The 455,532-nt window shown below is 38.4% G+C and overlaps 15 protein-coding genes and 2 long non-coding RNA genes across 37 annotated transcripts; 11 read left to right on the top strand and 6 right to left on the bottom strand.

The window, feature by feature from the left end:
- The first annotated feature begins 7,230 nt into the window (after positions 1–7,230).
- On the top strand, positions 7,231–12,890 carry LOC129430615 (uncharacterized). Its single transcript, XM_055187983.2, has 4 exons — positions 7,231–7,686; positions 11,636–11,763; positions 11,859–11,973; positions 12,063–12,890. The coding sequence occupies exons 1-4, from the start codon at positions 7,425–7,427 to the stop codon at positions 12,560–12,562; spliced, it is 1,005 nt and encodes a 334-aa protein (XP_055043958.2). The 5' UTR covers positions 7,231–7,424; the 3' UTR covers positions 12,563–12,890.
- A 2,209-nt stretch (positions 12,891–15,099) lies between these two features.
- LOC129430597 (uncharacterized) lies at positions 15,100–17,418 on the top strand. The gene is made up of 3 exons (XM_055187959.2): positions 15,100–15,552; positions 16,119–16,289; positions 16,398–17,418. The coding sequence occupies exons 1-3, from the start codon at positions 15,282–15,284 to the stop codon at positions 16,991–16,993; spliced, it is 1,038 nt and encodes a 345-aa protein (XP_055043934.2). The 5' UTR covers positions 15,100–15,281; the 3' UTR covers positions 16,994–17,418.
- Positions 17,419–19,511: 2,093 nt separating this feature from the next.
- On the top strand, positions 19,512–51,244 carry LOC129424521 (uncharacterized). Its single transcript, XM_073856631.1, has 12 exons — positions 19,512–19,981; positions 20,679–20,809; positions 23,333–23,447; positions 23,542–24,123; positions 27,245–27,511; positions 31,867–31,997; positions 32,090–32,204; positions 32,291–32,877; positions 47,461–47,722; positions 49,986–50,110; positions 50,183–50,294; positions 50,380–51,244. The coding sequence occupies exons 1-12, from the start codon at positions 19,714–19,716 to the stop codon at positions 50,949–50,951; spliced, it is 3,267 nt and encodes a 1,088-aa protein (XP_073712732.1). The 5' UTR covers positions 19,512–19,713; the 3' UTR covers positions 50,952–51,244.
- Positions 33,621–45,224, top strand: LOC129430581 (uncharacterized). The gene is made up of 9 exons (XM_055187921.2): positions 33,621–34,092; positions 34,187–34,317; positions 34,402–34,510; positions 35,976–36,170; positions 37,497–38,530; positions 41,260–41,329; positions 41,400–41,574; positions 44,709–44,871; positions 45,001–45,224. Exons 1-8 carry the CDS (start codon positions 33,834–33,836, stop codon positions 44,869–44,871), a joined length of 2,136 nt encoding a protein of 711 aa, XP_055043896.1. The 5' UTR covers positions 33,621–33,833; the 3' UTR covers positions 45,001–45,224.
- Positions 51,245–53,584: 2,340 nt separating the features above from the next.
- On the bottom strand, positions 53,585–55,509 carry LOC129430573 (uncharacterized). Of its 2 annotated transcripts, none has more exons than XM_073856956.1 (4): positions 55,065–55,509; positions 54,841–54,971; positions 54,564–54,645; positions 53,585–54,455 (listed from the first exon to the last, which is right to left on the bottom strand). In XM_073856956.1, the coding sequence occupies exons 1-4, from the start codon at positions 55,294–55,296 to the stop codon at positions 53,668–53,670; spliced, it is 1,233 nt and encodes a 410-aa protein (XP_073713057.1). In that variant the 5' UTR covers positions 55,297–55,509; the 3' UTR covers positions 53,585–53,667. The 2 variants fall into 2 exon arrangements, with proteins under 2 accessions (XP_073713057.1, XP_073713058.1); XM_073856957.1 differs by having other exon boundaries at positions 53,586–54,455; positions 54,841–54,968; positions 55,065–55,508.
- Positions 55,510–58,526: 3,017 nt separating this feature from the next.
- LOC129430556 (uncharacterized) lies at positions 58,527–60,656 on the bottom strand. 3 transcript variants are annotated; one of them, XM_055187887.2, is made up of 5 exons: positions 60,518–60,656; positions 60,004–60,229; positions 59,783–59,913; positions 59,503–59,584; positions 58,527–59,393 (listed from the first exon to the last, which is right to left on the bottom strand). In XM_055187887.2, the coding sequence occupies exons 1-5, from the start codon at positions 60,536–60,538 to the stop codon at positions 58,540–58,542; spliced, it is 1,314 nt and encodes a 437-aa protein (XP_055043862.2). In that variant the 5' UTR covers positions 60,539–60,656; the 3' UTR covers positions 58,527–58,539. The 3 variants fall into 3 exon arrangements, with proteins under 3 accessions (XP_055043862.2, XP_055043843.2, XP_055043851.2); XM_055187868.2 differs by lacking the exon at positions 60,518–60,656 and having other exon boundaries at positions 60,004–60,496; XM_055187876.2 differs by lacking the exon at positions 60,518–60,656 and having other exon boundaries at positions 59,783–59,910; positions 60,004–60,496.
- Positions 60,657–60,678: 22 nt separating this feature from the next.
- LOC129430544 (kynurenine--oxoglutarate transaminase 3) lies at positions 60,679–66,246 on the top strand. 2 transcript variants are annotated; one of them, XM_055187858.2, is made up of 14 exons: positions 60,679–60,832; positions 61,315–61,397; positions 61,511–61,575; positions 61,654–61,798; positions 61,892–62,041; positions 62,143–62,229; positions 62,305–62,430; positions 62,505–62,625; positions 62,710–62,786; positions 64,768–64,857; positions 64,948–65,134; positions 65,263–65,336; positions 65,420–65,506; positions 65,725–66,246. In XM_055187858.2, exons 1-14 carry the CDS (start codon positions 60,679–60,681, stop codon positions 65,779–65,781), a joined length of 1,503 nt encoding a protein of 500 aa, XP_055043833.2. In that variant the 3' UTR covers positions 65,782–66,246. The 2 variants fall into 2 exon arrangements, with proteins under 2 accessions (XP_055043833.2, XP_055043839.2); XM_055187864.2 differs by lacking the exon at positions 60,679–60,832 and adding an exon at positions 60,933–61,005.
- Positions 66,247–69,267: 3,021 nt separating this feature from the next.
- Positions 69,268–82,799, top strand: samd9l (sterile alpha motif domain containing 9 like). 5 transcript variants are annotated; one of them, XM_073856952.1, is made up of 4 exons: positions 69,268–69,545; positions 75,719–75,809; positions 77,444–77,490; positions 77,584–82,798. In XM_073856952.1, the coding sequence occupies exons 3-4, from the start codon at positions 77,487–77,489 to the stop codon at positions 82,152–82,154; spliced, it is 4,575 nt and encodes a 1,524-aa protein (XP_073713053.1). In that variant the 5' UTR covers positions 69,268–69,545; positions 75,719–75,809; positions 77,444–77,486; the 3' UTR covers positions 82,155–82,798. The 5 variants fall into 5 exon arrangements, with proteins under 5 accessions (XP_073713053.1, XP_073713051.1, XP_073713052.1 ...); XM_073856950.1 differs by lacking the exon at positions 77,444–77,490 and having other exon boundaries at positions 69,368–69,420; positions 69,482–69,545; positions 77,584–82,799; XM_073856951.1 differs by lacking the exon at positions 77,444–77,490 and having other exon boundaries at positions 69,369–69,420; positions 69,501–69,545; positions 77,584–82,799.
- A 2,087-nt stretch (positions 82,800–84,886) lies between these two features.
- Positions 84,887–88,683, top strand: LOC129430527 (uncharacterized). 3 transcript variants are annotated; one of them, XM_073856949.1, is made up of 9 exons: positions 84,887–85,203; positions 85,801–86,124; positions 86,228–86,281; positions 86,366–86,437; positions 86,566–86,619; positions 86,708–86,932; positions 87,007–87,460; positions 87,596–87,755; positions 87,841–88,683. In XM_073856949.1, the coding sequence occupies exons 2-7, from the start codon at positions 85,896–85,898 to the stop codon at positions 87,126–87,128; spliced, it is 756 nt and encodes a 251-aa protein (XP_073713050.1). In that variant the 5' UTR covers positions 84,887–85,203; positions 85,801–85,895; the 3' UTR covers positions 87,129–87,460; positions 87,596–87,755; positions 87,841–88,683. The 3 variants fall into 3 exon arrangements, with proteins under 3 accessions (XP_073713050.1, XP_073713048.1, XP_073713049.1); XM_073856947.1 differs by having other exon boundaries at positions 86,539–86,619; XM_073856948.1 differs by having other exon boundaries at positions 84,895–85,203; positions 86,542–86,619; positions 87,841–88,681.
- A 2,547-nt stretch (positions 88,684–91,230) lies between these two features.
- On the top strand, positions 91,231–93,055 carry LOC129423698 (uncharacterized). Its single transcript, XR_012358961.1, has 2 exons — positions 91,231–91,605; positions 92,298–93,055. It is a non-coding gene; the product is annotated as an uncharacterized lncRNA (long non-coding RNA).
- Positions 93,056–96,817: 3,762 nt separating this feature from the next.
- On the top strand, positions 96,818–103,021 carry trim35-13 (tripartite motif containing 35-13). Its single transcript, XM_055187803.2, has 6 exons — positions 96,818–97,210; positions 99,016–99,111; positions 99,206–99,436; positions 101,537–101,559; positions 101,652–101,770; positions 102,281–103,021. The coding sequence occupies exons 1-6, from the start codon at positions 96,818–96,820 to the stop codon at positions 102,814–102,816; spliced, it is 1,398 nt and encodes a 465-aa protein (XP_055043778.1). The 3' UTR covers positions 102,817–103,021.
- Positions 103,022–105,775: 2,754 nt separating this feature from the next.
- Positions 105,776–135,607, bottom strand: slc27a1a (solute carrier family 27 member 1a). Its single transcript, XM_055187790.2, has 13 exons — positions 135,065–135,607; positions 134,655–134,822; positions 131,932–132,326; positions 129,346–129,510; positions 124,100–124,169; positions 123,898–123,989; positions 123,709–123,818; positions 119,480–119,689; positions 119,269–119,395; positions 115,936–116,073; positions 115,429–115,593; positions 115,133–115,279; positions 105,776–106,566 (listed from the first exon to the last, which is right to left on the bottom strand). The coding sequence occupies exons 2-13, from the start codon at positions 134,819–134,821 to the stop codon at positions 106,409–106,411; spliced, it is 1,944 nt and encodes a 647-aa protein (XP_055043765.1). The 5' UTR covers position 134,822; positions 135,065–135,607; the 3' UTR covers positions 105,776–106,408.
- Positions 135,608–136,609: 1,002 nt separating this feature from the next.
- Positions 136,610–147,566, bottom strand: ptger1c (prostaglandin E receptor 1c (subtype EP1)). Of its 2 annotated transcripts, XM_055187650.2 has the most exons (3): positions 146,663–147,566; positions 137,245–138,166; positions 136,610–137,156 (listed from the first exon to the last, which is right to left on the bottom strand). In XM_055187650.2, the coding sequence occupies exons 2-3, from the start codon at positions 138,121–138,123 to the stop codon at positions 136,908–136,910; spliced, it is 1,128 nt and encodes a 375-aa protein (XP_055043625.2). In that variant the 5' UTR covers positions 138,124–138,166; positions 146,663–147,566; the 3' UTR covers positions 136,610–136,907. The 2 variants fall into 2 exon arrangements, with proteins under 2 accessions (XP_055043625.2, XP_055043616.2); XM_055187641.2 differs by lacking the exon at positions 146,663–147,566 and having other exon boundaries at positions 137,245–138,614.
- A 13,820-nt stretch (positions 147,567–161,386) lies between these two features.
- On the bottom strand, positions 161,387–363,105 carry adgre5a (adhesion G protein-coupled receptor E5a). 6 transcript variants are annotated; one of them, XM_073856942.1, is made up of 20 exons: positions 362,957–363,105; positions 362,707–362,859; positions 362,443–362,568; positions 327,826–327,975; positions 327,561–327,686; positions 311,265–311,414; positions 184,550–184,675; positions 183,281–183,318; positions 183,070–183,174; positions 182,772–182,922; positions 182,273–182,389; positions 181,726–181,913; positions 177,913–178,077; positions 172,111–172,305; positions 171,786–172,003; positions 171,640–171,706; positions 168,529–168,620; positions 167,283–167,451; positions 165,165–165,260; positions 161,387–164,770 (listed from the first exon to the last, which is right to left on the bottom strand). In XM_073856942.1, exons 1-20 carry the CDS (start codon positions 363,054–363,056, stop codon positions 164,729–164,731), a joined length of 2,574 nt encoding a protein of 857 aa, XP_073713043.1. In that variant the 5' UTR covers positions 363,057–363,105; the 3' UTR covers positions 161,387–164,728. The 6 variants fall into 6 exon arrangements, with proteins under 6 accessions (XP_073713043.1, XP_073713042.1, XP_073713044.1 ...); XM_073856941.1 differs by lacking the exon at positions 184,550–184,675 and adding an exon at positions 184,249–184,374; XM_073856943.1 differs by lacking the exons at positions 184,550–184,675; positions 327,561–327,686; positions 327,826–327,975; ... (1 more) ...; positions 362,707–362,859; positions 362,957–363,105 and adding exons at positions 184,249–184,374; positions 311,518–311,670; positions 311,757–311,906; positions 312,057–312,140; positions 313,126–313,550.
- On the bottom strand, positions 204,127–206,007 carry LOC129430475 (4-galactosyl-N-acetylglucosaminide 3-alpha-L-fucosyltransferase 9-like). Its single transcript, XM_055187706.2, has one exon. It carries the CDS (start codon positions 205,802–205,804, stop codon positions 205,112–205,114), a length of 693 nt encoding a protein of 230 aa, XP_055043681.2. The 5' UTR covers positions 205,805–206,007; the 3' UTR covers positions 204,127–205,111.
- On the top strand, positions 281,976–283,309 carry LOC141351002 (uncharacterized). The gene is made up of 3 exons (XR_012359149.1): positions 281,976–282,276; positions 282,672–282,715; positions 283,137–283,309. It is a non-coding gene; the product is annotated as an uncharacterized lncRNA (long non-coding RNA).
- A 28,270-nt stretch (positions 363,106–391,375) lies between the features above and the next one.
- aatka (apoptosis-associated tyrosine kinase a) lies at positions 391,376–454,517 on the top strand. 5 transcript variants are annotated; one of them, XM_073856940.1, is made up of 14 exons: positions 391,376–391,651; positions 422,142–422,275; positions 431,120–431,261; positions 439,739–439,818; positions 441,149–441,267; positions 441,839–441,926; positions 443,617–443,750; positions 444,072–444,156; positions 444,246–444,367; positions 444,449–444,598; positions 445,335–448,569; positions 448,676–448,820; positions 449,373–449,573; positions 449,697–454,517. In XM_073856940.1, exons 2-14 carry the CDS (start codon positions 422,231–422,233, stop codon positions 449,723–449,725), a joined length of 4,575 nt encoding a protein of 1,524 aa, XP_073713041.1. In that variant the 5' UTR covers positions 391,376–391,651; positions 422,142–422,230; the 3' UTR covers positions 449,726–454,517. The 5 variants fall into 5 exon arrangements, with proteins under 5 accessions (XP_073713041.1, XP_055043556.2, XP_055043572.2 ...); XM_055187581.2 differs by having other exon boundaries at positions 391,376–391,798; XM_055187597.2 differs by lacking the exon at positions 391,376–391,651 and adding an exon at positions 407,543–407,687.
- Positions 454,518–455,532: the final 1,015 nt, after the last annotated feature.

Here is a 455,532-nt window from a genome sequence, read left to right as displayed (position 1 = left end):
CTGTTGCTTGAACTGGCCACTCTGTCAGCCAATGTTGGTGTAAGATTAAAAATATAGGAATTTATTACTTTGTCACAACTTGTCACAACCCCCTTTTCCATCCTGTACCATCTGCATTCCTGTGCTGATAGTGATCAAAGACTCTTGTCACAGCCAGAGTCGTATAAAGAGAGAGTAACGACACGCTTTGATCTTGCCGCTGCGCGGTCACGTGATTCATGTAATGTTTTACAGTTCCAAACCAAGCCGGGCTGTCAATCTGTTTGACGTATAACTGTTTGACGTATAATGTTTTAATTGTCAATATTAACTGTTTATCTTTATTAACTGATTTACTGTATTATAGTGACCCAAAGATAACTGTGGTTATCTATAGCCACTACAGCAACACAGTTTATCTTTTATTTTTGTAGCAAAAACAAAATAATAGAAATATTTAAAAAAATGTGTGTAAAAATATAAATAATTCCTACACTTTTACTATATTAAGGCCTAGTCCACACGGACACGGATATATTTATAACCGTAGTTTTCCCTAAAAAAAATCCCGTCCACACATGTTCGGTTTAAATTAAATATCCATCCACACACGATAAAGCAAAAGCACGCTATCAAGCACTGTCGAGAGCATGCCACACCATATAACATATAAACATACAAATATATCAAATAAATGAACAGACCCTCTGCTTACAAACAAAACTGGAAAAACAATTTCATTCAGTTGGTTCTCTTTTTATAACCTCTTAAATATGTTTTTTTTTCAAAAATACCAAATTTTGAGCAAAAAGCTAAAATAATTGACTTTTTGTAAAGGAAATTTAATAAAAATCAGATTCAGTATGAAGATCAAAACATACACGGAGAAGAAGAACTGTTGTTGAATTGTTTTTGCTTCAGTTTTTTTATAAATTGGGTAATTTAGTGATAATAGCAAAATTACAGATTACCGTCGGCATGAAAATGTTATCTCTTAGTCGGGGTACGCCCATGGTCTTATGGGGCCCTAGGCAAGACCATGAAAATGGGCCCCACTTGTGTAAAAATTTAAATTAAAACACACAAAAATGACAATTTTAAAAAGTGTAAAAGTTTTTATTAAGTGCGACATATTAAGCAATGTTGTTATAGTGCAACAACTATAGTGCAACAGAACTACAGTACTATATGTATCAATACAAATATCATGGATATTGAATAATTATTTTACCACAGTTTACTATAGAAAATTATATAGTATAATAGCAGTGGTGTAGCAAGTCAGTCGCGAGCCCATATACAAAAAAATGTACGGGCCCCCTTAAGCCAAAGCCCCCCCAACCTTGCCCGTTGGCACTGTTAACTGTGGCGCGCAGGTCTGTTAACAATATATACTTTTAATAAGGTAGTCAAACATTTTTACTTTACTTTTTTACTTTAAAGGGTAGATTTAAATAAAGAAAAACGAAATGATTTGGGTAGTTTTTGACTCGTGACTAACTTCTCCGCCTTCTCTTTTCTCTTTGAGGCCCCACTTTTATGTTTATATTTGTCCATCCTTAATGTTCATGTAGATAGCCGCTAAAGTTACCTCTCACACTGCACTGTTAAACCTTGCTGTAGATTTCTGGGTAAATAACTGTAAAATTGGCAGTATTTAGCTTTAACATCGGTGAAAGGTATTTTACTGTGATATGAGGTGCAGTTATGCTGCACTACTAATAAACTACAGTAAATTACTCTTTGCACCAATTAAGGAAAATAACTGTAATATTATCTGGTAAATTACTGGCACACACACACACACACACACATATCCACAGGTGCAGGTGTCACCAATTTGCCTTGATAAACTTGTTTGTTTACTCGTGCTGTGTTGAACAGTATAATAGTGGATTTGTATGTTTAAAAGCTGAAAATGAGTAAGTAAACTGTTAAAATATTTGTGAGTGTCTTTAAAACACATAGGGGCGGTTTCCCGGACAGGGATTAGACTAGTCCTAGACTTAAACACTTTTAAGAGCTCTCCAAACTGAAAACAACTTGCACTAAGATATCTTAAAATACATCAGCGCCCTTTGTTTTACCTCAAAATCCACACAGGTAATGTTTTTAGTAAGGCATTTTTGATAAAACTAGTTATATTTTCTAATTAAACTAAGTCCTAGTCCTGGATTAAGCTAATCCTGGTCTGGGAAACCGCCCCATAAAGTTAAGGTTCCAAATAGCTTCCTGATTAGCAAGTTTTTAGCATCTCCTATCAACCTTAACCCTTGTGCATTGTTCAAATTCACTGCCCTTTCGTGTTGTTCGTGGCCAAAAAATGCCACTAAATGAAACTGTTGTAAAAATGTATCAGATTAATATAAAAAAATATTAATCTGTTAATCAACCTCAATGCTGATCAAAATATACCATAAATATTTACAAAAATTCCATGATTGTAACTCTTTAATTGCCAAGTTTATGGGTGAACTTCCCAAATAAGTATTTGGGAAAAAACACAAAATGACTTATTTTCAATATAAAAAGTGATTTTGGACTGGATTTTTTAAAAACCCTGCAGTCTTGGGCATTTTAACGATTAGAAAAAAACATTGGCTTTGATGAATTTTTAGTTTTTGTGCAGCATCAGATGTTACTGTTGATCACCATGTGGCACCATTAACCCTTTAGTAGGCCTGTGCAAAAAACAGAGTTTAATTTCTGGTTTCTACATCGTGTAATATTCTTGAATTGTAAGAATATAAGAAGGTCATTTAAATTATGTGGAATAACTGCAGGTTTGGAATAACCTGAGGGTCAACTGTGACAACGGAGATCTTTTTTATTTTGAAGGTGGGATTTGACATGATTTTGTTAAGTGTCTTAAAAGAATGTGTCTATTACACTGAAAGTAAACCACACAATTTGCCAGATGTGGTGCAATTGGATTTTTTTTTGCTATGTGTCGCACTACCAATAAATAACCTGATTGTTATTTGATTGCATTGTTTTGGAGTATGATTTTGTTAGTTTTGGTTTAACTGTGATGCAGTGGCAGTGTTCTTTGTTTATATTATTGCTTTTTGTTATCTTATTTTGCCAATTCTACAGAAAATTTGTTCTGTTTAGTTTAATTTTGTGATTCCTTGTGTTATGTATTTATCTATTGTCAGGATCCTGCCAAAGAGTCTTGTTTTTGTATTTATATCCAGTTATGATGGCAGAGTTCTGGCAGTCCCATGCTCTATGTGGAGGTTCATGGCCTTGTTTATTGGGTCATGTGCCTTCGGTGTCTTGTCTCTTGTCCCTGCCCCCTCGTTCTCCTGCTTATTAGTAATCATTGGTTTTCTCCCATCACCTGTTTCCCCTCATTATCTTGTTTGTTTTTTTCTATATAATGTCATTGTGTCCTTAGTTCTGTGCAGGTTTGTTTTGTTTTGTTTTGTTCTCGTGTTCATGTGGTTATCTAGCTGAGTTATCTTGTCAAGTTTAGTATTATCTATCTACTTACGGTGTTTCATGTCCTGTACACCCTCGTGGGTTTTGTTATATGTTAGTAAATAAAGTGTTTTCTGTTTTCCCGGACTTCGTCTGCGATTGGGTTCATCCGTCCTCTGATCCTGACATCTATTGCCACAGTTATAAAGTGTATTTGTCTAAATATTTTGGGGTTCTCTCCCTTTTTAATAAAGTAACATAAAAAAAGAATCTTTCAAAAGTTTTAGAGTACCACAATGAGTACGGCATTTTATATACTATACAGTATTATACCTGAAGCATGTGTGGTACTGTACAGTAATTAACTGAAATCACTGCTGCCAGTTATTAACTGTAATTCCTAACCTACAGTATAAAACTGGCAACACAGTTGCCAGTAAGACACCGTAATGGTACAGAGACAGTAAATTACTGGCAACACTGTTGCCAGTTTTTCACTGTATTGTCATAGACACAGTACTATACTGGCAACACTGTTGCCAGTAAGTCACCATTATAGATGCTGTACAGTAACTAGCTGGCAACAGTGTTGCCAGTAATTTACTCCTAAAAAGCCTGGTAAGGTTTAACAGTGTGTGTTTTCTTTTTTTTTGACGTGGCAATGCGTCATGTAAAAAAATAAAAATAAATGCAAAGAAATGACGGAGAAATTAGACATGGAGAAATAAGAAATCACTACACATGATATGCATACAAACAGGGGCGCCGTTAGGGGGGGTTCAGAGTATGCCAGGCATATGGGCCCATAAGTCCGCTAGGGGGCCCCACCGTCACCACTTTTCCGTTTTTTTTATTGTACACGTTTAATTATTACCACTGTAGTAAAATGTAAAGTAAATTAATATAAAACTACTGTAAATGACTTGAATTGAGACACTTTTAAAAAAACAGCGTGCAATCATGACCTAGATGCAATTACATATTTGGCGGTTCTGGTGGTTTTTAATTTGATTGTGCGGGTATGGATTTGGGTGAGTAGACAACATCTTTGCATAGCAAACCCACCAAACTGATCCCAAACAAAGTTACCACAAATAGTCGACAGCCCTAAAGTTTGGCATTTCAAGGTAAGATCTCACCTGCCACTAAAAGCGTTCATGCTGATCCGTAAACTGTATGTTTCATGAAAAATGAAAAATATTTGTGTTAATACAAAAGGACAGCAAGAGCTTTATTTAAGGAAATATTAGCATGGCGACTGCTGACAACTATTGCATTTCTAAGACGGACAATAACTTAATAGGCGGAGTTAAACATATTATTTTCTAAATATACATGAAATAGGAGAATTGTCTAAGCCATAATTGAGTTAAATTTTAAATCACTAAGAGCTGGTTTTAATGTGACAGCTCATCATTTTCAAAGTGAAAGTGATTCATTTTTATTCAGGTTTGCAACGGAGGTTTTGCCCAAAATAGTAAACTTAGTGCAGCTATTAAACGCTATGTCAGATTGTTTTTAACATGCATCCTAATTGAGAATGTCTGTTTTATATTTATGTTTGAGTATTGTTGTGTTTAAATATTGTTGTATTGCTGTTAATGTTTTGTTTTAATTTAATTCGATTATTAAGACTCTAATTTTAAACGCCATATATTGGGCGTTGTAATGGATTGAAGGCTAATATGACGTTACAAATGGAGGCGGTCATTAGACATAATTTTCGACTTTAAATTAAGTTTTGTTTGCTTCAAATGTTTGCTTCAAATGAATTTCGTTTAATATAGTTTGTTTCTTAATTTTAATCAATGTTTTGTTGATAAGTGTTGTGAATATTAAAGAAAAAGAACATTAAAAAGAACACCGTGCATTTCATTACATAACAAATATTAACTACTGCAATATAGCCTACTACCAAATGCCAAAACATGCAGTATTATCTTTGTAATGATAGTTGTTGGATGTGCAAAATCATATTATGGAGTATATCACTTTAATCGCTTTTCAAAAAAAAGCCTTCAGTGCACAGAAATAAATTTGCATGCTCATCAGCAGCACATTTGATTGCGGCATGTTTTTGACTTTAAAAATCAACGTCATATTTAAAACTTTAGCTGATTGTGCTTTTTGCAATTTCTGTGTCACTGGCGAAGGGCGTGCGCGGGCGAAGCGCACACTCTTAAAGATCAACGTAATATTAATTTTAATTTTGCCGGCCACGCTTTTTGTCATGAGCGGAGGACGGAACACATACCACACGCACAGAGAACAGCGACATAAAGAGAATATAAGTTATTTGGTGTTTTTCTGACGAATACAGTCAGTTCGTAAGAACATTTTTAAATGAACTATAAGATCATCAATATGAACTCTGAACAATGAACTATAGGCTAAACATAATTGTACACATTTCGCTTCTAAAACCGCACAGAAAACTCAACTGCCGCGACTTTCAAAGAACCTTTCATAGATTTCCATAGTTCAGAAATGCATCTCCATGCATTATTGTTCTTTTAGTGATCTATTTAAAATCATGTGAATGTTTTCTGCCTTACCAGATTAAAATGGTAGGCTATTCGTTTTTCGAATAAATCTTTTTGTTTTACTTCATGCATTTATTTTTAGTGCAAATGCGACCTGTAAAATTAAATAAATGCACTCAACTGAGTAATTTTATATAGCTAGACATTATGGTATGAAAATCAAACAATCCTCTAAAGAAAGGGGCCCAAAATTCTGTCTTGCATACCCCCCTTGAAACTGTTCATTGCGCCCCTGCATACAAAAATATATTTATTGCGGCCACAAATAAAAATTAAATTGAAAAAAAAATGTTTAATTAAAAGCTGGGGCGACTGACTATAGGGGGCCCCCTATTGGCCCGGGCCCGCATGCCCAGACGCTATGCCACTGTATAATAGTCTTTTTTTCATGTGTGTTAATTTATGAGGGTGATAGACATTTTTCTTATATTTGTAAATTAGTATACGCATTAAACAATGTAAAGCAGAACATATCTTTACTTTAAGATTGTATCATAAGACCCTTACGAAAATTAAGCATGTTTTTGTGGTAAAAGTGTAGTAACCGTGTGTGTGTGTGTGTGTGTGTGTGTGTGTGTGTGTGTGTGTGTGTGTGTGTGTGTGTGTGTGTACCTGGTAATTATCACGTTGTGGGGACCAATTGTCCCCACAAAAATAGGAATACCAGTGTTTTTGTCACCTTGTGGGGACATTTTGATGTCCCCATGAGGAAACAAGCTTATAAATCAAACAAAATGAAGTTTCTTGAAAATGTGAAGTAGTAGAAGGGTTTCTGTGATGGTTGGGGTTAGGGAATGGGGTAGGTTAGGGGAATAGAATATACAGTTTGTACGGTATAAAATGCATTACGTCTATGGAATGTCCCCACAAAACATGGAAACCAGAATGTGTGTGTGTGTGTGTGTGTGTGTGTGTGTGTGTGTGTGTGTGTGTGTGTGTGTGTGTACCATATCAAACTAAATTGTTTAAGCTTTATGATAAACATCCTTGCTACATAGTAAACTTTAAGGGGTGGTTTCCCGGACAGGGATTAGCTTAATTAGGCCTTAGTTTAATTAGGAAATATAACTAGTTTTAACAAACATGCATCACTAAAAACATTACCTGTGTGCATTTTGAGGCAAAACAAAGAACACTGCTTTATTTTAAGATATGTCAGTGCAAGTTCTTTTCAGTTTCGACAGCTCTTAATTTTTTTTTGTCTAGGACTAGTCTAATCCCAGTCCGGGAAACCGCGCCTAAAAGTTAGAAAATCGCGTGCGAGTTGCAGTGTTTATGTCCGGTCTGTCTATACGGTGCTTTACGGTAATTCACTACACGCTTCTTTTCTGTCCTCGAACCGTAGGTCGCTGTTTATGGTTTGCATTGGTGGTCTGTCTCTCGTAAAGGTTTTCTCTTTTTGTCGATTACAGGCAAAGCATCTTTATTAAAAGATTACGACTGCAAAACGAATCTGACCATTTCTAAGAGCTCCGGTAAATGATGGACATCATGAACACTGTTGGTTTTCACACACAGTTAACATCCATAATGGAAGTGTTGGCGAATGCAGCTGTTGTTGAAATAGGCAAACTTTTCGAAGATCATTACGCTCTGTTGGGATTAGAGATAAAGCGATGTACAAACGAAAACGACTCTCTAAGAAAGAAATGTTTGTTTCTGGAGACTGAACTTCAGGCTGCCCGAAGAAACACCAGCAGGATGAACGAGACGGAAGCTCCGTTCAGCGACCGACCGACAGGTTATTTAATTTATATAACTTTACATTGTTCTGTTTTATATTGCCACTGTGTGTATTAAAGGCACGTGGCTTGTTGAGAACGAAGACATTTTGTCAAATTTTACTTAATGTTTGTTAGATGGGCTGTGGTTTATTTGATCTAACCCCCACAAAGACTGAGCTCGTGTAACCTCAGTTTGTGTACTAGGATTTTTCTTTGGGTTATTAAAAAGGTGTTATTTTTGTGGCCATTACTTAGTTATAATGCACAGGATATTGAAACTAGTCACATTAGTTAATAGATGTGTTATAATGTGCTTTCTGTCAAAATATGATTGAAATGACTGTAAAGGATTTTTTGTGATAATTCTACTGCAAGATTATTGTTTTGCATTTTGTCTATTATTAATTTCTTAACTGACTTTTTCTCCTTTTCTCAATCATAGGCTTTGCCACGTCAGAGTAGTTAATAGTGACTTCCTGTCAAAATATGATTTATGGCCCCCTGTCAATGGGCCCCACACCTATCAATCAAAAATTGCATGCTGGACAGTTTTGAGTGACGTTTTAAGGGTTTTAGCCGGCTGTGTCAATCATAGTGTGGCATTCTTTTTTGTGTCTGTTAGTTGTCATGCAGTTGTTTGTCATTTTTATAACGTGTCAATCAAAAAGTTTGGTCTTTGGAGGTTAGTGTGAGTTTAAAGTTGTACAGAGATTTTTTTGGCCTGTCATTTTTATGGCCGTGTGTGTGTGTGTGTGTGTGTGTGTGTGTGTGTGTGTGTGTGTGTGTGTGTGTGTGTGTGTGTGTGTGTGTGTGTGTGTGTGTCCTTTCTCCCCCACAGCCCCCATTCCTTCCAGATCAGCATGGGGCCCGGAGTGGCTGTGATTTACGGTCTTATGACCTGTCCTGACATATTTCCTTGAGGTTGTTTACACGTTGTTTATACGTACGGCATTGGTTTCACAATAATTGGGTGGCAAGCACACGTCTGCGTCGTTGGATATTACCGTAAAAGATTGACCAGCTCACGCTGATAGCTCTCTTTGTCCTTAAAAAGGTCAGTACCATACACATACCCCATCTTGCCATTGCAAAGACGTTTCAATGACCTTTGTGCCATCTTTTTCGAGAATCCTCAGGGTCGTAGCCAACTTCGCACATTGTTTATCAACAAGATTGTTTGTGAGTTCGGTCAGTTTCGCACAAAAAAAAAGAAAATAATCATTCCTTAATTTGTGCAAAATATCGTCCACAGTTCCTCAAATCCTTAAACCCCTCTGGGGTATGTGAATCCCACAACAATTGATGAAAACTTGTGCTATGTCGTATTAAAACCATTGCATGAAACAATTTTTGGTAAAGTTCCTTTAAAATTGTTGAAAGACTGAAGTTGTTCAAACAAGCAAGAGCCGGTTTACAAACCCTTTTGGTCTTTACAACGTGATAATTACCAAACCACACACACACACACACACACACACACACACAAACACACACACTTTTTAAAGAAAGTTTTGATGTTACAACTGTACAACTTTTAACTCACACTAACCTCCAAAAATACCACAGTTTTTGATTGACACATTATAAAAATGACAAACAATTGCATGAAAACTAACAATAAAAAGGAATGCAAGGCTTATATAATATGACGGCCATCTGGACGGCTGGCTAAAAAACCCACAAAACATCACTCAAAACTGTCCAGCGCGTACAATTCCCCGTTGATGGGGGTTGGGGCTATAAATCATGATTGACAGGTGCCACAAATCATATTTCGAAGTCACTACTATTAACTACTATGACGTGGCCAAGTCCAGGACCGAGAAAAGGAGAAAAAGTCAGTCCAGAAATCAACAATGGACAAAATGCAAAATAACAATTCCTGCAGTAGAATTAACACAGAAAGATCATTTTCAGTCATTAGATCCCCTGATCAATTTGGCTGGCAATTTGTCTGTAGAAAAAACATGAATATGATCAATCAAAGTTAAATGACAGCTCATATGTAACCTGAGAACAGACACACCATGCAAAAAAGGCTAAATTAATGTAGCCAGAACATGCTAGAAAATTAGAGTAAAGGCAATAAAACATGGCCTTTAAACTTTGAACAAAGCTAATTGTGTAGTAGAACAAAAGCTAGAAATGTTAAACTGCATGTCTAAATTCATAGATGGACCTAAAAATTGATCTGTATATGTCTGTGCATGTCAGTATATCAGCTAGGGCTGTCACAATGATTAAATAATCGTCTCATTGTGATTGTTTGACCTCATCACAATGATTTCAGATCACCGCAATGATTGCATTTCTCTCTAAAAACACAAGGGGGAGCTGCAGCACCTGTATAAACGAGACAGTATCTAATGGCGCTCCTTGACTGAAAGTGTAATGTGATACATTGCAAAGCCATTTAATACAATAGAAAACAGCATTTAAAGAAATGCTGCAAAACTTAAAAAGGAATATGAATTGTCAATGTCAAGTAAAACATAAATTTCCAAAACAGCAATTTCAAATTAAATAATTACTTTTAAATATGTGTTATGTGTATAAAGGCAGCGTGTTTGAAATATAAACAGAGAGCGCCTTTGTGATAACTAATTACATATTTGAAAACTACAATACTAATTTCTCACTAGAAATGCAATTAAAATGCTTAAAAGGTGACAATAAACGTTTATTTTCAGTAAATTTGTGCTCCAGCCGCTTCCTTGGCCGCCATTTTATTTTTTCGAGCTCGACCACTGTTGTCATGTGGTTTACGTCAGTAAAGGCGGTGACAAAGGGTCACATGGATATTAACGTCATTGACAGGAGACTGCACTGCCCCGTGTCAATGTTTTGAATGGAAATTTTCTCACCATTTAGAAGCAGTTGAAAACATTACAAATATTGATAGTAATCAGCTGGACAAAATATATAACACTGGCCTAGTGGTTTTTGGAGATTTTACTGCAAATATCTTACAAATTGCACCTTTAATTTAAATAATCACAACAATGTCTGAAAATTATTTCATAAAAAAACAAAAAATCTATGAGAATTAAATGTCAGTGCCCTTTGTTTTGACTCATGTAACCATATTTTTGCCAGTGTAATGATATAATCCACATTTGGCCAAAATTGAGTTTAAATGGACATACGTGCATATTTTACAGTAATGGTGGTCGATACGCCTTCTTCTGATCATTAATTAGAATGGCCAAGTCGCGTTTTATATTGACAGATGAATACGCTCAGTTATTAAATAGCCTACGTCTTAGTTCATTAAATACATTTAGTTTATTTAATATTAATTATAAATGTATTAAATATCTCTTGCAAACTATGAAGGGACAATGAATCAATACACTGACATGCTAGACAGATACTTTGTTTGCACAGTCCTACCGTAATTTTGTCATTCCTAGACGTACGTCTGGCATCCAGTGCTGAGCTTCGATGAAACTTCACAAGACCGGCGAGATGCTTCCACAGGGCAGGAGATACGCGGCGTGATTGACATCTTTGACACCAAATGGATATACGTGAAAATCAGATGTCATGATTTCACAACTTTTCATTGGCCATTTAGATAAGTGAAGCATACTGTATACGGAAATGAACCTGGACATTCAATCCGTCGAAAAATCTCAAAATCTGCAAAATGGACATACGTGGTTTTCATCGGACAGCGACGATATGTTGGTGTATCGATGAGCTATAAAGTAGTTTGATTAAGAAAGAAATCGAACGAGTATGATTCACTAAATAAAATTGACGATATTCAAGTTTCGGAATAAGTTCTTCACATGTTTATTCGATCCAATTTGATAGAAGGCGTTGTCTCGAAAAACAAGGGGTCTGAGAATGCGGGACTCTGGGTGCGGGACAGTAGCTGCAAGCTCAGAGTTTGTGTCTGTGAGCATTGCGAGAGGTACAAATGTGGAAATGTTCCACAATTAATGCTTGTATTTTTAACAGACACAGGACATCCTGCAATTGACAATGTGTTTGGTAAGGACTGGTCCATGGACTTGTGGAGAGGCGAGGAGTCAAACATTGGTCAAAATGAGGAGACAAGTCTGAGCTCTTCAGCTAACACAGTAGAGGTTTGTCTTACATACAGTACCACTGTTGATGCTCTCTTAAAAAAGTACCTCTTAAGGTCCCTTATTTTTTATCTCTTTCATCTTTTGTTTCTTAGACAGTTAATTTGTTGAATGAAGAAACAGACGGGATTCTGATTAAGGTTGAGACGTTTGAGGATTGCCCAAGTCAAAATAAAACTGAAGATAAAAGCAACAGTTTAAGTAGTACAGGTATGAAAAGTTGTATTCTCAATTTTATTAATTATTTTTACATAATGTTCATATTTTTCTGATCTGTGTGTGTTTTTATGTCATTACAGGACCTGCAGTGGGCAGCAATGAGAGAAATGATGCTGAGAGTTCAGCAGATTTTATCACATACACAATACCTACATATGACCAAGTGAAATCAAACCCACCGCAGAGACAAACCGATAAACAAACAAGACTTTCTACACATGGAAACAGTCCAACACAGCCACATTTGATGACTGATGAGGTTGTTTCAACCTTTACCAGTAGCGCTAAATTCAGCAGTACACAAAACCAGACAAGCGCTTCAGAAATTAAAAAGATTGAATGTATACTCTGTGGAGAAACCTTTAACCTTCGAAGATGTCTGAACTTACACATGAAGACACACACTGGAGAAAAACGTTTTGGCTGTACAATTTGTGGCAAACGATTTGCTAAAAAAAGATACCTGCCAATACACCACCGGGTCCATACGGGTGAGAGGCCGTACACGTGCATGGACTGTGGGAAGAGTTTTGTCCAAAAGTCTTATCTTACTAAGCATCTCCAAACCCATACCAGCTAAAGAATCTCCAAAGCCATATCAGAGGAAAGCCTTATAGTTGTGTCAAATGGTAAAAGTTACACAAACAAATGGGCTTTTGATATACACCAGTGCTAAAAAATATAAAAATAAACATGTGATCATACATAATATGCATCTTGATATATGCTGTGACACATTCAGATGACTCACTATGGGGCTTTTTATAGGCCTACCTGAATAAGAAACACTTTGTTTTGTTTCTTAAATATAAGTTTACACTGTTGTTATTTTCCACCTAAGTTTTTATTTGAAGAAAATGTTACAGTTGTAGACTGTATATCACAATTCAATAAAAATGTTTTTAGAATTATTGTTATGACATATTTCTAAGTGTTATTATTATAATATCTGTGATCCGATCACTAAGTAAAAAGTATGTATACATCATAGTATTTTTTATTTCGCTCATGTTTACTTATTATATTCACCTCTAATTTAAATATCACCCGATACATGTCACAAAAACATGCAATAGCATAACATTGTCAATGCACATTATTAATGGGATGGGCCACAAGCTGTACATTCTGCAGGGTTCATGTGTTCTTTCATAACATTATAAAGCAAAAAAAGTGTTGTGCCATTAAAAATATTTTCATTGCACATATCTAAAAACTGAAGAACTTTCTCCAACCCAACTTTGACCACCCTGGCTGTGTGCTTGCGCAAAACTTTGGTTCACATACAGAATGTAGATGCAAAGAACATCTGAATCAATCTGCAATTAAAGTCAGTCAGATTGACAAAAAAATGGGTGCATGTAAATATAGCAATTGAGTGAAGGGTCGACAGGTTGTAAGTCTGAAGATATTTGTACCTAAACATCCCAGCTAACACATGATGAACCAGTTACACAAGTTATTTGTCATTTTTGGTCCCAGGCATGTAATTTCATTAACATTAAAGTAAAGTACTAATTCACAACATCACCTTTACTATCTCCTAACATTGCAAGACATCCAAGGATGGTCTAGTAGTTATGTAATATTTACGTACTATTCTCATCATGAATGTTACTGGTATGAGTGATGAGTCCTCGCAAACATTAGTAAAAATTTTTTTTTACAAATATTTCCCTGTCACTAAATAAATGTACTTTTGTTTTTCTTCTCTTAAAATAAATATTTGTATATTTTGTGATTGAATCATGATGTGGGCTTATTTGAAACACATGTGGGCTCAAATGGTGCCAAAGTACCAATTAAGCCCATGACAAACGTTTAAATTCATTCATAAAATATCTTAATTTACTATCTTATTTACTATATATATATATATATATATATATAAATTCTCATTAAGTATCAACAGCTATAGCTTAACATCATGACTCTAGCAATAAATAGTCTGCCGGTTTAACCCTAATAAGTCCCTTGGGGTCAATCTTACCCCCAAGCCACTTTTATTTAGTTAAAAAATCTGGTTCCCTTCATCTCAGAGGAATAAAATTTTGTGACTTTTCCAGATTGTCTGTAAATACATATAAAAAACTGGGCTTGATTCTGTCATTCTAAAGAGGTGTAAAAAAATTCACCAAAAGAGGCCCTTTGGGGGTAAAAATGACCCCAATTGAAATGAATGGGAAATGCAAACACGCACACATACACACACACACACACACACAAACAGACACAGACACACACAAAAAGACAGAGTCACAAACACGCACGCCACACACACACACACACACACACACACACACACACACACACACACACACACACACACACACACACACACACACACACACACACACACACACACACACACACACACACACACACACACACACACACACACACACAAACAAACACCCTTACATTTAGTCAAATTTCTGTGGCATTTTGTAAAAACAGACATTTCAAAATGCATCAAAAACTACAAAAATGATACTATTTGAAATAATTTTAATGACGCTTCTAATGTTTATATAAACATAAATTCACAAAATGTTTCACTAAAGTACTGATGTTGAGCAGTTGGCCGCATCCAGTAAAATGAATGGGTCTCTATGGGCATCTGCTGGTCAAAATGATTTATTTCCTAAACTGTAACCATAAAACTGTTTTTTTTTTTCTAAACACCAAATGGTCGAATTTAACACATAACATCTAGATCAATATCTAAAAACAATTTAAATCAAATTTAAATAATAATTAATGTGAATTTTTCATACAAAAATTATATTTTACAGGCTGGTGTAGTTGAGGAATTGAGTGGTAAATAGGTACAAAAGTACTTCATATCTTCCAAAACACAACATTATTGTATAGATGGATAAGTAAACAAAAAAAGATATATTATTTGTATCATTAAAAATTTATATATTTTTTGAATCACCCTTTTAATTTCTGGGGTCATTTTTACCCCCAGGAACTCTAACGTATACAGGAAAATAGGGGCTTATGAGGGTTAAAGTTAAACATCTTTGTATTGTTAAGTGCATAATAAACGTTAAAAGTTATCAAATTATGAAAAACTACCTTGTGTGCTTTTGTTTTATGTCGGTCATTCTATACGGCGCTTTACGGTAATTCCTCCCATGATGCTTTTCGGTCGGATGCTGTTTATGGTTTGCATTGGTGGTCTGTCTTTTAATATCGTAATGATTTGAACAGAGCAAAACATATTTGTTAAAGATTACAACTGCGAAACTCGAGTATTTCTAACGTTATTAAGAGCTCCAAGTAATGAGTAAATGATGGACATCATCATGAACACTGTTGATTTTCAGACACAGTTAACATCCATAATGGAAGTGTTGGCCAAAACAGCTGTTGTTGAAATAGGCAAACTTTTCGAGGAGACTTATACTTTGTTGGGATTAGAGATAAAGCGATGTACAAACGAAAACGACTCTCTGAGAAAGAAATGTCTGTTTCTGGAGACTGAACTTCAGGCTGCCCGGGGAAACACCAGCAGGATGAACGAGACTGAAACTTCATTAAGCGTCAGCGAAGAACCGACAGGTGAATTAATTTATATAACTTACATTGTTCTGTATTATAATGCAAGTGTGTGTGTATTAAATAATGCACGTGGCTTGTTGACATGTTTTTTCACAAATTGGTCGTAAGCGATGTTTTAGGTCCAACCCCCACAAAGGTTGAGCTCGTACCCTTGGCCGTTTTTCAATTCGAAGGCTGCAGCCTCCGGAGGTCGCATTTGCATGCTATATACGTCTTATTTCAGAATATGAACAATCATAAAGTTGACTATTATTCTTAGTTAATCGTAAATTGTTGTAACGTGCGTATAACTTGCGTGTGTAATGCTCGGTTAAATGAAATAAACCAGACTTGATGACGTATGCAGCCTGCATATGCGACCTCCGGAGGCTGCAGCCTTCGGATTAATAAACGGCGCTTGAAGAGTAGGGGAGGCTGCAGATAAAAACGCAATAGTTACCTTCACACAAGTGCAGCTGCACAAATCCTATTGTACAAATCACAGATTAAGAAACTCGTACGCTCACGTTTAAGTGTTCAGTGACATTCTCTATCTAAGGTAAATCTTTATCTCTTTTCTGGTGCAGGAATTTCCTCAATTCAGAGAGGTCGCGAATTTCCAACCCTCGAAAAATGCACATCCTGCTGTTCCCTGTACCATTGTCCATTCTGTTCTACTGTTTTTTACAAACCCTCGAAAAAAAGTAAATTGCTGTCTCATCTTCAGCTTCACTTCTCAAGGGCGGTCATTCATGACGGTAATGTAATTTGTGAATTTTGTGTAACTTTGTTGTGCTGTGTATTATCTTTCTGATCACATGAAGTAGAAATGTAAGTAACAAAGTAATTGTCTGTTGTTTTTTCAGATTATACTATACACCGGTGTGGTCTAAGTTGTAGGACAAAATTACACTACCATTGTGTGTATTGTTCTTCCATTGTATTCCGACGTGACAACTTTGAAGCCCACCTCAAAGGATGTAAGATCCGCAATGCTTCCTTTACCACCACCACATCAACCATCATTCCTGATGTGCCACCCTTGACTGCCACTACATCGACCGCCAATACATCAACCACCGTTTTTGATGTGCCACCCTTGACTGCCACTACATCGACCGCCAATACATCAACCACCGTTCTTGATGTGCCACCCTTGACTGCCACTACTTCGACCGCTACTACATCGACCGCCAATACATCAAGCAACATTTTTGATATGCCACCCTTAAGTCCCAGTATGTCCTGTGTGCGAACGCAGTTACGGAAAAAAGCTGTTGTCAAGACAAAATGCCCTTATTGCCACATTACCATTCTCAGAAAAAATTTAAGAAAACATCTGGAGAGGAAACACACCAAATGTAGGGAAGACATTACAGCAAGTCATCACCTTTATTCTGAATGCATAGACCAATCTGATGGTGGCATGAGTCCATCAATAAACGACTCAATGAACGACTGAATTAATAAATAATATTTTGATCACAAAAAAGTTGTCTTTTTCTTAGATAGCTGAATAACAGTATCTAAATTCTGTATGACAACTACTGATCTATATAAATGACTGGATCGCGCATTGAAATGCTTAACATAATAGCAAGAAGTGAAGTCACTGCAGAGTTCGAGCGGCCATTTTGGTATTCCCAACCGGCATAGGGGGTATTTAATTTACATTCAAAATCTTGATCTAAATTCACTCGGTTTACAGCGTATCAGTCACACAAGATCATTTTTTAGGGTATGTGTACGTAAATTAATTGTTACTTCTAATGTTATTTGCGATGTTTATGTTTTGATCGGGCAGAATAAGAGATTTATAGAAAACGTTTGGGTGAGTGTCTGCTGCATTCTGTTGTAATGACACGTGTAAATAAAGTTTTATGAGCATACACTGTCAGTGTTATTTATCTGAATAAGTTATAAAGTAAAGAAGACTTATATTCTATGGATCTTTATAAGCATAGCAACAATCAAAATTGTATGTGTTTTTATATTGCTGAATCAAATGTTAGTTTAACAACCGTTTAAAACGTTATTCTTAACTGTTTCAAAATCCATGCTATCGTTAACACATTTTACTGTACGAGCAAAAACAATATTGTATAACAGGAGTCTTCAACTACTCTTCTTTGAGGACCAGATTTTAAAATTGTAAATATGGTGCTGGCCAAACTTTTTCCACTATTTTTACCTTTTATATATTTTTTACCTATATACAGGGTTCCCACGGGTCCTTGAAATTTGTGAATCTGGGGGTGGAAAATTCAAGGCCCTGGTAAGTTTTTGAAAATATACATACATAGATACAGGTCATTAAAAGTGCTTGAATCTATTTTATAAAGTTTTCTGAAAAAAATCCATATTATTCCCTGTGTTGTGTAGGATAATATTATAAAAATTTCTAGCCTTTTAAGCACACGTGCTAAACTGTTTGCTTTAAATGCTTATATCTTCTGTATGCGAATGTTGATTCATACCAAAATGCTTTTTTGCATAGTTGTGTTTGACACATGAAATGTCTTGGGTTACGTATGTAACTGTTGTTCCCTGACGAGGGAACGAGACGCTGTGTCTCCCATACCATACTTCCTGCATAACTGTAGCTCCGTCTTTGGCAATATTTTAGATAGCGATATACTTTCTGGCTCCTGCGTCACCCTGTCTCTGTCGTTAAGCCTCACCATTGATTGAATTTGAATTTGATATACACATTCTGACCCCTGGAGGCGTGCCCAAAGTGTCACCGCAGTGAGGCAGCGCGAGTTCCCGAAAGGGAACTGTAACAATGTATCTTAAAAGGTAAGACAATGTAAACTTGCTTTCACTTGAAATGTGTTCCCACATTTAGTCCTTGAATTTGAGGGTATGTGATCTGGAAAGTCCTTGAAAGGTCCTTGAATTTAAAGTTAATAAGGTGTGGGAACCCATATATTATTATTATATATGTTATCTTATTTTGTTTTTGTTACTTTTTGTTATAGGTCATGTATAAAAAACATGCATATTTTTAAAACATGCAGACTTCTTGTATCCAGTATTTTGCCTTTTAATTTCGACATGCTTATGCATTACGTAAGGCCTCTAGCGCGTCACACGACTGGTGCGAGACGAAAAGTTGTGGTTTTAAAGTGCATAGTTTTTTATTTTTCTTGCCGAAAATGACAATCGTTTTGCTAGATAAGACCCTTGTGCCACGGTCGAGATTGTTTAGAGCCCTTTGAAGCTCTGTTAAAAATGCTATTTTAAACTGCATTTAAACTGTAAACAGGTGAAGTCCAATAAAGTCTAAAAAATGATTTTTTTTTACTTACTTTCTTCTTGACAAAGAAAGACAAACATTTTGGATGACATAGAGGTGAGTAAATTATCGGGATTTTTTTTAAAGAAAGTGGAGTATTCCTTATTGTCAATAGTATTGAATTGTGAAGTTACACCTTAAACAGTTTTTCCTCAGTTCTGTGTTCAGTGTTATTTGTGCGGGGTTAAAGGGTGGCTCATCATCGCCCTACTAAAAAATCCAGCTAAGACCAGCATAAGCTGGTGAGCTGGTTTTAGCTGGTATTGCTGGTGTAGCAAGCAAGTCTAGCTGTGTTTGTCACTTTTTAAGCTGGTCGAGCTGGATGTAGCTGGTCAGACTGGAAGACCAGCTGACCCACCAGCTTGACCAGCTTTAGCAGGCTGGGAGGACCAGCCTAGACCAGCTACTGCCACCTTAAACCAGTTAAAACCAGTTACCAGCTTATGCTGGTCTTTGCTGGAATTTTCAGTAGGGTAGGGGAGTTAGTTTTAATGATTTGTTTGCCCTAAATAAAACTAAAAACACATAATACACTTTTAATTATATATTAATTAAGTTAAATATTTTTAAAAATATATATTTTAATAAAAATCTTGCTATTATTTTGTAAAATTTTCGAAGCAATTGGTTCAATTGATTGGTTCATGGACTTTGGTTGTGGTAGTGGAACAATGTGTTTTATGTCGGTGTTTCTATACGGTGCTTTACGGTAATTCCTCCCATGATGCTTTTCTGTTGGTCGCTGTTTATGCTTTGCATTGGTGGTCTGTCTCTCGTAATGTCTTGAAGGTTTTCTTGTTGTCGAGTAGCCATACAGGCAAAGCATCTTTATTAAAAGATCACGACTGCAAAACGAATCTGACCATTTCTAAGAGCTCCGGTAAATGATGGACATCATGAACACTGTTGATTTTCGCACACAGTTAACATCCATAATGGAAGTGTTGGCGAAAGCAGCTGTTGTTGAAATTAGCAAACTTTTCGAGGATAACTATTCTTATTTGGGATTAGAGATATCGCGATGTACAAACGAAAACGACTCATTGAGAAAGAAATGTTTGTTTCTGGAGACTGAACTTCAGGCTGCCCGGAGAAACACCAGCAGGATGAACGAGACTGAAGCTCCATTCAGCGTCAGCGAAGGATTGACAGGTTATCTGTATCATAATGCACAGTGTGTGTTTTAGCCATTTATGGTTTGTTAAGAATGAAGTTTTGTCCAATTTAGATGCACAAATTGGTTGTTAGGGTCATTTGAGCTAAACTGTTTTTAGGTTCAACCCCACAAGGCTGCGCCATGACTTATTACTGTTTAAAAATTAAAGCTTTACGTTTTGTAAAATGGGTTAAGGCTAATTAATGCATTCTGACTTATTAACACAGCTTAAGAGTAACCCTTATGCTAAACAAATGCAACGTTTTAAAAAAGCAGTTGAGCTTGTGACCGAGTATTTCTGGGCCAAACTCACACCTCCTCTTTCGTACAAGTTTCGGAAAGTTTTTATCGATCATGGGTACCCGTTATGTATCAGTGACCCCCATATTCCTTTTATGAGCACTTCCCCCGGAAAAGCACGGCCACACGTCAATCAGAATGACGAATTGTTCCTTTGAGAGGAAGTCACAGACATCATTGCATGTGATAGCTTTGTTTTATATCAAGACTTAACAATGGCATAAAAAAAGAAGTGTGTTTTTGGAAGTAAGGAGAACAAAGCTTTTCAAGTCAATGCGTTATGGAAACAATAGATATAATTTGTTTATCCGTGGTATCAGCAGAGTTTTGCGTGTGTGTTTGTGTTATGTACATGTGGTAATGTTACTCAATAAATGCTTGCATTTTTAACAGACACTGGACATCGTCCTGCAATCGACAATGTGTTTGGTAAGGACTGGTGCATGGACTTGTGGAGACACGAGGAGTCATACATTGGTCAAAATGTGGACACAGATCTGAGCTCTTCGATTAACACAGTAGAGGTTGGTCTTACATAGATGTTTCAGCAGTAAGGGGGTATGCACACCAAACACGACTGAAAATGCCCGGCGGACGGCCTCTGCTAGCTTTTTTCTGCCGACTGCCAGCTTTCTTCAGCTGAGCGCTTTGATACTTCTGCTTTGTTTATCAGTCGTTGTACGATGCGCCGGTTGGTTGTTGTGATATTTGTCACGCCCCTCCTCGACTGTGATTGGATGGCCTTGTGAGAACTGACATTGATGAGCTGAGCCTTTTACCCAAAGTTGAATATTTTTCAACTCCTGGCGCTCAGTCGAGAGCCGGCTTTAAGGGGTTGTGCACACCAAAACTTTTAAACGTGTCTCCAAATGCCAGATGTGTCAGGTTTCTTCAGCTGAGCACTTTGGTAGCTGTGAGCCAGCTATGAGGTCACAGAGGTCCGGACCTCTGTAATTTTTTCATATATAAAAATAAAATTTGAAGTTCTCTGAATGACTAATTCGTTTTTCAAAACGAATACGCATATATAATTAAGTTTGGACAGTTTACTGTATAGTTTAGTGTAAAATGTATAGTTTAGTGTAAAATGACGAAGATTGACGACAGCACGGGTACAGAATTTGCAGTGTTGCCAGATCCCATTGTTAAAAATCCTCTTTAGACGTAGTGTTTTAGCAATTAATGTGACACTTTGACATTATCTATAAAGTGATTGTTAGGTGTAGGTTATTATTAGCGATTTATCTGATTTATTTCTGAAATACAAGGTTTGGACGAACTTTGTTTTTTAAGGCCAATTATTTTTGCTTGTTTTTCATACTAATATCTGGCAACATGGAAACTGAAAGTTATCAAATAAGACGCATCATTCAGTGCGAACAGGTTATTGCTGACAGGATAAAGCAGTAAGATAAGAGCAGTAATCATCATAATTGTGTCTGTAAGAGTATCAACAACACTATAACAGAAAATAACTCTGGTACAAAGATGTAGAAGAATTGGGTTTAAATAAAATATGCCAAATATGTTAAAACACGTAGATTAAAACGGTAAAGCTAATCTCAACAAAACATAAGCATTAAGAATTCTGTTGTTATTTCAATAATGCTTATTAAAATGATTACAAAAATAAACATTGTTGCGTGAAAAAGTAATAAATAATCCAGCAGTCCCAGTCCATCCCCCAAAACAGAGTGTACCCAAAGTGTAAAAAGGTTAAGACAGAATATTTTAGATCCCAGGAAAAAAAAGTATGCTTCAATGTACATAAACCACTTAAATACTAGCAAGTACATTTCTAAGTTATGTAAAGTTATGCTACAAATATACTTATTAAAAGTAAAGTTCTACTTGAGCAGTACTTCAGTTTACCTGAAAAAGTAAGAATACCAGTACCAACTAGATTTTTATTGAAATAAATGATTAATTTTAAGAAATACCAAAAACAAATGTGATATAAGCCACACAATGAGTGCACGAAAATAGTACATTTACTAAGTGTACTTAAAAAGTGTGTTTTATTTAAGTGCACTTTTTTCACCTGGGATAGCATTTGTTAACTCTTAACACCCCACCCTGGACCTCGGTAATTTTTAAACCCTGGCTACGGCCATGTCTGTGATACTTCAGCTGTGAGCCAGTTGGTTGATTGCTAAACTTTTAAACATAGCTGAAAACGCCTGGAGAACGCCGAATGCCAGCTGTTTCTCAGCTTAGTGCCAGCTTTCTTTAGCTGAGCGCTTTGGTAGCTCTGATACTTCAGCTGTGAGCCGGTTGGTTGCTGTGGTAATGTCCCGTCCCTCCTCCACTGTGATTGGACGGCCGTGTAAGAACTGACATTGTCGAGCGGAGCTTTTCACCCAAAGTTGAATATTTTTCAACTCTCGGCGCTCAGCTCATAGTGCAGAAAAACCGCAGAGCGCCAATTTTCACCGCGGAAGAAAACAGCTAGCTTTTTTTGAAAAACTGCAAGCTTCCATTGGAAACAATTGAAAACATGCGCCGGCCGCGGGCGTAAAGGCTTTGGTGTGCATGCCCCCTTAGGGAGAACTAACATTGACGAGCGGAGCTTTCCACTCAAAATTGAATATTTTTCAACTCTCGGCGCTCCCATCTGAGCGCGGAAAAAACACAGAGCGCCGGTTTTCAGCGCGGAAGAAAACCGCTAGCTGCTGGCTTTTTTTGAAAACCGCAGAGCTTCCACTGGAAACGATTGAAAACATGCGCCGGTCGCGGGCGTAAAAGCTTTTTTTGCACGCCCCCTTAGTGTGGGAAAAAATACCAGCTGCTGGCCTTTTTAAAAAAACGCAGCCCTTTCAATGGAAACAATTGAAAACATCCGCCGACGTAAAAGCACGCCCCCTGACAACATAAACAAACAGCATTCATGGTCCATACTTACATTCTGCTAAACGTCCGCAAAGATTCAATAACAACAGATCCCAGAATGTGTGTGTGTCCGATGAAGCCGTCTACTGCTGTTGATATTCCTCAAGTTCTCTTAAAAACTTTTTTGGTTTTTACCCCTTACATCTTTTGTTTCTTAGACAGTTAATTTATTGAATGAAGAAGCAGACGGGATCCTGATTAAAGTTGAGACGTTTGAGGATTGCCCAAGTAAAAATATAACTGAAGATAAAAACAACATTTTGAAAAATACAGGTATGAGAAATTGTATTCTCAGTTGTATTATTTTCATTGTTGTACATTTATTTTCATGTTTTTCTGACCTGTGTGTGTTTTCATATCATTACAGGACCTGCAGTGGGCAGCAATGAGAGATGTGATGCTGAGAGTTCGGCAGATTTTATCACATACACACTACCTACATGTGACCAAGTAAAATCAAACGTACAACGGAGACGAGCTAAAAAGAAAAAAACTTCTAAAGCAAGACTTACTACACATGGAAACAGTCCAACACAGCCAGATTTGAAAACTGATAAGCTTGTTTCAACTCTTACCAGTAGCGTTAAATTCAGCAGTACACAAAACCAGACAAGCGCTTCAGAAGATAAGACTGATTGTGAACTCTGTGGGAGAACTTTCTACAAACAATCCTACATGAAACTACACATGCGAATACACACTGGAGAAAAACCTTTTGTCTGCATGGTTTGTGGCAAAACGTTTGCTCATAAAACATACCTGACAGTACACCAGCGAACTCATTCTGGCGAGAGGCCGTACAAGTGCATGGACTGTGGGAAGAGATTTTCCCAAAAGTGTTCCCTTAATGCACATCTCCGATGGCATACTGGAGAAAAGCCTTATAGTTGTGTCAAATGTGGTAAAAGCTACACAGACAAACGTAGTTTTAAGAAACACCGGTGCATTCGTTAAACTAGAATATAAGAAAGTCCATTTTTAGCTTTATAGTCTGAAAACTTTCAAGTCAAAATGTTTCTGACACAACCGCAGTGTTGAGTTATTCTGATGGTTATTCTGCTCCATAACTTTTTAAAAAGAGAAACTTTTTTAGAAAAGTTAATAACAGACGAAGTGATCATACAGTGTACATTATATGCATCTTCGGCTGGTTGTTGACCAAAGCGTCTATTGGGATAGAGAAAGAATTGTGTTTTCACGGTTTCCACCGTTCGTGAACCCCATTTACTTCCATAGTATTCTTTTTTCCTACTATGGAAGTCAATGGGGTCCTCAAATATTTAATTACTCCATTACATTACAGTCAATTAATATTCATTGATATCAAGCAATATTTTACTACAGTGTAATAACAATAACACAGTAGTTTTGCGAGGTTACCCATGGGGCATTTTTACCTGGATATGTAACACTTATATTTTTATTGTCACCTATTGTCTTCCTAAAACTTTGTTTCTTAAATAAATGTTTACAGTGTTGGTATTTTTCACTTAAGTGTTTATTTAAATAAATTTGAAATGGATGTAGTCTGAAACGGATTAGGAAAAAAAATGGATTTCATGTGTTTTTTGGTCGTTCACACATTCTCAATGTGATTGGATTCCAATCAGATATGCACCAAAATTGGATTTGGACTGACAGTGTGAAAAGGTCATACTGTCTCGATTGTGTTTGCAAATTGTTGTTAAGCCTTTAAAGAATTTACTATTGAATATTCAAACCATGATTTAAGCGCGAGCAGTGTAGAGTAGCGCTTGTTGTTTGTCATTTCTACGATCACAAATCTGTTACGTTCTTTTCAAGCTGTGCTGGCAAAGTTGATCGATCAGTTTGGTCATTTGCATTTTTTGGATCAGATTCGGGCTCGAATAGATAAGGTAGTAACAACAATATTATCACCTGTCAGTGTTGCTTTGGGAGCTGATATTCCAAATATGATAAGAAGCGTAACATTTGATTGAGTTATTCGGCCAATCACAATGCACTGGATAGCTGGCCAATCAGAGCACACCACACTTTTCAGAACGATGAGCTTTGTTCACTCTAAAAAATAATTCAGGGGATCTGTTGCCTCTATTTTATTGAATGCATTGGTGCAAGTTAAAAATTCTAAATAATTGATTTATTGAAAGATTTAAAGTTGCAAACGTTTTTTATTGAGTTGTCCAGACATGATAATGTTGATAGTTACATCAAGTTAATATTGTGTGTAACTTCAAATTAATTATCTGTGTTAGTTTGTTTAAAACATTATTTAAGTTGTAGTAACTCAATGCATTTAGCTTGATAACTTCAGGTTCCCAGCATGCTTTTCATGGGACTTGATAGTGAGAGTAAATGTAGAAATATGGTGTTATTTTATGCATTTCTAATCAAGATGAAAACATGAGAAGACTTTTAATGATTATTGTTCTGTACTTTTGGTATTTAAAAGATTTTCTGTTATGTTGTTGATTTTTAAGAGGTTACCATTGTGCTGAATAGAGCATTTGCTCAAGTTGAGAACAGACTCATCGAGCATTATCTTGCTGTTTTAATCAGATGGCATTTTGATAAAAATGCTAAAACTGGTTGTCTTCTGCAACCTGACAAGTGTTGTTAAATAAAAAAGTTCGAGTCATTTTAGTAGTTTTGTGTAAATCAGAGTCCACGATTAAATCAAATTTAAAATGCAAAAAAAAAAACAAGTTAAAACAACTTAATTTTTATAGTATAGTATATAGTATTAGTATTCAACGCAATATTTTTAAGTACATCCAACTTATTATAGTTTGTTGGCCGGAATTAATTTCAGAAGTAGAAGTTCTTAACTCAAAATAATTGATGCAAACTGTTGTTTTTTAGAGTGTACAAAGCGACGCGTTTCAGAGAGGCAGGGCATAGAGAAACAACAATACTGTATGTGAAAAAATGTTTTTTTGAACCATAAACCCCGTAAACAAATTGCACCAAATACACAAAATAACACTCCCTTATAAGAACATAGGGGTTCTTTAAGATATTTCAGGGCAAGCTGATTTTAGTCAGGACAACTTAAACAAGCTTTAGATTTAGATGTTTTAACATCCTTTGTTTTCAACAATGTTTTTTTTAATAAACACTGTTAATGTGTTTATTAAAAACACATTAACAGTTTGTGAGCAAAAAACACATTAACTGTTGCTCACAAAAACTATTTGTGAGCAAATAGTCAAACCGCTCAACTAAAGAAAACACTGATCATCACACATTAAACATTGCTTTGAGTTGAAAGTTCCTAAGTGAAATCATCCTGAGTGAATTGTTTGATTGATTCATTTCAATTTAATTATTTGTTCTATCTTTTGGTTGTTTCTTTTCAAATTAACATATAATTTTTTTATTTAAATAGAAAATGCATGCTGCACAGTTGCACATTAACAGTCGCTTCCATTCGCTATTTTGAATGGAAGTCAATGGAAGGTCTGGTTTGTTTTCCCCAAAAAGGGGCGGTGACGAAATGTACAGTCAAGTTCCCGGATGTGCCGGTAGTCTGTATTAAAGTATCTTTTATATAAAATGTCCATAAGTTTCAAGCATTATTTTTTAACATCGTGAACAGAAAATAACTCACATAATGAAACGTATAATTGTATTACACAAGATCAATACTTTAAAACGCTTATTGTATTGTACCTTAATGTAATGTATCATTATAGCACAAGTATGACATATATTATGTGTAATAAAAGCTAATTACACTCTTAAACCATAGGTGGCGCTACTCTGTTAAGAATGTAAGCTCCGCCCCTCCGTTCAGTTGCTTGCATTTCTGATTCTAAAGCTGCGGTGGCTGCGTTTTTGCAGCTGGACACTCTTGATATGTGCGGGAGTATGTCGGTCTTTCTATACGGTGCTTTACGGTAATTCCTCCCATGATGCTTTTCTCTCGGACCCTGCTTATATTTTTCATTGGTGGTCTGTCTCTCAATATCGTAATGGTTTGTGCATAAAGGTTTTCTTATTGTCGAGTCCGGGCAAAACATCTTTATTAAGATTACGACTGTGAAACGAATTTGAGTATTTCCAACGTTATTAAGAACTCCCGTAAATGATGGACATCATGAACACTGTTGATTTTCATACACAGTTGACATCCATAATGGAAGTGTTGGCGAAAGCAGCTGTTGTTGAAATAGGCAAACTTTTCGAGGATAATTACGCTTGGTTGGGATTAGAGATATCGCGATGTACAAACGAAAACGACTCTCTGAGAAAGAAATGTTTGTTTCTGGAGACTGAACTTCAGGCTGCCCGGAGAAACACCAGCAGGATGAACGAGACTGAAGCTTCCTTCAGCGTCAGCGACGGACTGACAGGTTATTTATGTCCCACACACTTTAAAATGAAGATGATTTGGCTGTTTCAACTCCACCAGCATTACCGCATGCTACTTAGATTTAAGTTAACTAACATTAAGTCAATCACTGGTGAACGTTAATGCGAATCATCTTTTCTGCACGCGCGTCTGTGTTTATTACAGAAGCTCACGCAGCTGCAGCAGAAATCAGAGCTCATGGCACTGTTAATAACACTATACATACATCAGGATATGTGTTAGAAACAAGATGGTATAGTGTCGATAATCTGGTATACTTTAATTTAATTATGGTGAATTATTTTGGCATCTTCTGGCTAGAAATGTGTGTGCAAAGACTATAGACATTGTGTTAGAGATAGTAATGAAAAATATAAGCTATTTTTTCTTTTATTTTCATTTTGACAAATGTCTAAAAATGTTCATACCCTTTATATTCAGTACTGTGCAAAAGTCTTAGGCCACCATGTCACAATTAGATTAGTTGTTTTTGCAATGTTAAAGGTGACAGAGAATGAAAAACATTTTTTTCCTTGTCTTTGTTGAATAATGGTAGTCTACCCACATTCACAAACATACAAAAAGTGCCAAACATGCTAAACATCTCAGTCTCATAGAAATTCCTCTTTTAGAAATGTCAGCCCAATCTGAAAAACTGATGCTTATGACATCACAGGCATCTAACTGCCCTTCCACTTTAAAATAATTGGCTACATTTTTTGAGTGGCAGCAAAGTCAGCTAATCAGAAATGAGATTGCAAGTTAAGCCAGTAGGGGGAGCCAAATAGGTGCAAAACCACTTGTTTAAAATCCCCCACCCTAATAGAGGTTTTTGAGAGAGGTTTTTAGGAAGCTTCTAAGGCATTACAGACCCAAACAAGAGGTCACACTAAACACTGAAGATGCCTAAAGAAAACATTTAGTCCTGAAAATAATTTTTTATACATATTTCCTGTATTTTCTGTTTGTATCTTAATAAAATAAATTGAAAAATAAACATGGATGGATGGACATTAAAACTTCTAAAACAACAATATTTAGATTTTGATATATTTTATATTATATATCGATTAAAAAATATATACATACAGTGCACAGCATAAATGAGTACACACTCTTTGAAAATTAAGATTTTTCTCCATTTGTTAGTAAATATGAGACCGATTTGCTTTCTTTTTTACAAAACAGTTTTATTAAACATTTATTTTTATTAACAAAACAGTGAAAGTCACTTACCACCTTTAGGATACAAAACCCCCCACATTTAAATCAAATGAGGTGATGCAAAAATGAGTAAACCCTACGAAAAAAACCAATCTAATATTTTGTATGGCCTCCATTCTTTTTTAAAGAAACAGCACTCATTTTTCTAGAAATTGAATTTATGCTATGCACTGTATATAAAATTTTTCGTAAATGTACAAAATAATTACACACAGTGCACACACACATATATTATGCAAAAACAAACTTTTCTTTTGCGTGGATCTGTAGGTCCTTGATGTAGGAAGGCTTCCTTGACATCCTTTTGGTCTTCAGTTATCTCCAAATATTATTTATTGAATTCAGGTCTGGACTGGACTCAAAACATGGATTTTGTTTTCTGCCAACCATTTCTTGAGCACTTTTGCTGTGTGCTTTGGATTGTCATTTTGTTGCATGCCCAGGGTCAAGTTTATCTGCATACTGTCTGACGTTTACTGAATCGATGACAGAAATGCTTATTTCTTGTCTAGACAAGCTTTTCTGTGCCTGTCTTGAAGAAGTGGAGTCATCCTTGGTCGCCTCCATGGTCTTGTGCAGTGTCCTCTGGAGTGTCTGCATTGAAATGTTGTTACCAGCATTACTTAAATTATTCAGGATGGCTTTGATTGCGATCCTTGGATTCTTCTTAGCCTCCCATACTATCCGTCTTACCAGTGCAGGGGTCACTTTGTCCTTTTAGATTTTCTACAGTGTGAAACTCTTTGAACTTTTTAATAACGCTTTGCATATTGGCCACTGGTACTTTTTGGAAAACATTTGGAAATACCCTTTCCCTTTCTTGTGAGCATCCATGCGCAACCAAAGGTTCTCACTTAAGCCCCTTGGTTTTAGCCATTACTTGCAATTGACTAGAAACTGACTAGCAAACAGGTGTATCAGTTGTTCTGAATTTATAGTTGATTGGAATGCTTTACTAAAGGTAACAGGGGCTGTAAATTGCCGTTCCTGAGAATAAGATAAGATTTGAGGTATGGATAATTTTAGATATGGGATATTTTGTCAAAAGAAACAAAAAATAGCTAATATTTTTCATGAAAATCTCTGAACACAATGTTTTACAGTCTTTGTCCACTTTTTGTGTCATTTCCAGTCAGATGCTGGAACTCAAGCTTTGGCTTTCAAATACTTTTCTAAATTGAAATGAGAATAAAACTGAAGTAATTTTATTTGGGCCTATGGAAAATTGTATAGTTGATGTTGACTGTGTTGTTGACACTTGCTTTATACGAAACTCTCTCTCTCTTTGATAACAACTTGATGAACAGATCAGCACTGTTGTAAAATCATGTTTTTTCATCTTTGGCAGCTCTCTAAAGTTAAACCTTTTGTCTCAGAGTAATTTCCAAACCTTGATCCATGCATTCGTAACATTTCGCTTGTATTGCAATTCATTTTATTACGGTGTCTCTTAGTAATCCCTCTTTCAAAACTTAGCCGCTAGACTTCCTACTAGGACGCACAAGCATGAGCTGATAACTCCCATTTTATCAGCACTAAGCTGGCTTCCTATTAAATTTGGAATTGATTTTAAAATTTTACTTTGTTTATAACACTCTCAATAACCTGGCCCCCAAGTATTTCACCAGTTTTATGCTGCGTTTACACCAACTAGACGCGCGAATGAGGCAGAATCGCGTCTGCTGTGCCAAATGCCTCATCCGCGCCATGAGACCTCCAGACATGCGTCAACGCATCTTCACATTGACTTTACATTGAAATCACTCACGCTGCACGCCTCTTCCACGGCTGGTGTAATGCTGTGTTTACACCAACCGCGTTTCAGGCGTCAAAATCGCGTAAACCGCACCTAGTTTGCCGCTTAAACAGTTTGAATGCATTCGCGTCTAGAGTTAAGTAGACGCGCGGAAAAAGCAAGCATTTGACGCGCGTCAGAGGCAAAATCTGCTTCTAGTGGGAGGGGCAAGTGCTATTTGGTTCTCTGTTTGCAAGATGACTGATGTTGATTGTGCATTTATCGAGAGAGTAACCGGTTTGTATTTGGTAACCGTACTATAGGAGGAAAATAAACGGCGTTGTTCGATAAACGTCATGTGACACAAAAGTGAAGTGTGTATTACAACTTACCAGGTTGCCCAATGTCCCCACTGACACTCTTCCTTTTTATTCCTGTCTCTATAGAAATAAGAACTTGTGTCGTATAGCTCCGGGTGACTGCTTACGGACAATATCAAGTGTTTCTTCAGGTTAAATGAGTGACTCCGGGCGGGGCTGCCGCTACAGCAGCAAGCAGGTTCCTGATTGGTTAATGGAGCGCGAAAATCCGCCAAAGTTCAAATTTTTAAACTCAGGCGTCAGCCTCAAATTTGTGTCAAACGCAAAATGCACAAAAAGCACCATTCGCATGCACCTTGCCGGGCGCTCAATTCGCTTGAATTAGACACGCGAATGAGGCGGAAACGCGTCTTCCACGCTGTACCAAACGCCTCATTCGCGACACAACACCTCCAGACGCGCGTCAACGTGTCTTCACATTGACTTAACATTGAAATCACGTGCGCTTCACGCCTTTACCGCCGCTGGTGTAAACGCAGCATAAGATTCTGTAGTGCTTACTTGTTGTGCCTTGATCTAGACTAAAAAAATCTGACTTTTGCGGTCATAGGACCAAAACTCTGAACAGCTTAACTCTTTATATTAGATCAGCTCCCTCTATCTCCATCTTCAAAGTCTGCTCATAAAACATATTTTTTCTCTTTGGCTTTTAATACTTAAATACTGACGTACTACTGCTTGCTGTATGGTTTATTGATAGGCAATATTCAGTCTTTATAGTTTTTATATATTTTTTTGTGTACAGCACTTTGGTCAGCCTCAGTTGTTTTTAAATGTGCTTTAGAAATAAAGATTAATTGATTGATTGATTGATTGAGAAGTTTTCCATTTACCAAATAAAAAAATCACAATAAATACACTTTAGGATTAGGAATTAGGATTAGCCCATTAAAAACCCAGTTCTGATGACTTATTTAAGTTTAGCTTTTTGAAATTGATAATAATCCAAATCATTTCCAGTTGTTTTAGATAAAAATGGCTGTTTGTTACATAACAAACTGCTTGTATTTTTAACAGACACTGGACATCGTCCTGCAATTGACAATGTGTTTGGTAAGGACTGGTGCATGGACTTGTGGAGACACGAGGAGTCAAACATTGGTCAAAATGAGGAGACAAATACGAGCTCTTCAGTTAACACAGTAGAGGTTGGTCTTACAAAGATACAGTATTGCTGTTGATGTTCCTCAAGTTCTCTTGAAGTACCTTATTTTTGTCCCTTTCATCTTTTGTTTCTTAGACAGTAGATTTTTTGGATAATAAACCAGACCAAAACCTGATTAAGGATGAGACGTTTAAGGATTGCCCAAGTAAAAATAAATCTGAAGATAAAAGCAACCGTTTAAGAAATACAGGTATGAGAAATTGTATTCTCAGTTGTATTCTTTTTACATTATTTTCATGTTTTTCTGATCTGTGTGTGTTTGTGATGTCATTACAGGACCTGCAGTGGGCAGCAATGAGAGATGTGATGCTGAGACTTCAGCAGATTTTATCACATACACAATACCTACATGTGACCAAGTGCAATCAAACGTACAGCGGAGACGAGCTAAAAAGAAAAAAACTCCAAAAGCAAGACTTACTACTCATGGAAACAGTCCAACACAACCAGATTTGAAAACTGATGAGCTTGTTTCAACTTTTACCAGTAGTGTTAAATTCAGCAGTACACAAAACCAGAAAATTGCTTCAGGAGATAAAAAGATTAAATGTCTACTTTGTGGAAAAACCTTCAACCATTTAAGCTATCTAAAGGTACACATGCGGACACACAGTGGAGAAAAACCTTTTGCCTGTACAATTTGTGGCAAACGATTTGCTAAAAAAACATACCTAGGAGTACACCACCGGATACATTCTGGTGAGAGGCCGTACACGTGCATGGACTGTGGGAAGAGTTTTTCCCAAAATTGTTCTCTTACTGTGCATCTCCGAAGCCATACCGGAGAAAAGCCTTATAGTTGTGTCGAATGTGGTCAAAGCTTTGTGTACAAACGTGGTTTTAATACACACCAGTGCAATAGTTAAACTAGAATATATAAAAGTATATTATTTAATATTGAACGTCAATTTTTTTCCAAGTCGAAACGGTTCTGTTACAACAGCAGTTTTGGGTTATTATGATGGCCATTGTGGTGGTTATTCTGTCCCATAAAGGGAAACCTTTTAAAAAAGTCACTGACCAACCTAAATAAGTGATTATACAGTGTACATTATATGCATCTTAGGCTGGTTGTTGACCAAAGCATCTGTCCAGCTAGTTTTTGCATTGTTTTAGCACTTTTTTCAGATGATTAACCATGTAAATAGGTGGCCGAGTTAGTGAAAGTGATCGTTTTAATTAGAAAAAGAACAGAAATGACAAGCAAATTATGAGATTAAGAGGACACACACAAAACACAAAAATACTTCATTATTTATTAGTCAATAAATAGTCATTAATAACAAGCAATACATATACTAAAAATTACACTTTTTTTAGAGGGGGGTATAGGTATAGTTTTACTTGGATAAATAACCTTTTATATATTTGTCCAATTTTGTCTTTTGTTTTATTTCTTAAAGAAATGTTTACACTGTTGGTATTTCTAACTTAAGTGTTGTAACTTATACTTCGTTTTGCATTTTTAGTTCTACACACGTACACATACATAAAATAATAATAAAAAAATGAATAAAAAAGTCATTTTCATTATTGTTATAACATATTTATAAGTGTTTCGTGCATGAAGTATTTTTGGGGTCCTCGGGCTGCTAAGGGTTTAGGTAGTGCAGTCTCTTGCCTGCCGAAAATGTTTTTTTTTTAGACGCTCATGTATACAGCGGTTTACGGTAGTTCACCCCATGATCCTTTTTGTCAAACGCTATGCTTTGTTTCTACTAAAATACAATTAGTTACATTGATGGTTCTGAACAAAATAAGAAGATCTTGGAGTTTGGTGACGAATATTTACTATCTGTAACATCATCGAAGGCTCAATATGGAGATCACGAAGGCTGTTGATTTGCGGGAACAGTTAACATCCATCATGGAAACCCTGGCGAAAACCGCTGTAGTTGAAATAGGCAAACTTTTCGAAGAAAATTCCTCTTTCCTTAAATTGGAGATAACGCGATGTACCCGTGAAAATGAATCTCTGCAACAGAAATGTCGTTTTTTGGAGAGTGAACTTCTAGCCGCCCGGAAAACCGCTGGAAAGATGAACCGAACAGAAGCTTCATTGAGCCACGGGTCGACAGGTTGTATATGTGTAGATATCTGTACCTACACGAGGTTAGGGACTGGTCACTGAAGGCTTTAGATAACTAACACATTGCATGTATGCTTTTTCAGACACTGCACATCGTCCTGCAATTGACAATGTGTTTGGTAAGGACTGGTGCTTGAACTTGTGGAGACACGAGGAGTCAAATGCTGCTCCAAATGAGGACACCAATCTGAGCTCTTCAGGTGTTACAGTAGAGGTTGGTCTCACAGCTGCTGATGTACGTGAAGCAATATTTGTTTACTTATATTTGTATTTATCTGTTCTGGTTTGCTATTTTTAGCCTGTAAATTTGCTGGAAGAAGAACCAGACATGATCATGATCAAGGAGGAGGCGTTTGAGAAGTGCTCTTCAGATAAAACAGAGGAAGACCAAAATAAGAGATTGAGAGGTATGTGAACCCCACAATATTATTATTCTTATTAACAGTTTTTATTAAAAAAAAGTTTGAATAGTGCAGGTACAGACAGAAGCTAATTTTTAGGAAGATTTTGGGTGTTGAGTGCCACTTTTAAAGATGCTGTGTCTTTTTTACCAGACATTAAAGGGCACCTATGGTCCAATTCACGATTTTACATTTCCTTTAGTGTGTATTACATGGTAATGATATGCAAAAGCTACAAACGTTGATGTGAGTTATCGTCTCCAACGTAAATCTCTTTTCTTGGACTACCATAAATGGGGGATTGTTGAGTGGACAAGACCGATATTATCATAACTCCTCCCACTTCAGACTCACAGCCTGTAAGTTAACTCCTGTTAGCATTGCATTGTGAGCGATTCTTTCAAACATGGTAAGGAGCGTCACATTTCCTGTTGACGTCAGAGGTATTCGGGCCAATCACAATGTACAGATTGGCTGGCAAAATCTGGAGCTACAAAAATGTACAGTATGTGGAAAATGTGTTTTTTGAACCCTAAACCATGCGAACACATTGTATTATACCAAATACACAACAAAACACCTGTTCAAATTTATATGTATTTATATAGCAGATCCAACAATAAACATAGTACCGTACACAAAGTCAGTATAAATATTAGAAGTAAACAGTTAAAAAATATTTAAAGGTACCAAAGAATGCATTGAAATAATATGTTATAATATAAAAAACAGAATTTGAGAAATAATCAATTGTTTGAAGATTGTTAATCGACGTTTTTGAGTTGTAAGTTTGTGTTTTTTTCATTATGGACCCTGTAACGTCAATAGTAGAACTTCAGCCTAAAGGCTAGCACATAGCATTAACTAGCATATAGCGCTAACTCAGCAGTCACAACTTGGTTTTTAGCATTGTAACTACATTGTACTTAATGTAATGTGTAATTTAATGTTGGGGCGTACATCTCGACTGTAATGTCACAGTTGGTGTTATGGTGAGATTGGCTTGTTTTCCAAGAGGATTTTGCATGTACAAGGTTTACATTAGAAGGAGGAAACAATCGTGTTTAAGGCTCTCGATATGTCATTATCATGTATAGAACTCTTATTATTCATCTATGCCAAGGTAAATACAGTTTTACATTCTACTGCACCTTTAAAACAGAATAAATCGTTAGCAATGAGAAAGTTAAAAAGTGGAAAGTTAAGAATTAGTCAAGTTTAGTGTAGTCAAGTCACATCACATCTTGGTCTTGGTCAATGGTGCTACCTGTTAGAAGATCATTAACAGCTCTGGCTGTATATTTGCGAAGGGAACACAGATTTTTTGCTCATGTGCTTTTATTCACTTTTGTCTATAATTGGAGTATGATGTTAAAGCAGACATCTCTTCGGTTATTGTCCTTCCAGTATTTAAGATGGCAAACCTCTCTGTTTCGTGATAACACAAACAACACTTTTTCATCCAATACAGGTGCGATCCAAAAGCAAGTAAAAGAAATTCTCCCAGAATTGGATTTGAAGAAACTTCAAAATGTGGTCAATCATCTTGTTTATGTGGTGGGTGTGGAGAAGATAGAGGACCTTACCTTTGTGGAGGTGACAGATCTTAAGGACTTCCTGGAACCAATACAATGTCGAAAACTAGTCAAAACATTAAAACAAAAAGGTAAGAGACAATAATGACACCTGAAAGTGAACGTCCTAGAAACAACAAATATTTGTGCCCCCTTGTAGCCAACTTTTAAGTTTGCGTGTTGGACCATTCTGATCGGTTTCACCCTAAAAAATTCTTAGTAGTTTTTATCTTTTTTTTACGTCAATGGTTTTGATGGAAAGCTTTGTCACCAGAAGTGACCAGAACCACTTTTATAAAGCGCGTTGATCCCAGAAAATATCAATAAAATTGTCAGAGTGGACACTTAATTGATCCCAGGACAGATTTCGGGATTAGGACCTTGTAGCATTGGCGGGCTCAGTCCTGGATTGCGTCTTGTGTGAACAAAAGGCAGGAACAATGCCATAAAAGGGGTGTGTCATAGTTAGGATATGTGCATTGTCGCAACAACATAGTTATTGTTCAGGTCTTTGATCGGCGGTTTTAAAGACAAAAAATGTCTGCAAACTGGAATGAAGCGGAGATCAGGGTGCTCCTCACTATCCGCGCTGAAGCTGAGATCATTCGACAGATTAATAGTACAGTACATGATGTGCCAGTTTATGATCAGAAAAGAAAATGCCCAAATGTGATTTCTCAAGAGAAAGATCACATATACTAACTTAAGACAAATGTGAAAAGTGCATGATTACAATAAAATAACACGTGATGTCTTGTGTCAAAATCACTGGCAGTGTGAATGAACCAGGACACATTATCCTTGTATTTTCCAAAATCTCTGCATGAAAGGGTTTAGAAGTCTTAAAATATTTACCAGTGGTACATATAATGGTGCATTCACAAGGGGCGTAAGTGTTAACGCTTTCCATTCACTTTTAAGGGGTGACGTCATGCGTGCCCGAACTGAATTGTGTATCCGTGGGCGCCACGTCAGTGCCGTTGCTCGCGGCAGAAGTTGAACATTTCTCAACAACTTTTCAAGCGGCAACACGTGCGTCAGCCAATCAGATCGCCTTATGCAAATAACCTAGGCAGAGCCAGCCAATTACGTTTATGGAAGACCGGAGCATGTGTTGCGGCCACTTTGATTGGCTGTTGGCCACGCCTCAGACAAGCCTTCCGTTAAGCGTTAAACTTGTAATTTCAATACATGGACTTGTCTCTAGTAATACTGTAAAGGTGCAATTCATTTAAATACAATAAAAAAGATAGTAGTACATAGTAGTTTTTTCTTAATATTTTGAGTAATATAATATTTCTAAATGAATTATAACAAAGATTTATTGATACTGTAATGAATGGGAGAGTGGTGTCTGAAAAATGTATATTATTACTGTTTTTAATATATTACTCTATCTCCATTCCACTTTTTTCAAGATTTTTTCCAAGAATCCAATGAACAAGATGAAACTCCTAATGAGATTACGCTCACTTCATTATCGTCCAACGAATCCATTCCTGAACAGCCCTTCTTCCCTTATTGTCCTGCAAATTCTGAATGGCTCCAAAGATTTCAGATCCCGTGGGACCGCATGCCTCCGGCTCTCACTCAGGCGACGGCCACTGGGCAAAGGGCTCGACCTGGAGCAAGACGGGAGTTTGTTAGAATCGTTGTGGCAGCCATGCAAGCAATTTGCCCAAACCCAAACCTAGCTGCATGCAGGGAAGTGGCACGCTGGATCGTGTCTACCTATCCCCTGACATTTGGAGACATTACTGAGGAAGGGGAACAGCTAGGAAACGGCTACAGTTGCTTACAAAGACAACTGAAGACTAGGGTTGAACATGTGAACAGAGACATTATGGAACACCGGATTCGTCGACCCAGAAAAGGACTGGCGACAAAGAGAGGCGGGGATCAGGAAAGTTATGTGGGGAAAAAATTCAGAAACTGTAAAGCGGACAGTTACGGTTGCGTTAACTGGCAACCTTCCTCCATCCCAGAGGGAGAGACTCCAAACTCGCTCGAAATGAAGAGAAAGGTTGCGGTCGAGATCTTTCAGTCGGCGGGCCCGAGGGCTGTCGAGCTGACCAACGTAGACGACTTGATGCAGCAGACGTACGTGTACCAACGACACATGATCAACTCGTGCCCCCCTCCGTCCATTAGCGAAATCGAGCTTAGCTGGCCGTTCCTGTTCACAGAAAGAGGACTCTGCAGGCACTTTAAAACCCTGACTGGGATTGACATCAAAAGTCGCTTCGGCGAAACCCTTAATGCGAAAGCCAAGAGAATTTTGAACTACTTCAATAGTCAGAGGCTGAGGTGGAACGAAGAGATCCAGAGTCTCCTGAGTGAAATCGATAGCGAAAGCGATGGGACAGATAATAACAAAACTGCCATATCTGCCATTCTGTTAATGATGAAGTACTTTAAGGAAAAGGAAACATCTATTTTCATCGCAGCAGATGTAAGTATGATGTGCTATTAAAGTGGGGTGCTATTTATGGGATGGTTTTCAAGGCTAAATATCGCATATCCGAATACATAAGGATTGTTTCAACAGATTTGTTGAAAATGACACAATGTAAATTTGGCCACAAATAGGATCATTTGTGACTTATCGATCAGGGGTATGTTTCCTGTACAGTGATGTAACGCTCTGCTTAACTGTTATAGTACGAAGCATCGTTGGAAAACTAACTAGCCAGTCACGACTGTTTCCTAAAAAAATCAAAGTCAATCGGTTTCCATTCAAGTCCGTGTGTGTATTTCCACTGACTGCGTTCCGAATCCGTCACAGCTCCGGCCATTCGCAGCCCTCCGAAACAAATATGCAGAGCTTCTTTTTTTTGCCGGATGCTGGACAGCTCCGCAGGGTGGACCCATGACTATATCGCGTGATCATACATGAATTCTCGTGCTCTGATCTGGGCTGGTCCAGCAAAACATCATAATTTGACGTCATAATGGCCGGAGACAGAACTAGATATCGCGTGATCATCACGTGAATTTGCGAGACCTCATGGGTCCTCGTAACTTCAACACGCAGCCGCTCTGCAACAAATATGGAACTGGTGGGTATTGGCGGAGTGCGGAGCCGTAACGCAGCGGAGCCGATCTGCAGCCGCTCCGCAGTTGGTGGAAATCCAGGGTTCGTTTTATAAAAGTTTAAAGTCCCAGCAGAACACTGTGGGTTCGCGTCATAAAAACGTTGTGCACCACATTAAACATAAGCCTACATCAGTATGTTGTCAGTAAAGCATTGTCGTCTTAACGCTAAATTGCTTATGAATTTGTTAAGTAGATAATTTACTATAAAGTTAATAAACAATGACTTTATAAGTTTCCATTTTCAAAATAAGCCCAATATAACGTTATTCTCGTCAAAACTGACAATGATTCAAAATTATATGTATTTTGTTCTGTTTTAAAGTTATTTATAATAAGTCAAGTTTACTGTTTTGTGCACTTATATCAGAATCATTTTGAATAATAAAGTTTATTGTTAACTTGTTAAACACACCTGCCTATATGACATATCTTTGTCACGTCATTTTAAGTGTTTGAGCACCACATTTGTGAGTGATCATTGCAAAAACAGTATTTCTGTTAATGTATATAGTGTATTATATGTACAGTAACCTACTGTAGTATATGTGTACTGTACTATAATATACACATAAAGAATATCGTTATTGGCCTTTTTTTACCCCCTAATATCTGTATCGGCATCGGCCCCAAAAAATGCTTATCGGTCGGGCTCTAGTATGTAGAGTGAAAGGTACCGGGGTATACTTGACTTTACATGTACGTCTCGCGGGCGCACGCGTCTGCACAACTTGCGCGCCGCATACTCTCTCCCTTTCTCTCTCTTGTATTTAAAATCAATGGGTCTCATTCACTAAGCATGCATACGCACAAAGTTGTTCGTAAAATGTGCGTACAGACGTTTTAACTTACAAATCATGATTCAAAAAAATGTTCCTACTAAAATTTTTTCTAAATGTTTGCAAAAACGTAAAAACCACTTAGACCGCACATGCGCCAATAATCATGAGCAAGGAAAAAGAACCCTATAATATAAATCCGTGTTATATATTTTTAAAATATTTTTTCCTTGTTTGATTCCTATGATTTTTGCGTATGTGTGGTCTAAGTTGTTCTTACATTTTTGCATACATCCAAAATAAATTTTAGCATGAAAATTTTTGTTGAATCATGATTTGTAAGTTAAAATGTCCATACGTTTAGTGAATGACACCCATTGAGTTCAGTATGAAAGCGCAGCATAAACTACTGCAAAGGGCTTTATTAGCCACTCTCTTATAAAACAGCACTAACGCATTTGAGAAGAAACACGCAACTTTTGGTATTTGGTATAAATAAACTTGTGTGCAGTCACATTTTTCATATACTAAATTTGGAACAAAAAAAGTAATTCAAAATAGTTTTGTATCGTGACCCACATAATATCGTGACCTTGTATCGGGATAAGTATCGTATCGGGAAATTGTTGGTGATACACAACCCTAGTTCGAACCACATCAGCCATGTTTTCATCACCATGATTTTATGCGCAATTTGAATTATTGAGTAATGGAAATGCAAAATTTTTAATAATAATCCCTTAATTCGCAAAAAAAGTTTTTATGCTCGCTTGAGGTGGTTTTTGACTTAGCGAAAAAGATAAAATGCAAATAATGGGAGATGAAAACGCATTTGCTTAATAAATTCTGATGGGAACATTAAACCCACATGACTGAATATCTAGTTGTTTTCGCTAAAGTTGTCTTTCCCATATGTGCGGCTCGACTTCGACTTAATACCTTTCTGCTACTGCCTGCATCAAAAATGCTGCATTCTTTCTTTGCACAGCATTCAGTTTGGCAATTACAAAAGCTGCACTGCTGGTTAATTTATAACTTGCCAAATCGCAACTATGCATTCCTGTCTCCATTTTATAAGTATGCCTTGTTTTATTTACTTTATTTGGCTACTAGGCTACCAATACCACCATCATTACCTCAAACAACTTGATGGAAACGCACCTAATTAGCATTTGGGTTTTTTCTTTTTTTGGCGAATTTTGAAAAGATTCACTTCACGTTTGTTGTAGAAACAGTAGCTTTTCATCACATACATGTTGGAGTATTAACGTCTTGTTATTGTTATTACATGATATTGTTTGTTTTTAAGGCAACTTCCACCAAGATGTCCATTGAAAAAGAAATGACCTTACCAGCAACACCAAGGCTCATCATGCTTGGTGAGAGATTGTTAAAGTGTAATTGACTCTTTGCTTGGTTATATATTTACAGTGACTCTTTATATTTTAGGTAATTCCCTACTGACTTCATCCAAGTGGTTCATCAGCATTGAGGGCAGAGTTTCACATTCAATAGACAGCCAGCTTGACTTCGGGGCAGCATTGGCTGTGTTCTTCGGGTGCTTCTATGTTTTCAATATAGAGTACGAAGAGTCGGCCATCGCCACCCTTGAGCTCATTCAGAGGTGACTGATTATTTTCATGTACAAGCATAGGTTTTTTAATGTTATTTCCTTATTGCCTTACAGAGTACTGTTAGGGCATTTGGGCATTGTCTGTAGTTCATTACTGCAGTAGGAAATAGAAAGTCATTAAAGACCCTCCTCAGATCTCTCTCCTACATTTACATGCATAATGCATTTTAAGATGTTAAGCAGTTCAGTACAATCTTGTTGTGCTTTTTACTTGGGTTTCTTTTGGCTTTTACTTTATATTCTATACATTTTTACTTCTTTTTAATAAGTTATACATCACTCTAGACACTTTGCTTTTTTCCCCACTAGTCCAGATAAAAATAGCACAATTTTGACATTTTTCTCTTTAAATATATACAGAAGTTAAAATGGTTAGAAATACTAATAATTATGCTAATGTTATTATTAATAACCATTCTCCAGATTTTTTGGGGTTGTGCATTTACATAGTTAATGAATAATCATACATCTAATGAATCTCAAAGGGAAACTCCACTTTTGAAAATATGCAAATTTTCCAGCTCCCCTAGAGTTAAACATTTGAGGCTTAATATTACGCAGCACCTGAAAATAGTCCCCTGCTGTTGAACGTAATCAAGGGGACTATTTTCAGGCAGTGCGTAATATCATTGTGCCTGCTGCAGTCATGTTACAGCAGCAAAGTCCTTGATTATTACACCAGAATGAGAGTATAGTTCCTAGCCATTTCTGCTTAGAAAATCACACATTTTCGTCTGTCTTAGTACACGATGTAACTACATAAGAGTTAAGTTTTAATTAAAAAAAATATTGAAACTCTTTGGTTATTTTTTAGCGTGATGCTAATGGTCTAATCAGATTCAATGGATTATGCTAAGCTATGCTAAAAGTGCTAGCGCCAGACCCGTAGATCGGCTTAATGGTTTTCAAAACTGTAAAAATCAAATGTTAAACTCTAGAGGAGCTGGAAAATGAGCCTATTTAAAAAAGTGTTCCTTTAAGCCCTGTTCAGACTGCCAGTGACTTTGTTGCTGTGTGTTAGAGATGGGCATGATTACTACTCGAATGTGACATTGACGATCAATCGCAAAAACGATGATCGTTTGGGTTCATTTTAGGGATGCACTGATATGAAAATTTTGTCCGATACCGATAACTCTTTATATTTGGGGGCCAATAACCGATATATATATATATGTCACAGAAAGCACTAATCAAAACTTCACATGGCCAGCAATGAGCAAGTGAAGTGGTTCAACAAACCAAAATAATCCATCATTTATCGGCTTTCATTTATCGGTCTAATTTTGCTATTTATATTAAAAATAAACAGTTATCGGCCGATAACGATATGTCGGCCGATATATCGTGCATCCCTAGTTAATTTATAAATTTTTATGGTGGCATTTGGAGGTCTGACTGGTTAGCATGTTTGACTTTGTGTTGCGTTACCCAGACCAATCTGCGCATGACATCAGTACAATTAAAAAAAAAGCGCTCTCCCAAAACACTTATGCCTGCACCCCAACCAGTCCACACAACAATTCATTGTGACGCCGAACACACCCCAAATCATATATATATATATACCATGACACACACACCCTGCCACAGATTAATTGAGTTTTTCCAGACCTATGGATAACTCTAAGGGACAGAGTTTATCCTAGTCCCAGACTAAAATGCATGTTTAAGTTGCTTTAATTTTAAAACACCTTGTCCTGACTAAATGTAATATATATTAGTGATATATAAATAAGGCCTTGTCCTGGATTAACCTAAACCCTGTCTCAGAAACCGCCCCGATATGAAAAAATGAAAAAATATACATCCCCGTTTTTTTAATAAGGGCATAATTTTGGCTATCCTAGAAATGGTTATAAACAAACATATAATCGTCCACAGCAGTAACGGATTCACTTTCATTGGTAGTCGCTCCCAAAAGTCGTTCATCATTTGCATAAACTTTGTCACATCGCTGGCAGTGATGGCCGGCGCACAATGTGAAGCTTGTCACAACATGTGTTTACCCCGTCATGTGTGTGGTTAGTCATTTAAAAAAAAAATTGAAGCGTCATGTGAACCTATGTGCATCATGCATCTTGTCAAAAGTGCCTACTGCAGATGCGTCTCAAGGGTTTATGATAAAAGAGGACGAAAGGGATGCCAGTATGGCGTTTAATCAGACCCAAAAGTTGCGCGCACAAAAACCAAGCGCGAACAAGAGATACAAGCGTATAGCGTTCTGCGCGCGAATAGTGTTCTGCGCGCTTGTATCTCTCGCTCGCGCGTGGTTTTTGTGCGCACGACTTTTGGGTCTGATTAAACGCAATATGCCAAATACTTGCTTAATCTCATGTGCAAGTAGAGTTTACTGTTAAGTGAGTGTCTTGCGAGTATTTTGTAAACGTTAGCGTCTGTATTTTGGCATAACGCATGATGCACATGGTTCACATGTCACACCGAACACATATTTTGAATTCGCGTCTCCAGGAAGAGAAATCACCAGCCGCCACTGATCGCTGGACATTCTTACTTCCTGTCGGCAGCAGTTACTAGGCCTGTCACGATAGCTAGTTTTCGTAAGCCGGATAAACATTCCAGAAAAAATGGTGATAATTGATATTACTGTCTTTATTATTATAAAAAATTATGTCACTGATTATATAATGACAATGAAGAAGCATAATACGCAAGTAAACCTTTTCTAGCACAACTTTTAACTTCTATTTGTTTATAACATTCCTTTTTATGTAAACAAACACACATGTAAACACAATTGCAATATATCTACTCTCTGAAAATCACAGAGGTCATGTTGGTATGTCGTGTGATAAGTCGATAAAGTAATTTTCGTGACAAGCCTAGCAGTCACTGGCTGCACCCTTGCGGTCTTAAAAGTGCAGACTCGTATAAATACTGTAAGTGTTTGGGATGCCATTTGGGACAGGTGCTTTGAAGTCTCCAAAGCCTCCACTGAAATGAATAAAATCATGTCGCTCTGCCTTTGCTAGACACTTGCATTCTGAACGGGGCTTTAAGGTTTCTTGCAACCTAAGTAAGATAGTATAACAAGCCACCGTGTAAGCAGTAGTAGGCTTTGTACAATGAATGTTTTGTCTAAAAACGAAAATGCTGTTCTTTAGGTTCTTTGTACGGATTAATACAGAGGGGACTAAGTGTACATCAAAGTCAGGCACAAGTCGAAAAACCGGGTCACCTGTCCAGAGAAAATCCCAAAACTTTCATCCTCGTGTGGCTACATTTATGCAGAGGCTTTCCGAATTTGAGTGGAAGACGTCGAATTAAGTACGTAAAACATTTGTATGGAAAACCAAGACAGACTTTGTTCCATGTTATTGTATGTAATTAAAGATGGACTAGAAATGAGGGAGGCGTGTTACACAATTAATAATCAATATTCTGTTCTCTTTTCAGTGTTCTCTTCGTCCTAGCCATGCACTGACTACTGCTACTACCACAGTGAACTATTACTTCTGTGATTTATTTTACTTTGGTAACTTGACTTTTACTTTGTTTTCCTTGTTCTGCTCTACTGGAATGTTGCTGGAATGTTTGTATTACTCTTTTACTATGACTTCTTATAATATGTTCATACAAGTCATCCACGCAGCAATAAAGAAAGTATATCAACTGTTAAATATAGTGTTTTTAGTATTGGTTTCTACAGTGCTGATGAAGGGTCGGGCCATTTATTCATTTAGCACATGCTTTTATCCAAAGTAAATGAAAGATCATTTAACATTTTGTCCTTGGAGCCAACAGTAAGCATAGTCTACAAGGCTATGTATACAAGTCCACACCACAACCGGGCTGATATGCAAACATTTACAATATTACTTTCCTTGTTGCATGAAATAATTACAGGTGGTTTGTTTATTACAATCATGAACTTTTGATGATCGAATTAGGAGGAAGGAGCAATTTAGGGACAACTTGGTTTCAACAAACTCTCTAAACCCTACTTTTTTAAAGTAAACAATAAAAACCCAAAATAAAAAATGTTAAAAAGTATAAGGGTATTATAATCAAGAATCGGGTTGTAACAGCTTAGAACACCTAACAACCACCCAGAAATACACCTGCAAACAGGATTCCCACGGGTCCTTGAAATCCTTGAAAGTTTGTGAATCTGAGGGAAAAAATTCAAGGCCCTGGGAAGTTTCTGAAAATTTACATGCATAGATACAGGTCATTGAAAGTGCTCGAATCTATTATATGCAAGAAGTTTTCTTGGGGAAAAAAAATCCATATTATTCCCTGTGCAGTGTAGGATAATATCATAAAAATTCTAGACTTTAAGCACACGTGCTAAACTGTTCGCTTTAAATGCTTATATCTTCTGTATGCGAATGTTGATTCATACCAAACATTTTTGCATAGTTGTGTTTGACACATAAAAACATCTCGGGTTACTGTTCCTTGAGAAGGGAACGAGACTCTGCGTCTCCCTTGCCATACTTCCTGCGTCCCTGTAATGTTGTCTTTGGCAATATTTCAGATAGCGATATACTTCCTGGCTCCCGCGTCACCCTGTCTTTGTGGTTAAACCTCACCATTGGTTGAATTTGATATACCCATTCAGAGGCACTTACCCCTGGAGGCGTCCCCAAGGTGTCATTGCAGTGATGCAGCGCGAGTTCCCTTGAAAGGGAACTGTAACAATGTATCTTAAAAGGTAACATGATGTAACCTTGCTCTCACTTGAAATGTGTTCCCACATTTAGTCCTTGAATTTGAGGGTACTGGACCTGGAAAGTGCTTGAAAGGTCCTTGAATTTGAAGTTAACTATGGTGTGGGAACCCTGTGCAAATTCAGAACACCCTAGCAAGCACCCAGAAATGCCCCTGCAAATTAAGAACACCCTAGCAACCACTTAACAACGACCCAAATATATCCATGCAACTTCAGAACACCATAGCAACCAAAGTACAACCACCCAGAAATACCCTGCAAACTCAGAACACCCTAGCAACCACATAACAACGACCCAAATATATCCATGCAAATTCAGAACACCATAGCAACCACCCAGGATTACCCCTGCAAATTCAGAACACCATAGCCACCAAAGTACAACCACCCAGAAGTACCCTGCAAATTCAGAACACCATAGCAACCACCCAGAAATACCCCTACAAATTCAGAACACCCTAGCAACCACATAACAACGACCCAAATATATCCATGCAAATTCAAAACACCATAGCGACCACCCAGGATTACCCCTGCAAATTCAGAACACCATAGCCACCAAAGTACAACCACCCAGAAGTACCCTGCAAATTCAGAACACCATAGCAACCACCCAGAAATACCCCTACAAATTCAGAACACCATAGCAACCAAAGTACAACCAACCCAGAAATACCTTGCAAATTCAGAACACCATAGCAACCACCCAGAAATACCCTTACAAATTCAGAACACCATAGCAACCACATAACAACCACCCAGAAATACCCTGCAAATTCAGAACACCATAGAAATCACCAAACACATTAAAAGCTATTATAACACCATAGCAACTATAGAAACCATATAGGCACTGTGGCAGTACATTACATGAGCTACGTGTTTTTGGGATGCATTCTAAAATGTTTTCCGATAATATTTTGAGTAATTTATGTGAAATGACGTTTTAAACCTGTTCGCTTTGATGGGAATTTAGTTAAAGGGTCACCGCATGCTTTTCTATTCGGTGCTTTACGGTAATTTTTTATCACATGATCCTCTTGTGCAAAATGCTAGTAAATAATGCTCTGATTCAGTCCTTATAAATAAACTGTACACAGTGGGACACTAAAATACCTACAATAGAGATTAAATTGAGGGCACGCGCGTTTAATACACAGTATTGTTAAAAGCTCCCGTGAATGGACGTTATGAACACTGTTGATTTTCAGACACAGTTAACATCCATAATGGAAACGTTGACGAAATCCGCTGTAGTTGAAATAGGGAAGCTTGTCGAGGAAAATAGTTTGTTTCTGCGATTAGAAATAACGCGATGTACCCGTGAAAATGAATCGCTGCTGCAGAAATGTCGTTTTTTGGAGAGCGAACTTCAATCCGCCCGGAAAACCGCTGGAAAGATGAACCGGACAGAAGCTTCATTCAGCCATTCAGCAGTGACCGGTGATTTAATAAACTTTATATTTCACTTTATTGATCTAATGCAGGATGGGTGCAAGCATGTGTCTTATTGAACGTTTAATGCTCATACAGTACGGTTATAATTCGTATGTTTTGTGTAGCCAGGGTTCTTTTCAGGAAGGAGTGTTGTTCGTTCCGATATCTCTATAGGCGATCAGTCTCTGGCCGTTTCTCAATCCGAAGGCTGCAGGCTCCGGAGGTCGCATGTACAGGCTGCATACGTCATCACGCCTGGTTTATTTCAGTTAACTGAGCGTTATATTCGCAAGTAATAAGCATATAATAACAATTTACGACTAAATAAGAATAATAGTCAACTTTATTAGCTATAAGTCTTGATAACGTATGCAGCTAGAAATGCGACCTCCTAGGGCTGCATCCTTCGGATTGAGAAACGGCCAAAATAATACCCTTGAGCAGAACATCAACACTTATTAGTGTAGTGTAGTGCACTATAAAACAGTTAATAGTGTATATTGATGAAAGCAGTAAGTGTTAGCTAAATAAATAAACATAATACAACATAATCACGGGGGTCTTTACTGGCTTGATTAAAGGGAAATTAAAGGAAATTAATTTTAATAGGCTTAAGTGTGATACCATGTTAAACAGTACCATACTTGAAATAGTTTACACTGTATATATAATAGTCATATTTATTTCTATTAACTTTTTCTGTGCATATAATGATAATTATTATAAAGATATCATTTCTTTATCTATAATATATATAATAAAATGGGATAAGTTTACTAAGTGATATGAAATAAATCAAATGTACAAGAAAAAAGATGGCTAGACAAATTTTAAATCTAGATTATTAGATCAAGTTGTGTACACAGGATGTCGACTACTGGACCATACAAAATTAACACATGAAAGACTTCTTTTTTTTAAATTGTCAAAACATGTTTATTATTATGTTATCATGTTATTATTTTGTTTTATGATTCTACTTAGCTGCAGTTGAATTGATATTAATTGGAATGCCAAACAAAAAACAAGATTTCTGAAAAAAAAACTGAGTTATCTCGTTTGGCAACTAAACTCTTCATATATTGATGGGTGAAGAACCACCTCCATAGCATAACTCCTATGACAGTGTACATATTTTATTTTATTTTACTGGACTGTTTGTTTACAAACATTGCCCAAAATATCTTCCTTTATGTTTAGCAGAACAAAGACATTTACACAGCTTTATAACAATATGAGGATGAGTAAATAACATAGCTTCTTTATGTGTTTCGAAAGAAAAATAAAAAATATCCACTTTTAAACCACAACTTCTGGTATAGATCCGGTTGTGATGCGCCAGCGTGACCCCACGCAATACGTCATGACGTAAAGAGTCACAGAGGACGAACGCGAAACTCCGCCCCAGTGTTTACAAATGTGTTGAAAGAGGACCGTTCCTACGTTGTTGTATGTCAACTGATACTAATTAATGTCTTTGTGTCAGTTTATTGTTTACAATGGTCCGCAAATTTGCGTTTTATATATATAACACGTGACCTCCCTACGTCACTACGCATTTACTTTAGGTCGCGCTGGACTGGACCTAGATGAAAAGTTGTGGTTTAAAAGAGCATATTTTTTATTTTTCTTGTCAAAAATGACAATCGTTTAGCTAGATAAGACCCTTATGCCTCGTTTGGGATTGTTTATAGTCCTTTGAAACTCCGTTGAAAAAAGCTGTTGGGTGTTGAGTTGAGTATTAAATGTTGGGCTCTATTAAAGTCCATTAAAATGAGAAAAATCCTGCAATGTTTTCCTCAAAAAACATAATTTCTTCTCGACTGAACAAAGAAAGACATCAACATTTTGGTGGACATGGTGGTGAGTAAATTGTCTGGATTTTTCTTTTGAGAAAATGGAATATTCCTTTAAGTGTGTTGTTAAATTTGAACATTACAGGAGGGTTAGGCAATTTTAACTTGTTTCTGTAAGTTATAGGAACTCATCACTAGTCAGTACTTAAAACTTTATGTTGAAATGACTTGCACAGCCAATAAGATTAAAATCAATTTCTGATTTTTCGGTCTACTATGTTTTTGGTCATAAAAACAGCTTTGTTGCTAATCTGGCTTTAAAACATTTTTAATTTAAATCTATAATAGTAATGTGGAAAAGAATAAAGGAGAAAAGATAAGAAAAGTTTGCCCGGCTTTAATATATGTATAATTTTGTAAATGATGACAGAATTTGTGATTCTACTAATATCTAATGCATACATGTTTTACAGACACTGGACATCATCCAGTAGACAGTGTCTTTGGTAAGGAATGGTCTATGAATACATGGAGACAGGAATCACACATCAGTCAACATGACAATGCACATCTAGGCTCCTTAGTCAACACAGAAGAGGTTAGTTTTAACAGTTTGCAGATTTCAAGTCACTCATTAAAGAATAAAGCTAAACTTTAATGTTTTTAAAAGTCAGCAAATCTGCTGGATGAAGCACCAGACATGATCCTGATCAAGGAGGAAACATTTGAAGATTGCTCAGGGAAAAGTAAATCCGAAGACGACAGAGGAAACACTTCAAGAGGTATGATAGAGTTTGAGAACAGCTGCTATTAAAGATTTGATTATATTCTGATTCACGCATGTTATTTATGTCATTACACTTACAGGACCTGCAGCGGACAGCAATGAGAGATGTGAGCCTCAGAGTTCTGCAGATTTCTTCACATACACAATACCTACAGATGACCAAGTGAAATCAAACATACCGCAGAGACAACCCGATAAACAAACTCCTAATGCAAGACTAGTCACTACACATGGAGACTGTACAACACAGCCACCTTTCGACACCACCCCAAACCAAACAAGTATTACAGAAGAGAAAAGGTTTGATTGTGTATTCTGCGGAAGAACCTTCAACAAACTAACCTACCTAAAAGCACACATGCGGACACACTCCGGAGAAAAGCCTTTCGTTTGTACGGTTTGTGGCAAACGGTTTGCCCAAAAAACATACCTGAGAATACACCAGCGGACTCATTCTGGTGAGAGGCCGTACACGTGCATGGACTGCGGGAAAGGTTTTGCTCAAAAGAGTTCGCTTAACGTGCATCTCCGAAGCCACACCGGAGAAAAGCCTTATAGTTGTGTCGAATGTGGTAAAAGCTACACGTACAAACAGGGTTTTAATACACACCAGTGTGCTAGACTAGTACATACTGATGTGACCGATTACTGAATTCAAGTTTATTTTTAATACCCAAGTTATACAACAAAATGTGTATTATGCTGCCCCTTGAAACTATGTGGGCTCACAGGAATCTGTGTCTTTAGGAAATGTTTTATACAGAAGCATCTGGTATTAACTATATATTTAAATGTTTTTATTAATTTAAACATACATCTTAAGATGTTTTTAAATAAAACTTTACTGAACATAAAATAAGCTAAATATAACCTAGCAGACAGCAAGTGTTGTACAAACTGGAGTAGAAACTACAGCCAAAATTAAATGTTTTTTCACTTTCTGTATTGTTGTGTTTTTTTATTGTGTTACTGGATGTTTTATGTAAGGAATAATTGACGGCGGGCTGTTGAATTATTTGAAAATAATGCACACCCAAGGTGGTGATGCGGGTTACAACACGGATGTGCATTATTTTCAAATAATTTAAAGGAACACGCCCACATTTTGGAAATTTTGCTTATTCTCCGTACCCCCAAGAGTTATATAAGTCCATACATGCCTTTTTCATCCCTGTGCATGCTGTAGCTCTGTCTGATGCACGTCACGCACCCGCCGCTAGCTTAGCTTAGCACAAAGACTGGAAGTAAATGGCTCCAGCTGACATACTGCTCCCTATAAGTGACAAAATAATGCCCAAATGTTCCTATTAATATGTTTTGATTTGTATAGTCACATCGTGTACAAATAACAAGGTCATATGAGACACAGCAATCTTTTACCCGTATACTGGGAACTATATTCCCAGAAGGCGAAGCACTGCTATGGGCGGAGTAACTCAGTATTGGGTTTCTCGGGTGCTGCGAGCAAATCACTCCGCCCAAGTATGCTTCGTCTTCTGAGAATATAGTTCCCAGTATGTATACAGATAAAAGATGGCTGTCTCTTATGACCTTGTTATTTGTACACGGTGTGACTACTAGACAGTATGCTAACTGGAGCCATTTACTTCCAGTCTTTGTGCTAAGCTAAGCTAGCGGGGAGTGCGTCAGACAGATTTACGGCACCAGCGGGGATGAAAAAGGTATGTATGGACTTATCTAATTCCCAAAATGTGGGCTTGTTCCTTTAAAATGACAGGACTCAATTATTTCGCTTACGCCACGGTTACACAAACATTGCTCTGATGGTTATTTTGAGACATTTGACAGGTCAGGTATGTGTTTATCGGAAAGTAATGCATATTTTAGTTGTAATAGACATAAAAGACAGGATATGCCTTAGTTTTTTTATTTACACATCAACATTGGAGTTGTATATTACACAGATTCATAAAAGCGCTGTATTATGCGTGCCAGGCCAGTAGGTGGCAATGTGACCTTGTAAAGAAACGCTGCATGCCTGTGCACATTATGTATTCTTATGCAGAGTGAAAAAAGGCCTAATTAATGTAACTGACATATAAAACAGCCCCTTGTCAATGTTTAAATCCTTTTCGAGCAACAAGAATGGCTTATATTTCCAAAAACCTGCAGCAATCAGACAAGCAAAATATGTATGTTAAAGGTACATTCACGTTATAAGCGACTTTGTCGCGGTGTCTCGCTCATCTCTTTCAAAAGAGGCGTTTCTAAATCTGGTTGTCATAAACAAATTAGTAACGTCCACTCCAGTAACTAACAAGAGACTGATGACGTGAACTCCACTGCTTTGTTCTCATTGGTAGTTGCTCTCGAAAGTCGCTTATAATTTGCATAAAACTGCATTCAGATTAGCAGTGGCAGAGCGACGCGATCTCATTGATTTCAATTGAAGCTTGCTGACTTTCGGCAACACGAGCGACAGTGACCATTGGAAACTGGATGGGCGTGTCCAGTCACGCGACAAAGTTGAGAAATTACTTTATGCAAATTATTAGTGACTTTCGGGAGTGACTACCAATGAGAACGAAGCAGTGGAGTTTACGTCATCCGTCTCTCGTCAATTACTGGAGTGGACGTTACTCATTTGTTTATGACAACCAGATTTAGAAAAATCTCTTTTGAAAGATACAAGCGAATGTACATTGAAGTTAAACATTTCTCACGCCCCATCCAGTCGCCAATGGTCACTGTTGCTTTTGTCGCCAAGCTTCCATTGAAATCAATGAGATCGCATTGCCTTGCTACTGCTAGTCGCTGTTAGTCTGAATGCAGCTTTATAGACTGATGCTGCCTATTGAAGCTGAAGTATCAGTGTGGCCGCCATCTTGGATGGGTGCGCCCCCTGCTTTTATTTCTATTGAGGAAGGTGTATCCCCAACTACAATAATCACAACTCCTCTATTTTTTTACTGGATTTTCACATCTAAGTAACATTGGTGGCAATGACATAATTTTCTAAATGGTGAAATAACAAAGAATATTGACTCTGGTGCTAGCTTAGAGTGAGGAGACCCATCCTATATGGCGGCGGCGCTGGAGCACGTCATGAGGCGTCTACGCATTTAATGTCTATGCTTGTGCATGCCTGTAGACTGAACATGAGCGCATGAGGTAAGCATTTCCACAAATTTGCTTTTTTGAAAATTACATGGAAACAATAATGCTGTTGTTTCCTAAAACGTGCACGGTGAAACCCATTTCTATAAGTCTGCATTTTCAGGACCATAAGACAGTCAAAATGCTTTAAAAATGCACACAGAGACTTTTGTTACTGTTAATCTAAAATTTTATTTCATACAGCTACTGGTGAATTTTGAATTGTGTAAATAAAGGGTGTTGCTATAAAGTTACTTATATTTCTTTGATTTCCTTTGTTTCTTTTTTGTTAGTTTGTTATGGACAATTAAATGTTTATCCATGGTGACTTTCTGGGCGAAGGTCATTCCACAGGTGTCACAAATAAAAGGTCTTTCTCCGCTATGGATGCGTTCATGATTCTGTAGGCAGATCTTCTGGGTAAAACATCTTCCGCAGGTGTCACACTTAAAAGGTCTTTCTCCTGTGTGAGTGCGTTCATGAATGTGTAAAGCTCCTATCTGTGTGAATCCTTTTCCACAAAAACTGCATTTATGGGGCCTTTCCCCGGTGTGTACAAAAAAGTGAATTTTTAAGTTAGTTTTGAAAGCGAATCCTCTCCCACAAATCTCACAATTATACCTTCTATTTGGTTTCGACTTTGAAAGCTTAACTGGAGGCTGCTGCTTGTGTTTTGTAACTTTGCGTTTAGTGGCATTTGGCCGAAGACACATCTTTCCTTCATAGCAACTTAATTTAGGCTTCACAGTCTCTTTTTTCTGTAATGGTTCTTTTTGGGTCTCAGATGGAGGTGGGACATTTTGCTCCACTGAAAATGTGTCGAGTAAACCGTGATCATCAAATATCAAAGGGTCTTCGATGGGTGCCATTAACTGTTCGACAGCGTTATCAATAACTGTGTTTTTTATGATGTGTCCATCTGAAGAATCAAAAGCTGTTCTCTGGATTTCATCAGATTCAAAGGGCTGGTTATATTTTTTGGGGTCTGCCGAAGGTTCACACACAGAAGAGTTTAATAAAAGTCCTTCTGATACATTGCCTGTTAAAGTATTGAAAAGAAAAAAAATTATTAATACCAAAAACCTACATAATTACATTACATTACACCCCGTAACTACTTGCAGATCTATGCAAAATAACATCTTACCTTCATAGTTTGGATATGTGTCCTCTTCAGATCTGTTCTCCTCTTTGATCAGGGGTTGGATGGAGCCGTTTGGTTCAATATGCTGTAATATTTAGGCAAATTTACATAAAAAGCTACTTACGTTAGTTACATTTCAATTAACTGAAATTTTCAGATATACATTTTAACATAAAAAGGTTACAATACACAGCTTTGTTCCTCACAGTTATGATGGTTTTTGTGTTTCACTGGGAAAAACATTTTAAAGAACTATTCATTGAAGAAAATTAATGGGAACCTTATATTGTGATTCAGGATACATGTCAACAGCATCAGGCAGCTCATCTTCTGTTGACTGGATCTTCTGATCCCACAAACTGGTGCACCATTCCTTCCCAAATATCCCATTGACGGAGGGCTGCACTCCTACTAGAAGCATTCATATACAGTACGTTACATTTACAGTACTGCACATGTAAAACATTTTCCGACCAGGTTATTATTATTAGAGTTAATATTCACCTTCTGTTTGAACACAAGTAGACTGATATGTTTTGGAAGCCGTTTCTCCTTTATTCTCCACGCAAAGCATTTTATCTTTGAGGACTCTGTTTTCACTCATGACGAATGACAGTTCTTGTCGTAGTAACGTGAGCTCGCTTTCTACAATGTTACATATTTCTTCTATTGCAGTTTTAGTCATTATCTCCATTATGGAGCTCAACTGAAACCGAAACGATAGAGACTTAGACATTTTTAAGTTAGCATGCAACGTAAACGGCTTTAACTAAAATACACGTAGGATACTCATTAAATAAATACTTCATACAGCGAAGCTTACGACTATAATGCAAAAGTACACGGACCCCGTTACTTAAAAAAAATAAAAATAAACACGGACCCCAAACTCGGAGATAACATCTTCTTCTTCTAGTATTATTTAAGGCGGTTGGCAAACTAAACTTAAACGAGGCATTCTGCCACCTACTGGATTGGCGTGTGGTGCGCAATAAGAAAAGGCTCGGCTTTTAGCTTGCTGCAGCAAGGCATTATGACAAAAAAAATGCACGATTTTGTTTCAATCATCTTTTCTTTTTTGGAAACCTTTATATCCGTAAATGTAAAGAAGGAAAACCCCAATTTAAACTTTGAAGTTTGCCTTATACAATTTGAATTTCTGATAATAAGAAAGCTATTAAAACTACTAAAATTTGTGATAACTTTAATATGCTTGTAATCTTATTTAATGCCCACCATCCCTTTTTTGTTCTTTATTGCTTTCTCTCTTAGGATCTGAATGTTTTTCCCTCTGAATTCCAAATGGTTTTTAGCCTATGATGGTTTCTTATATATGATATCTTATATGAATTATTGAACCATACGTTGTTTTGTCATTTGGAATACTGTTATTTTGTTGGCATGGGCCGATTACCGGTTTCAAGGTATACCAAGGTTTTAAAGAGTCAAGGTTTCAAAACCACTAACATTTTCTGTGATACCGTTTCCAAGGTATGAGCTTACACCAAATTAATTTAATCATGTAATTTACATTTAATATATATTACTTTTTTTTAAAGAAAATTATAATTTAAAAGGCTTTATTTTTACCCGGCATACATATTGTATGTTGCTTAAAAATAAAATGTATTTTGTCCAATTAAAAAGTTATGTAGGCATCTAAAAATAACACATTTTAGTGGTGCAATGTCAAAACCGCAATACTGTGAAACCGTGGTATTTTTTGCTTAAGGTTATCATACTGCCAAAATCTCATACCGGCCCATTTTGTATGTGTTAAAGGAACAGTATGTAGGATTGTGGCCAAAACTGGTATTGCAATCACAAAACTTGTGGCTAAAACTGGTACTGCAATCACAAAACCGGTGGCCAATACACAAATGACAACATAAACATCAGTTGAGGGCTGCAAATCCACTTTTTAAATGACAATATCCTGGCCAGACAACTGTTGTCAGTGATATAAGTATTTGAAATGAAAATAATTTCCTAATGTCTAGTTACATATCAGGGCCATTTAATGATTAATTGATATAAATTTCTTACACACTGTTCCTTTAATGTTGCAATAAAATAAATCAATTTTGTGTTTAACTTCCAGTTTGGTTCATTTAAGTGAATTGATTCTTTCGAACAGTTCATTTTAAACGGAGACTCTGTTCCAGCATTGATTAGATGAGTAATTTGTGTCATTACTTCAATGCTGTGTCCCAATTCACCTACTAATATACTGTGCTAATGTAGTATGTACTGTTTTTTGGGTTGGGAAAGTAGATACTTTTGAGTGCACACCAAAAGAGTATGCACAGACATAGGCCTACTAAAGCTGTGTCACATTAGACTTTTCATCCCATTGACTTCCATTCACACGCATGAGAATATATCAGACCAGAAACACAAGCTCGTGCGACGATGGCTGCGTCCGAAAGCTCTAAACTTTCCTTCGGAGGCAGCATTCCAAGGCAGGAAGGCCTCAAGGCACGTCCGAATCCAATGTTTGGTTTACTTTCCGTCTCATGAGGTACCTTCATTACCTTGTCCCACAATTCTGTGCGGGGGGAATGTGATTGGTTGAGCCTGGTCGAGTTTGAAAATATACAATTGCGGCCAAGAAAGCAGCTGGAAAACAAATTTAGTGTAAATAAAGTTATATTTTCACTTTTTACACCTTTTGATTTTATTTCTAGTGAGAAATTAGTATTGTAGTTTTCAAATATGCGATTAGTTATCACAAAGGCACTCTCTGCACTACTGAAAAATCCAGCTAAGACCGGCATAAACTGGTGAGATGGTCTCCCAGCTTGGTTTTAACTGGTTTGCTGGTGCAGCAAGCTGGTCTAGCTGTGTTTTGGTCACTTTTTAAGCTGGTCTAGCTGGACTTAGCTGGTCAGGCTGGAAGACCAGCTGACCCACCAACTTGACCAGCTTTTCCAGGCTGGGAGGACCAGCTTAAATCAGCTACTGCCACCTTAAACCAGCTAAAATCAGGTCGCAGTGTAACAAAGTTCAAGTCTAGTGAACTCTGACCTGCGAATTCGTATCACATAAAGCGTGACCAGTATAAAACCAGTATGTTACTGTGTGACTTTTCTCTCTACTGAAAAGCACAAATGGACAAAACCAAAGATCAAATTGATGAACTGCTCTCCACAGCAATGTCTGACTTATACATACATGCTTTAAGTCTAGTGTGACCGTGACTTTACGCGAAATGGAAGGGATGACTGTTGCCTGGACCACAGATCACAAACTTCAAAATACAACTCACTTATGCATTTAAGAATTTTTGGTTTAATATTTACAGTTTAGTTTAATATACTGATTCAGTGACGCATCATCCGTTTAATTTGTTAATTATGTCCATCATAAACTCTAGAAGTCGGTAATATCACCCATTTGAGTGTGCGTGGATCAACACACCTGGGGACTTTATGGATGCTCTTTGTAACATACTACGAGTTGAGACGTACAAATTTTAGATACAATTTAAGATGGATAATATGCAAAACTGTATGCATGGGAATGGTTCATAAATCTTCAGGTGTCACATGGACTTTTTAAAGTAAAAGTTTAAAAAAAAAAGAATTTGAACATAAACAAGTAGGTTTATTTGTCACACAATGATTTGCCACTAAAGTACTTTTTCCAAGAAGCCTCCATTGTCATGCAAATAACTCCTAAAAAAAAATGTACAATACAAAACTAGGCACACATCAATGTGATGTAGTGTGTGAAATGTTTTCATGTGTCCACAAATAAAGACCTCTAGGTGTCAGTAGTATCTAACAAATTTAGTTTTAGTATAAATAAAACTGCATTCATAAATTTTAACACTTAGACCATGTTTACATATTGTCTCAATGGTCGCTTTCTGTCTTCAGTGTGAATGGATAAGAAACTAAAATACTTGTAATCAAAAACAATATGCAACTGAAATTTTAATCGGAAATAACAAAAAAAGAAAGGTGTTTCTATAAATTTATTTAGATTTCATTTGTTTCATCTTTGTTGCTTTATTATGGACAATTAAATGTTTTTTCAGGGTGGTTTTCTGGGTGAAGGTCATTCCACAGGTGTCACAAGTAAAAGGTCTTTCTCCGCTATGGATGCGTTCATGATTCTGTAGGCAGAACTTCTTGGTGAACGTTTTTCCACAGGTATCACACTTAAAAGGTCTTTCTCCTGTGTGAATGCGTTCATGAATTTGTAAATTTCCTCCCTGTGAGAACCCTTTCCCACAAAAACTGCATTTATAGGGCCTTTCCCCGGTGTGTACCACAGAGTGAGTTTTTAAGATAGTTTTGCTAATGAATCCTCTCCCACAAATCTCACAATGATACCTTTCATTTGGTTTCGACTTTGAAAGCTTAACTGGAGGCTGCTGCTTGTGTTTTGTAACTTTGCGTTTAGTGGCATTTGGCCGAAGACACAGCTTTCCTTCATAGCAACTTAATTTAGCCTTCACAGTCTTTTTTTCCAAGTTGTGTAGTTTAAATCTGCCTTTATCATTTTCTGGAGTGGTTGCTGTATCTGGACATGTAATGTGTTCCTGTAATGTTTCATCCTTTTGGGTCTCAGATGGAGGTGGGACATTTTGCTCCACTGAAAATGTGTCGAGTAAACCGTGATCATCAAATATCAAAGGGTCTTCGATGGGTGCCATTAACTGTTCGACAGGGTTATCAATAACTGTGTTTTTTATGATGTGTCCATCTGAAGAATCAAAAGCTGTTCTCTGGATTTCATCAGATTCAAAGGGCTGGTTATATTTTTTGGGGTCTGACGAAGGTTCACACACAGAAGAGTTTAATAAGAGTCCTTCTGATACATTACCTGTTAAAGTATTGAAAAGAAAATATATATATTTATACCAAAAACCTACATAATTGCATTACATTACACCCCATAACTACTTGCAGATCTATGCAAAATTACATCTTACCTTCATAGTTTGGATATGTGTCCTCTTCAGATCTTTTCTCCTCTTTAATCAGGGGTTGGATGGAGTCATTTGATTCTTTGTGCTGTAATATTTAGGCAAATTTACATAAAAAGCTACTTACGTTAATTACATGTCAATTAACTGAGATTTTAGATCATTTTAACATAAAAAGGTTACGAGGTTAAATACACAGGTTTGTTCCTCACAGTTATGATGGTTTTTGTGTTTCAAGGGGAAAAACATTTTAAAGAACTATTCATTGAAGAAAATTAATGGGAACCTTATATTGTGATTCAGTATACATGTCAACAGCATCAGGCAGCTCATCTTCTGTTGACTGGGTCTTCTGATCCCACAAACTGGTGCACCATTCCTTCCCAAATATCCCATTGACGGAGGGCTTCACTTCTGCTAGAAGCATTCACACACAGTACATTACAATAGTGCACACACAAAAAATTTTCTGAACAAGTTATTATTTTTATTAGAGTTAATATTCACCTTCTGTTTGAACACAAGTAGACTGATATGTTTTGGAAGCTGTTTCTTCTTTTGTGATGCGCGTGCTTTCTCTTTTATTCTCCACGTAAAGCATTTTGTCTTTGAGGACTCTGTTTTCACTCATGACGAATGACAGTTCTTGTCGTAGTAACGTGAAATCGCTTTCTACAATTTTACATATTTCTTCTATTGCAGTTTTAGTCATTATCTCCATTATGGAGCTCAACTGAAACCGAAACGATAGAGATTTAGACATTTTTACGTTAGCATGCAACTTAAACGCCTTCGACTAAAAAATTACTTCATACAGCGCAACTTACGACCATGACGGAAAAGTTTACAGATCCTTACTTTCATAAAAAATAAACACCGGACCCAAAAGTCGGAGATAACTTCTTCATCTATGAATTTAACCAACCGTACAAAGTGCATTTTCCGCCATCTACTGGATTGGAGTGTGAGAAAATAGCTCGGCCAAAGAACGTATATTGACAAGAAGTGAAAAGCAACTTACTCCAGCATTCCCGTAGTGCATAGTTTCCGGTTCTGATTTGTACCATCACACTGATAGTTTTTGCAGTGAATAGGCGAACATTGTGTTCCTTTATTTCACTTTGACTTGTCTTTCGTTGTCATTCTGTGTATCTGGGCTGTCGTCCTAGTTTTCACTCCAACATGGTGACCGCGACACCGAAGCGCCACCTATTGAACGTTTCCAGAAAAGCAGAGTTTTTTTGTTACACGCTCTTTGGTGGAGTGAAACTCGTCACACTCGTCTGGCAAAGCTTTCGTTTTCTTCCGCAAAATACTTGCTGCCAATCTTTTAAACGTAAAGTATCATATTAATATGACTTATACCGGGCCTCGTTCATTTCTATTGTCTACAATCTGCATCTAGAACTCAAAACTTTAAGGACAGTCGTTTTTTTACTGTACCGTTCATTGGTCTGTTCTGGAGGCGCGGGCTGTTTGCGTCAAGTAGAGTCTTCACGGGTCCATCGGGTTCGGGTTAATTTAATTTTCTCGGGTTTGTCTCGGGTCGGGTCTTTCTTTAAAAAAACATATTCAAGTCGGGTTCGTGTATAAAGTGATTCGGGTCATTTCGTGTCGGATACATTTCTTTGTACCCGAGAAGACTGTCAGTACCAAGCAGAATCTGCTACTTCAAAACAGAAAATACATTTACACGAAATACCGCAACCAATGAGCTGCAGCGACTTTGAGACCTGACTTACTACACTGTTTTAAAGTGAGCAATGAACAAGTAATTGTTTTTTGTTAGAAATTTGTATATTATTTTCTTTTTGACAGGCATGAATGCAACGTTTCGTATCTGCAGATCTGCCCCTCGCATATTACAAACCGGTTTATTGAAATCTTTCACCTCCTGTCATGTAAGAACTAGCGTGATGGTCGTGACCTCATGTAGGCTTTACACTAGTTTTGAGTCTTGTATTCGTCTTTTTGTTTTATCAATCCATTATTATGTTGCTGTTTCTCATTTTAGTATAAGATGGCATCCACGAAACACAAGAACACGAAAAGAATAGAAGGTCTGGACAAGAATGTATGGTAAGCTGCAGGCTTTGTACCACTTTTCACGTTTACAGGATTGAAACAATCTTATCATAGTCTCATTGTCTGATTTAGGGTGGCCTTCACATCAGTTGCAGCAGATCCTTCCGTTGTTAATCTTGGTCAGGGTTTTCCAGACATTCCTCCCCCTTCTTATGTGAAAGAGGGTCTCGCTCAGGCTGCAATGGTAGACAGGCTGAACCAGTACACACGTGGCTTTGTATGTCATGTCTTTTCTAACAGTGTGCCTCCATGATCGTTTTAATCATTCTGTATTAGTTGAGAAAGTGCTAACATCTAATATCTGTTTCAGGGCCACCCAACACTGGTTAAAGCTCTGTCAAAAGTATATGGAAAAGTGTATGACCGTCAGCTCGACCCGTTTAAAGAGATACTGGTGACAGTGGGTGGATACGGGTCTTTATTTAGCACTATGCAGGCTCTGGTTGAGGAGGGAGATGAGGTAAAATAATAGAGAATAATTGCATGTAATACCTTAGTTAGTATACTACGCCATTGCTCTACGTCTTAACTTGCATACATTATATCTCTTTTTCCATCCAGGTTATTATTATCGAACCTTTCTTTGATTGCTATGTTCCCATGGTCAAAATGGCAGGGGCCAAACCAGTTTTAATACCTTTGCGATTGGTAGGTATAGGTTTACTTTTGTATGATATGTTCATTAGCAAAGTCATTTCCAGCTCTAAATTGACTCGCTTGTAGAAACCGACAGCAACGTCCAGTATAAGCAGTGGAGACTGGGTTTTGGACCAGGAAGAACTTGCTAGTAAATTTAACTCTAAAACCAAAGCCATCATCATCAACACGCCCAATAACCCGATTGGAAAAGTAAGATCACACTTTATAAATGTAGTTTTTCAATTTCATTTAAACATACTAAAGTAAAATGTTTTAATTCATAGGTATTCAGTAAGAGTGAGTTGCAAGCTATTGCTGACCTATGTATCAAACATGACACCCTGTGCTTCAGTGATGAGGTATATGAATGGCTCATATATAAAGGCCACGAGCATGTTAAGATAGGTACGTGATGTTTCTCCAGCAGTGCATCTTATCTTCAAGTAAAATAATTTAGGTTGATAATTTTGTGGTGTTTTTTCTGAGCAGCAACTCTTCCTGGAATGTGGGACAGAACGATCACTATTGGCAGTGCAGGGAAAACCTTCAGTGTGACTGGATGGAAGGTATTCAACACTATACTTAATCCTCAAAGCTCTTTCTATATATGCAGCATAATATGAAAGTACTTCTTTAATGTCACTATACAATAGTTATTTTTTATTCTTTTGTTTTGAGTAACATCAAATGAGAAAATATGCTTTAGTCCGAATGCAACTGCAGGGGGAATTGTGGCCTAGTGGTTAGAGAGACAGGCTTCGAGTCAGCAGTCCGAGTCTAAGGGGCTGTTTACACTTGGTATTAAGATGTGTTTTCATCGATCGGATCACAAGTGGACGAGAGAGACACATTACGTTCACTTTTGACCGCTTCTGTCCTGAATACTTTGAGGGGTCTGTCGAGACGGTGGGCGAGTCTCTCTGCTGTCATTTAAGTTATGATGAGTTTATATGGACGCAAACTAATATTATGTCGGAGTCAACTGGTTGTCTTGTAAGTAAACATGCTGCACAGTGTTTTGTATATGTTAGAGCTTTTCATATATTTCAGCGCAATTGATGAAATAGGATCGCGCAACTTTCACACGCTTGCAAAATGAAACTGCGGAGACCAGCCGCTTTAGTTTTATCAATGAAAGGCTAAAAATAGCGCTGTACAACGTGTGTTAGCGCCAAAAGTTTGAAAATACGTAAAACTTTGTTTTCAGTATCTCAGATCTGTTTGAACACATTCAACCACATGTGCGTTTACACTACAAAAGCAATCCGATCGAAAGGGGTTTCGACTACCTCTGAATGTGGTTGAAAGGGGTCGAAAGTGTACAAGCTCAAAACGTTTTGAACACCGTTTACACCTGGCATTAACATCGTGCCAAGTGTAAACAGCCTCTTACGGCCGGCAAGTTTTGATTGAGATGCTGTTGAACAAGGCACCTTATTCCCGATTGATAGTTTTCATAGAGATTACAGGTTTAAAGGGACACTCCACTTTTTTTCGAAATATGCTAATTTTCCAGCTCCTCTAGAGTTAAACATTTGATTTCTACAGTTTTTGAATCCATCCAGCCGATCCCCAGGTCTGGCGCTAGCACTTTTAGCATAGCTTAGCATAATCCATTGAATCTGATTAGACCATTAGCATCGCGCTAAAAAAATAACCAAATCGTTCAATATTTTTACTATTTAAAACTTGACTCTTCTGTAGTTACATTGTGTACTAAGACTGACGGAAAATGAAAAGTTGCAGCAGGCGCAATGATATTACACTAACCAAGGGGACTATTTTCGGGACTATTTAAAATGGCCATATCGGCCTAGAAAATCACAACTTTTAATTTTCCGTCGGTCTTAGTACACTATGTAACTACAGAAGAGTCAAGTTTCAAGCGCGATGCTAATGGTCTAATCAGGTTCAATGGATTATGCTAAGCTATGCTAAAAGTGCTAGTGCCAGACCCGGAGATCAGCTGAATGGATTCCAAAACAGTAAAAATCAAATGTTTAACTCTAGGGGAGCTGGAAAATGAGCATATTTTCAAAAAAAGTTGAGTGTCCCTTTAAAGGTTAACCTCGATAAAAATGTCCAATTGTTATTATTACCACATAATTCGTTAATTACCATTTAGCCGTGCCAGTGTCCCGGCTTGAAAACCCTGTCCAGCATCAACCAATTTAAGCAACAATGTTAGACACACATTCATTCACGTCTGCTTCCATGTGATGAAACGTCTGTAATCTTAAGTGCCCAATACTTGTAGTTTTTGTTCATATCTTAATTTATTCATTTAATTTAAATATCGTGGCTATGGACAGCCCACTGCCGCTTGATTAACCGACAAAATGGTCTAGTTTTTTTTTTGTTCTTTCTGTTCTTGTATAGAAAAAGCTATGGAAAAATCTTTTGTGTTCAATGGAAAAAACAAAATCATGATCAATTTTTTAATTTTAGGTGAAGTGTTCCTTTAAAAAATATCTGCAAGTCCATAATACTCAAGTAAAATATAAAGCAGATTCCTTTGATTAATTGAGATACATTGTTTTTTTTCAGCTGGGTTGGTCAATCGGACCTGAACACTTGATCAAACACCTGCAGACAGTTATGCAAAACACGTTGTATACGTGTCCAACCCCGTTACAGGCAAGTTTTGTCTGTGCCACTGCATGGTTGTATTCTATATTCCTCGTCTTCTGTCACGCTTATGATATAAATGGGTATATCGCCCAACAGGAGGCGGTTGGTCAGGGTCTTCTTCGGGATTGTGAGCTGATGGGTAAACCAGACTGCTACTTTTCCTCTCTAGCATCAGAGTTGGAAGAGAAAAGAGATCGCATGGCATCTATGTTAAGACAGGCAGGCATGACTCCAGTGGTTCCTGAAGGAGGATACTTCATGGTTGTGGATGTCACAGCACTCAGTAAGTCGCTTCTGTGAAGTAGTGCATGTTAATACAATGATTTACAGAACCCTTCACAGATGAGATCACTCAGTATTAAAGACAACCTGACACAAGATAATTCCCATGCTAAAATGTGTTGAATACAGATCAGGACCTGTCACATATAGGAGATGATGAAGCATATGACTACAAGTTTGTCAAATGGATGATCAAAGAGAAGGTACTGTAAAAACATACTTTTTTTATATGGAAATCATGGTTAAAGGGTTTTAAAGATTTTACCTTAAAATGATATTTTTGTAGAAACTGGCTGCGATTCCTGTGACAGCCTTTGTGGGGGAAGAGTCAATAAAGCAGTTTGAGAAGTACATTCGTTTGTGCTTTATCAAGGTAAGGAATGAGTTGACTATAGGTTTTTACAGGAAATATAATGAAGGTGATTTAACTAATTAATTTTTTTAGCTGGGAACTCAGTGAATGAAACACTTGCCCCACAACAATAAGGTTGCTCTTCCAAATTTAGGCTCAGCCAGACTTTTTGTGCAAGTGTGAATGTGTCTTTGAGAGTGCCTTGCAATGACAAATGTGTCTTTTTTTAATCATTACAGCAAGAGAGCACATTGGATGCAGCAGAAGCCATTTTAAAGAACTGGAACAAGGGTTGACTTCTGAATGCCTGATCGTGCAGTGATGTAGTATTTTAAGCTTACCAAGTTAGAAGTATGCACAATTACATACAGTGCAGATTCACCCTGCCTTAATACTGTAAGCAACATGTATGTTCAGATTTACAATTGTATTATTTAAATTTGGTGTTCATACATCCTCTTACAATGACCAATACTGTGGGTGTCTTGAATTTTGGGCTTGTAATTGAGGTATAACTTTAACGGTCTTTAGGTTCTTTGTGCATTTTGACATTAGTATTTTGTCACTAATTTTCTTACATTTATTTATGGATGTTGCTTGTATAAATAAAATCCTTTCAGAAGTAAATCAGCAGATGACTGCGTGCCGGATCCGCACTGGAGCAGCCGATTTTGGCGCAGATCCGGCCCAGAGTCGTGTGCTGTCTGGGTTGAAAGTGAGGGGAAAATTACATTATGAAATAAATTATTTTCTCTAATACACACTGAACACAATTATTGGCACCCTTTCAATCCTCTTTGCTACCTAAATTTTCATGTATTCTTGTATATTATGCATGATGAGGTTGAAAAATTCATGGCAAGTGATCTTAGAATACTCCTCCATCTAAAAATTTCTTCAGACCCTTTTAATGTTGCTATTCTCTACAGTTCCTTCTAGTCATTTTCTATATGGTTCAGGATGGTAGAGCTGTGCGATATATCGGATGGCACATGCGATTATGAATGCGATATTGCCTTGATTGGCGGTGAACTGTGGCTCTGTGTAGTAAATGCTGCTTCATCTGAAAGTAGGTGATGGCAATTTACTACTAATTACAGAACCGGCTTTACTGATGAGACACGCATGACAATCCTATCTGGTATATCTCCCAGCCCTAGGTTCAGGTCAGAGAACTTTGAGCTGCCTTTTCTGAAAGGATAATCGTATATATTCATACAACCATTATTTTACATATAGTAGATCTAAATGGCTAATATTGTAAAACGGTTATAAAACTACTTACTTACTTTTTTCTGTTGATTGAAATTAATTTCAGTTAAATAACTTTCTCTCATTTGCCTTGAAGGTATAGCGGAAGATTTTCCCGAATTTTTGAAAAGAACCGCCCCTCCACTTTAAAAAAAAATGCTCTACCTGCTCCAGAGAGGATACACCTATTAAGAGTGTGCACAAGAAAGCATGCACGAGCCTTTTCTCCTTGCTCTGTTTACAAGTTGCTGCCGGCATGGCTCATACATTGGGATTTTTAATGTGTCTGCGCGGTTTGTGAATTGTGCCAGGGCTAGCATCGCTAATCATAGCTTACATCAACTTTTACTAGCAGTGATATTAAATGGATTTTTCCAAATTGCATGCCAAACTTTATCTGTCGAGTAGAAACTTCGCGACTGAGGCATCAGTGGGAAGCCCAACTTGTGTGAAATATTCTCTCAAAAACACTCTGGTCTTGTTTCTTCCTTCAGAGGCCTTTCTCTTGTCATACAATTCGTAAACACTTTTTCTCTTGCGACCCTCAGACATTTTGAAAAAATACAGTGAGAACGCGAGCTTTAATGAATGGCTGAAACCGTAGCCCACCACACATATACACCTGAAAGTGCGCATGCGTAGTAAGCGAACCTAGGGACGAGCACGTACGATGGCCTTAACGTAAACATATCATCTGAATGATTGACAACTGAGATGACCAATAGTCTTGATGATCCACCCGTAAAAAGAAAATCTTCCGCTATACCTTTAAGTTCAAGTTTGTCTGTGCTCTGGGATGATGTCTTTTTTATTCCAATAAAAATCATAAAAGGCCATTTGACAGGACGCTTTTGGCACTATAGTTCTCAATGTTTAGCGAGGGGGTCCATGAAATAATTTGTTGTAAATTATATAATTTTGTTGTATTATTCAGGGAATAATTACAGCAAAGAACCATGTCAGTAGTAAATATAGGCCACCCTCTATCAAAATAATTAATGATGACCTTTGACCTGTGGGGGAGGGGCCTTCGGTGTAATTGGTGTTCACGCCCCCTTAAAGGCTCAGCCTTGCACATTAGCTGAGTGAAATCTGCTGTTTGCACAAAAGGTGCTGTAATAATTCACTGAAGGCAAATAAACTCTGCAAAGAATCAATAACAATAAAGTCGTTTTGAAGTAGTTTATTTCTGATAACAAGCAAAATAAACAAAAAGCAGATAACATTAGTTTAAATCCTAGCTAAAGCGTATAAAAAAACTACACTTAGCTAACGTTAATGTGTATAATGTGTACTATGATGTATACAATGTTAACTACAAACTGGCTGCCAAACCTCCCTTCACATAGTGGTGGTGATCCATCGCCATCTCCCCTTGTCTTTAACATACTGTTCCTTTATTCACCTGCTTATGAATTTATCAAGTTTTTATTTTATTTTGCAACAGCTGGGAGTGAGGGAAAATAAGAAATTTCAGAAAGTACATCAGCTTGTTGTGTTAATCAAGTAAATGTTTTAAACATTCTGGAATCAGCCTGATGAGTATTTCATTTAAGGAGACCTCATTATGACCTACTCACAACTACACATTACGCTTGACTATGCTTGAGTAGTCCTTTTTTAAATGTTTCTTAATCACGAATTTCTTCAAATAATATAATATCATATTTCATAATTCATATTTTATATATAATCTTTACTGAAAATAGGCAGACTTTTAAAATTATAACTATAAAGATTATACACAGGAGGTGCAAGTTCACGTACAGCTCAGCCATGTATCAAAGCAAACGTGCAAGGACATATAATGAGTTTGGCTGTGGGTGCTTTGGCAGTTCTTCATAAAAGTGTTGAGCAAAGATTAAATGATGATCAGAATTAAGACCATCTGCAGAACAGTGAGCAATGTTTGTGTTGTTTTTGTGTTATTTTTTGAGTCCCAAGTATTTTAAGAGTTTAAAATGTTGATTATTTTAGTGTTCAAAGTGTACAGGTTGACAATAAAATAGTTTGATATACTGAACCTGCAGTTTTTTTTATTTAATTCAAATTGCACCTCTTTCATGTTTTGTAATGTTATAGATGAATGAACTGTTGAATAGTCATGATGAAAACGGATATTTACCAAAGTGAAATTATGTTGCTTTAATCAGTTACAATTTTTTATCAGATATATTATTTAAATAAATATATAAGGTAAATTACTAATAATAATTATAAATTAATAAATTGCAAAGTTTAGAACAAACAACAAGAAAGCAAAGAACAGGAATCAAACACAGTGTGCTCCTTAGCTTTCTTTTAATGGATACATAAAGAAGAAGAAAAACGATGTTGTTCAGTAGAGTGTTCTCGTCTCAACATTTCCTCGCGCATGCGCTGTTGGCTTGTTCTGGCTAGAGGGAATACATCTACGGCCAAATCTCGCGAGATGTTTTTGGTTTAGGCTTAGGTCCATAGGTCTCTGGGTAGGATTAGGTCATCTGGCGAGATTTCAATATCTGTATCCCTTCTAGCCACAATCGTTTACTTTGGGCTTTTGAAGAGGGCCTAGAACCGCCCCAGGCGTCACGCCCTGAAGAAACTTTATCTTCGTGAAAACGAAAGTTAAGTCTTCATTCAGAAGAATGCGTAGCAGCACAATAGCGCGTGACTAAAATATCTTCATTTATTTTGTAATTGGGGTGTTAGTAAATCTAATATGTGACTAGCTCTGATGTGTGTTTACTTTCCCCCTTTTTTCAGAACATGTTTTGTCTTTTAGCATGGCGGTGATTGAAAACAAATCAGAAGAGGAGACAGTCAAATAGTGAGTATTTTTATTTCGAAATAAAATGGGGAATGTGGTATGAATTTGGTGTTAAAAAATATGTCACTGCAGAATAGGAGGATATTTCATCTAAAAGCATCTTATTGCTTTTAGACCGATCACGCCCATTCTAAAGAGATCCTGCATGCAAAGTAGTTTTTGGTAACTTTTTCCACAGCTGACAATTGTCGCAGCAGGTCGAAATAAGCATCCTATATTTTATGTCTTATTTGTTTGAAAATTGTTTATTGAAGATAAACTTTATCCTGTATGTTTACATTAACTTCAGATCAGTAAATGATTTGTGTTCGATATAAAATTGGTAAGTTCTTGGACATTGTTTTCCTTCAAGATATTACCATGCTAGTAATTTAAAATATTCAAATGCCTAACTAGCATGTAGGCGATGACTTGGAGGGAAACTGTGGTTTTATCAGGGGTAACGTTACTTTAAACTAAATTATTGAAGAATTATAAAAAGTAAAAAAATATTATTAAAGATAATATGTCCTTTTCATGGATCTGACAGGGTGGGCAATACTTTAGGGGCTGTCCACACGGAGACGCATATCACTGTATACGTATAAATTTGATATCGTATTGCCGTTTCGTCCACACGGATCCGGCGTTTTCAGAGAGTGAAACTAGAGTTCTCAGGTCAAAAATATAAGCAACTGAGTCGGGTCGGACCTCGGGCTTAATCTTTTACGCCCCCGTGAAAAAAATTATTAATCATCACTTCTGTTCACCGTAAAGAAAGTCTGGTCTGGCTGCTGCAACATGCATCACAGAGAGGGGCGGGGGATAGCAATAAGCTCCGAGGTGGATCAGCAACGGATCCAGACCGGAGCTGCCGGCTTCAGAGCGGATCCGAAACCGCTATTTTTTGAAACCGGGCCCTAAAGTGGATAAATCTGAAATCGACACCCTTGCAGGTTTCGTGTGTACAGCCAATCCGTATATTTTGTGAAGCGAAAACGTCATCACATCACGTGTCGGAAGCGTCACGCGTAACAGCAACAACAATAACAGCGGACTACGTGATTGTGTTCGTACTACAGAAGCTACTAAAGCCTACTAGCTTTATTACCGCAAAATCTATTGCTTCTATGCAATTGTGGTGAGCAACAAGCGATAATGGACAACATCATACGTTGGTTATGCGCATGCTCAAAGTCGTCTTCTTCGTGTATAGTGTATATCTGTGGCAGAATTACAGCGCCACATACTGGTCCGGCATATATACTACACTGCTTTCAGTCGGTTTCAGTGGTTTCGTGTTTACGGATTATTTTTTTAGAACAAGGGAAAAAAATGATCGGATAGGGAATGCACCGGCTTCGTGTGGACAAAGCCTTAGAGACGTATTGCAGCAAAAAACAAGATAAAGTGCAGCATGAAGTCTGCTTCCATGTAGGCTACCTGTATAGACCCTTTGCGTGTTTGCAAACAGAGATGACGTTTTTTGTGGGCGGAGCCCAACTGGTGGCAGAAAGTGACAGATCTGCAATAGCGGTGTGAAGTGTTTTAGCTTTAAACTGTGATTTTTATGGATCCGGACGGTGTTCTGTAGAAGTCTGTTTCCCCTCTTAAGTGTAATGTTTCTTATAACGTTTTCACCAAGTTACGTTTATTTTTTAAATAAATTAAAAGTTTAAACGCACGCATCATCACAACAAAAGTTATGGTTCAGCTCCTTAAAACGAGAGATAACATACATATAAACATTCACCATGAGAAATGTTGCAAACTATATTGACGCAGTTATCAGGAAATGATAAATGAGAAGCATAAACAATGACGCACGTGCCGTGGTGAGGACGCGCGTGTCATGGCAACATGAAGTTGGTTCAACTCTTTAAAATGAGGGATTTACAACATTCATGACGAGAAATGTCAGCAAACTGGACTGACGTAGATATCAGGTAAGTTAGCTCGTCACTTACTGCATTGAAACGGAGATCATTCAACAGCATAAAAGAATATCGCGTCACATGCTCATTTGAGCTATAATAAAAGAAAATACCCGTGCGTCATCCCAACAAGATATGTCGTTCAGCTCCTCAAAATGCAGGTTTTAAATGCATATAAACAATCACGATGAGAAATGTCTGAAAACTGTATTAAAGCAGAGATCAGGGAGCTTGTCAAATATCCACTCTGAAGCTGAGATCATTCACCAGCATTAGAATGGCGCGTCACGCGCTCCTTTATAATCTTATCATAAACAAAAATGCACACGAGTGGTTCTTGGAGAGAGAAATAATATATAATATGCAAACTTCAGACGCTGCGTAGAAGAGAGGGCGGGACTTTCAAAAGGTCACGTGTCTTTCCGGGACCATCAGATGCCGAGTAATCATGGCAGTTGAATGAACAAAAAATCTAAGGATCCCGGAAAAATCCCGGATGCCTCTCCCGTGTATTTTACGTAATGTCTGTGTGAAAAGGGCTTATGTAATGTATATGTATTGTTCTTTATTGGTAAATCAATAATTTTTACAGTATGAATCGCTGAAGTACTTATAAGAGCAACACTATCATGTATTCTGTATAATATAATTTATTAAATATTTCATCATTTCCTGTTTTCAATTTCTACCTTATATTTTTAGCCTATGTGTTTGATCTAAAACTATTATGTTTACATACAAATTAATTTGTATAGGCCTGTTTATTACATCGTGTGTGTGTGTGCTATGTTTATATATTATTAACACTTTACATCGTGTGTGTGTGTGTGTGTGCGTGCGTGCGTGCGTGCGTGCGTGTGCGTGCGTGTGTGTGTGCTATGTTTATATATTTATTAGTAAACATCATAATTTAGAACAAACAGGAAGAAGACATAGGCTAAGATAGAAGGTAAAAAGAAGTAATAGAAAACAAAAAAAATATGAAAACTTTAATAAATGGTAATATTATTGATATTATAAACTCATTCAAGTCTTTAATCTTTCTAGATAAATTATAAATGTAACATGATGAAAACGCTATAAGAGACACACAGAGGGAACAGACTTCGTCAGAACACCGGATATCTTCTCTAATTATTTTCTATTCAAATTATGAAAAGATTTTCAGATGATTTCATCACACCAGTTTGTCCGGTTGAGGGCTTATTGCAACCATAAACAATTACGTTTATCTTCAAATGGTGTCTTGGACGACGGTATACTATAAAAATGAAGGTCATCTATTTTGGCATTCCTATTCTGACACTCAACAGCACAACAAGACATTTTCTAGTGAGTTATATTGTTCGTTTCACTTGTGTCTCATTCATTTCCTGTTCTAGTTTTTCTGCCACCACATTCCGCGTGTGACGTCAACTCGCAAAAGGTCTATAAGCTGGTAGACCTCAGCCTCAGTGCTGGATGTGTGTCTGCAAAATGAGGCAGCTGCCGGAAGTGCCACCACTAGCTGCCACTGCCGCAAATTGAAATTGGCCTTACTGTTTATTTACTTCAATTTCGATGTAAACTTCAATGTTACTCCAATTAATAATTTACATAGAACGGCAAAGACCTTAACATACACCACATAGCAGATGTAAATAAATGTCTCGAGCACAAAGATCGCTATTGTGCTTCAAAACGTAACAGAGCACATTGTCATTTAAATAATTTCAATTATATGACTAAATAATTTATATATAAATATAAATTTATACATATTCTACTTAAAGGGACACTCCATTTTTTTGAAAATAGGCTAATTTTCCAGCTGTCCTACAGTGAAACACTTGATTTGTACCGTTTTGGAATCCATTCAGGCGATCTCAGGTCTGGCAATACCCGCGGGTACCCGCATAAAGTGTCTAAAAACGGGTGAATTGTGACATTCACCCGCGGGGGGATAATTAACTCCGTGCGGGCGGGTAGTAGTGCAAATGAAAATATGTGCAAAATTTGTATGTGCACACCAAACTTTTAAACACGGCTGTTTTTTCAGCCAAGCGCTTTTTAGCTGTGATAGTTAAGCTGTGAGCCGGTTGGTTGTTATGATACTCAAATATCTTTCAACTCTAGACGCTCAGCGCCGAGTGCGGAAAAAATGCTGACCGCCGGCTTATTTAAAAAACGGCCGCGGGAGTAAAAGCTTTGGTGTGCACGCCATAATTACCATTACACGCGCAACATATGACATTTGACCCATCACGTCACCACCACTACAACAGTGTGCGTCCTTTGTTGATTCTTCTCGTAGCCTAGTTGGAGCGAGCGTTGCAGGACTCTGGCATAAAGTTTTGCTGTTGATAGCCGGAAGCTGAACGTCTTCTCTTAGAAAGCTTTTCGAGACGAGACTTAGGAGCACAGCAGGGGTTGTGTTGGTAGGTTGTTCTTTTTCTGTTTTTTTTTATTTATATGTCTATTTGTGTATAGTTATCAGGTTCCATTTGTGCCGATAGGCTACTTAAATGGCACAAAACAGAGCGCACTTTAGCCTGTTTCATTAGCCTATTCATGACGCTGTTGTGATGTTTATAGAAGTACGAGATAAAAAAATAAAGCACTTTAATTGGAATGATTTTAGCGTGTGTGATTTATGCGGGTACGGGTCGGGTAACGGGCCAAATATTAACGGGTCCGGGCGGGTGCGGATTTAATTTTGATATTATCACGGGTGACGGGTCGGATCTGGTGCTGAACTTTGCGGGTACGGTTGGAAACGGGTCTCCAAAAATGGACCCGTGCAGGACTCTGGCTTAGCATAAATCCGCTGTGCCCAAAATGGTCCCCTTGGTATCTTTCAATAGCAGGGGACTATTTTCGGGCACAGCGTAATATCATTGTGCCTGCTGCAACCATGGTACGGCAGCAATATCTTTTGATTATTATGCCGGAATGAGAGTATAGTTTCTAGCCATATCAGCCTAAATTGTGACTTTTAATTTTAAGTCTGTCTTAGTACATAATGTAAATACAGAAGAGTCAAGTTTTAAATAGGAAAAATTGTGAATCTCTTTGGTTATTTTTGAGTGGGATGCTAATGGTCTAATCCAGTGTTTCTCGGCTCCGTTCCTGGAGGCCCACTGCTCTGCACAGTTTGGATGTCTCTCTTATTTGCTGGCCTCAGTTCAGTTCATGGAGATCGCTGCTAATGAGCTCATTATTTTAATTAGGTGTGTTAAATAAGGGAGACATACAAAATCTGCAGAGCAGTGGGCCTCCAGGAATAACGTTGAGAACCACTGGTCTAATCAGATTCAATGGATTATGCTAAGCTATGCTAAAAGTGGTACCGCCAGACCTGGAGATCGGCTGAATGGATTGCAAAACTGTAAACATCAAAACGCTCTTGTGGTACACGGTTCAATCTGCGCAGCGCTGCTTTAAAGGTATAGCGGAAGATTTCCGTTTTCCGGGTGGATCATCAAGACTATTGGTCATCCCAGATGTCAATCATTCTGATTATATGTTGACGTATAACCGTCGTACGTGCTCGCCTCTAGGTTCGCTTGCTGCACATGCGCACTTTCACGTGTATGTGTGTTGTGCTACGGTTTCAACCATTCATTGAAGCTCGCATTCTCGCTGTGTTTTTTTTCAAAATGTCTGAGGGTCGCAAGAGAAAAAGTGTCTACGAATTGTATGACAAGAAGAGAAAGGACTATAAAGAAAGAAACAAGACCAGAGTGTTTATGGGAGACTATTTCACATGCTGGCGTGAGCTAAAAGGACAGGTTGTCATGCTATTTGGAGAATCCATTTAAAATCACTGCTAGTAAAAGTTGATGTAAGCTATGATTAGCGATGCTAGCCCTGGCACAAGTCACGAACCGCACATACACGGTAAACATGCCGACAGCAACTTGTAAACAGAGCGAAGAGAAGCACTGAGCTCCTGCATGCTCTCTCTCTGTCTCGTGCACGCGTTTAACAGGCGTTCCCTCTCGGGAGTGTTGCGTGTGCATTTTTTAAAAAATATCGAGGGGCGGTTCTTTTAAATAATTCTGGAAAATCTTCCGCTATACCTTTAAGTCGAACACAACTATGATAATCTACAGTCAAATGCAAACATGAGGTGGGAGTGCGACAGATGTGGGGATGGGGGGTTGCATGTGCTTACTGCATTTACATTTTCAAAATGTTGTGTAACACTATTTTTTATATATTTATGTTGTGTTGTTAATATGCATACATAATAAAAGTTTTTCTTTTTTTGAACAACAGAGATGGTGTCCGTCTGTGAGTTGGTGCCCTATGCAAAGTGCATACTCTACATATAGGGAACGGCAATACTGCCTGTACACAATACTGGGAGGTTAATTCATGTACATACATAAAGAAGAATTATGTATATATTGTATGTACAGTCTTGTGAACAATGTACACACTCTATACACAACACAAGGTCCTTGTTAGTGTAGTAAACGGCATCTTCACCTAGAACCCAGTCGGGGTGGTTCAGATATTTACTTGTCCTGCTGAAATGACCACTGGCCCCACCAAAAAGCACTCAAATAAAACAGGCCTGATAAGTAAGGGATAATGTTAGGGCTGGGTGATATATATTGAAGGATTCTCATGCGTGTTTCATCAATAAAGCCGGTTCCTTAATTAGAAGTAAATCGCCATCAGCTGCTTTCAGATGGAGCGGCATTTACTACACAGAGCCGTAGTTCACTGACAAGCTGGGCCATATCGCATTAATTATTGCAGGCGATACGTCCTCGATATTTAATGCGAAATTGCACCGAAAACAGAGTTTTAGATCCTCTGATGAGCTTGTTGTCTGTTTTGGAGGTCAAGAGAGGGGAAAGGCTGTCTCCAAACAGAGGTTTGCACATTGGATCATGGATGCCATTTCTTTGGCATAAAGGTCCCAGGAATTGCCCTGTCCTCTGAGGATTCAGGCTTATTCTACCAGGGGCGTTACCTCTTCCTGGGAGCTGGCCAATGGTGCCTCCTTATCAGACATCTGTAGAGCTGCTGGCTGGGCTACACCCAACACATTTGCCAGGTTTTAAAACCTGAAGGTTCATGTAGTTTGCCCAAGGTGGTTTTGGCTCCAGTCACCTAACTCGGTTGACGTCTGCAGGCCTGGACTGTGCTCCTTTTATCTTTCAGGGCACATTTTCCCCTGCTGAGTTCCCACTTTGGCAAAACTTGTTCTTTTTGTACTTTTCTAGGTCCCATCACCTGGCTACCTCGTGTACCCCTCTGGTTTCCTTTTTGCAAACCTTGGGTCTTCCCCTGGGCTGGTTTATATACTCTTGCCCCTGTGTTGGGTTTGGCTCCCTTTGCAGCTTCCTCCTCTTAGGCTTTCTCTCTCTCTGATTGTTCAGATTTTCTACTTTATACCTCCCTTAGAGGTTGTGGTCTCCACATGTCTGTTCTGAGACTTTTCCAGTGCCTGGCTAGCACTTACTATGCCTGGTGTTAGGGCAATCCATCTAGAATTTCTTCAAACCCTTTCTTTCCATGAATTAGAGCGTATTTGACTCGGACAACAATCAGCCTCTTACAGTATCCTTCCTTAAATGTATTTATTATCAAAATTACTGAAAAAAGAACTAATGTTACAGGACATAAAACTGTGATGCTCCCATCTTTCTTTCTCTCAAAACTAGGTCAACTCGACCAATTATCTTAATGGAGCTTCAAAATAAAAGTTTTCCAAAATTGCAAATTACACCTAATATTTTTGCTCATTAAACAGATTTAAACACACTTTACATGAATTAACAATAAACTTTGAATATGGCTCTTACACCTGGGTTAAGGTATGCAAATTTAATTTGCCAATTCTCATTGGCCCTTTTCAGAAAGTAAAAGAGAGATTAGTCTCCCAAGGTCAAACCCCTAGTGTCACGTCATCGACAAGTCTCATCAGGGAACAAAGGTCACAGACGTAAGCAAGACGTTTACTTTAACAATGTAATTTCTGTTTTTCAGGTGGAGAATATTAACATCTATGATTGTTAGAAGCCATTAAAAAATGGGCAAGTATAATGTTTCTTTTAAGTACTTAACAATATTTTACAATAATGATCTAATTGGTAATAAATATTTCTCACCTATTTTCTTGCTTACAGAAAAGCCAGAGGATCCTATAATTGAAACATGGACTGAGTCGATGGTGAGCGATTGGTTAAAGTCAATAGGAATTAAAGAAACATACATTAAAAAACTTTACGATGAGGAAGTGGATGGTCGGATCCTTCTTGAACTTTCAGAAGATTTTCTGAAAAAAGAGACTGGAATGAAATCAGGACCTGCACTGTTGATAATCAAAAAAAGAGACGAGTTAGTTAGTAGATCACAAAAAGCCCAGAACCAACAGGATAACGTAAACAAACAAGTTGCTAAAAGAAATAACAATGGAGCAAGTACAATTGAAAAGGATGATGCAAGAACTGAAGAGATTAAAGAAGATTCTGTACCTGTGGTAAAAACAAAGGGTGACTCCAAACTACGGCCTTTTGGTACAAAAGGTGATGATTTTACATATGTTCAAAACAATGTACTCATCATGCCAGAATCGGGTGTAATTGATCTCATTAGTCCATGTCATGAGTATAAGTCTTTTGCCATTGCTGCAACACTGGACCGCCAAAGACTTCAGGCCAAGTTTGCCAAGGAACTGCTTAAGTTTGCTACAGGGTGTATGAATATGCGTACAAATGGCACGATACATTTTGGTGTCATGGACAGTAAAGAAGACCCTAGTTATGTACATGGTGAAATCATTGGTATTACGGTTAAAGAGAAAGACATGTACTATGATGCATTGGATTACATTGAAAAGAGTTTCTCTAGCTTTGATCATGAACTTGTAAGACTGTGTATTGATGTACCTCAGTTTATTCAAGTAGTTTGTCCAAACAGCAGCAAGGAACACTATGTAGTGGAGGTTGATATTGAGCCCTCACTTAGCAAAGTAAAAAATAAAGTGTTCTCTGTTTCCCTTCCTAATTTTAACGAGAAAGCAAACAAAGTTCACTTGGAAAAGAAAACTGCTTATCGTAGAGTGGGTTCAAAAACCGAACCAGTGGATGAGCTGAATGAGTTCTACCGATTTATCACTTCCAGAGATGCTCAGAGAGAAGAGGCAGAGACAAGGTATAATTTCATAGCACCGGAACTGTGCCAGAACCTAGGGAAAAAGCTCACTATGCTCATGACAGATGGAAAGAAAATAATGGACAAGGACAAATGGTATATTCTTGTTACCAACCAGGTTCAGGCGAAGGATCTACAAAGCATTGATTTTTTTCTCAACATGAACATGTTTTGTGTGTTTGACTTTGATCCAGATTCCAATGTGTCTGGATTATGCCATGAATACAATAAGCACCATGCAGTAAACCGCCATTTCATGCACAACTACAAAATTCCCAGTGGCATGAGCATCAGAGAATTTGAGAGTCACCTTCATTTGTTTGACCAAATCAGCTGGATATTTTGCAATGGTCGAAGTGATTACAAAGGCAACGAGCCTCCCTGTGACGAGAAGACCTGGGTTAAAACAAAAAGGACCCTCTTAAAAGATTGTGTGTCATTGATCTGCAAAGATATCTTGCCCAAAGGAACCTTTAAAGTAATCTTTCTTCTTACTTCTCCTGTTGACACACCTTTCCTAAACACATTCTATGAATTCATTACTGATATGGAGGGACATGAAGACATTATCTGCCTTGCAGAATCAGAAGACAACTTTAAAGAATGGCAGACCTTTGCTTTAGGATCTTGTGAAATGGAAACTGTTAACAAGTCAAGTGTTGTCGGTATGACAGTAAGTCAGGTGAATGCAACCCTCCAGCAGGTTCAACCTACCACAACACGAGCCTCAAAGCGATTGCCAATTTACGTCAGAGGGGAGTGCTTACTTGATACCCGAGAGGAGGAAATGAGGAGTTCTTTGGAGATTCTGAGTTTGAACCACTGTGAAGAAACTAGTTCTGATATCACTGAGTCTGAAAAGACGACAATTGAGCAGCAGTTTTACCAGGGAGGAAAAGTAACTTGGATGAATCTTTGGCTTGCAGAGAAAAAGTTTGTTGGGGAAGTTATTCAAAGAGATGCTTACAGTGAGGTTAACAGTCTTCTTAAAGACTGTCTTTCTTGGAGTTTGGATCGAGCATCTATCAGTTGTATCAACATCTACCATCATCCTGGGAGTGGTGGTAGTACAGTTGCAAGGCAGGTACTGTGGAATAATAGAAGGGCTCTAAGGTGTGCTGTTGTGAAACATTCTTACTCTGCATCTGTTGTTTCGGAAGATGCCGTTTGGCTTCGGGAGTACGAAGAAAAAGATCCCCAAAAATGCCTCCCTGTGCTCCTGCTTTTTGAAGATTGTGAGCAAGAGTATTTAGATGATGTAAAGTATGAATTGGAAGTGGCTGTCAATACTAAGAAGATAGCACGTGGAACTCTATGCTTCATCATGCTAAATTGCAGACGATCCCACAATCCAGAGAAAATGTGTAAGGAATCCCCACAACAGAATGTTTCTGTTACTCATAAACTTTCAGATACAGAAAAAAATCATTTCTCGAAAAAACGACAAAGGCTTGAAGAACAATTCAAGCCAGAATTCATTTTAACATTTGTTCTGATGAGTGAAGAATTTGAGAGCCACAAAATCACTGATTATGTTAAGCAATTTGTCAAGCATTTACTGCAAGGCATTGACCGCACATCTGTTGTTACTAAGCTTGTTCAGTATGTAGCATTGCTCAACACTTACCTGCAGAATTCTTTTCTGTCTCTATCACATTGTGAAGCACTCCTTGCTCTGTCTATCTATGTGGACAGATTTCGACAACATTCATTTGAGACGTCTTTAAGTGAGCAGGCTAAGTTGGTCTTAATACACTTGAGGGATGAAAACACCTACATTACCTCTATCAGAATCATTCACCCACTGGTTGCAAAGGAAATCCTCCACCAACTTTTGGGTGACACACAACAACAAAGTGATCTTGCTTTAGATCTTCTCAACAACAATGTGCTTTTTGAGCACAGGTTTGGTAAAGATCAGTACATGAAGTTCTTGCGAGATTTGTTCATGACACGCCACAAAATTATCAAAGGTGATGAACATGACAGTTTTTTTGCCCCCCTTATTGAGCATGTGAGAGAGAAAGAGTGTCCAGATAAAGCTATTGAGCTTCTCAAGAGCGCATACAAGCGTTTTAATGAAGATGCACTTTTTGCTCAACATTTGGCTCGTCTCAATTACAAACATGACAGATTTGAGGAAGCAGAAAAGTGGGCAGAAACTGCAGTAGCCAAACGACCAAACAATTCCTACATTCTTGATACCAAAGGGCAAGTGTATAGGCAGTGGTTTATAACAAAATTTAAAGCCATTGAACAAATTGAAAAAACACCTGAAAACACAGCAGATGCTGTTGAAACTGCACTTAAAGCAATTGAATGTTTTCAGGCATGTGAGAAGGCAGCAGTTGCAGATAATGAGACCATAAACGAAGCTGGCTTTGTTGGAGTAGTAGAAGTCGGATGCGTGTTGCTGAAGCTAATTTCCTCTCTCCATGTGTTCTCAAAAAAGAACCATTGCCAGTGCATAAGATACCTTCTCACAAATTATATTCCAGTTGAGATAGAAAAGCCATGGGAACGTTTTCATAGTAAGCTGAAAGACCTTCAGAAAATCATGTGGGAGGCATTGGAATGGATTTCTGAAAACTTGAGTTACTTCCAAACCGACGTGAAGAGAGATGAGGAAAAGACTTCTGAGAAGACCATAAAGCATCCCATTCACTGGCTTGTGAATAAGTCATCTGCTTATGGCAAATATCTCAGCGATTTTTCTCTGGCTACAGATCAAAAGTTAACACCTCTCATGAAACGTATGATGATTTTTAAAAATGGTGGGGGAAACATCACAACAATATTTGCTATCCTAACCAACCAGAAAAATGATGACCCTATCGGGGTTCTGGAGCGCATTATTTCATTTTACCCAAGTAATCCCATAAATGCAAAAATGACACAAATGGACCTTGTCAATTACATAGCATCACACTTTGCATTAAGTTCCCTCCCAACTCAGTCTTCTAAGTTGGCTGAATTTCAGGATCTACAAAGGTTAAGTCAACAGTTTCCTCAAGAGAAGCACAGATGTTTCCCAAATGCCCTTTTCTTACTTGTCTTACTTTTCTGGCCAGAAGAACATGACACAGATGAGGAGAAAAAACACAAGTATGAAACTGTTCTCTCTGCTGTTGAAAACCTCCAGAGAAAATATGAACAGAAATTAAAAGACATCCCTCCAAGGAAAAAGAGGATCTACACTCATTTCTTCCTGGGCAATGGGAATGGATTTGAAAAATTCGTCCACAAGAGCAAAGTGGAAAAGATCACAAAAAATTTTTTCTCTGTTTCAGAAAAACGTCAGAAATGGTTCAGCGGAGAAGTGTGGAAAATGGCAGAAATTTCCAAGTTGCTGAAGCGTGTCACAGGGTGGACAGAGGATGAGAAAGTGTTTTTAGAAATTCCCAAAGCAATGACATTTCAGATCCCAGCTCTTAATCCATCCTCAGTGCCCCACAGCAATGAGAACGTCACCTTTTACGTGGGCTTTACTCTAAAAGGACCTGTTGCTTACAACATTACATTGAAAAAATCGAATGTAGTATAGACTGTTATAAGAATGCACAAAGGAATGAAATTATGGTTTTCAGATAACAAATATCTTGTAATGATCATATTGGCCTGATGTCTGTTTTGTGCTTATCCGTTTCTTGCACTGATTTGAAGTGATTTATATATTTTCAAAACTTGCATTTTATTCATTGTACTTGTACTATGCAGTAGATTGGTATTGCTATATTTTTATACATAAGCCATCAGTTTTTCATAGCTAGGAGTAATTTTATCTGTCAGAAGTAGTGAGAAATAGTTACATTGGCAACATGGTATTGCATATTTTAAGTAGCAGTTTACGTTTCAAGATGCATATTTGTTGAGTCTTTATTAGAAAACCTGAATGGGAGAAATATTATGTAAATAAAAAACAAATGTGTATTTTTTTTGCTTTAATATACTATCTTTATTTTAACTTCTGGAATTTAACACTTTATAACATGAACGTTGATGTTTTGTATAAAAATAAAGGCATTTAAAAATGGTGATTTACATTCCTATATACAGTGGTGTGAAAAAGTGTTGTCCCCCTGTGAAGGATGGACGTCCAGAGCGTGCGCTTTAATCTTATTGTCTTGTGAAGCTGGTCATTAAGCCAGAAAATACACCATTTTACAAATTTCCATAGAAATCATTGATTGTTTAAGGGACACTGCACTTTTTTGAAAATATGCTCATTTTCCAGCTCCCCTAGAGTTAAACATTTGATTCTTACCGGAGATTGGCTGAATGGATTCCAAAATGGTAAGAATCAAATGTTTAACTCTAATAAAGCTGGAAAATGAGCTTTTTTTTTTTTAAAAAAGTCCTTTAAAAGTGTCTCTTTAAACTGAGAAGGGACATATGACCTAAATTTGAGATAAAAGCAGCGCAATGGGTACAATGTACAAATTGCTGTAATTATGCAGCTGGTTACCAGTAACTTACTGTAGAAGATAAAGACAAATGATGTTCATTTAACTTTGAATCAACTTTTGCCAGTAAATAACAAATGTAAGCTGTAATGCAAAAATTTAATGCAACCAGCTGCAAGTACTACTGTAATTTCTACAGATTTTTTTACAGTGTAAATAAGTTTTGTTATTAGCCTGTTACATAATCACTAATTTCGAATGTTGTAAGCATGCTTACTTACTTATCTTTATAGGGCCATGGCTCAAGACTTTTTTAAGATGTCAAATAAATCTTTGGTGTCCTCCAGAGCGTGTTAAAATTGCCACTATGTAGGTGTGTGCAAAAATGTGCTGTTTTGGGTGTGTCCTTTAAAATGAGCGGATGGAGTGCAAACAGTGATCACAATGATGGGGGTTTGTTGCAAATGAAACGCAATTGTGCTGTGAATTATTTTCTCTCTTTTTATCTGCACTAAATGGCATTGCTGTGGTTGGATAGTGCCGATTAAGGGGTGGTGTTAGTATAATAAGAACTCCTTATGACATCATAAGTAGAGCCAAATTTCAACTACCTATTTTTTCATGTGCTTGAAGAGAATGGTTTACCAAAACTAAGTTACTGGGTTGATCTTTTTCACATTTTCTAAGTGTATAGAAGCACTGGGGACCCAATTATAGCACTTAAACATGGAAAAAGTCAGATTTTCATGCCATGGCCCCTTTAAAACACTATTAGCCAATAGTCTTATAAGTAAGACTAAGAACATATCTCTCATTTTTACAGATTACAAAAAAACGCAAGGCATTAATCTGTTAAAAACTTTTCTCTGGCAAGTTTTTTTTATCAGATTGACCGGAATCAATAGAAGCAGGATTAATTTCTCTAACTAAATATCCCACTAACAATACTTATACAATACATAACGAACTATGGCGTATTATATAGCTTGTTATCAGGTCAATCACACATTATTAAGTTCATGTCTTGAAAAACAAAACCGAGAAAATACATGGAACATACTTGTTGGGCAGTAACGGATTACATGTAACAGGACTACATAATCAGTATACAAAAACTAGTGACTGTAATCCGTTACAGTTACGTAAAAAACATAGTAATTAGATTACAGATTCTGTAAAAAATTATGGGAATACTTTCAGGATTACAAAGGTTTACACTGATTTTCAAGCACTGCACAGTAATGGGACGTGACCAGATTTTTCAAATAATAAGCAGGGAGATGTCCAAGTTCAATAGCAGATAAAATACAAATACTTGAAAAAATACTTTTAAGAAGAAAGTAAACATCTGCTTGATAGTAACCCTAGCAACTTTTCAACCCACCTGTGGTCTGTGGACGTTGGCATAAACGATCTATTTACTTCTCCTTTCGGTGTTTTTTGGCAGTCTGTAAAACGATAGCTCCGAATTCTTGTTAAGCTGTAGTACAGTCTATCGCACAACAGCTTTTTCCCATTTCGACGCGTTTCCCCTGGTGTTTTTGCAGATTTTACACTGTACACGAATTCTGCCGCTCTGTCTTTTGCCACTCAGTGGGCGTAGCCGCAGGCACTTTCGCCGAATATGACGTCACGTGCATACCCTCTATATGAAGCAGATCTTGGCAGAGACTCGTCACATGTTTTCAGTGTTTGGACTGAGTGGATCGAGGTAACATTACAGATTTCGGACAATAGTCATCCTCTACGATCGTTTTTGTAAGTACATGTTTCGTTTTTGTGTAACGCAATATTATGTTCATTTTTTACATTGATTTAGTTTATCTTTTTAAAATCTTGAGTCATCTTTGTTTTTGCCTAACTAAGTTAGTCAAGCTAAATTGGCGTTGTTTACAAAGTTGCCGCTATTACTATTAATTTTCTGAAACAGTTACTTAGCTTCTTCCAGGAATTGAGTTTTTTTTAGCTTTTGAGCTTTACATCTACAAAGACACAAAAGTAACGACGATGTATATAGGTTGTTTAAATTATTTTGTTTTTCTGAACAAGGATGCTGCTAAACCACTGGCTTAAGTTGTTAACAAACAATGTTGTTTTGTGACTTTCTTGCAAATAACTTGACCAGAGCATAACCGGTTATCTACTTCACCCAAGAGACCTACGGTTGGGACAATCGTTTTGGCTTTAAAGGTAAATGCATTTTTAGTCACAAAGTCTATTTTGCATTTGTTACAGTACACACTGAGGTTAAGCAATGTTAGTAAGACTATGTTTGCTGTATGTTGTTAATCCAGTAGCTAAAGTGGCTAGCAAGTGTTAGCTGTGTACAATATAACTTATGTTGTTAGTGTATGTTTTTATGGTAAGTCATAGTGTAGCAAATAATAAAAGAAACTAGTACTGTTATTGGGGACAAGTCTGTATGATAACTGTGTTGTAGCCTTTTTGATCAGTTCTTTATGGCTAATAATTGTTGTCAATTTTTATCAATTTCTTGCCTATCAAAATAAAGGTTAGCAATTTCTCACCTATCAAAATAAAGGTTAGCAATTTCTCACCTATCAAAATAATGGTTGGCCGTTTCTCACCTATCAAAGTAATGGTTGGCTGTTTCTCACCTATCAAAATAATGGTTGGCCATTTACCAGTTATCAAAATAATGGTTAGCCATTTCTCTGATTAACATTGTGTTTAAGTTGTAAATGACAAGACAACATTTGCTGTATGCTGCTAATCCACTAGCTAAAGTGGCATTAACAACGTTGTTTTGTTCACACTTTCTTGCAGATAACTTGACCAGAGCATAACCGGTTATCTTCACTCAAGAGACCTACTGTTGGGACAATCGTTTTGGCTTTAAATTAAATGCATTTTTAGTCACAATGTCTAGTTACTGGGCCAAAAGGAGAAGAATATTGAAAGGAGTTGAGAGGGACAAACAGGAAATTGCAGCTGCAAACGATGCTCTACTTGCTGTTATTCTCGCCTTTGACCGAGTAAATCCTCCTGTTAATGAGAATCAACATGCAGTGGCTACAACAAGTCACGGACAAACTGTTACCCCTGAAGAAAACCAGGAGAATGTTGAGCCATCTGAGAGTTTCAGAGCTGGTATGTGAAAATGTAATGCTGTGATGCTTCATTTGTGATCCTATCACTAAACTATACCATTTGTTAGATTTAAAATTTTTTGTTTCCACTTTCTCGCAACCAGGTGTCTCCCCAATAATCCAGAGTCCACTTCACAGAGCCAAGAGTTCGAGTACAAGTAAGTGATGGTTTTTCACAGTTCGATTATTGTTTTATTTCTGAATATGCAGTGAAATTAAAGCTGTTATGTTTGCTCCCCCAGCTCGTCAAGTACTAAGCTTTACTCCCCCAGCAGCAAACTTACCCTACCAGTATATGGGTGAAAACGTTGGAGGTATGTAAAACCTTGTGCTAAACTAAGTGTTACACTGAAGTCCAATTCATTTCATGTATGCTATAACTTCAAACATATTTTTACATGTCAATGATTATCAGTAGGAGAAAGTCATCGCTCTGTTATAGGCCCTTGTACTCCCCTGGCATCTCGTGTTCAGCATGAAGTTTTCAGCTTTGAAGGTATGTTCTAGACCTATGTCTTATTGTGCAGTGTTTTAACAGTATTGAAAATGGTGCCTTTAGTTTTTGTTTAAAAAAAATTATGTAGATTTTCAGAGACTCCAGAATGAGAACCAAGCCCTGAGGGGGGATAACCAAGCCCTGAGGGGGGATAACCAAGCCCTGAGGGGGGATAACCAAGCCCTGAGGAAGGAGAACCAAGCCCTGAGGGGGGATAACCAAGCCCTGAGGGGGGATAACCAAGCCCTGAGGAAGGAGAACCAAGCCCTGAGGAAGGAGAACCAAGCCCTGAGGAAACGTAATGCACGAGCAGGTGAGAACAAGCACTTTTTCTTAAATTCGTCTGTGATGTTGGTCCAAAATTACCATATGCCTTTCATTTTGTAGCTTCGGATGACAGCGGCTCACTTCAAGAGCAGGTGAAGCAACTTTGGGCAACTTTGAAGATGTTTGCTTGCACTGGGGAATCAGGTACAACTTGCAAACAACACCTGTGGTTGTTGGTTTAATTCCCATTGGGGCCACCTGTACATGTAGTAGACCTAGATATATATATGTCATAGTTTAGTAGTTGAGGGACCAGGGCTGACTACTTTCTTTTATTCTGGGAACCCCTGTAGGTGCAGATCAAACCCTTATGCTGCAACGTCTTGGAGAGCTTGATGATGTTGTGCGTAGCATGGACAACAAAATGGACACTATGCTACAACATTTCAGTGCCAATGTGTCTGTTGGAGAGCTATCCCTGCCAGGGGATCTGTTACTCCCAATAGACACCCAGGAAGATTTGGCGTTGCTTGACAACACTTTGAGGCAGGATGAAGAGCTCCAGGAACGATTTGTAAGTGTGCTAATTTCACCGTAGGGTAATCTAAAAAGTAAAATTAAGATTGTACCCTGCATATACAGTCTGAATCCAAAGCCTGTCACATTTATGTGTGAGAAATGTAATTTAACACCTTTTCTGAATTTTCAGCTTCGGTTTTTGGCAATCAAATGTGGGAGGGACCTAAAAACAACCGTGTGGCGAATGCTTCAGAGTATCTTCTCCAATCACCTTTCCATTAATACAACCTGGACTGGTGTAGGGAATAAAGCATGTTTTAGAGACCTGTTCCTGAAGACCGTTGTTCAAAGTAAGTTGGATTTTTTTTTATGTTTAAGTAGATGTGTATGGCCTTATGCTATTCAAATGGATCGACAAATCTGTGTTTTCTACAGGAGCCATCCGGAAGAACCCGGCAACCCAGGATGCCACTGATGAGGCTGTCCAGGTTATTGTTATGCGTTACCTGAAAGGAGCATCTGACCGTGAAGGTGGAAAAAGGCGGCGCACAGCTGAGAATCCGACCCCTTAAACCTAGACTGAACTGTTTTTCTGTTGTTAAATACACATCAAGTTTTGATTATCACAGATACAAAACTTCTACAGCGATTACTGGCTATACTAGCCCATATGTGCAACCCCTCCCTCCATCTCCCAGTCTGGATGTGGTGTAACATCATATTTGACCAATGGCTGATACTCTAAAGCTATCCTTGCACTGCAGCTATTATTCTTGTATTACTATGCTTACATTTTTTTCTTATATTGTCCATTACGAAATGACACACCGTGAAACAAGTACCTACTGACTGAGCACCTTACCACTGCATATTGAACCACAGGGTCTGTCACTGCAAGCGCCTTATAAACTACATTCATGTGGATCCTTGTTTTTAATATCTTTAGTGTCTTTTACTGTTCATTTTAGTCATGTGGATTTTTTTTATCTTTATGTTGACGTGATGTGGGATCTTGAATTTCCCCTTGGGGATCAATAAAGTATTCGTTGATTTTTTTTTCATTCACAAGAGACAAATCTCATTGCAGCACAGTGAATATATATTGTGTCCCAGGTTAGCAATGCCATTATAATAGTCTATTCTAATCTCGAGCTTTACTCTAAACTATTACAACTTATCCTATTGTTAGAAATCACTTGTAAATTTGATGTTATACCTCAATTTATTTGGTATGCTGTAAAATATCCTTGTTACTTGATATAATGTTTACGGGTAGCCATTTCTCTTCATCCCAGAGCTGACCTCTTTAAATTATAAAAAATATTGGAAGTGTTCTAATTTGCTTGTAATGTTTTGTTTTAACCAAAATTTATTTGGAAAACTGCATGTTCTTCAGTACTTTTTTCAGTTAACTTATTTATATTTCAGTGCTCTTACACATCTTGTTTCAATGACGGTTACAGTGCTCTGAAATGTGGAGTAAAAACGGCAATTGGGAATTTGTCTAGTTTTATCAATCATTATTCATGATACCGCATGCTCTAAATATAAAATATATACATACATACACACAATAAGCAGCAAATGGATCAAAAAAAAAAAAATTGCCTCCAGCGTGCCGCGGAACAGCCGCATATTAAAGCGGTGCGCCGTCGGATGTGTTTGCGCCCATTGCTATCTGGGAGTAAAATATTAAACAGAAGCAAAATTACTTAAATGTTACAAATCAATGACTTATGAATGATAAAGTGATTTCTAAACTATGCCCTGCTGAAAAAAACAGCATCAAACCAGCATGGGAATTATGCTTGTCTATGCTGGTTTAGCTGGTGGTCACCAGCAAACCAGCACCAAAACACAACATATGCTGGTCTTGCTGGTATGCTGTTTTTTTCAGCAGGGTGAAGAGTTACTCACACATCACATCATGGCATGCTTTCTGACGCAAGCTAATATTACTTGTCAGAGAGGATGAGGATGGAGAGAGATAGTTTGTGCGGTGGTGAGAGGATCTAATAATTTCAACAACCTTCATTTCCCTCGAAGGTGAATCAAATTACCATACACAAATATACTGTGACTTTATTTTTTTGGCAATACGTAGGTGCAGTTGGGGATAGCAAATTGGGGGCCCAAGGCAAAGGTATGGGAACCCATCAGATCTGTAAAAGTTTTTGAAAAGTTTTATACAATTTTTTTTACTCCAAAATAAAGATGGAAAGCAAAGAACACAAACCAATATAGAATAAGTCAATGGGGCGAAAACAGCCACGAACAGTAAATGAGGGAGAAAAAAAATAAATCTGATGCTGCACAAAAACTACCAATGCATCAAAGCCAATGTTGTTACTAACCTTTCACAACGCCAAGTCTGTGATGAAAGGTTTAAAAAATTCCAGTCCACAATCACTTTTTATATTGAAAATAACTAATTGTATGTGTGTTTACCCAAATCAGTTTTGAGTAAGTTTTTGGAAAAAATCATTTGCAATTAAAGAGTAAAAATCCTGGATTTTTTTTATTAAACATTTAGCAGTTTTAATCAGGAATGAGGTTGATTAACAGATTTATGATATATATATATATATATATATATATATATATATATATATATATATATATATATATATATATATATATATATATATGATTTTTACAGCAGTTTAAAGAGTAACTAAACCCTAAACCAACTTTTTTTAGTTAATGATCTGTAAGAATGATGCTTTATTAGAGCTGTTCATTGATTTTAATAAGTTTTTTGACATTTGGATATAAAGTGTTTCAATACTACAATATATGGTGTAAAAACGTCTGAGTGCTGCCCTCTTCAGGTTGAACGGTGGCTACTGCAGTTGAATTTTCCTATTGGATGTTGAGTCCAAAAAATGACTCGTGACGTAAGCAGATTCAAGCTCACCACGCCCTTGTTACGATCTCACCACACACTTGGTACTAGCTTAGTTCGTCCCCTCTATCTCCGGTGGGATCTGCCCACTTTTCTTGCATTTTTCAAATATTGCCAGTGGGCGGAGTCAGGCTCTGACCAGGGGTTTAGTTACGCTGATGGATGTTTTCTTCACAAACATAACGAAAGGGTTGTGAATTTGCCCACAGTGTACTGTTGAGTTTTTGAATTTTTTTTAAAGCATTTCCCCAAAATATGTGTGAAGATAAGATTTGTCACCAAAAATCTTTCCATTTGCTGAAACACAGAGAAAGTTGTTGCCAAATTAAGACTCAACAGCACCCCATAGTGAACCAAAACATCATCAACATAACATAAGGGGTAAATTATTTTTTTCTGCAGTTACGTTATTTACTTCTACACAAAATCATTTTTCTCAGTGTAGGGCTAAGACTAGCAGAACAAGGCGGTTTATATTTGTCTTGTACTTTCCCAGTCCTCCTCACAGACTAGTCCATTTCATTGTGAAAGAAGGGGGTGTATGTGTGACAGATAAACATGAACTGGACATTTTAACTACTACTTATTTAACTAATACGTTTCAACTAATTTCTTAAGAATATTTATACAATTTACAATGCTTTTGAAGTGTTCATGATGATAAGAGTTTTATTTATTTATTTATTTATTTGTTTGGCTGGGGGACGACATGAAAATGACAATTAAAAACTTGTTTAACTTATTTAAAATGCCATATCAAGTTTACATACAACGTTTTCTTTAATTTTAACAAATACTACGTTTTTTTATTCTATTAAAGATCAAATAATTATTTTGTCAACGATGGCGCCCCCTTGTGCATACCCCGATTTTGCGCCCTGGTGTGAAAGGCATTAATCAAACACAAATCAGATCAGAAGGGGAAACATGAAGGGAAATGTATAGGGTGATAAAGTTATTTTTTGGGTGGCATATGCACTCTTTGTTGCTGCTGTGGCTACACTGCCAATAAATAAGTAGGGAAAGATGGGCGCAATAATATGAAAATGTAGCTGAACTGGTCGAACGCCAATATTACGTCTGCAAATGCAAAATACCTCACACACTGGTCACGTTTATGGCTGCGTCACAATACTTACATTAATTCATCGAATGTGCGATGACGTAATCATTAGCCTATACAAACCCGCGCGCAGCAACATATATTTGGAGTTTGCAAATTGAACATTTGTGCATTTAGGTGTAAATTTGATCATTTTGTGTTCACCAGCCACAACAGTTATACTGCCAGCAACGTAAGTACAACACATCGTAAAGCACATCTTAGAACAAAATAAGATAACACAAAATATTTATTTTGGTAAAGCTACAGAAAACAGTTTGAGAGAGCATAACTTTAAAAAGACTTTCTGCTCCTGTAAACAGGAATCTGCATTAGTGACAGTACAGCTTATGATAGTATATGGTGCGCAGAAACTGTTAAATAATCATTTAATTTTTACAACAGTATAAGAGTACAGTCCTGTACATGTATCCAAACCGATCACAATAATGGTGACAGCCACTATATTTATAAAATGCATAATTTTAAAACACGTGTTTCCCCTGCTGTACTGAACTAGATGGTACACTGCAAGAAGTGATTACTCTCAGAATTTTTTCTTGTTTTCAGTACATATATAAAAACAATTCTTAGTAAGTTCTCAATAAGAAAATAAGTCTAGTTTTAAGACAAACAAATATTAGTAAATTTGTGCTTAAAACAAGCAAAAAAAAAAAAAAAAATACATTAAAAAATCTGCAATGGGGTAAGAAAATATTTCTTAAAATTTTGTGTTTAAAAAAAAAGGTTTTTTCTTACCACATTTTTTTTTTTTTTGCTTGATTTAACTCAAATTCACTTAAATTTTATGTTTTTGGTCTTAATACTAGATTTATTTTCTTTCATTCTCTTACAATTCTCTCACAAGTTTTTTGTCTTTTACAGGTGCACCTAAAATGAGACGGACTGAAGATTCTTGTGTTGGCATTGAGAAGAAGATGATCAGGAGTGTCGATAAAGCCGTCCAGCATTCAGTGCAAGCCCTGATGTCCAGCCCTGCTAGCACTCACAGTGAGTTAGAAAAAAGCTATCCACCTTTACCAAACGTGCCAATGCCATCTTATACCAGCAACGGTGATGATGCCGATGAAGAGTCGTTTTCAGAGCCTTTGCCATGGCTGTACGAAACAAGCCCAACAAGCACAGATACCTCCACAACAGACGAGGACCCTGGAGTCACAATAAATCCTCCCAGGGTTACCGTTAAAAACAACACAGAGGGACAACAGAGAGACAGTGAGGATGAATCCCACTCTCCAGGTGTGTTCAACATGAAAATAAGCCAAGAGTTCAAAGATTTCAACATTGACATCTCAGTGAAGATCCAGAGAATAGATGGCAATGGGACTCAGTGTTTGACGTCAAAGCAATGCAGCATCATAAAGGACATTACAGTAGATATTTTGAGACTGGCTACTGAGTCGTCCAGTATTGAGTCCTACACTCATCGAGAGAAAATTGTAAGGCAGGCAAAAGTGGTCAAGGCCTTCTTCAGAAGAATATGGAAAGGCATGAAAGAAATCTTTACCAGCTGCCATTTTCCCAACAAAATATAAAAGTTGGGCTAAAATGAACTACTGTACATTTGCTCTATATGTGCAACAAACATCTTTGCCACATAAATAAATATTATAAAGCATCTAGCTACATCTCTTCATTTATTGGATAAACTGCATGTAAAGCTTTTGTAGAATTACATTACCTTAGCACCAATACAAACAATACAAATATAAACAACCAGATAATTACAATATAAAAATATAATTGAGCTGTCTGAAAGCATATGTTTGCCACAGTATGGTATGTTTTAAATGTTGGTGTGCAGGTCAATTCATAGTATGATATGCATATTAACAATTGTTAAAGAAAAACATTTGTATGCTTAATAAATCAAACAGTTTATTACCTGCTGACCAACAGGAGCTTGTATTTTATACATTGTTGCTATCCAAGCTGAAATAATGCACTGTCGCCCTCTGCTGAATGTGGTCTCAATATAATGTAGATGTGTACAGAGGTTTTTATTAAAGATTCAGTCATCTGAAAGTAGATTATGATCATCTGGGATTGTTAAGGCTAGCATCACTATTACTGTTGGTCATGGTTTAGGACATTTCCAGGATTGTAAAACAACACTGAAGGGTGGGATCACCTAAGTCAGTGGTTCTCAAACTTTTTCCGCCTGTGGCCCCCTTGTGTATGGTGCATTCTTTCGCGGCCCCCCCAAAGAAAATTTATGACAAAAAAAGTTCTAAAACTTCACATTTTAATTAAACAAAACATTGAATTATACAAAGTAGTGCTGCCTTATTTTTTTTAGGTTTCATTTCACAGAATTCACGATAAATTAATGTATTTTATAAAAATGTCATAAAACTCCAGTTTGAGAACCACTGACCTATAGGCACACATGTAAATCTGCATCATTGCACTTGCATTAAAAGCATTAAGGTTCAGGAATCTGCTCCTGGTGGCAATCAGCTGTTCAACTCAGTTTGATTCAGTAAAGTTAAACTGCATTTAGTTAAATAAAAAAAACATTAACAACCCATTAACTGGAACAAATCCCTTTGGGGGGGGGGAACTGTGATGTACACCTTCAAATTTATATTACTCTGGCATTTTTTTGGTCTAGAAGCCTAATCTTGGTGTTGTTTTAAAGAAGACAATGGAAATGGAGACAATAGAGATGAAAAATTACATAAAAAAATGTTATAGCAGTTTAAATGTATTTTAAGAAAACATAATAATTTTATAAATTTTAAAAATGTAAATGTTTCACAGAAGTAATAATGTAAACATGAAGCCACAAGCCTCAAGTAGTTGTGATCCAAATTTCCAGTTAAAATAACAAAAATTAGGTTTATGTCACAGTTTTAGTGGTTTTACCAACAACGGACACTAGGTGTCAACGGTTTGCTGCAGACTCTAAATTACTGTCACTGCATTATTATAAATGCAAAAAGGTTTTAAAATATGCAAAAAAAGTACATTCTTAGAACTTTCCAATGATACATACACTCTAAATACAAACGGTGCTGAATAGCACTAAAAGTCTTGGCTCGTAATCATAGAGGAACCATTTAAGTGCCATGTAGCACAGATGAAGTACATGTGTAGCACCGTTGTACAACCATATTGTGCTATGAAGAACCATATGTGGTGCTAAAGTGGTGCTATATGACCAGGCCCGGCTGCAGAATGAAATGACTGAGGGGGCATGTGAAATTTTCGAGGGGGCTTAACCTTATACCATCAATGATACACTGAGATCTCGCTTTGGAAAGACATACTTTTAAATGCAGCGGTCCATAAAACACTCCATACGCAACTGCACAGCACAGGTAACCAGAAACTCACTGAATACAAAAATGAAACAGAGGTGGCACAAATCAGATCTGAGGGGGCAATGCCCCCTTTTGCCCCCTCGTGGCGCCGGGCCTGTATATGACCCCCGTATGGTTTTTGTATAGGTACTATATGGCACTAAAATGGTTCCTCTATGATTACGAGCCAAGAACCAATTTTAGTGGTATTTAGCACCGTTTGTTTTTAGAGTGTAGTTTGTTAACATTTTTGAAGATTTATAATAGAATATAGTGGTATGAAAAAAATAGGGCTGTCAAAAGATTAATCGCGATTAATCGCATCCAACATAAAAGTTTGTGTTTACATAGCATATGTGTGTGTACTGTGTAAAAATATTATGTATATATAAATACACACACATTCATGTATATATTTAAGAAATATTTGCATTTAAATACTGTATATACATTTCTATAATTTATATAATATATAAATATAAATATTTTATATGTAAATGTAATTTTTTTTCTTAAATATATACATGATTGGGTGTGTTTTTATATATAAATAATAATTATACACAGTACACACACATATGTTATGTAAACACAAACTTTTATTTTGGATGCGATTAATCGCGATTAATCTTTTGACAGCCCTAAAAAAATCATCATTTATATGCATTCCTGGGAGGGGGGGGGGGTTAAATAAATTATTTGTAACATAAAATATGAAATATGAAAACTACATTATGAGAGCTTTGCAGGGATTTATAGATTGTAATGTTTTTTTAGGTGTTTAGTGTTAGAAATATATAAAAACAAACTTAGCCTACCTGTGGGCCCATGACCTTTTAGAAACCGATTCTCACTACGTCATTATTTTCCCAAAATGGTGATGAAATATGAAAACTACACTCTTTGAGCTTTTCAACGATATATAGTTTGTCAAGATTGTTTAGGTTTATATGATAACAAAGTGGGCCCACCTGTGGAATTTTAGGAAATGGCTCTCATTATGTCTCATTATATTTCTTGGTAGGTGTCTTGCAAATAGCTGCTATGCCCTGCATACATATGTGCATAAAGAAAACATTAATTGACGCAGGAAACATCAAGCAAATATTTCAGTCATTTTCATTCGTTAAAAAAATATATATTTTGACTAAAGAGTACTGTGGTGTCTTTACATACAGTCATCTCTTGCATATTTACTGATTTACTATGTAGTGTGTGACATCTACAGTACTGACTATGTAACTTGTTTACGTGCAAAAGTCATGGGTAAAGGTCAGACGTCTGGCTTCTGAAAGCACTGTTTCTTTATTCGGTATATCAATCAGGACAGTTGAAGATACATTAGTTCAGCTCAGAGATAATGGAGGATATTTGGTCTGTCATAGAGGAAGACCCCTGTTGTTCATTCTGTGGTCAAATCTTTAACATTCCTGTCGTCCTCTGCTGTATTTTATGTGAGCGATGCTTCTGTGAAATCTGCTGCCAGCAGTTTTGGGAGATGAACGGTTTTGAATGTCCCTTCTGCAGAGAGGAGATATCCGAATCCGGTCTTGGAAAATGCAAGGAACAAAAGATGAAGGTATTAAATACAGCACAACACAACTCGATGATAAACATAATATATACCCATTGTGTTAAAACCAACAAAGGATTTCTGAATCAGCAAAATAAATTCAGACTTTGAGTCCATTTTTCTTTGTTATATGGATTTTTATATGGATCCTGTTTGGTATGTGTTGGATCTTTGTTTTTCTTGGAAAATAATGACTTTCTTATACCTCTTTCATGATGCTAGTTTATGACTTCTTTCTGAAATCTGTTTTATCTCTATTAAAATGCTTACAAGGTGGTAAAAATGACTAAAAAAGCTCAAATAACTCCCATATTACGACTTTTAAAGTTATATAATGTGATGTTTATGCATGACACTTACAACCAACAGTAGATATCATGTGTCAGTTGATTTGTAACGCTGAGTATATACAGGAGCCAATCAGAAGACAGATCTCCCAACAGTGATCTTGAGTAGGTGGAGTGTACTGTGCACCCCACCGGGCAATGAAGGACTCATAGACAGCAATGGCTACCAAACAATCCCATCTTGAGGAAGACCTCTCCTGCCCCATCTGTGGAAGTATCTTTGAAAAGCCGGTGGTGCTGTTTTGCCGACATCGCTTCTGTAAACGTTGTCTGGAGAGCCTGTGGAATGGAGTGGGATCTTGTGAATGTCCTCTCTGCTGTCAGCCATCATCCATGGGGGAACTCGTAGTCAATGCCACGCTCGAGAAGACCTGCGAGGGTTTTCTGAAGGAGCGAGCAAAAAACGATCCGATGGCATGCAGGGAGCACGGAGAGAGATTGAGCCTGTTTTGTCTTGAGGACCTGGAACCCACTTGTGGCAAGTGCAAGTCACTGGGTAACCACAAGGGTCACAGGTTATATTCTTTAGATGAGGCCTCACAAGACTGTAAGGTAGGTCTACACGCTGTCTGAGAATATCTGGAAGGCCTACATCTATGATGTATAAGCTTTATCCTATGTTGATGTTGCCACCTCTACTTATTTCTTAAGGTATCCAAATTGATATTTATGAATCTTTGGCTGGTTTATTATTAGCTGTGTATTCATGCCGGGTGTGGGTCGCATGGCAAGGCTGAAACCAGACGCCCGCGTGCTTTTTCAGTATCGCCTTCTTGGCTCAAGGCTCAGTTTAGATTTGAGGAAAGGAAACACTGCTATCTAAAATTCTTTACTTTTAAGGTTAAGAAGCAAGGACAGAATAGGGTCCTATAAGACACTTTTTTTACTAGAGATAAAAAGAATAAAACAAAACAGATTTTGGTATTTGTATACTTCTGTTATCTACTGACTTGAGGATAATATACCCCAAAACAAAGAATTATATAGCATGGATCTTCAACAAGGGGTTCAGGGACCCCTAGGGGTCCGTGGTGGTATTACGGGGGTCCTCCAAATATTGTTTGAATGAAAAAATATATATTTTTTCAATTAAATTAGGCATCAAACAAAAAAGCATTTATAGGCTAATAATAATATTATTAATAATAATAAAAACTAGAAGAGCATAATGTTCACACATTAAAATATATTTAGTTAAATTAAAAGTTTATGTAGTACGCCCAAAATGATTATTGTACACTGCAAAAAATTACTTTCTTACTAGACTTGTTTTTAGTACAAATATCTTTCTTGATGAGCAAAATGACCTAAGAAAATAAGTATAGTTTTAGACAAAAACTAATTCAAATTTAAGTGATTTGTGTTTAAAACAACAAAAAAAAGTAAAAATCTGCAAATGTGGTAAGAATTTTTTTCTTGAAATTCTCTTCAAATAAGTATTTAAGAAAAAAAAATCAAGATTTTTTTCTTGCTCCATTGGCAGATTTTTGCTTGTTTTATGCACAAACTCAATTACATTTGAAACACTTGTTTTCAAAGGTTATTTTGCTCATCAAGAAGGTGCATCTTGGTTTGGGATTGTTTAGATATTTGTATTTAAAACAGAACAAAAAACTAAGTAAGAAAGTCATTTTTGCACACTGCAAAAGATTATTTTCAAGAAAATAGATTCTTGGTATTTTTGTCTTGTTTTCGGTAAAGGTATCTAAGAATTCTTGAATTGAGATGCCTTTTCTTGATGAGCAAAACGACCCAAGAAAATAAGTCTAGTTTTTAGACAGAAAAAATGTTAAATTTAAGTGATTTTGTGCATAATAAAACAATCTGCCAATAGGGTAAGCAAAAAATTGTGAACATTTTTCTTAAACACTAAATTCAAGAAACATTCAAGAAAAATTAGCTTACCCCATTGGCAATTTTTTTTGCTTGTTTTATGCACAAAATCACTTAAATTTGATATTTTTGGTCTAAAAACTAGACTTAATCTTAATTTAAGAATTGTTGGTCTTTTTTGCCGAAAACAAGACAAAAAGACTACGAATTTTTTTCTTGAAAATAATATTTTACAGTGTAACATAACCATCACAACAAGGTGTGTTATAAATAATAATATATCAAGTCTTAATTTGATGCATGTAATGGGGGTCCCTGCTTTTCCTCTCTATCCATTAAGGGGGACTTTGGCTCTCTAAAATGCAGTATTAGATTTTCCCAATATTACTATCATTGGTCTGGGCCATATAGTCCAACCAGGGTCAGCACTATAGCAATATTATCTGTAATGCTAGTTTTTCATTGTGGATCCTGGTGTCGTTAAATTAGCTATTCGTTTATTTGTTATTTGTTTTTTTTAACAGGAAGAACTCAAAAATGCCTTAAAACCACTTCGAGAAAAGCTGAAGCTCTACCAGAAAGCTAAACTCACGTGTGAGCAAACAACAGAGCACATTAAGGTATTTTTATTTTGCTTTGTAGATCAGGTGAACAATTATTAGAAGATGATGATTTGTCCACTAAATAAAAACAACCACAACATTGTCATTGTAGAATCAAGCAGATCAAACAGAGAGACAGATACGAGCCGAGTTCGAGACGCTGCACCAGTTTCTGCGGGACGAGGAGGCATCCAGGCTTTCCACCTTAAACCAAGAGAAGATTCAGAAGAGCCAGATCATGAAAGACAAGATTGAAGATCTGGAAAATGACATCACATCTATAACCAACACTATAAGAAGCATTGAACAGGAGATGAGATCTCAGGATGTACCATTCCTCAAGGTGACAGTCACCCTGGATCACAAAACCAGTCATAAGTCGCACGGGTATATTGCAATAACATGTAATCAATAGGGTAATGAGCATAGTTGGTGTGCTGTACAAGGGGAGGGCTCCAAGTTCAGAATATTAGCCTGAACCCAGAGTACTCCCCCTCTTTAACTGGGAACTGGGATAGATGTTTGCGCGGAAAATATCGATAAAGGTGTACATCAGTTTAAACCGATGTCTGCGTCCAAGAAAAATTGAGCCCCTGTACTAATAATCAGTCTGTTTCAAAGCCACTGCATTCAGCAGAGGAGTTATTGAGAGATTAAGGATCGAAATTGAAAAACACAGGAGGGAAGTGGTGCTGGGTCATCTGCGGCAGCAACCTCATAGATTTGGTGATATTAGAACAGGTTGAAGTGAAGAGAGCGGAATATGAGAGATAAATGCAGAATCAGGGCTTGAGTCGCTAACGGAGCCTAGGAAGCACCTGAAGTTAACGGCCAAGGATAGAGAACAGTACAGATATGAGGAAAAAGTTGGCCTAAGTTAATGACGGACTGCGGCAACACTGGTGGATATAAGAGAAATATTTGGTGCAATGGAAGCAGGAGCCGCTGTTATGCGAATGAGGGAACAGATTGAGGCCGGCGCTCAAGGACGTGGCCCAGACCTGCCGAATGCCTGCCACTTGGTGGAGTGGGGTGGAGAAGCTGCAGGGCGCGATTTTGGGCCTGGCAGCCTTGCTTGCTTGAGCGAAGAGAGAGGCGCAATTGAAAAGGTTAGTAGATTGAAAGGAGAGACATTTAAATCATGACCAAGCGTTAAACCTGTGCGAAAGGTAGTTTTAGTTTAATAGTGCTCGCTTTTAACAGTCCTTTTATAATGATTTGGCTTGATGGGCCGGAGTGGAAACCAAGGCGGAAAAAGGCGGAAGTTTTGTAGGTGGGGCGAGAGTAGGATTCGGTGTCCTGGCATGCATGAAGTGGAAAGTGTGGGCCAATGTCCCCAAAAAGAGAACGGTGTCTCAGGTCGAGAGGAATTGCTCAGTGGCGGCTCGTGACTGCTCATCCGAGGGGCGCAAATTCAAAATAAGTGTTCGGAGTGTCATGTGTGTTGCTTGCGTTTTCAAAATATGTGTTTGTTGCGTCATGTGAACCATGTGCATCACATGTTTTGTCAAAATAAGTGCCTACTGCACACGCGTCAAAACCGTTTATGATAAAAGAGACGCTCGCGTTCACAAAATACACGCAAGACACTTCCTTAACGCATAAAAATTATGCGAACAAATGTGAGCGTCTTTTTTATCATAAACCCTTTAAACGAATCTGCAGCAGGCATTTTGACAAGACACGACGTGCAGAACACATATTTTGAAATTATGAACCACAAACATGACAGGCTACATACATGTTGTGACGAACTTCGCATCAAGCGCCCTCAAAAAAAGAAATCACTGGCTCAAGAGGCTAGTCGTCAGACAACGCTCGAAATTGAACGTGAGGACACATGGGCGGGTCCAAATGCTGCAAAAAACTGTCACGGGACAGAGGTGAGGGATGGCCATATATAGAGACCTCTTTAAGCTGATTGGTTGGATTACATGACCATGTTCCTCCCGAACTTAGTTAAATAAACTTCATTTGTATTGTATGGGTCAAATTTTTTTATTTTTTATGGCCAAAATAATTAGGAAATTAAGTAAAGTACCATGTTCCATGAAGATATTTTGGCAATTTTGTAGCGTAAATATGTTAAAAATGTATTTATCATTAGTAATATGTGTTGCCAAGGACTTAATTTGGACAACTTTAAAGGTTATTTTCTCAATATTTTGATTTTTTGCACCCTCGGATTATAGATTTTCAGACTCCAGGCCAAATCTGCACCAAAATCGGCAACTCCAATGCAAAGTTGTCTGCGGACTGTTGCATCTCGCCAAATATTGTCCTATCCTAACAAACTATTCACTAATGCAGTGCTTATTTATCCAACAAAAACATTGACTCTTATGACTGGTTTTCTGGTCCAGGTTACAAATATATCAATTACCTAAAAGATATACAACTCCATGTCATTTTAGTAACCTGTTTTTCTCTTCAATTCTCCTAGAATTACAAAGAAACCATAAAAAGGTACCAACCACCACCATCTTCAGTATCAACTTCACTATCACAAAACCCAAAATAACTCATGCAACTCAATGCAAATGTCGCTGTATTTACAGAACCTGGCGTATTCCCCAGGACCCAGACATGGTAACAGGATCTCTACTTGATGTAGCCAAATACCTGGGGTCACTGAAGTTTAAAGTCTGGGAAAAAATGAAGGATATTATTACATACAGTAAGTATATTCCGTGTTAATATGATTTAAAGGAACAGTTCACCCAAAAATGAAAATTCTGTCATTTATTTTTTCACTCTCATGTTGTTACAAACCTGTATACATTTATTTTCTAATGAGCATGAAGAAAGATATATTGAGGAATGTTTGTAACCAAACCAATTATGAGCCCCATTCACTCCCATAGTAGGATTAAAGAATACTATGGAAGTGAATGGGGCTCATGAACCGTTTGGTTACAAACATTCCTCAAAATATCTTGCCTTGTGTTCATCAAAACAAATAAATTTATACAGGTTTGTAACAACATAAACATAAAAAAAAAATATTTTTGGGTATACTATCCCTTTAAGGATCACATAGACGTATTTATTCACTATTGTATTACTTGACAAATAATTTGAATTACAAAACAATCCAGACATTTTTTCTTTGGACCCACTCCAATGTTGGTTTATAGGATGTTTGTATTTCACCACATTAACCTTTCCAAATATTCCCTCACTGCAGCTCCGGTGATCCTCGACCCAAACACAGCAGCAAACTGCTTCCTCCTGTCAGAGGATCTGACCACAATACAGTGCTGTTCCCAGACCTACGATCTCCCGGACAACCCTGAGCGCTTTGACGTGGGTGCGGAGGTGCTGGCCAGCGAAGGCTTTAGCGTTGGACGGCACAGCTGGGATATTGAAGTGAAAAACAACACCTACTGGGTCATCGGAGTGGCCAGCACGTCCATCAACCGGAAAGGAAAGCACGTGCTGACCCCCGCCGAAGGATTCTGGACCATTCGCCTGCGTAATGGAGAATACAAAGCCTGTACCGCACCGTGGTCTCCGCTCACTATGAACAAGGAGCTGCACGTAGTTAGAGTTGTATTGGACATGGACAGATCCAAATTGGCTTTCTACGACCCACGAGAGAGGACGCCTCTGTTCGCCTTCACAGACATCATCACCCCGAGAGCATTCCCATACTTCTGCAGCGCTTGCAAGGAGCACCCATTAAAAGTTTTGCCAGCGAAGCTTTCGGTTAGCGTGGACTGACAGGCCTGAATGTCACGCTCAGTGCTTCTCGTCCTGAGCTTTGAGTCTTACGTTACACTTGATGCAAAAATAACACTTGATGTTTACTGGTTTTGGATTTTAGAAAACTTGATATGTATATGGTCTCAGATAAAACGGGGCAAGACACAAAGGCATAATTCAACAACAAAAAAAGAAATTAAATATTAAACAAATAATAAGATAACACTTTACAGTAAAGTTATATTTTTAACATTATTAAAGGCGGGGTGCATGATCTCTCAAAGCCAATGTTGACATTTGAAATCACATAAACCAACACGTCCCTACACGCAACCCAGGAAATTATGTCGGTTAGTAGACACACCCCTTGCTGCTGATTGGCTACAAATGTGTTCTGGTATTCGGCCCGACTCCCTTTTCCAAAGTGTTTTTAAAAATCATGCACCCAGCCTTTAAATGCACTTGCTAACATGAACTAGCACAGTAGCTTTTAGCATTTATTAATGCCAATTAAATTGTTTATTGTTTGTTTCTAGATAGTAAACTAATGTTAACAGTTACAACTTTTGATTTTCTTAGATATCTAAGATTAATAAATGCTGTAAAAGTATTGTTCATTGTTAGTTAATGTTATGTAGTTACTGTAACTAATGTTAATAAAAGAAACCGGTAACACTTTACAATAAGGTTTTCTTAGTAAACGTTTGTAAATACATTAAAAATGTTGCGTGAACTAATATTTTTAAGTTGAATGAACTCGTGTTAATTTAGTTATGCATGTTAGTTCATGGTGCATTATCTAATGTTAACAGTTAACTTATGATTTTATAAATGTATCAGTAAATGCCGAAATTAACAAAAACAAAGATTAATGCTGTAGCTATATTTTTTATTGTTAGCTCATTTTAGCTAATGCATCAAGTAAGGAATAATAGGCAACAGGTTGTTATCGCAGAAATAAGTGAATCTTGAACCGTGAGGAAAACCCGAAACGTTTACTTTTAGTTTTAAGATAAGACAGTAGACGTTCAAATGTCACGAACACACTATTTGGTTTAATCATTTGTAAATATAATGTCATATATGTTATTAAAAACATATTTATTTTTGTGTAATATTAAACTGTACCTATCAAACTTTTTGTTATTAGTTTCAGGATCTCAGAATATCATACCTTGGAATGTCATGGCTGGCCAATCAGAATCAAGCATTTTAGAATGTGGTGTAATAACTAATGGTTAAAGGTGCAGTGTGTCATTTTTAGAAGGATGTCTTAAGCAAAATGCAAAATAATACACAACACAATATTATTAGGGGTGTATAAAGACCTTTCATAATGAACCGTTATGTGTTTATTACCTTAGAATGAGACTTTTTATCTACATACACAGAGGGTCCCCTTACATGGAAGTCGCCATTTTGTGCCGTCATGTTTCTACAGAAGCCCTTAATGGACAAACTTTTTTTTACTAAGTTGTATCCAACAATGACATTTTTGTCAGGTGGCAGCTACCGTAGCTTCTCTATGTGTTTCAAAATCTAGAAGTGAGGAGTGGACTGAGCCGTGGGTTGCAATTCGCAACCTCACCACTAGATGTCGCTAAAATTTACACACTGCACCTTTAACAATACAACTTAATGTTACCAAGAATTTCGCAAATAAAAAAATGAAAAGTATTTGGGCACCATTATGTTCTTGACAATACAATAAATGAAAGCTTATCTTATTCTCAGGATTCAATAGTGTTCAAAAGAAAACATGTTTTTATGGTGATTGTAATTACAACAGATATTTTTTTAACCAGTTAACTGCCACTGTCCCGGAACACCCGAGTTTACTTCAATATTTTTAATGTAAATGTTACTCTATCACAACAAACTATATACTGTTAAAAAGGTCTAAGAATGTTGTTTTCATATTTCAAAACATTTTAGCAGTAATGACAATGCAGTGACTATAATTTATTAATTTGTGAAAAGAGTATGCAGCAAACCAACACAAACCTAATTATTTTTGATAATTTTATGTATAAAATAATACTATATTAGATTATTTTTTATTTATTACAATAAATTTAAACTGCTATAACAATTTTTTCATATTTAATATTTTCACCTTTAGACACATAAAAACTAAATTTCTTCTTGAATACTAGAGAAAAGGCCTTTTGCGTTAGTTATAAGAATAGATATACATCATTTTAAATCAAAAGAAATCTTAAAGATTAACTAAACCCTGGCCTAAACCAACTTTTTTTAGTTAATGATCTGTAAGAATGGGGCTTTATTAGTGCTGTTCATTGATTCAAGTAACTTTTTTGACATTTTGGTATATAGTGTTTCAATGCTAATGTATATATGGTGTTAAAACGTCTGAGTGCTGCCCTCTTCAGGTTAAACGATGGTTACTGCAGTTGAATTTTCCAATGGGATGTTGCGGTACCGCGTGATGTAAGCGGTACGACGTAACGCAAGCAAGTTCAAGCTCACCACGCCCTTATTACGATCTCATCACACTCTTGGTACGGGCTCAGTTCGTCCCCTCGGTCTCCATTGGGGTCCAGTGTTGGGGAAAGTTACTTTTAAAGGTAATGGATTACAATATTAAGTTACCCCACAAAAAATTAACTAATTGCGTTACTTAGTTACTTGTCATGGAAAGTAATACTTACGTAACGTTACTTTTAAGTTACTTTACTCGTTACCTCAGAAAAGTAATATTATTATGTAATGTATGTTACTTGTAATGCGTTACCCCAACACTGTTGGGGTCTGCCAACTTTTCTTTCATTTTTCAAATATTCCATTGGTTGAAGTCAGGGTCTGACCAGAGGTTTAGTTACTCTTTAATGGCCATAAATGCGTTTTAATTCTTATGCAAAATATTAATTTCTATTCTTTTGACTTGTGATAAAACCATAACCTGAATATTTCTTTAAACAAAAATACACATTGTCAGAACACTCAACACCAGACGTCTTTAGTAAGAACATTTATTCATTGCATGATTCATTCAGAACTCTTGAGAGGATTAATATGATGAAACAGGCTTACAGTATCTACATCATATCAATCATATAATGGCACTGTACAGATCTCTCCATGTCACACAGGGGGCGGGAAGGTCAAATCTAAGGCACTTTGTTTCTGGCTATTTATAAAGATACTCTGCATCTTTCAGTAGTCTAAAAAATAGTCACTTTAATGATTAAAACATCAGAGCTATGCATATTAACAATGTTTTTAATAGTAATAAAAGTCTCCAAACTGTTACCATTCACACATTGTATTCAGGTCTCAGTCAGCTAGTGGTATAAGTCAAATACAAACCTCATTCTTTAAGTACGTCATGTTCACTTTAGTGTCTTTTGTAAAACTGGTCATACACTACCATCCAATCAGAATAAGGGATTAAAATAAAATTAAAAACAGTTATTGCATATCAGACAATTCAGTTTGTCAAGGCACGGCTTGTGCGTTCTATTCTTTTAAACATTAATGTAAATGGCCTAATACTAACAGGACATCTCTGCGGTTGCTCTTGAATTTCAGTGATATTGTGCATAGGCAGGTCTGGAAGAAGATGAGTTTGGACCACATACTTCATTTCTCAAAGAGATATCCTGCCTTCTTCAAAAGCATTGTACTGATCCTCATTCATGAGCTCGTAACGGCCGGCTCTAGGGTTGAGAAAATAAATCTTGTCAGTTGTGAGCCGCGGGTCGAATCCTTCCCTTTGTAATCTGGTCTTCTGGATTTTAAATGTTCCTGTGGGAAAAAAAGAAAAAACTGTCAAAACAGATGTTATTTATATACATCAAAATGTGCTCCTATCATCTGTTATTAACATCAGTCTTGAGCAATCGATCGTGGACGGCCCAAACAGCAGGCTCTTTACAGATAGAAGCGTTTCAGATGATTGTTAATAGTAGAGATGGGAATTTTTCTTCTTTTTAAGTACTCCATAGATCTAAAAAATGAATACATGTGCCAGGGCTGGACGTGCGCATCATAACCATGATAAATATTTTAAATCAAACAATGTCACAAAGATTAATGCTGATGAAACTATGATAGGAAAATTAACACTGATGGGTTATTAAAGGAGGCCTGTTAGGCCCAAATCAGCCCATATCTCACTCATCCTTAAGCCATCATAGGTGTATACAGTGTTTCCGCTACATAAATTCTGCCAAAAAAAAACATTCCTGCTACGACTGCGGTTGTGGCTAGAAGGGATACAGCAAACAAAATCTCATTGGATGAGCACTGTTTATCCGAATCCTTTACCCAAATCTAACCCTAAACACAACATTTAACGGGATTTAATCTGCAGCTGTATCCCATCTAGCCACCTCCAAATCCAATCCTTGCTATATCCCTTCTAGACAAACCCACCGGTGCAGGACGCAAAATCAGGCTAAAATGTGCGCCCTGCCAGACTGGCTCTCTTAAATGGAGAAATCGATTTTAAGAAGCAATAGGCACGAGCGGACCATTTCGACTCAATTCTGTACACGCTAATAGGCAGCAGGGGCGCTGTGCTTGTGTGTTCACGCTCTTTTCTGAAAGGTTATACATACATTACTTCGCCTAGGAAGTTGTTTTCTTAGAAAATCTGAAAAAAATCAACCCAGTAATTTAGCTTTTTGTAAACCATTCTCTGCGAGCATGTGAAAAAAGGTAATTGAAATTTGGCTCCCCTTGTGATGTCAGAACAGAAGGGGATAAAACCACCCCTTAATCTGCACTATCCAACCAAAGCACTGCCATTTAGTAGAGAGATCAGCTCAGTTGCAACGGCACATTTTTTGATTACACCTACAAACTGTCAATTTTAACATGCTATGAACTTCAAATACGTCCTCTGGAGACACCAAAGATTTATTTTATATTTTAAAAAAGTCTTGTAAAATATAAGGAAAAGGGAATGATAAAATGGGGCACTATCCCATGCCATTATAAAATCTGAAAAGAGCCAGGATATTACTGAATATAATATAGTAAAATGTGGGTTAATTTTCATTTTGGGATGAACTATTCCTTTAAGTCTCAGGTGTGCCCAAAATGTGTGAAGAAATAAATCTCAAAATACCCCATAAATCAATTATTATTTATCTAAAATGCACCTATTTTGGTGGCAGCAAAAACGTTTCATGTGTGTCACTTTAAAGGCGCTATAAGTGACTTATACTGACTGCTAGCTAACTTGTTACCGCAGTCCAAATTGAAAATATTAAAGAGGGTTTTTTTACTAAACCCTCACATTGGTTGTCAAGACACCTACAGGAGTGCATGTGATGATGGGAAGCATTGCGCCTTAATTTATACATTTACAATGCTTTCATTTTGTTTGCAAATTAGAAACAAGCTCATGTGTATTTTTATATCTCAATCTGCATCTCATTTCGGAGGATGCATCATCACAAGGTCGTATTTATGGGCCATTTTGGTCTCATTTAAATGGCAATAATAAAATGGTAAAACGATTTTAGATTAAAAGATGAAAATATTTGAATAAATCGCAAAGATTTATGTTGATAAAACTATGATGGGCAAATCACTGCAAGATTATTAAAGAGGACCTTATAGAGTCTGTTTAAAGTCTGGTTCGTCAAATTAGTATGATCACTACCATACTGTACCCAGGTGCGGTGTGCTTAACCCATCCTGGTAAGTGTGCAGATGTGGTCTTTAATACGGTATGGTTTAAGGGCGGTGGACAATAGTGTGAGTGGTGATCAGTGGGAAGTAAGGGCGAACTCTGGTACAGTAAAGTATGTGAGTCTCAGATTATTCATTACAACATGTCAAAAATATTTTTGTGTGTGTACCTTTAAAGGTGATTTATGTGATATTAACAGCTAGCGGGTGAACTTGATGCCTCACTTTAAAACATTAGAAAGGGTTTTCCCTGCCCCTTCCCCCTGGCACTGTAAAGCATTGAGCCTGATCAAGGTTGTATCCTGATGAGGTTGCATTTATGGGCCCTCGCTGTCTATTTTAATTCTTAGTTTGCAAAGTCATAGTATGAGCACGACAAATGCGACCTCTGGAGGACACATAATCTGAAATGACACTTTATTATTTATTACTTTGAGAGTGTGCAAGGCAAGCAGACTGACGATAGCAGAAGCAGCGGTGCTTACTCGTTTTTGTTATAATTTACATATATAATGTTTGATATAAGCGAGATCATTTTGTTGTTGTGTTTTTCATTAAGAATAATCACAAATTCTTTAATCAAGCAGCGCTTTCAATTGAGAACTGGCAGATTTCCGCCACTGGCTCAAGCACTTAAATAAAACAGCTGTTGCACTCGCATTGCAGATGGATTCATTTAGCAATTTAACACAGTGTACGCAAGCACTTCATTTAAAGGGATAGTTCACCTTAAAATGAAAATTCTGTCATCATTTACTTATCCTCATTTTGTTTTAAACCTGTATAAATGTCTTTTTCTGATGAACTCAAAAGAAGATATTTTGAGAAATTATGGTAAACACACAGCAGATAGTGTATATTGACTTCCATAGTAGGAATAAAAAAATATGATATTTATCAAAATATTTTCTTCATCATTTATGGACGTCCAGAGCGTGTGCTTTAAACCTAATGTTTGTATCAGGATGCTGGTCATTCAGCCATCAAAACACGGAAAATACATAATTTTACTAATTTCCACAAGAACCTCAGAAAACGTGTGGTTGAAACTAGAAGGAACATATGACAGTCTAGACTAACTTTTTGCACTGGTGCACCAAACTTTTTTTCTTAGTTGCAACCTAATTTTTGACGCATCACATTTAAACTTCACCCAAAAATGAAAATTCTGTCATCAAACCTATTATAAATTCCTTTGTTCGGATGAACACAAAGGAAGATATTTCTAGGAACGCTTGTAACCAAACCGCTCATGAGCCCCATTCACTTCCACAGTATTCTTTTTCCTACTATGGAAGTGAATGGGGCCCATGATCAGACCGGTTACAAACATTCCTCAAAAATAGTGTTCATTAGAAAAAAATAATTTATACAGGTTTGTAACAACATGAGGGTGAAAAAATGAACTTTATTTTTCATTTTTGGGTGAACTTTAAATGTGATGCATCAAAAATTTAGGCGAGTAAATGACAGAATTTTCATTTTTGGGTGAACTATTCCTTTCACCCCGCAGTTTTACAAGCGCCCATGGTGGTTAAATGTACAGAATATAAACTAACATGTATTTTATAACTTTCATGCTGTCATTAGGGCTGTCACAATGATTAAATAATCGCCTCATCGCGATTGTTTGACCTCATCGTGATGATTTCAGATCACCGCAATGATTGCACATATCTTTAAAAACACAAGGGGGAGCTGCAGCACCTGTATAAACGAGACAGTATCAGATTAGTTTTAAATGTGTGTTATGTGTATTAATTCTTACTGCCAGGTAAACCTTGCGAAATATATAATTTAAATTATCACAACAATATGTGAAAATTATTTCATAAACAAATTAAATGTCAAAGCAATAAAACAGACAATTAATCGTCATAATCGCCAAAGCCCTAAAACAGGCAATTAATCGTCATAATCATCACAATTTATTAGTCAATTAACCGTCAGCCAGATTTCATAATCGTGACAGCCCTAGCTGTCATCCCATTTTCTTATTTGAGTCATGCACAGTCCTGTTTGATAGACCGCATCCGCAGTGATTAACAGAACACCTGACGTGTTATCCGACATCAGTATCAATTTATTCGATACGCGGCCATTTGAAATAAAGACAGTGACCCGGCCGCACCACAAATCATCGAAGTAGAAACTTTTTACGGTCTTCAAACAGAATGTGAACAGAGATTATCACATGGCCATTAGACAAATATCTTATCATTTAATGTGTCCGCAGATTGACAGCTAAGCGGTCAGCAGTATTTAAGAACTCACAAGCGCTGCGCTTATATTTAAATTTAGAATTACCTGATTACAGTGCAGTGATTTCAAAGGAATGTCAAAAGAACTCAAGTAATATGTTAAATAAAAAGTTTAATGTCTCTTTCTCGCCTCCCTGTGCCCATTTATATGCGCCGGTGACAGCATATGCGTGATGAGCTTGCAACTTTCACCTTAAATTACCTTAAATTATGGTCATACCGAGGGGCAACCTTCCGATCTCTTTAATGAAGCCGATACGAAAGTGACTTTAGCTGCAATTCATCGACTGGCCACTAGAGGCAGGCTCCAAAAGAGAGTCAATTCCCATAGACCCCCTCATGATAAAATGGCCAAAATAATAATTTAAAAGCCTGGAACGAAGTGTTTTTGGTAACTCATCCGTTTATATTATATTAAGCCTTAAAGTTCAGCATAATTAAGGGCGTGGCCACTTGAGTGATGGTTGAGTGACCACTACTGTGACTAGAGTCGAGCTAGGTGGGCGTGGTTTCAGCAACCAGCCACCTCAGCTTCATCCACATCCAACCTCTTTACCCATTTTGAAATATCCACGAGTGATGCGCGGCAACGGCAGAAACCGCCTACTATTGGTTTCAAAAACAATCATCAGAACCCTATGGATGTCGTCACGAACACTACACCCATCTTTTTTTTTACAGTCAAAGGGTCATACAGATAAGTAAAACAACATTCAAAACTCTAAATAGTGTATTGTGACTCACAATAATTTTAAAAAGCATGATATGCTTTGTGCTGGATCGGTTTTGAAGCGTGTAACAAAAAAATAACAAACTATTAGCTAGGCTTCTTTTTAATTTGTTTTGTTAATTTGCTAATTATTTGTAGGCGTTTTAATTTTTTTTCACCAAACAACGATGTAATCATCATGTTCTATTGATTTTTATGCTATTGAAACTAAACCCCTGGGGAAATTTATGATATGGGATTTATTTATAAATGAGTCAACAATGCGATTCGAGGAAGGAATTGATTTCTCTATTTAAGACAGCCAGTCTGGCAGGGCAGTAATAGGGATACAGCAAACGCAGAAAAGTTTAGGATTAGATTTGGAGGTAGGATTAGGATAAAAACAGTGGCCCTGGGCTGGCTAGATGGGAGTTACAGCCTAAATCCCTTAAAATGTCTTTTCTATAAATTGGGCGCATGCGACATCACTGCTGTACGTCGAGTTTACATTCAAGCCATTTTTCTTCATAAGATTTATGCTCTGGCTCAAACTTGATTGTATGTGGCTCATTACCAGGGCTTGACATAACCTGGAAGGTTGATGGCTCCATGTCAGAGCATTGGATATGATTTTCGGACGAATCAGGCCTTATCCTAACATTATTAACGTTGTAAATAGTTCTTTTCATCATCCACTCTGTTTATCTGACAGGTCAAGGCTACTCACCTCTCTGTCTGACTGCACACACACACGCACAGGAAAATCTGAACCACGGCCAATAACAGGGAGGGGTCCGCACTTCACCATCTCTGATTGGTTTAGACCACAACATGGGCCTAATGTGTGTCTGTTGTTGAGACACAGAGAGAATTTCAAAGTCGCAGAGACTGTTGGCTAATCGCCAATTTCTCATTTTTTAAACATGTTTACTTTCTTTAAAACACCATTATAGTGCAACAATACAATATTTTATGACAAAATCCAAGTATAAATCTCCAATTTGTATAGACCCCTTAATCGCCCACGTCACTGTAACGTCACCGCTCTAGCTGGAGGCAAAAAATAAGTAGGAACTCATAGCCCGCGCTAAAAGTTTGAGTTTTTGACTTTAAAATGTCACCTTGTTGTGTTTTTGGCTGCCAGATTAGAAGGAACAGCACTTTTAGTTCAAAAATAAAGTTTTACCGGATCCCGGCAGACATTTCTTCACAGAAATCAAGAAGACAATTGTGGTTGAATGCAATACGGCGTACAGACTAGACGGAGATGATCATAAATAATGCTCGTGTTTGCAGTGCACACTTCATATCAGGTAAAATAATCTATGCATATCAATCAATCAATCAATTTATTTATAAAGCACAATTATACACAACTGCCGTTGACCAATGTGCTGTACAGAACAAAACATAAAACCAATATAGGACGACATAAAAACATAATATCACAGTTAAGAACAGATAAAAACATTTACAAGGAATTGAGGTCATAAAACATACGCAGAAACCACATAAAACATTACTAAGACAATGAGGTCACTAATCATGTAGCGTAGGCCAACTCAAATAAATAGGTTTTTAACTTAGATTTAAAAATAGGAAGTGTGGGGGCAGTTCTGATCACAGTGGGCAGGCCGTTCCAGAGTCTAGGTGCCGCTATAGAGAAGGCACGATCTCCTCTAGTCTTCAGCCTTGACCTAGGAACCACTAAGAGCCTCTCGTTAGCCAATCTGAGGGCTCTCGTTGGTTGATGGACTGTCACCAGCTCAGAGAGATAAGGTGGTGCTATTCCATTTAAAGACTTAAAAACTAGCAGCAATGTTTTAAAATGGATCCTATAGTGCACAGGTAGCCAATGGAGTGACTGAACGACAGGGGTTATATGTTCCCGTTTCCGAACTCCTGTCAGAGCCCTTGCAGCGGCATTCTGAACCGTTTCAAGGCGGTTGATGGAAGACTGACTAATCCCCAAATATAATGAATTACAGTAATCAAGTCTCGTAGTGATAAAGCAATGTATCACTCTTTCAAAATTTGTAAAAGTAAGAAAGGGCTTCATTTTTATCAGGGTTCGCAAATTATAAAAGCTGGACTTAACAACCTGGTTCACCTGTCTGTCCAGTTTTAAAGCACTGTCCAACATCACGCCCAGGTTTTTCACCCTAGGCTTAACATACTGTGCGAGAACATCAAGATTTACATTATTTGCACCATGTACATCAGAAGGGGTAAACACTATGACCTCAGTTTTACTCTCATTCAAACTTAAAAAATTCAGAGACATCCAAGCCTTAACATCTTGAAGGCAGGCGACCACCTGCTGTACTCCGTTCTTGTGTTTGGGGCATTGCCCCCCAGATTTTCCTTCTGCCCCCCCAAAAATGTCCAGCCAATCATAAAAAAACGGAGTCTATTTAAACAAAAAGCGTCTCGTTGGCAAACGCTAGTGTTTACGGCTCCCGCCCACTATTGTCTGATTAACTTATTCACCCTTAAAAGGTCTTTTCAGCAGTATTTAACTCACAGCAAAAGTACTACTGTTCTCTATGACGGTAACTAAAAAAAAAAACGCATCTTTAAAATATATATCAGAAACAATGCAATTTAGTATAACCTAAACGTAATAACACAAGCCATATTAAAATGAAACTTTTTTTTTTAGAGTAAAACATGCCCAAAATAGCCTCTTATCCTTTCTTAGACTCACCTCATTATTTATTCATTCAAATACAACAGCCAATGGCAAGTCTAGGATTGTCAAAATGTCTTCGATACTAAAAATAAAGTACCAGAACCACCATGGAACTGGGTCCACCTGGAACCGATGCGCCGTTTGAGGTTGTCAGTTGGAAACTTTTCATAGACACAACAAGACGATGCGAGTAGCAACAAGCGCTTATGCAGGGTCACTGAACTCCACAAAATTATTTAAAGATGTGCAGATGTTACCCGCTGAGAGATTTAAAATGAGTGAAGTGTCGGGATGAAAGGAGGAAACACATTAAAAGGCGTAATAGTGTTTTATTAGCATGTTTTGTGTTTTGCTTTGGTACAAAAATTGGTACAGAGAACCAAGATTTTTTACTGGTATCAGTACAGACTACTAAAGTTTTGGTACCGTGACAACACTACTTTAGACATTAGACTTACAACATTAGAAATAAATGACTAGCTAACAGACTATTAACAGATTTTATGTACACATTGCGCTGCTCTTATCTCAAAATTAGGTCATATGTCCCTTTTCATTTTAACAATCCAAGATTTCTGAGGTTCTTTGTCCTGTGGAAATTTGTACAATTTTGTAGTTTGATGGCTGAATGACCAGCATCCCAGTAAAAAACAACATGTTTAAAGCGGACGCTCTCGACGTTCATCCCTGACAGACGAGTTTTGGAGTCAACATGGCGGCGGACTGAATAAGGCCTAATAAAGCTGTGCTGGTCGCCAACTGGAAACCAGGCTTTCAAAATACACTACTGGATAAATCCCGCAGTGGGCGGGATCACACGGATCAAAACACAAACCTTGAATTTTTACTCTAAACTACATGCTCTGGCAACACTAACAATCAAACCTAAAAATGGCACCATAACCAATCACAGACAAACACATATTTTTAAACCCATACGATCATTGTTTTCTTTGAGTACCTTGTTAATATAAAGTGTAAACGGATCCTATTAAGATCTTCACTAACCTGTGGTATCCACTTCTGGGGATATACGCAGAAATACTGGCCGTGCGTATGGAGGCAAAGCTTGCTGAACCAACTTCATGAAAGATTCACAGTTAAAGTTTCCTGTTGAATCAGCAATGGCAGCCATTCCAGCCTTCCCCTCCACACCTACACACACACACACACACACACACACACACACACACACACACACACACACACACACACACACACACACACACACACACAAACGTTAAAATAATAATAGATCTAGGTCCCATAAAGCCTCAGAACACATGTTTCTTTAATTTCCTCACCTGGTACGTTTACCCCAAACACTGCCACATCAGTCTGTCCCAAAAGACTGCTCAGCGTTCCCTCCACCTCTGTAGTAGAGACGTTCTCGCCCTTCCAACGGAACGTATCACCACTGCGGTCCCGAAAATACATGTATCCAAACTCATCCATAACCAAAACATCCCCTAAGAGACAACAAATTAACAGAGATTACTGGCTAGTGCAGGAATTAATTGGGTCTCAATACCACAAATTAGTTGCAAATGTGTCCCAAGGGTGATACTACAAGTTCTTAGGCTAATAAACAAACACCCAGACAATTAAAAAAAGGGTTTACGTTGGTTTTATGGTCCTTAGATGTGGCTAGATTCTATCCATTAATGCAAATCAAACTTTTTCATTAAAATGTATAACTTAAGTCGCAAAGTACAAACAAACTAAAATCAATAATTAATCTAAACTATGCACCACTGATTAAATCTCTGAATACAGGCAGTGTTATCCACAACACGGACGCTTCCCGGCACCTGACAGATATGCGGAGTCGTTTTTCTTGAACACATCGTGGGCAATCTTCTTTCTGGTGGCATCTTGACTGGCATAACCGTCGAAGCGTCTCAGAGGATCCTGCTGATTAATTCTGCCCACTAACAGTCCAGGCTCTCCTATAAGAACAATACAAGTCAATACACACAGAAAATAACTGATGATGTGCACAAACAAAAAACTGTGAGAGAAGAAAGACTATTGATTTGTTTGCTACATTATATACAATAGATCTGAACTCCTGTTCGGAGGATGATGTCAAAAACAATATGAAGAAAGTAAATACAGTGGGATCCAAAGCATGAGGCTACAATGAAAATCTGGAATTTGAGTCGTTGACCGATATGGGTTTATAATAGCTAATGCAGATACAGATATTGAGAAAGCAATGTGAGCGATTGGCCGACATAAGGGTGATATAAGACAAATGTTATTACAGTAAATTACAGAGAAAAAGACAATTGGCGAAACTAAATAATGCATACTATTTTTAAATATATTTGTAAATACTTTAAAAATATTTACGAGACACAAAGGGTTTTGCATCTGAGCTCTTCAAGTGTGTCTGAAATATTTTCTTTTAAATTAAATTTTTTTTTTATAATCAGACTCTTAATGAATTCTGCATACAAATCAGCATTTCTGAATGACCTGAGGCCGAAATTAAGCAGATTTGAAGCAAAAGTGTTTTATGAAGGTATAATACATGCCAAAAGCATTCGGTTAATATCATTACCTCATTTTTAACTAGGGCTGGGTATTGTCAAGAGCCTTACGATACAATACGTATCACGATACATGGGGCATGATGCAATGTATTGCAATACGATAAAATACGTTACACGCTGCGATACATTGCAATACTTTTTCTTTTTTTTAAATCTAAAATGTAAAAAAAAGAAAGCAGATTTTTTTCCTTAAAGCCGAAAGTGCTTCCACACGTCAGCTTTGAAAGCTGCAGCCGTTTTTTAATTTTCTGCCATTTTCTCACTCCCGCTAGCTTCTGAAACATTGGCCGAATGGTCATATATGACAGACAAATGGACAGCGACAACTACAGCAGCCGCGGAGGAGGTCATTTGACGCACACAGAGGGATTTGATTTAAAAAAAAAATCAATAGAGATTGAAATATCGATACACTATCCGGGAAAATTGTATCACGATAGTTAGCTGTATTGATATTTTTGCACAGCCCTATTTTTAACGGAGGTGGCGTTTAGCGGCTTTTGCATCTGAGCTCCTAATGTGTACTGCGGATCTGACGCATCACGGTACTGACTTTGCTGCATGCCGGAGTGTTGTTGTGTGTAAAGTAATGTCATTAAAGAGAATAACGATTGGTCGTTTTACTGTCTGTCAGACTTTGGATTTACATCTGACTCTGTCTTTTTATTAGGAACAACAGATTTAAGGAACAGAAAGGTTTATTAGCTGCCGGAAAAAGATTTATCAGCCACTATAATGTATTGGGTTATTACTAGTCCCTATGGAATTAAATTTGATTTTTTTAGGCTTTTAGTGTAAACATGTTTACCTGAAGGATCTCTGTGCTCCAAACACTGACGAAATATTTAGAAGTTATAAGCATTAAAAACGTACAGCCTTTAAATTCCGCCAACGCATCCAACAAAGCCATATTTAAAGACACTTTAGTGCGGAGCGGTGAAGACCTCTACCACACAGCCTGTGCCACTGAAGCCGTTAATTTCCACACGTTTAGTGGTCCAACCAGACACTGGTGGGCAGAGCTAGTGCAAATAGGATTTGCCAACAAGGAACATTATTTGCACTTTTCGATTATGTAACCGCAGAAGAGACAAAGTAAAGCATGCCAAGCAGGGTCGTACCAAGCTGCATCTTACCACACACAGGGTTCCCACACCTTAGTTAACTTCAAATTCAAGGACCTTTCAAGGACTTTCCAGGTCCAAAACTAAATGTGGGGACACATTTCAAGTGAGAGCAAGGTTACATCGTGTTACCTTTTAAGATACATTGTTACAGTTTCCTTTCGAGGGAACTCGCGCTGCGTCACTGCGGTGACACTTTGGGGACACCTCCAGGGGTAAGTGCGTCTGAATGTGTATATCAAATTCAATCAATGGTGAGGCTTAACGACAAAGACAGGGTGACGTGGGAGCCAGGAAGTATATCGCTATCTGAAATATTGTCAAAGACGGCATTACAGGGACACAGGAAGTATGGCAATGGAGACGCAGCGTCTCGTTCCTTTTCAGGGAACAACAGTTACATACGTAACCCGAGAGACGTTTTCATGTGTCAAACACAAATATGCAAAAAGCATTTTAGTATGAATCAACATTCGCATACAGAAGATATAAGCATTTAAAGCGAACAGTTTAGCACGTGTGCATAAAAGGCTAGAAATTTTATGATATTATCCTACACTACACATGGATTTTTTTTCAAATTTTTTTATGCATAAAATGATTCAAGCACTTTCAATGACCTGTATCTATGTACGTATATTTTCAAAAACTTCACAGGGCCTTGAATTATTTCCACCAGATTCACAAACTTTCAATGATTTCAAGGACCCGTGGGAACCCTGCACACAGTGGAAACTATAATTTGAATTTATGTACATTCTTAAAATCAACTTTCCACTCTGCTGTTCTGCTGATAATATAATTGAAAGTAGGAAAAATGGCAAATTAGCAAAGTGTCAATTAATTTAGTGGATCCCACTAAAAGGATTAGGTCCATTTTCTTAAAAAAATAAATCCAGATAATTTATTCACCACCATGTCATCCAAAATGTTGATGTCTTTCTTTGTTCACTGGAGAAGATTTTTCTCATTTTAATGGACCTTAATGGACCCCAACACGTAACACTTTAAAATTGCAGTTTCAAAACGACTCTAAACAATTTCAAACGAGGCACAAGGCTCGTATCCAGCCAAACGACTGTCATTCTTGGCAAGAAAAACAAAAAATACGCAATTTTAAACCACAACTTCTCAACTTCCTCAGGTCCTGTGACGAGCCAGTGCGACCTCACGTAATTGCGCAATGACGTCGAAAGGTCAAATTCGTCGTTTAGAGTCCTTTGAAACTGCTATTTTAAACTGCATTAAAACTGTTACGTGTTGGGGTCCATTAAAATGAGAAAAATCCTGGAATGTTTTCCACAAAAAAACATAACTTCTTCTTGACTGAACAAAGAAAGACATCAACATTTTGGATGACATGGTGGTGAGTCAATTATCTGGATTTTTTTTTTAAAAATTGACTAATCCTTTAATATAATAAATAAATAGAACATGAAATGACTCTTAATTGTGAACGCACCAGGTTGGCAAGGTACACACAGTCCCTGCTTGTCTCGTACCAGTTCCATGGTCTCCTCATTTACTTTCACAAGACGGATGGGGTACACGTATGGCAGAATGCGACTGTTGAACCCACAAGCTCCGACCTGGTGTTTTGAGAAAGGCAGTTTATCTCCGCAAGAAGTACAAAGACATCTATTTTATCACTTTAAAAAACACTGATTTCTGACCTTGCCATCCATATTGGCAATGCTACAGTTACACTCCGTGGCTCCATAGAACTCGCCGATCTGTTTCACTCCAAATCGCTCCACGAATGCCTCCCAGACACTTGGCCGTAACCCGTTCCCCACAGCCAATCGAACCCGGTGCTGTCGCTCTGAGGGCCGCACGGGCTGAGACAACAAGTATCTGCAGATCTCACCTATATACTGAACAACCTAGATGGGGCAGATAAATTACATTTACTGTATGATCAGTTTTTATATGTCTAGATTAGTCAATACAGGTAAGAAGCATAATAAATACAAATCAAGTAAAAAGCTCAGATGGCGCTAACACCACCTCTATAGAAATGAGCTTTCTTTCTTTTATTTTAAATGCCATGCAAGCTTCAAAGGCTATACTTATGGCGAGAATAAAGTCTAATTATATAAAGTAAGACTAGAAAAGATGAAAAATCGAAAATGAGCTTTCTTTCTTTCTTTCTTTCTTTTAAACACCATGCAAGCTACTAAGGTTACATGCATGGCGAGAATAAAGTCTAATTATATTAAGTAAGAATAGAAAAGATTAAAAACTTTTCAAAAGTATCAACAGAAAAAAGTTTTCACAGGGACAGGAGTTGTAATACAATCACATATGTTTAATGGACAATAAATTCTGATAGGGCTGCACGATTACAGGAAAAATGATGATCACGATTGTTTTGCTCAAACTTTTGATCACGATTAAAAATACGATCATTCTTTTATTGAAGAACTTTTATTTTTTTATTTTATTACACTTTACAGCCATGTATAAAATATTATATACATTTTATAGGCCTATATTATAAAATATTTTATTGTTTTGTAATATCCACAGCTCCCATTCTCTTAGATCTTTTTAAAACATTTAAAATAATTCTGCAATATTCCGCATAGATTTTGCAAAAGAAATCCGCATAAATAACTAAAATAACTCCTTACACACACAGATTCCTTACAGCTGTACTACTATTGCAGCAATTAAAGCAGTTCAGTTTTAACTGTCAAAATTATAAAATCTTATATTATATATTATCTTTTATTTATTTTAGAGCCTTTTTTGTTTGTTAAATTAAGGTTTTTGATAATGACCAAGCGGTGTCCGACAGCTAACGTCATGTTGACGTCTTGTTTGATCAAATGGGCCTCTCAAATCAACACTTCACTTGCCTACAATAACATCTATATAAAATATATATTTTCAGCATATAACAATGTTAGTTTAAATGTTTATTATCAACACACTATTTTTAAAAAAGCGGAGTTCTGTTGCTCGCAGGCGCGACAAGCTGCAGAAAAATAATGAATCAAAGCAAAACGAAATAAACAACGAAATTAACATGCAGGTTGCCTTACCTTACACATTCGCTATGCATCAGTCTTTTATATAGATTATGCGCAGTATTTAAGGTTTTAATTCAGTTCTCCATATTCCCCGATGCGCTGAATGTCCTGCTGCTGGCGGAGACGCTAAACACTGTTGCAACAGGTGCATGTTAATGTGCGTAGTGGACTCGTGCAGGTTAAATGTCTTTCTTTTACAATTTATTAATGTCTCAACGTTTCTTTTAATTAATTATATTAAAATATAAAAAGGAGGAAAAGCCTAAAAAAATCAAGAGGCCTGTAATGTTAAAATTGATCCGAAACGCGACCCGAGGGGCGTAAAAAGGCTGAAATGCAGGGCTCTAATATATATTTATATCAAATTAGAATTAAACTGAAATAAAAACAAAACATTTTGGAATAAAAAATGCCTATGATATATATGTGGCAATAATTTTTTTAAACCCCTTGCTGCTCACGGTGCTTATTGGAAACATATCCTTGGCTAACTTACATTATACGCGATCCGTTATTGTTGTTTGTGTCGTGGATGTCGGGGATTTTTTTATTGTTTGCGGCTTGTGTCTTCAGCTATTGAAACTCTTGATATTTCACGTTTGGACGGAACAGGAGCACAGTTTGCACAAGATTCGTAACTTACCTGATCAACGTCACTTTCCTCAAATCCGAAATATCCAAACAATGGAGTAGGCCAATAAGACCCTTTTTGGGCATTAAACATACATATTTCTGCACTTTCTTCTTGTTGCTTTGCCATTATGTTTGTTTAAAAATGACTGTAAATCTTGTGATGCTAACGTATTTCTACCATAACACAGACTGCGCTTGCAAAGAAACACTCCGTTTACTCTGACTCTGCCCATAACAAACACATTGCTTGATTCTAGACCGTCTGCTTTGTGCTTGGTCTTTGCACATTAATCGCGACGATTGTCATTAATTAATCGTGGGGCACGCATATCGTTATCATGATAAACATACGATTAATCGTGCAGCCCTAAATTCTGACAAGATGAACAATTTGGAGGATTTTCTCCTGAGAGTAAAAATTGATGTGTGATTTTTGAATGTCCTATTCTGCATCTTGTATAGATGACTTGATCCCAACGATTCTCAAGACAAAAATTATGTTTTTTTCCACCATCAGGATTTATTTAATGCAATTTAATATTTAGACATTGTTCCCATTCTGCCATTTATTTCTGATGTATTCAATGATCTTTTAAGTCTGTGAAATGTATACTTTACTAAATCTGTGGATAGTGCATTGTCCAAAAATGACAATGGTACAAATTAGGGGTGCACCGAAATTTCGGTCGCCGAAAATTTCGGCCGAAAATGGCATTATCGGTTTCGGGCCGAAATAAAAAATCCAGCCGAAAATGTAAACCGAAAATGAATGTCAACCGCGCCCCTTTCATCTGTGCGCTAGCGCTTGGGTTTCACTCAGCCTCACGGTGATCAGTCGTCTCCCACCCCTCCCCTTCGTGCTCAAGCAGGTTTCACTCAGGGTCCAGCTGTTTGCACGCGTCTGCAAAGATTAAGAATGTCTTGATGTGTAAACTTTAGAGAGAGTCGCGCTATGTGTCTCTTACTGTAATCCATTAACGTACATTTGGCGAATAAAGCAATGAAACACAACGTAACGTTTTTATGTGGAGCGACTGTTGCGCTGTTTGGGATTCACCATCAGTCTCTGTATATGCATGCGTTTAAGTGCCCTTAAAGCCGAAAGTATACTAGGGACGTCCGCGTATGCGCGCCATCATTTTCGTCATCAAATTTGAGACCGCACGGACAGTGCGCGTACAGTCCGCGTACAACATCGCATGCGCGTGAAAATATTTAGACAGGACACTCCACTACAAACAATTATACAAAGGAAATAGACAGCATTTGCACACATACTATCGTTTTTCTTCTTTAATTTTATTTCATCCATAAACAGAAAGCTGTGGAGCATGTTTGTTACCATATTGTTTGATTCCTGTTCTTTGTTGTCTTCTTGTTTGTTCTAAACTGTGTTTGCAATGGTGGATCGGTTTCTTTTCTTCACCTATCCTAATGTTTTAATGTACTGTAAATGTCTCCAAATCAGTGCTGCACTAGAGTAATAATTTGAATAGAGACGCGTTTAAAAAAAACAAGCAAACATAAATTCTCTCTGTTATTGACAGGGCACATATAAACAAAATTCTCTCCACAGTATTCTTTTTCTAATAAAAACATTTGTTTATGTCTGTATAGATTACAGTCAGATTAACCTACTGAAGTCTGTGTCATTAATGTTGATCAAACAACCCATGACAAAGAGACAAATAGCTCTAAAAAATACTCATATATTTAATTTATTGTGTTATGATTAATTTAATTTGATTTCTGTACCTAATGCTAATTTCAGACCTTATTAATGTACAACTTTGTTCTCTTTTATAAATGTTTGCAATTTCTTTATTGTTTATTAGATTTTTCCCACCTGCTTTTTGCTGATCCGAAAAAATAATCTGATCTGTGCCTCAAAAACTGTAATGTGATCCGAACTGTGAGTTTTTTTATCCGTCACACACCCCTAGTAAAATTAGCACACAGTGATAGCCATAAATGCAATTGTACTAATAATTGGCATAATAATTTATTTCGGTGTTTCGGTTTCGGTTTTTCGGCCTTGGTTTCCTTTTTTCGGTTTTCGGTTTCGGCCAAGAATTTTCATTTCGGTGCATCACTAGTACAAATGCTCCCTATACTCATTATACGCTCATCAAATACCTTGTAATGCACCTCAAGTCGCTTTGGATAAAAGCGTCTGTCAAATGCATAAATGTAAACGTTTCTTTTCAATGAAGACCTTAGTAAGAGTTACTTACAGTGCAGTTGTGTTTGATGCAGTCTTCCCAAAAGCGACTTGCCGAAAACTTTTTCTTGACCACCACAGTTGTACCATTAATCAGACACTGGCCCACCCCCATAATATTACCTGTCCAAAACACATACAGCATACGTTTAGCAATCTGTAAAACATGCACAATAAATGCGATATGCGATGAATAAATCACCTGCTGAATGGTAAAGGGGTAAACAGTCGTAGATAACATCGTCTGGCCGCATACGAAAAGAATGGTAGCCAAAAGCAGCAATCCTGTAATACCTAGAAAATCAAATAGCTCATAAAAGCTTGGCTGTATTCGTGTAAATGTATCTTTAAGACCCATGGATTGAAAATAAGTCTGTAAAAAATGAACAATAGCTTTAACTTACCGACTGTGCACCACTATAGCAGCTTTAGGGAGTCCTGTGGTGCCAGATGTGTAGATATAAAACAAACGATCTGTGGGAGAGAAAGGCAAGAACTATTTTATGACTGCTTGAAAAAGGTTTAGTGTAATGCAATTTTTTTACACTACACCATAAAACCCGACAAGAAATTATTTAGAAATTACAATTAATCCAAACTGTATATTTTGTATTTAATTTTATAAGTACACTATACTTAAAGGGGACCTAGAAAATGTGAAAAAGATCAATCCAGTAACTTTTTTGTAAACCATTCTCTGCAAGCATGTGAACAATTAAGTCATTGAAATTTGGCTCCCCCTGTGATGTCAGAAGGGGATGATACCGCCCCTTAATCTGCCCTATCCAACCATGGCACTGCCATTTAATGCAGAGATCAGCTCATTTGCATTTTAAAGGACACACCCAAAAACGGCACATTTGCTCACACCTAAAGTGGCAATTTTAACATGCTATAATAAATTATCTATATGGTACTTTGCGCTAAAATTTCACATGCGTACTCTGGGGGACACCAAAGATTTATTTGACATCTTAAAAAAGTCTTGTGAAATGTCCCCTTTAAAACTACTGTTTTACCAAAAGTAGTGTTTACTATTAATCTTTGGTTCACCAAAACAGACAATGTAATGTAAGTGTAAAAAAACTGAGCTCAGTGCTGGCATTTATTTTGCACAGTAATTATTGATATGATAAAGCAATACATATCAGACCTACAGTCTAAAACCAGGCACTACACATCTGAAAATATCAAACTCCTCTAAATTGCTGTTGAATGTTTAACACTGTTGAGTCTTTACTGAACAACACATAAAATATTACTTAATTATTAAAAAAATAAAAGGTCTCGTAATGCAGGCTCATGAAGAGCATGCTGGGAACTGGAAATTTCTCTTCTTAACAACTCACAAGTGAACAAAAGAGACGCATTTTAAAACACCAAGTGTAAACAGGAATGTGTCTCTCTCTTATAATCCATTCGACCAAAACGCGTCTTAATACCAGGTGTAAAAATGCAGTGAAGGCACAGCTTGACTGCTGCCATCTGAACAAGAGACCCACTGACTGAAGTGAAGGGATTGGCTGGTGTCACTACAGTGAGTGACTTGGGTCACCAGTAGCAAACAATGGAGCTCTCTCTGCTGGACAAACAATAATTTCTGTGTCATATAGACCCTTGAACTGTTCGTACACAATGATGACGTGGCGACGCATGCGCGTGCATCTTTGCAACGGAAGTACGGCAAGAATCAGCAGTGAATTAACATACAAAGTTATTTTGAAAAGTTGACTTTATCAACTTTTCAACACAGTTATCAGATTCGTGTACTATAGTGGAGCGGATAGAAGACGTTAGCAGATGGCCAAAAATAAAGTGGCCAAATACATATATACGTATATTAGTATATTATATTAGTGCAACCAAACAACGAGACATTTTGATGCTGGGAAACCATTTTGATAAACTTTCTGAATTGCTAACACGTTAGAACACCACTTATGTTGCCTAAATGCGCGCGCAGGCTATCTGATCACGTGCGTTGTAAAAGGGTCTATATATCGACTGCATATATGTGGTTTATACGCCGATACAGATATATCTGCCACAGGCTCATATCGGCAAAAAACTAAATTGGTCAGGCTCTAGATTGACTATCATAAAACTCAAAGTCTATTTATGACTCTAGTCTAATGCCATTAAAACTCATTAAAAGTTTGCAATTATTTGCAATGTTTGTTAAAATTGGCTGTGGCATTAAAATTACTCGGTTTAGAAGATATAAATAAAAATTGAGTTAGCTAAATTCTTTGACTCTTTTTATTTGAGTTTTTAAAACTCAAAGCGGTAAAATTGATGAACACACATAACACTTAAGTTTGAGTAAAGTTCACTCAATTTAAATGAGTACATTGTACTGTTCGGGTTAACAGTGCATCGGAAATCGTCAAACTGTTTAAAAACAGCCAATGATCAGGGCAGATTATTAGGGATCGACTGATATGGATTTTTCAGTGCCGATGCCGATTTTTGTTTCATCAGCCTTAGCCGATGACCGATACAGGCTGCCGATTTTCTTGAGCCGATATTTGGAGCCGATACTGGTTTTGCTCACTCAATTTACATCATAAAAATTATGTAAAAAATGGCATGTTGTTTTAAAAAGAGATGTTATTAGTTTTCACAGTTCTTACATTTATTGTAGTCTAGAACTAGCCTAATCCCTGTCCAGGAAACCGCCCCATAGAGATGAAAAAAAACACTTTGTTCAGCTATGATCAGCTGTTAAGCCGATCTTTCAATGTTGTCGTGAAAAGGTTGGTTGTTTTTAGTCACATGACCTGCAATCGCTTGCGGGTTCCAGCACTCTGTCTGTAAATTATGCCGGAAAAATCGGCAAACACGGCAGCCGGCCGATACACATAAAACTCGCAAATATCGGCCCGATATATCGTGCGGCCGATATATGGGTCTATCACTACAGATTATATACTGACAATTTAAAAGAGGAACTCATACTGTGCGATTATTTTTGAATTGGGTGACAATGACAACAGAATTGCAGTTTGTACGTTAGTATTTCGTGACATAGAAATTGTAAACAAAAAGTTAAAAGCAAAACTATCTGTATCGGTGGATGTCATACAAGCAATTAAGAGTCCTTCTGGCAAACTTAGTTGCAATGAGCCGATAGAGTCCGCAAAGTCAGTCAGCATGAGTTAGATCGTTTTTGTGTCTTAAAGGCGGGGTGCATGATCTCTAAACAAAACCATCTAAACAACATGCCCCTACCGCAATAGAATCTGGACCTTCTTTTGATAGACCCGCCCCACATATACGCAACCTAGGCAACAATGTCAGATAGTAGACACGCCCCTTACTGCTGATTGGCTACACGTTAGGCTTGCCGCGATAGTCGGTGAAACGGTGATAACCGGTGCTTCAGCCTCTCACCGGTTATATCACTTGCCCACCGCGACACCGTCTTTCACAGTCGTTTTGATATTTTCGAGTAATTAAATCATTTAGTTTCGTTAGAGAGAGCAAACACTTACAACTGAATGTGTCTGTTGTCTGAATTCAGCGGGGCTGAACGCGCGTCACGTCACAGAGCAGCCGCAGGTGTCAGATTTCATTTATTCCTGTCAGTTTGCGAGGCGAGCTGACTGACCAGATGATGACAGAAGCCGCGTGCTTTGCTCGTTTTTGTTATAATATACATATATGATGTTTAATATAAGCGAGATCGTTTTGTTGTTGTGTTTTTCATCAAGAAAAATATTAAACCCATCATTCAAGCAGCGCTTTTATGGAGAAGTAGCCGGTTGCTCTGCTTGGGACTGGCTGGTTCTTTGAGAATTACCTGCGCACATTGACTCATGCACTTAAGTAAACCAGCTGTTGCACTCACATTGCACGCAAATTCATACGCAATTTAACGCAGCTTACGCAAGCGCTGCATTTAAACAGTTGCGTAATTCAAAAGTGAAAGTAAAATGTGCACGTCTGCATGCGCATTTATAAGCCCCTCCCACTCTTTGTGACGCGCTGATTAACCGGTGGGAAAATTACATCACCGCGGCAACCCTACTACACGTGTGTTTTAGTAGTCGGCTCGACTCCCTTTTCCAAAGCGGTTTTCAAAAATCGTGCACTCCACCTTTAATAACCGTTTTAACGTCAAACCAGTCAAGCACTTTTTTTCTTATTTCTGCATGTTTAAAACCTTTATATTAGGAAATATTTAGGAAGGTACAACTGTCAGAAAACTTATAGAGATCATTTTAAATGTTTAATTGCTATTTGGAACAATGGGATCGCTAGACGGGTGCTTAATATACTTATTTGAAAGAAAACCTCAAATTCAACATTTTTCACTTCTTTTGCAAGAAGCTCAAAATTAGACTGTAGGTATTCTGACTCATTTGGACAGCACGGGTCACATTTCATTAAGTATTTCTTCACGTTCCTGTCTTTCTTTCTCTTTTTCCTCAGATCTCTTTCACGCTCAAATGTATGTCTTCAAACAGATTATCATTATCTTGACAAAAGAGTAAAGGTCCTCCAGACATATACTGTATCAAAGCCTTATGAGAGCTAAAACCAGTCATCTGAGCTAATACTTCCCTTCCGAGATGCAAATTAAAATGACATTATGCATAGAAACCAATTTCGTTGCGAGTCAACTCTGAAGAGCGCTTGTAATAAGTTTGGTAATATGCAATCGACTATATCTGTAATGAAGTGAGTGGTACTGGAATGCATTGTAAGTGGCGGTAGACTTATTTAACATTTTAAAAACGTACAATAAACAGCGCTACCCCTCAAGACAAAGATATGATTCATTTGTGTAATGTTTTCTGTCCTCCTTATGGATTCAAATTAAGTGTCTGGAAATCTCTCAACTGCTTAACTATCTGTAAAAACTTAATGGCCAGTTATATTAAGGTTTGCCACAAAATCATCATAAAAGCAGAAAACATAAAATAAATGTAACACCCCAGTGGCTTGCCTAATGATAAAAACACACACACACATAAAAATGGTAAGAACATCACCTGATTCATGAACTAGTGAATCAGATGGATCAATAAAACAGCAGGTATGCCAACTCGTTTTACGGGTTGGATTAGATTAAATTTGTGACACACCTGATTATACAGTACAGGGTTTCGTGCAGAAAATGTGTTAGTTAAGGTGGTAGGGTTTGCCGCCACCCCAGGGGGGATGTTGCTTCTTTAGCAAAATTCACCTAAAGTTAAGTAGTTCGCAGTAGTTTGCTATCAGTATTTTTTAATATAAGGACGCATTTTCTGTAAAATAGCTTTGAAACAATATGCATTCATGTGTAAAGCACTATACAAACGCTCAAACATAGTAAACATAAACTCCCGCCTTCTTTCATTTAATTGGTTGGAATGCTTCTCAGCTCTGTAATGTGATTGGCTGGAATTTGCGTTTGTCTTAAGAAACACGACTTCTTAAAACTTAAAATTCTTAATTCCATTGGCTGGGAGTCGTTCAGCGGATTTTTTTGTGTTAAGGGGGTAGGGTTCCCCAGCTTAGGTGGGCCGCCCGAACTGCAAAGTGCTGCGGGAAACCCTGCAGTAGGTGGGTGAATTGAGAAAACTTAGTTACTGAATTTTAAGAAGACACATGACAGCCCTGCTCTACCTGTACATGTAAACCTTTGAAATTGTGCGACTCTCACCATTAAAGCCCTTGGACAGGGTGCAGGGTGGTGGCTGTCGAGGAGCAGATGCCAAAATGGAGTCCAGAGACAGAGATTGTAGAGCTGACATCTGGTCTGGTCTTAGATCTCCAGTGCAGAACCGGACCATGTCCTTACTCAAAGAGGAGCTCACTTCAAACACAGCTGCAAACACACAGGGACACATTCAGGTTTGTTCACACTATTAAAATGTCTTATTTTCTCAATAATTAGACTAGATTTGAGCAATAACCATTCACTACAATGCAATTATGTCTGAATCTGACCCTGTCTGTGAAATCCAGTCTCAAAGTCTCAATCTAATTATGGGACCAGGAGCATCACAGTTTGATTTAAATCTTTGACATGACCTTACTCAGTCAACATTGAAGATAAAGGTGCCAAAGAATGCATTGAAATAATATGTAATATGGTTCTCTGATATCCACACTGAAAACATGTGACTTTATTAATTGTAAAAGATCCCGAAATGGTTTTACATGTCCATTTACAAGTCTAGAATTTGCCCTTAGAATAAAATTGACTGTTATTACCTTATTTGGAAGGGTCATGAATAATAATGTTGAGCTCGGCTCTGATTGGCTGTTTCACAGCGAGGCTCAAATTAAGTAAAAAGACCTTATATGTTTGAGCCTGTATCAGACGAAAATACAGATTTTCAGGAATAACCAATTGTTCGAAGATTGTTAATGGACGTTTCTTAGTGGTAAGTTTGTGCTTTTTTAAGTATGGACCTGCAAAACTTAACTGTAAAGTCAACAGTAAAACTTCAGCCTAAAGGTTAGCATATAGCATTAACTAGCATATAGCGCTAACTGAGCAATCAAAACTTTGTTTTTGTAACAACATTTGGAATTAATTTATTGTGTAATTTAATGTTGGGGCGTACATCTCGACTTTAATGTCACAGTTGGTGTCATGTTGAGATTGGCCTGTTTTCCTGCTGTCTTTTTTATGCATGAGGTTTGCATTAGGGATGCACCGATATGGAAATTTTGGCCGATACGATAACTCTTTAAATTTGGGGGCCGATAACCGATATCTATAGGCCGATAAATATTCATATTATTTTCACAATGTAAAACTCGCAGACACAGCAGACATCTCGTCTTTGCGCTAGACTAGCATACTCTTCTTAAGCCCGCAACACGTGTCATCTTCGTGCTATGTCACAGAAAGCACCAATCAAAGCTCAAAATGGCCAGCAATGAGCAAGTGAAGTGGTTCAACAAATCAAAATAATCCATAATTTATCGGCTTTCATTTATCGGCCTAATTTTGCTATCAGACCGATAACCGATAATATTAAAAATAAGCAGTTATCGGCCGATATATCGTGCATCCCTAGTTTGCATTATAATGCTACATTCACACCAGCTGCGGTAGAGGCGTCAAGCGCAAGTGATTTCAATGTTAAGTAAATGTGAAGACACATTGACGCGCTGCTGGAGGTCTGGTGGCATGGATGAGGCATTTAGCGTGCGAATGGCGCAAATTGAGCGTTGCCGCGGGAAAAGCGCGATTTAAAAATTTTTAACTTTGGCGGAAAAACGTGCTGTATTAACCAATTAGGAGCTTGCTCTAGTAGTGACGTGATTACAGAAAGCGAGCGGAGTCGCAGAAGCCTCTCCCATGACGCGAATTTCCGCGTGAATGTCTCGATGATTAGAATTTAACATGCGGCTTCCACGTGTCAATGAAGCGATTAAACTTAAAATGTTTAAGCGGCAAAAGCGAATTTGACGCCTCACACGCGGCTGGTTTGAACCCACGGTAAGGACGAAACAATATTGTTTAAGGCTCACGATATGTCCTTACCATGTACAAAACTCTTATTATTCATCTATACCTAGGTAAATACAGATTTACATTCTACAACACCTTTAAAGGTATATTTTCACAGAATGTTATCCAAAGTGACTTGAAGTGAATTTTAACCCTTTCCCCGCCATTGACGAGATAACTCGTCAATTAAGAGAAAAGCTTCCCTGCCAATGACGAGAATTTCCGGCTTTCCGCAATATCGCTATTTTCCACCATCATGCGCACTGCCACAACTTATACAACCTGGAAGTAATGCCTCACGTGAAAGAGAAAGAACTCCGTGTAAGTTTTGAGGATCGCTCTGAATCTGATCTCTATCAAAAGTCCTTCACAAAAATTGAATTATCTCAGCTTTTGCTCAAAATTTGGGTGTTTTTTTAAGAAACCTACCCATATTTGAGAGGTGATAAAAAGAGAACTCATGAAAAAATGTTTTTTGTTTTGTTTGAAAGTAGAAGGTCTGTTCTTTCATTTGAGTACATATATGTATATATGTTTATATATTTAAAGCAGAACATTTTCTGGAATGCATTAAACTTTTGTGAAAATCATGAAAAATGCTGGAGCTGGCTGACAATTTTTTTTTTTTTAAATTCTGGCAGGAAAAGAGTAAAGATATTTATTTTTTATCAGTACAGGTCTCCCTTGGAATCGAACCCACAATTGCTAATGCAATGCTTTGCAAATTGAGCTACAGGAACAGTCCTACTTGAAAGAAAAAAAAAATCGCTTTCGGCTTACCGTCCGCTAGCTCTGCTCCAAACACCAGCCCTCGAGACGCAGACGCGCCCATACAGTGCAGCAGCGAATCCCGTCTAAGGTTGAAGTTTATTAGTGCAGCCTCCACACCCACTTTGGCCAGACCGAGCCACAGTGCAACTTGAAGCGGCCGGCTCTCCATGAACAATGCCACAACATCACCTGAGGTCCAGCCCTGGCTTAATGCCCAGTGGGCCACAGAATTGGAGATCTGGTCTAACTGGGTGAAAGTCCACGTTTCCCCAGTGGCATCATACACAAGCGCTGGTTTGTCTGGGTGCCTAGCCACAGTCTGAGCGAAGATGGAGGGGATGTTGTTTCCATTACGAATGTGATGCCACAGTGCGAGTTTAACCCTCAAGAGTACATACAAACCGCTGATGGAAAAGAGAGGGAGAAAACACTTGAATTAAAAAAGAATTGTTGCAAATATAAATAAAGGGTTCTCAGAAGCTTTGAAACTAAATGCATAAGGCAATATATTTGGGGTGTGTTTGCCTCACATATCAATCTATTTTAGTAGGGGGTTAGATGATTTCGTAATACTTTTTACTTCCTTACTGTATGTTGCAACCGATTTCAGTACTAAGACCTTGAGAAAGAAACTTGGTAATAGGAGAAATAAAAAAACAATATACAGATAAAATTATCTGAAGACTGTTCATCTGGGGTGCCCTTTCCGAAGTGCCCTTCAAGGGCGGAAAAACTGTTTGGGTTTCAACCAGAGAACGTATTAAAAACAGAGCGTGTGGCTTGTTTTTTTACCCGTGGGATATATTGTAATTGGATATCCAAAAGTAGGTATTTTCTTTCCATTCCTTTTCCCTACTCCAGTGGGTAAGTATCAGTGTTGCCAGATGTATGATAATTTTTATATTTGTACCATAATTTTGATGAATAATGAAAAAATCCCATAATGTACGATCATTTCCAAATTTTATGACACTTCAAATGGTTGTTGCAATTATAGGGCTTCTATACTCATTGATCCGGATGTAGATCCTATGTCTACCATCGTAATTGTGAGGAGAATGCAAATGCGTGTAATGCATGTCTTCTATATCTTTGGTTTTGGCTAGAAGGGATACAGCTACGGCCAAAATCTCGCAAGATGTTGAATTTAGAATTAGGATTGGGGGAAGGATTACGATGAAAACAACGGCCCTGGCTAGATGGAATACCTAAATCCTGTGAAATGTTGGGTTTAGGGTTAGGTTTGAGAATAGGATAAGGATAAAAACTGTGCTCATTCGTCAAGATTTCACATGATTTTGGTGGTTGCCGTTTCCCTTCTATCGAGTTGCTTAGGTTAGCAGTTTGCAGTCAGTTGATTTGACCATCACACTAAGGTACACCTAGTTATTGTGCATGATAATTTTTTCCAAATACCATGATTTTGAACTTCTGGTATGATCCTTGGACGTTTCCAATCTGGCAACACTGATAGTACATTTTCAGATTTGGATAAAAGATTATGAAGACAAAAAATGTGGATTGATTTAAACAGATGATTTGTTAGCAAAAAAACTAGTAATGGGAACTAACAAAGTAAATAGAGTCAATTTGCTATTGTTGGATTTCACATGGACGTTTATTTACTTAATTTCAGCTTGACAGCATCAGTCCACACCCACTTTAACTGCATGGTAAAAAGTGACTATAGTGTATTCTTAAAGGATTAGTCAATTTTCAAAAAAAAAAAAATCCTGATAATTTACTCAACACCATGTCATCCAAAATGTTGATGTCTTTCTTTGTTCGGTTGAGAGGAAATTGTGTTTTTTGAGGAAAACATTCCAGGATATTTTTCATTTTAATGGACTTTAATGGACCCCAATATTTAACAGGTTTAATTCAGTAAAAATTGCAGTTTCAAAAGACTCCAAACTATCTCAAACATGGCATAAGGGTCTTATCTAGCGAAACGATTGTCATTTTTGTCAAGAAAAATAAAAAATATGCACTTTTAAACCACAACTTCTCGTCTTCCTCTGGTAGTGTGATGCGCCAGCGCGACGTCACGTAATACGTCATCACGTCCAAGTGTTTACAAGCGTGGAGAAAGAGGACCGTTCCGACGTTGTGGTATATCGAATGATATTTCGAATGAAAATGAATGTCTTTGTGTCAGTTTGTTGTTTAAAATGGTCCGCAAAAGTGCGTTTCATATATGTAACACGTGACCTTTTGACGTCATTACGCAATTATGTGAGGTCGCGCTGACTCGTCACACAGCCGGAGGAAGAAGAGAAGTTGTGGATTAAAAGTGCATATTTTTTATTTTTATTGCCAAAAATGACAATCGTTTCGCTAGATAAGACCCTTATGCCTCGTTTGGGATAGTTTAGAGTCCTTAGAAACTGCAATTTTAATCTGCATTGAAACTCTTTTAAGTGTTGGGGTCCAATAAAATGAGAAAAATTCTGGAATGTTTTCCTCATACATAATTTCTTCTCGACTGAACACAGAAAAACATCAACATTTTGGATGACATGGTGGTGAGTCAACTATCTGGACTATTAAATGGACTAATCCTTTAAAATTTTGCCCTTTGTTTTTCCACAAAAGAAAGTTAAGGGCTTTAAAACAGTTATGTGTATATAAAATAATTATTTTCTGTTTTGCCTGTTTTATTGCTTTAACACAATGTAATTTTGTAGTAAACAATGAGACAGAAAACACGTTGTAGTTGATAAGTGACTCACTATATGTCCCTTTTTGCAGTCCGAATTGCCACATACAGAAACCTCCAACCTCCAGTTCCTAAATAAACACCCACACCCGCAGCGAGGGTCCAGGGCCACGACGCCCCAAAGAGCCGCAGCAGGCCCAAAGACCCGAGAGACAGGGGGCCACTTGACACATAGTGCATCCTAAAACACACAGACACAGTTTCAAATCTATAAATACTATACACACGCCGTTTCACAAATACTATATACACACACACGCTGTTTCACATCTATAAATACTATACACACGCTGTTTCATATCTATAAATACTATAACTCAAGAGTTAGCACCATATACAGCACTTAACACACATCGGATAAGATTACACGCGACTTGTAAAGTTTAATGCTGCCATAAAGTAATAAAACAGCGATAAACTTACCTATGGTGAGGAGATATATGGTTCAAATAAGCCCGATCTGTCGAGACATGGGACGACCTTGTTGTGTGTAGTTGGAGGTTGACCACAGTTATGTCAAAACTACTGTCTGTCCCACACCAATATAACACGAGTGTGTGGTCGCGCTGAAGGCGGGTAAAAGTTTTGCTTAAAACTAGCCTGCGGTTAAAATATGAACATTTCCCGCTTAATATTACTATGCAAAATATGTGTTTATCAACAGCCACCGGCTGTATGGAGCACCATGAAGCCGGAGTTGGTGAGAAATGCGTTTCAAAATGGCAGAGAGAGGCTGTTTTTCAGAATAAAAGCAGGAAAGTAGAGCGTGTTTTAACATGAATGTAATGCAGGTACAGGTAAGATACCTGATTCATGAGTCACGCACGCGCTGTACGTTTGTGTTACAGTGTATTTGGTAAACAGTCATGCACGTTTTGTTTTGATGAAGTCATATAAATATATAAACAGTATAGACATCATTTGTAATTTTCATGCACAAATTTGTCAGACAGCAAATAAACAGAATTACTGCCGAGTTAAGAAAATTAATTGCACACTTCAAAACACTTACAGTATCAGCCCCACCGTCTCTTTTGCAAAATTGACCATGGTAACGATAGTTTCCCCCAAAATACCATGCTGTTGTTATTATGAGAATGAATGCACAAAATAAATAAAAAATATTATTATTATTATTAGGGCTGTAAAAAAATTAATCGCAATTAATCGCATACAAAATAAAAGTTTGATGGCGAATATATTTGTGTGTGTATTGTGTGTAATTATTATATAAATACACACATACATGTTTATGTACACGTATATATTTTTATTAACATATAATATAACATATATTAAAATCTAAATAAATATTTATATACGTGTAAATGTTTCTAAAATACATATATGCATGTGTGTGTATTTATATATACAAAATAATCACACACAGTGCAAACATATATGATATGCAAAAACGAACTTTTATTTTGTATGCAATTAATCACAATTTTATCCCTTGACAACCCTATTTATAAAATTATTATTATTGTTGTTGTTGTTATTGCTATTTTTGTTGTTATTATGACCCATTACTACTACTACTACTACTAAAACTACTACTAAAATATTGATAAAACACAATAATTATAATTAATAATGAAATTGGAGTAGTTATAAGTATGCAAAGTGATCTAATAATAATAATAATAATAATAATAATAATAATAATAATAATAATAATAATAATAATAATAATAATAATAATAATAATAATAATAATAATACATTATCATCATCATTACCATATTATTATTATTATCACTATCATTATTATGACTACTACTACTACAAAATATCGATAATAACACAATAATAATAATAATAATAATAATAATAATAATAATAATAATAATAATAATAATAATACTTTTTTATTAAAACAATACAATCATCATCACCACCATCATCATATTATTATTATTATTATTATATTTTTTGTTACTTTTTATTTTTATTCTGTTTATGATGATGATGATGATTATTGTTGTTGCTGTTTATGACAGGGATGGCCCAATTTTTTTATTTAGACTTTTATAAAGTTGTACCAATCACTTTAGTAATTATGGTATTTTGGTGGTAACTATGGGTATAGTGTAAATATTTGGAGTCTTGAACTGAACATTGAAACGGAAAGTTCTGTAAACATTTTCATGCAAGAAGCATTTGCGTAACAGTATAGCAACAGATCTCCATTTGGCAACAAACAACAGTTTTGATTTTTAATCTCACGCTTTCTGTCTTCTTCTTCAGAAAGCTTTGTGTGTAATCAGTGTAAACTCATTTGCTTTCTGTTCGAGTCTCTGTAGAAGCTGCTCGCTGTGAAAACGACTCTGTCGGGGTGCAGCAGCTGAAGAATCCTGCGCAAAACTGCGCGCCGCAGGAGGATGTAAACCCACGGATCCAGAATCTGATTCCAGCTCGCCAAACGCAGGGCGAGCAGAAGGAATTTTTCGACCTGATGCTCCGGTCTGGCGATTCCCTCATAATACATGATCACGGATATAAGGATGTAAATCTGCATAATGAATGAAACAGAAGAGGGTTGGCATCAACTTGTCAATCTAGCTAATTATAAGTGCAGTGTTGATTAAATGCTCACTCACAAGAAAGGGACTCCAGCAGACACAGGAGACCACGGTTATCACCGCCAACTGTGTCATCATTTCCACATCCAGGGATTGCAGGGATGAGGAGGAGAAGGATCCTTGTCTCCGAACAGTGCTTGTCCTTACACATTTGTCCTTAAACCTGGCCTGAAGCAACTTCCACCCACTTATTATATTAGAAAGAACCGAGATGAGCAATGCTAAAAGGCCTACAGTGGAAAAAGCTAAAGCCAAGCTTGCATCTGCTGTGGAAAGTGAACCGTACACTGGTAAAAAGCACCAGGTACCCGGGAACTGAGGTTTGTAGTCCCCCACGTTCAGCAGGGGGAGTCCACCTAAACTGAGAGCCGATGAGATGATCAGCAGTATGGTGAGCCGGATGCGTACAATGGTGACCACGGTCGAGTGCAAGAGAGGTTGCGTGATGCCTATGCAACGCTCCACGGCCATCGCGCTTCCCAGCAGCAGAGGGCACAGGCCAAAAAACACCATGCAAGCACCGAACAATTTACAGTAACCCTGTGAAGGCTTAAGGAGCACTGCCGCCCCGTGATGCTTTACTCTTCCTAGATGGAGGTGTAGTGCCAGGGCCCCTGTGATCACATGACCCGCCAGGTCACTCAGAAGCAGTCCCGAAGCCAGCAATAGGAACGGGGCTTTGGCCCGACGCCTGAAACGGGTGTAGGAATGTGCGAGGATCGCCAGTGCCGTGAGGTTTGACAGTGCACCGAGCGTCATGGTGAAGTAGGACATCCCAAAAGCTGGCGGGTTAACCAAAGTCTGGGATGTTGAGTTTAGGGTTTGGTTGTCGTAACAGAGAGCCGTGAGATTATAGTGGCATAAAACAGGTAAGGAAGATGTGAAAAGAACATCCATGATGTTACAGAAGGGCAAGAAATTCTTGCTAGGTGAATGTGATCTGAAAAACATGTCAAGAAGCTGTGATGAAGGGTTCTTTCTCCACTTTGGGACATTGGAGAGTCTCTGGCCTTATATAACTGTGAGAATCTACTATTGCTGAAAAAATAAAATAGCTCAGAGAGAAAAGTTTGAAATGCATTAGGACTGGGTGATACTGTACTTCAAATGTGGTGTGGTGGTGATGATGATGATGGTGGTGAATTGGTTGAGAGCATAAGCCACATTGTCAATTTTGCAGTTATTGTAGTTTGTGTCTTGTGAGTATGAGAATGTTAACACAGAAATGTTTAATAGCTTTAATTCAAACTTAAATATAGCTTAAACAACATGATCTCACGGAAAGTCGTGTTATAGTCACGAAAAATTTGATTCATTTATTTGTGTCCATGGCACGAAATTCAGCTTTTTTGTCTTTTGTGTCACTTCGTGTCACGATTTCTAGAATTTTTTTTGTGTCCGTGGCACGGCTTTCTTTTTTCGTGTCATTTTATGTATTGTTTTCTATTTTTTTCTTCTTTTTTTGTAAATCATTGTCGCTTGGGGTTAGATTTGGGGTTTGGGTTAGGATGTAATTTTATGTATTGGTTTCTACATGTTTTTCTTCTGCTTTTAAAACTATTCTCACCTGAAGTTGGGTTAGAGTTGGGGTTTGGGTTAGGATGTCTAAAAATGTAACAGAAAGTGATTCAAACCCGAACCCCAAGCGAAAATGGTAAAAAACAATGAGAAAACAATACATAAAATGAAACGAAAAAGCCGTGCAACGGACACGAAAACCATTCCTAGAAATAGTGACACGAAAAAGACATTCATGCTCAAGGCACGAAATAAAGCTGAATTTCATGCAACGGACAAAAAAATTTTCATGACTATAACACAACCCTCCATGAGATCAGTCTGAGCAAGAAGCAGACTTGGTAATTTATTTTCCTGTATGTTTCATTAAATTGGCTCAACAATATTTTTTATATATTGACATTTTAGTATAAACAAAAGGAACGTAGTGGTGAGTGGGGCACAAACTAACGCAGGATTAAGGGGTTGTGCACACCAAAACTTTTACGCCCACGGCCGGCGCATGTTTTCAATTGTTTCCAATAGAAACTCAGCGTTTTTCAAATAAGCCTGCAGCTAGCGGTTTTCTTCCGCGCAAAAAAACGGCGCCCGCCGTTTTTTCCGCGCTTAGCGCCGAGAGTTGAAAAATGTTCAACTTTGAATTAAAAGCTCCGCTCGTCAATGTCAGTTCTTACGCGGCCGTCCAATCACAGTGGAGGAGGGGCGGGACAAGTATCACAGAAACCAACACAGCTGATGTATCAGAGCTACCAAAGCGCTTAGCTGATGAAAGCTGGAACTCAGCTTAAAAACAGCTGGCATTCGCCGTTGTTCAGGCGTTTTCAGACGCGTTTAAAAGTTTTGGTGTCCACAACCCCTAATGGTAATACAGCTATTTTACATAGTTACTCAGGGCTAAGCATTTATGCTTTTAGGGGCTGGACACATCAAAACTTTTAAACTGGGCTGAAAACGCCTTGAGGACGCCGAATGCCAGCTGTTTTTCAGCCGAGCGCTTTGGTAGCTCTGATACTTTAGCTGTGTGCCGGTTGGTTGATGTGGTAATGTCCCGCCCCTCCTCCACTGTAATTGGACAGCTGTGTGAGAACTGACATTGACGAGCGGAGCTTTTTACTCAAAGTTGAATATTTTTGAACTCTTGAAAAAAATCCAGAGTGCCGGTTTTCAGCGCGGAAAAAACCCGCTAGCTGCTTGCTTATTTGAAAAACGCAGAGTTTCCATTGGAATAAATTGGAAACATGCGCCGGCCGCGGGCGTAAAAGCTTTGGGGTGCACAACCCCTTAGTCTTTTTCTCTTAGCTTACTGTTGAAAGATAACAACCTGCACATTTTTGCAAAGTTTTGATGTGTTTTCATTAAGACAAAAAAAAGACAAAGAGTTTTCGAGGCATGAAAGTAAATTTCTTTATCATATGTTTTTTTTTTATTTCTGAGTCGGCTGTGTAAGTCACCAAATCCACATTTATATCTTAATCACTGTCTTGTTCCCTAAAACACAGCACTATTTTGAAACTTGTCAGCAACTTCTATTAACTAAAAGTATAGACTGAAAACATAATTGTAAAAATGTGTTGTATTTACATAAATCCAAGTAACAAAAACTAAGCATAAGATTAAGCTTAATCCTGCTGCAGATGCCTCCATTCACCATCTAGTGAATTATAATGTTTTCACAACAAACAATCCATGTAATTTTTTTCATGTACAACATTTTATGCAAATGTGACATTGAAAATATAGTGACAATATGTGAACAATTGTTTAAAAATCTTGGCATTAGGTTCTGGTTATAATTATATTCCTCTGTTTCCCTGGTGCATTTACATACGAAAGCAAACATTTTGGCCCACATGTATGTGTTGAATAAAAACAATAAAAAAGGAATTAATGAATGAGTAAATACATAATGTAGACACAAAGAATCAGGCTAAATGGGGTTAATCACTTGGACGAATAACAAATCAGCAACCATGTTCCAAAAATCAGATATTTTTAAGTTAAATATAGAAAAATGACAAAGCAAACTGATAAAAAAAGGATGAAACAGTGGATGGTATTGAGAAACAAACAGAAAAAAGACCACAAATCTAAAAAACAAAGTTTACCCTATTGCTTGCCCTTCATATGAAGAGTAAATAAACAAACAAGAAAGTTAATCATATATCATCATAAGCAGCTCACTGCAAGACGGGAAGATGTGTTGAATTATGGGCTTTTTGTTTTTGTGCACATTTGCCAGACGGGTGAAATTGAAAACTCAAATGGTTCTCTTCAACATCTCTTGACCACCTATTCATCTCACAACAGACAATTCCAGCAGAATATGTAACCCCTGGCCCTGTGTCCTTTCTTTCTCTTTAAACACCATTGATGCTGTCTTGCCAAATGCTTGATTGATTCATCATCTTCTCTCTCCAGCAGATTCATCCTCTGTTCTCATAATTCACACTGCTGTCTTTTCTTCTCTCCCTACATCTGTTTGCTAACATTACATTTGTTCTCTGCGGATAAAGTTTGCTCTGTTTTATTTCAATTATTGCCAGTTTAGGTCAACATTTTTTTAACCTGGAAAGATTTTAACCTGGATTTCACAGGTCAGATATTGCTACCCAGTCTCCTGAGGATGTCGAGCAATACATACGCCAAATTCCACTTTGGCGTGCATACGCCAGTCCTTCCCATTCACTTAAACGGTGCATCTTTTTTTATAATTTTATTTATTGGTTTCTCAATTTTTTTCTGTTTTTTAAACCATTTTCGCTTGGGTTTAGGGTTAGATTTTAGATTTGCTTAATGAGGTTATTTAATATAAAGGTTTCTCCATGTTTTCGTCCATATTTAAGCCATGGTCACTTGGAGTTGGGGTTTGGGTTAGGATGTCATTTTTATATAACAAAAAGTTGTTCTAACTCTAAACCCAAGCGAAAATGATAAAAAAAATTGCAAAAAAATTGAGAAACCAATAAATAAAGTGGAATTTGGCATATGCATTGCACGACCCCCACACTTCGTGCCACTCATACGCATCCTCAGGAGACTGGGCCGGATATTCGGTCTCAGTTTGAAGCTGTGAGGCTGTTACAGTGATTGATGTTAAAGCTAAAATGTGTGGATAAACAAAATTTTTCAGTCAAACAGATGGTCTAACCATAAAAACATTGACCACAGTTTTCAATGTTTAAACTTCAAGTGTATAAACGTATAAGTTGCAATAACTTATAACTTATTATATAAACTTATAGAGGCGATTTCCTGGACAGGGTTTAGTCCCAAGCTAAAATGCATGTTTGAGCTGCCTTAACCTTCTAATACGTCGTTCGTAAGTTCTTACTTAAACTGGGACATATAGTCCAAACTAGGCTTAGTAACTGCTAGTTAGTTTATAACTAACTTTGTACTTTATTCGGTTGCATCATTTTCTCTGTTCTTAAGGCGGAACGTAGCTAGTAGGTCGTAAGCTCTCACGTAAAGTAATGCATTGTTGCATAGAACGACACCTATTTTTCTTAACACAATCACAAGCCTTCTAATAGGTAAAAAGGAAATAGTCTAAACAGCATGTAATTTCAAACTCATTGTTGACTGGCCTAAACTGAAAGTTAAAAAAGACGTTAAAGGTGCAGTGTGTACATTTTAGCGACATCAAGTGATGAGATTGCAAATTGCAACCAACGGCTCAGCCCACTGCTCACCCCTCCCTTTTGAAACGCATAGAGGAGCTACAGTAGCCTCCACTGGAAAAACATGTCATCCTTGGAGACAAAAATGTTTTTCCGTTAAGGGCTTCTGTAGAAACATATGGTGGCACAAAATGGCGACTTCCACATATATTATATTGCATTTCTGTCAAGAGATCTTTCTAAAAATTACACACGGCACCTTTAAAGCAAATGTTATAGAACTCAAAACATTACACTTTTAAAGGTGCAGTGTGTAAATTTTAGCGGCATCTAGTGGTGATGTTGTGAATTGCAACCAACGGCTCAGTCCACTGCTTACCCCTCGCTTTTGAAACACACGGTAGCCATCGCCAGACAAACATGTCATCGTCGGAGACAACTTAGTAAAAAAATGTTGTCCGTTAAAGGAAACATGGTGGCACAAAATGGCGACTTCCATGTAAGGGGACCCTCGTGTATGTAGATAAAAACGTCTCATTCTAAGGTAATAAACACATAACGGTTCATTATGAAAAGTCTTTATACACCCCTGATAATATAGTTTTGTATATTATTTTGCATTTCTGTCAAGAGATCCTTCTAAAAAATTACACACTGCACCTTTAATTGAAAATATCTTTCTCACACATGGAGGAGAAAATAAACAGTAAGAAACATTTCAGTCATGAAGAAATTCTTATTTTAATTGATGGATACAAAGAAAACAAAACAGTTCTTGAAAACTCGTTGACAAACTTACGGATCTTCATAATCAATTACGAGCTCATCGTAAATTCCGTAAATATTTAGTTACAACTTACTGTTACGTTTAAACTAAGTTTAATGGTGCTATTCTTGTTTTACTCGACTTAAGTGCAGCTTTCGACACAATTTCACATAGTATTCTTTTAAACCGTTTATCTGACATTGGTATCACTGATGTTCCTTATGCCTGGTTTTTATTATACCTTTCTAATCGCACACAGTTCGTACAACTGAAAAAAATTAGTTCCCAACCTTCTCCTGTTAGCTGTGGTGTTCCCCAAGGTTCTGTCCTAAGACCCCTATTGCTCCTAATTTACCTTCTCCCTCTCGGCAAAATCTTTTTAAAATTTGGTATTAAATTTCACTGTTACGCTGACAATACGCAGCTTTATATATCTACTAACCCTGACTCCATTCTTCACCTTCCTTGTCTTACCAACTGCCTTCACGAAATAAATGTCTGGTTTTCTGCTAATTTCCTCAAACTTAATGGCAGTAAGACTGAAGTCCTTCTCATTGGTACTAATTCTACTCTCTCCAAGTCAAGCAGTTTTTCTTTACCTATTGATGGTTCCTCTATTTCTCCTTCCCACCAGACTAGGAACTTGGGGGTTATTTTCGACAGCAACCTTTCGTTTGAAGCTCATATTAATAATATAACCAGGTCTTGTTATTTCCATCTCTCGCCTCCGGCCATTTCTCACTTCACATAGCTCCTCTATTCTTGTTCATTCGCTTGTAACCTCCCGTATTGATTACTGTAATTCTTTATTATTTGGTGTACCACACAAATCTCTTCGTAAACTTCAGCTGATTCAGAAATCCGCAGCTCGTATTATAACCCGGACTTCACCTACTCAACATATCACCCCATCACTTTAACAACTACACTGGCTTCCAATCAAATTCCGAATTGAATTAAAAATTCTCCTTCTCACATACAAATCTCTTCATAGCCTCGCTCCACCTTACCTTTCCGACCTCTTACAGCCCCACACACCCTCTCGAACTCTTTGCTCCTTCTCATTGGGTCTCCTTCATACACCTTCTGCTCACCTAACCACCATGGGCCATAGGGCCTTTAACCGTGTTTCTCCTCGTCTTTGGAATTCTCTCCCAGCTAACATCCGTAATTCAGATTCATTAGATCAATTAAAAGTCAAACTTAAAACTCATTTATTTAGAACCGCTTATCTTTCTTGATTACTCTGTGCACTCAAGTCTAGTAGCTTTTAATTTGTGTTTTTTATTGATACTTTTGTTTATTGTTATTTCTGTTATTATTGTCACTGTTGCTTCTTGTTGTACGGTGACGTTGAGTGGTTTGAAAGGCGCCTTAAATAAAAAAAATGCATTATTATTATATTTTTGGGTTCTTTCTAACCCCAAATAGCTGGAAGAAATCTGAAAAAAAAGACAAACCAAAGCATGGGTCCTGGGAAGTTATTTAAAAATATCTTGTACTGACATATCTTAACGTATATCAGTGCCATTGTTTTGTCTCAAGATGCACAACAGTAATGTTTTTTGTAAGCTTTGTTTGTTAAAACTACTTATAACTAAGACCTTGTCCTGGATTAATCTAAACCAGTGGTCTCCACCACGTTGCCTGCACAGAGTCTGTGAGTTGCCCGCCAAAGCACATTTTTATTAATAGCCTCAATTTTAATATTCATTTATCACAGATTTTTAAATTGCTTGGCTTTTATAGGTTGACATTTTAAACAATGATAAAACAAGTAAAATAAAATAAAACGAAATAACTTTTGAGTAGATAATATAAAAAAGTAGCCCTCCAGATTGTTTTATCCATTGTGGTAGCCCTCGCTCAAAAAGGTTGGAGACCCCCCTATCTAAACCCTGTCCAGGAAACCCCATAGATTTTCCATTAAAAATAACACACATTACTTATGTTATAACTGATCTGACCCATAAAGTTTGCTAATTTGTAAAAAAATGTAATGTAATGTAAAACAATTGTGTACATTAGTAAAATCCAAAAGTAAACAAGTTAGTTTACACTCCTGGGTTATTGTTAAACCCAGCGTTGGGTCAAAAAGTGATGAACTCAACATGTTGGGTTGTAATTTAAATGCATTTTAAAGTTTAAAATCCGGTGTTGTTTTTACCCATTGGTGTGTCAAATATAAAAATTTTCATGGGTTAATTTAACCCGACGGCTAGGTTTGACCTTTATAGTATAATTGTACCAATTACATTTTCCTACACTCTAAAATGCTGGTTTATTTTCAACCCAGTGTTGGGTCAAAAAGGGATGAAGAACATAACCCAACATTTTGGGTTGAAACATCCCAGCTTAGGTTCAATTACAACCCAAGGGTCTGAGCTCGTCCTTTTTTTTAAACAATTTAACAATAATTTATTTAGCAGACATTAAATAACATCAGTTTTACAGTAAAATTAACATTTGTAAACTTCTGCACAGTTACTAACATTTAAGCAGTGACTTCAAAATGTGAAAATGTCTTATAATAGCATTTCCTTTATACTGTAACTGATGAAGCTGCTCCTGTCAATCCTGTCTTATCCATCAGGAGCTCACAATAATGTTTTCTTCTCTGAGCCAGACTAATACGGCAAAAATCCCCATGGAGGTGAATTCAAAGGGTTATTCACACCTGGAAAATGGACTACTGAGACTAGAGAGGGCAGACGCTAGCTTTTTGTCACTTTTTCTTTTTTAACACTAAACAAAATGACATACTTCTCCACAATGCTCCAAAACGAAACTGTAATGGGGTAATGATTGTGCCTGATCCAACTTAGCAGATTGTCATTCTGGTTACTGGACGCTACACTGCACTCTCGGAGCAATCACAAATCTCATTTTTAATCTCGGACAACGTCGAACCGACTGCGGCGGGAGATGATTCTCAACAGAGGTCTGACAAAAAGCAGCAAAATCTTGGTGAGTAAATGCGAGTGCATTACAGAGTTTCTCAGCATGAAGACAGTATGACCATATCAGGTCACAGAGACAGTCTGTGTACAAGCTTCATTTTTTGGAAATGGTTTACTGAATTAGACCTGCTTGCGTGTTTGGTGATGCATTTTAAAATAAAATATTTTGAACCTTGCAAAAACATTTCTGCCATGTTTTGACGTTTGGGATGAAGTTTGTTGCTTTCCCAAATTCAGTCAGAGACTTTAATGGTTGACATTTTAACCTCATTTTGGAAGTATTTTTATTCATGTTTTACAATGCAGGAAAGTCCTTTAATCCAAATCAAATCAGTTTATTATGGATGGTTGCAAAGTCCCCAATTACCACAAAAAAATGAAATGTCGCTGAGACTCATGAAATGAATTTAGAGCTCGTGCTATCAGAGCGCTCCAGGATAGTAATAATAATCAATTATAATGGCAGTTATGGTAAAACACAATTAAATGCACAAACTTCAAAGTTCTGCTTGCTTGCTCATAAATGTTATATAGCATATATACTGTAGAAATAAGAGCTTTGGTTCACTTACCCAGTGTCCAAGAGTCTATTTCATCTGTTTCAGCAGCAATGCACCTCTTCATGGTCTGGGCAGATCTATCCTTATCATTTACAGCCTTTGAGCAAAACAGCTCTCTCTCTCTTGCTCTCTCTCACCCAACCCCTCATCCCTCTTTTTCTGTCTCTCTTTTCTCCATCTTCTATCCATGCAAAGCATCCAATATTGGTAAAATGCACACGTTTATCAATGGCCCGGGGTTGCATCGACTATCCTGCGGCTATCTGTATTAAACAATTATCAAGTTAATGACAAGTATATGCATAACTTGTGGACTTATTGGGTGTGCCAGATTCACTTGCATTATGGTGTACGGGTGAATGATCTCTTGAACATAATTGAAAAAAGACGTAATCACCCCTCTGTCAATCACAGATTGGCAATTCAATTTTGTGCTTGAGGGATTGTGTGGTGTAGAATGCTGAAGGTCTATTCGCCCACGGATCATAGAGCACCTGTGGAATCGAATTAGTACAAACAAAACAGACAGCATAATGACACATAAATGATCTCCCGCTTTCGCTTTTAATTTGTTGTTATTGTGTCTGCATTCCCTTCGGGGATTATGCGATTGTATACATTGGTTTTTTAAAAAGTTTTGTTTTCAACACAGCCTGCAGTCTACAAGTACATCTCGCTCATTAGATTATGCATTACATTTAGTAAAACAGGTTTCCTCATTAAAATGTTCAATGTGGGAAAAGTCTTTTAATCAGCCATTAAACAAAGGGTTGATAAACTGATGGGCTGTGACTCAGAAACAGGCCACAGGTTTATTTAGATAAGGTTGTGGACTGGAGGTATAATGTTATATTCAATTAATTAAATGCAATTGGGCAGGCATGCGCTCCTAAAAAAAGCAACGAAAGGGTTTTGCACCAGTGCCATAGAAAAAACAAATTTAGCTCTGACAGATAAAAAATCTGAGAAACTTTATTAAAAAAAGCTAAATAAATAATCAGCTGTCATTAGCAACCACCTGATCTCACGAATTTCTGTGGTATAGACACAGAACTTTTGCTCATTTTTCCGTGGCATTCTCACGGATATCGCATTTTTCCGTGGCCCTACCACGGACTGGTTCTCATGGATTGGTTACTCAACTGTTTTGTCCTATTTTTTACCATTGTTTAGGGTTAGATTTACATAAAATGAGATCCTTACTCAAACCCAACTCTAATCCCAATGCAAGGCGACAATTGTTTAAAGTTTAGAAAATATAAAATAATAAAAAAGTAAAAATAGTATTATAAAACGGCTCGTTCTGGTTCTTCATTCTGATTGGTTGAAACGCGTTCTAAGCCGCGATAAAATACCCCGGTAAACCCACAGTTCAGACCGCATCACAAGTATCACTGCGCCACTGTTGCTGCGTACTGATTTATGAAAATAAACACCACAGTCTTTAATCATTTTTTTATTTTTCTACCTTTGCACAATTATGGCGATATCCAGATAAATGTCAATAAATATTGTTGAGTCATTTCGTCAATATAGAGAAAACATTCTCTGAGATGTTTTTGTCTTATTGATATTTCCGCTATTATCCACTAGATGGCAATCTTACCCAACTTAAACACTGACGCATTCACTCGACACAACAGCGTTGTGGTGGACTTAGCATGACGTGTAAGTTTTGATCAGGCTCTGAATCTGATCTCTTACAAAAGTTCTTCACAAAAAATGGAATTATCTACGCTTTTAGCTGAAAATGTGAGAGGTTATAACTGATAAGAGAACAAAGAAGGTAGGATGAAACTTTTTTTTTTGTTGTTGTTGGAAAGCGGACGGACTGTTCTTTCATTTGATATTTTATGTTTATTTAAAGAAGATAATTTTTCTGTAAGGCATTAAACTAAAACTGGGTGGCAACTTAAAAAAAAAAACGCTGACGGGGAAAGAGTTAAGAATGCTTCCAAGCATATTTGATCATCACTTCAACAGTTGCACAATATAAATGTTTATGTATATTTTAGATGAATGTTGATATATATAAATAAACACCACAGTCTTTAATCATATTTTCATTGTGTCTTTGCTGCGTCTGTGTTGTTTGTGAACTGTGCTCTGTTGCAGCCACACTTGATTCTGAGGAACTACTTTGTTTGGCGGAAGAGTAATATTTGTACTAATATAATTACAACTTATTTGTGTTTTATTTTGTGAAACCCTGCTATGCATATGATGTAACCGTTTTATAAACGCCATAAACCCCGCAAAGCAGTGGGTTACCAGTGCATTTTATAACAGCTAAGGGGGTTTAGGCACTCCGCTTCACGTCGTGCCTAACAACGCCCCTTAGCTGTTATAAAATGCACTGGTAACCCACTGCTTTGCGGGGTTAATTGCTTTATAAACCAATACTTAAAGTGACATCCTAATGCAAACACCAAATCTAACCCTATACATGCACCTGTTGAATGCTTTATTCTAGTTGAGAAATGTTTCACAGGTATGCATTATTTTTCGATAAACGCACACCTGACCTGTCAAATGTCTTAAAGGGCCCATATTTCATGGCTAAAAAGCATATTACTTTGTGTATTTGGTGTAATACAATGTGTTTGCGTAGTTTTTGGTTCAAAAACGTATTATTTTCCACGTACCGTACATTATTGTAGCACCTCTATGTCCCGCCCGTCTGTAACAGGTCGTTTTGTACAAAGCTCATCGTTTTGAGAAAGCGCGTTGTGAACTGATTCACCAGCTATCCAATGCGTTATGATTGGACGAATACCTCAATTACGTAAACGGCAATGTGATGCTCCTTGCCACGTTTTGAAAGATGAGCTCCCAAAGCAATAGTGAAAGCCAGGAGATACTATCGTATTTACTATCAATACAAACCTGAATCTGACCTAGAAAACACAGATGGCTAAGCTGATCGATCAACTTTACCAGCGCAATGTGAGCAGAACGTAACAGATTGTAAGGATACTAAAACATAAAACCATGTCTGCATTTGTGATCGTAGAAACGACAACAAAGCGCTACTCTACACTACACAAAACTCGCATTTGAACCGTCAGTACACTGAAAAAAATTAATCATTCAATTCACTTTTTTAAGGTAAGTGGTAGCAATCAATTTACTTAAGCTACACTTAAACAAAAAAGATTAGTAAAGTAAAATAAAATAAAAAACTTTTGTTTAAATGTAGCTTAAATAAAATGATTGCAACCACTTACCTTAAAATAATTGAGAAATTGAATGAATAATTTTTTTCAGTGAAATACTTTAACTATGAAAACATCGGCTACTGGATGTCTGTCAGCAAAACCAGAATGTAGTTGCAAAGTTAGAAATGCTTCACTTTTTAGATGAAGCCTTTGTGTACATCCAGCCTCCCTCGTGTTTATAAAGAAGTCCTTTTGTAAAATGTGCAGCACACAATCAAACATTTAGGCTGTTCTGTTCTGAAACAGTGTTGTAAAATGAAAAACCTAACCACTGATTTCTTAATGTTTACTCAATCAGCAGGCCAAACAAAGTAGTTTGCCTTTCGCAGGTGAAAACACAACATCTCCACGACATGGAAGCAGCAACAATACTACAGCATGATTAAAAGTTACCACCTCTTTCTTTGCCAGAAGTGGACACTACTTGAGTATTTAAGTTACATTTTCCAAGCATCTGTGCTTTCTCAGAATGTTTGTCTTGGGAAAAAATTTACTTTACTTTACTAAAAAATGTTCATTACATTCTAAAGCATAAAATCATACTGTGTTCTAATTTTATATTGCATATTAAAATTGATTTAATACCTAATTACATAAAATTGTGTACTTTTACTTTCTTGAGTACTTTTTACTTAAGTAAAAGTAAAAAAAAAAACTAGATGTTAATATACTTAAATATTAAATCTAAACCAAAAACTTGAAATTATGAAATGCATGGAGTAAAAATTATGATAATATGCTTTGGAATGTATGTTTTCCAAAGAAAAACACTGTGGAAAGTAAAAATACTCAAGTAGTGTCAAACTCTGATCTTTGCATATACATTAGGGCGGAATTATGAAATGTTAAAGGGGCCATGGCACAAGACTTTTTTAAGATGTCAAATAAATCTTTGGTTTTCCCGGAGTACATATGTGAATTTTTAGCTCAAAATACCATATAGATAATTTATTATAGCATGTTAAAATTGCTACTTTGTAGGTGTGTGCAAAAATGTGTTGTTTTGGGTGTGTCCTTTACAATGCAAATGAGCTGATGAAATGCAAACACTGATCACAATGATGGTGGTTTGTTGCAATTAAAACTCAATTGTGCTTTTCTCTGCACTAAATGGCAGTGCTGTGGTTGGATAGTGCAGATTAAGTGGTGGTATTATTATAATAAGAGCTCCTTATGACATCACAAGGGGAGCCACATTTCAACGACCTATTTTTTATGCGCTTGTAGAGAATGGTTTACCGAAACTAAGTTACTGGGTTGATCTTTTTCACATTTTCTAGGTTGATAGAAGCACTGGGGACCCAATCATAGCACTTAAACATGGAAAAAGTCAGATTTTCATGCCATGGCCCCTTTACACTAATATGATGTCTAACACATGGGCGTGTTTGAACGAGCCGTTTTAGGTAGGTGTGGATTCACAAATCTCTTTGGATTTGAAACTTTAATTTTTGCAACTTTACAGATCTTTTATGTGCACAGACATCTTAAACACTTTAAAAACAAAGGAACAAATGAAATCGGGTCATATGACTCCTTTAAAATAACTACCTAAGCAAAGTCAGGGCTAACTGTGGTATTCCGCTTGGCCTCGTGCCACATTACCACCTTGGGTGTGCATTATTTTCTAATAATTTAACGGACTGTTGTCAATTTTTCCTTACATATTCTCTCTCTGTAGATATTTCTGGGGGTGTAACTGTAATTTTAGCAGCAGCTGATGAGTGTCTGTCTTTCCCCAGTAACATCTTCATTTCATCTGATTCTGAAGAGCTGTGAAACTCTACTATGAGCTTTGAGATTTTGTCAAAGTGTTTTTCTCTAAGCTCTTACTACAGTGAAGGAGAAAGTGTGTCTCTGTCTCGATCTTGCCACTGTCACAGTGAATACAGATTCGCTCTTCTTTTGGTAGACATATTTGTCGGTCTCTGCATTTCTCTCTATTGCCAGACTGTGAATACTGATTCTGTATTTAATCTCTCCCATTATACGTTCATTAAATATTTTTGCTTCGAATCCACTTAATCCGGAACTCAGGCCTGATTACTGATTACTGATTAAAGGGACACTTCACCCATTTGCATCAAGCTTTGTATAGTTTGAACCCCAGTCATGTTTTTGAATGGTCGTGCATTAGTTGCTCAGTTGCCGCTGAGACAGGAGAAATACAGATTTCAGTGTTGCACTTCCTTCTTTCAATGATGTAAAAATCATAATTTTGCATCATTGAAAGCAGGAAGTCCAATATCTTTGTTGAGGAGGTGAGACTACAAACACTCCTTTTCTCGGTCAAATAGGCACAAAATTCTAAATGTATGTTACATTTCGACTACAAATATGACGCACTTTCAATATAGATTAATGTTTCTACGGGTGAAATGCTCCTTTAATAACCTTTTTATTGCCATTAAAGGCAGGATAGGCAGGAATTATCTAACAAACTTTTTTACAAATTTGTTTAAACTGTCTTTATATACCAATACATAATTAAAATGTAAGTACTCTGAAAAAGAGAGTATAAAACTCGAGTGTCTGTAGAACTTTCACGATTCAGCTAATCATTTCCATTCGGGACGAAACAAATGATTGGCTTGCGCGACTATCACGCAAGCCAACTGGCACCACCCCTGTTGCTACGGGATCTGCCCACACATGCGCACACCCGATTGATTTGAACGTGCACGAGACACTCTAGGAAGAGCGAAAGTATGGCAGAGAAAGAGCATTCAGAACTCACAGTACCTGCATATGCAGTCAGCGAAGGCAAACAAAGGGATAAATGAAGAAATCAAACGAGAGTAAATATCGCGTGGCTTTTCCACGAGTCGACGATGTGGTAGCGGTATTGTAGTCTCCGGTGTGTAGTCCTCATCAGAGTCAACAATGCTTTCATCACGGAAACTCTTACATGCAAAACACCATATATGTTATGAATCTTCCACGAAATTCACCTTCATTACAGTGTAACTGATGGTAATAAAAAAACGTGTATCAATGCAACCTGTTTTTAGCTTTGTCTTATAAATATAACTAGCTTGTTCGTTACCGAATCAAATAAAATATATTTTAAACTTTACCAGTATCGATATGCTAGCTTAATAGTGAGTACTTAAAGCCATCATATTTGTTTTTATTCATAGTGATAAAGTTAATTGTACATGTGATTGTGACATGATGTTACTACATGCACCGCGCTCCTTCCTCTCCGCTCGTCTGAGGTAAATGCTTCTCCCAGCAGAGTCGGTCAACGTTGCGCGTTCATGTGTTTTGGGGGCGTGGCTTTAGAAGAACCCAGAAGGGAGGGGGTGGAGTGAATGGAAATAATTAGCTGTGTTTAAAACAGTCGTGAGAGGTCTACAGACACTCTCTTTTTCAGAGTACTTACATTTTACTTAGGTATTGGTATATAAAGACAGTTTAAAGTCGCCATGAAACGAAAGTATCGATTGCCTTATTTTCCCCGTGGTGACGTATATCCGAGTGAAAGCGGCTTCTGAAAAGAAATAAGGCAGGGTTGGATTTGAATTTGTCCATCGAGATTTGATTATATCATTTGAAGTTGGGTTGTGTTGCTAATTGCTAATCTCAGCGATCTTTTCCCAGGCCCCGCCCACCTGCCATACCATATGACTGGAAGTAAAGAGAGATTGTTTTGAGGAGGAGAGGAGATTTGCGTTTTTGATTAAAGATTATGAGCACACACAATTTTTTTAAAATAATGAAGCTCACAGATAAGTCATTTGTTAATAATACCACAATATTAAAAAAAAAAAAATATATATATATATAGTTTTTCATTTCAATTTCATTGTGACTTTAAACAAAAGTGTTTTAGACTTTTTTAGACTTAAACCTGCCTACTCTGCCTTTAAAGTGAAATAAACACACAAGCCTGATAAAAAAATGCTAATTTACAAGAAAACATGCAATGCAAAATTGCATTTATTTATTTACTGAATGTCCAGCAAATACGTTCCCCTAACGTTAGTTTTTGGTTCCCATAATGTTATTTTCCAAAGTTTGTTTTCGGTTAGCCAGGAGTTTTCTTACAAAATAGAATGTTATTTTTAGGTTAGTTTAACGTTCCCCTAACGTTAGGGTAAGGGTAAACTCACCTAAAAATAACGTTTCTCTAACGTTGTTCTACCGTTATTCTAACTTATTCTAACGTTAGGGAAACGTTACACTAACCTAAAAATAACGTTCTACTTCTGTAAAGAAAACTTTCCTGGCTAACCAAAAACAAACATTAGGGGAAGGTTTGGGGACCAAAAATTGTTAGCTGGGTGACGACTGTGCTGCTTTACACTGACTGTACTTTTAATTCAAGTCACATTTACTCCTGTTTTATTCTTTATAACACATTTTAAACTGTAAAAATCACATTTATTTTCTTTTAATTGTTATTTTAATTCTCATGTATCTTTGTGTTTATTGTGATTTGATTGTGTATCTCTTATTTTTACATATTTTTTGTCTCGTACATGTTGTTTTCTCATTTCTATGTAAAGCACTTTGAATGACCTCTCTGTATAAAATGTACAAATAAACTTGCCTTGCCAAAGTGATGTAGAAATCAATAAAAAAAGCACAATCAGTTGGAAACCAATGTCACCAAAGATGAAATAACTGTGTTTTTAAAGCTATTCTCCACAGAGAGAAGGCATATTGTCCTTAAGGCAATTTTATGTTCATAATGGAAGCGAGAGGGAACATAATTAAGATAAGCCTTCTGTTCATCTCTCTCTCTCTCTCTCTCTCTCTCTCTCTCTCTCTCTCTCTCTCTCTCTCTCTCTCTCTCTCTCTCATGCTTTATTTAATAACAGTACCATTATAGGGCAACAAAGTTCAGTTCACCAAACCTTTGCTTAAACTGAACTGCTCAATGTTTCGGTTCTGTGAATCATCATAATGGCAAGTTTTGCTTCATGAACTTGTACTGGGTGAGGTCTTTAATGTCCACTGACCACTGAAGCAGATCGTAAATTATAATCCATGTCATGTTTCTATCCACTCACAGAGACAGAGAACATTTTCTTCTATTATACCATAATGGCAGTTTAAATTTATGATAAATGACATGGTTCCTCTGAGATACTGGATAGAAAGTCAAAGTGACCTGGACACAGTGAGATTGAAGCCATCAACAGTGTGTTCACTGCCAAACTTAACTTAAATCCTTACTGAATAAATCAGTTACTTACATTCTTTGTAATACAGTAAATTGTAATACTGGTAAAGTTGCAAAAGTATAAAAAATATGCAGTTCAGTTTTAATAATAAGTTGAAAGGTAAATAGATTATTCAAGCCTAAACAGTTCTGTATGCGCTCCACATTTGTTAGTATAAACTAGTTCGCTAATTTCTAGCAGACTGAAATGTTAAAGGAATAGTTTTCAAATGTTTTCCAGACTTTTTTTCTTGACTTGAACACAAAGAGAATCACAGTTATTTCACTGTGAGAAAAAAGGTACAAAGGCTGCCACTAGGACGGTACCCTTTATAAAGATCCTATTATATTTTAACTACACATATGTACCTTTGAAGAGCTATATTAGGTACTTTTTGAAAAAGAACCTCCCCAGTGACAGCTTTCGTACCTTTGTTCTGAGAGTAATTTATATTACTGTAACGATGGATGTTTGTGCTTTTGGGAGCTTCACTGCGTTGAGCCCCATATACGTAACATGAGGGACAATGTGTAGTTTTATAAATATTTATTAGTCAAAATCAATGTCTTTATTTATAAATATGTCCTCAAATGAACTCGGCCAATGATCTGACTTTTCTTTGTAAGCTTAGAATATCTTCTCTTTACTTACATTGAACAGATAAGTCCAAGGAGGCCTCCATGTTGTTTTATTATTGAAAAACTATAATAGCAGAGAGGGACAAAAAGCACTAGCCTACCGCAACACATTTCCACAACGCGTTTTTCGTTCAGAACAAGTAAACCAGCTGAAACGGACACAGAGATCAGTGAGTACATAACGGCTACCGTAGTTGTGACATGCATTTGGAAAAGCGAGGCGCTAGAGAGCACTATTTGTTTGAATGCAAAATACAATTTCCTACTTACTGTCTCTTTAATATAAAATTATTGTGAAGAAATAAAGTCTTAATAAAGCCAATAACAATCTTTCCCTAAACCAAGTCACTTTGTGGCCATTTTGGCAATGACCTTCTGGATGTTACAGTCTCGTCTCTGTTAAAGGTATAGCGGAAGATTTTCTTTTTCCGGGTGGATCACATATATTATTGGTCATCCCAGATGTCAATCATTCTGATGATATGTTGACGTATAACCGTCGTACGTGCTCGTCCCTAGGTTTGCTTTCTGCACATGCGCACTTTCACGTGTAGGCTATATGTGTGTTGTGCTACGGTTTCAACCATTCATTGAAGCTCGCGTTCTCACTGTGTTTTTTTTTCAAAATGTCTGAGGGTCGCAAGAGAAAAGGTGTCTACAAATTGTATGACAAGAAGAGAAAGGACTATGAAGAAAGAAACAAGACAAGAGTGTTTATGGGAGACTATTTCACATGCTGGCGTGAGCTAATAGGACAGGTTGGGCTTCCCACGCGAAGTTTCTACTGGAAAGGTACATTTTGTTATGCTATTTGGAGAAATCCATTTAAAATCACTGCTAGTAAAAGTTGATGTAAGCTATGATTAGCGATGCTAGACCTGGCACAAGTCACGAACCGCACAGACACGGTAAACATGCCGACAGCAACACTAACAGAGCGAAGAGAAGAACCACCTGCAAGCTCTCTCTCTCTATCTCGTGCACGCGTTTAACAGGCGTTCCCTTTTGGGAGGAGGTAGAGTGTTGCACGTGTGCTTTTTTAAAAAAATGTGGAGGGGCGGTTCTTTTAAATAATTCGGGAAAATCTTCCGCTATACCTTTAATTCGTTTTTTCCTCATGTTTCAGTTAGTCTTCATTGCATCTGTTTCTCATTAATCATCATCATCATCATCATTGTCGTGTCCTGTGTATATACCCCTGCCTTATTTTTAGTCTTGGGCTGTGTCTCACTCAGCTCCCTTCTTCAGTAGTCAGGGTACTGATCAGGGAGTCGGCCATTTTAAGTAGTTTTAAATATAAACACAAGTATTTACAGAAATTTTTGCAAAATATCTTTATGGAACAAGATCTTTACATAATATCCTAATAATTATTGGCATAAAAGAAACATCAATAATTTTGACTCATGTAATGTATTGTTGGCTATTAATATAAATATGCCCGTGCAATTTATTACTGGTTTTGAGACTGGGTCACAATTACAATCACCTGCCTATTCAAACAGTTTCCATCATTGCTATTCAGCAGCAGCACTGCCACGGCACTAAATCTACTCCTAAAGAGATGTTTTAGCTTGTGAGCTGGCAGCCTGAAATCAATGTGGTGAGAGAGATACTGTAGACTGACTGAGCGTGTCACAAAATGAATCAGTCAAAAGAAAGATAGTCTCACAAATCAGTCTGGATGAAACGTGATATCTTGCGAATAAGTACTACAACTCACTCAATCTCACGGCAAAAATTGGAGAGTTAAAATTTCTGAGTTGAATTCAACACCTAAAGAGTAAATCTAACATATTTAGAGTAAATTGTTGTTCAGAGTTGGAGTTTTTTGACAGAGTTAATCATGCCAGTGTTAACCCAACTCCTTAAAGGATTAGTCCATTTTCTTAAAAAAATCCAGATTATTTACTCACCACCATGTCATCCAAAATGTTGATGTCTGATGTCAAAATGCAGTTTTGATACACAGTAGGCCTGCAATGTAGATTTTTTTGTAAAGGAGATGTTTTAACCGTAACAAACTATAAACCATTAAATATCTAGAGGGGGCTGAGACAGCTATCATTCAGCCTTTAATGAGCCATTTAACCATCAAAGTGATTACAAAGTTGGTGACAAACATAAAACATCATTAAAAACCCAAGTTTCGTAGAAATGAACATGTTTCATGGGAACGTGTTTAAAAATGTTCACTGAAATGTATGCAAATGCCCTATGCATAAGCAAAGCATTTGTAATTACAGCAGAAAATTGTAATCTCAAAAGTTCTTTGTATCCTGCGGTGTAGTATGTTTTTGTTGGTTTGCCACAAACTGATCTGATTCCATGATTTTGTAGAGGGTGGCAGCATAGATGGGCTAAAACAGAGGAGGAGGAGCAGATAGGCCTATGTCAGGATCAGGCATGGACATTGGATAACCATTATTCAGAGCCAACTTTAATTTGTGCTTGAGAAAGTTAATCAATGAAGCACTTTTATATTTAAATGCATCAGGAATATTAGGATTAGGAACATTAGGGTATTTATTTTGGTGTAATTTATTTACAATATTTATAAGGTCATTCCATACCAACTCACTCAGTTTTTCAGAAAGTTTCCAATTGATGTCATGGATTTTAAAAAATCATGTCCATACACCTCTCTGTTCTGTCGAATGTCAGAGCTGTACCCCAAACAGTTTTTTATTCATAAAATTATGAAATATACATATAAAGGCAAATTTGATTCTCTATATTAAGCCTCACCAATGAAAGCAATTTCAGTATGTAAGGCTGTAATTTTCACCATGCTTAGATATGACCCTTTAGTGATTTCTAGTTGACTTCTATCTGGTTTGATAAACAACATAGATTTATGGAATGGGCTACATTTATATTTCAGCATTTTAGAAATATAAAACTGGAGTAGAGCTCAGAGATTTGGCATGATTGCACTTCTTGGGGAGATGTTTTTTTTCTGGGAGGCCTGAGGTGAGTTGGCGTGAAATGACCATACTCTATAAACACTTCAATTTGAATTAAATACTATAATAACACCATGTACTATATATATATAAATCCCAGCTAATCTTTAAATTTACATCAGGTCCAGCCGGGCTAAGCCCAGGTTGTCCTTGAAGTCTAGAAACGCCCCTGAACAAAATGATTTACACTACTTTTTAGTGCTCCTGTAATGCAATCTGTAACTTTATCCTCTCTATTGCCATCTCTGTTTGAAACCTAAAATTGCATTTTACACCTTACTTGAAAAGTTTGTTGGCTGTTTCATTTAAAGAGCCACACAGATCCAAAATCGAAACTAATCTTTATTGCAGTGTGTCATGTAGCTGTCCATTAATGTAAACAACGTGTAAAGTAGTTGAACCAAAAAGAGCACGATTAATAAAGTTATTGGCTTCTAAAGCAGGGAGTCGACTCTGAATCGCTGAAATGAGTCTTTATAGGGAGTGAGTCTTCTTACTGATATTTGCCACGTCACACGAACTTATCCACGTCACATGAGATACTAATCTCCGCCTACAGCCTTGCCCGCGGGAGAAACGAAAACTATGACCCGCCCACAGCTAGTTAGTGTGTGTAAACATCAGCTCACGCTGTGTTTTCAGTTTGTGTTGTTTTCAAGGAGGGATATACTAAATGTGTCTGGCTGTGAAGAATCAGTGGTTAAAATTAATTTTTAACGGAGGGATTTAGACGTTTGGCAATGAAAGATGGTTCAGTACCCACTTTATTTGGAACAACATGCGTTTCCTAACCACAATCTGTATGTAAGTATGATTATAGCTACATACTTGCTTAAATGAGTTTAAAATGTCTATCATTATTTTTATTGCTTGGATTAATGATGAATGATGTCGTTGTCAGAGAGTCACGTTAGCAAACGGCTAGCGCATGCTCACTTACGGTTTTGCTATGACCCGGTTAGTTTACATAAATGCTTAAATGAGTGTAAAATGTCTATAGTCGTTTTTATTGCTTGGAATCTATGATGAATGATATCGTTGTTTAAACTCTATATACTGTCAGAGTCACGATAGCAAGTGGTTAACGTAACTCATGCTTACTAAGGGTTTTGCTATGACCCGGTTAGTTTACATTACAAATGCTTAAATGAGTGAAATTTTTTTACTTTTGATCGTCGTTTGTATTGCTTGTATTAATGATGAATGATGTCATTGTTTACTGTCAGAGAGTCACGTTAGCAAACGGCTTGCGCATGCTCACTTACGGTTTTGCTATGACCCGGTTAGCTTACATAAATGCTTAAATGAGTGTAAAATTGTTAGTTTCTATCGCCGTTTGTATTGCTTGGATTAATGATGAATGATGTCATTGTTTAAACTGTTAATTTACTGTCAGAGAGTTATGTTAGCAAACGGCTAATGCATGCTCACTTACGGTTTTGCCATGACCCGGTTAGCTTACATAAATGCTTAAATGAGTGTAAAATTGTTAGTTTCGATCGTCGTTTGTATTGCTTGGATTAATGATGAATGATGTCGTTGTTTAAACTGTTAATTTACTGTCTTAGAGTCACATTAGCAAACGGCTAACGCATGCTCACTTACGGTTTTGCTATGACCTGGTTAGTTTACATAAATGCTTAAATGAGTGTAAAATGTTAGATTCAAACGTCGTTGTTATTGCCTGGATTAATGATGAATGATGTGTATTGATGTTGACAATGTCTTCTCAGTAAATCATGTTATCACGAGGTCAATACATGTTGCACTATTGTTGGTCTGTGCCACTGATCTGTGGTCTGTGCGACTGATCTGTGATCTGTGCAAAGACACTCTGTCAGTTGACCAATCAGAGCAGAGTAGGCTACTGAAAGGTGGGGTTTAGGCAGACTTGAGTCGTTGAACGGCTTCACACGAATCGTTTGGGGATCTATTAGAAATGAGGTAATTTTAAATTTATATTTTGAGAAAATTACAGAGTTTTTTTTTTTACCTTGCATGTATTTAAACCTGTTGTCCGGGACTTATAAACAGTGATAGGATGCTTAAAATTGTCATCTTACTGGCTCTTTAAAGTCACCATCAATGCGTTCAGTGTTTGCATTTCATTTGCATTATAAAGGACACACCTAAAAATGACAAAATTTTGAATAATAAATTATCTGTGGGGTATTTTGAGCTAAAACGTTTACATATACACTCTGGGAACACCAAAGACTTATTTTACACCTTTAAAAAACTCATAAAATGACCCCTTTAACACTTTGTGATAAAGATCTAACTATATTGAGAGTGTTCATTTAACTCTGATAAGTGTGAAGCTACAAAAATAATGTAAAAACATTTGTCAAATTACTCTTACTTTTGACTGATAGTGTATGTTGGCTCTAACCAAAAACTGTATTGTTTACTTTAACATTTTTGTTTTCTTGTAGTAATGAAAGAATCATATTCAGAACCACAACCATTAAATTCCCATCCCTTATTAGTATGCCATAAACACCAAACGTGTAGTCAAAAGTTAACTTTTAACTTTTTTTCCTCCTAGATTTTGTATAATGAGTAGAAAAATCTAATCTCCTCTTCTGCTGGATAATCTTTTTTGTTTCACCTATGGCATCATATTTGATTCAGCAGAACCAACAGCACCGCATGAAATTTCAGATGCAAATGAATCTTGAATATCAAAGCTTCCAGATCTTATAAGCATCACATTCAAAGAGACAGATATCTGATACATGAGGAGATTTGAAATAAAAAATTTAATACACAAACATCTTATATTAAACAACAGAACAACAGCAAAATAACATTAAACAGTAAAAGGCATGTACTGCAAAGAGTCAAGTTTTAACCGTATGTGCAAAATGATGGCCAGAGATCATCATCCTGCTTAAAAGCATATAAAATCACTTATTTAACTTATAAAAATGCAACAAACAGCGCATTCAACATTTCATTTCATTAATAAAAAAATCATACTTTATATCAGTTCCCCATAAATCAAAACCATGCACAATGACTTTTCAGATCCTCCTGTTAATATTACAACAGATTATTCTTGAAAAACAAATAAACACACACTTATATGAACACTTAAATGTGACCCAAAAGAAAATCGTTATAGCCTATTTTATCATCTATGCTAATATATTTGGCGTAGATGATGGCCATAAACAGTCATTATGCCGTTTTATCTTATCCCAATTTTTTTTACTGAATTAACACTATAACTGTACAACAGTTTTAATGTGATAAATCAACAGTTTTAGTCTAATTGTTATCTATATACAGATGTGGCCATTAAAAATGCCTGTCACAGGGAGATGAATCGTGCGAGCTGTCTGTACTACGATATTTAATGTTTGTGTCTATTACAATTTAAATTGATAGCTTATTTTATTTTGGATTTTTTCTTTCAATGATGACCTGATATGTCAGCAAGAAGAATTTTGTTGGATGCCACTAGAAAAACATGCATTCTTAATGGCCACATCTGTATACATATCAGTCAAACTCTGTTTTGCAACTGCACTGACAGAAGAGTAAAAATATTTAAATCATGACTCTCTGAATATTAGTTTTAGCATTTTTATGTGGTATTTTTGAATCATGCACATAATAACAGATGGGGAGGACCCTCGAAGCAGATCTAGGCAGGTGGTGCTGGGGAAAGAGGTGGGTCAGAAATAATCCCATAGCGCGCTGCACTGAGTTTAACCAACACAAAACGGAAATAAATAGGTCATGTTGATAGGAAGGGAAGATCGATTGGCTGCGCTGCCTGCTTTATGGGAATCATGAAACTTTTTTAAACTATGCTTTGCCAATGTTGATACATTAAAGGAATAATTCTCTAGTTCTCTCGCCATCCAAGATGTATATGACTTTTGTTTGCTTTTGTTGGAAAAATGCAACTGTTCACTAAAGTGCTTGGTGTTACAACAGTATTGGGGACAGAGATTTTTTTTAAATAAACAATGCACATAAATATAAAATAAATTAAAAACATGATGTTTTAAGATCTTTGGCAAAAAATGTATGTACAGTTTTAATGATTTTGAAATGACAAATGCTCTTTCTTTAAAAGGTGCATTGTGTAACTTTCAAAGGGAAAGTTCACCCAAAAATGAAATTTCTGTCATCATTTACGTACTTTCATGTTGTTACAAACCTGTATAAATTTTTTTTCGAAGGGAGGTATTTTAAGGAATGTTTGTAGCCAAACTGATCAGAGACCCCATTTACTTCCATTGTATTATTTTTTCCTACTATGGAAGTCAATGGGACTAACTATATTATTATCAGTGGTATAGACCGTTTCATCGGGCGCACATGCTGTGACCGGGTGTGCCTCATAAGCCTTGAAAAGTGAAGCCTCTGGCTCTTTGATCGCCCCCTGGTGGCTGGCTGCAGTACAAGTCATAAACCCCACCCTCTCAATTCAAATGAATGGGACTATGCTCTAAATAAAACAATTATTTACACTTCCAATAAAAGTTTCCGAAAGATGGTTTTGGTCCTATTGTGGTAAGTTTCATTTTAGCTTGTAATTTGATGCTATAGAAACGGGGAGTGTCGTTATGATTGGCGTGGTTGAATTGGTCGAGCGAGCGTTTGGGCAGAAGTTTGATACCGCGGCTCCGCCTCTGGCTCCACGGACGATTCCTTCTGCGCATGCCTTGGCTCCTGACGTTTTTACGTAACATGGTGGCGACCATGGTTGGACATTTTTGGCTTCAATTCATTACAATGGTGGGAGGCAACGTCGCGTCGTCCATCTTTTTTTACAGTCTATGGCTGTGACGCGATAAGCGTCTGGTCCGAACTTTACTTCCGGTTTCTGTTTGTTTAATGGTCTGACCAGTTGCTGTAAACTGAACTCTTAAACAAATACCTCGTCGAAAATAACAAATGCTTTAGGTTCCTATGTAATCTACATGTTGTTTATTTTGCTTTTTAAATAAACTACTTTAAAAGGACTTTGTTGCTATTTATTCTTCGCAGAGTTTACCGGAAGTTACGTGATGACCACGGAAGCCGCGTGTTTATGTTGTTACTGCTGAAACCGTCTATATTAAGACATTACAAAATGAACTATATTTTTATTATCTTAGAATGAGACGTTTTTATCTACATACACAGCGGGTCCCCTTACATGCAATTCGACATTTTGCGCCGTCATGTTCCTACAGTAGCCGTAAACGGACAAACTGCTCTAAAGAGTGCATTTCATCTCAGGCCTAGTCCACAACGTACACAGGTATTTTTAGAAATTCAGTTTTTTCATTCGTTAAAAAATCTCACACAAACAAGCAAAAACCCAGTATGATGCAATAGCATGCCAATCCAACAGATGGCGATATATCCCTAACCATAAAGCCATGTTGACCAATCAGAAGCCATTGCAGAGGCTACATAACACAATGCAACCGAAGTTTCTAAAAATATTTTATAAAAGTTTGGTTTCAGTAACCTAATATTACATTTGCATGTGAACGAACGGCCAAACGTCATAGAAAAATGTCTGGTTTTGAAAATACCCGTGTACGTGTGAACAGGGCCTTAGACGATAAAGTGCTTGTCCTGTGGTAGCTATTGTAGCTTCTCTATGCGTTTCTAAAGGGAGAGATAAGCTGTGGACTGAGCTGTTGGTTGCAATTCAATGTCTAACAGGTAGATGGGGCTAAATACTACACACAACACCTTTAATGTGACCTGTGAAAACCCATAAGTCATTGCTTTGTAAAAAGTAAAACTGTTTGCAGTTTTACATAAAATAATTTTACACAACGTAAAGAACATTCTATGAAAATATAACTTTTATATCTTTAATACTGACTGAGTATTAGTCAAAGATTGTCAAGTCAAAGATTGATTTTAAAGTGAAATCAGTGATTGAAATCAAACTTGATTGTTCAAGCTCACAATTCGATTATGAGACTTTAGCTTGGATTTTACAAATACAAATGAACTCTTTAAACTGAACAACGATCCATATACATATATTAGCATTTACATAGACAATTAATAAAAAAAAATACTTTGCACTCAAACTTGCAAAAGCGAGTCTGTTGACAGGAGCTTAAATGCTGGATTCGCCTGTGTTCTGAACACTCTTGGACGTCTGAAAAAAAAGAGTACAGAAAGCTCATTTATATTCATAGTCACAACTAGTTATTATAGCAAGATCAACAGTTCAGTTTGACTAAAATGCTCTAGTGATCATGTCCGTCCCTCTGAAACATTTACAAACCACACAGATTAATGAGAAATGCTAATGTTATCTTTCCGAGGGTACGCTTGTATGTGATACTTGATGTCTGTATAATTGTTGTGATGACACCACTTCGACCTTTGCCCTGATTGATGATGATGTCAAAGCATCAAGTAAACAAGCCTAATGTCCACAATATATTAATACACACACTTGGACACTTACAACTGCAAACTCAAAGCACTTAGCTGATTGCATTTTAGCATAATAAGAAGTGACTATCCGGTTTTGGGAGTGACTATACCTGGCTTTTGCTTGCTTGGTTGGAACTGAACTCTGAATATTTCCTCTTCTGTGGTGTGCAGACATCTGCCAGGTATTTTACATACTCGTCTCTCACCTGTCAGGTAATGATATAGACATTACAAACAGATAAACAAAACAGTGGGGTTTGCTTTATCACCAAATTACCCGAAACACAGGTAAAAGTTTTCTTAAAGTAAACATTTTTATGTATTGCACATACTCAGCATATTTCCCTTTCGATGCAGTTAATACTAAACCCATACGGCAAAAAATTTATTTCTCTGGCCAAAAATATATGTTTTAAATATATGCTAAATATAATTTTGTAAATAGTGAAGCTTAATTAAATATATTTTAGATTTTGTTAATATATGAAGGTTTGGTTCTAAAACAAGATTTTTCTAAAATCTTGTTTTTTATTTCAATTATCAATCAATTCATTTCAATTAATATCAATCAGACTGCAGTTGGTTTGTTTTGATTTAAGCCTTCAGAAAAAAATACAGCTAAGTAGCACAATAATAATAAACATGTTCTGACAAAAAATGTAATTATTTCGAGTTATTTTGTTTTGGAACCAAACTCTTCAGATTTAGTTTTATATAGACGGTTTCAGCAGTAACAACATAAACAAGCGGCTTTCGTGGTCCTCACGTAACTTCCGGTAAACTCCGCAAAGAATAAATAACAACAAAGTCCTTTTAAATTCCTTAAATTCCTTAAAGTCCTTTTATTTATATAGCAAGCAAAATAAACAACACGTAGATAACATAGGAACCCAAAACATTTGTTATTTTCGACGAGGTATTTGTTTAAGAGTTCAGTTTCAGCAACTAGTCAGACCATTAAACAAACAGAAACCGGAAGTAAATTTCAGACCAGACGCTTATCGCGTCACCACACATGCACCCGATGAAACGCTCTATATCAACATATATTTCTACCGAGCCCCTAAGGTGACATTGGAGTAAAAAAAAATCTAAAGTTTAGTTTCATGTGCTCATATTAAACTTTTGCGCTTGCGCACATGAAACTATCGCACGCGCACGTGAAACTACCGCGTTTAGTTTCGCGTGCGCATGTGAAACTATTGAGTGCGCACGCGAAACTTAACGCGGTAGTTTCACGTGGGCACCCGACAGTTTCACGTGCACACATGATAGTTTCACGTGCACACGCGAAAGTTTCACCTGAGCACGCAAAAGTTTTGCGTGGGCACGCGAAACTAAGCTTTATTTAATTTTTGCTCCATGTCCCCTTAGGGGCTTCGTATATTTCAAGGGTCAACATATTTTTCGTGGCAAAAATATAAAAGTTTATAAAGTATATTTTTGCAATTTATATTTGCCTAAGTTATGTTTACAGGTTATAACATAAACAAAGTTTTTCTTCCAATGCAACTTAAATATATGTACAGTATATATGTATTACATTTATATTCAAATTGCATTGGAAGAAAAACTTTGTATGAAATATATTTAATATATATAAATATACAAAAATTTGCCAAAAATATATTGGTGAAAAATACATATGTTGTAAACATATTTCAAAATATATTTCAGTACATATTTCAGTACATTGGCATATTTTTAAATATATTTAAATTGTTTTTGAAAATATATTTTTTGCCGTATGGGAACCCAGGCACCTTCACTATAGCTATAGTGTGCTTAACCGAAAAGTACATTAAAAGGATAGTTCACTCAAAAATAATACAATCATGTCATCATTTTCTCATCCTCATGCATGTTGTCCCAAATCTGTATGATTTTATTTTTTCAGCGGAACACAAAAGAAGATATTTTGATAAATGATGGTAAGCACACAGCTGATGTAACTAAATGTAACCATTGACTTCCATAGGAAAACAAATACGATGTAATTCAATGTTTCCCATCAACTGTGTGCTTACCATCATTTATCAAACTATCTTATTTTGTTTTCATCAGAAAAAAAGAAACAGGTTTAGAGCAACGTGAGGATGAGAAAATGATGACAAAAGTTTCATTTTAGGCTGAACTATCCATTTAACTTTAAAATTTCAATTTACAATATTTATTGTAGATTTATTATTTTGTAGGTCAACGGTGTATTAACAGGAATAAGAACTGACTTGTTTTGAGAGGCAGCAATGTATGACGAACATCATCACCCCCTGCAGGCTGCCCAGTATAGTGAAGATGTATGATATGGCCAGCGTGCCGCTGTCAAACTGAAAACAGCCAAAGACCCACATGATCCCAAGAACACACAGTTGAGCAATCGCAGTGATTGTAAATGCCCTGTAGATGGAGACAAAGATGTTAAAGTTTAAGAGGGGCTTGGTGCATGAGATGGGGCCTGTAATTTTCTGGGACTCCAGTTTGTGCAGTCATACTTCTGGTCATATAACACAGTGAGGGTAAAGGAGAATTTTGGCAAGCAAATATGACCGTATTTATTATTAAAAAGAACAACGTGGTATTTCAGCAACAGAACTGTTCACTCATTCACTCCTTCACTATTCTCTAGGCCTATATTGTGAATGAAGTCTGAGTCCACTATATGTTGAGGAAGTAAACGAAAATGAGTTATTTCAGACACTGAGGTATACCCTATGAGTACTGTCATGAAGATAAGTCATTAACACTCTTTTATAAGCATGTGTGGCTTTATAGTCCGTATAATGAAATCATTTCCTCACTGTCTGTCACATTTGTCATTAATAAAATTTCACTTTTAAAACAGTACAGTCTATTTTAATCTGTTTTTTTCCATAAAGTACAAAATATCATACATCAGCCCTCTGACTTACACTATAAAGAACTGAAAAACGCTATAAAAGTCACTATAAAAGTAACATACTGTACCTATTGAAACAGACCAAGCAGATGAGTTATTCGTGTATGATTTCTTAAAGGAAAACACCACCTTTTTCAATATTTTACTATGTTCTTACCTCAGCTTAGACGAGGTAAGGTCGAAGTGCTGCAAACTAAGTGCTCTTCAGCCATACAATATAGTTCCCATTTTTATCCGCTTAAAAAATCGCCACTTTTTATTTTGTGCCACCGTGTAACTACTCAGTCTTTAAATAGGGAAAACATGGAAGTGTTTGGTGGCTTATAAATTCATCCCTGTTTGGATCCTAAGGAATGAATGGCGCTAGGCTAAATGCTAACACATTCACAACGCACTGTACAAAGATGAACTGCACGCATTGAAAAAAAATAAGTATTTATTAATTTGTCTAATTTGATGTAAGAACATAGTAAAATATTGAAAACTGTGGTGTTTTCCTTTAAAGCAATACATTTAATAAAAGCATTTAGAATTTAAAGCAGTGCACTTATATTCTTAATTTAATAATAAATTCTCACCTGATTTTGCGCAAATTGTTTAGGTCTGGGTTTAGGGAGGAAAATTTATCTGCCAATTTCCATATCGTTATGAGGAAGAAGAAAACATTTACCTGAAACACACAGAAAAAAGTAGGTCCAATTACATCCAATAACAGTGTCTGTGATAGGCCTTGATGAAGGCCAATCAATCCCTCATCCCTGAGCTTCATGTATCTCTGGCCAATCAGAAGATTTCCTTTAAATACAATCCACCACACGCACCACACTTAACGTAAAATAACGCTCCATCAAAACTGCCTTGGGGACTACTGTTGGTGCTCAGATTGTAAGTAGCTGGGTTTCTATTAAACTAATTTTATGCGCATTTTGAAGTATCACATACGAAATTAATGATGGAAGTGCCAAATTTCGAATAAAAATACGTTTTTGACTAAAAGAGTAAATGCCAATAATAGAGTATGAAAACGCATTTGCAGAATAAATTCTGATGTAGTGAACATTAAACCCACGGGGCTGACCATCTAGCTGTTTTTCGCTGTGGTTGTCTTTATAATATATGGGACTCGACATCATCGCAATGCCCTTGCTGTTAGTGCCTGCATTCAAAATTCGTCCAACTACTAGTAATTTACTATGTTATCAATATCACCATTATTCGCTCAAACAACTTGATGAAATTGTACCCAATTCACATTTGTTTGATTTTTTTGTGTGAATTTTGAAACGGTTTGCTTCACCCCACTAGTGAGGTACAGTCATGATTAAAATTGAAGGCATCCTGAATTGAAAGCTTTTAGGACTCTGAGCTGCACAGTTGTCATCAGTTGAGTCATAGTCAATTCCTCTCTGACCACTTTTGGGCCAATTTCATAAGAAATGACCTTTCCTCTCTTCAGTCTAGACAGAATTGGGTGATTCTCTAAGCTAACACTGTTGTCTAATTCTTGATCCTCAGCTTCCCTAAACTATGTGGCTAAAGTGGGTAAAGTGATATCCCTTCATCTCAGCAAGGATGGACATTGTAGAGTTGCTACTGTAATGTACAAGTGAAGGATAAAATGTACACAAGATGTTCCGCATGATCTTTCATTCAAGCGAATTTGCAATACAAATTTGAGAGCGGCTGTTTGGAAGTTGTTTTGTTTCTCTGCTGCATCGTTAGAGCAAGTGTCACGCCCGTCTTTATGCTGCGTTTACACCAACCGCGGTAGAGGCGTGAAGCACGAGTGATTTCAATGTTAAGTTAATGTGAAGACGCGTGTCAGGAGGTCCCGCAGCGCGGTAGAGGCGTTTGGCGCGGAAGACAGGTTTCCGCCCTATTCGGGCGTCTAGTTCGCGTGAATTGAGCGCCTGGTGCTTTTGTGCATTTTGTGTTTGACGCGAATTGCCGGCTGACACCCGAGTTGAAAAATTTGAACTTTGGCGGAATTTCGCGCCGTGTTAACCAATCAGGAGCCTGCTTGCTGCTGTGGCGGCACCCCCACCTGGAGTCACTCATTCAACATGAAGGAACGCTTGACATTGTCCATAAGCTGTCACCCGGAGCTATACGACACAAGTTCTTATTTCTATAGACACAGGAATAAAAAGGACCTCGCTTGGAAGAGTGTCAGTGAGGACTTTGGGCAACCTGGTAAGTTGTAATACACATTTCACTTTTGAGACACGTGACGTTTATCGACCTGCGCCATTTATTTTCCCCCTATAGTAAGGTGACTAAATACAAACTGGTAACTTTCTCGATAAATGCTTGCTTTTTCTGCGCGTCTACTCCGCTCTACACGCGCGAATGCATTGAAACTGAATTGAAGGGGCAAACTAGGCGCGGTAGATTTGATTTTGACGCCTGAAACGCGGTTGATGTAAACACAGCATTAGCCTGAGATACACACGATTTTTGGCTGTCATAGACGAAAGATGGCCATCGTGAAACAATAGTGACGGTTTATGTGATCGTGGATCTCAATCGGTGGTCCTATGTCATGCAGTGAGACAAGTTAAAAAAGATGGCCATTTTCCCAGTCATGCGACCAAAGATAGCCTACGATAGTTTTCTGGCAGTGTCAGAAATCAATGCACAGCATGATCAACGCACAGTATGTCCCTTTAGTCATTTTATTGGTATTTAAACAATTTGACCCTCAATGCTTTATTGGCAAAAACCTCTACTTCTACCTTCTTTGAACAAGACATGATAAACGTCGCAAAAATCATTATATATGCAACTAGAAACATTGCAGATAGCGTAAGTCAGAATGTAAAAATGCAGAAACTGAGCCACACATTAGGGGGCGATGTGAACCATGTCACTGCCACATTCGGGTTGTATTCAGGTCAAAGTTTAGCCTGGGTTTCCTATGCTGCCTTGCACGCAAATATTTCTCGCTGCAAGTCTAGCATGGAAACTATAGAACCTAACACAGCAGAAGCAAAGTTACTTCCAATGCAGCCTTAGATAGTGTTTGAAGTAGTTTTGAACGCAAGTTTATGGAAAAAAAGAGCAACTTTTGGCGTTAAACAGTTTCATATCCAAGAAGAATGTTTGGATATGGCAAGACATGATAGCCACGGAGTTTTATAGGACCAACCTGCTAGGCATCGTCATCGTCTTTAAGCTGTGTGCACACGTACGGTACCGATAACAGTTGTTTACATTTAAATTTATGTTGCACTACATACGTCATCTGGTATAATTGAAACGATTGGCTATGAGCTACATACAGACGCATTTGATAGACTTTCGTAGCGCCCAATAAACGCCTCTGGGAATTCGTAAACCACGCCTAAAATATGAGAAAAAGAGTGTGTGGTTCCCAGACCACGTCTCATTCTCTATGAGACTGGTCTGGTGTTAGCCAGGGTAGTCCAAGTTCTCACAAGGGACCCAATTTTAAATGTAATCCACATTGCTTTGCGAGCCATCATTCATCCAATTGATCTTCTCTGCACTTTGAGAATGTTGCTGAAAAATGTATGTTGCATTTAATGGATTCTGCCAACAAAGCAGTATTTCTGAATGGCCCGAGGCTGGGAATAGGTGGATTTGAATGTATTTGATGAACATATAATACTTTCTATACCCAATTGTGTGTGCAGTTAGCTTAGTGCAATGTGCGAGAGGGGACTTACAATAATAATGACACAAACTGGCCCATAAAAGCTCCAGATGAAGCCATCTTTCAATTTGAGCCAACAGCTGAAAATAGAAAAACATCTTAACAAACATGAAATTTTCAGATTATGACTGATTTAGATATCGGCAGTCCAAGACTCACTGTTTTTCAGTGCCGTATCCATCTGCATTGACTGCTGCTGAAATGGCGACGATAACAGCGGGAACTCCATACCCGGCAGCAACCAGATAGATGTGTCTGACAGTCGTGTTGAACACCAGCACCACCATACGGAAAAGCTGCACCCCCTCGAGGCACATCCAACAGAACGCAGACAGAAAGAAATAGTGCAGCATTCCTGCAACGATAGCGCAACCCACCTGAGGGGTGAAGAGGTCAACACAAGAGAAGTTTATCATTACTTCCTTTTTCTGAGTAAACCACAACATTTAGTCAGGGTGAATCTGCAGAAACAAATCTGTTTTACCTTATTCTCTGTACGGGTGATACCCACGAGGAAGATGAAGTATGCAATGAAGAGCGTGATGCAGAGGTGGAGGTGAATGGTGTTGCGTGTGCACTGGATTGAGCGCACCAGGTAAAACGTGGCAATGCAGATGAGGAGGCAGATGAGAGAGATTGACAGTCCCACACATGTGATCACACGCAGTTCATATACATCCTGTGGGGCAAAACAATAAACATAATCCATAAAGAGATACACGAATACTTTTAAACAGTTTCATATTTCTTGTATATGCAGTTTGAAAGTATATATCTTGTATTTGTATGCCTATTATCTTAATACTATATAACTGTATGAGATATTATTTAGCAGAGTGAAATAACTCAAAAGTTGTAGTTATGCTGTTTGGTTTACATGCTGCAGGGATTAGCTTTATAGCCAAAACCAGGCCTTAGTTTAATTAGGAAATATAACTAGATTTTAACAAACATGCCTTACTAAAAACATTACTTGTGTGCACTTTGAGGCAAAACAAAGGGCACTGATGTATTTTAAGATATGTCAGTGCAAGTTGTTTTCAGTTTAGATAGCTCTTACATTTATTTTAGTTTAGGACTAGTCTAATCTCGGTCCAGGAAACCAAGATGTGTTAAACAGGCCGCACCACCCATTTACAGATAACAAAATGTGCAGTGTCTTCAACAGGCACTGGTGGTTAACAGATATGCCTTTTAGTTTAAAAAAGAAGTGTCTCTTGTTTTATCACATGCATGAGAATCAGTTTACAGCAAACGTGCAAAACTTTGTTAAACCACTAACACCAACGCCCGCTATGATTAGACTAGCAAGTAACATGAAGAGAGCATTTAAGTGATCTGCTAGTAACCATTCATAATAAACTATTTTAATGCATTTCAGCATGATTAAATGGCTTTTTTAGCATTAAGCTTTTGATTGGTTGTATCTCAACTTAAAGGGACAGTTCACCTAAAAATGAAAATTACCCCATGATTTACTCAGCCTCAAGCCATTTCAAGATACATATGTCCATCATCTTTCAGACAAATTTATTTTAGAAAATGTCTTAGCTCTTTCAAGCTTTATAACGGTTGCATACAGAGCCGATCCTCCCTATACGCAGGGTATGCAAGCTGCGTAGGGCCCCGACGACTTGGGGTCCCGTTGCTTTTAACTTCATGTTGCACTGCACAGACTAACTGACATAATTGAGCCATTCGAAATTATAAGCAGTCTGATCTCACAATACTTTAATTTGTCAGACGGTTTGTGCAGCTCCCCAATGCAATCGAAATGCGATATATGGATATAGTTTAAAGCTATCCGTCCGGAGCAGAAAAGACAAAAAGGACCACAACATGTTTTTATTTTTATTTTATTTATATTGTGTTTATAGCTACATTTAAGCAGAGACAGATAAAGGGTTTTTATGAACGCGCTGACAGGGCCCCCTCACAAAGTTTCGTAGGGCCCCTCGAAGTCTAGGATTAGGATCGGCTTGTTGCATATTGGGTCTACTTCTTTTAAGCCCAAAGAATGTGCATCCATACTTCGCAAAAGTAATCCACACAGCCACGGGGGGATAAATACAGGCCTTCTGATATATCCATATATCCTAGTTTCAATTAGAGGCCAAAGCGCACTATGCATACCCAGTGGCAGATTTAGCAAATTGGGGGCCCAAGGCAAAGGTATGTATTGGGCCCCCCTATCCAATCTATAAAAAAAGAATAAAATGTACTCCAAAATAAAGATGAAAAGCAGAGAACACACAAAGTGTAGCACTACAAAACCAATAGAATAAGTAAATGGGGGCAAAAACAGCCACGAACAGTAAATGACGGAGAAAAAAAATGTATTCTGATGCTGCACAAAAACTGTGCATCAAGCAATGCATCAAAGCCAATGTTTTTAAAACTGTGATAAAAGGTTTAAAAAAGTCCAGTCCACAATCACTTTTTATATTGAAAAGAAGTAATTAATAAGCATTTTCCCAAAATTAAAACTCAAAAGCACCCCATAGTGGACGAAAACATCCCCAACATAACATAAGGGTTAATTCGTTTTTTCTGTAGTAACGTTATTTACTTCACCACAAAATAATTTTTGTAGGTGTTAGGCTAAGGCAATTATAGCAGAACTAGGCGGTTAAATCACCAAAGCCCCATTTCGCGTTTATATTTGTCTTGATTCGTCTCTATTCCTGTACTTTCCCAGTCCTACTGTCCCTTTGTGTTTATCTTTCGCGCCGTTATGGACTAGTCCATTTCATTGTGAAAGAAGGGGGTGTATGTGTGTAGTGACAGATAAACATGAACTGGACATTTTAACTACTATTTCAAAGTTTCAATGTATTTTTAAGAAGATTAATACAATTTACAATGCTTTTGAAGTGTTCATGATGATAAGGGTTTTATTTATTTATTTATTAGGTTTGTTGGGGGGCCCCTAATATGACCGCTGATAGGGGGCCCCAAGCAGCCGCCTACCTATGCCTATATGTTAAGACCGCCTCTGTGCATACCATACGTTTGTGTTCATATGCGGCAATTTCTTTTCCGCCGGTGGCTAAGCTAACCCTAACCCTAACCAGGCGCTGCACCACCCTGCGGGTTGGGTGATTTCCCCCAGAACCACTTTTAGTCATTCTGTTTTTTCATATGTGTGAAAAGGCCACAGGACCATAAAATCATCGCACAATCATTACATTCATTCCGAATGCAATGTAATGACTTCCTACTTTTTCGCGGGTTAAATCAGTCAGCTGTCTGCTGTTCGTCAGCTGTCAATCTTAAGGTAAGATGATTTTATTTATGAAAGCAAAGTTTGTTTTGTGTTTTAGCTAGTCTGGTTTTGAATGACCATTGGACTGGTTTTGTTTGATTAGGCAATCCTGGATGTTCCATTATGCAATAATGAATACTATTAGTAGTAAATAGTAGTCAAAATTAGAGTTAATATGTCTCATATCTGTTAAAGTACTTAAATGTCCAGACTTTCCCATAACAAAAACAGTACAATACATACTTTTAGGGCATAGTAGGCGAATTTGGATGCACTCTAAGTGAGAATGGAAGCCAATAGGGATTTTTTTTAAACAATTCGTTATATTCGCGCAAACTCTATATGGACATAGATAAAAATGAGCTCAGCAAGTTTGTTGTATGCTTATTATGCTTTCGTAAATTCTTATCAAAACAGATGTTTTTGAACCATTCTGTGCATATTCTGCGCCACTTGCGTGTCTCTGCATTGCATTTCGGATCTGTCTATCAGCGCGAGTTTGTCGATCTTAATAACTTTTTAACATGAATCAGTTCCCGAACTTTATCTCCCTTAAACTCTTTAAACATCAAGCAAGTCCTGCATTTTATTTTCAAATTCCTGCATGTTTTTAAACCGAAACCAAGATGTCAGACATGGATATATGAGTAGTATTAGTATTATTATATTTCACTCTTTTAGAAAACTTACAAATAATGACCATTTTAGATGTTTAATTACTATATTTAAATCGCTAGATGAGGGATTAATGTAGGCTACTTATTTTTTCTGAAAACATTGCAGTCATTTAGAAAGAATGGGTCTCATGGAACTGTGCTGAAAGGCACAATAAACATTTAAAGGTGATGTAGCCTACAGTTTTGTCAACGTGCTTTCAAGTTTGTTATTTTAATGCTACAATACAATGATGCATAGCACATAGGCAAGCTGTATGAGGCTTTAAAATGAGTTGTTTGCTTTCCATGAGTATTACTAACGAGAATCAAGTTATTCGTCTTTTTGATTAAAAATTTGTATTATTATTTTTAATAAATGTTTACAGTTATTTAAGTTATAATTAATTATAATAAAAAACAAAAATGCATTTAAAATGTCATTTTAATGTAATATGACAAACTTCCGGTTTAAGACCCACCCACTTCCGGTTCAATCCGAATACAAATACAGATACAAATAATTTTGAGACTGTTACAGATACAAATACAGATACAAATACTGACTCCGCTGCACACCCCTAGAAGCCAAACAGTGACTACCTTACATTCCTTTTGATTCGTTCGTCTTAGAAACAACTATGACGAAAAAGCATCTGGATCAAGGTATAGCTTAAAGGGACACTCCACTTTTTTTGAAAATATGCCCATTTTAAAGCTCCCCAGAGTTAAACATTTGATTCAAGAAAAAAAATCTTATAATATAATATACTCTTTGATTAGTTTTTAGCGCAGTGCTAATGGTCTAATCAGGTTCAATGGATTGTGCTAAGCTATGCTAAAAGTGTTAGGGCCAGACCCAGAGATCAGCTGAATAGATTCCAAAACAGTAAAAATCAAATGTTTAACTCTAGGGAAGCTGGAAAATAAGCATATTTTCAAAAAAGTGGAGTGTCCTTAAAGAAGAGTTTATGTGTTTGGAGAAGTGGTGACTTTAGAGAACGATCTGCAGGGAGGGTGGGATCTTATGTTTTCAAAGCTTGCTTGCTATAGCTAGCCTCTGCAAAATTGCCTATCCTGCATTTTAAAGGCCACCGAAGGTTCACTTTTATCTAAAATGACTTACAGTGCATGTAAATCATACATTTGATCAGTTTATGTGTTGAACCTACAATCTTTGCAATCCTAGGAACACACAATGATGTTCAGGGAAAGTTTGAAGTGGCTTTTAACAGGATATTCTGCATACACTTGTTGGCTAAAATACAAACCTCATCATTAAAATTGCATGATAAAACATATGTTAAATAATTAATTAAATGTTACTTAATTATTTTATTTAGAAGTTAGATTTATTTTAATCGTTTAGGTAAAGTCTATTAGGTTTTTTTTGAAAATTGAAGCATTGCTATCCTAATAATATTAAATAAATCGTATTTTCTGTTTTTTATTTTCTTTAACATATTCTTATGGACCTAGTTATTTTTAGTGTTATAAATGGCACTATAACACAAAATTCTTGACTGACAACAAGTCAGTCATTGAATAAACTTGATTCGGAACAGAAACGCACACAAACTGTGTTTCTGACATGCTTTATCAGCACTGTGGAGAGAATTGCAATACAACGTTCTGAACAGGCTTCATGTAAAGAAACACTGATCACGTAAACGGTGACTTCACAAAATTATTATTTACAACAAAACAACATCAATATATAAGAGCTTAAACCTTTTTGACATTTTGCTAACAAATATATAAGTAGTTAAAGTTCTTATCAGTTCTTACTCTGTGATAAAGCTTAAAAAATAAAAATATTGAGGCGCAAAGAATTGTGGGTATTCCTTACAACATGTGCAAATAAATGTAAGTAAATTTTACTTAGATTTTTTAGTTTAATGGATTTAATATTTTTAAGTAAAATGAACTAAGATTTTTTACTTGAATCTGCTAAAGTTTTTGATTAAAATTTACTTAATTATTTTAGGACTATGTGCAGTGACTATAAAACAGTTAAATAATACAAGAAAATATCTAATAAGACTTACTATTCCCACACAGTTCATTTTTTACATGAATTAATTGTGTATTCATCATCATTTTACTTAGGAAAATCTAGTTCTCAACAAATGTTAATATTATTATGTAGAAATTATGAGAGTTAATTTAATAAATATTACTACACCAAAAAGTTCGTTTTTTCAGTGTATTTTTTATAAAAAAAACACTAACTCTCTCTTTCTCTATCAACAGGTATTGTTTGAAAACTTTTTTATTGCCTCCTTATGACAAATCGATTTCTTGTTTCCTAATTGTTGTAAGTCGCTTTGGACAAAAGCATTTTCTAAATGATGAAATGTAAATGTACCCCAATGTCATAGAGAGCCATCAGTACAGCGAAGCTGCTGAGATGTGTACAGGAGCAGACCGTTTCGTTAGCATCAGACCTCACTTTAGTGCAGTTACGTGTGGACCACCCGCGATGTTCCAATTCATGATCCCAAAAAACACAGGTGAGATTCTCATTCATTTGCTGGGAGAAATGTAAAGATATAAATGCACATTAAAAACACATCAAGTGGGTATAACATACAATACTGTGCAAAAGTCTTTAAAGTTTTAATATCCATCCATATTTATTTTATTTTATTCACGCCTTTTATTAAGATACAAACAGAAAATAAAGGTAATATGTACAAAAATAAAAAAATTCAGAACTAAATGTCTTCTTTGGGCATCGTCTGTGTTTAGTGTGACCTCTCTTGGCACTAAACAAATCTTGAGCGTTTTTGAGCAGAAGTAAAAAGACTCATTTCTTTAAAATTAGAAATTGGGATTTAATTTCATTTAGGTAAAAGAGATCATGCTGTTTCCTGCTATTGCTCAAGTGGAAGGGGAGTTTACCCTAAAAACTTCACATCAGTTTACATTTTTATAAAGTTTTTAATACTTCATAAACATTTCTTGTATTCTCTGGATGTATTCTATTAAAGAGACTGAGACACAATTATATATGATCACTATAACATTGCAAAAACAACTAATCTAATTCTGGCACGGTGGGCTAACTGTGGGTTCACACCAGATGCGAGTTCAACGATTTGCGCGAGTAGATTACATACAAAGTAAATGCAAAGTGGGGCGATGCGAATTACGCGATATGGCGCATTTGCCGCGAAAACACACGCTATTCAACCCAGTCTCACCCCATGTCGTCAATATTTGACAACACTTGACCATTCGTCAATATGTGACGCGGAGGGTATACCTTTCGCGTCATTTTTTGACGAACTGGGGACTTCAATACTATTACGTCCGTTGCATTCTCTTCTCCTATTTTCTTACCATTTTCGCGTCGGTTTAGGGTTAGATTTACATAATGACATCCCTACCCAAACCTAACTCTAACCCCAACGCCAGGTGACAACTGTTTCTAACCCCAACGCCAGGTGACAACTGTTTAATTTCGCGTACACTGTTTAATTTCGCGTACACTGTTTAATTTCGCGTAATCTAACCCTAAACCGACGCGAAAATGGTAAGAAAATAGGAGAAGAGAATGCAACGGACGTAATAGTATTGAAGTCCCCAGTTCGTCAAAAAATGACGCGAAAGGTATACCCTCCGCGTCACATATTGACGAATGGTCAAGTGTCGTCAAATATTGACGACATGGGGTGAGACTGTGTTACGCTATTCGTCTCAAACGCGTCTTCGCCCAAGTTGAAAATATTCAACTTGAGCAAAAACTTCTCATGACGCGAAAATAAATCCCACGGGTAATCTAGAGCAAGTAAAGGTACTTTCACATTATATGCGAATTTGTTGCTATGTGTCGCTCGTCTCTTTCAAAAGAGGTGTTTCTATATCTGGCTGTCATAAACAAATGAGTAACGTCCGCTCCAGTAACTGACGAGAGACGGATGACGTGAACTCCCTTGCTTCATTCTCATTGGTAGTCGCTCAACTTTTCAACATTTCTCAACTTTGTCGCGTGACTGGACACACCCATCCAGCTGTCAACGGTCACTGTCGCTCGTGTCGCCGGATGCCGCCGAGCTTCCATTGAAATCAATGGGATCGTGTCACTCTGCTACTGCTAGTCGCTTATAGTGTGAATGTACCTTAACAAGATGCCCCGCGTTTGGTGTGTGCGTAGCATAAGACTTTTGCACAGTACTGTAAATGCATAACCAAAACATTAGAAAAAGACAAATTGGACTATAGGAAACATGTTGTGACTGAACAAAAGCCAAAATAAACTGTTAAAATTTAGCATCTTTAGGATAGTCAATAACCTTTGCCTTGAATTTTCAAAATTGTACTATTGGCATTTTATCAAGCAGCTTCTTGAGGTTTCAACATGAAATGCTCTTTAACCTCCTAAGTCTCGATATTTTGTTTGTCTTTTTTCAGATTTCTTCCAGTTATTTTGGGGTTAGGAAAAAACAATAAATAGAATAACCAAAATATTTTTCATTGAACATGAAGCAGTGTAATTGTCCATATTTGTGTACACCAGGTTCCAGTTACACAAAATTAAAGGAATAGTCTACTCATTTTCAATATTAAAATATGTTATTACCTTAACTAAGAATTGTTGATACATCCCTCTATCATCTTAGTGCGTGCACGTAAGCGCTGGAGCGTGCTGCGACGCTTCGATAGCATTTAGCTTAGCCCCATTCATTCAATGGTACCATTTAGAGATAAAGTTAGAAGTGACCAAACACATCAAAGTTTTTCCTATTTAAGACGAGTAGTTATACGAGCAAGTTTGGTGGTACAAAATAAAACGTAGCGCTTTTCTAAGCGGATTTCAAAGAGGAACTATATTTTATGGCGTAATAGCACTTTTGGGAGTACTTCGACTCGGCGCAGTAACACCCTCCCTCTCCCATTATGAGAGTGAGAAGGGGAGCGGACTTTTCAGGCGAGTCGAAGTACTCCCAAAAGTGCTATTACGCCATAAAATATAGTTCCTCTTTTAAATCCGCTTAGAAAAACGCTACGTTTTATTTTGTACCACCAAACTTGCTCATATAACTACTCGTCTTAAATAGGAAAAACGTTGATGTGTTTGGTCACTTCTAACTTTATCTCTAAGTGGTACCATTGAATGAATGGGGCTAAGCTAAATGCTATCGAAGCGTTGCAGCGCGCTCCAGCGCTTACGTGCACGCACTAAGATGATAGAGGGATGTATCAACAATTCTTAGTTAAAGTAATAACATTTTAATATTGAAAATGAGTAGACTATTCCTTTAAGTATTATGGTGCAAACAACAAAAAAATGTGATGTCCACGTAAATGGACACATCAGGGGCCTCACTTATAAAATGCTGTGTAGAAACCATCCTACATTTGATCTTACGAACATTTGTGATTTATAAATCGAACTTACGCACAGAAATCGCGCGTACTCCCCTCTTTCAGATGTGAAATTTATGAATCGCTAATGAACTTGAACTTGTTGCTGAGCAATTTCAGACCTCCGCCTTTAAATGATGCCTAATTAATGTCACAGATATATAAAAGAGCGTTCGTCAATGTTTAAACACAATTTCAAGCAGCAAGAATGGCTTATATTTCCAAAAACCTGCAGCAATCAGACAAGCAAAACTGCGTACGTCTGCTTAGACCCTGACGTGGCGCAAAGCACTTTTCCACGTCAAAGACAGTTTTTATAAATAAGGACTTTGTCGTGGTTTTTTGCGTACGCACACTTTACGATCAAATCTGTGCGTACGCACGCTTTATAAATGAAGCCCCTGGTCTAATCCTACGTACACACCAAACGTTTAGCATCGCATTGCTCACTCTAGATTACTCGTGGGATTTAACTTTGTGTCATGCAAATTTTTCGCTTCAGTTTAATATTTTTAACTTGTGTGAAGGCACATTTGAGGCGAATAGTGCGTGTTTTCACGGCAATGGCGCCGCCCAATTCGCATCATCCCGCGCGAGGAAGCTTCTGATTGCGTCTTTGCATTGACACCGTATGCAATGTACTCGCGCAAATCGCCGAACTCGCATCTGGCGTGAACCCACATCTAGGAGGTTAAAGAGTATTGAAGGACTTTATATCTGTTCTGAGGTTTTATTGTCTGCTTTATCATCAAAATTAAGTCCAAGTAATCCATTTAAAGACAACAAAAATGAACATATTAGTTTCTCATACCTTCAAGTGAGAGAACGTGAGATTTACTGGTTCCTGTAGATGCTTTGTCTCTGCGTTGCTAACAACCACAGTTACTACCTTTGAATTGATCTCGTATTTCATGTTTTCTTGTTTCATTAAATTGCCAAAATAGCTGTTGAGTGATCCTTCAAGACTTTTGTAGCCGAGGAGAGCTGCAGTTGTAAAACCTGGTTCACAGATGCACACAGAGAGTAATTATCATTTGAGAGAGTCTGTAAATGTATTGATGTTAATGTAAAAAAAATGTGTGAGTTTACATCCCCATGTAATCTTTAGGTGATAAAGAGTGAACAGATTTTCCTTGTCAACAAAGGACGGGATTCAAAAACCATCTCTGATTTATCAGATGGTTAGTATCACTTAGTGCATCCAAGCTATACATTTTATTAGTATGTGTTGCCTGGGATCAGACCCATGACCTTTTGCGCTGCTAACAAAATGCACGGCCAGTTGAGCAACTGGTTAATTGATAGATTAGATGTGCATGTATCCTAAAAAATATCATCTATGTATTTAATTTCTATACCCAAGTATGTATTTCCTGTTGCTGTTTTCCAGTTGGAGGTAAACTGTGTGCTGTTGGTGGACATCATAAGAGGACCGTCAGGTGAAGAACTGCCCCTCTTTACCAACAGCTCTACCTCTGGAGGGCAGAAATCATATTAATGAACCAGCAGAGACAAAGAAATGAATGTAATTTAAAATCTATAATATAGCCATAAGCAGAATTAATGTGGCACAAAGGTTCATCATGACCCCTTACAAAAATTAACCATGGTTTTACTACTGTACAGTTAAAAGCAAAAAACGATGGCTACTGTAGTAAAACCACAAAATAACCAAAAATCATGGTTCCTACACTTTTACCACAATAAAACCATAGTTAATTTTCGCAAGGGGACCTGTGGCTCTGGGGAAAACAATGCAAGGTGAGCACAGGGATGTAACCCTTAGGTTGACAGCAACATATGGACTGGGTTTGTTAGTTGAAACTATCATGTACGGAAATATTATAAATTTCTCACCAGTTTCTTTGGCTGACATCTTGGTCTGGTTGTTGTTTAGCAGAGGTCCTATCAGTTTTAGCATTGACTCCACTATATCAAAGATCCGTGTCATTATCTCAGCATCTTTTATTTCCTTTGAAAGCAGATCATCTAAAGCATCCAGAAAATCCTAAAGTTTTGTGGAAAAAAAATATAGGTTATATTATACCAGAGGTGAAATACTGAATATCTGCAGAGGCGTGTGAGGCATATTATTTAGCTGATACAAAATTTATGCATTTTTGAGATAAATTAGTAAAGATTTACAATGTATAACCTTTAAAAATCTCTCGCCATCCGTTTGTGTAAGATATTCTTTATTTCCACTCAGTGACAAACAGGTGTTGGTCATCAAAGAGGTGATATTTGTTAGCTCTGGATGCTGCAGTACACAGATGAGAGAAAACAAGAGTCATAAGATGACTTATGAATGAATGAATGAGTGCTATATTCAGTGCAAACTCGAGTCATCCTAAATCATACAGTACCTTTGATAAATCAGTTTTACATGTATCACACTTTAGTTCTGCAGAGAAATCACAAGCATTGCAAATTAATTAATTGAGATTGCAGTGCAGTAAGAGAATAGTGTTAGTTTACAGTAAGTTCCTGTGTTTCAAAAACAGATGAATTTTGAATTTTACTACAAAAATGTCACAAACAATGAGGCAGGACTGTGCGATATGTAGGATTTAGTTATAAATAAATTTATCTAAACAATTAATGTGTTTTAAATTACACATTTATTTCTATGCAGTAATTACAATAATTTTGATGAATGCGCAAAAAGTGACTGACCAACCCAGTCTCCTGAGGTTGCGTATAAATAGCCCGAAGTGTAAAACTCGTGCAATACATACGCCAAATTCCACTTTGGCGTGCATATGATACGCAAGTCCTTCCCATTCACTTAAACGGGGCATCTTTTTTTGTCGTTTTATTTATTGGTTTCTCAATTTTTTTCTGTTTTTTAAATCATTTTCGCTTGGGTTTAGGGTTAGATTTTAGATTTGCTTTATGAGGTTATTTAATATACAGGTTTCTCAATGTTTTTGTCCATATTTAAGCCATGGTCGCTTGGAGTTGGGGTTAGAGTTGGGGTTTAGGTTAGGATGTAATTTTTATATAACAAAAAGTTGTTCTAACCCTAAACCCAAGCGAAAATGGTAAAAAATAGCAAAAACATTGAGAAACCAATAAATAAAACGACAAAAAAAGATGCCCCGTTTAAGTGAATGGGAAGGACTTGTGTATCATATGCACGCCAAAGTGGAATTTGGCGTATGTATTGCACGAGTTTTACACTTCGGGCTATTTATACGCAACCTCAGGAGACTGGGCTGGACTGACATCTTCAGTAAAAATCTAGTTGTATGTGTTCTCTTATTTTCAAGTCTGCATTCATAACAAATAGATACAAAATAACCAAACAGAGTGATATTAAGAAGATAATAACCTGTGCATTTCATTTGTTTGTGTCCATAGTTGGTGAATCCTGGCTTGCATACACATTCATGACTATCATTGCTGTTTATGCAGGATCCTTCTCCACAGATAGATGTATTATTGTAACATATGTCAACTTCAAAGAAATCACAACAACAATTAAGAAGTGGAATGTAATTTCAATACTTTGCACAAATGGTGACTGACTTGTATCTACTGTTAAAATGTATGAGTGCTATCATTCTTAAGTCTCCATTTACAACAAATAGAGATAAAATAACCAAACAGATTGATATTAAGAAGATAATAACCTGTGCATTTCATTTGTTTTTGTCCATAGTTGGTGAATCCTGACTTGCATTCACATTCATGGCCATCTTTGCCGTTTATGCAGGATCCTTCTCCACAGATAGATGTATTATTGTAACATATGTCAACTTCAAAGAAATCACAACAACAATTAAGAAGTGGAATGTAATTTCAATACTTTGCACAAATGGTGACTGACTTGTATCTACTGTTAAAATGTATGAGTGCTATCATTCTTAAGTCTCCATTTACAACAAATAGAGATAAAATAACCAAACAGATTGATATTAAGAAGATAATAACCTGTGCATTTCATTTGTTTGTGTCCATAGTTGGTGAATCCTGGCTTGCATTCACATTCATGGCCATCTTTGCCGTTTATGCAGGATCCTTTTCCACAGATAGTTGTATTTTTGTAACATATGTCAACTTCAAAGAAATCACAACAACATTTTAGAAGTAAGTCATTCTTGAAATTCAATATTTTCATATTAAATAAGAGAATGTGTCATGTGACATATCTTTCTTTATGATAAAACGTTGCACATTGCAGTTTTATTGGACCTACTTGAATCACAGCTGTCTGTACTGGGACCAATGAAGTTAGTTTGTCCTGATTTCAGTCTGAAGCCTGGATCACATGTGCAGTTGGAACTGCCCGGGGTGTTATGACATCTCGCATTTATACCACAGAAACCAGAAACTTCACACTCATTTTTGTCTGTAAACAAAAACATCTCAACTCAAAACTCTCACAATAAAGTACAAGCAAACTAAACAGATGTGCAAACAATGTCTAGCCTGTGATATTTTACTTACCAATACACTGAACTCCTTGTCTGTCCATAAATGTCTCTGCATTATTGTTGGCAAAGTAGCCATCATTACATGTGCATTTATAATTTCCTCCAGTATTTTGACAGGATGCATTAGGACCACAATCAATGCTGTCCTCAATACATTCATTGATGTCTGAAATGAGTAACAGTGAGTCTCAGATGTTATCTTTGCATGATCTCAAATGTAACACATCAGTCTATTATATCAAGCTGTCTTACCTTGGCATATTGTTGGAGTGTCATCTGTAAAGTTTCCAGGTGGATTAAATCCTTTTTTACAATGACAGTAGTAGCTACCTATAGTGTTGTAGCAATCTACATCATCTCCACAGATTGGCTTTTCATCTTCTTCATATTTACACTCATCTTCATCTACAGCAATGGAAAACACAGAACTGTCTCAGCAACTGCACAAACTGCTCATCTCTCAAAGCTCTTGGGATAAAAGTAATTGCTAAAAGAACAAAAGAGCTTAAAATGGCTACTATACATCTTGGAGAGATGCAAACATGTTTTTATATGTTAGTGTTATGTTTTTGCTCATACCTACACACTTTCTTTTTCCATCTATAATGTATCCAGGTGGACAGGCAGGATCCATCAGGACTCTTTCTGTAAGAGCTAATAGAGAAACTACAAGAACAAAGATAAAATTCAAGGTTTTAATGAAGTTTAGTACACAATACAGTGGGGTCCACAAATATAACACGACTGATACCGATCACGGTTATTATCCTTTAAACCTAAAAATAAACAAGGTTTTATGATTTAAAAACAAATTTCAACCACAAAAAAAGTTATGAGGAAATTAAGAAAAACAATTCATTTCATTACTATTTCAAATTTCTCCTTACTTACATACATACAGCCAAATACATATTAAACAGAATTGTTAGTTCTTCTTTTACTCATTGTTTATGAGACTGCAGTGTTGTGCAGTATGTTGTGCAGCGGGTGAGGCACAGTGTTATATGGTGGATTTCCATTTGTACCCAAAGTAGGAAAGTAGGCCTACACATGATCACATGTTCTGACCTCAAGGCAGGGCCTGTTATAAAGTACAGTCACACTTTTAAAGCTACACTGCACTTTAAGGTGGGGTCAAGACTGTCTTCCTCATAAGTATAAGCAAGTACATCAATAATTTTTTAATGCACTGCAAATCTATCCAGACTTTTCAAGCTAACAGCAATAGCAGCCGGTGACTTCTCTTTCAAGGGGCGTGAATTCAAAATATGTGTTTGCTGCGTCATTTGAACCATGTGCATCATGTGTTATGTCAAAATACGAGCCTGCTACACATGCTTTGAAAGGGTTTATGATAAGAGATGCTCACGTTCACAAAATACTTAAAAGACACTGACCTAAACTGTGATTACACATGAGATTAAGTGAGTATCTGGCAAACGCGAACGTCTCTTTTATTATAAATCCTTCAAAGCGTCTGCACCACACGCGTATTTTGACATGAAGCGTGATGCACATAGATTCACATGGCGCACCGAACACATATTTTGACATGACGGGCCACACACATGACGGCTAAATACATGTTGTGATGAGCTTTGCATCGTGCGCCCTCGAAAAAGAAGTCACCGGCCGGCACTGGCTAACAGAAATATTTATTTTATCCTCATCACAAACCTCAACCCCCAATCCTGTGCTTTTGGATTTCCTGTCCTGATTCTGTTTCAGACAATAATTTTTCCATTGTCAAAATCAAAGCCAAATGTTTTCAAACTTAAAGCAAAACAATTCACAGCTGTATACATTTCAGGTATTTATATCTTGCTTGTTTCAAAGCAGTAACACATATTCAACCTATAAAAGTTAAAGTTGTATTTACATGCATTTCAGTAACTTTAAAGGTTCATGGATATTTTCATTAAGCAGTTATCTTGTCTCAACACTCTCTTTATTAAAGACATAATGTCTATAAAAATGTAAGAAAGTCAAATGGCAATGTTCACTTTTAAGCACTTTTATAAGTATACAATATGGTTGTAACACAATCAGTGTTTTACTATGAAAACAATGGGTGTCGTTCACTTAACATGTGTACACACAAATGTATGTGTGAAATGTGTGCATGGACGTTTTAACGAACAAAGCATGATTCAACAAAAAGTTTATTTTTAAATGTAGGCAAAAAATGTAAGAACATCTTAGACCACACGTACGAAATAATCATAAACAATGAAACATATACTGTAACACAGATATGGGCCATTCTACCGAATTCGTGCAAATTGCTGTCCCGGAACCAAAAAACTAATTTAAAAAGCATTAATGTAGGAAAATGTTTGATAATAAAAAAATATAAGCAAATAGCAATCAAAACCCAAAGTAATATTTGAGGTAGCGTCAGGTTTTATATATAAAATATCATCGTTTATATGGTGCTTTCAATTGAGAGGTGATTGTCCCAAACCCCAAGGTCTGAATTTCACCATAGGAAAAAAAAATGAAATAATTTTTTACATTTTTTTAATCATTGTTTTAAGAAGTATCATTTTGAAAATATATTTATTGGATATTTTCAGTGAAAATCATGTAAAATCATGTAAAAAAAACACTGTCCCGCATTTTCACGTCACTACCGAAACATTGCATAGTTTGGTCAATAATATAATACTGCTTTAAGCCACTCCCTTCCATTTTGAACCAGAAACTTTGTCTGTGCCTCTCTTTCTTGTGGTGACATGGTGATTAGATCAGTCTCATGGTTTTGAAGTAAATGTGATCAAAAGTTTGGAAATCAGTGTGTGACATTTATGAATGTCACTACCGATCACACATTTTCAATGATTTTCAATTCAGTTTTTTTTATTTTTTCTACTGCTCATTTAGGTTTTACTCATGTTTCAATGTCGAGAACTGTGCTAGCTAACTACATACTGATTAGCATCTTAGCAGTAGGATCAAAGTTAGCTTAAATCATCACTACCGAAACAGTCACAACCGAAAGGTTTGTTGACGTTTCGGTTGTGACGTGATTGTTTCGGTAGTGACAAAATGACACTTATTTCTTTATTTTAATTAATAAATAGAAACTTTCAACTGCACATATATTCTTTTTCAGTACAAATAATTTGTCAGTCAATTTCTGTAATGTTGTACGTGATTTGACTAGGACTACAAACTAAGATAAAATGAACTAGGCCAGATTAATTTAATTAATTCATACAGTAGTAGCTTGACTCATTATTGATATAAATGAAGGCTATATGATTCTACCTCTGGTCTCTAGGAAAACTTTCTGCGCTAATTAAGCGGGACTTTGACTGATTGCTTTATATAAATGACATAACAGATAGCACTTATCAGTATCATTGTAAATTGACATGTCATTGTTAAGTGTAGACATGGCAGGCTCACACTAATAATGTAAATGTAAATGTAAATATCTTTGGTTAATTTGTAGAGATAGCTACAGAGAGAGAGGAATCACCAACATGCATAGACGGAAAGATGAAAGTAGAGCGGACAGACTGAGAGAGCCCATTTTCTTGAGCCGATACTTCTTTTGCTCACTCAGTTTACTTATAGAATTTGGCATCATCGTGTCATTTTTTATAAGTCTCAATTTAAAAAAAGTAACATTAATTGAACTTAAAAAACTATATTTCTGTCTGTAAATAATGCCGGAAAAACTCGGTGAACACAGCAGCCACAAATCGGCCAATGCAATACACATAAAGCTCGCAAAAATCGGCCGATATATCGGTCTATCACTAGTTCTTTTATATGAAAATTGATTCAACCTACCTCAAATCAAATAAAAAATTAAGTTTACTTAAAACTCAAAAAAGTCAAACTCAGCAACAAGAGAATCAGTTAAGGAGGTTTAGAGAAGTTAGAATGTGTAATGGAAAAACAGGCACACATGTGTACACCAACATTACAGATGGACATGGGTGCACACACACCAAATTCTGTAGATTATACTGTGGGCCTGAAGTTTTATATGGACATACATTGTCATCTTTTTCTCAAGAGATGTGAAAATCAACACAGCATCTTGCATCCCTTCAAGGTCTGAACTATCCGCCATCTCTTCAGCGTAATTTCAGTTTTTTCTGCTTTTATGTGGTGTTGCGTTAGATATTCTTTGCGCTGTATGTTTTTACTGCATAATGCCAACCATTTTTGACTAACTTATTACTTTTTTTTACACAAAATATGGAAAATCCAATATGGTCGTCACTACCGAACATTTGATGTCACAACCGAAACAAATAATGTTCTGGAAAAATAAAATATCAGAAAAGATGACATAATTTATTTAGTTAGATAAAAATTTAAACTAATGAATCCTTGAATTTGAAAACTGTATAAGTGCATGTATGGAAATTACAGAAAAATATTGCTTTCAAAATGCATTTAATTTGATGAACCACTCTTATAGTTTTATTAAAATAATATTTCTAATCAATATAACCATGACACTGTCTTTAAAAAAATGTAAAAAATATATTTAGAAGGTTAATGTAAAGAAAATCAGAATAGGCTCTTAAAACCTAATTTTTACATCAAATGTTGTCGTGTTTCGGTAGTGACAAATTCTGGAAGAGAGAAAACATTTCGAAACTGTATAAAAACATGCTAAGAAACTAAAGTGTCCAATCAGTAGATTAGTGTTCCTTAGATGTTCTACTTTGTTTATGACTACAAAGCTTGCAGGAAAAAACACACTTTTTTCAAGAAGTTTTGAAGTGTCAATTTGCACCAATTCGGTAGAATGGCCCATATATGCGTACGTGTGGTCTTAGTTGTTCTTACATTTTTGCGTACATTTAGAAGACATTTATTATGAAAGTTTTTGTTAAATCATGATTTGTTCGTTAAAACGTCTATACGCACATTTCACGCACACTTTTGTGTGTATGCATGCACACAACGAGACCCAGTGTCTTTTCACACCTTCATATTACACGTTGTCAGCAGGGCTTGACATCAACTTTTTTGCTCACCAGCCAAAGTGGCTAGTTGGTTTCCAAAGTTACTAGCCACTCAGCATTTTTACTGGCCACAATTTTGTTGTTAGTAAAATACATTTTATGCAATTAAACTTGACTTTGGCATCCTAAAATGACTTTAATTAGAGGAAATTTACTTGATTTAGCTAGGTTTCCTTTGACTTCGGACAAAACTGGGACGTGCACATTCAGGTATGCGCTATGATTTTCTCACCGCTCTGGCCCAGAGACAGTGCACATACTTTAAATCTCTTCAATCACTTCCATGCAATTGTTTTATTTTTCAATTGTTTTAGTGTCGCATTGCACATTGTTTATTATTTCGCATAACTTTTAAGAAAACTCCAAAAAATTATATTCAACCTGCCAAAGTGGCTAGTGGGATTGGCTGTCTCACCCGCCACAGCGGAATCTACCCGCAATTGGCGGGTGTTAATGTCAAGCCCTGGTTGTCAGAAAAAATGATCACTAGCTGGTTCTAGACAATACCCTTTCAAAAAGTACACATTTGCACCATTTGAGTACCTCTCAGAGGTGCATATTGACAACAAAGAATGCATATTGGCACCTCAAAGGTACATATTGGTATCCAATGCATACACTAATTTACACCTAAATGGTACATATTTTTAAAGAGTACAACCTTTTTTCTGACAATGTAGATGTTTTGCAAACATTTGTGTGATGTAGCAAGTGAAAATATTTTAAGATAAATATCAATACAACTGAATGAATGGCTGTTCTGTTCTTTCTCTATGCAGTATATCACTCACATTCAGCTGTTTCCAACATCGCTGAACGTCATGGGCTCTGCTGTAGAAACTGCCCCATTGTGACATCATATTTTCCTATCTGTGGTTTCCTCTTGTGATCATCTATTTTTTAAACTGCTTGAAACTGCAACAAATGTGACCCGGTATGTGAAATCCAGGCTAAAGTTTCATCAAAAGTCGCATCAAAGTTTCATTTCATTTACTGATTTCAATCTTTGACATGACCTTACCGCAGTATTAAAGTAAGGTTAAGGATATATTTTCACATAATGTTCTTTACATTATCAGGAATAACTTATGTAGATAACAAACAAAAAAGATTTTAGCTGGGATTTCACAGAGAGAGTCACATGCTGTCGTTCTCAAAACCACAAACATCTGTTTCTACAGTACAATCCTCAGAGGAAACATCAAGCTTAACAAAATCTAAAAATGTAACTTACCGAAAACCAGCAGATACACGTGCTTCATTGTGAAAATCGCTTTTTCAAAAAGTTAAACTTTGATTCAATCCTGAGTAATTCCACAAAATGACTTTCACGGTTAAAAAACAAAACTTGAATCAAAAACTAGTATCTCCACGCCTCGCTTCATCAAAGAAAAGCACACAAGTTTTTATGAGAACATTAGACGGTGCTTTGTAATCAGTTTTGTGTCTTTCTTGCTTTGCCTCTGAGTTTTGTCAGTGCAGTTCACATGAATCACGCCCCCTTTACTTTGACTCTAGAGGGGTGGAGGGGTGATGTGTGGTTCAAACAGGCTTCATGACGTCAGTCTGGTAACTGAAGCCACTGTAAGCTGCTTAGATGTTAGTCTGTACAATACAATGCTTGGCAAAACTATTCCTAAATCCATAAGGAAGTTTGAAAAAAAAAATTTTTTCCTGCACATTTGTGTGGGAATGCAGCTTTAAGTGATTTATGTGTGATGGGTGATGAGATTTCTGTTACAGTGAATCCTGATGAACACTGAAGAACTGATCTAACTGCAGGGCTCCAGACTCACTTTTTTCACTAGGAGCACAGTGGCCCCCAACTGAAAATTTTAGGGGCACAACCAGAAAATTTAGGGGCACACACTGTAAATCAACATGCTAACCAAATATTCAAATTTCTACTAATTTCCACCTTATTACTAATAAATACTTTAATGGTAGATGCAGAAAGTACAATGTGCTGTTTCAAATTCAGTGTCTGCACATTTACTGGCTGCACATGTGCGACTGGATGTAAAATTATATGTGCACAAATTGTTTGCATTTACAGAAACATTTACAACCCTTAATTTATTGTCACGCATGTTTCACAAAATCTTACATTTTCTCAAACTACATGCATTAGGGTAATTATAAAACACACTGACAAAACTACGCTGCGCTTTTATATTTAAAACTATCGCTCTGACACTTTGCTACTAGAAGCTGCAGATACGTGTTTCTATTTGTAAGTGTGATTTCCTGTTCTAATGTTGTCATGAGGAGCGCATACACAAACACATTCATCACAGATGCGTTTTCAAGAAAGAAAATGACATAAATGAGTCACTTTAGTCTAAATCTTTTGCCTGTGTGTTCATACAAAGATTTTAGAGAAGTTCCTTTGGGAGCGTCCATGTGACAGATTTACTGCTACATTGTCTGAGAATCAAGTCATTGCAGGGTTATATTTGTTCATACAATGTATCTGCTTGTATTCCACAGGCATAGATTGTCAGAAGGGACAAGACCAACAAATAATGTCCCAGATGTCCCAACAATAGGGTCCATTTTGCAGTGTTGGCGTTCCTGAGTGATCTGTTGATAGATCCTTTGCGGTCATTGTTAAACCGAAATGCTTTTTACAGTATTAATTGTCAAAATATGGGGCTGAACCCTTCCAAAAACATACAGCTTTGAACCTAAAGAGTTCAAATTAGTACCTCAGAGGTACATGTTGGCAGTGTTGGGGGTAACGCATTACAAGTAACATGCATTACGTAATAATATTACTTTTCTGAAGTAACGAGTAACGCATTACTTTTTAAAGGTACACATTCATATTTGAGTTACTTTTTCAAAAAAGTAATGCAAATTACTTTATAGTTTAATTAATTTGATAAAAATGCACTCTATACGTGCACGTATACTTTTAAAAGTAACTTTCCCCAACACGCATATTGGTGCCAAAGAGAGCTTATTAGATACATATTATCATCTCAAAGGTACATATTGTATATACATATCTGTACCTAATGATACATAAAAAGACATTTTAAAAGGTGGGGTACATATTTCGACCATTATTTGAAGAGTTTGGTTCCAAAACGCAATAAATGCCATTTTTGAGAAAAAAAATGAGTTACTGCCAGAATCAGTATTATATCAGGTCAGTATTAAAAAGTAAATTCTTCATTTTAAGCAAAATCCAATGCCATGTTATTCTGTCATCCTTTCTCCTTTTTTCCCAAAATGCAATAAACGCCACTACTCCTTTTCTACAGAATGCCATAAATCCGCTCCACATTACAGCGCACCATTCACGCAATGTAAACAAACAATGGCGGCGCGCTGAGTACACAGAATCCTAGTTTTCCTCATCTACATTGTACTTCGTGATCAACAAAAAACCAAAAACAAAATAATACTTTAATAGCATTGCTAAACCTGTGATGGTTTTCTGTGACGGGAAAGAAACGTAAGCCATCAACACCTAATAATTTCCGCGAGAGGCACTCGGGTGCTTGTTTGCCCGGACCGACAGCATCAAGTTTCTGTCATGATAACACATTGACCCCAGCGGATCTTATGAAAAACTTTCCATAATTTTACTCAAAGTCAACGAAAATCGAGCAGGACCAAAACATTTTACAGCTGATCGCTGTCAAAAACGTTAAGCGACGACGTCAAGTATAACCGCAGAAATGACAGTGTTCTTAATATGACAAAGTAAGTGTTTTGATTAATTAATTAATGAATAATAGTGTGTACAACTAATCAACTAAATGAATATATCATGGCAAAGATGAATGCACATTTATATAGGCTATTGATTCAATAGATTTATAGCATTTTGAAAAAAAAAACTTGTCATGGATTTATTGCATTTTGTGGAAAAAATAATCAGTGTTTATAATAAATTTTTGAAAATCAAGTTATGGATTTGAATTTTTTATGTTTTTATAACCTAAAGATGCTATGTGAAAGTTTGTAACAGAAAATAATGGTTTTCATTTGGTCACTTTCTTGGTATAGAAAACACGTTTTTACCCAAATTTGTCAAAATGGATTTATTGCGTTTTGGAACCAAACTCTTCATTTCTAACACTGTACATCATTTTAAAATAGAGAATAGATCAGTGCCGGCTCGTGACTGCTCATCCCAGGGACGCTAATTCAAAATAAGTGTTTGGAGTGTCGTGTGTTGCTTGCAGTTTGTAAATATGTGTTTGTTGCGTCATGTGAACCATGCGCATCACGTGTTTTGTCAAAATAAGTGCCTGCTGCACATACGTCAAAACCGTTTAGGATAAAAGAGAACCTCACATTCACAAAATACACGCAAGACACTCCCTTAACACTAAACTCTGATTACGTATGAGATTATGTGAGTATCTGGCAAACGCAAGCGTCTCTTTTATCATAAACCCTTTAGACGCATCTGCAGCAGGCCCTTATTTTGACAAGACACGTGATGCACACAGGATCTCTCGACGTGCCGAACACATATTTTGAAATTGTGAACCACACACATGACGGGCTACATACATATTGTGAGAAACGTCGCAACGAGCGTTCTCGAAAAAGAAGTCACCGGCCGCAACTGGAATAGATTGGAGAAAAATAATATGTAATATAATTAATTAATCAAAAAATAATCACTTTGTAAACTGTGTTATATTCTTAACTGCTTTGTATGAAGTTTTATGATATATTTCACCAATTTGTTATGTCCAAACATTCACCAAACCCGCAAAGTGGGGAACTATGATCTAAATACTGACTGATGATCGTATGTTTCCAGGTTGTGGTCAACCAAGTTAACCTTTCATCTATAAAAGGAAATGTTGAATGTTTAATTCATTTTGTGAGAGGTTGCCATCATAAGATTCAAAATAACATTACGGATTTAACTGTTTATATTTCCCAAACAAACATTGAACATTTTTATACAAAACATTTTGTCACAAAGCAAACTTCAAGCGTGATATGATATTGGACTCGCCCAGAAATTTCTTTATAGGCTCTTTGCTATTTCGCGTGGATATGTTTCGACTGCAGTCTGTCTGTATCTCTGTCTTTTCTCTGACAGCTGCTTATTCGTTTTATGTTTTAAATTGAAACTTCAATAGGTTCTGCTTTCTCTTAACACTGTCTGTACCCATTACCCTTCTGTTCACAGTTTAGGCAGAACAGGATATTAACAGGAAATTGCAACAGATGTAAAAGGTCTTCTAAACAGTGCAAACGATCCTCCCAGGTCTCTGTTTTTTTATTGTATAGGAGAGATTTTGCAAAACTCATTGAAAAAATTAATAAAATAGAAAAAAGCAATATGAATCTTAGATATGATCTCCATCACTCTGTTATAAAGTAAATCCAATTCTCACCATTAACTAGTTTCTTATTAGCTTACATATTGGCTGTTTATTTGTGCTTATAAAGGACATATTAATGCCTTGTTCTGCATGACCACATATTGTACATCCCTTAACCCAATCCAATACCTAAACCTAAACGCTACAACAAACTATCTTATTTACTATAAATAAGCAGTAAGTTGGGAGTTAACGGAGGCAAAAGTTATAGTTAATAATCAATAAGTGTTCCCCAAACTAAAGTATTACTATACATTTTTTGTTTGTTTGTATAAGTATTGAACCACAGATGACAATAAAAGACAGGAGATTCAAAAAGATGTTTTTTTGCAATGGCACACAGTAAATATCTATTCATCTAACACAACAAAAGAAAATAAAGGCCAGATACACCCTCCACAACTTACCCATAAAATATTATGACTATCTTTGCCAGTATTTTTTATTTTTTTGCCATGTAACCAAGATTCAACTCCTAATCAATGTTTATCTGAACCCAAACCTGTTCCTCTAATTCTGCTTTTGTCTAAAAAGGTGCCGACAGCAAGAGAATATGTGCTGATAAATTGATTATTCCCACCGTGAGATGCTGTTGAGTGTGCTTGGCACCAAACAAACAAAATTGTTGACACAAAATATTTAAAAAACACAACCCACTCTTGGGAAATATGGTACACACTGAAAAACAGTGGGTTGTTTCAACCCACGGTTGGGTAAAGTATGGGCAAACCCAACCGCTGGTTTAAATAACTGAGAAAATGTCCACGTTTGACTCAACCATTGATTGAAACAATGTAGTTTATACAAAACTCAGACTGGGTTGGATTCTTAATGTACACAACAAGTAAACAGTCCAGGTTAGCAACAATAACCAAAAATACATTTGAGATAAGCACTCAGTAAGGCAGCCAAGTCTTTATATATAGCAGGCAATGATAAACAGGTGTGATGATAGTCAGGGTTGCGCCAAGGGACACTGTAAAAAAAAATCCAGCATGAAGGTAAAGCAACCTGGATAGGCAAGTCAATTCAACCTACTATTTTAAGGTTTGACTTGTGATAAGTTGACATAACTTATAAAAACAAGTTCAAATTGTTTATATTATATTAAGTGCTATAATCGAGTCCCAGATGTTTCTATCAACCTAGAAAATTTATAAAAGATCAACCTAGTAACTTAGTTTTGGTAAACCATTTTCTGCAAACATGCGAAAAATAGGTCATTGAAATTTGGCTCCCCCTGTGATGTCAGAAGGGGATAATACCGCCCCTTAATCTGCACTATTCAACCACGACACAGAGAACAGCTCATTTGCATTTTAAAGGACACACCCGAAAAACATGCACATTTTTGCTCACCTTTTTTAGCAGTTGATGGAGAGGGTACGTAATAGTGAAATACTGAGGTAGGAACCGCATATAGTGTGTTTTCATCCCCATAAATATTGCAACTTGCGCTGCGGACGAAGGTTCTGGCACTTGATGTATAGCTTCAATATTGGAGTGAAATGGTGGAAGGCCCTCAGCTGAAACATGAAAGCCAACAAAGTCAACTTCTTGTACTGCAAATAAACATTTCTCCACATTAAGTGTCAGATTGTGTTGACTGAGTGCAGCAAAAGTGGCCCTTAAGCGCTGTTCGTGAATCACTGCATTTGGGGCATGGACAATGACATCGTCGAGGTAGATGGCAATGCCAGGGACACCAGCTAGAATTGTGGACATGGTTTTTTGGAAGCAGCTAGGGGCTGAACTAAGTCCAAATGGCATCCTAATGTAACGGAATAACCCAGTATGCGTAACAAACGCCGTAAGATTTCTGCTGTCTGGGTGGAGGGGAACCTGGAGATAGCTTAGCGGATGTCTAGTTTGAAGAGAGTAGAGGTCTGGGATAACTGCTTTGTTGACGGCCATTAAATCCACGCAAACTTTCAAACCACCAGATTTTTTCTTAGCCACAGTCAAATTTGACAACCATGGGGAGGTGTCGACAAGTTTGATAATGCCTTCTACTTGCAGTTTGAAAAGTTCTGCTGTGACCTCCTCACGCAATGCCAGTGGAATGCGACTAAGTGGCTGAATGACTGTTGTACTATAGGATCCAAGAGAGGCTGGTGTGTGAATGCTGATAAGCACCCAAGCCTTCAAACAGTTTGGCCATTCTTGCTGTTGGGGACAACTAACTGTCAGAATTCAGTAGAGAAAAGTTCAGACTCATAAAAAGGTCAAGTCCAAGGATATTGCTGCCATGACGTGTAATGCGAAATGGGAAGTTTACAAGTTTTAAAACCTGCTGAGGTTGCATTGATTGAATGAATAGTAGCAGGGCTTGTAGTGTTAGCACGCAAGATTTGTTGTATAAGAACTTGGACTGGAGCGGGAAAGTGATTTAGCTTTGGCAGCGTCAACATGTTTGTCCCCTTGTCGGACAGTCAAAGGCATGTGATGAATGTTTAACGGAACCACAATTACCGCCTCTGAACTTGAGGTTGTACATACTGTGTGTCCGCACTTGAACAGTGATCCACATCAGCCTCCGCCCCATGGACTTGTGTGCATTCTTGTATCATATCATGTTTAATTTAGCAGTGCACTGGGCAGCAGACTCAATTTGTGAGGCCAGATCATCATCTTTCAGTAACAGCCGCTCCCGAATTAGTGTATTGTTTTTTTCTCAATTAACTGATCTTGTTTCATCTCATCTGATAAAGGATCAAAACAGCATGGTGTTGCCTCTTAGGTCAGGGACATATTGAGAAATCAACTTACTGCTCTAATGGGATGGTAGGCTCGCCAGGATGGGGCAAAAATGGGTTCGGGGGTGATAATGACAGCAAAGGTAAATCTTCAGGCATCCTTATCGCCAAATGTTATGTCTGTAAAGACGACTTGAAGTTGAACTTAAACTTTATTGCTGTCATCAGCTTGCTTCACATCACTGACCTCAAAGAAAACACCCACCGTCACTTCTGTTTTAAAACTATTAAAGTGACCGGTGCTCATTTATCTTATAAATATAATGAACACATTACATCAGCTAAACACCATATTATTATTGTAACTGAACACATAACACTTGTGAATGCGGCCACAATTGGAGAGATTTTTACGCAGTACGAGCATTTTTATTAGCCGTTGCTCATGTGCAACCTGCAGATTTGAATTTCTCTCGTTGCCTTTACAGAGATATGTGTATTAACTATGAGGATGCGCTCCAGTCTTCACATCCCCATCAAACAGCATACTGTACAACACATATCTATCACTGAATTGCATTCTCATGCCCAAGGTTTATTACTTGCATGCGTTTTAAAAGTTTAAACTTTCATTTTCCTCACAGCTGCTTTTGTCTGAGTACACCCGACACGCGCGCTCACAGCAGCCTCTCATTTAGCGCACTTTTATACGTTATGCAACTTTTCACAAGTCAAAACTTAAAAAAAAACAAGTTGTTTTAACTTCGTTAAAATGCTGCGTTTTTTACAGTGCCTGACCTCTGCCGACCGTGAGTGGAGAATATGACAGTTACACTCAAAAAACTGTTATGTTAAAACATCACATTCTGTGTTATTATAATACAACACAAAATGAGACATACTGGGTTAAAATTACACATATTGTGTTAAATAGCATAACACAAAAAATGAACACATCCTTTCTTAGAGTGTAGTATTTTAGATGAAACAATCCAGCAAAGGTTACTGGCTGTAATTTACCCAACCATGGGTTGAAACCAGGGGCGTAGCTAGAATTTTATTTTTGGGGGGTCCCATCTTAAAATGAGGGGTAACTCTATATATAGCTTAACACCTATAAATAAAACAGCTTAACACCTTTACACATTTAAAACAGCATATTTACTTCACTCTTTCAGCAGAACATCAAGACGACTCAGATGATATAGATGGCACATTTTCTTCTTCTCGCTCATCTTTCCGTGCTTTTTTGAAAAAGCGTAATATTGTACTTTGCGTGCCAGCTGCCATTGTCAGTGAATATTAATGAACTCTCAGGCGAAGATGACAGCATAAGATACGCACAACAAAATGTGACGTGAGCTAATCCAATCAAGTTTGAAAACAGCTGTCAATCAGACTAAGAAATCAACATTTTCTTATTTATTTTATTTTAAGCAATTGGAAATCTGAGGGGGCGGACATGTAAATGAGGGGGCCATGGCCCACCCAGGCCCCCTCGTGGCTACGCCCCTGGTTGAAACAACTGAAGAACAACTTTTAATGGCATGAAAGAACATATTAATTATGTTTATTTAAAAAATGTGGATTGTTAACTTTCAAACCAAATGTTTGGGGGTTTCAACAGATGGGTAACAAAATCCATTATAGGTTTATATATAAACCATTATTTATATTCAGTGTTCATAATTAAATTAAAACGTAATTATATATGGTCTTTACTTTCTTGGTAAAAAAGCAGTTTCTTTTGAGTGTGTTTTTAACTTTCCAATATATATATATATGACCAAAACAGTATATTTTTGTTCTGACATTAGTGCTGTCATTCACTCTTCATGGTGCAAATTGGTACATTGTGTTCTCTCAGTGCATTTTAGTTGTTCGTAGCACCTCCTCTTGTACTTTGACTCACTTCACTTTCATTAGTGCTGCTTATATAGCTTTTAAATTTAACCAGGAATTACCCTCATAGCCACTTCCTCCCCGACACAAACCACAAGACCAAAACCGTACGTGTCATTGGTGCATGCATAGTAACCAATTAAAAAGTTACACTTACGTCTTAAGCACATTGCAGAGGTGTGATGTTGTGACATAAACTGAACAGGGTTCCCGGTATATATAAAAAAACTAAACAAATTTTCGCAGTGTAGTGACTCCACATTTTGATAAATCTTCCCCTTCAATAAACATTTGTACTAATATAATGTTCAATTAAACAAAACCAATAAGTAATTCAAAGTGGTGCTTATGGAAAAAACACAGGCACAAAGGTGTTTTCATGGTTGTTGCCGTGTGGGAGGCAGAGCGATTTGGGTGGTTGCTTATACTGGCCCATATAAAGAAAAGCCCAAGCCTCTGATATTTTTTATTTGCTCAATGTAAAGAGACTGTGAGACTTTTGTTTTGCCTGTTTTATAGTCCACCGGACTAAATCGATTAATCAGATTGCTTAGAAAAGTAATATCATGCCTCACCTTAAAAACAACATACATGCTGCAGTTAATAACAACATACAACAAAAGTAATGTTTGCTCAAGCAAACTCCACTAAAAGCAATATTTTGCTGTATTCATTTTGTAAGTCTTTGATTTAGTTGTATGGTTGTGTGTGTGGTTTGTTGTGTGTGTGGTTTGTACTTTATGGAGAAAATGAGAATGTTTTAACTCGTTTAGTTTAATTTCAGTTCAGTTTTCAATCAACTTTCACAACCCAGACTGTTTTTGTTGATGCCTTCTTTTATATTACACTGTGCAAAAATGGCAGCATTTACATTTACTTAAAAAATTAAGTTAAAAGGGGACATATCACGAAAATCTGACTTTTTTCATGTTTAAAGGGATAGTTCACCCCAAAAAATGAAAATTCTGTAATTTACATCATAACATGTTGTTCTAAACCTGTATGAATATTTTTTTTCTGATGAACACAAAATATATTTTAGAGAAAATATATTTTTATATTTTGAGAAATGTAGGTAAACACACAGCAGATTTGTTGACAGTACCCATTAAATTCCATCATATTTTTTATTCCTACTATGGAAGTCAACGGACACTATGAGGCTGTTTACACTTGGCATTAACATGTGTTTTCGTCGATCGGATCACAAGTGGACGACGTTAATGCCAGGTGTAAACGGCGTTCAAAACGTTTTGAGCTCGTCCACTTTCGACCACTTTCAACCACATCCAGAGGTGGTCGAAACCACTTTCGATCGGATCGCTTTGGAGCTGCGGAACGCACATGTGATTGAATGCGTTCGACAAGCCACACGCGACCGCCTTCTCTCCGCCCATTTATCTAATCTGAGGTATTAAACACAAGTTTCACGTCTTTTTTTGACTTCTGGCGTGAACATTCGGTGAACAGCGCTATTTTTAGCCTTTCATTGATAAAACTAAGCGGCTGATCTCCGTAGTTTCGTTTTGAAAGCGTCTGAAAGTTGCGCGATCCTATTTCATCAATTGCGCTGAAAATTCAAAGAAAGCTCTTACATACTCATGTACAAAACACTGTGCAGCATGTTTACTTGCTAAACAAGCAGTGCACTCCGACATTATATTAGTTTGCGTCCATATAAACTCATAATTACTCCCGCTCGGGTTTGAATGACAGCAGAGAGACTCGCCCACCGTCTCACAGACCACCCCCTCATATTATTCAGCACAGAAGCGGTCGAAAGTGGACAAAAGAGACGGATTAAAATACCAGGTGTAAACGTCATGTGTCTCTCTCGTCCACTTGTGATCCGATCGATGAAAACACATCTTAATACCAAGTGTAAACAGCCCCTATATGCTGTGTGTTTAACATAATTTCTCAAAATATCTTCTTTTGTGTTCAGCAGAAAAAAGGAAATTCATACAGGTTTAGAACAACATGAAGATGACAAAATTATGACAAAATTTTCATTTTTGGGTGAACTATCCCTTTAAGTGCTATAATTGGGTCCCCAGTGCTTCTATCAACCTAGAAAATGTGAAAAACCCAGTAACTTAGTTTTGGTAAACTATTCTCTGCAAGCATGTGAATAAACAAAAGGTAATTGAAATTTGTCTCCCCTTGTGATGTCAGATGGGGATAATACAGCCCCTTAATCTGCACTATCCAACCACAGCACTGCCATTTAGTGCAGACACACACAAAACGACACATTTTTGCTCACACCTACAAAGTGTCAATTTTAACATGCTATTATAAATGATCTATATGATATTTAGCTAGAACTTCATATACGTACTATAAGGGACACCAAAGATTTATTTCACATCTAAAAAAAGTCTTGTGAAATGTCCCCTTTAAACAATTTCAACTGGTTTATATGAGTTATGTCAACTTATCACATGTAAATCTTAAACTAGTAGGTTGAATTTACTTACAAAACCATGCTGTTATTATTTCATGCTGCAGGTCACTTAAATGTCAAGAAAGTTACAAGGTGTGTTACAAAAATCTTCACATTAACAACTGTTTCAGGCGAACATGGCAACAGCGACACCTACACAGTACACACACAAAAGACACTGGGTTATTTCAATCCAGTGTTTGGTCAAAAAGGGACAAACCCTATACTGTTAGGTTAAATATACCCACACTCTGAAAAATTCAGGGTAATTTTTAACCCAGCGTTGGGTGAAAAAGGGACGAGCCCAGCAGCTGGGTTGAAATAAACTTGTGCTGGGCATAGATTAATCTAGATTAATCTCATACAAAATAAAAGTAATTTTTTGCATAATATATGAGTTTGTGCTGTGTGTATTTATTATACACACACACACACACACACACACACACACACACACACACACACACACACACACACACACACACACACACACATTCATATATACATTTAAGAAATGTTATATATATATATATATCCCGGAAGAAATTACTATAATGTTTGCATTCCTTGCTGAGCGCAGCGAGGTACGATATGTGGTTATTTATAAGATAATTCAGAAAATTGTTTGTACATGTATGGTATATTTTGCTGTGTAATTAATGTTTGTTACTTTAAATGTTTGTTTATATGATAACTTGTAGCTGTGAAAACATGCGTGTGAAATGTTTGTTGTATGTTTTAACAGTTTTCACGGTGCTAAGTTAACAATGGATTAAACGATGAACGTCATGCTGGTTTGGCGAACTAAATAAAGGACAACTTATGCATCAGTCGAGACTCTCTCTTTTCGAAACCAAGGGATGATATAATATCATTTTTTATTTATATATAAAATATAGAATATATAAAAATATAAATAAATAAATATAGTATATAGTATATAGTATATGTATATGTATATGTATATGTATATATATATATATATATATATATATATATATATATATATATATATATATATATATATATATATATATATATATACATACACACACACACACACACACACACACACACACACACACACACAAATGTAAATGTTTCTTAAATACATACATGAATATGTATTTATATATACATAATAATCACACACAGCATACACATATATTATGCAAAAAAGTACTTTTATTTTGATTAATATATGCCCAGCCCTAAAATAAACCCAGAAAATGTTTGTATTTGACCCAACAATTACAACCCAGTGGGCTGGGCTCATTCCTTTCTGCTGGGTTGAAAATATAAAGCAATTCATTTATTGAAATTATGACAATGAAAAATAAGAAAGTTTAGACATTGATATTCAGAAACAATGTATGAGTTATTTATATTTATTCATGTTGAAACGTAACAGTGGGGAAAGTATGCAGTACAAAAACAACTGTGGAAATAATTAGTCTATAAAACAGTGTCAAGACTCAAAATAATGTTATACAATTTGTACATCAATTTGACCTGAAAATGCTGAGCTTTGTCCTCCTATGTAAAATAAAAAATATATAATACATTCAATCATAACCCCGTACATAAAGTAATCACAGTATATAGATTAACTCACCATAACAAAAAGAAGTAACAATAGAGTGCAGTGCAATCGAAAAAGAAAACCTGGATCAGGTTTTCACTTGCCCTGCCAAAATTTTCCCTAGCCCCACTATAAAAATTTCAGTGTCTGTCACATATTTAAAAATAATAATTCAAAAGTCAAACATAATTGTATACATATTCAACAGACATGCTCACAACTTTTCTGTTTTGCCTATAAACTGACAGCAAACTGTGCAAAATATTGCATCATTTATTTTGTCATGTTTTACCCAAGTAACTGTCTGCTTCCAAAATGTTAAATAATATGTATATTATTGATGAAAATATATTTTAGTGACTGAAGGTGAAGCACTGGCCTGATCGGGCAAGTGACAATACTTTTTACTGGCCCGAATGTCTCTCACGCTTGCCGTTATAAACGTTCTGAGGTGTGCAATTATTTTCTGGGAAACGCATGGCGAATGTAGTTCCGGGCAGCTCTCTTGACCGCATTACCGTTCCATATCACTTCGCATAGTGTAATAACGGACTAACAAAAACAACATGACAGACGATTGGGAAGGATAAAAAAATTGGTGGTTGAAAGACACTGACTGCTGAGATATATCGTCATTTTCCATTACAAAATTCACCAGTGATTGGTTTTAGTGCATCATAAATAAAGACTTTAAATCCCTTTCAATATTCAAAATATAAACCTCTAAAGAATCTGTCAAAGGGTCAATTTTTATTACCAGTGTTAGCAAAGGCATTTAGTTGTCCATGTTTATGGGATCCCAATACCAGTTGTTGAGATTTACAAAAACTTGATAGTCCTTCTTCATACGTATGTACTGACAGGCACGGCACGCATGTTGTCCTGGATAATCAACAAGTTTCACTTCAAAGTTTTTTCTCCAATTAAAATACTTTTTGTACTCTTCAACATTCTTGTCCAGTGTCAGCAGATATTTAGCCAGTTCTTGAGGGCTGGAGAAATCGTCCACGTGGATAAAAGCATCTTTTGGCACAAATCTTTCATATATGTATCTTGGAGGGCCAAGAGCCACTGGCACTGATCCCAGATTAAGTGGATTGAACAGCTTTTCTGTCATATAGTCATAATGCATGTCTGTGTTCTCAAATGATAAATAAAACTTACAACTTGTCAATAGTTCTTTGTATTCTTCATAACTTACAGATTTTCCAAAATGCCGCCCAACCGCATGAATGTTAATGTGTTTTTTCAGTTCATTATAGTATTTTACCCGTTTAAACGCATCATTCCAATTACTCACGATCCAACAAACTAACTTGTCCTTTTTCTCCAGAACTCCAGGGAATATCTTATCCTCTTTATCTTCGGTTTTAAGCATCATTTGCTCACGAATGGCAATATCAGCATCTCGCCGGTAATTTAGTGTCACATTAAACAGGTTGTTCAGACCATTAAAGGCGGAGTCCATGATGTTTGAAAGCCAATGTTGATATTTGAAATCACCTAAACAAACACGCCCCTACCCCAATAGAATCTGGACCTTCTGTTGATAGACCCGCCCCACACATACGCAACCCGGCATTTGATTTGATTTGATTGGCTATAAGTGTGTTTTGGTAGTCGGCCCGTCTTCTTTTCCAAAGCGTTTTTCAAACATCTTGGACTCCGCCTTTAAGTCTCCTTGTGTTTAGTGGGGACTCAAAGTGCATCCATATCCATTTCTGAAAGAAGGGCCTTGGTTCTGGGGGTAAATTTGACAGGTCGTTCTTAATGTCTCTGTGATTTATCAGCACTCCATGGGCCTTGCTGTAGAGTTCTTTGTCGTCAGTTAAATGACAGCCGTCTATGTTAAATTTGGCACTGCAGGAATTCAAGTCAAACTTTCTTCCAAATGGCCACAGCCATATCAGTAGGATTGTGTCATTTTCCAGAGGCTTCTTTTTTACTGTTGTAAAAATGTTGGCCTTCGTTGATCCTTCATGACAATCAAAATAATACTGACGTGCAAAATATATAATTAATCCAATGGACAAAATGATAAGCCACACTTTGAGCCTGCAGTGGATTTTGTTTTGATCTGTGGAGAAGATAAATTAAGAGTTTAGACACTGTAGTATAGTTTCAAAAACAGAGCTCAAGACTAACTTTTTTCAGTGGTTGCACTGGTGCACCCAAACTTTTGACCACATCGCATTTAACGCCACAGTTTTACAAGCACCCAACACTGTTAATCTGCACGAGGATGCTGGCATCCTAAAGAGTTATTTATTTACATTAATTCAAAGTTAATGTTAGTTTAAATGTACTTACCTCGAAAAACTATACGGCATTAAAAAGCGTTAAGACTTAAGATTCAGTATTTGACCTTATTCAGAAAATCCTATAGTGACAGTAATGTCTTCATGTTTGTCAGGAGTTATGAATTTGTATTAAAAAGTATGACCCTCAGTCGCTGTCATTGAAAAACATCTTCCTGCATGGCTGACATGAAAGCACACTCAACAACTCAATGTTCATTTGGGGCTTTTTTATTCAAAGTGTGCATATTTTGAGAAATATTTATTCCATTTTAAATATTTACTTTAAATGTCTTCAGGGATGTGTAACATGTAATCCAAATTTATTCCATACACAGCAATGGCTTTAGCCATTCACACTCTGTTTGTCTGTTTTATTCATACGTGAAGCTAGAGGGCGCTCGTGAAAGACTGTCTCATTATGACAACTTAAATGAAGAAGACGTAGTGTCACGAGGAGATCGCCGTTTTATTCAATAACAGGCAAATTAAGATGTTGTGATGTTTTAAAGCATGGAGACAATAAACACAATTGAGATGATATATGATTTATCTGTGTTTTTCATGCTATGTCGGGTATTTTATAACAATATTGTATATTTATAATGCTATGCTAATCGAGCATAAATAGCATAAAATAGTTCTGTAAAATCTCATTTTGTGATCAGAAAACACACCAGATCACGTACGGTTGTTTAAAGCACTCGACTTTAAAGTATTTTTTTTATAAATCCCTTTATTTGTCGTGTTTTAATGATGGGCTGATCGAACTCGTTACTTGCTGTACTGTATAACATTAATGTTAACATTACACGTGCTGTTAACATGCTCTGGAGATATGAGATATGTTTTAGGAATAATTTTGACTGGTAAAGCTTCTTTATAGGTAACCTTAAGCTTCTTTTTTAAAGAAAGGCGTTTGATACAAAGAAATGAGGGATTAAAACCCTGAAAAGTAAAATTACATTTTTTTTCAATTGCTAAACAAGCACAACTGGAGTTACATGTGCAAAACTCTAACTACAGTCTGCACTACCAACAATCACCTTAACTAAACATTTCACATCACCTGCAAAACTCACTCCCAGCAACACTACTCTTAACACATGGCTCAGTGCAGCCAAACACTATGAACAACCATCACTGAGATAACACACACTGTCACTCAGAACACACTGAGAGGAAAACACTAGCATCAAACACCAATACAGAAAATACAAATCTTTACAGTTTGAAAAATTTCAGTGACTTCATACCAAGTAATACTTTCTTCCAAGAAAAGAGTAACATTCTTTCACATGATGTATTTATATTTTTAGAACATAACAATCTTTAAGGTAAATTAAACGCTTAGGTTACTCACGTAACCCCGGTTCCCTGAAATAACGGGAACGAGCATTGCGTCAGTTGCTGACGCTATGGAGGAAACTCCTGTTTACTCCGCGATTGAAGCCTATTGGTTAACGTCTGTAGAAATACAGACCAATGACGTTTGAGCCCGCGCGTGGCGTGGCACATGTCCTTATATAAGCCCGCAATCAAGCGTCAAGAGCTCATTATTATTCGACTGAAGTGCGCAGCCGAATAACACTCGCTGCATAGACGTTTGTAGCACGGCCAGCTACGCAATGCTCGTTCACGTTATTTCAGGGAACCGGGGTTACGTGAGTAACCTAAGCGTTCCCTTTTAATACGGTTCACTTCGCATTGCGTCAGTTGCTGACGCTATGGGGGAACGTAATCCCATCACGCCGTGCATACACAACGGACTGAAGTGCCTTACAGGAGAGACACTGTATGTGGCCCTATATTCAGCATATTCACAGCTTTAAAAGCAAAATGTAAGCACCATATAAAATGTTAACGCGCATACGGTGGGGTTTTAAACGCACCGGGAAGCACATAACATAGCACAAGACGGCGAGATCAAAGAGCGCGCCGCGGGTGTGCGAGAATTAAGTAAGTTCAGAGTCACATTAGTGAGCTCGCTGAGTGCACCGCGTGTACATATAAAATGCATGAATGAGCGTGCATGGTTAAGCAGAGAGAACCTGCGCTCGTAGGGCAGGGACGTCTAAGCTGTAAAATCTGACAAACGTAGACGGCGAAGACCAGCCGGCCGCGTTGCAGATATCAAGAATAGATACTCCTGTAAACCAAGCCCATGATGAAGCCAACTTCGCGCAGAGTGGGCTCTAATATCATAGCTCATGAGGAAGGCGTGAACCAGTGCGATGGCTTCAACGCATATAATTAAAACCATATTATGCATACAGGTGAGCTTATGGGTACACCTTTTAATGCAACAAACCCCAGTAGCGCGCAAGGCAGGGATGTCGAAGCTATAAAATTGACAACGTGGACGGCGAGGACCAGCAGCCGGCACAAATGTCAAAAATGAGAAACCTCTAAGACCATGCCCGAGATAAAGCTAATCCACACATGGAGTAGATTTAACCACGAGTGAGCATCATTTGTTAAGGGAGGTGATAACTTCAACAATTCATAAATAACCTGTGTTGACAGGTGCGCTAGTGAGTGATCTGTGAAGCAGACAAGGATAGATAGACTTTGCATGAAGACGCCTCGCGAAAGGGGTCCTAGCAGCTTGTTTCATCGTGTAATAAGGCATGTAGGTCGTGTCTCACGGATGCAATCTCCACACGTCCGTCGTAACGGGGGAATATGTCTGCACCTTGGTGGTTTAAGCACGAGATGCATAACACTCTGATTGAACATATCTTATAAAAGCGATGCAATGAGCTTATAAAGGAGATGACTAGGCAGCTTGTACAGGGGGCGAGATCTCAGCCTAGCTCGGTGAATAATGAAAACCACCGTAGTTTGCTCGACCGCATTATCACAATAACACGGTCGAGAGTGCTGCAGTGCTAAAATCACCCCCTTAAATGGACTGTGTGTACAGTACGAGGTGATTGATATGAGACAAACGGGCGTTCCCCGCACCGAAGGCTGATTGCCGTCGGAAGGCGTGTCCAACCCACAACAGATGCTGGGCAAGCTCGTAACGATAGCACTTCATGCAGCCGTGTGTAACTCAAAGCATAAGTGTCCCAGCCGTCAGCTCGGGGCGGGACCTTTGCTTAGTCAAACTGAAGTGGTCTTATGAACAGAATGCCACAATATTCAGCTTTCTGGGACTTGCTAGGGGGGTACGTGAGCCCGTCTTAAATGAGATGCCGCACGTCTGACTGTGAGCGCGCTCTGGTGTTAAGCTCGCTTTCCGAGCGTCATAAATGAAACTCATTGTGGCGGGTAGCAAGCTCACTTGAGGTTGATATTACTCTTAATTTCTCCGAGTATTGGAGCGGAGCGGAGGTGTGAGCATCTTTGGATCCACTGATATAAACTAGCCATATGGCCGAAAAACGTCGTAAACCCCTTGCCTGTAAGCTTTTGAGTGGCCGTCCAGAGAGGGCGCGATTCAAACGCTTGGAGCCATGAAAAGGTCTGAGGCTGCCGTCTCTCTAGTAAGAGAAAATAACAGCCGTAAGACTGTGCTCACTTGCACTGTCAGTATCGTAGTGGAAAAACTGAGGTGGACTGCGAGCGAATTTCAGCGAGAAAGCATTTGAATTATTGTTTAGAATCCAGCCTGGTGTCTCGGGAATGGATCGCCAAACCGGGGTTTTTCGGCGAGTGTCGATACAACTATGGACGGCGGGCCGTGTGTGCGTATATTGACTGCTTGTCGGTAAGGCAAAAAAGTGTCAATACACAGAAATTGCTCTTAGAGAGGAATTCAATACCATTCGACCTCACTGTAGTGGCGAACAACCGACAGTATTACATGTGAATAGAGCTGCAACTATCGACTATTTTCTCAATCGATTAGTCTATCGATTATTTTTTCGATTAGTCGAATAGTCTAATGTATGATGATTTTTCATAATAATGATTTTTTTTTCACAGACAACTAATAAATGTAACATCTGCTATTAATGCCAACATTTTATTTAAACATTTTAACAAATTAAACAACAATTTCCAACATGGAAAATAAAGTGGCAGTGCAAGAAAAATATAACTGAAATCACATAAAAACAATCCAGCATAAATTCAGCCCAACATAAAGTGCAAAATGGGCATTATTCACCATAAACAAAAATATTCTAAGGATTATTTTATATAATTCATAGACAAATAATAAAGGTAACAACATTTGCTATTAATGCCAAGTTGCCGGCATTAAGCATTTTCCTATTTAAACAAACAAACATTTCCAAAATAAAAATAAAGTGGCAGTGCCAAGGAAAATATAACAGATCACAATAACAAGTTAAACACAAATTCACCCCACATAAACTGTGCAAAATGGGCATTTTTTAACTTGCACAATAAAATAGGCATATATTAATACCTGAAAATAAAAAAGTCACAAAATTAAATATATAAAACCTGAATAAACATCAACTTAAACATTGAACTTTTCTGAAGTTCTGGGTAAAAAAATGTCTAGCTAGAATGATGGTGGAGGAATGTAAGCATGTCTACATGCTCTGCAGTCAGACTTGCTCTTTTCTTGGTCACAATGTTTCCGGCAGCAGAAAAGAGGCGTTCGGATGGGGTGGATGTTGCAGGAATAGACAAGTATGTCTTTGCCATTATGGCCAAGGTAGGAAACCTTCCTTCATTTACCTTCCACCAGTTGAGAGGATTTTCATTCTTTTGGATAGGTGGTTCACTTAAATACATTAGTACCTCATTCCCCACCATTACACTTTCAGTTTCATCATTACCTTTTTCATTGTCTCCCTCAGTGTTGCTGGGCTCATCTGAATCTTCAAAACCCAGCAAAGTGTCCAGCAGAGACACTGGCCTTCTCTCTGAAGCGAGGGGTATGGCATTCGCGTCCTCCGGTTCCACATTAAGTTGCTGTGTTTCCTCTCTCTCACTTTTTTTTGTTGCAGTGCAAGAGCTTGAATTTTGACTTGCACTTTAAGGCTCTCTTCTTCCGACAGAAACCTAAGTTTTCGAAATCGTGGGTCAAGAGCAGCAGCAATAATACATACATTATGTGCATCATCTCTGTATGTGGTCTCTTTCATCCATCGAGAAGCAATCTCTTCTGCCGCAGCAGCTTGAAAAGCCTTGACAGCTGTGGTCTCAAATGATGTGTTCTGTGCTGACTTTTGAAGGCCCTTCACCAGTGGAGGTAGAGCAGAAACAGTGACATAATCCTGTGCACTTAGGAAGACTGTAGCACACTCAAAGGGCTTTAGGGCTTGTTCGAGTTCTTCAAGTAGGCTCCACTGATCACCCTTCAGATCCAGGTAGCGCTTCCCTCGCTGTGTGACTTCAGGGTCTGAAAGGGTTGCTGTCACGGGCCACCTCTGTTCCAGCAAGCGACGGATCATGTAAAATGTACTATTCCATCTTACTGATACATCTTGTGTTAGATTATGCTGAGGAGTACCCATTTGTTGCTGCTTGGCTTTGAGCTTGGTGCTGGCCAGCTCGCTCTTTTTGAAATGTTCTACAAGGCATCTTGCAGCACTTACTGTCTTGTTGATCTGCGCATTCTTTAGAGCATGGTTCACGATTAGCTGCAGTGTATGGCCAGCACACCTGAGTGAAGTAACCCTGCGCCTCTCTTCCAGGATTCTTAAAGCTGCAACAACATTAGCAGCGTTGTCATGTACAACAACCAACACTTTAGCCATGGATATACCAAATTTCTCTGCTGCTTGTTCCACCCACTCAGCAATATTTTCAGCTGTATGACGTTCTTCGAGTGGCATTGTGGTCAGGTTATAGGAAATCAGCTCCCAGTTTTCGTTAATAAAATGACAGGTGACACCCAAGTATGCCTCAGTGGCTATACTTGTCCATGCATCTGTTGTGAGAGTGATTTTTGTTTTGACCTTTTTGAGTGAAGTTTTCACTTTCTCAAGTGTCATCTCATATTTGTTTTCCATTAATGTAGTGAAATGGGGCCTGCTGGGAAGTGTGTACCCTGGACATAATGTGCTGACCATCTCACGGAAGCCGTGACCTTCCACAATCGAAAGAGGCCTCATATCCTTCACAATCATTTTGAGAATGCTGTCAGTAATCCCAGCGGCCATAATGGGTGTGCATACAGTGGCATTCCGTTTTTGAAAAAAATCGGACACACAGCTTTGCCTTTTCCTGAGAAACAAAACAAACATTTCAACATGAAATCTATGTGAAATTTCAATTAATTAACCAATAACAATAATTACAAATGTTAAGATTTATGCAGTGCAGGCAAAGGTGTGTTTTAGGAAAGGTGTTTATTACAGCTGCGTTCACTATTGAGACTGATAACAGTAGCTGTTGAACATCTCTTCAACTTAACTGTCACAACAGTATTTTAACCATGAAATGTTTTTCAGGTGGCTATAAAGCAAAAGGTATTTTTTATTAAAAATACAACAAAACTTTATCCAAACCAATGTAACAAAGTAAATTAGGTAAATGTACAATTTTATTACACTTTCTTCTAATATTTAATAAGCAGCGTTTACGCTGCTGTTACTTTAAAGTAAAGCGGTCACATGCACGTGTGACAGTAACGGATTATTTCATAACTTCTTATTAATATAAAACATGTCCCGCTCTTTATTTACTGTTTCAACATACTGCCCAGATGCGACGCGATGTCGCGTCAGTCAGGCGCCTTGCAGTTCGTATTAAATAAAGATGTAAACGCAGCTGTATTAAGCTCAACATAGTGTATAGCTTGCATTCTATTGCTGTGTAAAAACATACAGTAATAGTTCAAATACTTACGCTGCCGTCTCGTCGTTTTGAGGTCGGAGAGCGCCAGGATGCTTTCGTTTAAGGTGTTCGTGCATAGATGTCGTGCTGCTGTGGTATGCCATCTCCATTTTGCACAATGTGCAGAGCACCATTTTATTCGGTCTTTGCTGGAAGAATTCCCAAACTTTTGACCTCGTTCTGGCTGTTTGGTTTAACGCCGGATTGACCGTATCACTGTGAGCTGACGCCGCCATCGTTTCAAATGATAAATGTAAACAGTGCGAAGCATCGACGCGCTTCCGGCAAATCGACGTAATTACGTAATCGACGTAATCGACTTGGTCGACGCGTCGTTCCAGCCCTACATGTGAATGTTTCTGGATAAACATTTCAGGGCAGTCCAGCCGAGGCGCGACTTAACCCTTCCTCTCCCAGACAGTCTGTTCTCTGTCGACGCAGCTATGCTGCGGTTAAGACCAGAGCTTGGCCGTTCAGGTGCCCGAGCCTCTGTAGTGACGGTGACCAGAGCGGCTCACAGCAGAGCAGTATGTCTAGGTGGTTTGATGTCAGACTGAACCCATATGCAGAGAGGAAATATGCCGTTTTGCCGTTTATTAAAAAGGGCAGAAAAAACGGGATATATAAGAAATGTACCAATATTCAGTGCACAGATATAGGACGGGACTGAATAAGGGGAGGTGTTCGGGCCTCAGCATATTATCAAACAAATTCGTTCTGCCGCTGATTCCGTCTAAGCCACAGAGAAATGACAGGGCAGACAAACATAGTGAGCTCTACCCAAGTGAGACAGACGCAGGCCGGTTAGGCTCTTATAATAAGTGTTCTTAGTGCTCCAATAGCAACGTGTTCGCCCTATCGTTCAGACGAATGAGATCGTGCTGCTCCAGGAGGGGAGGGGGCATGAAGCTCTGTATTCGCTGAACACTAGACAGCTGCACTTAGAGGCAAGGAGCTGTAAGACCGCGTGCTAACTCTAAGAAGCCACTAAGAGACCTCGCCACTGCGGAGGGAGGAGCGAGGGACTCCGCGAGCGTAGAACACAAGTGGCTGTGTTATGACAGAGAACAGGGGTCGGACCCGCCCGTGTTTGCTTGTCCTTATGGCGCTCGCTTTGTGTCAATTGGAGACGAGACTGACAAGCACGACAGATAACACACGTGTATACGTGCGTGTACGTCTCCATTTGTTTTATATGGAGACGTACACGCAAATATCACGTCGCGTAAACACGTCAATAACGTGTAGCTGTTGATCTATACAGACGTCACGTTGGCGTCACGTTAGAAATCACCGTGTGGATTACGTCTGTATGTAGAAACGTCTAAAGGACATGCGTCTGCCATACGTCTGAAGAACGTGCGTCTGTCTGGCGCGTGAACCGGTCTATTTTTCATTATTGTCTTATACATTTACTGAGCACTTGCTATTAAATCAATGATGAATATCAGACAGGGGCACTTCAGGGGCCAATCAGATTTCATTGGCCAATTGTCATTAGAGATAATCATGTTTATTTTGGCAAAGTTTACGTAGGACTACATTTGATTATATCTAATGCTGAATTTCTGTACCATACATCATGTATCCCAATGCTAGACGTAACTTTGTTATTGAAGTGTACTGTCATGTATTGTCATACGATCTGCTGAGGGGAAAATAAAACAGCAGTATGCTAAAAAATTAAGATAAAGTGTTTTATTATTGTATTAAACTGTTGTATTAAAAGTGTTCTATTTTTTTATTGCTTCAACTAGGCTACTACTGAGGATGTAATGTCATTACATTTAAAACTATTTAAGATAAATGTACTATTTAATAGAGCTATAAACATCGAAGTATTTATAAGTCTAGCAGTTTATTAAATCTTAGCCTGACTACAATTTTTTGCAACTACAATCTTGAGAGCATACAAAAATCTCACCCAAAGTCAGACAAAACAATTTACAGCTCGGATAAATACACAGAGGAGCAGTAATAGAGAAGCAACTGATGCATTTTGTTTATGGAAAAACAAACACTTGAAACTAAATTAAAACAAGAAATTACCACTAATTCATCTAACCAGTAGATGGCTGCAGAGGACCACTTGCATTATCACTTCCACTCCCTAAATCGACTAGAGTAGAGAAAATACTGACCCATAGAACAATTATGATTCATGCTTTCCTTTATCCCCCCAAAAATTATTTTCTTTAAAACACCTTTGATAATCAATAAAAATTGATTTTGTTTGTTTAAATGTACGGTTGTACTTTGTGTTCACTGTATACTTTACTTTGTTGTCCCCCAGGGGAAATTTGTCTTGGGCCTCACAATCACTGCATTACAAACGTACACAGCTCATACATGGCAATTAGAAAACAACAGTTACACATACAACCCACACACACACACACACACACACACACAGTACACACATTACAACAAGGAACAATCCAGTCCAAAGCTCCAAACTGGGTAACGTACAAACAACCGGCTATTTATCATTAATCATCTTTATGGCAGTTGGAATAAAAGAGTTTTTATATGCATTTAATTTGCATTTTGGTACTCTGAAACGTCTACCTGAAGGTATAGGAGGACAAACTCCTTATACAAGATGTGTGTGGGGTTATCTAAAATTTTCCGTGCCTCCCTGAGAACTGACTTTTTATAGAGTGCCTGCATGTAGCCCTGGTCTGAATGACCTACAATCTTTAGTGCAGTTTTAACCAGACGCCCCAACCTGGACTTTAACTGAACTTTCAAATTGCCATACTAGGTCTGCATGCCATACTGTATAACATTCTCTAAGATTATATGGAAAAATAAGAACAAGAGCCCGCTAACGACACCATACAGTCTCAATCTTCTAAAAAAATACATCCTCTGCCGGAGCTTAGAACAAAGACTTTCTATATGAACATGCCATGTAAGTGAGCAGTCCATAAAAACACAAAGATATTTATAAGAAGAGACCTGACGTATATGAAGAGACCTGACGTATGGGAGTGCTATGGATACTCACTAAACTTGATTCAGAAACTGCTCTAGGGTCAAAGATCATTTCCTCAGTCTTTTTCACATTCACAACTAGATGGTGAGCGTCACACCAATCTACAAACTGCTTAATTTTGGAGGGATAGGATGCTGTGTCTTGATCCCTATATAATAAGCCCAAGATGGCAGTGTCATCTGAAAATTTAACAATATAATTGTGTGGGTGTTTACTCACACAGTCATTTGTGTAGATGGTAAAGAGGACTGGGGAACTCACACACCCCCGAGGGGCCCCTGTGCTTATAGGCTTTAGTTGTGAAACTTCTTTATTGACTCTAACATACTACATCCTATTTGTTAAGAAAGAATAGTACCATCTAATAATAAAGGGGCTAACACACATATTCTTCAGACTTTCTAACAGTAAATAGGGCTGTATTGTATTGAACGCTGAACAAAAGTCAATAAAGAAAAGACGTGCATAGGCCTTAGTGTCCTCAAGGACCAGGTGGGTGATGCTACTTATGGCATCGCCTGTGCTTCTCTGGCATTTGTAGGCAAACTGCCAGGAATCAAGTTTGTGGCCTACCTGAGTTTTTAAAAGACAAACCATGTATTTCTCAAGACATTTCATGACTATTGAAGTCAAAGCTATTGGTGTAAAATCATTATTTTCTACAGGACATTGACATTAACAGGGTAACATTGTGTTATAGATCATTTACAGCCAAGATTATGTCATTAAAACATTAAAATATAACATGCCATATGAACCAACAACAGCGCATATAATTACCTAGATTGCAATTTATAATGCAGCAACTTTAAATTCACATGTTTCAATTCTGTGTGATTGAATTTGGAAAATAATTTTTAAATATAATGAAAATCTGCAAACTGAGAATTTTTTTTTGAGGATTTAAAAAAATATTTACAATTATGTTCCTGTAGTAAGAAGTTTTCATCTTTAAAATTGTATTAGAAAATCATATGTCCTTTTGAAAGAAGTGGAACATTTGCCAAAATATAACAATGCCTTGCCGCCACCTACTGGCGGTCTTATTTTTTATTTAGTTTTATATATGTTTGGGTTCCTTTAATTTTGGCATTTACAAGTTTATATGAGCTTGCTAGGATTTCATTTTTATAACAGATACACAGAGCATAAGGATGTCCGGCCTAGTCTAGTTTATTTTATTATTCATTTTAGTATATTTCCTGTCCCAATGCATGCATTTGTTGTGAGATTACCTTTTTGATCAAAGTATATTGCCTTGATTTTTCTCAAGGATGTTATATTTACTTTAAAAGTCTATTTTAAATAGCTATTTATGTGATATTTCTATATGCTGTTGAAATTACTTATGTAATTTGAAAATATCTTAAATGATCGGATTTTACAGCAGGGGCGTAGGCAGAAATTTTATTTTGGGCGGGCCGGGGCAAAACTGGGTGGGCCACTAGTTTATATTAGAATAAAATGACTTAAATAATAATTAAACATAAGAGTAGAAAAAAGAATAGACAATCTGCAAAAAGCAATTTTCGGCGAAGGCAATAATAAAACACTGTCTAAATATGTTCAACCAACACATAGCTCAATAAAGGCTGGACAAACCAGGCCAGGCAGTCTTATTTAGGCTAGTCAGTAGTGCAAAAACAGTTCACCTGAAATAAAGTAGGCTAAAAGTAACAGGAAATTGAAATAATGAAAACTCTCAGCAGAGCACGGTTTGAAATAAATAACAACACACTGCCTAATTTATATTAAATCAACCATATACAGTGCAATCAGCCTGGTGGAAATTAAGCTTTTGTGCCAAAAAATAGCAACTCGTTTAAATTAAACAATGTAACTTAACCTATAAGGCATACGTCTATACACAACACACCACTTTCAGTTAAATCACTTCCCGAGCAAAAATTAAGGAAATTAGTTAAACAACAGGCTTACCTTTGTTGTTTTCTTTCTACAAAACAAGACGCAAACGCCTGGGTTTAATGTTGAAAACAGAAATGATCTCATTATACTCCAAAGAGTCACAGAGTTATTTTTCAAAAAACAAAAGGCACAGGTTTTTGAGCCGAGTAGTACTCGTGGATTCAAATTGGGTTGTACGTGGTTCCAGTAGGGCCGTTAGATCGGCGGGTCAACCTGTGTCAGTCTGACCGGAGAGCGCACTGGAACTGCCGCCAGGGAGCAAGCGGCAACCGGCGCCGCCAGCGCGCCTGACTAGCCGCCTTGTGGGTTGATGAGTCTGAAGAACTGGGCTGGTAGGACTCGGCAGATGGAGGCAGTGGCGTATCGTCTTCCTCAACTCTTGCTTTTTTAAATAACACATTTAAGAAACTTTAGCCATTATTGTGGCAATTTTAATATTAGCTAAAAAAGCAGTTAGCAACGTTAGCTGGCTGGCTGCCAGAGCCCGTCGCTCCCCACAGAGTCTACCTGTCAGAACCCCTAGCAACCAATTACGTTCCGGAGGCTTCCTACAACTATTTAGAAAGCAAATTATACACACACCGGTCAACAATAAATCAGGATTATATTAATGTATTTTCTTAAATACATTTGAATAATAAAAATAAACAAAAAATGTATTTGGATTAAACTTTCCTGGGCGGGCCAGGAAGTTATGTGGGCGGGCCAGTGCCGCCCTGGCCCATTACTGGCTACGCCCCTGTTTTACAGCCATCACTGTTTGAATGGTGTCCTAAATAACACAAGCCCTACATACAAGTAACTGTATAACAGTTTATGTGCACTATTTTGAAATTAGACACGATAAGTATGACGTTAAGACGAACGCACGTTCTCCACGCGCATATAAATTAGACACGGTAGTATGACGTTAAGACGAACGCACGTTCTCCACGCGTATAACAGACGCACGTTCTTTACGCTAGTGATGGGAGAAACGAAGCTTTTCGAAACTTCGAATCAATTGAACCAATTGCTTTGAAAATTGATTCAGTTTTTCGAAGCAGTTCGAAACCCACACACGCTGGCGACCCCTGCTGGCCAAAATAGTGTAAAAGCAAATGTATCCAAACATTTTACACTTTTTTTTACAAAATAATAGCAAGATTTTTATTAAAATATGTTACAAAAAATTATTTAACTTAATTAAGACATAGTTAAAAGTGTATTATGTGTTTTTAGATTTATTTAGGGCAAACAAATGAATAAAACTAACTACCCTTTTAATTATGCATATTTTTGTCATTAAATCTGTCTATAAACAAAAAGTAGACAACATGGCAGTGTTATTAGTCAGAAGGATAAATGTTTTATGAAGTTTCATAATAAAACTGACCCGAGTTCATAAACATATTAGACACTGATCATGTGATCAACTCCCCCTAGTGGTGAACCATCGGATTTTCGAAACGTTTCGAAACAGTTATGACGTAATGAAGCCTCGTTTGCTAAAATCACGTGACTTGGGCCAGTTTGAAACAAGCTCCGAACCACTGATTCGAAACAAAAGATTCGTAAATGTTTCGAAGCCTCATGAAGCAGTGCTTCGAAAACGGCCATCACTACTTTACGCGCATGTCACGCGCACGTTAACACGTCTTTAAGCTTGGTTTGGAAAGAAATGACACAAAGCGAGCGCCATAGTCCTATCCATATATCTTAGTTCTACGGCTCCGCCGCTTGTTCATCTCAACAAGAGAGGAACAGCAGAGTGGAGCATGTAACACAGATGGAACAGCCATGCATCGTAGGAGTGGTCATCACCCGGCGATGCACTCGGAGGGAATTCATAGGAGCGTGCCAGAGATTTTGCCACTGAATGTGAGAGGAGCGAGGGACTCTGTGAGTGTAAAGCATGAACGGTTGCGTTGTGACGGAACACAGGGGGGGATAGCCAGTGTGTGCTTGTGTATGCATCCATCTTAAGGCCCGGGTATACTTTTTTTCCGCGTCCGCGTCCGGCTCGCGCGCGTCCGGCTCGCGCGCAGCTTTCCGAGTATAGTCCCCGCGGCTACACGCGGATGGCCACGTTCGACACTATACGCAATACAAATGATTTCTTATTCAAATTATTAGTCTAACAGGCTGTCAGGGCAGCACTGATTTGGAGACATTTACAGCTTTAAGCCGAAAGTATACTAGGGACGTCCGCGTACGCGCGCCGTCCGCATGACGTCATTTTCGTCATCAAGAGGGTCCGCGCGGACCGTCCGCGTGCAGCCCAAAATTTGAGACCGCGCGGACAGTGCGCGTACAGTCCGCGTACTACAGCGCATGCGCGTGAAAATATTTAGGCAGGGCACTCCACTATAAACAATTATACAAAGGAAATAGACAGCATTTGCACACACACTATCGTTTTTCTTCTTTAACTTTTACTTCTTCCAAGAACAGAAAGCCCTGGAGCATGTTTGTTTGATTCCTGTTCTTTGTTGTCTTGTTGTTTGTTCTAAACGGTGTTTGCAATGGTGGATCAGTTACTTTTCTTCACCTATCCTAATGTTTTAATGTAAATGTCTCCAAATCAGTGCTGCCCTGACAGCCTGTTAGACTAATAATTTGAATAAGAAATCATTTGTATTGCGTATAGTGTCGAACGCGGCCATCCGCGTGTAGCCGCGGGGACTATACTCGGAAAGCTGCCCGGACGCGTGCGCGCCCGAGCCGGACGCGGACGCGGAAAAAAAGTATACCCGGGCCTTTAGTATCACGGCTCGCCGGGTGTTCGTCGCAACGAGAGAGGAACAGCAGGGGGAGCACGAAACATGAATAGGACAACAGTGCATATGAGAGCGGTTTTGGCGTGGGAGGTCCATTTAAAAACGAGTTGAATTTTGGTCTTGGATGTTAGACCCGCATTTTACTCTTGTCTATTGAGTCCCGACCTGCATCTACAACGCAAATGACACGTTAATATTATTACACCCGTTACATCAAATATTATGCGGTTCACCCGCGGGTACCCCGACCCCGCTGTTTCGTCTGAAAACAGATAAAACAGTCTCACCGTCTGCCTCGAGTTTCTATTACCAACGTTCTTCTCTTCCACGGGAATAATGTAAGTTTCCTTACAAACAGATTCGACTATTAATGTCTTGCAGTTGCATATAAGTAGTATTCAGTATTTAGCCTTTTGTTTTTGGACAAATATCCTATCATTTAATGTGAAACTTTGTGAGTGTCTATCTAAAGCACAGAAGATTGATTGACAGCTGAGCGGTCAGCAGCGCGCTACTGCGCTTATAGCCTATATTCTGAATAACTAATGACCCAACTACCAGATAAGTTGATAATATGAGTACAGTGATTCCAAATGAATGTCCAAAAAACTCGTAATATGTTAAATCGAAAGTTTAATAATGTCTTTTCTCACAGCCCTGCGTCCGTGTATATGCGCCGGTGAACATCAAATGCGTGATGACCTTGCACCTTAAATTACCCTAAATTTATAGTCATAAAGATAAAAGTAAAACAATATTCGAAACTTCAAATTATGTATTTTTATTTGTGTAAACTGTAAACTCACAATAAGGAGAAAACTTTGTGCTTATTTAAAATCATTAAAAACATGACGTGCTTTCTGCTGCTTTTGGTCAGCGCGTCACAAAAAAAAGAAAAAAAAGAAACTCAAATACTTTTTTATTCGTTTTGTCAATTTAATTATTATTTAAGTGTTACATATTTCGTATAGGCTTATTTATTTTATTATTATTTCTCAAAACAGAGACGTAGCCTAATCATCCTCTGTTGATTTAAATCTATTTGTTCATTAAACTAAACCCATGGAAGAAACTATGATACTTTAGGAGATTTATTTATAAATGAGTTAACAACGCGAATCCAGAAAGGGAATTTACAGTGGGGCAAAAAAGTATTTAGTCAGCTACCAATTGTTCAAGTTCTCACACTTAAAAAGATGAGAGAGGCCTGTAATTTTTGTCAAAGGTACACGTCAACTATGAGAGACAAAATGAGAAAAAAAATCCAGAAAATCACACCGTCTGACCTCCCAAGAATCCATTTGCAAATTATGGTGAAAAATAAGTACTTGGTCAACAACAAAAGTTTATGTCAATACTTTGTTATATACCCTTTGTTGGCAATGACAGAGATCAAACGTTTTCTGTAAGTCTCCACAAGGTTTTTACATATTGTTGCTGGTACTTTGGCCCATTCCTCCATGCAGATCTCCTCTAGAGCAGTGATGTTTTGGGGCTGTCGCTGGGCAACACGGAATTTCAACTCCCTCCAAAGATTTTCTATGGGGTTGAGATCTGGAGACTGGCTAGGCCACTCCAGGACCTTGAAATTATTCTTACGAAACCACTCCTTCTTTGCCCGGGCGGTATGTTTGGGATCACTGCCATACTGAAAGATCCAGCCACGTTTCATCTTCAATGCCCTTGCTGACGAAAGGAGGTTTTGAGTCAAAATCTCACGATACATGGCCCCATTCATTCTTTCCTTAACTCGGATCAGTTGTCCTGGTCCCTTTGCAAAAAAACAGACCCAAAGCATGAGGTTTCCACCCCCATGCTTCACAGTAGGTATGGTGTTCTTTGAATGCAACTCAGCATCTTTCTCCTCCAAACACAAGAAGTTGAGTTTCTACCTAAAAGTTATGTTTTGGTTTCATCTGACCATATGACATTCTCCCACTCTTCTTCTGGATCATCCAAATGCTCTCTAGCAAACTTCAGACGGGTCCGAACATGTACTGGCTTAAGCAGGTGGACACATCTGGCACTGCAGGAATTGAGTCCCTGGCTGCATAGTGTGTTACTGATGGTAGCCTTTGTTACTTTGGTCCCAGCTCTCTGCAGGTCATTCACTAGGTTCCCCCATGTGGTTCTGGGATTTTTGCTCACCATTCTGGTGATAATTTTTACCCTACGGGATGAGATCTTGCGTGGAGCCCCAGATCGAGGGACATTATCAGTGTTCTTGTATGTCTTTCATTTTCTAATAATTGCTCTCACAGTTGATTTCTTCACACCAAGCTGCTTACCTATTGCAGATTCAGTCTTCCCAGCCTGGTGCAGGTCTACAATTTTGTTTCTGGTGTCCTTTGACAGCTCTTTGGTCTTGGCCATAGTTGAGTTTGCATTCTGACTGTTTTAGGTTGTGGACAGGTGTCTTTTATACTGCTAACAAGTTCAAACAGGTGCCATTAATACAGGTAAGAAGTGGAGGACAGAGGATCCTCTTAAAGAAGAAGTTACAGGTCTGTGAGAGAAAGAAATCTTGCTTTTTTGTTATTGACCAAATACTTATTTTCCACCATAAATCGCAAACAAATTCTCAAAAAATCAGACAATGTGATTCTCTGGATTTCCTTCCCCATTCCGTCTCTCATAGTTGAAGTGTACCTATGATGAAAATTACAGGCCTTTCTCATCTTTTTAAGTGGGAGAACTTGCACAATTGGTGGTTGACTAAATACTTTTTTGCCCCACTGTATTTCTAAGACAGCCAGTCTGGCAGGGCGGACATTTCTGTAGCTTTTTTGCGAGCTCCCGCCGTGGGTTTTGTCTAGAAGGGATACAGCAAATGCCGAAAAGTTAAGGATTAGAATTGGAGGTAGGATTATTAGGATGAAAACAGCGGCTCTGGTTAAATGAGATACAAATTTCGTGTGAAATTTTGTGTTTAGAGTTGGGTTTGGTTGAAGGATTAGGATAAAACAGTGGTCATCCAGCGAGATTTCGCTTGCTGTATCCCTTCTATCTACAACCGCAGGCGTGGCGGGGATGTTTAAGGCATGGCGGGCCGCCACGGTAGAATGTATAAAGCGGAAACACTGCTGTTATACTTCTGTTTTTGACATAATTACTACAACACGACTGAACTGAACAAACCCTTATAATAATAATAATCATCATAATCACTCCCTCTTTGCATACAAAGTCATAAATAAAGGGGTCTGAAAGAGTGATTAATAATATTAATTTAATGAATAATGTAGAAACTATATTCCCAATACATGGACCATTCCAAACACCCCTATCATTTAGTCAGAAATGGACTGATCCAAAGTTCGCGCTGCGGTTGTCAGGTAACGGAGCGGGAGAGAGAACCATATAGCTGCATGTTGTACATAGTTTATAAAGTAAAACAGGTGGATTAAGTGCCTTTTTTGAGATATAATATGGTTGTCTTGACCAGCCACCTGTAGCCTTCAGCAATCCAACCAGTAGTTAGCAAAGAGATTTTACAAATAATATCACTCACTGACTGGAATACTACATTCAGGAAAGTAACAAACAAAACGGCTTATACATCACTGAATTTCTTAACTGGTAATGTTATTTGATGTCAGAATAATTCATATTTTGTTGTTATAGCTTATGAAATGGCTGTTGACAGCGCTGTTTATCTATGCATTTACTCACGCATTAACTGTATCAAACTGTGACCGCTTGCGGAGGTAATAAATAATCAATTAATATTCATAGACATTTATTTAGATATTTTAGCAAAATAATGTTTATCTGGTAAATGTTAATGTAACAGAGTAAATCTTGTTAAAAGTTAGCTACATGTGGTGGCTGTGCTTCAGCCTTCAACCCCGGTAAGTGAACAGCATATGAACGTGATTTTACGATGCTAATGATAAGCATAAATAACAGAAAAAATAATTTAATTTAGCATTTTTAATTCCAGCAAGCATTAATTCATGGCTGTTTTTATTCATGCAAAGCTTCGTCGTTATTGGGACCGGATTTTATGGATCAGCGTGACTGATCAGTTTGTCTTTATTCTTGGACAAGCTGCATACATTGCTTTTAATGTATCAACTTATTTAACATAACATACATTAATGCACAAATAAGATGTGTTATAAATGCCTTCAAATATGCAAAGTAAGTATACTCAAAGACCTTGTAATGAAGTCGCGTCACAACGCCTTCATATTTGCTGTGCACGCTGCTGCTGCTGCTGTGGGCTCCTCTTCTCAGTTGCGTCCAGCGCGCAATTCTCTCGTTTATCGGTCAATCTGATATTACAAAACCGATATCCGATCATCGTAAAATGCTCAAATATCGGGGGGAAATATCGGAAAACAGATAAATTGGTCGATCTCTAATTGAAAGGGAACTTGGAAGTTTGTTTCAATAATCTGTAGTAATTTACGGAATTACAGTACAGTTTTTACAGACGCTAGGACACATTTCTCAATACTTAGGTCACTTTTCAAAACTCTTCACACAGTTCTCCTAACAAACTTTCAGCTTGGCAAAGCAGTTCATTTCACATTAAAAATGTACTACAGCTACCAAAACACTTTATTCAGGTCTCAAATCAACTCATTCTTCCAGAACACTAGCAAAGGTTGACAGACGACAAACACACTTTGTCACCCACAAAACAATTACCTAAAAAACACTAACAACATGTAGCATTATACAATGTTTTCTCTGTTTATAATTCACTGCATTATGTGTTACTGGAATGAATCAGACATGATGCAGTATTCTTCAGTATTTTATGTAGTTTATTTTTAGTTTTTTTGCACTCCACGTAATTCCAAAATACAAGAATTTGTATACACACCATCCACTGATACAGATACAATAGTCAGACCCGTCGCCAGACCTCAGTCTTAAGGGGGGCATATGAAATGCATGGGAGGGCACACTTATTATTAGCCTACAGTACGTATACTTATAATAATATATACCCTATTCGCGCAGCACGTAATCACCACGTTAAACAACCATCAGCAATATGACCCGATAGCCTATAGCCTACACACCACATTACATATAGAAACAATTTTATGACTATCCATAAATCTATACAACATATTACATGTAACACCAGAGACATCTCTCAAACATTGCATTTTAAAGCAGTCAACAGAGGGATATGCATTGCCATGAGACACGTACACACACACACACACACATTCACACACACGCACGCAGACTTTGAACCTACGGTACTGTGGAGGCAAGCGCTGTCGTCTCTCCCTCCCCTCCTGTCGGTACAGCGGCAGGCGGCGTTTCTCAGAGCAGAAGCTCCTCATTACAGTTTTTTCCAATTGCTAACACACAATTTTGCAAACTAGTCTGGTTTTATCAAAAAACTTAACACAATTTACAAAACCACACACCCAAATAGCAAAATACCACATATATCCTGCAAAATGAAGCACTCCAATCTAAACTACATATAACATTATCAAAATCAAACTTTGACACAAATTGGAACACACTTAATTCATATTACCAGATTTTTGTCTAACCAACTACACACAGTTGGGCATAATGAAAAGTGCACTTTTCTTTAGTATGCTTTGCCATAATACTAAAATATGTATTAGATTGTTCACATGCACAAAAATATTTGCAGATACACACACATGCTGTTGAATTTTTTTTATTTTTCACCAAACAAGTCACAACGCCTCGTCCACATCCCAAGCAATATATTCCCTTGCCAGACATCGGGGGAGAAGCGCCTTGAGCGCCTTATCCATCCCTAAATTGCACCAACATCAATCTCATCACATGTCTCTTCCATAGTCTGCAAAAGAGGCATGCGCACAAAGGGCTGGTGGTCATATACCTTCCATATAACTCTTCTATGGGGTTCAAAAATGGCAAGTATGGTGGGAGGTATTGCACGAAAATGTTTGGTAGTCAGCAAACCAGTTTTGGACTGGGGCTGCACGATGAAAGCTCACGTTGTGCCATACTACAACATACCGGTTTCTTTGGTCTGCATCATTCATACACTCTGATGGTATGAGAATGTTGTGGAGTCTTTCTAGAAATGTGAGAATATGGGCTGTGTTGTATGGTCCAAGGTTGGCATGACGGTGGAGGACACCATCCATATTGGAGATGGCAGCACACATTGTGATGTTCCCACCACGTTAGCCAGGATCATCTATAATGGCTCTGTGGCCAATGACATTCCTGTGGTCTTTTCTAGTGCTTACATCCTGATTGAAGTGTTAACAATTAACCATTCAGGTGTTTGGGCAGGTGGCACATACATTGGCCATTTAGCTCGTGTAGTGTCATTTTGAATGGTAGTGTTTTGAAAAGGCAAACATGTGACTTTATGTCAGATTGTTGTGTCTTGTGCAGAGAACCGTATTCAGTGCATTTAAAAAGTGCCATTGTTAATTGCAAAATGTGTGTAAAGCAGAAAATGTGTTAAGACTTTTGGAGACTTGAGAAGAGTTGTTGCTCTCTGTGTGTCAGTTTAAATAGTTGTGCTGTTCATGTAATTTTAGTGTGTTAACAATTGGAAAAAACTGTAATAAAGTGTCCACTCGGAATTAAACTTGTGAGTGAGGTCCTGTTCAGAAGCAAGCTGAATCACCGCAGTGAACAAGTCCATATCTTCTGAATGTAGTAGTATGTTAGGCCCGGGGTCGGGCTCCACGGTAGAGGTCTTCACGGGTCCACTTAGATCCGAAAACCCGAGGTCCGACCCGAGACCCGATCGGGTTTGGGTCTAAAAGTTTCACATGTGCCTCGGACACGGGTCGGGTACAATAATAGCGGCATCGGGTCTCGGGTAATTTAAAAATGAATGTGTTTTTTCTGAACAGACCCGAACTCTCTCGCCTGTGTGCGTCAATGTCCTTTTCAAACCTCTCATCTGTTTGCCAAGAGCGCCTGCGACATTGTGTGGTTGTCGGAAGGTTCATTTTCGTTGAGACAAACATGTCAGTCAATTATAAATTTACATTTTAGCGGTTAAGTTACGTTGGTGTCGTCGTCAGATAACAAAGTAAAAACCAATGGAGCAGCTCGCCAAATTGGTTGCAAGGCCACCGGAGTTCTTTCTATCTGACTGCTGCGCGTCTTTGGAGACTGTTGTTGGGCTTTTAACCATTTGCGGATAATATCCATCTTAAAGCAGTATAGCTAAGCGAAAACTCATCCAGTTTAAAAAAAGTGCGGTAACTGTTGAGCGGCTACACTGACGTAGGCTACGTCACGTACGTGTCGTACGTAGCCTCGTGATAGGCTGTTGCAGTGTAGCTAGATTCCCATTAATCAAACAAAATCACACCATTGTTTTTTATATTTTTAATGTTTTAATTATAAAGAATACAACATTAATGCAACACAAAATTAGCAACATTAATAATTTAAAATGACAGTATTTTTTTAAATACTGGGGGGGGCACAAGCGTCCTTGAGGGCGGGCCCGGCCCCCTAAGGCCAGCCCATAGCGACGGGTGTGACAATAGTAATGCTAATCTACTCGGTCTTCTCCATTTGGCCAATTGTATTTATAGCATTTATTTTTAAGATTTAAAATCTATTTCATTAAAATATTACTGTAGAAATGTAGCAAATTGCTGTCTATTCAGTTTTGTATTATGCTATTGTTTTGAACATAAGTTTAACAGTTTTGAAAACAGTATGTAAGCATGTGCAAATTGTCCTGTATAAAGAGTTTTGGCAGTTGTTGTGTCTAAGTGAGAAAATAATTTATGAAATTTGAGAGATGTAGTCATTGAATGCATTTTGTGCCAAAGCAATGATAACTGATTCTCAGTTTAGCCCACATAGACTTCTGTTGTGCTCACTGTGTGAAGAGTTTTGCAAAAGTGACCTAAGTATTGAGAAATGTGTCCTAGCGTCATGAGAACTGTAATGAGAAAAAAGCTAGTAACTAAAAGTTTGTAATTCTGTAATAATTAAGTACTGTAATTCGAACAAATAATTGAGGGGCTAATCCTGCCTCTCTCTAGCATCAGGCCACTCCCTGCCACCCTTCTCCCTCCACAAACCGCCACTCCCTGCCACCCTTCACAAACCGCCACTCCCTGCCACCCTTCACAAACCTCCACTCCCTGCCACCCTTCTCCCTCCACAAACCCGTATTTCTTGTTCCATTTCCAAAATTAGTCTTTCTGAGCTCTACCTCCGGTCCTTTGAATTATTTGAAAATAATGCACACCTGTGGTGTAACGGCACTCCGCTTCGCGTCGTGCCGCATTACCACCTTGGTGTGCATTATTTTCATATAATTCAATGGCCCGTCGTCAATTATTCCTTACATATATATATGTGTGTGTGTGTGTGTGTGTGTGTGTGTGTGTGTGTGTGTGTGTGTGTGTGTGTGTGTGTGTGTGTACCTGGTAATTATCAAGTTAGATAGGAATACCAGTGTTTTTGTGACCTTGTGGGGACATTTTCCATGAGGAAACAAGCTTATAAATCAAACAAAATGATGTTTCTTGAAAATGTGAAGTAGGAGAAGGGTTACTGTGATGGTTGGGGTTAGGGAATGGGGTAGGTTAGGGGAATAGAATATACAGTTTGTACAGTATAAAATGCATTACGCCTATGGAATGTCCCCACAAAACATGGAAACCAGAATGTGTGTGTGTGTGTGTGTGTGTGTGTGTGTGTGTGTGGTGTATGTGTGTGTGTGTACCTGGTAATTATCATGTGGTGGGGACCAATTGTCCATGGAACATGGAAACCAGGATGTGTGTGTGTGCTCACTACAAAGTCTAAAACAAGACACCTGCTTAGCCTGTTTGAAAGGCACAAGGCTGAAATCAATTATGTTTTGAATGTGTGGTTTTGACAGCAGTGGGTTAGCATTTGAACAAAGTGCTAGAAATCCACAGTGTTGTGCAGGTTGTGGTTAAAGTCATCCCTACAGAAAAATCCAGCTTAGACCAGCATAAGCTGGTAGCTGGTTTTTGCTGGTTTAAGGTGGCACTAGCTGGTTTACGCTGGTCCTCCCAGCCTGACAAAGCTGGTGGTGGGCATGCTGGTGGGTCAGCTGGTCTTCCAGCCTGACTAGCTAAGTCCAGCTGACCCACCAGCATGCCCACCACAGCTAGACCAGCTTGCTATACCAGCTTCCTACACCAGCAAAACCAGCTAAAACCAAGCTGGGAGAACAGCTTATGCTGGTATTATGCTGGTGTTCAAGCAATGAAAAATGAACTAGAGTTTGGTCCACATGAACTGCTGATGTGCAGACTGTAAGAGTTTTACACACGTGACTCCATTTGTGCCCACTCTTGTTTAGCAATCGAAAAAAACAAACAAACCTGTAAATATACCCTTTGAAAGTAATTAAAACACATTTACAAAACATAATTAATATGAATCTGACATCTTATAGTACTGTTTAAATAAGTGTGTTAAACTAGTGTGGTGTTGTGTGTGATTAAATTCAGTGACACTCATCATCTTAATTATAAAATAACCTCACAGTTGACTTAAATCTCAAAATGTAAGATGTTAATTTACACTAAAAATGACTGGGTTAAATCTAAGTATATATTTATGATCGCCAGGTAATATTAATGGACTGATAAGTGTATTCATGAAAAGGATAGCTTGTAATTTTTTTCTTAAGTAAATTCGAGAAATTGTTAAGAAATGTTTGAGAATTGCACATCATTCTTACGAACTTCTTATAATTTATCTTAAGAACGTTCTTATTTTTTGACTCAAAGATGTTTTCGTGAATCCGGTTAGTCCTAATTTAACTTTCGTTTTTAGAACCGGTTGGAAACTGCTGTTAGTTTACCGAGGCATGTAAGTTACTCGCTTTTAGACGTTTGTTTCACCTTCCGTAGCCTATTGTTGTCCACCTTAAATGTCGATAGATGAGACGACAGAGTTATTAAATAAAATATAACGCTAGATTACCGAATTTAGCATCCGCAACGCACTTTAAATCCGTTATACACAAGTCATAAATTTTTTTTTTTTAGTCTGTAAGTTTACTCTAGTTTGCCATAACTCTATTTTTACTTTAGTCGATACAGCAATAATCTGCACATACAGTGCAAATTGCGACACAGCTAAAGATAGCTACGTTATATGCTCTTGTTTTGGGGTCTCGTGTACACAGCTACATCTTTAGTTAAAACATGCTTTTCATGAAAAAGAGAAAATAAGCTAAAAACTTACCAGTCATGTTTCAGTGCAGGTTTATTGTGTATATAGACGTGCTGACAGTGCTACGGAATACGGATGCGCGCACCGTCATCGGCCACGCGCTTATTTAAACAATTTCAACACGTTAGGTGTGTTCGAGACATTAGGTGTGTTCGAGTATGGAGTTCCAAACGGATCTAAATTATGAAGTACACGGATATGGCGAGTGGATACCCAGCAAACACAGAACGTTCCCCTAACGTTAGTTTTTGGTTATATTTTGGTTATTTTTTGGGAACCAAAAAATAACGTTCTGGGAACGTTATTTTTAGGTTTTATTTTTTGCAACCATAAAATAACGTTCCCATAACGTTGTAGGGTGGTTATTTTTAAATAACCTAAAAATTACTTATACAGAACGTTATTTTTTGGTTATTTTTTGGTTATTTTTTTGGAACCATAAAATAACGTTCCCATAACGTTGCAGGGTGGTTATTTTTAAAATAACCTAAAAAATAACTTATACAGAACGTTATTTTTTGGTTCTTTTTTTGGAACCATAAAATAACGTTCCCATAACGTTGCAGGGTGGTTATTTTTAAAATAACCTAAAAATAACTTATACAGAACGTTATTTTTTGGTTATTTTTTGGTTATTTTCTGGAACCATAAAATAACCTAAAAATAATTTATACATAACGTTCTCTAATGGTTATTTTTTGGTTCTGTTTTTTTTTTAGGAAATGAAGTGAATGCATAATTAAACCCATCATTCCTTAAGTGTGCACGTCTAATATTCGCGTGCTTGTCTGCACGAGCTTACCGCCTTCTTCACGAGTACCCGCTTTATCTTGTGCTCAGGAAAAGTCGTTAATTTAAAAAATAACGGTCCTTTCGTTTTTACCTCAGAGACTAACATTATTTTAGCGGTTCTTTTGTCTCTTTCTTGATTTAGTAACTTAAATGTGTGAGAAGAAATATATATACGAGTGATTTCCAATCGATTTGAGGAGAATTTGAGGAGAATATAATGTAAGAAATTTTTTATTGTTGTAAAAACGGATAGCCGACTAACTGTGGTAAGATCTTTTAACCTAAAGTGACAGATTTATTTGTCATTGCGTTTTAACTGCAGAGTATAACATTCTAGCGATTTCTTTTTTGTTTCTTCATTAGTAGCTTATGTGAACGAAAATATATTTTAATTATTTCCATGAAGAGAATATGAAGTTAGAAGCTTTTGATTATTGTAAAAACTGAGAGAGAGATGCTGATTGTTGTTACTTAATAATGGAGAGGCGGCTGCTGTAAAGTCTGTTAAACTAAAGTGAATTAAATGTTTATGTATTTTCAATAAATATGTTTTAAGTCTTCTTTATTGTGTTGAAGTCACTGGTTATTTATATATTTGATAAAATATAATGTTATCTAAATACATAATATGTGATGTGTTGAGGTATTTTTATATAAAATAACCTGTGTTATATAATGGTATAATATTTTAATAGACATTTTTTCCAGTAATAGCATAATTTAATTATTATAGATTTTGTATTAAATAAATTATTTTATTCCTCCTTATATGGAAATGTGTTTTACTTATTTTAGATAGATATGATAGATAAAAACACAGCATGGGATGTACTAATAGACGTGCCGTACTTTTGTAAGCCTTCACTTCTTCACTGAGGCTGGAGTCTTGAGCTCTGCGCGCTTTGTCAGTGCGTGCACGGAGCCGCGGCGACGCGCCCTCGCGCCCTGGTGAGATCATTTTTCACTCCATGTCAACTGTGCATTTTTCAAGGTTTGTTTTTGGTTAGCCAGGAAAGTTTTCTTTACAGAAATAGAACGTTATTTTTAGGTTATTTTAACGTTTTCCTAACGTTAGTTTTTGGTTCCCATGGCGTTGTTTTCCAGGGTTTGTTTTTGGTTAGCCAGGAAAGTTTTCTTTACAGAAATAGAACGTTATTTTTAGGTTATTTTAACGTTTTCCTAACGTTATTGTAACGTTTTCCTAACGTTATTGTAACGTTTTCCTAACGTTATTCTAACGTTTTCCTAACGTAAGGAAAACGTTAAAATAACCTAAAAATAACGTTCTATTTCTGTAAAGAAAACTTTCCTGGCTAACCAAAAACAAACCTTGGAAAATAACGTTATGGGAACCAAAAACTAACGTTAGGGGAACGTTTTGAGAACAAAAAACTAACGTTACGGGAACGTTTTGGGAACCAAAAATTGTTAGCTGGGTAGTGCCACGGATAACCAAGCAAAGGAGACAGTCGTGTACTTTTACGCGAGATAAGGATACGCCGCCTCCACTGACGCGTGAGACCAACGTCGTGGATAAGTAGGCTACGTCGCCGCCGAAGACGCGTGATACCAACGTCGTTGAGAAGCACGTCGCCGCCATAGACACTTACCTCAATAGTTGCAGATGCTGTCAGACCTTTTTAGAAGTGTGTGTGATCGTACAAACCTCAGCAATTGTAGCTAGATCTTAAAAGCTAAACGTGTTATATTGCAAATGTATTAATAACATTGCAAATGTGCACACTTGGCTGTATGTTACACAGTCATATTTAATAGTTTAAAACACTATGGTTAATGTGTTTAATATTCAACACGTAAATTAAATAGGCTATATACACACACACACACACACACACACACACACACACACACACACACACACACACACACACACACACACACACACACACACACACACACACACACACACACACACACACACACACACATTTCTTAAACATGCCATTGTCAACTTTTGCTATTTTTATAGATGTGAATAATTTGTACTTTTCCTTGGGAATTTCTGAAATAAAGAAAAGTGACACATTTTGTTGTGCATTGTGTTGTAGTTTAAAGCCTGTATATACAATAATAAATAATAACACAACAAACCCCCACCCTTAACCCCAAAAAAACATTCATCAGCTGCTATATGGATTGAACTGCTGTAGAGTTAACTGGCTTGTGAAGTAAATCTGCTCAGCTTCCTGCTTGCACAGCCAGACCATGTATGATAAGCTATCAGGAGAACATAAAAATTGTATAATTACACCATTATATTAATACAGAAGAGTAAGCTATTATACACAGGCAACATTTATTATACACTGCACTAGTAGACATTGTTCCTTTTAGCCGTATGCTTTACAATGTTTTCCAAAATGTGGGTTGCAGCAGTACTGCAGGCAGCCGTAGCTTAAACTACATGAGACTGTCAAAACCTTAATGAAATCAACTGCACAAAATACAACTAATTTTGTAGCTCCTGTTACTATGAAAAATTATAAACAGTAAGCAGGTTTGTGAATTACAATTACATACATATCAGAGTTGGGCAAAGATACATCAAAATGTATTTTAAAATAGAATACCAAATACCTTAGATTCAAGTGTATCAAAATAAACCACAAAATACAGCAGCCACAACATGTATCAAAATAAACTACTGTATTTTTGTATTTTGAAAATACTAAAAATACTTTTACATGAGAGCATGACATTTCTTCGCAAACCTTCCATGAGTTGGTCTATTTGATCTTTTGCCTTAACATTACAATGACCCTGAGTCATGAAAATTCTGACATATGCAACCGGGTACGAACTGAAGGGGCTACATTGCATTAGCAACACTGACAAACAAGTCATTCATAAGACAACTGATGGCACCTGTATTCATAGCAGCTAGTTTCTAACTATTTAATCTAATCATTTGCTCGCAGCAGCCTGCACGTTTCTAACATTGACCACCACCTTTCATATGGATACATTTTCCGGTCTAGGGCTAGACAAACTTCTCAGTAGGCACCAATCAGAGGCCGCATTTCTGTGATGTCATCATTTAGACTTTTTACAAAGTATTTTACAGTATTTTAAAAATACAAAACATTAAATTATTTTGATACAAAATACAAATGCATTTCATCAACCCTAATCAAATACAAAGTACAAAATATTATTTTACTATTTTGTTCAGTAAGATGTGTAGCTGTGTAAATTTTCAACTCTTAAATTAAAAAAGCTTAATGACCCCTTAAAAATGTAAATACTGAAGACAGGACATATACTGCTGCCCAATATGTTTCAACATTACACAAAGTTCACTTACAACAGTGAATCATTAGGACACACATACTGCAGCCCATGTATGCATCCACACACACATGCCTGATAAACAGTATCATAATATATAATATTATTACTGTTAATTAATTTTTATGTTGCTGTTATACTGTCTGAATAATAGCCTACTTGAATAACTTAGTATCATCTAAATAAATAGCGTTATTAACATAATTTCAACTTCAACTGACCTTTGAATATTCAAACCTCTGATTGTTAAGATTTCCCCCTCTTTTCTCAATTGTTTGGGGTATATGAAGTTTTAAATGTAGGTTCTGGAGGAGCCCAATCATTCAGGCCTGTCAATCATAATTAAGAACATATATGAGCACCCAGGGACGTGCACAGACATTTTGAGGGGCAGGGGCTCAAGTGAAATAAAGGGCACCTTTCATAATTATGTATATTTTTTCTTTTTTTTTAAACAAAAAGTATATATAAACACAATTCTGACTTCCTTTTTAAAAAAATTATTAAAAAAGTTAATTAATTTTATCTTCCTCAAACTCACGCAATTGTTTAATATTCAAAATATGTATACAAAATAATCAGTTCACACAGACACCATGGTCTAGTCTATAGAGCAGCAAAGGAAGCCATTACACAATGTGCATGTTTTGAAAACATTAAATTACACATTAATTACAAATTTGTTTAAATGCTAAAAACAAAGTTGTGACTGCTGAGTTAGCGCTACATGCCAATAAATGCTATATCATATGCTAGCGTTTAGCTGATTAGTTGTTAGTTGTTACTCAAAATGTATTTTTGTCTGATAAGGGCTCAAAATATTAGGTCTGTTTACTAATGTGAGCTTCTGGCATGAGCCTCAGAGCAGAGCAATCAGAGCAGAGCTCAACATTATTATTCATGACCCTTTCAAATAGGGCAAAAAATGACAAATTCTAGGGTTGTAGATGGACATGTAAAAACGTTTCTGGATAATTTTTGCACTTAATAAAGCAAAATACCTTCTATGGAATTGTCAAAGAACAATTTAACATATTATGACAACACATCCTATGGCAGGAGTGGGGAACCCTGGGTCCTGGAGGGCCACTGTCCTGCAGAGTTTATTTCCAGCCCTTATCAAACACACCTGAATTTCATTTCCAAGTAATCCTGAAGACATTATTTCGATTTTTTTAGGTGTGTTTAATTAGGGTTGGAACTAAACTCTGCAGGACAGTGGCCCCTTCAGGACCAGGGTTCCCCACCCCTGTCCTATGGCACCTTTAATCTTAGGTTTCATATTTATTAGGGTTACACATGTCAGAAACAACAAATATAGATTAGGCCTATTTTATTTGTATTTTATATTTTACTTTTTTGTGATGTTAGTGAAAATTCAGACTGGGCAAGTAAAATACTGAACCATCAGATTTCTTCCCAATCTACTCCAGTACTCCAGTATAACACATTATACTTATTTAACAGACATTACAAAAAACGCAAACAAAAAAGGTTACTACTGCAAGCAATTATTTTATTGTTTGTGCTTTATTATCCCTTACGAAAATTAACCGTGGTTTTATTATGGTAAAAGTGTAGTAACCATGGTTTTTTGGTCAATTGATTACCATGAGCAAAACCATGGTTTTACTACACTAACCGTGGTTTAACTATGGTTTTTGAAAACCATGGTTGTCAAAACCATGGTTGTTTTGTGGTAACCATGGTTTTACTACAGTAACCATGGTTTTTTGGTCTTAACTGTAGTAAAACCATGGTTAATTTTCGTAAGGGATTTTATGAGCAGTCTGTTTAAACTACACACACTATACGCAGAGCCGGATTAACCCAAAGGCAAACTAGGCACGTGCCTAAGGGCCCGATTGGCGAGATGGGGCCCAGACAGAGGGGGATTTTTTTTTTTTTTACAAATGTCCCATCTACAATTTCGCAGCTGTCGGGCGGGATCCCCGTATGTCCAAAACCATTGTTTTTCAGGAAATTAAAAAAACGCCGTATTTTTTAAGTTATTAAACATTATTTCAATATTAAAGACGAGCTGTATGGCTCGGGAGCAGAGAGATACGAACTTATGCTCTCATTGATAAAATGGTACGGACACAGACGTCTCCGCTGCCAGCAGTGTTCAACAAATACTGCGGTCACATTGAGCCTTAAAGACGATGCTTCAATAGTTAACCAAAGCTGACTGTAGTATACATCTTACTAAACTCGATTTTAAGGTTTACGATCTATAAGTGATGCAATACAAAACACGATTAGCGGACTGCTGTCTAATAAGTGGAAATTAATCTGCTCGCAAACTTACCTTCGTGGCTCACGGGCTTCCTTCTGCACAGAAGCATTACAGCTATCGAGTTTTAATAAATGTACTCAAACCTAACTATTTTCACTTGTTAGTGCCTAACAAACAGAAGTATTATATTAATTAAACAGCCATTTTATCTCCAATAAATAAAACATTTACTTGTGTTTAACATTCACAAAATAATTTAATGGTGGTATGCAAAACATTCAATTTAATTCAAAATTGAATTCAATAAAAACATTGCTGCTTGTGTTTTACATGCACAAAATAATTTAATGGTGGTATCCAAAACATTCAATTAAATTACAGTATTATATTAGATACATTTTAAAACTTCAATGCATGTATGATAAGCCTAGTAATACGTAAATATTTAAAATACATCAATAACTGATATCATAGGTTAACACAGATAAAATCATAGTTAAGTCTTTCTTTATTAAGCCCATTACTGAGTGTGTTTGTGAGTTTGGGACTGTTGTTGTCTGAGTTGGTGACTCGGATGGGGACGCCAGTCATCAGAATGGTTGATTTTCAAGTTCATCGTTCGACTCTGTACCTGACAGAGTTCCTTTAAGGACACAGACATGGTTGCTGCAAAAAATAAATAAATAAAGGACAAACGATCATTTCCCTACGTTATATAAGGCATGTTTGCGTATAATAACGAGGCAAAAAAAAAAAACAGTTCCTTGCATAATAATTCAGATTTTTTTTCTTTAAGCCCCACAAAAATCACGTTAGATACCAAACATGATAACAAAACCAATGGATAGTGGCTAGCTAAGTCAACTGCACGCACTCTGTGTTTTAAATTCACTTCCCAAACGTGAATAGCGTAAAGAAAATTCTAGCGGCCTCTGCAACGATACAGTAGACGTTCGGACTACCATTACTTTGAGATAAAACTGTTATACAGAATATAAAAACTGTTATTATATAATTCATATAACTGAAACATAAATAATCAGTGTTTTGAGGACATTTACCTCAGTGGACGTGTTGCTCGACGAGGATTTCGTTGCGATTCTCAATCTTGAATATGCAGCGAAGCTCTCCCGCGGATTACTGACACCTATTGGTTATTTACTGGTACTACTGCCTTAACAATGACACTCCCAGTGGATAAGGTGAGGATAATTTAATAGCATTTAATAGAGCCGTGTAATGACGTATAAATAATACATTTAGCAAAAAATTGTCTGATAGACTGGTTAATATACAACACATGACTTCATTTGGTATACAAACAACCAATTTGTAACCAAAGACTAGGCTATGTAAAATGTGAATTAACTTTTATTAGTAACTTTGGTAAGTTTCAGATTTCAATTCATAAATAACCTCGATGGGGGGGCCCAAAAAATGCAGCCTGCCTAGTGTAGTCCATTTATTTAATCCGGCTCTGACTATACGGTTACAAGTTTGCAACTCTTCAGGTTAATATGGGATTGCTGTGGAAAACAATGTCCCTGAATCGTTATGTGTAACAACGTGTCCCATATTTTGTGCATAAAACTGTTAATATAAGAATGCTTTCTTCCTCACACACTTACCGGTAGCTGCCTGCATAATCATGGACATCGCGTCTCGTTCAGGCTGAGATTTGGCGCTTGAAGCGCGAATGATGCAGCACGAGTGTAGACAAGCCAATCATAAAGCGAAGTAAGTTAGAGAGGCGGGACTAAGGAAAGGTAAAGCCAATCATAGTAGCGATGTGAATTTTGGAGGCGGGACTCATCTGTTAACCGTTTGTGTGCCACAAATAGCGCTATTTTTCTTTATATAAGAGTTCAAATCTCATTTAAATGATTCCTGAATAAATTCATGTTATATTAAATAAGCAACAAGCTAAAAACACAAGAAACAGACAGACATCAGTTGTTATATGAATAAAGATCATATTATTTATATTTTTAAAAAGCACCCCAGAAAAAAGGGCACTTTCTCTCCAGGAATAAAAAGGGCAGGTGCTCAAGCCCCGTTTGATGTCTATGTGTGCACGTGCCTGTGAGCACCAGTCTCTGCGCCTCCAAGTCTAGCTCCTTCCCATCTGCTTCACTGTTTTCTTTCTTCCTCTCTGCAGTTCCATTACAGGGGGGTTGAAGTTTGGGCTCAAGCCCCGGCCCCAGGTTCACTCTTTTTAAAGGTTCACAACTCCCTTCGAGAACAGAAAGCCAAGTTAATTTACCAATAATTATAAAGACTAAATGTCCAGGTGAACTAGTAAACCCTCTTTCAAATCCATCCACTAGCTTAATAAACAGAAAACAATCACTGTTAAGAGAAATATTTGAAACACATGAAAGGGGTACGTCATGAAAAAAACTTTAACACTTTCTTGTGATGGTAAACTGGGCCAAAGAGGAAGACTGTATAGTACATATATACACATCAAATGATTACAGACTAAATCTACCACAGTAGCCAGTAGAACAATATAACTGCACCAGTTAAATTACTTTGATAAGGCTATATATATAAAAAAAGTAAAACTTATTCACTTTAATACTATAAGACAGCAGATCTTTTAAACTTAATAGAATAAATGATTAACGCAGTTGTGGTTGCACTACAGTTTCAAAGATAGATTAACAGTTGATATTTCAAAAAGCTATCAGAAGCTGATAGTGGCTTTTACTATGCAAATCTGTTAACTTTTAACTTAAACCCGTTCTGGGCTGCGTTCCCCGAAACCTTCTTAGCTCTACGTCGTTCTTAAGTTGTACCTTAAGCTGTACCTTATCGTTAATACGTGTTTCCCGAAACGTTCTTAGTTACGTATCTCTTCTGTAAGTCGTTCGTTCGGAAGGTTGGTCTGGAGCACTCTTAGCTTTACCTTATCCCACTTGACTCCGCTAGGGGCCATCACTGTGATAAAAGCTTGTGTAGATTGCAGTCTATATAACTAAATATCTGTTTAAAAAAAAGTTGAAGTACACTCCGTGTTAAATTAGGCATTTTTTATTTATTTAAAGAATAAAACATTCACATAATTAGACATTATTACACTGATGGTTGTTAGATTTTTAATATTTTTTTCCAAAGGAACATCAGCTGTGACCTATTATTACAGGCTAAAGAAACTATTTAAAAAAGATTTTGGGTGGAGGAGTTGGTGAAACTATGGCAGGCAGCTATACAGCGAATCTTACTATTTTATTTGTGCATTTCATATCCGTTAAATCTTTAGTTTACCGGCTATTTTAGCTGCAAATAAAACAAATCAAGTTAAAAAATTGCATGCCACGGGAGCACATTCATCACGAAATCATAATTGTTGATTTTCCTAAATATTATTATTGATGTTAATTCGACTTTGCATTGAAGTTTTTTTAATGTTTTATAACTTTGAGGCAACTGCATGCCATATTCTTTATAAACATTAAAAAGAAAATGCTCCACTTGATAATTGCTTGTATAAGGTCAACAAATTTTCCACATTAAAACTAATCAAAGCTTAAACCTAAAACAATCATACTATATATTTATATATCATATAATATATATTTTATGTTATATTTAAGGTAAACAGACAGGCGCGGCTCCAGAAATGCGTCCATTAAGCGTTATCCGCATTGTAAACGCGCTGCTTGCGCATCTAGTGTCCAAACACATAAACGCGTGAACTAATGAACAACAATTTGTTTTTCTATATTTTAAGTGTAATGCCAAGCCAGGTGACTTGCACGACCCACCTTATTTCCCTGTGCAATGCATTTATTGGGAACCCCTAATATAAATTATCCTTTAACGTGAAGGAATAATGGATGCATTGGAGCAGTTTATGCATTATACTTTTGGACATGAAGTTGCGAGTTTTGCACGGGTTTGATGTGGGATAAAATATGCAAGGTTTGTGTTTGGTTGTTTGCAATTTGAAATGTTTTTGCCAGATATTCCTAGTAAATGTAGCTTGAACTATTTCTGAAATGTTTCTTTAACACCGCTCTCTGATAACGCAGCGAAGTACCTATTACATAAAGTGAACAATTGATTGTCGAGCAATCGATATCAACCTATTCAGCACCATCGCCATCCATGGACAGCACCTGGTAACGTCGTACGTAAGAAAGTATACCTTAAGAAACCCGCTAAGGTACAGTTCGGGAAACACGCCTAGAAAAGGTAAACCTGTAGTTAAGGTTTAACTTAAGAGTCTTCGTAGCGCGCTAAGAGAGAACGTTGTCGGGAAACGCAGCCCTGATGCCTTAGGCTGCACAGAAAAGTTAAAGTAATGGGCTGCGTTTTTTTTTAGTTCAAGTTACATTTATTAGGAATATCTGGTAAAAATATTTCAAATTGCAAACAACTAAATATAAACCTTGTATATTTTCTTTTATATCAAACCCATGCAAAACTCGCAACTTCATGTCCAAACGTATAATGCATAAACTGCTCCAATGCATCCATTATTCCTTCACTTTAAAGGATAATTTCCCAATAAATGCGTTGCACAGGGGAATAAGGTGGGTCGTGCAAGTCACCTGGCTTGGCATTACACTTAAAATATATAAAAACAATGTTGTTCATTAGTTCACGCGTTTATGTGCTTGGACACTGCGGAAGCAGCGCGTTTACAATGCGGATAACGCTTAATGGACGCATCTGGAGCCGCGCCTGTCTGTTTACCTTAAAAATAACATAAAAATATATATTATATGATATATAAATATATATTATGATTGTTTTAGATTTTAGCTTTGATTAGTGATACAAGCTAGTTATACTAGTTATGACCTTATACAAGCAATAATCAAGTGGAGCAGTTTCTTTTGAGTGTTTATAAAGAATATGGCATGCAGCTGCCTCAAAGTTAGAAAACATTAAAGGAACACGCCCACATTTTGGGAATTTAGCTTATTCACCGTATCCCCCAGAGTTAGATAAGTCCATACATACCTCTCTCATCTCCGTGCGTGCTGTAACTCTGTCTGACGCAGCCCCCGCTAGCTTAGCTTAGCACAAAGACTGGAAGTGGGTGGCTTTAGCTAGCATACTGCTCCCAATAAGTGACAAAATAACGCGATCATTTTCCTATTTATGTGTTGTGATTTGTATAGTCAAACCGTGTACAAATAACAAGGTGATATGAGACACAGCGATCTTTTAACAGTATACATACTGAGAACTATATTCTCTGAAGACGAAGCACTGCCGCATGGGCGGAGTGATTTGCACAATTCTGACCGAACTCTCTGCTCCTCACCAGGGGCTTCTCGTGTGCTGCGAGCAGATCACTCCGCCCATGCGGCAGTGCTTCGTCTTCAGAGAATATAGTTCTCAGTATGTATACTGTTAAAAGATCGCTGTGTCTCATATCACCTTGTTATTTGTACACGGTTTGACTATACAAATCACAACACATAAATAGGAAAATGATCGCGTTATTTTGTCACTTATTGGGAGCAGTATACTAGCTATAGCCACCCACTTCCAGTCTTTGTGCTAAGCTAAGCTAGCGGGGGCTGCGTCAGACAGAGTTACAGCACGCACGGAGATGAGAGAGGTATGTATGGACTTATCTAACTCTGGGGGATACGGTGAATAAGCTAAATTCCCAAAATGTGGGCGTGTTCCTTTAAAAACTTCGATGCAAAGTCGACTTAACATCAATAATAATATTTAGGAAAATCAACAATTATGATTTTGTGATGAATGTTGTACCGTGGCATGCGATTTTACTTGATTTGTTTTATTGCGGCTAAAATAGCCGGTAAACTAAAGATTTAACGGATTTGAAATGCACAAATGAAATAGTAAGATTTGCTGTATAGCTGCCTGCCATAGTTTCACCAACTCCTCCACCCAAAATGTTTTTTTAATAGTTTCTTTAGCCTGTAATAATAGTTCGAAGCTGATGTTTCTTTGAAAAAAAAAAAAAATCTAACAACCATCAGTGTAATGATGTCTAATTATGTGAATGTTTTATTCTTTAAATAAAAAAATGCCTAATTTAACACGGAGTGTACTTCAACTTTTTTTAACAGATATTTAGTTATATAGACTGCAATCTACACAAGCTTTAATCACAGTCATGGCCCCTAGCGGAGACAATTGGTATAAGGTATAGCAAAGAGTGCTTCAGACCAACCTTCCGAACGAATGACTTACAGAAGGGATACGTAACTAAGAACGTTTCGGGAAACACGTATTAACGATAAGGTACAACTTAAGAACGACGTAGAGCTAAGAAGGTTTCGGGGAACGCAGCCCTGAAAGTTAAATTCACATTCAGTACTCACTCACTGATTGTTGTCCACCTTGTATTGGTGTCCTTTTGTTGCTTTAAATGAAGTTCAATCAGTTTGGCCTATAACAGTAAAACTCGTTTTGTAGGACTGCAGCATCATCAGCACCACATAAAACAACACGTAGTTATCTGGCGACGACGTGGTTATCAGACGTGCTTAGAGACGACGTGGTTATCAGACGTGCTTAGTGGCGACGTATGTATCAGGCGTGTTGTAAGGCGACGTACATAGTTCAGACGTACTTAGTACACGTAATTTTTTTGTAAATTTCGAACATGCGCCGTCGTCACGTCGCCGCCGGTAAACGATTCTTCCATGCACTCGCCGTGACGTCACCGCCGGTCTTACGTCTGCAGTCCCTATCAAATCCATTCAAAACTCAACACGGACTGGCGATGACGGAAGGTTAGGCTGCTCCTTATCCTTCTCCAGGTTAGGCTTTGAATTGGCAGCATCCACTCGCCATACACGGATCTAAATTATTACTCTGCAACACACACTCGTGTCACTGAACGCGACGTCTACGTCTGCACTTCACTCGAACGTAAGTTATGTCCATAACTATGGATCTATGAGACCGAACGATGACCGTCACCACGGTCTTATCCTGAATGACGCCATTCTTCCGCCTATCCTCGAGACCTAATATCAACAATGTCAGGTGACTGACCCTAGGTTGGCTATATAACATCCGGATGAACCAACCTCTTCCTCTTGCCTGGAACGCCCCAGCTCGTCCCGAGTGACAAGAAATGGTAACGGTCATCGTTCTGTCTCATAGATCCATAGTTATGGACATAACTTACGATCTATTTCGACCTCACTCAGACCGTCACCACGGTCTTATCCTGGATGACTTATAACATCAGGGTCACGAGGGATTAGTATCTTTTCCCTACCCTGGTAGTTTAGCTACAGATAAAACAGTAGACCCAAAAGAGTTAGGATTTGCCACATTAATCCAATAAAACTTTGTGAACGTACATGGAGTACTCCAAGAGGCTGCAGCACAAATGTCTGAGAGTGCCACTCCTTTGAGTGCTGCCCAGGAAGTAGCCATGCTCCTGGTAGAATGAGCAACCACCTCACCAGGAATGGGCAAACCATGGCTGAAATACGCTTGTGAAATGGTATCAACAATCCAATGAGACAAACGTTGCTTAGACACAGGCTTACCTGTACACTTCTTGTCAAAGCATACAAATAGTTGTGTGTGTGCGTGCCGCAATGATCGAGTGCGCTCAATGTATGTGTGCAACGCTCTAACAGGACATAAGGTATCATTTTCTAACCCTGTACCTGAACAAAGAGGGTCAGGTTGGAAAGCATCAAGCTCAATTACCTGATTTACTGTACTAGGCTTAAGAACCTTGGGTAGGAATGATGGGTTTGGCCAAAGAAAAACCCCTGTTCTTTCTGCCTTCCATCTCAAGCAGTCTTCACTTACTGATAAGGAATGCAATTCACCAACTCTCTTGGCTGAACATATCGCCAGGAGGAAAACGGTCTTCCATGTCAACAACTTAAGATCAGTTTCTTCCAAAGGCTCAAAAGGTGCTTTGGTCAGAGAATGTAAAACAATGGTAAGGTCCCAAGTAGGAGATCTCATAAATCTCCCAGGGTTTAAACGATGGTGCCCCCTTAAGGAATCGAGATACCAAGGGGTGTTTACCAACACTTACACCATCTATTAACGTGTGGAAGTGGGAAATAGCTGCAATGTAAACCTTTATGGTATTGACTGATTTTCCGGAGCTCAGTAATGTTTGCACAAACCGTAGATCCATACTTTGTGTCACAATCGGCTGAATTTAGTTGATGGTCTTGACACCATGCTGAGAATATTCACCACTTGCTAGAGTAATTACTCCATGTAAAGGGTGCTTTAGAACTATTTATTGTCCTTAACACAGCTTCATCTAAGTCTTTAGAGAGGGACTTAGTAAGGGCCATACCCATAGTTGTAATATCTCTGGTCTGGGGTGCCAAATCTGGCCTTCCGCTTGGGAGAGGAGATCGGCTCTCTTCGGTAACTGCCAAGGGTGACCTTGGATCAGATGTACAAGGGCCGGAAACCAATGCTTCTTTGGCCACCTCGGGGCTACAAGTAAGACTTTGTGATGGCCCAATGCTATCCTCCTGAGCACCAGCGAAATCAGAGGTAAGGGAGGAAAATAGTACAACAACCCTTCCGGCCATTCTTGAGATAGTGCATCTATCCCCAGGGGATCCCCCTGGTTGTTCAAGGAGTACCATAGATTTCAATGGGTTGTCTCGGCAGTCGCGAACAGGTCGATCTTCGGCACACCGAACTGACCCCATATGAGCCTCACCACTTCGGGATGGAGACGCCATTCCCCTGGGAGAGGTCCGGTTCGGGATAACAAGTCTCCAGCTTTGTTTGCTACTCCCGGAATATATACTGCCCTGAGTGACTGGAGTTTCGGAAATGCCCAGGAAAGTAGTTCCTTTGCCACCTGGAGGCATCGTGCTGATCTTGTGCCGCCTTGGTGATTGATGTGGTACACTGCAGACATGTTGTCTGTTCTTATCAAGACATGTTTGTTCTGTAATAACGGGAGAAAAGCTCGCAGGGAGAGATGCACTGCCCTGAGTTCCAACACATTGATGTGCTCTAAGGTCCAAGGGGATTCCCAGAGACCCCTGATGGACCTGCCTTCCCACACTGCTCCCCATCCCGATAGAGAGGCATCCGTTGTTATCACAGACCGCCTCGCTGGGATGTTGCCTAAGGGAACCCCTTGTGATAGCAACGCATTGCTGTTCCAAGGACGTAACATTTGGATACACTTCCGTGTGACCTTTATTCTTACATGTCTGTGCAATTTGGGATGTAATTGAAAACTGTTCAGCCACCACTGTAGAGGACGTGCTTTGAGAAGGCCGAGTGGAATCACCACTGCTGCTGCTGCTATCATACCCAACAATCGCTGAAATTGTATTAACTTTATTTTCTTGTTCAGGCGAAATGACTGGGCTAGACGTAACAATTGTACCACCCTCTGGGGTGATAACGATGCAGTCATCAGTCTGGAATCTAGCGAAATTCCCACAAACACTGTCTGTTGTCTGGGAATTAGATTGCTCTTTTCCCAGTTCACTTTGAAGCCAAGAGATTGGACATGTTGAAGAACTATTTCTGTGTCCTTCATAACTTGACTGCAGGAAGGAGCACAAATTAGCCAGTCATCCAGGTATGACAAAATTTTCAAACCTGCACACTGAAGAGGACGAAGGGCTGTTGAGACCACCCTGTTGAAGACCCTTGGAGACAGAGACAGGCCAAATGGGAGGACCCTGAACTGATAAACCCGATCTTGAAAGGCAAAGCGAAGAAACGGGTGATGATCCTGACAGATGGGTATCTGGAAATATGCATCTTTTAGATCTATGGAAGTGAACCATTCTCCCAGTTCTATGGATTCCAGAATTTGTACTGTAGTCAGCATTTTGAAGGGTAATACCTTTATGAATTTGTTCAGTTGTCGTAAGTCCAGAATGGGTCGAAGCCCGCCATCGTTCTTGGGTACTAGGAAATATTTCGAATAGAACCCAGTTAGCTGTTTGTTGGTGTTTATCTGTACAATTGCTTTGATCTGTAGTAAGACCATGATCTCGTTGGTCAAGATTTCTGCCTGGGCTGGGTCTCTGACTATAGTCATGTGAACCCCTGAAAAGGTAGGAGGACGTCGCCGGAATTGTATCCTGTATCCTTTCCTGATGGTATCTAGAACCCAAGGATCTGATGTTACTTTCTACCAACTGTACAGGCATAGTTGGGAGCATTCTCTGGCGACTCCAAGACTGCTATGCATGGCCTCCTCTGGGTTTGAAACCCCTGGTAGGTCACCTTTTAAGAGGTCCTCCCCTACCTGGAGTGTGGGACTGGTCCATTTGGGGAGTTTGGTAAAACGGTCTAGTTCCCCTGTCATGGGACTGGTAACCCCTAGTCCGTCTTCTGTCATGCCCCCAAGGCTCTGAATGAGGAAAGCGTGAGGGCTGAAAGAAATGAGCAGCTCTATGGCCATATCTAGTAGGTCCACCAAACGTTTGCTGAACTGATTCTCTTCTGCGTCTTGCCTGGTCAGCAGTATCCAGTAAGGACTGGGACTCAGTGTGAAATACCCATCCTGGAACCACTGGCATACTAGTCAGTTCTCTCCTAATAGTCTCAGGCAAATCTGTTGAGCTAACCAAATCTGTCTTCTGGCTAAAATTGCTGAAGACATAGATGCTCCAATATCCCTGGTAAGCTGCGAATGTGTGATAAGTGCTGTGTCAATTAGGTTCATGACATCACGCTCTTCTGTATTGACAACTTTCCTCAAGGCAGCCAACACTATTGCCAAAGCATTTCCTAATCGAGCGGCCCGGGTAGCTGCATTATACGCTTGGCTCATTAATCGATCAGTCTTTTGACATTCTTTACCAGGACAACGGGGATTGTCTGTAACTTTGTCTGGTCCCAGAGCTGTTAATGTTGCAATCTCTCCCTCCACTGGAGGCATGTTTCCCATACCACTCTCAGCGGGGTAATTTAATTTAGCAAACCGTCTACAGCCTGCGTTAAACTGGGGTGCAGCCATTTAATTATTCCAGGCTTTCCTTAGCATCTGGGAATAATCATCAGCCACAGGAATAGACACAGGAGGCTGTGTACGAGAAATGCCTGTCCATACACCTTGTGTGGGGGCTGGGGCTGCAGCAGCTTCTTCCTGAGTATCAAGGCCCAGTATCCTTGCTGCGCTTAAGATGTGTGAAAGAATATAAGACTGAGGATTCCCTATTGACACGTCTGACTTAGACTCCTCTTCTTCATTTTCTTCAGCATCCCCCTCACTACTACCATACAAAAAATTATTAGCATGGAGTGATACAGCATCCATAGAATCCTCCCTCTCTTCCTGATATGATGTTAAATCATCTCTGAGAGAGGGTGCAACAGTTAGTACAGATGGTTGTGTGCTTACTGGAGAACTACGCGTTTCAAGCTTACTAGCTAAGTCACGTAATGCTGCCAAAATATGTAATTGTGTGTCATCTTTGGGCTCTTGAGTTGCCGCAGCACTCTCCCTTTTATCCTGAGGCGTGTCAGAGTATGAGGATACAGTGGGCTCATCAGGCCTCTTATGCTTTTGAGAAGACCCGCTGGGAATCACTTTACTGCCACCAGTTGAATGTCTTGCTCTCTGTATTCTTTCTTGTAAGGAAAGCTCCTTTGCAGCTGCACATGGGCTTTCAATGTCATCTAATAAATGCTGCATACCCAAACAGGAGGGGCATTCCCGGTGCCCATCCCGTGGGTGCATAACCGATTGACAAAATCTACATTTTGAGTGACTCATAATAAAAAGTCAGAGTTCACTTAATATGATAACAGTCTAAGATATGAAAGAGACAGCAACAATTAGCTGTAACAAATCACAGTATTTTTTCTGATTGAAGATAAACAAAATCTCAAAATAAACTGTCTGGCATTTAGTTAACAAACACAAATAACATGCCATTAACAAATAGATTGTGACGAATCACCCTTCATTAAATCACCTTTTAAGTCTGCGAACAGAGCTCTTAGGTTGGCAGAAAAAACACTTTATTTTATTTATCTATTTATAAACTGTAATTTTGAAAAATAAACTACTTGGTATTAGTTAAACAATATAATTAACCGTGTACCATTACAATATTGATTGTGACGAATCACCGCTCGTAATAAATTCAAAACTGAGTTTGCGAACAAAACTGCTAGAAAATCATATGGTCTTATGAAAATTATATATCCATCATTCTACGTGCGTACACGCAGTAAACTGTAATGGAAAAACAACTGTCTGCTGTGAACAGCCAAAGATGTATAGTAACGAAGTAGAACTACTTCACTACTGTACTTAAGTACTAAAAGGCAGTATCTGTACTCTACTGAAGTATTATTTTTTTCTCCTACTTCCACTTTTACTTCAGTACATATTTTCAACGAGTTTAATACTTTTACTCCGATAAATTTTTTATGTGCTGCATAGTTACTCGTTACTCTCGTTATAAAAATTTTACGAATCATTCCAAACCCACATTATCACTGCCGGACGTTAGAAACACACACACACACAAATCGTGGTCTAAACCAATCAGAGATAGTGAAGGGCGGACCCCTCCCTCCCTCTCACTCACAAATATGAGCTGCGGTTGTGGACAAAACGTGAAGCGAAGAGAGAGCAAACGTGCGCGAGAGAGACAGAGTTTGCGTGAGAGAGAGAGAATGCGCAAGAAAGGGCGAGTGTGGGCAAAAGAAGGAAACCTAAATACATTGAAACACCTTGCACCTTTACCATTATATCGACTAATATTTCATTAATACTGAATTTTCTATCGCCATATCAGTTAAATTAATCTGAATTAATCTGAACATTCCTGTCCTTGTACTCCTGCTAAAGCCAAAGGAATTGTGAGTGTCCTTTAGCTTAAACATTTGAAATATAAAAAATATTATATTCAAACTTTTGACTGTTTTCTTTAATAACTACATTACACAATACTTGTACTTTTACTTTCAGTACTTGTGTAGTATATTTTAAAATAAACTACTTGCAATACTTAAGTACAAAAAATGTTTAATACTTTAGTACTTCCACTTAAGTGCTGTGCTTAAAGAGCACCTTAACTTCTACTCAAGTCACTTTTTTGATAGAGCACTTGTACTTTTACTCAAGTCTGGGTCCCTAGTACTTTATACATCTCTGTGAACAGCTGACGTAAGACAGAGCACCTGAAAAACAAACTATAAAAGGAGAAATACTCACCGACTAGCGTTCCAACAACGCGCCGAGATAGATAAATGAGAAGAAAACCCTAGCAATTCTCAGGGACATAAAGCACCTGCACGAAAAAAACGTGACGGATTGAAACGTTTAGTCTTCTCCTGTAAATAGATTCAAAAAATGCGCTCTACCGCTTTGGTCTCAGATGAGGCGAGAAAGGCAAGAGGAAGTGGTTGGTTCATCCGGATGTTATATAGCCAACCTAGGGTCAGTCACCTGACATTGTTGATATTAGGTCTCGAGGATAGGCGGAAGAATGGCGTCATTCAGCATAAGACCGTGGTGACGGTCTGAGTGAGGTTGAAATAGATCGCGTGCCCAACGTGACGTCTACGCAGAGGCGGACAGAGTACACAGGTTCATTACTTGAGTAAGAGTACAGTTACCCCTTGCTAAATTTTACTCAAGTACAAGTAAAAGTACAGCAGTCAGATGTATACTCAAGTAAAAGTAAAAAGTACTTGTTTTTAAAAGTACTTGAGTATCAGGAGTACAAGAGTACATTTTTAAATTTTGCATTACTACTGCCACAGTGCACATTGAACCATGTGAGATGATTGACAGCTGTACAGCAAATGATAGAGCTCTGAGGTCAAATCTGACATGAATCAGGAAGAGGAGACACACATCTCACTCCGTTCGCTCTTTGAGCTCTTCAGATCGCATAATTCAGTGGAAAACAAATAGAAATCTTATTCTGTAAGACTAAATATTTTACTAACATGTGATAATTAATCATTATTTCTCCAAATATGCGCACCAATGTACTAATAGCCCAGGCGGATTCTGTATATTTTATGTATTTGAATACCAATAAACCGGAGAAGACGAGAATAAATGTTTAATGATTTCTATTAAAAAAACTAACGTTTCAGGTGAATTATTTTGCACTCCTGGCATAAATTAAGAAATGAATGTCACTGCAAACCAGTTTAATAACAAACAGTAGTCAAATGTCGAAGCTGGAGTCTTAAACCTGTCTTGTGATGCTGAGTTTGTCCAGACCAAGTAAGAGTGTGATGTTTTGAAGAGTAATGAATTTTGAACAACAATAATCCGGGATCACCAGTGATCCCTGCCCCTCTCAAGGGGTAGAATTTTTGTAAGCGGTGATGAAGCTCTGTTTTGGTAAACACAGCAAACATTTAAAGCGAAAACTATCATTAACTTGTTTAGAAAATTAAAATAGTCTGCTGTGTCTTCATCCATTGTTTCGTCCATGGTTTCTTCTCTTATCTATCTGACTATTGGGACTTTTGCGGTAAGCTGAAGGTGATAGCTGATAGGCTGTCCCAATCACTGGCGCCTGCACAATCCAATCACGTTTGAGAAAAGGGAAACAACAATTCGAGGGTTTCTGAGATTTTTCTTTTTTTCTTTTTTTATAAGAAGTAACGAGTACTCACGGTTGTGGATAGAAATGTAGTGGAGTAAAGAGTACAATATTTGCCTCACAAATATACTTGAGTAAAGTCATGAGTACTCCCCAAAAATAATACTCGAGTAAAGTACAGATCCCTCAAAATTGTACTTAAGTACTGTACTCAAGTAAATGTACTCCGTAACTGTCCGGCTCTGCGTCTACGCAACACGTCCACTGAGGTAAATGTCCTCAAAACACTGGTTATTTATGTTTCAGTTATATGAATTATATAATAATAGTTTTTATATTATGTATAACAGTTTTATCTCGAAGTAATGGTAGTGCTAAAGTCTAATGTATTGTTTCTGAGGCTGCTAGATTTTTCTTTACGCTATTCACGTTTGTGAAGTGAATTTAAAGCATAGATTGCTGGCAGTTGACTTATTTAGCCACTATGTATTGGGTTTGTTATCATGTTTGGTGATATATCTCACGTGATTTTCGTGGGGCTTAAAGAAAAAAAATCTTGACCCCGCTAGTTCTGCCATTGCAGTCATGAATCATTATGCAAACTAACTGTTTTTTGCCTCATTATTATACGTAAACATGCCTTATATAACGTAGGGAAATGATCGTTTGTCCTTTATTTATTTATTTTTTGCAGCAACCATGTCTGTGTCCTTAAAGGAACTCTGTCAGGTACAGATTAGAACTATGAACTTGAAAATCAACCATTCTGATGACTGGCGTCCACATCACCAACTTTGAAACTCCACCTCAGACAACAACAAAACTCACAAACTCACAAACACAAATACACTCAGTAATGGGCTTAATAAAGAAAGACTTAACTATGATTTTATCTGTGTTAACCTGATATCAGTTATTGATGAATTTTAAATATTTACGTATTACTAGGCTTATCATACATGCACTGAAGTTTTAAAATGTGTCTAATATAATACTTGAATTAAGCATATTAAAGTGTTTCTTCCTGTTTTAAAACATAAATTTATAGGGGTGGTTTCCCGGATCAGGATTAGCTTAATCCAGGATTAGGCCTTTGTTTAATTAGGAAATATAACTAGTTTTAACAAACATGCCTTACTAAAAACATTACCTGTGTGCATTTTGAGATAAAACAAAGGGCACTGATGTATTTTAAGATATGTCAGTGCAAGATGTTTTCAGTTTGGAGAGCTCTTAAAAGTGTTTAAGTCTAGGACTAGTCTAATCCCTGTCCGGGAAACCGCCCCATAATGTTTATTAGTGGAACAAAAGGTTGGATTAAACTTGAAACGCGCATGATCGTTGTCATCAATGAGGCGACCAATCACGTAAAGCACGTCATCACAACTCCGGGCAGCCGCTCTAGAGAAGCTGCACCGGCTGAGCTAGCAGGGGTCATGAACAATTCGGTCCCCCCATAGACAGTAAAAGAAATGGACACAGCGACCCCGTTGGATTCAACGGAGACAAGTGAAGCCAATTAGAAGCTCACACTTCCGGGGGGTCGAGCGTACTGCGCAGAGTCAAACTGAGCTTGGTGACGTGAGCAACCTGTCTGACAATTGTAAGTCTTCTAATAGCTGTGCCGAGAGAAATCTGAATCACCCACCGAATCTTGCAGAAACGGCGAGCGTGAACAGGAGTACATTTTGTATTAAGTATGTTTAGTATTCTGATTAATTACTTTGTCGTTTTGCATAGTATGTATTTATTTTAAAGTTTAACGCCAGTACGTGTTGAGTTGTGCTACTGTTTCAGCTAGCGATGCATTCGGAGGTAAAATGATGGATGGAGATCATCTTTAGCCATTATAGGCATATTTATTTTCTGGCTGCCGACACATCATTCTCACGGTCTGACAACTCGTGCGTCATCACAACAGGGCGTTCAACACATCGCCGTTTCTGTTTAATAAACCTTGTGCAACGTTGTGCAACGTTGCACAACGTTTATTAAACAGAAACGGTGATGCGTTGAACGCCCTGTTGTGATGACGTAAGCGTTGCAACTACGGTAGCTGAGAGGCCATTCTTTGTGTTCTTTTTTAAATGTTTCTGAGGACTGATGAAATCGTTATAAATGTGTGTTTAATACTGAAAAAGACCCTCAATGTTACAGTCACTGACCTTGCTGTCCAGAATGAAAGACAACATTGCAACTTGAACCCATTGAGCAAGCTGTCTCTTTACTACCGCGTGGTTTCATACATCTTGCCGCTGATTCGGCCGACATTTCTGACACACCCACCAAACAAGAGAAAACGCTTCTAAAACCTGTTGCATTCCGTTGCACACCGTTTCCAGGAAACATGTTGTTCAACCCGGAAACCGTAGCAAAACGTTGTGCACCGGTGTGAGATTGAACGTGCCCCTGCTACCCTCGAAACGCTCTTGCGGTACTTTAAAACCATATGACACAGTCACGTGCCTTCAGTGCTAGCTCAAGTCGGACAAAATTACTCACCGGCATGCACTGCTTCAAGTCAGCCGCCGATCGGTCGGTCTGCGCAGCGCCGCATGAAGTCGAACACACCTATTGGCTGAATCCGAAATCGCATACTTACTGTGTAGGTACTGAATTTCACTGGGTACCTACTTAACGTGCGCGTTAAGTATGGACAGCATCCGCCATGTTGACGTTATCATGTGACATATGACGTAGTATACTTGTTCGAGTTCATGCGGAACCACAAGAATCGACAGGAGATTGACATCACAATACCGCGAGAGCAACACGAAATCAGACTTATCCGTATGATTTCTGGAATCGCTCTCACGGTACTTTGATGTCATCCACCTGTTGGTTCTTACAGTGGTGCATAAACTCGAACAAACCTAATAAAAAACATGAAAACATACGCGTATGTAGCGATTTTGGGACCAGTCATGCGCAGTAGTGAGCAGGAAGTGAAGCCGCGAAATCAAAACCCCGCCCTCGCTCTCGTAGAATGCGCATATCACACGATATCACAGCTGTCAATCATGACGTGACACCACTGTTTTTATATCATTAAATAACTAACTAAACACAAACCTATTTTAAAAACAAATATTTGAATGTACATCATCGTGATAAAAACTACAGTGAATGACAGAAACAAGCTTCGGAAAAAAGATAATTGAAGTGTAATAAAAAAATTTTTGTTGGTCTCAAGTCCCACTGAATAACATGGGGAGGCGGGGTTTATGACCTATACTGGGACCAGTCACTGGGGGGCGATCGAGACTTTTTGGCTTCATTTTTCAGGGCTTTTGCGGCAAGCTTGGTTCGAGATCATCCAGCGCTGTGCAGACCGATCGAACTTTAATATAAGTTCATGTTTTAACTAACATGAACAAACCATGAGCAATACACTTGTTACAGTATTTATTAATCTTTGTTATGTTATAGAAATACATTTGTTAATTGTTTGTTCATGTTAGTTCATAGTTCATTAACATTAACAAGATTTTAATAAAGTATTATTAATTGTTGAAATTAACATTAACAAAGATGAATAAATGCTGTATAAGTGCAGTTCATTATGAGTTCATGTTAACGAATGAACCTTATTGTAAAGTGTTACCGTTCTATGTTGTTACACGTGTTTTCAATTAATCTTTCAAATGAACAACTTCACGTTAATATGCATATCATATTTCTGTTACTGTATATTAACTGAAACAACATACTGGACTCCAATACTGGAATTTTTGAAATATTAAGATTATAACTTTTTTCGGATAGGCCTAGAAGATTTATATCACAACAGTTACATATTTGTCAGCATGGAACATTCAAGTACACAATGACACCAGACTAAAATTAAATGTGTTTAAATTAAATTTGATGTAGATTTCATAGACTAAAATCTCATGGCATTTAGTTGTCTAAAACTAGACTAAAACTAAATCAATTCAGATGACTTAAATATGACTAAAACTAAATTAAATTTTAGTCAAAAGACTATGACTATGTTTAATCTGTGTTTGTTCTTCCATGTGAAAATTTTGAGGTGTTTGATTTCTTTTCTATATTAGGAAGTAAAATGTTCTTGTTTTTTACTGCATCTTTGAGCCAACATTCAGTACGAGTACAATACATAAGTACTTTTAAATTAGGTTACTTTAAGACTTTTACTCAAGTTGTATTTAAATTGGTGACTTGTAACTTGTAGTGGAGTAATTTTTACAGTAAGGTTGTTATGATGTGTTGGAGGAACCCAAAAGCAGACAGCATTCTCTCAACAAAAGACTTATTATATTACAAAACAGAAAACAAGACCCACGAGGGGGCAAAACAACATAAACAGGATAACTTAAACAGGAGTGAACATTAAACAGGGCAAGACACTAAACTGGAAAACGCTTAACAATAAACTTGACTAAACACTTAATATACAAAGACCTAGACTTGACAGTTTGCTTACAGGTATGGAAACAAACGAACAAGCACAGAGTGACAAACACAAGGACCTTAAATAGGGGAGAACTAATGAGGACAACAGGTGACATGGTTTAAACAATAAGGATGAGGATGACAAGGGAGCGGGGTAAAAGTGACAAGACACCGAGAACACGTGGTCTAGTAAAACCAATACCGAGACCACGTGATCCCACACAAAACATGGGTCTGTCATGATCCTGCCACAAGACTAGATTAAACAAAGGACAAGATGGCAGAATCATGACAGAACCCCCCCCCCCCCCCCCTTAAGGAGCGGCTTCCAGACGCTCCCAAGGGGAACACTAGACACGGACATGACAGACTGACGGACAGACATACACCAAGAAAACATGACAAATAAAATCAATGGCAGACAAGAATGCAATACAAAGGGGTTGGGGTGACATAATAAAAACAAGAAACAAGGGAGTGGGGGCGGGGGAACAAAAAAGTTCACAAGAGGCGGTCCAGGCTGGGTGGGACTAGGTGGGGAAGGAGTCTTAGGTTCAGGGGTAGTAGAGGGCTTGGGACGAGGAGTCCGGGCGGGCTTGGTAGGGTTCTTGGAGGCAGCAGGTTTGGTGGGGGAAGGATAAGGAGGAACAGTTCCGGGAGGAGTAAACGGAGGCAGGGTACAGGCAGGAATGACTGGGGGCACAAATGGAGGCAAGGCAGGGTTCCAGGGCATGACAGGGGCAGACAAGGAAGCAGACGAGGGTGAGCCAGGACTCACAGGGTAGGGGAGAGAGTTCAAGGAGGACATAGAGACAGTGGCAGGGGACTGGGCAGTTGAACAGGATGATGGTGCACTGGAGGAAGCAGCAGATGGGGCCGGTAAACAGGGGGCGCTGCGGCCGGCAGCGGGGACGAGACAGGAGCCAAGACAGGGGGCGCTGCGGCCGGCAGCGGGGACGAGACAGGGACCATGACAGGCTGCTCCGGCTGTGGCAGAGGCTGCGCAGGTTGTGAAGTCAACCCCCTCCTCCTCCTCGTCTTCTTTCTCGGGCGTGGTGCAGACGCCGTGGCAGGTGAGGGGAGAACTGTGGTGGGAGCAGCAGGCTCCGAAAAGGACCCCTAGGATGGCGACTCCCATGAAACCCTCCTCTCACGTTTTCCATGGAGGCTGATAGGCTTGGCTGGGCTCTCAGGAACTGTCGTAGTGAGAGCTGTATCCCCCTGCGTCACAACTCCCACGATGCGACCCTCTGAGATAGAAGGCAGTGGGGCAGGCGGTGATGCCCTGGTGGAAGCCTGAAGCTCCTCCTGACACAACCGGTCCACTACTTCATGGAATGGGCGGCGAATCAACCCCTCCCGTTCCGACAAAGGCCCGCGATAAGGTAAGAGTTTAGGAGATTCTCCGGCAAAAAGAACCTTCTTGACTCCAGAGCCTGGGCCTACTGTTTCAGGGACTCATCACCCTGCGAAGGAAAAGGAGCCTTGCCCATCTTCATATCGGCGGCAGTTGACTACCACCACAGCTCGTGGTCAGACAACTGCTGCCTGGCAGGAAAAGACATGCTGTCTGCTGGGTTCATAATTGGCTTGTGCATTCTGTTATGATGTGTTGGAGGAACCCAAAAGCAGACAGCAGTATCTCAACAAAAGACTTTTATTATATTACAAAACAGAAAACAAAACCCACGAGGGGGCAAACAACATAAACAGGATATCTTAAACAGGAGTGAACACTAAACAGGGCAAGACACTAAACTACACTTAAACACTAAACTGGAAAACACTTAACAATAAACTTGACTAAACACTTAATATACAAGGACCTTGACTTGACTTGACAACAACAATTTTTCTTGTCATTCAGAGAATGTGTCGTGTGACATCTTTCTTTATGACAAAACTTTGCACATTGCAGTTGTAATGGATTGTCTTTCATAGATGTCTGTACTGGTATCAGTGAAGTTAGTTTGTCCTGATCTCAGCCTGTACAAGCAAACAAATCAGGCAAACTATCTAGCCTGTGATATTATACTTACCAATACACTGAACTCCTTGTCCGTAAATAAATGTCTCTGCATTATTGTTAGCAATGTAGCCAGTTTCACATATGCATGTTCAATATTCCTACAGTATTTTTACAGATTCCATGAGGACCACAATCAATGCTGTCCTCCAAACATTCATTGATGTCTGAAATGAACAACAGTGAGTCTCAGATGTTATCTTTGCATGATTTCATGTAACACATCAGTCTATATTATATTAAGCTGTCTTACCTTGGCATTTCTTTGAAGTGTCCTGTGTAAATAAATTAAATACTTTATGACATTGACAGAAGTAGCTACACAGATTTGATCTTCATCTTCACACTCACCTTCATCTACAGCAATGAAAGACACAGAACTATCTCAGCAACTGCACAAACTGCTCATCTCTCAAAGCTCTTGGGGAAAAAGCAGTTGGTAAAACAACAAATAGCTTCTAAAATGGCTACTATAGGCTACATCTTAGAGAGATATGTAAACATGTTTATATATGTTAGTGTTATGTTTTTGCTCATACCTTTACACTTTCTCCCATATATACCATAACCAGGTCCACAGGTAGTCAGTACTGAGGTTGATTAACAGATGTATGCAAAAATAAAAAAATCATGTGTTAAACATTGTTTATTGTTCAGAGAACATGAACTGAAGCTTATTTTTAATTTAAAAAATCAACATCACAATTTGTATTTAGATAACATTATATTTTATAATATAACCATTCTCTGCAAGCATGTGAAAAAATAGGTAATTGAAATTTGGCTCCCTCGTGATGTCAGAAGGGGATAATACCAGTGGCGGCTGGTGACTTCTTTTTTTGATGCGCACGATGCGAAGTTCGTCACAAGATGTATGTAGCTTGTCGTGTGTGGTTCGTCATTTCAAGATATGTGTTCTGCGCTTTGAGAGATCATGTGTGCATCACGTGTCATGCCAAAATAAGTGCCTGCTGCCTTGAACTTGAAAGGAGACGCTCGCGTGTGCCAGATACTCGCACAATCTCATGCGTAATCAGAGTTTACTGTTAAGGGAGTGTCTTGCGTGTATTTAGGTAATGTGAGCGTCTCTTTTATCATAAACGGTTTTGACACGTCTCCAGCAGGCACTTATTTTGACAAAACACGTGATGCACACAGGATCTCTCTACACGCATGACACATATTTTGGAAAAGGGAACCACACACGTGACAATCCGAACACTTCTTTTGAATTAGCACATCATCGGAAGAGCAGTCACGAGCCGCCACTGGATAATACCGCCCCTTAATCTGCACTATCCAACCACAGTCATTTAGTGCAGCAATCAGCTCATTTGCATTTAAAAGGACACACCCAAAATGACACATTTGTGCACACACCCACAAAATATCAATTTTAACATGCTATTATAAATAATCTATGATATTTTAAGCTAGAACTTCATATACGTACTATGGGAACACCAAAGATTTATTTTACGTCTTAAAAAAGTCTTGTGAAATGTCCCCTTTAAACAATTTCAACTGGTTTATATAAGTTATGTCAATTTATCACATGTAAATCTTAAACTAGTAGGTTGAATTTACTTGCAAAACCAAGCTGTCATTACTTCATGCTGCAGGTCACTTAAATGTCAATAAAGTTAGAAGATGTGTTACAAAAATCTTCACATTAACAACTGTTTCAGGCGAACGTGGCAACAGCGACACCTACACAGTACACACAAATACACTGGGTTATTTCAAACCATTTGGTCAAAAAGGGAATATTACTACTTTTAAGGTTAATTTACCCACACCCTCAAAAATTCAGGGTTATTTTTAACCCAGCGTTGGGTCAAAAAGTGATGAGCCCAGCAGCTGGGTTGAAATAAACTTGTGCTGGACATAGATGAATCTAGATTAATCTCATACAAAATAAAAGTTATTTTTTGCATAATATATGATGTATATTTAAACACACACACATACATATATACATTTAAGAAATGTTTTATTTATATAATTTTTTATTTATATATAAAATATAGAATATATACACACACACACACACGCACATATATATACAAATGTAAATGTAAATACATACATGAATGTGTGTGTATTTATATATACATAATAATTACACACAGCATAAACTCAAAAGTACTTTTATTTTGATTAATCTTGATTAATCTAGGCCCAGCACTAAAATAAACCCATGAAAATGTTTATATTTGACCCAACAACTACAACCCAGTGGGCTGGGCTCATTTCTTTTTGCTGGGTTGAAAATATAAAGCAATTTATTTTATTTATTGAAATTATGACATAATGAAAAATAAAAACGTTTAGACCTTGATATTCAGAAACAATGTATGAGTTATTTATATTTATTTATGTTGAATTTTTATAAGTGGGGAAAAGTATGCAGTACAAAACTGTGGAAATAATTAACAGTGTCAAGACTCAAGATAATGTTATACAACTTTATAACAAATATAACATATTTCAATATGACCTGAAAATGCTGGGCTTTGTCCTCCTATGTAAAATAAATAAAATAATACATTCAGTGCGAATTATAACCCCGTACATAAAGTACTCACACTATATAGATTAACACACCATAACAAAAAAAGTAACAATAGTGTGCAGTGCAATCGAAAAAGATAAACATAATAAACAAAAAGGGGCGGTTTCCTGGACAGGGCTCATCCTAGTCCCAGATTAAAATGTTTGAGCTGCAAAAAACACCTTGTACTGACGCATCTTAACACAATTAAGTGCATTGGTTTGTCTCAAGATCAACACCAGTATTGTTTTTTTAAGGTTTGTTTGTAAAAACCTAGTCCTGGATTAATCTAAACCCTGTCCAGGAAACTTCCCTTCAGAGCAAAATCACCAGTAGCTGCGTTTACATGGACATTTGTAATCCGTTTAAATGATCAATCTGAATAAAAATGCTCCACGTAAACACCTCAATCGGACTAAAAAGTGCCAATCTGATTAAAAATCTAATCCGCTTGTAAGGGGTGGTTTATACCGTTTGTAATCCGCTCAAAATGACATGTATACACTTGATCGGATGGATAACTGAAACTGGGATGCTCTGCGCATGTGCCATCTTTTCTTTTTTTTAATGGCGCTTGGCAAACCCACTGAAAGGTGCATTTCCGCCACCTACAGGACGGGAGTGTGGAGCATATGCACACGTGCAATGACGTACAATTGCCATAATGACATGTGACGCAAATAACTTGAGTTTGTTTTGTTGAAGGAAGTCACAAGAAGTGATTGTCTTGTTAATCTTGTTCCTATTATCCTTGCAATTCCCATAAAGTGATACAAGACAGCGTTGTCCGGTCAGTCCATGATTTATTCTCTGATCCACAAACGCGTGTGTTTGGACTCGCTCTCGCGAACGGTCCCTGCAGCACAGCGTGAGGTAAAATACGCTTTTTGGGCACACGTGAATGGGTGTTTTTGCTGCTGCTTTATAATCAGTGAGGCACAAAGCAAATCTTGAAACAGCGTGAAACTATATTTGTGCAATGTGCGCATGTCAAATGATCAAATCTGATGTAAATCGTGTAAACGTAATGTCTCTGATCAATCCGATCACATTATTAAGTGTTCATGTAAACGCTATGATAGGATTTATTAATCGGAAAGATTTTAATCCGATGGAGGCAAAATGTGTCCATGTAAACGTAGCTAGTGTTAAATCTACACTGCTGGAGTTTATATGGGAAACTTTAACAAAATATTATTTATTCTTACAAAAAGCTGTTTATCTATAATAAATCATCACATTTGTTCGCCTCTGCGAACTTTTGTTGTTTGGCCGAATACGCTATTGTGCTATTTTATCCAAAAGAAATTACCAGTGATTGGTTTTAGTGCATCAGACTTTAAATCGCTTTCAATATTCAATATTCAAAATATAAACCTCTTAACAATCTGTCAAAAGGTCCATTTTTATTAGCAGTGTTAGCAAAGGCATTTAGTTGTCCATGTTTATGGGATCCCAATACCAGTTGTTAAGATTTACAAAAACTTGATAGTCCTTCTTCATACGTATGTACTCACAGGCACGGCACGCATGTTGTTCTGGATAATCGACAAGTTTCACTTCAAAGTTTTTTTCTCCAATTAAAATACTTTTTGTACTCTTCAACATTCTTGTCCAGTGTCAGCAGATATTTAGCCAGTTCTTGCGGGCTGGAGAAATCGTCCACATGGATAAAAGCATCTTTTGGCACAAATCTTTCATATATGTATCTTGGAGGGCCAAGAGCCACTGGAACTGATCCCAGATTAAGTGGATTGTACATCTTTTCTGTAATATAGTCATAATGAACGTCCGTGTTCTCAAATGATAAATAAAACTTACAACTTGTCAATAGTTCTTTGTATTCGTCATCATTTACAGATTTTCCAAAATGCCGCCCAACCGCATGAATGTTAATGTGTTTTTTCAGTTCATTATAGTATTTTACCCGTTTAAATGCATCATTCCAATTGCTCACAATCCAACAAACTAACTTGTCCTTTTTCTCCAGAACTCCAGGGAATATCTTATCCTCTTTATCTTCGGTTTTAAGCATCATTTGCTCACGAATGGCAATATCAGCATCTCGCCGGTAATTTAGCGTCACATTAAACAGGTTGTTCAGACCATTAAGTCTCCTTGTGTTTAGTGGGGACTCAAAGTGCATCCATATCCATTTCTGAAAGAAGGGCCTTGGTTCTGGGGGTAAATTTGAGAGGTCGTTCTTAATGTCTCTGTGATTTATCAGCACTCCATGGGCCTTGCTGTAGAGTTCTTTGTCGTCAGTTAAATGACAGCCGTCTATGTTAAATTTGGCACTGCAGGAATTCAAGTCAAACTTTCTTCCAAATGGCCACAGCCATATCAGTAGGATTGTGTCATTTTCCAGAGGCTTCTTTTTTACTGTTGTAAAAATGTTGACCTTCGTTGATCCTTCATGACAATAAAAATAATACTGACGTGCAAAATATATAAATAATCCAATGGACAAAATGATAAGCAACACTTTGAGCTGGAAGTGGATGTTGTTTTGACCTGTGGAGAAGGTAAATTAAGAGTTGAGACATAATACACACTTACACACCAAAGGTAATGTAAAATTGTGAATCGGACCATAGGTGCTCTTTAACCTGTTAAATTCAAACTTAAGAAAAAAGTTACAAATATTTTGTACTCTCAAAAAAGCTTCCAGGAAGTACTATTTTTTACCTGGATGTTCTTAAGAAAAAACTTAATTCAAATTCTCAAAAAAAATAACATCTTAATTTTAAGATAACCTCACAGTTGACTTAAATCTCAAAATGTAAGATGTTTTATAAGTTAATTCACTCTAAAAATGACTGGGTTATATATCAGGTTTATGATCGCGAAGTAATGGACTCAAGTGTACCGGTATTCATGAAAAGGATAGAATAATTAATTTCATAGCTTGTCATTTTTTCTCTTTAAAAAATATATTCTTAAGTAAATATTTAAGAATTGCACTTAGGAACATTATTACAAACGTCTTATAATTTATCTTAAAGCTCCACTGTGTACTACTTTTAGTTAATTCTTAGCAAAAACCCATGTTTTCTTTCAAAAGTATGTGCTCATTCATGTGTAATTACGCCCACCCCACTAATCAAAGTATTCTCGTAAGTGTAGAATCTGCTATTTAAAATACATACGATCGAGTCGCTCTCTGGCTGAATCCATGTTGTGCCTCCATCTTTGAAATACATTCGCCGACGAGGGACATTCCTGAAATTCAAGCTCCGCCTTTCGCGCTTTCAGACTACACTCACGCTGGTTGCACGGAGGTTGCATGTGTAGGCGGTATGTCATCAAGACAGACTTATTTCAGAATATTAACAATTATAAAGCTGACAATTATTCTTAGTTAATTGTAAATTGATGTAATATGCTTATGACTTGCGAATGTAATGCTCAGTTAATTTAAATAAACCAGGCTTGGTGACGTATGCAGCCTGCGACCTGCGTAGACTGAATCCTTCGGCCGCACGCCGTGATAAACCTGCGATCTAATGCTTTGATTTGAAAGCCTGTTGAAGACATATTCTCGAGGACATTAAAACAAGTCGCCAAGGAAGCGAAATGGGGATTTTAAACGACAACGGGACGGGAAAACATCAAGACCAAAGTCATGATATTGGAGTTAGTTTTCCAAGATGAGCCTCTGGACAATGAAGTTGCTACTTTCTATTTTCACCACAGGTAATTCAGCATATTCGTTTACATCTATACAGTCTATGTTGTAAACTTGAAGTTTTATAGTTCTTTGGCTAACTATAGCATATTATGCAGTTAGTGTAAACACGCATGTGGTTCGAACAGCCACACGCCGTCTCTCCGCCCATTTATGTAATCTGAGGTACTGAGATAAATGCTTTTCATCTTTTCTGACCTCTAACGTAGCACAAACACACGGTGACAGCGCTATTTTTAGCCTTTCATTGATAAAACGCCGCTGATCTGCGCGTCTTTCGTTTCATTTTACAAGCATGTGAAAGTTGTGCGATCTTATTTCACCAATATCAGAGGAAGCTCTTACATATACACGGACATGTAACGTTTACTTAAAACATAAGCATATTGGACTCTGACATATTAGTTTCGCGTCCATTTAAACCTGTGATTACTCCAGCTCATGATTAAATGACAGGAGAGGAACTGGTCCACAGACCATCTCCTCAGTAATCTGGAGAGAAGCTGTCGAAAATGGACAAAAAGAGACAGATTTAAACACCAAGTGTAAACGTAATGTCTCTCTCTCGTCCACTTGTGATCTGATCGACGAAAACACATCTTAATACCAAGTTTAACAGCCCCTGTGATATTTTTCCTCGCGTGGATGAAAAAGGAGTGTCTAAGCTACGTTTATGATTGCTTTTTGTAACTTATGTGATTTTAAGCGGACATATCATGACAATCAGACTTTTTACATGTTTAACATAAATCTGTGTGCTTTGACGGATCACAGGCAAAGGACAATGCAAATTGTTCATTTCTTTTCATTGCTTTTGCTTTAGCTACTGGAAGCCATGTTAACCTTGGCATGACAGGGCCACCATACTAGTTAAAACGCGTTCCGAATGGGGGGGGCTAGAAACTAATAATCAGTTGGTTGTCATATAGAGTTTTACCGCTAGATGGGAGTGGATCCTACACAGTGGGGCTTTAACCCTTTAACTGCCTGCTCGACCAAATGGTTGAGCACATTATGGATGTTTTATATAAACAAGGTTTGGGAGGAGCTGATCAGTCAATGAACTCGGCTGGCTTTCAATCATTAATCAATGAACATGGCTGGCTCTTAATCACTAATCAATTAACTTGGCTGGCTCTCAATCACTAATCAATGAACACGGCTGGCTCTCGATGATTAAGCAATGAACACGGCTGGTTGTCAATCACTAATCAACACAACAACTTAGTACCAGCTCTATAAATAATCATAGAGTCCTTACCCTCAATTCTCTGGGACATTATTGCAAGATGTCCAGTCAAACAAACCCAGCACAGGAAATTCACCATACCACACAGGATTATCTCGGGCCTTCCGACAGCGGTCGGGATGTTTCAATCAAGCCCGAGGCCTCCCCACAGGCCGGGCGATCTTCCCGCATTGCTACACGAATCCCGAGGAGAAAAGGACCGTCTCCTCGCACCCCGCAGAGGCGCTCCCCACCATCACCGGCATCTTCATACGCTTCTGCTTCTCCAGGAATCCCCGACATCAAGAAATGGTCCATCCTAGGCCTCGAACTAGCTCTTGAAAATGCAGATATTCCATTCTCACGTAAACAAACAAAGGCGCAACTGTTCAGCCTACGCCGCGATAGCCGGAGGGCTACTCAACCCCCGCAAACAGCCGTGACAGCAAGCTCTGACTCCTCGTCTCTGCAAGCACGGAGTACACCGTATTCCCGAAAGACACCAGGGAAAACACGGAGGTCTCAAAGACACCGCATGAAGCCATCAGCTAGCCTGGGTCGCCCGCCGATGTCTCCAGCAGCCAGCTCACAAGCGAGTCAGCTAGCAAGCCAGCTAGCAAGCCAGCCAGACAGCGCGAACATGCTTCCGCTCACGGCAACGGCTTCGCTCCTCCCACTGCCGCTTCTTTCTCCCGGCCAATGGCCTGCTGCCCCTCCGTCTCTCTATCACACGGGGTTGCGTTCAGCAGCAGCGCCGGCCGCATCTATTTTTCCTTCTCACATTTCTCCCATTTTTTACGCAGGAGCCCACACGAGCGCGGCAACGGCTTCGCTCCTCCCACTGCTGCTTCCTTCTCCCGGCCAATGGCCTGCTGCCCCTCCGTCTCTCTATCACACGGGGTTGCGTTCAGCAGCAGCGCCGGCCACATCTATTTTTCTTTCTCACATTTCTCCCACTTTTTCCGCAGGAGCCGACACGAGCTCGGCAAAGGCTTCACTCATCCCACTGCCGCTTCCTTCTCCCGGCCAATGGCCTGCTGCCCCTCCGTCTCTCTATCACACGGGGTTGCGTTCAGCAGCAGCGCCGGCCACATCTATTTTTCCTTCTCACATTTCTCCCATTTTTTCCGCAGGAGCCAACACGAGCTTGGTAACGGCTTTGCTCATCCCACTGCCGCTTCCTTCTCCCGGCCAATGGCCTGCTGCCCCTCCGTCTCTCTATCACACGGGGTTGCGTTCAGCAGCAGCGCCGGCCACATCTATTTTTCCTTCTCACATTTCTCCCACTTTTGCAGCAGGAGCCGACTCGAGCGTGAGGATGCCTCCGCTAACGAGTCAGGCCCCGGTTTTCGCTGCAGGAGCCGACACGAGCGTGAGGATGCCTCCGCTAACGAGTCAGGCCCCGGTTTTTGCCGCAGGAGCCGACACGAGCGTGAGGATGCCTCCGCTAACGAGTCAGGCCCCGGCACCCTCTATGACTTTTCAACCTGATATTTTCGCCCACGGATCGACCCAAAGCGTGAGGCTGCCTCCGCAAGCGGCTCCAGCGGCTTCTTTTTCTGTTGATTCTGTTCCCCAGACCCGTCAGCCTTTCACGCTGGCTACCGCAGCACCAATGCCCATCCCACCCAACGCATTGGCCTTGGAACCTCCCACTGTCATCAATTCCATCAGGCAACAGATCCTCGCAGAAATTGAGGCAGCCGGCATCAGAAGCGGATCTTCCCCCAACACTAGTGCCTCCCTATTCTACTATAATATTCCCTTAACTCATCCACTCAAAGACCTTCTTACCGCCTCTCTAGATACTATACTCCAAGCAGTCTCAATGGGAACTCTTCAAACCTATCTGACAGCTTGGAGAAGCTTCAGAACTTTCCATCATTTACACCAGATCCCTTTAGCCAACTTCTCTCTACTTACCATAACATCATTCATATCGTACCTGCATAAAGTCAAACACCTTCGAATCAGCACAATTAAAGGGTATATGAGCGGAATCCAATTTTTTCACAAACTAATGTTAGGTTCACCCTCAACTGCTATCACTAATCCCCAGACCGCCATGCTTTTAAAAGGTATTGAAAAAACCCAACCCAAGAGTCCAGATCCCAGGTTACCCATAACCATAGAAATCCTTTCAAAATGTCTAGCCACTCTTCGCAAAGGCTACTCCTCAGTACATACTGCCCGAACCCTAGACGCCATGTTCGTGTTAGCCTTTTTTGGTTTCCTCCGCTGTTCAGAATTCACTGTTTCAGCCACCTTTGACCCAAACCTACACCCAACCATCTCTGATCTAGCCATAATAGATGACGAAACCATCTCATTTTTTATCAAACACAGCAAGACGGACCAAATGAGAAAAGGACACCACATATACATTTTCAAAATTCAAACTCCCATCCAACCATACCAAGTTCTCAAAGCTTACACTTCCTACCGTTGCCACCAGATTAAATCCTCTTCCGACCCACTTTTTGGGGATGAATTCAACCGCCCAGTAACCCGCTTTTGGTTTCAGAAGCACCTAAAACAAGTTTTGCTAACATCTGGCTTCCCCCCCATGAATTTTCAAGTCATTCCTTCCGCATTGGAGCAGCCACAACAGCTGCTCAAAACGGACTCCCAGACTCCCAGATACAAACCCTAGGCCGCTGGTCTTCGGAAGCTTTCAAAAATTACATCAGGGCAGATCGTGCTTCCATCAAAGAAGCCCACCAAACACTCACGGCCCAGCAAACGGACATAAGATCACACCGTCACACATAAACCCATCATCACCCTCGATCCACTTCCCTGCCTCCGCAGAAGCTAGTACCGGCAACTCAAGCTGACACCCTCATCAAAATCTTACACAGCCCTACCACAACAGATTCCTTCTCAGATAACAACAACTGTCGCAGCGCGACCGCTCTTGCAGAAGCCCAAGCTTTTATTTCACTCTCTGCCACAGCAGATGCCTTTTTTAAGCCAGTATCGCAGCAGCGACCGCCCCCACAGGGGCCCGTGCTTCTTTCACTTCCTCTGTCAATAAAACCTTCCCTTTCCAACTCAGGCCAGTATCGCAGCAGCGACCGCCCCCGCAGGGGCCCGTGCCTTTTCCTCGATCTGCCGCAGCAGTCGACTTCTGAAGCCAGTATCGCAGCTGCGACCGCCCCCGCAGGGGCCCGTGCTTCTTTCACTTCCTCTGCCAATAAAACCTTCCCTTTCCAACTCAGGCCAGTATCGCAGCAGCGACCGCCCCCGCAGGGGCCCGTGCCTTTTCCTCGATCTGCCGCAGCAGTCGACTTCTGAAGCCAGTATCGCCGCTGCGACCGCCCCCGCAGGGGCCCGTGCTTCTTTCACATGCTCTGCCAATAAAACCTTCCCTTTCCAACTCAGGCCAGTATCGCAGCAGCGACCGCCCCCGCAGGGGCCCGTGCCTTTTCCTCGATCTGCCGCAGCAGTCGACTTCTGAAGCCAGTATCGCCGCTGCGACCGCCCCCGCAGGGGCCCGTGCTTCTTTCACATGCTCTGCCAATAAAACCTTCCCTTTCCAACTCAGGCCAGTATCGCAGCAGCGACCGCCCCCGCAGGGGCCCGTGCCTTTTCCTCGATCTGCCGCAGCAGATTATTTCAACCTCGAAGCCCGTATCGCAGCGCGACCGCCCCCGCAGGGGCCAGTGCTTCCTTCACATTTTCTGCCGAGCAGAATCTATGCATCTATCGCTGCCTAAGCAGTACTGCTCCCTCTGGAGTTTTCTTCTTCCCCAAATACCTCATGTCTGGCTCCTTTAGAGCACAGCCCCATCTCAGGGCACAAACTGCTTCCTTCGCTCCCTTGGAGTCCTACCATGCTCCTTACAGCACTACCTCACCTATTACCATTAAAAACTCCCCGCTCTTCTTCAGAGTACATTTTTCTCCCTTCCCTACATATTGGCAGCAGCAGATTTTGCTCACCCGGAGCCCCCTATATTCTTCAAACTACAGCCTTTGGGTCCAGGCCTCTGCCCCACCTCATACTATCCTTCTCAACCTCTTCACAGCACTTCTCAACAGTGCCCGCTCTCCAGAGCTGCCTTTTTCAATTCTACCCTCTACTTCAGCATTTTCCCCAATGAGGGCCAGCACCTCGCCTTCTCAAGCCAGCCTTCTTTGGGGAATTGTTGTTCAGGCGGCTGTCCTGCACCACCTGCTCTTTTTGGGGATAACCCGGGTCAGGGCACGCCCCAGGCCCGGGGCTCCTTCCCCGGTCAAGGGACGAACGTTCCGAACTCGGGGGGTATTTCCCGAGCTCGGAACCTTCGCCCCGGGACAGCACGCCACTCACGCATATTAGCAGTCCCACTTTATTGTCAGTGAGGCGAACTCGTAAAATGATGTTTTATATAAACAAGGTTTGGGAGGAGCTGATCAGTCAATGAACTCGGCTGGCTTTCAATCATTAATCAATGAACATGGCTGGCTCTTAATCACTAATCAATGAACTTGGCTGGCTCTCAATCACTAATCAATGAACACGGCTGGCTCTCGATGATTAAGCAATGAACACGGCTGGTTATCAATCACTAATCAACACAACAACTTAGTACCAGCTCTATAAATAATCATAGAGTCCTTACCCTCAATTCTCTGGGACATTATTGCAAACCCACCTCCACCCCTTCGCCTCACTACGTACATTTAGCTCAGCACCGGGGATAACCCGGGTCAGGGCACGCCCCAGGCCCGGGGCTCCTTCCCCGGTCAAGGGACGAACGTTCCGAACTCGGGGGGTATTTCCCGAGCTCGGAACCTTCGCCCCGGGACAGCACGCCACTCACGCATATTAGCAGTCCCACTTTATTGTCAGTGAGGCGAACTCGGGCCCTATTTTAACGATCTAAGCGCATTGTCTAAAGAGCACGGTCTAAATGGGCTTGTCCGATGCCACTTTTGCTAATTTAACAACGGGAAAAATGGTTTGTGCGCCGAACACACGGTCGAAAAGGGTTGTTCATATTCTCCTAATGAGTAATGGGTGTGTTTTGGGCGTAACGTGCAATAAACCAATGAGAGTCTTATCTATCATCCTCTTTAAAAGCCAGTTGCGCTGGCGCTATGTCCAATCCCTATTAAGATGACGGACTTTGTAAACTGAAAAACTAAGCGGAGGATGATGACCCCCAGTTTAAGAATAATTAAACTGTTAAAAAATGTGTTGTTTTCATTTTCATTTTTATTGAAATTTTAATTTTTTGGATTAAAACCCTTAAAAGCCTTTTTCTCTTTCAGTCATAGAAATACAAATAGCGGGCTTATAATTGCTGTGAATGTATTGATATCCTGCATAAAAATGTATTGATATCCTACATAATCATGTATCGTGTGGAGAGCCGAAGCGTTTCAGCACTTGGACAGCGCCATGGTAATTTTAAAAAGCATTACTTAAAATGTTTCTCATCTCACCATATCCACAGGTACAGAGTCATCATATACAATAAATCCATAGGGTAGCATTTAAAAAAACATTTACAATTTACAAAGTATGTATTTTTTGCCACTTCTGGATATTTTTTTAAAATAAATATGATGAATTCATATAATTAAAGAGTAACTAAACCCTTTTTTTAGTTACTGATCTGTAAGAATGATGGTTTATTAGTGCTGTTCATTGATTTTAGTAAGTTTTTTGACATTTGGATATAAAGTGTTCCAATACTACAATATATGGTGTAAAAACGTTGAATGGTGGCTACTGCAGTTGAATTTTCCTATTGGATGTTGGGTCCAAAAAATGACTCGTGATGTAAGCAGGTGCAAGCTTACCACGCCCTTGTTACGATCTCACCACACACTTGGTACGAGCTTAGTTCGTCCCCTCTATCTCTGTTGGGATCTGCCCACTTTTCTTGCATTTTTCAAATATTAACAGTGGGTGGAGTCAAGCTCTGACCAGGGCTGCGTTCAGCCCCGACAAAACGTTGCACAACATTTATTAAACTAAAAACGGTGATGCATTGAACACCCTGTTGTGATGACGCAAGAGTTGCAACTACGGTAGCTGAGAGGCCATTCTTTGTGTTCTTTTTTAAATGTTTCTGAAGCCTGATGAAATCGTTATAAATGTGTGTTTAATACTGTAAAACACCCTCGATGTTACAGTCACTGACCTTGCCGTCCAGAATGAAAGACAACATTCCAACTTGAACCCATTGAGCGAGCTGTCTCTTTACTACCGCGTGGTTTTATACATCTTGCCGCTAATTGGGCCGACATTTCTGACACACCCACCAAACAAGAGAAAACGCTTTTAAAACCTGTTGCATTCCGTTGCACACCGTTTCCAGGAAACATGTCCTTTAACCCGGAGACCGTAGCAAAACGTTGTGCACCGATGTGACATTGAACGTGCCCCAGGGGTTTAGTTACGCTTTAATGTATGGAAATCATAATTACTGTCTAATTAATCAATCAATCAATCAATCATTCAATCAAAAATGCCTTCTTAAATGATGTTTTAAATTGTTTGAAGGATTGTTTTTTAATGTTGGCTTACTCTACACAACATTACTGGCTTACAAAGAAATGTTATTTTATATTTATCTTAAAAATCATGTTGCACTACACAGTGTGCTTCTTCAATCATAAAAGCCTAAAATACCATTCTATTACTATCTTTTGCCTTCTTTTATTTTAGGTTTTCAATGCAGAAAGAATCTTATGTCATTATTTTTGTTACTTTTAGTTATTTTTTATTGCTAAAACATGAAAACATTTCCTGTGTTAATATTTTAGCTATACTTCAATAAACAAAGAAGATTTAATATACAAAACTATTTTATTTTGATTATGTTTTTAGGGGTCTCAAACTCAAACTGGCTTGGGGCTATTTTAACGTTCAAGTAAAAAAAAAAGAAGTATACAGTTCTGTAAATGTACTGTTTAAATTCTAGTATTTAACGTATAATATTTGAAAACATATAAGCAGTGATTTTAATATACATTATTTTATAAAAGTAAGTCAATCTTTTCTTAACCTTACCATAAACTAAGGCCTTTTAAAACCTTGAACTAACAAATTACATTTCTGAATAGGGGTGTAACGGTACGCAAAAATCACGGTTCGGTGCGAACCCCGGTTTTGAAGCCACGGTTCGGTTTATTTTCGATACAGTAAGGGAGAAATGCAAACATTAAACTGCAGGTTGTTTATTACTTTAAACTTTTTTTTACAATTTGTTTACACTTTTTTAAACACTTTATTAAAATATAACAGATAAAATATATATAAAATGAAAAAATAATAAATAAAATACTACTGCAAAGTTATTTTTTACATTATTTTATAACAGAAGGTAACTCTTATCTTAACCTTCTCTTAAACTTTTTCTACTAAAACCTTGAACTAACAAATTCAATTCCTGAATACATTTATGAACTATTAGCCTACATTTTTGCCACTAAAAATTTTCTGTTTTGATTTATTTTGGATTGTTTAACTCACAGAATTGAATTGGCTATGTTAGTGCTGCCACTAACGACTAATTTTCTAACGACTAATCTTTCGACTAATTTTTCGAATAGTCGACTATTCTAAACGACTAATTAAAAAAAAACTCAAGTGTTTGTTATTTCATTGTGTCCATTTTATTTTGAACCCACCGGTGTCATAAACAATATGAATAACTTAAATGTTACCAAATAAAAAATTACAATGTAAACAATATAAATAATAATAAAAACTTCCAGTGCAAAGTAGATGCTTAACAGAAATATGAAATGTTTCACTTCTACTCTTTGATCTTATATTGCATTTTAACACAACTGATTGCTATTTTACATATTATCTGATCTGTTGTAGCCTATAAAATAGTGACTAAACATGACCCATCACCTCGTTTTTATCCAACCAGCTGTTCCTTTAACTGCTGCTAAAATCCTGATTTAGATATGCAAAAATCACCATACATTTACATTGTAGCTTTATTGCTGTTGCTCTTCTCATAATTGTTGTTGTGTTTTGAGCCATTTCTTGATTTTAAATGCGAGTGATATAGCGCAGACAATTCGGTGCAAATTCAGAAATATAAGAGAATACACTGTTGTTGTTACATAGACTACAGAACACGGCATACAGCATCATAGGGAGGGAGAAAGCTCGCACACAGACTCACACTACTGCTAATCTTTCTTCAAGTCATGTTAACTCAATCAGTCGTCTTTGTCAGAGACATCTGTGAATGTTGACGTTTACGCAAAAAAGAAAGTACATTAAAAACACTGCCACCTTTTCACTGTCACGTAAGAGAGAGGCGCGCGCGGTCGAGGCGCTGCAAGCAACATAAGTGATAGAGAGATAGAGAGAGAGAGAGAGAGAGAGAGAGAGAGAGAGAGAGAGAGAGAGACGCGCTGAACACTCGCAACAATGAATTGAGCCGTTTAAAATAGTCAAATAAAAATGTAAATGGGAATCATGAAAAATCTATTTGTTGCGTCCAGTGTTGATTCCGTGGCGGAATCACAAGCAAACACTGATAGCCTTTAACATCCAAAGACAGAGTCATTGTACTTCTCAAAAGAGTTAATAAAACAGTACTGACTAGCTCGCCGTTTCATTAATAATCATATAACAGTTACTTACGTTGTCCTATTCTCTGTGGGTGTATCGTCAATAACTCCCGAGTGTTTTCGTTTGAGATGCTCGTGCATAGAGACAGAGCGCAGCGCGTCACAACCTGAAAACCACGCCCACCGGGGGGGAAAGCAATCCAACAGTCTCCATTGACTTTGTATTGCAAAAGGCCGCCTCCTTGTCATTTCTGGCTTATAACAAAAAACTGAATAATGCCTAAAAGCTGCTTTGGGACAATATGTACAGCTAACAAGCCAAAGAACACAGAAATAAGTTTTTATAAGCTGTCGAGCCGTAAAACCCAGTCTTTAAGGAGAATAAAGTGGATCGCCGATTACGTTTCCCCCTATTGGACGCAGTTTTACTAATAGGAGTACTATGAAAAGTTGCCTGTTTCCATTTCTGTGTCTAAACGCTCGTTTTTTGAAGTCGACAGCTTATAAAAAATTATTTATTTATTTTTTTGGCGTGTTAGATGTACACCTTGTCACACAGCAGCTTTTAGGTATTATTCTGTTTTTAAGTTTAATCTGTAAATAAGTTTTTATAAGCTGTCGACCCCAAAAAACGAGCGTTTAAAGACACAAAAATGGATACAGGCAACTTTTCATAGTACTTCTATTAGTAGAACTGCGTCCACTAGGGGGAAACGTAGTCGGCGATCCACTTTATTCTCCTTAAAGGCTGGGTTTTACGGCTCGACAGCTTATAAAAACTTATTTCTGGGTTCTTTGGCTTGTTAGCTGTACATATTGTCACACAGCAGCTTTTAGGCATTATTCAGTTTTTTGTTATAAGCCAGAAATGACAAGGAGGCGGCTTCTCGCAATACAAACTCAATGGAGACGGTTGGATTGATTTCCCCCCCGGTGGGCGTGGTTTTCAAATTTGCATAACGGCGCTCTGTCTCTATTGTCGTTGTGCTCCCGTGATAAGCCAACGACGCTTGGCACGGTGTAACAGACCACTCTTTTATCACAACATGGCTTAAAATACTTTCATACTTCGGAAGCTTTCCGACTCATAATTCCATAGACTCGCCTGCCACCGCCAATTTTTCAAAATTAAAGCAGTGAAGGCAGGGGGAGAGGGAAGAAAGATGATAGCGTAGCAGATTAACCAGCAGGGCGCGCACAGCGCACAGACTGGTGTGGAGGTGAATTACATTGAGCCATTTGAGACATGAGACAGAATTACAGTGGGCCGTTTGAGACGGAAAAAAATAAATATGGGACTCCTCGACTAGAAAAATTGCCGTCGACAAATTTTCATCGTCGATTACGTCGACTACGTAGATTAGTGAGTTGCATACATAGCCATCCTTGATCTTTTGCACGTTTCTCCTAATCTTTGCTTGTGTCATCAATGTAAGCTGTGACTTTACTTACGAACCCCTCCGCAGCTGAGTAACAGCTGAGTAAGCCCGGGTTACAGCTCTTCTCTGTCCCGACCAGCTGATCGCATTGTGACAATGATATGATTGACGTGATATGCAGATGAAAAATCTGATCACGCATTCCTTATTCTTGCTGTCACAGAAAGCGCGTCTCATGAATGCGTAGCAACGAAAGACGTGCATCCTCTCACGCACTTTTGAAAGAACAAAGCAGCGCGTTGACACGCGTTTTACATGCGCTTTTAGATACAACACGTAAACGTTTACATCAATAATCAAACGGATATACAACTAAGTAAATAAAAATCTTTCTGCGGGCCGAATTATGTTATATGTTTGACAGAAGACTTGCGCTGAACGCGGAGACTTCCGCCACTTAATATGTTCGTGCGGAAACGCACGTATTATGTTCCGCACAGGCGCACACAAAATGCATTCGGCCTTTCGGTGCATGTGCGCACCGTGCCGAAAGCCCTGAACCGAAACGGTCCGGTTCGAATACACGTACCGTTACACCCCTATTTCTGAATACATTTATGAACTATTATACTATTACATTTTACCACCATAAAGTGTTTCTGTTTTGATTTAGTCATAGTATTGACTTCATTATGTTCCATCTTTGTTACTTCAACAGTTTTAATGAATTTGCTATTATATGTGGAAAAATATGAATAAGTGAAAGTGATCCTAAAACTTTTGAATGGGTAGTCAATGTTATATAAGCTAGTTGGATAGAAAAAAAATATTGTTCTAATTGCAAGGCAAGCTACACAATCCTTAAATATAGCAGCATACATACACTGAAAAAAATGATTCATTGAATTTAATCAATTTTTTTAAGGTAAGTGGTCGCAATCAATTTATTTAAGCTACATTTAAACAAAAAAGATTAGTAACGTAAAATAAAATATAAAACTTTTGTTTAAATGTAGCTTAAATACATTGATTGCAACCACTTACCTTAAAAACATTGATTAAATTCAATGAATCATTTTTTTCAGTGTACTTGTATGCTCTGTACGTTTCTCTTCATCTTTCCTTTTTTCTTAACCTGGGCACTTTGATGGCTCTTTTTCTTCTCTGTAGTTTACAATGTGTTGCATTACATCTACCGCTCTGTCTCCCTAATGCGGTGTCTCCATTAGAAGCGGTGACTTGATGTTGTGAGCTAACCCTGTTGCAGCTCTTCTCTGAGTAACAGCTGAGTATCCACCTGGAAGTAATAAATCTTCTCTGGACAAACACTACAAAGTCCTGACCAGATTTACTGATCGAATGTTAAAGGGATAGTTCACATTAAACTGAAATTTCTATCATCATTTACTCGTCCTCATGTTGTTCTAAATCTGTATGAATTCATCCTTTCCGATGAACACAAAAGACGATATTTTTTAGAAATGAAGGTAAAGACACAGCAGAAAAAATATTTTGGAAGTATTGTGATAAATGACTAAAAAAGGTTAGGACAAATGATGGTAAAAACACAGTTGATGGTACCCATTAAATCCCATCATATATTTTTATTCCTACTATGGAAGTCTATGGTCACTTACTGCTTTGTGTTTACCATCATTTCTCAAAATATCCTGTTTTGTGTTTATCAGAAAAAAGAAGTTCATACAGATCTAGAACAACATGAAGACAAGTAAATGATGACAACATTTTAAAGTGAACTATCCCTTTAACAATGATATAATTGACGCGAGGTTCAGATGAGGAAATAAAATCCGCACGCATTACGTTATCCTTGTCATCACGGAGCGCGAGACTCATGGCTGCGTAGCAACGAAAGACCTCACGCCACAGAGCGCAACCCCCCGCCCCGAGCACTATGGAAAGTAAGAAACGCCTTGACTTGTCTTAAACAGGCGTTGTTAGACCTGACGAGAACTAACGTTTAAATCAAAAATCAAACGTATATGAAACTAAATGAATAAAAATCCTTTTGGGCGGGCCGGTGTTGTGTCGAAGTCTGTTCCCCCTATGTTCCCCCTATTTCTCCCTTCAGTGCAGCGCTCCTACGGCGCCCCCATCACGCTATAGGTCTTATTATTTATATATTTAAAGTTTTAATGGCTACTGAGATGTATATGTGTGCATTTCTGTAATGTATCTGTATTGTTCTTAATGGTAAGTCAATTATTTTTACAGTATGAATCATATTATATGTATAATATTTATTTAATTATGTATGCAAACATTACATTTTAAAAACAACCAGTAAAGGGGAAAAAAAAGAAAAAGACAGGCTATATTTTAAAAGAAATACAATAATAGAAAACTGTCAAATGTATCAAATATTTAATAAATTGTATTATAAAATAAAAGATATATGCATTTTTAGTATAACCATTTCAAATCTTTAATCTTTCAAAATGTAACGTGATGAAAACGCTATAAAAGCACTACACCAGGGTTCCCCAAATCTTACCCCGGAGGGCCGGAGCACTGCAGAGTTTGGCTCCAACCCTGATCAAACACACCTGTGCAAGCTAATTAAGGTCTTCATGATCACTAGAAAATCACAGGTGGGTAAGTTTGATTAGGGTTGGACCTGGACTCTGTAGTGCTCCGGCCCTCCGGGGTGGGATTTGGGGAACACTGCACTACACTAAAGGGAAACATAGGGGGAACTGAGTTCGACACAACACCTGGAATTTGAGGTTCTTATTTTTTGACTGAATGCCCTTTCGTGAATGCCCTGGTTGTGTCCATGGGACCGAACAACTTCCACTTTCTATTTCAGAACCCGTTAGAAAAGGAAACAGCTTGTCAGTATAACCGAGGTATGTAAATTAGGCTACTCGCTTTAAGACGTTTGTTTCACCTTGTCCACCTTATATGTCGATAGATGAGGCAACAGTACGGAGTTATTACATAAAATATAACGCTAGCTTACCTTACTTACTTAGCATCCGCAACGCACTATACATCCGTTATACACAAGTCAATAAATTATTTAGTTTTCCTTTTTTTTAAGTCAGTAGGTTTACTCTATTTTAACTTTACCCGATACAGCGATAATCTGCCCTGGTGAAAAAATAGTATGCTAAATATATTTAATTTTGATATACTTAAGTATACTTGCAGTCACACTAATGACCAGTATACCTAAAGTGTGCTATTGATTAGTTTATTTAAAGAGTGCTATTTTGGAACAACTAATTTTGTACTTAATATATTTTAGTTGTATATTAATTGTAACAAAGTACAACTTTAAGTGTATTTAGTGTACTTTTGTGTGCTAAAGTGGAACAACTTTAAGTGTATTTAGTACAATTTAAGTACATGACTGTTTTTGTGCTAAATTCATGCTTGATAAGTGGATTTAGAGTGTGTTTTATTTATGTTAGGAGTACATTACAAATGTATTATGAGTGTCTTGCAAACATACAATCAGTATATCTTAAATAGACTGTTTGCGTACATTCTATATATTTTTGGCCAATCCAAAATTCTAAAAACTGCCCTGGTGAAAAATGAATATGCCAAGTACATTACATTTTGTATACTTTTACATACCTGCAGCTAGATTAGTAATGAGTATACTTCAAGTGCGTTAATAATTAGTTAACTTAAAGAGTGCTATTTTGGGAATAGATTACTTTAGCTGGTAACATAACCAAAATATTTTTTTCCAAATAAATAAAAGCTGATTAAAACAGTCAAAAACAATTCATTTTAAATATATTTAAAATATAGTTTTATTCACAGCATTCAAAGTGTACAGTATTTGCCTAAAAATTGAACAATTACTCATTGAAGAATGTCAAGATGATTGAGTTTACAACGTCTTTCTCTCCCAAATCAACTTTAGTCTGGCAGGTTTTGGTTCAGCCTTAGGAAATCTGAAAAAGAGAGACAATAAGCTGTCTTAATATAATAAGCTGTGTTTAATATTAAAACATTACATTTATTTAAGGCTTACTGTATTAAATCTATAGTTTACTGGCAGAGATTGTATAGCAGATCTATTTTTACCTAAACTAGAGCTTGACTAAAATGTCATCATATATATTAAGGGGCGGTTTCCCAGACAGGAATTATACTAGTCCTAGACTAAAATAAATGTAAGAGCTGTCCAAACTGAAAACAACTTGCTCTGACATATCTTAAAATACATCAGTGCCCTTTGTTTTGCATCGTTATGCACATGGGTGGGGTTTTTGGTAAGGCATGTTTGTTAAAACTATCCTAATTAAACTGAGGTCTAGTCCTGGATGAGGCTAATCCCTGTCCGGGAAACCACCCGTAAAAGTTTTCATTATAATGACTTGCCTATATGGGCTGCAAAATCCTCGTTACATAAAATACTTCAGCTCCTAAAGAAAGATTTTATTGTATTAAATTTAAATGTAAAACTTGTCAGAAAGAAAATGCAACAAGCAGACAATTGGGTGGTTTCCTGGAAAGGGATTGGCTTGAAACATGACTAGGCCTTAGTTTAATTAAGAAATATAACTAGTTTCGAAAAACATGCCTTGATAGAGACATTGCCTGTGTGCATTTTGAGGCAAAGCGGGGGACACTGGTGTATTTCAAGACATGTCAGTGCAAGTTGTTTTCAGTTTGGACAGCTCTTACATTTATTTTAGTCTAGGAGTAATCTAATCCCTGTCCGGGAAACCGCCTCAATATGTATATAACGTTATCTAAACTGAAGCTTGATTTACTACTACGAATGAATTATTATATCTTAAGAGTTTAAAATGACTTACCATTAGCTGCAAAGTCCTCCCTACAAATGTCTTTGAAAAACTTTAGCTTCTGAGGAAAGAATGCAGCATCATTAATACTAAATACAGTTAGGTAAAAGCCTTACAACCTCTAAACATTCAATAAATGGTTAACTTTCACGCTACATTAAAAAACAGATTTTCTGACGCTACCTTTTTTCATTAAAATATACATACACACCAATACATACCCTGGTGAAAAACAAATATACTTTATTGTATTTCAAGTATATTTAACTTTGCAATAGTACATTACAAATATACTTACAAAGGAATGTACTTTCTTTTAACATATTTAAAGTATGCTTACAACATATTTGCGCGTATTTTTTACAATTAAACTTTTAACATACTTCAAAATAATTATACTTTAGTATATTTTCTAAAAGTATACTTTACAAAAATATACTTAAAGTTAAAGTTTTGTGCAATTTTTAAAGTATACTAAATGTAAACTTATTTTAAAATGTATTTTAGGTATACTTTATCGGTATGCTTAAAGTTATCATTATAATAATGCACTGACAGTATATTTCTAAAATACATTATTTAGTATTCTTTAGAAACAGTATATTTTAAGTACATTTTGAAAGTATATGGGGTGTACAAATGTATATTATTTTATGGAGAAATAACATGGGCTTAAAATTACGAGAGAGCAGTATGTTCAGTTACATTTTATATTGTAGATGTATACATTTGTAATATACTATTAACATAATAAGGTACACTTTAACTTCACTATAGTCAAGCATTGGATAAACCAATTAACTGTGTTTTACCACAAAATAACCATGATTTTGCTAATAATAATCATACACCAAAAAAAACATGGTTACTAAACTTTTACCATAAAAAAAAAACATTCATTTTCGTAAGGGGAATATGAGTGTTTGTTTTTTTGTAGTTTTTGAGTCAATTGCATACCGCTTTGAGCTGTACACATTAATTAACTTAAACAGTTTTCGTAAATGCATTTCAGAGAAAAGTGAATTCTGAGATTTGAATAATGCATCTGACGTGTGTGTGATGACGTCACGACGCACGTATTTTGATTTTTACCAGTCGTTCAAGGCGGACGGATTGAGTCCCAAGGTACGTTAAAATATCTTAAAATTAATTATATTTGATTATCGTTTGACCATTCTGAAGTTTATCAGTAGACTATCATATTTCGAATGCGAAATGTTGTCAATAACGCGGTGTCTAGTGATAAGCTGCTGTGTAGCTTAGCTTAGCTTATAGCTAATGTTAAAGGTTTGAAAGATAGCACTGTTAGCCTGTTATATCGAATTAGTACACCCGATTGTTTTGTTAAATATATGTATTGGTGTGTATGTATATGTTAATGAAAAAAGGTAGCGTCCGAAAATCTGTTTTTTAAATGTAGCGTGAAAGTTAACCATTTATTGACTGTTTAGAGGTAAGGCTTTTACCTAACTTAACTGTATTTAGTATTAATGATGCTTCATTCTTTCCTCAGAAGCTAAAGTTTTTCAAAGACATTTGTAGGGAGGACTTTGCAGCTAATGGTAAGTCATTTTAAACTCTTAAGATATAATAATTCATTCGTAGTAGTAAATCAAGCTTCAGTTTAGATAACGTTATATACATATTGAGGCGGTTTCCCGGACAGGGATCAGACCAGTCCCAGACCAAAACAAATGCAAGAGCTGTCCAAACTGAAAACAACTTGCACTGACATATCTTAAAATACACCAGTGTCCTTTGTTTTGCCTCAAAATGCACACAGTAATGTTTTTATTAAGGCATGTTTTTTGAAACTAGTTATATTTCTTTATTAAACTAAGGCCTAGTCCTGCTTTAAGATAATCCCTTTCCAGGAAACCACCCAATTGTCTGCTTGTTGCATTTTCTTTCTGACAAGTTTTACATTTAAATTTAATACAATAAAATCTTTCTTTAGGAGCTGAAGTATTTTATGTAAGGAGGATTTTGCAGCCCATATAGGCAAGTCATTATAATGAAAACTCTTAGGGGTGGTTTCCCGGACAGGGATTAGCTTTATCCAGGACTAGACCTTAGTTTAATTAGGATAGTTTTAACAAACATGCCTTACTAAAAACATTACTTATGTGCATAACGATGTAAAACAATGGGCACTGATGTATTTTAAGATATGTCAGAGCAAGTTGTTTTCAGTTGGACAGCTCTTACATTTATTTTAGTCTAGGACTAGTCTAATTCCTGTCTGGGAAACTGCCCGTTAATATATATATTGACATTTAAGTCAAGCTCTAGTTTAGGTAAAAATATATCTGCTATACAATCTCTGCCAGTAAACTATAGATTTAATACAGTAAGTCTTAAATAAATGTAATGTTTTATTATTAAACACTTTTTAATTGAGCTTATTGTCTCTCTTTTTCAGATTTCCTTAGGCTGAACCAAAACCTGCCAGACTAAAGTTGATTTGGGAGAGAAAGACGTTGTAAACTCAATCATCTTGACATTCTTCAATGAGTAATTGTTCAATTTTTAGGCAAATACTGTACACTTTGAATGCTGTGAATAAAACTATATTTTAAATATATTTAAAATGAATTGTTTTTTACTGTTTTAATCAGCTTTTATTTATTTGGAAAAAATTATTTTGGTTATGTTACTAGCTAAAGTAATCTATTCCCAAAATAGCACTCTTTAAGTTAACTAATTATTAACGCACTTGAAGTATACTCATTACTAATCTAGCTGCAGGTATGTAAAAGTATACAAAATGTAATGTACTTGGCATATTCATTTTTCACCAGGGCAGTTTTTAGAATTTTGGATTGGCCAAAAATATATAGAACGTACGCAAACAGTCTATTTAAGGTATACTGATTGTATGTTTGCAAGACACTCATAATACATTTGTAATGTACTCCTAACATAAATAAAACACACTCTAAATCCACTTATCAAGCATGAATTTAGCACAAAAACAGTCATGTACTTAAATTGTACTAAATACACTTAAAGTTGTTCCACTTTAGCACACAAAAGTACACTAAATACACTTAAAGTTGTACTTTGTTACAATTAATATACAACTAAAATATATTAAGTACAAAATTAGTTGTTCCAAAATAGCACTCTTTAAATAAACTAATTAATAGCACACTTTAAGTATACTGGTCATTAGTGTGACTGCAAGTATACTTAAGTATATCAAAATTAAATATATTTAGCATACTATTTTTTCACCAGGGTATATTTAACAAAACAATCGGGTGTACTACTTCGATATAACAGGCTAACAGTGCTATCTTTCAAACCTTTAACATTAGCTATAAGCTAAGCTAAGCTACACAGCAGCTTATCCCTAATAGCGAGTTAGACACCGCGTTATTGACAACATTTCGCATTCGAAATATGATAGTCTACTGATAAACTTCAGAATGGTCAAAACGATATTCAAATATATTAATTTTAAGATATTTTAACGTACCTTGGGACTGAATCCGTCCGTCTTGAACGACTGGTAAAAATCAAAATACGTGCGTCGTGACGTCATCCCACACGTCAGATGCATTATTCAAATCTCAGAATTCACTTTTCTCTGAAATGCATTTACGAAAACTGTTTAAGTTAATTAATGTGTACAGCTAAAAGCGGTATGCAGTCGACTCAAAAACTACAAAAAAACAAACACTCATATTCCCCTTACGAAAATGAATGTTTTTTTTTTGTAGTAAAAGTTTAGTAACCATGTTTTTTTGGTGTATTGATTATTATTAGCAAAACCATGGTTATTTTGTGGTAAAACACAGTTAATTGGTTTATCCAATGCTTGACTATAGTGAAGTTAAAGTGTACCTCATTATGTTAATAGTATATTACAAATGTATACATCTACAATATAAAATGTAACTGAACATACTGCTCTCTCGTAATTTTAAGCCCACGTTATTTCTCCATAAAATAATATACATTTGTACACCCCATATAGACCCCTTCAAGGTTTGTAAACATTGAATGATTATCGGGTGCGCGCGCAGCACGGGGTCGAACTGTTCATACCATTTAGGCTTTATAATTTAATCTAACAGTGCTGAAAAATGATGACTTACCTCAAATGAAGTGAGCACTACAAACACAAGCCTCTTTGATCTTTGCATTGTCCCAGTCTGCACGTTAATTGCTTGCAGACGCAGATGTTGTATTTTTTTGTTTTTGAGATTCTGCATGAATCGCGAAAACTTAACGGAAGACCTCGTGCGATTTTCACAGCCCACGACGTAAGTAGGCATTTTTGACGATACCGAATAATACGCAACTCAATCAGCTGTAATGACTTTTCTGACCCCGACATGCGCAGTGGGAACAGCCTGTGACGTGAACTGTGAAGGGGTCTATACTTTCAAAATGTGCTTAAAATATACTGTTTCTAAAGAATACTCAATAATGTATTTTAGAAATATACTGTCAGTGCATTATTATAATGATAACTTTAAGCATACCGATAAAGTATACCTAAAATACATTTTAAAATAAGTTTAAATTTAGTATACTTTAAAAATTGCACAAAACTTTAACTTTAAGCATATTTTTCTCAAGTATACTTTTAGAAAATATACTAAAGTACAATTATTTTGAAGTATGTTAAAAATGTAATTGTAAAAAATACGTGCAAATATGTTGTAAGCATACTTTAAATATGTTTAAAGAAAGTACATTCCTTTGTAAGTATATTTGTAATGTACTATTGCAAAGTTAAATATACTTGAAATACAATAAAGTATATTTGTTTTTCACCAGGGTGCACATACAGTGCAAACTGCGAAACAAGTTAAGGATGATTCGTTAGCTGTAGACGTTATGTGCTTTTGTTTTAGGATCTCATGTACACAGCTACATCTTTAGTTAAAACATGCTCGACCGCTTTTCCTGAGAAATGAGAAATAAGCTAAACACTTACCAGTCATGTTTCAATGCGTTTGTTGTGTATGTAACGTCGATGCCCTGGCAGTGCTACGGATGCGCGCACTGTAACTGTAGCTCGCTGTGGTTATCGGTCACGCACTTATGTAAACAATTTCAACACAATAGGAAAGAGAAAGACGAGTTTTACACGCAAATTGTGTCCTCTTTGATAGTCAATGTCAGCTTGTTCTGGGATATCGTATTGTAATATTAAAATTAATAAGATGTTTAGAATAGTTTGTGATTTGCTATCGTAGCCTGATTCAGTATAGTGTTATGTTGTTTCATCCCAGCCAACACTGCTCCCACCCACCTGGGTCCTATCTAGGCAGCATGGGTTCCATTTGTGCATGGGCTTAACATGGGCAATATATGTGGGTCCCATGTGGGTTTCACTATGTGGATCCCATATAGGTTTGCCCATGTGGGATGATATGTGGGACCTCACTTATGTGGGCAAAATAATTTTAGGCTTTAAAAATAAATTTTTATACATTTAAAATCTTGAAATAATAACTTTTGGTTGATTTTCACTTTTATACAAAGAGCAAATAATATCACATATTTTGACTTAATTAGTGACATTTAATTGGGATTTTTATAATGTTATTCACCTGCTTATAAGACACATTACCCTTGACAAAGTAGTCCTGCTTCTGATGTTTTTAATTGCGAATTTCTTTGCATAATATAATATCATATTTCATATAATCTTTGCTAAAATAGGCAGACTTTTAAAATTACAACTATAAAGATGATAAACATTTAAACTACAATAATTACCACCCAAGCACAAGGAAACGTTTTTACAGGAGCAGCAGAAATCCCTCACAATGGTTACATGTGTAATTTATTCCTGGTGATGTTTTTAGAAAATGTAAAATTAAGTGTTCACATGCGGAACATCGATGAATCAAAGCAAACATTCAAGGACATGTAGTTTGGCTGTGGATGCTTTGGAAGTTTTCATAAAACTGTTGAGCTTTTCCTGAAAATTAAAAAAGTTTCAGAACAGTGAGCAATGTTTGTGTTGTTTTTGAGTCTCAAGTTTTTTTTTATAGAGTTTGACTTCTTTTATTGCTTTTTTTAAATGTTATTTATTATAAGTATATTTTAAATTATTAGTCATTACCTGCATTAGCAGTTTTGAAATTTTGATTGTTATTTAATGTATTGAAAGTGTAATAAAATGACAAAAGTAATTTGATATACTGAACCTCAACCGTTTTTATTTGATTTTTTTATATTGCACCTCCATGTTTTGTGATATTATAGATGATTGAACAGTTGAATATTCATGATGAAAACTAATAGTTACCTAACAGAAATTATGTTGCTTTAATCGGTTATCAATTTTCATTTTAAATATAATATTTAAATAAATATATAAGGTGAATTACAATGAAGCATTAAAAGTATAATTATTTCATAATAAGGGACATCTGGGCCCCACATAAGCCCCACTCAGTTTCTATATCAAATTCATGTGGGTTAACCCAAGTTGGCCATAGTGGAACCTGTGGACAAATCCACATAGGGCCCATATATGAAGCCCACCTTGCAATGTTGGCTGGGCTGTGGGCATTAGACGTAGGAGAGACCTAGTGGGACGTATACAGTAATATGACATTAATGTGTCATAAAATGTTATATTTTGTTGCAATAAATAAAATAGACCTATATGGCAATGGTTCTCAAACTGGGGGCAGATGGTGCCAGGGCGGGCCCAGTTTAATGACATTTTAGAAAATACATTAATTTATCATAATTAAACATCAGAAAAATAAGGCTACTTACCAACAGTGTTTAATATGTTTTGTTTAATTCAAATTTTAAGTTTTGGAATGTTTTATGTCATAAATTTTCTTTGGGGGGTCATGAAGGAATGCACCATACACAAATACAGTACATATTATATTAATTGTTTTCTGCTGCCCCCTGTGGTGGTTTAAAATAACACAAGTATAGCATAATTATCATAGCCCAGCTTGATCCTAACAATTCTGGGGATAAAAGCACATTGCTAAATGGCCAAACTAGCCATGTTTTCTGACAAAATCATTTTTGCCTACAATTAATAGGACCTGCCCTAAATAATAACTTATTTAATAACATAATTAATAACATTTTGTTTGTCAGTAAAAATACATAATTTAACCCAGGGCTTATAATAAATACTGAGCAAAAGAAAAATACTGCCTGCTGACTTGTTGATGAACGGTGGTTAATAGGGGTTAATAGTCCTGACTGTAGCCAGCTATGAGGTCATCGAGGTCCAGAGTTCTTTGAATGATTTAGTCAGTTAAAATGATTCACATTGACATCTGTGAAGTAATAGAAGTTTGGACAGTTTACTGTTCTGGTTTTCAAAACCATGGTTATTTTGTGGTAACCATGGTTTTATTGCAGTAACCTTGTTCTTTTGGATTTAACTTTATGTTAGATAGCTTGTGTTAACGTTAGCTAAAGTTCAGTGCCTCTTGATATTAAACTGTTTAAATCTAAATTAATTAAATCGTACTCTGCGGTACATGAACAGTGTTAATCCTGATGCCATGGGCGATCGTGACGACTGTAATATGAGGCTTCAACCGCTTGCATTGTGATATGTAAACCCTCACTTCCACATGAATCTTGTTTCCCATAATATTAATATTAACATTTTTATATTAATATCCCTTTGTGTCATATAAGTCCCTCTGCTCCTCGATTAGTGGTAGTCCTTCTCTGTCCAAAACATATCAAAAACAAAAGGTTTTCAAACGGACAGTTCCCATTGTAAAACCGCTAGCAACTATTTGTTTGTCCGAGTTCGAAGTGGTAACTTATATATTGCGATATATGATAATATATACAACAGTTCTTTCTGGTTCGCGAGTCTGATTGGCTAAGAGCACTTTCCAGCCTTGCGATATATTTTACTGATAACATAACAGTAACCGCTTTACCGTTTGTATCATTCCACCACCTACTGGTCATTTTATAATAAGTGAGGAAAGCTTTTTTAAACACTTGAGCCTTAATCTCATCTCTGTTTCTCAGCTTGTGAATCAGTCTGTGAATCCCAATTGGAATTGATTATATATATGCCCTAATCCTTTCGAAGATCAGACTCTTGGATGTAAACTCTAGAGGGAGTACCGCAATAATGTAACATTGTGTGGATGATTAAAATACACTTGGCGAATAAAGCAATGAAAATAATAATTTTTTCTTTATCTGAAGTGTCTGTTTACGTGTCTCTCCTCCCCAAAGTGTCCTTTAATAGATGCAAAAACACTGTTCGGAACTGAAGGTAAGTACACTGGCTTGCTATACATTGGGACACTTGATAACTTATTTTCCGGTGACGTGACTATTAAAACACATTGTGAGATATCTGATATTTATAAGCAGCACACAGAAACATCTCTATGACTTATTAAAAAACACAGGTTACAATATAAAACACTTAATAAAACACGACTCAGAAAGTTTATTAAAAATGTCTGGTTGTTGCATTTGGTTGCACTAATATAATATACTAATATAGGCATATATGTATCTGGCAACTTTATTTTTGGCCATCTGCTAACGTCTTCGATCCACTCCACTATAGTACACAGATCTGATAGCTGTGTTGAAAATGTTGATAAAGTCAACTTTTTAAAATAACTTACTCTGTCTGTGTTGCTTCACTGTTGATTCTTGTCATACTTCCGTTGCCAAAATGCGTGCGCATACGCTGCCACGCCATCATTGTGTACAAACTGTAAAAGGGTCTATTAATAAGTATTCAATTAAATACTTATGCGAAATACTCCCGCTGGTCAAATTTAAATTACATAAATGTATATATATCCTACTTGATATTGTTTAAAGGAAGAGTATGTAGGCTTGTGGCCAAAACTGGTATTGCAACCACAAAACTTGTGGCTAAAACTGGTACTGCAATCACACAACTGGTGGCCAATACACAACATGACAACATAAACATCAGTTGAGGGCTGCGACTCCACTTTTTAAATGACAATATCCTGGCCAGACCACTGTTGTGAGTAATATAAGTATTTGAAATGAAAATGATTTCTTAATGTCTAGTGACATATCAGGGCCATTTTATGATCAATTGAGATACATTTATGACATACTGTTCCTTTAACTATGTGACGTATAGGTACAAAATTTGTTAGGGACCATAGGCATGATGTCCTGAAGATACCTGGGCGTTTGAAGACAGCAGCACCTTGCATTTGTTATGGTATACACAGAAGACGAGAACAACAATATATATAAAAGGGTTGTTTATTAAAACATGTAGCAAACCAGTAGAAATGGCAGATGACATTATGGCTGTAGATAGTAGATTATATCAGACTAATACAGATGGCAACCCCAACACAAACACTCCTTACGGTCACATAATACAAACATAGACTTTCTTTATATCCAGCGTACAACACTCAACGAAGACAACACAGGAACAGTCCAGTAGAGAGTTGAGGGAGTCAGGCAAGTTAGCAACAGCAGTATGGATGTAGAAACGAGACTCTTGAACAAATAAATCATCGAAAACTCATCAAGTAATCTACCAGTGGCAGCCGGTGACTTCTTTTTTCGAGGGCGCTCGTTGCGAAGTTCGTCAAAACATGTATTTAGCCCATCATGTGTGTGGTTCCTTATTTCAATATATGTGTTCTGCGCTTCGAGTGATCCTGTGTGCATCACGTGTTTTGTCAAAATAAGTGCCTGCTGCAAATGCGTCTAAAGGGTTTACAATAAAAGAGACGCAGAACACGTTTTTTGAAAAAATGAACAACACACATGACACGCCGAACACTTATTTTGAATTAGCGCCCCTCGGATGAGCAGTCACGAGCCGCCACTGTAATCTACGTGTTGTTTATTTTGCTTTTTATATAAATAAAGTACTTACGTGGTTACTTACGAAGTTACGTGTTTTCCGAAGTTACTTACGAAGTTTTACGTGTCACGTAAGCCGGAAAAAACCCGAAAGCCGTTCACGAGTAGAACCTGGGGCACTTTCAAGCTCACACCGCTGCACAACGTTTTGCTACGGTTTCCGGGTTGAACAACATGTTTCCTGGAAACGGTGTGCAACGGTGTGCAACAGGTTATAGATGCGTTTTCTCTTGTTTGGTGGTTGTGTCAGAAATGTCGGCCCAATCAGCAGCAACATGTATATAAACCACGTGGTAGTAAAGAGACAGCTCGCTCAATGGGTTCAAGTTGGAATGTTGTCTTTTATTCTGGACGGCAAGTTCAGTGACTGTAATATCGAGTGTATTTTACAGTATTAAACACACATTTATAATGATTTCATCAGGCTTCCGAAACATTTAAAAAAGAACACAAAGAATGACCTCTCAGCTACCGTAGTTGCAACTCTTGCGTCATCACAGCAGGGTGTTCAACACATCACCATTTCTGTTTAATAAACGTTGTGCAACGAATTTATGACAGTGTTTGTGACCTATAATAGTTAAAAAAAAGTGCTTATCATTTTTGAATAGTTTGTCTGAAAGGAATTTCATTTATTTGATTGTATTCCCAGTTTATTTGATTCCAATGATATTTCGCTTGTCATTTTCCTACATTATGTTCATGTGTGATTTTAAAATGTGTGATGAAAACTTGTTTTTTCGCTACTCCTTTTACAAATGGGATTTGATTTAGTTGAAACTCGGCTCAAGTAATCGAGCTGCACAGAAATAATTGAACAGATTTTTGTCCAAAGTTGACTGTGCCGGTGACATTATCAGGTTGTCATGTATGATATCGGACAGTACAACTAATCTGCAGTGTTGTGCCTGAACGAGTTCATATCATATTTTGGGCAAACGTGAACTGAACGTACTACTGCCTGAACTCATTCATTCTGGTGCTTGTGAACGGCACGCTCTCTCAGTTTAACGAATAGGGTGCCAGATTTCCATAGAGTCTTCCAGGCGAAAACAAACTGTAAACAGGCCTTAATGTGTAGCGGAAAAAACACCCAATCTGTCAACACCGTCACCAGTCAGTGTTACAAGGCTGCATGCGTCATCAAAACAACACTGACTCTGGACGCTGCTGAAATCCCTGCCGCGCCACTCACATAGTATAACATTAAATAACATCATATTTTTAATGATTAAAGGTGCAGTGTGTAAATTTTAGCGGCATCTATATGCAACCAGTAACAAAGGGCCTACTTTGCATTAGCAACACTGACAAACAAGTCATTCATAAGACAACTGATGGCAACTAGTTTCTAACTAATTACGCTTCAAAGAAATCCACCACAGACTCGCTTAAGCAAACAAAATGTTTGGAGTGGCCTAGTCAAAGCACTGACCTTAACCTGTGGAATGACCTTATTATTTATTTTATAATTTTTCTTTTTAAAAACCCAAGAAAAATTAGCATATGAACATAAAAAAGTTTTGGGCACTTGAGAACTAGCACCCGATTCATTTTATCGTTAATAAAACCGCCAGATTCCTGCAAGACCTTCACTTTGGTGATGTTTACATATATTTGATGGAAAATTCCTCCCTGCCGACAGGATTATATTATTATTATATCATATTGTATTGTATAATAAAATCATATTAATAAAAAAGTTATATAAAATATAAAACAATATAAAACAAAGTTCAGTCTGACATCTGAACATAAATTTAATACTCTTTTCACATAACTTTGGCATTTTTACATTACAACTCTTTGCTATTTTTAGCAGTTAGTGTAACTGTAGTTCCCTTTCAGTCAGTCACTATGACGCCACTACCAACGTATTTTGGATCAACATTGAGAAACTTGTTAAACGCCAATGAACTTGGCATGCAGGTTTGAGTTGAATTTGTGTCTTTTTAAAGACATTTTAAAGCCATTCACTCATGTCACAGCGGATTGCGTCTTTTTAAAGATGTAATTTCGTTCGTGCAGTTCCAGGTGCGGTATTTACATGAGTCCCACAGATGGTCATGATGATCGCTGTCTCTGGTGCTTGGGCATTCAGCACACTGAGGGTGCATTCAATGAAGCATCATGTTTCCATTGCGGGAACATGTCCCTTGCGAATCTGAGGAGATGGGTCTCAGTTTTTTGGGAGTGTGCACCCGCCTTTTTGTTGCGGGACTCAACTTTCCCCACCCGAACTGTCCCACCTTGACGATTGGTTTTTCACATCTGATCATGCACTCACCTCCGATACCTTTCTACCGAGGTGCATGACGAGCTCACTAGGTCGTCACTAGCTCACTTCTCCTCTCATAATCGACCTTTTCAGGCCTCATCCCTCACCTCTCTTGATCGTGGGGTCGCTGAAGGGTATGGTACTTCGGCGCAGCTGGTTATTGTAAGCAGTCTAAAAATCAAATTTGCCGCTGTTTGCTAGTAACTTAGATTTAAATTCATGTTATTTGCTGGCAACAGTTTGTTCAGGGTTAATTGAACATTAAAGGAATAGTCTACTCATTTTCAATATTAAAATATGTTATTACCTTAACTAAGAATTGTTGATACATCCCTCTATCATCTGTGTGCGTGCACGTAAGCGCTGGAGCGCGCTGCGACGCTTCGATAGCATTAAGCTTAGCCCCATTCATTCAATGGTACCATTTAGAGATAAAGTTAGAAGTGACCAAACACATCAACATTTTTCCTATTTAAGACGAGTAGTTATACGAGCAAGTTTGGTGGTACAAAATAAAACGTAGCGCTTTTCTAAGCGGATTTAAAAGAGGAACTATATTTTATGGCGTAATAGCACTTTTGGGAGTACTTCGACTCGGCGCAGTAACACCCTCCCTCTCCCATGATGAGAGTGAGAAGGGGAGCGGACTTTTCAGGCGAGTCGAAGTACTCCCTTTTTCTGTTCTTTTTTTTTCCTTCAGATTTTGGTTCCCAGAATTCTTTGCATGAGGCTGTTATTTAAGTTTTATTCTGTAAAGATAAAGACTGTTTATGTAAATGTTCATTTGACATTGAACAAACTGTTGCCTGTAAATAACATACATATATAGGCGTGAGGTAACTTATGTGTTTTGTTGTCATTGTAGACTGGATTTGTATTGGTCTATTTCAAATGAGTCTGTTTCTCATTTTATGAAGTGTGCCCCACCATGAAAACAAAATGCCCCCCCCCCCCAATTCTGTATGTCGTGGCATCGGCCCTAAACCGAGAACTCGAAAACTGAAAACAGAAATCCATTCATGTCCGTGGGTGACTGTGTGTTGAACCGCCCGTGGCCTTCAAACGGATTTAAGAATTGAGCTACTTTTTTAACACAAATTTTACTTGACTTTTTTCATTGGCATTTTCTAAAAAGATCAAAGATGGTTAAGATTAGGGAATGACGGTTACTGTTGCAACTAAGACATTTCCTGTAGCACCATCTCTTGTTCTTTGAATCCTCACTTGTGTGCGTGTGTTATTACTTCATTTTTTTTACCAGAAATTACCAGTCACTTCCTACCCCAACAAAAACCACAAGACCAAATCATACGTGTCATTATCTTATAGTAACCAATTATAAACTGCCACACAAATGTCACATTGTGCAAGTGTGATAATGCTTCACAGTACTAACAACTAAAAACATTTTCACAATATAGTGACTCCACATTTTAATGAATAATACTACTAACTAACATAGAATGGTGAGTGGTGCTTGGATGCATAATAAACATAGGTTCAACATCAAGGTTTTAGTGTAGTATTACTAAGACGTATATTAATGATTTCATGATTTTAGAAAGTTAAACCAACAAAGAACTAAGCTGAAACATTTAACCAAGCCTAATAACAAAGAGACTCTGTAGGACTTAATACTTAACCAGATCTTTAAGATAACAAACCTCTCTATAACAAACTGCGTGATCTGGGAATGTTTGATTCCGAATGGTCATGCAACATTACAACGAATGTCACCCCCCCCCAAAACAAGCACTAAAACTGATAACACAGCGCTTATCTTGGTACTGTGAGTCATCTTGAACATTGCAGCTTTGCTGTTTATGAAGAATTTTCCTCCACAGATGGACTTGTCAGTGTTAAATATACCTTTAAATAAATCAAAACAACATTTTAGAAGTGGATTTTGATACTTTGGGCAAATGGTTACTATAGGGGAAAACCGGGGTAAAAGTAAAGCGGAACGAAAGTAACAAATCTAAATCCTGATTACATTCTCATTCCAAACTATGACAGCATCTTTAGCAAGCAACCCTTGACAGAGCTAACAAATATTGCATTATTTCGCCATCGTTTTGCATGTGTAGGTACAGAAAGCTGTTGTCAACCATGATAAATAAAGTCCTAAAGCGGTCATTTTTTTTCTTATAAGGCGTTGTGTTTCTCATTTCATTTGTTACTATACTGATCAAACTACAGGTTATTTTGTGCTCCAACACATCCTGAAGTTTAACTTCTTAGAGTTTTTTTTTTTTTTAATAAAAGTTAATTTGGTTTTAGGGGCTGTCCACACGGAGACGCGTATCACTGCATACGTATAAATTTGTTATCGTATTGGCGTTTCATCCACACGGATCCGGCGTTTTGGGAGACTGAATCCGCTATTTTTTTAAACCGGGTCCTAAAGTGGAAAAATCCTAAACCGACACCTTTGCGGTTTCGTCTGTACAGCCAATCCGTATATTTTGTGAAGCGAAAACGTCATCACATCACGTGTCGGAAGCGTCACAGGTAACAGCAACAACAATAACGGCAGACTACATGATTGTGTTCGTGCTACAGAAGCTACTAAAGCCTACTAGCTTTATTACAGCAAAATCTATTGCTTCTATGCAATTGTGGTGAACAACAAGCGATAATGGACAACACCATACGTTGGTTATGCGCATGCTCAAAGTCTTCTTCTCCGTGTATAGTGTATATCTGTGGCAGAATTACAGCGCCCCATACTGGTCCGGCATATATATTACACCGCTTTCAGTCGGTTTCAGTGGTTTCGTGTTTACGGATTATTTTTTTAGAGCAAGGAAAAAAATGATCGGATAGGGAATGCACCGGCTTCGTGTGGACATAGTCTAAATGTCAATAGTTCCTGTCAGGATGAAAGTAACAATTGTTATTTTTGTCCCGGTAATAATACTGTTGCATTATGTTGAATAATTATATTATATTTCTAATTTGATTTAATTTTCATACATACTTTTGAAAAAAAATATTCTCAACAATTTAAGTTTGTACTGTATGTCGGGTTACTTTTGAACATTTGATGAAACTGAAATTTAAAATGAAAATGTAATTCAATTATTTTTGCAAAGATTACAAAACATGTTTGCAGCTACATATAAACAAGCTCATAGTCATGTATATTATTTACTAAAAACAAGTGTAACACAAACATATACTGTATCTTGTTCTGTTGTGTTACTTTTGACCCACCTGTGTGTATCAGTGAGACAGTGTGTGAGCAACAGTGAGACGTTATCTTTGCATGATCTCACATGTAACACATCAGTCTATTATATCAAGCTGTGTTACCTTGGCATATCTTTGAAGTGTCCTGTGCAAATATTTCAGTTGGATTAAATCCTTTTTGACATTGACAGTAGTAGCTACCATTAGTATTGGTGCAGTCTGCATTATCTCCACAGATTGGCTCTTCATATTCACACTCATCATCATCTACTGCAATGAAAGACACACAACTGTCTCAGCAACTTCACAAACAGCTCATCTCTCAAAACTCTTGGGGAAAAGGCAATTGCTAAAATGACAAAAAAGCTTCTTAAATGGTTACTACAGTATAGGCCTACATCTTGGAGAGATGCAAACATGTTTTTATATGTTAGTGTTATGTTTTTGCTCATACCTATACACTTTCTTCTATCTATAATGAATCCAGGTCCACATGTAGAGCTAATAGAGAAACTACAAGAACAAAGAACAAGAGTTCAAATTCACTACCCTACAACATTTGGTAGTTTTGATCAGTACTGAGGTTGATTAACAGATTTATGCAAAAACAGTGTGTATATATCTTACCACAGGATCTTACCATAGCTGTAGGCGCAGCTAGCTATCTAAATCCATCAAAAGCTTTTAACATCATATTCTCTTCGTGTAAACGTTAAAATTGATCGAAAGACTTACACACTAATAAAGGAATTCAATGGATTTAAAGATATTTTCACTTAATTTCCTCAAAAAGTCGAATAGATAGCAGCAGTGAACACACAAGGAGCAGTGGAATTCAAAAACTGCAAATGATTAACCATAACTTAAACTGATTGAGAACTGCATTAAAAATTAACTTAAACTGAATAAGTACTGATAACTGAATCACACATTCTCCCTCACACATCTGCGCTTTAATTTTGACATGCACCCCTCCCCCACATCTCACAGAGTTTCACAGAGCAGCAACAGTGTTGCCAAGTCTGCTTATAATAAGCGACTTTGTGTCAGGAACTGGAGACATGGACGAATGAACCCTTACGCAAACGATATCGGGGAGTGAACACTGAAGATTTAATAACAAAGAACAAGAAAACAAAAGCCCACGTGGGGGCAAAACTACATACAACATGAAATACACTGACATAACATGATTTACAAGACTAGATGAAAAACTAAACTGAATGAACAATGAGCACAGCTTGACATGACAGGAATGAACACAATGAACCAGCGCCAGACAAGAGACAAGAGGAGATTAAATAGGGAAACTAAACGAGGGCAACACAGGTGCAAGGGATGAACTAATAATGAATAATTAACAGGGAGAACAAGGGGGCGGGGCCTAGAGACGGGACACCAGAGGCCATGCCACACTTAACAAGGCATGAACCTCCACATGAAACAAGAGACTGTCAGAACTCTGCCACCACAATAAAACATAAATATAAAACAGACTCTCGTGGCAGAATCCTGACACTTTGGGCTTGTTTTTCTGCGAAGTCGCTTACAAATATTGGTAGTCGCGGGTCGTGTTACAGGTGCTGGTCATATAATTAGAATATCATCAAAATGTTGATTTATTTCACTAATTCCATTCAAAAAGTGAAACTTGTATATTATATACTCCACTGCCTTTGGTGGCTGATGTTGCGGAGCATCTGCTGTCAGCCTCTCACTAGCTACATCATTGAGAACCTGTGTTGGGCTGGGCATCCGCATTGCGGCCCCTCGAGGGTTCCTATGCATGTATTCTATAGAAGTCTCTTACCTTTCCCTAGCGGAGCTCGTCCTGCGTTCCCCTAGTATGAGATATTACTAAGAGGGTTTCACGTTATGACCTTGAGTCCTCAAGATGTCACCCAAGTGGTACCCCCCCCCCCCAGAGGGAACTTCCATAGCGTTCTTAGTTCCGCCTGATGAGTTTGCTTCCTAGTTCCACACAAAGTTTCAGTTACATAAATGTGTTTGTTATAGTATAGAGTAAAACGTATGCATTAAAGGAGTAGTCTACTCATTTTCAATATTTAAATATGTTATTACCTTAACTAAGAATTGTTGATACATCCCTCTATCATCTGTGTGCGTGCACGTAAGCGCTGGACCACGCTGCGACGCTTCGATAGCATTTAGCTTAGCCCCATTCATTCAATGGTACCATTTAGAGATAAAGTTAGAAGTGACCAAGCACATCAACGTTTTTCCTGTTTGGGACGAGTGGTTGTGCGAGCGAGTTTGGTGGTACAAAACAAAACGCAGCGCTTCTCCAAGCAGATTCAAAAGAGGAGCTATATTTTATGGCGTAATAGCACTTATGGTAGTACTTCGACTCGGCGCAGTAACACCCTCCCTCTCCCATTATGAGAGTGAGAAGGGGAGCGGACTTTTCAGGCGAGTCCAAGTACTCACAAAAGTGCCACCACGCCACAAAACACAGTCCCTCTTTTAAATCCGCTTAGAAAAGCGCTACGTTTTATTTTGTACCACCAAACTTGCTCGTATAACTACTCGTCTTAAATAGGAAAAACGTTGATGTGTTTGGTCACTTCTAACTTTATCTCTAAATGGTAGCATTGAATGAATGGGGCTAAGCTAAATGCTATCGAAGCGTCGCAGCGCGCTCCAGCGCTTACGTGCACGCACACAGATGATAGAGGGATGTATCAACAATTCTTAGTTAAGGTAATAACATATTTTAATATTGAAAATGAGTAGACTATTCCTTTAATAATGCCAAGAACTTAAATGTTAAAAACATCAAGGAAAATTGTATTTCTCATGTCCTCAAACCTTTAAGCATCCCCATATACTCTGATCATCCTCTCATGACATGTTTTATAAGCTCTTTATACCATGTAGCTTTACTTTATCTGTCAAATGTAAATCATTGTGAAAAAAATCAAGGTTATTTGTTTATTTACACCATGTTTATCCTGTCAAAACACTTATCTATCCAACATTAGATGTATTCATTTTTTATTAGTTGTTTTTTGCTGCCCTCCTGTGATGATTTTAAAGAAATACAGATACCATAGGACACATTTAGAGATCTTCTGAGTTTATGCCTCAGCCTTTATTAACTGTGGGGGTGAACAATCTCAGACTAAATACAATTTCTTTGTTCTGATGAACACGAAGGAAGACATGTTGAGGAATGTTTGTAACCACGAGACCTTGTGGACCTGGAATGCAATCGGAGACTGCTTGATCCTGCTCGTGGAGAGAGAAATGCAAATTCTACATGACAATTTTCATTTGCAGTTTATAAAAACATGAGAGGTGATAAAGTTTAGGAAATGAATGTTGTTGAAAGACTGTCGCAATCGAGTCATTTCCTGTAGCACCATCTCTTGTTCTTTGAATCTTCATTTTGTGGTATTCATTGAAATTTAACCAGCAATTACCCTCATAGCCACTCATACCCCAACAAAAACAAGTCATGATCTTATTACCAATTGTAAACGGCCACACAAATGTCTTCAGCACATTGTGCAAGTGTGCACTGTTATGGGTGTGACAAACAATACAGGCTTCACAGTACTAACAACTAAAAACATTTTCATAATACAGTGACTCCACATTTTGATGAATAATACTTATATAGTATATAGTAATATAGTTAGGAATGATGAACCTCAAGGTTTTTCCAGGTCTTTCTGTTCTGTTTTAATTTTTAACTAGGTTAAAAATTAATTGAGATTAAAATATTTTGTATAAGAGTGACCTGGGGGCGTATTACCAAAAATCTTAACTTTAAAAACTGTGGTAATTTTAGGTAGGACCTCATGACAAAAGCTATTACAGAATAATGTTGAATGAAAGAATTATATTATGATAGACCATGTGGGAGAATGGGAGAACATTTCTTTTACTGCCACATTCAAATCTTTTTTGTTTACTCTAGCAGCATAGTTAGTTGCTTGGTAACAGCCATAAGAGTTGATAACCGAACATGATTAATGGATATAGCATATTAAACGAATTTTACATGCATAACAATTCATTTTATTAAAAGAAAACAAACAAGCATTTTTACAATTTCTGCATCTCATTTGTCACCCCAATTGATGAATGACCCACCTATTGACATTCTCTGGGGGAGGGACTTTACGCATGCACAGAATCGACATGTTTTGTTTGTCTTGTTCAGGGGCGTTGCTAAATCTCAATTTTACCACTTTTGTCTGTGTTTTCATTTACATTAATAATCATGGCATAAAAACAAACCAAAAACGAATCTGTATGCATTGCAACATAGTAACCCAATTCGCACGTTAACCGTGAAAGGCCCATCGCTGGGGGGGCATTGGAGGGCCCCCAGATGACACAGTGTGCCCCCCTAATCGTATGATCAAACTTATTCTTTAAGACAAAGAAATTATATGTAAACATGAGCACTTTCACCACATTATTTATTCAAATACAACAGCCAATGGCAAATCTCCAGCAGCATACCTTTCAATACTTTTATATTAAAAGAGTTTGATTGTAGTATGATACATAGTAGATATAAATGATATAAAATCACATTTGTTTAATTGCTAACCTTGTATGTATTGTTGTTATTATTGCGTTGTCGGTGGAACTGAAGACTTTGTTACATCATGTATAGGCGTGAGGTAAATTACGTGTTTTGTTGTCATTGTAGACTTGTATCGGTCTATTTCAAATTAGTTTGTTTAACCAGGAATTACATAAACTATACAGGCCTCACCACAGTAATAACAACTAAAACATTTTCACAACATCTTGTTAAATAATACTTGTCTGAGCAAAACTAGTAACTAAAATAGTTAGAAATGGAGAGTGGTGCTTGGATGAACAATAAACATTGGTACAACATCAAGGTTTTGTCAGGTCTTAATGTGGTATTACTAAGATGTATATTAATGATTTTTAAAAGAAGAATCAACAAAGAACTCAACTGAAACATTTAACCAAACAAAATGACAAAGAGAATCTGTAGGACTTTTATTTTGCCTGTGCAAAATATTTAAATCGCTCAGATAACTAATAGCACACATCTCCATAACAAACTGCATTATCTGGGATATAATTCTTGTTTATTACACAACACTCTGGAATATTTGTTTCTGAATGGTCATGCAACATTTCAATGAATGTTATTCCCACAAAACAAGCACTAAAACTGATAACACAGCGCTGATCTTGATACTGTGAGTCATCTTGACCGCTGCATCTTTGCTGTTTGTGCAGAATTTTCCTTCGCAGATGGACTTTTCACTGTTACCTTCAACTAAATTTAAAAAAAAACATTTTAGAAGTGGATTTTAATACTTTGCGCAAATGCTGACTGACTTGGAACTACTGTTAAGGTGAAGACTCCATTTACAACAAATCGAGATAAAATAACCAAACAGATTGATATTAATAAGATAATAACCTGTGCATTTCATTTGTTTGTGTCCATGGTTGGTGAATCCTGGCTTGCATACACATTCATGACCATCTTTGCTGTTTTTGCAGAGTCCTTCACCACAGATTGATTTACTATTGTAACATTTGTCAGTTTCAAAGAAATCAAAACAACATTTCAGAAGGGGGTTGCTCTCAAAATGCAATATTTTCATATTAAATCAGAGAATGTGTCATTTGCCCATGCACAAAAAGTGCACTTTGGTCATCCAGGGGTAAAATGCCTTTTTGTCAAGGCATTTTTTTATTTTATTAAATGCCCTTTTGTGAAGGACTGCCCAATCTAACTATAAGTAAAAAAATATGAAAATGAATTTAGCGTAAATAAAATGAGTCACATGACGACCTATTGACCGGAAAGGTCCCTAGCTCACAGCGCAAGCGCGCGCATACGTTCTTACTATGCCACCGGTGTTGCCAGATGTACGATAATTGTCGTATTTGTACCATAATTTTGACCTCTGTATGATCAATAATGGAAGAAATCCCATAATGTGACACTTTCAATGGTCGTTGCCATCATAGGGCTTTTATACTTACTGATCTATCTGTTGATCCTACGTCTACATCTTAATTGTGAGGAGAATAACGCATGTCTTCTATCGCATGGTTTTGGTTAGAAGGGATACAGCTATGGCCTAAATATCGCAAGATGTTGGTTTTAGGATTAGGTAGGATAAGGATAAAAAACAGCTTTTATTCAGCAAGATTTTGTGATTTTGGCAGTTGCTGTTTCCCTTCTTGCCACAACCCCATCTCTTCTTACATTATGTCTTCTCGACCAATCATCGTTGAGAATGACTCTTTTTTCCCAGTTGTTTTGACTCTCATTTATCTACAGGAAAAAATCTACAGGCTGTCAAAAGTTGTTTGTCTAGATAAAATAGCTGTATTCTGCACATTTGACTTGTATACGATAATTTTCTTTCAAGTACCATAATTTTCAGGTTCTGGTACGATACTTGGACATTTTCAATCTGGCAACACTGTACGACACAGTGCACAGTACAGGGAGGATCCCCCCTCGAGCCAGCATTTGACCGAAGCAGTATGCTTGTTCACGTTACTTATTATTATGAATGACGTGAAAAGAGCATGCACAGCTTTTGTTAATATTGCTGTGTGTATTTACCTCTCTAGAACGATAGATGCAAGCAGGGCTCTTAAGTCTCATGCATTTGGCGTGAGACACATGCATTTCAGCAAGTTCACATGCCAAACTTTGTATTTCTCACACTGAAAATAAAATACAATGAATATAAAAACAATGAATGAGGCAAAGGCAGGGTCATTCCCCGCCGGGAGTTCATAGCTGTCTTCTAGTTTTTAGGTGTGCTCAACTTCACGCAGCACTGCAAGAACTGAAACACACATGACATCAAAGTACTGCAAGGAATATTCAGGAAATTAAAGAGGGTATGTACGAGACGTCACCTTCGGCGAAAGTGACTGCGGTTACAGCCGCTGAGTGGCAAAAAATCTGAGCGACAGCATTAGCATAACGTGGAAAACGCGTCTAAAATGGGAAAAGATTTAACAAAAATTTGGAGTGGTGTTTTCCAGACTGCAAAAAACATTCAAAGGAGAAGTAAATCAGTAGCAGTATATGTCAGGTAGGGATGCACCGAATTCAGGATTCGGATTTGGCCGAATACTGGGCTTTTTGTCGGGGTTCGGGTTCGGCAGAATCTTAGATTTTTTTCCACCGAACTGAATCCTAGGCTTGCGCTACGCTGGTCGACGTCACGCGGCCGTTGATTACACACATCGGGTGCTGACAGAGATAAAAAAAATTCTGTGAGCCTTAGGGGCGGTTCACATTTCGTGCTAGCGCATCACTCCGCATTGCTTTCATTATGCATAGGCTTATGGTAATTGTCAAAATAGTTTCTCCCACTTGTCATCCTGGCATAATGTTGCATATCCTTTTTTTACAATGAAATGAAAAATACACTGCTGTTGTTTACTTCATTAATGTGTTTTACTGTGTTAATGGAATAAGGATGCGAGTAGGATTCGGTATTCGGTTTTGGCCGAATCTTAAACAGTTGACCCAAAAATCTGTATTCGGTGCATCCCTAATGTCCGGTATGTAAAAATATCTCACTCCAAACTTTTGATAAAACTTGAGAGCCCTGGATGCAAGTAAGGTTAGCTACAGCAGCTAAACGTCTACACACAGCATACAATATAAACAATGTTGGATACATGTTCATTCACTTCATTTTTTGTTGTTGTTGTTTGGGGAAAATAATATTCGATCTCATGAAAATCCATGTTATAGTCACAGAAAATGTCACCACTCCATCCGTGTCCATGTCACGGAACCCAGCCCTCCTCCATGACGGGAGCACACATGTCTTTCCGTGTCACTCCCACGGATTTCTCGTGTCATTTTTTATGTATTGTTCTCTCATAGTTTTTCCTATTTTCTTACCATTGTTGCTTCGGGTTGCGGTTAGAATCACTTTCTGTTACATTTTTAGACATCCTAACCCAAACCCCAACTCTAACCCCAACTCCAGGTGAGAATAGTTTTAAAAGAGGACGAAAAACATGTAGAAACCCATACATAAAAGTACATCATAACCCAAACCCCAAATCTAACCCCAAGCGACAATGATTTGAAAATAGGAAAAAACCACTACAAAACAATACATAAAATGACACAAAAAATCCGTGGGAGTGACACGGAAAAGCCATCCGTGCTCCCGCCATGGAAAAAAGCCGAACTCCCCGACATCGACACGGACAAAGTGATCAATTTTTCCGTGACCATAACACAGATTTTCATGAGATCATGTTGCAAGATTCACAGGCCTCTAGGGGTCTGGTCTTTGTTTTTTGACTATAAACTATTCATACTTCAAATTACTATCATAACTATCAGAGTGCCATCAAAATATCACTAATAAATAATTAACAAGCTCATGCTGATTATATAATTCCCTGATTTATCCTCATAAATAGAATTATATTTTAAATATGACAAAAAAACAAGCCTGTAAACCTTATAATATCTTAATGTCACAATGCAATATATAATATTGGGCGCCAGTGGCTCAGTGGTTCATGTAGGTTGAACAAATTGGAAGGTTGGTGATTCAATCCCTGGCTCCACCTGACCAAGTGTCAAGGTGTCCTTGAGCAAGATAACCCCAGCTGCTCCTATGGAGCTGGGTGGCGCCTTGCATGGCTGACACCGCTGCCGGTGGATGAATGTGAGGTAAAACTTTTAAAGCGTTTTGGACGGCCATTGGTCTGTGAAAGCACTATATAAATGTAGTTCATTTACCAATATCAAAACTGCTACTCACACAAAATTAGTAGCAGTATACATTGTAATGTACTGTAAGTCACTTTGGATAAAAGCATTTGCCAAATGCATAAATATAAATATAAAACTGTATATAGATTTTTCTGTCTCACTCTGTAGACCTTTCTCACAATAACCAGAAATACGTAATTGCGGAAGTTGTGGAAGCGGAGTTCCTGTCAAGCGTCAACACACCAGAAAAACATAAACCCGGGCAAGTTTAAAATGGATCACAGAGTACACAACTTCATTAACAGATTTGTTAAATATTACATTTGATGATGTGACAAGACTCATGGAGGAAAACCGTCACCAAAAAGAAAAAAACTTAATAAAGGGTAAAAAATGTTCCACTAAGAATTTGTCCATAAATATCAAGGTAAGAAGAGAGCAAGGCTAATTGTTACTGAACTGTTAACTAAAATGACACATTATTAGCGAGTCCACTTAGACATAATGGCCCTCATTTATCATTCTTGCGTAGAAACGGGCGTATATGTTGGCGTAAGATTATGCTTACACTCCTCTCTACGCCTGATTTATGAAGCTGTGCATACCAGGTGTAAGCAATACCTGCCCTTCATAAATGCCGCGGCTGAAAACGATCGTTATTAGAATTACACGCACATATAAATTCAAGTCTCCGCCTCCACCACGCCCTCATTTTACGACATTGATACATGGAAGACGGCAAAGAAGAGAAACCAGGAAAGTGGAAAGAAACAAAATTGTTTTATTTGGGAGTTTATAAAGTGGGATTAAAGACACATTAATAATTGCATGACAATTTGTAATATTTTTATTATTTTTTTATTATTAATGACGCTAATTGATATTTAGAAGAATAATTATTTATTATTATTATTATTTATTGTTGTCTACATCTAAATTCTATGTCTGCTTAATGGTTCGGTTAAGTTTTTGTTCTAAATAATATTTTAAAATGATATAGTAACTTTTGTAGTGTGTTTTTCTGTATTTACATACAGTTGTTTGTTAGCTAAGATCCAGTTTGATACGGAGCTCCGGATATAATTCAAATTAACTATTTGTTTCCACGACATCCACATGTTTTACTAGGCGAATTCATAATGTGAAGTAATAATAATTGTAATAGTAATTACAAAATATTATAATAATTAATTCTAAGGAACAAACTGTTGAATATTGGGAACAAATTCTAAATTTATGGCCATACTTTAGACTAAATAAGAACAAGAAGTGTCCATAATGTAGCATAAAAGATAATTCGTGGCCATGATTTTGTCCACATGTCATCACGATCGGATTTATGGCTCCATTCAACACAAGCATTTTACCTTACCTATTTATGTGTAGCTATTTATTTATCATCACAGTCTCTCCGCACTCCCTTTCAATGTTTTCTTCCTGTCCAATCTTAACTTTGATTTTTTACTTTACATTTATGTATAAGGCTTGAATTCCATAACTTATTGCTAGACGTTTTTACAGATTCTCGAACTATAGCAAATTATCAAAGGGCGTTCTGGGTTCAGCGAGCGGTGCTGAGCGAGCAGAATTTTCGGAAAGGCGCTCTGATGGTATTACCGCACCGCTCAACGCTCCGATCCGCTCACGTGCTCTGCCCTGAAACGGCTCGCAACTTAAGAAATACATATGAATACAAATCAAATGCTTTGGTAAAGTCACACAAATTAAACACTTAAGTTTATAAATACTGTTGTTGTTTTTTTACAGTGGGTCATAATATATCATAAACTATTTTAGTTTGTCAGTGCGTTTTGTTGTGTTACGAATTTTCTTCTGTGCATTTCCTAACTCAAAACGTGCGTACACCACCTCCTGAGCCGGCGTGGGATTTGAGCGTGCCGTACGCCAACGTCCATATTGATAAATCTCAAAGTAACCGTGGGTTTGGGTGTATGCTGGAAATTTTGTACGCACTTTTGATAAATAAGGGCCAATGTCTATGTATAGCATGGGTCTTCAACCGGGGGTCCGCGGCCCCCAGGGGGTCCGTGACGGAACTGCAGGGGGTCCGCCAAATGATGTTTAACAACATGCTATTTTTTTGCTTAAAACGTAAAATATATGTACAAAACGTTACGTCCCCTTTAAGTTGTGCGCGTGCGTGGCCGCAAAGGTTGAAGGCGCGCATTCAGTTTAGCCAGCGGACCAAAATAAAATATCTAAAGTTTATAAATGTCCACTCAGGCAGCAGCAGTAGCGACAGAAAAGTCATCATAAAACAGGTAACTCTTATGTGTGTCTTTCTTTCCGAATGTCATTTTAGAATCAGTGTGACATGTTCTCTCATCTATATTTCTGAACTTGGACGGCTGTTTCACGCGGTTCAGATTTAAAGCGCTAATTCAACAGGCAAATGACACCACACCGCGTCTGCATTTTAAACTGTGACAAAACTATCGCTCGCATTTAAAAATTAATCAAACGCGCACCGTGATGGTGCTTTGTGCAAGATTCATAGTCAGGTTGAAATCCGCCTCTCAAAAAGTTGCCCCAAAGAGATGCGCTCGTACTCGTTGCATGTTGTTCTCCTGAGTCTGATATGAAGCTATGCAGAAAATAAACCTGCGTTACTTAAACTAGTGACAATGATGATACACGAGAAAGGCAACAAACCTCTTACAGTTTTTTTCGATTGCTAAACGTCAGTGAGCAGAACTGGAGCTACATGTGCAAAACACTAACTACAGTCTGCAATACCAAAAGTCACCTGAGCACAACTCTTAACACATGGCTCAAAACAGCTCAGTGCAGCCAAACACTAAACACAACCCTCACTGAGATAACACACACTGTCACTCACAACACACTGAGAGGAAAAACACTAACATCAAACACCAATACACAAAATATAAACTTTTTATCTTTACAGTTTAAACAATTTCAGTGACGTCACACAAAGTAATGTTTTCTTCAAAGAATGATTTTTTTTATTATTTATCACATGACTTATTATTTTATTTAGAACATCATAATTCTTTATGGTAAATAAAAATTAGCAGTTTGCTTCAATAGTTTGTAGTAATTTACGTAATTGCAGTAATGAGAAAAAAAGGTAGAAACTAAATGTACATGAATTTTATATATATGAAATATATATATATGAAATTGGAATTTATTTATATGAAATTGCAATCAGCAGTGTTTGAAAGGCACAAGGCTGAAATCAATTCTGTTTTGAATGTGTGGTTCACAGTTTTGACAGCAGTGTGTTAGCATTTGAACAAAGTGCTGTAAATCCACAGTGCAGGTTGTGTTAAAGTCATGGGATAAGTGTGTAAAGTTTTGAAAACTGTGTTCAAGCAATGAAAATGAACTAGAGTTTGGTCCACATGAACTGCTGCTGTGCAGACTGTAGTTAGAGTTTTGCACATGTGACTCCAGTTGTGCCCACTGTCGTTTAGCAATAAAAAAAAACTGTAATTATAAAGTAGCACAACCTCTATCTCCACCAGAATAGAGAGTCTTTGTGCCATTAACCATGATCATACTTCTTTATAAACTGACAGCCCTTGTCCAATTCAAAGTAAAATGAAAATATATTACACTGCAAATACCTTAAAATATTATTATATTATTATCATTATTATTATTATTATTATTTTATTAATATAAAAACTAAATCTACTTTAACAAAAAACATATGCATGTTAATATAGTATGGCTGTGTGACAATATGGTTTGTTTCTATTTATAAAACAGTTCCAGTCCTTCATTCTGATTGGTCATCAGTTGTACCTTACTCCACTTTGCGTTGTGCCTAATACGAAAAGGCAGCCTCTCGTACCTTACTGCTTACTTAAATATCTCTGTTTTACACATTTAGTATTAGGGGGTCCCCGCTCCATGCCTCTCTCATCTAAGGGGTCCCCGACCCAAAAAACGTTGAAGACCCCTGATGTATAGTATAGATCAGGGTTCCCCAAATCTTACCCTGGAGGGCCGGAGCACTACAGAGTCTAGGTCCAACCCTAACCAAACTTACCCACCTGTGATTTTCTAGTGATTATGAAGACCTTGATTAGCTTGCTCAGGTGTGTTTGATCAGGGTTGGAGCCAAACTCTGCAGTGCTCCGGACCTGCAGGGCAAAACCTGGGGAAACCTGGTATAGATGATATAGACTACTAAAACATTATAGTCTGCTTTGAATGAAGCATTATGGTACCAATTACCTTCAATTTCTGCCTATAGTTGTCCAAGTGAACGTCTTGTGTGTAGCAACAATAATAATTGTAGCCGGATGCTATCATCATCAGTTAACATTTTTGTCTGGTAATGTCTGTGTGTGTGCATATTTTTGCATGTCAGTGTCACATGGTGACGATTTCATGGAGCGGAACCAAAAGTAAGGAAGATTGGTTCCGCCCGGATGAGTTCCTACACGGACAGGTGAGCGGAAACACCGGAACTTCCGGTAAACGCCCGGAGGCAAATCAAGCCATATTATACACAGGTGTGAGTGATAAACGCGGCGAATGGGGATTGGATGATTCGAAGATGGAAAGGCATAAAAAGAGAGCTTCAAAAACTCGAATGAGGAGACTGGAAGCGGCTGACAGATGTAGTCCCGCCTAGGGCGGTCGATTTCGGGGTGGGCTCCTTTCCGCCAAGGGCGGACTGAAACACATACTCCTGTTGGAAAGGCTGAAGGCTCCGTTGAACGCTTAAAAGCGAGCGGAAAGAGCGCGGGGCCGACGAAGGCAAAGAGAAGGAGCTGCTGTGTTATTTAAAGGAGCACCACAGAAAGAGAGAGTGAAGGTCTGGGCAGAGTCACATCTGGTAGCGGCAGAGGTTGTGTTTACTGGATGAAGAAAGAAAAGAAGAATATAAATCGCTGGGCTGAGTATATCAATTGATTTGATGTTCTGAGTATACGATCTACATGCACTTTTGACGTGTTTAAGCTACCGTTGGAGAACGACTTACCGGAAGTGTTGCTAGCAGTGGATATCGGACGGGGCGGAGAAGACGCAGTCGTCTGGAAGGGAAAAAAAGGACAAGGCAAGCGGATTAGCGTTGTTGTGAGTACATCGAGGCTTGTTATTGAACGATCTTGTGGAAAATACACTGTCCAACGTAGTTGTGATTTTACCGTTCGCAGTATAGCGGCCCTATCACGGAGCAGAGTGGTAGGCGAGCCGGGGAATGGAGATACAGGGAGACACAAGTGGTTACGGCAGCGACGTCCACCTTCTGGCCTCCTACCTTCTTACAACGCCAAACGAACCCGGGACAGGTCCAGGAGAGCATGGCTCTGACCCTATTTTCACATGGAGTGTGAGGCGTGCTGTGGGTGAGTCTGTGTCTTGCTGTGAGTGTGCACCTTTGAATCATTGCAGTGAGATGCTGTGTTTGAGTTGTCAGTAGCCGTCTTATCCTGTACCAGTCGTGGGAAAACGAGAGGCCGCGGAGGGGCAGAAGGATTTCCCAATACCTGCTGCTTAAAGACTCTTGTGTGGAGAGCCGGTTCCCTGCATATACTCTCCCCTGTCCATTTCCACGAGCACCAGAGTGACTAGAAAGGACCCAGTTACCTGTACATTAAGCCTCTGTGTTACAACTAAAGCCTGCAGGAGGAGAAAACACGAGTCCAGTTACCTGTGGAGTACTTACCTTGTCCATCGCCCCGAGACACCTAAGTGAGAGAAATACCAGTTACCTGAGAAGGATTGGCTGTGGCCCCCAGCCAAGGGCCCAGAGCATTCTAATGCCCCCTCCCCTGCTATGAAGGCTCGAGGACTGAGATTTTATTAGTATTTAACTCCCCACCTTATTTATCATTTTAATATTTAAATAAAAGTTGTTAAATTTTATTTCTCTGTCTGCTTGGTCATTGGGGTGTTTTGGGACCTCCTCAGGGTGGAACTAGGAGGGGCGTGACCCGCGACAGGGGCGGTCCGCTTCTCCGACCTGTGACATCAGTATCAAATGCAGGTTTTTGTGAGGGCTAGATGCTACCCATCTCAGAGGAAAAACTAGGAACCTCACAAACTAGAGGTTTGACCAATGAGTGCAAAAGTTCCCTGTTCATATGGTGGCAAGTTCGGCAACATGCGCTTCTTACTGCCGTTGCAGGACTGTTCACTCGCTGTTGCAGCTCTTTCTGCTGAGTTTCTGAACGACAGATATGGCTGTTTTTGAGAATAACAAGAACAGCCCGTACCCTACAATAGCTCTTGCTAGTTGCTTGCACCATTTGTTTACGTTGCCTTGACTGCGGAGGAAGTAGAAATACGGAAGTTGTGAGAAAGGTCTATTTGTAAGGACTTAAAATGGTCTTTTCTATTCTGTTTTGCTTTATTGTTTGTTTCAATTGTCTGCGTGTGAGCGAGAAAAGTGCCCCTTTTATACTTTGAGCACTTGCCCCTTCAAAGGTCTCTGCACGGCCCTGTTTTTCTTAATGACAAAACTTTGGACCTACTTTCACAGCTGTCTGTACTGGGATCAATGAAGTTAGTTTGTCCTGATCTCAGTCTGAAGCCTGGAGCACATGTGCAGTAGTAACTGCCCGGGATGTTATGACATCTCGCATTCATACCACATAAATCAGAAACTTCACACTCATTTCTGTCTGTGGGACAAAAAAAACCATGTCAACTAAAAACTCTCACAATAAAGTACAAGCAAACTAAACAGATGTGCAAACTAGGTCTAGCCTGTGATATTTTACTTACCAATACACTGAACTCCTTGTCTGTCCATAAATGTCTCTGCATAATTGTTGGCAATGTAGCCAGTATCACATGTGCATGTATAATTCCCTCCAGTATTTATACAGATTCCATTAGGACCACAATCAATTTTGTCCTCCAAACATTCATTGATGTCTGAAATGAGTAACAGTGAGTCTCAGATGTTATCTTTGCATGATCTCACATGTAACACATCAGTCTATTATATCGAGCTGTCTTACCTTCGCATTTTGTTGAAGTCTCTTGTGTAAATATTTCAGTTGGCTTAAATCCTTTTTGACATTGACAGTAGTAGCTTCCTATAGTGTTGTAGCAATCTGCATCATCTCCACAGATTGGATCATCATCATCATATTCACATTCATTATCATCTACAATGAAAAGCACAAGACTGCACATCCCTCAAAGCTAATAGAGAAAAAGTCGTTGCTAAAACAACAAAAGAGCTTCTAAAATGGCTACTACACATCTCGGAGAGATGCAAACATGTTTTTATATGTTAGTGTTGTTTTTGCTCATACCTATACACTGTCTTCCCTCTATAATGTATCCAGGTGGACAGGTAGTTTGCATCAGGACTCTTTCTGTCAGAGCTAATAAAGAAACTACAAGAACAAAGATAAAGAGTCTGTTCAGTGTTTTCTTTAAGTGTATTACACAATGCAGCTCCACAAATATAACAACAACACTGACAACTATTATTTATATATTTTAGATTTTTCTTTATAGGTCACATGTTTGAGCTCCTCTTAATCATATAGACATGACATCATGATGTTACACGGCAATTGGTTTAATGTTCAAAATTCCATTTATTTACAAGTAATAACAGTCTGAAGACACAATATAAGATAAAAGACTGCTAAACTTTACCTCAAAACAGCCCTGCACATTATTATCTAACCAAGTATCAGACAAACAAATATTTTGAATGCAATGCAAATCTACTCAGACTGTTCAAGCTAACAGTAAGGATTATTTATTTTATCATCATCACACCCAGAACCCAACTGACCCCCAATCCTGCACATCTCAGCTGTGTGAAGACATGACACATTTTACATTTTCTGTCCTGATTCTGTAATTTGTCCATGGTCAAAATCAAAGGCTCATTTCAAGCAGTTCAAACTTCAAGCAAAAAAGTGCACCGCTAAGTTTTAAATTATTCTTTTATAGCTCGTTTTCCAGTAATAACACTGAAGTTGTAAAGCGTACTGAAGTATTGTTTTACAGTTATTTCACTTTAAAGGTGCATATTTTCATCAAACAGTTATATTGTCTCAACAATCTCGTCACTAAAGTCATAATGTAATAATCTTTGTAAGTTATGATAGTGACACAATACTGTAAGTGTTCACAGATGTTTTACAAACATTTGCTTTAAGCTCTCCATTATAACATCATATTTTCCTATCTGTTGGAGTTTCCTCTCATGGTCATCTGTGATTTGAGAAAGCTTTTGAAACCACAACAAATACAAAGTTGTTGAGTTTTATCTGAGTTCTCAAACCCACACAGATCTCGGTTCCTCCAGGAAAATCATCAGTAAAAACATAAAGCTTAACAAAATCTAAAAATCATCAAACTCACCCAAAATCAGCAGATAAACATGCTTCATTGTAAAAGAGTAACTATTTCAGGAGTTAAAACCTCAGATAATCATTTAATCCTGTGCAATTCCTAAAATGAGGTTCACTGTTAAAAACTGAAAGTCTTTAGTCCCCTCAAGAATGATCTTCTGTTCACAAAGCAAGGGTTATATAATCATACGTCATTTGCTAAAAAAACACACACAAAAAAACAAGTAAACAGTAACAGTAACAGCACACAAGTATTCATGAGAACACCAGATGTTTCTTTGGATTCGGTTTTGTTTTTCTCCTGCTGTGCCTTTGAGTTTTGTCAGTGCAGTACAAGTTTGTCACGCCCTTTAACTAAATCTGAGGAGGGGGGGGTGATTCAAACAGGACTCATAACCACAATACTGTGTTACACTTGCATTACATGTGAACGGCCCCTACGCTAATAGGAGTTTATTTCTCTTTCTCTGTCTCGTCCTCATTTCCGCGGACAATGGGATTAACAGACTCAGTTTCGGCTGCTGTGGAGGTCATCACGCCACTGATCTACCTTGCTCAAAGTGATGCCTAGCCGATGTCAAACCACTGACCACCAGCTGCCCCCATCTAATCTTATCCGTGTATATATACATATATATTATGTTTTAATCCCCATAAAACTCACAAAAAAATAAAAGAAAACCATTGACCCCACATGTTATCAGTTTATGGCGTAAGACTGTGCATGTAAACGCACTCATTTGCTTAACTTAGCACCCTCTTACATACGTAACATTTTTACTACGCTCGCTAGTACGGTTAATCTTAACCTCTGTATTGTGCTGCTTATGTTTTATTATTTTCTGTGTTTTTTCCTGCATCTATTAATGTAAAGCTGCTTTGAAACAATTGAACAGTTGTGAAAAGCGCTATATAAAAAAATTGAATTGAAATTGATGATTGAAGCCATTGAGAGTCCCATGTAAAAGCCCATGTTATTCTGCACAATGCAATGTTTGGCACAATTTATGTTCCTAAAGCTGGGTGCACACTACAAGATATTCAGGCTGAATTTGGGCCGTCCCCCCCCCCCCCCTTACAACAATTCTAGGTGGAGTCCCAATCGTCTTTGTGGTTGCACCGATTGTCTTAACAGACTTTCCTGTGGTGCGCAGTCCATTAAGAGCATCTGAATCTGCTCAGAAGCACACTGGGGTTTAACATGTTGAATATTTACGAGCAAAAATCCTGTAGTGTGGGGGAAGCCCAGAGGAAAAACGCACACACCCTGTAGATTGTCACACGAAACGACACCCAACCAGAAAGCAAACAGATGAAAGATAAAACCATAACAACTAAATGACGCAGCATGCACAGTCCAAAGTGAGATGGACATCAGAGATGTAAAAAAGCAGTCCATTGTATTAATGACATTACTTTATGCCTGTTGTTTGTTTATTGTGAAGTCACATTTGGACGCGAGAAACATTGCAAGATCTTTGCGTGATTTGCTTTGTCCTCAGCCGAGACTTGCTTTGTTTGTGAAGTTAATCTGATGGTGCGTGGTGTCCACATGACCACATAGCGGCAATCCACACACTATAGGAACAAAAGTGTTAAATCGTATACTTTTTCTCATCATGTCTGTGAGGCAGGTGTGGACCAGGGTCGTGAGGCAGGCGTGGAACTGGGTCGTGAGGCAGACATGGAACTGGGTCGTGAGGCAGACGTGGAACTAGGTTGGGAGGCAGGTGTGGGAGTTTGGGCACCTCGGTGTTGTCCTCAGTGTCCTCTGCCTCCTCCATGCGTCCGGGTACTACCCCCCCAAAAAAAACTTGGGGAAACTTCTGCCGACCAGGGTGGTGCTGGAGGCGCCCTAGACCCTCCAACTAAAACATGAAGTGCAGGTGACTCAGGTGAAGCAGATGACTCAGGTGAATCAGACGTAGGTGAAGCAGGTGAAGCAGACGACTCAGGTGAATCAGACTTAGGTGAAGCAGGTGAACCAGACGACTCAGGTGAATCAGACTTAGGTGAAGCAGGTGAACCAGACGACTCAGGTGAATCAGACTTAGGCGACTCAGGTGAATCAGACTTAGGCGACCCAGGTGAATCAGACTTAGGCGACTCAGGTGAACCAGACTTAGGCGACTCAGGTGAACCAAACTTAGGCGACTCAGGTGAACCAGACTTAGGCGACTCAGGTGAACCAGAAGACTCAGGTGAACCAGACTTAGGCGACTCAGGTGAACCAGACTTAGGCGACTCAGGTGAACCAGACTTAGGCGACTCAGGTGAACCAGACTTAGGCGACTCAGGTGAACCAGACTTACGCGACTCAGGTGAACTGGGTTGTGAGGCAGGTGTGGGAGTTTGGGCACCTCAGTGTTGTCCTCGGTGTCCTCTGCCTCCTCCATGCGTCCGGGTACTACCCCCCCAAAAAAACTTGGGGAAACTTCTGCCGACCAGGGTGGTGCTGGAGGCGCCCTAGACCCTCCAACTAAAACATGAAGTGCAGGTGACTCAGGTGAAGCAAACGACTCAGGTGAATCAGACTTAGGTAAAGCAGGTGAAGCAGACGACTCAGGTGAATCAGACGACTCAGGTGAACCAGACGACTCAGGTATACCAGACGAATCAAGCAACTCAGGTGAACCAGGTGAAACAGGCGACTCAGGTGAACCAGGCGGTTCAGGTAAGCCAGGTGAACTAGGCGGTTCAGGTAAGCCAGGGGAACTAGGCGGTTCAGGTAAGCCAGGGGATTCAGGCGGTTCAGGTAAGCCAGGGGATTCAGGCGGTTCAGGTAAGCCAGGCGATTCAGGCAGTTCAGGTAAGCCACGCGATTCAGTTTTTATGGGATGATCAGGGGGCTCAGGTTCAGACCTTCTAGTCGTGGGAGCAGGTGCAGGAGACACAGGTTCGAACCTTCTAGGCGTGACAGGAGGTGCATCAGATGATTCAGACACAGGGGCTTGAGGAACACAGGAAACAGAAGAGCAGAAAGCAGACCACACACACCACAGGGCCATGGCAAATGCAGGAAGTACAGAGTTCATAGGAAATACCTCAGTTGCTGTATTAACCACAGAACAGGATGAAACTTGTGAGATCCTAGACGTCTGTAATGACACCATCTGGTTATCTAGCAGACTTGACATCAGTAGACAGGTCTTGACATGAACAAGATTATTAGGTGAGGCAGCCATTTTGTGAAGTGGCTCAGGTGTGACAGCCAACTTGTGAAGTGGTTTGGGTGCAGGTATGAAGGCCATCTTGATAACAGGTGTAAGGGTAACAACAGCCCTCTTCAAGACAGGTGTGGTGGTGGCGATGGCTCTTTGGATAACAGGTGCAGGAATGGTGGTAGCCATCTTAAAAACAGATGCAGGTAACTTAACAGCCATCTTGGGTGCAGAGATAGGCATGGTGGCGGCCATCTTAGAGACGGCATGGTGGCGGCCATCTGAGAGACAGGCATGGTTTGAACAGGCTTGGGCAAAACAGGCATGACTTTAGCTGGCTCTTGTGAGGTGGTTGTGGTTGAGCTGTAGTGTTCCTCATCTGAAGGGAGAACCTGAAGGTGAAGTGAGAACCACTCAACAAAAGAGCAAAGTCAATGTACTTCTCTAAGGACCAGGTGGAGGTATCATGTGGCATACACAGGCGTAAATGTCTATCCAGTGCATTATAAAAATGTTTTTAAGCATATCAATCATCATCATAATGTACCTGATAGCTCAGATCTAGGAAGTCCTTGACATAATCCTCAATAGGTCGGTTGTTCTGGCGTAGTCCAAGCAAAGCAAACACTGGATTCAAGATGCCGGCTGGAAATTACTAACCTCCGCTGGATTCTGGTTGGGCTGATTATTCTGTAACGTGGGGTGCTTTAAACAAAGCAAAGGAGAATAGAATCCATGTGCAAAAGAGGTTTATTGAAGTAAAATCTACAAAGGCAGGCAAACACATTCAAGTAGGGCAATCCAAAAAGTTATCCAAATAACAGGCAATAGGTCAGGGCAGGCAGAAAACAATCAATATCCAAATATAACAGGCACAGGTCAAAAACAGGCAGATGCAGAACAGGATACAAGATACATGCTCAGGATACAGACAGGCTAAACAATAATCAGCCCCGATTGAACAGATCTTACTCATTAAATAGTGAACAAACAGGAAGTGGGAAGTGAAGCATGGCATGACATGGTTTTCAAAATAAAAGTCAGAACAGAACGGGTGTCAAAATAAAAGTACAAAACAAAATACACGACAAAAACCTTACATTAACAGATCTATGGTGATGGTGATCAGCGTGCATAAAGCAAACTCAACAACAGCAGGCCGAGAACCCCAGGGGATGAAAAAAAGTAGGTGATTAAAGGAAAAGGGCAAACAGGGGTGAAACTAAACATGGGGGAAAAAAGGAGGGCGGGGACAACCGAGCGTGTGGCGAGCTGTCAAAACAAAGCACCACGTGCCCGACTGGGAACACAGAAGACAAACACACACAACCCGGGGTGATCAGACATGACACTAAACAACACGTTAGCCAATACAAGAACCATCAGCAAACTAAACTACACAGGGAGTGTGAACATAGGTTGCGTAAACTGTACGCTGCCAGGGCCAGGGTTACTTTTTAAGTGTCCTACAAATATGACACTATTGTAGCAATATTCATCATGGATTTAGTCACTTTATTTGGCTCTCAAATGTTTTTTAAATGATTGTTTTTGTTATGATAGTTAACTTTGGTAGACTAAGTTATATGTATATATACAGTAATGTAATAAACATTTACATTTATGCATTTAGCAGATGCTTATCCAAGGCAACTTGCAAAGATAAGCATTATGATTCTTATTAATTGCTTACATACCTCACCGATTTTGCCCTGTCTGTGAAACGCTGGGATTTATTTCCTGTCTCCGCCTCCCAAAATGTCTGGTGTACTCAGATTGGTCAGATGGCCTACTCAACATTTCATACATAGAGGTCATTCTAAGTGATTTACATTGCAAGTGATTTGAATTGCAGTCAGCACAGTGCTCATTCAGTAAAATGCAGAGTTAAAGGTGCAGTGTGTAATTTTTAGAAAGATCTTTTGAAAGAAAAGCAAAATAATATACAAAACTATATTATCAGGGGTGTATAAAAACCATTCATAATGAACCGTTATGTGTTTATTACCTTAGAACGAGACCGTTTTATCTACATACACCGAGGGTCCTCTTACATGAAAGTCGCCATTTTGTGCTGCCAATTTTCTACAGAAGCCCTTAACGGACAATTTTTTACTAAGTTGTCTTCGACGATGACATGTTTGTCTGGTGCCGGCTACCATAGCTTCTCTATGTGTTTCAAAAGCGAGGGTTGAGCAGTGGACTAAGCCGTTGGTTGCAATTTGCAACCTCACCACTAGATGCCACTAAAATGTACACACTACACCTTTAAACAGATGTGTTTTTAATTTACATTTAAAAGTGTCTTCTGTTGAAGCACATCTGATCTCTTCTAGAAGCTGATTCCAGCTGGTGGCATAATAGCTGACGCACCTTGTTTTGAGTGAACCCTTACTATTTCTACCTGACCTGATCCTAATGAGCAGAGTAATCTGTTAGGTTTATTTTCAGTTAGCATATCTGTCATTGTTTTGGGTCCTAAGCCATGAAGTGATTTATAAATGAGTAACAATACTTTAAAATCTATTCTAAATGTAACAGGAAGTCAGTGTAAGGACCTGAGGACTGGAGTAATGTGCTCAGATTTTTTGGTTCTGCTCAGAATTCTGGCAGCAGTGTTCTGTATTCCAGTAAGGAGTCCATTGCAGTTATCCACCCTGCTGGTGATGAATGCATGAACAAGTTTCTTGAAGTCCTGTCTTGAGACAAAACATCTAATTTTGGCAATATTTCTTAGATGGTAGTGAGCTGATTCGCTTATCGCTTTCACATTTTCATGTTTTTTTAGAAGAGAAAAACATTTCAAGTGATCCACACAAAGTTTCAATTAAATAAATGTGTTTGTTATTGACAATTTAAAACTCATGCATTAATAATACCAACAACTCTTAAATGTTAAAAGATCAAAGGAAATTATAGTCTTCATGTCAAGACACCTTTAAGCATAGATCCCAATTGATACTCAAATTACTTTCTTATACAGTATTATTATGCTCTTTATACAAATTAACTTTAACATTTGTCAAATGTCAATCATTGTGAAAAAATGAATACGATGAAACAAAAAAAATCTAACCGACTTTCATTTTTATTATTATACATTTTTTTTCCATGTTTATCCTGTCAAAATCTAACCAACATCATATGTATTCAACTTTTATTAGTTGCTTTCTGCTGCCCTCTTGTGATGATTTTAAAGAAATACAAGTATAGTACAGTCATCATGAAGGGTCTGCTGTCTCCTGCTGTACTGTAGTGTAATATTCTGGGGAGAAAAATCATGAATGGCCTAGACATGTTTTCAAACAAAATCATCTTTACAGATTATCAGTAAAATTATATTAAACCTAAAAAATGTCATTTTAGCCGTTGAAACAGCTTGTTGATGATTGGAATAATGTATGTGTAATGTATATTGATTAATATCAATTTAGTCAACAGTGCGCCATGTATATAACACTTATTTGCTTGTGTGTAGAGTTTTGACACAATGAGCCAAATTTAGCAAAACGCGTGTAAGCGATATGCAAATACTGTAAAGCTGCATTCAGACTAGCAGCGATTAGAAGTAGCAGAGCGACGTGGTCTCGTTGATTTCAATGGAAGCTTGGCGACTTCCGGTGACAGTGACTGTTGGTGACTGGATGGGACGTGTCCAGTCGCGCGACAAAGTTGAGAAATGTTTCGCTTTATGCAAATTATGAGTGACTTTCAGGAGCGACTACCAATGAGAACGAAGCAGTGGAGTTCTTGTCATCCATCTCTCGTTAATTACTGGAGTGGGGGTTACTCATTTGTTTATGACAACCACATTTAGAAAGGCCTCTTTTGAAAGAAATGAGCGACACACAGTGACAAAATTGCTAATAATGTGAATGTACATTATTGCTCCATCTCTGTAATGAGGCGTTTCTAAATCTGCTTGTCATAAACAAATGAGTACCGCCCACTCCAGTAACTGATGAGAGAAGGATGGCGTGAACTCCATTGCTTCGTTCTTATTGGTATGCACTCCCGAAATCCGCTCAACATTTGCATAAAGTTAAACTTTTATTAACTTTCTCGAGTCGCTAGATACGCCCATACAATCACCAATGGTCACTTTCGTTCATGTCGCCGGAAGTCGCCAGGTTTCCAAATGAATGAGATTGCGTCGCTCTGCTACTGCTGGTTGCTGGCTGTCTGAATGGGGCGTAAGTGTAGAGCTTCATTTGGACCTGAAAATAGATGTTTGGAGAATTGGGTGAGACGTTATGGATCTATGTTTACCTTTTTGAGAATATGAGGCATAGTTTCAAGAAATGTGTTTAAGCAACTGAGAAAAACTGTAATATCAGGAAAATTCTTGTTGTTCAACTTTAGAGGTAAAAAACATAATTAATCGATTAAAGGGGTGGTTCAATGGTATTTCATGCATTCTGAATTATTAGCACTGTTTTAGAGTTGGTTCCTCATGCTAAACGTAGGCAAAGTGTCAAAAAAGCAGTTAAGTGAGTATTTCTGTGCCGAATGCACTTCGCCAGGGTTCGTACAAGTTTTGGAATGTTTTTTTCGTTTACGGGACCAGCTGACGTTTCAGGGGTTTCTATACATATCATTTCTTTACATGGGCACTTCCCCCGGAAAACCCCGCCCACCCGTCAATCAGCGGGAGACGCTAGAACTTGCAAACATCACATCACGCAACAAGCTTTGTTTAATTTCAAAACTTAACAATGGCATGAAAGAAGAAGTGTGTTTTTGGATTCAAAGAGAAGAAAGCCAGCCTTATGGAAACAATAGATATAGTTTATTATCCTGGGTAGCAGCAGAGTTTTGCGTGTGTGTTTAATGCGCTGAATTTAATTGAAAAGTCCCAACCGGGTCATGAGTTGCATGCGTAAGTAAGACTTCTGTCTTATGTTGGTAATAGGTCTGTGCATATTATATAAATTACACGAACATGTAGTAAATTAAACAGTGTTGTATCCTGTGTTGTATGACTGTGTACTTGCCTGTGTACTCACTCCTCTCGTGGTAGAAACTCCTCCTCCCAGCTAACAATTTTACGTTATAAAAACGTTCCCGGAACGTCTTACGAAAGTTTGGAAAATGTTTATTTTTTAACGTTCTTACAACTTTAAAAGCGTCCCGTTTTTTAGACGTGGTATTAACGTTAATGTGAGGTTATAAGAACGTTATTCAAAACGTTTTTAGAAAGGTTCAGTCTGTTGTTTTATTAATGGTCTAATAACTTTTTAAAAACGTTATAGACCCCTTGCACGTGACGTCACGCTCTACTCGCGCGAATTATGGACGCCATGATGGACGGCGGAAGTGCTATGTTGTAGACGGACGGCAAGCCGAACAAGTACATGTTTGTGTTCGTTAGAGTCATTAAATGGTTATTTCGTGCTGCTATGATGCACATACCATTACAGAAAAGTGGCATAAATACATTATTTTTACATGAATGTTATTTTTTAATGCTGCAGTGACACCATAAATTTCATAGCTGCCAACTCTTACTCATTCACCGTGAGACCCACGCAATTGACCCCATTCTCACGCCACACATCCATTTTCACGATGTAAGTAGCTAAACCAGTGCTCGCAGTACTGACACTTTTATATTTTAGCGTACCTTTACTGTCTTTTGCGTGCCACCTTCTCATGTTGCTGGTACTTTGCTGCAAAGAGTCAAAGAGCATTTCACTTTATGTGGCGCTGTGCAGGAAGTTCGGCAGCGAGGACATCAGAGTACCGCGAGAGCAAGTCGAAATGTTACAAAAGGGTCCGCCTTTACCTTTGCTCTCGCGTTACTCTGATGTCATCCGCCGATCAGTCAGCTCCGCACAAGTCGAACACACAAAGCGTCAAGGTCTGGATGAAAAGCAGAGACCTGCCCGGATTCCACGCACGCAGATACCCTCAGAAAACAGCAATTTTAATCAACCATCACTCGCGTGTGCATGTTTGCAAGCAGTACAAGCTTGCGTGACGTTTGCGGTGACAGGTTTTAATAAAAGAGAAAAAAAGTCAATTGATATTTGACATCTATAAAAAATAATATATACGAAATATAATTATATGGTCTTGACATACACATTATCTGTTGCTTTAGTTTAATATTAAACTACTCATTTGGTTTATTTGATTGTGACAGTCTCTCTATCACCAATCACAAATCATCACTTTACGCTTCTCTTTCTCAGTGGATAAACTGAATCAAAGCTGCTGTTATCTGCAGTTATACATTTTACAGAGACCAGTAGCCTATTCATTAGATTTTAACTGAACTTTTTTGGCACTTTTATCAGAAGGAAAGCATAATAGAAGTGTATAAAATAATAGTAAAGACTCCAATCCCAGGCATTTAAACTCAGTAAAAGCTTTTATTTCAATTTAATTTCTAAAATATGATTCGATTTGTATCGTGAACCATTTTAACGCAGTCTTTTCCAACTATTTAACACAGAAATAGCTAAAATCCACACTATTATCAATTGGCAAATGGTTAGGACTTTTAAATTATTACCACAAACCCCCACCCCTCAAAAAAAATCTCACTCCAAGCTGAACTCAGAAGTTGGCAGCTCTGCAGACTTTTAACAGCCTTAAGATCAGCACCAGTGTATGGGGATATCCCGTTTACCACATAGTTGTACAAATCATGCGGGCTGAAGTCGGGCAGACTCGGCGTTTAATGAGGTCCGTGAAAATTGAGAGAGGAAGAAGGTAAGGGTCGGTATCCAGTCCCGCTATCTCTAACTTCTCTAAATAGCGCTTTTTGTGAGGACCTACCAAATGCCCTACCTCGACCGATAACGGCACAACAACTTCCTTAATGTAAGAAGCCATGTATTTTAGTGTAATATATATTTAAACTGTTTAAAACTAATCAAAAATCCCGCTCGTCTATTACTAATCAACCTAGTGCGTCAGTGATTTTGCCGTCCAGCATGGCGTCGTCACGTGGTCTAGGTCACGTGTTTGCAAGGGGTCTATTGAAACATTCCATTCACCATTATATTCATGTTCTCAGAACATTTTTCTAACGTTCGTAACAGGTTATAAAACATTGTTTAAACGTTCTTACACAGTACAAACGTCCAGTTTTTTTAGACGTAGTATTAACGTTATTGTTTGGTTACAAGAACGTTTTTAAAAACGTTTCTAGAATGGTTCGGTTTGTTATGTTATGTTAATGTTCTAAGAACGTGTTTCAAAACGTTATTAAAACATTCCAATCACCATGATATTACTGTTCTAAGGACGTTTTTAAAACCGTTCTTGAAACGTCCCATTTGCCATTATATTAATGTTCTAGGAACGTTTTTCTAACGTTTGTAACTGGATACAAAAACATTTGGTTGAAACGTTCTAGGAACGTTAAAAGCGTCCAGTTTTTTAGACGTAGTATTAACGTTATTGTTTGGTTACAAGAACGTTTTTAAAAACGTTTCTAGAATGGTTCGGTTTGTTGTTATGTTAATGTTCTAAGAACGTGTTTCAAATCGCTATTAAAACATTCCAATCACCATGATATTACTGTTCTAAGGGCTTTTTAATAACCGTTCTTGAAACGTCCCATTTGCCATTATGTAATGTTCTAGGAACGTTTTTCTAACGTTTGTAACTGGATACAAAAACATTTGGTTGAAACGTTCTAGGAACGTTAAAAGCGTCCAGTTTTTTAGACGTAGTATTAACGTTATTGTTTGGTTACAAGAACGTTTTTAAAAACGTTTCTAGAATGGTTCGGTGGGTTGTTATATTAATGTTCTAGGAACAGGTTTCAAAACGTTATTAAAACATTCCAATCACCATGATATTAATGTTCTAAGGACGTTTTAAAAACGTTCTTAAATGACCAGCGCGACAGATTGCCATGACGGAAAGTGATACCCGTGCGTGTCAGTGACATTTTTTGGCGCAATACCTCCGCGATTTCCTCCAGATCGAGGCAAAAGGGGTTACAGTATGCAGCGGAGGGATATATTCAAAATATAAAAATATGCAATGAAGGAGACACGACTACTTTCGAGGCTAATGCTTACCGGTCTCACGCAAGAAATGAGAAACCACATGACCTGTAACTCAAATGCAATCAGCACAGCCTTGTGGACCAGTCATGCTCTTGCACTGCCGTGTAAGTTATCTTTCATATGGTATAGACCCCTTGCACGTGACGTCACGCTCTACTCGCGCGAATTATGGACGCCATGATGGACGGCGGAAGTGCTATGTTGTAGACGGACGGCAAGCCGAACAAGTACGTGTTTGTGTTCGTTAGGGTCATTAAATGGTTATTTCGTGTTGCTATGATGCACCTACCATTACAGAAAAGTGGCATAAATACATTATTTTTACATGAATGTTATTGTTTAATGCTGCAGTGACACCATACATTTCATAGCTGCCAACTCTCTCGCATTCACCGTGAGACCCACGCAATTGACCCCATTCTCACGCCACACATCCATTTTCACGATGTAAGTAGCTAAACCAGTGCTCGCAGTACTGACACTTTTATATTTTAGCGTACCTTCACTGTCTTTTGCGTGCCACCTTCTCATGTTGCTGGTGTTTTGCTGCAAAGAGTCAAAGAGCATTTCACTTTATGTGGTGCTGCGCAGGAAGTTCGGCAGCGAGGACATCAGAGTACCGCGAGAGCAAGTCGAAATGTTACAAAAGGGTCCGCCTTTACCTTTGCTCTCGCGTTACTCTGATGTCATACGCCGATCAGTCAGCTCCGCACCAGTCGAACACACAAAGCGTCAAGGTCTGGATGAAAAGCAGAGACTTGCCCGGATTCCACGCACTCGCGTGTGCATGTTTGCAAGCAGTACAAGCCTGCGTGATGTTTGCGGTGACAGGTTTTAATAAAAGAGAAAAAAGTCAATTGATATTTGACATCTATAAACAATAATATATACGAAATATAATTATATGGTCTTGACATACACATTATCTGTTGCTTTAGTTTAATATTAAACTACTAATTTGGTTTATTTGATTGTGACAGTCCCTCTATCACCAATCATAAATCATCACTTTACGCTTCTCTTTCTCAGTGGATAAACTGAATCAAAGCTGCTGTTATCTGCAATTATACATTTTACAGAGACCAGTAGCCTATTCATTAGATTTTAACTGAACTTTTTTGGCACTTTTATCAGAAGGAAAGCATAATAGAAGTGTATAAAATAATAGTAAAGACTCTAATCCCAGGCATTTAAACTCAGTAAAAGCTTTTATTTCAATTTAATTTCTAAAATATGATTCGATTTGTATTGTGAACCATTTTAACGCAGTCTTTCCCAACTATTTAACACAGAAATAGCTAAAATCCACACTATTATCAATTGGCAAATGGTTAGGACTTAATTTTTTATTATTATTACCACAAACCCCCACCCCCCAAAAAAAATCTCACTCCAAGCTGAACTCAGAAATTGGCAGCTCTGCAGACTTTTAAAAGCCTTAAGATCAGCACCAGTGTATGGGGATATCCCGTTTACCACATAGTGGTACAAATCATGCGGGCTGAAGTCGGGCAGACTCGGCGCTTAATGAGGTCCGTGAAAATTGAAGGAGGAAGAAGGTAAGGGTCGGTATCCAGTCCCGCTATCTCTAACTTCTCTAAATAGCGCTTTTTGTGAGGACCTACCAAATGCCCTACCTCGACCGATAACAGCACAACAACTTCCTTAATATAAGAAGCCATGTATTTTAGTGTAATGTATATTTAAACTGTTTAAAACTAATCAAAAATCCCGCTCGTCTATTACTAATCAACCTAGTGCGTCAGTGATTTTGCCGTCCAGCATGGCGTCGTCACGTGTTTGCAAAGGGTCTATAGTCTATTAATGTCTATTGCGAGTAGCTATTTTGTTAAAATACAAGGGTATGTTGGCTAGCTAAACCTACGTGTGTTTCAAAGCCATTCAAAGCTAACTAACATTTCTCTGTCTGTTGTTTTGAGAATCATAATGTTTTATTTATGGTGATACTCAGATTTCACAAATAGGAAATTGTTTTGTCTTAAAAGTTGCAGGCCAGATAATATAATAAATAAAATGTATAATATAATAAAATTGCACAGCATTTACGGGATTGGGAAACTCAGGGGTAGGTTTTCGTTCATAAAATGCTACATGAAAGATAAAAACAAATTATTTAAAGTTGACTGTTAAGGGCGCTATGTTCCACTTTGTCGTTAACTGACGAAAAATAAAGTTGGGGAGCTGAAAGTCCCAACACAACAGCAGCTAATGTAGCTAGCGTTAGCTAACATTTTTAACTAATGTTGGCAAAATAACTCATTAAATTTAGCATAGAGAGTAGCTTAACATTCTGGCAATTATATTCATGGTAATCATAACTTTGGTCCAATTTGTGTTCTTGCCTCTAGTTAGTAGATCTAGACCACACTGTAACTAGTTAGTTGTAAGCCTTACCTTTGTGCAGACGTATTTATGCTTCGAAAATGTTCGACACATTTAACTGAATGGGGCAGTCCACAATGTTTTATCCATCGTATTCGGCAGTCCACACTGTTTTATCGGTTGTATGCACCGCTCACAAACGCTGCGGGCGTGAATGTTTGTCGGAGGTGCTCGCATAGTAACGGTTGCTGTGATGTGTGATTGGACAATGGCCGTTTTGAGGGAGGGGCTGGCGAAAGGTCAATTATCTTATAGTAACCAATTATAAACAATAATCATTGGTACAACATCAAGGTTTTGTCAGGTTTTTAATGTGGTATTACTAAGAGATGTAGATTAATGATTTCATGATTTTAGAAAGAAGAACCAAAAAAGAACCGAACTGAAACATTTAACCAAACAAAATGACAAAAAAAAACTCTGTAGGACTTGCAAAATACTTAATAATACTAAATAATAGCACACCTCTTCTTTACAAACTTCATGATCTGGGATATAATTCTTGTTCATTACACGACAAACTGAAAGTGTGTTTGATTATGAAGGGCCAATGAATGTTATTCCCACATAATAAGCACTAAAACTGATAACACAGCGCTGATCTTGGTACTGTGAGTCATCTTGACAACTGCAGCTTTGCTGTTTGTGCAGAATTGTCTTTCACAGATGGACTTGTCACTGTTACATTTACCTTCAACTAAATCAAAACAACATTTTAGAAATAGATCGTAATTTCTATACTTTGCGCAAATGTTGTCTGAATTGTAAAATGTGTGTGCTCTCATTCTGAAGTCTCAGTTTACAACAAATAGAGACAAAATAACCAAACAGAGTGATATTAAGAAGATAATAACCTGTGCATTTCATTTGTTTGTGTCCATAGTTGGTGAATCCTGGCTTGCATTCACATTCATGGCCATCTTTGCTGTTTTTGCAGAGTCCTTCTCCACAGATAGTTGTATTATTGTAACATATGTCAACTTCAAAGAAATCAAAACAACATTTTAGATGTGGGTCGTTCTCAAAATTCTATATTTTTAAATTAAATCAGAGAATGTGTCATGTGACATATCTTTCTTTATATCAAAACTTTGCACATTGCAGTTTTAATGGACCTACTTTCACAGCTGTCTGTACTGGGATCAGTGAAGTTAGTTTGTCCTGATCTCAGTCTGAAGCCTGGAGCACATGTGCAGTAGTAACTGCCCGGGGTGTTATGACATCTCGCATTTATACCACATAAACCAGAAACTTCACACTCATTTTTGTCTGTGGGACAGATTATAAACAAAAATATGACACCTGACAAACGTACAAATAGAGACAAAATAATCAAACAGTTTGTATCGGCCTTCCAAAGGTTCTTAACAATCTAAATTAAGGCCGTGTATCGAGTAAACAGGTGGTCCCTCTGTACGCATTTAACCCATACCAAATATCACATACATTCAACACCATTAAATAATAACTTAAGTGCTTTTACTCAGAGTGTGATTAAAGGTCAAAAATAACAAAATGGCTACGACACAGAGTGATATTAAGAAGATAATAACCTGTGCATTTCATTTGTTTGTGTCCATGGTTGGTGAATCCTGACCTGCATACACATTCATGGCCATCTTTGCTGTTTATGCAGGATCCTTCTCCACAGATAGATTTATCAATGTAACATATACTTTCAAAGAAATTACAACAACTTTTAGAAGTGGGTCATTCTCAAAATGCATTATTTTCATATTAAATGAGAGAATGTGTCATGTGACATATCTTTCTTTATGATAAAACTTTACACATTACAGTTTTAATGGACCTACTTTCACAGCTGTCTGTACTGGTTTCATTGAAGTTAGTTTGTCCTGATCTCAGTCTGAAGCCTGGAGCACATGTGCAGTAGTAACTGCCCGGGGTGTTATGACATCTCGCATTTATACCACATAAACCAGAATAATCTTTACACTCATTTCTGTCTGTGGGACAGATTATAAACAAACAACATGTCAACTGAAAACTCTCGCAATAAAGTACAAGCAAACCAAACAGATATGCAAACTACTATTTTACTTACCAATACACTGAACTCCTTGTTTGTCCATAAATGTCTCTGCATTATTGTTGGCAATGTAGCCATCATTACATATGCATTTATAATATCCTGCATAATTTTGACAGGATGCATTAGGACCACAATCAATGCTGTACTCCAAACATTCATTGATGTCTGAAATGAGCAACAGTGAGTCTCAGATGTTATCTTTGCATGATCTCAAATGTAACACATCAGTCTATTATATCAAGCTGTCTTACCTTTGCATTGCTTTGAAGTGACTTGTGTAAAGTTTCCAGGTGGCTTAAATCCTTTTTGACATTGACAGTAGAAGCTACCATAAGTGTTGTAGCAAACTGCATTATCTCCACAGATTGGCTCTTCATCATCTTCACACTCATCATCATCTACAGCAATGAAAGACACAGAACTGTCTCAGCAACTGCACAAACTGCTCAACTCACAAAGCTCTTAATTGGGGAAAAGTAGTTGTTAAAACAACAAAAGAGCTTAAAATGGCTACTATACATCTTGAAGAGAGGCAAACATGTTTTTATATGTTAGTGTTATGTTTTTGCTCATACCTTTACACCCTTTTCCCTCTATAATGTATCCAGGTGGACAGGCAGGATCCATCAGGACTCTTTCTGTAAGAGCTAATAGAAAAACTACAACACCAACGATCAAAAGTCTGTTCAGGTGTATTACACAATGCAGCTCCACAAATATAACAACAACACTGACAACTATTATTTATATATTTTAGATTTTTCTTTATAGGTCACATGTTTGAGCTCCTCTTAATCATATAGACATGACATCATGATGTTACACTGCAATTGATTTAATGTTCAAAAATTCAATTTTATAAGGGTCTGAAGACACAATATAAGATAAAAGTCTGCTAAACTTTACCTCAAAACAGCCCTGCACATTAATATCTAACCAAGTATCAGACAATCAAGTTTTTTTAAATGCTATACAAATCTACTCAGACAGTTCAAGCTAACATTAAGGTTTATTTATTTTATCCTCATCAGACTCCGAACCCAACTGCCCCGCAATCCTGCACATTTCAATAATTTCAAGTTTCAATAATTTGTTTTTAGTTAATTTCCAGCAGTAACCCATACAAACATAAAGCTTAACTAAACCTAAAAATCATCCAACTCACCCAAAATCAGCAGATACACGTGCTTCATTGTGAAAGAGTGAAAAAAAACCTCACTTATATATTCAAGAAGTTAAAACCTCAGATAAACATTCAACATTGAGCAATAAAATGAGGTTCACTGTTCAAAAACTTTATGTCTTTAGTTTTAAGTCCCCTCCAGAATGATCTTCTGTTCACAAAGTAAGGGTAATATATTCACACCTCACTTCCTCAAAAAAATACAGTAACAGCACACATGTATTCATGAGAACATCAGATGGTGCTTTGGAGTCTGTCTTTTGTGTTTCTTGTTGTGCCTCTGAGTTTTGTCAGTGCAGTTCAAGTGTATCACGCCCTCTTCACTTAAGCCTCAGTAATTTCTGTACTATAAATTAACCAGAATGACAAAATGTTTTTACCAGTAAGATATCATTCACACATCACTACAAAAATAATCTACTTGTAAACTCTGTCAGAGACCAGAAGTTTTTGTGTCTGCTTTAGTCCATGTTCACAGCAGCCACAACTACCAGATAAAGATCAATAAAACGCTCCTAAGTGATAAAATAATTTGACAAATAAATAATAGCAAATTACGTGTTTGACTTCAAGCATCCTTTGAAGGTTTCAGACGCAGCGCTGGTCTAGTTATAAAGAAAAACATTTGAACTGATCCACACAAAGTTAAATCTCTTAACTTGGCATCACCCAGCAAACACGTTTTATGGGGCTCACATGGGTTCAAAATGGGCATCTTATCTGGGGCCGACTTGTGTAATCCAGTTACTGTAGGACACACATGGTTGATTTCAGGTGGGCTCCCCATGTGGTTCCTAGTTTGGTTATTATTATTAATAATAAATATTTATTTTCTTGTTTTGTGTTTTGTTAAAGGGGACAGAGAATGAAAAACCATTTTACCTTGTCTTTGTTGAATAATTGTAATTGTAAATAATCTGAAAAACTGATGCTTATGACATCACAGGCATCTAACTGCCCATCCACTTTAAAATAATTGGCTACATTTTTTGAGTGGCAGCAAAGTCAGCCAATCAGTAATGAGATTGCAAGTTAAGCCAGTAGGGGTAGCCAAATAGGTGCAAAACCACTTGTTTGAAATCCCCCACCCTAATAGAGCTATCTGAGAGAGGTTTTTAGGAAGCTTCTAAGGCATTACAGACCCAAACAAAAAAAATTTTGTCTACATGTCACATCACAGAACAAAGATAAATACTCTGTCCAATCATTCTATGTCACCTTTAAATAAATTAACTGTGTTTAGATCCTCTGCCTGCATGCCAACAAGCTATGTGAAGTTAACTCATTCACCGCCATTGACGAGTTATCTCGTCATTTATGAGTTCATATTTAACTAATAAGTATGGCTTTCTGGACGAATTTCAAAGTGAAAGTGTAATACCGCTTTTATCCACCAAATGGTGCCAAAACGAATTTATCAAAAACGGAAGTTAAAAAAATATAACGTTTTTTTATATAAATATAAATTTTTTAAGCTTTTTGCTCAAAATGTTGTATTTTTGAAGAGAAATATCCATTTTTCAGTGGTAAATTAAGTAGAAAAAGTAAATATATAATGAAACGTTTTTTCCCCATTTTGTTTGTTTGTTTGTTTATTGTTTGTTTGAAAGCAGAGGGTGTGTTCTTTAATTTGATATCATTTGTATGTTTATATATTTATAGAAAATAATTTTTCCTGCAAGGAATTTTGTGAAAATTTTGTTAAAATCACAAAAATGCAGGTGGGCAACTTTTCTCAAAAAGGCTGGCGGTGAATGAGTTAAGTTTGTCAGGAGCTTAACATTAACTTCATTTTTTAGATGCTTGTATTTTATAAAGTTATGATAGTCATGCTCAAATGATTCTGAATAAACTTTGCTTAAAATGTAAACCACTGGTTTCTGTTCATTGAATACCGTTAGCATTTTAGTGGATTAAATGTGATGATGTATTTAGGGGTTTACTGTCAAATATGGTAGTTCAAACAGACAAATATGTACATGTACGTATACCTGTAGTTGCCCATAAAAGACCTACTTAAGACCTAGCCAGGCCCGGATTGACCATAGGGAGAACCGCAAGGATTCCTGGTGGGACAATCTGCTATTTTTTGTCACAAGGGCCAGCGTTGTCATGCCAGCGGGTTGAAGGTTGCTATCCTCATGCTACCAGCACTCACAGCCGCCCCATTCGCATATTTGCGGGTGAGGGATGTCCCCGCTGCTTTATGCCCAAGTTCATTGTGTCCCACTTATTGGAAGAATTCTTGCATAGAGCTGTGACGATGCATCATGTTTCCCATTGAAAAGACCTGTCTGAAATCCATTCTGAATCGCAAAACTCAGATTTTGTGTTTCATGTGCAGCTCGTGCATGTACTACAGGTCTTTGATCAGTAGGACGTCCTTATTAATCTAAAATCATTACAAGTCTGAATCGTTTACAACATGCATTTAAAAAGCAATACTTGTCAAACACAATCATTCAAAATATTCTTTATTATCATGAAAATACCTGAAACAATCTGAAGAACAGCGATATAAATATGCCTCTAGACATTTCCTGGAATAGTGTTTGTAATGCTACTTCTTCTGTGGCACAAATGGCGTTTCTGCATGAAAGCGCCCTCTGGCTTTTGGATGTGGCATAATTTCACCGTAATTCATTCAAATTCATTCACTGAGAACACGCGTTTGCACGATTTTGTGTCACCTCCCTAGCATTAGAGTCCATTAACTTCTAAAACACATGAAAAACGCATGAAATGCCGCTTTCTTCTGCTTTTCAAAGCGCTCACCTGTGAACACGATTTCCCTTTCAATTCTCTCTTGCCCTCCCCTTGGTGGACGGCGAACCATCACCGAACCCGCTCTACCCCGTCAGAGCTCTGTGAATTTACACAAATCGTTCTGATGTATATCGAAGTCAGATCCCTTGTTTGTAAACTGAGCACAGGCTATCTAAATGGATGGTCGAAGCTATCGCCTAAGTTTTCGGGTTAAAGCCCACTCTACATTAGGAATGGCTCCACCATAGGCATGGTCTACAAAGATTTCCATTTTAGACATTTGTGAAGGGACCGGCTGGTCTTTGCCTTCCACGTTTGTCAGATTTTACAGCCTAGACGTCCCTGCTGTTTTGTTTACTGCTGGTTACTAATACCACCATTATCTGCTCGAAGAACTGGATGGAAATGCACTTAATTTGTGTTAGTTTTCTTTTCTGTTTTTGCGAACTTTAAAAAGATTCGCTTCACGTTTGAATGGAAACCACATAAGTGCTATTATTAAGTACAAAACCAAAAACACACTATTGGCTGAAAAACTAAACACTCAAACTCATTCGTGTTACACACATATACCCTTTTACACAATGATGACATGGCAATGTATGTAAGCGCAGTTTGGCAACAGAAGTATGGCAAGAATCAGCAGTGAAGCAACACAGATAGAGAAAGACATTTTAAAAAGTTGACTTATTAATTTTTTCAACACAGCTATGAGATCCGTGTACTGTAGTGAAGTGGATAGAAGATGTTAGCAGAGGACCAAATATAAATTGGCCAGATACATATATACGTATATATGTATATTATATTAGTGCAACCAAACGCAACAACCAGACATTTTGATGCTGGGAAACCGTTTTAATAAACTTTCTGTGCTGCTTACACGTTAGAATCAATGAGGAATTACACCAATTCTGTTGCCTAAATGCGTGCGGAGGCTATTTGATCACGTGGGCTGTAAAAGGGTCTACAGAGCAGCATATACACACTGTTAAAACTTTTCTCTTTGTTCATTTGTTTTAAAAATGTTATCACTCTCATTGCTACATAAAGGTGCAAAACTGTGTCTGTATTTATAAGTGTGATTTCCTGTTCTCATGATGGTAAGATAAGGTAAGCAGTGAAATGTAAATAGTACCCCGACTATGAGGGCCTTGTATGCATTAATATGTTGTAATTGCATTCCTCGACTGAAATCTGTTGTTAGAAACACATTAAATATTATCATTACTGAACATTTTAACATTTAAACATTTTAACCTACGAAGGGCCCACTACTTTCTCTAGTATGTTTGTCATTATCCTCATAGTTTTTTGTGATGCTTTTAGGCTCAAATTGAAAAGGCTGAATAGGTTTTTGGCGAATGTCACATGAACAAACTGGATAACAGGTCTCAGCTTACAATTGTTAATGATAAAAGCGCAATTGTCACGGTAGGAAATCCTCTGTTTCCTCCATGTCATGTGTGTGTGTGTTTGTTTGTTCACTCACCTCTGCCATGTGCTCGTTTTATTAAGTGTTGTCACCTGTGTTGATTGCCTCGCTCCAGCTGATCCTCATTACCCATCAGCTACATATACTCACTCAGTTCTCTTCCTGTTGTCAGATCCTCATTTCATGTTGCTGCTACCACTTGGATTATCGTCTCTCGTCGTCGTGTTGGATTTGTGTTCGTGTTGTCGTCTCCGTGTGAGTGTTTGGTTTGTTCCTGGTTGTATCCACTGGCCATCATCACACTCTTCACCGACTTCACGATTCAACACTCTTCACGCCACCGTAGACCTTCGATCACCATTGCCAACATCCTGGACTCAGTCATTCATTCTGTTGTTTCATTGTATTTACCATCATTCTTAATAAATCTGTGTTGATCGTCTGCGCTTGCCTCCTCCACATTATTGTATCGTTACAGAAGGATCTGACCATCATGGAGGCAGCAGGCGATCGCTCCCCATCTCATCTAGAAGAATTTTTACAGAGAGCTGTAGGTCGTATGGATCGCCAGGACAAGGCGATAGATGAGATGGGTCGAGCCTTTCAAGCAATGGTGACGAAGGTTTCCGAGCTCGCCCTCCAGGCTCAACAACAACATCTACCATCACCCACTGCGCCCCCCACGCCACCCACACCGCCGATCGCCACCGGGGGTATTCCCCAGTCCGAACCACACCTTCCGATTCCGGAGAAGTATGCGGGTGAGCCGAAATTTTGTCGATCATTTCTATCTCATTGTTCTTTGCATTTCACATTACAGCCCCGCACGTTCACCACCGAGGAGGTGAAGGTGGCGTTCGTGCTCTCTTTGCTTACGGGGAAGGCTGCCCTCTGGGGGACGGCGGTGTGGGAGAACCACGACAGCTGCTGTGCTTCGTTCCACGCCCTCTCGGAGAAGATGAAACGGGTCTTCGATCGCTCCGTCGCCGGGAGGGAGGCGGCCAGACTGTTAGCGGACCTGCGTCAGGAGGAGAGGTCCGTTTCCGATTATTCCATCGAGTTCCGCACCCTGGCGGCGGAGTGTAAGTGGAACGAAGAGGCGCAGTGGGATCATTTCCTGCATGGGTTGGCTGACCGCATCCAACAGGAGATTCGAGCCGTGGAACTTCCCTCTTCACTCAATGGTCTAATTGATCTCACTATCCGGATTGACAACCGGCTAGACCAAGCCGCCAGACGGAGGGGGAGAACCACTCGCACAACCAGTCCCGAGGTTCAGCATCGGCGGCCAGAGGTTGCGGTCAGCCCACCTGGAGATCTGGAACCCATCCCGGGAGGAGAGGATCAGGCGGAGATCCCTTGGACTGTGTTTATACTGTGGCAGCCCAGAACATCACATCCAGCGCTGCCCAGTAAAAGATCAAGCCCGATAGTAAATCTGAGGCTACTATCGGGTGGGATCTCTGCCAGGAAGACCTCATCTACATCGACACTCCTTCCGGTGAGACTACGGTGATCCACCAACACACTGGATCAGCACGCTTTGGTGGATTCTGGGGCCGAGGGTAGTTTCATGGACTTCAACTACGCACGTAAAATCAAGATTCCTCTCACTTCCCTCAAACACCCCATTGCACCTTTTGCACTTGATGGACACAAGCTTCCAGTCATCACCCAGACCACCATTCCTGTTTCACTCATCACATCTGGTAATCATACGGAGAAGATTTCATTCCTCATCACAGACTCACCTCAGACTCCCATTGTTCTCGGTCACACTTGGCTCCATAAACACAACCCCAGGATCGATTGGCGTCTCGGATCTGTGGTTAGCTGGAGCGAGGAGTGTCATTTGTCTTGTCTTTTGTCTGCTGGTGTTAATGTTTCTGAGTCTGTGTTTCAGGGGGAAGCAGTGGATTTGACTAACGTGATTCTCTTCCTCCTCATCGTCCCTATGACTGTGCGATAGAGTTATTGCCAGGTACCTCTCCGCCTAAGGGCAAGTTATATTCCTTGTCTATTCCAGAGACGGCGGCCATGGAGAAATATATATCCAGTTCTCTAGCAACGGGGTTCATTCGCCCTTCCTCTTCTCCAGCGGGGGCGGGGTTCTTTTTTGTGGGAAAGAAGGACGGATCCTTGCGACCTTGTATTGACTACCGAGGGTTGAACAACATAACGGTAAAGAATACTTATCCTTTGCCGCTTATGTCTTCAGCTTTTGAGAGGTTGCAGGGAGCGGCCGTTTTCACTAAATTGGACTTACGTAACGCTTATCATTTGGTCCGCATTAGGGAGGGGGACGAATGGAAGACTGCTTTTAACACCCCTCGTGGCCATTTTGAGTACTGCGTGATGCCTTTCGGGCTATCTAACTCGCCGGCAGTCTTCCAAGCACTCGTTAATGACGTGTTGCGAGACATGGTCGATCAGTTCATATATGTTTACCTGGATGACATATTGATTTTTTCTTCCTCTCTCCAGGAACACGTGCAACACGTACGACGAGTGCTTCTGCGGTTGCTAGAGAATGGATTGTTTGTCAAGGCGGAGAAATGCGTTTTTCATGCACAGTCTGTTTCTTTTCTAGGACACATCATTTCGACTGAGGGTGTTCGCATGGATCCTGAGAAGGTTAAGGCTGTGGTAGATTGGCCATCCCCAGAGTCTCGCAAGGCCCTGCAGAGATTTCTGGGGTTCGCCAATTTTTATCTGCGTTTCATTCGCAATTTCAGCCAACTAGCCGCACCTCTGACCGCTTTGACCTCCCCTAGTTTGACGTTCAGGTGGTCAGACGCAGCTGAGGCTGCGTTTGCCAAACTGAAAAGCTGCTTTGTTTCAGCTCCTATTCTTGTCACCCCTGATCGCTCACGTCAATTCATAGTGGAGGTCGACGCGTCAGAGGTGGGGGTAGGAGCAGTGTTATCCCAGCGCGCATCCTCAGACGGAAGGGTTCATCCTTGCGCGTATTATTCTCACCGTTTATCTCCTGCGGAAGTTAACTATGACATTGGCAATCGGGAGTTGTTGGCCGTCAAATTGGCACTGGAAGAGTGGCGTCACTGGCTTGAAGGGTCGGGTGTACCTTTCATTGTATGGACGGACCATAAGAATCTCGAATACATTAGAACTACTAAAAGACTTAACTCCAGGCAGGCTCGGTGGGCATTGTTTTTCGGTCGTTTCGATTTTACACTTTCTTACCGGCCGGGTTCCAAAAACATCAAACCCGATGCTTTATCCCGTCTTTTTGAGCGTTCCGATCGTACTGCTACTCCCGAGCCCATTTTACCGGAGACCATCATTATCTCCGCGCTCAGATGGGAGGTCGAATCGAAGGTGTTGACTGCCTTAGAAGGGGTAACGCCCCCGGCTCGTTGCCCACCGAACCGTTTATTTGTGCCGGAGGGGTTACGGTCAGACGTTCTCCAGTGGGGTCATTGTTCCAGTGTTGCTTGTCACCCAGGGGTTAGTAGAACTAGATTTCTAGTCAAGCAACGATTTTGGTGGCCTGGTATGGCTCGTGATGTCCACGACTTCGTCTTGGCTTGCTCGGTTTGTGCTGTTGGTAAGACTTCCAATCGACCTCCAGATGGGTTACTCTTACCGCTGTCTGTCCCTTCGAGACCCTGGTCCCACATCTCGCTAGATTTTATTACCGCCCTCCCACCCTCCAAGGGTAATACGGTGATTTTAACCGTAGTGGACCGGTTCTCGAAGGCGGCTCATTTCATCCCCTTGCCCAAATTGCCATCAGCCAAGGAAACAGCGGTAACTGTCATTGACCACGTCTTCCGTATACATGGCCTTCCGACAGACGTGGTTTCTGACAGGGGTCCCCAATTTGTGTCCAAATTTTGGCGAGAATTTTGTAAATTGTTAGGGGCGACTGTTAGTCTTTCATCCGGGTTCCATCCCCAGAGCAATGGTCAAACCGAGCGAGCCAATCAGGATGTCGAAAGGGCATTGCGGTGTTTGGCCTCCAACAATCCTTCATCCTGGTGTCAACAACTCTCCATTGTGGAGTACGCACACAATTCTCTGCCAGTGTCATCTACGGGCATGTCTCCATTTAAGTGTAGTTTAGGGTACCAACCACCTAATTTTGTTAGTACTGAATCCGAGGTGTCGGTCCCCTCCGCAAACGCACTAGTCCAGAGGTGTCACCGCACCTGGACCAGAGCTCGTAGAGCTCTGCTCCAGGCAAGGTCGCGCACCAAGGCTAAGGCCGATCGCCACCGGTCGAAGCCTCCCCGTTACGTCGTCGGTCAAAGAGTGTGGCTTTCAACCCAGAACATTCCGATGCGTTCCGTTTCGAATAAGCTTGCGCCCAAATTTATTGGCCCGTTTTCTGTTACCAAAATCATTAATCCGGTAACAGTGCGTCTTAGCCTTCCTCCTGCGTACAGGAGGGTTCACCCCGTCTTTCATGTGTCCAAAATTAAACCGGTGATTTTTTCCCGTCTTAATCCGCCTGCCCCGGTTCCCCCCCGCCTCGTATCGTTAATGGGGAGACCACGTATTCGGTTAATCGTATTCTGGACTCTAGACGGAGGGGACGCGGTTTTCAGTACTTGGTGGATTGGGAAGGTTACGGTCCGGAGGAGAGAAGGTGGGTTCCTGCTCGGGACATACTGGATCACCGCCTTATTGATGATTACAATCTTCAGGTAAAGCAGGCTGGGAACGCCAAGGGGCGTTCCTAGGGGAGGGGGTACTGTCACGGTAGGAAATCCTCTGTTTCCTCCGTGTCATGTGTGTGTTTGTTTGTTCACTCACCTCTGCCATGTACTCGTTTTATTAAGTGTTGTCACCTGTGTTGATTGCCTCGCTCCAGCTGATCCTCATTACCCATCAGCTACATATACTCACTCAGTTCTCTTCCTGTTGTCAGATCCTCATTTCATGTTGCTGCTACCACTTGGATTATCGTCTCTCGTCGTCGTGTTGGATTTGTGTTCGTGTTGTCGTCTCCGTGTGAGTGTTTGGTTTGTTCCTGGTTGTATCCACTGGCCATCATCACACTCTTCACCGACTTCACGATTCAACACTCTTCAAGCCACCGTAGACCTTCGATCACCATTGCCAACATCCTGGACTCAGTCATTCATTCTGTTGTTTCATTGTATTTACCATCATTCTTAATAAATCTGTGTTGATCGTCTGCGCTTGCCTCCTCCACATTATTGTATCATTACAGCAATACTGTATCTATAAACTTTTTAAGGTATTAAGCTAACCTTGCTTGTTATTTGTTGCATTTAGTCTTTTTTAGTATCCAAATATCAGTGAAAAGAAAAATAATAAATTTTTAAAATTTTAATTTGTATATGTGATGGAGATTGGTTATGCTCATAGCTTCTTTGAAGGCATCTTGAGATAAACATGTATATTTTTATTGAAGCATGTACAAATGACCCGAACCCGAAGTGATATGATCTATTTTGCAGAATACAGAAGTTTGTTGCGCAAAATCCTCATTGCACCATCTTTTTGGCATCTCTCCCTTTCTATACTTGATTCGCACCTTCAGTATCTCTGTTATTTCTCTGTCCCCCACTGTTCTCATCACTCCTGACTCAACATTACACTCCAGTCCCTTATTGGGTGTTCTCAATATGCTTCCTCGTCTCCTCGCTCCTACATCCTCACGTCTTTCCTCACTTGCATCCTATGGGGGTGGAACTAAAATGCAAGGAAAGGAAACGAGGATGCACAAATAAGAATTGAGAAGCATTCCATGTTTGCCAAACTGCCTGCCCGCATGTCTTATTATCTATCTTGACTGTTTGTTTGCTTTTGTTGAATTCCTTAATGAATGAGTCGATTGTGCACCAGCAATTGAATCCCAACTCCATTCCTGACTGTTACATGGTCGACCTTTGCTGGGTTTGAACCCAGATCTCCGGTATAACTCCCAGACAGTGGAACCCAAACAGATGAGTCAAGAGTTTTCCAAAAATAAAAATAATCTTTACTTGAGAAATCACAGAACAAAGTACAAACAAACTAGGATAGCATAAAATTACAAAATAGACACAACACAATGGTCCAAAAGGTACAATAAGGTACAAACTATTAGCTGGAGATCTGTTGCCTGGGGCACAATGGCTCAAGACTTAACACAATGGCAAGGAACAAGCACTCTTATAAAGGGCAAGACACAGGTGAAGGAAATCAAGGCTAATAATGAGAGAACAATCACACACACGGTCTTAGAATACAGTTTTAGAAGGTTGCAGCCCTTGAATTGGGACACATCTACAATATTGCCATCAGCAGGTGTGGTGAGCACTGAGCTTGGGGTTAAAGTGCCTTCTGGAGATTTGGAGGGAGTTCCACAGCATTTATTAATAAAGCTGTTATTAATAAAGAAAACATACGCAAATGTAACTGTTCTAACATTTATCATATATGGCATATATAAGCTTTACTTTAACATTTGTCAAATGTCAATCATCGTAAAAATTAAAACGATGCAAATATTTATTATTTATTTGTTTATTTACATCTGCTATGTTTGGCCTGTCAAAAACACTTATCTGACCGACATCAGATATATTCAACTTTTATCAGTTGTTTTCTGCTGCCCTCTTGTGATGATTTTAAAGACATACAAGTATAGTACAGTGATCATGAAGGGCCAGCTGTCTCCTGCTGTACTGTAGTGTCATATTCTGGGGGAAAAAACATTAATGGCCATTCAAAACATATTTTCTAACAAAATCATCTTTACATGCTATAAATATATACACAGGATCTGCCCATTCTGTTTTGCATATTTATTACTTATTGAAGACAAAAATAAATGTTTTTGGTATAGATGGATTTTATGGATTTAACATCTATAAGCTCTACTTAGCTGGACCAACAGATTATCAGTAAAATTATATTTGACAATAAAAACTTTTTTAGCTGTTGAAACAGTTTGTTGATGATTGGTATACAGTGTATTGACATAGCCTTCAATTGAATCAACAGTGTGCCATGTAGCCTATATAATGTGTACATACGCAGGCCATCAACAACATTAAAACCAATTACAGGTGAAGTGAATAACATTGATGATATCTTTAAAATGGCACTTGTCAAAGAGTGGAATATATTAAGAAGCAAGTGTATATATTTTAGTGACTTTGAAAACGGCCAAATACTGATAACTAAAAGAGTCGGTCAGGCATACTTAACCCTGGAGAACCCAAGAACCCTTTTATTAGCAGCAATTAACATTGGCCAAATTTGACCCGTGGGTTCTCCAGGGTTAAAGAAACTGTTTTTTATGTCCTGGTATCAAATACCATAGGACACATAGGTGTTTTTACATATCATTCTTTTTAAAAGAACCAAACCCAGTTCACTTAAAGTGAACCAGAAAAGAAACTAGCAGAATGTGACTTCAGTCCTAAATGTACTCAATGTACTCAAAACAGGACCCAGTTCTTTTTTGGTCCTCTTCAGATCTGAAGTGATCTCAGACCCTTTCTTGTTCACATCACAACTTCATAAGAACTCAGACCGCAGCTTTCTGTGCAGCAGCTGATTTTGATAAATGACAAAACCACACACGAAGTGGACTGGGACCTCATTGCTTTCACATTTCAAAAAGAAATCGAACCACAAAAGAACCCAAAAGCAAACCATACTTATACCACCTCTGGATGGAGGTCTCAAATGATAGAGGTCTTCTGGAGTCTACGCCTCAGACTTTGTTAACTGTGGAGGTAAATAATCTCAGACTAAATCTACTGATTCAGCAAAAAAAAGTCACGTCTGTTGCAGTGGCGGATGCAGAACGTGACATATGGGTGGGCATGGATTAAGTCCGGGTGGGCCTGAATCTATGGGTGTCACTTTTGAATAAGAAACTATAACAAGTCTATAAAACTCGTCAAGACTTAAGAACACTAATTTAAACAGCATACACACAGACCCGAACTGCACGTCACATTTTTGACATTATTCATATTTTAAATTGTAATGCAATGTGACAACGTGACATAGCTCCGCACCTGGTCTGTTGCACATTTGTACATTCAGATAAATGTTTTTGTAGTTTTTGGTTCTTTGCTTAAAGGGGAAAATACATCATTAAGAGTATTTTTTAAATCACAACTATCTGAAATTATTTTAATTTTCACCATAAAAATGAATGGATAACTGAGGTAAGCATACACCTGTACCTGGCTGGTATGCCAAAGATGTTGAATATAACAAGATTGTGCACTGCTATAGGGCAACGATGCAACTCTCAATATGGACAGATTTTAATTGCACATGTCACAGGTGACGGTTTGTGAGGGCGGAACCAAAAGTGTGGAAGACGGGTTCCGCCCGACGATGGTTCCGCCCGGACGTTTTACTCTGAACACCGGAATTTCCGGGGTTTCCCCGAATACGAAATCAAGCCTGATTTCGCCCAGGTGAGGGTAATTTACACAGCGGTTGTTGATAGGCTGATGAGGAGAAGAGGCAGAGGATATAAAGACCTTTGAAGACATCAAACGGGGTGCTTGTTGTGTACTTTGTGTGCGCTGTGTTGCTGCTCTGCAGACGGATTATGCTGGGCTGATCGCTCCTTTGGGGAAGAAGAGGAAAGTCAGCTGGGCGAAGGAATACTGGGTGATTTCACTCGTGAGTGAGCGGATACAGAGCCATTGAGTTTGCAGTTATAGGAAAACTATTGACAACGAAGAGTGAGTAACAGCCGTAGTATTTTTCTGTGCAATACTTAGAAGAGGAGTTGCTTGGTGTGTGTCTTTCTTGTGTTTGAGGTCCCTGGCCCCACCGGAGAGGGAAGTGTGGGCGAGCCGCGGGTTGACCGGAAACACGGACGAGACATTTGGTAAGACGCGCCGTCTATTAATAGATCAGTGGCCCTGCGGGAAAAGGAAGCGTGGGTGAGCCAGAGGAGTGACAAGCAACACACCGGGGCTGTGAATAACGTAAACCTTACTCTCAACGGTGGCTAAACCATCGTCCAACTATCCTCTCGAGGGACTCGAAGCCAGGTGGCTAGGTCGATTTGAGAATCACGTAAAGTGTGTATAAGAGTGCTGTGGGTGAGTTTCACTTATTAATGGTGTTTACGCTATGCTTGCCGTGGGTATGCTGTGCTTGTAGCGACCAAACTGCCCAGCCTCGGACGAGTCGTGAGATGATAACATCTGTTGTGGCTTGAGTCCTACGGAGAGAGAGAGAAACTAAGCCCTTGGGCCCCGGGTGTGCCAGCGAGAACTTCACTCCTCTATAGAGCGGACAGTGGTGAAACCCAGTGGTGGATAGGAGTGAGTATTGTGTAAAGTGCACTGTGCGGATTGAGGGTCATAGCTGTGTGTATTGACATATCCAACAGAAGCTCGTGGTGTGCGGAGCCTCGACGGAAGTTCGCCCCAACTCGTGACCCCGGTCGTGGAAACAGGAGGGGGAGTTCGGGAAGCGTTCGGCTCCGTGCCACTGGACCCATCAGTCCCTACGACGCCCGAAAAGCTTGAGTGGACGGGTGAAGGAATACGGTGCACCAACGCTGTAGCGAAAGTCCACTGTCTGTGAGTGTAAAGCCCCGTTTAGTGAGTAACCTCCAAGTGTCTTCTGTCTCTCATATGGTTATACAGGAAATGTTCGGATGAAGACCAAACCGTGTGAATGATGTAACTTACCCCGTGTAGTGATATTGACCTGTGCTTATAGCAACCACTTACCTGTGTCCCAGCGTATGCTCTGTGTGAACGAAGATCCCCAGTGCTGTGAGTAACTTACCCTGTGTAGTGATATTGACCTGTGCTTATAGCAATCACTTACCTGTGTTCCAGCGAATGCTCTGTGTGAACGAAGATCCCCAGTGCTGTGAGTAACTTATCCTGTGTAGTGATATTGACCTGTGCTTAAAGCAATCACTTACCTGTGTTCCAGCGAATGCTCTGTGTGAACGAAGATCCCCAGTGCTGTGAGTAACTTATCCTGTGTAGTGATATTGACCTGTGCTTAAAGCAATCACTCACCTGTGTTCCAGCGAATGCTCTGTTGTGAACAAAGATCCCCAGTGCTGTGAGTATCTTGCCTCTGTGTGGTGACCTCTATCTGTGTTTGCAGCAACCACTTACCTGTGTCCCAGCGAATGCTCGGTTGTGAACGAAGATCCCCAGTGCTGGAACGCTCTGTGAGAACCAAGACCCCCAGTGCTGTGAGTAACTTACCTTTGTGTGGTGACACCTACCTGTGTTCGCAGCAACTCCTACCTGTATTCCAGGGCACGCTCGGTGGGAACGAAGACCCCCAGTGCTGTGAGTAACTTACCTTGGTGTGGTGACATCTACCTGTGGGTGTAGTAATCACCTACCTGGTGCCAGCGAGTGCTCTGTGGTGTACGAAGCCCCCAGTGTTGTGAGTTGTCTCCCTGAATGTCTCACTAACGATTCTCTACTCCCAGTATCTGAAGAGCAACGTACCTAAGGCACAGGAGAGAGAGAGAATACGGGGTATTAGAGAAGCAGTGACCCGCATCGAAGTACCGTTTGATAACCCTTTGTTTGATTCTGCCTCCAGGAAGAAGCGGAGCGCGCCACGGATTCTAGGAACAGAGCCCCAAAGGAGCCCCTGTCCCCAGTCCTTGTCACAAGTGGCCCTGGAGGCGAGAAGAAGCCACATTAGTTTTAATTTGCCTTTTCCCCTTTCCCCTTTTTAAATATTTAAATAAAGCTTATTTTAAACGTAGTTTACTCGTCTGTCTGGTCATTGGGGTGGTCTTGGGAAACTCCTCGAGGTGGAAGAGTTGAGAGGGGCGTGACCTTTAGTATATTCGGGTCCTCCCCCGGCCGTGACACACATCTGCAGTTCATAAATGTATTCAGGAATTGAATTTGTTTCATAACATGTCAATCTCAGAAATGGCCCCAAGCCAGTTTGAGTTTGATACCCCTGATGTAGATTATAGTTAGTTCCTGGAAGCTGAGCTGAAATACATTGAGTTAGAGACAAAGAGCTGAGACTTTTCTCAATTAATAGTCAATATATTAATACAAGTTATTAATCAATTAAATTATTGGATTTAATTTAATCAACCAGCAGAATCACAGTGCCAAAACACTCCAGCCATACATTTTATGCATAAATATACACTATGTACTGGCATTGTGTTTAATAGCCTCTCTTATAATACAATAATTGATGAATTTGCGTTAAGATAATAAAATAATCATTAAAAGGCCGTTTGTGGTTTGTTATGTGTTGCTAACATTATCCTCAGCCTGTCCTAACCTGACCTGTTTTCTACTAACATCCCCTAAATGTACTAATTTAATGAGAAAAAATACACCACAAAAAAGTAATTTGATTCACATGTAGTGCAATACAATCTTACATTTTAAACATCTGAAGTCTTAAAATTTTCATTAAGTTCATCACATTCAGTTTTTCTGTGCAGCTCTATGAAGCTGACAGTAACTTCTGTGAACCCTTGAACAACTTTGGGTGAAAAGCTCAGCTCTTCAATGTCAGCTCTCACACAGCCGTCCAAATACAGTGGAGCTGTCACGGTTGTGGGGTGGTACAGACAAGGGAGAAAGAGGAAGGTAGTTTTAACTGCAATCACTTAAATAATAACACAATAAACAGAAGAAAGACTGAGAATCCACATCAACACAAAAGTAAATACTCCACTCTGGTTAACGCACAGTATATCACAAGTAGATCGGATGAGGTTCTTATTCTTCTTCTTTTATTTAATGGCGGACAGCAAACAACGTTTAGGTGCATGCCGGACAAGGATTTCAATTCAATTCAATTCAATTTTATTTATATAGTGTTTTCACAATACTTAATTGTTTCAAAGCAGCTTTAGATTAATAGAAGCAGTAAAAGCACAGAAAAACGACAGATAGCACAACATAATACACAATAGCATAAGCAGTCAAATTTGCTGTGGCTATGACTCGACATTATGAGCGAGCGTATTACTAAGGTAACGTCTAGAAGAAGAAGCTAAGTTAAGCCCAAGCAGGCTACCTCCCCGGGGTAAAAAAAAACCCTAGGAGGAAAAAAAAACAAAAACCCCGGGTTGTTTAGCCGAGGAAATAAATAAACAATTCCTAGGAGGGAAAAACCCTTGGGAGATATATATGTATATGGAGATTAAGCGGAGATTAAGCTGGTACTGACGGTGATCGTTGGTCAGGCATCAGCTGGGCAGTTGAAGGACGACCAGTAGATCAGAGGTGTGCCGACTTTCACATCTACCGGAACTGGGTCTGTTTGTCCCATTGTCCTCGGGGTTGAGGACGAGACAGGGAGAGAAAAACTAAATCATATTAGCGTAGCGGTCGTTCACATGTAATGCAAGTGTCACACAGTGATGTGGTTTAATCAGCTTAGTTTCAGACAGACTAACTATTGCGGCATAATTATATTATCCACAGTTGAGGATTTTGCAAATTGGGGGCCCACTGCGACGGTATATATGGTAACTAAGGGTCACCTTCCGATCTTTAAAAGAAAATGAAACCTGTCGACCTGTTTAACTAAGGCCTGTTACCCCACTGTCATCGTTAATGCAGGTTCAGTGGCAAACGGGTCTATATTGCATACTATTAACAAGATCACGAGAAAACGCCAACATCGCAAACCCGACCATACGTGCCAACCCGTTTGACTAAGGCTGGAGGCCCCACTGTCATTGTTAATGCAGGTTCAGTGGCAAACGGGTCTGTATGGCATACTATTCACAAGACACATGAAAGCTCCAAAATCGCAACCCGACCATACCTGTCAACCCGTTTGACTAAGGCTGGAGGCCCCACTGTCGTCGTTAATGCAGGTTCAGTGGCAAACGGGTCTGTATGGCATACTATTCACAAGACACATGAAAGCTCCAAAATCGCAACCCGACCATACCTAATGTTGTGGTTTTCCTTTTCCTCAAATTAAACAATCTTCAGTCTTAGGTTCTGATTTCAAGAGATAGACTTTTATTTTCCGGACAAAATAAGAAGCCGAGCCTGCCTGATGAATCTCCCCAGAACCCGAGTGAAGTTCTGGGGACATTCTCCAAATCAGTCTGAAGCTCTCAGCCAGGCTTGGTAAATATATATGGTCTTTGTCCCTCCCCTCCATATGCTTTAACAATATGATATATATGGTCTTTGTCCCTCCCCTCCATATGCTTTAACAATATGTTTCTGTTCAGGCAAGACCCACATGACATTCCTCAGACCAGTGTCTTGTTCCCATGACCTATTTGCCCTTTGGCTGAAACCCTTTGTGCCTGTTCAGATGGCTCTTTAAACTACCATGAAACCTGATCACACACAGCTGTTCTTAAATCCACACAGAGATGACCCACACAACATAACACATGACCTGCATAACTTCATAGTAAACAAATTGTGTGTGATTATAATGGTAAACTCATATTCATCATATTAATGTAGATTGGGATTAAAACAAAACTTCTTCATAATCCCCGCTCTGAGGCTTAATTTAGCCTCACTTTTCCTGTTTATTTTAATCCGGAGTGCTGTTTCATAATTCAGTGTCTTCTTATTACTGTCTTGTGGCTAAAGAAAGCCACTATACCTTACCAATTACTAAATTATGCCACTGCACTTCGAACTATGGACAATAAGACAAACATCTTTCCATTCTCATTTTGACTTGAATGTAAAAGTAAAAGTACTTAAGCCCTAAACAGTTTGTGCGCAATTGGTTCTACGCTTACATTTATCGTTTTAGCTATGTAGAGTATATGATAAAGCATCGTAAATGTAAAGTCAACGTTAATGAATCCAAGTAAAAAATAATAAAACAAAAGTAAAGTATGCATAATAAACACAAATTAAATGTTATAGATTCAATGTTCAAATTCAAAACAAGTAAATATAAATAATTGATACTGAATTGAAGCATAAAAACTCAAAAATTAAGTATAATAAACAAGTATAAATGTAAGTTAATTCAAATAAACAAAGTAAAGAGCAATAACCAATAATAAAACTAGGTAAAGAAAGATTTCAACACAAATGAAAGTAAATTACTCCAAATAAAACAATTAAATGTAAATAACCAATAATAAACTAATTAAAGATTGCATATTACACGCATAAATGTAATTAATTCAAATAAAACTAGTAAATGGAAATAACCCATAATATAACTAAGTAAATCATCCATAATAATTCTTGATCACAATTTAAATAATTTTTTTTTTCCATCCTTATCAGAGTTGCTTGAATTCTCGTTTACTATTTGTAAATTCATTACTGTTTTGTAACGTAATTCCTGATAACATTCTTGTTGATTTCAAGTAAATTTTTCCATCATATTTTAACTTTCATTTGGTTCTCTAACCAGACACTAATGCCTCATTTACCCACTAACCTCTAATTAAAATTGATTCAGTATATGTTATCATGTATTTCTAATGGCTGCATCTAGTTGTTATCCTAAGATATAAATTAATGCCTTATTTGTAAACTTAATAATCTACTTTTTGATTGTAGTACTGTACATAATTTATTTGTTCTGTATTCTTATTCTGACAAAACTTTATTAAATTCCTTATTTAGCTTAATCCCATGCCTTAATCTAATTTGGTATCCATTTGATTGATCAACAGAATCTACATATAATTGATGATTAATTGTTGTGTTCATCCTTTTATAAGGATTCTAAATACCCTTCTTTTGTAGTGATTTCTTGTCTCCATCATATTTAAGTATTCTTCCTCCCCCTCCTAATGATAATGAGGTCAAGCATTTTCTTTTTCTACCAATCCAAAATAATTCTCCAATCGATATTATTTGATCTTCCAATACCTTCATTGTATATGTTGCTCTGATTTGATTATATTATTCTTCTAATAGCATTTCTCTTCTCACTTTTACACCTTAAGTTATACTTTTTGATGTCTTCATAATAGATCTAGAGGTTTCTTAGTTGATTCATTCAAAATTCTTGTTATAAAACATTTCCTATTTAATTTCCTTAAGTCTATAATTCCATAAGGCTTATATTTTCTTGATTGTAATCTTACTGTACCATTCAGAATTTTTACTGTACCATTCGGAAATATCTATCCTTCCTTTTTTATTTTTAGTGTTTTGTTATTTACTTCCATTGACACAAATTTCCAAATTGTGGCCTACCAGATGTATTTTTAAATTCAGAATTTCCCAAAAGACCTAAATATTATCCAGATAAATTGACCTTAAACTTTTTCTCGTAATCCATAAGAATTCTTGTTGAATGTATCACCCCAAAGTATGTGGACTTGAAAATGTTATTGCATTATTGAAATCTGGTTTTGCAAATATATTTCCTTAACTGTAAATATTCCCCATTTGTATCATTGTTATCTTTGGGATGTTTCCCATAAAATGTCCACCTTAAGTTCTCTGTTCAATGTCTTTATGTTTTCAGTCTTTCTTTCAGAGTCTGTTCCTTTGAAATTATTGCAGATATTTCACTGGGCCTCGTTTAAGGCAAAAGTCCATCGCCATGAAATTTAATTGACTGTAGCAATGCAAGTCTTCTGTAGTAATCGGCTTCGTTTTTTTTTCAATTCAATTTCTTTTGACAATTTCTCTTTTTCACTTTTTCCTCTCGGTGCTCAAAACTTTGCTCTCCATCCGTCGGTATACTCGAATTGCTTTAACTTTGATTTGGTTTTGATGTTTCTTCTTTCATATCATTGGCATTCTTTCTCCTTCTCTCCTTCCTACGAGCTGTGCTATACAGTGGCTGCTCCTTCCACTTGGACATTCTGGAGCTGGTCTCATCTTGTCTCCCCCAGTTAGGCGCCCTGTGGCCGTGTTTGGCCTCCTCGACCTCTCGAACCTCAGATAAGCTAGATCATCTCGCACAAGGAGTCATGTTTCTCATCTCCTCCTCCACTCCTTTCAGCTTTTTCTGTACACAAATAACTCAATACATAGACAATTAGTTTGTTCATATAACACTTAATTCCAGATGTTTTTACAATACGCATAGGTCTATCGGCGAATATTTCATGCAGTGTTAAAGGTGTACGGTTGTTAGTTTACATGCTCACTAATACAAAGTAAAACATCAATTCTGTTACGATTAGTATTTTCACACATTTTGTTAAGTATGGCTTTGATGATTATTCCTTTTCTATACCATTTTATCTACCATCCTTTGTGATTATAGATGATAGTCAAATTTTTCTTCTCTCTTACCCGTCACATCAGTTTTTCCCTTTTTATCTCAACTCAAAATCTTTATTCTTCTCATGAATCAAATAATTCATTTTCATTCCACTTATTCGCCCCATGTACATCTATGATAATAATATTTATGACTGAGATTTTTCACTTCTATACAATCTAAAAAGATCTCCTGACACTCTGAGGTCCTTTTTAGCTTCCACATCTGTTTGCCTATGCTGTCAAAATCACCTGTTCTCCTGTGTGCCTATAACTCAATGACAACCAATCATTTTATCAACTTTTTAGCATTAATCAACCAAATTAACTTTCCGCATGTTGGAATAGTAGTTCATCCATTCTAAACCTGTATAATATTTTCCCTTATAATTAAATACGTAAATGCAAGTATCTACTTCTGCAAATAATAAGTCACAGTAAAAATGTTTATCAAATGGAGAAACACTTGTAAGCAAAGTATGTAATTTTTTTTTTGGATCATCAATCTTTTCTTGTCATTAATTGCTCTTAAATCGTGACTAGATACAATTTAGATTTATTTCCTTAAATTGTATGTTTGTTACAATAATTAGTTATTTCTTTTTTCTATTCTCACAGCTTTTTCTTGTTTACCTTTTATAGTATCCTATGGTGTTTTTTCAATTTATTTCTTTTATCTATTTTATTTTCCTTTCTGCCATAGCTGTTCGATGCCATATATATTTGCTTTTTAGCTTAGTACCATCATTGGAGTTCTAACTTCCTCTGTAGATACCAAATTCAACCCCCCCCCCAAATTTCATTATGCATTTCTTCCTGTCAGATTAATAGGAGTCTGATTTGATTTCAGAAAAGGTAGTCACACCTAACAACATAAGTTCTTGATCAGCCTTTAAATTTGTCTAGCTGATTTTCACCTAAAGATTGTATGTGTCCCTACAGTTATAAAGTCCTTTGCTAAACATTGAACGGCTGTACTCTTTCCCCTCTTTCACTCAAAGGCTCGTATGAAAATGAAAAAGTTCAGTGTCCAGTGAAGTGTTGTCCAGTTTCTCATGCCTCCAAGAACATTATTGTCTCTGTGGGTCTTTCTGGACTCCACTCAGTCTTTTTTCTGAACATGTTTCAGAACATTGTGCAGTGCCCCCATCACTGCTTGAACTCAGTTTTAGTCCCATTCCTGTAGGATGTGTTCTCAGTCCAGTTTATGAGTTACTACTCTCTTTGCAACTCCAACACTTTGATGTCACACAGTTTTTGCCATTGTCTTTTCATCGCCAGCTTTTGTTCACTTTCTTGAATGTCAAAGGATCAGAATGATCAGCCCACAAGGTTTTAGCTTGACCCATGCAAAATATTGCCTTTTGATTTAAAATAAAATTTATTTTGTGACCACCTTCCATCATCAGATGAAGACTCCTCTTCATTTTGTAATAATTTATCTTTGTATAATTTATCTGTGTCATTCACCTTTTAATAATTTTCCTGTCCTTTTTATTTTTCTCTTTATTTCCACCTTTAATAACTTGGTCTCTACTTTTTTCTCTAATTTGTTGTTTTTTCTTTTCAAAGCTTTACTTCTGTCTTCCTGCTAGATTTTAATCTCACAATTCCCTCGAGCTATGGCTTTCCCCCTCCCTTTCTCTCTCTCTCTCTCTCGCTCTCTCTCTCTCTCTCTCTCTCTCTCTCTCTCTCTCTCTCTTTCTCCCTTTGAGCATTTCTTTGTCTGTTAATTATCTCCTCTTATCTTTCATTAGTTTATATTTTTATTTAGTTGTACTTCTCCTCACACAATGCCACATCAAATGTTTCCTCATTTGAACATCCAATTATTCTATTTTCTAATTCTCCACACAACAGTTGTTTAATCCTTATTTTTCCATTAATGTGACTGCCATAATCTTTCCTTTGCAATATAACACACCTTATATTTTATAGTTATTTCTCATTTAACCACTTCACAAACTTATTGTTTTTATTTATCCAATTTATATATTCTCCAAATAATTACTTAGATTTCCCATGTGTCTTTAAAATAAAATTTCCTTTATAATATTTTGTAGTGTTTCGTCAAATAGAATCAAATACCTTCACCAACATCTGTCCTTTTTTGGACTAGCAATTTTTTCCTATTGAGCACATTTTTTTTTATTTTAATCAATCATTTAAACGAATTATTTAATTTCTAGAATTAGCTGTATAACTAAAAAGTATTTTTGACTACAATACCTCAGAACCACAATGTCTTCAACTCTAATCTTTAATACCCAGCATTTATAACTGCCTCTTATCCATAATCATATTCTTAGTCTTATTCACATACTTTCAAACTTTATCCCCTTTTTTATAGTTTTGAACAATCTTCACTCCTGTAACACAACACCTCTCTGTGGGCTCTTTGGAGCCACAGGAGAAAGACACACCCACTGCTCACTCAGCCCCCACTCTTTCCATCTCATACATTCACACACACACACAGACTCTGTATATCACAGACACATTGCATTCTCACACAAATAAAATAAAACAACTCTATCTAGACTACCTGGCCAAATTCATCTTTCCACTACACCTCAGTCGACCTGGAAAAGATTCACTTACACAATTTACCAATCCGACATGACAAATAAAACAAAAACAATATCTCTTATCAGCCCGGGCCTTCCAAAACAACAAGACAAATAACACATAGACCGTACCTGACCTGCAGGACTTAATAACTCTTCTCTACAAACCCCAACGTGTCTGCCCCGACACGGTAACACTCAGGTTCGCGAAACTTCTTAGGCATTTTCTCAACTTAACATTAAATCTTTATCCAAGCCACTCAACGACAAAAATAAAACAATGAAACTCATTCACACAACAAACCATCATCTGTCCTAGCCCACATTCCTTTTGAAAATGAAACCCTTTATTCTTATAATTTAATCTCGTAATCTTTAATTTCCCCTTTTTATTCTTAAATTTGGAAGAGCATTTGTGATTTGACCAGCACTTGTGATTTGACCACCCCGAGCCATCTCAGGTGAACAATACAATCTTTTAACAAGCAAAACTGCTCATCTCTGTAGGTGGCCACCTGATTGCATTGTCCATTGAGAAAGCCAGCTGTGGTCTCGGGTTCTGTGCTCCTTTTGATGTCCCATCTGGTGTCAATTATTTTTACCAAACCTTACATTTCAAATGTATGTTTGATAACAGATAAACCAAATTGTTAACCCAACCCTTTTTCAGTAGTAACCCATTAGCATTTATTTATTTATTTATTTTTTAGGGCTCATTCTTCCACACTCTAACACAGTAGCCATCCCCCATACACACAAAGGACAGCACTTATACCCCCCTTAACAGCCCACAGAGACTGCCTAAGGGACACTTTCTCCCTGTCTGCCAGATTCACGTTCACATTTCTCTCACTATCAAACAAACTCTGCAGCTGCATACATACACACTCAAACACAAATTATTAAATAAATACACAATCGTCAGTGCACCTCCCCGACGTGACGACTTTTGCGTGTCCTTTTTTGTTTACATTAACCAATTAAACAATCATTACTGCACCTCCATCAACGTAATGATTTAAAATTTTAACTTCAAATTAAACCAAATTAAACCTCTACGTTATACACTTCCTCGACAAACGTAGCATATGCAACCTTGCATACAAACTCTTACGCGTTCCCTTAACTTAAATCTGTTTCAATTCACCATGATCATCAAAGCCAAAGTAACTAACACAGATTCATGCATGCATGCCTTAATTAGATTGTACCCTTGAAATCAAAACCCAGTTCACATCTATGGTTCTTAAATTTAGAAGAGCTTAAATTTCTCACCACGTTGAGCAAAGTCTGCCAAACAACACAAATCTAATTTAATAAGCAAAAAGTGCTTACCTTATGGCCATACGTTGTTTGTGTTGCTCGTCAGGTTCGCCCAGGTGGTGTGACTGTCCAGCTCTTTTCTATCCCGGGTTTCGGCACCAAATGTTGTGGTTTTCCTTTTCCTCAAATTAAACAATCTTCAGTCTTAGGTTCTGATTTCAAGAGATAGACTTTTATTTTCCGGACAAAATAAGAAGCCGAGCCTGCCTGATGAATCTCCCCAGAACCCGAGTGAAGTTCTGGGGACATTCTCCAAATCAGTCTGAAGCTCTCAGCCAGGCTTGGTAAATATATATGGTCTTTGTCCCTCCCCTCCATATGCTTTAACAATATGATATATATGGTCTTTGTCCCTCCCCTCCATATGCTTTAACAATATGTTTCTGTTCAGGCAAGACCCACATGACATTCCTCAGACCAGTGTCTTGTTCCCATGACCTATTTGCCCTTTGGCTGAAACCCTTTGTGCCTGTTCAGATGGCTCTTTAAACTACCATGAAACCTGATCACACACAGCTGTTCTTAAATCCACACAGAGATGACCCACACAACATAACACATGACCTGCATAACTTCATAGTAAACAAATTGTGTGTGATTATAATGGTAAACTCATATTCATCATATTAATGTAGATTGGGATTAAAATAAAACTTCTTCACTGTCAACCCGTTTGACTAAGGCTGGAGGCCCCACTGTCGTCGTTAATGCAGGTTCAGTGGCAAACGGGTCTGTATGGCATACTATTCACAAGACACACGAAAACGCCAAAATCCCAACCCGACCATACGTGCCAACCCGTTTGACTAAGGCCGGGAGCCCCACTGTCGTTGTTAATGCAGGCAAGGATCTGAAGACAGGCAAGGAATTTACACCCAACACAGGTAATTAACTCAAAGAAGACACAGGTGGAGACAATGGGACTAACAAGAACTGAAATAGAATAATTAACAAGATAATGACTAAATGAACATGAGGACAGAGGCGGTCTTACCATAGAGGCATAGGTAGGCGGCCAACCTAACCTAATAAATAGCCTACATAAATAAATAAAACCCTTATCATCATGAACACTTCAAAAGCATTGTAAATTGTATTAATATTCTTAAGAAATACGTTGAAAACTTTGAAATAGTAGTTAAAATGTCCAGTTCATTTTGCGACTATTTTTTATTAAATGTCTCACTGACTGGACTGTGAAATTTAAATACAATTATATTAATATAATGCGCAGGCGATTACGTCTCTTCCTGTTGTTGCCGCTCCCCCGCCTTTCTATCACAGCTCAGGTGCATATCACCTCTCTAAATCTGTCTCTTTTGTCCACTTTCGACCGCTTCTGCCCTGATTGTTTTGAGGGGTGGTCTATGGAGACTGCGGGCGAGAGCCTCTGCTTTCATTTTCGGGAGAAATGAGGGGCTTAAAATGACATGAACTAATATTAAGTCCGGTGCTTGTGTTGTAATTAACGATGTTGCACAGTGTTTTTTTATGTGTATGTAAAAGCTTTCATTGATATTTCAGCGCAGTTGATGAAATAATCTCCCTACAACCTCCACACGCTCGCAAAATGACACTAATTAAAAAGGCAGAGATCAGCTGCTTTAGTTTTATCAATGAAAGCCTAAAAATAGCGCTGTACACTGCATATTCACGCTGGAAGTCAGAAAAAACTTAATACATTGTGCTCAGTACCTCAGATTACAAGTCCTGGCCAAATGATATCTTCAGAGTGCATGGAGACATTTTGTAGTGATTACAGCACAAGAATGTGATTTCTTTACTGAAGTCTGTGTTAAAGTAGCCTAAAGCTTTTACAACATAGTAATAAAAAGTTGATTGTAAGTTTAATGGTTTACAGTAAGGCAAATATATGTTACAAATAATATGGTAAAGTAAAAAAAAATAATGTATATACTGTAAAGAATACAATTATTTGTATTTGTAATTAATTTGTTAATGCATTAAACATGTTTGGACTTTGGTTTTAATGAATTATTAATGCATTAAACATGTTTGGACTTCGTTTTAGTGTTTATTTTTTGTTTTTACACCACCCAGTGACTGGTGCCACCAAATTGAGGCCTAGCGCCACCAACTTGGTGGCGCCAGTGCAACCTCTCTCAAATGTTAGTCTGGAGCCCTGCTGATGTTATGTTGGGGATGTTTTCGTCCACTATGGGTTGCTGTTGAGTCTTAATTTGGCCACAACTTTCAGCAAATGGAATGATTTTTGGTGAAAAATCTTATGTTGACACATATTTTGGAAAAATGCTTTGAACAACTGAAACAACTGCTCTGGGGTGTTGGATAATGCCCGTGTAGCGATTCAGCGGGGGTAAATGAAATGTTTTTTAAAACACTATTGAATCTCCTACTGAAATACACCATGGTAATCCCTGATATAATTAACTGTAGCCTAATTAAAATTGATAAGGTTTTACCTGATTTAGCAGAATTAATAATAACAATTAATGCATTCGTCCAGTAAATATATATTCATAATTGTACATAAAGAAGTTAATTCCATGGCCTTTAGAAAATAACTTACTGCTATACAGTACTACCTCAAAAGCATGTAACAAGATCAAAGCAGATTAAGTGACTTTAATTTCATGAGCATTGAACACAGGAACAATTCACTTGTAAACGCAAAACAATAAACATAAAACATAGAGAGAGAGAGAGAAAGCATGGAAAATTAAGAGAGAGTAAAAGAAGGGCAATCACTATAGGCTTAACTTCTGCACAAACCATCAGAAACTTTATGAATCGCTTTAATTAATAAGGGGTAATCAAATTATGCACAGCAAATGAATAAATGATACTTGTGTTGGCTTTTGTGAGGTGTGTGTGTGTGTCCAGATGTGTGTGCTCGTAATAGTATGAGGAAGAGATTTCCAATGGGTTCATGGTCACGTGATGGAGTCCTTAAAGTTGTTCCGTTGACCGGATTAATTTGTGGAGATGGTCGAAGTCTGTGTCACCAGGTGACGATTTGCGGGGGCGGGGTTCCGCCCGGACGACTAACCCCGAACACCGGAATTTCCGGGGCTTCCCCGAACGCAAAATCAGGCCAGATAACGTACAGGTGAAGGCGATTAATACAGCGATTGCTGATAGGCCAACAAGGAGGGAAGGCAGAGTACAAAAAGACCTTTGAAGACATCAGACGGTGTGCTTTGTGTGTGCTTTGTTGCTGCTGTGCAGACCTGTTGTATTGGCCTATACTGATCCCTTAGGGAAGAAAACGGAAGCGGTGGTGTGCTAACAGAAGCTGAGAGGTTGGAGGTGACTGGGCGAAGAGAATATTGGGGCGATTCCACGTGTGAGTGGGCTGAACACAAGGTCATTGTATGCATCGGTGCATGGACGTATTGACAGCGGAGTGTGAGTAACCGTCAACGTGTAATTACGAAATATTCAGAAGAAGAGTTACTTGGTGTGTATTGTGAGAGTGTTGAAGGTTACCGGCCCCACTGTGGAGAGAAGCGTGGGCGAGCTGTACAGGTGACTAGGAGCACACAGGGGTTTTCTGATTATATTTACGTGCCAACATTGTCTCTCTGTGGCGAAAACAACGCCCAACCAGCCTCACGAGGGGTCTGAGTCCAGCCGGCCAAGTCCTTAATTCACGTGAAGTGTGTGCAGAGTGCTGTGGGTGAGTTGTGACTTTCATTGTGTGTTTACACTAAAGCTTGCTGTGTATGCTGTGCTTATAGTGACCGAAGCCGCCCTGGTCCAGTGCAGATCGTGAGTAGTCAACAGCACGTTGAGGCCTGAACCAAACCGGGGGGAGGCAACTAAAACTTTGATCCCCTGTGTGCTGGCGGGAGCCCGCACAAATCCAGCAAGCAGGCAGTGGTGAGGCTCAGCTGTATATCAGAGGGAGTAGCGATTAAAGTGCACCGTACGGACCAAGGGTCATTGTTGTGGATAGATCTGCCTAAACGAACCATCTGTGTGCGCGGAGCCTCGTCGAGAGTTCGCCCCAGCTCAAGACCCCTGTCACCAAAAAGGAGGGGGAGCTTGGGAAGCGTTCGGCTCCGCGTCGCCTGGCCCATCAATCCCCACGACACCTAAGAAGCCTAAGCGGACGGGTGAAGGTATATGGTGTACAGCTGTCGCTGTGAAAGCCCACTGCCTGGAGGAGCGTTGGGTGAGCCCAAGCCTTGTGAGTAACTTACCTTTGTGGTGTGTAACCTACCTTTGCTTACAGTGACACCTCGAAGAGGAACGAGCAGTCTCAATAGTGCGAATCACTTACCTTTACTCCAGTGAATACCCCGAAGTGAACGAAAAGCCCAAGTCTTGTGAGTAACTTACCTTTGTGGTGTGTAACCTACCTTTGCTTACAGTGATACCTCGAAGAGGAACAAACAGTCACAACAGTGGGTGCCACTTACCTTTGCTCCAGTGAATGCCCCGAAGTGAACGAAAAGCCCAAGTCTTGTGATTAACTTACCTTTGTGGCGTGTAACCTACCTTTGCTTACAGCGACACCTCGAAGAGGAACGAACAGTCTCAACAGCGTGAACCACTTATCTTTGCTCCAGTGAACGCCCTGAAGTGAACGAAGGGCCCAAGTCTTGTGAGTAACTTACCCCTGTGGTGTGTAACCTACCTGTGTTTACAGTAACACTCGGAAGAGCCGACGACAGGTTCCAGTCTTGGAGAACACTTACCTCTGGTCACTAACTCCCCTCTGTGGAACGTGGAAGACCCCCCAAGTGCCCAGTGCAGTCCCAGCAGAGAGGACCTAAGAGAGGGAGAGAGAAAGAGGCGAGGGTGTTAGGCAAGTAGCGACCAAGTTCTGGGCCAAGCCATTAATTGTGTTTTCCCTTTTCTGCCTCCAGGAAGAAGCGGAGGGCACCACAGATTGCAGAAAGACCCTGGAAAGGAGTCCCGGCCCCCGCTCCACAGTTGAGAGAGCCCTGGAGGCGAGAAGCAGTAGCTTGTTTTAAACTGTCCCTCCCCTTCCCCCCTTGCTTTTAATTATTTAATAAAGTTGTATTTTTAATTATAGTATACTTGTCTGTCTGGTCATTGGGGTGGTCTTGGGAACCTCCTCGAGGTGGAAACTAGGAAGGGGTGTGACCCTTTAGTTATCTCGGGTCCGCTCCGACCTGTGACATTTGTCCAAGTGAGAGTGCCCGAAAAACTTTCCCAAGAGAGGGAGGCAGGTCTCACCGAGACCTCGGCTGTGAACTGCGTCTGCGGGTCTAACTGTTAAGCAGTGTACTGTGAGCCACAAATGAGTTGAATGCAGGCCTCATAACCAAAGATAAGTCCAACCCATTACACTTGAAATGACCAACGTGAGAAGCTGTCGTTCGAGCAGGAAGACAAGTCTTTGTTCTTGACAGACTTAATCTGCATAGTTTGCTTAATGCAGAGATTTGGTTCAATAATAATTTGCATACTTTAATACTTATTATTATTCCCTTTAAGCTAAATCTGCATATTTCTGTTGGAGGTTTAATAGTGTTTTAAAATAACACTTCCTTTTTAACCCGCTGAATCACTACACACGCCTAGTGTCGCAACTTCCCTAAAGGGACTGTGCACATGCATATGAAACCACTACAGCACAAAAAATGTAATCCTGGGGTGGACATGGCATCAGGACACTCAGCGGGTGATAACACACCAGGTTGCTGTTGTGCCTTTAGTCCTACCACCTACAATGACATCACTGGTAGTGTTTAAGAAAGGGAAGGTCTTGGTAAGCGCTGTAACATCTGTTCCCAGATAGAGGTATGAAACCTGAGACTCATGCTGCATGGAGAGAGGAATGCAAATTGGCAATTTTGATTGGCGTTTTATAAAAAGATCAGAGGTGATTAAGATCAGGGAACTGTCATAACCAAGGCATTTACTGTAACACCATCTCTTGTTCTTATCTTCATTTTCATGAGTGTTGCCGTATATAACATTTAAATTTAATCAGGAATTACCCTCATAGCACTTCCTACCCTAACAAAAAAAACAAGACTAAATCGTGTCATCATCTTTACTAATTACACAGTAAACAGCCACACAAATGTCTTCAGCACATCATGCAAGTGTGATAATGTGAGTGAATGTCATAAACGCTTCACAGTACTAACAACTAGGGTTGCCACCCATGTCTGATAAAAAACCTGGACATATATGACCCGGCCAATTGGTTTGCTCACAAGCCCCCCCCCCCCCCCCCCCCCAATAGCATAATATTTCTATAGGCCTATGCAATTATTGGCAAAACTTTACAATTCTCTTTTTTTTTCAATTCTTATTTGTTAACATTAGTTAATGTATTAACTAACATGAACTAACCGTGAGCAGTACATTTGTTACTGTATTTGTTAATCTTTGATAACGTTAGTAAATAAAAATACTGTTCATGGTTTATTCATGTTAGTTCAAAGTGCATTAACTAATGTTAACAAGATTTAAATAAATGTATTATTAACATTAACAAAGATAAAAAAATTGCTTTATGCTATAAGTGCAGTTTATTATTAGTTCATGTGTTAACTAATGAACCTTATTGTAAAGTGTTACCCAATAGACCCCTTCAAGGTTTGTAAACATTGAATGACTATCGGGTGCGCGCGCAGCATGGGGTCAAACTGTTCATACAATCGAGGCTTTATACTTTAATCTAACAGGGCTGAAAAATGATGACTTACCTGAAATGAAGTGAGCACTATAAACACAAGCCTCTTTGATATTTGCGTTGTCCCAGTCTGCACGTTAATTGCTTGCAGCCGCAGTTGTGTTTTTGTTTTTGAGATTCTGCATGGATCGCGAAAACTTAGCGGAAGACCTGGTGCGATTTTCACAGCCCACGACGTAAGTAGGCATTTTTTACGATACCGAATAATACGCAACTCAATCTGCTGTAATGACTTTTCTGACCCTGGCATGCGCAGTGGGAACCGCCTGTGACGTGAACCGTGAAGGGGTCTATTATTTGTTCATTATGTTAAAATATGTAAATCAGGTTTACAATTTATTAAAGCTGCTTATACTATTTATGTAAACTGTTTTTATTTATATTCCATTGCAACTTTAAACAGGTCTAAATAGCAACTAGCAAATGAAATTAAACTTGTTGAACTCACCTCAACATGTATTTTACAATCATTTAACCCGCCATGGGAAAAGCTGAAGTCACTGTTACAAACTCTACACCATGCAAGATTTTAACTCTTTTAAGAAAGGGATACACTTTCGTGTAGTCTGGTGTAAAATGTGTCTTATATTTTCGCTTTTGGGGCACTCTCCCTCTGCCATGGCGCTCCTGTTTCTAGATACACTGATTAGTTTGGTTCGGGAGAAGAGATAAAAACCCGCCCACACTGACAATTGATTGGTTGATGTCCTGAACGGGCCAATCAGGATGCTCTCTGTCTTACATGCGCTAAATGAGGCAAACACACACACAGACGCAAGATCTCCCTCTCTGCCGTGCGCGCGCTAAATTTCATATTCACATAGCGTTTCGAAAACCGGGACATTCAGTGTCCCGGGAGAGTTGATAAATTTCCCGGGACAGGTTATTAAAAAGAAGGACAATCCCGGTAAAACCGGGACAGGTGGCAACCCTACTAACAACTAAAAACATTTTCACAATATAATGACTCCACATCTTGTTGAATAAGCAAAACTAGTAACTAATATAGTTAGCAATGGTGCTTGGATGAACAATAAATATTGGTACAACATCAAGGTTTTGTCAGGTCTTTAATGTGGTATTACTTAGATGTATATTAATGATTTCATGATTTTAGAAAGAACAAACTGAAACATTTAACCAAACTTAATAACAAAGAAACTCTGTAGGACTTACAAAATACTTAATAAAATCTATTAGAAAACGAATAGCACACCCTTACAGACTGCATGATCTGGGATATAATTCACAACACTTTGCTGTTTCTGAATGGTCATGCGACATTTCAGGGAATGTTATTCCCACACAATAAGCACTAAAACTGATAACACAGCGCTGATCTTGGTACTGTGAGTCATCTTGATCGCTGCAGCTTTGCTGTTTGTGCAGAATCTTTTTTCTTCACAGATGGACTTGTCACTGTTACATTTACCTTCAACTAAATCAAAACAACATTTTAGAAGTGTATCGTAATTTCTATACTTTGTGCAAATGTTAACTGAATTGTAAATGTGTGTGCTCTCATTCTGAAGTCTTCATTTACAACAAATAGAGACAAAATAACCAAACAGATTGATATTAAGAAGACAATAACCTGTGCATTTCATTTGTTTGTGTCCATGGTTGGTGAATCCTGACTTGCATTCACATTCATGACCATCTTTACCGTTTTTACAGGATCCTTCTCCACAGATAGATTTATCAGTGTAACATATGTCAGCTTTAAAGAAATCAAAACCACATTTAAGAAGTGGGTCGTTCTCAAAATTCAATATTTTCATATAAAATGAGAGAACGTGTCATGTGACATCTCTTTCTTTATGACAAAACTTTACACATGCAGTTTTAATAGACCTACTTTCACAGCTGTCTGTACTGGGATCAGTGAAGTTAGTTTGTCCTGATCTCAGTCTGAAGCCTGGAGCACATGTGCAGTAGTAACTGCCCGGGGTGTTATGACATCTCGCATTTATACCACATAAACCAGAATAATCTACACACTCATTTCTGTCTGTGGGACAAATAATAAACAAAAACATGACAACTGAAAACTCTCACAATAAAGTACAAGCAAACCAAACAGATGTGCAAACTACTATTTTACTTACCAATACACTGAACTCCTTGTCTATCCATAAATGTCTCTGCATTATTGTTGGCAATGTAGCCATAATTACATGTACATGTATAATTTCCTACAGTATTCATACAAGATGCATTAGGACCACAATCAATTCTGTCCTCCAAACATTCATTGATGTCTGAAATGAACAACATGAGTCTCAGATGTTATCTCTGTGTGATCTCACATGTAACACATCAGTCTATTATATCAAGCTGTCTTACCTTGGCATATCTTTGAAGTGACTTGTGTAAAGTTTCCAGGTGGTGTAAATCCTTTTTGACAATGACAGTAGTAGCTACCATCAGTGTTGTAGCAGTCTGAATTATTTCCACAGACTGGTTCTTCATATTCACACTCATCATCATCTACAGCAATGAAAGACACAGAACTGTCTCAGTAACTTCACAAACTGCTCATCTCACAAAGCTCTTGGGGGAAAGTAGTTGCTAAAACAACAAAAGAGCTTAAAATGGCTACTATACATTTTTAAGAGATATGCAAACATTTTTTAAAATGTTAGTGTTATGTTTTTGCTCATACCTATACACTTTCTTCTTCCATCTGGAATGTATCCAGGTCCACAGGTAGTTTGCATCAGGACTCTTTCTGTAAGAGCTAATAGAGAAACTACAACACCAACGATCAAAAGTCTGTTCAGGTGTATTACACAATGCAGCTCCACAAATATAACAACAACACTGACAACTATTATTTATATATTTTAGATTCTGCTCTATAGGTCACATGTTTGAGCTCCTCTTAATCATATAGACATGACATCATGATGTTACACTGCAATTGGTTTAATGTTCAAAATTCCATTTATTTACAAGTAATAACAGTCTGAAGACACAATATAAGATAAAAGACTGCTAAACTTTACCTCAAAACAGCCCTGCACATTATTATCTAACCAAGTATCAGACAAACAAATATTTTGAATGCAATGCAAATCTACTCAGACTGTTCAAGCTAACAGTAAGGATTATTTATTTTATCATCATCACACCCAGAACCCAACTGACCCTCAACCCCCAATTCTGCACATCTCAGCTGTGTGGGGACATAAAAAAATTTACATTTTCTGTCCTGATTCTGTTTTCAGCAGTAAGTTTTCCATAGTCAAGATCAAAGCCTCATTTCAAGATTGATCTCAAACTTTAAGCAAAAAAGTGCACAGCTAAGTTTCAATAATTTGAAATACAAACATAAAGCTTAACAAAATCTAAAAATCATTCAACTCACCCAAAATCAACAGATATGCATGCTTCATTGTAAAAGAAACTCATTTATATATTCAAGAAGTTAAAACCTCAGATAACCATTCAATCTTGAGCAATAAAATGAGGTTCCAAAAACTTCATGTCTCTTTAGTTTTAAGTCCCCTCCAGAATGATCTTCTGTTCACAAAGCAAGGGTAATATATTCACACCTCACTTCCTCAAAAAAACTACAGCACACAAGTATTCATGAGAACATCAGATGGTGCTTTGGAGTCGGTCTTGTGTGCAAAGTACTTGGGCAATTTGGCAAATAGATAGTAAATTGTTTTGAACAACTCTGCTGAAGAAATTTGGCCATATTAGCACTTTAAGACGCAGCACTGGTCTATTATGAATAAAAACAGACAAATATATTAGCCTGTATGTATACCTGTTGTGACCCATAAGAGATCTATGTAAGACCCATCACAAACCCATGTAGACAGACTCCTGTGGGCACCAAATGGGAGCTATCTAGCATAAGGGCCCTCTATGAAGCCCACCAGCAGCCCATCTGGGCTAACAGATGTAAAAGTTTTTTTTACGCTCGCTTGAGGTGGTTTTTGTTTAGTGTGATAAAGAGTTAATGTGAATAATTAGGGATAAAAACATAAGCCAAATAAATTCTGACGTAGCAAACATTACACCCTATTCGGCTATATATATATATAAATAGTGATTTCCTGTTCTCATGATGGTAAGATAAGGTAAGCAGTGAAATGTAAATAGTACCCTGACTATGAGGCCTTGTATGCATTAATATGTTGTAATTGCTTTCCTCGACTAAAAGTTAGAAACACATTAAATATTATCATTACTGAACATTTTAACCTTTAAACATTTTAACCTACGAAGGCTGCCACTACTTTCTCCAGTATTTATAAACTACTTTCATTATCATAACAGTCTTTTTGTGATACTTTTAGACTCAAATTGAAAAGACTGAATAGGCTTTTGGGCGAATGTCACATGAACAAACCGGAAAACAGATCTCAGCTTCCGATTGTTGAGAAAATAATAATTGTCATGACCCAGTTTCTTTCTCTCTTTCTCTACATTCCCTCACACACACTCACACACACACTCACACACACAATCATACACACAATCATACACACACACATATCGCCCGCTCTCATTACTCTCTGCCGCAGCTGTTTCCACTCTCTCTCTCTCTTCACCTGTTCCTCATCTTCTCTCATTAACCTAGGCTTTATCTATCGTGCCCTGTCTTTGTCTTTTGTCAGATTGTTAAGTCATGCAGACGTGTTCGTTTCTGTACTGGATTTACATCTACTATTCCCTGTCCTGTCCTGTCCCGTCTCATGTGTGAGGATTACATTGTTGCTGTTGGAATTACCCCCTGCGTTTATTTGTCATACACAGAACTGTGGCTCGAGAGAGACTTGTACTATACCTGTGTGGTGCTGCTGGCTGGCATCGGCCTCCTCTCGCTCTCTCCGGGTGCCTTGTGACTCCCGCTGCCCTTTTGTTCTGTTCTGCCACAGAGGACTATTGTGTTGTCATTTACCAGCCACCTGGATATTTTTCTGTTCTTCAGTGATTTGTTGGTGCCGTTATTTCTGCCTGTGGCCAGCTTTATTAAACTGTGAAATTTTTTGCTATCCCTGCATTTGAGTCCTTCATTCCCATAACAGAACAATCTGACCAAACATGGACTCAGCGGGAAGCAGCCCCTTTCAGGCAGCCGGTCCCTTTCAGGCTGCCGTCGAACAGCAGGGTGCCCTTCTTGGACGGCACGAGGAGGACATCACCGCTGCCCGACATGCGGTCGAGACGCTTGCTGCCCAGATGTCTGACCTCTCGCAGCAGGTACATCATATCCGCCAGCCGCGGGTCTCTTCACCGGTCGCTCATGTTCCTCCGGAGCCCCGGATTAACAACCCTCCTGTCTATTCGGGTGAGCCTACTCAGTGTCGTGCTTTTCTGACCCAGTGTGAGGTGGTTTTCTCCCTTCAGCCAGTGACGTATGCCAGGGAGCGCTCGAGGGTCGCTTATGTCATCTCCCTTCTCACTGGTCGCGCCCGGGAGTGGGCCACGGCTAACTGGCAGGCGGAGTCGGATTGTGTCCTCAGCTTCGCTCAATTCAAGAATGAAATGATCCAGGTCTTCGACCGTTCTGCTCATGGCACTGAGGCTTCTCGACAGCTGTCCGTCCTTCGACAAGGAAGAGGTTCGGTGTCTGATTTTTCTATTGAGTTCCGCACTCTCGCTACCACCAGTGGCTGGAACGAGCCTGCTCATATCGCCCGGTTTTTGGAGGGCCTTAATTTGGAGATCATGGAGGAGATCTTCATTCGGGAGGTACCGCTCTCCCTCGACGACCTCATCGCACTCGCCATTCGGGTAGAGAAGCGGTTTGAGTTTCGCCGCAGATCCCGCCGCACGGAGACAGCGGCTTCCTCTTCTGTCAGGGTTGCACCTGTTTTCGCCGAAGCTGTGCCGGAGCCTATGCAGTTAGGTGGTCTCCGTATCTCTCCCAAGGAACGGGAGAGAAGGATTTCCAATCGTCTATGCATGTACTGTGCAGCCGCTGACCATTTTGTGTCTGCATGTCCGGTAAAAGCCAACGCTCGTCGGTAGATGGAGGGTTACTGGCGAGCGCCATCACACAGAAAACCCCTTCCAGGGCTTGTACGTCACTTCCGGTCATGCTTCATTGGTCTGCTTCATCAATTGCAAGTTCTGCCTTAATCGACTCAGGGGCAGAGGGAAATTTTATTGATGAGGATTGGGCTCTACAACAAGGTATTCCTCTCATGCATTTAAGTGACAGTACTCCTTTATTTGCCTTAGATGGCAGTTCATTACCTAAGATACAGAAGGAGACTGTTCCATTGACTCTTACCGTTTCTGGTAACCATAGAGAGACAATTTCTTTTTTGATTTTTCGTTCTCCATTTACTCCTATTGTCCTGGGTCATCCTTGGCTTAAACGCCATAGTCCACATATTGATTGGTCTAAGGGTTCTATTGTTTCGTGGGGGTTATCTTGTCATGTTGAGTGTTTAGTATCTGCTGTCCCTCCTGTCTCTTCTGTTTCTGTTTTTCAGGAAGAGGCTGGTGATTTGTCTGGAGTTCCGGAGGAGTATCACGATCTGCGGGAGGTCTTCAGTCGTTCACGGGCCACCTCTCTCCCTCCTCATCGTCCATATGACTGTGCTATCGATCTCTTACCCGGTACCACGCCTCCCAGGGGTAGACTTTATTCTCTGTCGGCTCCTGAACGGGAGGCGCTGGAAAATTATCTTTCTGATTCACTTAATGCTGGAACCATTGTTCCGTCGTCATCTCCCGCTGGTGCGGGGTTTTTCTTCGTAAAGAAGAAAGACGGTTCGCTCCGTCCCTGCATAGATTATCGAGGGCTGAATGACATCACTGTTAAGAATCGCTATCCTTTGCCATTGATGTCTTCAGCCTTCGAGATCCTGCAAGGAGCTAAGATTTTTACCAAGCTCGATCTCCGCAACGCATATCATTTAGTGCGTATTAAAGAAGGAGACGAGTGGAAGACCGCCTTTAACACGCCCCTCGGTCATTTTGAATATCGGGTCCTCCCTTTCGGTCTAGTCAACGCCCCCTCCGTGTTTCAGGCTCTTGTCAATGATGTTCTCCGCGACATGCTTAACATTTTTGTGTTTGTCTATATTGACGACATACTTATCTTCTCCCCGTCTCTCCAGGTTCATGTCCAGCATGTACGCCGTGTGCTTCAACGCTTACGTGAGAACCGGCTATTTGTCAAAGCAGAGAAGTGTTCGTTTCACGTATCTTCGGTCACGTTTCTGGGTTCAGTAATCTCGGCAGAGGGGATTAGTATGGATCCTTCAAAGGTTCAAGGGGTGGCAGATTGGCCGGCTCCCAATTCTCGTGTCTCGTTACAACGCTTCATTGGTTTTGCAAATTTTTATCGCCGCTTTATCCGAAACTTTAGTCAGGTAGCCGCCCCTCTCACCGCTCTAACATCTGTCAAGTCTCGCTTTGAATGGTCAGAGTCCGCTCAAAGGGCTTTTGATCATTTAAAGTCTCTTTTTACTACCGCACCCATTCTTATTACGCCTGATGTCACTAGACAGTTCATCGTCGAGGTTGATGCGTCTGAAGTAGGAGTGGGTGCTGTTCTATCACAGCGATCTGCAGCTGATGGAAAGATCCACCCGTGCGCCTATTATTCCCATCGTCTTTCGCCTGCGGAACGTAATTACGATGTCGGCAACCGGGAGCTGCTCGCCATACGCTTAGCGCTCGGCGAGTGGCGACATTGGTTGGAGGGTTCTTCTATTCCCTTTATTGTCTGGACCGACCATCGTAATTTAGAATATATCCGCTCCGCTAAGAGATTAAATGCGCGTCAGGCTCGTTGGGCATTATTTTTTACGCGCTTTGACTTTTCTATCTCTTACCGTCCCGGTTCAAAGAACGTAAAGCCGGATGCCTTGTCTCGACTCTTTGATCCCTCGACCTCCTCCTCGTCACCGAAGGAGATAATTTCTACTGGTCTCGTGGTGGGAGCCGCAGGGTGGGGAATCGAGAAACAGGTAAAGCGCGCTTTATCTCGCGTTGCCGTGCCACGAAATTGCCCTAAGGGCTTACTCTTTGTTCCGGTGCCCACACGCTTGGCTGTCCTACAAGGGGGACACTCATCTAAATTAACTGCCCATCCCGGCGTTCGGGGCACTCTTGCGGCCATCCGCCAGCGTTTTTGGTGGCCCACATTAGAACGAGACGCTCGCCGCTTTATTGCTTCATGTGCGGTTTGCGCTCAAACTAAAGCTGGTAATGCTCCGCCAGCCGGTCTGCTTCGTCCGCTGCCTGTTCCTACTCGTCCATGGTCTCACATCGCGCTCGACTTTATCACCGGTCTTCCCCCGTCTAATGGTAACACAGTCATTTTGACGGTGGTTGATCGGTTTTCTAAGTCTGCCCACTTTATCCCACTCACTAAACTCCCCTCTGCCAAGGAGACCGCCCAGATTCTTGTAGACCATGTATTTAAATTACATGGTTTACCCTCTGAAGTAGTTTCTGACAGAGGACCACAATTTTCCTCTCTATTCTGGAGAGAGTTTTGTCGCCTCATTGGTGCCACTGCCAATCTCTCGTCGGGCTTTCACCCCCAAACTTGTGGCCAAGCTGAACGAGCCAACCAGATCATAGGTCGGCTCTTACGTAGTCTCGCATTTCGTAACCCATCATCTTGGTCTGAGCAGCTCCCGTGGGCAGAGTATGCCCATAATTCGCTCCCATCCTCTGCCACGGGACTGTCTCCATTTCAGTGCTGCCTCGGGTACCAGCCTCCTTTATTCTCTTCACAAGAGGTTGATTCTAGATGCCCGAGCGTGCAGACATTTATTTCTCGTTGTAAACAAACCTGGAGAAGGGTAAGATCCGCTCTGTGTCGCTCTCGTAAATGCATGTGCATCACTGCTAATAAGCATCGGATTAAGAGCCCCCGCTATTTGCCGGGTCAAAAGGTGTGGTTATCCACAGCAAATTTACCTCTCCAGTCTGAATCTCGTAAATTGGCTCCTCGATTTATCGGACCTTTCCCTATCACTAAGATTATTAATCCTGTCGCTGTCAAGCTCCGTCTCACGTCTAATCTTCGCCGGGTACACCCCGTTTTTCATGTCTCTTGCATTAAGCCTGCCCCCCGCTCGTCCCCTCGCTCCGCACTTTCTGCCATTCGTATCGAGGGGTCACCCGTTTACAGAGTCCGCAAGATTTTGGACATGCGTCGTCGGGGGCGTGGACATCAGTACTTGGTCGATTGGGAGGGCTATGGTCCTGAGGAGAGGAGTTGGGTTTCTCCCCGGGACGTCTTGGATCCTTCGCTCATTGATGATTTCCTCCGGTCTCGTCAGGCTTCCCCCTTAGGAGCGCCAGGGGGCGCTCTTTAGTGGGGGGGCACTGTCATGACCCAGTTTCTTTCTCTCTTTCTCTACATTCCCTCACACACACTCACACACACACTCACACACACAATCATACACACAATCATACACACACACATATCGCCCGCTCTCATTACTCTCTGCCGCAGCTGTTTCCACTCTCTCTCTCTCTTCACCTGTTCCTCATCTTCTCTCATTAACCTAGGCTTTATCTATCGTGCCCTGTCTTTGTCTTTTGTCAGATTGTTAAGTCATGCAGACGTGTTCGTTTCTGTACTGGATTTACATCTACTATTCCCTGTCCTGTCCTGTCCCGTCTCATGTGTGAGGATTACATTGTTGCTGTTGGAATTACCCCCTGCGTTTATTTGTCATACACAGAACTGTGGCTCGAGAGAGACTTGTACTATACCTGTGTGGTGCTGCTGGCTGGCATCGGCCTCCTCTCGCTCTCTCCGGGTGCCTTGTGAATCCCGCTGCCCTTTTGTTCTGCTCTGCCACAGAGGACTATTGTGTTGTCATTTACCAGCCATCTGGATATATTTCTGTTCATCAGTGTTTTTGTTGGTGCCGTTATTTCTGCCTGTGGCCAGCTTTATTAAACTGTGACATTTTTTGCTATCCCTGCATTTGAATCCTTCATTCCCATAACAATAATAATAGCGCATTATAACTTTTTAAGATATTAAACTAACCTTGCTAGTTATTTGTTGCATTTGTTCTGTTTTAGTATCCAAATATCGGTGAGAAATAGAATAAAACTTTAAAATATTAATTTGTATATGTGATGGAAATTGGTTATTATGATTATCTTTCATGGCTTCTTTGAAGGCATCTTGAAATAAACATCTCTATTTTAATGAAGCATGTACAAAAGACCTGAACCGGAAGTGATATGATCTATTTTCGCACTACATTTCCCACCAGTTTTTTCATGGTTTTGACCTTGTGCCTGCTCTTTAGATTATTTTGTTATTACGTTTCTGCCCTCTTGTGTGTCCCTGTAGACTGTTTACCCTAGTTTTTTTGACCCTTTGCCTGTTTACGGGTCATGATTCTGAATTTTCCCAATAAAGACTGCATTTTGATCCTGAAGACAGTGTGTCAGATTGTGACAGGTGGCATCCTGAGAACATTCAGGAAAAAATCACCCCTTATAACCCACCCTGAGATTTTAACACCCTGGTTGACCAGGCCCAACTTATCGATAACTAGTCCAAGCATTGCCGCCAGCCTGTCAACCTGCCTGCTCATCACAGAGTTCAGCAAATCCCAAGTGACCAAATTGTTTGACTAGGGTTGGAGCTAAACAGTGCAGGACAGGCCGACCAGGAATGCCCACCCCTGACTTAAAGGGTCTGATCTCTTACATATGATCTCTTCAGCTTCATAAAAGTGTTTGGTATTGATGTTTATTATTGTACATTTTAAGCTATAAAACTAGCAGAATGCATTAATAATATCAAGGCCTCTTATATGTAAAAAGATTGAGGGAAATTGTATTCCTCATGTCATGACACCTTTAAGCATAGCTCCCCATTGATCACCTTCTCAAATATGGCATATATAAACTCTTTATACACATTATTTTAACATTTAATTGTGAAAATGAAAACTATGAAATTTGTATTATTTGCTTATTTACATATGTTCTGCTATGTTTATCCTGTCAAAACACTTATCTAACCAACATCAGATATATTCAGCTTTTATTATTTGTTTTCTGCTGCCCTCCTGTGATGATTTTAAAGAAATACAAGTATAGTACAGTGATCATGAAGGGCCTGCTGGCTCCTGCTGTACTGCAGTGTAATATCTGGGGATAAAAAGCATGAATGGCCGTTCAAAACTAGGCAAGTTTCTGAAAAAAATCATACATGCTATAAAAATAACCCAGGACCTGCCCCAGACATTCTGTTATGGCCTGTTACTTATTGTAACAAAAATAAAATATTTTGCTCATTTTTCCATGTCATTGTCACCTATTTCACCCATTTTCCGTGTCCCGTGCCACAACTTTCAGTTTCACATATTGGTTACTCTGTTTTTCCTATTTTCTTACCATTGTCGCTTCGGTTTGGGCTTAGACTTTCTGTTACATAAAATGACATCCTTACCCAAACCCAACTCTAACCCTAACATCAGACGACAATGGTTTTAAAAGCATACGAAAAATAGTATAAACCAATATTTAAAGTGACATCCTAGCACAAACAGCAAATCTAACCCCAAACCGAAGCGACAATGGTTTAAAAATAGAAAAACAATTGAGTAACTAATATGTGAAACTGACACAAAATAATGAGCAAAATATTTTGTGACTATTTCACATAATTTGTGAGATCATGATGGAACTTTGTTTACCTCTCTTGAATTTTTCCACAACTCGTAACACGCAAGGAATAATTGACGACGGCCCGTTGAATAATAAGAAAATAATGCTCACCCATGGTGGTAATGCAGGTGTGCATAGTGGGTGGACCGCCGTCAATTATTCCGCTTATACCACGGTTACCAAAAACATTGCTGCCCATTTTTAACACATTCAAAAATTTAGGTGTGCGGTTTACAGAAAAAGAATCAACACCCATGGAACATTTCTTAGCCAGTCAGAAGAAAGCATTCAACAGACCACTGAACATGGTACAATATAAATGAATAAAGTTAGGAGACATACACTGTAAAAAAGATGGACGACGCCTGTTCGCTCACTTCCATTGGTGAATAGTGAAGCCGCAGTGTCCCGATACGGTGTCATGAGCAATTTGGTCCCCCCCGATTGGTACCTAGTGTCACTGACAGAAGACTACGGAGGCAGAGATATAAAATATAACAGAGTTTATTGAATGATGTATGGAACATGCAAAGTTGAAATGGATGATGTAGATCCTCAGAAGGTAATAACAGACACACAGACACACTGGGGAAGAAGTAATCCACACGATGATGATGATGATGATGAGGAGAAGTTCTGAAAAGACACAGAGATTAGTAAGTCTGGTAATCACATGAACTGTTGTACTTGTGACGAGACCGGACGATGACTGTGTGATTGGTATTTAAAGGGAGTGCTTGATGATAGGTGACAGGTGCAGCTGATTAGTATTCAGGTGATTGTGATCGGTGTTGATGAGGAGTGTGTGTGGAAGGACCTGGCAAATCCGTGACAGTACCCCCCCCTGAGGGTCCGCTCCTGAGGACCCTTGAGCTCTAGGACGCCGAGGAGGACGGCCTCTGGGTCTGGGAGCTGGTTTGTCTGGATGAGCTTGATGGTAATCACTGAGGAGTTCTGGGTCCAGAATGTCATCACGAGGAACCCAGGATCTCTCTTCTGGTCCATAGCCCTCCCAGTCCACCAGGTATTCAAGCCGCCCACCTCGCCGTCTGGAGTCCAGGAGCTGCCTGACGGTGTATATGGTCTCATCTTCATCAAGAGGGGGTGCTTCTTCACCAGGTCCTGTAGGAGGAACAGAAGTGACAGGTGAGTGAAATGGTTTCAATTGAGAAACATGGAAAACAGGGTGAATCCGGTAGTGTGCAGGGAGACGGAGTTGAAAGGCTACCGGATTGACCTCCTTGATGATGGTAAATGGACCAATGTACCTGGGACTCAGCTTTTTGCAGGGTAGTTTGAGACGGATATTTTGAGTAGACAACCAAACCTTATCACCAACTTGAAAGTTCGGAGTTGGAGCCCTTCTGGTATCTGCCTGCTGTTGATGACGACGGATAGCGGATTGAAGGTGATAGTGAGCTGAGTCCCAGACCCTCTCGCTCTCTTGGAACCAGTGCTGCACTGATGGTACGTCACAGGGTTCTTCAGTCCAAGGAAACATGGGTGGCTGGTAACCGAGTACGCACTGGAAAGGCGTGAGACCTGTAGCCTGCTGATGTAGAGAATTCTGTGCGTACTCGGCCCAGGGTAGAAACTGGCTCCAAGAGTCCTGGTGGTTATGGCAGAAGGTTCGGAGGAAACGACTAACTTCCTGGATCTTGCGTTCCGTTTGACCATTTGTTTGAGGGTGATACCCTGAGGAGAGACTTACAGTCACATCTAATAGTTTAAAGAATTCTTTCCAGACTCTAGATATAAACTGGGGACCTCTGTCCGAGACGATGTCTTCTGGGAGGCCAAAATATCTGAAGACGTGCTGGAAAAGGATTTCTGCAGACTCCATTGCTGTAGGTAGACCTTTGAGAGGGATTAATCGCAGCATCTTTGAAAAGCGATCGACCACAACAAAGATACAGGTGTTACCTTTGGATGGAGGAAGATTGGTGGCGAAATCCACTCCTAGATGTGACCATGGACGATGAGGGACAGGAAGAGGACGTAATTTACCATGGGGTAAATGCCTTGGGGTCTTAGCCATGGCGCACTCCTTACATCCCCTCACGAACCTTCTGATATCTTCTGCCATATTAGACCACCAGAAGCGATGTTTAAGCAGCGAGAGGGTTTGTTGAGCGCCCGGATGACCAGTACCAGCGGAGGTGTGAGCTTTTGTGATGAGGGATGTTCGATGTTGCAAGGGTACATACTTCATTCCTGGGGGACAACCCGGCGGAACATTGGTGGTTTCGGGGATCTCATCTTCCTGACTCCAGTCAATTGGACACACGAAGATTTTCTCAGGTAGAATAGTCTCTGGAGGTGAGAGATCTTCATCTGCAACGAACATCCTTGACAATGCATCTGCTTTACAATTCTTAGTACCTGGACGATAGGAGATGACAAAATGGAAACGAGTGAAGAAAAGAGCCCACCTTGCTTGTCTTGGATTCAATCTTTTTGCCTCACGTAGATACTGAAGATTCTTGTGGTCTGTTAACACGGTGAAAGGATGACGTGCACCTTCTAGCCAGTGGCGCCACTCTTCAAGAGCCAGCTTGATGGCCAACAGTTCCCGATCTCCGATGTCGTAATTCTTCTCCGCCGGGCTGAACTTGTGGGAGTAGTACGCACAAGGACGAACGTCAGATGTTTTCCCCTGCTGCTGAGATAAAACGGCTCCGACCCCTGTTGATGATGCATCCACTTCTACAATGAAAGGTTTATTAGGGTTTGGATGAACAAGAATGGGTGCTTCACAAAAGGTTTTCTTCAGCAGTTGGAAAGCTGTGTTAGTATCATCATTCCAAAGCAGAACTTTTGGTTTACCTTTTAAGGCAGATGTCAAGGGAGTAACAATTTGGCTGAATTTCTTAATAAATCGCCGGTAAAAGTTTGCAAAGCCTAGAAATCTTTGTAATTCTTTTACCGTCTTGGGTTGGGGCCATGTTTTGATTGCTGCTACTTTTCCTTCGTCCATACTCACTCCGTTAGATGAGACATCATATCCCAGGAATTGTATCTGTGACTGATGGAATTCACATTTCTCCGCTTTGACGAAGAGTGAGTGTTGGCGAAGTCTTTGTAGTACCTCCTTGACATGTTGTACATGAATCTTGGGATCACTGGAATAAATCAGAATGTCATCAATATAGACAATCACAAACCGATGAAGAAGATCTCTGAAAATGGTATGCATGAAGTCTTGGAATACCGAAGGAGCGTTTACTAGACCATATGGCATCACTAAATATTCCCAGTGACCAGTAGGGGTCACAAAAGCGGTCTTCCATTCATCACCAGCTCGAATTCTGACCAGATTGTATGCACTTCTGAGATCGAGTTTGGTGAAGATGGTTGCGCCACCGAGCTGTTCTAATGCAGTAGGAACAAGAGGAAGAGGGTAGCGAAACTTCCGAGTGATGTTATTAAGACCACGGTAATCAATACAGGGTCGGAGACCGCCGTCCTTCTTGGTTACGAAGAAAAAGGGAGAAGCAGCAGGGGAGTTGGACGGTTGTATGTACCCTTGTTCTAACGCCTCCGTGATGTATTTTTCCATGGCTTCTTGTTCCGGTATGGATAATGAATAAATTTTACCTTTTGGTACTGGTTCACCCGGGAGGAGGTCAATCGCACAGTCCCATGGCCGGTGAGGTGGTAATTTAGAAGCTCTCTTGGGACAAAAGACATCCTCAAATTCTTTGTACTCTGGAGGAATAGATACAGAAACATTCTTGTTAGGGCTTTCAATGGATGTGCTGCATACCTGAAGTTTTTCACGATGATGAGGAGGTTTTGGAAGGTTTGGAAAACATCTTGGAAAGCAATGATCACTAAAACGTTTAAATTCTCCTGTGTCCCAAGAGAGCTCCGGATGGTGTTCCATCAACCATGGTCTTCCAAGAATCACATCCGCGGTGGAATTCTCCAGGACCAGAAATTTAATTCTCTCCTGATGTAAGATTCCCACTGTCAGAGTGATTTCCCCAGATCGTTGACGGATATCAGAGCGGTTAAGAGGTTTTCCGGTGATTGACTGTACCTTTAATTTTTGCTCGATGGATTCTTTCTTGATGTGGTACTGTTTGCATAACTGAGAAGAGATGAAGTTCCCGGCCGACCCTGAATCAAGGAGTGCAGATACTATAATCGAGACATTATGGTAGGATAATTTAACTTGTGTAGTAAGAGGAGTGTAAATGTGCTTTTCTGGTTGGACAGTACTCACCAATGCTCGTGGTGGACGGATGGGACATTCGGAGATGAGATGTCCTTTACTGGCACAGTATAAGCACAAACCTTCTTTGATACGTCGTTGTCTCTCTGACAGTGGGATGCGAGTGGAATCCAACTGCATAGGTTCTGGTCCTGGAGGGGACGGTTCTGGTGAGCGGTAGAGTGCAAATTGAGAGGGATTACATGCCAGCATGCGGTTTTCAGTTCGGATTGCTCTTTGAATGAAACTTTCGAGCCCAATGTTGTCATCAAAAGTGGCTAACTGTAGTCGAAGATTGGCTTTTAAACCATTACGATAGGTAGTGATGAGTGCTCGTTCATCCCAACCACTAGCAGCCGCTAGTGTGCGAAAACGCAAAGAAAACTCTGCTGCCGATTCATTACCTTGTTTCATATTATACAGTTCATCACAGATGGAATTGTCACCTACTGGAAATCCGAAAACTTCCCGAAAATGTGCACTAAAGGCTCGGTAGGATTGGAGAACGGATCCGTTTTGCTCTCTGATGGAGACTGCCCAATGCAACGCTTTTCCGGTAAGTAGAGACATTATGAAAGCGATCTTACTGCTGTCTGTGGGGAAACGGTTAGGTTGCATCTCAAAGATAAGCTCACATTGCAAAATAAATCTTTTGCACTCACTCGCTTCACCAGAATATGGATTTGGATGGGCCATGGGAACTGTGTTAACGGTAGCCTGAGGAGTAGCAGTGGTCTGGTGTGTCTGTTGCAATTCGTTGCGTATGGTGTCCACAAGGCTCTGGAAAGCGTCCTGTTGAGACATGGTGTTAGTTTTGTTTGGTCCGGTCTTCTGTCACTGACAGAAGACTACGGAGGCAGAGATATAAAATATAACAGAGTTTATTGAATGATGTATGGAACATGCAAAGTTGAAATGGATGATGTAGATCCTCAGAAGGTAATAACAGACACACAGACACACTGGGGAAGAAGTAATCCACACGATGATGATGATGATGAGGAGAAGTTCTGAAAAGACACAGAGATTAGTAAGTCTGGTAATCACATGAACTGTTGTACTTGTGACAAGACCGGACGATGACTGTGTGATTGTGAGTGGTATTTAAAGGGAGTGCTTGATGATAGGTGACAGGTGCAGCTGATTAGTATTCAGGTGATTGTGATCGGTGTTGATGAGGAGTGTGTGTGGAAGGACCTGGCAAATCCGTGACACCTAGCACTATTGCCTGTTCAAAAATTAGTCATTGCGATATCTCCGCTGCGTCCGAAAACTCAAGGCAGTGACTCGTTGCCTCGCTGCCTCATGAGGAAATGACTTCGGAGGCATGAAGGCAGCTCAGACAAAGACTTTCGGACACACTTCAAAGGCAGCATGTTTGAAATATAAACAGAGAGCGCCTTTGTGATAACTAATCACATATTTGAAAACTACAATACTAATTTCTCGCTAGAAATGCAATTAAAAGGTGTAAAAAGTGAAAATCTACCTTTATTTACACTAAATTGGTGGTCCAGTCGCGTCCTTGGCCACCATTTTATTTTTTCGAACTCGACCGGGCCCGACCAATCACATTCTTAATGTACGTCCACGCATAGGTATCTCAGGAGACAGGAAGTAAACCAAACATTGAATTCGGACATGCCTTGATGCCTTCCTGCCTTGGAAAGCTGCCTCAGAAGGCAGCAATTTAGAGTTTTCAGACGCAGCCCTCATCTGCGTTAGCGGTCTAGCAAGCTAATTACGTTGTACAAGATAGAAGCATACATTTTTTTTTAAATAAAAGTTAACAAAAAATGATATATTAAACTAATACTCATGTTTCAGACACGTCAGTACTTTTGTGTCATCATCTGCTTTACAAAAACAATACCTTTTTTGTAAATTATTAACATACCTTACAAAATGCATTTTTTTAATAGTAAAAGTGTAGTAATTATGGCTTAGAAATTATGATTTTAATGTGTGGTTCAACTATGTAGTAATCATGTTTTGTATAAGTAATTTATTAACTTTACACAGTACAAAAGTGGAAAGGGTACCGTATAATAATCTAAATAATAAAATGACACAAGCAATGTGTAGATCTACCAACTATAGCCTTATTTGTATACTACTACATGAAACATATCATTTAAAAGACATCCATTGTAATTGTCACAGGTCGGTAGGGGTGTCACGATTCTCCAAATCCTCGATTCGATTACATTTTCGATTCTGATGTCATGATTCAATTCGATTCTCGATTTTTAAAATAATTTTTTTAAGACAAAAAATTATATGCCTTTATTATTATTATTATAATTATTTGCACATTGCGTGCTTTTCCTCGCATGGGGGTTTGGGGGCTTTACTCTACGCGAGAGAGCTTGTAGAGAGAGAATTCCTTCTTGCACGCAGATAGACTTAGTGCGCGCGTCTTGGACTCCTATTATCTGAACTAAAACCGGTGCGTCATAAGGAGCTGCGTTTCTCTCTTTCTCACGTGCATGCGCATCTCGCATCTGTCCAAAGTCTAAACATAAACTAAAGTAATAATCCTTACGTATTTGTGCAGTTTCATGCGTTTCATGCGAGCTGAGGCAAACTATACCTTTTGTTTAAAATATAACCCGCTGCATCTTGGCGGCTCTCTCTCGTGCACGTGCAGAGAGCTGCGCTCTGTCCGAACTTTGAAGGCAGATCACTAGGTAGTAATCCTGTTTATGATATGCATTTCAAGGAATAGCAATACATCCCTCGTGTTTAAAATATAAATCGCGTTCCGCTGGATGGATGTTTTTAAAGGCACTTCTGAGAGTTTATTTTCCCCCGCTTGGCAAGCCGACCGGACGTGAAATGGGGGAGTGGCAGCATCGACGATCCCATTTTTTAATTCGAAGTTCGAGGTTGTGACTTAATTTCGATCGATTTAGATTGAAAATCGAAATCCTGACACCCTTACAGGTCGGAGAAGCGGACCGCCCCTGTCGCGGGTCACGCTCCTCCTAGTTCCACCCCGAGGAGGTCCCAAAACACCCCAATGACCAAACAGACAGAGGATTAAAATTTAACAACTTTTATTAAATATTAAGAGTTCACTAGGGGGAAGTAAATATTTAAAAAGCCACATCTCTCCAGTCCTTGGATCTTCATAGCAAAGGGGGGGTTGGCTTAGCAGGCTTTCACTTTTTCTCTTCAGGTTCGTGGCTGTAAGCAGAGGTAAGAGTTTCACAGGTTACGGGGCTTTCACATTTTCTCCTCAGGTTCGTGGCTGTAAGCAGAGGTAAGTTATAAACAAGACTGGGACTTAACTTTCTTCCTCAGGGTCGTGCTGTAAGCAGGGGTAAGAATTTCACAGGTTATTTGGCTTTCACTTCTTCTCCTCAGGTTCGTGGCTGAGGCTCCTTATGTATCCAGAGGACGTCGGGTATAGTTGTGCAGAGCCGAACGCTTCCCTTGCTCCCCCTCCTTTACGGTTCCAGGGGTATTGAACAGGGGCGAACTTCTTGAAGAGGCTCCACACACACACACACCAAGATGGTTATTTCATGCAGATGTATTTAGCAGTGACCCTCCGTCCAAATTAATAGTATCCGAGATGGTCTACTCACAATGAATTGTAGGTAGGTTTCACCACTGCCCTCTTCCAGAGCCAGAAAGGGGTCATCGCTTACACGCAGGAAGTCCTGTTTGCAGCGGTCTTTACCTCATGTTCCTCTTAGCCTCAGTATCTCCTCACGATTCCGCTGAATTCGTAGTGGCTTCTGTCAACGCAAGCACAGCACTACACTGCAAGCTCTAGTGCACACACACAATGATGACAAAGACTCACCCACGGCACTCCACATCTTTAAGTAGACTAAGGACTTGGCCAGACTCGTTCAGGGTTCGTCGTGTGGCTGGTCGGGCGTTGTTCTCAATAGAGGGGGGAAAGCACCTAGATATGGACGTCAGACCTCCTGGGCTCGCTCCTAATTAAACTCCTCGGCTCACTCACGTTTCTCTTCACAGTGGGGCCGCTGATCTGTTAGTTCAACTTCACAACGCTGGCTTCATACGTTGTTCCCCAATATCACTCTCCGCTGTTCGGAGTGCTATACTCACAACACACGTTAGGTAATATACCCTCTTCAAAACTACTTAGTACAATATATTGAGGTTACTCACGTGCGGTGACAATGCTTTACAGCGCTGGCTTCCTATATGGGCTTTCCGTATTGCTCCCCGGCTCGCCCACGCTTCTCTCCACCGTGGGGCCGCAAACTGTTCAATGAACTCACAACACACGCCAGGTAATACTCTCTTCTCAATACTTTATAGTACAAACGGAAACTCTTACTCACACATCGCTGTAAACACTCTGCTGGACTTTGTTCCTCTTGTAGCTTATCCGCCGCTGCCGATCGTCTTAGACGCTAACTCAGGTGAGTAATCCTCACTGTCACCAGTCGAAAGGCACCCACACATGAAAACCCATCCGTATTTCGATAGTAACACTTCTTATATACTCAGCCAGTGATTTGTATCTTTAATACTTCCTTCGCCCAGTCGATAACAACCTCTGTTTCTTCCTTTCAGGACTGCAGCCAAGCCTCCGCTTATTCCACACCGGATCGGTTTGTCCAACATGCACCGTACAACAAAGACAGAAAAAAAGCACACCTTTTCCGTGGTGCTCCTTTAATGGCCACAACTCCTTCCTTTTCGCCTCTTTCGGCTACCGTACTCTTTCCACTCACTATAAGCGATCCCTGGATCAACGGCGCTTTCCGGCTCTTCCAAGGAAGGAGCATGTGGTTTTGTCCGCCCTAGGCGTATAGGAGCTCACCCTGAAATCAACCTCTCTTCTTGTGTTGCTGCAGGTCTATTTATACTCCCCATCTTCATTACCTTTTCCAATCACGCATTGCCAACCTTAATTCTTCTCACCTGTTGCTTATCAGCCCCGATTGTGTTGCCACAGAAACCAGGAAGTAAAAAAAGGTGTTTGTAAAATGAGATCCGGGCGGAAACCATCTTCAGGCGGAACCAATTTCCGCCACTTTTGGTTCCGCCCTACAATAGTCACCCTGTGACATAATTTTAACAACGTTCTAACTACATAAATCATAATACGATTTTGTAGGAATTGTAATAAGGCCCTAAGAAAACTACCCATGAGGAGTTTTTCAGCCAATGGAATCACGCGGGGGTCCTAGGGGAGACCGAATTGTCAGGGGGGACCGAATTGCTCATGACAACAGCGCTGACATCTTGGGTCTTGAGTCTGCGCAGTAGCGATTTCTGGACCAGTCCTGCGCAGTAGTGAGGAAGTAAAGCTGCAAAATCAAGACCCCGGCCTCACTCTCGCAGAATGCGCATATCACATGATATCACAGCTGTCAATCATGACGTGACACCACCGTTTTTATATAATTAAATAACTAACTAAACACAAACTTATTTAAAAAAAAAACATTTGAATTCACATCAGCGTGATAAAAACTACAGGAAATGACAGAAACCAGCTTCGGAAAAAAGGTAATTGAAGTGTAATAAAATTTTTTAGTTGGTCTTATGCTGCGTTCCAGAGCCCATCCAAACCAGTGGGACGTGGGATTTATCCTTCTTGAAGTGTCCTAGCTCCTACTTCAAAGCGTTCCAGACATTTGAAGTGGAACGTAAACAGAAAACATGGACGACCGACCGGTCTTCTTAAGGCTCGTACAGACTACATAACTTTTAAACGTCGGTCCGAACTGTGCAGTTCACACTACAGTAAAACAACAAGTTAAACATCTTTACAAAGTGTTCTGGAGCCATTATATAAAAGCGCTGCATGTCGCTAAGTAACTTGGTATATTTTTACCGTAGTTTCATGGTAACAGATAATAACGACATAATTTCACGCCATAATATAAAAAAACAAGTTGTGTTAAAATTACAGTGTCTAAAACAACCATACAAGCACAGAAGTACAATTTATAGTCTATTCCTTAAAGATTTCCTCTCACGACGACGCGATCTATGGGCGCCGCCATTGTCCTCCGACTTATTTTTCTGAAGTCGGGGTAGGTCGAACTCCCCGAGTTCGCCGGTAGGAGGTTCCACTTTGACAGGCATTCCAGTGCACTTTTCCTAGTTGGAGGTAGGATAAGTCCTACATCCCACTGGTTTGGATGGGCTCTGGAACGCAGCATTAAGTCCCACTGAATAAAATGGGGGGAGGGGGTTATGACCTATACTGGGACCAGTCACTGGGGGACGATCAAGACATTTTGTCTTCACTTTTCAGGGCTTGTGCGGCACGCTTTATTGGAAATACCAAATTGTCCCTCCCCTAACCTGTCTATGGATTACCTTGTGTGTGGATTAACTTTTCTGGATCGACTTGTGTATGGATTAACCAGTTCTCGCCATGAATATAGCCATAGATGCTGAAATGGCGTGAAGAATAAAGAAAGAATAAAAAAGAAACCAATCAGACTGGTTTGAAACTCCTAAAGTGTTTCCAACTACTAGAAACCCATAAGTATGCCATATGCATTAGACATTTAGCCAGCTGTTCATAGACACTAAGTCAGAAAATATTAGTAGAAAGCACTGGCGGCTGATGCTAAAACATTTCAAACTCAATCAAACTTTTACTGAAACAATGCTGGACTGTAGCCGGGTGATTCTCACGAAACCATTGAAACACCACGGCACTAATGATTTTAGCTATAAAATGTGTAATATAGTAATATTAAAAAGCATCAGAATTAACACAATACTGTGTTCTACCTTGCACAATGTGTGATTTCAACATAAGAATTTATAATTTGTCAATTTTATCTCATTTTCTGCTGAAATTCTCATTACCGCAATGCGTCCGGCTGTGTTTGAACATGCGTTATGCTGTAATTTAAACATATTAAAACAAAAATATTTAGAAAAAAAATAAATGGATGTTTTGCTAGACTACTTTAGATGACAGAAAATAATTTACTGAATATTCATGTATAATAATAATGAAGAAAAATTTGAAAATTGATGTGTCCATGCCTGATGTTCTCATCCTCCGCAACACTTTTTGAGAACAGTTTAAGCACACATACAGAATTTTAATAAAGTTTGATTTTGAGTGACCAAGCAGATGGACCAGTTACTTCAAGATGGCTACCAGGTAAGATCATCTCTTTATATCTTTCCAGTTAAATTTGAAATATTCTCTTGTCAGAATGCTTACACGACATTTTGATTATCATTACCGAAACAGGTAGTTTTCTACATTTCGAAAATTGTTTGATTTACAATTTTTTATGAAAATGTTCTTTATTAAAGTCTAATTATATGCACTGAATAAAAAATGAGCAAAGCCTACGTGGCTTCTCTATTTTTAGCAAAACATACTGGGGTACCTCATCCTCCGCAACACCATTCTCATATACCGCAACCATTTAATAGCAGTTGCGGTAAAGAGAACTTCTGTTTCGGAAATGAGAATTTAGGCATATTGTTTATTACATTTAAATATCTTTTATGAATTTAATATAAATTTAAAATGTAATAACACTTGATATTTTGCTTTATGATGCTTCATTGTAGACAGTCAGCAAGTGAGAAAAAAGCTTTAGCAAAGGCCAGGTTGACAAAGTTCAGGGAGAAACTTAACAGCAACCCAGAATGGCTAGAGGAGTACAAAAGGAAGGAGAGAGAGAGGTTAGGTTTGGAGATGTTACTAGCAGGTGTAATTAGCAAAAAACACACTACAGTGTTAGGAAATGTACATGACAAACACACAACACAACGCAACAAGTCTGTACTATATGATGATGTGTACATTCATTTTTTTCTCCCATGTTGTGAGACATGCTAATTTAATGTTATGCTTTCTTTCCACTTTCAGGTATCAAAAACAACCTAGCGATGGCACGCCACGCATCTAGGCGCTGCAACATCAGTTGGATCACAAGATCCACAAAGTTGGATCCCATGCGTGCCAGCATCTCAGCTACCTGCGACCGCACAAGGCGCGCTGTCTGCAGCGTCAGATTGCTGCCTGGGGGCGAGGGACAAAGGGAGACTAAAGGCGGCACCTCCTTTCTGCGCAGTGCGTGAGTCACAGACACCAGAGAGGATGGCCTAAAAGCGCCCGGCGCTGTGACAGAAAGCGGGTTGCTGCGCAATTCATTAGGACTGTGCGTTAACCCTTTCCGCCTCTGCTGTCTTCGCAGCATGTGGGTCGTGTTCGAGAGTGGGGGGGGGCGTGTTGTAGACGCTTATGTGAGGACGGGCCCTAGGGCGAGCAACACAAAACCAACTGAGGAGAAAAATGCTCTGTTTTTGAGCGGCTTCGTTCCGGATGGCAGTCCCCCAGGACCCAGTTTCTTGCATCATATACTGGAGGATTTGTGCCAGGGACTCTTGTAATGCACCACCGGTTCTGGTCCATGAGACACAGGGTGGTGAGGTAGGAAGTGGCTCATAGCCTTAGAGCTCTTCACCGCTTCCGAGAAATGCTCCGTGATTGTGCCCACCGTGTCACCAAACAGGCCGGATGGAGAAACAGGCGTGACTGTGCATGGCCACCATGAGTGGTCTTCGTGGCCCTTAGCGTGAAATCCGTAACCATTCTCAGATCCCTGAAGGTATTTAGATCCGTGCTGCCCTCATCCAGAGCCTTAAGCTACTGCGCCTAAAAGATCTGTAGGACCGCCATAGTGTGCAATGCAGACAGAGCCTCTCTCGGCGCGGGTATGCTTTTTCGGACAGGTGTGCTGTCATGAGGCTTCACTACCCTCAAAGCTGCGCCACACCATCCAAGGAAGTGGACAAGGGGCAGAGGTGAGCAGCCACAGCGTCCTGGATGGGGGGAAGACACAGGTAGCCTACCTAAGAAAAAAAATGGGGGGAGGGGTAGCCCACGCTTTGGTGACTTTCCTCCGAGCATCAGCGGGGCGGCCTGAGTGAAGAAAACAAAAGTCAAGCTTGCTTCTCTGGGGTTCTTGTGGGGTGCTCCACTCAATCTCCAAGTCCTGCACGGCTTTGAAGAGAATGCGCACCAGTTCCTTGTAGAAGGATGGCTGTGTGTCTGATGCACCATGTGGAGCCTGGTCCCAGTCTCCATCCAATGCTGTCAGAGACATCTCATCTTCCTCCGCCGGAAACCCAAAGGAAACAGACCTGGCGGCTCCCGGTTCAGGACACAGGCTCTCGGTGACAAACTGAACCGGTTGAGCGAGGGGAGGACGACCACCAGCGGCTCTTTGCCGGCAGTGGGACACTGCAGTAAGAAACCTCCAAGGGCGATGTTGAGCCGGGTCCTGAGCACCTTCATCGGGAGATCCTCACAATAAGGGACACCCTGAGCCAACAATTGCCGCCTTTGGGTGGAGAAGCCCCAAGCAGAGCACACAGAGCTCGTGTGAATTGGGTGGGTCGATCAGACCTCCGCACCACAAGCAGATTTGCGACATCCCGGAACACAGAGAGGGCTGCTTACATTTCAACCTGAATTCAATTTTGCTGCCTATGAAGTCTGTCCTAAAGCATTTCTCGGAGCTGCCATTATGCAGCCAAAGTCATTGTCTCATAAGGCAGCGAGGGAACAAGTCAGCTGTCTAAACTTTCGGATACAGCCTCTCTCTCTCTCTCTCTCTCTCTCTCTCTCCCTCTCTCTCTCTCTCTCTCTCTCTCTCTAATCAAAACAGATACAGAATGGTAAAAGGTCAGAAGACCAAATCATATCCAGCAAGGAAATATTTTTCATCTTATTTACACAAATGTTTTGTGATATCCAGCTGACATTAGCTGGCCATTTCTCAATCCGATGGCTGCAGCCTTCAGAGCTCGCATTTGTAGGCAGCATATGTCATCAAGACCATCTTATTTCAGTATGTTAAATGCATAAATGGGGACTTAAATATGACACAAAGGAATATTAATATAAGCCTTCCTGTTCTCATGTTTTTTCTTTAATATTTTTTTAAAAACTACACAATGAAACAGTTTTGAACTTGAACGCATGATGCTGTAAATATTATCAGACTTTTAACTTTAAAATTTGTTTTTAACAAAATCTCAGGCTAGTATACGTATTCTCATTACCGAAATAATTAACCTCATTTCCGAAACCTATGTATCATTACCGCAACAGATGCTTATTAAATGTTAATTTCATTAATAGAAGCATAATACTTTGATTTTAAATGCATGTGCAGAATCTCCAAATTATGTTCTTTCAGGTTTGTCATGTCATTTTGAAAATGTGTCAGGTTTCTTAGAAATATATAAAAAAAATAGTTGTAAATTGTGGAAGGTGTTGCGGTATATGAGCTAAATAAAACAAAATAAAAAAAACGTTAAATTTAAAATAAATATTATTTCAGAATTTCAATTTACTGTGCATGACTATTAATAATCAATTTTTAAAAATGTGAAAATATATGAGCTTTTCTAACAGTGTTGATGTTTTCTGACTGTTGCGGTAATGAGATTTTTTAGGACTTATTTTTGAAATTATGTTACAAAAAGTGTTAAATGATAAGTAAAAGTTTTTAAATTAATGTTCCCATATACTTCAGACTTTGTTTCTAATGTCTGGTGGAAAAAAAAGTAAATTTAAGCAATTTTTACATTTTCATGCTTGACATTTTTACAACCAAGTTTTCGTGAGAATCACCCAGCCATTTATCAGGTGAAGATGCATCATTACTGCTTAGCTAAAATGCTAAAAATGTTACTGTTAAAGTCAACTAAAGCACGAACAGGTAAAATGTTTATGCATTTAACACTATTTACACTATATACACTATTCATGGTTAATTCAATTAATGCTTTTTCTCACAGTGATAGGGGCGATAAAACACGCAAACGTTAAATTCAAAATCTGAATTAAATTGAACTAAACTAATGACACTGTATCTAAAACCATTTTGTTTAATAAAGGCATGAAGATTAAAGGGACAGTAAGTAGGTTTTGCTCCCATCTAGTGGTGAAATTGTATTTTTCATTCAAACGAGTGCTCTCTAGTGGCGGTAGACATTATGTACCAAGAAGCTATGACAACATGTCTTCCAAAAAAAAATGAATGTTACAGTATGAATCACAAAGCAAACTATGTTAATTATTAGTGATAGATAATTGATGTACGTGCATTGTTAGATATCATCAGTTGATCCAACGGTAGGGAGATGAAGAGGTAGAGGGGGAGCGAGAGGACAGAGAGGCAGTGGATCGGTGGGAACTAGGCGAGGAGGAGGATTACAAATAAGAGGAGAAGGAGAACGGGAGTCACAACCACCACGACAAAGACGCCCGGCAGCTGACTGATCTCCTTGTCCATTTCAGCTGGTTCACATGACGCTGGCTCTGAACGAAAATGTGTTGTGAAAACATGTTGCGGTAGACTAGTGCTTTTTGTCCCTTTCTGCTATTATAGTTTTTTTTAATATGACGGAACGACATGGAAGCCTCCTTGGAGTTACCCGTTCAATGTAAATAAAGAGAAGAAATTCTAAGCTTACAAAAAAGTCAGATCATTGGCTGGGGTAATTTGACACCAATGAGGGCATATTTATGAATAAAGACATTGATTTTGACTTACAAAATACTTAAAAAATGACACATTGTCCCTTTAATGCAGATTGTCATTAGATTTTCTGTCTTTACGTGTTGCTGTTTTACTTTTGTCCTGGAGATTGATCTCACACTCCTACATTACACTGGAGTGTTTAACTTCAGCAGCCTTGCGCAGACCTATCAGCATATGACATCAAAGTATCACGAAAGAGTAAGAGTTTAGAGACAGTGCTGAGTAAGAGCAACACATTGCCACCAACTGGACATGACTAGGAATTACATTTAAATAAGCTATAAGTGCAATCTGTCAAAATGGCATTATAATTTTTTTTTATGCTGTCAAAGACTTTTCGGTTAACACACACACACACGTTTCTTTTTGCACTGGCCTGTGCCATGTTTTTCCTCACAACAGACAACATACAGTCCAACAGCTCGAAGTTCCCTTAAACACTAGTGCCATTTTCGGGGTGCTCTTTTAAATTCCATCGAGGGAAGCAACAAAGTCGACCAAGCCACGGAATCTGAGCTCTCCTTCTTATCATGTCCACGCAAAGCAAGCTTAAACACGGCAAAACATTTTGTGCAGTCTATCACGCATTCAGACTTTAATACAGCAAACAGGGAGAACAATAAAAGTCATGACTTACATGGTATCCAGCCAACTCCGTTTGCCAAAAGAAGTGGTGGAGCACACAGACTGCAATCATTTGACTCCATTGGTCGATCTTGTCCAAGCTTCTAAATCCTGTATATATCAACTGAATGCCTTCTAAAGATATTTTGCTTGCTTCCACTGATCAGTACTTTAATTATCAGTTACAATCTGCAATGCGGTTATGAGACTCTGAGAACGATCCAATCACATGAGGTCAAAAACATAAAAAAACTATATTGACTTGCTAACAACAAAAGTAGTAGGGTTTGGGAAGCAGCACCGTGCACCAAGGCGAGTCTGAATTCAGGCAATTAGAGCTCAGCCTAAAATCACATACTTTTAACAATAGCCTTTATCGATTTTATGCAGCGCCCCAAGAACTGACAGGCAGACGGCCTCAAGGTACCGCTGTATGATTTCTCGAATCGCTCTCGCTGTACCTTGACGTCATCTGCCTGTCGGTTCTTGCAGCTCCGCATGAAGATGAAGAAGCCTAAGTTTACTGACCTACATACACACTCTTTGGGTGGCGCCCCAGACACACACACACGACACACACACAACAAACTCAGTTTTGATTTTTTTTACTTTTTATAATATGACTAACAGTAAAATAGTACAACTAAATTATTTTATTTTGTATTCATTTGCACTATATATATTGAACTTTTTGATAACATGTTAGCTTTTTCTATCTGGCCAACTTTAAAGAGCACCTATTTCATAGCTAAAAACAATGTTATTTTGTGTAATTTGTATAATACAATGTGTTCATATGGTTTATGGATAAAAAACACATTATTGGGCATATCGTACATTTTTAAAGCTCCGGATTTCACTCTATTCCTGAAACGCACTGATTTTGTACAAAACTCATCGATTTAAATAAGCGCCGTGTCCCTGATTGGCCAGCTAACCTGTAAATGGTGATTGGCCTGAATACCTCTGCTGTCAGCTGGAAATGTCACGCTCCTTACCATGTTTGAAAGATTTGGTCAGAATGCAGTGCTAACAGTAGTTAACTTACAGTCTAACCATGAGGAATTATGATAACGGTGGTCTTGTCTACATCACCAATCCCAGGAAGTAAACTGTTGCCTACAATCTGTGTGTTTGTTGTAGTCCAAGAAAAGAGATTTACGTTGGAGACGATAGCGTCATTGTGTACATTGGCGTTTGTACCTTCTGCATATCATTAACATTTACTAATACAAACTTACACACCAAAGGAAATGTATAATCGTGAATCGGACCATAGGTGCTTTTTAAGGGGGCGGCGCCCCAGCCGCCTCTGGTAGAAAGTAGAAAACATTACTTTTTCAAGACTGTAAAATATGAATATGATAATTACATAAATTATTATGTTTGCCGCTATTAATACATACAAAACACAGCATTTAAGGTTAAATGACAAGTTTGGTATATTACACTTCAAGCCCTGTTTTCAGATTGTTTATGATAAAATAGAACTGTTTTGACTGAAATTTGGACATATGATGCTGGCCCGAGAATGCTAACACAAAAATCGGTTTTTATCGTAGTTTTTGTCAAACTCCATTGACTTGTATTAGATGGGCTGTGAGGTACGGTATTACTCCGCCGCCTGGAACTTTGTATTCTTGCAATTGGCAAAGGCGGATTATCGCCACCAACTGGGCTGGAGTGTCTATTATTCAAGCTCTCAACGGAGGAATGTACGGGTGTGAGACGTTTGAAAAAAGAGGTCCACAAGTTTACAACGAATAGTAAAACACCTGTTGGAAAGTATCTTTTGCAGCAAAACCGAAAAATTCTCGGGCCAGCATCATATGTCCAAATTTCAGTCAAAACCGTTCTATTTCATCATAAACAATCTGAAAACAGGGCTTTAAGTGTAAAATACCGAACTTGTCCTTTAAGTTTTTGCATAGGGTTTAAGCATGCCCAGCAAACACAGAACGGTTCCTATCTGGGTATTTTTTGGGAACCAAATAAGAACATTCTGGGAACCAAAAATTGTTAGCTAGGTGCCTCACAAAATATGTCACATATTTTTATTTTTTATTAGACATTTAGGGTATATGTATTTCCGATATGATATTAGTGTTTTTGTAACTCAGCTGGTAGCACTACTTGTTTTGGGTTTGTCTTAAACATGAATAATTATTAAAACCTTGAAGGAACTAGAAAGTAAACGTGTCTCAAATGTTAAATTTAGGTATAACGTGAGTTATTGAGTCATAAAGAAGCACTGTCATAAAGTCAATAGCTGCAGGTAACTAATAAGTCATTAGAACATAACTTACTGAATCCTTCAGATGTTGTTGTTGTTGTTTTTACCTTCACCAAAGGTAAAAATGTCAAAATGTCTGCTGCGAGACTCGACTACCCATCTTTTCCCCTGCCGCACTAATAACAACAACCCCTCTGCCCCAGTCCATCCCATAACCACCATAATAAACTGACTGATAAATCGCGCGCGGCGTGAGGGCACAGCTGCAGGCAGCGTCAAACAGTTGCAGGAATGAGTCTGGACATCTGCCAAACATCAAAATCTTGCTGCATAGACTGCACATGGAGGAAAGACGCCGTTGAGAGGTGGCATTCAGCATACAGTTTTACGGTCGATGCTGTGCTTGTGTTTTAACGCTGAAACACTGTAAATGCGGAAATGTTCCTTCTGCATCTGTTTCTTAATCGGACGCATCTGATGTGAGGCGACATGACGCGTCGCGCGCTCACTTTCACGATGCATTCGAGCACCCTCATGCCTGATATCGTTTCATGAGGTGAATTTTGTTTTTCTTTTTTTAATGTACATTTGGTGAATTGAATCTAAAGCCTTACGGGAAGGATGAAAGCGTCTGCATTTTTCGTGGTCGCGTTCTCGCTGTTTTTAAATCCCAGTTTTGCCTTCAGTTCGCATTTCGACCCAGGTGAGTAAAAACATTGAATCTCCATTGAGGTGAAACACTTGTCATGATCAAAATCTTTAATATTTTGTTCAAGCATTACGCTATATAATAAAAAACAAATTAGGATATCAAAAATAAGCACATGAAATATATAGTAAAATGTTTTCTTTATGCGCTTTATGCGTGTGCGCACGTGCGTGTTGTGCATGAACGCATGCATGTTAATGCATTAATAATAGTGTGTTTTGCACATGTAAACGAAGGGATATGTACTGTGTGCAAAGCTGACTTGGCATTAGTCAGCCAAAATTGTTGTTCCTCTTGTGTGTTCTGTGTTCCCAAAGCAGATCCGTTGCGTAACGTCTGTATATTTGACATATCTATGCACTTGTGTTTACTGTACGTCCTCGCGCAGTGTGGTGACCGTGAACCGTGCATGGTGTGGACTTGTGAGAGAGATTCACGTGCGCAACATTCTTGTGCTGCTGTTACCCTGTGGCTGTGTGGTGTCTATGCTTCAGCATATTGAGGAATCAAGCAGCTTAAAGCTCGCTCTGCATGCATGCCCTGAAGCCCGGTGAGAGAGGTCCAGCCAAGCAGATCGCAGTGGGGTGCACTTCTGCAGTCTACTCTCACTCATCATTTAGACTAGAGCAGAGCCAGGCTATACATATACAGCGCGCAATGCACATAGGGACGACGTGTGGTTGTGCGGCGTGACAAGCCCTTAGAAAAATTGACTAGCCATCGGTTAGGGTGACTTAGGAAAGGGGAGAAATAGGTGGTGCCATAAATAGAGGCAAAAGCGTCCCTGGCCAAGGTGATGCACAGCATACTAATGAATCAGCCGCCTCTGAATCTGGGGTGCGGAGGGGGTCAACTTCTTTTGCTTGCTGGCTCCCTTTCCCTTATTCGACATTTAATGCATGTTTGTGTTTTCGCAGAGGTTCTTGAATAGGGGATCACAGTGGGCTTTGCTTTTCATGCAGATTGGAGATTTAATGGCTAACTGGTTGGGAAGCTGTAATAAACTATTATGTAAAGTGTTAAATCTGCATTAAGAGGAAAACCACAAGAAGTAAGCTTCCCTCAGACCTAGTTAGGATAAGATATAAGGTATGATTTTCCATATTTGATTCATAACTGATCTGATAGTGTGGTGCGGTGGTGTAAAGGCTGTAAAGATTCCCTCTTGCTTTATGAAAGCATATTTAGGGTGACTGTCGATTGCCTTCCTCTGCCTGGGTGATATACATGCCCCATAACGGGCTGGAGTCAGCAGCAATCTGTTACTTTGACTGGCCAAGTAATGGGATTGAGAATCAATGTTTCAGTGGCAATGAATGGTGTGGTGTGTGACAGGAGGCTAATCAGACTCATACCCTTAGTATTCTGGACAAAGACATGGCAAAGTCATGGGGATTATTATGGGACTATGCTGTTTGCTTCATCACATTACAGCTGTGGTAAAGTGATGCTTCATGATTAGTTAGTGGTAGCTTAGTCTAAAAGTTTAGTTGTTTTTACTGGGTACAGTTAATATTGGACAGAACACATGTTGGGTATTAAATAAACACATGTTGGGTTGAAGTTTCCCTACCAAGGGTTAATAAAATCCAGCATAGGTTTATTTATAACCCAATGTGTGTTCTGTCCAAATCAACCCAACTTTTTTTGTGCATTGTGGGTTTTGATTTTCATCATGTTTGGATACTTTTTTCAGACTGCCCACACAGACACTGCATTAAAATATTTTCATTTCAATGTTGAACTGAATATTTTGACAGAAATACAAATATTACAATATTACAAAAACATATTTTTTATTGCCTTAAAGGTGTAGTGTGTAATTTTTAGAAGGATCTCTTGACAGAAGTTCAAAATAATATAAAAAAAACTATATTATCGGGGGGTATAAAGACCTTTTATAATGAACTTAGGGGTGAGCAGTGGATTTAGTGGTTGGTTGCAATTTGCAACCTCGTCACTAGATGCCACTAAAATTTACACACTGCATCTTTAATGTCATAGTGTGCTGGGTTTAAAGGGGTCATATCATGAAAATCTGACCTTTTCCATGTTTAAGTGCTATACTTGGGTCTCCAGTGCTTCTTTCAACCTAGAAAATGTGAAAAAGAACAACCCAGTAACTTTGTTTTGGTAAAACATTTTTTTGCAAGCATGTGAAAAATTAAGTTGTTCAGATTTCGGCTGTTTTGTGATGTAGGTAGCAAGGCCAATTACAATAATACCGCCCCCTTAATCTGCACTATCCAACCACAGCACTGCCATTTAGTGCAGAGAGAGAGAGAGAGAGAGGAAAGATAGAGAGAGAAAGAGAGAGAGAGAAAAGAATTGACAGCACAATTGAGTTTCAATTGCAACAAACCACCATCATTGTGATCAGTGTTTGCATTTAATTTGCATTTTAAAGGACACACCCAAAAACAGCACATTTTTGCTTTGACCTACAAAATGGGAATTTTAACATGCTATAATAAATTATCTGTGAGGTATTTTAATCTAAAACTTCACATAAGCACTCTGGGCTGGGACACCAAAGACTTATTTTACATCTTTAAAAAAATCTCATAATATAGACCCCCAGGCTCACACTACAGGATTTTAAAAATTCAGGCTGATTATGAAATCTGGTTGCAACGCACCCAAGGAAAATGTCCCTATTACAAAATGTCTTTCATTCACCACTGTCTCTCATTTGCTATTGGGAGGTGTAAGATTCTAAGCCGGAAGCAATTGAGGCCCTGGACCTGATTTTCTTTCTGAAGTTTGTAGTTTAATTTCTAAACACGGGTAGTGTGCTAAACAAAACTAATAAAAGAATCGTTAATGGAATTGTTTACTGGGAACCAAGAATAGATCTGTTTAATTCCTTATTCCATTATTCACATCCGCCACATAAAAGGATTCAAAAGTAGTAAAGTGGTTTTCCTCATAAGACAGGCTTTCCTGCTTCCTTCCGATTTTATGACCATTCTGCATGCCATTGGTTATTTACAGTGCTGGGTTCTCAAGGCCAGCCTTTATTCAAGTGTCCTATAAAGCCATATGGATAACGGATGTGTTTGGCCCGAATCTGTCTGTGATCTCCCGTGCATGGTCAGGAAGAACAGAATCCTTATTACAAAATATATAAAGACATGCTTATTATGGTGGTGACTGTTCAGTTTTCATTCTGACTCCAATTGACTCTTAAGGTAGCCTGGCTAACACCAGACCACTCTCATGGAGAATGAGATGTGGTCTGGGAACCCTATACTAATTTTCTCGTATTTGAGGCGTGGTTTACGAATGCCCAGAGCCGTTTATTGGGCGCTACGAATGTCTATCAAATGCGTCTATACGTAGCTCATAGCCAATCTTTCAATTATACCAGATGACGTATGTAGAGCAACATCAATTCAAATGTAAACAACTTTTATCGCGTAGGTGCGTGTGCACACAGCTAAAAGCTATGCAACTAAACCGTAGCTGTTTATTGATATTGAAAAGCAACACAACTTAGTGGCACTGTGACAAACACAGTACAGGCATGATGACAATATGATATTAATAAATACCACTTACCATTTATAAGTTAAATGGACTTCGTCGACGACGATGCCTAGCAGGTTGGTCCTATAAAACTCTGTGTTTATCATGTCTTGCCATATTCAAACATCCTTCTTGGAAATGAAATTGTTTATGCCAAAAGTTGCTCTTTTTTTAATAAACTTGCATTTTAAACTACTTCAAACACTGTCTAAGACTTCATTGAAAAGTAACTTCGCGTCTGCTGCCGTGTTGGATAGACAAACTGCTTCGGTGTGTCGCATAGACGTCGTCATCGTCCTGCTGCCCACTCCCCGTTCTATGATTGGTTCCCTATTTCAGGGGCAAAAAAAGGTCCATAGTTTCCATGCTAGACTTGCAGCATGAATAAATTTGCGTGCCAGGCAGCATGGGGAAAGCTAGGCTACTCTTAAGGTCTGTTTTGAGACAAAATCTCTTATTTCTGATGTTTGCTTTGTTCTGAAAGTTGCAGTGTGTTTTTATGAAACATATATACAGGGAGTATTTCAGTAAACAGTTAGTATACAGGCTTTATAGAAATCATTTTCCTTCTGTATTTGTTGTTTTCTTTTACAGTATGAATATATTTAGGTTTTAAATTGTTTTCTGTTACTAATGTGCTGTATTCGTTAACAGATCAATACTGATATAATAGACCTATTAATCCTCAACATCCCCATCAGGAAGCTATTTAGCCGTGGCTTCTGTTCTGAGGGCAGGAATTCAAAATATGCGTTCGGCATGTCTTGTATGTGGCTGGTCATGTTGGTGTGTCATGTGAACATATGTGCACCAAAATGCATACCTGCTATTTATGCAGACTCTTTGGACTGTAGTGTACTATTGTTGTAATGGTTTGCTGTTCTCTAGTGCCAGTGTGCTGTTATTCAGTAACATGATGAGTGAAGGTGAGGGTGCGTATTGCACCTGTATGCAGAATCAGCACCATGGACAGAGTCATTTCAATCTAAGATCACATTTCACATGTATGCATTTCTTTTGTCCAAAATTCCTGACAGTGCATTCGAGCTATTAATTTTTTTAATACAGGAATTTCATGGGAATTGAACCCATGGCCTTGCTGTTGCTAGTATCATGCTCTGCGAGTTGAGTAACGAATATCACAAGTTGAGTATAGCTCAGTGGTACAACAAGCGTTAACAGCACAAATAGTTATAGGTTTTTAATAAAAAATATATACCTTGGGTAGTAATGCACTGTAAGTTGCTTTGGATAAACGTGTCTGCCAAATGCATAAATGTAAATATGAGACAGTTTAACTTCTTTATGCCTAACTTTTAAAAAATTAAAGCATATATTATGTGAATTTTAGGGTAGGTTGACCAATTGCAGTGTGAAAGATTTGGTGTAGGTTGATGGTGCTGTTGGTGCAGAAATGACACACGTGTTAAAAGCAATTTAAGATTTTTCCAACACAACTTATTTTTGTTATGTTATATATCATATTGGCTTAAATACATATTGCTCCCTTCCCAAACACACACATATCTGCATTTTTACTCAACTGCCTCTTTCTGACAGATGAGTTCATGCAATATTTAATACACCACCTCATCCTGACCTCATCTGGGTTGAGCGCTGGTTACCATGTGAGGCAGCCTGCAAGAATACCGCAGTGTGTGTGGAGGTCTTTTTTTGAGTGGATGTGTAAAGATAATTTATAATACAACGTGACCAGAATAAACGTCTACAGTCAGAGACAATGTAGATGTTAGATTGAAAAATGCTGGAGGTTGATGTTGTTCTAAAAGAAGCTCTCCATAATTAGATTTATTGTGGATTCAGGTCATGTCCAATATAATATATTTACGAGATAAACGCAAGAACGCCACCACAAAGTCGTAAACATGAGCGGGAAACTCGATTTTCTTTAAGCCTTGAGTTTACGAGTTGGAGGCGTGTCAGTGAGAAACATGGTGGAATCAATCAATGCAACGTCTGTGGTTGAAGGATTTTTATCAAGAAAATAAGCTGTTAAAGGACAAGTTCAGTATTTTACACTTAAAGGCCTGTTTTCAGATTGTTTATGATGAAATAGAACAGTTTTGAATGAAATTTCGACATATGCGGCTGCCCCGAGAATTTCCGCGTGTTTGTGTTTCACCTCACACCTCTACAATGGGTTTAATGGTGCACTGGAACAATCCTTCCTAAAATGCATTAAACTTTTGTTTACAAAGACGTGAAACTCACCGAGTGGTCAGGGGTGTTCACTGATATGCTCACACAAAAATCGCTGCAAAATACGCATTGCAACAGGTTTTATCGTAGTTTTTGCCAACTCCATTGACTTGTATTAGATGTGCTGTGAGGTACGGTATTATTTCGCGCCGGAAACTTTGTTTCTATTCTTGCAATTGGCAATGGCGGATTAGTGCCACCACCTGGGTTGGAGTGACTATTATTCAAGCTCTAAGCGGAAGAATGTACACGTGTGAGGCGTTTGGAAAAATAGGTCCACAAGTTAACAACGAATGCTAAAACAGCTGTTGGAAAGCATCTTTTGCAGCGATTTTTGTGTGAGCATATCAGTGAACGCCCCTGGCCACTCGCTGAGTTTCACGTCTTTGTAAACGAAAGTTTAATGCATTTTAGGAAGGATTGTTCCAGTGCACCATTAAAACCATTGTAGAGGTGTGAGGTGAAACGCAAACAAGCGAAAATTCTCAGGGTAGCCGCATATGTCGAAAATTCAGTCAAAACCGTTCTATTTCATCATAAACAATCTGAAAACAGGGCTTTAAGTGTAAAATACCGAACTTGTCCTTTAAAATTTTATTTTAACAAAATAAGCTGTCTGCAAAAAAATATAGCTGAGATAGGGATGTCAATTTATGCAATTTCCCATATTTGATGATCGTTTAAATTAACACACTCTACAACAGTCGCATATCCATGCGTCCATGACAAAATAATTGTTATTTTTCTAGTTGTTTACCGTGCTTTCCAAGTCGCTTTTGAAGTCGTCACCATTTGTTGTAATTATATCCAAGAAGCACACAAAGGGCACTTTTCCCGTTGTCACCTTACACCTGCGGCGAACTTTCAGCAAAGATATGGAGAGATAAACTTTCAATATGGAGATGGCAACCTTCTATTAGAAAACACGCAACAGTCAATTTGGCTAGCGTGTAGCGCCTCAGCCAGTCAATAATGATCAGTGACATCTGTTGCGGGCATTCAAAGTGTAACGACAGTCAGTTACAGTTTCTTGCCGGAATTTAAGATTACATTTTAATCTGTTCATTAAAAACGGCTTATGGTCTCCTTCCCTGTGCATACACTCTTAAAATGAATGTGTTAAATTAACACATCTTGTGTCTAGTTAAGGACAACACATCTAGTGTGTTGTCCTTAACTTAACACATCTCTGTGTTATTTTTGGAATAACACACTTTGTGTTGTTCTAACACATCTTGTGTTGTCCATTTCATTTATTTAAGCTCACAATCTACACGAAATGACACACGATGTGTTAAAATAACACATAATGTGTTAAATAGTTTAACACAAAACAATGTGTTAAAATTAACACATCCTTTCTTAGAGTGTAGCAGTGTTGCTATGCTAATCTTGCAGGCTTCCCTGAAGAGGGTCTTTGCTTTCAGTATCCTAACCGTATTTGCATTTTCCGATTCAGACCCTCTTAGATCTACCTAATGCCATTTCGTTACGTTGGCTTCCAACCTGGTCTTGCATGACGTTAAAAAGCCCAGGTGTTTGGCATTGAGCATCATTGTGATCATGGCTAGTTTAACTTATGCGCGCTTGTTTCATTTTTTTCTCCGGCTGTATGTGTTTCGCGCAGGCGCTGCACACACATGTATGATCTTGCTTATTCGACAATCGTTAAGTTTTATCGATTTAATTCTTATCGACAACTAATCGAAGATCGATAAATTGTTAACATTCCTAGTCTGAGACAACGTAGTGACGAAACATGCTTTGTAGAGCAGTTTGTCCGTTTAGGGCTACTGTTGAAACATGAGAGCGATTCCCATGTAAGAGGGACCTGCGGTGCATGTAGATAAAAATGTTTCATTCTAAGGTAATAAAAACAATACAGTTCATTATGTAAGGTCTTTATAAACCACTGATAATATAGTTATGTTGATTCTTTTGCATTTCTGTCAAGAGATCCTTCTTAAAGTCCCACATTGCACCTTTAAAAGAAGGTACATTGCCAGTATGTAAATATGAGCAACCCGGACGCGGGTTTACACAAAACTTATTCTTGCTACTACGTGAGAAGCAGTGAACATAGATATGCGTCCTCATGTGAATTGTTCCTTTAGATATGAACTTGTAATTGAATGGGATTAGGATGTCATAATTTATAATATGGAAATACTGTAGTGTACACAGGAAGGACTAAAAACAGACAGCTGGACGTAAAAGCACTAGACATAGAGGGGTAGAGACAGGATGTTCCCAGTTAATGGTAGATTTTTTTTATATCTGTGGTGAGGATTTTCCTGTATTTGAAGAAAATGTTTAAATGTGGTCAACAATGTGTTGGTGCAGTATTTGTTATCGTATGTGTGTATTGCTGTTAGTTGTATACACATGAATGTAAGTTTTTAATGTTTGTTTATAGTTGTGTTTTGGATGTTGTTCTCTTATCTATGTCACACATGTTGTTCCTGGGAAGGAACGGTTACAAAAACACATCGTGTCCTTCCTGAATGTGTGTCTCAACAGATTCAAAACACGCACACACAATGAGAAAAAATATGTACTGAACAGCACTGCAAAGATAGTTTGCACTAAAAATAATGACTTTGAGTAATTATGAATTATTTAGAGATGAGGACAACCCAGCCAAGCTCATGATCAAAATACTGCCTAAACATACAGTAAACAGCATTTTTAAGGCATTTCAGGCAGAGAAGGCTCTTATTGTAGCAGAATAATTGTGCCGTCTTTTAAAATAAATTTTAGCCAGATTACTGTACTGTAAAAAGTGAAAGTTTGATTAATTTAACTTAAATTACTTTAATTGGTAATGCCTAAAATGTACGTTTTTTCGACGTGCTTACGCAATTACGTGAGGTCACGCTGGCGCGTCACACAATTGGTGCAAGACGAGAAGTTGTGGTTTAAAAGAGCTTTTTTCTTGTCAAAAATGACAATCGTTTCGCTAGATAAGACCCTTATGCCTCGTTTGGGATAATTTAGAGTCCTTTGAAACTGCAATTTTAAACTTCATTTAAAGCTACTGCATTTCTAATGTTAATCTGGAGTACCTATAGAGTATTATTACATCCTTTATATCTCTGAAGAGTCTTCATTTTAATCAGATTCATAAAAACAGATCAACTTTACAGATTCTTTCCGATAACGTACAAAATAATGAGTTACTACCGCGGGAGGAGCGAGTATGAGTCATGCAACACTATACAACTTATGATTCACTACATGTTCATGCCATTTATATAACATGTACGCGCCTATTTCCAAAATAACACAAAAGTCTAAAGGGGGTCGCACACCTGACACATCGATCACATTGAAAAATCGAACACATTGTTTTCTATTAGTATACGCACACCGGCGCCGACAGGTGTGCGCCCAGCTTTGACTCAGGAAGTTGCTCAAATCCTTGTCGCGCCACAGAGCGCAACTCACATAGTTTAACATTAAATAACATCATATTTGTCCTAAATCATTAACGATTAACATTGGCTGCTAAGGTATATTTTGCATTTTGAATTAGACGCTATCTGACTAAGCTTGCACTATTTAAAGGGATAGTTCGGCCAAAAACGATATTAAACCCATTATTTACTCACCCCCAAGCTGTCCAAGTTGCATATGTCCATCGTTTTTCAGACAAACACATTTTCGGATATTTTAGAAAATATTTTAGATCTTTCTGTTGATTAAATGTAATGTTACGGGGTCCAGCAATAGTCCACGACCTTCAAGTCCAAAAAAAGTGCGTCCATCCTTCACAAATTAAATCCAAACGGCTCCAGGATGATAAACAAAGGTCTTCTGAGGGTAATCCGTGCGGTGTTGTTGTAGAAATATCCATATTTAAAATTGTATTAACGTAATTAACTAGCTTCCGGTAGCGCCGCCATCTTAGACTCAGGAGAGAGTATTAGCGTAGTGTATAGGGGTGGGACAAAAAATCGATTCTTAGATGAATCGCGATTCGGACGTGGGCCGATTCTGAATCGATTCACAAATGTCAAGAATCGATTCTTATATGTTATTTTACAAAATAATAACGTGACGTTATCAGAACCAAAAGGCGGAACTCAACTGGGGGAGTGGTGATGCACACGGACAACGTTAGAGAGCGCGCACTGTCTGCACGAGCACATAGCGGAGCTTACAAGAGCAGAAGAGAAAGAACATTTTAAATGCTTGTATGACTATACTGCATATATCTCTATTCTTTTTGAGGAGTTTTTTAAAAATCCTTTAGTACATGTCGAGTACTCCTTAAAATAGCGGAGATACGGCTTATTGAAACAAATTCGAGAAAATTACAACAGTATCAGAAGCATACAAATCAGCGCTACGCTGCCTCTCTCCCTCTCTCGTTTGCTCGCTCACACACAGACACCGTGCGCGTCTCTCCTGCGTGAGACAAGAATGCGCATCCTTGTTAATTGTGGAAGTTAAAAACGACTGAGCTGCAGTGGCCTGGCAAAACACATTTGAGACATAAGGCGCAGCAACTCAAAAAGACCTGCGTGTTTCACAATTACTCTAAAAGACCATAATGACAATTTCGCGCGTGGAGCAGCAGTTATGTGTGTAATCTACCGGCATTGCCTTTGCAATCGACGTATTGGACACCCCTGCCCAAAACCATCCGCTGACTGTTTAGTTATAACATGAATTTACTTCTGTAAAAATATGCACATAGTTTGTTATTCAGTCACTGGGTGCGCTGCATTATATAAATACAGTAATACTGCCAATCACTGTTTATAATGATGATGATTAGACGCTTAACGTTAGTCAGTTCGTGGAAGTTAATTCCGGTTAACATATAGAATTAATATGTCACGTTTAATTACTATTTTTACTGGTTTTAATGTCTTACAACAGAAACAGGACATATATAAGAATGACATAATTTATCTCTTAGTTGCATTAAAGACAGTTCAGAGACTAGTAGCAAAAGCGCAAACATTAACCTGGCTTTGAGAGCAAATGTGACGTAATGACGTCACAGATATGCAAATTAGTACGTCAAGAATCGATTCTGAATCGATTCATGAGGGTCCAAGCGATTCCCACCCCTAGTAGTGTACGCACTTTTCTTAGTGACGTATGACAAATTCGGAGGGCGGGGGACAGAGCAGCAGCAGAGAAACCGCTGTATGCTGCGTAAGCGCTCATCCTGAATGCAGATGACTCTAAGATGGCGGCGCTACCGGAAGGTAGTTAATTACGTTAATAACATTTTAAATATGGATATTTCTACAACAACACCGCAGGGATTACCCTCAGAAGACCTTTGTTTGTCATCCTGGAGCCGTTTGGATTTAATTTGTGAAGGATGGACGCACTTGTGGTGGACTTGAATGTCGTGGACTATTGCTGGACCCCGTAACATTACATTTAATCAACAGACAGATCTAAAATATTTTCTAAAATATCCGAAAATGTGTTTGTCTGAAAAACGATGGACATATGCAACTTGGACAGCTTGGGGGTGAGTAAATAATGGGTTTAATATCGTTTTTGGCCGAACTATCCCTTTAATGTGCACTTCCGGTGTACAAAACCTCAGAGTTGTCCTAGAAGCGACGCGGCACTGCGCGTCCGGTGTGCAACCCCCTTTACTTTCCAAATGCAACTCATGACCCGGTTGGGGCTTTTCAATGAAATCCAGCGCATCAAACACACGTGCAAAACTCCGCTGCTACCCTAGATAATAAACTATATCCATTGTTTCCATAATGCTGGCTTTCTTCTTCTTACATCCAAAAACACACTTCTTTATTTGTGCCATGTTGAGTCTTGATATTAAACAAAGCTGTCACATGATGTGATGTTTGTAAGTTCTAGCGTCTCCCGCTGATTAGTGAGCGGAGTTTTGCAGGGGAAGTGCCCATAAAAAGAAGTGATACGTACAGTGGGGCAAAAAAGTATTTAGTCAGCTACCAATTGTTCAAGTTCTCACACTTAAAAAGATGAGAGAGGCCTGTAATTTTTGTCAAAGGTACACGTCAACTATGAGAGACAAAATGAGAAAAAAAATCCAGAAAATCACATTGTCTGGTTTTTTAAGAATTTATTTGTAAATTATGGTGAAAAATAAGTATTTGGTCAATAACAAAAGTTTATGTCAATACTTTGTTATATACCCTTTGTTGGCAATGACAGAGATCAAACGTTTTCTGTAAGTCTCCACAAGGTTTTTACATATTGTTGCTGGTAGTTTGGCCCATTCCTCCATGCAGATCTCCTCTAGAGCAGTGATGTTTTGGGGCTGTCGCTGGGCAACACGGAATTTCAACTCCCTCCAAAGATTTTCTATGGGGTTGAGATCTGGAGACTGGCTAGGCCACTCCAGGACCTTGAAATTATTCTTACGAAACCACTCCTTCTTTGCCCGGGCGGTATGTTTGGGATCACTGCCATACTGAAAGATCCAGCCACGTTTCATCTTCAATGCCCTTGCTGACGAAAGGAGGTTTTGAGTCAAAATCTCACGATACATGGCCCCATTCATTCTTTCCTTAACTCGGATCAGTCGTCCTGGTCCCTTTGCAGAAAAACAGACCCAAAGCATGAGGTTTCCACCCCCATGCTTCACAGTAGGTATGGTGTTCTTTGGATGCAACTCAGCATCTTTCTCCTCCAAACACAAGAAGTTGAGTTTCTACCTAAAAGTTATGTTTTGGTTTCATCTGACCATATGACATTCTCCCACTCTTCTTCTGGATCATCCAAATGCTCTCTAGCAAACTTCAGACGGGTCCGAACATGTACTGGCTTAAGCAGGTGGACACATCTGGCACTGCAGGAATTGAGTCCCTGGCTGCATAGTGTGTTACTGATGGTAGCCTTTGTTACTTTGGTCCCAGCTCTCTGCAGGTCATTCACTAGGTTCCCCCATGTGGTTCTGGGATTTTTGCTCACCATTCTGGTGATAATTTTTACCCTACGGGATGAGATCTTGCGTGGAGCCCCAGATCGAGGGACATTATCAGTGTTCTTGTATGTCTTTCATTTTCTAATAATTGCTCTCACAATTGATTTCTTCACACCAAGCTGCTTACCTATTGCAGATTCAGTCTTCCCAGCCTGGTGCAGGTCTACAATTTTGTTTCTGGTGTCTTTTTACAGCTCTTTGGTCTTGGCCATAGTTGAGTTTGCATTCTGACTGTTTTAGGTTGTGGACAGGTGTCTTTTATACTGCTAAGAAGTTCAAACAGGTGCCATTAATACAGGTAAGAAGTGGAGGACAGAGGATCCTCTTAAAGAAGAAGTTACAGGTCTGTGAGAGAAAGAAATCTTGCTTTTTTGTTATTGACCAAATACTTATTTTCCACCATAAATTGCAAATAAATTCTTAAAAAATCAGACAATGTGATTTTCTGGATTTTTTTCCTCATTTTGTCTCTCATAGTTGAAGTGTACCTATGATGAAAATTACAGGCCTCTCTCATCTTTTTAAGTGGGAGAACTTGCACAATTGGTGGTTGACTAAATACTTTTTTGCCCCACTGTATAGAAACCCCTGAAATGTCAGCTGGGCCCATAATCAGAAAAACTTTCCGAAACTTGTACGAACCCTGGCTAAGTGCATTTGGCACAAAAATACTCTGTAACACGCCCTAGATGGCAAGGGCAGGCAACTCCTACTTTAAAGGAATTTTCCATTTTCTTAAAAGAAAAATCCAGATAATTTACTCACCACCATGTCATCCAAAATGTTGATGTCTTTCTTTGTTCAGTCGAGAAGAAATTATGTTTTTTGAGGAAAACATTGCAGGATTTTTCTCATTTTAATGGACTTTAATAGAGCCCAACATTTAATACTTAACTCAACACTTAACAGTTTTTTTCAACAGAGTTTCAAAGGACTCTAAATGATCCCAAACGAGGCATAAGGGTCTTATCTAGCAAAACGATTGTCATTTTTGACAATAAACATAACAAATATACACTTTTAAACCACAACTTCTCGTTTAAATCCGGTCGTGATGCGCCAACGTGACCCCACGCAATACGTCATGACGTCAAGAGGTCACAGAGGACGAACGCGAAACTCCGCCCCAGTGTTTACAAGTGTTGAGAACGAGGACCGTTCCTACGTTGTTGTATGTCAACTGATACTAATTAATGTCTTTGTGTCAGTTTATTGTTTACAATGGTCCGCAAATGTGCGTTTTATATATCTAACATGTGACCTCCCTACGTCACTACGCATTTACGTTTAGGTCGCCCTGGACCGGACCTAGACGAAAAGTTGTGCTTTAAAGGTGTATATTTGTTATTTTTATTGTCAAAAATGACAATCGTTTTGCTAGATTAGACCCTTATGCCTCGTTTGGGATCATTTATAGTCCTTTGAAACTCCGTTGAAAAAAACTGTTAAGTGTTGAGTTAAGTATTAAATGTTGGGCTCTATTAAAGTCCATTAAAACGAGAAAAATCCTGCAATGTTTTCCCCAATTGCAATTTCTTCTCGACTGAACAAAGAAATACATCAACATCTTGGATGACATTGTGGTGAGTAAATTATCTGGATTTTTCTTTTAAGAAAATTGAATATTCCTTTAAGCTTCAAAAACGATCTTTACAAACCAATGGGTGAGGTCACGGACACAACGTCCATATTTTTTACAGTCTATGATTTAAACAGAGCTATGCACAGTCATCTACACAAAGTAATCTAAATGTGTCTTTGTATTTATAACTTTTGATGTCTTCCTTATTTATAAGAATGTGTTTGCGTCTAACAAGCTTCTGAGACTGGGCAGTAATGAATGCTCGCCCCCATCACCCATCACAACCCTGTTAATTACTGTGGTTACAAAAACCATGGGCTGCCATCTGTGCTAAACTAGCGGTTCGGTTACATGCCAAAAAACGCTTCCTGCTACTGTAGCTTCATAAAGAAACATTCCTTACTTGAATCACCCTGCGGTTCTCCATTAACTCATCTGCTTAAACACCCAATAGCAATTTGGCAATAAATCCCTTACTGTTTCTAGCTCTTTTTCTCTGTCACTCACTGAGCGGTTGACAGAAGGCAACTGTCAGCATCAATTCTTCTCTAGGCTTGTGAATAGAGGAAGACCAGAGCGATTTCCACTGATTCAGCACTGGCTGTTTATTCAAGAACATTTATTGTTTGTGTCTATTTCTGCTTAGAAAGCGATGACAAGGCGCATCTTTTGCAATCATTTTGGGCGGGGGGAATAATAAGCAAAACTTCTGCAGTATGGAGGGTATGGTAACTATGAAATTCATATTTTATCATATAAAATTTTCAACAAACGAACATGAAACCGTCGTTTCTCATTTTGAGTAATGAATACCAACCACTGCCACCTGCTAGTACCGAAAGTTATCTCATCTCATACACATGCGCAGAACAGAAGGGCCACTTGGCCGTCGTCTGTTTGGTGTGCCGGGGCAACTTTGAACTTAGATGCAGCCTGCACGCGGACAATGTGAGCCAACCTTGCAGCGTACGTTACTTTGTTGGATTTGATTTGGCTTACTCTACCTTGGTAACACAGTTTGACTGCAACAAAATTGACTAATTTGAATAACATCATGATTTTCAGCTATATAAGACAATTTTATGGCCTGTAACATCATACCTAATTACTAAAATAATTAAAAATATAACACCAAGTGTACGGTCCGCAATAATTAAATCACCCATGCGTTATAAAATGGTTGTTGGATTTACAAAGGGACACCCCACTGTAGAGGCATTTCCCTAAATGTCACCGTTGTCTCGGCTGGCGTCTGATGAACTCTGCACTTTATCAGTGTGTAAAGGTCACCGCTGTCGTGGGTCTGAATAAGCACATCCATTAACATTTGTTTATACTCTGATTCCAGCTGATACAGGCTTATCCACCGAAGCAAATAGAGTTGGATCTTGTTCTGTAGAGAGGGAGGGAGAGAAAAATGTGCTCCCCATACAAATGACCCAAAGCTGAGACCGTTACATAATGCACCCTGTCTGGAAGAATGCAGACTTGTGCTCCGTGTCCGTCTCTCTCTTATTTGGTGATGGTTTTCCAGTAGTGTTAAGATTGGCATGTCACCAACTCTCCGCACTGCCGTCGGCACCTGGTCACGATGTTGAAAGGGATTGTGGGTATGTGTACATGTGCTTGCATGCTTTTAAAATGTATAATGACAGGGTGAAGAACAGTTCAGCAGGATACGTGCACTGTGTGGAGATAGGCGAAGGGAAGATTATGTGTGCATGACAACTGAAAGGGAGAAAAATGGAGACTGGAAAAGGAACATAGGTGCACCCCCACACACACTTCCTTCCTATAAGGCATCAACACAATTGTGGTCTGATGTTGATAAAATATTAATTCTCATGGAAACGCTTACCTAAGGACAAAGTGATTTCTCATTGATGTCATTGGTTTATAAAGGTCTATGTCTTTTGGAAACATCTTTGCTACTGGTAGGTTTTTCTAAAGATAGTGTTTTAATCACAATTTATAGAAATGCATGATAGCATATGATGCAAGGGGATTATAGATTTTGTAACAGAAGATTGGTTTGGTCATATCATGAGGTATCAACATTTATTTTGGGATAAAAAGCTTATGGATTATGTAGATGTATTATGGAAACAAACAGTCTATATTATTGATGATTTATTGAATGTTTCAAACATTTATTGAAACAAGGCTGCAAAAAAAAAAAAAAAAACGTATTCTGCACGTCCACAAATGTATGTTGTAATAGAGACAAATGATTACCTAAATATGAAGTCTGCTAGACAATGTTTCCGCATTGAAAAACTGCATGGTTGTCTTAAGGATGTTGGTCAGAAGTGCATGGCTAAAGTTTGTTTTCATCGGCAGCTTTTTAGGGTTCATGTAAACGCAGCAAGTGTAAACTTGTACTTTGTGTGGCACATTTTACTGGGAATTGTGTGGCAATGAGACGGGCTGCAAAAATGTATTTCATAATATTTTCAGATGGAGAGACTTAAATTATAGCATGTGAACTGTATATTAAACAGAACGGGGTTTAAGTTAAAGGGGCAATAAGTAGGATTTACCCCCATCTAGTGGTGAAATTGTATTTTGCATTCAAACGAACAGTGCTCTCTAGCGCCTCGCCTTTCCAAACGCGTGTTGCAACTACGGTAGCCGTTATGTAATCACTGATCTCCTTGTCCGTTGCAGCTGGTTTACGTGTTCTGAATAAAAACGCATTGTGGAAACGCGTTGGTAGTCTAGTGCTTTTTGTCCCTCTCTGCTATTATAGTTTATCAGTACGGCGGAACGATATGGATGCCTCCTTGGACTTACCCGTTCAATGTAAGTAAAGAGGAGAAATTCTAAGCTGACAAAGAAAAGTCAGATCACTGGCAGAGGTCTTTTGACACCAATGAGGACATATTCATGAATGAATAATACACATCAAGACATTGATTTTGACTAATAAAACACTTAAAATCCTACTTACAGTCCTTTTAAAGCCACAATATATAAGACTTTTGTTATGAATCATCCATCATCATGGCTTTTCCCTTGTATCCCTTGTAATTGTTGCCTTTTTCCTGACTAAGGTCCAATTCCAAATCTATTTTATACGCCTACGCCTAGTCGCCTACCTCTTAAGCCTCCGCCTTGCTCCTTGAAACAGAGTGAAAAGGTTTAAAATATTCCTGTAAGAAATGGGACACAACTACTACACTGTCATCCCTACTGAAAAATCCAGCATAAGCTGAAGAGAGTTTTTTAGCTGGTCTCCCAGCTTGCTTTTAGCTGGTATTGCTGGTGTAGCAAGCTGGTCTAGCTGTGTTTTGGACACTTTTTAAGCTGGTCTAGCTGGACTTTGTTGGTCAGACTGAAAGACGAGCTGACCCACCAGCTTGACCAGGCTGGGAGGACCATCCTAGACCAGCTACTGCCACCTCAAACCAGCTACCAGCTTATGCTGGTCTTTGCTGGATTTTTCAGTATGGATAGGATATCATACACCCTAAATCAAATTAGACGCAATGTTTATCACATTGCCGCCTTCATCTGCAGTCATATAAGTTTAGTTACAGCCTAAATTAAAAAGTGTCCATGGAAGCTCCAGCACACCACACAGCCCTCTGTTGTCTCCTCCATCTATTCACGTTCCGGTTTTCCGCAGTCTGTTCGCAATCTCTGTAGTGGACTGCCAATCTAAAGCACCAGGAGTTTACCCCGGTGTGCCGCCTCCACAGCAAACTGTTAGCAAACTTTAGCGATATTTTTGTGAACATTTCTTTTAAAACATGACCGTAAATATGAACACAAGATTGAATGTATCATAAAACAAATGATTATTTATCATTAAAAAGTTTATTTATGTAAAAAAAAACTTGAATTATACTCACATGAGGAGTAATGTTGGAAATTATTTACCCCTTCTTTTGAAGTGGGGTCCTGAAAAATCTTCGTTTGAAGGGCTATCTCTTACGCCATCCAAGTTCAGAAATATAACTAAGATGAGACAATGTCACACTGATTCTAAAATAACTTAAAAGAAAGACACACATTTACCTGTTTTATGATGCCTTTTCTGTCGCTACTGCTGCTTCCTGAGTGTACATTTATAATCTTCTGATATTTTATTTTGGTCCGTTTGCTAAACTGAACGCCTTCGCGGCCACGCACGTGCACAACTTAAAGGGGACATGTAACGTTTTTTTGTACTTTTTTTTTCGTTTTTAGCAAAAAATAGCTTGTGGTCAAACATCATTTGGCGGACCCCCTGCAGTTCCGTCCCAGGACCCCCGGTTGAAAACCCATGCAGTAGACTATACGTCACATTTATTTAGAAAATTATTTCACAAAATCCAAGCCGAAGAACAGACATTTAATCTGGATAGGCAAGTTATTTAACTAAACAATAGCAGACAGAAAAGTAATATTATCAGTTATTTAAACAATAAACCATAGAGAACTTACCTGGAAGGTTGAATAGGCTAAATTAACCGAACAAGCCAACTAGCATGACGTTTGCATACTCGTCATTCCACATTACAGAATCCATTGAATTACATAAATACAGAAGCAGCATATGGCGGACTCTCACAGACGGTAATGTTGTCTCTTGCCTCATAAATGTCAAAATGAATTCATACTGACTTACAGGCGCACCTGACTATAAGACGCAGCACCAGCCAAGTTATGAAAAAAAATGCGGCTTATAGACCGAAAAATACGGTAGCAAACAACAAATCTTCTAACTCCATGAGCCTAGAAAGTACCGTAAACAACATGGTGCATATCACCCATATGCACTCAAGGTTATGCAGCGTGTGTTCTTCCACAACCAGGCAGTGCACAACATTTTGCAGTCTTTAAAGATATGTTGGTTCTTTGGGCCATAGATATGTATAAAGGCTAGATGTCTCGCCCGTGCTCCTGGCCATTTGAGTGGAACGTCCGCATTTGGCGGCCATCTTACAACAGGCAGCTCGCTCACTCGTGGCATTGAGTTTTAATGGTGCAGGTACTTTTGGGTGACCATAACTTGCTTAATTTTCTACCGATTTTCAAACGGTTTCGTTTGTTATAAAAGTCAAAGATGTAACTATGACACTGCATATAAATACTAAAAAAATGTATACTATTTTTTTTCATGAAACATGTTAAAACATCCAGAATTATAGCCACGTTAATAACATTTGTAAGAAACCAAACTGTTTGAAAATTGGTAGAACATTTAGCAAGTTTTGGTCATTTAAAAGTACCTGCACCATTAAAACTCAATGCTACGAGTAAGCGAGCTGCCTGTGGTAAGATGGCTGCCAGGTGATGACGTTAGAGACTCAAACACATCTAGCCTTTATACATATCTATAGTTTGGGCGCTATGGGGTTTGCATGAACCAGTGGGTAAAGCTACCGAAGTAGACGTTATGTGGAGGCAGTGTTTAAAAAACGACTACGTCATAAGTAGGTATGTTCCAGCACCTGGCATTTTCTAGGCTTGATGCAATGTTTAATTGTTGATTGTGTTTTTTATATTTTGACTAGGGATGCTCCGATCGATCGGCCGATCATGCTTGCTATGTTTCTCAATGAATTACGGTGAAATGCCGCTACGTCCAAAAGCCAGGGGGCGCTCTCGTGTAGAAACTCAAAATGCGCTGTAGACGAAGAACAATACACACGCAGCTGTGATGACACGCAGCTCCATGAAATGGCTGAAGGATATATTTATATTTCTGTTCTTCAAACCTTTTCAGGTATTTTCATGATAATAAAGAATATATTTAATAATTATGTTTGACGAGTGTTGCTTTTTCAAATGCATGTTATAAATGACTCAAACTAACAGTGATTTTAGATCGATAAGGACTTACTGATTAAAAGCCGTAGTACATGAAATAGCTGTAATAAGATCGGCTGTCCAATTCAGAATAGTGATCTGCAACGTATTATTAGTGGAGATCGGCATTGATCGGAGCATCCCTAATTTTGACCGTAACAAGGAATTTTAAAGATATGCGTTGTTTTTTCTGTCTTACAGTAGCTTTGTATAACTAACGTAGCTAAGTTGCTGCAAAAATGTCTAGCGAGTTTGGATACTTTCCTTAAAGTGACTTCCAGAGATCAGTTAGCGAATGTAAGGTAGCATGCACAGCGTTTACGTCGGTGGCCAGCAGTGTTGGGTGTAACGCGTTACAAAGTAACGCGTTACTGTAATAATATTACTTTTTTCAGTAACTAGTAGTGTAACGCATTACCCGTCTGAAAATGGTAATATTATTACAGTTTTCCCGAGCTAGTTACTTGCGTTACATTCGCCAGTAGCACCTTCATCACACAAAGGCACACAACACAGAGAACTAAAGGGAAGTGGAGGAGGGCGTGAATGGAACAGTGATTGGTCTAAGTTTGGCATGAGGTTTCATTTACCATCACCGATTGGTCGACACCCGGCAGCCGGCAGCAGAGCGGCACACTCAAAGACAGATCGGGAAAATGGAAGCGTCAACAACGGCAAGCTTTTTTTCAGAGGAAGACGGGAGGAGATTCAGTCATTATTTTATTATGTTCAACGGAAGGAAAATAACTTGAAGGTGAAGTGCACACTCTTTAATGTTTCTCCGAACGCTGTGCCCCACGTCCGGTAGCGGGTAAGGAAGCCAGCAGTAATTTTTATGTTGTATTAAAATGTGGTGTATTTACGGTGGGTTTTCTCGCCGTGGAGACCTTGATGAATGTGAGGTTATGCCACGGTCTCCCGGCGCTCATTTCATTGTTTGTTTGTATGTAAACAGGGGTTGCGTGCAGGTTGTTTATCCCATCAATTTTGTATATCAATTTTACCGTAATTGACGAAGGCTGTGTCTTTAGCTTGAGTGATTTTAATGATATTTATTGAATTGATTGTGTATTTATTACTTTGCGGTGTTAAATTGATATATTTATATGTTTGGGTGTTGGATGAATTTGCTGTGCATTGCTGTGTATAGTGGGTGGGTAAATAATGTGCACTAACATCATGGTATCCCCCTGCTAAGAATACAGAACTCTTGGAAGTCTTAATCAGGAAATAATTTATTGTGAACCGTCATTATTTTATCAGCTGTCCATTTAAAGGTGTCCATCTAAAAATAATTGCAACCTGTTGTCATCCCTGTATTTTGAATGAGTAAATTGTTATCAAATTTAATCTAATAAAATTGTAACTTTTTATTGATTTGGGAGTTTTGTGTTTGGATGTTTTCTTGGCCGTGGCTTGCCCAAATAAACATTCTTGCCCAGAAAAAAAATGTAACTAGTAATATAACTAGTAATATAACTAGTTACTTGCTCCAGGGAGTAATAAAGTAAAGTAAGGCATTACTATTTTTGAGAGTAATATGTAATAAGTAATATATTACTTTTTTGAGTAACTAACCCCAACACTGGTGGCCAGCGTATGTTTTCAATTGTTTCCAATGGAAGCGCGGTGCTTTTTCAAAAAAGCCAGCAGCTGGCGGTTTTGTCCATGCTGAGTGCCAAGAGTTTGGGAGCAAAGCTAAGCTCATCAATGTCACTCTCACTCTGCCTTCCAATTACAGTGGAAGAGGGGCGGGACAAATATCACAACAACCAACTAGCGCAACGTTCAACGACTGATAAACAAAACAGAAGTATCTTTGCAATCAAAGCGCTCAGCTAAAAAAAGCTGTCAAGCGCTTACAGTCGGCATACGCCTGCCATTTTCAGCCACGTTTAAATGCTTTGCTGTGCACGGCCCCTAAGTTTTGTCTGCCTGAATTTGCTCTAGATTCCTTTAAAGCTGTAACTCTGCCATGACATTTTTTGAATAGTCTCCATAAATAATGACAGCTGAAAATATGCAGATTTTCAATATAGCAGCTCTTGTGGTATCATTGAAATGTAATGTTGGGTTATGCATTGCTGTCTTACATTAAAGTCATCCTTGTGTAGCATTTGGATTCCCTGATATACAGAGAATGCACGTGGCTTAATTGCAGGTTGTCGGTAGAGGACATTCACACTCTGTGAAGTCAGCACTGTTGTTAGCTGCACCTCTTGCACTGTATTTCATCAGAATGCAGCAGAGGCTTCCACTTGTGTTACGTAACCAGAGCCTTCCCTTCTGCTGTGTGTCTGCTCGTAAGACTCTCCTGTTAAACCCTGAGCTCACTGTGAAGGCAGACATGTGCTCATAGTCTCTGATATCTCAATCTTTTATTCCTCACAGTGGCGGTCCTGAAATGCAGCCTAGAAAAGAGGTATCCATCTTTGACCAGTCTGTGTTTAAATGGCTTTTTAATAAAATGAAACTGGGTAAAATCAGTCGCTTTAGGCTACAAACACACTGCAGCTGTACAGTTGTGTCTACTCTTTTGAACATACACAAAAAGTTCAGTTATTTAAGGGAGCAACCAATGCATTTTCACCCAGGTATAGTGACAATAGATCAAGTCTCTCTTCTATTGGTGCAGTGCAATAAAATCAAAGGAGAAGAACGTGCATGTATTGACTCATTTAGACATTTCAGCCCTGACAAAATCGTACAAAACGTTTTATTAACAGAAACTGTGGTGCATTTAATTCCCTGTTCTGATGACGCAAGAGTTGCAAATCTGCACCAGTTGAAACAAACCAAACACATAGTCATGTGATAAGATCCACATCACTCACTGACCGCACGTCTTTGAACATATTTCCTAAACTGTTTCCTGATTGGTCAGAATCAACGTGCGGGAAATTCCAACAAAACCCCGGAAGTAAACAAAGAGGAAAATACAGCAGACACTATTGAGATGACGCTGCAATTATGTCCGTGGTTTTTATACATAGTTTTTTATACAGTAGGGGTGCAACGGATAACAAAATTTACGGTTCGGATCACATTACGTTTTTTGAGGCACGGATCGGATCATTTTTCGGATCAGCAAAAAAAAGTATGGGAAAAATCTAATAACAAATCAAGAAATTACAAAAATTTATAAAAAAGAACAGAGTTGCACATTAAGTAAGGTCTAAAATCATTAGGTACAGAAATCGAATTAATAGTAACACTGCATTTATTTTATTAATTAAATTATTATATTATAAATTAATTATAATTTTTTAAAGCTTCAGAAGTGATTTTCTCTTTGTCTTGGGTTGTTTGATTAACATTAATGACACAGACTTAAGTAGGTCAATTGAGCTTACTGTCTCTTTAAGACCAAATATGCACAGACTGCATCTCTCTCTCCGTGTGCACTACTGAGTCCCGTTAAACGAGCACACACACAGACAGAGGGCGATTTACAAACGGCGCAGCATAAATAGCCGCCCCACATAAACACGTTAAGTTGTTTTTCATTGCTCTATTAGCCAAATGTATTTTAATACACAACAGTATGAGACACAGAGGCGCAACTCTCTGAAGTTTAAACATCAAGAGTTCTGATCTTTGAAGGATGATGTCTGACTCGAGCTGGACCGGACACACTCAACCGCTTGTGCGTACAGTAAACTGCTCACTTTAGCTCCTTTTTGCAGTTAAACAGTTTAAAATCACTTGAATGTCAACATTTGCAAACCTTTGAAACACTTAGAAATGATAAACTTTCCCTATTTAAATTTGCGTATTAATCCGCGAATCACATGCGAGCCGAACCGTGGGTCGTGATCCGTATGGATCACGGATCAACTGCTATCCGTTACACCACTAGTATACAGCACTCTAGACAAACTGTTCATTTCCAGAATGAAGCGCGGATGTGGCTTGAAAACAACTTTTTAATGCACTACAAACGGCGAAGTCACCATCATGTTTCTACGGGCTCCTCCCGCACCTCCTCACAACTCCAGGTATGTCCGCGATCTGTCATTGTGCTAATATTGCTAAAAGAAATGGTCAACAAACACTTCCTCATCCCATAATGCACAGCGCAGCTGACAACCGCAGCTGGCTTAGTCCAAAAAAATGCGCAGTACTTTTCCAGTTAGGTCTGTTCGATCTCGGATTGCGTTCTCACCACAGACAAACCGTTCTAGAGTTTGTTTGAAAGTGGACCGAGACCACCTCTTCAAGGAAGTCTTGGTCTGCTTGTTTGGTCTGCGATTGCTGCATTCTCACCTGGCCAAACAAACCACACCAGGTGAGCTATCGAACTCTGGTACAATTCAACCTTACTAGATAAGGCAGGTGTGAAAGCACCCTTAGTGTCATTTTGGAATGGTCCAAGACGTTACGTTAACCAGTGTTGCCAAGTCTGCGGTGATCACTTTAACGTTATTGCAGACGGTAACGCAATGTTTTTTTCTCATCAGTGCAAAATACACTCTAAATACTCTGTTGATTTCAAACATAATGCTATGTTTGCTAACATAATATTACAGGTTTTTAAACTATAATTACTAAACATTATAGTTTAAAAGCATCTACAAAAACTTAGTTCTCACCTGTGAAAGGTAAGCCCCTTGTTTAAGTGATGATATATTTTGGAATATAAATCTGTGCAGGGTTTATGAAACAGAGTCGTAGTATCATCGAAAACTGAGTGACTCTGCAACTGGAGCGTTGTAAAATGGCGGACGCGTCTACATATGAAGAGTTTAGTTGCAAAACGAGATAAATCCATTTTTTAACATTTTTGTCAAAACATGTTTATAATATTATGTTATCATGTTAATTTTTGTTTTATGGTGCTACTTAGCTGTATTTTTTAAGTTATGAAGGTTTAAATCAAAACAAACCAACTGCAGTTGCATTGAAATTAATTGGAATGCACAACCAAAAAACAAGATTTCTGAACAATTGAAAAAACGGTGGTTATCTCGTTTTGCAACGAAACTCTTCATATGTGGAACGGTCGAATCACGCATCTATGACCCTGTCCCAAACTTCCTCAGAGTCCACACTTTGATGACATCATGTAGGGCAGACGACCTTAGGGGCCCTTAACACGAGTCCACGAGGGCGCACCAGAGTCGGATTTTCGAGCGTCATGAGAAAAGTCCACATGAAGTGCGCCATTTGGAAAAGTGCCAAAATATTCATATCTATGGTGCCACACAAGCCCTAGCAAGGTGTAGCCAAAACATTTTGATCGCCCCCTGGTGGCTCGTTGCAGTATAGGTCATAGGTCACCCCACCCTCTCCATGTAAACAAATCGTATAATGTGAGCCAAACTTAAAAATCAAATTACATTTCAAATAAAGATTTTCCAACAATGTTTTTTTTTGGAAATTTTATAAAATACAGTTTTATGATATTTTATAAAATACATTCCTTTATCATAAATTCTGTGTAATTAAACCTAAAAAAATAAGGCTACTAACCAACAGCACTACTTTGTATTACTTGATATGTTTTGTTTAATTAAAATGTTACATTTTAGAACAGTTTTTGTCATAAACTTTCTTTGGGGGGGGGGCCGTGAAGGAATGCACCGTACACAAGGGGGCCGCACGCAGAGAAAGTTTGAGAACCACTGCTTTAGCTATTTCTTATCAAATTTATGTATTTTTATCATGTTTTAAGGTGTTAATTTTTCTACAAAATTTGGTTAAAGTTAGTTATTAGATGCTATTAACTTGTGTGACAACTTGAAAACAGGCGGGGCCCAAATTCTGCAGCTCTACCTCATGATCATCATTGTGCAGACTCTGGCTCCAAATGAGTGGGCAAATATAGTAAAAAAATTAAGATGAAAGAGCAAAATGCTTACAGTAGGTCTCCAAGAATAGTTGCTGTATAATAAAAGCAGTGAATGCTGGTTTAATATAAAACTATTGTTTTTTGGAAAGCTTGGGCTAAAAATTGCCAGTGATAGCGTTTAGGGATTTAAGAAAGAGAGAGAATTAAGATGAAAAAACACTGTAGGAGGGATTCCTGTCTGCCATTGGTTGGACAAACAGGGAGTCATCGGTTCACAAAGGTGGATAGATTTTGAACTGATGTTCACACCTCTTAAAATATAGGTGGATTTGTTTTGTTGTGCTCAACTCTCTCAGTTCGCTTTGTGAAACAAGCCTCAGGGGAGCAAAACCGTTTCAGATGCTGTGAATGATTGGATGTGAAGGGGGAACTCGATGCAAGAGAGAGAGAGAGAGAGAGCATCAGGAGTGTGTGTGTGTGTATGTGTGTGTGTGTGTGTGTGTGTGTGTGTGTGTGTGTGTGTGTGTGTGTGTGTGTGTGTGTGTGTGTGTGTCATCATTATGAAATGAGAGATTTCACAAAAACAAAGTGGAATCAAACATGACGGGTCAACCAGTCAAGCCGTTACCATGGAGACACAGGAGTGGGTTGGAGAAATGCTTTGGTAGACGCAACATGTTGCTGACCGTGTCTCTGCGTGTGCTGTTGTGTACACACATGCTCCAGTGATCGGGGTGACATTGGCTTTGTCCCTAAACCCAGTGTCCTGCATACATAGGCAGATTTTTAAGGTTTTTAAGTTGTTCCAGAATGCAGGCAGTGTAGTTATGCTATACAGGATTGTTGAAAAGGAAATCCCAGAATGCATTGAGAAAACCTCAACAAACTCAAACTGAAATTAATAATTTGAGATAACAGACAAATAAATATTTATATATTAAAACATAATGGGGCAGTGCCCCGGACAGGATTTAGATTAATTCGGGACTAAGCCTTAGTTATTTTAGGACATTTAAGTAGATTTTACAAACAAACCGTACAAATAAAATGCACTTATATGTCAGGACAATACTTTTTTTTTTAATTAAGGCAGCTCAAACATGCATTTTAGTCTGAGACTAGGATAAGCCCTGTCCGGGAAACCACCCCATAATCTAATTTTAAGATGCATTGTGTAACTTTTAGAAGGATCGACAGAAATACAATATAATCTACATAACTATATTATTAGTGGTGTATTAAGACTTTACATAGTGAACTGTATTGTTTTGACTACCTTAGAATGAGCCGTTCATATCTACATACACAGCGGGTCTACTTACATGGAAGTCACCATCATGTTGTCTCATCCTGTGGCAGCTACCGTATGTTTTGAAATTAAGGGCGCACTCATACTATCCAAACCAAACCATGCCCCAGCGCGATAGTCCTTCCTCCCTACTCCCCCAGAAGCACGCACTCACACTGTACTTTTATCGATTCGAGCAAGCGTGCCGTCATCATTAGGATGCAACTGTTTTGAACAAAGCAGGAAATAAGGCGCTTTCTTCACATTGGAACCCATTGTAATGTTAAGTGTTTTTTATTTGGAGTCGTTTGGCACGCGATGACACACAGCCCTCTCACATGTCTATCATGTTGCTTAGTTGATCTGACATGTATGCAGCTCTGACATTCACGTAACCCTGCTGTGCAAATCGAAGGTTTTTAAAGGCAGATGAAGGGGAGTGGTCGCACAATTGACGTTTCTCCTTTTGAAACGCGCTCTGGCGCGGTTAGGGATCACACTGCGCCTTTCGCGTCTGAGCCCAAGTGAACTGCGCTCCAGCACACCTCTGCAAGCCGGCCACGGCGCGATTACCAAACCGCACCCAGGTGGGTTACAGAGCGATCACTCTAGTCAAACGAACCAGGGTTTGGGGGTCAAACGCACCCGAGGGCAGTTTGGTTTGGATAGTGTGAGTGCACCCTTAACGGAGGTTGCAATTCACAATCTTACAGCTAGATGCCGCTTAAATCTACACACGGTACCTTTAAAGTCACAATAAAATTTAAATGAAAAACTGTAATTGGTTTTGGAATATTGTGGGTTTTTTTTTACAAATGACTTAATTATTTTTTTATTCATGTACCCTCATAATCTTTAATCAAAAAATGCAAATCTCCTCCCCTCATCGAAACGATCTCTCTTTACTTCTGGTCGTATAGAGCAATGTGTCATAACCTGAAAACCAAGCCCACCGGGGAAAACAATCCATCCGTCTCCATTGACCCTGCACTGCGAGAGGCTGCCTCCCTGTCATTTCTGGTCCACAACAAAAAAACAGAACAATGCCCAAAATCTGCTGTGTGACAGGGTGCACAGCAAAGACAAAAAAACTGAAATACATTTTTATAAGCTGTCGACCCCAAAAAAAACAGAGTTTAAAGACAGAAAAGTGGATACAGGCAACTTTTCATAGTACTACTATTATTAGAAGTACCCCCAATGGAGGGAAACGTAATCGGCAATCCACTTTTGTTGCCTTAAAAGCTGGGTTTTATGACTAGGTAGCTTATAAAAACTGATTTCTGGGTTTTTTAGATTGTTAGCTGTACACCCTGTCACACAGCAGCCCCTAGGCATTATTCTGTTTCTGCTACAAGCCAGAAATGACAAGGAGGCAGCCTCTCGCAATACAAAGTCAATGGAGATGGATGGATTGTTTTCCCCGGTGGGCGTGGCTTACAGAAGATTGGATTGTTTTCATCCCAGTGGGCGTGGTTTTCAAAATAGAATAAATGCGCTCTGTCTCTATGGTATGGCAGGTGGGCGGGGTCCAGGAAAAAATTGCAGCGATTAGCAATCACAACATGACCCAACTTCAAACGATCCAACCATTTTTCGATGGACAAATTAAAGTGCAGCCCTACCTTTACAATTTCAGAAGCCGTTTCACTCAGACAATCGCTACTTATGTTTCATGGTGACTTTAAAGGTGCATTGTGTAAATTTTAGCGGCATCTAGTGGTGAGGTTGTGAATTGCAACCAACCGCTCAGTCCACTGCCCAACCCTTGCTTTTGAAACGCATAGAGAAGATACAATAGCCACCACCGGACAAACATTTCATCGTCGAAGACAACTTGGTAAAAAGGTTTGTCCGTTAAGGGCTTCTGTAGAAAGATGGCGGCACAAAATGGAGACTTCCATGTAAGGGGACCTTCTGTGTACGTAGATAAAAACGTCTCATTCTAAGGTAATAAAAACATAACGGTTCATTATAAAAGGTCTTTATACACCCCTGATAATATAGTTTTGTGTATTATTTTGCATTTCTTTCAAGAGATCCTTCTAAAAATTACACACTGCACCTTTAAAGTCTGATGTAAATAAAAATATTGATATTTGTGTGTACTACAGGATGCATTTTATGCTATTAGTATTGTATAATAATCTTAGCAACATGCTTACACAAACTCTTTGTAAATCATTTATGAACATTAACTATAGTTTTATTACAAATATACCAAAAACTTGGTTATTACATTTATACTTTAATAAAGTCATGGTTAGTTTTCATAAGGGATCAGTTGTGCATCTCTTAGCCCTGTTAGGATGATGTACAGGGGTAGTCAAAATCTCTTTTTTTATTTCATTTTAGTTTCTTATAGACATCATGGTGGCTCGCTGGCTGTGCGAGTTTCCTGTGTTTACGTTTTATCCAAAGCAAATTTTAGTGAACTCAAGCTATACATTTTTGTTTATCAGTCCCTGGGAATCAAACCCACAACTTTTTGCGTTGCGAATGCAATGCTCCAATAAGGAGAAGCCATTTTATTTTATGTAACACTTGACTAACAACATAAAGTAGTTACTTTCAACTCTACTGTGCTTGCACACAAACTGCATTTTATATACTATCGAAATTTTATGGACTCCTTTTACGTTAGTGGAGTTTTTTTGTCATATCGATTTTTAAAGACTTCAGGTCAAACTTTTAACATATATATGTTTGATGAAACGAGCCACATCTTCTCACTTTTCAGATTCATTAGCATACAACCAATCAAGCTGCAGAGCTCATTAGCATAGACACATAGTGCTCAGAATTTATACAGCGCATTTACTCCAATTTACTTCTAATGCCCATATCTGTCTCTTACTTCATTAACTGGTAAAACTGCAATTTCATCATGAATAACAAGCCTCCAAAGCTCATTGTTGTGTGTTTTTAACCCTACGCTGTATTTCATCTTGCAGACTGTGTCTCAGTTGTTTACAACAAGAAAAGCAGATTTTGTTTCATACAGGTAGTTTGTTGTTGTTATGGTCCCTCTTGGGCAAGTGATGTGGGTGCAAGTGACCTGTATGATCATTTTTGCTTTTGTTTTTGAAGCCCCCACAGACATAAAGTAAACATTTCACATCTTACTACAGCGATGTCTCGTGGTTGAGGTCCAGCAGCAGAATTTGATACTGAGTTTTTACATTGCAGGTGGCTCACCGCTGAACGAACTGTCATGGCCTTCCTCTCTGGCGGTGGTGGCCGTCTCTTTCTCGGGTCTGTTCACATTTGTCTTCATCATGCTGGCCTGCCTGTGCTGCAAGAAAGGTGATATCAGCTTCAAGGTGAGAGCTCAGTCCTCATTAGTCAATTCATCCATCAGAACGAGTCTCCGACTGAAAGGAGGATGAGAAATTAATCTCTTCTTCTGCCCCTCATCATTTCTCACATCACTCACTTTACAGTGTTTTAACCACAACCTGTTATCGCTGTCGTTTGATGTCACCTTGTTTCTTTCCCCAGGTGCGTTTCATGTCATTCAGCGTTAATTTGTCCATTTAGTCATGTATGCACGTAGTTACGGTCTTGCAAGGAAATGGCAAAACGTTCGCTTTAGAGGATTCTGTCAAGCCGTTGTTATCTTTGGACGCCTTTGACAGCTGTAGCTTTGTACGTGTTGGGTTGTGTTTTATTGAGAATTCCTCACGTTTTAATGTGTTTAGTTAAAGGTGGGGTGCACGATTTTTGAAAAACACTTTGGAAAATGGAGTCGGGCCGACTACCAAAACACACTTGTAGCCAATCAGAAGTAAAGTGCGTGTCTACTAACCGAAATCGTTGCCTGGGTTGCATATGTGTGGGGCGGGTCTATCAAAGAGGGTCCAGATTGTATTGGGGTAGGTGAGCGTATGTATAGGTGATTTCAAATATCAACATTGGTTTTCAGAGATCATGCACCCCGCCTTTAAAGATCTGTGAAATAGCTTGACAAGTAAAGTTTATGTCTGTGTGACTATATTTCCTATTGAAATAACATGTTTGTAGTGTCGTGTGTAGAAGCACTTGATTCTTTTTATAAGATTGTCCATTTTAAAGGATGATAGGAATGATTTTCAACACAATAATTCATACTTATTTTATGAGGTGGCTAATTCATATTAATTTGTATAAACACATTTGTACATTTTGTATGATTTGCTTTCGTTCGTGACGTTGGGATTAGGGGTGGGGTTTCATTATTGTTTTTTATAATAATCGTACATTTTTGTACGATTTGCTACGTATGATTTTGTACGAATTAGCCAACTCCTGTGAGATTATGCTGTGATTTTGCATTATACAATCATATCTGTCAACATCGGGATTTAAAAATAAGGGAAATTTCCCAAACCATACCCAATCCCAGCTACTGCTGCCTGGTTTACCGGGGGTGAATGTAGCAAACATAACAAATATGCCCATTTGGATTTCTTTTTATGAAGATTAAAAAATATGGGAAAATATTTAAACAGGATGATTGCAGGATAGAGGGAGGGATGGCAGGTGTTTACAATACATTAGCTTTAATGGCTTTAATGCCAATATACGTCCATCGAAAGTCGGAGACTTTAAGGTTTTTGGTTGATTCTCACGAAATCCAGATTTAGAATCAGAATTTTTAAAAAGCCCCTGAAGCCAATTTTTTTACATAAAAGATTTCTTATGAACTTACTATGATCATTATTTTTTTAGAGAATTTAAAGAATATTTCCTATAGAATTATTAAAATTTTTTTAGATGATCATTATCAAAAATGATCAATACAGCAAGCAACATGATATTACATTAAATATATGCATTTACAAACTCATGTTTTGGTAATGAGAACTAAAAAGTTATCTAGGTACTATGACAAACAAAATTTCAACTTGTAGCCATCTTGAGTGTCACAATCAATTATGTCAATTCCAACTAATTCTGTTTTTGAAAATGTTAGTTCCTTGAGGGCTTAAACAATGATTGAAAATTGTTGCGGAGGATGAGAAATGGTCACATTTATATTCCTTATTATTGTCTCTACATTTACCAATGGTCACCAAATACCACACGTTTCTTCACTGTAAATGTTTATAGTATAACATGCACTGAAGCTTTTTATTTTTAGATTTTTTAATTATAAATATTTCCTTGTCAAAGACCCCAAATCCAGTCATGGACACATTGCTGTAATGACAATGTGGAAAAAACAACAAAATTGGTTTGTATGATGTCATTTGAAATCATGTGCAAAATAGTACATGAAGAGATGTCTGTAACTGTATGCTTATTATTTTAATAGAATTTACTTTAATTATCAAAATGTTTCATGACACCTCATAAATCTAATTTCATGAGAATCACCCTTTTGCATTATGTAGGAAGATCACAAAAATATTCTCCATTATTTCCCACATTTATTTCCCACATTCACATGTTAACAGTTACTGTAAGTAATAAATCAAGAAGTCTCTTAACTCTTTCATCGCCATTGATGAGTTCAGTGTTCGAATTATGTCAAAGATTATGTGGGGTCTCCTAGCTAAGCCCCCCCCATCATTATAGGGTAGTCGTGATTTGTCAAAGTAAGATGTGATCCTGGATCAACACTTTTTTTGGTCCCGAATCAACGTTTCAATTACCTTTAACTCAAACCCTGCCATTTTTTAACCATCAAATTAGTGTAAAAAATTAGTTTGAGAACAATATTTTAAAAGCCCCTAACCCAATCCTAAATCTAAAAATCTGTCAATTCCTCCAGAAAACAGTGTGAGGCGCACTTGAGAGTTTACATTCATTTCAGACAGAAAACTTTTGGATTCGTTTATTGTAAAATTGGTACAAATAATGGACAGTATTGCTTTGTAGCATTGTAGTATTTAAATTTTTATAAAAACCAGGGGAACCCCATAATATATATATTTTTTTTGTGCTTTATAGGGGGTCCGTCAATGCTTATAGGTGGTCCGGGAAAAAAGCTGGCACTAGCTGGCTTCTTTTCTAAAAAGCACTGGCAGGGAAAGAGTTAAAATAAATGCACTGCATTAGATGGTTGGTGAATTTAACAGTATTTCTTTATACCGAATGGCAAAGTGAGCGCAGCACGAGTGACACACGGGTCCTGCTTCAGCTCAGCTGGTCAAAATAGGTTTTGCTCAGCAAGAACAAGAATTAAAGCGAACACTGGATGTTTGACAAAAGATATGAGCAGATGGGGACAGATGGATAAGTGGTTTCAGATTTAGTTTTGGTGGACATGGGTGAGGATTAACATATCAGAAAAAGGGGAGCAGAGACATCAGCAGAGTGGCACATCATAAAGCACTGCCGGTCAGTTAATATAGAGTAGTTCCTGTACAGGATCAGCTGCTCAGAGCAATCATGTGAGGAGGTGTATGATTTGTCTGTGTCTCCAGCACTGAGCTGTTTGTGTCAGACTGTAAAGGTGGTGGCGCAGATAATGACCATGACATTTGGTATTCTGTGTCTATCAAATGCATACCAGCTTGTGGTAAGTCTGTCCATGGTTGTTTAAGCATTGACAGACAAAAACAAGCTGCCCACCAGTGACCAGGAAAGGTAGACAAAACATTTCTACCATGATGCTGGAAAACATTATAAGTCTCCTCCTGCCTGATCCTATTATTAAGTACAACAACATCTACAGAAGTCGCACACACACAGGTCTGGGTCAGGCCATAATATCTCATCAACATCACACATTATGCTTACTCTTACCAGGCAGCGTGGGAAAAATGCCTTTGTGTGCCTTATATAATCCTGGGTAGACTTAACATCTCCACAGGCGTCCAGCATTGCTTCCAGGAGGTTTTGGGGTATGTTTTTCCAACAGATTCCAAATGATTGCAAAAAAAAGAATGGTGAACACGGTGTTGTCTTTGAACCAGGTCAGCACGATGGAAACACCTGCTCCGATAGCTTGTGCCGCTGATCTGCCGTCTCCTCGGGTCCAAAGGAATGTGCCTGACCCAAAATGACCCAAATCACTTTTTACCCGAACTAGAAGTGCATAACATTTTCATTTTTAAAAGAAAGACCCGTCCCAAGACAAACTTAAGAAAATTAGACCCGAGTCCGTTCTGACCCACCGTCAGTTTTTTTAACCCGACTGAAGCCGATTGTAAACGCCACTGCCTTCCAACCAATTTGGCCAGCTGCTCCAATTATTTTCATTTGTTTTCTGATAAAGACACCAAGGTAATTGCTAAAAAATGCACTCAAAATTGATTGACAGGTCTGGCTCAATGAAAATGACCCTACCACCAGCCACACGATGTCGCAAGTGCTCTTGGAAAACAGATGGGGGTTGGAAAAGGACTTGATGCACACACACGAGATAATTTGGGTCGACTTGGGTACATTTGGCAAACACACATTCATTTTAAATTACCCGAGACCCGATGCTGCTAATATTATACCCGACTAGGATGAGATTGGCTGAAATTCGGGACTTGGGGCAGAAGTTACGGAAAGGGGGGGGGGGTGGATCATCCAATGATAGTTTAATTTATTTATTTTATTTAATAATAAAATATATTAATATGATTGGTTCAGTTTGAAATTCATTATAAGTATATATGCATATAAATAAATTTATATAGTACGTAAAGAAGTATTTTATACTTCATACAATAATAGTTACTGTAGATCATCCAATAATAGTTTTATTTATTTTATTTCATAATAAAAGATCATGAATTTCAAACTGAAGTTACTGAACCAATCATATTTTATTAATATAAGTACATATGCATATACGTTTATATAATACGTATAGAAGTCTTATTTTGAACACAGATCGCCCTTGACCAATCTGACTCCTTCACGCGACTGACTGTCACTGCCTGCACTTTCGCTTTCTTAATCTACTCTATAAAACAAAAAGGGGATAAAAAGGTCCTATTGTTTTTGTGAATATAGATGAATTAGATAAATGAATAAAAACAATACAACTTTAAATTCACACTTGAGCTATAGCCTACCGAGGTTGTGGAGGCTTGATGTCAGCATATTTTGCGGAGGTTTTAACTGCTGCCAGCACTCCCGTGCCTTGTCAGTGCATGTCAAAACTTCCCCAGGGCCCTAAAAACCCCTTAGACCCCAGAGGGTTAATGTGCGCCTACAGTATAAATAAAAAAAACAAAATATATATATATATATATATATATATATATATATAAACAAGATGCTGCAGCCAATGAGCAGCCGGCAGGATGACTCAACCTCCTCGCTCATGTTTTATCAGACAATAACTACTCAAGATTTTGCTTCAGTATAATTTCCAGGACAATTAAAGCAGAATTCGGGATTCGGGAAAGCAGCTTAGATTTCGGGACTGTCCTGAATTTTTTGTGACGTCTGGTCACCCTATACCCAACCTGTCTCCGAGGCACACATGAAGCTTTTAGACCCAAACCTGCTCGGGTCGCACTTTTAGATATAAGTGGACCCATAAAGACCTCTATTGTATTGTATGGGCAGAGTTTGGCATGACAGTCGAGGACACAACGATTGTTGATGGCTGCGCATATGGCGACCTTGCCCGCTGGCCAGGAACCTATTGTTGTCTTCCAACATCAGCATAGGGCTTATTCGCAAACACCGGAAGTAGCTAACCGCGGCCATCTTGTTGACATGACATCTGTCCTGCCCCTAGCCGCACCTAGATTTGAGTTGAGGGGAGCAGTAGCCTAATAGCTTCATCTCGTCGGTATCAAGAGAAGATAAGCTTGATTATTGTGGAACCATATCAAATAGACCCAATAGCCTTAAGTAAAGATCCGTCCTTATTGCCAGCCGTAACTTATCCGGATATTTATAACTATATCGTTCATACAGTATCCGCATTCATCATACAAGCACTGAAGGGCAGTTCACATTATAACGATAACTATAACGATAACTATATCATCGTCCACCAAACAATACGTTTATGCTAATTCGCTCACGGCACTCGTGCAAATCACTTGCCTTTAATATTGCTTTTAATAAAAACTTTTGCCAATGTCCTCAACACGCTGCATTTCGCGTAACTCTAAACAGTGAATCTAATAGTTTGTGTAATCTCTTACCTTTTGACATAACAGTTAGTTAATGTAATAGATTAAAAAGCATTACGTAGTGAATTTTCAAAGCAACTGCAGGTAATCTTGTGTTATAGACCTCATCAATGAGCTTCACTGTCATTTTAAGTGCTCGTGCACTTGAAGTTCAAATAGATTTTAATGCTATCAATGGTTTATCCTTCATCAGGTGGGAAAAATCACTCAGAAAGTGATCCCAATGATGTCGTTCATTGTATCTGTATCGTTATAGTTTTGGTGTGAGCTCCGCTATTCTCTTTAATATAAAACGATTTTCAAAACTATATTTTTTATAGTTATCGTTATAATGTGAACGGCATTTAATTCCCTACCTAGTATCAATGCCAGACCTATTATTATGTTCATATAGTTATTAATTAATAACTGTCTCAATTTATGGCAGCTTATTTGAAAGAGCAGTTTATAAAGCTAACCATATGTGATCAAATGATGGGGACAGACTTTGCTGTTGGGAGTCTCTCCTTCGCTGGTTCAATTCCTCTGACGTAGATCGAATAACTCCTATTGTTAGTATCCATTGTTCCAAAGCACATGGTCCTATTTATTGACCCTTTAATTCTGAATGGTGTGTTAACAATTTTGAGTCTTAAGGGGATCGCACACCGGCCGCGCAGCTCAGCGCAGCGCCGCGCCGTTCTAAAAAAAAATCGAACACATTGTTTTCTATAAGTGTACGCACACCGGCGCCGACAGGGGGCACCTGTCCGCGCCGCCCAGCTGTGACTCAGGAAGTTGTTCAAATCCCTGTCGCGCCACAGAGCGCCACTCACATAGTTTAACATTAAATAACATCATATGTGTCCCACATCATTAATGATTAACATTGGCTGCTAACGTATATTTTACATTTTGAAGTAGACGCTATCTGACGAAGCTCGCGCTATTTAATGTGCACTTCCGGTTTACAATACCTCCGAGTTCTCCTAGGCGCGACGCGACGCGGCCTGCGCGGCCGGTGTGCGATCCCCTTTAGTGTGTGCACCTGGAGAAAGTTTAGCTTAAGTTTAGCTTGTGTTAACTAGACTGTATTGAGAGCATGTGTTCGCTGAATGAACTTATAGTGCAATAAATTATTTGTTTGGCCATTTTTGAGTTAGTTTTAATGGAATGGGGTTTGAATCTGAAGCATGTTCAGAAACTGATGAATATTGTTTATCATTATGGGTTTGTGTGTGTGTTTGGGAATGACATAAGGGTATCGTTTTTGTGTTTTAGCAAACAATTTTTTTTTTTTTTTTTTCATTCAAAGCTCTTGACATAGCACCCATGATGTCGCCATCAAACTTTGCTTATAATCAACCTTGTGAATTACTTTGCACCCTCAGGTGGCAATAAGTGATATTACATCAATCTTCCTCTGGCCAATCCACTGCTGTGATGCTCAGTTTGAGTTCAGCTTTAAAGATTTTATCAATTAAAATTGGATGATGATGATGTCATTACACATGCAAGTACTTTCAGCCTTTCTGTTGGAGTAGCATTTAAAATTATAACATGGATAACTTGGAGAAAAGTCAGCATTTCTGTTTGACTTATCTTTCTTTAACCGTTATTATGTTTGACATAACAGTCAAAGAAAAATATGTGTAAGTGTAATCATTAGTCTAGTACAGGGCTTACCAAATCTTACCCTGGAGGTCCGGAGCACTACAGAGATTAGGTCCAACCCTAATCAAACGTATCCACGTGTGATTTTCTAGTGATCATGAAGACCTTGATCAGCTTGCACAGATGGGCTTGATCAGGGTTGGAGCTAAACTCTGCAGTGCTCCGGCCCTCCAGGGTAAGATTTGGAAAAGGGGGTTCTAGTGTAGTCTAGACAAATTCAAGTTATTTTTTTAACAGAACCATGAGAAATATAAGCTGAGCATAAGTCCTTTTTATGGAGATTATTCAGATGCTCTTTAATCCTTCCCTCAGCAAATTTACTTCCGAAAACAATAGTGATTATACAAAAAGATGTTTTGTACTTCAAATAGGAGAGATTTCAATACTTTTATGAAGCAGATGCATTTTTATTTAACTCGTGGGCTTTCAAAAAGCACACTTGCTGCTGCAGACTTAAATAAATAATTAAAATGGTCTTAAAGTTGATATGTATAGTGAAAGTTTACTGTCATTTTCACCCACGTTTTTATGTGTATTTGATTTGTTTTGAGTTTCTTAGTTTTTTACGTGACTGTAATTGAAAGTGTGCTTTTATTATTTTTATGGTTTCATATTGAAAGTCTGGAACAAAGAGTAAAGACACAAACAGAACCACAAATACTCTTATAAAAACAAAACATTTTTAGTATACCACCAATTGAATACTATAATACTGGTAACACTTTACAATAAGGTTGTATTTGCTAATAATTAGTTAATGCATTAACTAACATGAACTATCAATGAACAATACTTCTACGGCATATATTAATCTTAGTTCAAGTTAGATTCGGCATTTACTAATACATCATAAAATCAAGCAGTGTAACTATTAACGTTATATAATTAATGCACCATGAACTAACATGAATAACTGCACTGGCATTAACTAACATTAATAAAATAAAAACTATATTGTTAATTGTTTGTTAATGCATTTACTAATGTTTTAAAGTGTTACCATAAACTACAAAAGAGATCCACAAAATTACTCAAGAGATAACCATTGATAGCCTTTATATACAAACATATACTATAGTGACAAAATATGTTTTTGTGTGTGTGTGTTTGTGTTAAGCAGTATATGAAGAGTTTCGTTGCAAAACAAGATAACCACCGTTTTTTTTTATTGTTCAGAAATCTCGTTTTTTGTTCGTGCATTCCAATTAATTTCAATTCAACTGCAGTTGGTTTGTTTTGATTTAAACCTTCATAACTTAAAAAATACAGCTAAGTAGCACCATAAAACAAAATAATAACATGATAACATAATAATAAACATGTTTTGACAAAAATGTTAAAAAATGGATTTATCTTGTTTTGCAACGAAACTCTTCATATAGCTTTGAAGCAATGTGTTCAAACTGTGTTATTGATTTTTCATCTTTCGGTTGATTGTAGGAGTTTGAGAATACAGACGGGGAGGAGTGCCAAGCTGATCTTTCTACTTTAGCCTCGCCCAATTCACAGAATGAGCCTGAGGTTTACATCCTGCCCCTTACTGAGGTCTCACACCATGTGTCCAAACAACCCAACAAATCATGTAAGAATTTCCCCCTCTTTTTCATTTTATATACCGCTATAAAAGATAATACAATACAAGTATTTATTTCCTATTTAATTTGTTTCTATACATATATCTTATATACACACACATCCTTTTTATTTGTTTGATGATGAATTTTATTATTAGGTCACTTGCAATGATTAATAGGATTGTAGTTTAAAACACTTTCGTAAATAAATGAGGGGTGCACTTCTGGAGCAGACGTAGGAGAATGCATTGCTCATAGGATCTCAACATGACCGCCGCAATGAGTGAGCAACCCAAGCTTTGAATACATTAGGATCTTTGTTAAATTACAAAAATAACTTGCAATACAATATACAATATAACTTCAATTATACACAAATGAATATTGAATGAACACATACCGGTGTTTATAACTATACAATTTATTGAAGCCACATAGCTGGTTTTATTTATCAGTAATGATTAAACAATAATGTTGCTTGTGGTACCACACCACACTGGTGGTATCTGTCAATTAAATTCTTAATGGCCTCGTGACAGGAAGGCTAAAGAAGAGAACGGTGCCCTGTGTCTGATGTAAACGAATGGTTTTGAAAAAGAGCATTGGGCTTGTTTGAGTAGAGCAGACAGTGGGCTGAAGATGAAGCCATCTGTAAATGCAGTACACACATCAGTCAGTTGCATAATGTGCTGTGAATCTAACCCAGAGGATCGCTCGCATGATGGACGCATGTGAACGTCTGCAGATAGCAGGAGAATAAATGTTATTATACCACGGGCCTTTTGAAGGCTATATTCTGATTGGCTGAGAAATGTTCCTTGGGTTTTGTTAATTATTTTTCTGTAAACCACACACTTAATCTGTCAAATGGCTTAAAAATAGGCACCAGAGTAATGTTTGTGGTAACCTTTGAATATTTTGAAAATAATGCACACATGGGCGTTTCACATGGTTACAGAGGTGAAGCGGAGTTGGTCTTGGCCTTGCTCGTGCACCCAAAATCCTGTTCCTTTTGTGGATACGGCTCTTCATGGCAAGCCCCGGTGAAGATAAACATATTTGCACTAAATGCACAAAACGCTTCAACTACACGAGAACACGTGTAGCTTAGTAGCGATTTTGCCGCTTGCCGCGCACTGTGTGAAACGCCCATAACTCCGCTTCGTGTCATGCCGCATTAACACCTTGGTGTGCATTATTTTCTATAATTCAATGGCCTGTCATCAATTATTCCTTACTTAATGCACATGAGAGTTCAGATGAAACGCTGTATTTTACAGTAATAATAAAAGATAGCTGAAATGATCTTTTAACCCAGCAGGGCTTTCTAGAATGTTTTGTTGTATTATTTATCATGTCTTTATTCATTTGATATAAAATTATTTATATATACACTCCCCTAGAGGATTATTAGGAACACCTAATTTCTCATTAATGCAATTATCTAATCAACCAATCACATGGCAGTTGCTTCAATGCATTTAGGGGTGTGGTCTTGGTCAAGACAATCTCCTGAACTCCAAACTGAATGTCAGAATGGGGAAAAAAGGTGATTTAAGGAATTTTGAGCGTGGCATGGTTGTTGGTGCCAGACGGGTCAGTCTGATCTGCTCAGTTACTGGGATTTTCAGAGGAGAATTGGCCGACTGATTCAAGCTGATAGGAGAGCAATTTTGACTGAAATAACCACTCGTTACAACCGAGGTATGCAGCAAAGCATTTGTGAAGCCACAACACGCACAGCCTTGAGGCGGATGGGCTACAACAGAAGAAGACCCCACCGGGTACCACTTATCTCCACTACAAATAAGAAAAAGAGGCTATAATTTGCACGAGCTCACCAAAATTGGACCGTTGAAGACTGGAAAAATGTTGCCTGGTCTGATGAGTCTCGATTTCTGTCAGAATTTGGCGTAAACAGAATGAGAACATGGATCCATCATGCCTTGTTACCACTGTGCAGGCTGGTGGTGGAGGTGTAATGGTGTGGGGGATGTTTTCTTGGCACACTTTAGGCCCCTTAGTGCCAATTGGGCATCATTTAAATGCCACGGCCTACCTGAGCATTGTTTCTGACCATGTCAATCCCTTTATGACCACCATGTACCCATCTTCTGATGGCTTCTTCCAACAGGATAATGCACCATGTCATAAAGCTTGAATCATTTCAAATTGGTTTTTTGAACATGACAATGAGTTAATTGTACTAAAATGGCCCCCACAGTCACCAGATCTCAACCCAATAGAGCATCTTTGGGATGTGGTGGAACGGGAGCTTCATGCCCTGGATGTGCATCCCACAAATCTCCATCAACTGCAAGATGTTATCCTATCAATATTGGTCAACATTTCTAAGGAGAATGCTTTCGGCACCTTGTTGAATCAATGCCACGAAGAATTAAGTCAGTTCTGAAGGCGAAAGGGGGTCAAACACAGTATTAGTACGGTGTTCCTAATAATCCTTTAGGTGAGTGTATTTCATTTTATAAATATATAATATGAATATTTTTGATGAAGCTTAGCAACCACCAGCTGCACAGCAACAAGCTATTACCACTGAGCATATAAGCAAAACTATTAAAAACATGTATGTTAATTGAATTAATACATTTAAAATATACAGTAAGCCTAAATATAAGTTAAAAATTATTTGAAAGTAAACGAAAATGTTGCTTTATTAAATGTTGCCAAATAAACTGAAATAAGTTTGATGCACTTAAATTATTTCCTGGAAAAAACTAAAACTACTACTAAAATAAACATAAATTATTAGTTTAAAAACCTAATGAATAAAAAACTGATTAAAAGACTCATAACAAAACAAAAACTTAAACTAAGTAACATGAAAACTAAAAATATAAGCTTATTTAAAATATTAATACAACTGAAATTAACCCTACGCTCTTTGACACCATGGCACATCACATGAGCAAGCACCAAACTTTCTTTCAAAAATACTAACATTGATATGCATATAGGGGCGGTTTCCCGGACCAGGATTAGCTTAATCCAGGACTAGGCCTTAGTTTAATTAGGACATATAACTAGTTTTAAACAACATGCCTTACTAAAAACATTACCTGTGTGCATCTTGAAGTAAAAAAAACGGCCCTGATGTATTTTAAGATCTGTAAGTAAAAGTTGTTTTCAGTTTGGAGAGCTCTTAAAAGTGTTTAAGTCTAGGACTAGTCTAATCCCTGTCCGGGAAACCACCCCATAGTGTTATTTTCAAACACAATAGTGGCTCTCAGTGTGGCAGATCTGGAGATGGATGAAGCCGTGCAAGTCATAATTTTCTCCTTCCTGACTCACACACGGCTGTCTGTGTACAGTGTGTGCTGCATCAGGGGGAGGTGGCGGGATGCTGGATTGAAACACAGGCAGGGATTGGACAAGAGCGTTTTAGGAGGCAACCAATAGTATCTGGTCCGTCGGTCGCCCGTGGTTACGGCCGTGTGATTGGTCCAGGTGTTGCAGAGTGAGAGGGTAGCAGTGAATCCCTTGAGAAGGGCTCGGTCATGGTCAAGCTGAATCCTGCTTCCTCTCCGTCCTCCCACTCTTTCCTCTTCTTCATCCCCATGCTGTGCTGGTCAGACTGCATATCGTATTAATGCAAAGAACCGGAAATTAACACATTGTGAAAGGCACCGTTTTTCTTTTCACAAACTATTCATTTGCAGATGAATAGTTTGACTGCATGTGAACCGATGTGACAGAGGCTTCAACATCTGGATTACATTTATGCATTTGGCAGTGATAGATTTTTCAGTATGTGCATTTCATAGTAAACTCGTGACATTTACATTGCTAATGCTGTGCTTTACTAGTCGAGCTACAGTTTAATGTGTCTTTTCGAGTTTGTAAAGACTTTCACACTACGTGGTAAAGTGACACATATTATTACAACACAGATATTAAAAGCTTTTATACATTTTGTTGGCAAGAATTAAAATTTTATTGAGGAGGGGTCCAACTACAGTATACATCTAATCAGATTTGGATTAGCTGAAACACAGCCAAAATTATACAGTTAAGCTTTTTTAATATAATCATTTGCACAATAGGCTTTAATAATTTAATACTGAGCTACTCACAAATTGTTTGCAAATAAAAAATGATTTAATGCATGTCAGGCTTGATGCGTGTTAACCATTCAGTGACAGGCACACAAACAAAAGCACTTTCTATTCAGTACATCTGACTATATACAGACAATAAAAGCGATTCATAAGCTTGCTACATTTCAGGATATGAGTTGCAGTCTGTGTCAGTTGTGTAGATGTCATTTTCAGCTGGATAGGAATGTGGCCTCCTCCTAATGTCTTTATTTCCTACTCACTGATAACATTTATACATTTCTATAATTATGGCCAAATCAGAAGAAATCTCATTACCCGGAAATCATGTTATATTCTGTACAGAGTCGCAGTTGGGTTTCACAATGGATGTACACCCCGGTCAAAAATTAGTAATCACTTACTTAGCATTTATATATATATATATATATATATATATATATATATATATATATATATATATATATATATATATATATATATACATATATTTGCCACATTGTAGAATAATAGTAAACTTATTAAAACTATAGCATAATACAAATAGCGTAATGTGAGAATTATGTTGTGACTAAAAGCATCCAAAATAAATCAATATTTCATCATCTGCTGTGTAGTCACCTTTTCCCTAAAATTTGCTAAATCTTACTTGTGGCATTTTAGCAAAGGTTTCATCCTGAGGTGAATTTTAAATAAGTTCACATCCATCTGAACTATCATTGGCTGTGTTTTCTTCAATATTTGATCTAAATGATTCTAAAGTTATAAAACCATAATGCTTCAGCATGTAAGGTCTTTTTATACACCACCGATAATATAGTTATTTATATTATATTGCATTTTGGTCAATTATCCTCCCAAAAGTTACACTGCACCTTTAAAAATATTTTTTTCTTATGAAAGAAATTAATGTTTGTCATAACTATATTTTTGTATACAAGAGTAATTTCAAGCATTTAAATAATCACCTTCATAGTAAAATATTTTTAAGATCATGGGAAACATTTTAGCTGAACTTTTGACCGGTACTGTATAAAAGTATGTGTGAAAGCTGGAATATGGAGCTGTTTTATGTTTACTTTAATGTGCTGTGTGAAACAGGCCAAAGACCACAAACTGTTTAGAAATGTAGAATACTTTATCACTGTAATGTAATCAAACTAATATGTATTAATGTGTACATTTATCTAAAAGCATTTTCTTTGGGAGTCAAACCCATGACCTCGGCATTGTTGATGTTAATCACAATCTTAAATTTAATGTAAGACAGTGTACAAATACACTGTGATCAAAATACTTTTCAACTTTTATTTTCTCACTTAAAGGGAAACATTTAAGGTGGGAAAACTTTAAAAAATTACTTACGATTTTTCAACTTAAAATTTTCACTTAAAGTGAAAAGTTTTTACTTTTCACAGTGTACACAGTATATACTTACACATAAAATGTAGTACAGGGTGTTAAAGGGAGGTGTGTATGCATATATATATATATATATATATATATATATATATATATATATATATATATATATATATATATATATATATATATATATATATATATATATATATATATATATATATATATATATATATATATATATATATACTAGGGATGGGACTATTACCGGTTTCACCATTAACCACGATAAAATGTCCTGACGGTTAGTATTATCATTTAAAAGTTAATTATCATTACAACCGTGTTTGATTATCGTGATTTTGAAAACTCGCTGTAAATCCTGTCCAGCCAGAATTAGTTTGACGCAGGCGCGCACATGCAGCATAGTTTTTTGCACAGTAGGCATTTAAGGGTTAATGTATTGTATTCATTCACGGTAAACTTATTAGACAGTTTTTTAGCACAGAAATAATTTCAGGGACATCAAAAATATTAAATTGTGATTTTCAAAAATAAAACTTGTTCAAATGTTTTCAGTGTGTGTATCAGTTATTTTTGAACATTTCCATCTCATTTGAACAAAACCATGATAATATTGATAACCGTGATAACTCTGGTCACTATAATCATGATTTGAAATTTTCATACCGTCCCATCCCTAACATATACACACACAGTACACACACACTGTAAAAAAAGCAGCATGAAGTTTGCAAGGCAATTTAATGTATTATTACTAAGTTTTGAGCAGTTGACATATAGTTGACATAACTTATTAAAAACTAAGTAACCTAATTTTAGCATAAAATATATGTTGATTTGACAAAATGCTGCAGTTTTTACAGTGTCTGTTGAAAAAAAATTAAGTCACCCAACAGCATTGTAAATACAAATACATCTTTGGATACAAAGACACATTAAAGATGTGATTAAAAAACAGGGTTACTCCAAAAAATTTATATTTCTGACATGTATTTCTTAAAATACATGCAGTATTCAAGCATGTATTTATATTTGTATATTTATCAAGATTAGAAAAACATTTTTTCCATTTTAATTTTTAGTAAATGAATGCAAATAAAAATATTATTTTATTAGAAACTTGGCAGAAATGTTGTCTGTAGGTGGCAGAATGAAACAAAAATCATAATTTTACTTAAAGACATACACAAAAAAATATAAGGCAGCAAAGATTTTTTTACAGTTTAAATTTAATCAAAGTTTAAATTTAATTTTTTCTGTGGCTGTATACATACAGTATATAGTGGAGATCAAAATTAGAGAACATCAACCACTGCATGAAAGAAGATCAGGACTAAAAGTTTTAAGGGTTACAGTCATCAAAAATGAGTATAGAGGACTTTTTTTAATTACTTCAGCACATTCGTTTTTTACACTTCTACTTACTTTACTTATTTAACTTTATACTTTATTAGTCCCATCGCTGGGAAATTTATCTTGGACAACGTGCAAGTCAGTACATACCTTATAATAATAATACAGCATGCATTAAAAACACATAAAAATAAAATAAAATATAAATACATAAAAACACAGTGGTAATTCACAGTATTTTGTACTTCTCCTTGATCCTTGAGTACTTCTCTGGTGGGATTTCAGTCTATTCTTCTTCCAAGCTCAAAAAAAGTTTTAAATTATTGTTTTTTAAATTTTTATCTCCACTGTATTTTTTTCTCACAGTAGTTAGTCCTAGTTGAGATTTTTTTATCCATTTAAGCCTCTAGCCTACTTGGTCTAAAATTTTTTGTTAAAAGATCAAGTAAAATTTCTTATTTAAACCATTTGTAATCGTAGGCCATCTCTTTACCCGCGGTGCTGTGTGTTAATGCATTTTTAACATGGCCCAGAGGCTGCTCTGGGAATGCCAGGAGTGGGATGGGAATGCACAACTCACAGATTCCACAGAAATGATATAAAAGGCCAGTTTAAGAAAAGAGAGAGATAGTTGTGTGTCAGGAATGAGGGGTTGTGGAGGGAGGGAGGGGGGCACTTATTGCCGTGACAATCCTCGCTCTGAGGAGCAGAGAATAGGCCTTGTGTCCGGGTTGGTACTGGGGTACCAGGCGCTGAACCGCTGCGGACAAAAGCCACAATTTAGTTGCGACAGGGAGCGTGAGGGGCTGGAATGAGAGGCTTCTGGAACGCTGCAGAGGAGGAGAACAGTTTAGCGCATTAATACAGGCATGGGTCCACCAGAGCGCACACACACTGTGAGACCTGATGGTAGCGCAGGAGGAGGTGTGTGGGGGCTTAGTGTTAATGACAGAGGTCTTTTTGCTCGTCACAGTGCTTTATTTGTTTACAAGTCTCGCTGAGACATGAAGATAGAGAAGGGGGCAGAGGAGAGAGGGTTATTATGTGCTTATGCCATTGCTGGCTTGTGCAGAAGCATTTGGCATGTGCGGAGCTACGCAGCGGACACGCGTCCAAGGCTAAGAGACACTTGGCACTTTAAACGGCGACCTCACGGCGGGAGCTGTTCGTTTCACCGCAGCTTTAGGTCAATCTTATCGCTGACTCCCAGAAAGGTCCAGCTGAGATTTTCAGTCCGGTGCATTATGGGAATGTTGTGGAACGGCGTATCTCAGAGCGGGGATGTGCACTCTGTCGCCGGGAAGCAAGAAAGCCAGCGCTGCTTTCTCAGCTGTCCGAGGCCATGGAGGGTTACATCCCTGGTGTGTGGATGGAGACACGGAGAATCAAAGAGCTCCATCTCCACTCGATTTCGTGGGACCTACAACCTACAGTTTACTACTCGGCAAGGACAGCTGATTTTGATCCTCTCCAATACCAATAAAAATGATGGATCAAGGTATCTGGTTTGAATGTACATTTTAAACTTGTTTTATAGGTTCTCCTTTTTAGAATTTGCTTGGATTAAATCTCCTACTGTTGGACTGCTTTTATAATCGTGCTCTTCCTTTTTTGGGGATCACTCACTGTTTGTTTGTGTTATATATGTCTTTTATCTCTGTTTCTTGCAGTTCAGCTGCCGAAGTCGGTAGATCTTGGACGGCACAGCCTCCTCTACATAAAAGAAATTGGACATGGCTGGTTTGGCAAGGTGAGACTGCTACAATGAACACAAGCAAAACTAGAATATGGATTTTTTGTGTCCACTTTATAGACAAAATTATATGGACACCCTGTTCCAAAAAAACATGTTTATTACGCGACACTCGAAAATCCTTGATTCTGATTGGCCAATCACAACATTCCAAGGTATGTTATTCCCGAAATAACAACCGCCTGAAACTAATAACGCATGCTAACCTGGATGCTGCAAATCATTTTGTCAGGCACAGATTAATATTACACAAAAATTAAATGTAAATATGTCATTTAATAAAATATATGACAATATAATTACAAATGATTAAACCAAACAGTGTGTTTATGACATTTGAACGTCTTATATTAAAACCCGAATATAAACAGGTATTTGTTAAAAATGAGCTAAGAAAATATTTCAAATCAATATTTAATTTTCCTTACCTTACTTATGAGCTAAATAGGCGTGAAATAGGCCGAATAACGTACAGACAGATGGTTTTTATCGCCAAATAAACCCCTTTAGTGTCATACAAGACCTGATCACACTGTTGTGCCTTATTTCTGTGATAACAACCTGCTGCCTATACATTATCCCCTACTTAACATACATTTAACTTACATTTGACACAGATGCTTTTATCCTAAGGGACTTTCAGTGCATGACAGGGAATACATTTTATCAGTATACAGTATGTGTTCCCTGGGTTCAAACCCATGACCTTTTGCGCTGGTAATGCAATGCTGTACTACTGAGCTATAAAGGAGCACAGCAACTTCCCGAAATTCCAGTCAAACCAAATATTAGTCCAATACCATAAACAAAATGACACGTAAAGGATTTTTTGGAAAGAATCCTTTAATGTGCCAAAATTACTGTACTCCTGTGTACTGATGTTGGGTTATAGCTCTGAATCATAATCTTAAACGCCAAAGTTGGGTTCAGTCAAATTTTTCCAAAATAGGCAGACTCCACTATTTCTTTATAAACACTGCTTTGTGCATGGGGGCATTGTCGTTTTGGAATAGAAACGGGCGGTGCCCAAAATTCTGCCATAAAAATCAAAGAATGCAATTCTTTAAGATCATTACGTACTATAGCATTAATATTTGTTCTACAAAAATGACTAAAATAGCCAAACTTGTTCATTAGATGGGGGCATCTACATACTTTTGACCATTTAGTGTATGTGATGCAGTGTGACTTTACTTGTATGTGTGGCCATTTTACAAAGTATGAAAAGTATCATGCCAAGTCTTCATTCTCTGTAAATCTCTGCTGTAAGTTTCACACGTTCAGGTGTGAATTGTTTCTTCTGTTTTGTGTTTTTTTTTTTTTTTAGGTTTTACTGGGGGAGGTGAATGCTGGACTCAGCACCACACAGGTTGTGGTTAAGGAGCTAAAGGCTAGTGCCAGTGTACAGGAGCAGATGCAGTTCTTGGAGGAAGTTCAACCGTATCGTTATAAATCACACACAAACCTTCATATCCTCTGTTTAATGATGTTTTGTGTCACACAATATTTGGCGCAAAATTACAGTGACACCACATGAATAATAGCTCTCATTTGTTAGAATAAAACACATACTCTGTCATGTGAGTGAACATATCATAAAATACTTTTTTCATGTATAAGTGCTATAACCTGGCCCCCAGTGTTTGTATCAACCTAGAAAATGTGAAAAAGATCAACCCAGTAACTTAGTTTTGTTAAATCATTCTATGCAAGCATGTGAAAAAAATAATTGAAATTTGGCTCCCCTTGTGATGTCAGAAGGGGATAATATCGCCCCTTAATCTGCACTATCCAACCACGGCACTGCCATTTAGTGCAGAGATCAGCTCATTTGCATTTACAAGGACACACACAAAAACTCACACCTACAAAGTGGCAATTTTAACATGCTATAATAAATTATCTGTATGATATTTTGAGCTAAAACTTCACATATGCACTCTGGGGACACCAAAGATTTATTTGACATCTTAAAAAAGTCTTGTGAAATGTCTCCTTTAATGTAAGTTTCTCACAGGGTGCTCCAGCATCCTGCTCTGTTGCAGTGTATGGCCCAGTGTTCAGAAGTCACGCCCTATCTGTTGGTTATGGAGCACTGTCCCATGGTAAGTCAGTGACCCGATCACTCCAACATATTACTTACAGTATGAACAGGATGCTCCCTCTGCTGGTCACAGTGGGACTTGAATGTCTACAATGGACAGTGTATGAAAACAAATCTAAATTAATTCCATATTAATCAGTAAGGCTTTTTTTTCTTTTAAAATAACAGGAAAATTTTATCATTTGGTTACATGTTTCTTACATTTTATTTGAATCAATCTAAATTTTGATTTCATGTGTCCCCTTTTTTTGAAATCCAAGATAAATCTCATGATACGTCAGCATCAAAGTTTTACATTGAATTTAATCTTTGACATGATCTTACTCAGTCAGTATTAAAGATATCAAGGTTATATTTTTACATAAGATTCGTATTTAGATTTTATGTGAAAAACCATAAATCACAAAAAATGACTTCAAAAGACTTGGTCACATATTAATATGCAGTTGAATTTTTGCACACATTAATTTATCTACAGTTATTTATTTAAATGCTACTTCTGCATAGTGAATATTTATACAGTACATATTTCTGTTGAAAAGAAGTTCAATACATTTTTGGTTTACATCCCTGCTGAAGTTTAGCCTCAGGTTTACAGCCGATTGGTCAGGTCAGCGCCAAGAGGGGGCAAAAGGGGGCATTGCCCCCTCAGATGTGATTTGTGACCCCTCAGTTTATTTTTGGTATTTATGGCAAGGTTTATAAACGAGGTCTTACGGTACAGTTTCAATTAGGTATCTTTTTTGTGTGCTTACAAGACTGAAATAAACTAAAAATATAAAGAAAATTCCTTTATCGTTTTGTTATTTTCTATTTAATTTATACGCTATGCGTCTCCGACTGGCACTGAAGTCTGAATAATCACACTAAAAGATGATTGGACAGGAAGGGATAAACAATGATTTCTATTGGCTGCATGACAATTTCTATTGGCTGCCTGTTGTGCTGGGTGCCTTTCATTTAACACAGCTCAGTAAGGTCAGCGGTGAGTCGTGTAATTCTCAAAATAAAAATAATTGTAAAGTGCAAAACTATTGTAGCCTTGATTTATGGTAGCATTTACTAAACATGTAATAAAACGATATTTTTTTGTGAGTGAACTACCTTTTTCCACATTTGTAAACAGCACCCAACCTGTACAATAACATTTATGGACAGGGTTTTATCCTAAATGTATCCGCTTTATGACTTATGATATGCACTATTTAGTAAGTTTAAGCTACACTGCGTGTTCAGAAATTCATGGCCAAATGAAAAAGATTACAGTTCTTCTAAAAAAGGTAAGATATTATTAAAATTATGTTTTTTTTCCCAAATTAAACTTTAAAAGTTATAATTTTATTAGTTTTGTCTGTTTGGTTAGCTGTGCAATATACTTGTGCAAACATTGTGTTTGAGGGAACTGCCAAAAGCAAGCAATCTGTGTGTTTTTGGTTTAAAGTTAAGCCCCCTTAAAAAATCATTGTGCCCCGAGTCATTTAATTCTGCGATTGGTCTATTAGAGATGATACAGCTTTGACACGAAGCTGTCATGGGTCATTTCCGATGTAAGCGTGGTGTCAGAACACATTAATGACACCAGAAAGATAATTTGTCATTGCATCAAAGTGATAAATGTTCCCACTGCATTACATTTTAACTAACCAAAATTGTATTATTATAATATTTCAAATGATGCTTGGTTTTTACAGGGAGATGTTAAAGGATACCTCCGAAGCTGTCGGGCAACAGATTCTGTGACCCCTGACCCCACGATCCTTCAGCGGATGGCATGCGAGATAGCTTCTGGCCTTACGCACCTTCACAAACACAATTATATCCACAGGTGAGGATCTGGTCATCTTTGGCCTTTTCACGCATGCTGGTTATCTTGGGTTTATTCCATCCAGCAGGTCACTTGGGATTCAGCTCTGGTGTCTCCTGGCAACAATATCCTGGTGCTGACTGAGTGCATGTCACAGACTCCAGCATCAGTGATTTTGTTGCTGGGGGAAAACCTATCGCTCAACGAACGTCATCAATTATTTGTAAGGCCTCACTGAACAAAATGTCCTTAGACAATGGAGACTTTCGTAACTTGTGTCATTAATGTTGGCCACTGACAGGAACTTTTAATGCAAACATTACTCCATTCTGGCCTTTTCAGTGACCTGGCCCTCAGGAACTGTCTTTTGACCTCAGAACTTGCAGTGAAAATTGGAGACTATGGCCTTTGCCACAACAAGTACAAGGTGAGCCTGTAAAGATTGTTTGGATTGCTGACCAGTCATGCTTTTAAGTCTTGCTTATTTAATATCAATGGATTTTCGCCCTCTATTAGGATGACTATTACGTGACAGCAGACCAAATATGGGTTCCTCTACGCTGGATTGCACCAGAACTTATTGACGAAGTCCATGGAAATCTCTTAGTGGTGGACCAAACCAAGGCCAGCAATGTCTGGTGGGAAATAATTGAATAAAACCCTGTATTTGTGTGAAATAAAGACTGTGTTTTAAACCGAAATGTTCTCTGACCTTGCAGGTCACTGGGTGTGACGATATGGGAGTTGTTTGAACTGGGTAACCAGCCTTACAGGCACTATTCTGATAGGCAGGTTTTAACATACGCTGTGAAGGAACAGCAGCTCAAACTGCCAAAGCCCCAGCTGAAAGTGCCTCTGTCTGAACGCTGGTGAGTCGTTCTGTGAGTCATAATCATCATCATCGGTCCATCCCCCTCAGCTCAGCCAATCCCCTTAAGCACATACAAACCAATAAGTGTTCCTAAACCACAGGCACACCCACCAATCACTTTTCTTTTAAACAGACATACTGCATAGTAATCAGTGCTACAGGTACTTCATCCAGTCAATACTTTTTTCTCTGGCAAGACCAACAAATCAATAGTACTCAAATCCATTGTGGTCAATCATTAATTCTCCTCCTCTGTAGGCCTATCAATCATATTTATTCAGTACTATAAGCACACAGCCATTCATTCTACCCCCACACACTAGCAATCATTGTCCATTTAATCACGAGCAGTCATGCAAACCAGTATACAACTCCCTCTTCTAGTGGACACTTAACAATGAATGACCCTACTTTAAATCTGCAAGGTTGCTAAACTGAACATATTTTAAACCATCACCTAATGGGTTTCTGGCCATCATCCATACTAGTATTCTTTTTTAAGCAGACAATAAAACAAAAAGATAATATAGAACCATAACACGCAGTTTATTTAAATCATTAAGTACACGCAAACGCTGACATTTGAGTTTTAAGGGTTCCAGAACTTGAATAAATGGGGAACAGAGATTGCAAAAACAATTTGGCCAACTATCTATTAGCAATCAAACATTCCCTGTTTGTGCAAAATATTATTTTTGGATCTAAGATGCAATTTCTGTCATGATTGTTGGCAGGTTCGAGGTAATGCAGTTCTGTTGGCTGCAGCCTGAGCAGAGGCCTGTGGTGGAGGAGGTTCACCTACTGCTAAGCTATTTGTGTGCTAAGGGTGCCACCGAGACTGAGGAGGATTTTGAGAAGCGCTGGAACTCTCTCAGGCCAAGTCTGGGCTCCAGCAGCTCCCAGAGAACCCCTGCACCTGAAGTAGCCTCTTCAGCTTCCTCTTCTTTTCCTCTACTTGAACAATTCTCTATGGCAGACAGCTTCCAGTCGGAGAATGGGGACGACATACTGACCGTAACTGAGACCAGCCAGGGCCTCAACTTTGAATATAAATGGGAGCAGGCCCGAGCTGAGCAACCCTACTGCTCCTCTTCAGCTAGTGGACAATTGGGAAAGAATAACCCACATTATCAGGATGTGTATTACCCTCTAAGCAACTCTGCAGGTAGCTGCAAGGGTGATAGTCTTGGACACTCTCCATCCTACTATAAGTCAGACCATCCAGCAGTTGTTCCAGTGCTGAGTGCACACAGTCCCTCAGTAAGCAGTGAGTATTACATTCGCATTGAGGAACCAGTTGAGTGTAACATCAATTTAGAAGACAGCGTTCTTGATTACAGCCCAACAGCTGAGGCCAGAAACAATAGCTTGTCGACTATGAGCAGGAGAAGCCCGATTGGGGCTCATCCAAACATCTACTGGTCAGCAGCTAAAGAACCCATAGGTAATGATTATGATTCAGATAGTAGCCCAACCATGGAGCCACTTCAGAGAACTTTATTAAGCTCCATAGAGACAAATCAGTCGGAAGAGTATTTTTCTTCTAGTGACAGGGATTTCTTTCATGAACAATCACCTCAAGCAGGGTCAGATGTTCACTTGTTAAGAGGTTCAGACTCTCATCGGCAAAGAAGAGGGTCAGAAAGTCTCTGCCACAGACTGGAGGTGGTAAGGGAAAGCCCACCTGGGGTTTCCATTTCTCATAGCAGTCCCAGCTTGGCACATTGTGATCCCTACCTTGAATCTAACCAGAGAGCTGCAGAAAGGAGTGGGGCCAATGAGGCATACTATGACATGATGGGCCACATACAAAAGAATGTTCCCAGACCCTACTACATGAGTGCTGATATTGCAGTTGGTGATGGCCTTCTTTTAGGTAGGGGGAGTGCTGAACTAGATGATGATGATGATCTTTTTTCTCAGAATGCATCAAATAACTGGAACTCCAACCACTCAGCAAACAACAACAGTTTAAGTGATCGAATACACGCTGTTGGTTTTCGAGATGCGTACCTTGATTTACGTCACCCGACCCCCTCTTCTCATGATGGAATTTTGAAATCAAGAGTATCAGAAACAAGCAACAGTTGTACTTACAATTACACAGATTCTTTCAGAGTCCACTCGTATATGGAAGCCACAGACAGTACGTCCACCATAAGCACTCACACAGATTCAGATGGTGGTGAATACTTGCATCTATGCCCTGAAGGTAGTGATGTTGAATCATCTTCCAAATGTCATTCTGTCACTGAAAGTCAGTATAATCATCCCCAGGAAATGAACATTGCTCATAAACATATCAAAGACAATGCATCAACTATTCCAACAGATACTGTAACAACTAAAGAAAATGTGTTACTTGACACAAGGATATCACTTGCACAAAAACTGACACCTGAAACTAATGGTTCCACTGGAGTCAAAAGTGTAAAGAATCTTTCCTGTCCTAGGGATCTGTCTGAAACTATCTCGGAGTGTAGCCATTTGGCAAACAGTGGGGTAATGCCCAACAAATCCAGCATAAGCTTGGTGGAAATTAATGACTGCAGTGATGATGATGTCACAGACATCACCTCTGGGGCATTTGGAGATTATCATTTGGACTATGCAGAAGTGGGACATTTTGACCTGACTCATAGACCATTACAGAGAGAGACTGAGTCCACACACCACAAGAACACAATTAATCTTGCTTCCAGCAGCAGTCCATGTGAGGACTTCAGTCCCGATAGTTACAACACGTCCATTCAGCCTAAATCCCTAGACAGTGGCTATGACACAGAGAACAATGAGTCCCCAGAGTTTATCATGAAGGACCTTGAAGGCAATCCAGCCCTTAGCACCAGTGTGGAATCAGATGAGTGTGACATGGTCCTCCAGATGGACTTAGATGAAGATATCAATGTAATGCTTCTGCATCCATCCAGCAACAATCAGCTACAACTGTTGAACCTTGGGGACAGGAACCAATACAGAGACTCTGCTTATTTTTCTGACTATGACACAGAGAATGACAAGAGCCCAAATGAAAGAGTCTGCAATTTCTTCATACGCCAAGAAGAGGATGATGTCTTTGAGGTCAAAGATGAAAAGGATGGCTCAATAAAAACAACTGGCAGTGAAGGATACAGAGTGGAGGGATTTGACTTCTTAGTGCCAAAAAACAACAGTGCTGAGCTTCATGCAAAGCAATCATGTCTTAAAAAAACAAACCAAGATCTGCCTTCATCTTCAACATCAGCTCCAATCATTTCCATGCTTTCCCCCTTTCCCCCACAGATGGGGGGATGTTTGACCAAGGAGTCCACCCCAGATGATGGTATTGGGCTTGAGTCTGAGCACTCTGGAGAAGAGCCGAACACTGAATGCTACTCTTCAACTGTATCTGAAGGGTCCACCTCAACACAGGAAGCTTCAGGTGTGGAGGACCAAGCTAATGGAGGGACCAGATATTATTCATCAGCTGAATCAGACTCTACCATAGTAGAGTTCAATGGGGAAATAAGTAATGCAGACGACCAAGAGGACTGTGACAAAGTCGACAATCCAGAGCATGCAATGGATGATAATGACACGGAAAGAGAAGATGCAGTGAAAGAAGACTGTATGGGTCAAGTGTTTTCAAAACTAAAGAACGAGTCCTTGGAAAACATTCTTCCTGCCTTACCAGAAGACCTAGATGTTCCAGCTCCCCTCGGAAATGCAGAGGAGGTGGATGAGTATTCAGAGGATAGTGATGAGTCTGATGAAGAACTTCGTTGTTACAACATACAAGAGCAGAGTGATGAGAGTGACGAAGAGCTCCCCATGGTGCCTGTCATTGTGAGTGACCGTAGCAGTGCACGACATCTACGCAGCCTTCTCAAAATGCCCTCCATACTGACAGAGTCTTTCTGCGAGGAGCTGGATAGCAAGAAAAAAGCAGTGTCGTTTTTTGATGACGTCACTGTTTTTCTGTTTGACCAGGTTTGTAGTCTCAAGTAGCTTGCTGCTTTTCTCGGTTTTAATTTTATCAAGATATACTTTGGGAAAATACTTGTGTGACACAGTCCCTGTCTTGTTGTTTGACCAGGAGAGTCCCACAGGTGAGCTTGGGGACTACAGTTTTCCTGTACAGACAGAACCCAATGGCCAGGCTTCAGAGATATTGTCACCACAACTCCAGAATAGGGACACAGCCTTTGAGGATTCATCAGGGAGGAATTTGTCAGATGAAAGTGAGTATACAAAAACCACTATAGGGTATTCTTCCTTATATTAAACTAATCTGAAATCTGTCTTGGGTGGCACAGTGGCTTACAGCAGGGTTCCCCAAATCTTACCTTGGAGAGCCACAGCACTACATAGTTTAGGTCCAACCCTAATCAAACTTACCCACCTGTGATTTTCTAGTGATCATGAAGACCTTGATTGGCTTGCTCAGGTGTGGTTGATCAGGTCCGGAGCTAAACTCTGCAGTGCTCCGGCCCTCCAGGGCAAGACCCGGGGAACCCCGCCTTACACCAAGAAGGCCCCCGGTTCAAGCCTAGGCTGGGTTTCCTCTCACAGTGCAAAAATATGCAGATTAGGTAAATTGGAGATGTCAAATTGAACTTCCCTGAAGTGTGTATAGATCAACTTGTATAGATTAACCAGTTCACACCATGAATATAGCCACTGATGGAGGAATAGCATTAAGAATTAATATATAAATATATCTGAGTTAAAGTATTTAAATTAGATTTACTATCTTAGAAAATGTTTAAAAAAATGTTTTTCACTCAAAACAGGTGGAGCATTTGAGTTCCAGAATGATTATTCATTGATGCCAAGCCCCTCGACATCAGAACCTGGTTCTGAAGAAATCACCACACCACCCAACTCTCCCATCAACTCTCCAGATGAAAAACCAGCACCACCACTGTCCAGATTCAGTGTCTCCCGTTTCTCCATCACGCAGGTGTCTGACTCTGATGTGAACTCCAGGGGAGGTATGCCTTGATCTTTACTGCTTGCATACTTGATTAAATACATATATACTGTATGCAAAGACTGTGGTGTATGCATGTATTAAATATAAAAATATCAACTGGGTTTTTCTTTGTGTCACACAGGGAACAGTGAGAATGGATCAAAGGAATGAAGGCTTCATATTTTATCCCTTTGAAACAAAGACGTGTTTAGAACCCATTTGGGTTCTCCCGTATTGCTTTGTTTTTATTTTTAACGTGCCGGACAGGAAAGTCCAGTAAAACTGATAAGCTGTTTGGACAGAGTGCCTGATATTGTAGTGCTGGATTGATATTAGCCAAACCCGTTCTTGTGTTTCTTCACATTTGATGGTTAAGCGACACAATCGTTTGGAGACAACAGTTATGAGAACAGAAAAACAAATCTGTGTATCAGAATATATTTATTCTCTATGTATTACAAACATGATGTATGAAGATTATAACTTATTTGCACAATTCAGTATCGCTATCATGCTGAAATCATCCTTTCTACTTTCAAGCCGTAGGAAACAAAATAGAGACGATGCTGCTCTCCACATCTGCTTGTCGTGTCCCATGTTGTCAATCTGTGATTTAGATTCACAAATGTAGCGCTTGAAAACGTTTCAGGACCGAATAAGCTGCAAGTCAAGCTCCTTACTGTCATTGTATTTGCACAACAAATATTCTTCCCCTTAAAAAAAGGGGCAGAACGCATGCTGAGCCACTAAAATGTAATTACAGAAAAATATTAAACTATTTTTGGTCACTAAGCTAAAATATTTTAGCTCAGGGGTGTTGATTCAAATGTGGTACAAAAGTAGATAACATTTACAATTTAATCAATCAATCTTGAAAGTATTCAAGTCTCCATACATGATGCTCTTCGCTTTGATAAACAATTTCCTTAACATGAACAATACATTTTTATTGTTTAAACAGAGACATTTTTTTATTCATCTCTTTCCTTATTATTTAGATTTTGGTGAAGTAGTTGATATTATATATTTTATAAAAAGTGCAGTTAACAGGCTAGTCCTTCTGTATCATTGTTTCTAATTTAAATTATAACCCCTTTTTTTCTGCAAACACAAGACATATGTACACTCTCCGAAATAAAGGTACAAAAGCGGTCACTAAGATGGTACTAGTGCTGTGTTCAAAATATCGATACAATGCCACATCGTCATGAACTCCTAATGATGCGCGCATCGATACAGATACCTTGCAATCGCAGTTGATCCGTGATCCGTAAGAAAATTACGCATCTGCCCCATGGACAGTGTTGGGTAAGTTACTCAAAAAAGTAATTACATTCTAAATCCTATTTAGTAAATGATATAAAGAAAGGCTTGAAACGGCTTGAATAAATCATAAAAAAGTACATAAATTATTCTGGTCACACTTTTTAAGGTCACCATCCGCACACCTTGCCATAGTAACGTTAATAAACTCTGAACAAAAATGTAATTAAAAAATGTCTTGTATCGTGATGTGCATCATATCGTGGCATTGTATCAGGAATTTGTTGGCGATACACAGCCCCAGGCGGTACCCTTTCAAAAAGTTTCTTAAAAATACATTTTGGTACCTCATAGGTACAAATCAAGGGCCTAAAAGGAAAATTGCAAAGATCTAAATGCGAGTAAAAATCATAATCATCATAAGACCATTTTTTTTATTCTAGGCACAGCGATGATAAACTTCATGCAGCGCTGTGGAGGCCAATTGGTGTTTTTAACATCAAAGTAGAGTCAAGAACAGTGCTTGTGAATCGTTCTCGTGGTACTTTGATGTCATAATCCAGTCACTCTGCGCAGCTCTGTGGGAATTCGAACTCCACCAAAATGGAAACACGATGCGCAAACATTATAAACCGAAATGCCGAGCACTGTGGTGAATGACTATAAATTAAAGAGACTGGCTTGAATGTAAATACAGCGACAGAAAGGCATATATCAACCTAGCTAGCATGAATTTTTACAGCATTTATACATCTTTGTTAATGTTAGCTGATATAAGTGTTAGTTGGTCATTGTCTTTTCAAGGTAGTTTATGGGCATCAACTAATGTTTCAAGTTTAAAATGTTTATGTTAATGTCTGTCAATTAATAAATCCTGTAGAAGTATTATTTATTGTCAATTCAGGTTAACTAATGTAGCTAACTAATGTTGTTAATACCTAGTAGGCCTACCTTATTGCATAGGGTTACTAAGGGTGTTTTCAGACCAGAGCCTTTGTTTTTCGGAACCTTGGTTCGTTTAAGCCATAGACTGAAAGAAAAGATGGACCACGCCCATTCGCTCTCTTCCATTGGTGAAAAGTGAAGCCGCCAGTGTCCTGAACGGCGCTGACATCTTGGGTCTTGAGTCTGCGCAGTAGCGATTTCGGGACCAGTCCTGCGCCGTAGTGAGCAGGAAGTAAAGCCACGAAGTCCCGCCTTCGCAGAATGCGCATATCACAGCTGTCAATCATGACATCAAACTACCATTTTTATAGCATTAAATAACTAACTAAAAACAAACTTGTTTTAAAAACAAACAGTAAACTACAGTTAATGACAAAAACCAGCTTCGGAAAAAAGATAATTGAAGTGTATTTAAATTGTTTAGTTGGTCTTAAGTCCCATTGAATAACATGGAGGCGGGGTTTATGACCTATATTGGGACCAGTCACTGAGGAGTGATCAAGACGTTTTGGCTTCACTTTGGGGGCTTGTGCGGCACGCTTGGTTTAAGCATATGTGAACATGGCGAATATGCAAACGAACTCTGGAGCGGTTTGCTATATGTTTGAAAGCAATCCGACCCAATGGACATCTTATTGCTTTATTAACTTACTTGATAGCTCTTGGGTGATGAATTCTGGTGAACACGTCAACACCATTCAAAACCAAAGCGCACCTGTTCCTTATAAAATGTCTTTTAATTGCTCTTCTCCGCAATAGGTACATGGTAAGAATGTTGTCCCACCTAAGTTTTGATTCCTGCTTAAAATAATGAAGTAATTAACCCCGGTTACCCACAAATCCACACAATAATCCCGCAAAGCTGCTGTATGTCCATCCTGACGGACAACTTTGAGAGGAATTACGGAAAATCAACAGATGCACTCTGACCAATTAAAGGAGAGTTTACTCAAACGTGGCTTGTATTAACAAAGTCTGGTCCATTTGGAAATATTGGCTGTTTCTCAATTCTAAGAACGCAAAGAACGGACTTGCGTTCTCGTGGAGACCGGTCTTGCCAGGCGACCTCGGAAGAACGAACTCAGAAGGTCGCAAGAACACAGAACGCACTTGTGAGAATTGAGATGTGTGCGATCTTCCTGCTGGTCACGTGACCTCCCCAGATTTCAACGCGCAAGTCTGCACTCGATGCATCCTCGATAGCAAGAACAAATCCGGGTATTTTCACGTGTCCTCTGCACTTGCGTTCTTGAGAATTGGAAATTGTGACTGTTAATGATGACGTAGAGCGGACACAAGGACGCAAGATTGCTAAAGAACACATATTGAGAAACAGCCATAGCCTTGTGAATGCGAACCGAACCAAGATGAAATTGCAACATTGTAGCCATTTAACCCCGGTTTTGGAACAAAGCAATCAATCTGCAGGTCTGAAAACACCCGTAAGATGTAAAACAGAGATGTAAAACAGTTTCATGGCCAGAAAAAAAATATTCATGGTCGATTCATTTTCTCAAGTCACCAACTATTGGCCCTGTCAGTACCTAATAGTAGGCCTACATATTAGGACCTTTTTAATGGGTACTGCCCCAGTGACAGCTTTTGTACCTTTATTCTGACAGTGTCCAAAAGGCAGTTATACATTACAGTTACTCCAAAGAGCAATGAGAGTATTAAACCCGCCATAGTCCTTAACTAGTGATTGCCATACAATACTTATGGTGCTTGTCAAGATCCGAGAGCTTACGGCTACAGAAATCAGTTTTGCTTTTTAATCTACCCTCAGTTGAAGTAGGGTGACCATCATGTCTGTGAATTAAATCTGAATAAAGCAAACAATGGCAGCTTCTGCAGATCTGATCCTCCATCTGCGATCATAAAAGACTTGATTTGCATCAAGTAGATGTTTAAAATGACTAGAAACATTGCGGATGGTCCTGATGGCATGTGGGCCCGACTTGCTTTCACAGTTCCCCGTATATGATCTGATGTGTCACGCAAGAGTTATGATCTGTTTTACACAATGAAGTGTTTAAGTGTAACCTACTGCTGTACTTGTCCTCCTCTGCCTTGAATCATTTCATACACATTTGTGCCAATGATGTAAGCGTCACAATCACCGAACACTCGCTTTCTCTCTGTAATGCCTTTCAAGAGTTTTATACTGTGCTAACTTTTGTGGCAGTAGGTACTTTTCACACACAAAATGTATTGGTGTTTTATTGGTGGGTTAAGGTCGCCGAAGTACTGCAAGATCAAAAATATGTGAGACCCTGGAACACAAAACCAGTCATAAGTCACACGGGTATATTTGTAGCAATAAAAAAAGTCATTAGGATATTAAGTACAGATCATGTTCCATTATGATATTTTGTAAATTTTCTACCATAAATATCAAACATTTATTTATTATTAGTAATATGTGTTGCTAAGAACCTCATTTGGACAACTTTAAAAGGATTTTCTCAATATTTTGATTTCTTGCACCCTCAGATTCGATTTTAAAATAGTTTAGTATCTCTGCCAAATATTGTCCTATCCAAACAAACCATACATTAATGGAAAGCCCAATTTTAAGACAATATACCTTTATGACTGGGTTTGTGGTCCAGGGTCATTTTGTGAATGATTTGTAAACGTAAAACTGAGAGGAGACGATTGTTGTTACTGCCTCATAGTATTTCCTCGCAAATCATGCCTACTGTACTACTATCAAAATAAAACAAACTATAGTTTGCCTTTGTGCTTGTGACAATTGCTGAAGATTCATTATGTACTGTAAGCTGTGAACTGCACTGGCATCATTGCAAACTCACTAGGTCCAAAAGTCTTTTTGAATCAAATGTTTGCACACGGTCACTGGGGCAGTGCCCTTTAAAAAGTCCTAACATGTACCAATATGAATTCTTAGGTCCAACACTGTACTTCATGAAAGGGTACCACTTGCATTGATAGCAGGGTACATATTGGAGCAGTTTCCCCAGACAGGGTTTAGATTAATTTAGGACTAGGCCTTAGTTATATTGGGATATTGTTTTTACAAAAAAAAAAAAAAAACAGTTCTGGTGTGCATCTTGAGACAAAACAATGGCACTGATTATGTTAAGATACGTCAGTACAATTTGTTTAGAAATTAAGGCAGCTCAACCATGCATTTTAGTCTGGGACTAGCATAAGCCCCATCCGGGAAACTGGCCCATTATGACCTTGTAGATGCAATTTTCTTGTTTTCTGGTGGGTTTTAATTAAACAATTGCTTTTATTCACCTTGTTCTGTCGCCAGGCAAAAGTAGTGACATTTTTCAAAAACACAAAAATGATGTGGAATGGATTTGAGGAAGCAGAAGTCAAGGCTGTAGCTAAAACACAGAACAGAGTTTAATTTATTAGGGCAGTGTTTCCCAATCCTGGTCCTCAAGGACCCCCTTCCAAAAAGCTTTAGATGTCCTTATTTAAAACACCCGATTCAACCAATCAGCCTCCTTCCAAAATGGTAAACATGTCTGTGTTAAATAAGAAGACATCTAAAACTATTTGGGAGGGGGTCCTCGAGGACCAGGATTGGGAAGTACTGTATTAGGATATTCCTCTTGTGGGATGGATTTGACTGATGACTAAACAGACAAATGCGCTAAATTAGAGAAAAAAAATGGGTGCGTCCAATTATCATTGGTCTTAATCAGTGGGTCTCGCCCCACCCACATATAATGGTTCCGACGGCAATGGTATTAGGCTTGTTTGACTTCATGCGGCACCGCAAGAACTGTCAG

Source organism: Misgurnus anguillicaudatus, chromosome 19, assembly GCF_027580225.2.
Source record: "Misgurnus anguillicaudatus chromosome 19, ASM2758022v2, whole genome shotgun sequence".
NCBI lineage: Eukaryota > Metazoa > Chordata > Actinopteri > Cypriniformes > Cobitidae > Misgurnus > Misgurnus anguillicaudatus.
This window is presented reverse-complemented; position numbering and strand designations above follow the sequence as displayed.

Coding starts and splice junctions, on each gene's coding strand:
- LOC129430615 (XM_055187983.2), top strand. CDS start 7,425: ATGATGGACATCATGAACACTGTTGGTTTTCACACACAGTTAACATCC. Junction 11,764..11,858: donor CTTCAGCTAACACAGTAGAG/GTTTGTCTTACA, acceptor TTTGTTTCTTAG/ACAGTTAATTTGTTGAATGA. Junction 11,974..12,062: donor CAACAGTTTAAGTAGTACAG/GTATGAAAAGTT, acceptor ATGTCATTACAG/GACCTGCAGTGGGCAGCAAT.
- adgre5a (XM_073856942.1), bottom strand. CDS start 363,056: ATGAATACTGTAGGAAATTATACATGTACATGTAATTATGGCTACATT. Junction 178,078..181,725: donor TCACGTTCTCTCACTTGAAG/GTATGAGAAACT, acceptor CATTTCTCCCAG/CAAATGAATGAGAATCTCAC. Junction 165,261..167,282: donor ATTGCTGCCTCTCAAAACAA/GTCAGTTCTTAT, acceptor ATTACCTGACAG/GTGAGAGACGAGTATGTAAA.
- slc27a1a (XM_055187790.2), bottom strand. CDS start 134,821: ATGCACTATGTGTCAAGTGGCCCCCTGTCTCTCGGGTCTTTGGGCCTG. Junction 129,511..131,931: donor TGGAGCAGAGCTAGCGGACG/GTAAGCCGAAAG, acceptor GTGTGTTTGCAG/CTGTGTTTGAAGTGAGCTCC. Junction 123,990..124,099: donor GCTATAGTGGTGCACAGTCG/GTAAGTTAAAGC, acceptor TTGATTTTCTAG/GTATTACAGGATTGCTGCTT.
- LOC129430581 (XM_055187921.2), top strand. CDS start 33,834: ATGGAGATCACGAAGGCTGTTGATTTGCGGGAACAGTTAACATCCATC. Junction 34,318..34,401: donor CTTCAGGTGTTACAGTAGAG/GTTGGTCTCACA, acceptor TGCTATTTTTAG/CCTGTAAATTTGCTGGAAGA. Junction 38,531..41,259: donor CTATTTTCATCGCAGCAGAT/GTAAGTATGATG, acceptor TTTGTTTTTAAG/GCAACTTCCACCAAGATGTC.
- LOC129430597 (XM_055187959.2), top strand. CDS start 15,282: ATGATGGACATCATCATGAACACTGTTGATTTTCAGACACAGTTAACA. Junction 15,553..16,118: donor CGTCAGCGAAGAACCGACAG/GTGAATTAATTT, acceptor TTTCTGGTGCAG/GAATTTCCTCAATTCAGAGA. Junction 16,290..16,397: donor AAGGGCGGTCATTCATGACG/GTAATGTAATTT, acceptor TTGTTTTTTCAG/ATTATACTATACACCGGTGT.
- LOC129424521 (XM_073856631.1), top strand. CDS start 19,714: ATGATGGACATCATGAACACTGTTGATTTTCGCACACAGTTAACATCC. Junction 24,124..27,244: donor TAAGAAACACCGGTGCATTC/GTTAAACTAGAA, acceptor AACTCCCGTAAA/TGATGGACATCATGAACACT. Junction 50,111..50,182: donor CCTTAGTCAACACAGAAGAG/GTTAGTTTTAAC, acceptor TGTTTTTAAAAG/TCAGCAAATCTGCTGGATGA.
- aatka (XM_055187581.2), top strand. CDS start 391,717: ATGAAAGCGTCTGCATTTTTCGTGGTCGCGTTCTCGCTGTTTTTAAAT. Junction 443,751..444,071: donor AAACACAATTATATCCACAG/GTGAGGATCTGG, acceptor TGGCCTTTTCAG/TGACCTGGCCCTCAGGAACT. Junction 449,574..449,696: donor TGATGTGAACTCCAGGGGAG/GTATGCCTTGAT, acceptor TGTGTCACACAG/GGAACAGTGAGAATGGATCA.
- LOC129430556 (XM_055187868.2), bottom strand. CDS start 60,259: ATGTCTAAATCTCTATCGTTTCGGTTTCAGTTGAGCTCCATAATGGAG. Junction 59,914..60,003: donor TACTTGTGTTCAAACAGAAG/GTGAATATTAAC, acceptor GAATGCTTCTAG/CAGAAGTGAAGCCCTCCGTC. Junction 59,585..59,782: donor ATACTGAATCACAATATAAG/GTTCCCATTAAT, acceptor TAAATATTACAG/CACAAAGAATCAAATGACTC.
- samd9l (XM_073856950.1), top strand. CDS start 75,749: ATGCAAAGTGCATACTCTACATATAGGGAACGGCAATACTGCCTGTAC. Junction 75,810..77,583: donor CCTGTACACAATACTGGGAG/GTTAATTCATGT, acceptor TCTTGCTTACAG/AAAAGCCAGAGGATCCTATA.
- LOC129430475 (XM_055187706.2), bottom strand. CDS start 205,804: ATGGACTCCGCCTTTAATGGTCTGAACAACCTGTTTAATGTGACACTA.
- trim35-13 (XM_055187803.2), top strand. CDS start 96,818: ATGGCTACCAAACAATCCCATCTTGAGGAAGACCTCTCCTGCCCCATC. Junction 97,211..99,015: donor AGGCCTCACAAGACTGTAAG/GTAGGTCTACAC, acceptor TTTTTTTAACAG/GAAGAACTCAAAAATGCCTT. Junction 101,771..102,280: donor GAAGGATATTATTACATACA/GTAAGTATATTC, acceptor CCCTCACTGCAG/CTCCGGTGATCCTCGACCCA.
- ptger1c (XM_055187641.2), bottom strand. CDS start 138,177: ATGTTTTTCAGATCACATTCACCTAGCAAGAATTTCTTGCCCTTCTGT. Junction 137,157..137,244: donor TCTGCTGGAGTCCCTTTCTT/GTGAGTGAGCAT, acceptor TTCATTATGCAG/ATTTACATCCTTATATCCGT.
- LOC129430573 (XM_073856956.1), bottom strand. CDS start 55,296: ATGTCTAAGTCTCTATCGTTTCGGTTTCAGTTGAGCTCCATAATGGAG. Junction 54,972..55,064: donor TACTTGTGTTCAAACAGAAG/GTGAATATTAAC, acceptor GAATGCTTCTAG/TAGGAGTGCAGCCCTCCGTC. Junction 54,646..54,840: donor ATCCTGAATCACAATATAAG/GTTCCCATTAAT, acceptor TAAATATTACAG/CATATTGAACCAAACGGCTC.
- LOC129430527 (XM_073856947.1), top strand. CDS start 85,896: ATGTCTAGTTACTGGGCCAAAAGGAGAAGAATATTGAAAGGAGTTGAG. Junction 86,620..86,707: donor TGAAGTTTTCAGCTTTGAAG/GTATGTTCTAGA, acceptor AAAATTATGTAG/ATTTTCAGAGACTCCAGAAT. Junction 86,933..87,006: donor GAAACGTAATGCACGAGCAG/GTGAGAACAAGC, acceptor TTCATTTTGTAG/CTTCGGATGACAGCGGCTCA.
- LOC129430544 (XM_055187858.2), top strand. CDS start 60,679: ATGGTGACCGCGACACCGAAGCGCCACCTATTGAACGTTTCCAGAAAA. Junction 62,431..62,504: donor CCAATAACCCGATTGGAAAA/GTAAGATCACAC, acceptor TTTAATTCATAG/GTATTCAGTAAGAGTGAGTT. Junction 62,787..64,767: donor TCAGTGTGACTGGATGGAAG/GTATTCAACACT, acceptor GTTTTTTTTCAG/CTGGGTTGGTCAATCGGACC.